Source organism: Cyanistes caeruleus, chromosome 1, assembly GCF_971803275.1.
Source record: "Cyanistes caeruleus chromosome 1, bCyaCae1.hap1.1, whole genome shotgun sequence".
Classification (NCBI taxonomy): Eukaryota; Metazoa; Chordata; class Aves; order Passeriformes; family Paridae; genus Cyanistes; species Cyanistes caeruleus.
Window position 1 is genome coordinate 52623055 of NC_141701.1, and position 570118 is coordinate 53193172.

The 570118-nt window shown below is 39.3% G+C and overlaps 14 protein-coding genes and 4 long non-coding RNA genes across 53 annotated transcripts in view; 10 read left to right on the top strand and 8 right to left on the bottom strand.

The window, feature by feature from the left end:
- The first annotated feature begins 22531 nt into the window (after positions 1-22531).
- Positions 22532-207572, top strand: GNAL (G protein subunit alpha L). Of its 2 annotated transcripts, none has more exons than XM_086892814.1 (12): positions 22532-23101; positions 89573-89645; positions 90485-90539; positions 90736-90855; positions 148419-148516; positions 191304-191358; positions 193731-193804; positions 194642-194700; positions 194947-195067; positions 196292-196422; positions 198399-198466; positions 202446-207572. In XM_086892814.1, exons 1-12 carry the CDS (start codon positions 22642-22644, stop codon positions 202590-202592), a joined length of 1461 nt encoding a protein of 486 aa, XP_086748940.1. In that variant the 5' UTR covers positions 22532-22641; the 3' UTR covers positions 202593-207572. The 2 variants fall into 2 exon arrangements, with proteins under 2 accessions (XP_086748940.1, XP_023777113.1); XM_023921345.2 differs by lacking the exon at positions 22532-23101 and adding an exon at positions 88509-89221.
- Positions 24283-25437, top strand: LOC111924985 (uncharacterized). The gene is made up of 2 exons (XR_002861977.2): positions 24283-24365; positions 25279-25437. It is a non-coding gene; the product is annotated as an uncharacterized LOC111924985 (long non-coding RNA).
- LOC111924988 (uncharacterized) lies at positions 85180-88673 on the bottom strand. The gene is made up of 4 exons (XR_015287997.1): positions 88586-88673; positions 87305-87400; positions 86051-86271; positions 85180-85810 (listed from the first exon to the last, which is right to left on the bottom strand). It is a non-coding gene; the product is annotated as an uncharacterized LOC111924988 (long non-coding RNA).
- On the bottom strand, positions 205695-213693 carry MPPE1 (metallophosphoesterase 1). Of its 3 annotated transcripts, XR_015287957.1 has the most exons (10): positions 213419-213693; positions 212940-213048; positions 212182-212285; positions 211570-211650; positions 209693-209801; positions 208749-208820; positions 208513-208635; positions 207838-207996; positions 207574-207714; positions 205695-206174 (listed from the first exon to the last, which is right to left on the bottom strand). XR_015287957.1 is itself a non-coding variant. In XM_023921343.2 (9 exons), exons 1-9 carry the CDS (start codon positions 213691-213693, stop codon positions 205992-205994), a joined length of 1197 nt encoding a protein of 398 aa, XP_023777111.2. In that variant the 3' UTR covers positions 205695-205991. The 3 variants fall into 3 exon arrangements, 2 of the variants coding, with proteins under 2 accessions (XP_023777111.2, XP_023777112.2); XM_023921343.2 differs by lacking the exon at positions 207838-207996; XM_023921344.2 differs by lacking the exons at positions 207838-207996; positions 211570-211650.
- Positions 213694-213707: 14 nt separating this feature from the next.
- Positions 213708-225758, bottom strand: LOC147655506 (uncharacterized). 12 transcript variants are annotated; one of them, XR_015287982.1, is made up of 9 exons: positions 225407-225674; positions 224252-224391; positions 223576-223656; positions 221613-221703; positions 220765-220948; positions 219773-219870; positions 218323-218473; positions 216645-216824; positions 213709-213796 (listed from the first exon to the last, which is right to left on the bottom strand). XR_015287982.1 is itself a non-coding variant. In XM_086892871.1 (7 exons), the coding sequence occupies exons 1-7, from the start codon at positions 225755-225757 to the stop codon at positions 213758-213760; spliced, it is 810 nt and encodes a 269-aa protein (XP_086748997.1). In that variant the 5' UTR covers position 225758; the 3' UTR covers positions 213708-213757. The 12 variants fall into 12 exon arrangements, 8 of the variants coding, with proteins under 8 accessions (XP_086748997.1, XP_086748987.1, XP_086748973.1 ...); XR_015287978.1 differs by lacking the exon at positions 218323-218473 and having other exon boundaries at positions 225581-225758; XR_015287976.1 differs by lacking the exon at positions 218323-218473 and having other exon boundaries at positions 220753-220948; positions 225581-225758.
- Positions 225737-233540, top strand: LOC147655507 (uncharacterized). The gene is made up of 3 exons (XR_015287989.1): positions 225737-227770; positions 227821-228719; positions 232533-233540. It is a non-coding gene; the product is annotated as an uncharacterized LOC147655507 (long non-coding RNA).
- Positions 233541-234502: 962 nt separating this feature from the next.
- LOC111924989 (uncharacterized) lies at positions 234503-236158 on the bottom strand. Its single transcript, XR_015287993.1, has 2 exons — positions 236070-236158; positions 234503-234874 (listed from the first exon to the last, which is right to left on the bottom strand). It is a non-coding gene; the product is annotated as an uncharacterized LOC111924989 (long non-coding RNA).
- A 111-nt stretch (positions 236159-236269) lies between these two features.
- Positions 236270-255813, top strand: IMPA2 (inositol monophosphatase 2). Its single transcript, XM_086892910.1, has 8 exons — positions 236270-236398; positions 242443-242576; positions 247011-247115; positions 248425-248470; positions 250707-250815; positions 254336-254444; positions 254595-254746; positions 255571-255813. Exons 1-8 carry the CDS (start codon positions 236285-236287, stop codon positions 255684-255686), a joined length of 885 nt encoding a protein of 294 aa, XP_086749036.1. The 5' UTR covers positions 236270-236284; the 3' UTR covers positions 255687-255813.
- Positions 255814-272453: 16640 nt separating this feature from the next.
- CIDEA (cell death inducing DFFA like effector a) lies at positions 272454-286934 on the top strand. 2 transcript variants are annotated; one of them, XM_086892955.1, is made up of 6 exons: positions 272454-272686; positions 276680-276836; positions 277031-277177; positions 279328-279509; positions 282617-282774; positions 283278-283468. In XM_086892955.1, exons 1-5 carry the CDS (start codon positions 272649-272651, stop codon positions 282747-282749), a joined length of 657 nt encoding a protein of 218 aa, XP_086749081.1. In that variant the 5' UTR covers positions 272454-272648; the 3' UTR covers positions 282750-282774; positions 283278-283468. The 2 variants fall into 2 exon arrangements, with proteins under 2 accessions (XP_086749081.1, XP_086749070.1); XM_086892944.1 differs by having other exon boundaries at positions 282617-286934.
- Positions 286935-299989: 13055 nt separating this feature from the next.
- TUBB6 (tubulin beta 6 class V) lies at positions 299990-308033 on the top strand. 2 transcript variants are annotated; one of them, XM_086893171.1, is made up of 4 exons: positions 299990-300105; positions 300675-300783; positions 301937-304667; positions 304715-308033. In XM_086893171.1, the coding sequence occupies exon 4, from the start codon at positions 306361-306363 to the stop codon at positions 307480-307482; it is 1122 nt and encodes a 373-aa protein (XP_086749297.1). In that variant the 5' UTR covers positions 299990-300105; positions 300675-300783; positions 301937-304667; positions 304715-306360; the 3' UTR covers positions 307483-308033. The 2 variants fall into 2 exon arrangements, with proteins under 2 accessions (XP_086749297.1, XP_086749286.1); XM_086893160.1 differs by having other exon boundaries at positions 301937-302047; positions 306419-308033.
- Positions 308034-312445: 4412 nt separating this feature from the next.
- On the bottom strand, positions 312446-339262 carry AFG3L2 (AFG3 like matrix AAA peptidase subunit 2). 4 transcript variants are annotated; one of them, XM_086893018.1, is made up of 17 exons: positions 337003-339262; positions 331553-331652; positions 330994-331062; positions 330413-330528; positions 329350-329502; positions 327107-327181; positions 325591-325712; positions 323021-323294; positions 322332-322469; positions 320387-320540; positions 319693-319800; positions 319418-319543; positions 318255-318365; positions 317570-317685; positions 316421-316621; positions 314595-314789; positions 312446-313464 (listed from the first exon to the last, which is right to left on the bottom strand). In XM_086893018.1, the coding sequence occupies exons 5-17, from the start codon at positions 329467-329469 to the stop codon at positions 313222-313224; spliced, it is 1983 nt and encodes a 660-aa protein (XP_086749144.1). In that variant the 5' UTR covers positions 329470-329502; positions 330413-330528; positions 330994-331062; positions 331553-331652; positions 337003-339262; the 3' UTR covers positions 312446-313221. The 4 variants fall into 4 exon arrangements, with proteins under 4 accessions (XP_086749144.1, XP_086749140.1, XP_086749133.1 ...); XM_086893014.1 differs by having other exon boundaries at positions 325591-325715; positions 337003-339245; XM_086893007.1 differs by having other exon boundaries at positions 336414-339235.
- On the top strand, positions 339260-350006 carry PRELID3A (PRELI domain containing 3A). 3 transcript variants are annotated; one of them, XR_002861981.2, is made up of 7 exons: positions 339303-339496; positions 341823-341991; positions 342310-342399; positions 343153-343223; positions 343318-343420; positions 344989-345101; positions 348702-348863. XR_002861981.2 is itself a non-coding variant. In XM_023921354.2 (7 exons), exons 1-6 carry the CDS (start codon positions 339465-339467, stop codon positions 345040-345042), a joined length of 519 nt encoding a protein of 172 aa, XP_023777122.1. In that variant the 5' UTR covers positions 339303-339464; the 3' UTR covers positions 345043-345077; positions 348702-348863. The 3 variants fall into 3 exon arrangements, 2 of the variants coding, with proteins under 2 accessions (XP_023777120.1, XP_023777122.1); XM_023921354.2 differs by having other exon boundaries at positions 344989-345077; XM_023921352.2 differs by lacking the exon at positions 344989-345101 and having other exon boundaries at positions 339260-339496; positions 348702-350006.
- Positions 350007-356274: 6268 nt separating this feature from the next.
- Positions 356275-481635, bottom strand: SPIRE1 (spire type actin nucleation factor 1). Of its 7 annotated transcripts, XM_086893061.1 has the most exons (18): positions 480997-481437; positions 469050-469084; positions 426231-426461; positions 403806-403931; positions 393739-393822; positions 392097-392261; positions 385549-385635; positions 385051-385180; positions 381491-381532; positions 374412-374575; positions 370173-370263; positions 369290-369432; positions 366458-366631; positions 362992-363129; positions 361846-361916; positions 361086-361113; positions 360866-360996; positions 356275-360018 (listed from the first exon to the last, which is right to left on the bottom strand). In XM_086893061.1, exons 1-18 carry the CDS (start codon positions 481298-481300, stop codon positions 359766-359768), a joined length of 2397 nt encoding a protein of 798 aa, XP_086749187.1. In that variant the 5' UTR covers positions 481301-481437; the 3' UTR covers positions 356275-359765. The 7 variants fall into 7 exon arrangements, with proteins under 7 accessions (XP_086749187.1, XP_086749195.1, XP_086749151.1 ...); XM_086893069.1 differs by lacking the exon at positions 381491-381532 and having other exon boundaries at positions 480997-481602; XM_086893025.1 differs by lacking the exon at positions 381491-381532 and having other exon boundaries at positions 369335-369432; positions 480997-481436.
- Positions 481636-481690: 55 nt separating this feature from the next.
- On the top strand, positions 481691-485667 carry LOC147655508 (uncharacterized). The gene is made up of 3 exons (XM_086893233.1): positions 481691-483491; positions 483558-485062; positions 485183-485667. The coding sequence occupies exon 1, from the start codon at positions 481700-481702 to the stop codon at positions 482030-482032; it is 333 nt and encodes a 110-aa protein (XP_086749359.1). The 5' UTR covers positions 481691-481699; the 3' UTR covers positions 482033-483491; positions 483558-485062; positions 485183-485667.
- On the bottom strand, positions 483987-498560 carry CEP76 (centrosomal protein 76). Of its 2 annotated transcripts, XM_086893084.1 has the most exons (13): positions 498201-498547; positions 497489-497665; positions 496977-497132; positions 496574-496655; positions 495978-496202; positions 495261-495446; positions 493423-493520; positions 492616-492744; positions 489570-489761; positions 487579-487745; positions 486368-486701; positions 484805-485022; positions 483987-484337 (listed from the first exon to the last, which is right to left on the bottom strand). In XM_086893084.1, the coding sequence occupies exons 3-13, from the start codon at positions 497130-497132 to the stop codon at positions 484199-484201; spliced, it is 1926 nt and encodes a 641-aa protein (XP_086749210.1). In that variant the 5' UTR covers positions 497489-497665; positions 498201-498547; the 3' UTR covers positions 483987-484198. The 2 variants fall into 2 exon arrangements, with proteins under 2 accessions (XP_086749210.1, XP_023777128.2); XM_023921360.2 differs by lacking the exon at positions 497489-497665 and having other exon boundaries at positions 498445-498560.
- A 62-nt stretch (positions 498561-498622) lies between these two features.
- PSMG2 (proteasome assembly chaperone 2) lies at positions 498623-505835 on the top strand. 2 transcript variants are annotated; one of them, XM_023921363.2, is made up of 7 exons: positions 498623-498776; positions 500391-500562; positions 501365-501423; positions 502253-502371; positions 503644-503817; positions 505030-505150; positions 505494-505835. In XM_023921363.2, exons 1-7 carry the CDS (start codon positions 498708-498710, stop codon positions 505584-505586), a joined length of 807 nt encoding a protein of 268 aa, XP_023777131.2. In that variant the 5' UTR covers positions 498623-498707; the 3' UTR covers positions 505587-505835. The 2 variants fall into 2 exon arrangements, with proteins under 2 accessions (XP_023777131.2, XP_086749343.1); XM_086893217.1 differs by lacking the exon at positions 498623-498776 and adding an exon at positions 499599-499866.
- PTPN2 (protein tyrosine phosphatase non-receptor type 2) lies at positions 503312-544623 on the bottom strand. Of its 6 annotated transcripts, none has more exons than XM_086893136.1 (10): positions 539353-544623; positions 536669-536759; positions 529143-529243; positions 528443-528541; positions 527237-527374; positions 520263-520472; positions 518708-518866; positions 516082-516272; positions 514437-514538; positions 503312-503712 (listed from the first exon to the last, which is right to left on the bottom strand). In XM_086893136.1, the coding sequence occupies exons 1-10, from the start codon at positions 539737-539739 to the stop codon at positions 503664-503666; spliced, it is 1527 nt and encodes a 508-aa protein (XP_086749262.1). In that variant the 5' UTR covers positions 539740-544623; the 3' UTR covers positions 503312-503663. The 6 variants fall into 6 exon arrangements, with proteins under 6 accessions (XP_086749262.1, XP_086749237.1, XP_086749270.1 ...); XM_086893111.1 differs by having other exon boundaries at positions 539179-544623; XM_086893144.1 differs by lacking the exon at positions 503312-503712 and adding an exon at positions 509549-509910.
- Positions 544624-556252: 11629 nt separating this feature from the next.
- The window catches only part of SEH1L (SEH1 like nucleoporin), a 14609-nt gene continuing 743 nt past the window's right edge, over positions 556253-570118 (top strand). The window contains exons 1-9 of one of the 2 annotated variants that reach the window (XM_086893194.1): positions 556253-559773; positions 561398-561448; positions 562556-562702; positions 563120-563331; positions 564013-564111; positions 565162-565302; positions 565587-565744; positions 566427-566577; positions 568481-570118. The exon at positions 568481-570118 is cut by the window's right edge and continues 743 nt beyond it. In XM_086893194.1, the coding sequence (XP_086749320.1) occupies positions 559663-559773; positions 561398-561448; positions 562556-562702; positions 563120-563331; positions 564013-564111; positions 565162-565302; positions 565587-565744; positions 566427-566577; positions 568481-568493 (1083 nt within the window). In that variant the 5' untranslated portion in view covers positions 556253-559662 and the 3' untranslated portion in view covers positions 568494-570118. The remainder of the gene's footprint in view (positions 559774-561397; positions 561449-562555; positions 562703-563119; positions 563332-564012; positions 564112-565161; positions 565303-565586; positions 565745-566426; positions 566578-568480) is intronic. The other variant, XM_086893186.1, reaches the window with a different exon arrangement.

The following is a 570118-nucleotide window of genomic DNA, read 5'->3' on the forward strand; positions in this document are numbered from 1 at the left end:
GAAAGAGCTCAAAGTTCAAAGTCTGCTTGTGGGACACCCTTTTGAGTCTCTGCATGAAAGACCACCAGCATACTGATTCACACAAGTCTTGGTAGTAAACAAAGGGCTTCCTTTGGTACTTTTCAAATTGTGAGTTAATTCAAAGCTTATTTCAAGGCAGCTGCAGCTGAGGAAGGAAGTACAGACACTGATAAGCAGTCCTGATGGAAAAAAAATGCATCCTAAAGTGGAATTTGAAGCAAAGGGCCTTTTCCTTCACTCAGCTGCTGGGAAGAAACTTAGAGCAAAGTATATGCAAACTTATGGGCTTTGCAGGGATTTAGAACAACCAAAAAGTCAAGCTCTAGAGGTATGAATCCATCAGAAACAAAACAAAACAAAAATTTTCTGCTTTGTCCTCTCCCCCTGTTTTCCATTGCCATTTTCAGTGGTATACTATATCCTCATTAACACATACACATGCATGAAGGTAGTATTTCAGCCGTTTCCTAAGTAAGCTTGGATTCTATTCCATCTCACACCCTACACCTTTGACAGTTAGAGCTTTGCCTTCCAAAAGCACAAGACATAATAAGGAAGTTGATGTTCTTTTTGTTTTCTGATTCTTGAACAGGTAAAAAGGACATGTTCCTTTTAATCAGCATATCAAATCTTAGGTGCTGCTAATTGCAGAATAGCACAAAACAGAAAGTACAAAGAGATCCATGATGATTCTCAGTGTAGCCTCCAGGGGATTTTCTTGTATTCTTTTCCTGGATGGAACCTGGTAAGTTCTATCCAGGAGTTTCTTAGGGTTTCCTTACATGTCCTAGCCTAATAGGATCAGTAGGTAAGCCCCGTAACTCCTGCCTGTTACCACACATTCTGGCATGCCTGGGGTCATAGTGCACAGATCCCGTAAAGGCAATTTGCTCAGGAAAATCTCAGACTGCACACCACCTACTCTCTTGGAAGCACTGGACTGAGAGTGCTCCTGCTGTCTGAGCATGAACTACGTGTCACTGCAGGATCAGATTTACCACAGCTGCAGGCCACCTGTGCTGTGCAAACACAATGAGCTAAAAAGAAATTACATACAGCTTATTTCTTCACCATTTAACCCATGCTTGTGATGCTGATATCCACAAAATTATGCTTAACAACTGTTTTCAATGTGCTGGGAAAGAGGGGGAAGATTTAGGTGATAACACACCTTCTCCTGAGGGTAGTATAATTTACGGACAGAGGGTAAAAAATGTTAAGGCCTCATTAACGCTTCTCAAATGTAGGGCCTTTGTTTTTCATAAAAACTCGCCATCTCAAAGTGTGTCACACAGATGAAGTTACAGCATGGGAAAAACACAAGAAGGTTCACGGATTTTGAAGACAAGTTCATAAGCACAAGTTATCTATGCTTCTGAATTAAGTTGCAAACAGCATTTACACCCCTGGCTGCTCTATCGGTTGAAATGAGAGCAGAGATGCCAGTGTGAAATGAGTGCTGCCTGTCCTACCCCATATGGCTCCTGGGGAACAGTGCCTTGGGCTGCTGCAAGAGATGGCAGTGAGGAGATCAACCCACCCTCCTCCACTCCACAGAGAAGACTGCTGCTTCCAAAACTGGGGCTGCTGTGCCCTAAAATATTCCTTGGCTAAACCGATTACACACAGCCCTCCTTAAATGTGTCATCTTCCATAACTGTTAGTGTATTTTTCTCTCTATTATAGCACCTATCTCTCTTTCTTGTCACTAGAGCACAACAGCTACTAGAAGTTATGACTTTTATGCACTGGCCTGTGGTAAGGGAGACTGTACTGAGCATCAACTGAAGCTACAAATCAGTTGCCATTTGTACAGTGGCACATAATGAAAGAAATGTCCCTGACAGTTCAGCATAGCAGAGCTGAGTATGTTTGAAATCTTCCTGCTAAAGAGAATTCCTGTATTAAAATAGGCAAAAGCATGGCCTAAATTTAGAAAATATTTCTATTAGTCACATGTGTCTGAAAAATTATGTCAATTATTTAGATTTCAACTAATTTCATAACATTCCTCTTAACTGAATCTTTTGTTCTTTGTTAAGCATTCAGGCCATGATGTAATTTTGTCCCATTAAAAAATAATATTTTTTTTAAAGTAAAATTTCAGCTTTACTATTTTACTAATTATTTTCAGTTGAGGAAGCCAAAACTTTTAGTAGAGAACATGTGCATATTGCCAAAGGTAGTTCAGGAGTTCACTAACAGATAGGAGCAGGTGTAGACCATACAATGGCTAAAGTTACATTTTTAAACAGCAACATAGAGTGATTTTTTTAGACTTTCTCAGGCTCCCTCATCTTCTCAAAGTTCAAGTTTAAGGGACTGAAGAAGCGGTCTAGTTATTTTTTGGGGAAGATTGCAAAAACAACCATGACTGTATTTCCAGGAGCTCTTACATGTGAAAAGCTAGACTTGACAATACCTTCTGAGTTCACTGTAACTCTTTATTTATCTGAAAGTCAAACCACCACTGCATCAACAAGCAAATGCTGCACATTTTTCAACATTTAAGAGATGACAAGGGAACAGAAAACAGGATTTATTGCATTACTTCTCAAGAGGCTTCTGTGGTACAGTGAGAAAAAACTTCTTCAAAGTGTGGGCAAAAATCCTATTTCTTGTGAAAGCTGCATTATAACTTCCCAGTCTACATCTATGCTGTACTTGATCTGGTAGCTGCCAAGAGGGACCTAAAAAACAGCTTTCCCAAAACCCTCCTTCCAAGTTCTTATTTGCCCTACAGCCAACCTGGATCGATGTGCTTACAGGGTGTTTATTTTCCTTTCCTCAAGACAACACCATAGCATTTCAAGAAATGGTGCTGGATTTTTTTGTCTGTCTGGCATCTGCTTTCTACTGCTGTCAGACACCCGCACAAAGGCATGCAGGGAAAGAGCTCACCAGGCATGAAAAGCCACAGCCCAACCAGACTGGAAATAATCTGGCCTGAGCAAAGTGCAGGCATGCTGGAGGCTTTACCCCTAAGTGAACAAGTTTGCTAAGAGATACCCCAACAGATAAGCAGTGCAGATTGTCTGCAGATTAGTTAGTTATAAGCCTTGTCCTCAGTCCTAAAAACACTACTAAAAGGCACTGCAGACCTATTATACACATATTTTTTTATACAATTTCCAAATTGTGTCCATTTTTTATATGGACAAGATTTGGAAATTGTTCTAAATCTAGAAAAACCTGAGAGGCTTATGGTATAGGAGGCCTTTTGCTTCCAGAAATTACTGTAACTTATTTCAGGCGTATCCTGAGACATAATACGGGTCATGTTAAAATGAAATTGTCTTAGCTCCAAAGGTGCGTTTTTTGTATGAAAAGTGCAAGACATGTTGACAGTGCTGTTGAAAGCAATTAAAAGAGATCAAGTCCTGAAGTATCTGCTGAAACAAAGTTCTCCTGGATTCCATTATGTGTTGTGATACATTAGTTCTATAACATATATTCACTTATTCCCAGTTTTCTTGAATATTACTTACTTGAAAGCATTTTAATGTTGACTGCATTTTCTAATTTTGATTTTGACCAATTCTCTGCAGCCCTTGAACTATAGCTTGGGGATTTCCAATATTACACATTTGAGGAGGACAAGGAAAAGGAGAATTAAACACAGTTTCATAAAAAGTACTTCAGTAATGGTATATAAGAAAGCTGAGACTGGTCATTTACCTATCAATGAAATGAGGGTGGAACTGAGTTAGAACAGATTTTTTTATAACCATTTTTTACAAGGCTCTTTTAGAAACCCCCACTTAATAAAACAAAACAGAAAAATATTTTCCAATTCAAACTACCTGGAACGTGTTCTGCAGAAGGCAGAGTATAATTATTCAAATATACATTTGGCCAGTTTACAGAGTTAACACCCAGTGCCATGAAAAGAGCCATGGAATTCTGATGGAGCTGTGAGACCTTGGTTTTAACACATCTCCTGACACACACAGCACCTCCCACGGCAGCATGCTGCTTGGTGCAGAGCTGTGTGGGTTTAAAGGGAAGAAATCCACCCCCCCAAACCCACATGAATCACCCTCCCAGTACCCAGCTCATGGTGATTTATCTTCATCTTGGTATATTCAGGGGAGGGGGTTTACAGCAATATCATAAAACAGAAGCTTCAAAACCTATCAAGCTAATGTTTATGCTTTCTGCTCAGAGTAAATGACAAAAGTCACAAATGGTTCATTCCCTTTCCTCATAATATTATACCACATGAGGATCTCAACAGGACACCCCACAGAAAGAATATCCAGATCCCACTGGCAATATTGCAGCTTAAGGATAAAAAAATCCAATCAAATAAGCTCAGCTTTCCACTTCAAATGATTCTGCTTCTTTCTTTCTTTTTTCTTGCTTCCCTACCTGCCCTTCCTAATGCTGACCCCTCTGTGCTCCCTCCTCCCTAAGCTTCCTTTCCTCTGCAGACAAAGTGGCAGCCTCCTTCATCCTCTCTATGCACCACTGGGGGCTTCTCTTGGAATTAGTTCTGTTTGCTTTACTTACACTCATGCACCGCCTTCCTGAATTTTTGTGTCATCTCCTCTTTTAGAGAACAAAATTCTAGCAGTTTTTATGTTCAGCTAGGGCCAAGAGCTAGAGGAAGGCTCAATTGCTTCTCCTTCCCCTTCCTTTTCTTTGCTCTCTGTGAGTCAGAAGCACAGAGCAGGCAGCTGTAAAACTGGCTGAGGGGCTACTGAGGGTTTGAAACCAAAAAATGTTAATAAACAAGACTTATTCAATCAAAGCAACTTTAAGAAAAAGAAATAATTATATTTGAAAACTATATTGAATATTCCCAATAATAGAGCAGTAACAGTCCATCTCTCTCTGTATTCTGAAAGTAGTTGTAAATATGTCAAGTCAATCCACAAATTAGATAACTGAAGAAATATTCTTCCTAATGAATGGAGGATATCATACTTTTAATGGAGAAAATAATTCAGTTAACTACTCATCTACAGGACTCCTTGTTTTCATAGCACTGATTTTTTTTTACACATTATTCAGAATATTGTCAATCTAAAAATTCTGATAGTAAGAGGGCATATTTCCATTAAAAAATTATAATTACATCATGAAATTTATTTCTCACCAATAAAGCTTTGTTTTAATCATGTGCAGCTCTTCAGCATAGCATCCTTAGTTTAACACACATTCAGAAATAAGAAAAAGGAAAAATGTTTGTATATTAATCTCAATAAGTTTAGCCCTGCCTATTTTTGTAATTTCTGTAGTACAAAACAAGTATAACAAACACTATTTTTTTTATTGCTATTACTTATTTATTATCCATATTTATATATTATTTTTTCAGCTATTTTCTATCACCTTGGTAGCATTTTTTTCAGTTTGATGAAACAAAATGTTTCTTGAGAACTGATATGGCCATTTTTAATATAGTCAAACACAAGTGGTTTCTGTTAAATAGCTGTAGTGACTTCATCCAAATGTCTGCATAACAGTGTGGAAGAAAAGGAAAAAATAAAGATTTTGTGTGTGTGTGTGTGTGTTTGTTTGTTTGTTTCTTAGAAGGAATGTTAGCAATTCATGGAGGAAAGGTTTCTATCTCATTGAATCCTGGATTGAATTGGTAATTATAATGCATAGAAAGTGTTACCTAATAGCTGCTATAAATCCCAAAAGTCTCTTGATAGATGACTTCATACTTCTGATATAATTGTGAATTTTAAAAAAGCTATAGCCTTTGTATATGACATAAAAGTTATCACATTCCTTGGGCTGGAATCAGGAACAAAAATTCATTAGACATCACCTGACAGTCTCACAACTTTATTTGTTAGATTAGTAAACTGATCAATTACTAAATTAATGAAAAGCCACCTGTCCTGTAAGACACCTCTACAAAAAGCAGTTCTCAGCTCTGTATGAAAACATTGTTACTTCTAACTTAGGTATGGCATTTAGACTGGAGGCAAAATTCTCTTTCTAAGGCAAACATTGCCCCCTTGTGCTATAAAGGAGCCAAGACATGTAACTTTCTGACTCAGAAGTTTGGAAGGGTTGGGTTTATCCACACTAAGGTGCAGTTAATTTTAGTGATTTTTTTTTTTTTCATTCTTTGAATTTCCTATTTCGAAATTTTAGAACAAAATTTCCTTCTCATAGACATTTATTCCCTTTCCAGATCATATATATTCTTTGTCTTCAGAGACTACTTGTTCAGAAAATGTTTTCTCCACCTACACATTTCTATATATCTCTAAGGCCCACTGGTAAATGACCATTGTAAAGATACTGGAGAAAAAAACAGTGAGAATTCACAAGGATGTTATATGAAAGTGAAAAGAAAAATATTTCCAAAACTTTTTGAGATTTCACAATTGAAAAAGAAAGGGCTGAATATTTTAGAAGCAATATTTTAATACTGGACAATAATAGCTAAAGCTATACTACCACTTAGAAGACAAACCTTGATTTTGTGCCTCACTTAGTTTAACAAATTTCAAGTTTAGTTTAACTGGGCTCAAACTCTCAAGTATCAAGTATCATTCCACCAAAAGTCTATAAATATTTCAAAATAATAAAAAAAAAAATATGTAGCTGGAACTATTCTTAATAATATCTATTAAATGTCAACTTTCCTGACCACTTTTCTCCACTTTCTTCCTACAGATGCCAGGAAATCTGTCCACAAACTTCCTAAGAAGGGGACCATAACTCTTTTAACACTAGAAATAAAAAGCAAAAATCCCAAGGTTCCTCTACTACCTAAGTAGACTGCAAAGGCAAATTTAAAAAGTGAAAATTCAAGGAAATATATAAAGCCACTTCTTCTAAGAAGTTGATGTAGTCATCAACCCAATGTTGTTGGGTTATTTTTAATAAAACTTGATCATCCTGCTTGTGTGGGTTTAATTTAGCTAGCAACAGTAGGCTTCTCCAGGTCTGATCATAATTGTTTTAAATCTTGTCTATCTCAGATATTTTCAGTTGCATAAGTCAGTAATTACTGGTATATTTTCATCTGTATAAGCAGGAAAACTAGGATCAAAATGTTTTACACCAGCCCAAACCCAGAATTTTATATTATAATACCTGGAAGAAATCTAAATTTATAACACATTTAAAAACTGAGGCATTCTCCTAGGTGTACAAAGATAAAGTTGATTTGCAGTCACTTTTGTAAATAAAAAAATCTAGCAACTCACCTAGAATTCAATAGCAAATATTTTTCCTGAATCCACAAAGGGAAAGGAAGGGTTGAATTTGCTTTTACTGCAAATGTACTGATATTTTCTTTTCCTTGTCTATATTTGGTCATCCTCAAAGACATGTAACATTCACAGCATATTAATATTGACAATTTGGATGGATGAAGTTGATCCAGTGAATAAGTATACAATAACTTTTGGGAGTATGGTTTAATCCTGTTTCCTGAGCCATCTCACTAGACAAGGACATCTAAATTATTACTTTTCCCCACTTGTTCTTTGATAATAACAGCTGCCAGTCCACTCTACCAATATTGTTTCTGCTTAGTTTCTCCACTTTTGCTACTTAAATCCCCCATAACATTATTGAAGCGTCTAAAGGCAGATGTTGGATCTCAAATGTTATTTTTAAATCACTTGGACATCACCAAGAAACTCTAAAAACCTTGCAATTAGTTCATACAGAAGACTGCCATCACAAAACTGACATTTATGTGAGCATGAAATTCAAGTTAAACTGGGTATTCCATAACTGAAATGAATTGGCTAATCACCTCATTTTATATGTGGAGTCTAAATTTTGCACATGTATCTAGCAGGTTCTGTTAGTTCTCACTCACACAGCTTGCTGCAGTATAATTGCTATGTTTTAGCATACCTTATCAGAGAGCAACAGAACACCAATATACTGGAGCTGAATGTTTCCTACCTGAGCGCAGCAGAGAGCACTAAGTTAACAGAGCCCAGTGTTTTGTAAATTTCAACATCCTATTCTTAGACCTGGGGTTAGGCCAGTGTATCAGCTACGCTCCTTGTAAATAACCGTACTGCTGTAGCTACAAAGCTACAAAGTAAAAGACATCATTTCAAAACAGAAGCAGATCAAAATGTTGAGCATGATGTAATCAATGAGTTGTAAAAAATAAATGCATGTGAAAAATGGAAATTGATTTTTTCAGTCAATTAAGAAGCAACAGGGGTAATGACGTGCACACTTAACCCTGTTCTTTCACTGCCGTAAGAGTGATTACTACAAGAAGATGCTGTGATATGGCCTATTATGTTACAATACAATCCCTTTGTTTTGCCCTCTGACACCACTAAGTGGTGCACCTCAAGAGCTGAGGTGGACAGACCTGCACCAGTAAGTTGACAATTCAATAAGGATGACATAATTAAAGCTGGAAGAAAGCTGGGAGAGGGAAATGTCCTGAACAGTACTCACAGCCAGCCATGGGGCGTGGACAAACAGCACATCCCAAAACAGATTTTTGGCCTCTCAAATGACTCAAAACTCCAATTCTGGGTGGAATAGAGAAGCAAGAGAGCAAGACTAAAGCAATCCCCAGCAGAATTCCAGCAGCTTTTTTCCATGTAGCATCGTACCCCCGACTTTGGAACCCTGCTGCTGCTCCAGGAAGACTGCAGGGTGCTTACCGCTCCATCAAAGCTGAGACAGGCAAAGTGCCAAACCACAACAGGGAGCCCTTTTTTTGTTGTTTTTTTAATTTCCTCTCTAAAATAAAATTAAACACATTTTTCTGACACCAGCTTTCAGCATGTACAAGGTTTGAAAACCTGCAGCTCGCCTTCTCTGCCTCCTTTTGCAGTATATGTTGGTGTGCCTTGTCCTTGTGCATCTATTTGAATTTGAAGAAATTAAATCCCAGATTAGTGGCTGTTTCTTGCACACTGTAACAAAAACAAGGGTATGGTACTGTGTCCTGACAATGTCTAAATAGCTCAGCTAAGTTGCTGCAAACAAGAAAAAAGGGTGAAAAAAGGCACTATCTCTATTTTCATTTTGTGGTGTGCAAAACAGGATGAATTGCAAATTGGGCCCAAATTCCTCATATTGTCCACAGGTGCCACATACATATTTTTATCACAAATATGCTGTATACAAAATGACATTTGTTCTTAGTAGGTTTTCTACTCTTTGTTGAAATTGTCCCCAGATGCTTTGCATAAATTACAAGCTATAATTATTTTCCCTGAAGTTGATCAAAGACAGCCCAGAGAATATAGAGCATGTTTCCTGTGTCTTATTTGAGTACAGGAACAGCCAAAAGCAATCCCATTGATGCTGTGACACCACTCCAAAGCAGAGGTTTCTAATCTGACACTGCTGCAAAGCAGAGGTTTCTAATCATTCCAGCAGAATTTGGCACCTCAGAGGCTGTGGTCACTCACACCCATGGCAGAGCTGGACAGTGAAAATCCAGAAAAAGTGCTTGCTCTTGAGCAGTGATCAGAGGCCAAGCAGCCACCTTACTGACACAGGACCACAGATGTACATTCTATAGCTCCCTGCGGCAACCTTGTGCCCCACAACAACTTAATCCACAAGAAAAGAAAAAAAACTGTCTTGTGTACTCTACCTTGGTAGAGGTGGATGGTAGAGTTTTATTTATCAGAGGCTGCATCCAAAAAACAACACATTGTTTCTAAGGAGATACGGGTGGTGGCTCTTGTCTTCTCTAACAAGGTTCTCTCACAAGCTTTCTCTGTACTTGCAGTGTTTAGCTGTAGTCCTCATTCTGCTGCCTACACAAGGTGCCTCCAGAGGTATCATACAGCATTCTTTTATGTCACCAATACAAAATGACCACCAGAGACATCCCTTTCCCTGAGGAGTACAAAGTATATGGCAAGGTTCAGAAGTTTTACAATAAGACAGGTTGACAGAGAAGACCAGCAACTCTTGCACCTCCATCTATCATTGTCAGCTTTCTCTTCTCCTTCAAATTCAGCTGCCACTGGTTGGTTCTGCCTGGCTATTGGACCCTGTTTCTCATGTCCCTTCAACACCTTCATAAAAAGAAAGTCAGCACCAAATGCCCCTTCTTGATTTCATGGTGCAGATCAACCCTTCATCAGTAATCCAAGCTCAGCTCCTTATTACATTTAACCTAACCCATCGATTCAGCTCCTACTCTGGAGATGTTAAAATTCACTTGGCGTTGTTCAAGAGTGACATTTAGCAAGCACAAACTTAATTTTTGTACTGGTTTTAACCAGTATGAAATAATATTAAGTCCTCAAGTTTAATGGTGCTTTTAGCCTTGAACTTGAGAAATATTCACACTTTGTTGTGGACTTCCTGCATTTCATATAAACATGCATGAAAGGACACAGTACATCAACACTACTTTACACTGACATATGAATAGGATTCACATAGATCAGATTTCTGTCAACAAGCAGTCATTTCGGAGTGACAGTGGATTCTGGATGAACTGACCTCTTCCCCCTTATTTTAGAGATATTGTGATAGATTCAAAGAAACTCTTTCTCTTTACTTATATCTCAATAATGCTTCAGAAACATCCTGTGCAGAGCCTCCTGTTATCCCAAGACTTACCTTGAAAATATACTTATTAAGAACAGATACTTGCTGAAAAATTAACTAGCCTGTTAATCTAGCAAAACAGACTAAATTCTAACTAGCACAACTGAAAAGTGCAATATGACATTATATTTACATAGTGTGCACGGGCATATTTCTGGAAAAGGCTGCGTATTTGTGTTGTGCAACATGCTGCATAAGATATGTGATCAAAATGAGAGAAAAGTGTGAACATGAAGGGCCGTTCTGTAGATGTTTTTGAAAATTATCTCACAGATGGCACTCCATAATGTGATTTTTTTTATGCATCAAAAGAAGAGAGAAACAAAGACAGCTTGGTATTTTAGAAGTAAAGGGACTCATAGCCTCTGACAAAGGATAATCTCCAGTTAAGAGTACAGTCTATCTAGGCATTTTAAGTAGGAACATACTACCCTTCTGAAGAAATTACTTTCCTTGTCATTCACGGCTTGCACTGACTGGCACCGTGCTAGCTTTAGTCACCACCCCACTGCAGAAAAATGCACATGTATAATCCTACGCCCTTCATTCTACAAAGGCCTTTCTCGAAACTGGCATTATTTAGAAGAGGAATACACCACAAACAGTATAGAAAGTTGCCACTGTCAGTTAGGATGATGTAGTTTTAGAGAGTTTGTTTGTTTGTTGGTTTGTTTGTTTGGGGGTTTATCCCCCAACAAAAATCTCACATGATACGATGTAATGGAAGATTCTGGTTTTGGCAATCAGGATTCAAATGATATCCAACAATCTTGATAATAGCCCAGTACAAATGAAAAAAAGAAACAAAAATAAAAGAAACAGGATTGTTTTTAAGTTCTGATTTTGAGCTCTCTCACAATTCTCACTGTGGAAACAATTATATATGAAAATATTGAAATATTGCAATATATGAAAGCATTGCAAGTTTATGGTACAAGATGTAGCTTTAGTCTTGAGACCTACACACATTTTATCGCTTTCAAAGCCTTCACATCTATTCCAGCCTCCCAAATCACTGTACCCATGCAACCTTCCAGAACACCTTTGCTTTCCATGTACTATTTTCCTTCCTCTTCCTTTGGCCCTGTGTTTGGAGACAAGGACTCTGATGGTACCCGCCTTCATTCAGTATCCAAAATCCAATCAAGCAGTACTAGGTTCCCTGTACTGAGAACCTGCATACAACTCTGTTTCATCAAAGGCCTAATGCTTTGCAGGATCAAGGAAATGGATAATTCAATGAAGCCCAGAGAAACTATATTATATAACAGCTGGAAAAAGAATAAGTCTGTCTTTCATAAAAGAGAAGGAAAAACCAGAGGTTTCCAACACTATCAAGTTTCCCTTACAGATCTGGAATCTCTCACAGAATTAGTATCAGCTGCTCTCTTCCTACAAGCATCACCAGGCTCCCAAAATGATGGAGAAAGAAGGCAAAAGAGCTCTGACTACCTCCTTTGGAGTCTATGACTATCTGTTTTTCCCAGAAGCAGAAGAGATAGTGAATTAGAGTGCTTTTTCAACATCAACACTTCTAAAACTCCTGATGCCTGTAGCTTCAAGTTCCAAAGAGACCAACATAGTTCTATTCAAAGCTGTTGACTGCCGTGATTGGCAAGTGCACAATGTCTTCAGCTGCAAAAAGGAGTCTGTCACTGCCACTGAGGCACAGAAAAACAACTTCCCTCAGATAACTCAGACAAACTTTAATTTGCAACCAAAACCAATGTCAAAATAAACAAGAAGGATACTGACAAGTTACCAGTTTGGTATGCCAGTTGGGAATATTGTCACTACATGGACACAAAAAAGATGATCCAAAGCACATGCACAGTACTCACACACAAGGGAGGCCTCTCACTCCAGGGTACCCAGAAGTTCAGTTTGCCTCCCCCAGAGGGTTAAAGAATCACTCAGGGGTATCCAGCAGTAAAATGGTCACTCAGGGAGGAGAGGCACAGTAGGGGTGAGGGCACTCAATCCCAGAAAGTTTCCTTGGATAGCATCCCATCCCAAGGGGAGACCTTCCCTTCACAGACCCACTTCTCCAAGGAAAACCACATGCAGGGCATTTCTGGCAGGGCCCTTATCTGCATGTCCAGAGAAGGGCTGTGAAGCTGGTAAAGGGTCTGGACCACAGGTCTTATGAGAAGCAGCTAAAGGAGCTGGGGTGTTTTAACCTGGAGAAAAGGAGGCTGAGGGAAGACCTTATTGCTCTCCACAACCACCAGAAAGGTTGTAGCAAGCTGAGGGCCAGATTCCTTGCTCCATCTAACAAGCTACAGGACAAAAGAGTATGGACTCAAGTTGCACCAGGAGAGGGTTAGATCCTCCGCTGAAAGGATGGTTAGGCATTGGAATAGGCTGCCCAAGGAAGTAGCTGAGTCACCAATCCTAGAAGAGTTAAAAAAATGTGTAGATGTGGCACTTGGGGACAAGGCTTAGTGGTGAACATGACAGTGTTGGGTTAATGGTTAGATTTGATGACCTTAGAAGTCTCTTCTAACCTTAATGATTCTGTAACTCCCTAACCTGGTTGTGTCAAGGCTCATGGTCATATCTAGCAATGGTCTAGAAATTCCTTTGGACAGAGGCTTCTCACAGGGACCCTGAATGCCCACCAAGAGGTTCTGCCTTCTTCATCCCTGCTTCTGGGTGGGAACAGGGTGAGGAAGTGGAGGTCCTGGTGTGTGTGCCACAGCCATGGAGTGGTGCTGTAAGGGTGGAAATACCAGCACAAAGGCTGGCAGCCACCACATATTGTCTGGGGGAAAATCTGGAAGGGATGAGTGCCTGCCACAATCACAGGTACAAGACCCTGTCCCAAGATCTCCTCTGATCCCTGAGGGCTCTGTGAAGAATTACAAACTTGTTTGAACTTCAGATCTTGCAGTCATGCCCAAGCATAGCCATGAAGAGACATCAAACAAGCCTAGCCAATGCATGCTATCCATTCAAGCAGCTTGGCAGCTTCAGAAATGTATCCTAGAGGCAGGAGTGGCAGAAAAGCCCTAGGACCCATTTTTGCTTACATAATCCAGAGAGCAGATCAGCAGATGATGGACCCTTTGCTCCCTAATTGTGTTTTTAACAGACAGATTTTACCTTGCTACAAGAAAAGTAAGAGTAATAATGAAAATAATAATAATAAAAATTATATATATATATTATTAATAATAATAATAACAACAGTAATCTACTTTTTCAACCCATAATAATAATTAATAAAGAAAATAAATTAGTTAGACAAGTGGAATACATTCCACCCAAAACTGATTAATGCAATACCTTCACTAACATCTCAGAAAACCCTCTTGAGTTTTTTGTAGTGTTCACAGTTGAATACTGGCTTGGTCACTTGTGACTATTATAGAAAATAAAATTCTTGCAATAGCACGCTATGACTGTGGGAGCCACAATGCAAGAAATAAAATGGTGAGTCCTGCCCATGTAAATACCACACTTTTCAAACACCTTTTCCTCCCTGCACACCCTGGTTTTAGGGTGTTGACAGCCTCATGACTTGCATGATCCTGGACGAGAGAACATTGCTGAAAGCTGTGCCCCCTGCACTAAGAGCAAAAACATATCCCTTTTAGAGAAGAATGGCTAAATTCTACATTTGCATTTAAATAATATTAAGGCAATCATTGAGGCCATTTATGCATGAATAATGGAATAAGGTTTTGCAGTTTACTGTTGCAAGACCCAACCTAAAAAATGGTTAATGAAATCTATCTCAAGTTGGACCTGAAGTTTCTCATAATGGCCACTAGAGGAAAACTAATATGCGGAAAGCAGAAGTCCATCACTTCACAATTGAGAGGCTCTCTTTGTCACTGCACTGTTTTTTAATATACCTTAAATGAAATCAGATGGCACAGTCAAGTAAAGCAGAGTAAAATTCAGGTATAAAAGCCATTATTAAGAGTAGAAATACGTAGGTTTTTATAATTATATATTGATAATATTTATCATCCTTTGGGATTTGAAAGTCCTGCTTCAGCTGATTATGTGTAGTTGAGATTTTTGTCATTTTTTTCTCTTCCCTAAACATAAAGATGCAAGTCCCTTTGTGTATTCTTAAGAATAACATTCTGTGTATGTTTTCACATCTTTACAGCATCTCTGGTACCACCACATAAAAAAAAATAAATATTATCTAATAGCTACAAAAGTTTGTATTAATGAACTTCCATGATAAGCAGGCATCTATTCAAGATAGACTGAGGTGTTCAGGGACTCTGCAGTACTTTGTGTCATAGAAGTATTTAATAATAAACATGAAGATTCAATAAAAATCTTTAATAAAAGACTAGCAAACTTTTCCTTTGTATCACCTGGGTAGAACCTCTTAAAAATAAGACTTTGAATGGTGAAAGGTCTCATTCTAGTTCACAGTAAAGCAGCTACCAACAACTGTTGCTTACAGGATTTCATTTGAGGGAGATCTTCTGTAAGGCTGAAAACTTCTCCTTCATGAGAAATTGTAGGAATCCAGTTGTGATGTCACTTGAAGCTAAGCAATGCACAGGTATGCCTGCTGTCCTGGGGAACAAGAAGGCATGCTCAGGGACATGTTACAAGGCAGTATGACTATTTTCAGTAGCACTTTGATTTTAAACACTTTTCTGCTCTTGAAATCTGCCTGGTATTTCTATTCACGTAAGAGAATGGAGGCTAAATGGAGAGAAAAGCAGAAGATGAGGAAAGCAGAAAACTCTCTGTTTACATTTTGTGAGGAGGGAAAAGCTTGTGTCACTCTAGATTTTGGGATTGGCATAAAGCTCCTTGAAAGGGACGGTCTTTCCCTAGCAAAGAGAAATCTCTGCTTTGTCAGTCCTGAGAAGTGTGGGAAGGCTGATGAGAATTCAGATTCCAAATTTATTTCCTTGATAATGAATAAAAAAATAAGTAAGACAAGGGAAGAAATGAGAAAGTTTCTTCCATGTTAATTAAATTAAATTAGTACTGGGGATCTAGAAAACACAGGATTAAGAAATTACTATTACAATTATAAAAACTGCTCTGGGGTTTCCACCATTGAATGGATTTCTAAGTAAAAAGAAATAATAATTAATTTCATTAGCCATAAAAATCAAAGAACATTTTTCTCATCTTCTGTTAAAACTACTTCAATATTTTTAACCTAAGACAAACATCATGTCAACATATTTTTATAAAGTCTGCTCTTCATTTAATATTCCTTCCTGCTTTTTATCTTTGATTTCTACAATAAGCGCTGATTAATTCTTTCCTATTTTCACTGCTTTCCTGAGTGTAAGCTATTTCGGTCGTGTTAAGTGGCTAGTCTTGGAAAGAACTGTCAATCCTGATGTAGCCTAATTTAATTTTTTGATTGAGTATTCTGATTTTAACAATTCTGTCATTTTTCACCAAAAAAAATGCACTGCAGAAAATAATTACTTTATGATCCAAATTTTGTCATCTATTCCTGCTCATATTGTTGTCCTCTCTTTGTATCAGCTTCCAAAATCCACATTTAAACTACAATACCCAGAGTTCCTTTCCAAACAACACATTTACATTATTCTATTATTTAGTATATTTTTACATTGATTCTCAGTTGAAATGGAACGACTAATTTGCTTACTGTTAAAATGAAAGTTAAAGTTTTTATGATGACCTACATGTATGCCTCAGCTCATCTGTTTCTGTTCTCTTGCTTTAATTTAGTTTTTGTATTAAAGCAGTAATCTAAAATAAATAATTCCAATATAAAACATTTTTCCAGTTATTCAGAAGGTTCTGGAAGTTCCTATTGCTTGCTAAGACTTTTTTTACAGATCTGCTGGCTGTTCACATCAAGAACAGAGAGTCCCCAAAACAAACAGTTTAGTCTGCAGAAGTTGTTTGTGTGAAGTTGAAGACTGCATCATGATGAATATTTATATAGAAATGAATTGAGGTTGCACAGATAAAGCATGCTTCCCTGACTTAAAAGAAATCCGGTATGTGATTGATAAATACATTATTCGCACACAAAATAGGATCAGAATCTTTTAATAGAAGTGTTCCTGAAGCCATGTCCTTTCCCTCTGCCTAGATCAGGTCTGTAGCAAGTAGGACTGCTCCTCTCTGTAAAAGCAAGCTGTGATGGGTTTTTGCTCTGTATTTCAGATTGTGCAGGTCACATTTTAAAAGTGTCACAATTTGTCAGATTCGATCAGATTTTCTCAAAGCAAAAACCCCTGTTCAGAGCACAAAAAATATTACAAATCCCTGATTCAACGCCATGGGTCAGCAATTTTTAAAGAAATCTTTACAAAGATATTTAAAAGAGATCATTAAGAGCCTTCTAAGTTTATTATTCAAATTCCTTTAGAAGTCCCAACAAACTAAATGCTACAGAGACAGCAGTAATTATGCCTCCACAACAGAGCATTATGTTATCTGGTAACACTGCTAGGCATACAAAAACTCCAATTTTATTTGTTTTCCTACCACTCTTTCCTTCCCTGATTTATGCAGTACCACAGAAAATTACCTTATCCCACAATTTGCATTTTAAAACTCTTTCTAACTGTTCTTTACTTCATTTGCTCAGAACCTAGTTTTCAAGCAAGCTGACCTACTTTTTATCTTATTTTGGTACTTGCAGTAAATTCCCTTAAGCTTGTCTACTCTGACATTGCTTAGAATGTCTTCTATATCCTAGTAATCACTTCGCTTAAAGCAAAAAGATCTACCATGACTGATACAAGAATGATAATCTATTGGTCCTTCTGAAACACAGTAAGATGTTTTTACATTGTAACAGTACGTTTCTCATTAAACTCTTGGTGAAAATGGCTGAGGTATTTCAGAAGGTAAAGCAAACAAAAATATTCATCTGGAGATAGATTTCAGCAGGTGCTGAAATTTAGCTGAAATCTGATTTTTGTACAGTTTTAAGCAAGGAAAAATAATGTCGAATAATGGGAGGTACAAAGCAACTTTACTACTAGTGCCACTGATGGCCTGACTTTTAATAAACTTATTGCTGTTTGTTCAGCAGGATAGTTTAAAGAGGATGCTTTAAAAGCTGCTAAATTTTTTACAGTATTTACATGGAAGGAACTCTCCAAAAAGAAATGGTAGATGGTTTTACTGCTATCATGCTCAGATATGACAAGGTGCAAAAAATACCATGGTGATGAGTGAGAGATGATTTGATAAAATTAGGTTTGAATCACTGTTGTTCTACAACTATTACAGTTGTAGCTGAATTCCCACTATAAGTCTTGTTCCCCCCCCCCCCCCTTTAAAAATCTTCAAGCAACCAGTAAAAGTGGCACATAAAATTTGTTGTGAAGGTTAAAGTTCTGTGAAAACAGAGTCGGGCGGAGTGGAGAGAGAGCTTGTATCTGTGTCTCTGTGTGTAGGATGGATGAGTTATAAATCCTGCAATGTCCTGTGAAGAAGAACAAGGGAAAATACACAGTTTTCTCTTTTCAGTGGTCTTCTGTCTTTGGACAAATTTGGGAAGAGATCAGAAGACTCATCTATTCTCTGTACATTTCACATAGAGATTTGTTATTGTAGCTGTGCTTACTACAAGTTTTCTATCAGCACCATAGGTTTCAGTCTTTAGAGAGCAAAGCATAAATCAAGGAGGAGTGTTTTCCTCTTCCTGTATACTTGCAATGATGTAGTAGGGCAGCACAGGCACACTATGTTTATTGTAAACTTTAAGAACAAAGATAACAGTACTTGTTCCACAAGAAGCAAGTAGATTTTTGACAAGCGTCTATCAAAGATAAGAGATGTTCATTATCTGATGGCAGCTGGGTAAATCCTAGACCCTTTACCCATGAGGAAAATTAACCTCAACAGGAGTTTAGAAAATATCTAGTGATTGTCATAGCCCATGATTTACTACTTTTTTTTTTTTTCCTTCTAGAACATTTTTTTCCTTTTTAATAAACCCAAAAATCTTGCAGCATTTTTCACTAATCATCACTGAGGCTATGAAAAATCTCAAGGAAAACATGTCAAAACCGTTTAGAAATAATATCCCACTGCAGGTCCTGAATTTATAGTTTCTGAATTCATAGCAGTATGCTGACTATGATACAGAAAAACAATATGGCAAAACTGTAGTCAGAATATGGATAAACTCATTCACTGCTACAGTGACTTATCAGAGGAAAAATAACAGAAACAAATGTTCCAGCCCCAGAAGCTTCTCCTTGCCTTTAAGATCTTCGCCTTATCAAAATTATTACAGATTAATTTAGCTGCATTCCTTCTATTACCACACTGTTTTATTTTCAAGGCAACTGCATTTACTACATTTGTTTTAATTTGATGACAAATACTCATTGCTTGGTTAAAACTTAGAATATTGTATAAATCCCAAAAATATATATATGTATACACTATAGAGTGTAGATAAATATTGTTAAATCAAAATTATTATAAAACTGGGAAAAGAACACAAATCATTTTCATATGACTGTTCAAGAAATACATAATTTGCACTTCTTTTTAAGAAACAGTAAAAACACACATTCATAGGAATAATATTTATAGATTTTTCTAACTAGACTTGTATTAATCCTTGGAGTAAATAAAGCCATCTCACAGACATACCCAGTTCCTGCATATGACTGGATACCTGAACTGAATTCATATAACTGAATTAGTTATTTCTTAGGTAGAACCATACATTGAAAGCAAAAAAGAAAAAACAGTTTAAAGTGGTTTACTACGTGTTCATATCTACAGATATTTATTAACCATCCCCACAATTAAAAAAAAAAAAAAAAAAAAAGAGGATGACTGGAGAAGGTCTCAAGAAAGGCCACAAAGATAATCCAAGAGCTGCAGAACCTACCCTATGAGCAGAGTGAAAGAGTTAGACCTTTTCTCTCTTAAGAAGGCTCAGGAGTGACCTTTTCTCCTTGGAAAAGAGAACATTCAAGAGGGACCTCATCACAGTATCCCTGTACTTAAAGGGTAGCCACAAAGACAAAAGAGAAATGTCTCAAGTAGCTATGCGGAGAAGACAAGAGATCATTGATGCAATTTGTACCAGGAAATGTTTCATTTCAATACAAGAAAATTTTTTTACAGCGAGAGCAACCATTCATTAGAACAACTTTGCCAGGGGCATGGTAGAGTCCCCGTTGCTGGAGGTTTTCAAGATGCAGCTAGACAAGGTACTAGATAATCTCATCGAGGCTGCCTTTCCCATGAAAGGTCAGACAGATGAAATTCTGAGGATCGCTTCCCCAGAGAAGAGTCCTAGGCTGTTCTATGATCCTGTGATTCTAATTTCAGTTAACACAAGGAGACTCATGGTTAATTTGTCCTACTGAAAAACTGAGCCAGTCATTAAGTCCTGTTTTGGATGACTAAACTTTGAAAATTCCATGAAAGATTCTTCAAAGAGTATTCAGATCCAAAAACTGCAATATACTGTTTTTTTTACTTTAAATTCTTGAAAATCTCAGTCCATGGTAATCTGGAAGTAGTGATGATCACTATTCCTCTGGGGAAAGAGAGAAGATAGGCTTACCATCCTTTATTACAAGTTGTAAGAAAATATTAGGGAAGACTTCTTTCTCAAGACACAGTTTGGTCTTGTAGGCCACAGAAGGATCTTTCATTGCACACACTTTATGTGACACTTTATAAGGTAGAGCATATATTTCAGTGCTTGGCAGAGAGGTGAGTTCCTCTAAAGACCCTACCTATACATAGTTGTTAATACATGGGCTGCTATTTCAAAATTACTTACAAAGCATGTGATCTTACAGTACCATTTTTTTCCGCCAGGTCTCTTCTCTAATTGTGAATATATCATTCAGTTTCCTTTTCACTGAGCATACACTGTACATGCCCAGGAGCACTTTAGCAGGAGAAATTTTACCTAGTCTGAACTCATTTGGCCAGGTTATGGCATTTTTTTCTACTTTTGGAAAACATTTCATGGTTCTGCAAATGCTATTGCATGCATCGAGCTCTAAGGATCACCTTCACAAAATTAAGTATGTCCATCAACCTTTGGACTCCAAATACTAAATCCCTAACTTTTGCCATTACTTTGAGTTTTGCTTGTTGGGTTTTTTCACAGTTTTAATTACATTTTTGGATGAATAGGAAATTCTCCTATGTGATCCTATTACACCAGAAAGTATACAGCTACTAATCCCAGGATCCTGGCTACATAGACCATTTTGATTCCTCTTATCCAAATTCCTGTTCATTTTCAGCCAAAAGCTGCAATCTTTCACTCCCAACCTAAGAAATATTGTATCTTTATGGTCCATAAAGATTTTTGAGCCAAGGCAGAGCAGCTCTGGTGAAACATCCTCTGCTGTGATGTAACTGCTTACATGTTTTGCAAGAAGATTGCAACCAGGACACTGTAGAGTCAGGTATTAAAACATTAAATAGAAGGAAAAGCTATGGGTTGGTTTCTTGGAGCTAGAGCATCTAAATTGTTGGCGAGCATTTTGAAGGGTGTAAGAGAACACGTCTAGCGTGTGCTGCATCCTTCTAATATTTTCACTGGCAAAATTTCCTTTGTGTGGCACAGTCACGGACCATTGATACATTCAGTTAAAAGGAATCTATTTCTTTTATGCCTGTGTAGGATGTTGGGGATTTTTTTCCAGTGAATGTTAATATACAAATTAACCAATTAATTAAGTCCAGTTAATAACATTGCTTGGTAAATACATATTTTATAGGATGTTTTTAAAATCATTTGACACAAAGGGATCTCTCACAAATCCAATTCTGTTTCCCATATTCAGGAACTAAAAACTTCCAAATTTGCTCAAATTCATTAATTGTAAAGAAGTGTGGGAATTTTACCACAAAATTATGAATTTCTTCTGTTTCGTCATACTGCATTATATAAACAGTGGCATCTATTAACAGAATATTGGTCACTGAAAAAAAATAGGAGACAAAACCAATGACCTAATACAACAGGTCATTACAGAATCCAAAGAGATGCTGCATGAAGATGTTCATGAATGCTGTCAAGGTTACTAAAGTTAGAGCCTCGAAATTATGCTAAGGTATACATCAGTCATAATAGTGAACACATGACATGACCTTTAAGATTCAGAGACGCAGCTTCATCCACTAGCCACATGCTGAGATTATGAAGAACACGGAGATGTGTGAGGCAGAAGGAGAGCCTGTTCGAGACACATTCCAAATAATTTTCCATATCTTCTTTTGAGGAGAGCTGCCACCGCCTTGGAACTGGCTTGCTAGCACCAGCCTTTCCTCCACAGCCCACAGCAGCACGCTGCTGGAGTACTACTGCTGCCAACACTGACTGAGACAGCGAGCAAACCCCAACATTGCCTATTATTTTCTCCTGCCGTCGCACCCAAAGCCTTCCTCCCACAGCATCCTTAGTCAGCGCGTGGGCGAGGAGCGGCATGTGTGTGCACAGGGGCTCAGAACCGTGTCGTAGCTGTGAGGATGCCAGGCTGGCGGGGGCTGCCTCGGCCTCTCCGGGGCCGCTGTCAGCGTGCGGGGTCCCTCTCGGTGAGAGGCCTCCCCCTCAGCTTCTCCCCCCGGCATGCCGGGGAGACGTTGTCTGTCAGGGGCATAGCCCTGGAGAGGGGTAGGGCTGCGTGCAGCTCTCGGGGCTCGCACAGGCGGCACGGCGGCCCTTCCAGGCAGGGAGGAAACAAGTAGGGGGGAGGAAGCAAGGAAGGGGAGCGGCGTGGGGGGGCGAGGGTCTCCCGGGCAGGGCGCGGAGCGGGAGTTCCGTGAGACCCCGGCCCCCCTCAGGCGGGCTGGGCGGGGGGCCGCGCTCCGTGTGCGCCTGTGTGCCGGCGCGGCGCCCCCGCCCTTCCCCCGGCGGCGCTGCGCGGTGGGCTGGCGCTGGGGTATTTACGGTAACGTGGACCCGGCGGTGGCAGCTCGGTCGGTGTCAGGTGATCGGCGCCGAGGAGCCGCCGCCACAGCCCGGGAGGAAGATGCAAGATGGCCCAGCGGGGCCGTGAGGGGCTCCGCGGCGCCCCTTCCCCGCCCGCCGCCTGCCCGGCCGGCGGGAAGCGCTGAGGCCAGCGCCGCCGCGCCACAGCCCGTCCCCGGCGGGGGCACCGAGCCATGGGGCTCTGCTACAGCCTGCGCCCGCGGCTCTTCGGCGACGCCGGCGGCGGCGGCTCCATCTCCAGCGCCGCCTCGGAGCCCGAAGCACCGGCGGAGCTTCACGCCGCTCCGCAGCCGCAGCCTCTCGGCGTCCCGCTCCGGCCCGGCGGTAAGCCCGGCGGGGAGGCGGACGGGCCGCCACTGCTGCTGCTGCAGAACGGCGGCGGCGGCAATGGGGCGGCCCCCGAGCGGCAGCCGGCGCTGCCCAAGGCCGGCGGCCCCGGCCTTGGCGGCGGGGGGAAGGCGGCGCGGCAGCAGGCGCCGCACCAGCCGCCGGCGCTCCAGAGGACCTGGGAGAAGCTGCGCCTGGAGGAGCGGGAGGCGGAGAAGGAGGCGAGGAAAGTCAGTAAGAGCATCGACCGGGCGCTCAAGGAGCAGAAGCGGGAGTACAAACAGACGCACCGCCTGCTGCTGCTCGGTACGTGTGTGTGTGTGTGTGTCTGTCTGTCTGTCTGTGCGGGGGTGTGCCGGGGCGGGCAGGTGCCCCGTGGGGCTCCCCGGCAGCGCCCCCTCCCCGGCTTTCCCTGTTTTCCTTGGGCACCTTCCATCCCTCCTTTGTCTCCCCGCTGCCCCCCCCGGCCCTGCCCTCCCGCCCCCTCGGCCGCGTCCCGGGCTCTCCCCCAGACAGGTTTACACCTTCTTTTCCCTTCCTCCTCCCCCTGGTCTCTCCTCCCCGCTTCTGGCCCTGGCAGTGGGTTCGCAATGGAGAACGCGATCGGCGCTTGTCGGGCGAGGGCGAGCGGCTCCACCCAGGCGGCAGCGATGCGGATGGGGGAGCAGCGGGGTCTGCCCCGGCGGAGAGCCCTGCCCGGGCGGGGGCTGCCCCATCGCCCGCGGCGGGAACTTCGCTCGGTGCCCTCGCAACTCGGAAACATTAACGGGAAAAAAAAAAAAATAAATTAAGAAATAATATTTTTTTTTTAAAAGCACAGTAGAAACGAGGAAAAATGGCCATGCATGCATGAGATGTGTGTAGCCTGTGGATGATCCTCCTGTGCCGCGTGTAACCAGGGATGGTTTGATGAGGAGCGGCTTGAGGCTCCTAAATGAGAGGAGTGGTGATGAGCAAGAGGCTCCTTATTTAAAGAAGCAGTGAGCAGAGTAAGGGGAGATAAGCGGGTGTGGATATGTGCATTCCTCAGACATCGCCTCTACTAGAAGATGTGTTCTTCAGCTGCTGGCTGTCAGATTTTTCAGGGATGACTTGCCAGCTTTTGTCCCCTCTTCTCTGAGGTGCTACATGCGGTCTGCTGTTGCCACTGCTCTTTCTAAGCATTAGTTAATAGTCCTCTCCAGAGGATTTGTACCAGCTGATACATTTACAGTATGAAAACCACAGGGGTATCTAATACAAGCATCTCATTTCCTGCAGGAAACAGAACAGTCATACTGCAGGGCTTTTTTTTTATGGTCTGAGCAGAGGGCTTATTTGGCCTCTTAGCTGTGGTCATAAATCTCTGTTTTCTGTTAGCGTGAAAATACTGATTTGCTTTTGCATTAGCTTCTTTGCCTGATCTTATAAAGTTATGTGGTACAGAGTTTTGGTGCTTACCGAAGTGCATTCCAGATTTGGTGTCTTTACATCCTTCTTTATCAAACCCCATTTCTGTTTCACTGGATTCCTTCATTCCTGTTGGTGGATAAGGGGAGGAGAAAATAGGAGATGCAGCAGTGGACACAAGGTATGCCAGAACAGTAGTGCTCCATTTACAAAAAACAAATCATGGACTTTATTTTTACCCATAAAATACCAGCTTGTAGGATACTAGTGCAGCTGGTAGAAAGGAAGGAGGAAGAAAACGTAATTCATACTCTATAGAATTATTAGTAGTAGTAGTAGTAGTGGTAAAATGTCTCTTCTGGCTCTTGAACCGTTGTAGTAATTAACACTTCAATATATCTTTTTAAATGAAATATTAAAGATTTTAATGTTTTTTCCTCCTGAAGCATCTGAACATGTGTTTTGATTAGTGTGGTTGCAAGAAGGCAGAGATCTCGTTTGGTGGCCTTCCTCTGGAGAGCATTGTCATTGCTTGAACAAAAGAATTCTAACAAATAGATACTGTGTGTAGTCTATAACATGGTGGTTGCCATAGTAAACCAGGGCAGTAAACACCTGTTCAGAAACAATGCTATTTGAAAAATAAATCACCTCTGACCTTTGGCACCCTGAAATAAATTCAACACTCTTAAGACTCCCTGTGTTGAATTTTGTTTAAAATCCGTGTCATAATCAAAAAATATTCTCTTGATCTCCTTATTGTTGGGAGGAAATGTTGGATTATTGTTTCAGGCCTTGCAGATCAGGGCCCGACTTCAATGTTTCATTTGGATGTAGGGAGAGCTGTAGGTACTTTGTATTGCTCTTTGAAAGTACTGGAAATGCTGCTGTAGATGAGAGGAAATGATTTACAATGAAGAAGGGTTTGTCGGAGAAGGAGTAAAGCAAAATTGCATTGCACAAGGTGATAGGTTTCGGTCTTGCACAGAGGAAGAGACTTACAATATACACAAAGGTCTTTAGAATAAAGAATATTACCAGCCTGATATTCTATAGCATTTCAAGTTGTAAATAACTGGATCCCTGTCCCTAAGGTCTTCCTGGCAGAGTGAACCTGAAAAGCGTACCTTTGCTAGAGAGAGGAGGAATACCTTTGTACATCAACATGGAGGAAATGCACAGCAGAGGCGAAATGGTGAATGCAGTGACAGCAGAGCACCGTCACAGAACAAATAAAGTTGAGCAACAGCGTTGGCGTGGGCTTTGTGTTTCTTTTTTTAAACACAAGTTTGTAAATAATAGCCTCATTTTGGCTTGTCCTTGTATGTCTCGTACATTTACTGGGGCAAGTTTAGAGGATATTATTGAAAGTTTAGAGAAAAATACAGCATATATTTTAAGGAGCTACTATTAGATATCAAAAGGGTATGCAAATAAATGCACTAATGTAAGAATACTATGAATCTCTAGAGTCTAAATAAGTAGTATATTAGAATACAAGCTTATAAATGTTTGAAAATGACCTTTCCTTAAAAGCACACTCACACTTTTATTTTGTCAATTGCAAACAATCAGCTTTGTGATGAGCTGTGCATGTAAGTTACCAAGATATTATGAAGTTTCAAAGGCTTTTTGTAGTGTATGTTGGGAAATATCTCTCAAAGAGTATGTTCTTGCCTGTCACAGCTTACCCCCACTGATGTCTGGTGGTGCACATGATGTTTTGACACTCTCCCCTAACCTACATTCGGAAACACTTAATGTGTTTTGTCATAACCAGTGATTGTGAAAGAGAGGGTGTGCAGTAAGTGCTTAAGATCAGCTCTCTGTCTGTGCCTCCCACATAAATAGATGTTTAAGTGTCAGGTGGCTGTAGCTGTGGTGCTGAGGCTCTCCTGGTGCACTGGACTAACAGCAGACACAGTTTGGGTCCATTTGTTTTTCTTCGTCTGAAAGAAGAAATCACATAAAATGGAAACTGGCTTTCCACCATAGTTGGCTGTTTCTTGCTTAACATCCACTTTAAAAATACAAGAAATTGATTGGTTATTGAATTGATTATTGGGTGCTGTATTATTTATAGGGGGGTTTCTTTCCTTTTTTTTTTTTAATAAGTGAAGTGTTCATCTGTGCAGAATTCTTAGGATGCTTTTACTAACCCTGAGATGAGGATTTTTTTAAGCATATGTATTTATTGGACATACTTGCAGGGCTTGATCAGAGTTTTGTAGCTTTGGTTTCTGTCTTGCTTTCTGTTTGGTCTTTTTTTCCAGAGAATTGCAGTCACCCTCTTCTGCAAGACTGTTTTAGCTGATGATTTCTTAGAAACTGAAGAAACATTACAAATCACTTTATAGAAGCAATTTACATTCTCATTTGCAGTCTCATATTTTAAACTATTTTGTGTGTAAGTGGGGTGAAGGGGAATTGGCTTTAAACAGTGTTTAACCATTGTAGTATAATTAAGGCTCATGTAATATTGAAATAAGCTATAGACTGATTTTTTTTTTTTCCTAGGTAGCTGTTATCTTTTAACCTTTGACTCTTACTTTTTCCATTTACCCTGACTCCTGGTTGCTATCCTAACTTTTGATGACTTTCTCAAGCAGAACACATTCTTTTACACTTCCCTGCTAAATTGAAACTGAAAGTTTCAATTAAAGTTTTCAAGTAAAAGCTTTTCTGTTCAACAGAAACTGAAAGTAATGATATAGGGATTGAAGGAGGGAAAACAGAGATAGTAATTTTCTTCACTTAAAAGGTAGTGGAACTACTGATGTGATATTTTAGTACTGACTTGATAGTGAAATTTAGATATGTTTGGTGACGTTCATGTATAAAAGTATAGAAAACATACCAAAAAACATAGTTCCTCTGAATTTATGGAAATCAAACACAAAGATGCCTGGTCAAGCTTAGGAAACTTCTGCAAAGGAGAGCCCAGAAAGCTCAGAAGTGTGTAACAAAAGTAATGTGATTTTTTTTTTTATTTTCTTAACTATGCACCAAATGACTGTTATCAGAAATTAACTTGTTGTGCAAAGAGAGTTTCTGGTCTATGATGTTCTGCAAATTCTTAAGTTCATCATACATCCTCATACCAATTTTAAATCTTAAGACCAATGATTTTTATTTTTAAGATAATTTTAACTTGTATATGGTGTCAACGCATGTTTTTTGATAATTACTTGAATATAGTTTAGCTTGATGTGGTAATACTTTCCTAGTGTCTGCATAAGGTTGAATGCTTGAGGTGTTTTTCTGTTGCCACCAGAGATAACTCCTTCCCTGGTCCATAAGGGAGCTTGGCATATTTAGGATCCTTACAGACAGCTACCTCTAATATGGAGATAAAGCACAGATAATTGGTAGTAGCAGATATTTTCAGGACTTTGAAATCCCAGGCTGCAAATATGGACTAATGTAATAATGCAAAAGGGTTTTATAATCCCTAATACTTTGCATAATTTGTATATCTTTTCAAAAGCTCTTCTGCTTCTTTTGTAACTTACAGCATCACAGGAAGTGGAATATGCGCTCCTTGCACAGGAAGAAACCAGTAGGCAAAAGTCATCAGGACATTTGGGATCAGTTCTTAACTTTGGGGAATTTTAAGTGTACTGAAAACAATCCCTGACTTACAATACTTAGCTTTTCTTTATCTGTAAATTAAAAACTAATTAGATTTAGCCCATATTTAGGTGTTTATTTCCATTCTTTGATTGATTTTGGTTACCTTTAATCACTTGATATTTAAGAAAAAAAATAATAAATCGTTTGTCCCTGTGCTAAATGGAGTAATACTGGGAGGTGTTAAGTGCTGTGGAAGGGTGGGTTCTGCAGCTGTTAATTAGAACTTTTGGTTATTCAGCAATTTTTGTGTATCAGTGTGTATTCCATGAATGCTTATTGGAATGCAGTATCTTAACTAAGCAAACTTTGCAGGTATAGTATGTCATTTTACGGTCCCATTACAATTGTAACTTTTTGACTGCTGAAATTTTGAAGAGTAAGTAAAACGCCCAGATTGGAACTTTTTTTTTTCTGTTTCCTCGTGCCTTTCTCCCCAAACAGTTTAGAAGAAACACAATTTGAAATATTGTCACCATATTCATCCCTGTCCACTGCCTAACCCACACACCAAATTTCTTTTTGTTTCATTTTATCATTTTTGACACAGTGTGACTACAAATGTGAGGAAATATTTAACAGTGGGAGTTTTTCGTAGAGTCAAGGCTTTCCTCAACTTACTTCTTCAAGTCAGGTACCATTTGAGTTTGTAAAGTTGAATTAAATTTTTTTAAAGTTATTATTTTTCTTTTTTTTTTTTTTTTAATCCAGCAGTTTGTCCGAGCTGTGGCAGAAACCTGGCCTACCTTTTGCTTACCAAGTTTGACTTATTTCATAGTTATACATGTTCTAGAAATATTTTGCCTTTGCTGAGTGATGTGGAAATGGTTCTTCTCCATGGATTTTTGAATAGCAGCAGAGAAACAAAATGGTGTAAATAAGATAACAGAGGTGTCGCTTATTCTCATGTAAAAGGGATAGAATATCACGAATCTTAGACAGGATATGGAGGAAATGCAGCCTTGTATTTGGCCTGTTATTTATACTTTTTCCAAGAGTGGATGAGCATGTTAAGTACACTGACTAGCATCTTTCATATTATCCCTGTAACACTGTATGAATATATGTGTGAAACTCCTGTGTCTTGTGATTTGTCTGCACATGAATATTAAATAAAGATTTAAGAACTTAAAGCCTTACAGAATAAGCTGTATGAAGAAGGAAATGTGTGCTGTTTGGGATCAGATTAGGTAAAAAACTACTTAAGAAAGGATTTATTATTTACTTTTTCTGTGTTCATGTACAGAAGATCAAAAAATCCGAGAAGAAATCTGCCAATTAATGTCTGTAACGTAAGACGTAACATCAATCACCTGTAGTGGAACATCTTAGCTGATAAGATCTCTTTGAAGTAAAACTTGAATTGCATTCTCAGAATCTGGTATTTTACATTTGTTTGGTTTTAAACTTAAGTTTGAAGAATTTTAAATTCCATTTATATTTAAGGTAATGTTAGATTTCAAGAATAATAGATTTGTCCTTCTGAAAATACCGTTACTGTAGTAAGTCAGAGCCAGGTAGAATTACAAAGTCTATGCTGTTATCTTTATTTTAGAGAAGAATTTGCATCACGTGGGAACAATATGCATTTTGCATCTTAAAGCTGTTTAAAAGTAGAAGAGTTTTTATCCCCCCAAGTATTTAAAGTAAAAAAAAAAAAAATTCTAAAGTTTTGCACTTTTTGTATCACAGACATACGCTTTTAACAGTTTCCTTTAAGAGGACTTCATTCCTTTAAAGAGCAAAAAGGAAATTCTTCTCAGCAGTTAATTCAAGCAAATTATCAAGTTGGTCTTCAGAAAATGAGACCATGTGATTTGGGTTAGTACATGCAATGGAGATAAGTAGAAGGCTGAAAAACATCTGTAATAGAAACCTGACAATAAATTGAGTCCTCGCTGTCCATGGGTATAATTTCCTCACCCCCAGCCTCTCTTTCTTGATTTGAAAATCCATACTTTTTGATACATGTAATGTACTCTGTGTTTAATTTGTCATCTGTGGATTAAAATGGGTAAGGAAGAGTTGTGTTTTTCCATCATGAAGAATGAAGGCTATGTTAACCTGCCAAAAGTGTGAACACAGATCCTTAGTATTGTGTGCAAGTGTAATTTATATTAAGCAACTTAATCTTTTTTTGAAAACTGTTGTGAATGTTGCTGAGACATTGCCAATTCTGCTATGCTGCAACTCTCTGAACTATGAGGAATTAATCATTCTGTATCTTGGAGCACATGTAGAATGCACTTCATGGTGTTAAGCAGTGCCTTCTTCAGAATCATCTTTATTTTCCCAGATGCCTCACATGTGGAGGACGAAACCACAACAAAAGCAAGTTGTTTTTTTTTCCTTAAGTGAAGGCACTCTTTCAAGGTTTTCACATTTGAATTATTTTTTTATGTTGATTGTAGAATCATTTTCTATTCCAAATGATATTTTTTTCAGACAGAGGTGCACATGTTTGTCTGTGTGTGCACAACAAGCCACTGAAGTTCTTGTAAAACGCAGAAGATTGCTCTGAGGAATCCAGGTGAGATAAACCAACCTTCAAGAATCTGTGGTTGGATTATGTCCTGGCATATCTCATAGCCTTAAATCTTCATAAGTACAAAGCAAAGTGTAATGGATTCTGTAACAAGATTGCTTTTTTTCATCCTTTGACTCACTGGACGTCTGAATTACAAAACAGACTTATGGTGTTATCTTCTGCCTATTCTGAGCTTCCTGGATTTGTCTAATTCACTGTCTAGCAGAGATAGGAGCATGATATTAAGCACTTCTAACATGTCAGCCTTTGCAAAGATGTATTTTATTTTTTATGTTCTTTTATAAACTATAAACCTAAAATGCAGAAGAATATAATAATTTGTATAAAGAACATACATAGAATTAACCATTTCACAATCTGAAATTATATGATTAAAGAGTTTGGGGGAGGTTTTGGTTTTTCGGGGTTTTTCTAAGATTTTAGTAGGATTTGGTTTGTTTGCCTTTTTTTAAAATCTAATTTTTAAATAGACAAAAGGACTCTCCTTTCTCAGTGGCAAGATACTGTGGAAGGTATTTACATCTCATAATGTGTCTGCTTTAATTAAATTTAGTAATTTCATCACCTAATACTAAAAACTGAATAAACTTTAAAATTCCTTGATGTGTATGAGACATTCTTCTCCTTCAGCTGTGCTTAAGAACTTCATAGTACATTGTAAGTCTGGTACTGTTATGTGTGATGTTGTGGAACCTAGTCATGTATAAATAACCAGGAAAATGGCGTGAAGGACAGGCTAGAACTTAAGAGGTCTTTCAGATCCTTTTATTCATTTGGTCTACTGACTTGTGAGTGTGGCTGAAGGCAAAAGAGTAGCTGTTCAAATGTTTTGCTTTTATCCCTTGAAAGTATTTCCATGAATCAAAACAGATGGGAACTACAGAACAAAAATTCTGGTTTAAATTGAGTAGTTGATCTTCCTTTGATTTAACATTTTGAAAGAAGAACAGAAATCTCAAGTTTTTTAGAGTATTTTCTCACACTTGGGATGGGGTGTGGAGAACAAAATACCCAACCAACCAAGAAACCACCCATCTCTCATGTAAATTCTGATGGCCTTGTTTTGTTTAACAGTACTTTAACTGTTCAACTGTGCTTCAAATTCATAAAAATCTGGACTGTCCCTGTGGATGAAATAGCACTGAGAGGGGAACACAAGCTTTTGACACTGAGAGAAAGACTAGATAACAAGTTGTATTTAAATAACTGCCATACATTGTTCCTTTTGGTAAATATATTTTTCTTCTTGATTTTAGGAATATTTTTACACGTTCTGTGATTCTTCAGGGTTGTAAAGCGTTTATTTTGCCTTAATGGAAGACCATTAGAGAAAAACTAGAGTTGAGTTTGATGCTGTGCTTTCTGATATCTTGTTTCCAGATCAGGAGCCAGAGCAGTCCCTCTTCCATGAAGTTCTGAGTGCACTCCAAGTGCATAAATCTATTATTCCAAATTCTATTGCTGTTCCCTCAGGTTTTCTTATTCTTCTCAGTGTGACATCTGAGTTTGTGAGCTTGCTCGTTCAGTAGTGTCTTTTCAACTTGGTTACTATTGAAACAGGAGAGTTGGTGTCTTGTTCATTGTAGAGTTTGGGTTTTTTTAAATGGGGAAACTACAATAATATTTTAAGGGGGCTATATAGTCACTCCAAAGGCCCTTCTACTTCTTTACTCTGTGTATAGAGGTGAAAATGTTTGCTCAGCAGAGGTGAGGGGAAAAGAACAAAAAAACTGTGTGCAGTGATGTTTGGTTTCTGATACTCAGAACTGTCCTCTATCAGGGGATCCTGGCTCCAGGTGTGTGTCATCTATGTCTTTGAACTACCGGAGGTGGAAGAAAAACTGTTTCATGGAAAGGCTGAAATGGAGAGAGTCGTTTTTTGATACTTGAAGTTGCTTATAATTTAATGCAGAAAGGATCACCTGAAGAGCATTCAACTCTCTGTGATTCCCATTTGGCAGTAGTCCTTGGTCTAATTAAAGCAGATTCACAGATATGTGATCTATCTGCCAGAGACCAAATGAATGCTTTCTAATATGTCAGGAAAAGCTAAAGCAATGCAGTAAAAGGTCAAACAGCCCTACAGATAGGCTAGAGAAGGATTTGGAGATTAGGCAGGAAAGATGGGACTATCTTTTCATGCTGCTTCATGCTATCAACAAGTACCACTGTTTGTGCTCCTGGTCCAGCTGTTTCAGGAAAAGCAAATAGGGGCTCTGATGCCCTGGATCAGTTGTTCCACACTTGTTCTGATTCCCTATACAATGCTGAAGAGCAGGTACATGTTAATACCTTGTCCTGCTCTAGGGGAAGGTCATTCATCTTAATACCACAGTTTCTCTGGTTTTCTGTGCATTGGCTGTGTGAGCAGTGTCACAGTCTGCCAGGGCTTTGCAGCACCTCCTGTCCACACAATGTAGATTGTGTGCAGGACAAAACAAATACATAACCTTCTCAAGCCGAAACAGCGTAACATCAGTAAGTACATCCTAGTGTGCTGCCTGCCGCTGAAATGTAACCTTTTCTTAACGACAGTGTTTCTCTTAAGATACAGATGGCTGGACAAATGTGGGAGCAAAACTTTTCTTTTTGTTTTTCTGTACCTACCCTTACTTTAAAAGTAAGAATTTCTGCTGTTTTGGGATTATTGTTGAGGCTTTTTTTTAATATGTATTCTCTGTCCTCATAACTGATAAAATATAATTTGATAATCTGATAAAGGAATAATTAGAAACTTGAATTAATTGGCTGTTCACATGATGTGCAAAGAAATGCTGAATTATTTTTCTTGTGTCAGACAAAAATAATTTGAAGATATTACTGAGTCCCACATAAACAAATAGACATCATCTTTTGAGTTCAGTCCTTTATTCCCTAACAAAGTTTTCTCTCTGAACTTAGACTGATAAAGACTTTGGGATTGGTAGCTGCTTCATCAGCTTGAGGTAAGAATCAGACAATGAAGCAGACTTTAGGAGTTTATGAATAATTAGACTAAAGTCCAGAAGTGACTAGTAAGATTTTTCCATTTGACCATATATGTAACCAAGACATCATTTCACTTCGTCATAGTCTCTGTGCTCTAAATTCATAAGTTGCTTGAATTTTAACATGGATATTACACTATTACTTCATACATAGTGTTCAAGTTAGTGGTTGTTTTTATGCTATTGTTTTGAATCAGTTCAGAATAGGACACACACTCTCCCAGCCATCCACTTCAGCTTCTACTAAGTTGGAATTTATACTATGCTTGCTTTCTCCATCTTGTTTTGCATCTGTAACTCACATAGTTACTCCATTCCTTGAAAGAAAACAGTCTGGAATATAGTCTTTAAAACATAATTGTACTCCTCACCTGTTGCTCTTATCTGACTGTTTTTCCCAATGTGTCAGAAGTGGGCAGTGCCTACTTTAATGGTGTTTGTATTTCTTTTCTGCCAAAAGCATTGGTTTTAATTTTTGAAATTAGCATATATCCAAGTGTTTTGGAAATTGGCCTATAAAAATTTTTGTACTCTGCTTCTGCTGCTTCAAGAGATATGACCTTGCAGTGGTTCATGGAAGAATAATATTTGACTGTACCAGGTTTATCATAGTTGCTGTTATCCAATGTTGCTGCTTGTCCACACTCGAGTCTTTTGATAAGCTAGCATTATTCACAGTGGTATCTTAAATCAGTGGGTAAAAATTTACTGTAACTAGTTGATGGTTCACACTTCATTCTTGAAATCCATATATTATGTGATTCCCAATTCTCTTAAAATGTGTTGTATCGATTGTTTGCAGAATAACATCAGGCATACATGTGCTTCTTATTTATAATATCAAACTATATTGACATAAACCTTCAACTTAATCAACTGTGTTTGCTATCCATATCCCTCAGATATTTATTTTTAATTAAGCAAATAACTAATTTCTGATTCATTAGAATTAGACAGTAGATACCAGTCCTGTGCTTGATGGAATGTGATTTTTCTCAAACATTGTGTAATCTAAATAATGGGATCTCATACCTGAAAAAAACCTTAATTGTCTGATGCCTTCAGGTTATCTCATAGAGTAGCAGTAAATGTGGTTGACATTCCTTATGCTGTTATCTGTTGTGATTTGCAGGGAATGCTCAGATCCTTCTTGTAGAGAGTTATCCTGTAAATATTAAGAAAAGAATGTTTAAATCACATTATGAAGACAGAGGGAAAGAATCTCTGTTTAAAGAATTAGTTGTGCTGACACACAGGGCAATTTGCTGTTACTGTTTTAAGGTAAAGAACCCAACTTGACATTTTTGTGTGAAAATGAATGTTTTTGTTAAACACGGAAGCTGATTAGCCATGTCTTGGTCTAGCATGGTGTGGAAGAGGATCCTGCTATTTTGATTATTGTAAAGCAAAGAATTTTGGTAACCTGAGATACTTTGGAAACAGCAGTAATTTGCTCAGTCCTTTTCATCTCTATTATGTAGTCTGATTTTAGGGTGTTTGAAAATGTTCCATGTCTTTTTCTTATAAAATAAACCAGCTGCTTATTTAAATCGATAGTTTCAACAAGCTGAAAATGCTTTATCAAGATTAAGTACTAGGCCAGTTAAATACTAACTGCTACTGCAGACCAGCACAAGAGAAAAAAGATAATCTCATGATGATGGGTTTTTTTTTTTGTTGTTTGTTTTCTTCTTTTATTTTTTACTGGCTGTGGTCCAGAAGCGTCTTCTGTAGTGTGTTAGATCTTGCAGGCGGTTGCTTGGATCTTTTATGAACACTGTTTTTCAAGTCAGCTGACCCTTGTTACTTTTTGCCTTCTTTGTTTTTGTCTGAAAAATTACTGATTCAGGTTTTGAAACAATCTTTACTATAGAGGAGTCCAACTCAAAATGTAAAGCTCTTAAATTAAAGCATTTAGTACACTAACACTTTTACTTTAGGTCAACTTTTTGGTGGCACTTTTTTTAAAGTAGTTAGAAAGGGTAACGTGTTACAGAAACTGCTTATTGCCAGAATTCTTATATTGATGCATGTTGGAAATCAATTCTTACTCTAACCTTTTACTAAAATAGAGTTCTTACCTTCATAGTCCTCTTCTATATTAATAGGTATGTGACTGATTAATTAAGTCTCTCTGAACACATTGGGTTAGTCTCGTTTTTTAACTCATACTAAATGTGCGCTAACAATTATCTCAGTTCATAAAATACCTGACCAAGTATGTCTTGTCTGTCATCCCATCATAGACAGTATGGGTTTATAATTCTGAGGTGTACTCATTTTTTTCAGAGCATCAGGTGGCTTGAAAATCTTTCTTGACCCCCATCCCTGCTCGACAATGTATTTAACATTTCAAAGGGTAGCCCTTCCTCTGTGGATGTTTTGATAAATGCTCTAACTGGAGCCCAGTCTTCTCGCATTTTTTAATTAACTCTCCACACAGGGACCCTTCATATGGAGAAAATGTGTGTTTTCTTTTAAAAGAATTTCCAGAATAGATTGTGAGCATGAACTGTGGAGGAGGAAGATTTACTTAGGAGTATAGGAGCAGTTGTGTTTCTGATTTTGCTGTAGTATATAAAGATCTGAAATTCTAAGTCAGCGTAATGTGGAAGTATGTAAAACGCATGCTTTTACACTGAAAGCATAGTACATCTTGCTGTGACTGCAGGAATCCCAAATGTGACCTTAATTTTGTTATCAGTCTGGAATTTACTGCTTAAGTTGGAAGAGGGAGCTGAGATCCAGAAGCATGGCAGAAAACTTTCTTGAGTGCCTGATTTCTCAGTCTCATTATAGCATGTCATCACAAGTGCTTCAGGAGTACTGAGTGGTTTTGTCTTCTACCAGCTTCACTTTGAGTCAAATGGTCAGTGCTGATGAAGACTTATAAAAGTGTTTTGTTTCACAGTCTGAATCTATCAATTCCTTCAAGGAGAATATTGCTAATTTTTATTTTAGTGGTATTTTTGGCACTTTGTACTTGGTTCGGTCCTTGACTATGCACTTAATGATGTTAATAATTTGTTCATTTGTTTATTTTGAGTTGATGTTATGTTTTTTAAAGGTACTCTTATTCTGAGCCTTAAAACTGAAAATGCAGTATCTTTCATGAAGCCTGTAAAATGCAGCATGTAACTTCTGGCTCAACAGCAGGGTGCTGAAAAAACTAGTGTAGATTTTAGAACAGCAGATTTATTAAAATATTGACAGAAACACTTTTTTGCTTGCTTTCCTAATTTTTCCTTCTGGTCATAAGTACTCATTGTTATTCATGATGGAAAACTTTAAGCTGAGAGGTTAAAACATAATAGAATCAGCTGGATTGTGTAATAAAATTAATATCATCATTCAACATGTTATGTTGTCTTGGATTAAATGACTGCTTCCTTTCTGCATTCCTCATAGTATTCTCATTCTTTACAGTATAGAATAAAAAATAGCAAATGTGTGACATGTTGACTGTATGTTATCTTCTCTCTTCTTTATGTGGATTAATTCTTGCACTGTATACAGAAGTCTTTAGTGGCTAGTGTGGATTTTTACAAGGAGTGTACCATTGATATCATGAGGACCATTCTCTTGTTCAGATGGAAAATCTAAGTAGAAGTGGATCATGTTCAAATTTGCATATTATCTAATTTTCAACAATTAGTTTAGATGGCTACAGCCTGGCCTACTTCTAAAATTATTTTAGAGAACTGTTAAAATAAGCTGCTACCTTTGGTGTCCAGATTGTTACATTGATATTTACTCTAATTTCTGAAAACTGCCTTTCAAATTAAATAATTTTGAGAGTGGAGAAACATAGCAGTAATGCTGCAGCTGCATGACCTGCTCTGATGGTCACACATCCAAGATGTGAAAGCCCAGCTGTGAAGAAACTGAACTTTCTGGTACTGTTTTTATGTCCCAATGCCACCATAATGATCTGGGCCTCTCAGATACTCCTCAAACAGGTTCCCTGTCTTGACAGCATGAGAATATTTCCAAGTCTTGAAAATTCTTGGCTTTTCCTGTATGCAATCTCCACTTCTAGTCCAGTAAAAAACGCTGACTGGTAGCAGCTGTTGATATCCTCTAATCTCACTTCAGATAAGCGTGAGAGGCGGTGTAGTGGTGGAGGGTATCTTGGCAGCAGCATGCCAGGTTGGGGTAACTGCCCCATGCTGCAAAGATTATCAGACTGCATTGCTGCTGCTGATTTCCATAACTGAAAAGTCTCCATCTGACCAGCTTTAGGAGGCAGAGGCCAACCAAAGAATGAGTCCCTTACTGTACCCAGCACATCTCTGAGCCTAGACAGATGGACAGCCACACTCCTGTGAGGGAAAACTTTGTCCCTGCCCCTTGCTCCTAATGCATGATGAGAGTGCATGGGAAGATGATTAGGCAGCAGCTCATTGTTGTATCAGTAATCTGATTTACCCCAAGATGAAGCAGATTCTTAGTTAATGGAGGTTACCAGGATTTTCTTGCATAGTCAAATTCCTGCATCATGCTCATGGCTTAAGTTTACCTTCTCTGGTCATAGCACTGTATGTAGTGGTAAATTTTTTATTACAAAGCTTCTGTATAATTTTTAGGTCTACCTTTTTTCCTTAGAAAATGTGTGTGACTGTAAAAGTAACTCTTCACAAATATTTCTGTGTTCAGTATAAGTTATTGAACATGTCATCAGTGGGCTTGATAACAGTGTAGATTGGAAATCCTGTTTGGATCCTGAATTGTTGTAACAAAATGGGATCCAAATCCCACTCAAAATAGAATGCTATTTTATCTTATTATTTTACATCACACATCTGTTCCTCAGTGCTTGTCTTCTCTCTGTGGTACTATGCCAGAACTAATGAATCCCGTGGGATCGTATCTAAGCTGAGGTCAGTGTTGGATAAACCATGTCAGTAACTCAGAAAAAAAAACCCTGTGTCTCAGGGTATTGTAACTGCTGGCTATGGCCCATTGCTCTAAAAAAGCCAGTGGAATTAAAAAGAATGTTCAATAACTTATTTACAAGTATGGAATAAATTTAGGCAGAATTTGAACAACTATCTGAACAGATACTGTGTACTCAAACAGAAGCTGTGATATTCAGTGCTGTCTCTACCTGTGTTCCTAGTTACCTGCTGGTTCAGGTGTGAAGAGTGGTGCTGCTGGATGTGAAGGGATTTGTGTGTGTGACCTGCTGTGTGGTGAAGCAAACTTCTCTGTGGCAAAAAGAGGCATACAGTTCCTGTTTCTCAAAGAAAACTGTAGCAGCCTCTTGGCTGAGCCAAATGTCTTCTTACACCAGTTTCACCAGTTTATAGGTACCATTGTATCACCTCTGTTTGCTCTTTACACACCATTTGCTTGCACTGAATGAAGCAGGATTCTGTAGCTAAACTGCCATGGCTTATCCCATAGCATAATTAGAACTGTTAATGTTGTCTTTGCAATTTGGAGAACTGGGAGTAAACTGGGAAAGAAAGCTTGTGGTAATTTCATTATGAAGGCAGCATGGATTTTTATTTTTTTTAAACTTGGGGTGTGCATGATGGTTAATTTCAAGATCATCTCATGAAATACCATATTCTGCTGAAACTTCAGCACAAGACAGAGGCTGGTCTAGCATTTTTATAATGGTAACCATTGTTTTTATTGCAGACTGAAGTAAATTCTCAGCTTCTAATGGCTCTTTACTAAAGGGTTGCAACCTTCACATGGCTTAGTATATATTCTTTATCAGTTTGCACTTTGCCTATGAATGAGAATATGCAAAGGTTCTGTTTATGCAAACAGGAATCAATATGCAAGTTTTGTTTATGGCTGTTTATTTTTCAGGCCCATATATTTTCAGTCATTTTCTGCCAGATGTAAGTTAAAACTTCTGCAAGACATTCTCCCCACTAATGGCAGGAAATAGGTACTTCTGGAAGGCCAGGTGGTTTTTAAGAGCACTTTGATGTACTGAGGTGCACTGGATTGGCACTCATTCATCACACCCATCATCAGAGTAGATCAGAGTCACACCCAACATCAGAGTAGATGCTGATGATGGGGTTTGATGGGGTTTGATATGGGTTTGCCCCAGAAAGGCAGGTGCGGTGTTCATAGATACGGGGACATGAAGGCAAGTGCCGAGGACGTTATGTTAGATGGTATCTCACTGTGTAATACTCACATGTTGACTGTTAACTGCTTTAAATATTTCCTAAACTATTTTGTAGCATCATATGAGGAAGACTGCTTCTTGCATCTCAAGTCCTAAATAAACCCATTGCTACCAAAACAGTAATTGCAAAAATCACTGTGAATACAGTTTGAAGACTGAATAAGACTGAAAACAGTCTTAGCAGAGATGTATTCTACAGGTTCCATTCAGGCTTTGTAGATAAACAGTGATAACTGGTTAACTCTAGACATGGCAACAGCAGCTCTGAAGATATTTGTCAAAGTTTGTTACAGCTTGTGATTTTTTTTCAGTTTCCCACTCCCACTATGCCCCCCTCCAGTTTACACCACATTTGGGATGAAGTGCATACATTTCTGTGTTGGTGCTTGGGTAGCAGGTAACAGCCATGCAATTCAATTATCTCCTTCCAGTCTCACAGTTTCTCCAACTTGGCCATTTTATTGCAATCTCTTTTAAGGACGATCTCTAGTTGAAGATAGATACTGAAGACATTGAGAGCTTTAAAACCAGTTAATGTACCCTTCATGTTTTCTACAACTGCTGTTCCTGTAGCCCTGTGGAAGGGAAGACTGATTGGTGAGTATCTGTGACTTAGTGGAAATGGTTTGAGCGGTGGCAGTATCCAGTGTTACTCAGGGTTACCCTATTAGGCCAGCCTTACCCTATTTCTTGTAAATAGTAAGTCTCGCCAACTTTATCTTAGACAAGACTGGTGTTGATTCAAGGTGCATCTTCTTCTTTTTCAAGCTTTTCATCTTTCATTTCTTGAGCTTTCCTCCTATTTTTGGGCTGCCAAATGCATCAGACATAGGTGAGATCACCTTTACTCATCCAGAAACTTAGTTGCTTAGTCTGCAAACAGACCCTTCTGCTGACTGGTGCCTGAGCTGCCCTTCTGATATTCTGATTTGAACTTCATACAAGTGATGGAATTCACTGAAGGAATTATCCATTCTGCAGAGATAGAGAAATTCCCATCTGTTAAACTTTGTGTTGCAATAAATCTTAGCCAAGATGTGGTAGATGTGATTCTAAAATCACATCACTTTCCAAGACATGGCTTTACTCTTCTGTATACACCAGTGTGTTGAGCTTGAGGAAAGCTTGAATATAAGTGTTCCCATAGGTTCATCCTTTTTCTTTTGGAGCAATGTAATGTGCATATTTACAGTACTGGCGTGCATGTTAACTGCAGACATCAGTAATTTGAAACTTATTGAGCAAATAATAAACTTGCAGGTCTTTGGATGGGTGTTCCTAACTTCATGAAATCTCCCTAAATAGTTTTCATTGAATACAATTTTACCTTGAATTTTGAGATAGAACTGATTGAAACTCAAAAAGGGATGTCAAGTTTTGAGAGAAAAATCAAAGCTGAGAAATCTTTCCATTTTCTGATGCAGAAGGGATAGCATAACTGATACCTAGATTAGGGAAGTTCAAATACAAATATTTAAGGGGATGTCATGTTTGCTTAAAGATGTTGGAAGGCAGCAATCTGCCTTGATATTATGAGTGAATGACTGTTGTCATTACAAGTTCTTGTCTTCTCAGGGGACCACGCATCCTTGACTACTACAGTGTTGTATATATCAACTTACCAGCACTATAAATATAAATGTTCTGATGCAGGCTTGTTCTGCTACCAAAAGATGTAGCTGAAGAATTTAAGACAAGTCTGTCCACCCTGATAATCTGTAAAATTACCAGTCCTTTATTCTTCTGATTTAAAAGAAGATATGCTTGTCCTGTTACATTTTGAGAAAACTAATGATTAATTAGAAACTTTAATTAAAATTTAATTTAATTAGAAATTAATTAAAAACTAATGATTGAGACATTGTTGTTGTAAATTTATGAACAGATTTGTTTATCAAAAGAGCATGCATGACATTTTAATGGTGATGTTAATAAAGTAGTGGTACTGTCACTAGGAATACTGGACTCATTTCCAAAATTTTTATGGTTGTGTGGACCACTAAGATGATTAGGAGGAGGCCTTCTCTTTCAATAAAACTTGGATGCATAAATTGTGTGTAAACATGGCAGGAGGAGTAAGAGTGATGTGGATTCTCAGCTGTAGATTCTCAGCTTAGGACATCTTAGTCAGTTTGGAGAATTTCCCTGCTTGATTTGTCCCTGTATTCTCCCTACTTACACCCTTTCAAGGCTTTCAGAGAGGGCTAAGAGTGGTAGGCTGGAATAGGGTGACATACCCAGAGGTGGGACTTACCAGACATAGGTTCACAGGTGAGTGTTGCTCTTCACCAGATGTTCTTTGGGAATTCCTGTATTCTTTGCATTTTGTCTTTAATCCTCGTGGTGGCAGCACACGCCAAGAGAAAGGAAGCCAGCCAAGTGCTGCTGACCTGGGTTTTAATTACAGTTAAAATGTAAGTGGTCCTACTTACACTTTCAGCTTGTGTTTCCAGTGAGGCAGCTCAAAAACAGAGGGTCAAAACTTCATCATCTGTGATGTCAGCTTTTATGAACTTCTGAGAGGCATTTAATTGGGAGAAATACTCCCTCTTCTCCTCTCCATCCCCACACCAGCAGGTAAAGGCAGCATTTGTGACGATTGTGAGCTGCTGAGAAAACTTACATGGATGGCAGGGTTGAAATTTCAGTCGTCAAAAATGTTATCCAAAGACTATTGCAGTTTTTGAATGGTGAGGTTTTTTGTTAACCCCAGCACTAGTGCCAGGACTCTTGTTGTTCAGGGCACTATATTGCCATAGTCTTTCCTAAATTTGCATACAAAGTCAGGGTCTGTCTGATGGATTCTTGTTGGAAACAGAGAGATAGTGTCAGGCATCCAGTGAAACCTATCAACACAAGGCACATAAAGAAATATCAAATATTAGTAATGAGGTACTGATAACCAAATAACTGAAAAGGCACTAATAGACTGAAAAGTTGGCTGTAGATTTAACACTGTGCTAATTAAAGAAGGTAGAGAGAACTACCTTTTCTAGTTTCTGAAACAGCCTTTTCCAAAGTAGCATCATAGGTAATTTTTTTACTGTAGACTGACTTGGTCATGTGAGTGAACAGTTATTTCAGGGTGGAAATGTTGTTTTGTAAACCAGCAGAGTGTTTTCATGTCGTTTCATGTCATCTGCCTGACCTCACATCAGTTTCTTGAGATCTTTTTCACCTGACCAAAAGTGTCAGGTATTTGTTCTGTCTTCTGTTCCTTGGCATACTGTGAAACTCTCATCATATATACCAGACTTCTGGGACTGAAGCCAGTGTTACTGAAGTTCATAAAGTACCTAGAAGAAGGAAATAAGATAGGAAAACAAACAGCAATTTATATGGAAAACAGGTAAATGTAGTCTGTACACACTTTTTGCAGGACTAGTTCTGGTATCTGACCTTAAATTGTTTAAGACTACTGTAGGTGCTCCTCACTGAAATAAGGATAAAAATATGCTCTGTCTGCACTATATTCCAGTTAGAAGATTTGAGAACTGGAATATGGGTAATAAATATTTAAGTGAGGACATTTTCTAGATCTCAGAAGTGGGCTAAAAGGCCAATTTAATGGTTCTACCTTCCTGAGCTGTTTAGGATAGAATGCATTTAAAAATAAATACAAATTGAAGGGATAGACCAGTGTGCCTATAGACATCTGCTTCTTTATCTTTGCATCTTTATTTTAGTTACTTGAAGTCTTTTTTCAAATAAATTTGAGAGCTCAAGATGGAAGTCTCTGCAGAACTAGTTATAGGACTAGAATAAATTGTTACTGTATGATAATCAAGAGAATTTTTTGGTTCTCATTCCATATATGGCATTAAAATACTACCAGGAAAAAGAACTGTCTCTGTATTCATAATGGTCTTACAGGGAGCATGCATCAAGCCCAATACAACTGAAACAGGAGCATACTTCCTAATATGAGAACTTGTATATAAGCTTAAACTGCATCCTGAAGAGGACAGGCTCATGTGTGCAGCTTTTCATTTGCAGTCACGCAAATTTAAGAGCTGTACCAGAAATTATCTGGAAAATCACAGTGTTAGACCTTAAAACTACAGTGTTACTCAACAACTGGCAGATCACCTTACCTTTTTCATTATATTTATTTTTCCTTCTTGCCACTGTCTCATTCAAGGAAATTTTTGAAGCTCTATAGGCATGTTTTATGTTGTTAAATGTGGTAGATTTATGAACTTCCATTACTCAAATCACTACTTGTATTGTAAGTGTTAATGACGGGATAGCCCTTTCATGTAAATACAATACAGTCTACTGACCATCACTGCTGAAAAAGCACTATTTGATGCAGTGTGGTTATGGAACAGAGTACAAATAAAGTACTCTTTCTTGGTGACTGAGATGGATATTCTTTTCCTTTGTTCATCCTGTTAATTATACAGTGTAAAGCAAGTTTGTGGGACGAGAACTTATATTAGACCAATTGGGATAGTTGGAAGTGGGCAAACTGTTGTGTACATAAGGATTTGTGTGTTTTATGGTCAGAACATTGCTTTTATTCTGCAGCCCAATGTAGAACCACCTTTGAAAGAATGCAGGAATGTGGTTGTTTTTTTTCTGTATGATCAGAAAAGAGGGAATGACTTGATATTTGATTAATTTATTTTTTTTTTCTTTGAGAATGTTGTTTGGTTTGTTTTTTTCGCTGAGAGTTTTGAAAAACCCTGCAGGGTCCCACCTGCAAGGCAATCTAAGACTGAACTCAAGAACAGATATGGTAATAGAAAATACCCTGTCCAAGAATGTCTGACATGCAATGTCCTAGACTGAAAATTTGGAGGGAAAACAGCAAGATGTAGTTCAGAAAAGTACTGGTATTTGAATTTTGGGAGAATTGATTTCTTTGTGAAGCACCTTGGCACATATACTGGGTTACTTGTTTTGTAGAAGGGGCTGCTGCTTTGTAGTTGCAGGGAGTGTAAAGGGAATGGTGGACACTTGTGGATTAAAACTAGGCCAGCAGTTGGTGTATTTATCAAATAGTGGGGTTTTAATGAATGCTTGGTGTTGTATGCAAAATTTAAAAGTGCAGAAAAGAAGAAGTAATTGCTGCAGTCACTTATAACTACTTGGGTCTATATAATCCTTAGAAGCTGTATGGTTTCTATAGATGGGCCATAGCACTTCAGCCTTTGGTATGAAATTACATACTTTTTTTTTACTAGCACCAAAATGTGACTTTATTGCCGTGTGATGCTTTTGTTTTAAGACTGTGCAGTATATGTGACCTCTAATTGTTGAACAGCACTGATTCATAGTATTTGTAACATGAATCAGACAAGAAACATTTCCCAAGTACAACAGGTATACTATGCAAAGAGTAATTGCTTAAGGAACAGCCTGGTAGCTTCATCTGTTGCATATTTTGCATTTAAAACTTTGTGGTTTTTAAACCACAATGTTTCAGTGGTATTGGCAACTTTCAAAGACTGATATTGCTTATGGGTGGAGTCAAAAAGATTTCAGTACAAAATATTGGCAGCTGAGTCTGGCAAGATTCACTTTCCAGACTTAGTAAGCAAATCCATTTTAATTGGTGTATGATGTTATGTCTTTCATCACTCACAGACTATGTTACCAAAGAGTCAAGGGCAAATACAATGATTCCCCACTTTGTTACTGTACAATAAAGTGAATATGGACACTTTTTACTTTATGGGGTCTCACTGTGCCCAAAAATAAGGTTTTGAACATACTATCCTTTCTTGTATGGTGCTGCATGCTGAGGAAATCTGTTCAGCTGTTGAGAGATTTGGGGAATAAAGGTCTAAACTATATCCTTCTGCAGCATGTCTGTCACTAAGTAGAAAATGCTTTTATATACAGCCATTTGACAGCATCTTATTAAGATCTCCATCACTTTCTTAGGCTATTCCTTTGGAGAGGATGAGTTGGAGTAAGTAAACAAAGACTTTGGGTCTATTTTGAGATCTCTGTATAAACATATGGTCTTCTGTGTCTTTAAAATTCTTTTAGGCATGAGTCAGTTTAGTGTAAGAAGTGAAAATATTTTTATTAGGTGGGAGTGGTCTTGATTTAGAGTTGGAGTATTCTTTTGCCTATGGTACTGATAAATTCAGTTTGTCTGTCTGTAAAAGATGTATATGTGGAAGTGTATTGCATATAGTAAACTAATTTCTGTTCAAAAATGTAATAAACTCATTAAAATCTACCTGCATTATTTTTGAAGGACAAAAAAGTACTGACTAACATTAAGAAATCTGGTTTAGGTTATCTGTGTCACAGTCACTGAGCTCATGTCCTTTCCCCTTCCTTTTTGTTAATCATTCCCTCATGAGCTCCAGTCATCCATTTGGTTCCAGGAGGGATCGGACAATTCTCCCCAAGTTAAAATGCTGGATCTATAAACTGCAACTCTTAACGCCTGTCTTGCATCCAGATTTTTGAGACTATGTTCCTTGTAGAAGAAAGAGGATTCCTAACCCCTGACTGAAGAGTCTTTTTAAGGCATAGCATTGCCTGTTACAAAGAAAAAAAATAAAAAATAAAAAAATCCTGGAGAATGTCTTTTTCAAACTGTGAATATACCTACAAGTTTGCTTGTCTCTCTTCTGCTTCCCTTTGCAGCCCTCTTCTTTCATGTTAAATCTGTTGGGGTTTTTCACAATCAGCACACATCATCCTGTTTTGGTTTTGGTTTTTTTATTTCATTTTTCCTGCAGAGGAACTTATCCAGACTCTGCTTTCTAATCTTTTTTTGGAAGAATGCCTTTTGCAAATCTTCATTGCCCTTTGCTGGAGGTAGAGCAAGGGTTTACTAAGCTCTACAGCTTCCTTGGCATTCCTTCGGCTGTGTTTGAGTATTTGTATTTAGTAAGCCATTTTGGTAGTCTCGTGAGCAGGGTACAGCATTAGAGCATAAGAGGATGTAAGAATTAGCTACAGAGGATGATTTGAGTAATCCATCAAAATTTACAGAAGCTTTACCTTTTAGGGGATTTTATGCAGTGTTCCTAAAATTGTTGTGGTTTTGTGTTTTTCAGTTATGACAGTACTAAAGCAGTCAGTCTGGTTGTATTTCTCATTAATGTTGAGTCATACATTTTAATAATAGCTGTATGTTTAGAATTTCCTAGGATTTTGTACTTTCTAAAGTAAGAGTGAAGTAGGCGAATTAATCTTTAATTTGATTATGTGGCTATAGACCTCAGATAAATAAGTTAGATAAACTGTACGTGTTACAAGAGTGCTGTATTTGTCTTATGTAATCATGAAGTTGCTATTAGTGCTTGTTACAAAAAGGTATTTTTAAATACTTGATGTCTGTAGAATGAACATTCAAATAAATACATGAAAAACACTGGAGGTGCAGTTCAGCAAAATGTGAAAGTCGATGAAGAAAAGGTACCATTTTAATTTTTCTAGGTAAATTTTTCACAAAATGCCTTCCATTTTTTCCTTTTTTATGACACCTCCACTTTCTTCCCCTCTCCCCAATATTATAACACATGCATTTCAACTTTTTTTGGATCCTTATAATTTGTGAACACTTGCACTATTCACACTTCCCACACTTGTCAATCTTCAGTAAAAACGCCTTCATAAGGTAGATATTATACAATTTAAAACATAAAGTCCCCTTTACAATTATTTGTTATAGCTGTCTTCAGCTTCAGTGGGGTAGCAGCAGTGAAATAGTTCCCACTTACTGATCATCATGCAGCTCTAGCAGTATCCCCAAGTCAATTTTTAGTATGGGTGGCTGGCACTGGGGAAAGTGGGGGAAAGGAAGATGTCCAAGGAGCACCTGGGGTTGTAGGAGACAGCAGTGCTTCTTCATTTGCTTGAGGGGGTGCTTCTTTTTTAGGTCTTGGAAAGACACAAAATTCACCGTAAATGAAATTATAGTAAGAAGTGAAATGAGAGCCACGTAGGTAATATTAAAACCAGAAAAAGCCAGTCTTGCCTTTTTCACAGGATATTGCTAAGTATGTGTTTTGCTCCTATTTCTTCACATAATAAGGAGGTGAACTGTAAGCAGAAAAGTCTCTTCTGCCTAAAAATGTTATTTTAAAAATCCTGACTGGCAACCCTTGAATTCACTGTGTTTGAGAGAAAATCATTTTCACTGGTATTTGTAAAGTGAGCTCTTTTTTCTACTGCAGCCTGGGCCTTTTCTTGTGCTCACTGGAAATGTGACACTCATTGTAATGACTAAGTGAACTAATCTCTTTAATCAACAAGTCAGATGAAATCCTGCCTACTTAGGACCTTTGGGAGAAGAGCATGTGCTGAAGCCTGTTTGTGAACGTGCAAAAAGATGCAGTTTATATGCTTTTCTCCATTACAATCCATACCAGTGAATGCAGGTGGTGTTACCCAGCTTCTTCCTGCTGTCATATGCAGCTGAGCAGCGTGTTTTTAGCAACAAGGGTAGCGCTGTAACCAGCACTGTGGGAATTCAGACTGTGGATCCCTTTTCCCTTCCAGACTAAATGACAGTCAAATGTACTTTCCTGTAATCTTAGCAGTATCTTATCATAGCTGCAGGGTGTTGTTCTTTGTGTGTGCGTACACCCCCTTCTTTTAAATCTCCCGTACCACTCCCATACCGTTTTACTTCACTTTCTCCACTATTACAGCCCACCTCAGGGGTATAAAAAGGGATTTCAAGAACCAGGTTTCCTATCTTGAGGATCTTCTGGCATTCACTGCTGCAAGAGAAATGGCGTGATTGATTCTTAAGGGAGCTTAAAGATGGTCTTGGAGCTGAAAGGGAAATAGGTCTGTTGTAATAATAGTTGAAATACTGCAAGAAGGCCCTGGAATTGTTTTATGTTCCTGAGCACTCAGCATCAGTGATGCAAAACTGAAGGCTTAAGGATTGCAACAGCCTTGGAGGGAATATTGCGTACGGGTAGGCAGTAAGAGGATTTTTTAAAAGGTCATGGGAGACCCAAGGCAGTCCATCAAACAGCAGTGACTAAGGACTGCTGAGTTTCCCTCTATGAAACTCGGGCTTTAGATGGCTCTTTTAACTGCTCTGCCTCCTACCCCAAGTTCCCTAAGACAGCTTAAGATGGGCTGTTAGCAAGAAAGTTATTCCCATGCTTTGATAATTAATAAATCTTGTATGCAAGTGTCTGGGGTGTAGGGATAACAACCAAAAATGTCACTAGGTCATCAGGATTTCACAACTGTTTTTTTGTGAGGTGCTCCACTCTGTGGAGGGCTGGCCATCAAAACCGCCCCTTAAGAAAGGCGCTGGCCTGTGGTGAGCCATGTACCAGCTGGAAAACAGGCTTACCCTGCACTACGTGACATGCACCATGATTTGGGAGTACTGCTCTGTGGTTAAACTTCAATGTTTCACTGAAGAAAAGACTTTCTGACCACCCGAGAATATTCAGCTCTGCCACAGATTAGTATTGTAACTTTTAATGAATGGCTGTGCATTTGCACGGTATGTGAAACTAGGGTGGTATCCTTCCATGAATTCCATGAGAAAGCCATTATTGGTACTAGCTTTGAGTTTTGAAAATAAATCTAGGAGCCATGTCCAGTTAGCAGCATGATGGTACATTTTCTGCTTATGAAGGACACTTCTCTGGTACCTCTCCTTTATCACATTTTGAAAAAATGGCTGAAAATATCTCATGGAAGTACTATGGAAATTAATATTATTAAAGCTAGGATGTGCATTTTTGGGAAATGGTGTGTGTTTGCAGGGCCTGCATAAATATGTGGTATGTCAAGTGCTGTGGTTTTATTTCAGTTTTTAAAAATATGGTATCAGTTGTGGCAAATAGTCCTTTCCAGTAGGAAATAAAACCATCTTTGGTACACATTTCTACTCTGACAGGTTCATCTTCATAGTCTTACAGAGTGTCATTTACAAAAGGAATAATTTATAAAAAAGACTGAACAATTACAAACCTTATGGTCACATTTTGCAAAGAAGAAATTGCTATTAGTCCTCCAAGTTAATAGCTGGGGTTAACGTGTATTTTTTAATGGGACAGATTTGTTTTCATGAGAGCCAAAGTTCTTTCTTGCTTAGACTGTGAATTCCATAAGGGAATAGTAAGGAGTTAAGAAGGAAACATGATGAAATATTGGTCTTTGCATCCAAAAGAGGATTTAAGTCATGAACTCCTGACCTTGTGATCCTCAATTAGTTATCCTGGGTGAAGGAAATCTGTTCTACTTTAATGTTTTTATTAATGTGACTTGGAATGAATGCAAGCATTCTTTTCTCTTAGAACGTGTTTAAAGAAAATAACTCCGGATTAAAAAATACTAGATCTTTTAATTTTTAGTCCAAGTTCTTTCGCATAGCCAGTTTCTAACAACAAAAAAAATGTTTCTAGAGAGGATTAGTTGTTGTTTTACAGGATACACTGAACCTTGACAGTGGTACACTGAGAGCTGATGGCCACATCTATTAGAATGTTACCTAATAAATAATATATTTAAGTCACTGTTATGACTTGGCTTCTTCGAAGAGCACTGTAAATGCTCTGTGCAAGGGTTAGCCAGTGGTTGCATTAATCCATCTTCTGCAGGTCTTGCAAACCATCCAAACATACCACCATTTTTTACTAGAAAAAGTAGGTTTTGTCTTTAGTTCTAATGTATATTCTCTTTTACCAAAAAAAGAGAGAAATCAGACCCATGTTTTATGTTCTTAAGTGTCTTTCTCGCCATTTTTGAACTTCAGGGCTGTTTGCATGGACTGTGCCATGTTTGCCTTTATTATTCGAAACACAGGAAGTTTCTGTGAAGTGTAGGGAAAGCAGTGCAGATATGTTTATGCAGCTGCAAATTGGTCCCCACTTTAGAGAACTCATTTGTAGGTCTCAGGGTTCAGAGCTTCTTTAGTAAAATGTGAACTCACATGAGGATGGAAGAAGGCAAATGGAAATGAGTGCTAGAGCAATACACGTTAGTATCACTGAAAATTAACTCCTGACCTAGGAAAGCACCCAATTCTTAAATCTTGTTTTGCAAATGACAGATCATGCTGTTGTAAAAGCCAAATGTATTTTTTGGTGTGCTGTAGCTCAAGGTCTGCTTTAAGTTAAGGTTACTTAACTTGTCATTCTGAATGCTTGTGTAACGTTTCATTAAGTGTTTACAATTCACACAGCATTACATGCATTTACTTTACAGAGCTGTGGAAATCTCTGCAGGAAAATAAGTGAAGACAGAAGAGGAAATAAAATTGTCAGATCCTGGGATCTGACCTGATGTGACCAATCGGTAATTCCATCGATTAGGTTGCAGATAGGGTTTGCAAGGCAGACTACTAGATTTTTGCTGTGAGCTAGGAATCTCATAATTTTTTATCTAAGATAGCAAAGAATTCTTGTGTTTGGATTCTTTGTTTCATAATATTAATTATTAATAATATTAATGCAGTAGATCTGTGTGTATTTTAGTAAATATCGGTGGTCTGAAGGCTATTTTTGTCAAATGTTGGAAATGTGTTTTAACAATTCCCAAAGACTGCTTTAGAAGTTTATATAGGCTGTCAGTTAACAACTTAACATCCTTGAAATCTTTGTCTAATCATTTTTGCAGGAAAAATTTAACTCCTATGAACAGAAATACGTACAGTTTTTCTCATCTGAAAAGTCAAGTGAACATAAGCATAAGAAACAACTCCCTGAGAGGCAGCATATCACTAGGAGAAGAGTGCCAGTATGCTGCTGTGAATACTCAGGGCAGTGATAAGCCCTAACTAATTTTCCCATTAATAAATTGAAGTTAATGACATTTTCTCACTTTTTTTTTAAAAGGAAAGTGCCAGGTCATTCATAATATTGTGAGCACAGAGCTAGTGCTCACTTAAAACATGTGAGGACTGTTCTTCATGTTCTCCTGGTTGGTGCCTGCAAGGACACTTGTTTTTATGCATTGGCATAAGCAGCCTGTGGTCTGCAGGCCTGCTGCTGAATCCACTCTTTGGAGCCCTTTGAATAGGAAGCTCCTTGCAAGCTCCCTATATTGCTCTAATTCTGGCAGTCTGATCCTTCAGGTATCATCTTTTGTGGGGGATCTTAGGCAGGAGCCAGGGCTGACATGGTTAGGATAAGCTCCTGTCTGATTTTGCACACCATTGCTAGCAGAGATTTCCCAGGTGAAAGGTGAAGAACATGTGCAGTAATCCTACTTACACAGGGAGGAATGGTGGTACATGGCCTGCATGACTGGAAGGCTGGAATATGATGCTAGGAACCATTTAAACAGTGTTTTGAAGACTGATTGGTAGTTCTGAGACTTCTTAGAGCACTTGTCCTCACCATGTATGTGTATTTCACAAATACCAAAAAACTGATGTGCATAGCAGCTAATTGAGAGGAGAATTTAGTAGCATAGGCACCTGAAAATTGAATCTCATAGACTCTAATTATCAACTGTTTGTTAAACAGTATGGATTGAGTTTTTTGTGGTTTTTTTGAGGTGGGCTATATTTATCTAGTTTTGGGCTCCTAAGACTTTCCATGCATTCTGGTATGCACTTTGAATTACATATTGCACTTTATGTATTGAGCTCATGATTCCTATATATAAGTGGCATGGCTGCCAAGTCCAGCATCTGGAACACAAAATAAAACAAACAATCAAACAAAAACAAAACAAAAAAACACCCCAAAAACTTGAGATGAAGGCTTGATTTAAAATAATTGCTTAAATTCACACTGAAATCCTAAGAAAATAGAAGAGAGAGTATTTTTCATGTTCTGTTTTGTTTTGAAGAAATGTTCAATTGCTTTAATGACTTTAGCAGTTCATAAACTCATTCACTACAGCTTTGCAGGAGAGGAGTCAAGAGTCCTAAAAACAAGTATCTCGTACAGCATAACATGTGTTCATTCCCAGAGGAAGTCAGTTTTGTGCTTAGCATGAGGAAGGAATCCTGCAGGGAAAAATAGGACATTGTCATTTAATTGGACATTGCATCATAAAACAGATTCATGAGGGAGAATGGTGTGGAGGGAATTAGAGTCACACAGGTATTCTTCGTTTAGAAGAATCTGTGTCTTATTAGTTATTGTATTTTTATTAAAATTAACTTATAAGACATGCTAGATCTTACATCAGCTTGACATGAGCCACCAGAAAGGTTCTTGATGTATAGCACAGGCATGTCAGTGAGACCAAAATGCTTTCTCTTTCCACACCTCTAAGCTCCTCCAGCATTGTGGTGTCTGTTGTTGCCATAAATAAATTTAGTCTCAGAGGGCCCCTCTGAGCTGATGTTCACTGCTTAACAAGATACTTGTCAGTCTTGGGTCCATAGTTTATCAGATTCATTTCCACTCACTTTTCCATTAGCCTCTCCTTTCAGAAATAGCCTTTTTGCTTTGACCAAATTCTGTCTGACAGCACTCCTGCCCGATCTGTGCTCCACAGTTACCAGTTCTAGGTTTTCTCTACCTTTTTCAACTAATCTGCATTCCCAGTAAATTTTCTTTTAGGAACCCCTGTTCCTGTTCTGCATTTTGGTGATACCACTTCTAAGTCTATGACATTTGAACCTTGCACAGAAGACAGGGGGAGCATATGTTTTTTCCAGAATTTCCTGGTCCCAAATGAACTGCAGTTCTGGGAATACAGAAATTTTCATGTGTTAAAGCATTTCACCTAGGGAAAGCAAGAATGTACCAAGCAGGTGCAACGTTCTTCTCCTTCTTGACATCACTTCAAAAATAAAAGGCTTGGATAATTGACTTACTTTGGCAGATTTTCACATGGATAATGGATGGGTCCCATTATCTTAAAGTTTACATTGCCCTGCAGATTTCCAAATCTTGACTTAAAGTATATGGATGCTCAGACTTGATTATATTGTGTTCATGAGCTGTTTGTTTGATTTTAAGATGTCATCAGAATATGTTAAACCAGGCAAAGCAAACTGTTTTCTCTTTGTTCACAGAAATTATCTGTTTTGGCTAAATTTTCCAAAAGGTTCAGTCTGACATGGCTCTCAGCATGGAACATTTCTGCACAGTAGCTAACATTTGGTGAGATCACAAGTAGATGATAGCAGGGTCTTGTAGTGGAAGTCGTCAGACAATCTTATTAATAGGCAAGCTTTGAAGCATTGCTGCTGATCCATCTCAAGAGATCCTTAATTTGAGGTGCCCTTGATGTTCTCTACCCCAATATGTATATTTTCTGTAAAACTTAAGTGGCTAGTCATTGATGAGTCTCTGACCTTCACAGTTACATTGCTTGTGCAGCAGTATGGATTTGCAATGCAGTTGTCTATTTTTTAAAGCCTCAGCATTGATAAGGTTTTATTGTCAGACTAAGGACGGTAAAAAGCTTAGAAGCTACTTTTAAATGCCTGCTATTAGGCAGTTTGCTGAAATTTTCAAATATTTTTTTGTAGTTTGATGATGAATATATTTCATGCAGTACTTTTAGGAAGTCTGGATTAAAAAGGAGACACTATTTGGGTTGAGATGTCAGCTGTAACTTGTCAATGATGATGACAGCCTGCATATCCCCCTTAGTCTAGGAACCACACTCTGAACTGCTTTAAGCCAGGACACAACTTCCTGTCTGCAGGGCAATTCAGTCTTGGAAAATTTCAGGTCTTTGTCAGTATTTAAAATAATTATCTTCATAATAAACTTGAGTCTGAGCTTACATCCATCAAAGTAAAAGAACGATCAAGTTTGTTGATGGACCAGTGCAGGTTAGGCTTAAGATAATGGGCTTTCTTGATTAACTGTTGAAAAGTTCCATTTGCTTGACATATTCCATACACTATTATGAAATTCAGAATATACTCAGCAAAGACATTTGAATTGCCATGGCTGGACTTAGAGTAAAATAAGGTGTCCCTTAAAATAATAAAAATACAGGGTTAGAGAAGACCTTTCAGATGGAGCTCCCTGATAAAGAGCTATATTTAAGCTACCTGACAAACATTTTTCCATCTTGTTCTTGATAATCCTTCAGTTGTTGATCTTCTGAATTAACCTGTTGCAGTGCTTATGTGATTCTTGTAAGTAATCTTTTTCCTGGTATCAAGCTGAACTCTCTCACTACAAATTAAGGTAAATATTTCCTGTTCTCTCTGACTGAACTGATCAGTATCTTGTTTGCAATAGTCTCCTTCATTTTAAAAAGTATTTTTTATTTGTTTCACATTAATCTCTTCTATATTAAATGCAATTTGTTCTGTCTTTCTTTACAGGTAAGGTTCTTTGTACAGTTTTTAGACACTGTTCTCCAGAACTGATATGAGAAAGTCAAGTTCAAACATGAACATCAGTTCATGTTTGTAATTCCTGAAAAGTGTATTAAAGAACTGCATCCTCTACCTACTACTGGAATATCCTCCTTTCTTTTAGAAATCTGTATTTAACAATCAGGATTAGACTTTGGGCACTATCCCACCTGTTACTACACAACCACTCCAGTATTACCTAGATCATCCAAATGCTTTGCAAACAGTGGTTTGACCTCTTGGCTCCTGTGACTCTTAAGTTTTGACGGGCATCTTACAGAACTTGTAAGTGGGCTGATCAAAGTAAGTGCAGAATGGAAACTGAAATCTTCTTACCCACCCGAACAGTATTGATTGGGTCAGCTGTCTAGTTCACAGTGAGCTGGAATTGCTTTATATTATCAAGCTTGCACAAAACCCTTTATGGTGGATTAGGAAATTCCTTGGAGGAAAAACCCCGTATCTGTGATATGGATCCTTATCTGTGTTGACATATTCAGTGAGTTTTGAAAGGTAGCAAGACTGTTCATTTGTTTACTCTATAGTCCTTACATTTATCTGACATTAGTCCAGTTTCTTCTTGACTGTGGATGGGATTGCAGGGAACTTCTCTTTCCTTTTTTTAATTACACTTAGTGCATAATTTGAGTTCAGGCACGTAATTTCATCTTTTAAGGATGTCTTCATGATTATGCAGAAGATTTGGTTAGAGACAAAATATAATTGTCTAACATGCTGCTGTTTGTGGTTTCTTGCCTTACTCGAAGTACCCAGCTGGTGTGTGCTGCTTACAAGTTCATTAACACATTTCCTGCCTTGGCAGGAACCTCAGGCACCGATGATACCCTTGACCTCACTGTTCTTCCTGGAACAACTTAGAGTTAAGACTTTTGCTCTTTTCTGACATGCTCACATAGATCAGCATGTCATGTTTATGGCCTGTGGAGCAGAGCGCGCACTAGCAGTGTACTCTGGACTCTTCTGAGCTAATTGCCTTTGAATGATTGTCTGTGATTACATGAGCTTGTAACATTGTTCATGCATTGCAGTCCTCTGCTCCTTTAGCCACCATGAGATTCTGTCTAACCAGCCTCCATTAATCATCCCCGCAGGTGGTTTTAGCTGATTTCTGTTTCCTGTTTGAGTTATGATTTTCTTTCCCCCACCTAGGGGCACCTCTTTCTTTATTGACTCTGTGTCCATGTCTTGAAAGTTTACTTTTTGAGAACATTTTTGATATACTAAAATTTCATGCCAGTGCAAAGAAATAAACACAAAAACAACCCACACCCTATAAGAATCTGCAACATTCAATGTTACTTATATGTTCTAACTGAAATAGTCTACCACATTAAAAAAAAACAAAACAAAGGCTTGAAGTAATTTTCTCTAACAGAGCAGTGACTTCCTTTATGGATGGACTTGTTTCACATAAAAACATTCAGAGCCTAGCTGTAGCTGCTGCTTGAAAATTCTTAGGAACTTGGCATTGTTCCCTTCTTATTCATATTCCTTGAAAACCTTTTTGTCTCCAACTGATGATGCAGAGCGGTGAAATGCCATTCAGGGACTGAAGTCCAGAGTCTACTTTAGATACCAACTTAGACCATAAAAACATAGCATTGTCCCTCTATGGTAGGGCCAGATCTTTATATTCTGAGTATCAGAAATGGTGATGTATATGTATATTTAGACATTTTATCCAGAAGACTGTGCATACTCATTGTAGGATCTTTCGTTTTCAGTCTTGTAAGAATAGACTTTATTTACACAGCACATTTTAGAAAGCATATTTTTGAAATTACTGTGGAAGGTCTGAGTTTCCAAAAAAATAAAACCAACCCAGAAGTCATTAAACCTGTAGGTCTACATATATGTACTGCTCCAGTCTTATTCACTGTGATAAGGGAAGTAGGCATTCTTAACACTAATACATTGTCCAGAAGTATAATCTATTATTTAAATTTTGTGGGTCTTTTTTTCTTTTCCTGCAATGTCACCCACATTCAAAGTGAATACTGCTTCTAAGTTTTAAAAGTAACATTAGTATTCGGATTCCTAAGTGTAGTATGAACAGTACTTCCTGATAAGATGTTAGGTATGGATTTGTACAAAATACTGTAGCACTGCAGTTTTAGGCTGAAATAAATTCAAAAATAAACTCAAATCCAGAATAGGCTGTTCTTAGCTATACCTTTGAACACTATTTTGGTTCAGACTGCATTTACATTGTTAATATTTGTCTTGTAATGCTTAGCAGACTTTAAAATGCTTCTGTCTTTCCTCATTCTAATTAATTTGGAAGATCACGTGGCTTTAGAAGAGATTTTTTTTGTTTGCTTTTAATTTGGGGGAAAACACTAAACATGTTTTTGTCTATTTTTAAAATAAGCTATAATTATGGCAAAAATATCACAATGAGGAACTATTGAGTATGTATAATGGGTTTCTAATGTATTTAGCATATGGTAAAAATGGAGCCTGAAAAGATTTGTACAAGGACATATTAAATTAGTACAGAAACATGCTAAAATGCTTAAAATAGATACAACTAAAAGTCCTTTCTATATTTTTCCAAACCATAATGAGTACTTGGTGAAAAACATATTTTGCTTGCACAAAAGCACTCTGAAGTGAAATAAGTATGCCAGAACTCTAGAGGCTGAGTTCATCAGCCAGCCTATTAAGTACAGGCTTCTTGGTCATCATATAACTTACCTGTTCTATAGCACTTTAAAATCCACAGCATTGAAACAATCAGAAGTATCAGGGCATGTATGGTAAAATGTACAACTATACTGTTTGGATTATTAGAAAATAGCCATTTCTCTGCTTTTCTGCCCATTAAAGTTACATTTCAATGGAACAGAGTCATTCTAAGAGGGAATTAAAATTGGGAATCCATTTAAAGGGTTTCATAGTTTTAATTTTGAATAGAGGATTATCATGATACCAAATACTTAAGATCTAAGAAATTAATAATCAAAATCAGATTGATACATAAAGAGAATAATTAATAATAAACTATATTAGAATAAGGAAACTTAATTATGCTTTCTAAGAATTTCCAACTTGTGAGGTCAAATGGGTTTAAGCTCTTTTAAAATGCATTATTAAAAGACAAGGCAGTATCCATAACAGCATCACAATCTAGCAAACTTGAAGGAGTTCTAGTATTCAAGACAGACTTAATCTTCACAGTGTACTCATGTCAAGTTGTGCAGGAATTTTAATAATAACAAAAAAAGTAAATGTCTAGAAAAGAAAGAACTTGAATATTAAGTGCAATGAAATTTCTGCTGAAGAACACCATAGGTGACAAGAAAAAGAAATTACTAAAGCACAGCATCGATACCTGTCTCCAGAAAAGCTACTATAAATGTATTAAATTAGCAGAACTAGTTTTACATAATTAGTGATAAAATCATCGATTAAAGGTATTCACAGTGCCCAATTTTAGACTCCTGCTATATGATATAACTTTCTCAACCATGAAACAACAGCTTTTATGAAGCTGCTGAAATGGATGCTTCAAAGCAGTAAATGTTTCAGCAATATAAGTATAATTTCCCTGCATTACTCTTTCCCATTCTGCAATACCTCAGGAGAAATTTCACTCATTGCCACCAAGAGAAGGAACACGGGGAGAATTGCCACATCACTGGGTGCCAGAACAGTCCTGCCAACTGGCCTGAAGTTAGGGCCCTTCCTCAGCCAAACTGTGTATATAATTTAATTTCCGGTTACTGTAACCAATAGATGTGTGATCATTTTTCTTACAGTGCGTTCTCTAACCTGCTCTAAGCAGTGTGCTGTCTGTGTTACAACACAAGCAAAATCACCCTCAATACTGTCCTGGGGTTATCAGGCACAGCATCGCCAGCTGGACAAGGGGAGGGATTGACCCCCTCTGTTCTGGGCTGGCCTCACTGCAAGTCCTGTGAGCAGTGCTGGGTGCCACAATGTAAAAAGGATGGAGAACTGTGGGAGGACATCCAGAACAGCACACGAAGATGATGAAGGGCCTTGAGGGGAAGCCATGATCTGTTCAGCCTGGAGGAGACTTAGGGGAGACCTCATTGCAGTCTATAACTTTCCCATGAGAGGAGGGGGAGGGCAGACACTGATCTCTGCTCTGTGCTGACCAGGTGCAGGGCTGGAGAAAATTGCATGAAACTGTGTCAGAGGGAGTTTAGGTAGGATATTAGGAAAAGATTCTTTACCCAGAGGGTGGTTGTGGATTGGAATAGGCTTCCCACAGAAGTGGCCACAGCACCAAGCCTGACAGAGTTTGAGAAGTGTTTGGACAACGCTGTCAGGCACCTGCTATGACTCTTGGTGTGTCCTTGCAGGGCCAGGATTTGGTATTTAATGATCCCTGTAGGTCCTTCAGGATAGCCAGATATTCAGATTTTATGACTGTTGGCTCCAAAAAGAAAGTGCTCTTTAACAAATCCTGTTCTCAGTTCTACTCATGAATGAAACATTTTGATGTTGGGTTTTTCTTTCTCATCTTTGTTTTCCCATTGTAGATGTTTTGAACAGATGGCTTTGCTTTTATGAAATATGTGGCAGTATCTTCCATTAATTTCTGTGAACTAACAATTGTGTGATTATGTTCAGTAAATTGTTCACTGTGCTACTTTTATATCTGCACAAGCCATCATGTCTCCTTTCTTGAGGAAGTTTTGCTGCATATGAAGTTTAAGATGACTTTTTGCATTACTATCATTGGCATGCAATTCCAAGGCATTTTTTCCTGGATTTCACTTGGTGCATCTTTATGAATCTCAGTTGTTTGTGTTAGTGCCTAAAAGTTTCAAATAAGGATTGGAAATCGGTCTTAACTTGCATTATAGGAATGTGCATAACAAAATGGATGGCTGTACCTGCTTTTATATGTTACTGTAGCAGAATCCTTTAAATGTTCCACCTTTTTTTTTTTTTTTTAATGTATATTGGCAGATGTTCTTTATTCATTTTAGGCAGAGTATTGAAATCTGTATGGGCTGGCCTGTTAAGTGTAAACTTTGTCTTCTAAACTTGTTTTATTAGAAACATTTTGGTATAGTGTGGAATGGATTTGCACCTCTTAGTGGTTTACTAAATATGGCTTATAATGCATTTTATGTAACTTTCCTACAAAATAAAAATCATGTTTATGAAGAAGAAATGTATCCCATCTTCAAACATGCAATAGTTTTTTTTTTCAAATACCTAAGAATAGATTTTGGCAGATGCTGATTCTCTGAGGAGATCAAAATCACTTTGGGGACAGTGTGAAGCCCTGCTTGCTGTAGCAGACATTTCATCTGTCCTCTGCGTGTGTTCAGGGGCTGGATGGTTGGAGAGCAATTGCTTTTTTGGACATTGCAGGCTTTGCTGTGTAATTATGTTGACATGCCTGCTATTGTTGTCTTTAACTCTTCCCAATGTAGAAATTATGCCTTTGGGCTAAAGGATGAATGTGGAATTTCCAGACCAAGTTTTCTTAGCTGCTGCTGTCAGCAGCAACAACTATGCATTCATGCCTGACTTTGAGAACCTTTTCCTTAGGGACTTCCAAACTTTTGGAAGCTTGTTCAAGTAATGATACAGTACTTCTAATCAGGCTGCTTTTTCAGCTGCCATAAGCTGAAAAATTCCAGGCAGTTCTGTGTATGGGTGTGAATCAGCTGTACAGTACAGCTGCAGTAAGACCAGCAGAGGAGGAAAAGCCATGTGCATTTATTTCTGTCTGGGAAATCCCAGACAAGGATGGCAGCCTAGCATACTCATGCAACATCTCCTTTCCAAAGCAGAAATCAATCGTCCTCAGGATCCCATTTATCTCCCTGATCCAGGATACCCATGACAATATCCTAAGCCTTACGCTTTCCTAGCTCTGGCTTCTCCAACTTTGAACCCTGTTCAAATGTGCTCTCTCACACATATCACTCTAACCTTGTGTTCCCTCCCCTCCCACTGCAAAGGGAGCTCTCTCCAAAGCAAAACACAATCCTGCACTCTTCCTTCCCTTTCCCACTCCCATCTAATTCCTGCCCAGCACACACCCGCTCTGCTCTCCCGTGCTTCTCCTCCCTACTGATGTGCAAACAAGGTCCCAGCACAATTCCTGCCCCCAGCAGTGACACAGCCCCAAGCCTTGTAGCACTGCCCATATGCCATGACAGAGCCTCCTCCTGTCTGCGAGTCACAAGTCTGGATCCCAGGCAGGCTGGTTTGGCCTGGCCAGGTGGCTGCAGGCGCCTGAGACTTGGGGCAGCTTCTCAGAGCAGGAAGATTTGTTTGTCCAAATAATGACCTTTCTCTTGCTGCTCCTGTAGAAGGCTGAGCCTGGGAGGCACTGCATTGGCTCCATGCCCTTACTGCAGACGTGGGACTGGTAGTGCAAGCACAGAGCATCAGGCACTGAGTTGGTGAGATCCTAAAGTCACATTGTGGTAGATTGTGGTATTTAGCACTAGCTGGGAAAGGGCTACGCTAAGCTATTGTTATTTTACCCATTATATTTTTTTGAATTGTAGAGAAATAGGTTTCTTTCTATTTTTCTTGGTAGAAAGTGGGGCAAGAACAGTAGATTTGCTGTATACACTCCATTACCTTTTCTTATTCTGCAAGTTTTGTTTCCCTGTGTTTTACAAAGTTTTTTGGCAAATACATATCACAGAACATCACTGTGTCACCATGTCTTGTTCATCACCTGAAGTGATCCATGAAATTATTCCTGTTCAAGGAAAGAGACTTCTAAAAATATTAATTGAAACTGGACATTTGAAATATACCATGGAAACGGGTGCCAGGCATTTACCTGGAATTAAATTATTTTGGCAAGTGGGGAAACTCTCAGCAAGCTGATTTCTTGAGGTGTGGATTTGAAGATGTCAGGTCTGGTCTAACCGTGACAAGAAGCAAACTTCGCTGCTTCATCTTTAAAAAAAAGTCAAAAAGATAAGAGCTCACAAGTTTTTTCTGCCAAAAGAATATAATGAAATTAAGCAAATAGTAGAATGCAATTTTTACATGGCAAAACTGTTCTTGGTGTGGTCTGCAGTCTGTCACATTCTCGCAGAAGTGATGAGAAAAAAAAAATAATTTTGCCTTATCTTCTGCCACTTGCCAATATTTTCTTTTCCCATCCCTTAAATAACATTCATGCCTTTCATTAGCTTCAAATGAAGAGAAGACAGTGAACAAATTTTCTGAAAATAATCTTAGAGTGGAGATACACACCTTGATTGAAATATTTCCGAAAACAAACTCTCCTCATAGTAAAAATCTGTGAGAAAGGGTTTCAGATTTTTTATGAAGACTGTAATATCAGACACATATTTAATATAATTTCTTAAATGAGAAATATATTTTTTCACTTAAAAAAAATTATTTTCAAAATTGTTTTAAAGCACCAAGGGTCTTGGATCAAGTCTAAAAACAGACCTAAAATAGAGTTTAAACTTCATATTTAAATTTAAAAATACTAAATTGAGCAACTTCTTTTTATAGAAGATATGATACCTAGAGCTTAAGTTAAACTCTGCCCTTTTTATTGCAGTGAGAGTTCCCCTAAACTGACTGTGGTCTAACCATGTTAATATATTAAGCCAAATCTAAAAATACTTAAAACAGAAGGTAGTTTGGTACACCTTATGCTTTATGTGACTTGTTATATTTATTAACTATATATATAATTTCTAAATAAGTAGAAAAATGTGGAAAGCAAAGCTTAAGCATACCTAAATTCCTTGGAGGTGAGATTCCAGTGAGAAAAAAATATCCTTCAAATCTCTGTCCATAAAGGTAAATATTCATTAAATATGCAGAAGTAGAACATAGTTCACGCATATGTCTGCTCTCTCAAGTTTCGCGAGCCTGGATTTTCCATATTGGCACATAAGTTAGCAGAATTGATGTTCTTGTATGCTTAGGCTTGGTTCCTCCTTGCCTGGGAAGCAGAAGGAGTTATTAATAGCTATTACTACTAAAATGGTTTGTGATTTCAGGCTGTATCAAGTGTGTGACTGTCTTCCTGCTGCACTGCGTGAGGGACCAAAGCATAGGCAGGACTCAGAATCTCCTGCTATGGAGGTTGCCAGATGTTTGTTGTTTGCCAAATTTTAAACAATTACAAAATTTCCACCATATCTTCAGAGCACAGCTTCCTTCCCTGCCCCCTTAGCCAACTTTCCCTCTCCCCTCCCCTTCCCTTGGCTTTGCTTGTAGCTGTGAGCACTCGCTGTTCCTGTGGATCACAGGCAGTGGTTTCTGCTGACTACGAACATTTATTTACATTCAGGCATTTTGCACTGTTAGGTCTACAAGTGCAGTCCAGGGAATGGGGGGTTTTCTAAAAAAAATTTTAACTAAAGCCTCTGAAATGGGGAGAAATAATTTAGACCTTGAATATGAATGGAATGTATGTGTAATAGCTGAATACAAAGTTCATCATTCTTGGTAATGAGTTGACATGTATTTCAAATCCTGGAAATTTCAGTGTTCTTATGAGATGTGTTTTATGTTGGGCTGTGCTTTTCTCAGAAATTTGTAAAACAATTTCAGATCACTGTGCTTCTGCTGGTGCACAACACAAAAGAAGTGGAGATCGCACTGGGTTAGGTGCATGACCTTACATGAGTTTTTAAATGCATTAACATTTTTTCATGAATGAAATTATTTAGTGTTTAATTAGAGCTAATACCCAGGGAAGAGGCTTCTAGTGTGTGGTGTTATAGAGCCAGGAGGCAGTTGCATAGAACAAGAATTAATGATTGCTAATTTTGTTAGCAAATTTAAAGTATTTTAATAATAGAGCATGTGTTTAGATGCTATCTCTAAATTCAGAACCTACCAAACAGGTATTCAGACAGACTATTTTTATCCAATGTCACTGTTTCTTAAATCAAACATCCATCCAAATGCAAACTTACACAGGGATCTAGAGATGAGGATAGACTCCAATTATCCAATTATCCAAAACAATCTTCAGATGTTTGAAATAAGAGAAGCTATTTTTGTCTGTCCACAGTCCTTCTCTTGTCCACATGTTTGCTCATATTATTTGAGCAGGAACTTGCTTTGTTGCCTTTACCTTCCTGCTGTCTTTGTATTGTATGGATGCAGTTCCACACAGCTTCTGTGAAGGTGAAGCAAGACTCAGAAAAGTCTTTACCTTTGCCCTGAATCACCCAAATCACGCTGAAAGCAGCTGGCTTGCTCACTGAAAGGCATAGATGACCTACGGAAAAGTTGATACGAACACGAGCCTTCAATTACAGTCTTAGATCTTCCTGTCCATGCTAAGGACCAAAATAAGATTGTTCTGGCATCCTCTTTGTTTTTATAATCTTATTTGTTGCTGCTTTGTTTAGCAGAGTTTGTAGTTATTATTTGAGTGTAGTTCTTGTAATTTAATAGTCATCTGTGATAACCAAAGGCTGTTTTGTCTGGGACAACAAATTAAACATTTCCTAGGAAAAATGGAACAGTATGCACAAATTTCAAGTTAATGTATTGTATTAAACTTTTTGGGTGTGCAGTTATCAGTTATGTTGTTCTGGTTTTGTTAGCCATGAGTTGTAGAGATTTTCAGAAGCGTAGCTTTTGTTAAGACTTGAAAACACCTTATGGCAAAGTATTGTTATCTCATTCCACTTTGCATTGACTGGTTTAGACTTTTTTGTTCCTATTCTAGCACCCTTGACTGTCAAATAAATTGGATTATTCCACTACATTTCCCTCCCACTAAACCTTTGTATTTCTTCTAAGGTATTGTATGCTCTCTCAATTTAAGAATGCAGGATTTTTAGTTGTGAGTTCAAGATTTAGATGTTGTATGTATTTTCTTTGGATGGTACTTCTCTGGCTTCTAGCATGTTTTGAAACAAGCTTTGAAGCACATGTGAGAAATACCTCACTGAGTGTTAGCTATATGCTTTCATAATATGTATGTCCTAAACATTAACTTTGAAAGAAAAGTAGACATTATAAATACTATCTGAAAAATAAGTACTGGACAACTGGCAGTGTGACCAAAATCCTGAGATTTCAATGTAGCAAATTTCCTTTGGCTTCTAGGAGTTGGGCTTGCTTGCAGCTGACATTCTCAGTGTCTCCTCTGTGACCAAGTACTGTACTTTGAGACGTCCCAAGAAGCTTTTTTCTAGAGCTTGACTCTTCTTGGCTGTGTGCTTCAGGAAATCCTCTTCTCAAAGATGCCTCTGAAATACTCTGGAGATAGTGAGGCGGCAGTGGAAGCTAATCCTTGGAATGGTGAATCTACTTTGATCTTCCCAACAGCTATCTTGTGGCAGCTATCAGTTGACATACAGTTGCTCTTTTCCTTCAAGAACATGGGTGTATAAGAGCAGTGCTTTCTTAGGCAGAGAAACTTTAAAAGGAGCAAACAAAAAGAAGAGCTTTTTTTGTTTTGCTCTCTTTTGTTCTCTCTTTGGCAGCTACGATACAAAAACAGAAAACCAGAACAGATAAAAAGACAAGGTATCTGGGGATCTTAAATAGATGCATTTTTCTGTAGCTATATTAACTAACTACGCACATTATTTAGGGGGTTTATGAGTTTATGTTTTGCCTTTCTCTTGGAAGCTCACCAAGAGCTTGAAGTTTTTTCACACTTTCAGTTTTGTGAAATCAGTAAGTGTGTAGTTCCTTAATGACTACCTAAACAATACTTCTTTGTGTGTTGATTTTAATGTCATTTTTTCGTTTTTCAACGTTCATAATGCACATCTGGAGTCTTGTCACTCAGATGCAGGCTTTTGTGTTAGATCCCCTCACTTTTTGAGTCTCCGCTAGCTCTGGCACAAATTCCCATGGGACTTAGTTTTAGCTCACAGACCCCTGAGCTACTCAGTGGTTGCAGCTTTAGAGGTGCAGTGTGACATGTAGATAGATGGCTGAGTACCAATTGCTGTGCACAGATGAGAAATGCTTAATTTAAGAGTTCCTCTAATTTTGGTGTATATAAAGGTTAAAATAACATGCACATTGGGATTATTATTAATCCAGAGGCTGTAAACGTGGTCTCTTAGTAACCTGATGGTAGTAGGGAAGAAGCTCGGAGTAGAGCCACTTCAAAAATACACTGGTTGCCCCAGTTGAACTCATGTTGACATTTAAATAGGGTGTCATGTTCCACAACAGATGAGAAACAATGCTTGGCAAGAAGACCATTTCAAGAAGTGTACAGGAAAATGGGTCTACTTTCTCTTTTCCCAGTGGTGGATGAGCTATTTTGGTGCTGGAAACTGTTCCTGTGTGAAGTGTATGGGAAGGAAATAACAAAAGTATGCTGAACCTGGAGAAGGAAAAAAACTGTTTCACAGAGGGTAGCACAGAACAACTTTAACCCTATACTTTTACCTGGGGAAACTAAAGCCTGGCCACATGGCAAAAAGCAGCTTTGCAGAAGACAAGTAACTAAAATCTTAAAAAGACTGGACTTTGGGAAAGAACTCACTTGGAGGAAGCAGGAACAGTAAAAGTAGTAGCTAGACTAACTTTTGTTTCTGCAGGAGTGCTGGTGGTATTCCACTGCCAACTCATTGGCAGTAGTAGAAATAGCAGGGATTAATCGTTAACCGGTTTGCTGTTTGTCTGATTTTAACACACTGCTGCCAGAGCTATTATGAATAATATAACAAAGCAAATATTTGTAATATTTTTACTGCCAGCCCAGGTGTGTAGATATATATATAGCTATTCTATTACCTGCATGTGGGACACAATACTTTAAAACTATATAATTAGCCTATCACTTTAAGTAATAGGTTCTTCATAGCTGCTTTGTTTAGATTGCCTTAGATACTCAGTCGAGAGACTGGTAATTTAAAACTTGATTTTCAAAACATACTATTTTCTCCTTGTTTTCTAAATAGATTAGTAATAAGAGAAAAATCTTGGCACATTGTGGTCAGTAGAAGCTTTTCTTTGTCTTGGGCTATGGATCCTATTTATCTAAGCATAAGACAAATCTAAGCAAGCTGTGGGAAAGGCTGAGTGGAGAGTCCTTTTCTAACTTTTCTTAGACAAGTACTTAGCCTCCTTGCTCTTGCATCGTGTGATATAGGAAAGTAGCATTAAGAGTCAGGAAAATCTTCCCTGAGAGACAGAAGAGTAAGAATTCGGTCTTCAGTGATTTAGGAATTCTTTTCCTGTATAAAAAGTATGATGTAGTAGTTCATTCCTGTCTGTTTTAAACTTGCACAACTTCCTGCTAGGGAGAGCAGGAGGCTGATGTTCAGGTGATGAGTCCATACCATGGTAGAGCATCTGTTGTAACTCTGAGTGGTGGGTAAGGCATTCCTCTCTTTCAGCAGGAATTAGCTTGAGCTTGTCACACAAGTAGGAGTATCCCAGCTGCCTGAGTTCTGCTCAGTAATCATACTGGGATGTTTTTAACAAGACTTAATAAACTTTGACAGGAGCAGTAGAGGATAAATCAGTGAGACATCCAAGAACAAGGTTGTAAGATTGTGAGAACATGCTATTTAATTGGCCTGTGGTAAGGGGCATCTTTTTCATACTGATGCCTTTAAAATCTGATTTAAGGTTATTTCCACTATCAATGAGTGTGAGGTTTTTTTGTAATGCTAACTTTGGACCATGTTTTCAGCACACCCCCTATTACATACTGAGCATTGCTTCAAGTGTGGATGAGCACATTGATTTAATTTTCAATTCTGTTTTAAATGGTTTGTGTAGTCTTAATAAAGAACCCCACAAAATCTCAGTGTGAAAGTATATTTTTAATATTTTATCAGCCCTGCATAAGGGGTAATATTAGGATTAAAAAGTGGAGATTATGCAGAAGATGTTCAGTAACTTGAAATCCCAGTGTTGTGAGAGTTTGCTTGGTTTGTTTTGAAAGCCAGTCCAATCAAATTAAAAGCAGACAAAACTAAATTTGGTTCAAAGTTGGCTCACCTCAGGTTTCAGCAGGAGCTGTGAAAGCCAAGTTTAAATTGGGACAGGAAGGGAGGGAATGTGGTCAATAGCCTTAAAGTTGAGCATTTTAAATAGGAAATCTGTTTATGACTCCAATAGCACTTGCTGTTCTGATTTGTTTAGAAAAGCTAAAACAATTCAGAACAGTAGAGTTGCTTGAGGCTTTTCTGGCTGGGATTGAACTAAACTTTGTCAGAAATTTAAGCTCATCTCCAGGCTTTGATTCATCCTGTTAAGTGGTGTGATTCCAATTTTTACTCAAGGCACCATCTTGGCATTACTTTCTTCATTTTGCAATACTGAGCAGAGCATCAATATTTCCTAGTCTTAAGAATACATCCTATAACTTATTCCATGTGCTTTTCTAAGAGTAGGTCTGATTTTATCACAAGTATTAAAATACTGGTTTAAGGCAGTATTTATGAGTGTAATATGTGATCACAAAAAATTTTGGAGGGAAATATATTGATATAGCTCACTACTGAAATGTGGCAGGTTAGTGTGGCTTATATTCAATAGGAGAAACAGAAAAAAAAGTGCTCACTCAGAGAGGTGAAAACTAAGGAGGATATAATTGCTAGATTTTTTCTGGGATAAACATCCTCTTCTTTACAAAACCTGCACAGGATTTTCTATAGGCAAAGCATTTCCAATATTTATTTTATTTTTATTTTTGAGCTTAACCTCCTTCTGCTCCCCTCATTCTTATACATCTTCTCCTCCTGCCCGCACACCAAAATGCCAAGGTTTTCAACAAGGCAGTTCTCACAACAATCTGCTGAACCATTTAAACACTAGTGACTTAAAGCATCATCTTTCACTAGTTCACTAGTGCTCTTAGCTGGATAGTTCAGTGATTTATATAATGCATCATATTTCTATATGTTCAATTTATATAATCTGTGCAATACATTGTATTTATGTAATTCAGGCAAATAGCAGGGACAGGAATTCTCTTCAAATTACTGTATTAGAAATTCACGGGCCGCTGATGTGAAATAAAAAAACTACATCCTTTCCTCAAATAACAAAACTCTAAAACTGTGACAAATTTGACAGAAAGAATATATGCATATGCAGTTGGAATTGATACATTCTTCATTTAGTTTATACCAAGTTGTTATTCATACATTTACTACATATGATGTTTTCAATACAAATAAGATCTTGCATCTTTGGGATCACTTTGAAAATTACTGGTTAGAATATTTCAGATATCTGTAACATGGACACATCTCAAGACTCGGCACTTCTTTCTGGACAGCTGTAATGGGAAGATGTGCTACACGTTAGGAGTCATAGCCCAGAATTTTCAGTCCAGATGTGGAGCATTCAGAGGACTTGTGATGATAGTTCATGATTTTCCAGAGTGGTGAGTTTTATAAAATTCACTGAGAAACATGTGGGACACATACACATGCCACTTTTTCTCTGTCCCTACTAAGTGCCAGTAGCAGTTTGGAAAGTTTTGTGGGAACACTGCAACCACCCTCCGGCCCTACTGAATGGTGTAGGGAACAAATGGAATATGTTGGCAGAGCTGGAATTGTAATGTGATGCAGAAGATCATGCATATGTTATGAGAAAGATGTGATTTCATAAATCTGTCAGCTGTGAAGGGAGGTGATGGTGGTTTGTAGGCTTAATGAGACGTTAGTGAACAGTTATTGTTAGTGGCATAGGAGTGAAGAAACTGTGGAATTTGTCAGGTGTTTCATTCTACAGGGAAGAACTCAGTACATATTGACAGCATTTAGATATGTACTCCCAGAGTACCAGGACTCTAGCATCAGGATTTTCTCTGGAATTGCCTTAGATCATGAAATACATTGGTTAGGGAACAATAAAATAAAACTACATAATGGTCAAGGCTTTTCTAAAGAATAGCCAGATTGCTTATATATGCTCTCCCCACCACACTGCAATCTCTGCTCTCTCTCCTGGTTTTACATAGTGTGACACTCATATTTGAAGAGCAGGGGAGGTGATCTTAAAGAAACTTAAAAAGAAACTTAAAGGAAAGGGTTACTCTAATCTTGAATTCAAGGGAAGGGAATATGGAGCTGACAAGCATTCCTCCCACTAATATTCCTTTTCTGTCAAATACCTATATTATTTTCTTTGTCATCTAGATTCTCTGCATCTGGATAAGGATCTTCTCTCCTTTCTTCTCTCCACCTGCACTAAATTTTGCTGCTACTGAGCAGCACCTTTTCATTCCCATCATTTTTCACTGTAGCTTCAATCCCCTTTTCTTATTAGCTTTTTATTTCACTCTTTAATTTTCATGGCCCTGCAATCATGCATTCATGTGTGCAGTTTCTCTTTTTAAAAGAAGTTTGATTCTTAAGAATTCTGCTAACATTTCTTCAAAACAAAAGCATACAAATGCCAATTGTAGCATTTTTCTTACAATTTTTCAGTTTTCTGCCAGTCATGTTATGTAAACTGATACCGTTGGAGTACAGTTTAAAGTCAGTGCCTAGCCTGTCTCTCATCCTCTTAAGTGAAACCTAATCAGCTAGAAATTAATTTGGATATATAAGTTCTTCAGATACGCTGTCTTTTAAGCATAAAACATTTCCCTGGGCTAACATTCGGACTTGAAATCTTGTTTTCCCTTTGCTTTTTTTGACTCTACAGTGAATGCTATACTCTAAATCCAGGAAAAATGGTTGAGACAAAGTCTCATGGTTTGAACAGTCACCTTTATATTGCAGGAAAATGATAGCAACATTTATAAAAGCTAATATGGTGAGGGTAAAGAAAAATTTAGTTATATCTCAGATTTACATGTGCATTTATTTACAGATACTCAAGAACATTTATGTTACCTGTATCCTCTCCTGCCCCTTGCCCCAGTCCTCATAAATGTGCCAAACTTCAGAGCAATCCAAAACAGTCCATATATTTTGCTTTGTTTTCTGATCTGTTGAAGTACCCTTTTACATAGAAGAACATTATCTGTTTACATATTACTGTGGAAATTTGACTTTGTGGAGACAATGAGGAGGCATTTTCATCCTGGGGGGCTTGGCAGCTGCTAAGTGTGCAGAAACTTTCTTAGTTCTAACCAAGAACAATCTCCAGAGCTTCGCTTTGTGTAATAGACTTAATGATGCTTTGTTCTTTCTGGTTAAGCAGTAAACTCAAACAGATTCCAGCTTGGATGTGTTGGTCTGTTCCTCTGGAAGAGGTAAGGGCTCATTTTGGCAGCACAGTTTCTGCAAAGGGAAATAGTGTCTCACTCATTTTCTAGACTTCTTCGAATGTGTTTGGGGATTAGTGAAACAAAGACAATCAGCAGACAGTTTTCTTCCTGTTCCAAAGGTCTTTTACAAGTTTTATTTGGGGAGCTGGGGTATCAACTAAGCACTGAAGTGGTCACAGGGAGACTGACAGAGTATATTCATATTATTGATGTGTTGTCTGTTTGTCCTGTGCAGTGGATTTATGAGAAAGTTTTATGTCTTTATATATCTGTCAGTAGGCAAAGGAGATATTTTGGCTGCACAAATCTAGAAGAAGCTGAGGAACTTGGAAAGGGACCAAGCTAGGGGAATCAGCTGGAAGATTTCTGCATTTTTGTCATTGGAAAGCCTATATTTTGGCACAGTTACAGAAAATAAGGAGTTCTCTTTTATGCTTTTGAGATGTGTAGTGGTATACTTGCACTTGTTGGGGTTTTTTTTCTTTGTTTTTTTGATAATAACGTATTTTCTCTTTTGAGTGTCCAAAAGCAGTTCAAATACCTGTAATCCCATATTTAATTCTTCTTTCAAGAACCCCGTTTTCTTTTTACAGCTCTTCACAGGTTTGCTTTGGCTGGATCTCAGGCTTGTTATCTATGCTGATCATCACTTCAATGTAAAAATTACATCATTTTAACTTTAATATGTGTGGCAAATGGCATTTCAGCTACTCTCTCACAACAGTGTTCCTACTTCTGCTTGCTCAGCATCTCACTTGTTGCACATCTTCCCTGATTAATACAGTTCTGAGGTCTGCCCAGGTGCATATTTCTTCAGTCTCTGTTCTTGATGTGTTGTGTTAAACCTCCCTCCATCCCACCGTTACCTACTTCTGTACCAAAGCTTTCTTGGTAAAATTTTGCCTTAAATGCATATTAACAGTTGCCTTCATACCTGTGCTCTAGAGTAGCACTCAAGCTAGAGCTGAAACAAAGAATCAGTAAATACATTAGAGGTGCCTCTTAAAATGTCAGTAGTTTAAAATTCTATACATATGCATCCATAGGTTGAGTAGCTTTGGAGACTTCCTTTCATGTCAGTACTAGAGATCATAGAGATGGTATTTGTAGAGACTATTCTGGGAGAGGGGATCAAAAGAATGTTGAAATAAAATATTAAATGGAATCAGGAGGCATCTAGGAAAAATTCTGCCACCTCCAACCTCAATGGTTGTCACATACTCCTCAGAGATTGAGAAAAAATCTGGTGGCTGATGAATGGTTTCATTTTTTAAATTATGAAACCTTGATTGATTGCAATGTTGGTTGTCTTCTTATGACCTAATTTACCTCTCATCTTTTCTAATTCAGATCTTAGTCAGAATTGCATAATTTACTAAGTACTGCAAATAGAGATTCAAAATAAATTTTTAGGTGGGCTATGTTTTAAAAAGAGAAGGGAAAAAGAATTGCACTTCATCAGGAACAGGGCAAGAGGACACAGCTTCAAGCTGTGCCAGGGGAGATCCATGCTGGAAATCAGGAAGAATTTTTTTCACAGAAAGGATTATTAGGTTGGTGTGGAGTCACCAACTCCAGAAGTGCCTGGACATGGCACTTAGTGCTGTGGTCTAGTTGACAAGCTGGTGATTGGTCAAAGATTGGGTTTGATGATCTTAGGGGGTCTTTTCCAACCTTAATGATTCCATGATTCTGTAACCTATGGATTAATGAGTCCAGGTTTATATTAATTTGTCTTCCTCACGTCTGTATGAGAGTATTCATCCCTGAAAAACTCCTGTATCACCATCAGTTCTTTCCCCTTCTGCATTCTCATGCTTTTTAATGCACTTTTGTTTGAAAGGAAGTCACCAGGAGCAGTGGATCATAACCTGTTTTAGCTGAACATTGAGAAAACTGCCATCTTTGTTCCTTTGGGGCATTTGGGCTTTTTTAGTCACTGAAGAACACTTTGCAGAGGACCTGACTAAATCCAAAACAATTAAATAAACCATATTTATGTTCTTAAAGGGAAGTCTGTACCTACATGGCAGCTCTGAGTTTGCCAGATCATTGTCATCACTGGACACTCAGGTGACACTGGAGATAATGGATAAACCCTAAGAGGTGCAGCATATTGTTAGGAACATTTTTGACAGATATACTGTGCAGAATTGTGAGAGCTGGATGCATTGATGGCGGTACAATGGACAGCATTAATGGCACTTTAGAGCATGATTTGCTGCCTGCTTTTCAGTTCTTTCCATGGTATTCAGCTTTACTATTATAACTGGAGAAATTACTTTCAAGCAGGGGAAAATTGAACAAGAAAACAAAAACATTGTGTGCAACTTGAGATTTCAATTTTTTTTAATGTGATCTACAACTTCAAGCCCCTTTCATATGTTCCTCAGAAACCACACTGCTGTGAATGGTGATGCTCATCTTCCAGCCTGGAGCAGGCCACATGTCCTGAAGTGTCTGTGGAAGAGTCTTGGACAGTATAATCCTTCCCCATGAAACGACCAAGCACATGTCCTCTGTGGCCAAAATGCACTCATGCATCTCATACTAGATATGCATTTGGTCCTATGAAGGAAATGTGTAACAGCTTGCTTTCCTCTAACCAAAGCATGCCAAACATATGGGGGAGGAGTACTTTTGGACCTGTAAAACATGTGGTAGTGGAGTCACCGTGAAGGAAGAAGGGAGAGAACTGCACAGAAGGGGTGATTGGAACAGGTCCTTCCTGGTTCACTCCTTGCTCCCATGTAGGGGAAGAGAGGGGAGGGCTTCAAGGCTGGTGCCATCTGATGTCTTGAACTAGGCTTTTAGAGGACACCCCTTTGATGTGCTTTGCCTGCAGTTCAGCAACCATACTCATATTAGTATGGCTTCACTGAAACCTTTGCTTTTAAGACAGCTTCAGAGCCTGATGTTGCTCTGGTCTGAAGGCCCTTGTTAATTTTTATCATAAGTAATACTTTAAAAGAATAATTGAGACATTTTGTATAATGGACCTATAGCAAAACAGTTGATCCCATTTTGGCAGCAGCCTTTTGTGCATGAATTTGGGGGAATCTGTCATCTTCTTGCTACTGCTCTGGGGCTTGAAACTGTAAAGAATGACACAGCTAGTGATCTGCAATAAAATTCAGGTCGGTCTTTCCTTCTTTAGAGAAATTATTTATAAATGTCCTTGTTGCCAGGCACTTCATAACTATATAAGTGGGAGAACCTCTTAGTGATATACCTTAATAGCAGAATTAATGATGTTTGAACTTAAGTCTGTTTGTTGAGACTTTAATAGCTTTTCAGCTGAGAAAGTGCGTGGGGGAAAATGTACTCCAAACACATGAGTTGTGCACTGGGGCACACCTGGAGACAAGCAGCCAGCTTAAGGGCCCTATAGCACTGCTTTCTCACTATTAAACTCTTGTTTTTTCTTTCATGAGTTATATCTCTTGTGGGTTCCTTTCACCTTTTAGTTTGTCTGTGCTGAATATCTTGAGTTGTTTTAAATTCTACATGTGTGATTACCATCAGAGAAATGTCTGTGTGTGTATATGTACACCTTTTTTTTTCCAAGTTTCTGTGATGTGTTTCATGACTGAGCATCAAACACATGAGCTATTTTTACAAAGTGATGAGTCCCTCGATAATCCTGTTTAGGATTTGGTTTTGCTTCAATTTTGGTTTCAAATTGTCTGAAATGGGACTGCTTGGAAGCCTTCTAACCATCCTGCGTTGATGAAGGGTAGTCCCTATATTAAACTTCTTAATATCCTGCAGCAAACTTTTTCAGTTTCTTTGAACAAGAGGATCTTCTTATAATCTTTTTTTTTTTTTTTTCAGAAGAGTCCCCTTTTAATGAAAGTGAATTCCTAGTGCTAAGAGTCAAAAATCGTGTTTTACTGTTTTTACTACTTGGCATGTCCTCAGACAATTTGTTTGTTGTGCTGGATCATCACGGGGTCTGTTAGATCATCTAATTGAAAAAAAAGGGAGTTTGTAGTCCTGGAACATCTCCAGAAGTTGTTTGTTCCACAGCCAAGTCCCTCCTATGCTCTAACTCTGAGGTCATCTCCATAAGTCATGTTTATTATGTTTAATTTATTTCTCTATTACACACTTGGAATATAAAAAATAGTAATGAAATATGCAACATAATGTGAATTTTAAAAATAACAATGTAAATCTGACTCTAAGGTTGGTCACCTGGCCTTCAGCCTTAGATTAAAGGTTTCTCATTTGGTACCTCAACAAAAACACACTGATTATCATTGCTTCTCAGATAGAGATAAGGTACTGAACAATGGACAGAGGTTCTTTTTTAATTAATATATATTTGTTTGGGGGTGGCGGGGAGGGAAATAAACATGCTTTGCTTTTCATGTTTTCACATCTGATTTTTCAGGAATAGTAGATACCTTACAACATTCTCTATTGCTTCTGTTCACAATGTCCCAAGTTCTTCCCTCACCAGCTTTAATCAAGTTTTTCTTGAAAAGTATATTTGAGGGTAGGGTGTGTCTGGTTTTTTGTTGTTCAAAATTATTCAAAACCTATTCTGCTGCCTAAAAGAGGCACTGAGAAATGGGGTGAGACATTAGAATTTTATATACTGATCTGTGAGTGGGAGTTTTACAGGAAACAGGAGCCTTACTGCTTCTTTTGAGAGAGATTTTTATGCCCCATAAATCAGGAAGGAGAGTTTAAAAGGGCTAGTTCCTATCTTTATGTAATTACATATTCAGTGCAGTCTTCTGAAATGTGTATCATCTGTGTCAAAAAGGAAAAGAGACTGCTGCTGACAGCTTTTACAAGCATGAAAAGTTGGAGGGGGGGTTTTAAAGTTTATATCATTCTTTTTATGATGGTTATGGGTTCTCACACAACATTTTGAAATCAACTGTATGATTTCCTGCAAAACTGATGCTGCTTGCTGGCATTGATTGTTGCAGTAGATGGCAGGTATTGAAGAGGCCCCAAACATGAGAGTACAGAGCAGAGGGGTGGTTTGAGGGGGGGAAGCAGGGGGACAGGCAAGTGGGAAGAAAGAAATTTATCAGAATGTATAAGAATTAAAGAATGTAATCATTCATAAAATGATAGGTTAGTCCTGACAATTAGACTTGGAAAGCAAGGAAAGGAGATCAGGGCACAGAAAGAAAAGGAAGGTGGTATTGCTTACTTCCTATTCTAAAGATAGCTGTCTCGATAAAAATGTCAGTGGTATGACAGTAATTGTAGACCAGGATGTATTCAGTTTGCTCCAGCTGCCTGACCTTGCCTAGCTGTTGTCTGAAATGAAACAAGCTGTGTTCCCATCAGCACTTTCTCTGGGCTGCTATGGAAAGGTATATGAACCCCCACTGGTGTCTGTGTAGGTTTTGTGAGCTAAGGCATTGAATCCTGTTTTGCTGCAAAATTTTCAAGCTCAAAAGAAGATTGTTCTGTGTGCCCAGCTCTGCCATGCCTCTCAAAACACCTGGAATAATTGTTATTTGGGCTGTCTGACCTGTCAGGAGCTAAAGATTAAAACTGGATAGCAACTCAGTGAGGAAACAGCTTCTTTGTGTAACTCATCTAACCACTGGGCTGTCATTTTTCAGTGTAACCAGTCTTGCTCAACGTATGTTGACTTTGAGTAGCTTGAACCTAAGTCTTCTGGCATTTTTATGTGGAAAATACAGATCTTTCTTCTCCTGCCACCCTCTTCCCCTCAGAAAGGGAGTTTCAAAGAGCAAGGTACACCTCGCACACTGAAACTGTGTGACAAAACCGATGGCATTTGCAGGTGGATTCCAACAACTGGAACACGGTAACGGATTCCGCGAACTTCCATGTTTGAAAGTGGTGTGTTAGTATAAGTTTGCCTGCTCTTGATTTAAAGGTCTGTCTGTATTCTGCCTCTCAGGATTTTTGAGGACATGTATGCCTGCTTCATAAGTGGGTTGATAAGGACAGCTCTTTAATACAAGTTGTGGAAGTTGGCATCAATAGTGAAGAAGAGCTCAAAAATAAAAGGAACAAAAATACAACACAAGAGGTATACCTGCAGAATTATGATTTCATAATGTCTATTATAACTTCATTGCAGCACTCTACAGTGAGCCTTTTAAAGTTTCAAGCAGGTGTTTATCTAAACCAGTTTAATTTAGACATATGCATGATCTTGTTCACTTTACAGATATATACAGATTTTGGATATTCTGTATCTTGCATTTTGATGAAGGGTTTGGTCATTAGGAGGAAAAAAATTCTGAAGTAATCCAGTCTTTATAGGCCTTGGATCCTAAGGCAGTTTCATCAGACTTCACAGAAACTCAGCCAGTAAGTGTGAATACTCTGTCCACATTTGTATGATAGGGAGCCCATGCAAAAGTTATATATTGATTATAAAACTAACTTTACATGGACAGGTAGCTTCATACCAAGAGACAGAAAATTTGTGTGTGTGTACATACAAATCAATAACATCCTATTACCTTAGGCTTTTAACTACATAATTCTGTATGGAAAAGAGGGAAGCTCTGATATGCTGCTTGCTTTTCATTTTTATTTTAAGGGAAATTCAGGCTTGTCTCAGTGTGTTGGATAGGTAAATGCTAATTTTCATGTGTATTAGCATCAGTACACATAAGGCATTTTATTCAAATAGTAATAGCTTGCAGTTGTGGTAGAATTTAGAGAGAGAGGAATTTAAAGTACAAAAATAATAATGCAAATAATAATGTATTGTTAGAATCCCTGTAGTGAATAGATACAGAGTAGTTTACAGTTGAGGCATTTTTTCCTTATTCCATCTTCATGAAGCATCACTGAAGTTGGGAGTTGTTTTCATGAAATGTTTGAAGATATCAGTTGCTTGCCCATAAGGATTTTCTCATTGCTTGAGGTCATTGGATCCCTTATGGACTAAAATGAACAACACTGTGTTGAAAGAACTATCCCTTTTAAGTGAAGAAAAGCATTAAAATGTATTAGCATTAACTTCTTGAGAAAAAAACTTGCATTCATTAATACCACTAAAAATGATGAATCAGCAGCAGAGTTGTTGCATGCAAAACTCTGTCACTTGCTGGTGACCAGCAAATTTGACTGGCTACCAGCTCTGCACCTTTACTTTCCAAGTTATTTGCACATCACTGAGAATACACCAATTTTGGCTTGCTGCCGTGCAATGCAGTTGCTCAGCTGTATTTCCTGCTAGTAACCTTTACTTCCATTTCACGGTGTTTTCTGGGCACTGATTGTTAGAACTCTAGATGAACTCACCTTGAATCCATTTATAGTTTGGGAAAAGAAAAAGGCATTTCAAGGGAGGGACTGATCAGATAATAATCTTAATTTTTTTTGTAATTAGATTTTAAACGTCTGTGTTAGAATTATTTTAGCTGTGGCATTGCACCCCACATTTGATTTACTATAAGACTCAGTCCTTTGTGCTGCAGTTGCTTAAAATTGCACTGATGGAGTTCTGCATAATGTGCAGAGTTTTAACTCTTAGTGGATGTAACATTGTCTTCACTGTGCATGATTATAGCAGATTTCCAGTGTGGCACATAGCAGAGGTTTCTCTGCTTATCATTGATCTGTTAACCCGAAAATGTTCAAATGAAAAGATTCCAAGCATAAACTTCAAATATTTAACAAAAGTATTTAAATCTGGGGTCAGGGTTTTCGTGTGCCAGGTAAATACAAAAATTTAAATTAAAAAAACCCCATAGCATACACTTGGATTGGAGGAAGCTATAAAAACAAAACAAAACAGAACAAAAAAAAAAACAAAACTAAAAGCCCCACATTATTTTTTGTATTATATATGGATAATATGACATTGGTTTGTTTAGTTTATATGTAATCCAAATACTTCCAGAGTATTTTTCAATATAAAGCATGACTTTGTAAGTTACCATCATGTTCGCAATAACAGTTGGAGCAATCATCTGCTAAGATTTAGTTCTTAAAATCTGATAGTAAAACTAAAAATAATTTTTAAAAACCTTAATAGCTATTTAGTGTTTGTGTTTTTATGTCTGTTGATATTTTGAATTTTTGAAGTGAAGATTATCCATTCAGTATTTTCCAGAAAGACAAAGAAAAGAATCACAGAATGGTTTAGGCTGGAAGGGATCTTAAAGACCCTTAAAGTTTCAACCCCCATGCCAGGGGGAGGGATGCCTTCCACTAGAATCATGTTGCTCATGGCTCCATACCCATTCAACAAGTTCATGGCCACAGCATGCCATAAATTGTCCATTGTATACTAACACTAATTCAGGATTCCATAGGCAATTGGAATTACTAAGAAACTCAGATTTTGGCAGTACTGGAAGTATTTTGCCACAGCACCAGTTTTCTGTTAATTTTTGGCTGCGTGCTCTGTGCAGTTAACAGAAGACAGCCATTGGCTCATGCTACAAATCACATAAAATTTCAGATAGCATATGGAAAGTATCCACATTAAACAGGAAAATATAGGCACTTGACTCAGTGACATCTTTTTCTCTTTTCAACTTACCTTCTTGCAGAGAAATAATCTGATGGTTCAGAGAGCTGTAAATAGCAGAGAAGGTAACTGGGGTTGGGGAAGCAGTATGGTAAAGGCATGAAGGGAGCCTGAGGAGATTCACAGATTAGCGGGAGGCTATTGTTTGCTGACACAATAGAAGGAACAGGCTCCAAAAGGTGTGTGGACGCCTGCCATCTTCTGCCTCCTTTCCCTCTGCTGGATGGGACACAGCAGAAACAGCAGCTCACCATAATAAAGTGGAAATGTGATGAAAGGGATGCCCAGGTGCCCTCTCTCCCTTTTGACAGTTGCACTATTCTCTGAGCTGGACCAGTCTGGATATTGCTGATGTTTTGTCCAGTCATGCTCTTAGCAGATCCAGGCTCTTCCGGCAGCTTGAAACTAATTTTTTTCTTCTGTCTCATTTACACATGGCTTGCAGCATCTCAAGCCAGAGTTACTAAATTAGGTGAAACAGTTCAGTTTGGAATATATTAAATAATTTTCTTTAGTCATGGGAAAGCTCTCTCATACTTCTGTGGAAAGCAGCAACATGCCTTTTGATTTCTGTAAGGCAAAACTAGTGGTCCTGACCCACAGTTCTGGATACAACATTGCCTGCAACAGCCCTTTGCAGTGTTCCTGCTGCAGTAAGAAGCTGCAGCCCTTGTGCCCAGGATGTGCCATGGTGTGCTATGTGCTTCACCTGGTCATCACAGGCAACCACAGCAATCCCTGGTCTGATAAATCCTATGCTTCTCGTAGTCTCTGATACCAGCCATCCAGTCTAACCTTCATCCCTCTTCTCCGTACCTCTGCCAGTTTGTCTTCCTTTATCTTCAAGGGAGGTGACCAGTGTTGATCGTGTTTTCCACAAATTCCTATAATGTTAATATTTTTCTCTTTGTGAGGAATACCTTGTTTGGTATGTTCTGGGCCTCGAATTTGGCAGGGTGGGAAGGGCATATCCCTGTGCAGTTTTGATTTGTTTTCATGGTCTCTCTGACAGCTCATGGTCATTCTGAGATGAAATATTTCCAGAAATTAAGCTTTCAGAGGGGAGGTCTCTATGACACATGCAAAAGAGCTGCATCTGAGATCCATATACAACTCATGTTTAAGCATTTGCTATATTTTTCATAGTTTCTGCAGCCTCAATAAAATGATATAAAAATAATTAGATAGAATAAACTTCTGTTATGCACTCTGTGCCTTTTGCAGATATAAACCTTGAATCTTTCTGAATGTACAGCTGCCCATTCCCAAACACGCTATAAATTGTTGCATGGACCACAAGCATTTGAATGGTACTGAGGAGTTTTAACCTAGCTTAATGTAAGTCATTTACATGTTCAGACAGAGCATCTTTGTGTGCTTCTTCCAAGCTCTCCTTTTTGTATGCAGTGTTACAGTGGTTTGTATTTCTGATAAATATTTTGCAGGGTTAGCCTTTTTAATAGCTGGCTTTCCCTACATCAGCAAGCAGCACCCTACACTGTCTAAAGGTTAAGAACAGATTTGTCAATGAAAATGTATAGTGCTTGATTTTATTTAAATCATGTGTTCTCAATCAGTGTCCATGTAAAAGAATTATGCAAAAGAATACAATAGACATCATGTATCTAATGATCCTTAAGTGGCAGATTATGATCATATCTTTATTAGTGGTAGTAATTGTGGTGACAGTGTTGCTGACAGGTTAAACCATTTCTTACGACAATAGCTTTTGTGCTGTTGCATTGGGATCAGAAATGCAGTTCCTGAGGATTTGCATATTGTGAAGAATAGGCTGCAAAGACATGGAAGCATAATCTTGTCATTGTGTTTAGTGATGTGGGTGGCAGATTGTGTGTAGCTGATTCTGAGCAGGAAGAGTCTGCATATGGGTAGGTTTCAAGCCCTTAAATGTTTTAGGATTGGTAGGTAAATTGGTTGACGATGTAAGTGTTGTTGTAAGTTGTTAAATATTCCAAGCAGCAATAAGCTTTCTAAAACCTTCTCAGTGTTTTAAAACATATAGTGCAGTATCTGAGCAGCTGCATTAGCTGAAATTGCTGAATTAAACCCCTTTTGCACTTGTGCTATTCCTAACCTCAGACACTGCTGTGATAGTTCTGCATAGCATTGTGCTGCATCATTGGGACATTAGGACTTAAAATATTAAGGAGGTTGCAGGGCATCAAACTGGAATAGGACTCCTTAAAAAACAAACAAACAAACAAGAAAACCCCAAACTAGAAAACAACCAAAACCAAGCCTACAATTATGCAGATTGTACAGAAATGTGACACCATTGTTGATAAGTCTGAAACTTTAAACCCAGAGAAAATGTTACCATAGTCTAGGAAATTTTCTCACATTCTGTGTTTTTATTGTAAAAACAAACTTTTTCTTTCCCAAAGTATGTGAGAAAATACTGATACCTCAGTAACTTATTAAATGGATTGTTCCAAAATGTCTGCAGGTTCTGTGGACTTTTCAACATTCTCCTTCGTGCACCAATGCTTTTATCACCTTTTACCCCAAGTGAAATGATCCTGTGAGAATTATTTGCCCCAAAGAATCTAATCCATGTTATACAAGCAGCCCAGTAGATACTGGAAAAAAATTTTGGGTTTTAGTAAAGTAAGATCAGTAAAACATACGGGTTGAATTTCATGAACTCATTCTATCAAATAACATTTGAGACTAGCAGTGAATAAAGTGAATAAGTAAACAGTAGAAAAAGAGAAAAAAGTAGACTTACTTTCCAGGAGATGATCACACTTTGTTTAAAATTGTTTTCCCCCCTCTCCAACATAGGGCTGCAGATGAAATAGTTATTTATATAAGTAATGTACCTGCTTAGTCTTCATACTGACCATTTTCTCTATCCAGAGAAATAAATAAATTCATGTCATGAAAGCCTGAAGTTTAATTGTAACATAAACTTCATTGTGGAAAGGACCACATGGGTCAACAAGCCATGTCTCTTCAATTATGAGCAAATATGTGAGAGCAATTTAATCCAGAGATCATCTGCTTTGTACAAATATACCACAGAAATACTTATAGGAAACTTAAGTTCTAATATCACAAAAGGCCAAGCAGAGCATGACTCAACAGGTATTTGTTACAAACATATGTATAGTTAAAAAATTAGATGCATAAGGAGAAAAATACAGGGTTGTTGTTTATTCAGTAAGTTTTGATATTTTATCTGGATTTGCTAGTCATGCAGTCAAGCAAAAGCTGTATTTCTGTGGTAAATATTATTGATGTAAATCAGGTTGTGAGTGCATGAGTCTACCAACTTACTGGCAACATTATTTCCTGAAGCGAATTTTTAATGATTGCTCTTGTGTGTAATTGCATGTTGGGATCCTTAAACAGGGTTAAGAAACAGTTACAGAATTCCTCACTTCATGCTGAGGTTGTTGTATGCAATGACTTTCTATATTTGTAAGAATATTCTGTTGAGAGATACCACTAAACATGCAGGCACTCACAGTAATTAGAGCATAACTTTTTAAACATGTAGAGACTTTCTATTTTTATTTTTTTTTAAATCAACAATTTCCTGAGGTAGCTAAAACTTAATTTCCCAAGCAAAGAAGTTAAAACAACTGGGAAGAAACTAAAAAGTATCTCTAAGTTTATATCAAGATAGAGGGGTAATACAAGGGAATCACAGGTCAGATATGTTTAAAAAAATCTAGCTGAGCAGAATCTTGTCTAAAGACCAGGGGTAAAGACAGTGAGTGTCCTGCTCAGAGGTGTGCCTTGGAGTTAAAGGTGAGGTTAAGGCACATCACACGTATGTATGCTATGTCTCACAAGTTAGTTTTCCTTCCAGCTTTTTGTTCCTGTCCAAATAGTGAGATCATGATAGTTGACCTGAGAATTTACTATTAAATGCAAAATTTTATGTGATATCCAAAACCTTTTACAAACTGGCTTTGCTGTTACAGCTGTGCAAGATGTTAGTCAGCATGTTGCAGAGGATCCAGGACATGCCTCCTGTATAGATTTTACTCCTTTTCTGAAAGTGGTAACTTCAGCTATAATTCTAGCTGACTTCTTTATTTATTGATTAATTCACTTCTAAATTAGGGCAATATTAGCATGTTTTGCCTGGCTTTATTTAAATCTGTTTAATCCTGACAACTCTCCTGAACAACTGATTAGACCTAATTTTCCACTGCCTTAAAATGGGAATGGATTACTTTGTTCAAAGGGGGGAGGGGGGTGTGGGGGAAGTTGAGGAAGTGCCCTTGGAGTGTTCAGCCAAGTGAAATTCTTCAAAAACTGGGATACTGACAGAAAAGTGCCTCCTGTTTTGCCTAACATGTGACATATCCTATAATACTGTTGTCTTGTAAATTCATCAAAAGACGTGTCCCTTTTGCTTATTGCAAATGCATCCGTGTCATTTTGTTTAACAATGTTATTTCATTGTAATATCTAAGAATATTTAAACCACAGCAGGTTGCTTAGTCTTTTAAATGCTATTAGGATGTTGTCGGATTTATGTTAGTTTCAATCAGCTGCTTCTGCCTCTGGTACCAACAGATGGACGTGTGTGGAATGATGCCATGCGAGTCTCTCTTCACAGATAAGGAATTTCTAGTCAGAAAAGACAAGAATAAACACTGGAATTATTTTACCAATAAGGGTCTAAAGGGAAACCCTGAGCTGATGGGATGGTCATAGCAGAAGTTCCCTGTTTCCTGTGCTTTCTTGTGGGACATGGATGAGGAATAACTAGCTTGAATGAGGTATAACTAGCTTGAATGAAAGAGGATTGTCCTCTTTCTTTACTGTAATCGTACTACAAATCTACTTTTCACCTGATGCTTTTCCACACTTCCCAAGGAGCATCTGGCTCCTGCTTAGATCTAATCCTCCCCTTCACAAATGCTTTCTCAGGGCTAAAGGCTATCATTGTCATTTCTGTGGACTGCTGCCTGCAGTTTTTCTGTGGAAAACTTTTCTTTTTCTTCAGACTATTATCTTTAGCCCACAGCCTTCCGCTCCATCACATCACCTGCTTTCACTCTTTTGCTCCCTGTGCTGCACAAAGACAGGAGAGGAGTGGGCATAGGAGGAGTTGGTTTGTCGGGTGAGCTACATTGTGGCAGCTGCCAAGTAAAGGAGTATGGCTTGGGAATGGGAACAGCAAACCATGTCAAAGAGCCAAGAAACTGCTCAGCTTTGCCAGGCCCCTCAGCATTGCCTGACCCTCTTCATCAGTGAATTTGTCCTTAATCAATGGACGTGAAGGCGATTTGAGATCAGGTCCATGGTCACTGTGGAAATGCATACCTCATCTTTTCTGGCATCTCTTCTACCCTGCTTCTTAAAGCAGATAAGCCCCTCTCAAAAAATTGTAATTACTTTTTTGAGATCATGGGTTTAAACAAAAGGATGAAGGTTAGTTTTTTTTGAGTGTGATATTCACTTCTCTGCAAAGTACCTGCCGGTTTATTCCTAAACCCTTAGTCAGTAATTTTAACACAGTTAGTCATAATTTTTTTGTTTCCTGGTTCATGTATCTTATAAAACTCCAAATGTAGCCTTCCACGGAATGTGTACTTTTGTGTTAATATTTGACATCTACAGAGAGAGAAACTTATCAATAATTTATTACTAGAGAGAAAGAATTCTTTTTCTTGAATACCTATGCAGTTACAATTCATTTTTCTCTTTTTTTCCTCCCAAGTTTGATGCTGAGGTGGAGTAAAAACTCAACCACTAGTGAGCTGCAGATTCTGATTTGCAGCAGTAGGCTACGTAAAAAAGAGAGGTCAGTGAGGAGAAGCAGAGAGCAGGTCACCAGTGCTACTGACCTAGTGCAGTGCCCACATTGAGGACAGTGTCAGCAGAGTTCAGAGATGCCTGTGAAAGTTGAGGCAGGAAGACTGGCAAGCCGGAAGAATCTCTTTACCAGTGTCTTACATCACTCCTATGCTTTTGATTACCTCCATCTTTCCATTTGCTCTTTTTTTAAAAAACGGAACCAAAGCAGCAAAGGAGGCTGTGTAAAGGGAAGATGGGCTGCACATGGTCTGCAGGGTTGCTGTATAGAAACCTTCTCTACTTTGACTTAGTGTTTGCAAGAAAATGCTCTGCATCTGTCCTGCTCTGGATTGGAGGGGCAACCAGGTCTCTTGAGCTGCATCTGTAGGAGCTCCACATTAATTCTTACTGGGGTTTTGTCCCTTCTTACTCCAAGCAGAACAGGCCAAGAAACGAGACTGACTGTGGTAGGGGTGGCCACCCTGTGTGGCTTCAGCTGTGTTGTCCATACAAGAATGTATGTACAATCCTCCATACAAGAATGCAGATACGGCCTCAAGCAAGCAGCTTGTGCTCCCCAACATTCAGCCTGAGGCTCACAAACAATTGATGCATCCCAAGGTGAGAACCTGAAGAAGAAAGCAGGTGGTAAAGGTCTCCAGTTTCCCTCCAAGAGGGCTTATGCTGTGTTGCCTGGTTTCACAAGGGGATAGCACCAAGTTTGAGCACAAAAGTAGTAGGCAAATCTCATTTTTTGCACACAGATATCCACTCAGTGTGTATTTCTATTCATAAATATACGCATATATAAATATATGCATGTATACATATGTTGCCTGATATGAAGGGGCAGAGACAATGTGACATACCTCAACTTTCAGGAACTCAAGGAGGCTCCCACACTGGTTGCCTCAGAAGAGAGGGGAAGACCAGGAAGATTCTTCTTTCCTTTGGGATTTTGTTTTTATTCCTGTGTACAATTTGTACTGGAAGTTGGGTTGGTGAAGAAGCACTGCTGCAACCTCTTATAGAGTTTAAGATTTTCCTTTGTGCAGAGGAGACATATTCGTGTGATAGCTATGGTTTCTCTCTGGGGAAAAAAAAAGAGAGCTGTGTCCAAAGGGGGTGAAAATTTCTCTATTGTTTATTATTGCTTCCAGGATTTTGTAGGTCAGTTATGTCAGGATAAGTGCTGTGTTTGGGAAAAGCAAAGGGAGGGTTGGGAATATAATTTCAGATAAAAGTTATTTCTGGGCACAGGTTGCTTGCGCGTGTCATTCTTGAACTGTGTGATCTTTTCTCAGGAGGAAGAGACCCAAAAGGGTCATGGGGTTTTTGGAGAGGGAGAGAGGAAATGAGAAATACTTTCCCTCTTTTGGAGAAAGGTAAAAGCAGGATATACCAGGATCCTGTAAAATTCTGTTTATTGGCACTGAGCCGTTTCAAAGCTGGGAACAAGTCTGCACCAAAAATCCCAATGTTAGTACGTGAAAGAAAAAAACTGCTGAGGAAGAGGAGGGGAAGAAGTAAGGCAGATTCCTACAGACTGACTGACACTAGCCAGATTTGGGACTTAGGTGTCAAACTGAGGTATTTACATAGCTAATAAATATGACTACATACATCTTGTGCTTCATAAATTACAGCTTCTGACAGTGAAGGACTATGAAAATTCAGACCCAGTTAGTGATTTCTAACCAAGCCATTCAGTTTTGAGCTCTCATAGTCTGTGGCAGGGAGCAAACATGACTGCTCTTCACAAAAGCTATTCATCATATATCCTGTGTCTGACAGTCTCCAAAAACAGCAGTCACCCTGATTTGTGCTTCCAAACCTATCTGTATCTTGCCTCTCCAGACAGAAGAATGTCAATAGGGAAAAAAGCAGTCTGTCCTAAAAAAAAGGAAGCTCAGTAGCACTTAAAAAATCTGTATTTTGGCCTGGCAGATCCTGTTAATGTTAGTGTGTTACCTCTCCCCTCCCCCCAGCTGCCCCCACCTATCTGAGACAGAAGATGAAAACAGCTTCCAGAGATCAAGCAGTACCATAAAACCACATATCTGGCACTTGAATTTCATAGTCCCCTGAAAACTCCACATATCCAACCACAGGTGGAGCAGTACCTGTTCATTTTCTGGGTCCTGCCCTTTTCACCTTCCTCTGAAGTATGCTCAAGGTAGACAGTACCAGTTTCTCTTCCTTGATTCAACACTTCCCACCTGAGTGAGGGAGCCATTAAAAAAAACAAAAACAACTAAATGCTTGTAAAATCTAGTTTCTTCTTGCTACATACATCTCAAGACTTTTTAGATTAAAATGCTGTTTTGTTTGATTGAAATTGATGGCAATCTCTGATTTTAGTCGGGACCAGGATTTTGCACACATACGTATCTATCAAAATACTAATTTTTCAGTAAGCCATCTTTGAAAATATGGGGGACTAATAATATTTGGAGATAAAAGCTGAAAGTCTTTCTGGACTCCAGAGTAATGTGCATCCTTTTTCTAGTGTTCTTGTGCCTCAGTGTATCAAGCATCACGTTTAAGTAGTGCAGGTGGTTTCTACGGAGGGGGAGTTTAGGAAGAGCCAGGTGCTGCGCTGCTGCTGCTTTTGCACTGAGGTACCAGTTTGCAAGCCAAGAGGTTTGAAGCAAAAAGGAATACCTATAGGGTTGTCTAGCTTGAAGTTTCATTTTAGGATCTAAAATGGAGGCGAATGAAGGAACGGAGATACGGTTTCTTGTCAACATTTGTTGTTGTAGGGATATTAGACACGTATGTTACCGTGTTCGGATTATCGTGAGCTGTTTGGACAGCTTCATTTTCTGGTTCAGCTGATGCAGTTTGGAATACTCAAAGGGAAAAAACGGCCCATGTGCAGCCGTGACTACTTGTGTAGGAAGGGACATTTTGTTGGTTAAGAAGTGGAGGCAGGGTGTTTGCGGATATGCGTGCTCTGTGTACACGCGGGCAGACCCCGGCCGCTCCCACACCGCGGTGCCAGGGGCTGGCTCCCGGCGCTGCTCCCGCAGGTCGGTCACGATGGCAGCCATCACCTGTGCCAGCCTGGGATTCCAGACCCAGGAGTGCCAACCCTCGCTCTGGTAGCGGCCAGGCTCTTCCAGTACAGCCGAGGAGCGCGGGGAAAGGTCGGGAACAGCCGCCCCCGGGTCCCCGAGCGCCGCGTCCCGCAGCCGCCAGCCCCTGCGGCAGGCCGCGGGCGGGGGTCCGGAGGCCGCAGGTCCCGCGGCGGCGGTGCCAGCTCCGGGTTTTGGCGGCGGCAGCAGCGGGGCCGGGGCCGCCGAGCGGGGCGGGCGGGGGCGGCCCGGGGCGGGGGGCGCGGACCCCGCGGCGCCGCCTGGCCCCGGCCCCGCAGGATCCAGGTAGATCCGTCCGGCTTTTACCTTTCTCCTTCGGCTTCCCTGCGCCTAGGGCTGGTAGCGGGGCTGTTTCCCGGTCTCGCAGAAAGAGGCAGTGCTGAGTTAGGAAGACAAAAATAGACCTTTACAGAGAAATATAGGGATTGTGTGTGCGCTGGGGAGGGAGAGCGGAGAGCGGCACCCGGCTGGTTTCCAGGAGGAGCCCTTTTCTCCCTCTCGTTGCATGTTAGGCATTTTTGCACAGCTTTCTCCCCCCACCCCCTCCCCGCCGGGGCAGGGTTACCTCTGCCGCCTGCTCTCCGCATCTCTGGTGGGGAGCGAAGCAGCCAACTCCGCTGCGATCGGAAAGCAGCCAGAGACCATTTTATGTGAGCGAGCCGGGTGGGAAGAAGCGGAGAGAAACCGTCGCAGAGACACACACGGATATAAAGACTTGTCTTCTGCCTCCCCCCCACTCCCTCCCCCTTGTAAATACTAAATCTGAGAAGGCAGCGATTTGACATCCACCCTGAGCAGCGGCTATGGGGTGTTTGGGCAACAGCAAAACGGAGGATCAGCGTATCGATGAGAAAGCGCAGCGAGAAGCCAACAAAAAAATAGAGAAGCAGTTGCAGAAAGAGAGGCTGGCTTATAAAGCGACCCACCGCTTGCTGCTGCTGGGTAAGGAGGAAGCGGCAGAGGTGGGGGCCGGGGCGAGCAGGGCGAGGAGGGGGCAGCAGCCCCAGCCCGCCGGGGCGGCGGGCGCAGCCGAGAGGGGAGATGCGGCGTGCGCCTTGGCTATGGAAAATGTAGGCTTGCTGTATTGAGCAATAAGCGAGGCGTCCCCAGATCGAGCTGAGCGCCTGAGCCACATGGATGCACACATACAGAAATGTTGCCGAGGTGGGGGATGCTGTGGCGTCCGAAAACAAAAACCAAAAAAATAAACCAAAAAAAACCAAACCGCTCCGACCCCCCACCCAACCTGAACCGTGTATCACAATGTTCTCCCTTTCCTTCTTTCTCTTTTAGGGGCTGGTGAGTCAGGAAAAAGCACTATTGTGAAACAAATGCGAATCCTACATGTCAATGGATTTAATTCAGAGTAAGAATTATTGACACTTTGTGACTTATTTTTCCTTAAATGTTGGAAGCAGGCTAACACACAGTACGCCAGGAAATATATTCTCTCATTCCCTGTGTTTTGGTGGCTTGACACTGTGTTTTGAGGGAGGGAGGGGAGTGAGAATAAGGAAATTGCTGCTATTGTATGTTTGCATTTTCTCCTTCTGGCCCCTTTACTGTATTTTACACTGTTGCTACTGCAGCGCTTGACAGGCCCCTGTGTAGCAACAACATGGCGACTACTTTTTACATAGAAGCAAATAACCAAATATTGCATCTGTCTGTAATGTAAAAATACAGGTCAAATCATAATCAGGATAACACTGTGTGCTGTTTTTCCGGTTAGCGTAAAACTGAAACCAATTTTGCCTGTTTGTTATAAATCATCCTGTTTTGTGAGGCTACATCATTTTCTCAGTAAAGAACTCTTTGCCAGAAATCACTATTAATCCATAGCATTCATTTTAGATATTTGTTGGCCTTCACCTACATTTGGTTGATTTAGAGCATGTTTACAGCATGCTGTAGAAATGAAAGAAGGACTTTAAGTTCCATCAGGGGAGGCTTTGCAGATGTGGCTGTGATTGTCTGATTTAAAAAAATACATTAGGGATGAATGTGCATTGCTCTTAATACTATGCAAGAAAATGGATAAGGGGAAAAGGTATTTCTCTTGCCTTTTCATTTTTTCTATTAATATGTTTTAATGTTTGAAGAGCAGATAAACAAGCGATCAGTGAGAAAAAATTAAATGCAAGTGATTGAACTGCTTTGGAAGAAAAAAAAAATCAAAGTGCTAATATTTCTGTTTTAATGCAGAGAAAAGAAACAGAAAATACTGGATATTCGGAAAAACGTTAAAGATGCGATTGTGGTAAGAACACACTTATACTGTTCTTAAATGCTTGTTTGTACTGGAAATTATAAGGATTATGCTCTCCAAGATTGTGATGAGAGAAATCCCATTTTGCTGATCAGATTGGATTATCTTCTATTGATCCTGTATCCTAGATTTATCCAGATTAATGTGTTTGTTTGTTTTGTTTTGTTTTTGTTTTATCCAATTCTAGACTATAGTTTCAGCTATGAGCACTTTAATACCCCCAGTTCCATTGGCCAACCCAGAAAACCAGTTTCGAATGGACTACATCAAGAGTATAGCTCCTCTTTCTGACTTTGACTATACACAGGTAAGAATAGAAACCACTGATTTATTCTGCTTCAAGGGGAAACATGTTGCTTCACTTTGATTTACTGAAACACTGGGGTTTTTTACTTTTTGGAAGATGGTCATGGAAAGTTCCTATGCCAGCATCACCTCTGTTAACTTTCTTACAAGACTGTGGTGGTTGCACCTGTTTTAGTGGTGCAAGGTTTTGTTGTTACAGATTTATTTGCTGCTGTTTCTAAATGCTGTTTCTGCATTTAATTCTCTTCAAAGTTTCTGATGCAATCTTACGTATTGACACATCAAACAAGACTTTGTCGAAAGCCGATTTCCTATGTGGAATTAGATGAAGGATGTTAGTCTGAGGAGTTACTGTCTACCTATAGAAAAGGAAATAAAAGGCTATAGTGGCCTCAGCTGAGGCCAAATGAATTGTTTCCCATACTTACTGCACTTCGGAGTAGAAACCTGCATAAGCAGTGGTCAAGTAAGGTGCTTTGCTTCCTCATGTATTGGAGTTGGCATGAGCAGTGGTTTGCTTGTATGTAAATGTTGCCTTAATTTGATATTGAATCAATGTGGGACTTCTGCGTGGAGGCTGATCTTTTGCATACAAATGAGAGATACTTTTCAGATTAACTTGCATAGGCATCTTACAGTATTTTTATCTTTTTATGTTATTATTTATAGGCACATGCATAGAATGTTTCATATTTTATGCATGACATGAAAGCAAGTGCATAGACATCCTGAATTTTATTTTTGCAGTAGCACAGTTTTAATTTGCCTTAAAATGGTACTGAAAGCAATTTGTTATGGATACAGTAAGGACTTAAAAATATCTTCATTTGTTGGCTAAATGATTGCGAATTGTGCATGCTATCAATACTGCCAAAGAAGCCTTTTACAATAGAGTGTCTTTAGGTTATTATAGCTTCAGGGTGCAAGGGGGAGAAGGGGAAGAGTCGTTTCTTTATTATATGACTCATATTCTCTGATGTGTGGTTTTGCCTCTGGTAAACCTACCACTTTGAAGGTTCAAGATAAAGAAAAATTATCAGACATCTTGTACAGCTAGAATTTAACACAGAATGCAGATGTTAAAAAAAAAACGACTGCAAGGTACACCCACATATTGCATAATTGCTCAATTGGTGGATGTAAGTTAGTGAAAATGAGAAACTCTTTTTAGAAATCGAATGTGAGCTTGACATGATGTATTTGTCTTATGAAGGCATTACAATTCTGAGGCATTTGTTGCTCATTTTATGTGGATTTTTTTTTTTCTTGAATTTTGACTCTTGGATGTTTGAGTAAGAAAACTGGTGATACATATACTTCGTGGTTCTCTGTAGCACATATGTTCTTTTGAGTTTTTTGGATAAAAGAAGGCTAAACTGGACTTCTCATAGGTTTAGAGATTTTTTTTTTTATTGCTTTCAAATTTTCTCCTTTTTTACAGAAGCTGACTATATCTAGTCAAATTTGACTCATAGTTTGGTATTTTATATAGAGAAAAATTTAACCTTCTTGGAGGGGAAAAGAATAGGACCCAGTGGACTTTGAAACAATTAATAATTTATTTGAAATCTCAATTCAAAGTCCATTTTGATTTAAAATAAAAATATTAATAAGTGGTTTTTAATTAAATGGGTTTTCTGAAAATACCATAATACCATCACGTTATTTAAAGAGTGTCAATTACTAGTCCTAATTTTAAAACAATATGTTTAAAAGGTTGTTACAAGTTTAAAAGAAGAAGATAAATCTAATGCTTATTTACAAGTAAATATATTTCTGTGTCACTTTCATGTTTTCCCTTCTGTTTCCTTCTCAGCTCAATTCATAGGTGTAATACTTGTAAAATGTAGAGTATGCCAGGATTTTTTTGCGGCTTTTAAATTTTTCTTGGTTTAGGATGTTATTTATCTCCAGGAGGATTTGTGAGCAAGGCAGATTGAAAAAAAAATGCTATTGTGCTTCAGGGCTTGATTTTACTCCAGTTTAGGCCAATGATAAAGTAAAATTAGGTTTCCAGCTGAAATAAATTTTGACCCATTTAGTATTTTTGGATAAGGACAGATATAAAAATAAATACTTGGATAGTAATCAGTCAGGCATCCTCTGCTAAGCGTTACTGATTCTGTAATTAATAGCTGATGTATGGAGTGAGGCCTTCTGAGCCCAAACCAAGTAATTAGAAGTAGACATTCAAGACTTTAGGTCAAATCATCCTTACTTCAAAATAGTTGCAAAGGAAAAAATGCTGTCATAGGCAGCTCTGGGGCACATTTTGGCACATTCTATCAAGTGACAAAGGTTACCCTCCTTTGAATGAGGGAAGAGGCAGCTTTAGGGTTTGTAACCATATGAATGGTAATGAATTGTTAAAGACCCTTAGTGTTGCAATTTGAATTACAGATGTGTCACTTTTTTTGGATGACATTAGCCATGCAATCTTTGTCATAAAAATCAATGTGTCTTAGCTGAAAATGGATTTCAGATATATTGCATGCCAAATGTGGGAAAATGACTGCACCTTATCATGAGTCTTTAAAGAGAGATCCCTGATGAAATGCAGAAGCTTCACTGATGGCACAATCTGACCAACACTCTTGGGGCGCTAATTTAAGTACATTTGTGATATATTGGGTGTGCTTGGACACACATTCTTAAACTGCATACAAATTAACTAATAGACATTTAATTGTGAAAATTATCCTTAAAATAAGTGGATATGAAAATACAGATTTCCTGTGGGTGAAATCATACTCTTAATTGCAATTTATGACTAAAATTCCAAGAACTTAAGTAAAGATGGGGACTTCATATTTAGACTAAAATGTTCTGGGTCTTTGTTTGTCTGGGTTTTTTTTTTTAATTACATACCTCTCAATAAAATGTAAGCAGAATATTTTATTTAGCAGTGATACAATTTTTAAAACAGATGGTTTTCTCTTTACAGTGTTTTAACATTACTTTAAGAGTCCTTGGAGTGGCCCCAAAAGGATTTTACTTACTCTAAAAAATCATTATTTATATGGTTTGGTTATGCTACTCTGATGATTCTTTAAGTTGGTATAAAAAAAAAATGGAAAATTTTCTGGATTTCTCTTATAATTTTTGCATAGTCTTTCATTACTTTTATAAAAGAGTGTACAATTTTTATGAAGTATTTCCTGGCTGATTGTTGTGTTCTAATGCTATAAATCATAAGAAGTAGAGCTAGAGTTTTTACAAGATTGATAAATAGAAATAAGTAAAGTGGCCACTGTATTTTCTTCTTTGAAGTTGTGACAGGAATCAAGATAAATTTTTTTTGTCTGACCAGATTAGGCATTATCTTTGGTCAAAGGTGGAATCAGCAGAAGTGCTTTAACACTGGAATTGTAGCGTACATGCCTTATGAAAAGGGATTTTTTATTATTTTTGGCAAAGTGTTGATGGATATTTGCTAAGGTTAACAGGAATTGACCTGCTGAAATTTTAATCCTTTATTGATGGGGATTTTTTTTGTTCTTTGTGAATCAAGGTGAACATATTAAGGCCATATTATGCTGGTAGCTGTGGTGTATTATCTAAGCGTGTGTTCACTCAAGTTCAGTTGTCTTTATTAAAGTTTTTGAATTTCCTGAGAACTACAAAGCTCCTCAGTGTATAATTCCTTTTCCCCTTGTCTTCCCCAACAGTGTAGGCAGATGAAATAGCTTTGCATAAATATGTCCTGAATGAAGCTCATCTGATCAGTTTTGTGTGGGTTTGTAGCCGGTAATGGTCACCTACCCCTGGCTGGGTCTCAAGTGTTTGGCCATACAAACCAGTTACCAGTGAATGTGAATTATCTGCTTAGTAGAGACCATGTAAACACTTCACAGGTTTTAGGGAGCAGGGAGAGTTTTCAAAAGATTCATCTTCCTTTGCAAAGAATGTTTTAGGGAGGCAAAGTATTTTTTTGAAACTTCGTAAGTAGTGAATTGTGTGGATGCAGTCCCTTGTGCTGATTTTAGTATCTGAGCTTTAAATATAATTTTTACAGCTATTTTATTACTCAGGCAAGCTCTTTAATTTAGCTGTTAAGGATGAAATGTTAATGTGGGCATTGACAGGGAAAGTACTTCAGATTAATTAGGTCTGGCTTTGCTTTACATTTTCAGATATTGCAGTTTGAGTTCTGTCTGATTAATTTTCCTTCAGGTTTTCTTCTTAAAAATCAGAACACCATATTCAAAATATAAAGACATGATAATGAAAGATTTGAGAAACTTCTGCTCTGAATTTGAAGTTTCATAGAGTTTTGTTTAACATTTCAAATTTTTATGATACCCAGTATTCAAATTCAATCTTGTGTTGATGCCTGGAGGTGGCTGCTTTTCACAGTGTGCATCTCAGTGTTTGAAGCAACTGAAAATCTTGCTTAGGTGAAGTGTAGTGTTGGGCTGTAGAAAATCTTTATCCTGGATTTACAAAAAACTTGATAAGTATGGTTCATATATGGATAAACTTGCTTGGATTGTACAGTTAGTGCTGTGACTTATTTGACCACAAATTGTTTTGGTTTCCCTTTGATGTAGCCCAAAGGAGTTACAAAATAACATCACCTTAAATTTTCTGATTTTCTGATTTTCAATTGTCACAGTTTTACATCTTTTATGTGAGTGTGAAAATAGACGATGTTTTATCCAGAAATAATATCAAATAAAAGAGAGAATGCAGAGAATATTGCCACTCAAATAGGTTCACTTGATTTTTCTTTCTATCTAAATTTTTACTTTAGGGCTTTGTTTACCATTTTGGGTAGAACGAACACAAGTTTTTATAACTACCTGTGATTGCACTGTATAACATTATTATGGTCAATATTAACTTTTTAAAATCAATTAGACTTTAAAAAATTAAGTAATTTGTGGTGTTCTGTGATCTAAGATGCACATTGGTAGATTTTCATATTTACATAAACACATATTTTCGTATTTAAACAAACTCAGAAAATATCTGAACGGCCAGACAACAATAAAGTTGTGTTGGTCTGGCAACATTATTACTGCCCTGAATTAATAACACCTGAAGAGCTAATGAAGAGGGCTCTCAGAGAAGGACAGCTGAAAACACAGATGCTGTTAGAGCTATTGGTAGCTCCTTAGTCTTCATACAAAGGTTAAAATTGTCAGAACTGATAGTGGAGTGTAATGGATATTAAGGAGAAGAAGCAGTCGGGTAACTCAAGAAATGTTTTTGTTGTGGTAGCAGTTGTTTTCATGCTGCACATGATGCATTAACAGCAGATACAGAATTTGAGCTCTTTTCATGTGAAGAGCAGATTCTGCTAAAGCCCAGCAATCGCTTTTCTTCTGTATTAAATACCTGTTTGCATGGAGATGTGGCTTAAGTTGTCTGCTTTTCATTAAATCAGCAAACTGAGTCCTTAATGTTCTGATTAGTAAGTATTAAAATTACAGGTATTTCATACATGAGATCAAAAAAATACTTCAGTGTTACTTGTTATGTTGTTCTCTGTAACCTGTAAGTTTGCTTTTGATGGATCAGGCAATCCAGTAGTGCTGTCAGATATAATCAGTTATTATTTTAACTGTGTAGTTTTAAAAATACATGACTGGAACAGGGATTTTACTGCAAACAAGTATAGGACAACTTGGGAGAAAAAAAAAAAAGGGAAAAAACCCCAAATGAACAAATCTCAAAACATCTGAACTCGTCAAATTTATAATATATCCGGGAACTGTAAAACTACAAAACTGTACCATGGTTTTCTTTAATTCTTTACTTCTCATTGGTATAAACTGTTGTGGATCAGTGAGTTTGCAACAAGGGATGGAAGAAATATGTTACGCTTTTATTGCAGAATAATGTTCTACTGTAGCAAAAACCTTATTTCATGCTTGAACATCTGTTTTTTTGTCTAAAGCAAGCATCATCTCAAACTCAAACTGTGTATTTTAAGGAAGAAATCCTGAGCTTCACAGAAGAGCTGTACTTTATACACAAACCACTCCAGTTTTAAGCTCCAGTTGTTTTCAGTAAAGTCAGAGTATTTATTAAGGAGATAAAATAAAGGAACTAAATTTGCATCCCAGGAGAGGAGCTCAGGGATATACCTTAGGCCCCCAAAAATTAACAGTAGAAATACTGGGATTGAGAGCCATAGGAAATCCTGTGCATGATCACAAATGATCTGAAGTTAATAAACAGGAGTTGTTTTCAGAAAAAATATTAAAGAGGCAGATGCTAAATTTTGTTTCTAGGCCTTACTGTCTCAATATTTTTTAAGAACAGATTCAACTTTATCTGGAAAAGGTTCACTCTTTTCACAAATACTTTGTTTTTTTAGAGTATATTTTTTCATAGTTTATAATTAAAATAATTAATTCTGTTCTGAAAAGCTATTTGAGAAAGTCGTGTGGACAATGGTGCCTGTGAATAAAGTTCAGTGTTACATTAAGTATTACATCATCATAGTAACACCAAATTAAATGTTTGCTGTTTCATATTGTGAGTCTGATTTCCTAGATAGTGAGGTGGTATTCATACTTTATCCAGCCTGACTTATTTATTATCATCACACAGCACAGAGACTTCCATCGTGAAACTGGAAAGATATTATCATTTATTATTATTGCTGCTGCTAAGTAAAACTTAAGTTATTTCCGTGGTCTCCAAACCTGTTGACATTTTCTGGTATTACTTCCAAGTTTTGTACCTATTAATACAAATTAATTAGAGGGTTTTTTGACAGTCAGTTGAGCATCCAGTCAACTACTACAAATTATTGCTAATAATGTCACATTCTGCTTTTTTTTTGCTACAATTTGAAATTAAAACTTCATATATTGCATTTTACTAGGATAACAATATTTTTGCATCTAAATTTGGATAGGCAACAGGAAGACTAATAACTTGAATTATCATTTTAAGTGGGAGTGACTGATTCTCCTCACAGAACCAAAAATGTATTAGAGGATCATTTCTGAACATTAGAATATTTTTGTTCATCAAGTATTTTTCAGTGTACACCCTAATTTTGAATTTAAGAAAGGCAGAATCAATAGGTTACAGCCTGTACTATCATTGTCTTTGTCCTGACCACAGATTTGTGAAGGACATATTTTAAAGTGTGGTTGCTTTGGAGGTCTGCTGTTTTGAGTTCCTTCACAACTGCGGCTGCTGCCAGGGTATCTTCTGAAAGCAATCCTGCGATACGGAGGTGGCAGCAGTCCTCTGCCATCCTGGGAGGTAAGGTTTGGAAAAACAGCCAGTGGAGTAGCTCTGATCCCTATGGTGGTGCTTGACAGGTGTAGCCTGGCCAGAATCACATCTTGATTCCCAGTCTTTCTTCAGGCAAGAAACAAAAGAAATTATTGTCATTTCTACCACTACCATTGAGGTCCACTGAAATCTCTGTAGAAGATTTAATTACAAAGTAGTTTATATATTAAGATTTTACATGAACATCAAATGATGGTAAGAAATTCACTTTTTTTTCCCCTTATGTGTAAATCAAATTGAATTATAATGAATGTAAATGAAAGTAAATGTAAATAAGTGCAAAAACCACACTCTTAATGAAGACACGTTGTCCATTTAGGCAAAGGATGATGACATTTCAGACTTTCACAAGTAACAGTTTTCAGAAGGATATTGAATTTTTTTATGAATTGCCATTACTTATAAACTACATTAAAACAGATTTTCCATCACAACCAAAGAGAAGGTAGACATATCAGAGTATGTTTCATGATTGTCTTTATTATCAAATAATTCTTTTAATCTCTTAAACCAAAGACTGCAGGCTGATTTACTGCTTTTGCCATTTTTTGAGTGCTCTGGAAAAGTAGTATGTTTAGTAGTCAGGGAGAATCTTTGTTTTTTACTTCATAGACCATGATAAAAGTGTACAGATCATGGATAAATCATCACATGTATGCATCTTGTCACTGAAGTCAGGGAGACCTATGGAAGAGAGATTATCACCTACTCAAATAATATTAGTGTCATTATTTAAAGCTCCAAAGAAGTGAGTGTTCATCGGCATAGCAGGAAAGATCTGCCTTCGCCTTTCTTCAGCTCCTGATGAGATCACAGCTTCTCTTTCTGCAGCAGTGTTGACCACTGCCAGCTCAGATCTTTGCTTGTTTTTTTCATCACCTCCATGGCTTCATCCGTGGTTTATACTTACTGTCAACAGCAGATTACCTTTTTTAATGTCAATAAAGGCTGCATACACAGACAGGATATTTTGTTTGCAAGAGGTAGCAACCTGGGCTGAGGAACAGAGAAGCTAAACAGTGTGGAGGACTCTATGTATACCTTGCATACACCTTAATAGATAGGTTGAAAGTATATTATGATATAGAATATTATATATATTCTTTATCATATATATTATATATATATGATAAAGAATATTATGAACAATATTTTTCCTCTGAGGATCCAAGAAGCTCTTTATAATAAATATAAATAGGACTGCTATAAAACAGATAAAAGGCAAGAACAATGCATATTTGCAGTTAACTGCTAAAAGGTTTCCATAAAATGTTTATTGTTTTGTTCTGTCACCCTTGTCACATAATTTGTTTTGCTGCAGTTAAAGAGATTCAATTCAAGTTTCAGGGCCTTCTCTTTAAAAGGACACAAGAGGAGAATGTTATTTGTACAACAGTTTCAAGTTCATATTGCCTTTTACTTTGGAAACTTGTAATAATTTCTTGGAACAGAGCTACCTCTGGTTGTAAGCATGCCAGCTATCACATGAAACATGCAGATTAGGGTTTCTTGCTTTAAATCAGTAGATTAATTTTGGCTGCTTTAAAGTGTACTCTTGTAATTAATCTACTAGTATTTGTTTTAAAAGCCTATGCTGGATGTTTTGAAAGGATATTTATCCCTAGGCAAGAAGACTATTGGGATTTTTTCTGTTACATCAACGTTAGAGATAAACTTTGCCTTTTAAATCTTTTAAAAGTAAACATTTTCTGACACTTCTGCCAATTCATTACATTTGAGTTTTCTTGGTGCTGTCAGTAGGACTTAAACATATTTTAATGCAAATAATTATCCCACTGTTTTGAACTGAAACTGTTTAGCAAGATGAAATAGGCTAAAGATATGCAAGCCCTCTTATCTCTGTTAATTTGGTGAATGCTTTTTGATCACGTCCACCCTCACTTCCAGAGGATGTTAAGTGACAGAGCTGTGCAGCTCATTCTTTTTCTTAACATACACCCACATACTTTCTTTCATAGGAGCTAAATAATACCAAATTTAAGAACTGTCAGGTAGGAAAACAAGAAAAGGCAAAGTACAGTTAACTAAAATAGGGGAAAGTGTCCTCCTTGTACACAACAAACTTCCCCTTGCCTGCAAACCTACAGCTGACCACAAACAGCAGCAGGACCTGGTTGTCAGTCACCTCCAGAGTGCCTTTGGTGCAGGCTGTGTGCCATGAGGAGTTACCAACTCCAGGCCAAAAAACCAAACAAACCAACAAAAAAGTGGAGGACAAATGTGAATGAAAAAACTATGTACCAAATATATGGTCACTAGAAGAAGAGGTAAGGTGTCACCACGGCTACTAAAACTGGGTCATTAATTATTAGATTTCCAGCATATATCACAGCAGAGTGAGGCTTCTTGGTACGATTTGTAGCTTTTAAAATGTGAGTGAGAATATTCTTTCTGGCAGGCAGGTGTCCTCTAACTTTAGCTTCTCTTTCCATCTCAGGATGTCAGTGCTGCTTGTTCCTTTTGGGAAGACTGGCTTATTTAGGGTAGTATACTTTTAGCTGAATGGTAGAGCTTTTCCCATCCCTAGAAGTAGCATTTTGGATCACTGTTGTTATCTGCTGAATTTCTCCCTAGATTTTAACAGCAGCAAACTTAACACGCTAACCAACAGAAGCGTGGGTATATCATGGACCAAAAGAATAATTAGTCAAGGAATGTGTAAGTGAGAAATAGTAATTAAAAAATAGTTTTAGGGACTAAAAGTCATGTCAGTAGAGGAAGATGGCTGTTGACATTTCTGAGAGCCAGCCATTCAAACTGCAGGGGGTGGATTTGAAAGAAATAAAGTATTAAATTTCATCTTTGGCCTTCAGTTCTACAGAGCAGGTTTTGATTCTTCTCACTGATGAATGAAAGGCTGGCAAGAACTATTATATTCCATAAATACAGAAGTCATCCTAAGCAGCTATATTCCCGAGGGTCTAATATTGCAAAGGCTTAAACAGTTGGATATATATGGACCTAAATGCACAGCTAGTACTGCCAGCACAGCATTCATGCAGCTGAGCTTCCGGTTATGTAGTGATATTAATATAAAAATCGCAAATACTTTCAATTGAAAAACAAAATAAGCAAATCATTTTTCCCCATTAATTTTATATTTGGGAGGTCGTTAAGCACTTTTATGGATTTTCTTGGGGGTGGGTAAAATTGTGTAGGTTAGAGATTGGCACAGAACTTGAAATAAGCAAAATCTTTTTCAGATAAGTGACAGTTCTCTGGATGCTATTAAGCTGTGAACAGTAGGTCTTTTCAATCACCGTGATTCATTTTCATATTGTGGGGTTTTTTAATAATAATATCTTTAAAAGGCTTGCTGAACAGTAGGCTGCAGCAGCATAACTTTATGTGCAGAAGGAAAGGTTTTATGCACAGTGTCCTAGATAATTTACCTTAAATTGATTTGCACAGCTCAATAAAACCATAAGAACACTGTACCAGCTCAGATCACGGGTTCATTTAGCACCAGATCTCATCTCTGACTGTGACTGATAGCGAAACAAGAAAAAGTTTAAGGGGACACGCACATAATAATGTTTCCCACATTAGTTGTCCTAGTCTTTACAGATTTATGGCTGAGGTTTTTTTTTCCTGGGAGTAGTATTTCTGGATTTAATGATTTTGGTAGATTTTTCTTTCAGGATTCCACCACACACACACACACACCCCAACCTGTGTGAGTTTTCAGTTACAGGAGTGAGTTCTGCAGTTTAAGTATGTGTTGAATGAGGAAGTGCCACTTGATTGATTTGGAGGATTCTGTTTGTTTTGTTGGTTTATTTCCCTCCAAGCCTGCTGCTCACAAGTCTTCCCTAGTTTCTCTATTAGAAATATTACATCTTTCCTACACTGCCCCTCTCATTTCATATCATATATCTTCAATTATTTGTCTTTCCACTTAAAGAGTCTCCTTAACTTCTCTCGTAGGGTTTGTTCCATGTCTTTGCTCAGTCTTGTTGCCCTTCTAGTTTTACTAGACCCTGTTGGCAATGAGAAACCCATACTACAAATAGTGTTCAGGGTGTTGTTTTCTTTTCCATTATCTAGTCTTTTTTATTGTGGGGTGGGGTAGTCTTTTTGTGTTGGTGTTTTGCTGTTGGTCAGGTTTGGGGAGTTTTTGACACTGAGTTGTTATCTTTGTATAATTACAGTAGATTATTTTATAATTCCATGAGAGCTTGAGCACAGTTGCAGGGAAGAGGAATATAGGTGAAGGCTTCTGTACCAACACATTAGCAGAGCCCAAAGAGTACTATTAATGATAATTATCCTTTTCTCAAGTATTTTCAGATCTGTTATACATGTTGACTAGTTTGTTCAAAAAAATCCATTGCATTCAATTCTCTGTTCTTTTATGTGTAATGACATGTCTTCTCATTTGCTATATTGCTATGTATGACTTATGAAGACATTGAAGCATTTTTAAAATTATCTACCATGACTAATATTTTCTTCCATACAGACGGAGAACACACTTTATTTTTGTTCTTAAAATGGAAAATAAATTGCTCTTCAGCCTGATTTTGGAGAGGCAATGTTTACAGTACCACAAAGGACATTTGTGCTTTCAAATCTGCTCATAGTTCCTTAATCGTTCATTATGGTTTGCCTGATTTAGCAGAAAAGAACACCATTGTTTGGAACCCTTCTCATTAGAGAAATAAAATGTTTAAAAATACAGAATACCCCTTTTTATTCTTTGCAGTTTCTAATGCTGTGTGTCACTAAGAGAAAATGGTCTGAACTTTTTGATCTCCTCTGGGGAAACGCTGCAAGTAGCAGAATTTTGTTATTTTTATGTCAATTTAGGTCTTACATGATTCAGCACTTGTGGCTTGTGGGAAAAAGTGTTGTAGATTGTGATTAAAGAAGCAAAAATAGTAAGGAGTGGCTAGTAGAGAAGGCCTCTTTTTACTGCTAAAATATTTTTTATTCACTTTTTTCATTTTTAAATCATATTTTATCTATCAGTTCTGACTAGCACTTTTCAAAGAAAATAGTTCACTTCTGTTTCACTTTCCAGGTTTTTTTAGCAGTATAAGGAATTAAAAACAAGTTGCTATAGGATCTTGGTAATACTAAATCTGTACATTAAGTAGAGTCTGTCAAACAGGGCTGTCGCCAGCAGTCAACCAGTCATCCCCTTCTGGTAGTCTCTCAGGAATAAACAGAAAGTCTCTAGGGAAGGGAATTGAAGAGGATACAGGATGCAGAGAAACTGCTTGTAGTGCAGGAAAAATTCTTTGTTGTAGTAATGGACCACAAAGAATAAGTTAACTCATTCTGGGATGCATTAACAAGACTGTTGTACAAAAAAGCATGAAGTAATTAAGCCATTCTCTTCGGCAATGCTGAGTCCTCAGCTGGGGTATTGTGTCTAATTTTGGGAACTGAGCTTAAAAAGAATGGAGTCCAGAGGAGAGCATCAAGAGTAAGAGGAGACAAAGTAAACTGGATATGTTTACTCTTGGAAAGAGATCACTCCAAGTTGAAGGGGAAAAGGAGCCAAATACAATTTTTAGTATTTAAAAAGCTGTAATTACATATCCTTATGCCTGTCTTTTCAGAGGGAAAAAATGAAGTTAAGGAGAGGAGAAAATTCCGCTCTCCAGTGGTATATGGTAGTTCACATGTTCAGGATATTCTGTAACAGTGAATTTAACAATCACAATTTCATAAATACTCTGAGATACAACTTCCCAGTTTCAGGCACTTCCATTGCATTTTCAGTGACATGAATCACCTCATGCTCAAGAAAAACTTCTGAAAATCTGGGAAACTTTAGAAGACACAAGGTCATGTCAGTTGTCTTTCACATTTGCTACTTTCTGTTCATAGAGCTTCTATGAGCACATTGGTTGAAAGCTCCTGGGACTTCTTTTCCAAAACTAAATCTTCTGCAATCATGTCTTGAATTAATCTTGGACTTCATTATCTAACTAATTTTGTCATGGCCACTTTGTATAAACAGACAGTGATAATTTCTCTTAAATAGTGTATGTTCTTTCAGGGTGCTATTTCAGACAGTGTAGCAGACTATAGCATAGCATGCGCAAAATTCTCTTGTTCTTCCACATGTTGATTGTTTTAAAACTAATTCCTGGCAAGATGTGCATGATTCACTTCTTCTCCTGGAGAGTTATTCACATTTCCTAATTGGACAGGGCCTAACATTTTCCTCCCTAAAAGCAGAAAAAACAGCTGAGTGAATTAATGCAGTCAGGAGTATTATCTCTAAAGGCTCAGAGGAGCAAAGAGGATGCCTTCAGGTATTTTTAATTCAAACCAGCAAGCAGGGGTTTTGTTTTCATGCATGTGTGCACTGGCACACATACATGCATTTACATATGAAACTTTTCCTACTTCTGTACAAGGTTCTAATCCATTCAAGAACTAGGACATCTGGTGGCTAACAGTGGGGTGAAAAATCCAGTTCAGAGGCTGTTGGCTGTAGCCCCTAGAGTATGTGGAAATGAAAATAGAATTTGGAGGATAAAACAAGTTTGTTTCAAGTCTGTGACATTAGTGAGAAGGTTCTCCAGGTGGAGGGTCACAGGTGAGTAGCTTTGAAATGTTGGAGACAGCACCCAGTTATCACCGCGAGGAAGTGAACTCATGAGTCCTGTGGCAAGTGCCATCCTTGGTAGTCTGCAGGCTTTTCATGTGTTTTGCATTTGTCTTCAGAAGAGGGCTTTGAGAGCAGAGTTAAGACAAAGCTGTTTGCTAGTGAGAGGTTTAAAGAACTACAGACACAGATCACAGGATATCATGTTTCATTAGTTCTCCTGCTTGTGATAGCAGAATCTGTAGAAAAAAGAGACAACTTCCATTTCATATTCCCACTAGGAGTAGTTCCTACTTTCCTAATGGAATGAATTTGAAGGAAAAAATGCTGACATGGGTCTTGCAATGTTTTTGACTCAAAGGATTGTCACATTGAAAGGCATATCTTTTTTTGGTTCTGTAATTGGTAGGAGTGGTGGACTTACTGTAAGTACAGCCACATGTCATGCTAATATCATTTCTGATCCATGCTTGTATGATAGATGTCAGCATACTTCAATTTTAGGAGATGGAATCCTGGGCAAAATACAGAGATAAAAAATATTCAGTAAATCAAATTTTTTTTTTCCTTTTTCTTTTTTCAAAATAGAAACAACAAAGCATCTTTGCAAACAGCATAATTAGGTGAGTTTGTTTGGGGTGTTTTTTTGTAAGAACATAATGTTTTGCATGCTTCCAGACACCAAGAGAGAAATTTAAAATTAAAAGTTCCAGCATTTTGTGGAGAGCTGCTCTATGGAATGGGAGGATGTAGTAGGGAGAAAACTGTGACTCTAACAGTGAGCTTGACTTGGGGAGAATTCCAGGCATTTGCTCCTAGCAAGTTTGCTCTGAGCATTTTTCGTTTGCTGTAGGTGAGGACTGGCTCAGTTGTGTCAGTGCATACTCACTCTGGGCAGGTTTTTCCAGTGTGGAAAGGTTGGGTTCTTGTTGGGACCTGAAGTTTCAAAACTTGAGGGTTTATCACTGGCCAAGTGACTTTGGAATTCATTTACTTTTTTGAGATGCTTAAGCTCATGTGATACTCTTTTCATGTCTCTACATCAATTATTTTTCTCCTCAGGTTTTATATTTTAAGCAAGTCATCAGTCTTTGAATCACATTGCTGCTCTGAGCAGCTAAGGAGTGCCTACTGTTGAGTTTCATGTGCATTTGTTCCAACAATGCTGCCAGGCTAAGCCATTGTCCTCCTTCCTCCAACCCTCCCCCACCACTATCCACTCCACTTTCCCATTTTTGTGCCTGCACAGTGCCCTCAGCTATGTCCTGGTAAAGCTGTTTGTTTGGCCTGACCAAATGGGGTGGAGGGAGAGGTTATTTTTAGTGCGGATCGTTTCCGTGGTTTTAACTGAGGGCGGGTGACACAAAATAGAGAAGAAAGTGGAGATGAGAACAAGTAGTAGGATGTAATGGGAAGGTGATGGCTATCTAAACAAGCAAGCTTACTTCCTCCACCTCTGTATCTATGCACAGAGATTAGAGTCCAACCAAAATCCACTGAGAATCTGTGTGTCAGAAGAAACCCAGTGCAGTGTGTCGGTTTTACTTCTTCTGATGTGAAGACTGACATTCCTTGCAGAGGTTAAATGGTATAAGAACAGGTCTGTCTTGCTCACCCTTGGCCTTTTGGATAAGTAAACACAGCTACATTCACTGCAGTTATTTCTAAACTTAACTTTGTGGACTGGAGCTTTAAGGTTTAGTCTGATGCCTTTCAAAAGCAATTGACTCACATGAATGTGAGTGTACAAAGGGCTTACATGGCTGTTTGAGCCTTATGTCACAGGAACTCTTTTCTCTTGGTTTTGTTGTGTAACTGCAAGGCACTTCCACTCTACTTCTCTATTATTTTTACTGAAAATATGCTAGATAGGTACGCAGAAATCCCATGAGGTGTCATTTGACCACAAAAGACATGGCAGGGGAGGGTACCTATAAATATATATATATATATTATAGGCACATACATTTAAATTCTGTTTACATTTTCCCATGGTATTGGAACAACCGGCGTAAGCGTTCCTGTGGTTGTAAAGTCAGAATGGAGCATTGTTCCATTGCATGCCATGCCTGTGATAATATGTAGAATCAAAGCTATTTTATGAAGTTCACATGGCCTTTGGAGGAGATGGGATGAGTTTGAGTTCACATAACAGAAATCAACTGTGGACTCCTGAGTATGTAGAAAGCCTGTTTGGCTCAGGTTCTTGAGAAGTCTTGGAAGACTGTTGTTATATATCCTTGTCCTAATGTTGCCCATTTCTTTCTGGGCATCTACTGCTGGAAAAAGGACAGTAGGCTAGAAAGAGCTGTAGTGTGACCCTGTAGAAGCCTTCTTGATATAAGATTTAAGAAGTCATTTCTAGAAGAGATTACTTTCCAGTATATGCCATATCAGCACTATGCTGATTCATTTTTAAATAGGTTAACTAAAAGAACAAATGAATCATAGCTGTTGATCAGGTGAAAGTTTTGGCTTATATGCCACTGCGATTCCCCTGTTAACCCTTATTTAATTTTTCCAGTTGCACCATAGCAAGTGTGAGACCATGTTGCCTTTCTTGCCAGAATTCATGATGGTTTTTTTCTTTCTGGTTTTCTTTCTCTAAGCTGGAGAGGCTTCTACCACAAGAAAATGATCAACTCATTTCTACCAGCTTGTCCTTGTAAAAGGTGTTATCTGATAACATGAGGGAGCCTGTGGCTATCCAGAAGGGAAAGGGCTCTCCATAGGAGCAGTGAAGCTCCTGAAGTTTCACAATGTATACACTTAAAAAGCCTGAGGGTCAATTCATATTTTAGCTAAGCTAAATTGTGTTGTTTAAGAGATAAATGGAGAGCAAACATGATACAATCTAATGTTTTGTCTTCATAAAGTCCAGTGAAGTTTTTCAGTTGAACTTTTCAACTCCTGCTGAAAATGTTAAATACAACCCTAGTACCTGTGCCTGTATTAACTCAAGCGTTAAATTATTTCCTCTCTTTTCTCATGGAGGAAAAAAGAGGGAAAATAAAACCTCCTTTGCATTTCAACCTGGATTTATGTAACCAGAAAAAATGGAAGGAGAATATATCAGTCTTTGCAAAAACACAGGTGCCATCTTAGCTGAATACTTAATATATTAATTATTATAAGCTGAATTCTTAATAACAAGTACTATGTGGAGACAAGCTGAAGGCTTCTCTGCATCTAGCAGTATTTGTAATTTGTTTTAAATTGTATTACTACCATCCTTTACTTCAGTTTCCGTGTTTAGCTCTCCAAAATCTGAATCCTCTCTTATCACAAGGAAAATGTACCAGTGATGTTTCCTGAGCATATAAAGAGACACTTGGAAAGGAAGTTCACTTTTTTATTATGTGAAGTGAAATATTGGCATGAGCATGTTTGTCAGCAGGTTTGTTAAAAAAAAAAAAATCAAGCCGCTTTAGACTAGAATATAATTGCTCTCCATCTGTGTCTAAACATAAATTATCTAAAATATAAACATAGTACGTGTTCAAAACTAGTACCTTATATCAATAGAAGCCAATATTGTTACTTTATTCTTCAAACTAAGCGCAATACAAGAGCAATGACATTTTACTCAAAGTTACTTTTAATTTAATCAGGTTTTGTTGGTTTTTTTTTAAGATCAGAATAAGTTTCCAAAAAAGTTTCCAAAGTGATTGAAAGCCAGCCAACTTTGAATTAACCTCTGCAGCCAACTAGAACTGAAAATTAGCAATGAGGAAGAGAAATAATTAGATCGTTCTCTCATTACTTGAATGGACTAACAGAATCAAAAACTAACAGAATAAGACTTGGAACTGAATTATGAGTACCATTTTTAAAAATACCTTACACTTGTAACTCTTCAATTTACAAGTAGCGAATTTTCAAGGAATGTAATACAATTGGTTTGCATCAGGTGCAAAAAACCCAATAATATTTGGGTTTTAATGGATTTATTCTGATTTTCCAAGAACTTTATACCCTTTAAGCATTAGTAAAATGTTTACTTTAAAAACAGTATTTGACCATTACAGCAAATGTATACACCTGAGTATTGCACCAGTTTTTGATATGTTGTTTATTATACTGCTTATTTTATTTATAGTGTTATGTTGTCTTTCTGACAGTAGTCTGGAAGAAGTGTCAAAAACTTTCAACATTAATTGTTGTTTAACAACAGGAATTATGTAATTAGGGCTTCTTCCTTTTTTAATGGATACGCATAATCAACACCGCATACTTGAGTAATTCATCAGAATATTTCTTTCTTTATTGGTGCTTTTCACATCGTCAGAAAGACTTTCCTGCTCTACTTTCCCAACTCTCCATGAGCTTGCTAGATACTCTCTTCTCCTAAGGACATCTGCTCTGAGATGGTTCAGGTGAAGGAAAGAGGATGCTGAAGAGGGCACCCCAATATTTCCCCTGGTTTCTTCTTCTTTCCTCACTATCCTTGACTTGTCCTTTCCTTCCCTGGTGGTACCTGGGCAGTAAACTCCCCCAAAGATGTCTCCTCAGCAGAAGGCCTCTCAGGAATGGCTTGGCTGTTTCTGCTTCGTGCCACCTGGTCAGACATCACAAGAGGCCGAGTTATATTTTTACCTGACACGAGCTCTCTGACGTGAAAAATGAACTTTTGCCCTACATGTATGTGATACTGTCCTGTTGAATTGTTTTCTGTCTAAAGTACATGTTTCTCAGTGGGAAACACTTCCAACTAATCAGAAAGCACTGGATAAATACACTTGAGTAAAAGGAAGCATGTTAGTAATATAAACCATATATCAGTAACATCTGTATTTTAAACCTGATGGAACAAAGTAAGAACAAATAACTACTGATATTTACAAAAACATTTTATACAGATTACATAAAAGCAAACATCTTAGAGAACATAGTCACTAAAAAAACAGGAGATTTTGATTAATTCTTTAAACCATTTAAATGTAGCTTTAAAATCATATGCACAATTTGAGCTGCAAAGCTTTTACTGTCTTCCTTTAAGGTTGAGATTAATTAAAGGTCAGTGTCACACACATTTCCACCATGCATAGTAAAACCCTGGAATGAAATAAGCCTCACTTGAACATTTGATTAGACAAGATAATGTATTTCCCCCTGGAGTAGTTTGTTATTCAAAACAAGCTCTTTAGGGAAGGAAGTTCACATCAGTTGGTAACTGTTCCTGTGGATACCAAAGAACTTTGTACAGTACACGCTACAGTAAATTGCACTGCAGGTCATTTAGGAGCTAGAAACATGTCTCATGTCTAAAAGTATCAAAATGTATTTTTTTAAAAAACAGCTAGATAACAAACAAACAGCAGGCTGTGATACTAGAAAAAAAATAGCACCCACATTTACGGAGACATTCAAGCTTTTATCTAGTCAAGAAATTGCACCTTTCTAGTAGATGAATTTTAGAAATTCTGTTTTACACCTTGTCAAAAAGAAAACAATTTAAAAATTGACTGTTAACTGATACCCTTAGATGTAATATGAAACCGAATAATTTCCAGCTTTAATTTTCCTGTAATTGTACACTTCGAAATTAGCTATTCTGATGTGTAGATGACTTTTTCTTCTGTCATTGACCTATTTGGGCCCTTTTTGTCTTTACTCACTGCGTGTCTTGAAAGTTCTAGCAGCCAGTAGTGAGCCATGTTCATTGGGACTCAGTCTTAATTTCTGACTACTTCTGATTATCTGTATTAATTGACTTTAGACTGTAAACACAAAACTAATGTTTTGGTTTGGACTCCTAAAGACACTCTAAAACGAGGACTTCTTTTCGTGGGATGGGAGTGTTCCATTCAGTTAATAAATGTTTGCTGCTGGAAAAGCAGTTTTCAAACATTTTGCAGTGTAACAATAAGTCTCCTGTGTCTAGTGGGTGGGTACTTGAGTTTTGAAATACAACTTAAATCAATTTTGACTCTATCTTGGACTGCCATGTTGTTTATGTCTTTGATTACAGAAGTTTCTGTTAAGTAGCCAGCCCAAAGAGCTACTGTGCTCTGAGGTTGCCAAAGCTGCTAAAAAAAATGTGGTTTGTATTTTAAATTTGTTCTGTGGAATTATGATGATGATGGTCATCATAAAAGTTTCTTAGATTTGGGGAAAATGTTCTGCAATATTTATATAGTTTGTATTATGTAATATAGAATATTAACTCAATATAGCGTTATGTGGATATTATACAAGTGAGCTAATATAGTTTTATTTTGTCACCTTTGGTACACAGTACTAGCATTTGAACTACAAGTTGGGTTAGTAAATAGTCCCTAATGTGAAAAATAGGCTTTTTTTTTTTTTTCATTATGTGAAAAATAGGCATTTTATTTATTCTGGCAGCCAGCTCAGATGTCTGTATAATTCCAGCAGGTAACTTAAACCTCATTTCCTCCATTCCTTCTCCTGCCTTTCTTCCTAGCTAAAGCAGAATGGAGTTTGTACTTGGCGCAATCCAGGAGCTTTAAGTGGGTAGTTTTCAGCCCTGTAGAGTGTAATTTGTTCTCGAAGTAATGGAGCTGATGAATTCTGGTTGTCTGTGGATGTTGTAGATGCCCAGCCTACTTCTCCAGTGACAATAAATAGCCCATTTATCCTACAGGTCTATTGCTTGATTCTCCTCAGAGCAGTCCTAGCCCCCTTCCAGGTGGACAAGAGGCAGCGCATGTCAGGGCATTTTTGGTGAATGGCTGGCCACCACAGCTGGCTGGCTGGTCAGACCATCTGTGACCATCAGCAGCTAATGCAGCACAAACAGGTAACTTGTTAGGACCATGCTGAAAACTGCCCTTCAGTGAGGAGGTGTGGAATCAACCCCATTTCTACAGCCAAGGGCAGTCTTGTTAGATAGACTTGGAGGCCTTCTTTGAGTCCTCTGCCTTTTTGTGGCATTTCTTTGGCCAGTGGATTGCAGAGTTAGTGAAAGCCATGATTGCTTGTCAGAGAGGTGATCCGACAGTGTAAGTCACAGTTCCTCAGGAAACAAAGCTGAGGAGACAGCATACCTTGGCAGTAAGGGTGAAACAGATTTGTAAATTAAGCTACAACTGAAATTTAAATGTGACATTTACATTTTAGGCTTATGGTCACTTTTTATGCTTATGGCTGCCAATAATCTTTCTCCTTCAAGATAGTATATTTTTTAAGAACTGTGGAGTGCTGCATAATATTTTTCATTCTCAAGGAGAATGGAAGGTTTTCTGCTCATAAGTTAAAGGAATTCTTATGAATAGATGGATAGTGTGATGGACTCAGGTGCAGAATGTTGAGTGCAACATTGCCCCAGTGTTTTGCTGCATGAGTCTGTCTTTGCTAGCTGTACAGAGTCTTCTGAATAATGTTCTGTATAAAAGTAGATCTTGTATCCTCTTTGTTAATGTATCTTCTTGCTCTTTCAGCAAGTTGTAAAATGTTTGAACCAACTACTGAAGCTTTCATTTCAGTGCTTCTGTGTTTTTTTTGTATGGGCTTTTCTGCCAGCCTGCTTCAGTCAAGCATAACATATCTCAATTTCTATCCTTCTAGTCATGCACAAAGCGCAAGACTGATTTTCACAAGTATGTGCACATTCCAATTGTACATGGCTACTTTGAGATGGAATAGTTTGTAAATATAAAAATAGTTTATATTTTAATTGAGGAAGTTAATTTCCCTGAGCATGCTGTGGAAGAAGATGTTCTATGTCCTGTACCTCATCAAAAGATCCTGTCTTTCAGCATCAGTATCATCAACATAAAGAGTATGATTTGCTGGAGAACAGCGTAGGATTTTAGGTTGATATCTATAATCACCAGTGCCAGTCAGATTTGTAGTGATTGTCTCATTTCTAAGGTCTCATCGCCTCTAAACCACCTTTAAAATACAATCATTACAGAAAATAACAACTTCTAAAATAGAAAAATGACAGATTTTTAGCTAACTTTACAAATTTATGGATTCATACATTTTAATTGGTGTCCCCTTTAATGTCATGTCATTAAGTCCACAATAAGAAAGTTCTTGATGTATACATCCACATAAAAGAAGTTCAGTTGAAGTTTGCTGCTAGCTAGAAACATTACTTGTAGCTTTTTCTTGTGATTCATCAAATGAATGTAACAGGAAAAGAGAATAACTGTTGTGAAAAAGTTGTTACTACAAAATACAGAAGACATGCAACCTAATGGTGTGTTAAAACAAAAATAACCTTCAATAGCTGTTTAAAATTAGGCAGAGCTTAGTGGCTAAGAAAATATGCTTCAAGTTTTTATTTGAAAAATCAGAAACTGCTGAGATGCAGTTCAGCCATGTCTTTTAGTTGGAAGGCTGTGACAGCGCCTTCAAGTGACAAAACTGCTGGTGACATCAGTAGCCAATGCCTGCAACATACCCTAGCCCTATTTTCATCCAAGGAAAGATACACTGTCATAGATTTGTTTCATGTAGTGTGAATTCATCCTTGCCATCGGCTGGCCAAAGTGGTTGTGGGTGGTACAGAAAGCAGAATTGCGTAGCAATCATTTCTGTGCAATGCTGTTTAAAGTAGGGGAAAGTTGCTGTTTCTGAAGGGAAATTTACAGAGGGTTCCTGATGACAGAACGCTTTAAGACCTCTGTCTTGCATGGTACTGATGGTTTGATATTTTAAGTACATTGAACAGTGTTTAAAAACTTGTTTTGATGCATGAAATACTACATTAATAATATATTTTTTTTAATTTTGAAATTTAAGATGGTTATTTTGTAAGTGAAAGTAAATGACCATTTTACAAATACAAGTGTAATATGATAGCACTGTGTTTCAGTGAATTACAACAGAGCTCTGCTTTTCCTGACTGCTGATAAGACACGAGCAGTATAGTGCTTTTCAGATTACTGAGCATTTAATGAATTTTGAGATGAGATTATTCAGTTCATAGCTAAGTAGTTTGAAGGTATGCTTTCTTCAAACATGATAGCTCTTCATTAAAAGTTGCAGATATCATTTCAATCTTCATATCATAAGTCTTAAATTTCTTATGGGCAAACATTATTCTGAAAACATTCAGCATAGCTGGAAAAGTGAAAGTATTGATTGAAAATGTTAGAAAATCTAGTGATAACAGTTAAGAGTCTTTATTCAATACTGTAACTAACTAAACCAAAATCCCATTAATATTTGGGGTGATTTACTTTTACAAGGTGGACAGTGGACTAACTGCCCACTGTCTGATTAAGAGATGGAAAAAGGAAAAGTATGGGGTTTATATGTTTGAACCTTTATACTGTATCAAAAATAAGTGAATAATGATTTATAGCTTTTTTTGCAGTACAGAATTATTTCACAAAACATGGAGATGGATTTACACATGCACAAAAATCTATTGAACTAGTCTTAGTTTCGCAGAGTGGAAAATAAATACATGGAAAGATTGTCTTCTTCCTTAACATGACCTTACTGTAATGTATACAAAATATATTAGGATAAACAGACTTTAATGTGTGAATTTAGAAGTCTTTTAGAAAAAGAATACAAGCAAGCAGGCAGTTACTTTTTTTTGTGTGTCCCTAGTAACCTCTTAATGACATTCCATGTCATACAGTACTTTTCTCAGTCCAGTGAGTGAATAATAAAGTGATTTCCCCCTTCCTATTCCCCTGTCAGCAGGGTTGGTTGAATTGTAAAGCTGCCTAAATATTTTGTACGTATATCTTGCCACACTGTATTAATCTCTGCATAAGATTGCAGGAATACAAGCATTGTAAAATACGTAGTATCATGCAGGCTCAGGTGGTTCTGTGATTGCAATACAAGAAAAGAGATTCAATTTTATGGGTTTAAATTACTCTTCCATTGAAATTCTTTCCAAGCAGTATGCCTTATTTTTATTTTGGAAGTCTACCGCTGACTTTCCAAGACTTGGTTTGGTTGCTGCAGCCTCTGGCTATTTTTGTTCTACTTCCTAAGAAACATGGATCTCGACACAAGCCTTTTTCCAATCCACACATTGTCTGGAAAATCTTACATACTACATAAAAGTTAATCTACGTACCTGATGACCCAACTTCTTCCTGAAGTATCTTGGATCTCTTCCAGCATCACCAAAGAAGGGTTGTAGTTTGGAGATATCATATACAGAACCATTGTTGAAAAAATTACTTGGTGTCTAAATTTAAACTTCATTGTTATGTGTTTAGTTATTGACCTGTGTATCTGTGAAAAGAAGTGCATTTCTTCCTTCCTCCCTCTCTTCCTCTCCCTCCCACCAAGGGAGGTCGGGTCCTCCTGCTACCTTTCTGCCTTTGTCCCCCATTAAAAATAGAGCTCCTCCACTTCATTAGCATTTTCCTGAGCAGCTCAGCCCCACTACACTGGCTCACAAGATTCACTTTCCTCTCTTGCCAGCATCCCTACAGACTTCTTTGTCCTAGATAGCACTTCCCTAGTGAGACACCAGATGACTTAAGGAGATTAGACAAGGGTGACCAGTTCTGTGGGAAGAAAGAGGGAGGTGTCTGGGCTCTTTCGGCATGGGAATCCTCCTGGTAGGCATAAGCTCTCTACTTCCACTAGTGTTATCACCTATGGAAGAGTCCAACAAAACACTTTAAATGGGGATAGCAGGTTTTTGCTTGCAGCAGAAATTTTCTTTTTCAGTTGAATCGGAGTCTGGATTAGCGCTAGTTTCTAGTCATCTGGAGATTTTCTCAAAGAGCTACTGTTCTTGTGGGATTCTTTTCTTTTTCTTTTTCTTTTTTTTTTTTTTTGTTATTACCCCATTGGGTTGATCTTGCATTACCCCTATGGTAGATGGTCAACACAGTTTGAAGAAAACAAATCTAGCAATATATCCACCTACTGCTATCAGTCTGAAAGTCTATAGGCCTCTGAACAGAGTAGATTGGAAATGAAGGGACTCCATATGTTTTGTGGGTATTGATGTGGTTACTCAGTTGCCTTTGTTCCCTACAGATGATTAGTTAAAGGTTCAGTAAAATGGTAAGAAATTCAGAACTCGGGAGTATTTTATCCTTTTTTCAGATCAGCAATGGTAGTGAGCATTAGGCTGGGTGTGGGGAATGTCCAGTAAGATGTACACATCTTCCCTTCACATGATTCATGTGCATTTTTTTCTGAAGGGAAAAAAAAGGGGGATGTCTTTATTTTAGAAATGTCCCAATTAAGAAAACTGTCCAGCTTGTTTTGAAATTCTTTCAGTTTAACTCTACATTATGTACTACCTCCATTGAGGTGGTTGTAATCTTTTTGTTAATGCAGGAGGCAAACTCAGATACAAAAAATATTCTACCAATTAACTCTGAAGTGATTATTGATAATGTAAATAAATAATCGTACTACTAAAACAGTAGTAAGTGTGAATTCTTAGTGAAGTATCAGAATTTCCCAGAGAAGAGAGTAGATTTTTTTCTGATTTGTATATGGGCAAACTGAGCCACCAGAGGTCACAGAATAGTTGGCAGAGCCAGAAATAGAGCTCAGGCTTTTCTACTTTCAGCTCAATGTTCTTGTCACTGGATACCACCAGATGGTCTCCAGATTATTCAGTAAATAAGCCTCTGCATCCTCCATAAATATTCCGCCAAAGCCAACTGGCTGTGTCTCTCGCTTGCTAGTTCCCAGTCTGTGCAAGTGGCTGACTTGGCAGGTAGTGCTGTAGCTGGCCCCATTGAGCAATCCTCTACTCTGCAGGTTCTCTGGTTTTACCAGGCAGGACGATGTTTTCTCTGCTCCTGCTTTTAGGAATTATTCTCTTCATCTCAAGGAACTTTTTGTTTTTTAGTGTAAGACTTTTCTGTGTATGCATGAGGCAAACAATCTTATTTAAAGAAAACCAAACTGATAACTGTCTGCAGATGTGAGAAAAGCATCTAAAGAAATACTTTATCTTCTTTTAAAATCTAGGTGACTTTATTGCATCTGTGTGCCTTGAAATTCAGAGGGTAGAAATATATATGCGTGCACTTGTGGCTCTGTGTGTTTGTGTGTGTGTGTAGCATAAATACCAGATGGAAGAGGAGGTTCATGACTACAAAACAAACTGTTTTCTAGTCTCTCTTAAATCACTTCTTCACTTGCTAGTTTGTAGCCTTTTTTTTCTCTATCTGTTCTGCTGTGGGTTTTCATGGGTCTTCAGTTCTTCACAATTTTGCCTATACAGTAATATGTGCCTCATATAGAAGTGTCCAAACTAACCTTTACATGCCGCTGTTATGTTGGCGAGTTTAGCAGCAGAAGTCTAAATGCTGGCCAACAGCAGCTTTCCTCAATTCACACTGCTGCCATTGTTGTGCTGCCAGTATTTTGAAAAAAAAGCATTTTTTTCCAAAGTAGACAGCTACAGGAGCAAATTCACTGCAGGAGCTGCAAGGTGGATGAGCCAGCTGACTGGAATGGACCTTTGACTGGTACTTCCCAAAACTGGGTAAAGCAGTTGACTGGCTGGAGGCAGGGCTGGGCTCCCAGAAATCTCCAAGAGTTCAGCAAAAAGAAGTGCTGTGTCAAGCACCTGGGACAAAAAAAAACCTTGGATTATCAGTGTGGACAGGAGACCAGCTGTCCAAGTAGCTTCTCCACTGAAAGTTACCTTGGAGGTCTGAGGGAGACATTAAGCATTGAGTCAGCAGTGTTTTGTGCGTACTGAGTAGCACTAGGAAGAGTGTTAGCTGGTCAGGGGAAGGGATTATTCCTCTCTACACAACACTCATGAGATCTTGTCTAGGGGTTGTGTCCAATACTGCACCCACCCCAAAATGTCAGAAAGCTGCAGCAAGTCCAGTGGAAGAACCATTAACAAAGTTAGTGAGGAAAAGGATTGAGCCTGGAAAAAGAAGGCTAAGGCATGATTTAATAACAATCAGCCCCCATTTAAAAGAGGGAGTTACAGAAACAGAGCCAGGCCCCTCTCAGAAGTGCACAGGTAAAAAGAGATAATAGTCTCACATGCAACAAAGGAAGGTCATATTAGGAGAAAAAAATCACTTTGGCCAGACATGAACAGGTGGCTCAGAAAGGCTGTGACATCCCCATCCTTGGAGACTTGTCATGACTCAGCTGTAAATGTGATGTGAGTCCTGCTTTGAGCAGGAGGTTGGACTTGGTGATCCAGAAACCACTTCCAATATAAATTTCTTTGTGTTTCTGTGCCTATACCTGGTTCTTGCCAGAGATGTGTGTCCTTGTGGGGTAAGACTTTGGAGCACCAGTAACAAGTGAGATTGATCTACATCTTTCTTGCTAAGACAGTAGAGCTATATATAATGCACGTCACACAGTCAAGAGGTCTAAAGCAGTAAGCACCCTGCATATATATATATATTTGTTTTGTTTTCACCTAAACTTAGAGCTTGAACAACTTGAAGATGGAGCTTGTACTCTTGGTTTACAAATCCTTGAGATCATGGTGAAAGAGAAAGAACAGCTGTGAAACAACATTCAAGTTATATGGATGGAATCACCAACAGAAAGCATTTAGATTAGGATTAGATTAACTGTTGTAACTCAGCTGTGTAGATCCCAGTTGTTTCAGAGCCAAGCACACCTGTGAAGAATTGACCAGGGTGGTATAAGGTGGTAACAGAAAGCAAAAGCATGAACTGGTGTCAGATTTGCTCCCCTGTTTCACCTAGCCTGGTTGAAACTATTTCCCACTGCAAGCACATTTCTGGTATCCTCCTTCCTGTTGTGTAGGTGTTGGCCACTATCCTTAACAACCTGAAGGCAGCTCACTTAGAAGTAAGATGCAGAGTTTTACAAGGCCAGAACAATATAGGAATCACATACCACAGAAATTACAAGTCCCACTTCAAGGGACAGTGTGTTCAAAAATGTTCCATGTAAAGGAAAGAGTGAGAGTATTAAACTTTAACAATGCTTTAACAATCTCCACATTAGCAAGGTCTCTCCAGTGACTTGTTGCTTCTGCTGCAGCTTTTCCAGGCATTCTTGTTCTTGTCTGTTGGCTGGTGTTGTCCTCAACCACTGCTTTTCTCTCTGCAGTAAAGGAGTCCGGCTACTCTGCTATGAATTCTTCCATCTCCGCAGACTTTAACTGAAAATTGGAAGATAGGGGAATTCATCTGCCTTTGTCTGTCAGCTTCAGAGTTCATTTGGTTTAAAAATAAGTCATAAGACAGAGGTCAGCTGCCATTTCATGCAAATCAGTGTCATGGTTTCAACTTAATAATTTTGGTACTGTGCAAATTGTTGCTCATTTGTTGCAGTCTGTTCTCAAGTTTCTCTGCCTGACCTCTAGATGCCCCAAAAAGTACATGCAAAATGAAGGGGGGAGGAGGAGAAGGGAGGGAAATGTTTATTGAAAACTCTGCTAGGATTTTCACAATTTACCAGTGTTGGATATGCAATTTTAATGTTTCATTTTTAAAAATCCTCAGTAATTAAGTCCGCTTAAAACATGAGGACAGCAAGGAATTCTATGGAACCAAATCAGTTGTTTCTTGCAGTGTTTCTTTGTAGGTACAGACATGTATCATCATGCTCTATGATTATTTTATATATGAAACCCATGGGAAAAACAGGTAGGGATTTCTTACCACTACCATCAAAACTGGCTTTGGAATCTTCCAGTTGTGTTGACATTGGAAAATGTAGGCTCAAGAGAACAGGGATAATGTGTTTGTGGAATGCTGTCGAGTTTGCTAGCCTTAAAAGTAGACATTTTGATGCATGATACACACACCCACCTGACAAATTATATTGTCCCCCCTATCTTTTGAGTTTTTCTAATGGCAGAATTGAAGTGCAATTTGCAAGTTACTTGGAACTTCTGGAGAAGAGGATTATTCTACATGAAGGGAGAAAAATACAACCCTCATCTACTGAGAAGAATGTGACAGAGAAGAGTGTTTACACAGGCTTATGTCACGCTCAGCTGTACACTAAAACAGCTGCTTGCTCTAATTTAAGACTAAGAGCATTGGCAGTGTCCACTAAAAACACTGGACCTATTGTGTTAGCAGTGCAGATAACCAGTAGTTGGCATCTAGGCTACTATTTTCTTTCTTTTTTGTTTTTCTTTTCTTTTTCATTTTTCTGGTCTCCTCCATGATCCTAGTTGCAGAGCCATTCAAAAGCAGGTTTTATTTTCATGTTTTTACACAAATATACACATGCATGCCAAATTTGCCTTACTTTTCACTATTACCAAACATTTTTAATCTGAGACCATAAAAGAAGATAGGACCATAACCTCACTGGTTTCTTCCTACAACATTTAATGGATTAAAAAAACCCTAAGGATTCTAGTGTAACCTTTACCTATAAGTATTCTTTGCTTTAAGCACAGAATTTTGTTTTTAGTGGTTCACCAGTTACTATAAGGTTTTATTTCTAGAGAAAAGTTAGGAGCATATTTTCAGGTATTTTTTTCAGCTACTGAAATCCTGTGCCTGATTTTTTAGGGTTATAAGAGCTACTAACCTTTTTTAAATGTCAGGTTCTGTTTGGCACCTGGGGCCTCTGCAAAATACACAAGCTGACTTGAAGGGGAGCGCTTCACTGAAAATGCTGAGTTCACAAAACTTTTGAGCAGAGGGCACAAAGCTCAAAGTCTTGTTTGTGAAAGAGGTTTCGACAGCAAAGTCTCCTGAATCTGCTTCTTATGCCTGCCATGTTCATAATTTTTTTGTTTCTTTTCCTTGAACATAATAGAGATGATACAGTTTTTTGCATAGTACCTTCCTTGTTATTGGTCCCCAAAGATCTGAAATCATCCTTGCACACTGCATGTGAAAACAAATCTCAGGGATTCCAGTGACCAGGCTTCAACAAATGAGGATTCTCCATCAAAAACTATTAACTCATCATCAGAAACTGAGCTCTTGTCAGACTGAAAAACAAACCAATTTCCACATATATCTCATTTAAAATAATAATATTTTTAAAAACCTTCTTAGAAGTACTATTCTTTTTCTGTGGAAAGACAGCAATGGTATGCCACCAAATGTCATCCTAACTTAAAGGACTGGATAGCCTGAAAAAAAGAAATCCCACTTCCCTCATTCCCTTGAAGGACCTCCCCTGGCTTTTAGGTTAAATAGAAAGAAAATCAGATGGAGTCATGGCTAAGTCTCCAAGGTTTGCCAGTCAATGTGATCCTGGCTTCTCATTCCAACACCAACATCACATTTTTGTTTCTGGAGAAACAAGAAATGAGGGAAACCAGTCTTTTTCACTCCTGCACATGTAGAAAACACACATAAATGACACCAAATACAGTATATTCGTTTTCTCTTTCCTCAGATGGTGTGGCCCTAGTTGATGTGACTGTTCGGAGAGAGAAGTGTACTATTGGAATTTAAACCATTGTGTAGAGAAGATATTTTACTAATAGTATTGATCAGAAGCAGATCAAATCTTTTAAGCTGTTACGTTATGTTATACTTTATGTTATTTTCAAGGAAAAAAAAAAGGCAATGCAGAAGCCTCAATAGAACAGAGCAAAAGAAATTTAGCTGGTGCTTTCATTTTTGCCTAGTGGACTTGTTGCACAAGATGCCTTCAAAGTGTTTCAGGGTTTTCTGATTCCCATAAGGTTTTTATAGTATAAGTAGTAGGTTTGAGGCATTTTCTGTTAGGTATCACTTTTTGCAAAGTTACTTAACTTTGCAGAACCTAAGATAGGTGCAAGAAGTTCCAGTTGATGGAGATGATGTGAATAACAAATGCAGAGAAAATCTTTAGAAAAAAAATGAAAACCTATCAGATACTATAAAAAAGATCTAAACAGAACCAAATGTAAATAACATTCAGTTCTATTCTATTCTATTCTATTCTATTCTATTCTATTCCATTCCATTCCATTCCATTCCATTCCATTCCATTCGAAAAACAAAAGTGTTGGACCATCTGGAGACTCTGTCCAGTGACTGGACAGGATTGGTGCTCATGAAGACAGAAAATCTAGATGCTTTTTGAAGGCATAGGAAAACTGGCAGTGAAATCTAAAATAAAGTTCTCACAAAAAACTTTCCCACTACTCTCAGGTCATATATGCACCTCAATACATTCTGTTGCTTCAACAGAACTTAAAAGAACTAAGATCACCTACAACTGAATGTAAAGGAGAAAAATTGAATAATCTAAGACCATTATTATTTTAGTAATTGTGAAAAAGAAAATTAATGTCTTGCCCAGATCATAAAGAAAGATACAGAGATCAGAGACAACACTTATTTGGAATATATTTGTTTATTTAATTTTCCATGGTTGTGTTTCATTTCATGTTTATAGGACCTTAGTGTTTAAAGTCCAGAAGCAGTAGTCAGACTATCAGTATGAACTGTTGGGAAAAGAAACTCCATCTCTAATACAAGTTGTTTTTTTTAAATCACATCCTTCCAATATAGTAAATAAGTACAAGGTAAAATGTGTTGGTGGCCATCTAAAGAAAAATATTGACTGTAGTAGTTTATTACATTTATATATCATATATATATATATATATATATATATATCATAAGGATTTATGATAAATTTCCATTTACTATGAGGGATGAACATAGATGTATTTTTTAACTCTTTAAGACATTATGAAAAATGGAGATATATAATGATTTAAAGATGCATGAGGTAAAAGACAATGTAGCTACAGGGCAGTACATTTGTACATCCTAGCACAATAACAACATGTTTATCCTGTGACATTTCCCCTTATTTTAAGGCAGGATTTAGTGGATTGGAATGGATCACAGTATCCACAGAAACTGCAGAGCAGATTCTTGCAGAAACCTAAACCTGCAAAATGCTCAGGGATCCTCCAAACAAAGGAGACCAACTGGTTCTTTAAGGGAAAGGCCCTTCCAGTTTGAACCATTTGCTCTTACTCACTGGTACTGGCACCCAGACAACGTATCCCTCCCTCATACATTCCTTTCTCACTAGATATATAGTTATTCCTTTACATGTTGTCATCGTTTTAAGATCCTGACTCAGATTTCCTAAATACCATCTAAGACAACTGTGTATTGCCTTCTCAGAAACAAGAGTTAGGGGTAGCCTGAAAGGAGACACAGCTGCTCTCCACTCTTAACTTCTTTTTCACCATGGCCAGTGGCTCTGTGCATGAGGAAATGCAGTTCTCTTCAAGAGCAGGTTTTTTAAGGGATTTCTTAATGGTACAGATTTCTGTTAATAAGAAGTTCCTTCTTTTAGACTTCAGTGGCACTTTGCATTTGTGGAGTTAGATGGTCACTTCTTTGAGCCAGGATGACACACTTGGTTCCCAACTGCATTTTAAGTGTTACTTCATTCATGTCTCCTGCTGCAACACTTCCAAGCTTGGTGAAACTTAAGAGGAAGCTGCTGCCAAGTCAAACCTTTTTACCTCATCTCTGCCATTGCAGAGTCTAGACTGTTGTGGGCAACCCTGGGATAGCAGTACATGATGGCAGAGGTCAGGGAGGAGTGTCCCCCACTCAGCTGTGCTGAAAATGATACACTCCTCAAGGCATGGAATGTACATCTTGTGAACTGAGTACACCAAGAATCGTGAGATGCCCAGATCAGTAACAGACACTGTACATGTGGCTGTGTTGTCTGACACACACCTCTGCACATGTGGAAGTGCAAGTTCTCTCTGTTTTTACCCAGGCTGGAAAGAGTTCATCTAGTTCTTTGGAATTCCTGGCAGAATATGGGCAAATTCTTCTATGTGCTTCTTACTGCCTTTCTTTTTATCCATCAGATTTCACTCTTTAAAGTGATTTTTCTATATTTCAAGTCTGTTCCTCTATAGGAGGACTTGCTGGGCTTTCTTACAAAGATGTTTGTGATTTAGTAAATTTTAATTAAGAATTCATTAGAAATCTGTAAAAAGAGTTTTGCTTATGTTTGAAGACAGTTTATAGTTGTTCTGTATTAATGCTAACATTTTAAAAAACGGCATCTCCTTCCTCATTTTTTTTTATTTTCATTGATTTATGCTCTTTTTTAAAGATTTTTTTAAAGATTTTAAAGATTTTTTTAGGATTATGAGTGAGATGGAACAGTATATAAATATATTAATTACTACAGAAGCTCTTACGACATGAGAAATTTTAAGTTTATTAAATTTTAATGAGTTCAATTTTAATGAGAAATTTTAAGTTTATTATCTTGATAAACTTAACTTTCATCTTGATGATGAAAGGCACAATCACATGGAATGGCACAGCCAGTAAGAAAAAAAAACTGCATCAGTTTTTTCGAGTTTATATTCTTTTCCCTTATCTTCTATATGTTCTTCTGATTAAAAAAAAAACAAAAAACAAAAACACTGACTGTGAGCCCTCATGTCTGTGACATGTACATGCTGGAAGGGTTACAACTGTGGCAAAAGATATTTTAGTGAAGTCTTCAAATAGGAATCAGGAAAGATTGAGTTGTGGTCATGAATACTGGGAGTGTGCAGCCACTTCACTGTTTTGAGCAGAGGTTTTGGTAGCATTTCTCATCAGGAGGTCTGTGATCTTTTGCTGAGGCCCATGGACATATTACTGCTTCTGCTGCTTTCAGGTTCAAGAGTTCACCACTGACATTCACAGTGTGAGGGCAAACAAAGTCTCTCTACTCAGAATTGGTCTAGAAGATGGCTAGCCAGCTTTGTCATCTGACTTCAAAAGCACCCCACTGTGCTTGGTTTGGGAGGGTTGCTTCATTCTTCTTTCTCACAAGTAAAGGTAGACTTCTTTAGAAATTGTTACAGATTAAGTTTCAAGAATATTAAACAGATTTTTGTTTTGCTTTCCACTTCTCCTAGGCAGAACCATTTCTTTTAGGCTTTAAAAATGAATAATGATAATTTCAGTTGTTTCCCAAGTAAGTGTAAATCCCCAACTTCCATTTTGATTGTGAAAAACGTTGCTTTGGTATGCTGTGTGGGTATAGTAATTTTTAGTGATCATTTAATGTCACAGTTTAAATCTTTCATTTTTTCAATTTTTTTAAAATGTGCTTATGATTAATTTAGTAGAGGGAAACTGTATTCTTTCTCTTTAAAGTGGAAACTTAGTTTGCCTTCTCTTTCTCATAACAGAATTCGCCAAGTACAGATATGGTGTGATCAAGTATGAAGCTATTTCAGGAACTAAGACTTAAGAAAATTAATCTTTGACAGTTTGCAGAAGAAAGGGTTAAGATTTGAGCACAAGTTTTTGTGGGTTTAACTTCCCTGGGAGGTGGAAGACTTAGGAAAATCGTGTTGATTGCTTCAAAAATCCCTTTTCCACAGACATTCATGGAGTACTGTAGCTGAAGTATTCTGTGGGATTGTTTGAAAATAAAGTGATGTATTCATGTTGATTAAGGGAAAGTGTGGTAGGAATTTAAAGAAAACACTATAAGATTAGTAATTACAATAATTGCTTCAATCTGATAACTGAAGTTAGATCAGTGAGAGCAACACCGTCTTCATGCTTTTTTTCTGCTGCATCCATCAGAACAGACAGGAGTAGCATAGGAAGGAGTTTCTAGGAATACTCTTGAATCATTCTGAAATAAATCAAGTCTTTTATCTGTGTGTGTATGTGTGTCTATTTAGGGGTAGGCTATTACTGGGCTTTTCCATGGTACTTCTCTAAATGACTTTTCATTGTTTTCTCAGTACAACATATTCCAGGTAATATACAACAGTGAGCTGGTATCTTCTGTACAGGTACTGGGCATTCCTTTAAGACTTGGATGTCACTTAGACTTAGGTGTCACGCTTGTGCTGTGCAGACAGTGCATGCTCTAAGAATCCTTCATAACAAACAGTATGTACCACTGCAGTTGAAGAAGGACACTTGAAACCTGGACATGATTTTGCTGTGTGAGGCTATTTTAGTACTAATGAAATCTTTGTAAGAAACTGTGGCTTTGTGTTCCTATATTTGCTTCTAGAAATTCAGCTGTTCAAGAAACATTGTGCTGTCTTGAGAGGGCAGTCATATGGGAAAGTGCAAGTGTTTTTATGTGCCATGATGCAATATTAGTTTTTTTTCTTCTTTCCTCTTAAATGAGGTGTAAGAATAAATATTTGTGCCTAGAAAGATTTTTTCTGTAGAAGTATGTTAGACAGATTTTGGTTTTGTAGTAGTGTATTCCATGTTTCTGAATACACAGATTTATTATATAATTAAAAATATATTTAAAAATTATGTGAGAACAGATGTTTCAGAGATACAAGCTACACTTAGCTGTTATAACCTGATTTAGCTTAGTTTAAAAGATTTACTGTGGCTTAAGGAATTGGTTTCCTGTGGTAACATCAGAATGCATACATTACATGCAGTTACAATTTACCAGGGATTGTACTTACTCATGTCCATCTTAACAGTAATACTGCGGTGACTTGGTGTTCTTTACATAAAGCACCGAGCAATTTCCAGGTAATTACTGTATATTCAGTGTGAATGGGACTGTATAAAAATGTGTTATCTGTGTATTCTGGTATTTTGGAATTGCCACTTTTTTTTTATCTCCTTGAATTAGTTCTGGCACAAATAGTAGGTTTCATGACCTGCAGGTGTAGAGAGGTGGGTTTCTTTCATGCTTGGAGGTGTCCATTCTTGCCTGCTACTTTCACTGCCAGTGTGTTGCCCTCTTGCCATGGCAAACAGGAGCTTTTGCCTGGCCTTTCAAAGCAGCAGAAAGATGAATGCCTTAACACAGTCTAAGTGGGTCTTCTGACAGTGCACAAATGGCATTTTGAAGTCCACAAAAAATTACATTCAGGCTTTAATCTTCAATATTTACACAGGCCTTTGGGAATAATCAGAAAACACTGCTAACCATATCCGAAACAAACATTTTATACTGTCAAGTGAGAAAACTATGAGTAAGCATTCTTCTGTCTATCTTGATTTACAATAACAACAAGAAGTATATATACTTTTAATGAAGCATTCTAACAATTTAAGTCCCTTACTGTTTATCTGTATTTAAACATTACAAAATGAAAGAGTACAGTTTGGTAATTCTAAATATATCTTGATTGTTTATCACAGTGGGGTCTCTTTTTCTGTGAGGTTTCTTATTTTGCAGCCATGACGAAACTACTGATTAGATATTGTAGTTCTTCCCTTTTCCATAATGACACAAATACATCAACATTGTAAGAACACGCATACTTGAAAGAACAGGTCATTTGAATCACTAAAATTTTAAAGTTCTTAATAATCTACTGATTTGAGTGCTAAGTGCATTTGGAGGGGAGGAGGGCATGTTCTAGTGGTCAAGTTCGCAGCTAATACACAACTGCTAACTTCAGTTCAGTCAGAACTACAAAATTGATGAATATCATCTCAGAGGTTATTATAAATACAGCTGCTCATCAATTTTTCAGTACAGCAGCCTTTTATCTGGAAATGCTGACTCACTGAAACTAAAAGTTTTTAAGAATGCAAGAAAACTTGGAAGAGTGTTTCCTAACAAAACTGTCTGCTAAATGTGCAGCCAGGGAGAGCTTCCAAGGCAGACAGTCAGAGCACTCATCTGGGAAATTCAGATTTCTGCTCTGCCTGATTGTCAGTCAGAGGGCAGAGTAAGATATCTCTTTCCCCAGAGGACTGACAGGACCACCAACTCACTGCATTTGCAGGAATTCTCTTTGGTTGAGATATTAATTATAAGCTTAACTAGTGTATATTAAGGCGTACATACTGGATTTTCAAGTGCACGTACCTTAAAAAGCTCTGCTGCTGGGAAAGTGAACAAACACAGCAGCAGTTCATGGTGTTGTCATTTTACTGTCCAAACAGAAAACAAAGGTTGCTTTATAAGGAAAAGTTACCTTAATCCATTAAAAAGCAGACAATCTTGGCTCGCTTGAGCTGATCTTGCTAAAATGCCTATTTCCTCAGCACAAAGAGCAATAACCAGGAAATAACAAGGTCAGCTATCACGCTCTTTGTCCCTTTCACTTGCTAGAAAACACTTTCACCCTCAGCTAGTTTCCTCTCAGAATCACAGCCGGCACACCAGGGCCCTTGGTTGGAAAAGGGTGGGGTCTTGGCTGCTGTGCTGCATGGCTGGATGCTGATGTGTTTTGCTGATTTGTAATGATTTACGTGCTGCATACTTCCATACACAATTCTATAGTCTCAACTCTTAGTCTGTTAAGTGCTGTAACAACTTGTAAAGGGCGGGGTGAAAAATGACCGTTCTCAACTTCATTCTTAACAGAGAAGTTAGGAAATTAAAAGAGCAAAAGTACCTCTACATAGGGATGTAGGATGGTCATGGTACATTTTTCAGGATGAAGCTATGAGTGTTGGATCTAGGGTATGCTGAGAGGATAATGTGAAAAAATGTAAGAACATTCCTGTTTCTGAATCTCAAGAAAAACACAGTCTTAAATAAAACTACCACATAAATAAAGTCTCGAGTCTCGTATGAGAAACCAAATAAAAATAAGTAAGTTGTGTTCATATAAAGAATAGTTTCAAAATTCCTTGACCATAGAAAATATCAATTCTTATAAACGGAGCATCTCTTAGGAATTTTGTTGAAATAAATAGATGCCTAAAATGGGGATTCATGACTTTATTTGACAATTGTACCAGCTCCTCATCAATCCTTTTAGGCAAAGCCAGAATCAAGTTATAAAAATCGACCTTCTGTTTATCTTTGCAGTTTAATAATTTGCAAATTATCATTCTTACTGATAGCATTCATAATAATCTACTTGTGTAAGCATGTGTACATTCCACTGAGAGTATTTTTGCCGTTCATCTAGGATGATGAGAAATTGCCGGGTTGAGTATTCTCTGAAAGTTTTACAAAATGCTTGCCTTGTCTTTATGCAAGCATATATTGAAATCAAGATACTGCTTACATTCTTCTCATGCAGTGGTGTTACTAAATTGAGAAAAATGTCATTTTTGGCTGCAGCTGAATTTCAATTTATTTTGTATTGAATAATTCTAACTTTTGAAATGGCAAGTCAAAAGGGGAAAAATAGTTCAATGTTAAATAATTAAGGAATATTTTTAAATTAGTATTTCAGGAGTGAGATAAAATTTGGCAGTATGAAAAAAGCATAATAGGTACATTTTGGCTTTTAGGATTAGTAACAGACTATTGTGTAAAGTCATTCTCTGTTATCTCTATTGTTGTGAAATCAAGGATCATTTTTTAATTTGACTAATGATGCTACAAGTTAGAAAGTCAAAAATACCTTAAAGCCAAATTAACAAAACAGAGATCCATTAAAATATGTGAAGTAGGGTGAAATAAAGCTGCCTTAAAAACCCCAGAGCACAGGGAGAGCAGAACACTATCGGAACAGATGTTTGGGTTTGTTGGATTTTTTTACAGAGACCACTCTTAATAGTTATAGGCAGAAATGAATGTGGATCTTTTAGTCCCTCTCAACTAGAGTGCTTTCCTTAGTAACACTTCTTTTCTGCTACTTGACCATAGAAGAACTAGAAAGACAGGTAACTCTAGTACTAAATCTCCAAGATCAAACACCATTCTTCCTCTTACCTGCCATACTAATTCCAGAGGACCAATGGGTCCCATGAGTACTTTTCTCATAGTTATTGTGAGGGTGGTACTGTGGCTGATTTACAGAGCAAAGATTCACTTACACGATAAATGTTTGAAGTCACAAAATGTTTACAATTTTTTTTTTATTTTGTCTAACTACTGCAATTTTTTTCCTTTTTTATCAGCAAGGAAACAGAGTTATGACATTCTCTACCAGATTAATTGGATGTCCAATTAGAAATTGTGAAGAAAGAGGAAAACAAAGTTCTAGTGACTACATTCACTCCTTACATATTCTGAGATGCTTTTGCATGTCTCTTGCTGTTCATTTGTTTTCTCCTCAATAATTTACACTGTTAAAATCTGAAGATAAACCATCTTAACCAAATTTACATATTTGTTTCCCTGCCCTTTAAAATAATCAGTATGTCTGCTGAAGATTTTAAGTGAGTTACACACACTGATGTGGCTCAAGTGAAATACTTTTCGCATTAAAACACTTTGTTGATTGAGAGGTCTTTAGGATATCAAAAAACAAATGAAGAAAGTAAAAGTTTTAGACTGCCAGGGAAAATTAATTAAAAATCACTCTTTTATGTACTTTTTTTCCCCAATACAGTCAAAGTCACAAGACAGCATCAGTCAGGGCACTTTTTTAATTGCCAGAGGGTTAGCTGTGATGGTTGGGAATTCTTGTCAAGTGAAGAAATTAGTCATTAAAACAGACCTTTTTTCCTTCAAGTTTCATAAGTTTCTTTTAAGAATGCCTAATTTCCTGTTAGGAATATTTATTTTTTTCTTTTTCTCATATTCAGATTATTTGGAATGCTTTACTTCTCTCCAAACTCTTGCTTCTCCTTCTCCTCCCAGCTGTATACTGGAATAGATAACCAATTTAAAATAAAAAATAACCTTTCATCTACTCCTCATATTAAAGTAAGCTCGTTTTTAATACAGTACATAAAGTAAAATCAAAATCATGTTGAAAACATGTATCTTGCTTGAGAGCTAGCGTGATAAGGAGACGGAGCTTCTGAGGAGATATTCAGGGATAGAGGGATAGATAGAGATAGATAGATAGATAGATAGATAGATAGATAGATAGATAGATAGATAGATATAGATAGATAGATAGATAGATAGATAGATAGATAGATAGATAGATAGATAGACAGATATAGATATGGATGGATGGATGGATGGATGGATGGATGGATGGATGGATGGATGACTGGAAAGTCAGTCTCTTTTCTGGTACAAAGGATCTAGTCATGGGCTAGATCTCACCCATATCATAGAAGCTTTACAAATAGGAGAGAAAATAAATGTTCTTTAGGTTGAAATATGTCACTGATTCAAAACTTCAATGCCATTTGAATGTGGAACCTAAGCACATTTTTGAGTAGTGTTTCAAAAATGTCTATATCTCTAAAGGTGGGAATGTTGAATCTGGTATTAATTGAAGTACAGCTGTGTTCTTCAGGCAATTTCTTAAAGAGGGTGCATATGTAGATCTAAGAAGATTCTTCCTCACAAGCTGTACTTTTAGAATAGAAAAAAAATGGACCTGGACCAAAAGAGTCATTGTGGTGAGCACGTTCCCATCTTGTGTTCTTACTTGCTCTGGAGGATAGTCTCAGCTGAAGGCAGATGCTTTTAAGGTTGTTGCTTCTCCTTCTGCTGTTCTTGTTGATTGTCTTATCCTCCAGAAAGGAAAGAGTCATTTCCCCCCCCAGCACTTCCCTTGTTTGCCGTTTGTCTTTGTCATGTTTGCTACCTACCCTTGTCCTTAAGAAGCCGGGGAGAAACTTCTCTTTACAGCTTCCACTCCTTTTGTCAGGCAAAATCTCCAATCATCCGCTCCCTGGGATGGTTGGATTAGAAAAGCTGATTTATCTTTGGCAATAGCTACTTGTTTTTGTCCTAGAACACCACAGTCTTAAGCTTTATGATTCCCTTTCATTAGCCTGTTGCCCATAGTTTCAGTGGTTTGGGGAATCTGGCTCAAATATAAAAAGTTTATTACAAAGAGAAGTTTTATAAGCAGAACTTGTTTTCCAGATCATCTTCAAAAACCATTATTGCTACATTTGAAACTTTCTTAGGTAGTTTGTTAGGATTATTGCTTGGAAATTTGCAGGCAAACCAACAATCACAGTGTACTTTGTAGTTTTTTCATTGCTGATATGGCTATAATTGCTTTTTTATGTTTGTATGGGAGAAATAGTCTCAGTTCATATTTGCACTGTTATTGAATTGCAAAAAAATAACAAAACATCTGGCCGTATACTTGACCTACTCATGTTGAATGTGCCAACAGGGACTTGAATCATTTCTGTCCAAAGCACTACCCAGTTGCTCAATCCAAATTGACTCCAAGAACAGGTATTTCCAGTAGTGTGCTGTACTTCTGCTAGCATGATTGACTTATTACAGTCTGATTTATGTTAAATACTGAAATAAGAGTGTTACAAAAATCCCCCATTTCTTAAAAAAATCATAACAGTAATACAGCAAATTCATAGGCTCATGATCCAGATTGTTCAGAAAAAGTACGATGGAACACTGGAACTGATTGCCATGATAGAATATTTAATAGTTTTCAGCTAACATAGAGTAGTTAATAAAATGCCTGGCAATACACTGGTTTTCCCTCTTTTTATCATTTTACAGTGATCTGGGTAAGACTGATAGTTTATTGTCTCAAAGGAAAAATGAAACTTTTGAAGAAAAAACAAAGGCATGCTGCATTTCTTTCTTTGGACTCTTATAAGCTTGCCCTGGCTCTCTGAGTGGTATAACCAAGATATATAATGCCAGGTAAACATAACCCTCTGAAAAGTGAATGTAATGATTCAGTATAGAGCTATGACAATGCTTTGGTTGCAGTACTTTGTGACCTGTGCTTGAGCAATTTTGGAAGAGCATGTGAGTTTTCCTTACTGTTTATGCTTAGAAAGAGATATGGAAAACAATTGTTTTCCATGGGATATCAGTGTAGAACTTAAATAACTTAGCAAAAATAGATATTTTTTTCATACATCATAAAATTCTAACTGGTTTTGTAAAGCCAAAGAGAATGGTATCTCTTGTCCCATTATTTAGTGATGTATTTGATTTATAAGTTTTAACTCCAAGTCAGTTAAAGCATAGTCTGTGCATGTGCAGCTGGTGTTTTCCTTGGGCACTGTCAGTGCCCAGGGAAAGCTTGGACACCCCATCCCAATGGTGTCTCCATCTCTATCCTACTTCTCAGCGCTGGCCCAGCTGAGCTCCCACTCCTTGACTGAGGCAGGGAGGGTTTCTGTGCAGGGCACTGCCTTTCCTGTGCAGTGACCCTTGGAAAGAGGAGAGAATGACCATTTTCAGGGAGCTGCTCCGTGTGGGGTGTGGGTGATTGCCTCTGGGGAAAGCCAGCAATGGTCTCTGTCATCCTCTGGCTCAGGCATCCCATGTGGTTTGGCATGACAGCATGGGAGCCCTGAATTAGACAAGAGTGACTGGTTTGTTTTACAAACCATTAAGGAAAAGTCAGTGCATCCACAAATAAGGTGCGTGCTTTTCTTCAAAGACTTTTTAAGGTGTCAGTGCTGACATTAAATGCTCTGGATTTGGAAGAGCAGTTTGGATGCTGAATATGCAAATAGATGTGCTACATGCTAACTTTATTTTACAATAAATTTTATTTCTCATTTTTCCTAAGGTCTGAGATGAGTAGCAAATATGAGTGATGGGGGACATACTTTCAGATGTCAACACTTTATCTGTTGACTTAATGTTTTAACTAAAAAACTCAAAGTGTGTCTACATCTATGGTTTATGACACACAGTCTTACATCTGGTTTATGACTTGCAATCTAATGATATGGCCACACAGCAGCTGTTTTCTGGGAGGCATGTTAGATAATCTGTAGTTTCCCAACTTTGTTCCTGGAAATCTTCATTATGAGCAGGTAAGTGTTAGTTGCTACATATGAATACAGTATCTATAGCAGTAAATTAAAGTTGGAAGTTGATGATGTGGCCGTAAACCCGCAAACAGAAAATTTCCAGGTCAGAGGATTGACTCTGCATTTTGCAGTGTACCAGATTTATACTGCACTAATGGAGAATATTTTTATATATTCAGAAGAATGTTTTAATTGTTCTATAAGTTGCTATTAAAATTTCTTGATTTAAATTAGCAATCAGATATACAGTTCAATAACATTTAAAAACTCGTAGCTATGAATTATGTTTGGAAGGAGATATATTTTGAGAACTGAAATGTAACAAAGATCAATTTTTTTATATGTTGATATATAAAAACAATGTGTAAATATAAAATTTAAATTTCAAGATGTAGAACTGATGAGTGACCTTGATAAATGTCACAGTTTCACCAAAAGGTTTAATAACCATTTTGTTCTAGTCACAGGGAACATGATACCTGAGAATGTAATGCCAATTAAATGACATCTCTTAAATTCATGCAACATATGAATGCAGTGTATCTGCATTGACCTGTCAAGGTAGGATAGGTATTCTGACCTTAGGATTTTTTTCCACCATTGTAATCATGCTTTCTTTTTGAATGATGCAGTTAAGCTACCAGAAGCTCACTCCTGTGAAATATTTGCATTTACATTAGGTTTTTGTTTTTACACTGCTGCAGTTCACAGTTGAATTTCTCACACACTGGTCAGGTGTAATTAATCTAGCAAAACTTTGTGATATACAACTCATATCTGTCTCTAAGAAAAAAAAAAAAAACAAAAACCACAAAACAAACAGAACTGTGTACTACTTTGATATAAAAATCCTTGGAGTTTTTTTTAATACATATCAACTCTTTTCTTGTGGCTGTTACCCAACAAAGATACCTGTTTTATTTCAAGGAACACATTTATTTAATGGTATTCCATTGTACTGTTTTTGGCCTCTTCTGTTGCAAGTTGTTGTCTACCATATTTGTAGGAACTTAATGCAATTTTCCTTTTGGAAATGTTTAGTTCAGTCAGCTTGCCTGGAGTAACAGGAGCCACTTAACATGTTTGGTGAACTATATTAAGTCAGTTCAGCTGGGTGTCTAATCTTTGGCATCTATTTTAGAATGAGTCTTTATATTTTATATAATTGAAAGGTGGCCAATTCAATAATACATGTTCTGGCTGCCTGTTGCTTTACCAAAATTCCAAAATATCTCAAGAATCCTCCTAGCCAGTTTGCTTCAGTAGAAGCAGATATGCTTATCTTGTTGCTTGCTTCTAAAGGGAAATCCACTTTTCAGTATTCTCTTGATAATAAATATCTTGCAGTTTACCAGCTAGTACCATTAGAAGTATATGTAGTAATGAACCAGATAATAATTGTGCATCAAGGGGATATTAGCATTGACTTGTAATTTAAAAGTGTATCATAAACAAGAGGATCATGGATCAGTTACTGACAATTGAACCATGTTTATTTATGCTATTTTAAGGTTTGCTTGCAGACCTACGTTTCAACTTCATGTGTGGTGTAGCTCTGTGGATCCTGTAGCTATTGTTAGTCAACTGGGACAGTGTGTTTGCCATCTTGTTTCTACGAAAAATGTAGAAAGAGGGTTTTCGTAGTTGTCCAGAACAGTCACCATCAACAGAAGTGAAACTGCTATTGTACTAAAATGCTGTTTTAGGAAGCCAGTATTTTCTCTACAATTTTAATAATTGTTCAAGGGAGCAGCAGCCTGCTCAGGCTGTGTTGAGAGTACAGTTCTGCTAACCTGCTCACCAGGAACAAACTATAGGTTAAAGCCTTGCCCCATCCAGGATGTCTGAAGAGGCTGATGGCCTGAGCTTTGCCCAGGAGTTTATGTACTTTAAGGGTTCAAATTAACATCAAGGTCCCATCATACCAACTGCTTGGGGGTGCAAAAGCAAAATGTCCTCTAACCTTGCTGAGATTTGCTGCAGCCTATGTGTGCTTGGTGCAGGCATTTTGTGTGGGAAACATCCAGTGCCCAAGGACAGTGCTAAATATTCAGCTGTGTGGGGAAACATTAAGAAGTAGAAATTGTTCAAATACAAGTGCATTGAAGAGCCAATTAATTAAAATACGTGCTCATTTTCATGTTTCAATACGGTTTCTAAAAGTCAATGAATGTATTAGAGAACTTGTATTTTTTGATTCTGAACATCAAAAACCCATACCTTATATGGGGGATGTGAGTGTCCTTTAGTTTTCAATAGAAAAGTCACAAAACTTTGGTTTGTGGATCACCATTCTCTTGTGAAGATCACTCTGTTCTTTATCTGCATTGTATTATAGTTTTATATAAATAAATCTTTGTGAAAAATTATCACACTAACAAAAGTATAATAGGCAAAAGGCTTTATTTTTATTTGCCTTTTCAATTGCAGTATAAATATTATTTCAAAGCGTGGTCCTGTAGAAGGCAAATCCTGAAAAACTAAGTTTTTACACAAATTTCCTCATCTTACACACTGAATCTTTCATGAACTTATCTGTATAAATAGCTTAAAAATGTACATCAAATGTTTGTTTAATTAAATTATATTGCATTAAAAATAAACCTCAGTCTTTCAAAGGTAGATAAGAAAGCCACAGCTTGAAAACAGAAACAGCTCTGTATGAAGAAGGCATTTATGTTTAACCAAATGTGTCATACACCAAGTGTGACAGATTGAAGTACTATTTAGAGTCTTGAGTTCTCCAAGTCAATACCTTTTTTTCCTGGAAATAAACAACTTTTTCATTGTGTATTTAAATATTTATTGTGTGCTTTAAATGTAGATATTGGATTATTTCACAGTGTTGAGGTTTGGACTTGCTACAACTGATCAAGAATTTCACTTCTGGTGTTTACATACATTTTCTGGTTTAACTGCCAAAACAGTCTTTGTTTGAATTAATGAAGAAGGCTCTTTCTCTTGCTAGTGCATTTCAAGTTGGAAAACTAAAAAAGCTATGGATTAATAAGCAATGGATCCGTGAGCAGGTAGAGAAGAAGAGCTTGTCTAGTGTTTGTTTGTTTAATTGAAAGTCACTACTGGTGGTGAACTACCTTCAGTTCTCAAAAATCTATGGTTACTTAAAGGCTGTTACCTGTAATGCACCTGTTCCTGGCATTCTTCAAGGAGATATGTAGAATTGGGAATAACCTGTATGCTTTTGTTGCCCAGCCATCTCTTTCAGTCAGTCAAAGGAAGGAAGAGGTCTGAAAAGACTGAATGTCTGTGGAACGGAGTTTCCCTAGAAATTCAGGGTGGTTGCTACTAGAAGACATTATTTATTTCTGTTTCATTCTGAAGTCAGTTGGGTTTTGTAACAGAAGGTAACAAAAGTGTTTGTCTGACTTGTCTTCTCATTGTTTCAAGGCCTTGCTCACAACTGGCACATATCTGTCAGGTGTTCTCTCCAGATCCAGCTGAATTAAATTGTTCACCACGTGCAGCATCCAGCAGGTCCTTTTTGTTTGTGTGCAACCACTCGTCTTGCAGGGAGGTTTTTGATGGCCCTGTGGTGCCTCTGGCAGGCTCCATAGCCAAGTAGTACCTGAAGGAGAGAGAAGGGAGAGAAGGTGCAGGGAGGCTCTTTGAAGTCTGACCTCAGTTGTTGCAGGTTGGAAGGGTCCAGTATCATTGACCTCAAACTCGTAAGTTCGGTGTTTTACTTCAGGTAGGCAGTGCTGCAGTTGGTGGCAGTTTGATTTTAATTAATCCAGAGAAATGTATTTCCTACCATTTCTGAGACAAGTGCAAATCATTTATTTCTGTTTAAGGAGTTCTGGCAATATTTGTCTTTTAAACTGAAGGAATTACCTAGTTTTATTATCTCCCTCAATTCAATTATTTTACCTCACGTCCCTGCTTCAGTATCATTTGTTGAGATTCATTAACAGTTCTTTGGCAGTCACAAGACACTACAATCTGTTTACAATATTGATCAGCAGCTTTCATGTTAGATTACATTTGAAGTGAGAAATAATCCTGCAGCAAAGAGTAAATAAAAGACTGGGAAGAAAGAGAAGATGCTGTCTTAGGCTCTATAAAGTTTTTTTTTTCAGGTGGCCTGGAAACATCTACACGCCAAACAGTTGGGCCCCCTTAGTGACTTTCAGCTCTGAAATTCCAACAGTTTCCTATCCACTAGTTGTCCATTTTCTCTAGTCATCTATATTCTTAAAGACAGATTTTTGTTCCTATACATACAGATTTCTGTTGACTTCTAAGCAGTTTCTGAGTGGTAAAAGTATTTATGGGCTAACAAAAAATGCTTAGCTTCTGATGCCTCAACAGTTTTATTTGTTACTATATATATATATTCTTTCCATGTTATACATAATAGGATGTTGTTACCATAGTTCTTTAACATTATGTATTCTTCAGAATGGGAATTGAGAACCAAATAGTAGGAGTTAAAAATTTTACTTTTCTGAAGTTGCTAGCTAAATTTTTTCGAAGTTAGTCTGAAAAGGTTGATTTATGGGGCTCATCAGCACATAGATTTGTGGGAACTGACATTAGAATAATATTGAAAGTTATATAAATTGCAGCCAATATTAACTTGCATTTACTTTGTTTACTTTACTTTATTTACAGAGCTTTATTAAGATACCTGAATCTTACTGAATAATAGGATGGAGTAATTCTGCATCCATAAACATTGTAAGCACATCTTCAAACTATGGGGTTCCTTCAAAACATATTACTTTCAGATACTCAAAATTACTAGTTCATGCAGTTATATCCAGTCATTTCCCAGAATAGTCCTAAAAGGCAACAGCTATAACTTAGAAAAGACAAAAAAGTTTTTGCTTTTTTGTAGGAAATCCTTACTGGTATACATATATGTGTACTTGCGGTTTTTAATTAGAAGAAAAAGTTTCCTGAAACTTTTTAGCCACAAACTTTTTTTTTTTTTTTTTAGCCACAGAGATATAATAAAGACTTGTATTACCTTTTCCTACTATTTTAAATATTTAAGAATGAGTAAGTTAGTTTGCTGAAGCTAGGTTTTTGCACATGGATAAGGACAGGAAGAAGTGTCAAAAGAGAAGGAATGCTGAAGAATTTAGCTAAAACTTGGGCAGAGGAGCAGGAGGCTAAATAGATCTGGCAGCAGCAGACTGGCTTTTCCATTACTTTCTAATACAATTATTAGAGTTGCTCAAGTTGTGAATGCTGCTCGTTTGTCACATGATGTTGCCAGCATTTATTTCCGAATCAAATCTATAAAAGGAAATGAGAGTTCTCTGTCCTTGCAAACCACTTGTCTGGTAGGAAATCACTTACAAATAATAAAGTGCATATTAGAGCATGAAATAGTTCCTTGATGTATGACCTTCAAAACTGTTTTAAGGAAAACAGTTGAAGCTGGGAGTAGTAGAAACTTTTCATATTGCAAGAATTACAGGCTGCAGTCCTGTGTTTGTACAGCTCGCTGGACACTTGTCTTCACTCTGAAACTGTATTTACAGAAGCAGCAGGGGTTCCCTATGGGCAGGGCAGGAGAAAGCCTGGGGACAGGGAAGAGCTGCCTCCCTTCAGCACTTTGACTTCTTTGGGGGAGTCCCCACCCACTGAATAATGATTACAGAGGAAGACTTGTAAGAAGGGCTGAAAGCACGCAAGAGGAACTTGAATAGGGGGTCAGGTTCTCGGTGCCAAAAGGTGACAAAGTGCACATTCAGATTTATCTCTTCAAAGCAGTGAGCAAGAATTAACTTCATGATCTTCAGTACTTGGTGAAATAACAATCCACTGGAGGATCTCCATTTTTTGGTACTGATTCATGCCCAAATACATTGTGGAATGGAATAGAAAATTGCCTGACTATACAGCTAATACAAAATGGGATCTAATACAATGTTACTTGAGACTGTAGAGATCGGGAGGATTCAGATCCAATTTTGCCATGTTACAACATGTAAGTTATTGTTGTTGGCCAGTGTTTTGAAAATAAAAAACTTGATAATATTTCCTGCCATGAAGTGCCTCAACTTTACCACTTTGTAATAAATATCTAACAGGAGCACCTCTCAATTCCATAACGATCCCTTTGTCAAGGATTGCAGAGTGATTTGTACATACTCACTGATTGGATGAGATATTGACTTAAAATTGAATATGGTGTTCATTGCAAAGGCCCAGGAGTTAAATGGTTGCAGAACCAGAAGCCGTAACAAAAGTGCTGTGGGCTGATTTGCCATCCTTTATTCCACACAGACTCTGTTCTGTTTAGTCTTACCTAGTCAGTTTAAGATGCAAATTTTGGCATACAGAATCTGAATATTTTCATGGTGCCATTATTGCTTTCGATAAATAAACAGCAAGCAAACGTCTCCCATTACAGGTGACATACAGATTATGTGTTTTTCAGTAATTTTTCCGGTTTCAAGGCTCAGTACTCTACGAAGACAACTGTGTAAGCAGCATTTTGATAACAGGAAAAAATCACCTGTTCCAAATTTTTTGTCAAGTCATTATATATTTTTCATTCTTTTTGCATCTTGTTCAGCACTTACAGATTAATTTCATGCTTTGTCATCATCTGTTGTCCACAAAAAAATTCTCCTTGAGGGAATTATACCAGTACCTACATTTTTCCTTTCACAAGCGCTTCAGAAATAAAAAGGGCAGCACTGTTGTAGGATTGTGTAATGCACCTTTAATTACTTTCACAAATATTTTGAGAAGTGTTTTCTTTTTTTAAAATGAAGAGCTTTTATGTACATTCAGGGAGAGGTCCTGACTCTCCGAAACCAGCATAATTTCAAGGAAAAGAATGTGCGTGAGCTTTCCATCCTCGACACATTTTTTAGGCACTATATACACTAAGTAATTTGCTTAAATTATCTCTCCTTTTCTTAGTTGAGAGCTTGGTGGCCCCTTAAAATAGCAGGTAGGCAGCAGCGTTCAAGGATTTGAACAGACTGAAACTTGAAGTACACAGTTAAAATGGAAACTAGAAGACTGAATCAGAGGGTTTTGATTTTAGTATGATAAAAGCTTTTTTGTCTAGCTCAGAAAAAAACCTCCACTATTTAACAGGTAGTGAAGGAAAAACATTAAACTATTCTTTGACTTACAATGTATTCCTATTTGCAAAGGCTATTCAAACCACAGTGCTGGCCTCAAAATTATTACGAAAGCACAAAATCATGTTATTATTTTTGCTAGTTTGATCTAAAGATCTTTCAGGCCTTTTTCTAGTGTTTGACAGATAAAAGTTTGAAGCATATCTTAATGTATTTCTCAGACCTTACAGATGAGTTCTGTAATCTATGAAAGTTGAACTTGTTGATTTCTAGAAAATAAGATGGCAGATGGAACATGTTTCCAGCAGGCAGAAATAGAACTGTCAGGGCAATCAGGCTGATCCCTCAACTGCACACACTTCTTGGAAATTTAGTGTAAAGTAAGAGATTAAAAGTGAAGTCACAGAAACAGTTCAAGAAAGGGATGTAGAATATATCTGTGCTGGTTGCACATGTGGTTTTTGAACACTTGTCAGAGGGCTTCAGAATTGATGCATTTTTTCTAATGGTGTTACACAGTGGCATGTGGTGGTCATGTGCTTTTATACATTTATAAATGCTGTTTGTTGCCCCAGCTTCCTTCCTAACACTTGCAAGTCAGATAAGATTCTCCTAGGAGTTAATATACTAGTTTTATTTTCTTGGAATATAAAATGCCCCAACACAGGTTGTGTTCTGTGAAGGTGGCATTTGCCATCCTCCCATGTTCAGCTCTGATGAACTGAGGGTATACTTAGTGCAGACTGATTATGCTTGAAGACTGCTGCATCTGGCCTTATAAAAAAGCAAAATAAGTCTAATGGAAATGAATAGAAGGTAGATCTGGATGTATTATCCTGTAATTCTCTTTGACAGATCTGAAGTTAGGTTTTGGAGGAGGGTTAGAGGCCAAACTGCTGCTGTGCCTATCAGAATGAGTCACTATCTAGCAAAGTAATTGCATTGATTATTGTACACCCACAAATTACAACAGAAAATACTTTGCAGGGGGTGGAGGTTGTACTTTTCCTAAAGGTTTCTGTATAATTAATATACTGTAAGTGCTGGTTCTTTAGAAACATCTGAACCCTACTGCTGAGCATGGTTCTCGTGTGCCAGTTGGCCACCCCTCCCTACGTGGTTGCAGTGTTTCTTTTGCTATTGCTTTGGTGCTAATGAAGGTTTTGACAACGCTGCTGTTGGGGAAATTCAAGTCATGTATTCTGCTTTTGTTTTTAAATTGTTACTGCTAGCCTGTCTTCATTGCAGGCATTAGGAGTTTGAGCAGCTGCATTTTGTATACCTACAGCAAAACAGCTCCCTTGTTAGGCAGAACATTTCATAAAGGATTAAGGGGAGCTGACTGAGCCATAAGGGACACATTTAACTTGTAAACAAGAGGTTGATTATCAAGAGGCTGTACTTGTTTGTGGAAGAGGTAACTGAGCAGGCTTCCTTCTCTCTTGGGTGCCTTACCTTTGTACTTCACCCAATCATTAAATCCATTTAAATTTTTTTTTTTGTTGACACAGCTTGCATTTGCACTCAGTAGGTGTTTGAGGATGAAGAGCAATTTTAATAGAAAATTAGTTGCTACACTTGTTGCAAGAAAACCAGTAATAATTGGAGTCACTGGGGCAGATTGTCACTCACTGTCTCTTGCAGGTTTCTTGGAACATCAGTTTACAGCCACCTCAGTTAAAACACTGGGTTAGGATTCAAATTTAAAGTCAGGCTCTCAAAGTGAGAGCCTGTCTTTAGTGAGTAGAATGTAGAGGCTTGCAAGAGAGTCTGGGATCCACAAAAGTAGTTTTTGCTTCATAGTGTTAAATTCCAGGTGTTTACTTGGCTCAAATATAAACTTTTTTAAATTGCCATTCTTCTGTTACTTTGCAAGGCTTATGCTGAAAAACGCAACAGAATATTGATACACTGATCAGATTTGTGACATCTGCCAGGGTGGCAGCAGACAGCCCCCGGAGCTGTGAAGCTTTCTGGAGCATGAGGGGGAGCTCAGCTGAGCTTCCCATCACCCACGATGCACTCACTCTGATCATCCCCTGGGCACCACATGGAAAAAGGCTTCCTTGCAGCTCTGTGGGAGGAGATGAAAGCACTGGGTTAGAGCTCTTCCTCCCAGTCATCTTTCCCAGACCATGTTGCTGTCTGTTCTCTGCTGTAACAGTGCAGCATCCTGCTGTTTGCTGATGCTGTCATGCTCGGTGACTTGGGCTGCAGGCTGATGGATCTGGTTCAGTTTTGAACTCAGACTTGGTACGAAAAAGGTTGCTTCAAAGGATATTGTTTGAATTGCAGCATCAAACATGCTGCATTTAGAAAACCCTGCAGGTAGTTTTCCTATACACCCTTCATTTGACTCCACTGGGTGTCATCCTTATGGTGTTACAGTGCTCCCCATCAGTTGTCACTCTCTTATTCTACGAAATTTTTCCCTAGTTCTGTGGATGGGAGACTGGGACTGCCTGTATGTATATATATACACACATAGCCCCTGCACTGTGCATTGGGAGGTACAAATTCCCTGCTTGGTCAGGAGGCACATACCTCCCTTCCTGTGTGAATTCATTCTCTGGATCATCTTGTGCTGCAGTTGTCATTGGGAGTTGGGGAGGTGTTAGGTGGGAATTTTTAATGCATTGTGTGATTTACTTTTTGTTTGGTTGAGAGAAGTAGTAACTGAAATTCAGAATAGAAGTGATGACTTCATTTCACACCCACAGTGGCAGAACTATGAAAATGTGTAGCGTTTGCTACTTCTTTAAGTGGTTGTCAGGTAATCAGACAGGTTTAATCTGTGTTTTGGATGAGAAATTGTCTTACAGTCCTGACAGTCCTGAAGCTTAGGAAAGTAAGAGCATAAATTTTGGCTTGAGGGAGATTGACTTCACACTGATCTAAGCAGTTGTTTCCATGTTTACAATATGCTAACAGAAGTAGAAAATATGGCTCTTGGATGAGGCCTTCTACATTCCACTTTCTGGGAGACTGAAAGGTAACGTCAGGATAGATATTAAATGTATTCTTCATCCAGAAGGAAGGCAGAAAGAATCTTAGTAGAATAAAAAATTGTATTCCTGACCTAACATGAACTTCTACGGTTTGTAAAGCAGTTAGATGAAAAATTTTTTTTTCCAAAATACATAAAGATCTGTTCATGGAAGATACATAATTGTTTAATCATCACTAGTATTTATTCCAAACTGAGATATCTAAAAAGTGAAATAAGTGCATTTCTTAGCTACTTGAAAATTTTTTGTGGGAGTTATAAGGGGGAGGAGGTTTCTAAGGTAACCTACCGATACAGAAGTTTATTTCCAAAATAAGGGAAATTGAATTTCTAGACCAGGCTGTAACTTCTAGTAACACAAAGTTGAAAAACAGTGCCCTTAGGCTTAGCTGTAGTACATTGCATTTGTCACCTGTATTGTTTTCTTGGAATGCTATGTATGGGAATATATTGAATGAGGAATTTTTTTCCCTGAATTAGGTGAGTAAAAATATTTTTACAAGACCTTTTAAAACACAGTAAAAATAGCCTGTTGTTTAGATCAGTGATATCAGCTCAGGGTGTTTCTACATTTATGTAAATCTGAGCTTATTTTCTTCTGAATACAAAAAAGTAATCATAACCTGCTTTCAGCTCTTCATGATTTTTGGATGATATGTGATTATTTATAGCAAAATGTGTCTGCTAGTTTGGAGGTGGTTCAGGAATGCAGGGCTGAGATTTTGGATTGTCTCAGGAAGAGTGGAAAATTTCCAAATAGTTTTACATTAATAAATATTTGAGATGTTGTGTGTCACACCTTCATTTTGATGACATCCAAATATCACATCAAGGTTTTGTATGGTCTAGCGATCACTATAACTTCTTAGATAAATGGTGTAAGTTAATGTGTGCAGTGTAAAAAGTATCTGCAATTCATGACCCCTGTAACTCATGAGATCTAAAACAATATAATTTACTTCTCTAATGCTCCAATTAAAATACTACATTAAAAATATATTGATTGTTTTATTTTATATGTATATTAATGTTAATAGTATATTAATAGGTGCAACTATTTGTATGCCTCCATCCCTAAGGAAGAGTTTGGTTAAAGCAACTGTTCTGTTTGGTCATGATGCATGAGGTTTTCTGCTTTCAGGCACAGTACATTATTTCCTGATTCTTTTCAGTATGCTACATATTTTTAGTAGATTTCAGTGACTTTTTTTTGATCTGATGGAAGTCAACTGCATGTGCTTGCAAACACAGAGCATCAGATTACCAGAGTGATTTACCGTGTCCCTGTTCTGTTCTGTCCCAGTCAAGGTTTCTTAAAGGACCTGGCTTGTGACTTCTAAGAACTGAAAAGCCATTTTCCAGGAGTCACACCTTTAAGAAAGTTTGACCAACTCAGAATGTAAGCTACTACAGTCACAGTTTACTCTTAAAAATCTTACTTGTGTTTACCTGACCTAAGGTAACATTTGAAAATGTTTTAGCCCATCTTCCCTTACCAGCTGGAGCAAAGCTGAATTCTCTGTTCTTTGAATTATCCTGGCTCTTCCCCGTTACAGGAAATGCCACCCCAAGGATACTGCTGCCCCAAAGCAGGAACTGCAGGGCAGGCAGAGCCCAAAGCCCCCACCAGAGCCTGCTTGCCATTGAGGTGGCCACAATGTGGCCGTGGTGGGAGGACAGAGGAAGAGGTGACAAGCAATAGGATTCATTGGACCGAGTTGTAAGACTTGAGAGGAGGGGAGTGATTGTTGGAAAGCTGGTCAGGCAAAAGGGTCTTCATTGCAGGGGTTGAAGTTGATGTAATAAATGGTGTCTGGATGCAGTCCTGTGATGCAGATATCCAGATATGTTTGCCATGTGGAGAATCCTCCTCTGTGCTTGCACTGGGGGGCCTTATGCACATGAGCAGAAAAAATACTAAGGAACTTACAGCAGACGAGAGAAGGGTTAAAAACAAGTGTGGAAAGTTGGATCATGGTACTTGGCACCTTGAAATGAAACAGGATTTTTCTGGAAGGCTTTAGTCACCTGGGAAGGAAGGATCGAGTAGCTAGCTGTGTGGGAGGCAATTTGCAATCAAGTGTACTCCTCTGCAGTAGATTGGTACATTTTAATGAGGGAAGTATATTTGCTCTGTTTTATATGATTTGCTTAGGACTAGAAGTCTGGAAGTCATTTTAAATAGACTGCTTTGAGACATAATGGTCAGGTGGAAATATTTGAAGCATATGATATGGAAACCCTGTATTTACAATGTATTTGTAGGGTCTCAAGAAGCTGAGCCAAAATGATTGCCTCTTTTTCAAAAGAGATTTTTAAGAGTAAATAAAGCTCATACAGAGGATGTAAAAGCAGAAGTGAGAAACTACTGTAGCTATGCAACTTTATTTATTTGTTTGCTTATTTACTTTGTTATTTAGATTTTCAGCTGATCTCTCAATCCATCCACCCTGCAGAAAAGGATACCTTTATGCTAACCTCCTCATCATCCCCTTCCCTTCCTGTAGATTCTGCAGGGCTGAATGGGACTGGTTTTTACATGTTTGTTCCTCTTAGAGATGGCTTTCAGGTGGGTTGGAATTCCCACCCCAGGATGGGGAGGAGAGGCAGGCAGCCACGCTGTGCTCAAACCCCCCAGCTGCAGTGGCGAGTGCCACTGAGTGGGAGGAAGGGCTGAGTGAGTGATGGTACACTGCTCCCACCTGAGGGGATGGAGAGCTGGCTCCTTCTGTCTCAGGACCTGACACCTACCCACAGTTCACTCTGCCCACTGAGAAGCCAGTGCTTTTCTTTGGCCAAAGATGCCAGCAAGTGAGAGGCATCCAGCTGATGCCCCAAGTATCAATCAAGTATAAGCTTCATATTTGAGGAATGTTTCACGGTTTCTCATATTTATCATTTTGACTTTTCCAATTCTTGCTTCTTCCTGTAGTTGTGCTCTCTGTTATGTATGTCTACTTTCTCCTTCTACTTCAGTTTAATATCTTGTACTTTCTTGAGTTTGTTTTTGCTTTTTTCCTACTGTAGGAACAGAGAGTTTATAATAGCTGTAGCATCACTTCAAAAGGTGGATCTGCAGTGTTTAAAACAATCATTACATAAGTAATTAAAATAATGAAGACTAAACAAACATGTCCTCACCAACTGAAGAAATAAATTTCAAGGGCAATATAAGCATCTGCCAATATATAGTGTTGTTTCCTCTCTTCATACAAGAATTTCTGCAAAGGTTTCTCATGCCTGCTTTAATATCTTCTTTTCTCTGACATTTTCAAAACTTAAAGAATGGAATTTTCTCTCTCTCTACATTGTGTATGGTATAGTTGGGGAAAAAAAGGTAAAAGGTTTTAAATCCTGAAAAGGTGTGGGGAGAGACTGGCAAGCAATTTCAGAAAGGTTTCAGAATTCAGATGTTTATGCAAAATTTTGACAGGATCATGAAGTGAATAGTGATATTACACCCATTTTACACAGAGCCAAATTGAACTGTGGAAAAGCAATTTGTTAGGTTTCACAAATTTGTGACTAACCAAAGGATTCTGGTGATTTATTAGCAGTGTTGAGGTGTTAAGAAAACAACTTCTGTTTTTGAGTTGACGTATTGCTTTAAAAATTTTGTTCAAGAGAGGAAAGAGCCATATACTAAAGGAAATACTAATTCATCTAAACATCCTTCATTTGAATTTGTAACTTTTTCTTTTTTTTTCTCTGATTCTACTTTTGTACTTCTCACACGTGGATTTCCCAGTCTCCTCTGAGCTGGACGTCTTTGGAATACTCCCTCATGGGGAGTTCCACTTATCTCAGTTCTTCAGGTCAGGAAGAAAACTCCAGAGCTTGTTAGGATATTGTTTCTTGTGTTTATTAGGATGTTATCACAAAACTTGGCAGACTTTTCCATACTTTTTGCTCAAGTTCAATTCATCCTGCCCTTTTGGCTCACTTTGGCTTTGAAGGCACAAAATGCCCCCAAACTGTACAGCCTTTTTATCTTTATACGTTTTCTTATCTAATTAACAATAGACACATACATTATTTTTCTTAATAACCCAATGACCCATCACTTGTGTGTTGCACTGTGGCATTTTCTATCTAATCACCTACTACTACCAAAAAACTTCTAGAAGAAGAAAATGAAGAAAGAAGAAGGAAAAGAGACAACACCTTAAGTCCTCCATCTTGTCTTCTATTTTCTATACTAGTTTAAGCTCTAAACTTTAACTTTTTCACTCAGTGACTAAAACTCTCTAATCTACACACACTTTTAGCTTTTCTATCTAACTTTAACAGTTTTTTTCATGTAACACCATGAAAACATGCCCTTAAATTTCATGTTATATGAAATTCAGCGTTCTCTTGGATCTCAGAGTTAGGTATCAGAGACAAGGACACACACTTTGTGTCTCAGACTCCAACAGAATTTAGAAAGATATAGCTGGAAAAACTCTGTTACAGTGTCACTTACCAGGAAGGATATAATGTAAAATGGATTCCCACCTTTAAAATGGGCTGGATCCTTGAGTCTCTAGAGCTGGGGCTAGAAAAAAAAAGGAGCCAGCAGGCAGGGTTGGACCTACGTGCCTGCATGTGTGTGGCTGTGGCTTCACCAGCACCAAGGACAGCTTTGGTTCCTCTTTCAGAAAATTCTGAATTAAGCTTACTAGCAGATATTTCTGTATTGGGTAGCCTGGGATAGCTGCTGGGAAAAGCACATTGTGCCAGGCAGCTGTTTGGAGGATGTAGTGTTGAACAAAGACTCTGAAAGTCTTGCAATCAAGTTATTATATTGCATGAGAAAATACCAAGCAGCGGAAAGTTGTGTTTTTCAGGAGAAATTGCCCAATCTTTTTAAAGTTACAGTCTGGTTCTTTCTCTGGAAAGCTAATGTTTATAAGCTGAGTGACTTTTTGCGTCAGTTTTATGCCTTTTCCATGACAGAAGCATAAATGAAGTGAACATGCTTCTAGGTAACATTTGTACTTACAATAAATCTTATTGGACTGGCTTGAATTTTGAAGATAGTCTTCATTGTACATCATGTGCTGGAAACTCTCAGAAGCCATATGTTTCATATATTTTATGGCAATATTGCTAATAAATGCTTATAGCCTTTCTTCTGTAAGTGCATAATCTATAATTTTGCAAAGCATAAAGCATGAAGGCTGAGGGAAGGAAAAGCGCAGATTGGAGATTGGAAAAATTGAGAAATGATCTCTGATTTATTGCATTTCCAATTTTCAGGAGTTCTTTGAACATGCAAAAAAGCTCTGGGATGATGAAGGTGTAAAGGCGTGCTTCGAGAGGTCAAACGAATATCAACTGATTGACTGTGCACAGTAGTAAGTATTTCATTTTATGAAATTTATAGCCACTAATATGATCGTCTATAACAAATTAGAAAATATATCCGTGAGCTTCACAAGTTTTGCAAGGTAGGAATTAACATTTTCATTCTCTGTATAGGTGTGGAGCATGTATAGAAAAATTAATTTATTATTGTAGTTCGCCATGATTATACAACTAAATATCATGCCTCACATAGTTCACATCTAATAAAGAAAAGTATGAAAAATCAAGTAACTTTAAGTATCTTTATTCTACTCAAAATTGATTTACATAAAATCATTTTAATTGAAACTGTTAAGCTGGAAAAATGTTGAGTCAATCTAAGGAGAATCTTTTGTTTAAAATTCTGAGACCCAGACTGTGCTGAAATTGCTCTGTCTTTTCACATTCCATAAAAATTTCTGAGACATTTACATAACCAGATGCCTACATTACTAATATATTTTCTAAGTGAAAAAAATTATAAGCAGTATTCAGTTTAAGACAGTAGTACATTTGGTATTCTATCCTTCAAAGTGAAGTGGTACACACTGTACGTAACACAGTCAAAATCTGTAAACAGGTTCAGTCTGGTCAGAAATGTTCTGAGAAGTGTAGTAGATTGTAAAGGTGCAAATCATAAATACATAACACAGTGATGAAAACCTATTAATCAAAAAGTAGTCTGTTAACACTGCAAGTGCTACAAACTCAGCTGTCCTTGATAGTAATACAGGTTTGAATTAGATTTCCATTGAAAATACGCATTTCATGTGACCCACTATTGCGAAAATATATACTCATACAGTTGCTATGTGATTTAGGGTTTTCAGAGAACATGCTCCAGTGTGTTATGATTTGTCTAATTGGCAGTATGGTCAGCAGCAATGCCACAAGTCTGTTCTTGCACTCAATGTTTTGCTTTCCTCTCCTTTCTGCTCTTGGTGCTGAGCCTGAAGCAGAGGAATAGGTCCATGTCACTAAAGAGCTTGTTGAGCTTCTGCCACAGGGGGAAATTTCAGTGTTGTGGATAATAGTTTTATTTTCCCTCTTTCCAGACCAGTTTTTGGGAAAAAATGATTCATCAGCACATGGAAGTGAGGGAAAATTAGGTATGTGTAGGAAGGAATTCATTTGACCTCAGTGCACTTACCAAACCCTGGGCATTTGCTCACAGTCTGGAGTAGCTGGAAATTAAAGCAGTGGTTGTACACAGAGAGACAGCTGTCCTAGATTGTAATCAGTGGGTTTCCTCTCTGCCCTCACTCACCACCACCATCATAGTACAGATCTGAGTTGTGCTTGCTGAAAAGTGCAGACTGACTCTTCATCATATCTATTCACAAACTCAAATAAAACACCAGACCAAGAAAATAAAATAACAATACATATTTAAAATACGTGAATGTGAACCCTACTTCAGTGATCAGTAAGGGTCGATGTGTCTCACGATCCTACTTTGAAAAATGGTGCTGAAAGAGCCAGACAAAACCAGGAGTACACCAAATTATAGTGCTAATGGTCGTATGCTTCCCTTTAAAAAAATTATGCCTCTCTACAGGCTCTGACAGGAAGAATGTTAGGTCTCATGTTGTGTCCAAAACCAAAACACAAATGAGGGGAAAAAAAATCGATCCAAAATTAAGTACACTGTCTTGGAACATAAAACTAAATCCTTCTGCCTTTTTTCTCTAAAAGCTTAAAGGAAGTTAAATAGGATTTTTTCTGTTTCTTCCCTCCATATCTTCTAACTGTCTTGCTTTTCCTTTATTCTAAGATTATTTGTTACAGTAGTGAGTACATTTGCATAATTCTTCACCTTTAAGACCCTTTATGAAGTATCATTTGATACTTAAATATTCCTTGAGTGTGTCCGTGCTTTTCCTGTCATGATCTACCTGAAAATATAACAGCTGAGTGACGTACAAATCCTTGTTTACACACCTTCAGTCTTAGAGCAGAAACTTAAAACTCAGGTACAGCTGTGTCACTCAACTGATAAAACAGCCTTTTTTTTCCCAGGTATTGATGATTTAAAACACTGAAGTATAATCTTGACAGAAAGATACTGAAAATGCACCCAACTTTTGTCTGCTCCTCTATCCAGAGGAACATTTCTGTGCTAGCGTTGGATGGAAATTTGTCAGGGTGGTAGGGTCACATCCTCCTCAAAACTTACAGCCTGTGAGCAGAGATTGGAAATCCAGTTCTGAGACCCACACATCAGTTCTTTCATACACTTAAAAAATACTGAGGGTGAGGGTGCTGTTTTCTGGCCCAGCAGGAGCTGGTGGCATTTCTCTCAGAAGCTGTCCATGGTCATCTTTAACTGGTGAAGGGGAAAAGGGAAGGAGTGTGATGCTAGTACACATGCTTACTGTGGGATTTTGAAACATCTGCAGTGTTTCCATTACACTGGCTTTAGGAGAAAGCATGCCATCAGCTAAATCCTAATCTTTTGCTTGGTAGTGGAGGAAGAACATTTTCAGTAGGTCACCACTTCTCGGCTCAAAAAGACACAAAGCCAAACCTAAAAAGTCCCAGCATGTGTTACAAATATCACTGGACTACAAGTTGGGTGGCTGGCTTGAAAATACTAAAAAGCATTATTAGCAAATTATAATGTCAGCAGCCAAACTTGCTGACTGTTAAATGAGTTACAAATACAGTGTATTTTGGAATAGTTTAATTTGGCTAGAGTACAGGGCTTCTGTATTTTTAAAACTTAACCTAATTTTGTTTATTGCTGTGGGAGAAATATTTTGCTGGAATCAGAGGTAGTAGAAGGACACAGAGTCAAATGTTTTATTTACATTATGCCTGAAAGTTAGTTTTCCTTGATCCTCAATGCCTTTTCAAATTATCAGGTTCCTTCACGGGAATGAGAATGGGGACCTGCTTTTCCCTCATTCTTATTAATTTAATAGTTTTTATATTCTTACATGAGTCTTCATGTATCTGCACTTCTTTCATTGTCAAGGAATACTTTTAGTGCACCCATCATGTTGATGCATCATGTGATAATTGTAACAAATACGGATCTGTGACTAAGCCAGAGGTCAGTAAAGATCAGGATTGTTCTTTATCACCAGCTACAAAGGCATTTCTGTAACTCTTGGAGGGGGTATTACTGCATGGCCATCAACCATCTTCTTTCCTTAATGACCTTCATCTGTTTCTTTGAGATTAATGTCATTAAACTGACAGGTTATTGTTTTCCCTGCTTCTGTTTTAATATTTCTTACAAGTTCAATTTCAAGTTTAATCTCAAAAACTGATACTTACTTTTAAAAGTTGATTTTATTTAGTTGTGTCCCCATTTGACTTAGACATATTTCAGCAGATTTGTTCTGTTTATGATGATAAATCTCCCATCTAACTTTAACTTATTTGAACTCTATTCAAACTGTGCTTTTTGTCTATATTCACATAATTTAAATTCAGCAAATTCTAGTTATATGAGGGACTTTCAGATTGTGATTTAGAGCAGTTTTGGCATTGATCTGTCTAGTATATAAACAATAGGCAGAAATGAAAATTCTCCTGTGATGCTAGGACAGTTTTCTAAAAGTTAGTTTCCTATGTGATGATTTTTTAATTCAGCTCCATTTTTAATATTTTAGTTTCTTCATACTTGTTACCAAATACCCAGATTTTATTGTATCCATGGAAAGGAACCATAAAGATAAGTTCTGTAAATGTAGAACAGATCAAAACAAAAAAAAGTTCAGGTATAATGGCTTTAAATTAAAAAATGACCCAGAAAAAAAAGCTGGCGAGTTGATTATGTCTTTAAAAAGGTCATTAATTTAAGCCAATTAATTTATATGGCAAAGAAGAGGTATAAAATTTCAATTCAGAATATCAGTCATCCTTGGGGCATATCGGGCACCCCCAGTCTGCTGACATCCATCTGTTGTTTCCGTAAAGGAAGCATTTGAGCTTAGTTTTGGCTACTCAGCTTTCAGGTGACTTGACAAAGTTAGTTTCAGTGATGAGATAAAAGGTGTGGGGATGCTTGCAGTGCTCAGACATTGCCAGGGAAAGGTGGTAGTATTAGAGCACAAGGCACTTTGGGAAGGGGAGAAAAAAGACAAAAGCTGAACATTCAGTTCTCTTTTTAGGTCACACACAGCTCAAGTTCAAGCTGTTGTTGTAAGGAATAAATAAACAACTCCTTCCAGGTTTATTAGAAAGTTCCAGAGTAGAATTTTGTTTCACTGTGTTCACAAGGAAATAACAGCATGTGTGTTCATGAGTAGCCCTGGCTGGAAAGGGTTTTACTCAACTCACTTGAGTTCCTTGGGATAGGAAGTAGAGCAAGGATTTAAGAGAACACTGCCCTCAACCAATACTTTGTCCCAGTTTGTCTGTCAGTCTTTCCCTGACATAATACACCACTGCTGATATACTCAAGTGTGAAGGCCTGAATTGGTCTCTATGTGAACATTTGGGCTAATAAAGCTTGATTATGCAAGTTCTCAGGAAAGCAAACACAAGGGATATGAGCTTGGCCAAAGAAAGTTGATTTTATATTTGAGCTGATATAGATGGAAAAGACGCAGATGTTCTTTTTCTTTGCAGTTATTCTGTCCTAGAAAAGGGTTTCAGCCAATTTCTGAGATGTCTATTCTAGTATTAGGTGGAGTAATTAAAAAAAAAAAAAAAAAACAAAAACAACTCTGTGTTGTCCACAGATTCAACTCTTGATGTGAGAAAAAAGATAATTGTTTTCTCAACAGCAGCACTTCTTAAAACCAAGCATATTTTTTATTTGCCTTGAGCCCTTCTAGACATAAGGTTTAATTGCTGGCATGCACAGTCATCACTAAATTTCCTCTTATAGGCCGAGGTCAGAAAAGCTATTTTGGCATTCTCCGCTTCTTGTGTCTAGTGTGGCATTGCAGTATTGCAGTCAGGTGTATTGGTATATTCTTTCTTCATAAGGGGCAGTGAAATAAATGTGGATAGATTTATGATAAATTAAGCTAAACACTATATTTAGCGTTGCTGTTGTTATCTAGAGACCATTATTTTTAAAAGCAGTGATTCCTTTACACTTGATAACTGCTTATTAAGTACAGGATTAATACTTTTTACTTAGAAAAATGAGGGTAAAGTATTAATTTGAAATGTTTCATGTAACGAGATTTTAAGAACTAAATTTTTATGGTGGTACAGAAAACCATATTATTTCCTTCCATATTCTGGTTTATATATAAACAACTCACTATGATGATAAAGTTTCTTCATTTTTTCCTTTTAAGATTTCTCATGCAATATCACTTTCAAATCTTAAAAACTCATTGCTTAAGTTAGAAACAAATTTTTTTGTTTAACTCATGAACAAGTTTTCTCCAATTACACGATCTAAGCTATAAGCCTTGACCAACCACTAAATTGTTATTTAATAGAAAAAAAAAAAAAAAAGAGGTTATATTTATAGAGTAATCACTTTAGCCTCGCTGATGAGTCTTCTAAACAGAGGTGGCTGCCAGATAGGACAGAAGTCATTCTCCAGTGTGTAATGCTTGCATTTTTCACTGTTTACTAATAGAGCATACTCTCAAGAGGCAGAATTGTAGTGTCTAAAAATATGCACTGGGAATTCTATGAAATAACCTTTTCATGTGTTGTGATTTTTTGTTGTTGTTGTTCCCCTTTTTGCCTCCAGATACCAAACAAAAATCATTTGATTTAGCCAATTCTATCTTCATTTTGTTAATCAAAATGTGACCATGATGTTGTATTTAGAAGTACAAAGATATAGAATAAGAAGCAGCTGGAGAAACCTCTAAAATGCCTTTGTATTTTCAGTTTGGAGGATGAAGCAGTATGAAACACCATTCACAAATAGCCACAATGCTATACAGGCATGTACCCCCCTGTTCAAGCCACTTTAGTTCAAAAATGCCTTCCATACCTAGAGAAGACAATAAAATTTCTCAAATATAAAAATAAGATAGAAGGTAGTTGATAAACACAGCATCTTCTCTGCCTTTTAAAATCAATGTGACAGATGCTTTTTCTTATTAACTAATTACCACTGGAGAACTGTTTAAGCAGCCCTAGATGGGCTACTCAAACATAAATTTAAACCATACATTTCCCAACACGCTTTTCTGTGTATGACTGGGTCTGTTTCCTGCGGTTTTAGAAGAAGTAAAAAGGTTGAAAGTGGAAGGCAGAAAAGCATAAAATATTCCTTAACCTCAATTTAATGGAGTAATAAAATATAAAGACCAGGCAGAGTCATGACAGATGCATGAAAGTACACTTCGATTCTTTCTAAGATGTTTTATTAGACAGTGTTAGTTGTCTTCGAAAAAATACAGCAAAGTTGGCTTTATTCTGTTGAGGAAACAGTTCTTTCCTCCCCTAGTCATCAAATTTTTCCATTTTTCCTGAACAACTGATGAATGTTTTTCCTAATTCTATTTTTTTAATGACTATTTTGCACACATGGGACAATAATAGATGCAGGACACATTAGTGTAACAAAGCAACTCAGCCTTCTTCAGAAATGTGATCCATTCAGCAAATTGGAGAATTACAAGTAGGTCCATCAGCTAAGGTTGTGTGCATTTAGTTTTCTCTATTAGTGTCCTGTATTTCATTTGGAGATATATTTTTCCATATCCTTTCTGCAGAGTTAAACTGTGGGCTTTTGCAATTGTGTTTGCAGTACAACACTTGAGGAGTTTTTCAAGCCTGAGCAAAAGACTGAAGCACCAGGACACTCAGTGTCACCCTCAGCACATACACTCTTAAAGCATCAATATTCTTTATAACAAAGAAAGAGCCTTCTGTTGCATTTATTATTAAAAGAGAAAAGGCTGTGTTTATTTTGCATCACAACAGTGAGGACAGATGTGAATAGGTACTGGTACAGGGCTGAATCAGTGAACTGGCACAGTGGGCCAGTGTGACTGGTGAAAATCCCAGACTCTGGGATACTGAGCAGGAAATCCTTCCTGATTTGCCCTAAACTAGGACAACTTCTCTGTAAGACTGGGCTGCACTGAGGGACATTTTGTTTGAATATTGCATATTAAAATCATACCTGTACTTACTAAAACATAGGAAAGGAAAACAGCACAGTTGATCAGCGTACTTTGAATTGCTTTGAAAGTTCTTCTCTTATTTAGAGAACAGATAACTGCCAAGAAAGAGAACCTTAAAAAATGTGTATTCCTACAGGCAAGTTAAAGAATGAGTACAGTAAACATGCTGATACAGCTTAACTTAACTTAATCCTGATTATGAATCATTGTTCGGGGTCAGCATCTCAGAATGTCTTGAGATGAAGAAGCCATCCATCACTGCTGATGATGGTTATCTAGAATCTGCATGCAGGATTTATGAGTGGATTTCAGAAGGAAGTTGTGGGTCATTCTGTCAATTGTGGTGTTATTTATATGCTGTTCTTGGTTTAGGACTCTTTCAGTGTATGTGTGGGAGAAGGAGTAAACTATGACCAAAGCCAGCTTCATTATATTGCAGGGAACATTGAGAGTAACTTATATTTATTCCACTTCTACAGAAATTAATTCAGTCTCTTCATTTGCACTTTGTTGTTGAGAGTGTGCATGTTCTCAGTGGCAGAGATTAGTTGGTTAAAGAATACAACACCTTATTAATAAGCCTATCATTATGTAACACAAACGTATTTTAGGTTTTGTCGGTGGGATTTTTTTCTACTATGCTTTATAGAAAAAGTGTGTTCTATATTCTCTTACATTAAACCTAACCTACTGTGAAATGCATGTTTACATACTAAATTTAATGTAACAGCTGTCTAATAACTGTGAATTGAATGCTTAAAGAAGAAGAACATTGAAAAATGACAAGTTATATGGGATACTGTTGAATTATTTATACTGGAGGTTTGAGTTTTCCTAAATGTCACATGGCATTTTTTCACTTAGAGATGGTCAGTTTTTCTTTTTTTCAAGTAGTCAGTTTCACATGACAGGATAAAGAAAGGCCAAGAGTCATATTTCTTCCTCAAGAAACTGCTCACTGGCAAGACTCTGCATACACAGGCTCCTCTGCACTAACAGATGTACACAGCCTTGTTTATGTTAGGATCTACAAGAAGCCAGGGTTTGGGTGGCTATGTTTTTCTAAATTAACACTGCTCTGACAGATTTGGAAAAAGAAAGATGGTGGAATGCAGAAGTTAAAAAATAAGAAAATAAAATACAGTTGGATACTCTGTTGAAAAAGTCTAAAGACTAAGCATCTATGCATGAAAAATAAATTTTACACCTCAGACTAAACCAAAATAGAGTCATGGTATTTATCAGTTTGGTTGTAATCCCAGTTTTAAGACAAATCAGACTGGGAAACTAAGCACTTCAAGGGTTCTCTCTACTTCTCATAATTAAGTTAAAACTAATTTTGTTCATTTTAGTACAAGACAACAGTAATGCTGCCAAAATTTTTTAAAGGTTTATTTGAGTTTAGAGAAATTGTTTCAGTTGTGTCTTTTGTAAATGTATTCTTTGTGATTTAATTAGAATTGTTTGTTACATTTTGAGGTTCTACCCGGATTTTAATTTGAGCCTAAATTAAGCAATGGAAAAGAAAATACGTATAAGACGTATCAGTAGACATCCTGTTTAATGGACATACCAAATAATAAATTTTCTGAAAGATCATTTATTCTAGATTGGTACAAAAATTAGTTGTTCCTCCTCTTACTACTACCCTGATAATTCCATTAATTTAAATCAAAAAAGAGAGATGAGTTTAAGCAGTTTTCACATATAAGTGCTAATGCAGGGCAAGGTGAATCTTGAAATCAGCTGTATGGATTTTCTGAGAACAACCTTTCAGTTTTGGTTTTCTGTCATGAACATGGCAGGAAGGTTGGGAGGTTTTGTTTTGTTTTGTTTTTCAGATACTTGTTTGTGTAAATTAATTGGACTAAATATCAAAATAACCCTTAAGTACATTTTCTGACCAAAATCTCTTGCTTTCTATATTACCTGATTTTTTATCTCCTTGCTGTTTTTTGTCTTTCTTTAAGAAGGATTCACTACCTTTGTTTTGGTTTAGAAGGATGAGTTTGGGAAGATCTGCATTCTGAGCATTAGCATTCTGAAAGTCCAATGGTACAGATTTTGGATAGTTAGTCTTTATTAAGTTTCCTTCCAACTACATTGTGAAGAAGTTTAATGGTCAGCAAGGGTGTAATTTCTTGACCTCCATTTATTTATTGGCACACCTATGTCAAACATGTAATTGCCAACACTACTATAGCAATTACTAAAAAATAGTTTGTTAAAGAGCAGTAGAATGCTATAGAACAGTGTTGCCACCAGGGTTTATTCTGTTCAGGGAATGTAGAAGCTTTAAGTGTAAAGGAACTGGTTGGTCCAATATGACTTCTATATTCATTTAGTTGTTTGTCCTGTTTCCTTATATTGTCAGGATCTTAGAAAACCTTTTTTTCCAGCAAGTTTGCCATAAACTTGCTTTTTACCACAAACATCCCGGGTTTGAAAAGCTTTCCTCTAAAGAGGCATATGCCAGGGAACAAACATTTTTCTACGTTCTGCAGAACTGATTATAATAAACTATAGTTCATTACATTCAGCAGTTAACCATTGTTCAAAAAAAAGGGGGTCAAATGTAGTCACTGGTTTCCCCAAGTTTCATTTTCCCTTAACTACGTGGAAGTCTTTCTGTTTGTTTTTGGAGGTTTGGTGTTTTTGTTTAGTTTTGTTTTGCTTTAACTTGTGTTCTGCACTGGTTAGTCATCCCTTTCCTCCATGGTTTGTAGGCAGCTCCTGTCAGTAGGGTCTGATGTTGAGGCGGGAGGTTCTCCAGAGGAGGTTGTGGTGCAGAGAGCACAACCAACACAGGCGTAATTTAGGGGCTTTGACCTGATATTACTTCCAAAGTAGTAACCAGCAAATTATGTTATGTAAAAATGACAAGGGTGAGACCTCTATTAAAGCTTATCCATAGAAATTTTTTAACTTATTTATAAATATACCATTCTGTACCTCTGTCAGGGAAATCATCATAATACACAATATGTTGAAAGAATGATTAAATTATGATTAAAAATTATTTTAGGCATGCTTTTACTAAGTTGTAAACAAGTTATACCTTTTCAGAGGATGAAAAGAAGATGAAAAGAGAAGATTGTAGGTGGGAGAAGATAATAAATATGGGTTCACAAATAAAGCAAATGTAATAAGGCACCAAGTATTTTTGGCAGGAATTCAGTCTCTTACGTCTCTTTGATAAGGCAAATGTTAAATGTATGGGATTGTGCAATGTTGAGGAGGCTTAGCCTATGTCCTGATGGAAATGAACAGAATGGATATGAGGAGGGAAAAAGAACAAACCATCACATAAGATCCTGAAAACAACCAAAGAGACATTGATAGTGAGATCTTCTATTTCCACACCATATGAAGCGCACAGCACAGGTGAATGTTCAGAAACTTAAGTAAATACATAGTTGGATTCTGAGCAATCAAGGTAGCCTGGATAAAAGGCAGTTACAATAAACACAAGTATGGATACTGTGAGGTTGTCAGAAATACATAGAAGACCACAAAAAACTGAAATATAGGAAAAAAACTCTTAAAAAAGGAAAAAAATTAGCAAAAAGTAAATTGTTATAGAAAGGAAGTAATTAAAGGAAGTTCCAAAACATTTAATTCTAAAACCTTCAGCCTGTGGGATGAGCTTTAGGCAAATGTCTTTATTCGCAAGCAGGACAGGTTTCTTCATCTCATTTAGCCTCATTGTTCCGAAGATGAGTGTTATCTGCAATAGTAGGCTAAGAGCACAACTACACTTTTTTTCCAGAGGGAAAATAGGAAAGGCCTTCCAAGTGAAAAGTCTCTGTTTCATTCTGCCTCTAATAGGATTGATTCTAGTTTTCTGAATTACAGTGTGGATCTCAGAGCACTGAGACAGGTTCTTCTATTTTAACAAGTGTGGGGGCTGTCCTCTTTGCCTGAAAAAACGTTCCCTACACAAATGTTTGTCAAGAACGGTGGGCTTCAAGCACAACACTCAGTAATTCCCTGTAGCTCCATAGAAATCCATGAAAACCTATGAAAAAGATCATGAGTTTTTCAAGGGATTTAGTGGCTTTCTCCAACCCGTGAAAAGTTCAGCATCATTAATGTTCTGTCAATTTTCTGTCTTAAAATGGAATCAGAGGCATATCTTCCTGTCACACTCTTTTGGAGAGATTTCTGCCTAAAAGCTGCTTATTTTGTAGGGATTTTTTTACCTTACACATGTGTAACAGTTATTGCAGCACTGGCTGAAAGTCTTCTGAGCAGAATCCAGCATGTTTGGATCTTTATTTGCATTGCCTTTTTTCTTCTGTTTCAGTGCACAAACCTATGACTTACTTGTGGTCTTGATCTAAATTTGGTGGCTGACATATTTCCCTTTTTCCTCTCCACTTACTAATAACATCAGATCCATTTTTTTGCTTTACCCTGTTTTGTTTGTTCATTGTTTTATTCTTTATAAATTGACCATTTTCTATGATTTGGGCCTCTGGACACTTGAGATAAAAGGTATTGTGTCATTTTTGTCAGTCACAGTGAGATGTCTTGCATATCTACCTGGGTGTGTAAGGTTGGCTTATCTATCAGCTATTCCAAATCCTTCTTTTACCTTTTCTTAGTAATTTCATCCTTTTCTATTTTATGTATCAATGTAATCAGACAAAGCATACCAGAAGGAAAAAAAGGGGATGAAATAAGCATTGCTTTCAGAACAGATTTCATTCAGTTTTCATCTTACTAGTAAATCCAGTCTTCCTCCATGATTCTCAAGTGAAAAGAATCCATCAAAAACTCTTATTGAAGTATGCTGGAAATTCCCAACTGTTGTTGTGTATAAGTAATAAAACTATTAGCAAATCAAAGATTAAGCTTTATATGCATTTCTGCTTTTAAGTAGTTTAAAAAGTAGGCAGGTAACATACCTATTTCTCAGATGATGACAGAAATAAAGTAACAAGTAGTACCTGGCTTCAGGATACAAATTCCTAGAAACGTAATCCTTTAAAGTATTTATTTGTTTGAAGTCCTCTTTGTTTGTAAGAAGCTAGCTTTTCTGTGAAGGAGCATTTCTTCTCCAGTTATATGGCCTCGACTGAAATTTTTTAAAGCCTGAACTGCCCAGCTGGATGAAACACTTGTGTTCATTTCTGAGGAATGTGAGGACTCTTCACTTATTTCTCCCTCACTAGAAGATAGATAATCGAATCCTAGTTGTTTCTCAAAATGAAAATAGAAGAGGGCATTGAAATTAATTTTCTCTTTGTTATGCTCTGGAGACCAGTAAGGAGTGTGAAGGAGAGGGAATATATGGAATTACACTGAGTTTCAAATATAAAACTTTTCATACGTAAATATTTCATACTTAAAACGGGGAAAGCAATAGAAGTGCTTCCCACCAACAGTGGAAGGTTTTGAGTGACATGGGCTGTGCCAGGAGACAGCACAGCATAACCAGGGTGACTGTGGCTGTGCACAAGAGGGGCTTGCCTTTATTTGCAGCTGTTTCATTGTCTTTTTATTCCATAACGGGGCGCCAAAACTGGGTTTTGCATTTCTTCCCAGGAGCTGCTCACATGTTTAAACTCAAGACATTTCTCAACGTGTATCTTCTGCAAGTTAAGTGTGATACAGTTGCAGGTATCAGTTCAGATCTGTGACTCACTCATCTGCATGCCTTGGTTGGTGCTCTGAGCTAGAAGTTATTTACCAGATGCAGTTTTCTGCAGCAAAGTTTTTTCTTTATATCAATAGTGTTAGCAACAGTGCACGTGATACGCATGTGCAGGTGTTAGAGTATTTCTCCCCTGAGTCATGACTTCCAGATCTGCTACCAACTTGAGAAGATAATGGCACCCTGGAAACAAGGTACACTCCCCTTCCTCCCCTTTCTTCCCCCTACACCAAATGGGGCTCTGCCTCTTAGGTTCTCATCTTGTCCTCCTGTCCCCTATATTACTTCCCCTATAGCATTCCCTCCCAGAGGCACACGTTAGTCTCCAGTTTCTAAATATTCCGTGGATTATTTGGGGGGGATACCTTTCAGAAGAGTATGCTGAGATGTGATACAGAGCCAAATCTTCAGCTTCACACTATAGTCAGATCATGCCAGAGACATTCTGCAGATTCAGAAACAAAATATGAGGATCCAGTATTGTGTGTATTCCTAGAATATCACAAACAGCAGTGTTTGGCCATTTAAGAAAAACAATCCTTTCAGGTCAATGCATGACTTTCTGTTCTTGTGCAAAATGGAATTAGGAGTAAATTGGCTTTGGTTTCTTGGAATGACTGTGTCCATGTTGCATCGTGTTCTGTTCACAGAGCTCAAGGCTGATTTTTGTTCTGCCCATGTTTGATTATGGTAAGATAAAATGTTATGGAAACTGTTTTTTCACTGATCTCATTTGTTGGTGTTACAGCAGACTTACTCCTAAGCCCAGTTAGTGGAAGTATATAGGTGTGGGGATCTTTTGGCTCTTGTGTTTGTAAAATTCTGTTCTATTTAAAGAATGGATCTAAATTGAAAGCATTCATACCCTTTTGTTTGTTTGGATTTTTTTATCCCCTGTTCACTGTCCTTTGCAAATTATAGCTTTCTATTTTTCTTTTTGGTAGTTTGAGATACAGTTAGCTAACTTTCTAAGGATGAGTCTGAAACTGTGTGATACAATGCACAGTGATGTAAATGTCCTGTTGTCAGCACCGGTTAAAAGAACTGTGACAAATCAGAAGTGGAGATGAAGGAGGAGGAATCAATTTACAGCTGAGAAAACTACAATGGCAGCTGTATTGGGCAGTCAGTGTTTTCTTGGTGTGTTTTTTATTGCCCAAATGTCGGTGTTTCTCAATAGCTTGCTCACAGGAAAAGGAATCAAGGGAAATCTCAATGTCTAAATCACAGAACATGTGCTATTGTTTGAATTCTCCTCAATTTGTGAGCTGCTCACAGCAGGCTGTAATCATGTATCATGCCAATTTGTGGTATCTATTATGCATTACTTCAGTTTCTTATGACTTTTGTCTTCCTTATTTACACAGGAGAAGCAAAATGGCAAACTAGATCAGGAAGAAGAGCTTTGAAATGTAGCTTTAATCAAGAATGCATTACCTGGTTTGGCCTCGTGTACTTCATCCATGTCTTTCACCTCAGCTGTCTGTGAAAATAGAAAAGGGTAGTGCCTTTCTTAAGACCTTGTAAAAGCTGTTACCCTGTTTGATATTAAAGGTTACTGTGGAGGAGTCATAGGCTGTTTCAGTACAGTGCAGTCATAGATATCAGTTTGTCCTTCCGATTGCAGTGAAGTAATTGCTGGTGTCAGTCTTTGCCAAAGACATCATTATTCTGTCTAGAAAATATTAGTACAGCTTCAATACTTCCTGGTGTTTGGTGTGGTACAGACAGGTCTGGTCCTTCTCAATTCTCGCTGTACAGCACATCAAATGAACTCCGTTCCATTTCACTACAGCTTTACATGAGAACAAATTAAAAGTTTGTAAAAGCTGGGAGGTGAATCCTAATAGTCAGACATAGTGAAAGTAAAATAAATGCAGCCAATATATTTTTGTTCCACTTTATAATTTAAATATTTTAAAATTCTGTTTAATATTGCAGATATTTTCAAGTTTTTAGAAAAATATTTACATTAGAATTAAGGACAGAAGTAAAGCAGCATAACCATCTTATCGAATCTGTGATGTAGAGATTGTTGCAAGTTCCTTTAAACAGCCCAAAAAAATTAAAAAGTGATTGAGGAACATTTTTCTCTAACCAGCTCAACTCTCTGTCCACACTGGCAAAAACCACCATGTTGGAAAAGAATTAGTTCATAGTTTTGTCTGTAATGTGCCTAGGGACCAGTGTGTAAAATGTGACCAATTCAAACGTCATTAAGAGCTATTTTCCCTATCTATAATAAAAGTAAAACTGTGTTCAGTAGTCAGTGTGTTTTTACTGTGTGCCAAATGTAGACAAAGCCTGACTTGTTCATTGTGAAATGCAGACACCAAAGAGCTTTTAAATGTGGTAAGCCTACGACCAACATTAATGCTTGTACAACTGTCGGGAACAATGTAGATATTTATGTAGATATTTTCCAGTAATGACTTTGAGGGTTATTTGCTTTAGAGTCTGTAAAACAAACATAATACACCCATCCAAATGTCAGATGCTCCTCTTAATAGAAAGAGTATCTTCCATAGAGGATACTAGAGAGGAGCCAAGCTAGATAATAAGAAAGCACCCACATGAGTTTAACTTGCCAAAGAATATTGTCTTCAAAAGGTTGCCTGGTAGTTAGTTCAGACTGCATTTCAGAAGACTCAGAGAAGGCAGCAGGCCAGCATATCCATCCTATCAGATAGAACAGTTCCTGCCGGAGCTGTTTGTATTTCCAGTGATCCAGCAGCCGAGGGAGAAAGTGACCATTCAGGGTTCTGAATTGTTAGATGCAATAAGCTGTCTCTAAAATGGATAGCTCAGTGTAGTCATTGCATTTAGAATAGATATGGGAAGGCATTTCTTTTTTCAGTAAATACAGTGCAGGTAGGCAGCGTTTGAATGGAGTGTCCTTCTGTAGGATTGACTGCTAAGATTATATATGCTATTTCTTTTCCTGCTGATTAAACTGTATTGCTGTTTTCATCTGCCACCTGGCTATTTCAGGCATGCAAAGCAATAGACCTGGGTGGACTGTGCCTTACAGAAAGGCTTGGTCCTTTCTGAGGTTTTATTGGAAGAGGAGCGTGAGAAGAGTCACACCCTTAATCAACATGGCTGCATTGATACAGGGCTCTTCCCGAGAGAATTTTCCAGAAAGGCTTTGAAGAAACATACTTAGTAATCTCCTCCATCCACAGGCTGTGGTGGGGATGATATTTTGCATTCTTAGCAGGGGAGCAGACCCACTGCAATGTCTCTTCATGCAGCCAGTGCAGCCACTCTCTGCAGTTTGTCCCACCTACTGCAGACAGTGCAGCAAAATCTTGCAGTTAGAGAAGAATTGCAAAAAGTAAAGGGATTTCTCAGAAGAATGGAAAAGCCTATAATTAAAGCTCAAATTATTTTTTTTATTTTCTAGTTCCAAAATAGCCTTTTCTAATCTGGCTCAGTCTTCTTTACTTTTATTTTGTTAGGTCTGTTGCTTGATCTGACCTTTTAAAAAATCTCTCTTGAGTGGCTGTGATTTTTATAGGAGAACTTATTCTGGTATAAGAACACAAACAGTGTAGGCATTCATTTTCATTTATAATACTTCATTGTCTTAAAAAAAGTATTTTTTTCTAGTTGCTGTGGTTGTAGTTGAAAGCTGTTAGAAAAATATCTACATATTTAATTTGTGATGTGATAGAACTGGGAAGGAAAGCAATTAATAATGATAAAAACTCTTAACGTAAACTTGTTTTCCAGTGGTGAGGCTGTTTTCTTTGTCTTGCAGTGAGTAGTCCCAGCATAAATCATGTTTGTATTTAAGGTTCGCATTTAAGAAGTTCCCAGAGCTGTCACTGGATTTTTAACCAAACCCACTATTTTTAATGTGGATTTTCCAGCTGGTACTAAGAGGTTCTGCCTGTGCAAATCTGTGTATGTGTACATAGTCTTCCTAAAAAATATATTACTGGAAATTCAAATCATTTTGAGAATAATTTCTGAGTGCTAAAAGGTAGAGCACAAATGGTAACATATTTGAATTACACACTAGTTCTTTATGGGAAGTGCTGATTTGCACATTGCAGAGTTGAACCAGCCAACATTTGTAATTCACAAATATGCCATGTCTTATTTTTAATCTCACAGCATGATACACTACCACTGTGCATGCTGTACTGACTTGCTTTTATTTTACTGCTTACAATGTGTGAACTTGGAAGGGGACAGAAAGGGAAGTCCTTGGGCCTGCCTTGTGCATCAGCTGCAGCAGCCAGTTTCTTAACCACGTCATAGCTGCTGCCAGACTTTCTGGTTCTGATGAATGGTCCCTGTTCCTCTGGAACTGGAACGTGACACTTGGTCCCAAAGTTAGAGTAAAAAATTACTTTCTCTCAGTTGAGAAAACTTCAAGTAAGTTCAAAAGGTCCTTACACATCCTGCTGCAGGTGAGATTAAATGAGCCATGGCAATCCTTCAGAATTGCATGCATAGATAAATTTTGTCTCTGTTTCTTCCCATGCTTGAGCCTGAGATAAACCAAGGCATAGAATTGGTCAATAAAGCCTTTCTCCAGCCCCAAAGGATAGAGGTCATTAAACATGTCTCTGTTTCCTTTTGCTTTATCAACCCCAACTCTGCAGCAGATGACCAGATGGCCACAGGGCATGTTTTGTAGCTACAAGCTACAAAAATCTCATGGCAAGCAATTTCCTTCCATCAGTTTCATCAGACACATGCATAAAAATTTAGATTTATTTCCCAATTAAAAAAAAAAAAAATCTCAGAAAACTCTGTTCATGAAAAACACTGCTTTATGTGCCAGATGGGAGAATGTGCTTCTCTTTTTTTAGTGTAGGGCAGCCAAAAATGCTTTGTGGTTCTAAAAAAGTTGTAGTCTTTGAGAAAGTACAAATCCAGTCGTATTGAACATAAAAGGCTGGGATCGTCTTTTTCTTCTGGATTTCATGAGAAGTGTGTAGCATTTGGACAATGCCTCCTGTCTGATGTGACCTGAGATGGTGATGGGTGATGGGTGAGAAGTAACAGGCACCCCTCCAAGGAGTTATGAAAAATACTGGCATGTGCTGTTAAACCACTTAAAAATATAATAAGGCAAGACAGTGAATAGGATTAGAGAAATGTGGAAGTTTGTAGAACTGGTGGCAGTGGTTGACCGCTTACATCCACCAGCGGATCTTGTTCTCAGGGGAAGTTGGAAGAAAGCTGGCTATTACTACAACTCTGTTTGCTCTAAAGGAAGAGGGCCCAACAGAAGGGAGCTTCAGATAGCAGTAGTGGGCATTTTGATGTATATTTTTAGTACAGCTAAGATAACATTTCTAGAAGTGTAGCTTGTATTTAAATTCTTATTTGGGGTTCTTGGTTTGTTTCATTCTGTTCGGAGGTTTTTATCAGCACTTTCCATGCATTCTTTCTTTCCATGACTTTTCTAGGTGCTGTTCTGGAGCAGCATGCTTTTGTTTAAAGACATTTGTAAACATTTTTTAAAATAGCTTTTAATGGAGTAGAAACGTACTGAATTCGATCATTGCTTATCAGTGTGAAGCTGGGTCACTTTTCTTTTCATGGCCTTTGTTTTCATGGTCTCATGCTTTTGTTTCCATTCATCAGTAAGACAAGAGATGCAACTGGCATTGCATTAAATGTTTCTTACCAGACGATGAAAGGTATATATTAGAGATTGTGTCTGAGGTTTTTCCTGGGATCCACTACCCATGTATTTTGTGCAGTGGGACATTTATGTAATGGTTCTTTCACCCTAATTGCCTGGAATTAAGTTCACAAAGCCAAGAAGTACCATTTTGTTTCTAGCACGTTCTTGAAGGCTGCATGTAAAAGATGTGACCTGTCCTGTGTCACTGTGGGTAGGCCAGAAAATGGTTTGGAAATGCTCACTGTGTTGCCAACCATTTCACTCCTTAGAAGCAGAGGAGGGAAAAAAAAATAAAAAGTGTAATCTGGCCATATTTAAAATGTTTATCCTGCACATGGTGTTAAAAACTACATTGTCCTGAAAGAACTGAGAATACCTTTAGAGGTTGTTATTTATGGCTGTTTTCTTGCCCTTTATCACACTCACAGCATATGAGCTGGGAATCTGAGTGAGTAGTCAGCTGAATATACACATGGCTAGGTTATCTCATTTCTAGCTGCCTGCTTTGTTTAACAAGCACTTATGTAACATTCAGAATCATATTAAGGCAGGGCCAAGCTTTGTATCCGTGTGCTGTTATCCTGCTGCTGATTGGGGAGATGAGCAGAGCAGGGTGTGAGGTGGTTAAAGGGATGGCTGCCCCTGCTCTCTCTCCTCTCCTAAGACCTCACATCTACACCCCGTCTCTCATTTGCTTTCTAGCAATTGCAGTGCAAGGCTGTGGGACTTCATGCTTCACTCTTCCATCAGCAGCACAGAGGCACAGAGCTGAGGCTGCAAAGGCAATAAGTGCCAGACTGTAAACATTGATTTGAATGCTATCAAACTGATTTGGGCTTGGAGGTAGACCAGGATTTTCAATACATGTTCATAATTAAGAATGTAAACAGAATTTCTTGTTTATATGCTCCAGACACACACACACAAAACAAAACAAAACAAAACAAAACAAACAAAAAAAAAGGCTTTTAAATCTCTGGTGGTTTGAACTCCTTGAAAATAAAAAGAATTCAGTGGTTAGGGTGGAAAGGAAAATGACACTCCTACAAGCATTAAATCATACTGTTTCCTTGCTTTCTTCCTCTCCATCACACATAGTTGCACACAAAAACTCTGCTGCAGAGCGCTGTTTTTCATTCTTCTCGTAGACCATACACTTCTTTTGAATACATAGGCATGTAGTGGGTTTGGTTTGTCCTTTCCTCCCCCCACCACTGCAGGATGTTAAAAAAAGGATTTGGCCCAAAAGTGGTATTGAAGTTAATAATTACCTGTTTAATTAGAGACCTTTTTAATGGTAACACAGCACAGTATTTTTTGCATAAATAGGTTGATATTGACTGTCTGTGACCATTACTTAGTCATGTAACTCACGAGCAACTAACTGTAGCCAGCCTAAACTGGTTTCAGGATTCTGTTGGAATTTTTTGGTCAATAACTCATAACCTCTCTTGAGACTTATGAAAATTCCTTTTTAGCTGTGGCAGTTGCTAAGTAATGTCCCTACTTGGATAACAGTTTAGACACCAATCCTTAAATTGATAGTTTGCGTACAGACTGCTATATTTATGCAGGGAGCATTTCTGGATAATGCTAGATCGTTTATTCACTGTTTTATACAAGAGAAAGCCTTGAAATCTCTGCTTTAGCTACTGATAGCCATCTGAATTTTCCTTAACTTAGAAAGTTCATATCTAAAATAAAATCTGAATCTAAATTTCCTTACGGCCTTCATCACTCACTCTAAAAACTTTCAAAACAGGCCTTCCTTTTCAATTTTGGAATTTTTATTCATTACTTCAGTTCCTCAAATTTAAACCATTAAAAAACCAGTACATTAATACAGATACCAGATTTCTGCCATCCTTGTTTCTAATTTGGTTTTCCCTTGAAACTAGCTCCAGCTCAGCTGGTGCCACTCCTAGAATGCTATGAATGAACATCTGAAAAATTTTGCTTTAGAACATTAAAAGCCATTCTTTTGTAGAAAGAGATGTAACCAGTTGCTTGAACTTACTTTGATTTTGAGTTTTAACATAAACTTGGATTTTTTTCAACGAAAGCTTTATGTCAGATTTATGTTGACGCAAAATGTTTCACACAGCTTTGAGTTCTGTGGCAAAGTTTGTAAAATCAGCATTTCTTAAAGGGCATATTTACATGATGACTATCATGGCACAGTGAAGTAGTTTGTATAGAACATGTGAAAGCTGTTAGAGCAAACAGGAGGTTTGTAATCTTATTGTCATTTGTAAACTAATTAAGGAAATCCTTACTGCACTTTCCCCAAACAAGAGGGCACTAGTAGCCCTTTATAAATTTCTGTTCTAAATTCTTGGCATTTTTACACAGCACAGTCCAACTGTCTGACATTTTCAGTTAAATGATCATTAAAGCACCTTAAAAGTAAATTGAACATATTAAGCATTTTCATCTTTCCCCCTACCCACCATTAAGTGCAAGGTAGAATTTTATATTTTCAGTGATGCGTTTCAGGAGGCCGGGTGAGATGAACAGCACAAGCTGTAGAATCGTACGTCGCTCACCCACTAAGAGGGGCCTTTTTTTCCTGTGAGTTTCCATAAATTAGATGTGGAGCCAAAGCAAGCGGAAGCTATTTTTAGTGCAGCAGCAGCAGCACTGCAGAACAGAAGCTGGTGGAGCGTCACGTGTGTCAGGCTGAATCAAAGGGAGTATCCCAGCAATGTACTGTAAACAAAACAAGGGCGCTGTCAAAAAACAAGCTTCAGGTACTGAAAGAACTCAAATCAAAGCCTCGCATGAGAGGCAAATGCACCAGCTCCGTTTCTTAGGAGATTTTCCTATTTTGCAAACATGGGAGTGTAATAAGAATTCCATGTTCCCTGGTGTCCCATTGTCTCACTCGATGCAGTCTTTACCATTAGGCATTGTATTTAGAAATTTTCTCTTTTATATAGTAATTTTCTATTTTTTATCAAGAGTATAGTTGTTGTCTGAAGACACAGGTGTAGCAGAAGCACATGCAACTCTCTGCAGAGCTGGGGGATGTCCTTGCTGTGTGAAAGCACAGCTTTACAGCATGGGAGATGTTTTTCAGCAAGCAGGAGAGCACTATGAGCAAATCCTTCATTCTTACACATGAATTGGATTGATACATTCTTCTATGAGGTTTCCCATTCATAACTGGTATTTTTATTTTGACTTTTGCATGAAATGCATCTGTCCTCAGAAATTATACATTAACCTGAGTAAATATTCGGTGAACCTTTCAAAGATTAACTTTTACTTAGTTTACTTTGGTTTCCATGTGTCTGCATGCTATCAGAGGCACAAATGGAAACTAGGTAGTTTCAAGACTGTCTTGAAACTCAGAATCATTGCCAAGGCCATGCCATGAAAGGTTATGGTCAGTCTGTAGCATCATCCTGCTCTTACTCAAGCAGTTGAGACACAACCCTTACAAAGGTTAAAAAAGGTGTTGAAATTTTTCATTTCAATTGATAGTTTAAAAAAAAAAAACAACAAACTGGCTACCTCTCTTCTTCTGAAAACCACCTGTTCTGGTGATGCATCCTTTGTTGATCCTGCAGGTTTATGTATTTTAATGAACTTCAGGGCTTGAATTTGTTGGGGTTTCTCTTTCAAGAGCCTGGGAAATGGGAGAGTGATTGTTGCTCTAACAGTAAATGCAAATAGCTGTGGAAAAGGACTTAGGGAAAAGGATGTCAGCCTAAGCGGAATTATATGATTTCCCTACAACAGCAGCCTATGCAAAACAGGGTTAGATGAGATGGATGTACAATAGGCATATGGAGACAAATGCAAATATCAAAGTCAGTTGTGTCACCAATGGCACAACAGAACTCTTGAGTAGAACAAATCCCTCTTGTTACCTCCCTGCTGCTCCTGACTGGGTTTTCCCCCTGGGCTGGTGGAAGAGTCACTCAAGTTGGCATCTGGGCTTGGGAAGGAACAGTGATATAGGCTACATCCTAGGTACATCCTGATGTGACATGACTTCTGTATAGGTGCTGTGAGTCTTCTTGGAATTGTAAGTTTACTAGACTTTGATGTCAGAGAGGAACTGTAGCCCCATCTGACCCACTGGCTGTACATTTTTGTTTATTTTTTAGGCAAGTTGCAGCCAGGAAAAAAAAAATCAACATAGAATGTAATTCTGAGAGTAGGAAATGCTTAGAAACAGGAAATTGTTAAAGAATGTTTCATGCACTCTAAATTCATTCAATAATGATGAAGTCTTTTTTTATTAAATGTTTTGGGTAACTTAACACTTGGAGCCAAGTGTTTGTAAACTATTTGTTCGGATGTTAATATTTCTTTCTTTTTTAAGGAAAGTATTTTGACTTTTTAGGGCCAGGTTTTCAAGTGCCCGTAGCCAAACCAAGGGAGAATCCAGCTGAACTCAGAATTAACAGTTGCTGCATGAATTGAGAATCAGAGTGCACCATACTGCCTTACTGTAAGCTACAATAACAAGAAATGGCCATGAATATCTCTGAATAAACCCCTGAACTTACTGCTTGTCAGTACCCTTGCATAGATACACTGTCTCCTTATTCCACTATCCACCTCCTCTTCTTTAAAATGCAAGCTGCAACACATTCTCATGCCTGGTTTTGGTAGAATGACTTCTACCATTGTAACTTCAAAACACAAATAAGCTGAAAACATTTTGATTTGAAGTAACCATAAATCACAGGAAAGTAGTTGGTTGTCAGCTAGAATTTTTGTAGTGTGTTTAGGTCTCAGAAAAACAGAATTTGGAGAGCAGGAGCTAATTGTGATTTGGCCAATGCTAGCAGACAGTGTTGTGCTTTCTGTAACAAATAACTTGCCATTTATTCCCAGCAGATCTGCCACACCGAAACTGAAGTCAGTAATCACCTACGTGTTTGTGGCCAAACTAAGTAGCCTTGCAGTGCTGACACTGCTTAGGAGGGCTGGGAGTTTTGCAACCGCTGCATTTCCTGTCCCAGCCCTGGGAGGAAACCAAGGCAGGCAGCAAGGGTGGGGAATCTCCTGCTCGCTGGATGCCATGCCAGCCTTTCAGACACACACCTCAGTGTTATCAGGAGTAAGCAAAATAAATAAATTGGCGTGCCTGTGAGGCTGTACGTCACATCCAGCTCACAAATTATAGCTTCTACAGCTCAGCTCGCCACTAAAACATCCATAAAACAGATTTTACTGAATGAAGTATAGAGCAGAGATGACACACTTAGAAAGTAATTGCACTGAGCTCTTGGTGATGCAAAAAAAAAAAATTGCAAGTTGGAGTAATAGTTGCTGCGAATCTGCTAGCTACAGGGGAACTTAGAACAGATGCTACTTTACTCAGATACTAGGATACAATCTTTCAGTGGGTCAGTTATGACATGTATGTAAACAAAAAATCTATTAAAAGCCATCATATAAACATACGGCAATATAATTGTAAAGGAAGAAAATTTCTTGAAAATTATGCTGGGTTAACATATGACTGCTTAAATTAACTTTGGCAGATAGAACTGTTTTAATTAGGTAGTGAATTAAATACAACTAGATCAAAGCTGGCATTATTATATATAGTTGCAAAACCTTTGCAAGGACATAATATTTGTAAACCGCTTGCAATAGCTGTTATTTTCTTGTTCCACAGTCTCTGGTGAAGAAGCTGCTGTACAAGAGCCTTAACTTTCCACTGATCTACGTATTTCAGAAGGTTTTTTTCTATATTTCTTTTCTTACCAGCTCCTTTTCAGGCTCTGAATCTTTTGACACAGACTACAGGTGCAATTGCAGCCCATGTGGACACACCCAGCCTGCCATTAACCTAACCAGTCTGGGCACTTGTGCAGAAAAAAGAAGCTTAAGTACAGCCAGGTTTCTAAACTACAAAGCTCAAGTGCTAAAGCCTTGACATAGCAGATATACTGCTATCCATAATCGAGCTAGCTAATTTAAATTTCAGTAGATGTCTGCAGTGATTCTCTGTATGCCTGTGGATCACCATGAAGATAATGTCTGAGGTATAATTTACTCAAATACGTAGTTATGTACCTATCCTGTGGGTGTCTTTTTTTTTTTTTTTTCCTGTAATTTGAGTTTCATAAGCTCTAGTACAGCATTTCCTCTTCCTTATCCAAATGGTCTTTTCTTTGATATTGATCTCTTTTTCTTTCTTCATTTCCACATCTTGCTCCATTAATCTCAACTCTCAAAATTTGAAATAATGATACCAGATTTTAATAATCATGTTTCGTAACACACTGGGGAAACCCCTCTTATTTGTTCTACAAATGTGATGTATTTAGGAGCCTCCACACCCCTTGCTGAGCTTCAAAGGTAAATTGCAAAGTGTGCTTGATTTCATTCTAGGAAAGAAGGTCAGGTTGCTGCATTAATTCCACTGGGAGTAGAAAAAGCTCATAGCTGCATGTTTACCTAGAATAGAATCACGAAGGTTGGAAGAGACATTGAATATCACCAAGTCCAATCGTGAACCCAGCACTACACCTGTAAACCCTAAAGCACATCACCCAGGGCTGGATCCAGACACTTCTTAAACACCTGCAGAGATGGTGATTCCACCACCTCACTGGGCAACTGATTTCAATGCCTGACCACACTTAAGAAATCACTTAATCCCTCCAGTATCTGAAATATGGGTAGATACTTGTTTCATAAGCTAGACACAGGGCAGAAAAAAAAAGTCTGCCCCTATGAGATCAGACATCAAAAAAATTTTTGTTATAAATACCCAACAGAAACCAGAAATATCCTTATTTTGTGTACAATAATTGAGTAAGGCATACAGGTGTTTTTCTGCTGTTGTGGATTGTCTTTTGTTTGTTTGAATTGTCTCTGTGCATTTTCTTAGAAATATGCAGTTATTTCAGTAATGCCAAGTAATATCAGCCAGCTTGCTTTTCATTGTTACATTCCTCATTATATACCACGTATAGGAAGAACTACCTACTGTATATGCAACATGCAGAAGTGAAGCTGAGGAGATGATATTTTCTGAATTGTCACCATTGCTACAAACTACAGGTCATCTGTATCCTCTTTCTAAGCAAACCCCTCGCTGTCAGTGAAATGTCATGCAAAGGGTCCCCTCCCACAGCATTGTTATGCTTGTGTCCCACAGCAGAACTGCTTTTGCTGATCCTGTCATTGATTGCTGACCTTTTCCTTGGGGTTAGGTTTCTCCCCTGGTCTTAACCTTTAAATGACAGATTAATTAAAATTAGACTTTGTATCAAGCAGCTACCTGATGGATTTAACCACTTTAATGAAAAATATACATGTTTTGTGTTATTTACAGTGCTCATTGTCTGAGTGCTGAGTTGATGCTGATGAATAGTGTAATATGGTAACGCTTGGCACTGCCAGTTCATCTCACTCCTCTCAGAGATGCTTTTTATTTTGTTCACTTTCTACTTGATGTTAGGCTGAGATTTGGTCCTTTTTGCACAGATTCAGTAAGTGGAACTTTATGTCATAAAACAAGACAAAAAAAACCCCAGCATTCTCTCCTCAGGTACTCTCCTACTCTCTCCAGCAGGTAGTGCTTCTCTCACCTAGTACTTGGCAGGAGACTTTCTCAGTTCTTGCGTCCAACTGAATATCCATCTCAACAATCTCAGCTTAAGGTCTCTGAAGAGGATCTTGAATAAATTGTACCCTGAAATATACACCTCTCTCAGTTGCTTTTTCCAAGATGACAAAAAGCTTGTTGAGTTACAAAATTAAGACCCTGTAAGCAAGCAGAGGAATCTTGGTCATCAGTAGAGAAAAAGTGATATGATCAAGCAACTTTCTTAACTGCTGGAATTTTTCTTTGGATAGTGAGTGCAGGTTGCAAAGTGGAAGTAGTGTATTTGGATTCTAACAAGTTCTATAGCAGTGACAGAAAATAGCTAGTGGTAAGAGCTGAGGGCCTTTTTTGAAAGGATTGTGAGAGAAGGCATGAACTTAGAACAATAGCGTTTTAGAATAAGGCTGTATAATGTAACTTTGAACTATTTATAACATGCACAGAGATAGTGCAGGTACTTGTGTTTAGTGTAATTATGCTTATGCAATCAGCTTTTTTAGGAAGATAACCATTTGACTAGTTTATTTTTGGAAATGTACTCTGGGGTGCTAAGATTTGTATCTATATATCTGTCTTTATATAATTTTCAGCTTCGGTTCTAAATCTGTTTTCTGTATCTGTCAGGAAATATCCTTCTACTGATAAACTGTATAGTGACTGATGGCAGACAATTCTACAAATATCAGGCTTTTGGCATCATAAGTGAAAATGCCTTGCTTTGTAAGAGGAGGAAGGGGAGAAATTAATTTCCTGTTTAATTTCTACAAGAAAAAAACTGACAGCCTGACCAGATGGAATTTCTTTTGTACTATAAATAAGCAAACCTTTCCTTCTTTCGTGGTTTCAATTTTGATATACTTCTATCTAAACTGCTCCTTCCACAATTTTCTTTGTCCTGCTGTGTTCAGGGATGTTCCTTCAGATGCTCAGTAGACAATGTAAATAACAGAACAAAGCTCTTCAACACCAATAAAATTGTATATCAGTATATAGCTGTAAAACTCTAAACATGCTGTGTGGCTAGCTGTCCTGATCACTTGAACGTGTGTTCTGGGGATAGTTCAAATAAAAGACATCTTGTCTAGATTTGGTGCTCATCTGGGTAAATGGGTTTATTAACAGTTACAGAAAATACGGACAGCTTAAAAATGGTTGGTTGTGGGTTTATGGGAAATGCATTTTTTTCCGTCAAAACACTGCATATGTATTTCATGGCACATCTTAATTCACTTTCTCAGTTGGGTGTAGTTTGGCAGTATTATTTTATTTATTAATGTTAAAACATTGCTTTCTTGTTAAATCTTTCATTCCATTCCTTTTCTTAACAATCATTAAGTCATGTTTAATGTTAAAACATTGGTCATTTTAGTAGAAATTATGATGGCACAGTGCACTGGCTCTTTTGTAAAACTCTAAATCCCTCATGGCTCTGAATTTTCAGTGCTATACATGGGCACATCTTTGTGTTTATATAGACACTATTGGTGTCTATATAAACTAAATTTTAATTGTAGCCAGCTTATTACCAGACTTCTGGTGATAATCATTATAGTTGTGTTTGAAGCCGTAAATACAAAAAAAGTCTAGTTGTGTCACCAGTGTTGTGTTCTTGTATTCTACTTCCAGCACCTCTCTTCTGTCACATTTAAAGGTAAAGACCATAGTCATTCAGATTCTCAAAGCAAACCAATTTAACTTAAAAACACTTTATAAAAGGATAGAGGAGGGGTAGGACTGTAAAGAGTTGAGCTTCTGTGGCTTAATTCACTTTTCTGGTCTTTTTTTTGTTTTTCTGTTGTAATTAAGCAGGGCATGGGTGTTGCATGATGTTGTACTCCTTGCCAGAAGAGAAAACATTTTAAGGTGAACTGCTGAAGAAAATCAATTACACTGGAAAGTAAATCCTGCATGCATAATTAACAAAACCTCCTTAGCACTTGTAAGGCTGTTCTTCTCAAAAGGAAAGCTGGCATTAATGATGGCAAATTATGTGTTTTTCCTAGTTTTTCTAGTTGTTTCAACAGATCAGTGTGCAGGTCTTGCTTTATAAAGCAGTGAGTGTCCTGGGGCCCCTTCAGCTTATGGGGCAGCCCCTGCTTTGGTGTGGCAAATGATAGTGCCTGTGGCAGTCACCAGAAAGACAGCAGGCACTTGCTGGTAAGTGACCTAGGCTGTGTCTTTGTTGCAGTGTCCCCATGGGATCATCCATGTTGTAATGAGAAGTACTTAAAATACAATATGCCATACTAGGAGGCAAAGCTGGGGGAGGCAAAGCTGGGGCCTGGCTTGATGCTGGTGGCTTTATGGAGGTTGCAAAGGAGCCTGTCAGTGCTGGTGGTGGAGTGTGCACTGATGGTTCCCTTGGGTCACGTGCAGGCAAAACCGCTGTTAGGTAGGGTGTTTTCACTGTATTTGTTACATCCTGTGCTAAGCATTGGAAGATACAAGAGAGGGCTAACAATCTGTATCTAAAGCTGCTGGATTTTTGAAAAATTACAGGTTACTCTTAATAGCAAGATAATTGCACTTGTGGAGAATGACAGAGTTGTGATCATTCCCCAGAATAAAAAGCCACCTCTGTACTTTCTAAGTAGAGAGACATGCTGTGTGATGTCACAGTGTTGGGCAGTAGTTCTGACTGTGGGATTTGGAGTTGGGCTGCTGTGAGAGAAGAGTGGGGTCTTCATTTGCTTTGAAGGGAAAAGCCTTCATTCAGGTTCCAGACATACAGAATTTTGCACACGTGACTGATCTTTTAAGCATGAGAGCATTCCCATTGAATTCCAAGGTCTTGTTGAATTCAGTAGCATTACTTACATCCTTAAAACTATGCTTATGAGTCTTGGTAGAATCAAAATTTTTCTTGCACAGAACTTCTTAGTCCTTCTGTATAGCTGAAATATTTAATCATTCTGACGTAAGAAAAAAATGTGTAGAAGCTCAAAACTGCCTTATAGTCAGAATATCTTGCCATTTGTTTTTGTTTATTTGATCTACTTTTTTTTTTTCTACAGTTATTAAAATTCCCTCTTGTAGGGAATTCTTGTAGCTTCTGTAGGTTAAGCTCACCTTGAGGATGGCATCAGTTTGAGGAAAGGGTCAGCAGTTTTTCAGTGCACTTTTATTATGCTCCAGATTAATTTTGGTCATCATTTCTTTCCTGCTGGCATGGGCTGTCCATGTCTTTTCTAAAGGAGCAGAGGGACATCCACAAAGGGTGGTGGTGGAGCACATCATACAATTTCTCAGTGCTGAGATGGGAAGAAACAGAAGCACAAGGTATTAAAAAAGGTTGGAAATATCCCCATTTTCTCGCTTCTCTGATTTGGCTTTTTGTCCACATGATGTTTTGACACCAAATCTGCTAAGAAGTGCATTACAGTGCTTGAGCTGAATTTAGGTCAGAGCAGCCCCAAATCCAACACATAACCAATAAATGAAGATATATGTCCTAAAGATGTGTGGTTGTTTATTAGTTACATTTCTTGATTTGTTGTAGAGTTTTCAAGGTATAAAAACTACTTTTAAAAATACTGAAATTTAAAAACCAGTCAAAAACAGTTCCTTTAAATATGAGTATTATTATTTTTCTCTCTTTGAATGAGTTGCATTGAGACCTTCTCAAAAAAACATCTTGCAAAATGGATGAAGTGTCTGCTGAGGTAAAAAATGGCTTTTACTTTCAAAATATCACAGTTATGTATGTACTTCCTGGATTTAAAATTTTTGTCAATGCTCCACAACCCAAAATATTTTTGTCTAACCCCCCAAAAAAGTAATGCCCCACAAAGCAAAGTTATTATTTTTCTGAAGGAAGTGTAAACTGCTTCAACATCTAATGCATGGTACCCCATTGCAGTACAGACATTTGTGAAGAGCAGGAGATCAGTATTTGTAGTGCGGGTGTTAGGACTGGATTATGTGTAATCTAATTAAGGAGGTTACTAACAATTTGAAGGGATTATAAGATTAGTAATTATCTGTGTGCTTATTTGATTAAAATAAATGCTTGCAGATTTTTCTGCCGTACCTGTGCTCTGGTATTTGGGATCAGAAGTCACGTTTGATTGGAAGTAGAAGAAATAAACAACAACAAAATTTTGTGTTTTGATTCTGTTTCTGTGATGATTTCAATACAATGTCTGGTCCCTAATTAATTTTCACTGAATTGCAATGCACTTTATTATTAAAAGCCCTTTTAAAGAAAGGTTTTTTTAGGGGAGGGAAGACCATTTTTAAAAATAACATACAGTTAATTTTAAAATTCAGTTTTTAGGTCCTGGGCAAAGACAGTAATTCTTTAGGAATATTCCTTCACACAAGGCTGAAGCTTTGTCTGTAACTTTGCAGTTCGGGTCTGGTATCATTTAGTGAAGCTGCTCAGATTTCTTCTCTGAAATTTGTCCAACTCTGTGTGACTAAGAGTTTCATCTCATTGTGGAGCCAAGATCCCAGAGGATAAAGTCCCAGAGGATAAAGGTCCTTCTTCTCTTTCACACTCCACTATGGATCCTTCTGCCTCTGCCTCCTGAGGGCACCTAACTCTCCTGACCAATGGTCTGAACTTTTTTATTAGAAGTTTGGTTGAATTCAGATTTTCTGTGAAAGAAGTTCAGATCCTTAGAGGTCATCACAAGAGTTGTTCTCACCCTCAGGACAGGTGCTGGATGGGCTCCTTCTCAGAGCATATCCCAGCATCTGAGCTACAATGTCAGACATACGGTTTGATGAAGAAAAGAGAACCTATTAGGGAATTTGTTGTTTTAGACATCTTTCAAGAAGTTTCAAGTGAGAAAGTATAAAAAGGCATCTAGTTTTCTCCTTGAAAATACAAAACTTGCACCTGCCCTCAGAGCCTTACTGCAGGGTGACCTGCCTATATATATATAGGCAGCTATAAATCATTGCATAAACATGAGTGATGGTTCCATATTTAGAGAACAAATGATTCCTCGTTTTCATTTCCACAGGTTACATTCAAGCTGGGAATAATATTTTGAATCTTCTCTTTAAAAGAAAACAAAGAGAGAAAAGACAACATTTTGAGATCTGAACTGACAAGTGGCTTTGGGTTTCTGACATTTATGCCTTATTTGTATATTCCTTTTCAACCTTCTCCACTTGCTACTGCATAAATCTTCCACGATTCTTCCACTAACTGTATGGGTGGAGCAGACAAATTAGGAAGTTCAGCTTCCTTCTCGGTGCCTGTTGTTAGTTTTCAAAGTCATCCAGGATTTTAAACTGGCCTTGGTGGATTTTCTTCACTAAGGTAGCTTTTATCAAGTTTCTGCCCTTCCTTGCAGATGCAAATACGGTATAAAGCAATAGCTCCTAGGAAGTGGCAGGGTGACTTTTCAGCTGTAAAGGCCAAAATTGTTCTCACATCATGCCCTCAGGGGTGGTGATGTTGGCCAAGATCCTGCAAGGAGCTGTAGCTGCCGGGCTCCCAGGTGGCTCCCTGCAGATCCTCAGGCTGGCTGGGCCATGCTGCTGTATTGCAGCACCAGCACAGTGTGTGCAGTGCTGTTCAGCCCCCTCCTTCCCAAGCTCTCCCACCTTAGGCTGTAAATGGTGGCAGCCAACTTCTCAGTGTTGAGGCCACATAGGTAGCAGTGAGGATTGCCCATAGTGCCAAATTCTCTATTAGCCACAAGCCAAGATCCCTTTGCTTCAGCTTTTTGTAAACCAGACCCAAGAAATGACAATCACCTGTTGGGTACAGGGTAGAGAGATTAAAAACAGAAGTGTAATCTAATCTTTAAAGTAACTTGAAGCAGGACATAATCAGTTTGTTGCATAATTATTTTCCTCATTCCTCAAACTCGACTCATTGTGTGTTGTTTTAATAGTACAAATGCACTGTGCACTGTAAAAGTCAAGGAAAATTGATGAGAATGTAAAGAAACTTACAGGGAGTGCACCATTATACTTTTCACAAAATGCTCTATCAATACTAAACAGTTGTTAATGTGACTTCCTCTCAAATGTACAGTTAGCAGGGTTGTAGGGCTGGTTTTTAACACTAAGTTTTATAACCCTTGTTTAAATAGCTTATAGCTGTTAAATGGAATTAGGCCAATTATTAGCAAGTTAGGTATAGTCACTGCATTCTTCTCCTTCCATTTTTGTAGTAACAATTCATCTTCTTGCTTTAGCTCCGTGCCTTCCTCCAGCTACCCAAGGTAATCACTCAGCCAAGCCGTAGGTGGTGTGACCAGTTGCTTGAATACATTCAGTGGTTAAATATATCCTGCTCTAAAATGGGCAGGATAATGGTGATTTAATGAAAATGTCTCAGCAGCAGCATTTGTAAAGATACAGGAATTTTCTTACAACTCTAATGGTTATGTCTAGCGTTTTTATCTGTACTGTTAGACCACTGCTTGATGTTACTACTTTCACCTGGTAATTTCTAAGGCAGATGATCATATACAGGTATTTCCCTGATACTGGTTTTCATTAATAGCTCCAGGGTGTGTTGTGCATGGGAATAAGATGGATAACCCGTCTGCCCTAGACTACAATTAGGGAAGCCCTGATAAATTCTGGTACCTGTCATAAGCAAGTTTGGGAAGAGCAAGCTTTGAGTGCTTCCCATTGAAGGTGAAGTTGAAGGTTGGCGTGTCTGTGCCTTGCTAAAGGGGAGACAACAGGTCTACCTCTGAATGATGGGTGAAGTGGTTGTGTTCGGGGGTTAAATGCTCAGAAATCACTGGAAGGATGTCAGTCCTCATCATGTTTCTGTCCTTTAAGTCCTGAGCCATTAATTTTGCCCTGTTGTCTAAGTTTTTTTGCCTTGAACATTGACAAGGTAACATCCTATTTCAGTAACTCTGAGAAGCTGGGGAACTACACAGCAGCCCAGCACATAGAAGGATTACTCACAGAGTTGTGTCCAGCATGACCTTTACCTTTAGTGAAACATGTCCTTCACTCAAAGTAAAGGTATGAGAGTGCACTGTTAAAGCTGGGACAAGGATTAAGGAGTGAAGAAGAGAAATGATCTGCCACTGCACTTCATAAACTGCAATAAGGTGTAAGAAATTGTACCAAGTATTCTGCAAGGTCAGCACTAAGAGTTTCTTTTTTCCATTGTGCAGGAAGCTGGTTGCCTTCCTGACTTTTCCATAAAAAAGTTTTTCTGTTTCCTTAGTTTGCACTGATGGCGTACTTCAGGTTTTACATGCAATCCCAGAAACCTTCTTCTCTGGTAGGATGGTTGTTAGGAGCCTTCATATTCCTTGAATGGGTTCTACCTGTAGAAACTCCATATCTTGCCTGTCTTGGAACCTCCAAGACATTCTCATGAGAGCTGATCCTGTGGTCCAAATGTTAATCCGTGAAGCTACTGCCATTCTCCTGTTTAATCCCAACACACACTCGGACTCCAGCCATGTCAATTCTCTTGGTCATGTCAACACCTGAAAAGCAGGATAAGTGAAAGCAAACAGATAGACTCTCCTTTTGCTCAGGATTCTAACACTCTTCCTTTCATTTACATGTCAGCGAAAATGCACAGGTCTGAAAACAGTAATAAATATGCGTATGTGGTTTTTCTGTGCAGGAGCGCTCACCACTCTAAAGAATTCACTTTCCTTCATCTGGGTTTTCAAGAGAGTATTAGCATCCTCTTTTTGGAATCATCTGTCTTGATTTTAGGCCTGAGAACTTTTGTTAGCAAGTTCTCTTGCACTGAGTTTGGACTGCTGCCACAGGTAAACACAAACTTCTTGTGACTTCCTCTTCAGTCTGTGTTTTTTTACCTTTGCTTCTCCCATTTGGGGATTTTCTGCTTTCTCTTCTGTGGAAAACTCTGGTCAAACTGGTTTTTCCTTTCTGGCAGTCACCATAACAGATTTATTATCCCAAACCATGTCCACCAGAGTAAGTGATCTTCAATTTCCAACAACCATTGCTGTTTCTAACCTGGATTTGGCATTTTTCAGGGCTTACAGTACTTGGTGAATTTGTGTACACACTAGGAAGATATCTACAGTGCAACCGTTTTTGAAAATAAAACCATCAACCAGAATTTGTAAGTTGCACTGAAAAATTTTTTCCATCATGACAGCAAGATAAACTCAGAAGCAACAGGGGAAGCTCTGTTTGCAGCATCCAGTGAAAATACATTTTGTTAACATTAGACATCCCCTGGCAATCCTATGGTAGTATCTGGTGCTTGTAAACCTGATGCATTTTATAGCTTTGAGTATTATCAAGGCTTTTTCCCACAGCTCAGCTTCCTGAATGTAAAAGTCCAAGCTCTTTTTGAAGAATTCATCAGAAGAGATAGAGATGAGGTCTTCTGTGCACTTTACTTAGTGGGACATAAACCTAAGGTTTTGATCTATTAGTCTGTCTAAAAGGCACATTCTGGAGGTCCTGATGGGACAGCTGCATTCTGCCCATGTGTCTCATCAGATGTTTCATGTATTTTCACTTTCCCTTCCAGTCTGTGTAGTTGCTGGAAGATGTTCAACAGTTGTTTCATTCAGACAGTGGATAAAGAGATCCTAATCTGCCATACATCAGCTCACAAAGAAGCCAGGATCCAGATCTCACTGGGTACCACAATAAGAGCTTTCTGTTTTCAGGTTTTTGTCTTTGGGTCCTCTGTTCAAAATTGCAGTCATGACTACAGAATGTGCTCTGTGTAGCCTTTACATTGCTGAACTCAAACCTTTGTGGGTATAAACACTCCATAGGTGTCTCAATATGCACATGATGATCTGCCTAGGATCCGCTCATAAGGAAGAAGATACACTGAATTCAGTGGATTCAAGCTGGTCAGAAGAAAGGTCTGCATGTGCCAGTCTAAGTTTCAGATTTTATCAGTGCTTTGTTCTTGGTCTTGTGTTTTGCAATGGCTCCCCCACTTGCAGCCCCGGGAATAAAATGTCTGAACACATGCAGTAGAAAAATAATGTCCCTTTTTAAGTAAGTAAATGAATAACCTTTCTTCTTTTTTTCTCTCTTTGCCTTTCTTCATCCCTGTTCTCTGAGATCCTATATGGCAGAAGTTGCAGATGATGAGTCTCATTTGTTCTGGAGCCTGTTAACCTTTCTGTGTGAATGACAGTTTTCCAGATTTAAATCTTAGTCAGTGTTTATGCTAAGAAGAGGGTTAATGATGATCCCCATAGGCCTCTCACTCGGAAAGCAAAAACATCTGCTAAGCCAAGAAGTGGTTAGTTTGCTAAATTTAGAAGGAAGAAATGCATTTCCCAAAATTTGCACTGCTTCTTAACAAATTTAAGGAACCAGTGGGGGCAAGCAGATATGGAAGTCATACTGTTTATTCATTTTTTAGTTTAGTTAATGTATTTTCAGTTAAAAGTGAGACTGTTCTTATTAAGCAGAAAGAGGGTATTACTCATATATCTGAAACGTTTAATGCAATTAAACTCTTCCTGCATTTGTTTAGGTTAATAGCTGGACACATACCAAAGCCTGTGAAGCCTAGAGTTGTTCTGCAGTACGTACTTAGCAGTGGAGAACATGAGGTTGAAATGGCTGTCTGCTAGGAAACTCCCTTTACCAAACCCATCGACCAGGAAAACTACATATTCTGGCCATCTCTCTTTCTCCTTGCCAAATGTGCCCTCAGTCACCACCAGCAGTCTGCTCCTTGCAGGAGAGAGTCACCTGATGAATGGAGTATGAGCCCATGGTTGCAGCTGTCATCATCTGTCTGCTTTTCGTGTCTTGGCCAAAGCTGCCATCACTAAGTGGGGTTCAAACTGGAGTTTTCCTGCTTTGTGCAATCACAAGGGAGCATTGAATGCTAGTACCAGTAAAGCCTCTCATGACAGCAGTGCTCTTGATGGCTTCATGGTGGCTGTGGCCACAGCTGGCAGCAGCCATGACCAGTGACAAAATGAGATGGGTTACACGCTCCCAGTCATGCTTGTGCAGCAAACTTGGGTGTCCAGGGGATGTCAGCATCGGTGGCCTGAGACCCTCCCAGTCTTGTTGTCCCTCTCCCTGTGGAGCAAGCACAGCGGCTGATGCTGCTCTAGGGCAACACGTGGCTTTGCCAAAGGCTGTACAGTCCTCTCACTTGTCTGTGGTCCCCAGCAGGCTGGTGGTGAGCAGCCACTGCATCCCCCCTGACTGGGCAGATGCTTTGAACCACAGATCCTCAAACTTCCCTGGGCAGATAAGGAGCTGGTGGTTTTCAGGCATGACTGTACTTTGCTCTCCCTCTTGGCCTCCTGTTTAACCCTTTCATCTCCTGACACAGCAGGCTCTCCTTGCTGGTAAGCTGGGAGTTGTGGATGGGTGAAGGTGTGTTTCTGTGGATAAAACCCACTATTTTTTGGTCATCCCCATGCTGCCCTTTGCCAGGCCTGGGCAGCGCAGCCTGAGTTCTGCTGAGCGGCTGGAGGGCTGGGGGGAAGTATGGGAGTGAAAACTGAAAAAAGGAATAAGCAAGGGAAATTCAGAAGATCTTTGCTAAATTCATGTTTTACCTATGTTAGAGCAAAAACTTCACAGTGAGACCCATCTGCCTATGGACATGCTGAGGGGAAGGGAGGGGAAGGGAAGGGAAGGGAAGGGAAGGGAAGGGAAGGGAAGGGAAGGGAAGGGAAGGGAAGGGAAGGGAAGGGAAGGGAAGGGAAGGGAAGGGAAGGGAAGGGAAGGGAAGGGAAGGGAAGGGAAGGGAAGGGAAGGGAAGGGAAGGGAAGGGAAGGGAAGGGAAGGGAAGGGAAGGGAAGGGGGAAGGGAAGGGGGAAGGGGGAAGGGAAGGGGGAAGGGAAGGAGGAAGGGAAGGGAAGGAGGAAGGGAAGGAGAAAGGGAAGGGAAGGAGGAAGGGAGAGGAGAGGAGAGGAGAGGAGAGGAGAGGAGAGGAGAGGAGAGGAGAGGAGAGGAGAGGAGAGGAGAGGAGAGGAGAGGAGAGGAGAGGAGAGGAGAGGAGAGGAGAGGAGAGGAGAGGAGAGGAGAGGAGAGGAGAGGAGAGGAGAGGAGAGGAGAGGAGAGGAGAGGAGAGGAGAGGAAAGGAAAGGAGAGGAAAGGAAAGGAGAGGAAAGGAAAGGAAAGGAAAGGAAAGGAAAGGAAAGGAAAGGAAAGGAAAGGAGAGGAAAGGAAAGGAGAGGAAAGGAAAGGAGAGGAGAGGAAAGGAGAGGAAAGGAAAGGAGAGGAAAGGAAAGGAAAGGAAAGGAAAGGAAAGGAAAGGAAAGGAAAGGAAAGGAAAGGAAAGGAAAGGAAAGGAAAGGAAAGGAAAGGAAAGGAAAGGAAAGGAAAGGAAAGGAAAGGAAAGGAAAGGAAAGGAAAGGAAAGGAAAGGAAAGGAAAGGAAAGGAAAGGAAAGGAAAGGAAAGGAAAGGAAAGGAAAGGAAAGGAAAGGAAAGGAAAGGAAAGGAAAGGAAAGGAAAGGAAAGGAAAGGGAAAGGAAAGGAAAGGAAAGGAAAGGAAAGGAAAGGAAAGGAAAGGAAAGGAAAGGAAAGGAAAGGAAAGGAACTGGGCAGAGAGCGCCCCCTCCCGGCTCTCAGCCACCGCCCGTGTCACCGCGGCTGCAGGGAGCGGGTGGCGATAGAGCAGAGCCTTCCTACAGCCGGGAGTGCACAGGGCACGGAGCGGGTGCCAAGCCCGTGTGACAAGCACATCAGCGATCCGTGCTGTTCCCAACCCTGCTGGAGGCGGCGCTCTGTTCCAGCAGCATCCTTAGTACTCGGGGGTCTGATTTGGGTGTTCTGTTCCGTAACAGCGGCAAGTGGTGCTTCAAAAATGGGCCACAGCACCCATGAGCCAGGGTGGACCCCAAACAGGTCTGGATCTCCCTCTCCTTCTGCCCCGCTGTGCCTTCGAATGCCTTCTGGCTCCTGGTGGGAAATGGCTGCAGAGAGGTGTGGAGGGAGAGAAGGGGAGTACTCCTCTAGCACATGGAAGCTGTATTTAAAATACAGTGATGATTTAAATTTGGCAGGAAAATCCTTAGCCGCTAAATTTTGCCAAGCCTTCTGAGGGATTTCTTGCTGGTATTTTCAGCAAATGACTTGGGAAAATGAATCCTTTAGGGGTTAGAATTTTACTGGAGGCTGTTTTCATTATGTCTTTCTCACTTACCTAGAAATTTATCAGAATAGTGTGAGTTTGCTTGAAGCCCAACCTTAGAGCCTAAGGTATTCAGGTATTCTCGAAAACAGAAATGCACAGTATCCTGTTTCAAATGTTGCAAGAAGAATTAACAGGATTAGAATGGCTTAGATGATTATAAATAAATAAATGTTTTGGGGGGGAAAGGTGGGGGAAAGTGCAATATTGATGTTGGCCCTGAGAATTGCAGCAGAAACTAAAAAAAAAAAAAAAAAAAAAAGTATTTTCCATTTCACCTCCCTAGAGACTTGGGGTATGTGTTTTTCTTGGAAAGTTATCTCCCTCACCTGAGATTTCATATCCAAGGAGAGTGGAGTGAAAAGTCCTGGTGGATGCTGGATGGTTCCATATTCATACACATATATATATTTGAGCCCAGCTGAGCTGTTCACAAAGCTCTTAATGGTCCATCCAAATTGTAAAAGTTTGCTGACCCCACAACTGACTTAAAGATAGTTTCGAGATTCTTCACTATGAGAACTTAAAACCTTAAAGATTTGCCACAATACTTTCTCCTTTTAAAAAGACAAGTATTTTGAATGTGTCTGATTTCTTGTTTTCCATGGGAATTTTTTTTTTTAGATAAGGCCATTGAAATGTCCAGGTGAGAGCATAAAAATGGTTGAAGTAGATCAAGAGTTGTTAAAATGTCTAGTTTGTTGTATTGATTTGTGATTTAGCACTTCATCTTTCCAATTCTTTGAATGTCAAAGTACACTTACATAGTATGGGTTTTTTGTCTAACATGTCTTATTCTCAAGACACGATTTTTCTTTTAATTGTCATTTTGTTTATGAAGTCAGAATACCTACACAGAGCCATGTAGTGATTTATTCAGTGAGAAAAGGATTTTCATGTATGATTACCTCCTCTTTATTTGTGCATTTATGAATCCTTTTTTCCAGAAATTCTTATATAGCTGCTACTGCTGCTCAAATTGCCATGGTTTTTAAAGAGAATAATGCTTATTGATAGTTCCCACATGCACTGGCAGGCACATCTAAAACCTGTACTTTTGTGTTCACAGCTTGCATAATATAAAATTTAGAGATTGCTTGTCAAACCAAGTGTCAGCTGGGTTTCCTAGGAAACTCACTGAAGATATTTATAAAACTACCGATCAGCTTAATAATAGATATAATAATGTCAGTACCTCATGATTTTTTTTAACTTTATCAGTCCATTTTAGTTTGCTTTAATTTGTTGCTAAACCAAACCACTGCATTTCCGAACAGAGCAGAAAAGACCTTCCTTCCAATACCTTGCCTAATTAATTGCTTAAGAAAAGGGCAGTTTTTGCTATTCCATGTAAAGAAATATAAAACACCCTATGTAAAATTTAAAAGAACATAAATGTCATACTACTTATCTGACTGAATCCTTTACAAGTAAAACCACAATTGTGAGATAGAAGTGTAAATAATGTATCATGTTATTGTTTATTTACTGTTGAATTGGATGTGTGAATTTTTTCATGGTACATGCGTACAAAACAGCCGCTGCTGAACTAACATAAATCCTGAGTATGGGTTTCTGTAGAACCTACATAAATAGAAGGCCTGTCAGTATTGTAAAAAGGCGTGATTCTGTGAAAATAATTACATCCCTGAACGGGGAGAAAAAACAACAACAACACAAAAACCCTTGATCTAAAAAGATAGTGAGTGATACTTGGTGTCCATTTTTATTCCTTCTTCTGTTATTATGTTTTCCTCACACTGATTCTTTGAGTTGGGACATCGGCATTGCCACAGTTGTGAGATTTTTTTTTTTTTTTAATTTAAGCTCTCTAAATGAAAATTTCCATAATGTAAATTCAAAATTTGCTGATCTGTAAATATATATATATGTGTGTATAAAATAGTCTATATTTTGTCAGGACATAATTAATCAAGACAATTAGGATTAAGTGAAGTTAACATTCTCTAGAAAGCAGTTTAGAAAAGTAATTCCAGTTTTTCCATTTTAATATGGCAATGAGAATGAAGTTAGTGTGTTTAGAAGTGAGGCAGTACTGACTCCTTATCTCATCTGGAATCCATTTCTTGTACCCAGTATGCCTGTCAGGACTATTTTTTGATGCTGTGCTAATTAGCCAAGTAAGGAGTTCATATAAAGGCTATTCAAGAGCTGATTTTCTTTTGAAAAGGTAGGAGTATAGCTGTCTGTGTTTCACTGTCTTAGAAATCTCATTGCACACTTAACAATGTCATTGCAGAAGTAATCTTAGGAAGCCTGTCCATCACACACTGGAAAGGTTAATTTCCTATAGAGCTACAAAATTTATCCCAATCCTAATAGTAGCTGCATGTGGATTTACTGAATTCTATTGTTTCCTTTCCAGCTTGTTACAGCAAGGTGGCAGATAAGACCTTGTAAATCATTGCATTTATTTTAATGCAGCTTACATGCAGACAGCAACCTTACAAGCATAAAATGGTACAGCTGCTGTGTCAAACGATCTTTTTCAAGGACATGGTATTTGTCAGAGCTGGCTCTCTCTTAGCTGTGGTGTTGCAGTGTAGGGTATTCAAAACTGGTCTTTCTGCTGGGAGGAAGTGGAAGATGACTTTAGTTCATAGGTAGGACATATAATTAGGAGATTTACCTCTTTCCCAACCTGCCATGGATTGTGCATAACATGACTGCATTACTCCTCACTCCTCTGTTCCTTATCGTAATTTTCCTTTTTGAAACGTGCAAAAACCTCCCTTAAGTACTTGTTGTATAGGTGAGAAAGATGCAAGTTAGCACTTAATACTGTGTTGAACTATTTTGGATAAATTCTGCCAAAATACTCCTGGTGTTGTGGAGACAAAGATGTATTGTCTCTGATTTATACACCAACTTCACAAGACATGTTTCTGCAAATAAAGCAAATTCACGCTGTCTTGTAAGGTTTGTGATGGAGTTATATTTGTGCACCAGCACTGATTTCAGTCCACACTCTTAAGAAGATCCCTTTCTGTGTCAGCCATAGTCTGTACTTTGGAACAGGCTTTGAAGAACAGCCATGTTAAGGAAAATTACTCAGATCAGGACATTTCAGCCTGGAGGCATTTTTGCTTTGGGCTTTTTTGCCTTCCCTTTTCACGTTCTGTGCTGCAAGCATGAAGTGAGAGTTCTCTCGGTAAGAGGAGTGTCACTTCAAAATGCATCTCTCTGCTCCAGGGATAGCTGAAGTTAAACTTTGCTCTGTCAAGGTGATAAAAATCGTCTGACCAAAAGGTTCAGCCTGAATACAACTGTTTTCCCATGGTGACTGTAGCTGACTGTACAAATGTACTTTTATATCCTTACATAAATGTATAGGGCTTTTGGCAAGGAAGGAGGATTTGTGAAAAGATCCTTTTTCTTCGGATTTTCCTCTATATAGTTTTGCAACAGGCATCTATTGGGTTATGCTAAACAATGATTATTGTTTTTAAAACCCTGTGCTTAGCCATCATACCATGATCATCCAGAAAGAAATGCTGGATATTCTGACTGTAGATACTGCATTTTGTTTTCCTGCTACAACAATGGAGGTTTGAAAAGGAAAAATATTATAAGTAAATACATATGCAGTGTATTTTCTTTTCCTTTCTGTTCATATCCGTGGGAAACTGCTATGAGAATTACAAACAGCTTTTAGGGGGCTATTTTTTCAACTAGCCAGTGTGTGTGACCCCTGTGTTAGCAGTGAGTTACATTTTAAGTCAAGAGTTCACTGTTCTTTTCTTTCTTTCCCACTGCAATTAAGTGGGACATGTATTTCATGTGCACACTCAAGTAAAATTGGGGAAAACTTGCCTTTTGATAAAGAAATCTTGATAATATTGTCGTGGGATGTGTCAGCCAATGGGATATTCACTGCCAAATACCAAATAACAATGTAGAAATTCAAGAAAGCTTCCAAGTCATACAGGCAGTCTGAGGAAAGTGAGCCAGCTGGGCTCACAGGAGATCTAAGGAATGGGTGGAAGTGAGAGAGTAGAACCTGTCTGTTTTAGCAATAATTATAAAATCATATTTTTATGTCCTCCCTGCATTTTAAGTGCTGCTATTCTAACACATATTAGGAAAAAATTAAAGCTTGAAAAATCGTTTAAATAATCATAGAATGTAGTTTCCCCCTGGTTTTCTGGTTCTCTTTTCTCTTGTAATTCCCTGCAGCTCTTTCTTTCAGTCTGTGCGTGTCTCTGAGTCTCGGTGAAATAAAGAATCAGAATTCCTTAACCTCCACTTTTTGTGCTTTAATTGCAGTGTTGGAGGACACGAAGTCAGTCCAAAACTTTTTGTATATACCAAGAAGCATTTCTGCTGAAGTTACTGAGACCATAAATACATAAAATTATATTTGATCAGCATTATGCTAAATAAAAACACCCCTTCACCACATTTTCTGTATTAAATCCCAAACTCTTTTTTAAGTCTCAATAACCATATGATGTTAGGATGTGTGGTTAGTTGTAGTATTTTTTAGTGGCCCTCACAAAATTGTAACATTTTAACTGCATTTTGAACCACTTGTGAGTAGTGCAGAATGGTAACTTTACAAGTGCTGTATTGAAACAATGTCTGGGTAAAATGTTTTTTTGGCTTATAAAATGTAACCTTGAGCAATATAAGGAAGTAATCAGGTTCCTAACTTTACTATTCAAGTTGTGTTTTGCATCTCAGCAGGAGTGTAAACTAGAAAAGGTGGTGAAATGTCTTCGACTAGACAGTATTTTATATATCTAAGTGCGTGTTTATTTTTCTTCTAGCTTTTTGGAAAGAATTGACAGCGTCAGCATGGATGACTACACACCCACAGATCAGGTTAGTAAAAGTAATGGGGCATGGTCTGAACTAAGACTGACGTTCATCTGGATTTTCTGTGTAATTTATTTTAGTCCCTACTGCAGCTGAAATAGGGCATATGGCAGAATAGCAAAATATGGTCTAGCAGTTTGAGTAATGGGTATTAAAGAAGAGGCATTTTGGTGGTGCAGACTTGTTTTTTACTGTCATAACATCTAGGTCAGTAGATTGCTGTAATACATCAGTTTTATCTTCTTGCTTCCCTTTCTGTGTCCCACAAAAGAAAGGTGAATGGAAAAAAGAATAGGAAGCATTAATGTGAAAGTTATGGTTTTCCTCACCAGCCTTTTCTACAGAGAAGCAATGCTTTATTTTAGTGGTGGAGGTGATCCCAGAGGGAGACTTCCCATGTCTATGAGAAGGGTCCCTCAGGGGCAAAAGCTTGCAGAAAATAAGGTGTCCAGGTTCAGGGGAGAGCAGCAGTGGCAGCAGCAGAACTTGCAAACTTCTCTGCGGGCCTGCAAATTCCTTCTTTGCAGTCTGTGCCCATCTCCTGCGAGTGACAGAGTTTCTGTTTAAGCCTTCTTTGCAAGACAGTACATTTTTTTCCCAGATGCTGTGATACCTCTTGATGGAGTGCTCTAAATGACAAACACATTCCTGTTAAGGCTGAACTGGTGCAGCCTTGAAGTAAGGAGGGGTTTCACCATGTTGCCTGGCTTCAGGTGCCTTCCCTGAGCTCAGGCTGTGTGCTTTCCTTTGCCGTCTCTTCAGCAAATATTCTGAAGTTGTTATTTTTCAGTACTGCTATCCCACTGTCATTTAGCAGTCTCAGCCAAGATTATGGGCCACGTCATAAACTCCAGATACAAGCAGCAGAAGAGAATCCCTGCACTGAATAATTCAGTCTAACCATGCAAGGCAAATAACAAGTGGATGGATGCTTTTAAAATCTCACTGTGCAATCAGGGAGTGAAATTCAGGGAAATTAGGTGACTTGCTAGAGATCACCCAAGGAAGCATACAGAGAAGAGCCTGTTCCTTCAGACCTAGTTTAGGTCCATAACCACAAGCATGTCCTATAGTCGACCCAATATGGGATCAATTATTCAAGCACTCAAGACATTTTCAGACCAAAGCAATTTGCTCCATTTAGACCTCATGGTTTTAGCATCGAGATCATCCACCTGGAGATAGAAGTCTCATTTGTGAAGAAAAGTGAAGAAAAGTCTCATTTTTGCTTTCATTATTTATGTTAGTGTTGGCCTGTTTATTCCTGGAAAGCCCTTCTCTACCTGAAGTAGTGTTTCATCACCTAGGAATTTTTCCCAATATTTCCTTTGGGGAGAAATGTCTTGAAAGATCAGAAAAGGCCCTTGGTATTTGCAAGGTGGAAAGCTTTTGCTCTGAGGGGGGGATTCTCTTTTGCTTTTGATTTCATCGTGTTACACTGTTATCAGCTACCTTGCCGAATTAACTGGTAAAAATCACTTATTTCTTCTCTTCCTTTGCTTTCTGGTTTTTGGGTGTGGTTTTTTTGCACCGTAACAATGTCAGCAAGTGACAGAAAATGACAGTAACGTATAAAATAACTAAAAGTATTAAATAAGTGGCCTTGAGCTGAGTGCATGCAGCTGTCAAAGCAGCCAAGGTTTGCCTTGGCTACCAGAAGCGGTAGATGGTATGGCAGGGAAAAAAGACAAGGTGTGCTTGCACTCTGCACTACTGGCTGCCTCCTTCCATCCAGGAACGGGGCATCATAAATTGCTTTTGCCTAGTCCCCTTGAGAATTGAGAAAATAACTAGTTTTTTAATTATTAAAGGAGAGTTGGTTAAGTTGTAAAGTATTGCTGGTTTAAAAAATAGGAAAGAAATTCCATATTTCTGCACAACCTAAATTCTGTTCCCTTGTGCTCTGTTAACAGAGCTTTAATTACTCAGTCACAGGCTATTATTTCGATAGGGTTCCTGTCTCATTCAGTACAAAAGAGGGCAGAGTTAAGGTTGCCTGGGCAACTGTAAATCTGGAGTTTTCTAATATTTGAATACTTGACTTTACAACATGAATAACATTTTTCCTAGTTTTATGTAACTTCAGATTTCATTATTGTCATCACATACCAATGTGTGTGACCATCAAGACCAGGTGGTCAGTAAGGAGAACATAGATGGGGTCTCCTGCATTCTGAGTGCACAAACCAAATGCAGTGATCATGATCGAGTTTATCTACCATGTCATCGCAGACAAATGCCGATTTACCAACAAGTCTGATTGAACTTTCGTTAAATGAAACATTTAAGATTTTTCATGGAAAATAATATTCCAAGCTTTTAAAAACAAAATTAGGCTAGAAAAAAGCCTTACTAATCAGCTTTGTTCTTATTTCCAGGACCTACTAAGATGCAGAGTGTTGACATCAGGGATTTTTGAAACAAGATTTCAAGTAGATAAAGTAAATTTCCAGTAAGTCCGTTAGTAATGATTTATGAATATCATACTCATTTTTAGCAGCTTCATTCAGATGTATGTGCTCATGTATGCATGGTATAGCAGGTTTAGGGTGGGGGTAGATGGTTTTTAGTTGTTTGATTTGGCTTTTTAGCTCTCTTTCCAGAGGTTCTAGTAAAATTACCTCATACTTTGCAAAAAGAGCTTTCATTAGTTATGTATATTAGCAGTGTTCTATAGTAGGGTTGTGTGTGGCTGCTTGAAAAACTGGTGCATTGGTATAGCACTGTAAAATCATAAAATACCTTTGGGGATGAGAGCTCACAAAAGTCAGTGGCAATCCTCCCTTCTTCCACAGGTCTGCAAGCCTGTGTTTGTCAAAGTTTTTTGCTGTATCTGTAAAACATCCACAGTCAGACTGGCTTTTCTCTCCAGTTCTTGCCCAGAAAGGTGGGAGTGCTGCCAGGGCCGAGCTGCCTCATGTCCTCCTCCATACAGAGATGCCCTCTCCCCACCACCCTTCAAAATATCCTGAAACCTGTACTTGTTTGTGGTATTACATGACATATGCACTTTATGGACTGGAAAGGCCAACACTTGTCCTTGAAGAGTGTATTTCTCATTTTATGGTTTCACTAGCCTTCTCCTGGCAGAGCAGGGCAGGTGGAGCAGTGCAGCTGTCTCTGACCTGCAGCGCAGCATCAGCAGATCTCTCTCCTCTTCAGGCAATATTTTACTGCCCCTGTCCTTGGGGTTGTCAGATTCTTAAACTGAACCCTCTTGCTGTGCATGCTTCGTGTGACTTTTCCCTAGTGCACATAAGTGATATAACATCCTATGGCTTTTTAACAGCATGTTTGATGTAGGTGGCCAGAGAGATGAGAGAAGAAAATGGATCCAATGTTTTAATGGTAAGTAAAAACATTCTATGTTTTATTTTTGAACTTAATCCCTGAGATGTGAGCAGTTTAGTGTTCATATCCAACACCCAGTACCTCACTAGTACAATAGTCCAGTGTTACAGATAACTTTTTTCTGCTATTTTTGGCTGATTGGTGAATAATAGCACTGTTACCCTGAGGAGTATGTGCTGGGATAACAGAGGTGTTCTATTCTCTCTCCTTTCTTTCCTTCTTTCTTTTGTGTGTTCTGCCCAGATGTCACAGCTATCATCTTCGTTGTGGCTTGCAGCAGCTACAACATGGTAATAAGGGAAGACAACAACACAAACAGACTACGGGAATCCCTGGACCTTTTCAAAAGCATCTGGAATAATAGGTAAAACAAACCTCATTTCCTGTCCATCCTCCCCAGTTTAATTACAGTTCAACTCCTTTTAAAATAGGACGCCTCTTGCTATAGGCTCAAATTGTTTCTTCAGAAAATACCCAGGTTGGGCCAGGTCTCAGAGTGTCCCCATGGGTGACACCCTTCCCTGGTAGGGACCATGGCAAAGGGATGGCACACGTGGCGTTTCACCACTCCTGCCAAAATGATTCAGGGCATGGGAACAGCTTGGAAAGGGCAAGCTCCCCAGGCTGGCTGCTGCAAGGGAGGCAGGGGAGACCCTCTGCTGGTTGGCTGAGTTCTCTGAGGAGCATTTGATCTCAAACAGAGCAGCAGGAGCAGCTCACTGTGCTTATTCCTTATGTGAGCAGCTGTTCTCATGAAGGTCATCTCTGAGAGCACAGGGTGCCTCTGCCTTCAGGGGATGATGCTTCAGACCTAACCTAACTGGAACTGCCATTAAATTGCCATGCTGCCACAGTGCCTGGAAATCATAGGTACATAACCAAACAGCAACCCAAGTGGGCTTCTGGTGGAGAACAGGTAAAAACAATGTGCAAAATATGGTGATGTACTTGTCAGCACATACCTGTGAGGATGCTCTGCACTGAGAAGTGAAGACAGAGTGAAGGGAGAATGTTAACTGCACATCCCAAGGCACATTGTCACAGTGATGGATTAATTGGGAAAGAAAAGAGACACTATTTTCTTTCCATTCATCAGGTGTCATACAGGCCACCCTAAAAGATGAGATATCTCTGTGGATGAACAGCAGCTTAGAGCAGTCTGAGGGAAGGAAGCAAGGAAGCTTTCTAGTTTTTTGGGGGTTTTTTTTTTGCTTTATCACAACCAAATAAAACAGACAGTAGTGTCTGGTTGTGAGCTGTGGTGCTTCTAGAAAATGTCATCAGTTTCTCAATTTGATATCTAAAAGAAAATTTAGAAAACAATTTTGAAAACTGTTTTTTAGCAATGTCCACTGCAGTTTTTATAAATGTATTTACTGACCCTAGAAATATACCCACCAGCACAGGTGCAGACCAATCAAAACAATCATTTAGGTCATCTTTTTTTCTTTTTTTCTGTTGAAGCATGTTGTACACTATTTCACACTCTGTCCACACAGGGATAGCCAGTAAATTTTCTATCAATGTGATACGTTTTGGTTGATTAACATGTCAGAGATAACACAAACACTTGGTTTGTTTTTGACAGGTGGTTACGGACCATTTCTATCATTTTATTCTTGAATAAACAGGACATGCTGGCTGAAAAAGTCTTGGCAGGGAAATCAAAAATTGAAGATTACTTTCCTGAATACGCGCATTATACTGTACCTGAGGATGGTAAGGTTTTTCCCCATGCTGGGATTGGACCTGCTGGCATGGCCCAGCCCATAGCTCTTCTCTCTGTCTCTTTGTCTCTCACACACACATTCACAAGCACACACTGTTCCTTGACATGAACTGCTGGTCAGGTAACTCACAAGCACTCTGGTGTGGGTAGGGCCTGAAGGGGCTCTGACTCCACAGCACCTGGCCTCCCTTTTTGGGAGGAACCACCAGCCCCAGAAGAGCAAAGCAGCTACAAGTCTTCCCCCTTCCCAGAGGCTGCTGCCTGGGCCTCCCACAGAGCTGAACTTTGTTGGGGATTCATGAGATTTATTTTGCAGCCATTCTGCATCCTCCAACACTGTAAATTTCAATTTTTGAAATACTGATGGGAAGCCCAGCAGACCAGTAAGAGAACTTTAATGGAGGAAAGCCACAACACTTTGTGTTGTGTGATAGGAAGAGAGCTGTGGTGATGGAGTGACCAGTTTCTTATCTTCAAGAAGTGCAACAGTTCCTGCACCACGGTAACATTTTGCAGAGGTAAACTGATGTTATGCCAGGTGTATATCAGGCAGAGAGCTCCCCAAAGGTCTCAGGTCTGTCTAGCAAAAGTGGTGACCACTCATCACTACCTTACCTGCGTGATGTCCCTGGCATGGTGCTTGAAGCCACCTGATGGAAAAGGCTTTCATTCTCCACCAACCACCACCAACAGCCTTGGTTACAGAGGTGAAGGTGGTGATGAGCAATTTCCAGCCTTCATCGAAGTGTGGAACTTCATGAGTGTGATTCTGAGTTTCAGGTGCAGAAAAGATAAATGAACTGTCCTAAAATCTGAGTTGATCTGGCATCTGTTTTATAATGCTAAGGGCTTTCTGAAGAAATCTTATCTCCATTACCCAAATTTCCCCTTCTTAAACATACACCACACAGACAGAATTTGAGTGCATTTTCAGTATTTTTTTAGAATAAGCCAATTGTCAGAAGAAAGTAGCATTTGATATTTCTCAGAGAGATTTCACAGTAGGTATCTAGAGTGCTCCAGAATATTCACACATGAAGCAGTTCTCTATTTTTAACCTGTAGTTGTTCACTTATTTTTCATTTTCATCTGACATTATTTAAGGGCAGCACTGAATTCCAATATGCTGTTGATTGTGATGCTGCTCTATTTTTACCCCCAGCACTATGGAAAAAAAAATACATTTCCATATTATGATAAATTGTGCCCTAAACAATATTATGTTTATAAGCATCTGATTTTGGTATCCTAGATGAGAGATAACACTGAAAGGAAATAAATAGGTTATCTCTTCACTACATTGTTGTTTTACACTGAGAATAAATAGTCATTGTGTGGCCTTAGTGACAGCTTGATGTGCCAACAAACAGTTAATACTGACCAACAAGTTTCCTGATCAACAAGAATTTAATCCAAGACTCCTTGATGGACAGTATAGCTGAAGGATTCTGCTGAACTGGGGCCTGGAAATAAAATACATTTATATACATATATCAAAAAGCATTTCAATGCTATGATTTTTTACAAGTGTAATCTTGAACTAACAATTTTTAAACACACATCCCTGCCTGCAGAAGCTTTTTTCCGGAGACGCTGTTCTGCTGCAGAAACTGAGCAGCTCAGCTGCTTTTTCTAGTCATCTTTTCTGATAAAAGCTAAACCCTAACTCCCACTTGTTTTATATCTATATGAACAAACTTGTGGATGTGAGTAAGCCTTTTTGTGATATGACCAATGACATTGTTGCAATGATTTCAGCAATTTTCAGGTTCCTAAAATACGTTGTATGCATAGAGAGGTTTTACAGTACTCTTCATTTTAGAATTCCCTACTGGGAATCTCCTCTAGTATTTAACATTTCAATTTCTGTACTGAAGGGCTACTTCCTCCTTATTAAGTCTTTTGTTACAAATAGATGATTTTTTGGTTTTTGTGTTTCTGATGTCATTTGTTTTTAATTGAACAGCAATACCAGATGCAGGAGAAGACCCCAAAGTCACAAGAGCCAAGTTCTTCATCCGGGATGAGTTTTTAGTGAGTAATTTTCATCTTATGTGTGATTCTATCATAGGAAATACTGACAGATGGCATAGTTTATTTAGGGAAAACTGATGGGGTTCTGCAGAAAGCTAGAAGGAGAGGACAACGTCTGGCAATTCCCTAATTCTTTTCAGCTGCCTGTCTTGCAGAGCCTTCCTCAGTGCTGCACATTTTTATGCCCATTTTTTTATGAAGTCACCTGCCATGCAAACTGTCACACAGGAAGTGCTAGTGCTTGGAATGTACATGTACAGTCCATCCATAAACAAATAGGCTTTCTTATTTCTATCCTGCATTCCTTCAAGGAGTTTGGCAGTAGTCAGCTGACAGCAGGAACTGGGGGGGGAAAAAAAAAAAAAGGCTGGCCTATTTTATGATTTTATGGTTAAATAAGATTTCTGGTATGCCAGTTAGGAGGTTTGCCTCACCTTTGGACTGGTGTCATGGCCCTGCTGAACCATCATAAGGAAGTTTCTTTGTCTAGTCACATTTTTTTTGCAATTGAGGTTTCCTCTATGGAGGAAGTGAAGAGGTGGTGTTTACATTTTGAAGGTGAAAGCAGTTGTCAGGCACACAATCACAGCCCAGCTCTGCTGTCAGAAACAGAGAGTTTAATCCAGTATCACTTGTGGCTTCACTCAATCTGAGTTGTTTCCACAGTGCAGAGCAGTAACAGAGACCAGAACCAAAGCTCATCCATCATGCCCTATTGGTAGAAACCATATGTGTGTGTTTGAGATAACAAATTGAGTTGTTAGAATTACAGATTTTAAAGTCATGATGTGTTTACGAGCATTGTTAGGATTTACAGCTGCTGACGCACCAAAAAAGAATCAATTAACTGTATTCACACTTGGGGATTTCCAGTTGCCACCTTAGCCTTCTGGATCCCGAGGAGAAATGTCAGATTGCGCTGTGTTAACGTAAGAGTTACCAAAAAACTCACTTCAAGGCAGATCTCTCCTGTGGTAATGCTGGGATCCTGTCAAGCAGGTGATGATATCCAGTCTGGAAGGAGAGTAGCTCTGAGAGATGAGTTATGGGGAAATTAGGGTGAAACTCCCTACCTTTATCTATTTTCATGATTTAGAAAAACACATCAAGGGCGAGGTCCTTACCTGCCATGACTGGCATTATGGAAGGCGGCCACCTACGAAGCGGGGAGGGGGCGTAGGCACTGCAGCCACGTAAGAAACTCCTGTGGGTGCTGGGGGCACGGCTCTTGTGCTGGGGCCAGCACCTGCCAGCTGCCAGGCACTCCTTGGGGCTTGCCAGGCATGGGGCCAGAGGAACTTCTCCCTCATTTCCTGCAACTGCTGCAGGTTTAGTAGAGCATCTCCTCTGTAACACATCTGTCTCCTGGCTTTGTGCTCTGAGTAACGTGGCCATGCCTGGACAGGGTGGGGTGGGAGAATGCCAAGTAGAAATAGTCACTTCCAGTTCCATGGGGTCAGGCACAAAAGGCTGAGGTTTCAGAGAGGGAGTGATAAAGGCCACAGGAGAAATACAGACTGGCAGGGATCAGATGGCATTAGCCAGGTGCCAGGAACAAAAGGCCTACATTTTCTACCTGTGTCTGCTTTGGCTTTGCTTTATACTTTCTTTCCCAAGTTTCTTGATCTGTGATATTTTCCTTGCCCCACTCTGTTTAATTTTCAGGAATGATTCAGAGAAACCTGTGTTTATTATGCTTTATTGTGATTTTTTGAATGGTATCAGGTTTGCATAAACCATGGAGATGCATAACAATCACCACCATGGTGCTGCACCCCTTAAAACTGCCTGGCTGTAGGAATGGTAGTGGCAAATTTAAAGCCTGTAATTTGAAGAATTTTAGTAGGAGGTTAAAATTGACCATGTTTCCAATAACTATTGCTGTGCAGTAGTATACGAGGATTAGAAAGGCAAGAGATGTCACTCATGGTTTTAGGGTTGGTGTGGGGGCTGTGGCCCCTCAGTGTTGGGCAGCAGGGCTGGAATCCATCCAATTTCAGTCAGGGAGCAGCGTGGGAGGGATGTCTGGGCCCAAGCCCAGCCAGTGCCTGCACCTCAGGGCTGGGCTGGCAAGGGCATCTCCCAGTCCTGGAAAACTACCTTGTGGGAAGTCCTCTGCTCTTCAGCTCAGGCACATCCTTTCTCCTCCCAGACTCTTCCTGGAGGCAGTGTGTGTATGCACTCCTCGGTGAGGCTGCTCCCCAGCCCTGTTTTGGTGTTTTGCACACAGGGCTCTCCAGCTGCTGATGTTTTGTTTGAGTACATCCCCACTGTGACCCCAGTCAGAACAGTGGCATGGTCCCTCTGGTTCCTGTCCTGCTGCTTTTTACAAAACCTGAATCTGGGAGGTGAAGGAGCTGCTGTTCAAATACACAGACCAGGCTTCCTCAAATTTACATGTCATCCTGACCCCTGCAGTGTAGAAATGCCAGTATGAAATATTCCCACCTGGAAAGCAAATGTTCTTTCATCAGTGTCCCAGGGGAATTTTTTTCCCCTGTGAACTTGTGTTAACTAACACACTGCTATTCAAAGTGAGTTTCGAGTTGGGGTGACAATTCTGCATTTATCTTCAAATGAGAGGACTGCAAGAGCTGTCAGGTGACAAAAACAGACAAGCCCCCAAATATTTTGAAAATATATCCTTTGGCATGCTGTGTATGTAACCAGGACCCTGTGGGCAGCTTATTGCCATAGACATGAATGAAATCAGTCCATGATAAACACAAGCAGACAATTATCAGTATTTTTCATGAGGGCAAGCCTTGAACTAGATATTGAAAGTAGCATGATAAGAAAATAATTTTTAGACTGTGTATGAACACCCCTGCATAATCAGTGTTGAATGTGTAATATTACCTAAATTACCTGGAAAAAATCTGCAATTTTTTGTTGATCTAATTATGTAAATTATGGCTCCTAAATGTCTATAGTTTTGCATATTTGTAGCCACAGGTGTTGAAAAGGTCAAACCTGTGTAAACCGTGTAAAATAAATCCTGTGTTAAAAATATACAGTGTAGCCAGAGTGAGATAGAACACTGTCTTTTGTTGTTTAACAAGAGTAATTTACAATAAAATTTAGAAAATAGTTATAAAAATTATTATCCTAAAAACTGAGCTTCATGACATTTCATTTATATTCTGCAAAATAATGATCTAGAATGGATTTCTATTTGTCAGTCCTTTAGTAATACAGAACAAAAATTAAGATTTTTTTTTTTAATATGTTTTAAGACCTTGGGGAATTTTAATAAGAAAACCATGGGCAAAATGATGCTGGAGCTTCAAGTTAGAACCTAAAAAGTTGTGCTGTAGTCTTGAAAAAATGTAATTGCATATGGTGTGATATTTACTGGATTTGTCAATGCTTTATTACTCTAAGTGAACTCACCCTCTCTGGTGATAACTCCACTAAATTCTGGGCATAATGATGATACCAAGCCTTCAGCTGGCTTAATAGGTGCTCTAAACGAAGGTAACTTTAGGGGCCCTCACACAAGAAGCAGAAACAGTAGAATGCTGTTCTCTGTCACTGCTGGCTCCATAACTGAGAGGGTTTTGGTTTTGTGTTGCTGATTTAAAACAAGAGTTCAAGAATTTGCCACATGATGGCACCAAAAAAAGAGAAAACAATTCCTGGGGCAGCTGCATGGCAGGCTGCACAGCTGTCAGCAGCACAGATTTGGCTGCACAGTGATGGCAAATGGTGAGAGCCTGTGCAGCTGAGGTGGCTCCCGCAAAGGACTCCTGTCCTGACCCCGTAACAGTATCCATAATGTTTCATAATCTTCATTTCAAATTTGTCATTCAGACTGACCAGAACACAGCCCTCCCTTCTTTTTATTTACTTTTTTTAGTGATCTGCATACAGATTTCCCAGGGTTCTTGGCTCCCCGCAAGTCTGTAGACTGCTGAGATGTGAAATTTCTCATGGCATGGCACCTGATCCTTTCTTTTTTGCCTCCCTCTTTCCACAGAGGATAAGTACGGCGAGTGGAGACGGCCGGCATTACTGCTACCCACACTTCACATGTGCAGTGGACACAGAAAACATCCGCAGAGTGTTCAACGACTGTCGAGACATCATTCAGAGGATGCACCTCCGCCAGTACGAACTCTTGTGAGGGGGATCACCGTGGAACCTGTGGTTTTAAATTCTTTGCTCCTTACTCTTTCTCTTGATACTACCCCACACAGGGTGGAAGAATATACTATAGAAATGTCAGTCTCTTCACTTTGTTTACTTTGAATTGTTTAACCTTAAAGCTGATTTGAAGGAAGTTTGGGTTATTTTCCCTTCATGCTTTTTGGGACTATTTTTGTGCTTTATTTTGACATGCCACTTCTTCGTCATTCCACTAAGCCCTTTGGCTACCTCTGTTCCCTTAGGTTTTGTTTTTTTTAAACTGAACGTGACCCGCTAAATTTTTTCCAGCGGGTTAACCTCAGTTCAGACCGGTATGTCAGCTGGATGACACTGAAGTCATACCTATCCCTCTGTGTGGGTATCCTTTTTAACATGACATTGAAGAGTACTTGATGGGTGAAAAAAAGATTAATGCACTTTGTATCAGGTTATTAAATACTGTTGAGGAAGTAGACACACAATGTAGCAGCACCACAATATTTATTACTCTGTCACAGTTTTTAGCATTTCTGAGTTGCAGGTCAACTGATAAAGTGACCTCCTCTTTTAAGCCGTTACTGGCACAGGAAGTAGAGTAGATAATGAGAGGAACAGTGAAGACAAAGCAATTTTTCTGGGGTTTTGGAGCTAAGTGTCTCTGCACACCTCAGGCATTTGAATTACAGCTACTTTTCAGCCTGTTGCATCTAGGCAGAAAATTTACCACCCTCACTTATGTTATTTGTGCTGTCCACAAATGATCCTTTTAGTTTTGATCATTCTTGGACAACAGTCCTCTCCCTATATATATTTTTTTGTTTTACTGCTGGTTTATTATATTGTACAGACTGTAAAATGTAATATTATTTTGTACAACTTTATTGAAGAAAAATACTTGTAGAAGATCTTTGTGCCTTGATTATGGCTGTACCTGTAAAATGAGCTAAGATGTAAGTATGTTTTTGATTGCGCTGTACAGCTTGATGTCAACCTTACCTGCAGCAGTGACTGGAGGTAAGAACTTTATCTGTAGAGTTTAGGGGTTTTTTTCTGGTTTATATAAAAATGCTCTTTAGTATAAAAATTATAAATTATGCAAATTAACCACTTACCTTTCCAAGTAAGGTATTACAGTCACCGGATGTTGCAGCAAACATGCCTTTTCTCTTCTGAAGTCTCAGCTTTAAAACATTGGAATTCATTCAAGTGTCCAAATTGCAACCTGGTGTTGTTTTAATGAGAAACAAGGAATTCTTTTCTTTTTCTTTTTTTTTTTTTTTTTTCTTTTTTTTTTGTCCTTTATATTTAGAAAATATGTTTGGTAATTCTTTGGTCATTCAAAGAACTTCACAATTGCACAGACCGATTGTGAATGTGTAAAGCACCATTATATAGAGCTCTTCAATCTTTGTACCAACAGCGGCTTTCATTGTGCAAGTAAATAGCGAGAAAGACGATAAGAAAAAAAAAAAGGTGTATAAACCCTTGTGTCTGGCCTAAGAGAATTACAAGATGACATTTTTATTTCTCTTTTAATAAAGAGACACATTAGAAAATTATTTTATTTTAAATATTGTAGAATCAAAATGTGTGAATATTTCTCAAACTTGAATAATTTATGCAAATGACATTCTCAAAACAAGTTGTGGTACAGTACAATATATAAAAAGCAAGAATTGCTGTAGCAATAAGGCATGTCCTTTTTAGTAACTATAACACTGCTTTATATTTTATACATAGGTGTTTTATGTCTGTGACTATATACTTTTCCTGTGTCCAAGATAACCTGTACAAATGTCTAAAATTACAGTTGCAATAACAGAAACCTAGAGAAGTGTTAGACTACATTACTTTATAGAATGTTTTACCACACTTCGGACCATTCCCCCCCACTTCATTTTAAATTTAGGGAGACATGAAGAGCTAACACAGTCCCCACACCGGCATATAAATCAGCACATTTTATTAACTTTTTAATGTTTGTTATTAGTTATAAACCCCAGTCAATCATATTTTTAAAATCAGACCACAGTCCAATTGAGAACTTGTTTCCATTTGAATATAAAAGAATCCCATTTTAGATACTATAATATGACCATTTTCTCTTCCCAGAAATCTGTATGTTCAATTTAGTCGTATTTCCCAAAAAGTGAAAGGCTGGGCAGAATAAGCTAACAGTGAACAAAATTCCCAAAATTTTCTTATTTCTCATGCCAAAGAAAGTAATAGAATGAATAGCAAAAGACAGTAATTTTTTTTAAAACTAGCCCCAGTCCAGGAGTTCAGGTTAGAGCTCCCAACCTCTGCAGGAACATCAGCAGGAAAACTGGTCCTGGTGTGAAGTAGTCCCTCTGTTTTTCCTGGGGTGGACAGAGAGCAGCAGTAGGTTTGTCCCACCTTCCCCCACACACTGCAGACACTGAGCTCAGATTTTATCTTTGTGGCACAGCTGGTGGCCTCTGCCTCCCCACAGAGGAGCTAGTGCAGTTTAAAATGTGACACTACACTAAAGTCAACAGAACTTGTGGAATGTAAAAAAAGGCACATTCCTATCCCTGGCAGTAGACTGAGGGCTGAGGCATAGGATAATGTTACTGCAGCTGTATTTGACCTTCCTTCTTGCAGGAGATCAGCAACTGGAGGGCCCCTCACCACACAGATCTCTGGGATGCAATAGGGCCCTCTCTTTTTAAGCTCATCATAGCACATCTTTTTGAAAGCAGCAGCTTGAGGTGTCACCCTAATTTTTTTTTTAAGCAGTTTTCAAGTGTTTCTCAGCAAACTGGATCCTCGAGCTTCTTCCCCTTGTTGTCTGGTAGATGGATAACTACAAATTGTAAGTCAGCTAACAATTTACTGTGTCAGGAACCAGAATATTTCTTGTCCCAAACCACAGTCCCTTACACACGACACCCTAAAAAGGTTACGGAAATCCGCATCTCTCAGTGCTGATGCATCCAGATTCTGCCTGACCCTAATAAACACAAGTATGACATTTGAAGGGCCATGCAGCAATAAAACAGAGAAACGTTTCCAGTTTGCAAGATTCAGCCTCCACCAGGGTAAGACACAAGTGCAGACAAGTGATGAGGCTATAGGATTTACATAATGTACAGTTACACTTTTAATATACATATTTGATACAAAAATTATAGCAGGAAAAGGACTCATTTGATTGTCGAATACAGTATTTTTGTACAGCATGAAACGTTCATTTCAGTTAATTATTTATCCTGTAGTAGTCATATCAGCTGTATAGGACTTCTATGGTATGTGTAAATGCAACCTGCCTTCAGACTAGCAATCAAATTAGGTCATTTGCTGGCATGAATATAGTCTGATGTTTGACTGTTCTCAGCTTTGGTATTTCAGTGACTGAATGCAGATGTCTGGCTCTTCATACTGCTTTATGCTTACTGATTAAACGCTGAGCAAAATAAAACGGTGGAGTGAGAAGCTGAACATGAGCTAGTACCAGGATCACAAGCAGAGCACCTGCTGCACAGTAGATAGTGAAGACTCTGCTCTCAAATGGAAGGAAGCATTTTTGGAGGGAGAAGTCAGTTGGTGTTATGCTGCCCTGGAAAAGAAATGAAGACTGTCACTTTGCTGTGTTACAGTGGATTCTGAATCAGGAGTGAACACCACAGCTGTCAAATCTCCAATTTCTAAATCCCTATGTTGGGTGGCAAGGGTTGGGGCCAGTTTCCTAGTACCAGTGCCTTCTCCAGGGGGCTGAAGAGTCTGTACCTTGTGGTGCTGGGCACTAACTGGAATACTCACCAACATTAGCCCAGAGGCCAATCTTCCCATCTAGCGTAAACAGAGAGCTGGGCTCCTCATCTGATTTGCCTTCAAGAGAAACCTAACTTTAGCTGCTGTAAATCCACCTGGAAGGAGCCTTCCCAGGCTAAAGTTAGGCTTTTGTGAATGTGCCCCTTCCTCCCCCAAGCCCTCCTCCTTACCCAGTACATGCTGCAAAAACACACGTTGGCTAATCCAAATTAGGAATAAGAACTTCAACAACAAAGAACTTTGTTGGGTTTTGGCTTGACTTGGCAGTTCAAATTAAAGTTTACAGCGGGTCGAGGCTGAGGAGTTAGAACTCTAGTGAAGAGGATGCAACTTCAATTAGCCAACCTCTTGTTTTGCAGTGAAGATGCACTGCCTGCCGTGTGCAGAGTGTGTGTGTTTGAAGGCAGCTACTCTCAGGAATGTGGAATAAACAGAACTACTTTCAACAACAAATACTAACAGTTGCATAAAATGAATTTAAACATATGGGTTATCTGTGTATTAAGCAGCCTAAACTCAACAGCAGTAAAACATACATAAAAGATTTCCCCCTCCAAGTCACAGACTACTCTGTAAACAGATTGTAGGTTTTGCTTCTTACTCCAAGTTTCTAAGAGTTCTGTTTTATTTTTGAACTGGGGAACTAATTGATTTACCTCTAAGGATATACTGAGCACTGGAACTGCCTGCACAAGCATAACCAACACACTGTATAAAATGTGAACTGGCAATGAGGAGGCAGACTGTGGGCACGTCACAAACACTTTCACTGCATTAATGCACGTCTGAAAACCATGATCACCGTGCAAAATTTGAGGTGGATACAGTCTTGTTTTCATAGTTGGTAAATCAGCCAAGCCAAACTGGTCTTTCTACTGTTCAGTGCACAATACTGATTATTTTTACAATTCAATAGTTTACAGTGCACCCTCTTTCTAAGAAAATGTACCCAGATACTAATTAGGTCTTTAACAGCATTGCTTTGTACCACACAGAACATGTGGCTCCCACAGATGTACTTTATAAAGTGGATGCAGTGTACTGAGTGGGTTGGGTGGGTAGGCAATTTTTTTTATTATTTTTTGTTTTTACAGGTAGAATCAGTTTTAAAATATAGCTGACTGCCATGTTGATTTATCTATGAAAGTTATCTGATAAAAATAAAAAAAAAAATTAAAACTTACCATGATGAAACTAGGATTGTTTCTATTCCTCCAACTGAATGATGGGACGCTGATTTCTGGAATTTTCCCAGCATGCAGCACTTCACAAGCACTGTGAGTGTGCCCACTGAGAACCAAACGGGGCTGAAACCACCATAGAAGCTAGAACACAAAATGGTAAAGCAGAAAAATTAAGTCACAGCTAAAAAAGAAATTTAACTTAAAAACCCTTTTTTTTTTTTCCCTTTGAACAGAGTAAAATTATGCCGGTTCTCATATTCTTACAAAATGTTTTCTGTAAACTTCTGTTTTCCAGTAAGAAATCTGTTGGTCTTGCAATATCAATCACACCCATGTGGCCCTGATCCCAAGTACTGGACTTTTTTTTCCTTTTTTTCTGTTTTTCTTTTCCATAAAGATCAGAAGAACAAAGGCAACAGCATACTGTGGACATCACAAAGAGAAAAACTTCAGGTTTAGTAAAGCAATGCTATTTTCTTGTCCAAGGAAGAATCTTGTACTGGCAATCTGTGAGTGAAGACATTTATGCAGAAGGAAAGAAATAATGATCAGTAAGTTTTTAGGGGATACTTTAAATTTTCTTGTAGTTACTAATTCAGCAAAAGTGATGCTTTCAAAGTGTTGGAAAACTGTGGCTTCATACCATATGTGTCGTAGAGAAAGTACAGAAAGCTGAAGTGGAGGTAATGGCACCATAGATTTAAGAGTGCCAAGACTTAGCTGTACCTGGGAAACCTGGCAGGACCAAGGCCATGATGGTGAAGATCCTGAGGGGAGCATTTCTAACAGGCAGCCTCTCCCAGGCTTCATTAGACAGGAGCAGCTGTGCTCTGTCTGTCTCAGCCAACAGCCTTACCACAGTTTTTTAATCTATTTATATCTACACTCATGTCCCCCTCTCACCCACCCACCACCACTCAAGTTCCCAGGAAATCAAACCTTTTGTGATGCCTCTTGAGACAGTACATCATACTTTTCTTTAAAGGGGATGTTTTTCTCCTCTGGAGTAGCAGAATCTTCTCCAGTGCATTCGGCATCACTTTTCCGATAGAGAGGGTAATGCTGGGAGTAATTAAAAGCAAGGATAAGTTGTTAATGATCCAACCTTCCCGGAACACTAATAAATCCACAAAAACAACACATCAATATGTTGCCTCACCCCACCTCTAACACACCTGTAAAAGGATGGGTTCTGAAGCTGGAAGCTTTTCCACATCACTGCATCTTTTGTTGGAATTATTTGGTTTCTGTGAACAAAATCAAGCCATAGAAGGGGTAAAGGTAATTAAACAATAGCTAGGTTTTAAGGGGTTAGGGAGGGTGAGACTGTTGTTTGCTTTGGTTTTTTGTTAAGCAGTTTAGCTCAGATAATACTACCCATTGTATGAACTCCATGAATACCCATGTATCAACTCGTAACAGTTTTACTGTGGACTGGTGAAACTCCCATTCTGTACATGCTGTAAATACAGCTGCACTCCTGACTGCAGAAAGCAGCAGCAGGAGCTCTGCACCAACAAGGCAAAGAAGTTTGAGGGCAGCCCAAGGGAGACAGAGTCTGTGAAGTTTTCCATTGGGAGCTGGTTTCCTGATTGACTGCCAGCCCAGTCAGTCATGCTGCCTGCTGTGCATCCAGTCAATGAAAAAGGGAAGAGGAAGGAAATACAAGGAGCAATTTGATATGATGAAAAAAATACAATTAAAACACTAGTAGGCTATGAGGAAAGGATTGTATAGAATCAGGAAACCAAAAGAACATGCTTGAAGGCCATAAAACAGAATAATATCCATAAATATAAATGCAGGGTTGTGTATCTGGAGTCAAAGGGAAGGTTACAGAACTGCTGCCATTCCTTGGAATGGAGGAAATGACACTCTGCTGGCAGCACTAACAAGGAAGTTGACACCATTAGTGCAAAGCAACACTGTTAATAGTTAAGTAAACATGGTTAAGAGGGGTATGAGGGGGAGAAAGACTTGCTAAGAAGTTGCAATGTGAATTAGAAGGAGATTTTTTTTTCAGGAGAGTCTGGTAGTATTCTGACTATGCTACAGTATCAGTATTCCCATTGTGGCAGAGGAGTCCCTAGCTGTAATCAGAGCTTTAATAATCTCTTACCTGCTGGGAGCAATTCAGTTTGTGAGAAAGAGCCACAAGTTTTGCCTCTGAGGTGCGGCAGACAGCACAGCCATCACCCTCCATGGCTACACTGTTCACTAGGACAAAGCTGGAAAATACAAGGGGTGGGCAAAGAGAAGTGGGGAGGACAGGTTGGCATTTCATGCACACGTGTGGGATAAACTTCATTTTATAAAATGCAAAGTGTTCCTAAGCTTCACACAGCCCAACAAAGCAGCAGAATGTAACAGCTACTGAAATCATGTGCTATAAATCCTCCTCTGAGTATCTGTAGCACAGACATGCCTCTGCTTTGTTGGTGCCTTGATACAGTTATTAATTAGGTTGCACAATGTAGCTTATGCTTCCTGCTTACACTTCAAGAATTTTTTATCTTTTAATGGATACTTAAGTTGTATTCTAGTAGAACGTGAGAAGTTCATCACTTCTAACGAGTCACAGACTAAATTCTGAAGGAAAGGAGAACATGCTTCTCTCCCCACACAGTTTAGACCTCAGAGACAGAATCTGAGACACTGGATTTCTGCAGAACAGCACTACATTTGGGTGACTGCCCTGAAAAAGCTTAGTTTTGTACTTTGTGGTCTTTGACACACCAAACAGGATTTTATTCTTAATAGAAGGTTTCCCTGTAGATTTCAAATCAATTTCTGCCACAAGATTCATACCCATTTAGTCATACGTTCAGCTAGAGATACATTGCCAGTTCAATTCAGTCTGTTTAAAAGATAAAAATTAGCTGAATGCCTTCACTTAAAAGATACTAGCCAATAGTAAAACAAAAATTAATTCTCTTTTAGCAAATTAAGCTGTTTTTATACCACAGACTTGTTGTAAAATAGTTTTTTTAGGAATATTTCATTAATAGTGCAGCTCATTACAGTTAATGGATACCAGACATGCAATTTGAAACTGCATGCAAGAATTCTGCTATGCTGTTTTAGCGAAGGAAACATGGAGATTTTCCTTAATAATTATTTTCTAAACAACTGAAATACATATCTTGAGGACCCCACATCTCCATGATAAACAAGAGCTTTATACTGAGCATTCACAAAGCTCAGAGATCTTCCTAAAATAGACACAACCGTTTCCAGACCTGTTCAGAATTTTTAATTAAACATTTATAATGTGTGCTTAATTAAGGGAACCGGTGTAAACCTGTAGGTTTTGAATCTCACATTTCCACAAGTGAGTACAACCCAAGGGCACACATGCCAAACATAGAGTGGCAATGGGCCTTCCCTTCCTGAATCTGAGACTTAAAACACCTTTCCACAAACCCAGTTTTGCGTTCCTTCATCAGGTTCCTGCACAGTGTCTGAAGGTAACAGAGCACCCAGCAGACAACTGCAGCCACGGAGACGCAGCTGTGAGAATAAAGTGCACCGAGGTCTGCTCTGAGCCAAAACCAGCTTGAGCATTATTACCCCACCTTGTGGAAAAACCGCACACACGCAACTGCTGTGTTCCCCAATTCCTCTAACAAGGGTTAAGTTTCTACAGACTAAAGAAGTTATTAAAATTAATGAAACTCCTAATTTGTAAACACAGAGGGGGCTGCTTCACGTTTCTTCATCCTGCTGTGTTTACAGCCATGGCTCATTACCAGCTGTAAGGAAGTATAAAGGCACACCAGAGAAATGGATTCTGACTCCACAGTACTTTTCCATTTAAAAGGAAATTGTTATACTTTACACAGCTCTATGTATAACTTCCCGTCCAAATCAAACTACAGGTTTGTACAAAGTGGGGTTTAACACATCTTAAAGTAGGTGATTAAAAAAAAAAAAAAAAAGGCTCCAAGTGAAGCATATTCCCATACTATTAGAAAAAAAAAAATTAATTATACTCACTTTATTCCCTTCCGAGTTATCAGCTTTCCTGAAGTAAAGTTGAAAACCTTTTCAAATCGATTTACCTTGTAAGTAGTCATTCTGTGTCACAGAGCAAAAATACAGCTGAGGTAAGAAATTGCCATTGGAACTCAACTGACACAGTTGCTTTACAGCTTGCTGGCCATTCATGCAGCTTGCTGCTCCATTATCCAGCAATCATTTAGGAAATTCATAGGGATGCTCTGACACCCCTTGTGTCCTCCAGCCCCTCCCATCAGTGCAAGCACCAGCAGAGTGAGGGCACTTACACTCACTCTCCTGTGCTAAAGGGAGTGGAAATATGCTCAGGTGCCTTTCTGAGGAGGGGGCCCAACACAAGCAAAAGCAGCTTCAAGGATTCCATGTCAGTGCAGAAGGATCAGCTCTAAACAACCCTCACATTGTTGGAGAACCATAAACCTGTTTTATGCACAGGCCTCACCCTAAATTACGACACTTTCTAATTTGATCATGATCAAAAAGTTTCCATATAACCACAAAACAGGTCCCTCAGACCCAGCACCAGTTCCTGTGGGCATGCTGACACTTCACTCTTGGCACTTGTGTACTCCTGTCACTGACAAGACTTACTCGTAATGAAATCCGATGTCGTGATTCCCAGCGATGACCACCAGCTCCGTATAAACTGAATGCCTGAACATTTTCCGAAACCTCCTGACATCATATGCCCAGGCCTGCAGGAAAAAACCAGAAAAATGAATTAGTGCTGTTCCACAGCATCAAAGGTTTGCTAGTGGGTTTGCATGGCAAGGTTTTGGTACTGGGAGGGGCTGCAGGGGTGGTTTCTGTGGGAGCCTCCCCTGTATCCTACAGAGCTAATGCCAGCCAGCTCCAAGATGGACCCACCGCTGGCCAAGACTGATAGTGCCTCTGGGATAACAGAATTAGGAAAGTGGCAGAAAAGGAAACTCTGCAACTGCAGCCAGAGAGAGGAGTGAGAATTTGTGACAGGAAGAACCCTGCAGACACCAAGGTCAGTAAAGGAGACAGGTCTTTTGTATTTTCTCTCCCCAGCTGAGGAGGGAAGTGATAGGGCAGCTTTGTTGGCCACTGGGCACCCAACCAGGGTCAGCCCATTACAAGTGTACAGAAGCACAAACTCAGATGTTTATATTTTGTAATATAAAGTTTTATATGAGAAAAAACTGTCATGGTACTTCCAAAAATGAAGGAGAATCACAACATTTCAACTCTTATCTGAAAACCTAGAAACTTCTACCAAGAGGACAACTGTAGCAGTATTAAACAAAGCCTTTCACACCTAATCTGCTTCCACTTCCTTCAAGAAATCCTCGTTTTTTGAAGTAAGAGAGCTGATGATGACATACCTGAGGTGAGCTCCATTTTCCTTCATCAAAAACATCTCCCAGAATAAAAACAATATCTGGCTGCAGTAACCATAAGGCAGTTTGGAAAGATCTCTCCATTTGCCATTCCCTGCAAGGAAAATACAGAACCCATTACCACTGCCTTACCTCTGGATCCTCAGCTCTGAATACACAGACATAGCTTGGAAATGAGAGTGGGAAACTGGCTCTTAGACACTGGAATATGAAAATATATTATGAAATTCAAATTAAACACTTAGAAATCAGGGGTAAGGACAACAGGTGCATCTTACCTGGTGGGTAATTCCACCATGATACAATCAGGAGCAAGACATGCAAGAAGTAATATCAGCTTGTTTATTTTTTCCTTACAAATCTAATGAATTGCTGTTTAATAGAACAATGAATTATTGTCCCATTACCTACTACTAAAAACTCTAAAAACTGAGTAGAGATTATTGAAAAAAATTAATAATTACCTTCTTAGCTTATCCAGCCAATGTCCTTTGATTTCACCAAGTAGGTGTGTATCAGCTAAAATTATGGCCTTTAGGACTGAATCTGAAGTCTCTTTTTCACTCATGTGAGCTGCACCTTTTACATCTGGCCATCGGCATTGAAATATTACCATATAGTAAATCAAAAATTCACAAAATATTAACACTGAGCTGACAAAGCACACAAGTTTCAGCAGAAAACAGAGCCTCCTCTTCAGAGGTAGATTCTTCACAGTAGTTGAGCTAGAACCCAGCATTGCAGTACCAGCATAAGACAATGGCTCAAGTCCTCCTCTCTTGGATAGAAACAGCTTGGGCTACTCAAAGGATCACGCTGGATTTTTTGTCAGTACAAAATCTCTGTGGAGAAAATAAGAAATAAAATATTCATTAAGTCAGCATTCTCTGTGGAAAGCTACTATGCAAGGCCTACAGTGTTAGCTTCTTGTCGCCCTGAAAGGCTTGGGACTATGTAATTGACTTTACACTTTAAGTTCTCCTCCAGGCACACAGACGGCCAGCTGAGCACAGAACTGCACTCACTCCCACCGGCACCAAGGAAAGCAGATTACAACCAGCCAGGATCTTGGTGCATGATGCTTTTTTAGACCTTTGCAGTGAAAACACTATGAGTGGGGGTCAAAGGTAGGTAAAGACAGAGCTTAGCTTGAGCAGCGACTGCAACAAAGAAAAAAGAAAATCCATTAGGATCCATACAGAATCACTGAGGTTGGAAAAGAACCCCAAGACTGAGTCCAGGCTTTAACCCTATGGCACTGCCAAGTCCACCATTAAACCATGTCACCTAGGTGCCACATCCATACATCTTTTAAATACCTGCAGGGATTGTGACTCCTCCACTTCCCTGGGCAGCCTTTTCCAATACAGGACAACTCCTCCATTGAAGCAATTTTTCCTAGAATCCAATCTAAACCTCCACTGACAAACTTGTGGCCACTTTCTCTTGTCCCATCATTTATTTTTGGGAGAATAGACCAACACCCCCCTGGCTACAGCCTAATCCCAAGTACTTGTAGAGAGCAATAAGGTCTCCCCTCAGCTTTCTTTTCTCCAGGCTAAACAACTCCCAGAGGATATCTTCCAGCACAAGTAGAGAACATGACTACACCAAATCAATAGCATTACCACCTTTAATGTGGTTTGTTGTAATCTCCAAAAACCATGGACAATTCACTATCCCAGAACAAGTTTACAGGAGGTTTCCAGGGACACAGGCATAGATACACAGGTAATTAACTTATGCTTCTTCATTTCTGACAAGAGGAAAACGAGAAACACCTAGCCTCAGAAAAAATAAACTTCACTGCGCTGTAGAGAAACAGTAACTGAGCCCAAACTGGTGAGGTAACTGTATTTACTGCTTTCTGCTGCCTTGGATACCTTGTAACCTAGACAGGGACTTTACCCCTTTTGAAACTCAGTATTTTTTTCTGGTTTTCCACAGCCCTTGGAAGAAACACTTCTTCAGGGTAAGCGCCCGCAAGAAAGTATCCGAGCTGAGAGAACAGGGACACCAGCCCTTACACTCCAATGAAATCCCTCACTATCCAGGTCCAGCCTCTCAGGGTCTCAGTTCAAAGGGCACTGCAGGTTTGAAAGCCCGGCTCCTTAAAGGTAAACACTGTAGCATGGTTACAGTAAAGGGACTCCAGGGGACCTAGAGAGATGCTGCTTCACAGGCTCAGAACAACTTCCAGAGAAATACACGATATGTGCCGCCCCCACCCAACAATAGGACTGCAATTTTGCTTTCTACAACAGAAAAATTCTCATTTAGGACTAATATCCACCATGTGAGCAATTACAGAACACAGTATTCAGTGATCAGCAGACCAAGTCTGAATTAGCTAAATCTGACTATAGGTGTGAATATTTGGTACCTTTGAAAATTTATACTCCAAATACAAGGAAAATTGGGAGAAAATTACAAAACCACAAAAAATTACTGGATTGTTTCTAAAATCCTGGCCTCAGTTATATGCAGAACACAAAACAAAGTTAAATTGCTTCTCTGTCCTATGAACTAGCCCATTTGATTTATGTCTCATGGAAAGTGAATGCTGATGATTATTCTATTATGTTTCCAACCAAAACCCCTATTTGATAATAGCCACTTACTTTCAAACACAAGCTTCCTATATCAGCACTACAAAGTATTTATTTGAGACAAAGAACCATTAACCTGCACCATGAAACATTTCTAATATGCATTATCAAACAGTAGCATGATTAATACTTAATTGCATGGAATTCAGTTCTACCTAACCTTGGTTTAGCAGGAAAAAGTCACTGGCCAAATGTCACAATTGCACAACGTGTGGAACTACACATATAGACTGATTAACCTGTTTAATACACATCTCACCTGCACTTTAACTAGCAAAAAGATTAACACCTTGCTTGAACATCTCACAAGGAGGCAAGATCAAAGCAGAGGTATCTGCTAACTGGTACAGCAACAAGGACAAAAAGACAGGCAAATTCTTATCCAAAGAATATTATCTACAAATGTATTTTTATGGTTTTATCCTGCAAATTAGGAAATAGTACTTATTTGGATTTAGACTTTGGTAGTCTGAGACAGTCCGCTCTTCCAACAAAAACAGTATTCATTTGAACAAGAAATGCCAGTAAATCATTTAACTTGAATTAGCCATGTCCAGAAAATAAATAAATAAATGTAAAACACATCTTCAAGAGCAATCTGACACTGCCAATTTAAAAAAAAAAAAAAAAAAAATCAAAAAACAAAAACCAAAAAAAACCACCAACAACAAACCAAACCTGCAATCAGTAGAAAATAAAAATATCTTCAAGGCAAAACTTCCATTTTCAAAAGTCACAAGCAGCAACAGACACAATCAATGCCACAGAGCCTGTCACTTCCACAAACATTCCTCCGGTGTTTCTGCTGCTAAATGTTACTGTTTGGGGAGTTGTGCTGCAAGCACGGAAGTTGCCAGAGATGCTCCATCCGCACCCTACACCGCCAGCATTCCTCATACTGAAAGGAAAAGCGGAAAGGGAAATAAGGAAAAAAAACCCAACCCAACCTCATAGAAAGTCAGCGATGCAGATCGAGCTGAAAAACAGCTCCTACTACTGGCTGAGAGAAATCCCTGCCCACCTCGCTCTGCCACCTCCCATCCCAGTCCATCCCAGTGCATCCCAGCCCATCCCAGCCCACCTCCGCTGGGCTGCACAGCCGCTGCTGCCTGGAGCTGTGGCTCCGCACGTCGCTGCACAGCGCCTTGCTGCTGCTCCCCCTCAACACGGCTCATTATTCTCACTAGAGCAGATTCCTTCACCAGAGCTGGGAGACTTTGGTTATGAGGAAGGACTGAAGGATTCCTCACTATTTCTTGTTCTGCACGACATTTAAAAATCAGTAAGTGGACAAGGACAATTACTGAATCATTTAACAACGGGACCAAAGTTTAAACACGCTGGAAGTGTAACTTTACACCACAACACTGGGGAGAAAGGCTCCAGTGACTGGCACTGCTTCCTTCTCCAGCACTCATGTTTATTTTACTTATTAACAAATGTTACAAATATTTTTGCACTTACAATTTCCTATTATACGTTTCCTCCTTATTTTCTTCCATCAAGTTTATTGGCAATGCAGACCTGCATCGCTCCTCTTCTGTTTCCCTTTTCTATCTCTTGTTCAGAACATTATCCAGCTTTAATTTACAAGTGAGCCATGAAACAAGGGAACGCAGTGGTCTATAGCCAGAGCAGGCACAAGGAGTTCTGGAGCTTTCCCTAGCACTTACTGAATATGCAACTCTGAGCACCCCACATGCTTTGAGGCAAATTTCTTTGTTAAATTACAGCTGCATAAAACTGTCCTAATAAACCAAGTGGGACACAAGAGTCTTAATTCTGCTCCTAGTCCCATCCCTCAATAGTGTCCATGTATTTTTATAGAGCTAAAGAAGCTGTATTGGGTTATAAGCAAGCTGTGTCTTTCTAAGCAGTTTTCACTCAACTCTCCCATTACAATGTCACAAAGGTAGATTTACACCTTTCAGAAAATTACACTTCTGTAATGTAACCATGTTCATCTTTCATGGAATGTCCTTACAAACAAGTTCAGATTCAAATCTCACAAGGTTCTGCAAGCTCCACTTGTAACTGGGAGTTTCCCTTTTCATTCCCAGCTCACTTTCCTGTTTTTGCCTTGTGGACTGTGACTTTCTGCACTCCCACTTTCCTTTTCAGCTCTTCAAATACCAGAGTTCTTCGAGTACCTCACTCTTGAATCAATAAAGAGCTTCTGATGAATTCTTCTTTTGATGACGCAAAATGCTCTGAATACACTTTCCAATTCTGAACACTAAATCCTTCCTTCATCAAAAATTTTTCACTTATTATTGGGATTAAAGAAAAAATCCAAGCAGAGATTTCGCATTTTTCTTTCAAGAAACCCCTCTGCAATAATTTAATGATAGAATTAATCTTTGTTTGCATTAGCACATCCTTAGGGCTGAAATTCACAGACTGATAAATCTACACAGACAATTTGATTTCATGTAGCTTATAGAAAAGGATAAATTGGGAAATTCTGCAAAATTAAACAATTTTATTGTATTCCCATAAACACTCACAACCAGAGTATATTCTGCAAGTGTGAAAGAGATGCATTTGAACCTTAGTTGAAGTTATGCAGATCACAGTTTATTTAAAAATATATAAACAAAAAAAAAAAAAATCAAGGTCACAAAATACAACATTTCCAAGCACTTGTTATATTGAGATCACATTACTGAATCTATATTATCAAACTGTGGTTTTTACCACTTAAGCAATGGTAGGTTTAAATGTTGCAGTAAGTATAAAAAATATGTGGAAAAATCTACCTGGCATTAAATTAGCCGGTAGTTACAAATGTGCTGTAAAAGGAAGTCCATATATTACACTTATTTGTTTCAAGCATTTTTCATACTCATTGTTCAGTTTCATAGATTCCTGTACAGCATGTTTTAAATCTTCCACCTCTTCAAAAAAATCCTAGAAAAACCCAGAAATATTCATCTTAAGTTTTTTTCAAAGGCATTCTCAGTAAAAGCTAGTCAGCAGTTCAGTTACTCCCGAGTTCAAAGTCACTTCCTATATTTTTGTCAGTGTAAGGCTGAGTTATGCAAACACAGCTGTGGCCAGATACAGTAATCAACTACAACCTTAGGTAATAATTTAATAATTTCTTCTCTGAACACACAAGCAGTGTTCAAGTTATGTTAGAGGATGGAATACAGACTAATAATAGGAATAATGAATTTTAAAAAGGCAAAAATATGGATTTACCACACAGCTACAAAATGACAGTCCAATATGACAAGGGAAAAATGTCACATCCTGATCCTTTGTAAGTGAAGTCAGAAATTGTTGAGAAATATATGGACAGAAGAGTATAACCACCCAGACTTCATTTCACCAATCCTTGAATGTTTTAGCTACCAAAATAACAATGTATCTCGCTATAATCATCTATATTTGACATTCTCCTCCCTATTCATCCAGCATTTTTTAAATGCACAGCTACATACATACAACATACAGTGACTTAAAACTACCTTAAAAAGGGAACACTGATAAAGAGCTGCAATCTCAGGTTTCTGTATCTCTCTCCTGCAAGACGAAGCTGTCAGCCACACACTGTCCCTGATTCCCAAACACAGGGATCTCACACTGGCTTAATGCTACAAGTTACACATCCAATGAACTATCACCCTCTTTTACTGTTACCCTGGAATTAATACCAAAATGTTATTTGGTTTTGGAGAAATGACTGTAAGGTAAGAAAAGAGATTCTTAAAAGAAAAAAGAAAAAAAAAAAAGACAAGGAACAGGCAAAAATCACTTTAAACAATTTGTTGCTGAAAATAAAATCTTATGTCAGTACATTCAACTGCATCTTCTACAGTTAGGTAAGATCTCATCATCTTGTTACATAACTTTAAGAATTACCAAATGTTCAGATTTTCACTTTTTACACCTATAGATCTAACAAAAAATTCAAAGCCTCTGCCCTCCCTAAACTTGTAGTTCTGTCAAAGGCATAACTTTGACATGTTTAAGTTCAAGGGAAAATAGTCTTCCTTAGCTGAGCAGCCCTTTAGGACATGAATGCTTAAAGAAGTCTTTCATTTCCATCTCTCTCAGAATACTATACACTGTTTTTTCTTGTGTTTTATGTATTATGTATTTTTTGATAACAACATATGTTCAGCCTAAAGAAGTTTCAGCTCAGGCAAAAAAGTTAGTTTTTCAAAAATCACCTACTGTTAAGCTTGTCTTAAAATAAATTACCTTGTCTAATCCAGCTAATTCATTTTTTAGTGCTCTCTTTTCTGCAGACAACTTTCCATTTTCTTTCTTCAGCTTTTTAATCTCCTTCAACAATAGCTCTATATTCAAATGAAAAAATGTAGAGTTCAACCATTACAGTCAACCTCCCCCTCATATGAATCATATTACAGCTAAAAAGCTGCCTAGCTTTTGTGATATTAGAAAATTATAGTTCAGCTTCTTAAAGTACCTTTTTCATACAGTGATTTAATCTTAAAAACTGGCCCAGCACATTCCCAGGTACTAGGAATGACAGCAGCATCTGCCAGTTGGACAATCTGAATCTGCCAGATTCTTAGAATGTGGGATTATTTTACTTTACAATCCACAAAACACACATCACATGCCTTTATTGCCTTTTTCTGGATTATGAGAGGGTCACATCAGCCCTTGCTGATAGCACATTTCCTGAAAATTATGCCTACATTATATGATCTCATCCATCTCTTTTCTATGCTTTGAAGTGGAAGATCACACCTTAAATTCTGAATTTAGTTATGTGAGGAAGAATGCACTGAAACCAGCACTGTCCAGGCTTGTCCAATGTTTTAAGGCTAAAACCAGGTTATTCTGTATCTCAGTGTCTGAAAACCAAAGACTGGTGCAGCAAACATTATTACTAAGAGATCTGCACAGATACATCTCACTGGAATAAATACCAGCACTAAATACAGCCATGGACTCCCAACTCGGATTACAACAATGGAACAGTTTCAGAAAAAGAGAAAACAGCAAACATTTTATCACAAACAAATGCAAGGTGGAATCCTAGACTACAAAATGCCATTTTTACATGACAAGGTTTTCAAAAATAAAAAAAATAATAAAAAAAAATATTTTAGATACTGCTAGTTGAAGAAATAGCCTGGAGTGGCCTCTAGATCAGAAATGAAATGCATTCTCTCTGCTGGGTGTATTGGAAGGAACATTATCAGAATTACCTGTACCATTACCTAAAAATCTACTGCAACAGGACTCCTTTGCAGAAATGTCCCTGTGAGAAATTACTCCTCCTTCTGGGGTTTGACTTCGTTTTCCAGAAACAGCATTAGTTTTCCAAGAAACCTTTTTATGTTCCAGTTTCTCAATTTTTTGCTTTTGCTCTTGAAGATTATGCTCTAGCTCATTAATTTTAATCTGTTGAGACAATTTTTTTTAAATGCATAGAAAAAACACAGTTCAACTGAATACAACTGGAAACATATTCCAAATGCAAACCTAGAGCTTTCAACTGCTGATTTAAAAACTACATTCACCCAAAAGGTCTGAAAGGAGAAAAAAAAAGCACAAATGAGGAAATTATACTGGTCAGCTGCAATGCTTGATCCATGCCTGAAGAGGCAACAGCCTCTTGAAACTTCTGCTCCTGGCCACACAACCCTACCTTCACTCCATTTATGATACCAGACTCTGCACAGCAGGGCCACAGACCTTGCTATCCAGAAGAAGATTCTTTGTCTTCATTTTGTTTGCCTTCTGCCGAATTGCTGAGAAAAATCAGCTCATGACACATGCAGAAAAACACTAGGGCTGGTGCAAAAGGTGCATATACAATTGGAAGGGGGTGTAGGTGGATGGGTAAAGAAAAAAGCAAGGAAAGGGGAGACAGCTTTCTGCTACAGACACACCAGTGATGAAGTTCACTTTTAAAGACAACTACAGGCTACCCTCCATTATCCCTGTCATGGAAAATTAAGTATAAAAAGTATGGTCTCAATTCACAAATGTAAGAATTACTCTTCAGTCTCCCTAAAAGCTTATGTTTGCCTGTTTGATACCAGCTCCTACAAATTCTACTTACAGTGAGATTTTTAATTGCTTCACTTTGCTCCTTGTTTATTTTGGTTTCTTTAACATAACGTTTCTGTAGCTCATTAAACATCTGAAGTAGTCTAAAACAGAAGAAATGCATAAATTGCTGTAAAACATGAAAGACAACAAAATGTAGCATCATTTATGGTAAAAGTATTAGAGATGCCCCACAGAGATCGCTTGGGCTGTAGCTGTGCTGCAGAGACTTGTAAAAGAAATATTCAAGATGGCAGTGAATGAAATGTGACTGTCAACAACAGAACATTACAATGAAATAACAGAAATAACAGCAAAGCAAGTTAAAAGAATGGTCTGTATGGATGGCAAAGAATCCTTTTTACTCATCCAGACTGAGGACCCCGTTGTTTTTGTCCAGCACACAAGGCCACACTCTGATTAAACCTCGGTGCAAATCACTCTTTGAGGGAAGAGAGCAGTAACAGGAGGCTGGCAGTGACTTTGCAGCATGTCACATACATCATTCCTCTCCCCACTGGCACAACAGGAATAGCAAAAGGACACTCCTAAAGGATTTTTAAAAGTTTAAAAGCACCAATCAAGAACATATGATGAGGACACATGAGGCAGTTCCCCCCTCTATGTGTTGCACAAAACATCTCATTGCTTCCAAGTGTGTAGGTGTGAGGATATGAGTGAATGGAATCAATGTGAAAATGAGTGGGTAAAATAAATGTCAAATAAACAGATTGGGGCTGTTAACTTTCCCCCTGATGTTATTTTGCATCAAGTTCTGCTGTACTAATTTCCTACCATATTTCATAGCATTCAGCCAACATGCACGAGACCCACAATTTCACTGATGGACATGAGCAGACATTTTTCCTATTTTTTTTTAGGAATCACAATAAGAGCTGCCATTCATAATAAGTCATAACTGTACACCACAAGCAGGATGAGCAATACTGCAGCACAGCACAGCTTTGTGAAAGAACATGCAAACAGATGCTAGAAAAAATAACTAGGTCAGGTTATCTACGTGCAATCTAACACAAGGCAGGTACAGAACTCAACTGAAAGACTAACTTGGACTTCTTCAACATGAGCACCTAACTAGGAACTCAGTTCGAGCCCAGAGCCAGTCACCCAGCCTTCCTATGTAGTTGCATAGCTTGCAGAGTCCAGCACACTGTAAAGATATTTTTAAAAAAACACAAGATGGGTCTTCTACAGCCACCTAAAGGAAACACTAAAAACAGAGCACTTGGCCAAAGAGCAACAACAGAGGTCTGTGTAAGATCCACATTTATGTAAGCGGACAAAAAGCAGCCTTTGAAAGGATGAGCAGCCTAAAATTTTACAATTTTACAATCAAGTGATAGAGGGATGAAGCAATATTTTACATAGTTTGCCTAGTTGTTAAAATGTTTCATTATATTTTTTCTTAAAGACAAAATTTTAGCTTTTGCACCACAAAAGGAGTTAACAGAGTTTAATTCTATCACTTATTGGCAAACTACAGTAACGAGTGGCTCAACTCTAAAATTATTACACTGAAAAGTAGAACTGCTTCCCTAGCTTATTTCAAAAACAGTACCAGCCTATAAATTTAATATGCACATAACACTGGGCAATATAAAATGAGCTAAGAAAGGTTCCACAAAATAGAAGATGAAACCACAAAATTCTAGGTTAAAAAATCTACAAAAAAGATCAAATGTGTGCACAGACACACGAAGGAGGTTCCTAGGTCATTGAATTTTTCTCAATGAACTACCTGAGAAAGAAATCCATTTCATTCTTTGCTTGGTGCTATTTTCAAGTTCAAGCCAAGTTTCTGTAGTTATTTTTAAAATGTGAATGATTTCCCATTGTTTCAAAGGCTGAAAGCCACTTGCATAACAGCTTAAAAAAAATCAACTGACTTAACCATGAACATTTTCTACGCTACAGAGAAGAATAATTCTGTGAAGAAGCAGCTTTCAAGAACTCACCTGACACTGTCACTCTCTAGAACCAGATCCTTGCTGCCTCCACCCTTATGCCATAAATGGGTTTCTGTCTGAACTTGAACACTTAATTGAAACAAACACAACAGCTTCATAAAATCATATTTCACAAATTTAATTAATTAAACAAAGCAACAGAAAAAGACCAAGTAACTTTTCAGTTTGATTTTATCGTAGAGGTTTCCAGGCAGGATCATAAACACACCAAAACTTAAGCCCTGGAAGATTTTTGTGAACCGATACGTAAATCCTGGCAAGACACTCTCCAAACCACTAGCACTTCAGTTTTTCAGGTCCTTAGGTTCTAAATCTTTTAAGCAGCATTGATGCTCCTCAACTTATCTTTATCTCACTACTTTTTGGTAGAAAAATAGTGTGAAAGCCTTCACAGTTTGACAGAGAGAGCATATTGGCTAAGCAGGAGTATACCTTTTTGTTATTAAAACTGTTTCTTTCACTGCAATAAATTTTGTACAAGATGCCCCAGACACCCTTTGTTCTTTACAGGCCGCCAACATTTTCCACCCCACCATCCTGTTCACCCATGACTCCTTAAAATATACAGACAAGATAATGCCTAGCTCTTCTTAAGGACATGGAAACAAAAGTCTTGAAATGCTGCACTTCTTTTGATGTAAAAGAAATGTTTGACAATTCTTACTCTCTGCTTGTGCCACAGACATGCATTAACTGCTGCAGATGCAGTTGATCTTGAATCTGACCCAGATTCTTTTCTAGCTCCTTATTTTTTATCTGTAGTTTTTTCACCTTCTTGACTAACTGCTCATTTTCATCAGTGAGCTGAAAAGGAAGAGAATTGAAAAATGAAAAATCAAGGAATGCTTTCAAATCAAGTTAATTAAGCTGATAATGCTTCATATTAAAACCATGTCCCAAAATGTTTTTTCTTTCACATTTTTCCTAAACTATAGAAGTATCTAAAAGGAAAATGGCAGGAGAAACAACTGGCTTCAAATTTATGAACGCTTGACCACAACAAAGCTTCTCTACAAATATCTATTAAAGGTGTTTACTATAACTTCATAATTCATTACAGAACGTTTTGCATTTTAAATAATTCACAGAGGGACAAAGCATCCAAGTTATACTCTTAAACTACAAACATCAGCTCTGCAACTAAGCTGGTGTTTATTTTTTATTTAACCTCACCAGAGACAGAAAGACAGCCACACTGGCTGAACTTCTTGCATGCATGTTTGCTGGACCTTGCCCACCAGTATGCAGACATATATAGATATATATATATATATACACATATATATATACACATATATATATACACATATATATATGCACATATATATATATAAAAATATAAATATAAATGTATACTGTATAGTACAGTAACATAAGGCAATAAATAGCTATATATATTTTGTACATATAATATATAAAGCCATATACAAGGCAGTATATGATATATATAAAACCTACAACTAAATACTTATAGTTTTAGATGTAGCATATATAACCATACAAAGGATGGATATATATATCATATATAAGTGCATGCAGGTGCGTATATGTGTATATATAAGTATGGACATATACCAAACTATTTACATATATACAAATATATTTTTATATATAGTTATATATATATATATTTCTTGTATATATTATAATATAATTATATATTATAACATATACTATAATGTGTGTATATATATAATATAGTAGTAGAAATTATATCTTCTATAACGTATATATGTAAAATATATATCATATATATATATATGATATATATAGATATATAGATATATATAATATATATATATATGAGAAACTATCTTGCTTTATCCTACAAGGTATTAAGTACATCCGAAGCCCTGGGCCAGCACCGAGGTCAGCACCGAGCCCCGCGTTGCGCTGAGCTCGGTACCGAAGGGCAAACCCGGCCCAGCCGAGGCTCCCAAGGCCTCCCGGGCACTCCCGGGCCGGGGCTCCCGGGAGCCGGGGCCGCACTCACTTGGAGGCACCTGTGCACGACGGGCAGGGCCATGGCGAGCGCCGGGGAAGTGGGCGGGACAAACCGGGATAGGCCGGGATAGGCAGCCGGGACCGGCCCCGATGGGCCCCGGGATAGGCCGCGAGCAGTGACGTCACAGTCGAGCGACGGCGGCGCGCTCCGGAGCCGTGCCGCCATGCCTGCGGCCCGGGAGCGCGGCTTCTCCCTCCCCCGGGCCGACCTGCGTGCTCCGGCAGCGGCTGCAGCCGCGGCCCCGAGCCTCCGCCTCCGCAGCCGGCGAGAAAACGCCCTTTTCAGTTGTCATTAGTGGCCTTGGCAGGTTCATCTGGTGCGTGTGGTACTCAGGGTGTGCTGCGCAGGGGACAGGAGTGGGACTCGATGATCCTGCTGGGTCCCTTCCATCTCAGCATATTCTGTGATTTCCTGTGACTAGCAGGGACCGACCGGCGGGGATTGAGAACTCTGCCGGCCGCAGATTGCACGGATACACCGACACACGCCAAGTGAGGGATCTCTGCAGAAGCAGGTTCTGCATCTACCCCCATGACAACAGGTTCAGGATGTGCCTGTGACATCCCCCTGTCAGGAGACAGCAGCCTGCCTGGCAATGCTTCTGCCCCCCCGGGACCAGGGGCTGTGGCCGTAGAGTTGGTGGTGCTGAGGCAATGGGCACGAACTGACCTGCAGGAAGTTCCAGCTGGGTATGAGGAAGAACTTTACTGTGGGGTGACCGTGCACTGGAACAGGTTACCCAGAGAGATGTGGAGTCTTCCTCCCAGGAGATATTCGAGAACCATCTGGACACAATCCTGTGCCATGTGCTCTGGGATTGCCCTGCTTGAGCAGGGAGGTTGGACCAGATGCCCCACCGTGGCCCCTTCCAACCTAAACCAGTCTGTGATTCTGTGATTTGGGTTATTTTTCTGGTATTTTTGGCAGACCAGGCTGCAGGGCACACAGGCAGGATGAAAGCACTCCACCCTCAGGACTGGACTTTGCAGATACCATACCAACAGCAGGCACTCACCAGCCACAGGAAGACCAGCTATCACACACAGCAAGACTGACCCAAAGCAGTGATTATTGCCTGCTGGTCTTCCAAGCCTTTGTTAGTGGCAGTTTAAAACCTTTGCACTTCCTCTCTCATTCAGTAGGTCTCAAATCTAGGTCTTCTCTTGTTCTCTGCATCTGTTTTTGTGCAAAATCTTGCCTCACTCATTTTTTAAAGCACATCACATTTCCTTCTTTCTTCCTTTTTTTTCTTTTCCTTTTGTATGAAATGTTGCCAGATGCCACCTGCCTCTCCATCTTGACCATGTAGCCCACGTGATTGCAGTGTCTGGCAAATTTTGCATAGAACCAATCACAGAATCATAGAATGCTAAGGGTTGAAAGGGACCTTTGAAGATCATCTAGTCCCAAACCTGCTGACCTGTGCAGGGATACCTGCCACCAGACCAGGTTGCTCAGAACTCCATCCAACCTGGCCTTAAATACTGTGGGGCATCCACAACCTCCCTGGATAACCTGTTGCAGTGCCTCACCACCCTCACAGTAAAGAACTTCTTCCTAATATCCAGCCTAAATTTCCCCTCTCAGTTTGTACTCATTACTCCTTGTCCTATCACTACTGCTCCTGATAAAGAGTCCCTCTCTGGCTTCCCTGTAGGCCCCCTGGATACTGGCAGGTGGCTGTGAGGTCTGAACAGCCCCAGCTTTCTCAGCCTGTTGTGCCTGGGAAGAGGGTGTGGATATGACAGGAGCTCATCACTGCCTACTTGTGAGTCAACAGTTCACCAAAAACATGGCAGGAGACAGGTCAGGTTAGGCTGCAAGCAGGGACTGGAACTGTAATCAGATTAAGGGAAGTGTCACAAACCTCTGGCTCCAGGGCACAACCCAGCATCTCTCCTCCTTCACTCTCAACGCAGTCACCCATCGGTCAACTTCTTGAACTTCACACAGGGGTCACAGAGAAAGGTGAAAGCCTAATCTATATTCAGCTCAGCCTTTGCTGTGCTGAACTGAATGGACACAAGATCCCAGCTCTGAGGCTGTCACCAACCTGAGAGTCCATGTGAGGGAAGGACTTGCCTGTGGTGTTATCTGCTGTCAGGAATCCTGCCTGTGAAGACTTCTTGTGTTGGTTCCATAGAAGCAGACACCCAACACTGCTAATTGCTGGAGCCTGTGACGAATCACCTTGACTCCAAATTGCCTGGCATCAGAATCGCTACGAGCCTGTGACGAATCACCTTGACTCCAAATTGCCTGGCATCAGAATCGCTACTTCAGTCAGCAACTAACATGGAATGAATTAGCAACAGACAGTTCATACTGTGGAAACCACAGTCGCTTCTTGGTAAAACGACAGCTGGATGTAACTAGCTGCAGTAGCAGCAAGGAAAAAATAAACTTGGGAGGGATAGCACCAGCCAGCAATGCAATGGTGCTGTAGGGAAAGGAAAATCACATTTTCAGATGAAGTAGCAAGACCCTGAGATGCAGTTACTCAGTTTTATTCTGGTTTATCCAACACAAACAACGTCTCAGGTGAGGTCCTGAGGAGTCTGTAAAACAGGAATAAAAATTACATACAGAAGAAAATACAGCATATCAGGAGGTGTTGAAATCAGAATCATTTTAACTGACTTTGTCTTTAGTTATTGTAAAGGACAGTAGTAATTGTTTGCTGTGTCTTCCAGAGGAGAATGAACACAGAGTTACTGTCTAACAGAGTAGACATCTCTCATCCCTTCAGCTGGATGAAAGGGAAAATTTCTTGATACCAAAGAGAAAAATACACATAGTTCTTCCTCACTATATATTTTAATAAACGCATCAGAGAATGATCAGGAATGACTTTAAATACAGGTACACCTAATAGGCACAACACAGTGACAGAGCAAGCAGACAAAAAGTCCCTTCCAGGCCACTATTTAAATGAATATTGATTTAGAAGAAAACACACTCTGATAGAATAGAGATTCTGATATTTTGCGAAAGTTTGTAAAATTACTTCAGAAATATTTTTTTCCAGTGACAAGGAGAAGATGAAGTGTAAGAGTGCAGTGGAGAGAAATCAACACAGCTGAATCCAGTGTATCCTGCATACCAGTATTCACTGTAGACAGTACAAGTAGGGTAACAGTTATTTCCTCAATACTGGGAATGTCAGTAGTCATAATCACTTTATATCAAACAAGACAAGGCCACTTAGATATCAAGGAATAATACTGTAAAAAGTATGTGCAGGGCTCAATAGTACTTAACATTCCTATGGTACCCAGGTGTTTGCTTTTGGTTTGGGGTTGTTCAGGGTTTTTTAAATACTGTGGGTGTAGAAGCAAAACAAAAAGCCTAGATGGATTAATTCAGTGTTTCTGCAGAAACCAGAGCAGGCATAGAAAAGGCAGCACTAGGCAGCACTCTGAGGACAACTTAGGTCAGAAACAGCAGAGAAGACAAGCCCATGATGAGTCTTGGGTCACTTGAAAGACTGAGGGAGCTAGGCCTGTTCAGCTTCGAGATGGTTGAGACAGGACCCCATCAATGTGCATGAATATTTAAAGCAGGGGTGTCTGGGATGTTCTCAGTGGTGCCAGGCAATAGGACAAGTGGCAACAGGCAGAAACTGATGCACAGGGAATTGCACTTGGATGTGAGGAAGAACTTTAGTGTGTGGGTAGTTGTGCACTGGAATAGATTTCCCAAAAAGATTGTGGAGTTCCCTCGCTGGAGATATTCACAAACCATCTGGACACAGTCCTGTGCAATGTGCTCTGGGATGACCCTGGTTGAGCAGGGCGGTTGGACCAGGTGACCCACTGTGGTCTCTCCCAACCTGACCCATTCTGTGATTCCCATGTCTGAAACCTGCAGACCCAGTTTCCCCAGCTCTTCTAGCAATACAACAACCAGTTCTGGGCATACTGCTGCTCTCCTGCTTACCCAGGAGTTGACAATGCAGCTATGCAGAGATTTTAAGACCTAAGTGTTTTCAAAACTCAGAAACTGTTACCAGTAGAACTCAAAAAAGTTGTGAAATAGACCAATAGAGCTAAAAGGGAAACAGGAATTCCTGATTTCTGACCTAGGAAACGAGGCATACAGTCCCCTTCTTTCCCACTTTTCCATGCCTGGCAGGGGAATTGAAGACAAACAGAGGAAGCAGACAACAGCCAGGTTCTTATGCAGCTAGACCTGTAAAGGGTTTGTGTAAGATGCAGATTTTGTCAAACAAGCATTGATCCATCCAAATGACACCAAAACCCTGCTACTTGTATTTTGAAACCCTTTGGAAAAGCTACAGCTGAAGCTCTTGTTGGTTTAGTCATGCACATTATGATCAAACATCTTCAAAATCACCATTGATTTTGAGAGGCTGCACTTCAAAATGTGCGTCCATTCTTACAAATGGATAAAATGATACTCCATTAATTTGTAAAATTGGCCCAAGGCTGGTGTGTAGCACTGGACATCAGATTTTGAAAATCAAAAAGCTAATGTTAGCTTATGTGTATATAAAAAAACCCCATTGTTTATGCAAATTATAAAAGACTGATATGTACTTGATTAGGAAGCATGTTAGTTTTCCAAAGATCCTAACAATACGTTATTTTTAAAAAACTTCTCAGTGGCAGTTGATGTAGGAAATGCCACCAAGATACTTTCCACTGTAAACAGTGACAGCAGAAACATTTCCCTACACTCTAATGCAGCTCATTTGTTGAACACAATCTTTTTTCCTTGCATTTTTAATGTATTTGCAGTTTTAATGTAGTTTGGTATGAACAAAGACACATTTCATGCTGGCTCACACAAATGAAAGTGTCATTGATTCCAGCAGTGCTGAATCTCCTACTTGCTGCCAAAGAGCAAGAATGTGACCCATTTCACTCTTTTTCAGCTCCATGTGCACCAAAATCATTGATTTGTCAGAAAGTATATAAGCATGGGATTGCCTGATGCAACCCCCTACAATAACTCCCAAGTGTAGCTTTTTTTCTACATGGATTAAAGGTCAGTAGGTGTCCTTTCAATCCCCAGAGAGAGCTACCATCCTTATCTGATTTTCCAGGCATTAAAATTTTCCTATGAAAATCTACATGCTTTTGTAAATCATGTATAAATTTTGCCTGCCCCAAATTAATCTCTTTTATTCCATCCACCCACTGTGTCAGCAGTGACTTCTTCCTGAGTCCCTTTCAGGATGGAAGATGGCAAGACTTATGTGATTTTTCTGCCTGGTATGTCCTGTGGCACAACTAGGGCTGTCAGTCTCACAGACAAATGCCAGTTGAAAAATCATGGAAAAACCTTGAACAAAATGGCCAACATGGGAAAAAGGCCCTTTCCCCATCTTGTTTAGATCTTTGGTGACAGGGTAATAATCCCATTTGTGATCAGGAACCTTCCCTGAAACAGGGAGAAGCAGTCTGGCTCTCCCAAGCCTCAACACAACTACTTTGGCTAAAAGCAAAAGTTCAGACATCAGTTTATGGACATTTCTTGCATATCAAGAGGAAAAGCACCAAGATATGATTGGATTAAAGGTGACCATTTGCAGAACTGGAAACAAAAAAATACTTTCTCATAATATATGAGAAAGTAAATTTAATCTTAAAGCTGATAAAACCAGAGGCAATATTTATTAAACCAAATTAGGCTACAAGCATCCCTGTCACAGCACACTGACAGAAGTTCTGCATTCCCTTCAGTGACAGAAACATCAAGTCATAACACTAGGCTGTTTTCAGAGGATAATGTTCAGTGTTTTCAGTGGATCAAAAACCAATACTAGCATGCCTGTGGCAGTCTGCTGCTTCTCCCTTCAAGGCCAGGGGAAAATACCATTTATTTTACATCCACAGATGTGGTCTAGGGAAAAGAGTAACAGCTTGGAACTGTATTACCTTGTAATAGAACCCCCAACAGAGAAGATAAACATCTCTCACTGTAGAATCAAAGGCACTCACACCTCAGAAAAGTTCTTGCAGCCATATCTCCTGGAAGGGAAAATCTCCCAGGATGACAGAGCCAGTCTGAAAACTCCAGAAAAAAATTAAGGACACCATTTTACCAGAGCAGTCTGTCGGACCTTGAAGTGAAAAAAAATTTCCTTGTTATAACCAACCCCCAGGGTAGATCTAAAGGGAGAGCCTTGCACTGCATGTTTAAAACAGTTTGTGTGGCAGGAGGGAAATGTGGACTGTGTCTAAGCAGTGATTCCTGAGCCTTTTGGGCATAGAGAAGGAAGATGGTCAGAGTATGGCTTTGCATGATAGAAAGGGAACACAAAAAATATCTCATACACCACTCAGAACAGTGCATTAATCAAGCATTATGCCATAAATGACTGATTAGCAAGAATTATGAAGAACAGTGCCAGTGCTTGATTGTCTCTGATGGAGCAAAAATGGGATCAGCACAGCTCTTCTGGGAAGTCCAGCAATAATAAAGAATATCCCCTTTACGATCTAACTTCCCTTCTTGTAGGCAAAAGGAAAATCTGGGCCAAACAGCCTCTTTTATCAGGTGTAAAATCTCCCATTGCAACATGAGGATTGCATTAAACTACAACATTGTAGCAGTTTACACAAGCAAAAAGCTGCTCATCTGGGCTACCTCTGAAAGGCAGGCTCAAACTACATGCTTTGTGAGATTCCTGATAAAAGCTCTGGGGAAAGGGACTAGAGATGGTAAACAACAATTTTATATGACTAATCCAATATAATCCTATGCTGGGTAAAAAAGCCATCTGCATGGATTCCCACTGAAGTGCACTTTAATAACAGTGCAGCAAGCCTCTGGCTGTCACACTGAGGGAACGCTCCTTCACACTCAGGCTAATAATTGCAAAAGATTTCTTACTTTTTCTTTTTTTTTTTCTTGCCCCTCTGTTTTTATTAAAGCTGTTATACACTTGTCCTCCCATTTTATTCCCTGTTAGGAGATCATCCATCAAACCCATGAAGTGACAAAGATCCATACTGGAAGGCATCTGAGGATTCCCCATCGACAGCTGGGTAGCTACAGAGAGGTCCCCCTCTCTCTGCAAAACTGCACCTATTTTATTGCATCACTGCAGCCTGCGGTTACTGTCGGAGTAGAGAATGGCAAGCTGTCTGCTGAGGCAGAATTAAACCAATTCCAGCTGCAGCAGCTTCCCCAGTGAGTGACCCTGGCTTTTGCTCCGAGCAGGCCACAGTGGGGACCCCTGTGCGGCCGCGCCATGGACGCTGTGCAGCGGCTTAGTGCCGGAAGGGAAGGAGACTGCCACCCCCAGCTGAACCACACCTCAGTCAATTAGGGCTTCACACCCCAGGAGAGAAGGAAATCCATGACTTGGCTCCCTTTTCTCCTCTGAGGTCAGAGAGAACAGGTTTTCCCCTCCTCTGAGCATTCATTGTTTCAGGGAAGGAAGTCTGACATCCTCGCATATCTGGCTGGGGCTCAGGAGGATTGAGGCAGACAAAGCTCCCAAGAAACACTTGTATTTCAGGTTCATCAGGGTGGGCCTATTCCAAGTGGACGAGATTAAACACGTGGCGTGTGTGTAGGTTACGAAAGGCATGTGAGAGGAACTGGCTAGCGTTTGGGGTTATGAAAGATCAGAGGTTATGAAAGACCTTGGCAGTTTGGAATGATGAGCCAAGAGTCTGATCCAGCAAGGCAGAGAGCAGCCTCAACCAGCTCAGAGGTGAATGGATATTCAAAATCAGCCAGCAGGTCACATGAGGAACTTCACACTGCCTGGGCAGGTCTAGGCTAAGGAAGGTTTGAAAAAAATTCAGAAAAGTATTAAATAAGCAGTTATCATGGACTAGGAGAATGATAAAGAGAAATATTACCATTTGAAGGCCTTATAGGAAGCTATATTTTTTTGCAAAGTATTTTGGAAGGTCTTAAAATATATATAAATATATAATATAATAAATACTAGCTGTGCTCACTGATTTTCTAAGAAGTATTCTTTACTGGCCTTCTAGTTCTGTTTTAAATCTACCTGCAAAAGCCACATAGCTGCAGTGAATCTGTAAAAAAAGAGGGCTCATTCAGGTATTTTAGCCTCAAAAGTTCAGCCTCTGGTGACCCTATTATCACTATTCTACCACCAGAATGAAGAGAAGGTTGGGGAAATTCTACTCTCCAAATACTTATTTTCCAGACATCACTTGGAAAGAGGACATCCTTGTGCTGAGAAAAATATTGAGGAGAGCACTTCCCCCTCTTTGCAACATTACTTCTCTGTGATGGTGTGTGTAACTTTCTGTAAATACCTTCAGTGGGGATACTTGTGCATCCTGCTTACTGCATTGTAATTCACGCTGCCTGCTTTCAAAACATGCCTTAAACAGCCTTCCAAATGCCCCTGTGGCAGCCTAATAACAGCAAATCTCCAGGCACTGAGGCATACGGGAAGAAACCATCTGCATTACATCAGAATAGGATCTAGCCTGTTTCAGAAATAGGTATAGAATTTTTATTGTTGGTAAATTCAGCAACTAAAATTTTGTAGTTTAAGGAAAAATACAGAAAACACTTCTGTCATGGTCTGAGATGCTTCTTAGAATGCAAAGCCATGATTAACTGTACACTTTCTTTTTCACCAAAATTAAAGCTGTCTACATCTCAGCAGTCCACAAATCTCATCAGGAAATATATTTACCCATCTGGCCCTGCACAGAAATACTCTAGGGAAGGTCCTGGAAATGCCTCATGCTATGGCAGCAATAAAAAGCACAAATTTCCAAAACCTAGAGGAAACTCAGATTAAGGAAGAATCCAGACCAGTTCTGTTCTATACTATTTCAAATTATACTCCGTGTTTGTAGGAGTACAAAACTAATCTAACATAAGAACGAAGCAGATATGCATTTGGAGGAAACAATTTACTTAGAACAACCAGTCAGCAGAAAGATTAGCAAACATTTGGTGAGGATTTATTAAAAAAAAATTCATCATTTCATACTTCAATCAAACTTTTACCCTTTGTGTAGTAGTCAATTCACCTTCTCAGAGTATGTTACTATTTTTTTTCTGACTCAAAATGGGGACTAAAAAATATTTCACTAAGTAGACTGACAGCCTTGCTGTCTTTGTGGCATCCACTGCCAGAGTGCAGCTTAGAAATTTAAAGAATGAAGTTGAATTCTCGTGCTACAATCCACGAAGTTCAGTCCCTTGCTTTAGAAGGAAAAGGTCCAAGTGTTTAATTTTAAAAAGTGTCTATTCTTTTTTGTGAACTGCCTGTGGCAGCAGTGTCCCTCTCATCCCAAAGTCATCTGGGTCCTACAAGATAAACAAGAAAAGAAAATAGATCTAGATTTAGGGTCCGTTACATTAAGTAGAATACCTAAGTCAATTTAATTTAGCCTAGTCTCTAGGAAATTAATTAATTTTGTACTTAAAGAGAGTAAGTGGTAGTGTTATGCAATTTCCTTCATGCAAATGTGTTTGCCAATAAAGCATCTCTAGTCTATCCCTGAAAATGAAACTCTCAACCACAAAGCAGGTGCTGAAAGACAATAACAAATTTCATACACTCTATGTACCTAACGCCTCTTTCAAAAAGCTAAGCTGATGGACTCGGTCCCTGGGCTGTCTTTTTTCCCATTCAATGCCAAGTGTGCATCAGAACAAGTCATTTGGAAAAACCTCACTCTGACAGCTAAAGTGTGTGTTCCCAACACTCACTCGGTGTTTTAAGCACAACAGTCTGGCTGCTCTATTGCATAAGCATGCATTCATCCTGGGCTGCCCTCCTTCTAAGAGGAGGATCCAGAATCCCTCAGCATTGCCGGCATGGCAATTTGGTTTATACAGATTCTGGAAGAGTGGGTTCTGAATTCTCTTCTCATCCTTGACAAACCCAAAATGACACACGAAGACAAGGGAAAAACAAAAAGGGCTATGTATTTCCTACCACACACTTGAACTCCCAAGCACTAACAAGCTGCTGAACTTTAAAACCTGAACTTGCCCTTCCACTCCCGAGGCCGCTTTCCCCCTTTCATTCCCGAGATGACCGATGCCAGCCACCGGCCTTCCCCCCAAAGCCCCGGCAAGGCCCACAGGCCCGTTCGGCGAGATGGCCCTGGGGACACGGGGGCAGCGGAGCCGCCGGGGGCCGCTCGGCCTGGGAGCGCGCCTGTTCCTCCTCATCCCGGGGGAAACAGGAGGGCCCCAGCCCCAGCCTCAGCCCCAGCCCCAGCCCCAGCCCCAGCCCCAGCCCCAGCCCCAGCCTGGCGGTCCCGGCGCCATGTCATGAGGGGCGGCCGGGCCACGGCCACGGCCATGGCGGCGCATCCTGCCCTCCGCATCCCGCACCCTGCCCTCCGCATCCCGCACCCTGCCCTCCGCATCCCGCACCCTGCCCTCCGCATCCCGCACCCTGCCCTCCGCATCCCGCCCTCTCGGCGCGGCCCTGGCGCTGCTCTCCGCGGTACCCCCGCCTCTCCCGGCCCTCCTCCGCCCCCGGGCTCACCTAAAGTCAGCGCCCAGCAGCCAGCCCGCCTTCCCCACTGACCGCGGCGGCCGCCTCTCTCCGCCCCGCTGCGCTGGGCGGGGCGCTGCCGGGGCGCGCAGTGACAGCGCCGGGCGGTGTGTGCGCCCAGGGCATCCTCCTCGGCGGGCGCTCCTGGGCGGGGAGCCGGGCCCCCCGCGCCCCCCGGCCCCGCTCCGGGCAGCGCGGCCGCCGCGATGAAGCCGTGCGAGGAGGAGGAGGAGGAAGGGCGGGCGGCGGCGGGCGGCGGCGGGGACCCCTGGAAGGAGTGCGCGGAGGTGGCGGCGCAGCTGGCGCGCCGCGCCGGGCAGGTGAGAGCCGCGCCGGCCCCGGGCCGGGCCGGGCTGCCCCGCGGCCGGAGGAGCCTTCTCCCGGCCCGGTCCGAGGAGGGGCCGTGCGGGCGCTTGGCTGGTGCGCAGAGCTGGGGAGGGGGAGGAGGGCGGCGGGGCTCGGCACCCGCTCAGCCGGGCCGCCGGAGGAGCCCTCGGCCGAGGGAGGGATGGCGGCGGCGGGGCCCCATCCCGGGGGGCCCCAGACCTTGGGGGGACCCGTCCCTCGGGGGTCTCGTGCCGCGGGGCCGCTTCCCTCGAGGCCCCATCCCGGGGCAGGGGGGGGCCCAGCCCTCGGGGGTGCTTCCCTCGGGGGTTGCATCCTTTCGGGGGGCCCCTTCCCTGGGAGGCCCCAGCCCTCGGAGGTTGCATCCTTCGGTGCCAGCATTTGTTTTCCAGCAGCTTGTGTAGAGAAAAATAACCGTGTCAAGGAGGTTTTCTCTTGCTAGATCTGGCAGTCTTCAGAGTGGCCGAAATTCACTTGCTAGGGACAAATAACCGTGTGGTGAAGGGCTGTAGTAGCTTATTTCGGATACTTGCTTTGACAAGCAGGTTAGACATCTCAGATATCCTGACCCCACTCTGTGCAGCAGCAGCAAAACTTCCACCAGGTCTAACAGAGCTAAGAAGTGGGATCAGCCAATTGATTGAGAAACTGGATAAAACACAAACCTCAACAATTATTAAATATATTTTTCTCATGTTTCCATTCTGCTTTATTTTGAAATGGACTTCGTACCTATACCTTGTGATTTAAGAAACCCCCTTTTGTATCTTGAGTCCAAGACCCATAACTTTTCCTTAGTGTGTGTTATTAAACATAATTTTCTCCTTAGTAAAAAACAACTGCACAGATGAACAGAATGCCAGAGGAGAGGAGACTTGTTTTAATAATACAGGGACTAAATGGATAATCCAAATCAGGATGACAGGTCATGCTCTCAGAGACTCTCAAAACAGGAGTTTCTCCAGCACACTCATTCTGCCAGCCATTTCACAAGAGAGACTCATTACTTGCTCAAGCCTCCACACCTTATTTCTCAAAATACCATTTTGTGAAGGCAGCTTTAAGCTTCCCCAATCATTTCCCTTGCTCAGTAAATCACAGCTGAGCACCTTTTCCTGGAAGATGTAAACATTCCATAAGACTAATCCTTGAATCCAGAATCGCAGTTTGCCATTGCTACCTTGTAAATGACAGGAAATATTCTGATTCCTTGTCAGGCTGAATTTAAACCAGACAAGGATGTTGTTTAAATAGGACTTTGGAAACTGGGTTGTTTTTTTTTTTCCAATTATTTGGTCATGTTAAGGAATCTTTTTTGTTACAAAAGGCACCTTCTGGAGGAAAAGGTGCAGGTATGGCATGGCTGTATCTTTTATTTAAGTGTCAGTCTGCCTCCAGCTATTGCCAAAATAAACTAGAGCTAAGGACAAAAAGTGCAGTGTAACATGCGTTTGGTAGGACTGGGTTTTTATTGAAAATTTATAAAAATGGGGGTTATTTGGATCACCAAAAGCAGTCGATTCCACTAGTCAATTTCATCTTTTTCTTCTGCTTCTCTTCCCATTCCCCAGATCTTCCCACCTTCACCTCTGTCCCCAGAAATCTTGCACTCTCTGTCTCCCCAGATCCAGCTCCAGTCTCCATCCCAGCATGAAACTTTGCTGCTTCCCTTTCTAAGGTGCTCCCTTTCTCAGGACTGTGGCAGGCTAGGAAGGGTTGGAATCATTAGAAAATGTCTACAAGAGACTTGGCCCAAAGAAAGATGTGCACTTCCAGATTTTGGATTTCTAGGAGAAGTTAACCAGTAATACAGTTTTCTGGTCTCCCCTTTTGGCTTATTGATTTGCATTGCATTGTCTTTTATGACTGTAGGTTCTTTCCAAAAGATAGGCATCTATACTCTGGAATAGTTTCTTCTAAACTTAAAAGGCCAATAAAGAAATGATGCTTGAATATGTGTCGAAAGTGTTGTTGCTAGAGTAACCTCTATTACTGGGTTAAAATCATTGCTTTTCTTGCCCATCCTGTTCTTCAGTTATTATTACTTTCATGGAATATCACAGGCTCTCATTTAATATATGTATGGCTGTTTCATAACGAGAATGGTCATGGTTTTGTAACATCTGTAATTGACCTGCTTTAAAATTCACTCTATAAGGCCACAAATAACTACACTTTTTCAAACTTCTCTTTTGTTTTTTTTTTTCTGTGAGTAAGCTGCTTGCTCTGTTCATGAGAGTACACCCATAGGTTTGATATGACTTTGCTCAAGAAAAGCAGTCATGACCAGTCTGTGTATCTTTGATGTTGAGAGCACTGAGCAATACCAGCACAGTTCTCTCCAATTGCAGAATTGGGAAAGCTTCACCAAAATGAGTAAATATGCATCCAGGTAAAAATAAGAGTAAGAAACTGACATTAGGACACAGTATGCTGAAGTCCAAACTTTTTCTTTTCTTTTTCTCTCATTGTTTTCTTTTTATTTTTTTTTTCCTGGAAAATACTTTTATGAGACGTAAGAGACCTAGCAGAATACCACTAAAAAAAAAATTAGAAATATATAAATAAATAACTTTTTTAAAAAAGACAAAATTTTCACTGGTATTCTAAAAAGCCAAGATTTTTTCCCCTGTTATTTGCTCCCAGGGGAAATTTTTAGGCTATTTTCTATGTTACATGAACAGATGTTTTAGCAAACCAGATTGGAATTCCCTGAATTACTGCTTTTTATCTAGACATTTGATTTTATCAGTGGGCAAATATTTCAGGACAGTATTGCAAGCAAGAAAATCCATCTTGGATCTCCCAGAAGTATATGGTGAGTGCAAGCAGTATGGCGAAATGAAATAGCTGACATGAGCGCACTACTGTAGGTGGCTCTCAAGTATTGGGAGAAAAGGCATCTTGGCCCTCTGTCTTCTTCATTCTCCTCTGTTGGAATAAATTTAACCAAGGCATTAGAAAAGGAAGAGTCCAGGACTGACTGCACTGAGCCCCAGTGTCTCCATTTCCCCTGCTCCACAGGAAATGAAGGAGGGAGCAGGGACAGCTCTGTGATGTGATCTCCATGTAATGATGTAAATGCCCCTTGCTTTGCATAACCCCCCAAAAGCTCCCAAGCAGGGTATTAGGATAAGATCTGCATTAGAGGAGGGGCAGCATGGGCTAAGAGTGTTAAATGGCTCTGCTCTAAATAACCATGCTCCCAAAAATCAGTTGCTTAGAAATTGCTGAAAAATCTCTGTAATCTAGGGACAAGCCCTAGTACAGGAATAAAGTCTAGTAAAGTACATTTACAGCCAAATTACAGCATCTTGATTGCCAGTCTCATTGTACAATGGGGATAAGGTGCAATCAGCTGTTTTCATTTCATCATCCTGTAGTTCCTTTCGTTTCTGCTTACCTGCTGCCTGTAACCTAGAGTGAAACTTTTATGGAACCCCATGTCCATCTGGAAAGGCCAGGCAATTGCAGCAGGTATCCACAAACCTTTTTGTAAGGCTTCTGCAGGAGAGGAGTTGAGTGACACTCTCAAAATATTCTGAGGCAGCAGGCTCTAAATACTCCTTTGTAGGCAGGTGACTTTTAGGGATTTTTCCACAGAAATTGAATTCTACACTGCTCTGAGCTGTTTGATAATTTTCCAAAGAATAAAAGTTTTTCATCAATTATGCAGGAAGTGTGATTCTTATATGGGGCTATTCTGGCTTGGATTGCATACCTGTACAAGCTGGAGCAAATGCATAGGGGTCCGTTTTGTCAAGCCCTTTGTAAGTGGCAGAGAATTGGCAGAATCAGAGCCGTCCGTCCTGCGTGCTGTGGGCGAGTCTCCACAGCTGTGGTGCCCATTTGTGGCTGGTGATCTCAGCCCAGCATCATGACTTCTCTCCTCTTGACATATCACTTGCACAAGAGGAGGGGAAAAGCAGCACATTGCAGGGCTGCTAAATGCTAAATGCGTGTTGTGGGCCCGCAGAGGAGATGGGTGAGAGCACTGTCAGCCACCACTTCGTAGTGCAGGCACACCCTTGGCTACTCCCACCTCCAAAGTGGCTGGAATGGCCACCAGAGAAACAGACCAGGTTAAAGTTAAAAATGGTCATGAGCAACTGGGTAAAAGATGAGAAATGAAAAAATACTAAATTTGAAGCTGGGGTGTGCAAAGGGTTGTACTCAGACTGGAGAGATAAAGTTTTCAAGCTTGCAATGACATCAGCTGATTGCAGAGCACATCCACAGGAGAGAGTTTTCATCTCCATTTTTTGTTTTCTAGCAAGACTCAGGTATGATCTCACTGCCCTGCTGAGCAGTGCCACTGATTTAAATGGCTGCAAAAATCTCGATCTACTAAGCAGTAAAACCGAATAGAAGACAAGAGGTGGCATTGCTTAGAAGAAATTAAAAACCTTCTCTGTCAAAAGGAGAGCATTCTTCATCTATTTCACTGTCAAGTTCCAATCAGTAAAGACAATAGGAAAGTAAAGAAGAACAAATAAAATAAAGGGTATCAGCATAGCAGTTTTTTTAGAATACACAGCTAAGTGTGGTTAGAGTGTTTTGGATTTTGCTTTGGGCTGAAAAAGAGCCCAAGGGCCTTGCTGGAATTACACTTTCATGCTTCCATTGTAAATCCTTCAAGACAACCACACAAGGCATTGAGAGGAGTAAAAAGATAAGGTGTGGTTAATATTTTGAGATACAGTAATGAACTTTAGCAAGACCTCAAACTGAAAAGTACTACCTGGCCTCACAAGCTCAGTAAATAGGCACAAGTGATGTTTTACAGCCCACTGAGCAGAAACATTAGTCCAGATTCCTTCTATACTAAGGCAATAGTCAGCCACATCCATTACTTGTCAGAACAATTAGCACACCCTTTAAATATAGTATTTTATACTATGAAAACCAAGAGCTGAGATGACATTTGGGAGTTTCTGGCTCCCTTTCCCATGCATAATGCAGCAGAACTGTTTTATTTGGTTATCAAGTATTTCTCAATGGTTTTAAAATGCTTTGATCAACGGAAATTTAGTTAAGAAACTGAAATATATAAATTTTAGACAGGACTTGTAATATTGACCCTGTTGCTGCTGGGTTTAATACCATAATTCTAAACAAATAAGTGGAGCAAAATTTTTGCTTTGTTTTGTTGTTTTGGGTTTTTTGTTAATTTCAAACAATTTATTATTTTCACTGATTAAAAAATAAGCAATCTCCTTTTTCATCCTGTCCCTTTATTTTGCTTTTTAATGAAGAAGATGGAAAAAAAAAAACAGAAAGAAAATAGGGGAAAATGGAGAAAAGCTTTCATTAAGTGTTTTCCCATATGTGAATTTGTACTTGAGTTTGTAACAGTAATACCCTGGAGAATCAGATAAAGACATTTCCAGAAGAGAATTCCAGTTTAAATCATTGGTTTCATATCTAGAGAAAGCTTCAATTTTTGTTCTTGTTAAATACATGGCAATTATTTAGGAGCCAGAGGGTGGCCAGCATTTAAAGTTCCAAAAGCCCACAAAAAACCCCCAAAAAAACTATGTGTCTTTGTTGGCAAAATGGAAACCCACTATATTTTCCATATCGCATATCTTTTAAAGTAAGAGAACAGTGGTGTATTGGCCCTGTAAATAAAAAAATAAAAAATAATTGAAAAAAAAGTAAATAAAAAGGGCTTTCCTTGAAAAATGCCTGAGCCTTGAGGCTTTTTCTTATCTTGTGTATATTTTTGGTAATTTTCTAAATCATGATGACTACCAACATCCTTTCATTCCTTTAGCTGTATGCCTTAATCCTTTTCTAAACTGTCAAGAGAGGTTTTTGCAGTGATTCAAAATGCTGTGTTCCCAAAGAATGCTCATTAGCTCAGAAATATTTTTTGTCAAAAAATTAGAACAGCCTCTGGTAGAATTAGGCCTACAGCTGTTTTTCAGTATTAGCTATATATTTTTCAGTGAAGATACTATTTTAGTATGCACAGGCTGACTGCCCAACAAATCTGATTTATGAACTTCTGTTTCAGATTATTAGGAAAGCTCTAACAGAGGAAAAACAAGTGTCCACAAAGACATCTGCAGCAGATCTCGTGACAGAAACTGATCATTTTGTGGAAAATTTAATTATTTCTGTTCTGAAAGAGAAGTTTCCCTCCCACAGGTGAGTGTCTATAGAAACTATCAGTGACCTTTTTTTGTCCTTTACATGCTGCATATCTGATTGGTATTTAAAGGGAACTTTAAAAGTCTGTGTATCTTTCTTATGTCTCTGTATCTTTCTTACATATTAATCAATTTCTGTTAGACATTTTCATAGGACTCCTATTTTTAAAAAGTACCATTTCTTTATACTTAGTACTTTGTATTTTCTATGTTTCTCAATATATGTACTTAACAGCAATGTTTCCCCTGTAGGGACATCATGGATGAAGGTTTCATGTGGATCTCCATGATGTTCAGAATACTGGTCTGTTGCCTACTGTATAAGAATTATGCTAATGCTATCTATAAAAATGTAGCAGAAATATATGTTAGCTAAGGTCCCACCCTGCTGACCTTTCCTGTTGCCATCACACATATGCATTTGCCAGATCAGGAGAGGTAAAAGTGTATTAAATGATATTTACCTTGTGTTCTATAGTAAGACCAGTGAGAAGCAGGGCTGTTTGTCATCATCATCATTATCTGATGCCTACTCATAAACAGGCTATAAATTACTACGTGGGGTGCAAACCCAAGGTTTTAAAAGTAGATCAGGTTGTCAATTCCTCTTGAATTATTGTGGTTGACTTGAAAATAACAACTCAGCTCATGCACAGATTAGAGAGAGGGTTTGTATTAGTTTGCCAGGTTTGGTTCGATGCGGAGACTGCCATTGATTTCTACATTTGACATCAGTGGATAAAATTCATTTTCCTGCAGAGCCAGTGCAAGGCCTGTGTATCCCTTAAATAGTGTCTGACTCCCTTCTAACTGTGGGCATCTCTGATGGGAATGAGCCTTGCATTTTAGCACTGTGCAGAAATGAACAAAGAGGAAAGTCTGAAGGGCTCAGCTACTTATCTGATTGTCCAAGATGCTGCTGGGCAAAAAACCACCACCATAAGAAGGAGCAGAAAGCATATTTTATACTATTTTATATGGCTTTCTAAATACATGCTGTATGTGATAGCATGTTGTACAGCATTATGTGTGGTTCTTGGCTGCAATTCTCAAAAGAGAGTGCCAGGCTTTACAAGTCTATTATTTGTGTAATATTCCTTCTACTATTGCTGGCTGTGCTCTTCTCTCATCTCCACTCTTACATTAGCTTTTTTTTCCTTGAGCAGTCTGGCAGAGAACATAAAACCTACACATTTCCCATAAAATGCGAATCACCAGACACACTCAGAATAGGAACAAAAGGTCAGCATAGGCCTAGGAACTGGAAAAACCCCAGATTTTATCAACTCTGTACAGTTAACTTCTGACTTTATAAGTAAATGATGGAACTGCCATTTCTTCGAGACAATTTTGTTGATAGGGGTTGTTGGGTTTGCTTAGAATTTGTTCAGATAATTAATGTGTTTAGATTAAGCAATAGATAAAAACTAAATTTAACTAGACTAGGTTAAAACATGTGCAATGAGGAGTCTACAATAGCAGTCAGGGGCTAAATTAAAGTACAGTGAAAATATTAAAGGATCATTTATATTGTATTCAGTCTTTCCCGTAACCTGCTGTTGAAAGCAGCAATGAAGATTTCTGTTATTTCTTTTTCTTCTAAATCATCTTGATTCTTACGTCCTATGAAACAAAAACAGACTTCAGGTGTTAGAAGAATTAAAAGGGACCTTATTAGAATCTGCCATTTGCACTGAGGCACTTAGGAGTCTTGAGATACTGGAAGTGTACTCAGAAGTAAAGAGAAATACTCGGAAAACCATTCAAAAAGTAATTCTGTCCCAGTGTTTCTTTTTTCTTCTCTCCTCTTGGTTAAGTGGAATGTATCATCTTCATTCACACTTCACTCCACTTTTAATCTTTGCTCACTTTTTAGTACTCTGATGTGCCCCCAGTGAGTCTTTTCTAAAGGATATTTTTTCAGATAGATCCTGAGTTGTGGGTAGGCACAGCCAGACTTCCAGGGCTACTGGTTGCAAAAGGCTATCCCAACATTTACCCACACTATTATTACACAACCTGCCATCTTTCGTGTTCCTTGTGGCCTTTATTAAAGGCATTAAAATCAGGATACAGGAGTTTGAGAGGGTGACATCCAACTCTAGCTTCCCATCATTCTGTCCTCAAATCCCCATATGGGTGTAGGTAAGGGGCAGCCCCATCCTGTACTCAACTGGATATAATTCCTGCTGCAGATTATGGTAGGTTACAGCTTCTCTGCTGTTCCTGCAGTAAATTTCAGAGTGGCCCCGTGCCGTGAACAAATGTAGTCTAAGGCTTGGCTAAAATTACTAGACTCATTTTCAGTGGGAATAAACTGTAATCCAGATTTGAGCAGAGGTCAGAGGAGCTGGCAGGCTGGAATATTAAATTAACTATTTTAATGAGGTGGCTACCCCTCCCACTTCTCAAGCTGTTCCTAGAATTTATTCCAGTACTTCACACAGAGTGTTTTGCTTAGTTTGCAGGTTTCTACAGGACACAGAGCAAGACATCTGAGGTGAATTGCAGGACTCTCACATTTCCCAGTGTTGTATAGCAGCAAGGGTTTTTTTGCTACCCATTAGCCCAGATTTTATAAAATGTGCACCTAATTTGTTCCACATCTGTTTTGGAAAAATTGCTCTTGAGCATGAAGATTTTATCAGTGGCACTGCTGTGCCCCAGCTCAAGGTTAGCATTTCTGAGCTCAGGGACTGCAGCATCACACCCCCACTGTGAGAGAAAGGCGAGGGACTGGCTCCCAATACTCAAGGGCAAATCTCTTACACAGAAATACTCCTGTCTTTAATGAGGTTCTCGTTTCATCTTTCTTTGACTGGCAAGACAGCAGCTATAGGTCAAGCTCCAGCTGGGGGAACTGGCAGAGGGTTGAAGCAGAGGTATAATTAATATGGAATATGGATAATCTACGTTGGGATGTAAGGTGCTTCACTTACAAGAAGATGAACCTCCTCTGCATTCAGCAGCATAGACAAGGCATGGTTGGGTTTGGATGCTGATTACAGGTTTTGTGAAAGCTAAAGCCAAGTGATACAGCAACAACAAGACTAAATAATGGAATATTTAAAGCAAGGAGCCTGCAAAGTGTTATATTAAACTGAGAGTTTCAAACACTTGTTCAAATCCTTCTTGTTTCTCAGTTGTGCACTAACACTTTGTCCTTCAGCTGTTTCATTTAATGGAGATAAAAATAGTAACCAACACTTCCTAATTCCATCTTCGTACCAGCTGGGGGTCTATAATACTATCAAAATAGTCTGCTTCTATTTAGGTTGAGCATTTGGAAAATTCAAGAAGCCTCCTCCTGTGCTGTCTGCAGAACATTTTAAACTCATGGTTTCGTGTGGTATCTGGAATCTTGAGGTACAGGTTGAAGACACAAAATAGAATAGCTGCTACTCTAGTCCTAGGGATGGACTCTTTTGCAAAAGACATTCTCACTTTACTTTATCCTTTTTTTTTTTTTTCCTCTTTGTGTCTTTGAGAGAAGCTTTTTGTATTCGAGCATTTCCAGAAACTCTGAATATCACTCCCAGCTGTTCAAATGTGAAAAATGTGAAACCACCAGCAAGATTTGGTACTAGCAGTTGGATTCTACTCCTTCTGTACATATAGGGCTTTATGAAAATCTGTGAGAGTAGCACCTACACATCTCTTACAGAAAGAGACGTTGGGCAATTTATGGGAAAGCAGGGATAATTAAGGTCGACAGGAAATGTGCCAGAACTGGATGTTCGTTTCCCAGGGAAAAAGAAGGAAAAAACTACTAAAAGAAACTGGGACAGAACAACAGAAGAGAAGATGATCTCAGATTTCATTTTGTGCCTTGTGCATCCAAACAACAAACAAACAAAAAATAATTTGTTTATTTTTTTCTGGGTCATGGGAAAAAGAAAGTCCAGCTTTGTAAACCTGATTTCCTGAGTCAGATTACTGTAAAAAATACAAATATGAACAAGAGTGTGAATTTTCTAAGAGTGTATTATTTTCTTCTGACTTAATCTGACTGCAGAAGAGAAGCAGGTACAGTTTGCAGTTTATATTACTTACTGAAAGAGACAGACCTAGCCCGTAAAATTATATTCTGCATAAAATAATCTCCTTGAGTTCCAGGGATACCAGTTCAGATCCATTTCTGCATTCATTTTCATGGCTTCCTTAATGGTATATTGGGAAAGTGTACATAGAGTTCTTTTTTTGACATAAAATAGTATGCTGTAGATTCAAGAACTCTCCCTCAAAGTCTCTATGAAAGTTACCAGTTCCTAAATTTAAAAAGCAGTGTGTGCGTTTACATTTATACAAGAATGTTTTATTGAGAGAGGGAGAAGTTCTCTCTTAAAAACAAGAATGATGGGGTTGTACTTTCCAAGTCACGCATCTAAGCTAATGGTCTGGGATACTTGTTTTACCCTTGCACCACATGCAGGTTTATTGCAGAAGAATCCACTGCTGCAGGTTCAAAATGTGTCCTCACCGACAGTCCGACCTGGATTATTGACCCTGTTGATGGAACGTGCAACTTTGTGCACAGGTAAGTGGCCAGCGGCCTGGGAAACACATCAAAACTCAAAATGTAGCTTCTCACAGGTCCCCCCTTCCTCCTGAGGAAGAGGAACCTGGTGGGTTCGTTCCTTTGGCTCACACGAAGGAGCCATCCCTTTATCTCCTGGTACCTGGTGGGCTGCGCTGGGGGGATGCCGCGTTAGTGCCGTTACCTGAGGGTGAGCTGGCGTTTCTGCCCTTGGCTCCCAGCCCTTGGCTCGCTTGCACCCACGGCACGTTAGGGTGCGGGCCTCGAGCGGCGCCGCGGGAACAAGGCCGTGCTGTGAGGGCGCTTGGCCCAGCGCCTCGTGTGGGTTCCACACGTTCCTTCCAGGAGCGCCCCGCGCCCCGCGTCAGACACGGGCGCCTCGCTTTTGCTGGGAAGTGCGGCCACTGCGTGCGTGAGAGCTGAGCTGCAAGGAGATACTGGTGCTGAATTTATAAAGCACCGCCGCAGAACGAAATCGTGGGGTCATTGCTGCAAAAATTAACTTTTAATTCACCTTTCAAGTGTGAGGCATTGTAAACTAATGGCTGTTCATAATATTTCTGCTTAGAAACCCTGCCTTATAGTTAGCGGCTTAAAGTAACTACAACTTTCATAAAGCAAAAATTAATCATTTCCTTGACTTTTGGTGCAATTACACAGAATTCCAGGGGAGATGGGGGATGCCACGTAGTGATGTTTCATACAATTAAGTGAAATTTCCTCTTTCTAGCAGTATTTTCTGGACTTTGAAAATGCTTTCTGAAATGTGTTTTTAAGAAATGAATTTATTTCATTGTTTAAAATGTAATAATTATACAATAGTCAAACAGACCAAATTAAATACATGATCATCACTTTGAAAAAGGAGAGCATAGAGGAACTTGTTTCTTTTTATTGTGGTTTCAGCAGCAAGGTATCTCCATGCTACTTAATTGCTATCTCAGATGCACAGCTTGAACAAAATGCGCTCTTAAAACCAATGACTTGTTATAACATCAGTGCTTTTACATTGGATAATTCAATTACACTAAAGCAAAAACCAGCCCTAAATATACTATATGTTCAGTGTAAAAATTGTGATGTCTTCATGAGTTTATTTCTTGCCTTCTCCAATATTAACTTACATTTTAAAAGGAATTGACAAAGTTAAAGAGGCCTACAAAAGAGAAATAGTATAATGTCAAGTACATTTTGACAAGTAAAGTAAACTTACGGGGCTCCATGTGGGGCTTTGTTGCCTAAGGGGGTTGCTTAAGGAGTAAGCTGAGAGATTTTTCATCAGTATTACTTAATTTCTTATTTTTCACAGATTTCCAACAGTGGCAGTGAGCATTGGATTTGCTGTTAACAAAGAGGTATGAAATATGTTCTTTAGGATGGGCACCTGAAAGCTGGCTAGAAGTCTCAGAACTGTGTGGGAACTTTAAATAAAAAAAAAAAAAATTTAAAAAAAATCAGTCACTACTCAGGTTTTCCTATACTTTTTAAATGCATCTGATCGTATTCTAATAATTTAAAATCACAGTCCTGCAAAACTTACTTATGCAAACTGGCAATTTAAAGAGAATTCTATGAATTATTATAAGTATTACTGTGTTTATTTGGAGAAAAAGGAAGTGCTGATATGAGCAAGTTTAGTTAGACAAAACCATAAGTTCAATTTAGTGCTGCGTTTTCATAATTTAAACACATATCCCAGTGCTCCTGTGTTATTATTATTACCTCCTTCCTGCTAGCAGTATCTGTGAAAGCTAACTCCTGCAAGGAGTCAATGTAGAACTGATTTTATGAAGAGTGCATAATTACGGACCTAGTTAATTCAATCTGCATTTGTACTTTTCTTAACGCAGTAAAATAGTTATATATTTACCACATGAGAGCTTGATTATGGTGAGGGTGGGAAGGTACCTAGCCTTCCAATGTGCCATTTTGAGTTTCCTAGCTATACTCATTTGTTCTAGTGCCTTTTCTCCAGATGTTGCTGGTTTACAGTTTGATATATATCTATGGAATAACTAGTTACTCAAGTTGCCAATGAATGTGCCTCTTTCAGCCTAATTCCACAATCTTAAATATATGTATAGCTTTAAGCAAAGCCAGCAAGAATTCAGTAACAACCAAGTTTTCAGATGTACCTCTTACTGATTTAAACAGAATAATGTTGCGTACTTGTCTGGTTAGACTTTTCAAACATGGAAACTGCAGAGAAACACTTCCATGCTTTTCTGAAATTTATTCATTGCCAAAGGTCCTTTTGAACACTACATTTTAATACCAGACAGCTTTCTCTAATATTTATGTTTTCTCAAACACCATCATGATTTTGATGCTGCATATTTTGGGTTATGTAAACTAAACAAAGCTGAAACAAAAGTAAAGAATTATGTTAAATCTCCCAAATAGGACAAGCAGAAAAAAAAGTAAACTGAAAAGGAGCCAAAGTACACACAAGGGAGCTGGCCTGATTATAAGCCTTGAAGAAATTCCTGCAGATGTCTTTAGGGAAAGAGTATATTAATAGTGTGTTCTTCAAAAAAAAAACCCCTTGGTTTAGATGGGACCTCAGGGTAGGGAGCCAGGACAGTCTATTACCTTTAAATTGTCTCTGAACAACAGATGATGAACACCAAGTGCAGCAGGAAAAGATTTGAAGTCTAAAACATCTGAGGTGTTTTCTTGACCTTGTGGCCAACTTCTGACACCTTGGGCAAGTCACTTAATTTTTGTGTACCCTTAAATTAAACAATGCTAATATAACTCATCTAGGAGTTATTTTCAGAGCTGACCCTTGAAGTTTGTAAAGTGCTTTTAAGTCTTTTGGTGGAGCCTATTGAAGTAATAACAATTTTAAATACCAAGGGTCTAAGTGTGACCCTCTTTTCATTGGTAAACAGAATCTCCCTACAAAAATTCCACTGTTGCACATTCTTAAGCTTTCATTGAGGGTATTTCTGTCCCAGCTCCTTCTCTTGGAGTCCTGTGACTTCGGGAGACCCTCACAAAAGGATTTTGCAGAGTAAGATTTGACCAAGTGACTAGAGTGTACTGCTTTGATTGAAAAGGCAGGCAAATTCAGTGCACCACAAAAGCTGAGGTGCCTACAAAAGCGTGCACTGTTAATAAAGAGTGGGCCATGACTCCTGAGTTTGGATGCCTGACTGATCCTGGTGCCTCAGATCTTTGTGGTCCAGCCGAAGTCAGTGGGGTTGCTTCAAGGAGTAACTGCTCACCAGTGAAAGCAAAGCATTCAGAGTCTTGCCTTAGAGGTCTTGCATATTTTCAGTAAAAACATTTCAATTACTTTTGAAAACAACTCAGTGTTTAATCCATTCTAATGTGAACAGAACCAAACTGTGAGTAAGAATTTAGAGGATCAGGAACACATTGCATTAACTTCTCTCTATAAACTGAATTTTATATGACCTATATCTCACAGTAATAGTAAAATTATTCCAGTTTTTTAGCATCAGTGTAATTTTTATTATGTGTACCAATTAAAATATTGCTGATCTTTTTGCCATTAGTAGTTGTTTATATTTATGATGAGTAATTTGAGTTGCATTCATTTCTTTCCTTTTCAAAATCTTAAAGCTTGAATTTGGTGTAATTTACCACTGCACTGAAGAACGATTATACACTGGTAGAAGAGGTCAAGGGGCATTTTGTAATGACAAAAGGCTTCAGGTATCAAAAGAGACAGGTTGGTCTAGATTTTGTTAGAACTCTAAAAGGAATATATTAATTTTGTTTCAGAGTTGTTGCAAATCATCATTAGGATAATGAACATCATTATCCTGATGGAAAGTATTTCACCTGCATGATAATTTTGTTGTTTTGTGTTTGTTTTTTTCTGAAAAATCACTTTCCTCCTTTTCTTTTTAAAATATACATCTGAATATGAACTATTTAAATAATCCTAAATTATTTTGCTTCACAACCATTGTTTAAAATAAGGAAGAATGTGTAGATTCACCAGTTTCATTCCAGCTGAGCACTGGCATAACTTTTTATAAGCAAGATGCAATGGGAATGGTGAATTGAATTCAGAGTATTATTGTGGATGCTATTCACTTCTTTTCCAATGAACTTGTACGTCACAGAGTGTTTGATGTCTGTAGGCAAATGTGTTAACAGTGTATTAAAGGATGCATGCTTCATTAGGGGTTTTATAACAGCTTGCTCTGGTGTGTGAGGTATGTTTCAATGTACAAATAGCCGGCGACATTTTGCCAATGCTTGAATGGAATTCTTTTATCAGTAAACCAAGTCATAGATCTGTCTGTTTACCTAATGATTATAGACAACAATAACTTGGTATTATTTAGAGAAGTTTTCTTTTAGTTAATCAAAATGCAGAGGAGAGCACAGCACTCAGTTGTAAGTAGAAGCAGACATGTGCCAAAAATCTGTACCACTGCACACATGAGGTGGTAAAAATTTCACCCCAAAGGGAGATTTAATGAGCTCAAAACACAGTAAATTCAAGCAATTTGACGTACAGATTTCTTTAGTGGCTGAAGCAAATCCCTGCATCAAAATTTTACCTAAAATTTGGGAAGTTTGGCTATTCATCTAAGTTAATAGTGATCTGGGGTCTACATATTTGAAAAGACAGATTGTAAAGTCATTGTAAATCTTAAATCCCTAAGATTTTAATCAGTGATTATACATCAGGTTTTTATCGGTGCTCAAATATTCCATAGAAGACCATACTGGCAGAGACTATATGGAAGACCTGGGGGCACTCCCAGTTGGGCTGAATGAACCACTGTGGAAATGGCTTCACATGCTTTTGCAGTCAGAGAGTTCTGGTTCCCAGCTGAGCAATGAACAAATTTGGCACATGTCACTTCTGTCTTCCTTTCTCTAGACATCCAGTCTATGTGGGTGTCTAGAACATAGCAAGGGAAGTAGACCTTCCGCCCTTCCAAATGCTTTGAAATTTTCTTTTGTTTTGAGATACATCATTTTGTGGTGGGAAATTTTCACCAGTGAAGCTGGATCTGCTTTAATCTCACTTCTGCTGATATTATGAGTGTTTTAAATCACAGTTGCTCTGTAAGGGCTGTGGCTTCAGTGAGATAAACCAACCCTGGAAGAGAGATTTGTGTATCCCTCTACCTGCCAATGGAACTGAAGTGACCATGACATGTTTGAGATCTAAACTCTCATGTCACTTGCTGCCATTTGTTTTCAGGAAATGTGGTTGTTGTATGATGTTGATCTACACTTATACATTCATAGTTCAGATTTAATAATCTGAAATCACAGCTCAGGCAAACCCATTTTTGTAGAGATTTGGTATGGGAGTCCACCATGGACAACTCAAGCGGTTATGATACACTTAAATGAAGGATCCATCTTCCCTGTTATCTTGAGTGATACTTTCTTCTCATGCTTAGATTCACGTCAGGCCTTACATGTGCTAATACTGTAAATGTATTTTCTTTTTTTAATCTTCTGTGTTCAACAGAACTGATCTTTTCCTCTTTATCCACATCACCGTTAAATCTTTTCTATCGAGCCTGCCTTTTATTTTTTTTTTTTTTTACCTCTATCAGACTGAGGAATAGTCAGTAAATTTTATCTCATATCTTGAAATCCCAAAATCTCATAGTGTCTTGTGATCAGTCAGCTCCTTTTTCTAAGCAAAGACCTCCCTCTTAGTTGCTTTAGTCTGTTCATCCAATTTCCAGCTATAGCCTAGAGGAAAATTGAGATCTGTCTCTGCATTAGAAGTATTTTTAATAACTCAAAAGAATAACTGTCCCAGTCACAACCTAACCATGAATGGCATGGTGTGCATGCTTGGTGTATTTCAGCAATGAGATGGGCATTAAATGTTCTCTGATTATAAATTGGGTCTGTTATGGCAAATAATCTAAGGCAGATTGCTTTCACCATCCAGAATTTTTAGTAGTGGCTAAGCAACAAATACCCTAGAGCATGCCTGGATTGGCGTTTTTCTGTTTTAAAGCAATAATTTAAAAAGAAGCAGTTGAATACATGTTCCTACAGTTGATATTTGTGACACCCTGTAACTTTAAATCTAATTACGTATCTGTTACTCACCAACTATTTTACCATATTGCTTGAATCCATAAGGTTCATCTGCAATACTAAATTCTTTGGTAGCTTGTTTAATTAAATGATGCCTCACTCCAGCCTAATTTGCTTTTGAAAACCTCCTTGCTCCTTGTGCAGAGAACTTTCAGCTTATGCAGGTAGCTGTAAGAACCAGGCAGAGGTTTCCTACCTGAATGAATGCCTCCTACCCTTTAGCCCAGAGTAGGAGGTGACACCTAGCAGTGGACACAGCCCACTCAGTGAGTTCTCAACCACTAAACCTTTGAGTTTTGTCATCCCTTTAACTCCTCTGAGTTCACCTGGCACAGCAGGAGCAGGGACACTTGGAATATGATCAACCATCTCCACCTACATTGGCACACGCTTGTTATAGCCTGGCAGTATTCAGATCTCACATGAGGACTGCTTCAACACCTCTCAAGTCACTGTGAGTCTCTCCTTTGACTCTACACAAGGCTGGTATCTCCATCTGCTCTAGGACAGCATTGCCTTTGCTGAACACAAGACAAATAGAACATTTACAGATTATTATTATTAGTATTATTATTATTAAAAATACTGCTTTAATTTGTCATAAGAAGGGTTTTTTTCTCAGTCATAAAGTGTCTTCAGTCTTTGAAATGCCAGAATGAGCTATTACTAGGTGACTGGTGATTTAGAGAGAAACTTTGCTTTCCTCCTACTGGATTCCCAAATGTTTATAATTGGTTAACAAATTACATTCAAATTCCCTATTCAAAAGCCATTCTGTTTTCAAATATCGATAGATTAACATCATTAGCAGTTGCTAGATTTCTGGATTATTTTTAGTTGACTGCTAGTATTAGTGAATTTGCCAAAAGGCAACTGGTCAATGAAATAAAACAATGTGTGGAAAGAGAAGGAATGTAAGAATGCATTCTTGGTTTTAATCCTCCTGTTTTGTTTTTTTAAGTGTGTTTAGAACAGACCATTTGATAGGAGAAACCTAGTCTTGAATTTCTATGCAAAGTTGTCACTTTATGAGAAAGTAGAAAAAGGGACGTAAAAATTATTTTTGTGTGAAAAGTCCATTAGTGTATAATTTAAAAACAAATTTATGGAACCTATCTGGAAGCTGTTGAATTAATGGAAACATCTCCCTACCATTGCAGATATCTCGAAGGCCTTAATTTTAACAGAAATTGGTCCAAAACGTGACCCTGCAACATTGAAATTGTTCCTTGGTAACATTGAGAGATTGCTCAAGGCCCAAGCACATGGGTAAGCGTATGTACAGCATATGTCCCACATTTGTGACCAAAAAGTCATTTTAAAAAGTAATTAAAAAAAAAAAAATTACTCCAACAAGTGTGTTGTATACATAGGCTGAAGTCAAAAGCATTTTCTTCTTTGTGTTGCTGTGGGGTGTAGGGTCCGTGTCATTGGGAGCTCGACGCTGGCCCTGTGCCACTTGGCGTCCGGCGCTGCAGACGCCTATTACCAGTTTGGGTTGCACTGCTGGGACCTGGCAGCGGCCACTGTCATCATCAGAGAGGCAGGTGGCACTGTGATAGACACTTCAGGTGAGCAAAATGCCCTTGCTTTTCCACTGACTGTTGGGGGACTGAGTGAGTGGCTGCCTCGGGGTACCTCAGTCCAGTGCCACCCCTGAGGCTCTACCTCGTTTCTAGAGATATCCTGTAGAAAGGTCTGTGCTCTCCACTGGGATCAGGCTGGTTATTCAGAACACACTGATGTAATTCCAGCAGGAGGTTTCATCACATCAAAGGTCTTCTGAGTCAAACTGTATTTCCAAGACTTTGAGTAATTCCCTTAAAGCCTTGTACTTACAGTAAGGAACCAGCCCAGGAGATTAGCAGGTACACTCAGACATTCCAATTAGATTTCAGCAGAGACATCCTCCCGAGAAAGGAGGACTCTGAGGTACCAGTTTGGACATACATGACTAGAAACTACTCAGGGGGAGTAAAGGGCAGCACAATCTCCAGATTATTATTTAATTTAGATGTTGCACATCTCAAAGTAATGGTTCACTGGTGATCAGTACCTGGATACTGTGGAAAGATCTGTGGATTAAGAAGGGTATGCTGAATGAACTTCTGAATTTCTGTCCCGTTGCTAGAAGAGGGGAATGTTGCATTTATTTATTGCATTTATTATTGGCTACTGAAAAAATCTAGGCATCTCCTGCTCCTCTTGCATTCTTTGACTCTGTATCTAGAATTTTATAAAATAATTTTTTGCTGGAATTTCCGTGTAGGAGTTGTTGAATTGTCCTTCCCACCCCAAAAGAAGCTACATATGAAGTTGTTTTGTGTTTCTGACCCTATCTAATTACAGCATGGCTTATATTTAAGACACTTCTCATTAATCCTCTTGTCCTCAGGGGGACCTCTGGATCTTATGTCCTGCCGAGTGATTGCTGCAGGCACGAGAGAGATGGCCATGTTCATAGCTCAGGAAATACAAACTATTCACTACCGACGGGACGACGAGAATTAAATACTCATTGTGCGGAGCTTGCCCTCCTGAACCATGTAACGTTTGCAAGATGGGTGTCTTGGAAGGGTACGTGATTTCAGCAGGATGATTTCTGTGGAGATTTTCTGTGTCAAATATTTTTTATAAATTTATTACCATGTGGGAAGGCATAGGGAGATTTTTAGACCTCTAAGAATCGTGTTTCCTTTTTAATATGTATCTCTTTCAGCAGTATCTTTTTTATAAGATAGAATATTTTACTTGTAGCAAATTAGTCTCAAAATTAAGTGGTAATTTCATATCTGTGGGGCTGATATTTAGTCTTTTGTAACACGCAGCTAAAAAATGGAACTTTATTTTTACAGATGCAGATCTCAGGTAAATGAGCTTTAGGACTGTAGTAAAGGAGGAGTAGTTGAGATGTGTGCCTATAATAATACCCTTGTTCCACGATACTTAAGAATGCAATAAAAATGGCATTGTTGTTTCCTGATGACATCATAGCTCTGTATCCATATATATATACACGTCTGTGTGTGTATATATATGTGTATATATACACTTATATATAATATATATATATATATATATATATATATAGGTGTATATATACACCTATGGGTGTCCATGCATGTATACACACACATCCCCAGGGGTGTATGTGTATATATATGGATGTCCTGGATGTTTACAGCAACTTAGAGAATGCATAGAGAGAAGAAAACTAATATTGGAAGCTGTTTTCAGGTAATGGTTTTTCTTAGGTGATTCCAGTCGGGGCTATCCAAATGGCAAATAGCAGAGCTGACCATGGAAAGTGTTTAATTGTTTTACAAACTGTCCAGCTGGTTTTGTTTCCCTTCGTCCCTCTGCATGGGCATAAATCATACTGTCCTGTAGGCCTCTGTAAGATACTCAAACCTGCAAACAATTACTACCATAGAGTACTTATAGTTAAAACCAGGAGTATTGAACTCAAGCTGAGTTATTCACAGTATTAACTATGACACACAGCAGTAGGAGGCCAGCAGAATAGAGCACAGTGTCAAAGAGCTGATTTTAAGGAAACTTCAAGCAGAACAAAAGGATTTTGTCCCTTACAGGCAAGTTATTAAAAATACGGACATAAGATATGCTTGCAAAAAATTGTAAATCACATGCCCTTCTTGCACAACGTTGTAATCACACTCTTTGATCAGAAAAGCCTGTAAAATCAGTTACATAGATTTCCTAAATACACAGTTGGTGTCTATCCCTGTATGTAACCCACAATTTCTATTTAGATTGTGTTTTAAATCATGAGCACAGGGAAAACACAAGTGTGTCGAGAAAAGCAGTTGCTATGAAATCACTTCTATTTTTTCATCAAAAATTTAATTAAAGGGTATCTCTTCTTTGCAAGAGTGCAAATTGAATAAAGGAATGAGCCAAAAGATTTGGTTAAAAATCTAACTTTTTTTTTGTACACTGCATGTGTAGACTTTTAAACATATTCAGATACCTGCTTAGAAGATACAAACTAAACAATATTTTTTTAAAATAACCCTGTGTGTGTTTCTTGCAAAATGTTTTTCACTGAATATAACATGAAGTTCTGTGTGATTTCTTGATTGTTTTTCATGAGAACTACAAAATATTGACTGTGTGGGGAATATCTAAATCAAACTAAGCATTTAAAAGCTGATGGTTCTTAGCAGAAAATCAACACTTTCCATCACAGTGATCAACATTTTGTCACTGCTCCCTTTTACCCCCCTCCATCTCTTTGTACCCCTGTTTGGAAAAGAAGATTGTAAGCCCTCTGGGGCAGGGACTACAGTAGTTTGGCTCTGGTTTTCACAGTGCTAATAGAATGACATTTTGGCCCACAACTAGGCACTGAGGTGCTATAATAATAGAAATAATAAATGCTAATAGGCTCATTTGTCTCTTGTTCACTCTCCCCCCGCTTCCCGAACGCAGAGGAGATCGGAGTGACAGATGCCGGGCTTGGTGGCCACGCTCTGATTCCAGGGTGCTTAGCCCTGGCAGCCGTGGGAGCAGCTGGGGCTTTACTCGGGCTTGTGCCGTGCCTGTAAGCCCTGGAAGGAAGCTTATGCTGGCAGGGAATCAAGTGTGGTGGAAGCTGAGCCCCACTTCATCCGCTCCCCCTCCTCACCCTGTCCCCCCCACTGCATGTGTGAGAGGCTGCTTCATGGCTCTGCGAGGTTTCCCAGCAGCTCAGCTCCCTTGTACAAAGAAAGTCTCTGACCCAGTTAGGGCTGGTGTGCCCTGGCGTTCCCGGAGCTCGGCAAAGCGGGGAAATCTGTGCATCCACTTCAATGGCACATGCCAGCGATTTGCAACACTGGGAGCCAAGCAAGGCAGGAAGGGAAAAGTGCAGAAACCCAGTCCCAAGTTCTCATTTGTGCCCAGCATGCGGTTTGGGTTTTTATTTGGACTGTAGTGCAAGTATGTTAAACTGGCCGTGCATGTGGGGACCAACAACCCTGTCTCCCCCACCTCCTCTGCTGCCTGTGTGCCAGGACAAACATTTCTGAACCCTTCCAGGGGAGCAGATGAGTGAAGTGATCTGCCTGCAAAGTACCCCAGTAAACAACAAAGGGATTGTTTTCCAGGCACATCATTTTCCCAAGCCAGTTCTGTCTCTGACCACCATGAGCGGCTGACTTCAGGCACCGAAGTGGGTAGCAGGGGGCAAGCAGGACAGCTCCCTTCACAGATGGTGTCACAGCATCCCAGGTCAGAGTTTGCATCAAAATGCAGCCTTAAAGTTATTTGACTGCAATAAACCGTACTGGAGTTTGTCCTCTCTTCCTTTTTTCTTGGTAGCCAAGTGAAACTTCGCTCAGCATGTGCCCAGCCGCTCGTCCTGTGAGTGCAAGCATTCATAGTGCAGCACATTAGCCAAAAACTTAAATCCCCCAAAATGCTCAAACATGTGGACTCTTTTTCCTGCCAGCTGTAGTAAAATGCTTCAACTGTTTTCCACTGCATACGTTATGGAGTACATCATGTATCCAGTATGGAAGAAGATTTCCTCCCTGAACACTAACACAGCAAAGATGCCTGTGCTCTGAAAAGTGAGTGCTTCCTCTGTGAGCAAATGGTGCTCAGCTTCCCAGAGCTATTCCAGCTCACATCTGCATCCCTCCCCAGCTCACTGGTGGAGAACAGCTTCCAGTCTGCTGGTCTGGTCTCAAAGGGTGCTTTCTGGTAGAATAAATAGTGGAAACAGCTGTAAACTCCAGGGAAATGGTCAGTGGCTCTGCAGTGTATGTCTTGTTGAGCTTGTCAGATTTTGCAGAACAAGTCCCTGCATGTTTCAGGTGTGCTGAAGGTTTTTCCCTTGGTTATACAAGATAATCTCCTAGTACTGAAGGAAATATGCATGTACTGGAGCACTTACCTAGGGGCCCACAGGCAGCATTTTCCATGCTTCATCTAGAATTTGGTTCCTGTTGGCCATGGCTTCAATTAAAGGAATAAAAATATCACTTACCAGTAGCCATTCTGGTATTGGAATTAGAGTTATGCTGTTCCCTCAGCAGGGTTGGATCTGTTCAATGTCTGCACAGGAGATGTGCAAGGGGGATCTCTGAATAATGAAATAAGACTTAAGCCACTATATTAAATTAACAAAGACCACACCTTTTTCCTGGTACCTTCCTAGAGCTGCCAAGACCGTTTAAATTATTTTTTTCCTTTATGTTAGTAGGGGAGCTGGGTACAAAAATGAGCTCTGCTTCAGGACTGTATTACCAAGACTGAAAATGTACAGAAGTCAAAATTGTTGTTCCTGCAGCAGTTTCCATTTTACAGCACGTCAAAGTTAAGTCTTACGTAAAACATCTCCCCAGCACTAAGGAGTGCAACAAATCAGTCACCAGCAGCGGAAGGAGGAATTTTCATTTTCTTTTAATCCATCCAGCAGGCATGACAATAGCACTATAGGATGCTGCATTTAATATGCATGCTGTGTTCACATAGCAGAGAGCTAATTTTATTCCAAAGAGTTCCAAACTGTTGACACTAACTCTGGATTTCCATGGGGTCTGCTCCTGAAGTTTTAATTTTAAAATGCACTACAATGGTGGGTTTGTACTTCTGTCCTTTTCATCCCATTATATTTGTACAGTGAATTTTAGAGTAAAATGGACAAAAGTGTGACCTTTCTCATCACAGAACAGGAAGATGCATGTTTCACAACATGAAGAAGCTGAATTCTGTATCTCAGCATACTGAATGTTACTATTTCAATGACAAAAAAAAAAAATCCTGTGCAATTTCCCTTGTGTACAGCTGTGAAGGCTGTGCATATCAACAAAAGTACCACAGTGCAGCCTGGTAACAAGGCAGCCAAAGAGACCCACTTCATACAGGTGATGTGGGAATTGTGGTCAAAAGGCTCTCTAATTGCAGTCACTTTCATTACTGAATTCCATTATATCAGTTACTGAAAGCCATTATATCATACTGAATACTTCAGTACATACCCTTACAAACATCACTTAAACATTTATCATCCCTTTTATGCACCCTGCTGCTTCATTCTCCCTACTGCACTATGCTTCTTCAGTTAGCTACTGACTTTTAGTTCTACTAAAAGCTAGTGTTTTTTAGTAGATGCTCAGGGTCTTTATAATACATCCTGTAATTATTGTAATAATATATTTAAAATAATAATAATATTAAAATATTAAATTTTATAATAATCTTAATTTGAAGTATTGTTTTACAATTCATTGAAACAAACTGATTCAAAATTGAGGCCTGAGTCTTCCTGTCAACTGTTACCAGGAAGAATTGGATAAATTGGTGGGAGTTGTACCTGTTTTCAGGAGAAATAAAATAGCCAACATTTTCTCATGCAGGCAGAATTTTCTATCTGGTCACAGGGAGGGAAAGCCTTCTTTCATTCAGCAATGTCTGGTTTGCAACATGGAGCATTAATCAGCTCCAAACAGGAGTATTCTTCTCCTTCAAGCACTTACTAGCAGAATCAGTGCTGATGGATATGTGACAATACAATCTGGAAAAAAAAATATTATTCCTAAACTTCATACAGTCTTATATTTCAATATTAATTTAATGCTTGGAAAATAATATTATATTTTTATATGCATATATATAGAGAGAAATGTGATAGATAAAAATTGAGTATGGAATAAGTTTTTATATACAAATTAGTAATACAAAGGCTCACAAAAACCATCTTAAAATTTTTCATGTTTGTGTCTCCAGTCACCTGTCACAATCAAATTCAAAGTGTTCATCTGTGGAAAGAAAAGCATTTATTCAGAGATGTTTTCTAAGATAAAAAATTTTGCAGACACATTCTTTGCACAGAAAGATTATGGTAGGTATTAAAGAGGTCAGTAGGGAAGGGATAAACTTTATCACATTAAGCTGGAAACCTCTTAAAGTGTGAAGGTCTGTGTCCTTTAGCAGTGCTTTTCTTTTAGCCAAAAATATGCCATGGTGGTATTTGAATTTATAGCTATTTGAGACAGCAAAACTGTATATGCAAGTGCACTGTTGCTGTATGAATGATGCAGCAAGACTTGGAAATACTGTGTCATTGGTGATCACTTACAGGACCCTGAATTGGATATATTCATGGTGGAGATACTGGTTTATTCTATTATAAAATGAATTCAAGCATTATTATCCAGGCTAATGGAACTAAAATCGGAATTCCATCACTTTTGTTTGTGCATTGCAATAAGCACCTCTTTGTTCCCCTGATAAACTCATATATTCTCTCTTGCCTGGAGTGTGGGTCATGTTGAGCACAACAACCAGATGATGCCAGTGAGCCCAATCTGAGGAAAATGGGGCCCAAAACTACTACTGGCACAAGGGGCCACAATTCCAGTGATGTTGTGAAGCTCAGGGCAAAGTATGACTGTAACTCAGCAAAATTCTCAGTTGTCTTTGTGGTGAAATAACCACCAAGTCTTCCCTGATACAAACACATACATCCATCAGATGACACATAGCCAGGATTTCTGGGGACACCAAGTGATTCTGAAGTCTTGCTTCAGGTGGTCAGCATGTCTCAGGGCCACACTTCACATTTGAGACAACAAATATTTTAAGAACTCTTCAAATGTTCATAATACATAACTAAAATATATTAATATATTAATACAATACAGTCATTATTATACACACATGTAGAAATTTAGAAATGTAATGTTGGTTTGTCCCTGCCTTGCACCTGGTGTTTACTATTGGTAAAATAGGCAAGAGATGCAAAGTTAAAGAATATTAGTACTTCACATTCACTTTTCAAAGGTAGAAATAAATATACAAGGACTCACCAGTTTTTAGTACACCATTTCCAAAGTTTAGGAGAAAAGCATTTATAGTTCACTGGAGATTTGTTTCAGATGCACTGTTTAGTCTGTACATATAAGAGCGGTGGGAGGAAGAATTAGTCTTAGAAGATGCAACTGGACTTCAAAAGAGATTAAGGCTGCTTAATTACACCAGCATATCACCACTGACTTGCTAAGTCTATAGTAAATCTGAACCTAAGTGTGCATCTGGAAATGGACAAGAAACCATAAAAGTCATCATAATTCATGTAGACCTTCTAATAATTCATATAAAATTTTCTTATCTTAGACATCCTTCTGTAATTATTATATTGGAAGTTAAGAATAATTGCTTTTAAACGTTTTATACAGGCAAGGGAAAGATGGATTTTACAACTATTAACCTACTCTAAATCAAGAAATCAAAGACCTTATTAACTCATCATATAAGCATGTGCAATTTCAAAGAATGCCCTCCACCCACTGATACCAGTTGAACTTAAAATCTTCTCCATCATAAAGAGATTTCATCATGAAAACATAATTTAAAAATGCAAAAATATCCACACTGCATTCCTGTCTATCTTTTGCAATGTTATGCTTTGTCCTTCAGAAGCTAGCATTTCATCCTGTACCTTATACAACTTAAAGAGTTTCTTGTTATTTTTTAATGAATGCTACAAATCAATGATCACAGAAACATTAGACCAGTGTGTATGTTAGAAACATTCTCAAGTGACGCTTTCATTTTTAGGAAGAAATGTACATTAGCAATATTACTATAGTAGTAGCAAAAGAAAAAATGAAAATCTGTGTTGTTTCATGTGTAAATAACTTTCACACTGGACTCACCTCTCATTCTAAACAAGTTCTGTGAGCACATGGGCTCAAATGAAGCTATTTCTGCTCTGAAGGCTTAGTTAGTTCCTGAAGAGACTGAGGGGGAGTAAATCTACTCAGGAGGCAGTGTAGTCAAACTTCACACCCAAAAAGGATGCTCAGATGATATAAACACAAAATGACTCATGCTAGCCATAGAAGAGTAGAATTTCATTAAAACCTGCCAATTGTGCACAGTTCCTCCCTTCTCCCCACTGACACAAGTGCAAAACCCAGAGTTTCATTATGGTTATGCCTCCTTTGAATTCCAGTTCCCCTTTATTCCTGTAAGTCAGGCAGTTTATCCTAATAGCCAGCCTCACAAATTCACTGTCAGGACTTTGAGTACACTCCCAGGAGTTTAGATGGCCACATGCAAGGCAAGGTGATTTGATCTGTTTCAAAGAAAGGTCTGGAAAAAGCTACAATGAGGCTTCTCCCCAGGGGAGCTGCTTTAGAGCTGAAGCTCCCTCTTGAACCAGACATGTACAAGTCCACGGAACCTGATGGAGTGCACCTACAAGTGCAGTGGGAGCTGGCTGATGGCAGTCTGATGCCACTTTTGATTGTCTTTGAAATGCTGTGATCTGGGGATGTTCTTAAGCATTGGAAAAAGGCAAATGTAACTCCTGTCTTCAAGGAGGACAATAAGAAGGGCCCTGGGAACAACAGGTCAGCCCACTTCACCTCAGTCCCTGGGAAGATGATGGAGTAAATACTGCTGGAAACACATTAAGGACAAGGAGGTGGCTGGGAATAGTCAGCATGGATTTATGAAAGGAAAATAATTCTTGACTGTTCCAATAGCCTTCTGTGGTGTGATCTGTGATTGGGGTTGCCCCAACTGCATGCAGAACCTTGCAGAGAAATAATTCATTGCTAAGCAGAATGTCACAGCACAGGATAGGCAAGACTGAAAGGTCAGGACTGAATTTTGAAAAAAGATGTAATTTCTTTCTGCATCTCATTAAAACAGGATTGAAACATCCTCAATGTAAGTGCTGTAAGTACATTTAATCTATCTCAATCCTAAGCTATGGAAATGGCCAGTACTCCTGAACTGTGGCTAACATATTGTTCCTTTTTTGCCCCTTCCTTACATACGGAAATCTCTCCACAGCCCACTCATCTAGTGCAAGCCAGCTTTCTTTCTCAAAACCTTACTCAAATTCACCATTCTCATAAAGACTCTTAGATATACTTCCATACAAGATCCTCTCACCTGCTTATGACAGACAACTGCTCCCCGCCATTAAAACAAGAAGGCAGCTGAAATACTGGGAAAGCACATTCCTCTTGTTTAAAGCACATTATATTATATATATATATATAATATATTATATATATAATTATATATATAATTAAACTATCGTTTCAAATAAGGATATATTTTTATATATTCATGAAGCTGCTGCTGTAGCATTTTCAGACACCATCTGATCTGCAGCCCTGCCAGAGAACCACGGTGACAATCCTCAGCCTGATACTATGAGGCAATGAGGAGCCAGTGGAATTCAGCCATTTCCACTGAATAAAATGGAAAGATTCCACATACTGCAATAAAATAGGTAAGATCCTATGTTCCAGTGCTTCCATTCAGTGACATCATACCTTGAATATAGAAACTTTAAAAAGAAAACAAAAATCCAAACCCTCAAACAGAAATAAAATGCTTGATGCCATACGTGAAAACCTGCATATCTAGCAAAGCTGACACGGCTTTTGTTGAAAAGACCAGACATTTCCTCTAGCAGTAGACTGTTATCCTTGCCACAGTTTCCTTCAAGCAAGAGCTTCTCACTTACTATCTTTCCTCTGAACAGTATAATTCCTACTGACAAATTATAGGCTTTTATTATCTTCCTGTTGGCTTGAAAAAATCAAATAATTTGTTTTAAATTCAATTTCAGTTTGTGCCTCCATCAAGAACAAGAGCTGGCTCTTAACACAGAGCCACCTGCTGACAGCCAAGTATATTCACACATTAAGTTTGAAGTATCTTTGTTTCTGGGATAAAAGAGTTCTTGTAATTTTTTTTTCCTATTTATCAGTATCAAAGGGCTTTGAGGGATAGAATTTAAAAAGCAGGTCATTAAAAACAAACATAACTAAGCAGAAGCCCTGTTAAGTTTTTAAACATCTGTAAATCTGCACAGATTTGAGAGAGGTGTTTATTTCTGCTCGGGCCTGTATGAAGAAGTGAGTGAGGTGCATACACAAGACAGTTCCATGTCTGTTTACTTCCCTCTCAGAGCTGTAGGGAAGCAGTCTGCCAAAACTAAATGCGATTATTGATCCAGCAGCATTTGATCCCGTTCTGTCCCAGTCATCCTGAAACATCTCCCATGGCTGCATCAGTCTCTCTTGCCATCCCTCACCACCTTGCAGCTCAGGGACTGTGGAGAGATCACTTGCCCTAAATCGGGTCCTTCCCATACACAAAACTCTTTCCTGGAGACTGACAGGCCAGCCTGGTTTGCCAACAGAGAGCAGCTCTCGACTGGGATAGGTTTCTGTTGCCAGGCACAGGGATGCTCTCATCTGTGATGCCTCCTGGATGCACAGCTGCCTCACCGGAGTTCCCCCACCAGTCCCAGCCAGCCGGCCAGAGAGAGAGGCCAACCCTGCTCCTCTGGCTTTGCTGATGGGCTGCAATACACAAGTGCACAAGAGGAGCACTTTAAAGCCTTGCCCTACATCTCTCCTCGAGCTCTGAGAGAGGAATGAATGTCTGATCTCTTTGGTTAAGGCTTGTCACGCAACACACGGTCGCTGCACACTTAATGCCTCTGCTCTTTTAAGAGACCGTGTGTCAGGAGGGAAAGACTAAACACAGCACCTGAGACACAGATGGATCATTATAAGGGATCGTGGGTCTACACATGCCCACTGTAAGAAGCAAAATGCACATTTGGCACTGACAGGAAAAGCCAGCACCACAGAAGGGTATGTGCCATGCAAAAAAGCCAATTAGGTACAAATATAGTTAATGTGTGGCAACAGGGTAAAGTGCTTCAGTTATATTTGTGGAAATATATCAGTTATAACTGATATATAATAATATGTCAGATATATCATATAACTGATAAATCAGTATATCAGTTATACTTGTGGAAACAACATGAAATGCAACCAATCTCTACAAGGTTGTCCCAGGGGCAGCAGCAGGTTCTAGAACAAAATGTCAGATTGGCCTGGTAAAGTGTTTCTCAGAGGAGAAGCAAGTAGGCAGCATCTGGCAGATCTTAGCAGAAAGGGACAACGTCTTCACAAGACACCTGCAGCCAAGAGCCTTTAGAATCCACCCCAAGCAGATCCAAGCTCCCAGGTCTGTAGTCAGCCCAAACATAGCTGGCTCCAAGGACCTCTTCCAGGGGATGAAGCTTGGAAGACAGAACACGTATTTTATCTCTATCCGTCGCGTCTACACTCTCCCTAAAAATTTCTCTTAACTGGCACAAAACTCCGAGTGGAAACAGGCTGAACTTTTACCTTGGATATGCTTATGGCAGCTTATTGTGCATGTAAAACCATAGCCTGATCTCTCCCCCAGTAGTTCCCAAGACTGACTACATCAGCATTACTTTCTTCTTTCTTTCTAAACAAACAAACCCAACCTCAAAACATTCAAAAATTATGATTAGGCCAAAGTTTAGCTGAGAAAACTGTTGAGACAGAGGCCTTGGCTGGGTGCCCACCAAAATCAATAGGAGACTCTCCATTTACTTAATGGTCTTTGACTGAGCTCTGGGTGAAGGGGGGTTGGAAGGTGATGGAATCTGTGCTGATTACCCACTGACAAAGACGTGTTTGAAATAATCAGCTGCCATCTGTCCTTGTTTTGCTAACCCACTCAGCTGGGCCTAAACAGAAAACCCGTCAGCTGAATAGAGAATTAATTGTTGAAAGAATGATCCCTTTGCACTTCTCACCTTCTGCAAGATCTATCCCCACTGACCATGTGGGAGATTTCCCTGCATGATTACAGCAAACCAACAGGCACTGAGCCTATGGCTGTCACACACATGTGTGTGTCATGCAAGTTATAAAAGTAAGTAGATTTCTTCGATCTCAAAGAGCTGCTGTAAGATTCCTGTCGTATCTGTTAGGAGGAATGGTTCAGCTGTGACCACGAGATAAGGTTGGCAGCCCTTTTACCTCCTCAGTGACCAACAGCTTAATTTCTCAGGAATCATCCAGGCTTACTATCAATGCTCTAGCTTCACTATAAGTGAAAGGGTGTAATAACTTTGTGCTCCAAAGTGTTGTGAGCCACACTAATTGGATTTGTTGGACAGATCATCCAATGGCCAGAATCAAACCCAACAGAGCCACATCTGTGTGGGCTGGGGCCGGTGGAGGAGGCACAACCAGACCTGAGGGTGTGAGGTGACAAGGACCTTGGAGCTAAGGTGGTAGAAATAAGGGGTGAAGAGTGAGACTATTCAGATCTGGGAGCTACTGGCCTCACAGCACAAACCCATTCTCCTCCTGTAGGCTGACCCACTCATAGGCAGTGCAAAGACCTGCTGGAGTCTGAGGCCTGACTGCATATCTAACAGGGATGGGCACAGAGGCAGGCCAGCTCTTGTCAGAAAGCATTTAGCTCCTAAGTCAGGCTTGGACTCCAAATTAGGTCTGACAGGCACTTGAATTTGGGCTTGCAGCTTACCAAGAATATTTTTGTCTAGAGAGCAAAGTACCTGCTCAGAACCTAAAGTAAGTCATAGCAATATTTTTCTCTGTTTTAATCTTAAAAATTTAATAGTGGAGCTGCTTTGGAAATTTCACAAGCACATAGATTGCTGTGTAGCATCTATGAATCTAGTTCCTGTTCTTGCATGCCTTAAAAATGACTGTGCAAGCTCACAGGTGAACCCATAATAGGCAGAAACACCTGGACTCAAATGCAGCAAGACCCTCAGGAAACCCATTAACCTGTCTGACTATTATTGCCTTAGTCTTTGTTTTGGACAAATCCCAAGTACAATAATTGTTATTTTTAAACTTTGAAAGGATGCCACGTGAGACATAAAAATGCTCCTTGTCCAAGAAGATTTTTTAAATCTAGTTTTTTATTAATTAGTGCAGATATCAAGGAAGCATGAGCTCACAGTTCAATCTGATACCCAGTAGCTCTGGAGTGCTGCCTGGAGTCTGAAGCTCTTCAAGCCCTGCTATAAAAATCATAACATGGCTGTGCAGCTATGGGACAATTCTACAGCTGATAGCCTCTCATTTTGTGATGAAAAGCCTCATAAAAGAAAATTTCAATGCTTGTAAAATAAAAATTAGTATTTTTTCTTGAATTTTTTTTTTCTTTCTGTGGGGAGTATCACGAAACAACAATAAATTGTAGAGATATTAGGAATGAATGAACAAAAAAGTAATTTAGTTTTATTTAGAACTTATACATCTTTGGAGTTCCAACTTTTGAAATATAAAATAAAATATTCAAGATTATCCTTGGCATGATCAGAATAAACAATAAATAAAATAATAAATATTAAGTTTCCAGTTCATTATCTTAAAAAATCTCCTGGGCAATATTTCTGGTTTTCATTACTGCTGTCACACTGATGCTCTCCATAAGTCAGTTTCCAGGTAAATGCTTGCCCAATGAATATGTGTAATTCATTCACATGTGCAGTATGGCAAAGGGGGTAAAGGAGGGCAAAGCCTCACCTTGGAATTTTAATATCCCATCTAGCTATAATGCATCTAAATTTAAATTTGTGTGTCTAAGTATTTCACACCACTGAGACACTCTTGACAGGGTAGTTTTTCCTAAGCTTGCAGCATGTGCCCACCCATCAACACTCTCTTGATCCTGTTGTTAAAATCATTGGAAACCAAAAAGAACAAAATAAAACAAAATACCCACCCATGAAATCTCAGAAAAAAAGAGCTTTTTTTTTTTTTTTGTGGTCCAGAAAATTCACTGCAGTGAAAGGTTAGTTTTTAGTTCAAACAGAGCTTTTAACATTGGAATCTTTGCAGGCCACAGAACTGTTTCAGGCAAATTTCAGAGGATTTTAATAGGTACCAAGGCGTGTTCCCCTCTTCTTCTGCATAGCCATGCAGAGCAGCGAGATCACCTTTAGGAGGAGCCTCATCCCCTCCTGTACAGCCAACAAAAACTCCCGGTGGCTCCTGCAAAGCTGTTAGAACTTTACATTACAAAACATGGTTTCACTAGCAAAGATTCTGACAAAGATGGAAAACAACAAACACCAACCTCATGAAATCTATTCCATAATCTTTTTCAAAATAATCCGCTGTATATTAAACTCTTGTCATGGATGCTTGTCTAATGCTCTTTAAAACTTCAAAGGATGGTACAGGACTGGTTACCACAATTATTGAGCATGAACAAGCAAATCTTTATGTTGAAGAGCCTGACAGAAATCAAACAGAACCAGAGGCAGTGGAGGTAGAAATCCACTGAGTAGTAATAGCAGTTTAGAAACAAACACTGCTATTTTGAGGACACCATGAAGAATAGAAAGTTGGTCCTCTATGGAAGGGAGAAGAAACAAATTTGCTTAGGGGTGATCACAAGAGTGCTTCTAACAGAAATCAGGACCAGACTTAAAGCAGGAAAAGGCAGAAAGCTGAATAGAAGGTCAGCTTTTACAGATCTAAGCCAACCCTTCTAATCTTGCTACCTTGCTCACACTACTGTAAAGGCATCTGTTCACTTCTTTCACTCCCCTCTTGGCCCAAGGAAGGTGAGGTAGAGATGCATTTTATTCTGTATTAATCTCATTCATGTTTTTGTCAGAGCCTCGAGAAACAGAAGGAATGTCCAAATTGATCCTTAGTGTCTGGACTTGTCCTCAGTGTTATTTGACCACTGGCCCAAGCAATGTCAGTGTCTAATTAACTTCACATCTTCAGTCAGCAATTGAGCCCGGCACCTAGCAGCCACCTTAGAGGTGAGAGATTTCTTAATGGACAACCTAGTTCTCCTTTGTAGGCACAAAGAAAATGTTATTCTATTCCTCTCCTGAGAGTTCTCTAAAACCATTGAAGTCCATGATTGATATCTCCACCCAATCTTCCCAATTCTCAAACTATATAGTCCATATACCATGTTTTTCTGTATGTCAGATCATTCCCACTTCCCTCTGAGTTTGTTCCAATCTGACATTTTTTTTCTTCAAAGGGTGATGAGGAAAACCTGGCATGCTCATCAGTGTGAAGTTGTGCACAAAACTGTTTCAAGTGCCTCCTCCCCCCTGTTAAACATGCCAGATGCAAACCTTTCTCCATAGCAATATGACCCCTGTGAGGAGTGACTTAATCAAACTTGTTTAACTTGAACTGCAGTGGAAAAGTAACACCTGTGGAGGCAGTCACTGCACTCAGCAAGGGAACAGTAAGAGAGTAATTTAGCAAGAGGGATTAGCACCCTTACTTAACTCCACCTCTAGTATTCAGTCCCCTCAGTATCAGCCATGTACTTTGTCCCCTGCATGGTTAATATGTTCAGTGATGACTGAAGCAAATGTTGCTAAGTTTTCTAGCCTCACTTCAGCCTGCAGTTTTTTTTCTCTCCCTGTAAAAGAGTGGAACGATCCTACCTCTTACAGCTATAGTCTTTATACTGGGTGTTGTCTTGTCACATCAGTTTTTAATGACATCACATTTGATTGCCCTGGCCTGCCAGTTTTGGCACCTGCTACTGGTTTGTACTCTTCCTCAGTAGGTTTTGTGGCAGTCCCATCTGTATCCTGTCTTGTTACTGTTCAAAGACAGTTCTTTCTGAGGAGGCCAGCTCCTAGGTCAGTGATTTTACCCATCTGATGGCTTTACTGCTGCTTGCCCAGAAAAGGGAAAAAGAAAAAAAAAAAAAAAAAAAAAAAAAAAAAAAAAAAGAAAAAGGTAAGGAATATTTGTGCAGCTTGTAAAACTACAGGTAGCACCCTTCTCTCCTTTTCAGATGAGGACAGTCTTTAAAAGGACATGTTTTTCCTGTTACTCTTGTATATCTGTGTTTGCATTAGTTAGGCATCTGTGTTTGCATTAGTTACAACAACTGCCATGCAAATTGAAGCTCTAATGATGCTGGAGGAGCTTGTCCTTGCAAAACCCACAGTCCCTGCCTCAGAGCTGTGGCAGGCCTTGCATGTCCCCTGGGGGGCTGCTGAGCAGTGGCTGCCCTGGTTGGATATCTCTGCAGAGAACTTTGGGGAGAGCCACGTGACAGGAGGAAAAGCTCCTGCAAGACCAAAATTTCCACCTCCTCCAGACATTTGTATCCCAACCTGCTCAGAAAAATCTCTGAAGTTACTGCAATTTCCATATGATTTCTAAGGGGCACTCTCCCTTCCCTTCCACGCACAGAGGAGGAGACAGACCATCTGACGAAATGCCTTCTTCATATTCTCCCTCCACAGCAGGAAAAGCTGCAGTATACACATGAGTTTTTTGACAGTAGATAAGAACTCCTTAAAAATGCACCACTTTTCAGACTCAACATCAGCTGTGCCCCACAATCAACCACAAGGTACAAATCCAGGAGGAAACTTGCTGTTTGGAGTCCAGTGCTCAAGAACTATTTACTGCCCCTCACTTCCTGCTCTCTATGACACATGGTCAGGGATTAATTGCAAAAGAGTAACAAAACTAAATGCCACAGACAACAGGGGGAAAAGGGCTTAACATATGAGAAGGATCCCTACACACCTGTAAGACCTAAGTATCTTGAGGAGGAAGAGAAAAAAGTCTGGGCTTGGCTTCCCAGGGGCAAGTTTCTTGGTCTAGAGCTTGCTCTGAGGAAAGGAGATATTTGTTTTATCAGGCTGGAGAGGAGATGCCATCCAAGAAAGAAATTTGCCCTGGACCAAAAAAGTTGAATTCTTAATAGCTGGTAAGGGCCCCAAATGCTGAGGACTGAAGACATCTAGCAGGTGTCAAACTGCCTGCTAAAGAAACCTGGACAGTAAGAGGTATCTTGGGTGGTCTTTTCTACCCTAAACAGGAAAAGCAATTTCGGCAGCCAAGTAACTGATTATTCCTGACCCTGGGGGTGACCTGAGTGCTGTGGCAAGGGTCATTCTGGGGTCATTCCCTGATCAGCAGTGGCAAGATCTGGTGCAAATCCTGGCCCTAGGTCAGCCTGTTGCCTGAGGCAGGTTCTGATGCTCTTGGCTCTGTTTTTCCTGTCCACTAGTTGCTGGACAGCTGTAAGCAACAGAACCTGGTTCCAGAGCCCAAAAGAACTGTGAAGGATTTGTGAACAGGAAACACCGCCTTTATTCCTGTGTAGTAAACAGAACCCACTGCTCCCCTGCCCGCAGGAGAAACAGTAAATACCTCCACTACTACACACATTAATCCGAGCTATAAGCTTATTCACAGGCCCTAAAATCAGAAGCTGCGACACTTAATCTGTTGATTTGCTCTAATGCCGGGAGCCGAAAATGAGCTTGGCTTCCACTGTTACTCTATTGGCTGTAACTAGCTAACGTGCAGAGTTCCATCCCCCGCACACGCCGGGCAAAACCTTTCCTGCTCCTTTCCCAGGTGAACCATCCGGCACCTCCTGAAGAACATCCCTTCCCAAAGCGCGCTACCTGCCGCCTGCTGCTGCGCCCCTGGCGCTGCGGACAAGCGCTGAGCCCCGGCGGGGCTGTCCTGGCCGTGCTCCCTGTCCCGGGGCTCGGCTCCCGCTGTCCCCGCGGGGAAGGCTGCCAGGGAGGGGCCGGGGCCGGAGGAGGAGCCGCGCCCGCTGCTCTTAAACGCCGTGACCGGCGCTGCCCCGGCCGGCCGGGCCATGGAGGTGGCGCGGGATTGCGTGGGATCGCTGCTGCGGTGAGTGCGGGGACACTCCCGTCCCTTCCTTCTCCATCCCCTTCTCCATCCCCTTCTCCATCCCCTTCTCCATCCCTTCTCCATCCTTTCTCCGTGCCGGCCGCCGCAGGGTCCGGCTGCTGGGGATGCCCGGGCCGGCCGCAGGGCGCGGTGTGAGGGAGGGAGGGAGGGCGGGCGATTAACCCCGATGGAAGCTGGCCGGGACAAGCAGGTCGGGACGCTGCCGCAGCCCTGCCCGCCTGGCCGAGGGGAGGCACAGCCGGGAGCCTGCAGCCGGAGCTGCCCTGGAGGTGTGGCGGCTCTCGGCACCCGGGAGCGGAGCCCCGCAGCAGCCCGGGGCCGCTGGGGCTCGGGGACAGCCTGGCCACCAGCCCGGCCGTGTTGTTGTCACCGGGCCAGCCGCGTCCCTCCACGGGGAGGTACAGCTCCGAACGCTGCTCGGAAATCCAGCTGCTGCCAGCTGCGCTTGTGGTGGCTCTACAGCTCGTGTTTGAGCAGGAGAACCGTGCTGCGATCCGGTTGGAACCTAAGTCTCCCGACTAATTTCAGACGTTTTCCTATATATTACATATACAAATATATATATATTTTTTTTTACGTCTTGTTTTCCTTGCTGTTACTGCTGCTGTCGTTTGCTAGTGAACCCTAACCTAAAAATCAATCTGTGCCATATCCTGGAGTGTGTTGTGCAACGTTGATTTTTCTGAGTGAGGCCGAAGACCATTGCACCACATTCTTAGACAAACATATGGGGCACGTTGCAAACAAAGATAAAGAGTGAAATATGTGTGCAGGGCACAAGACAAGCTTTTAATCCCTATGTCCTCCTAAAAAATTAATTCATCTCTCCCACCAGCTTTGACCCTAGAGTGAATGCTTGTGGCAGCATTTGTGAAGCCCTCTCTAGCAGATTGTAGTTATCCAAAACAAACTGGATAAGATGCTAGAGTTTGAAGGTATTCGATTTTTTAAAAATAAAATATTTTTGTATTTTCCACAGATGTGGGATTCCTTCCTCCTTTAGAGAAGAGAGCTAGGACTTGATCCTTTTGGCTTTAAAGAATAATAAAACAATAGTGGATTTGTCTGTATTTAACCTGTCACTCAACTTTCTAATAAAACCAACTACACCTTAGTTCCTTTCCACCACTTGTTTCGTAACTTACCTTGATCAGCTTTTAATAGAAAATTATTTTTTTTAACTCCAGTCTCACAGAGGAATTCCCTCTATCAGGAATTGGTTTGTCTATGTTTTAAGGCCAGCTATAAAAAGAACAGGTCTTTCTAAGAGCTGTGAATGTAGGCTGGTGTGTTTGAGCCTATGACCTAGGAAGGAGAGTGGCTCACAGAAGAAAAACATTTTAGCAATTTTATTTTAGCAATAGGCCCAGAAATGAAAGGGTTCACACTCTGTTTGTCTGGCTGCTTTTCATCATCCTGCCTTTTGCTTCCTCATTAGCTGAAACCTCAGCCTGCCCTGGAGCCCAGACTCATTTGTTCATAAGCAGACTTTGTTTAAAGATGATATTAACAGGTTTTATCAAAATGTAGTTGAAATTTCACCACTGTTAAATAACTTCTTAAGATCTTTCCTGTTCAGTGACTGTCAGGTGGCAATAATGTAAGCCCTGGTTTATTAATCTGTTTGTTTTATTGCTTTGACTTTGGCTAGAACTAGGCAGCAGTGTGAGGTGATTGATTCTGATTCCTTGAGAATCTTCTGCTCAAAGCTTCAAAGCACAGCTTGTAGAGTTGGCTGGGGTGAACCCTGTTAGTTCAAGTCCTGCCCATGATCTGTGTCCCTTACACAGATTTTCATTTCTTTGTCAGCATGTATGTTTTGGCTGTTACCCTTATGCTTTGTCTCTTGTGAATGACAGCTTGGATTAAGTAATGGGAAAGAAAACTTTTCAGTGGGGCTGATATTGACTGTCCTTGGGAGAAAAGAAAAGAATTGGCAGCACTCACATATATATATCGCTCAGGTTACTATTCTACATGCAAGTTTTCAAATTTGTGTGAGGCAATGGGGTGTAATCAGCTGTGAAAGCTCTTGAAACCCCAGTGCTGCACTTTTGAACATGTGGGTGCCCTGTGGTGTCACCAACCCCAAGGTAGGTGAGCAGGCTTCCTTCCTGAGGGAGAGACTCAGGGATTTGGAATGTGAGCTGCCCACAAGCAGTGGGTGATTGGGGGCCCATTAACTTAGTCAGCAGAGAGACTGACAAACACAGCCTGTCTTAGCAGGCTTCCCTTCTGTGGAGCTTCAATGCCCTTGTCAGTGCTACTGTCTCCTTGTCCTCCTCCCTGGTCCTCACACTTTTCCAGGAGGAATAGTGCTTATTAGCTCTTTAATATGAAATGGTGCTTGTTCCCTGAAAGCCACACTGGCTGCTTATCCTCACCAGCTTTGGCACAGGAACAGCAGAGGTTTCCATCAGCCACGTGTGTATAAATGCCAAATGTTGAAAGATGGGGACCTACTGTATAGCCAGGACTAGCAACAAAGTAATAGCATGAGCTGGAACAAAACTGCTGGACTGTTCTCCCCTTTAAAAAATTAAAGCCCAAATAATGCCAAAGAGTTTTTGAGGAAGGTGAATTAGTTTTTTAGAGGAAAGGTGATAGCCTGGAAGAGTGGTTCAGAACGAGACCAGTAAACAAATTATTTGCTGAAATCTGAATCTGTTCAGGCACAAAAATGACATTCTGTGCCTTCCAAGGATATGCTTATAAACCAGATAAGAGGTGTGGAGAAGATACTTCTTATTCTCCACATTTGGTGTGGATTATTTCATTAGTTGAGTAACTTTATACAATCTCATTATTCTAGAAAGTCCTGTATTCACTCTCTGGCTGCAGATAAGAGCTGCCAGTTCACTCTACCCTCAGTGAAATTGTCTGAGAATAGATTTTCCTACTTAAAGTTGACTTTTTGCACCTATGTGGCAGAACAAAGTGGGGATCCATCCCTTTCCCACCCCTGAGCAATTCAGTATTAAGGAGCCAAAGGTAAATACAGAGGGTAAAGTCCAGGAGTGTGGGAAACAAAATATTGCCTCCTTTTAAAAGACTTAGAAATCAATCCTTCCCAGGTGTCAGGCAGAGTGCCATTTTTGGCAAGCTGACTATTGACTTAGCCATTTTCATTTGGCAGAAAAAAGTGTCACCAGGTGTAGATGAGAGCAGGTCAGTATGTTGGTGTGGCAGTAGGCTGTTACTGGTGTTATGTGCTTGGTTTACCAAAGGTAAATATGCAATTGCCCAGAAAAATTGAAAATTTCTTTCTAAAAGTGTGATTCAACTCTTCCAGCTTCGCTGGCAGCCTGCTCCAACACTATGTATTTATGTACTTGCATCTTAACTTTGATTGCATTTAACTACTTCTGATACAAGCCATTTATTTTGTGTTTTTCAAAACCAGATGGACTTTTACAGGCTGCAGATGTAATTTACAAACAAATGCCTTGACTCCTCGAAGTCAAGTGTAACCATATTGCAAAGCTCAGCTTGCATTCTGCCACTGGGTGTTTTGAATATGGGTAGTATGTTCAATCTTCCTAAAACAAACTCACATCTTAACACACAACATTGCTGTCAACTGATTATGTATCTCACAGAGTGTTTACCTTGGAAATAAAGAGAATTATCTAAGTAACTGAATGCAGTAAGAGATGCTGCCTTTTAAATTCAGTTTTACAGCCCATCAGCTTCACTGTGATTGTGACCTTGATGTCAGCTGAGCTAGGGGTGTCTCACATCTGCTTGAAATTGTATTAATTTTAAAAGTCTTTCCAAATGTCATGGGCAAGAGGGAGTTCAGAGATAACATATCTGTAGGGCTGTGTAGTATTTAGTTTTGAAATTAAGCTCCAAGAGTCTTAATGTGATCTGTGAATTACTTGTATAATGTGATTATGTCAACAGTCTTCCTCCTTCTTGCGGTACTTGACATGACTGTTTTTATAACTATGTTGAATTTTTATCTCTTAGATCTTTCCTATCCATGGGAGCATCTGTAGGAGCAGTAACAAAGCAGACCCTGTTCCCTCCTCTCATGCCTGCAGGGCGCCCTTTCCGTGTGTCCAATGCCTCCCGAAGCAGCAGGAAAGGAATTGTTGCAAGCAGCCTGCAAGAGCTCCTCAGCAAGGTACAGCGAACAAAAGTCCCACTCTGATTGAAATTTACTTGGAAATACAGTATCCCACAGAGACCACCCACTGGCTCTTGGTCTTCTAAAAATCCATTACTGCGGAGGCTCAGCAGAATATTTCAGCTAAGCAAGTCTCAATATGAAATGGTGGGCTCTCTTTAGAATGCTAAAATCTCCTGGTTTTTTTTCAGACTTTAGATGCCTTCGTTATAACTGCTGGAATAGTAACTCTGGTTTTGGAGGAGGATGGCACAGTTGTGGACACAGAAGAGTTCTTCAAGTCCCTGGATGATAACACACACTTCATGGTTCTAGAAAATGGACAGAAATGGACACAAGTAAGTGTTGACTGCTTCTTTCTCATTTGAGTAGAAGTGGATGGAGGAATTTTTTTGTGTCTGCTAAAAATGTTGGAAAGAGAGGAGAAGAGGAAGAAAAATGCCTCTGAAGAGGCAAGGTGTAAACTCTTTGTTGAGCCTTCCTGGATGAAAAATCAAGTTCTTATTTCTTATTGTCCCTTGTTTGGACATAGATCTGTTGGCAAAATCCACCAGGAATTGAAATAAAATGTTACAACTGAAAAGACTTCCAGGGAAAATACCCTGCTTTTGGAGAAGCTCAGAAATATTTGTTCTTGAGCCTTTTTGTAACATAAAGGAAATTAGGACTTTGACTCCATGAAGTTAAAAAAATACAATGTCCTTAAGATCACATTTAGACTGTAAAAATGCTCAAATAAAGTAATATAAAGCAAGTTCTGACTTCTTAAGGCAGTAATAGTTAATGGCAGTTATTAAAATGCCTGTGTTTGATTTTGCAAATAGCCAGAAGCTGGCATCAGAACTTAATGTTAACCTGCATGCTTCAAGATACTTTAGAACTATTAAAGCTGACTTGGTTCTAATAATATAAATTCAGTATTCAAACAGTTATCTTACAGGGAAATGGTCATCTGTGCATTAATAACATGGAGTCAAACTGGTAACTGTTTTTCCAAGAGATGGTTGATGCTAAAAAGCTAACACCAGAATTTTTTCTGCCAGGTGTGGAGCTGGCTGCGGAGCTGTAAGCAGGGACACAATTTTTGTGCCTTCACATGTACAGCTCAATCATGTGGCCCTGTTTTCCCAGTCTCCTGTTGCAGTGTGGGCAGCCTAAACATTTTTCCCCAAAATACCTCCTTGGCTTATCAAGTTCTGCCTCTGGGGCATGAGCTCCAAGGGTAGAAAAGGAGCTGCAGCCAGGATGTGACTCCAGCTTGCTCCTTCCCCCGTCTCCTGTCTGGCATTGCAGCAGCACAAGTTTGGATGCAGCCCCTCCTCAGAAGGTGCTGAGTGACAGCAGAGGGATTGTCACAGCTTCACCAATCACCTGGAGTGCAGCACCAGCTCTGTCCTGCTTTATCCAAATATTCTGGGTGCTAATGGGGAGGGGTGTGGGGAGATGCTTCCAAGCACACCAACTGCTTGTACATGTCTAAAGCTGTTGTTGATAGGGGACCCTGTTGCTGGAGCTTGGAGTTTATCAAAGTAAAACAGGCATAAAATTGCTGGCTAATGATATACTGCTGTGTTTAGCTTTGTCTGACTTACCGTGACACTGTCTGAGGGCTGGGGTGTCAAGTACAAAAAGGCCCAGTCTTACACAATTTTATTGCTTCATTTAGCATGCAGAAAACAGCCTGGCAGCTGCCAGGTCATTAACCTTGAGCAGAATGTGCTGAGCAGAGGATCCCGTGTATCCACTAGATGTCTCTGTGGATATGGGTTCTCTTTACTATTTTCTTCTTGTTTTTCCTTTCTTGGAGCACACACCCTGCAGCAGACAAGGGCTACTTTCAATAAAGGAGGGTGCATTTAAGGTGGAAGATGAATTTCTGCGCTCCCTCTCCTTTGCTTTTCTTCTTAAAATGTCATTACTAAACCCTTGGCCTAATCAGCAGTGATTCCCTCCCTGTGTTTCTTCTTTAGTAGGAAGAAAGAGATGTTGTGAGCCAGGTTTTGAAATGGGTCCCTAACTTTACACAGATGTCATGTCTGTAGCTGTCTCCAAGAGTGCTCATCAGTATTGTGTTCCTGACTAAACAGAAGGACCTGATGTCACCCTGGATATTTGGTGGCCTCAGAGAGCAGCCAGAATGTACCAGGATAAATAAAAATATCAGGAACACTGTCTAGTGGCTTCAGTGTACTCTGAAGAAGCTCTACTACAGAAAATAAATATTCAGGAGGTGCTCTGTCACTGTAGAATTTTAGTGTCTGTTTGGAAAATTTCAGAAGCCTGTTCAGGACTTGAAAAACAATACATCAGCTACAAACCTCCTTCTCTGTGTGCTAATGCCTTCAATTCTAGTTTAGAATTGACAAAGAACTAGCACCAAGGCTGGAATAAGCAAAGCTGCTTCTGAAGAGCTGCACTGTTAATAATTGTCTTGCTGTAGTTTCCTGTGTTTTGGTACAAACTGTCTCTCTCTCTCTTTTTAAATCAGACAAAAAATGGAGTTGTTGCTGTGAGAAAAAAGAAGAAAATGGGAGTAGCTAACATCACATTTGACCTGTACAAACTGAACCCTAAGGATTTCATTGGCTGCTTAAACATCAAGGCAACCTTCTATGAGATCTACTCTATCTCATATGACATCAAATGCATGGGAGCAAAAAGTGTATTGCGGTGAGTGTGTTTCCACCGGTGGTCAGGTGTATGTGCTAATGCAAAAATCTGTGTTTGCTGTTGGTTCTGTGAAGCAGGTGTGTTTGTAGCATCAATACTTTTGTTATTTCTTACCTACTGGCCAATATGCTGACTCTTTCTTCATGAAGTGGTTACTGACCAGTGAAAAACTTCTTATAACTTTTTATGATAGAATCTTAAGTTTCTACCAAGGCAAAACTCTTTATCAGCTGGTATTTATTGAAAGGGTCTGAGTACAGGTTTCTTTGTTCTGCTGAGAGAATTTCCACAGGTTTCCTTGACTTGTTTGTCTGAAGAATGCAGAGGGCTGGGGAAAGAAGCTCTTTGAAGAGGAGACTTCAAGGGGATGAAATGAGAGGAATTTGAGATCTAATGTCAGGGGTCTTAAAGCTTGCTCAGACATTGCCATTCCTGTTTCACCACTGGAGCTACATGGAGGCAGAGGATAATGGGGGCGAAATGACACTCTCCTCTTTCAATGTGGATTTGTCACCTGTACCAAGACTCCGTGATATCACTGTTCTTAAGCCAGCTGGTGTGGTCTCTAGGCCAGCTAAAGGGGCCTGTCAAGGACCACTGTCTCCTGCAGGACTGATCCTGCAGGAGCTGTGAATTTGGTAGAACTGGCTGTTGGGAAATACTGTCTTAAAATAACACCTGTCCAGTCCACTGTTTTCAGCAACGAGTTGAAAGTTGGTGCCTTGTCAAGATCAGCTGTGTTCTGCCCTAGTTTAAGAAGACTCCTGAGTTCAGACCCCTTTCCAGAGGTGCTGTACTTTGACAGTTGTTTAAGCTGCAACCCCATGTTTCTGAATTTTGGAATTCTGGTTGAGAAAGAGTGGTGTGCTGCATTTTATTACTTGAGGGCCAGATCTGACAGACAGATGTATATGTCATCAGTGAAGTTTTGGCTTGTCCTGAGTGGCCCTTAGACGAAGTCTTTAAGCAGTCCCTCCTCTCCTGATGCAGGTATGAGGATTAGTATTATAATGCTGATCTTGTTCCCTGTCCTTCAGTCTCACTGACCTCTCCCACTCTATTTGGGTGGTCCCTTCCTTAATCTTTCAGGCTACAGCTGGTGTGGCTGTAGACAGGACTCCTCTCTGGTCAGGATGAAGTGATTATCCAGCTGCATGCTTACACTCACCTGTAACACTGACTTCATTAGGGTTTCTTCAAAGCAAAGGCTTGCCCTTGGACAGCTGCACTCCTCCAGTTGTTACATTCGTCAGACTCTCTTGAGCCAAAACAAACTCTGATCTCTGACTGCCTGCTATGGAACTGAATATCTGCCCTGAAACCTGTGCTGCTAAGGAGAGTTTGAAGTGACAATTCTGCCTCCCTGCCAAGACAGGGCAGCTGGTGAGAAAGGAGCGGTGCTGGCAAACAGCTGAAGTAGCTGTGGAGTTCTTCTGGAAGCTCTGTTGTGTTACAGAGCTGAGCTGGAAGGGAAGTGTCATTGTCAGGGTGGGATGACAGTCTGCTAGCAAAGAACAGGGTGACAGAAGAGATAACCTTGGGTACCCTTGAACACAACAGTGACATGGCCTGCCTCAACTTGCTGCTGAAATCAGAGAGAGGATGTCAGGATCCTGGTGTAGTCCCTCTGCTAATGAGTTCCAGGTTGCTAACTCTGATGCCCTCTCCCCATGTGGAGGGAAAGGACTGAAAAATGCTGCAGCTGTTCATGATGGGAAGGGCTGGAAGCCTGCCAGGTCTGATTAGTGCATTTCCCCTCGTGGTGTTTCCCTGTAGCATCCGACTGAAGGATCAAATGTCCAGTTCAACAAATAACTTGTTCCATGGCTTAAGTGACAACTGCTCTTGTGTGCAAGTGACACACTGCAGCTGCTCCAAGCTCAGCACCAGGTGCAGCTTTCTTTACAACTGGAAAGCTCCTTGGCCTGGTCTGTGTGGCAGAGGAAGAACATGCTGAAATGGCACATGTGGGAAGCATGAGTAAGGGTACAGTGTTCTTTAAAGGCTTCACAGAGTCTAAGTCCAGAGTATTCTACTATGTTGAGGCACTGGATTTCAACTGCAAACCTTTCATGACAGTGGGGTTAAAAATTAATTTGTAGGAAGAAGATTTTCCTTCTCTGCTTAAGCTCAAAGGACAAGTGAATAGAAGCAGAGGGTTCACAGCTGCATGTTTTCTTAGGCAGGAATTCAGAGAATCTTCCCACTTCTTTTTGCAGAAGAGAGACTGATCTGATTTCTGTATCTTCAGAAACTGAGCCCATTCCAGCTTCGGAATGGTTCCAGTTTTTTTATACTGCTTCCCAATGTCTCAGCTTCATACTTGTGAGGGCCCTCCTAACTTCTGGGAGATGAGACTCAAAGGTAGCTCTCAGTAATCATGTCCCTGTTGTTTCTTGCAGAATAGAAGATGCAGTGACAACTAAGTTAAATAAATGACCATTCAAATATAACTATCTCTTCCCCTGTGAAGATCCACGGTTTATATAGTCAACCTCTGATGCTTATCTGACATTATCCATGGATTTGTTGATTCTTACACAGCACTATATTCTTGAGTGCTGATTTTTATCACATTTTTAGAAAATAAAATAGTTGCAAACTGAGACTTAAGTCTTGCAGCTTGGCCAGCAGTAATTTTCCTGCTTCACCTGTTTTGCCTTTGAGTACCCACTGCAATGTGATCGTTCAGCTTGAGATCTAATCAGGTTTGATCTGTGGCTTGAAGATACACCTAGGGTTGTATTAGTGAATGACAAAGGTGAGACATGAGATGAGTTTATGCTGCAGGAATGCTGCTCCCAGGCAGTTGTTTTCTGTGGTACTGTGATGGTTTGAGTGATGGCCTTGCAGGAGGCCTGTAAGGGTCTAGCAGGATGTCAGCCTGCTTTGTTGAACGTGATTTCTGGTTCTGCCAACATGTCAATAGCTTCCTGTCAAATCAAGTGTTTTCTCTGAAGAAGGTACAAAAATTACCATCTTAGAAGTGAGAAGGAATGAGAGGGGTTTTTAAATATATTGACTTAACTCATCATAATGTTGTGGGTGGAAATGGGTAATGTAATCTTGCTGGTGTTTTTTTCTTAAACAAGTGACTTTTCTTCCAGGAAAGTGCTTCAGCTAATATCCCATGCAGCACAAATAACTGGACAGTTTCTCCTCTATACTGGAACGTATATGTTGCAGTTGATGGGTGAATATGATGAAGATGACATGTGCACAAGATCCAGGCGGGAGTAGTGACCACAGCTGTGCTTCTGATGTCGAATCCTTTTGCTTAAAGACATTCTCTTGCTCAGTTCTGATTGTAATGATGTTACAGTAGGGGGGATGTGCACTAATGTGAACTAACAATTTTCCTGTTTGAGAGTGCTTGTAGGCCTTAGGCATGAAGTGCTGGATGTTCACAGGCTCTTAACACCACAAAAAGATGGGTGCCTAATGTCTGAGAATCTGGCAAAAGCAGAGGGGTTTTGCCCCAGCAATTCAAAATGATGAATAAGTATACTTGGAAACTTGCATGTTTTGTAACCAGTGGAATATTTTTTACACCAATCAAGACACCTTCAGATTTATTTTTTTTTGGGGGGGTGGGGTATTTTTGTTGTTGTTGTTTTGGGGGGGGGGGTTGTTTCTTTTTAGTTTGTTTTTCATGGCTATGTACTTGCATTCTGAACAGACTTGTGCTGTAAGATGAGGGTGAGAGGACTGGGGTGGGGGGAGATTTGTTTATTTATTTGTTTTAATCCTTAACAGCACTGGCATTAGTGTGAAGCTGACGTAGAGGTGAAGTCTACCTATTTACTCCTGCTGACAATGGAACTACGGAGTGTAAATTCAATCCTACTTCAGTGGCTGTCTCTTCTCATGAGGTCTAATTGGAGATTGTGCAACCACTAAGCAGAAGGTTAAGATTTAGCCTTACTTCCCTTAAAACAAATAAAACCTTTTCATTATCATTCTTTATAATTGTTTTTTCAGTTCTTCAGGATGTTCAGGTTATTACAGCTGGCACAGTTGAAGAACCTGATATATTTTTTTTAATGAATTTGATGTCCAGTTCTGACCATTCAATAATCTGCCATGGTTTCATTAATACGGCCTATAAGCAACTTGTTGAAGATTTTTTCAGGGGTTAAGCCACCACAGTTTTTACTGTTACAAGATGACACTAGGTGTCAAGATGGGCTTGAGGTACATGTAAGAGATGCTGGATATTTTGTTGTCCCTGGGTTCAGGGAAGAGCATCAGGACACTCCCTAGTCTGCCTAACATACATGTATGCTCTAAAATCAATATTTTCAGTGTTATAGCCTCTCAAGACAAGCTGTATTAAAGGACAAAGTAATGTTTTCCTGTTGCTATGCCCAGCTTTCAGTGAGCTTTTCCTCAACAGTGTGAAAAAATTGGAGAAAAAGTAGCCTTAGGCATCTCGTGTCAAAATGCAAACTCACCTTGGTGAAGAAAAAAAAGCCCAGTTTTGATTGTTCACAGATGTAGCTTTTGAGTTTTTTGTTTGCTTGCACATGAAGAACTTTAGGAAGGCTGAAAGCTGTTAAGGGGGATGTCAGATGCAGGGAATATATCTGTCCTGACAGTAGATGCTACCTCGTAAGAGCAGCTCTAGTGCCAAGAGAACAAGTGGGACAGGGGAGGAAATCAGTGAAAGGGAAAAGACCACTATGGACCCCACAGTGCTTGCCATGCCTCTGAGACAGGAATCCATTAACTGTGTGCACCAACTGCACTGACCTGATCTCCTAAAAGAGAACAGAAAGGTGGGAAAGATAAAGTATTGTGGTTTCTGGTGTCTATTCTGACCTCTTAGCTGGATCTGTTCACTTCAAAGGTCACTGATACATGGGAAAATTGCTCTTGCTTTTAGCTGCAAATCTGATCTTCATGTACTTATTTTTGCCTTCCCACTATGAGTGTGGCTATGCCAGCTGGAGCTGCATCTTTCAAATCACCTTTGAGAGGAAAGGAAACCTAAACCCAAGTGCTAAAGGGACTGATGGACACAAGTTTTGGTCAGTCTCTTCCTGTCCCTTAAGTAATGGTATTGCAAACAAATAGACAGCTAAGGAAAACCTTGCTGTCTTTTCTTAATTCCTGCTATTTCCCACCTACTTCTGAGCAGAGGGCATACTGCTCCAGATAAGGGGAGGACTTGTTCTTTCCTAATTTCTCACAGTGAAGAATGTCTGGAGCTTGCAGCACTGTCAGGTGTCCTTCAGAAGAAAACAATAAACTATTCTGGGAGTAGTGAGAAAGCTTCCATTTTTATATAACATCTTTGTTTTATCTGTATTTTTCTTGATACCCCCTGCATAAATGATTGTTGCCATGTTAACCATTGGCCAAAGTCTTTCTTTCCCTGTCAAGGAATTGCATTTAACTGACTCTACAAGGACATGGTAATTAATTTTTCCAGTTTTTAAGGACCACTTATTCTATTAAAACCAGCACCAATTTCACACCTCTTGAAAGCAAATTCTCTTAAATGCTTCTAAAAATATTTATGTTGCCTAAGGTGGGAACATCAGCATTATATAAGTGTAAAACAACTGGAATAGCTCATTGTTGTTTTGTATGAGTTGCCCCTTCAACATCTGTAGTACAAAAGCTTTTGCATCTGAACTGTGCAGATCCCAAATTCCAGCCTTCTCTAGCCAGAGGCAATTGGACTAATAGTCCACAGTTTACAGTGGCACCATCTGGGAATCTAGCAGTGATCTGAAAAGCTAACCTGCGATAAATGTGCAATGTTTTTAAGCAGCTGCTCCTTCAACAGCTTAACACTTAAAACTTGAGCTGCTCAAGTTCCTGGGTGCAGCAAGTCTCCATCTTGGAGCAATTCCCTCTGTTCAGCTGTTTGCATTTTGAATTAAAGGAGCTCAGTTTTGATATTTTCTCAAAATGGGAGAAGTGTCCTGGAAGCTGTGTGTAAAACTGTTTCATTGCTTCTGAATCTGTCTCTTTCACAGGCTTAGTATTTGGAGGTGGTATTTATTACTGTACCAACTTCTTTCTGGAAATAAAATTTTGGCTTTGAGTCAAAGTGGAGGAGTTTGTTGTTCTCCAAGTTGGAACCAGTTTGGTTTGGGTTTTCTTTTTGTTTTTTTACTTCTACAGGCTGCTTAGGAAGTATAGCTTTTACTTCTGCTATAGATGGTATGCAGCAAAGAAAACTTCAGCATTATCTACCTTTCAGAAAGCTATATACAAGTGCTGTACAATATCTTACAAGACACAGAAAAACTAAAAGCACAGGCTCTTAGCTGCAGGTATGTAGAGAAGCAGTTAGATTTTTCCACTTGGCATTTTTAGCTTTAATTCCCATGAACCCAGTTAGCCTGCACTTGTTGCTGTTGCAGACAGGGCTGGGAGCAGTGACATGCAGAAGGTGTGAAACGTGTTTGCAGCCTCCTTGTTTGCACTGACCCTTTTTGCCTGTTGCTTTGCATCACTTACTAACAATGCACCAAGTCCTACTCTCTGGTTACCAAAAAAGGAATTTTCACTGAAGTAAGAGACCTTGTTGACTCAGGCACTGCTCATGTTCTGCAGACAGAGCAAAGTTGCTTTCTTCATGACCAGAATGAAGAATCTAGTAGCTGTGTATGCACAGTTTATCATTACTTCATTTCCTTCCTTTCATAAACCCATGGAAGTTTTCTTGCACCTTCCGATTCTTTCAGGAGAAATGGGATTACAAGCCCTTCTGTCCAGGGAGAGAGGAAGAAGCAGGGTCTAAATTCCTTAGATCATTTGAAATATGCTGTAGGAAACATTATGAATCCCTTCCCTTCAGAGGAAGGAAGATAAAAGCAGGAGAATTGGACTTTGAGCTGGATTTTTTTTTTTTCGGTGAAGTGTGCAGAGAGGTAGGTATACACAATTTTGGAAATGTTGTTAATTCTGAATTTTAACTGTGAGGATAACCTCATATGATAATTAATAACTTGCAGAAATATAACGCTGTATCATTTCAGTATGCTTCTTCCCTGAAATCACACTTGAACAAAAGGCACAAGCTACTTAATTAAAAGTTAAAAAAAAAAAGTTTAAAACCAAAGTACAAAGTGTATTTTTGACTGGATGCCTCAAGGTTTATTAGAGGTCCTTATGTGATAAATGTACCACTTCAGTTATGTATCAGCAAGTATCCTTGGGGGGCTTAGAGTTTATCACTGCTCTCTCTACCTTACATTGTCATATATGTAGCTAAGATATTTTAAAGTGTTTTGCTTTGGGAAATTACAGTGTTTTTCCACTTCACAATTTTCAAGCCTGGTAAGTTTAACTCGCTGTGAAAATTGAGATGGGTGAAAATTGTGTTTGGCGATGACAATATTTTCTTCTGTGTGGTGCCAATTTTAAGGAACACTTCATGAATAAATAAAATCAAGTAGTGGCTTTGGATGTTGTCTCTATTCATTTCCAAAATTACTTATTCCTGAAACAATCATGAATATTAATGACTCTCTGGTCTGGCACAAACCGTTTGCAAATGCTGGACTGTGGCAGTGAAGTTACTGGATTCTGTTTTGTGGCACTGAACTCTTAACTCCCTACTGCTGAGTCACTTTCTGGCCTCAGAGAAACTGTGCAAACTGTGTTTCCTTTCATACAAAAGGTTTGCTTTCCTCCATCTCTTACAGAAGTTGCAAAAGACTACAAAGCACTGAGTACAGGAGACAGAAGGGTTCAGTGATCTCTGATGTTCACTAAACACTGTTAGGATCAAGGACTTCTTTGTTTTGCCTCGCAAAACCTCCCTGCAGTCATTTACCTAAAGATAGAGTAGTAGACATTTGACTGCAGGGAACAAATTAATTTAGTTTAGTGAAATATCATATTTGCCTAGTTCAGGATTAACTTAAGCTTGAGGGGGGTTAGCATACAAGTGTGGTTTGTCTATTGCTCCTCTATCTAATAAGTACATCTTGTGTTTAGCTTAAGGGACGGTTTTGAAGAGCTTGACTGATGGAGCAGTTCCCCTCTTGTTGGGGAACCACGGTCTGGCTTCTTGCTGTGGGAAAGCACAAAATAAAACTGTATTTGGTTCAGTGGCAAGGCTTTGGCAGTGGGAATTAGAGGGGTGCTGCAGGGGTGGCCTGTGTGTCGAACAGAACTCCTTCCATCTGGCTCTGAAACAAACCCACCATTACCCAAAGCTGAGACCTTCAGACAAGCTGTGACTGTCTCTGTGGAAACATGTTTAAGAAAGGGTAAAAAATGCTGTGCAGCTGCTGTGAGGAAACAACTGAAAAAAATGTGGGAGATAACCTGCAGTCATCAAGGTCAAAAAAGAAGTGGGAGGAAGTGCTACACGTGCCAGACAGAGCTTTCTCTGCAGCCTGTGCAGGAGAAAACCTCCGCCCATGGAACCCTGCTCCCACAGCAGGTGGATGTGCCTTGGGGGAAGCTGCAGCCATGGGGAGCAATTCCCATTGCTCCAGGAATGAACAATTTTTCTGGCTGGAGCTGTGGCCAGTGAGGGACTCAAACTGGAGCAGTTTGTTCCACACGCTGTGGAAGGGAGCCATGCTGGAGCAGACTGTGAAGGACTCGTCCCGTGGGAAGGGCTCATGGTGGAGCAGGGAAAAGGGGGAGAAGGAAGGCACATGAAAAAGAATGGATGTGGAACGGTCATGAGCCCCATTCCTCTAAACTGCTTAGGGACAGGGAGAGGAGGTAGAAGAGCTGGGAATGAAGGAGTGAAGTTCAGCTTCAGAAGAAAGAAGAGTTTGGGGAAGGTGTTTTTGTTCTGTTTCTCACCATCTCATTCTATTTTTTGTTGAAATTAAATTGATCTTTCCTGAGTTCTGTCTGTTTTGCTGATGTCATTAATTGGTGCATGATCCCCCTGTCTTTATCTTGACCCACAGACTATTTCATCTTATTTTCTCCCTGTGTCTGTTGAGGGGGTGAAGTGAGAGGTCAGCTGGTGGGTGCCTGGCAGGCAGCAATATTTAACATACCACAAGCACAAAACACTGGAAGTATAAACAAGCAAAAACCCCAAGGTTTGTGCTAATGGTAGCTAATAAAATTAGAAACAAATCTTTTGGAGTGATTTCTGAATGTCTTTTCACAGCTATATTCAGAGGTATAAAATACAGTCATGTGCAAGACCAAGATAATATTTTCACTTTACTAAGCTCAGTCTCGGGCAAGGTTTTTCTAAGGTCACCCATCAATCTGAATCATTTTTAGTAGGCCCCACTCCTAATGTGCTCTTGATTAGAAATATTTATAAAAAAAATACCAATTATCATTTGAAAAAGAACTTTGAAATAATACTGTTAGTAGTTTCATGGAACTAAACAACTAATGAAATGTAACACTAGAGGTACAGTCTGTGTTTATGAACTCCAGAATCAGGATAATGTATTTTATGCAGTACCAACATAAAAAAAACCAAAAAAAACCCAAAAAAAAAACCCAAAAAAGATTGGCCAACTGTTTTCTAAAGAGTCTGCTTCAATAATTAGCATACATTATGTATAGATTTGGCTGGGGAGGTTTAAGTAATATAATTGTTGTAACAGGTTGTTTGTGATTCTGTCATGTATTAGGGAAAAAAAATGAAAAGGCTTAGCTCCTCGGACAAAAACCCTATTTAAGAAAACAGTACTTTAATGATGTGTGTAGTCAGTCTATTATAGAACCAGAGAAATGTCAGACATCTAAGAAGTTCTTTAAAGTCCTAAAGGTAATTTCTTATGACACATTTTTAATTACATCATGAAGTCCATAATCTTTAATGGTAAAAACACTTCTAATTACAAAACGTCTTCCCTTGCATAGGTACGTCGCTTGGTTTGCTAATGCTCTTTATTAAGAAGTGTTTTCAAATGCTCTTCTCCCATCTCAAAAATCAAAAGAGAATGTACAGGAAAACTATAAATAAACTTATTTAAGTAGAAAGACTACTGATTTATTACTGAGCTGGACAAACTGAAGTCTATGGTAAACTCTATTTTATTCCTGAGAAGCTAAATCGAAAATGCCATCATTTCAGTGATTCCTGTACAAAATGTGCTTAAGGTAGGTGCTCTCCCAGCTGCAGCTTTCATGCTTTCTTCCATGCTTAGGGAAGTTGCCCAGAAAAGCTGCCTTGAACAGTTGCAGAATATTGTTCTAATGTCCACCCAAGTGGTCATGCTTTGCAAATAAAAGTCAGTATCTTCCAGAATAACTGATGTGTTTTCAGAAATTATTGATTATTCAAGAATGAATCCATTTTACCAGAAATCATAAAGTATTTGATAGCTACTGCAAATATTCCAGTCTCCCAGAAAAAGCCATTTCATCTTTGCATGGGAGGATCAAGATGTTTTTCCTCATTATTATAAGCACTTCCTGCATACTACATTAGGTTCAATAGTTCATCTTGATAAGAAAAGTGCTGTCTCTAATAGTTCCACCTTTGTGACCACTGAATTTAGTAGTCCTCTCAATTCCTCCTAGTGTTAGCTGGCCCTGACATGAGTTTCACAAGAGTTGTGATCGGTGAAAACAAAGCAGGTTTTGTCACTAGCAGCATCAGCTATGGCTAAAGACAGCAACAATCTAACAGATAAAAGTCACTTTTCTTTCTCTAACTTCTCACTCTCCAAAGGCTGTTGAGTTTAGGAGAGGGGGGATGTTTAATTGGAGTAGTAGAGGGGGGCTTGGTTGGTTGGTTGGTTGGTTGGTTTTGACATTTTGGTTTTTGGTTTTCTTTCACTGGAAAAATTCCAGCTGCTACATTCTGTTCTTTTTCTCTGTGCCTGATGCCACCAGCTTCAAGCACTTAGTTCCTTCAACTGTTTTTCTATACCTTGCTCTGGTGACCCCTTTACACACGAGACCCATTATGTTGTTTCTCTTGTGGCCTTCCATCACCTGTTCCAGATCTCCTCTGGCCACATTCAAACTAAAAATACTTCATGACTGAGGGGAGAAGGGGGTGGGGTGGGCATGAGGGGGTGGGCAGGTGCTTAAGAAAATATAAATTAAGAAAAAAAGACATTTATATCTCTCTTGCCCTAGCTGCTCATGTTAAGACTTTTCACACAGAAATGATCAGCCACCTTGTTTCTGAATCACTTTTAGCATAACTGTCTTCCATGCTAACCAAGCTGGTGTCCTAAGACACTTCTGATTACTTGGAGCTGTGCTCTATTCCTGACAGATCATACCAGCCACATGTAACATAAAATCCCCGTTCAGTGACAGAGGCAGGACACCACAGTGAAATTTACATGACAGAGATGTATCTCTCTGCAAATCTTCTATGCACAGGCAACAAGTGTGTCTCCACACCCTTCCCTCAAAGCAGTGGCCTTGAGCTGTGCAGCCAGTGCATACTGCAGCCCCATGTCCTCTCCCACTCTGGTTCTCTCTTCAACAAACCGACTGTGAAGCGAATTATTCACCAGGCCAGCAGTGGGCTGAGTCCTGGCCCTGGGCCACACTGACCTCTTACATTCTTAGCATTCATAAGCCTTTAGATCATGAGTATGGTAATGCTGCTCACGGGCCACGGGCCCAGGCGAGGGGTGAACACCCTCGGTACCGCTGCTGCAGAGTGCCTTTCCAAGAAAAATATTGTTCAGTTCTCTGTCTGTGTGAATGCTGGCTCACTCTCCTAATTCCCAGTAGGTAACTCTTGGAGTACCCTGCTCAGAGGGGGATGGTTCAGCTGCTTTTGTGCATTCAGTTTTAGAACACGTCCCTTCAGTGGCTGCACCCATCCAACCCTGACAGTGTTGAGGACTGTGCTGTTAAAAATAAGCCAGGTTTTCCCCAGTCATAGCTTGTGCTGTGTTGTTTGTCCTGGGGCTGGTGGGTCTGTGAGGAATGGTGCTCCTCTCCTCACAAATGTAATCTGAGAGAATCGTTTGTGGAGCCTGCTAGGAGTGGTATGCTGCTCTGGGTTGGACATGTGTGACAGATGAGCGGGATCTGTGCTGGTGAGGGAAGGGTGGCAGCCAGGAGCCATTCACCACTTGAGAAAACAGGCAAGGAGGAAAACTGTGACTCACCTGAGAAACCTAAGACCTGACTGGAACAATTTATAGTTGATTTTAGCTGCAAACCTTCTCTTACAGAAGAAGTGTTTCCCACAGTGAGATGAATCACTTTTACCTGGAGAGCTACACATTTCATCTCAAATACATGCTTTACTTGGTAAGTGTTGAGTAACTGACAGTCTAAACAGGATTCCAGCCCTTCATCTTAGAGGTCTATTGGTTTTGTTTCTTTTTTCTCAGAGAATAAAACCATGGAAAGTTAAGTCTGTGCAATAAAACCTAAATCTATCTTTCCCCCTTTCCCTCCCCTGGGTTGCAGTACAGATCTCTGCTGCAAGGGGTTTTACTCAAGAGTGTTAAGGAGACTGAGCTGGATGGGATATGATGCTTTAGCAACAAAAGACTAGAAAACTCTAAATGAAATCCATAGATTGTGCTTGGACCTGATCTCCTCAATTCTAAATTATCTGGGGGAAAAAAAAGTACTGAACCGGTAAATCTCTGTGATTGTACCAAAATCTTCAGGACAGTTAATCAGGCTATCAGGTGGACTGAGTTTCAGAAGTATTTCATTATACTAATTTGAATAAACAACACCTGATGAAATTTAATGTCCATAACTGCATTACACAGGAAAAACCAACCCTGTGCTTCCAGTGACAGGATTCAATTTAGCTGTCACCACTGTCAAAAGACATCTTGAAGACAGTGTGAACAGTTCAATGAAGGAAGAAGCAGAGCAGCAACCAAGAGGGCAAACACAAGGCATATTAGAAAATAAGAACTGGAGCAGGAAGCATCCTATAACACTGCATAAAACAATGGCCATGATTTAAACACTCCCATTTCACAGACACTGCAGTAGAGCTAGTAAAGAAGGTTTATAAGCAAGGCCTATCATAGGAGTGCAGGGCCACACTCAAACATGGCAGGATTAATTAGTGTAATACTTTTAGCTCAGAAAATATTGGACAGATAGGCAAAATGAAGAACAAAAAAACACTGAAACCTTCACCTTACACACAGCTACAATGGCCATTAGGAAGTGGTAGTCACTGTTCCTCAGAACAGAAGAGTTATGGGCCACCAATTTCAGTTGTCGGTTTTACAACAGAAAGAGCTACTCCCTCACAAAATGGAATTCAGTTGTGCATGGAAAGCAATGCCATAGGAAACTCTGGAGGCTGAAAGTGTAACTGCATTAAAAAGCAATTATATAACTTTAAGGATACTTGAAAAGAACTATTAAATATGTGGTCCAGGTCCTTCCTGTGGTTCAGCAAAGGCTTAATCACTGACTGCCAGATGTAGAAGGACATTTTTTGGGGTGTATTACCATATTCTTTCCCTAGCATCCATCACTGACTACTATGACAGATAGAATTCTAGACTAGACAGGTCTTCCATCTAATTAAGACCAGACGTCATCAATGCACTCATTTGGTCAAAATAATGTTTTTTTCCTGATAGTCTTTAGCACAACTTATGGTTAAGAGACCTTTTTGTCCTTATTCTGATGTCTCCCACACTTAAAAGACCAAGACTTCATCAATAAGCTCTGCATTGTACTGGCATCTATTCAGAGCTGACTAAACTCCAAAGGCAAGCTGTCAATATCTCATATTCATTTTCCTCTTACAGCTGTACCACTCACTCACCACATGATACAGATAATGGGTGATATACATTCCAGCTAAATTATGTTTTCACTCTGTCCTCCGAACAGATTGCTTCCCCAAAATCTTTAATGTGTAGAGAGGCTGGAGAGTCGAACATAGATAAATGCCTGCCTTAATTTTGTATTCCCACAGTCTTGGTTGTGGCTGTAAGGAAGCACTAGCCTGGCTCCTTCACTGACTCTGTTGAACACAGAGTGCAGCCCATTCTCTGGCTCTGTTTGTTTGTGTAGCTAAGTGACCGATTAGAACAGAGGTTAAAAACACAGCCACACCAAACACACATTTCTGCCTGACAAAACAGGCAGGTACATGCTTCCCTCTGCTCCAGGTGCTACAGCTACTGCATAAAAATCACTGTGACCAACTGTGCAAAAAGTCCTGGGTGGGTAATTGTTAGCATTGGGGCTAAGCATGGGGAGAAAAAAAGGGCTGAAAGAAAACATTCATTTCCAAAGGACAGAAAACATTTTACAAATCAAAAGACATTAAGTGCTGGAAAGTGCAAAAGCGCCTGTACTCAAACACATGAATATTCATGTGGTAGGAGTTAAAGTTTTCCATCCATTTTGTCAAATAGTGGTGAAAGTGTGTGAAAATGCAGCTAGAAACTCCTTTGGACAAGATGGTGGTATTCCTCCAGTGTCATTTTGCAGTCCCTTGGACGTTTCACCTTAACATATTTTGCCCTGACTTGACTTAGTGACCTTTGCTTTAACATTACAAAGTTCAGACCACATCTTGTGGACTAAAACAAACAGCAGTATCTCCACTGACAGCTGAAGATAGCAGCCAGATGAGTGGCATTAAAACAGCCCCCTGGGTACTGTGTTTGAGCATGGGTGGCAATTCGTGATACCACAGCTGCCACAGCAACAAGTTTAATGGGGGCAGGGGGGTGACAAAACAAGAAACTCTTTGAGAACCATATGAAATACAATGGCTTTTTCTGGGCAGAATATAAGCTCCAAAACACCTGAGTTAAATGTGTAGTGTGGCGTTTGTCTTAATAGACCATACACTTCTCTGTGTGTGTCTTGCTGTCCCACTTCCCCTTTTCAATGTTTTTCTTGGGTTCTTGAGCTGTTTCTAGACTCATCGGCAGCTGCAGTGTCTGTGTAACTCATGTGCCTCTGGTAGATTTTGTCACAAGAGGCTGATGGAAAAAGAGGTAGTGGTGGAGATACACAGGTACACACTTGAATAGGAGCAGGGCTCCCCATGCTTGGTTTTCTCAGGAAGCCAGGCAAAAAAATAAAACCAAAACCAGAACCAAAAAAAAGCAACAACAACAAAGAAAAACACAAAAAAACACCAAACAAACAAGAAAACCACCACACAAAACAAATTCTTTTAAGATTGTTTCCCCTTTCTTAACTTGCATGAAACTCTTCAGACTAAAGAAGAAAGATAGGAACTACAGTGATCTTTGGACCCTCCTCCTAAAGGTCACCATGTACTTAGTAGCATTTACTAGCCTGTTAAAAGCTGTCAGAGTAAATCCACCACGTGGATTATATTTATTGCTTTGGTATTTAATGTAAGTGCTAACAAGCTTTTTAATACTGGATAGACACTTGCTGATATTCTTAAATAGCAAAATGCAGCAAATTTATCATTCTGAAAAAAGAAAACAGTGTCTAACTTGTTAAATGTTTTCTTATGGCATGAATTTCTCTCTAGTCCTTAAAAACTTCAATAAATTGAAATGGTCTTAGCAACAAACCTGATATAAACACAAATGTGTTTCCTGAAAAGCAGGAAGCAGCTTAACAATCATATCATATGACTAGCTAAATACAGAAGAACTTTGCTGGTTTTTTTCCAGGGCATTAAAGCAAATTTCCATGTGACTTTGTGGGACATGACTGTTGCTTGAGCTGCTATTACTAGAAAATCCTTTTACTCTGCAGCATGGGCACTTTACACATTTTGTCCCACCTTGTGAAATTCATCATCTTGTAGGAATCCATTTCTATTGAGCCTTTGCACGACCAATGAGAGCACGAGAAAACCTGAAGACAGAGCACTGAATGTTCTACAACTCCCCACGACCCCATCCTGTGAATGTGTGCAGCTGTTTCAAAGCAGCTGGGTCTCACACAAGATCAGTGTGAGTATTTAATTTGCTGCTGCTGTCTGATACCTTGTCAGTTCTGGCCGACAAAAAATAAAGAATCACATCACATTGAAGCCCCTCACATTGGAGCACCAAAGAGTTGTCCAGTGGAAATAAACTGTCTTGGGTTTTTACCAGCTAGAAATGTCAGACTAATCCAGATATGGCCTAGAAGTCAGGTCTTCCATAATCCATATCCTCTCTATCATAAATGGCCACATCACTCCCTAAAATGCAAGTCTGGACGTGTTCTGATATTTGGGTTTTGTTTTCACACTTGGGAGCAAGAGATACCTTGAGAATGTAAGTCATGTGAACTGACTGTTCAAAAGGCTGCCTGGAGCATGAATCTGCAAACTTGAGCTGGTGGTTTGTAGCTATTGTAACATTTTATTAATTTTTCAGGTTACATATATTAATTAATTCTTTTTAACAGCAGAAATTAAGTTAAAATTGCAAAAGGAAATAAATAAGGAATAACAATGAAGGGAGTAAATCTGCAAAGGAAATCTTTAGAAAGTTCTTCTCCTATTTTTTGCATGGTGGAAAAAAAGCACCATACTCCAAGTATTAAATTAACCTATGGAGTGAATAGGAAATAAAAAAAAATCACTATGAGTTATGAAGGTTAGAGGTCAATATATGTATGTGAGAAAGAGATATCTGAGAGAGCCAAATATAACAAGTGAGAATCCATTGTACAGAATTTACAATGTGTTTCTATATTAATCTAAATATAGAATTAATCTCGTGGACTCAGTCAGATGAAGCACCCAGGGAGAAATTTAGATGCCTTAAATTGCCAAGACTTGTTTAGTGGGGTTTTAAAATACAGCCATAAGGAATCCATAACAGTTAAGTACGTAGGAGGATTTTGGAATTCTGAAGTACCTTTAAAATCCCAGACCAAGTCTGTGGAGGCTTAAGAAGGATATGTGAGCTACTACAGACACAGGTTATAATGGCACCTTCACCTCCTAAATCAGCTGAACAATTAAGTAAACACAAGCCTGGATGGAAAGGATTTGAAGGTACTTCTACATTCAGTGACCAAGAAAAGTGTCTTCTTTCAGATATACCAGCAGTAAAACATGGAGAAGCTGCAAGTTGATTCAGGTCTGACTGAAAATTAGAAGTTATTTACGTAACTATAAAATTTGTACATGCAAATTTGTTGGGTAAGCTGTTGCTCATCTCCAGCAGGCACACAGCCCTACAGTCTTCTACGTATCTCAGTGGGTTACTTTCTGTGTGTGGGAAACTGGCTGAAGTTTTGGCCTCTAAATGTTGTTTGACAGCCTGCTGCTCACCAGCAGTAGACAAACATTTCAAAGATTACAGATGATGGCAATGCAACCTATACATCTCTTCAGACGGCACGTGGACTAAGGGTTCCACTACAGTCCACTCTCATTGCTTCTTTTTTCCCCTGACTGCCTACCTATGTCCGTTTGTTCCTTCTTACTTTTATTCCTACAGTTCAATTTGATTCTGACGATCATATGGATTTGACCTACTGCTGCGTTATGTGATTCAAGGCTTACCTCCTCAAATGGAAGGGAGCATGAAGGAACAGAGGCAGGTAGAGAAATCAATACCCAAAGAGCCTCTGACCTGGCTCCTCTTAGTGAGGGTTCAGCCTGGGGTCTGGTGTGACACCCATCAATCACCACCAGTCAGTGGGAGAGGTTCCATGGATCACTGTATAGAGAGGAGTTACTGTCTGCAGGGTTTGGGAATCTCTAGGGGATGGAAGGGAAGAACACCTTTGGGATTGTACAAGATAACTTTTGGGATGTTTAGAGGAGGAATCAAAGGTGGGGGTAAGGTGGGATAAAGATTTTGATATAGAAAAATAAAAAAGATATGGAGTTTAATGACCTGACCCTGTGTAAACAAGCTGTTGGTGCCTATGCTTCTCTGGCTACACCTTACACCTGATCATCTCAGTCTGTCTTGTCTTAATACACTATATTTTAATTATTTTTTTGGGTGAGAGTGGCACCTATATTCTACATGTATGTGTGCGTACGGTGGCCTGAGTGCCACCAGTTAGAAGTGGGGGCCGCAAGTTGGGGATGGCCACAAGTCACAGGGTCTAATGCAGAAAGTGGAAAGACAAGAGCACACACTTTACGTGAATCTGCATGTCCATGTGTGGTCACTAACAAATAGCAAGCCAGAACAGGTGGAAGTCAAATTTTGGAGCAGCCATGAGTTCAGGAAAGGAAGTGAAGAGGATCTTTTAACTGGCTGCTGGAGAGACAAGGGGTTCTAAGTCACCGGCTGTGGTGGAGTCAGCTACTGGTAAGGCCACTACTCTGGACTAGCTACCAGAGAAATATGTTTGCCTGTTTGTATCTCTGTGTGAGGCTACTGGGGATCCAGAGGTGTGCTTCTAACAGGCTGAGTGTCCTAAAGCCAAACTGGACAAGGGAGCCATAGTTCATTGTTGAAGATCTGATTACCAGCAACAAACGTGGAACTGTAGGCCTCTGGGATAACATCTGCACTTGCCAGCAACTGGAAAGTGTTGGAGTTCAGGTGCTAACAACAGAGTAAGATTAGTGTCTCAGACCAGCTATAGAGGGATCCATACTGTACAGATGCATATAAATACGTACTTGTTTTCCATTAATGTGTTTCTGTCCTGATAAGCCAGAGAGAGGAACAGGATGAGGCCATTAATGCTGTTAGATTTTGTGTGAATGCTGTGTCTTCTGCCTGGGTTGGTCAGTGTGGCCAGCCATATCTGTATGCACACACCCAGCCTTACCACTACCTGGATCTGGGAGCCTACTGAATTTTAAAAACTGGCATACCAGCAACAGGCAAGAGGATGGCAAGTATGAACAGTAAACAGGAAGATTTGCAAAGCATGGGGCAAGTCAGTCCCAGAAGGCATAGCCAAGGACATATAGATTCAGGCAATGTCCAAGGCTAATCAGGCTGCTGAATAATGACTTGTTTGTGGATCTCTTCCAAAAATGCAGATCACACACAGAAGGACACTTATTTTGAGTCCTGCAGCAGAGAAAAATGCACATAGTATCCAGTCCTCCGTTAATGGCTGCTTGCAAGGCAAACATGCTGATCCTGATCCTCCAGCTACTTCCCTGATGTCAGAAAGACATTTGACTCAGCCTAACATGATGCATGTGGGCTACTCGGAGGTCATCTGCAAGATGCTACAAGCCCTGCTGAAAAACGTGTACGGAAAGGCAAGGCTGGAGCTGAGAGCGCAGAGTCAAGCTGACATCAGTCACATCACAGCAACTTCAGGGCACTCAGGCAGCAGGTGACCTCCCAATACACAGATTTTGGGTTTTTTGGAGGTTATATATTGATTGGAGGGGCTACTTTGACTGTGTTCAGGCTTCAGAGAGCACCCAAGATTGTTCTCCAGAAGAGCCCCATCTGGACCACCTTTCAACAAGTGGATAAAGAGGTTCTGTAACTCCGGCCTCAGGGCTGCTCTTTCACAACAATCAGAGGCTGGGTTGGGCAGCACAGGTGTGGATGGACAGATGAATATCTCCCACCATGGCTAAATGCTGGAATAGGATACACAGACCATGGCATCCCACGGAGGAGTCATGCTGGCATGACAGCAGGCATCCTCTACTCGGGAAACTGTGCAACAGTTCCCCAAAGGGATCATAAAGCAGATTCAGCAGCTGTGGGAAGTGGCTTCCTCTCTGGAGGGGAAAGAAAATCTCCTTTTTCATGAAAAACCAAACCATTTCAAACCATACATATGCCAGGGCATGCTCTGTATTGTGGTGACGTGAGCTCTTGGGAAAGTTGCTCCACAGACTGCTTGACATCCCAATTAAAATTGTCAGGCAGAAGATTGTCTTATTGACAAAAGAAACCCCCCCCCCAAAAAAAAACTAAAAACAAAACCAAAACCAAAAAAAAGCCCAAAACAAAACAAAAAAAACAAAGACCAAAACCAACCAACCAACCAAAAAAACCACGCACACACACACACACAAATAAAACAAAAAAAAAACAAATTCCAAAAAAACAAAACCGAAAACCCATCAGGAAAGAGCTGTGTGAAAAAGATGGCAAGGCACAGAAGGATTACCCATTCTTTTGAATACTGTCCTGTCACAGAATCACAGAACCACAGGATCAGATAGGTTGGAAAAGACCTCTGAGATCATGGAATCTAACCCATGACTAAACACTGCCATGTCACCTAGACCATGGCACTAAGTGTGCCACATCCAGTCTTCCCTTAAACACCTCCAGGGACTCCACTGCCTCTCTGGGCAGCCTGTTCCAATGTCTCATCACCTTTTCTGTCCAGAAATTCTACCTAAGAAGAATTCTGCAGCAAAGGCTGCGATGTGCTCGCCCACCGGGGCAGGGGGACACGGACCAGGAGACGGAGCAGGCGACGATGTCCGGCCGCCGCACGGGGGTGAAGGCGCCGGAGCCGCGTCTGCTGAGCTGGGTTTGGGGTGAGCAGCGGATCATCAGGGAGCTGCCGCTGGGGCAGGAGTCCCAGGGACCCCGAGAGGCGTCGGGGACAATGCGAGGGCCGGTGTGGCGCCGGTGCCGAGGGCGGTGCCGGGCGGGGGCGGCCGCTGGGCGAGCGGCGGGGGGTGCGGGGAGCCCATAAAGCGCCGCCCGCTGGGCCGGCGCCGCGCACAGCCGGGCTGGGCGGCGGGACAGCGGGCGCACGGCGGGGCGAGCGGGGCGCAGCCATGAGGGAGATCGTGCACATCCAGGCGGGACAGTGTGGAAACCAGATCGGGACCAAGGTGAGCCTGAAGGGGAGCCGCCGCCTGCCCGCCGCTTGCGGAGCCTCTGAGCGACCGGGGAACGAGCCCGATGGTTCCCCGGGGCTGCTGGGCCCCTCCGGGGCTGCTGAATCCCTCCAGGGCTGCTGCTCACCCGGGGCTGGGCTGTGCCAGCCGCCCCCGCTCCCCGCCGCCCGTGCCCCGAGGAGCCGCTGCCGGGCGCGCCCGGGCACCGCGCGTCGCTCCGCTCCCCGTGACCATAAAAGGCCTCGGGAAGTACCGAAACCAAACGGGACAGCTTTCTTTTTTTAGAAAAAAAGAAGTTTTAAGAAGTGCTTTTATGTTTGAGCCGGCCGGGCTGTGGCTGAGGAGCGGGGGAGGGCGGCGGAGTCTGGGCGGCCCCTCCGGGCGGGTTTGGCTGCCGGTGCCCGCCCGGCTCCCGCTGCGGCGCGGGCAGGGAGGGGCGGCGGGAGCGCCTGGAATCCGGCAGCTGCCGCGGCACCGCCGCCGCCCCCGGCCTGAGCGCTGGGCAGGGCCCCCGGGGCTCCGCAGGGAAGTTCCCAACCCGCTTCTCGCTTTTCCTCCCTTAGTTTTGGGAAGTGATAAGTGATGAGCATGGCATTGACCCAGCCGGAGGCTATGTCGGTGACTCAGCGCTGCAGCTGGAAAGGATCAATGTCTACTATAATGAATCATCTTGTAAGTGTGGGACGGGGAGGGTGTGGGACAGGGGGCTCCGTGGGAAGGGGCACAGGAATCGGAAGACGACGGGCTCGTAAAGCCATATTGCTTTACGAGCATAACATCTGGCCACGCTCCTCACATGCCGCCAGCCCCCCAGCTGTGCCCAGCTCAACAGAAAACATTATCTACTTTTGTACAAAGTTAATTAAGATGGCTGGGTGCTATCTCCCCCGACGCAGAGAAGTGGCACAAGGGGCTGTCTTTAGGGTCTGGAGGTGGAGGTTTGTTTCTTGCTTAACATTAAGGTAGGCGTTTGCTCTTCAAATGTGTAATTACTTCACCAAATGCATTTCTTCAATTACTCCAAATTGAACTGTTGGTTATATGAGCCCGCATCTGTAGTACTCTCTCTTTAATTTTCATGAATGAGAGGGTGGGGCCACAGGTAATAGAGAACTGTTTCATTAATAAGATGCCGAAAGGCATCCAAGTCCTCGGAGTCCTCTGCTGTCGAAAGGTGTTAAGAGTGTAAATGGGGATCTGGAGTCCTTTGGTCTGTGGACGTGGACCTGCAAGTGTGAATGTTTCATCTTTTGTCCAGCTGGGGTTACTTCATATTTTTTACCTGAGTTTTCTTGAACAATTTCAACTTGACACAGATTGTTTATTTTGTGCTTTGTGGTAGATGTGCTGACTACTACTGTTTGCCATGTACACCAAGTAGCTCTTTCACTGAAGAAGAATGCTTCAAGCATAAAAGCTTGTGGAGATGTGTTAGGATAACTTGAACATAAGCACTTCACTCAGCCTGATAGTCACAGAAAAGATTACCTACTTTCTTAAAAAGACCAACTAAAACAGCTTTTCTAATGAGAAACTCCCTAATATCTCTTGTTAATAAAGAGCTAAAAAAAAATGTAAAATCTGTAGAGCCCAAATTACATCAGGTCTGTTTTCCAAGCTGAACTGATTTATTTTTCCTTTTTTATGATTTATTCCTGTGGAGGGGGGTTTTTCACCACCATGACTTTCTGTATAGGAAGTACTTATGTATGTATGAACTGTATATTAGACTAACAATATGAGACATAATATATTTGTGTATTAAAAGCTATAAGTGTGTTAGCTTATATCTGAACATTAAGGGCATGCTTACTTTTTATTGTAGCCCACAAATTTGTACCAAGAGCAGTCTTACTGGACTTGGAGCCGGGAACCATGGATAGTGTGCGGTCTGGTCTTTTTGGTCAGCTCTTTCGGCCCGATAATTTCATCTTTGGTATGTGGATGTTTCTTTTTTAAAAACAGAACCCTTCAACAGCTGTTTGATTACCAAGTGAATAGCCAAAAAGCATTCTATCTCCTTGTTGCAAAGTGATCCTACTGAGAAACCCTGATAGCTATCAATGGAATTGCAATTATCTGAAAGCCACTCAAAACATCCTGTTAACTGAAAAAGTTGTTCTTCTGTTGTTTGTTCCTTCAGTTAGCAAACCACTGGAAGTTTCCTATGGTATTCAGATATGGTACATTTGCTTTCCACACATATGAGCTCCAGAGAAATCCTGAGGCCTCTTCTTCACAAAAAAAAATGCATAGAAGTTCTTCAGAAAATGGAGGGGGGAGGGAAAACCTCAACCACAAACCAACTGGACTACTCTTCACTTAAATTCACGTTAAATGCTTGAGTATGGAATTTTTTTTAGGCTGTGTAATTAAACCTTTTTTCAGGAGATCCTTGCAGTATAGTAACAGTGGAAGAAGATCAGCTGTAATATGGAAAACACATATGTAGCCAGTTACTGGGTTAATTTCTAGCACAATGAGGAACAGTCTGAGAGTATGTGGAGATGATCTGGTTTCACAGTGATCCTGCAGAGGGTTGTTTTTACTTTTACTGCTAAACTTTGGACTTCTGTAGCACTTTCCATCTAAGCTTAAAAATGCACGTTACCCTTTCAGAGTATCCTTACGAAGTACAGAAGCATTATCAGTCCATTTGCACTGAAGGAGAAACAGCATGTGGAAGTTTAGTGAGCCACTTTCTGAAACAGGAAATCTGAATGAAAGCTACCACGAGAACTTTCATGTCCTTCTAGTTTCCAAGTCTGCACTTGCCACAAACACATTTCCTCCTGACGAGGCAAGCTTAGGCTGGAACTTAGTTTGGTATCTTGTGTTAACATAAGGAAGGAACAATGCCAGGGACAGACAGAGGAAAGATAAACACAGCTTGGATGGTATAAAACAAACTTAAGTCTGGGTTGTTGGGGTTGAAGAGGGGAGTAAAAAAGCCATACAGAGCTCCTTTAAGGCTTTGACTTAAATCTTTTATGCTATCCATATTGTTCCTCCTGTCAACTCCATGGCAGTGATGTTAAGGGTCTCTTCCAAAGGAGCTGTAAGTTACAACATGTAAGTTAAAGAGTAATCTTAGGGAGAAAAGCCATAGACATAGGCAGCTTTATGAAGTCTCTTTCTGTATTCAGGTTTTTCCTTTCATTCCCTTTCACCTGCACGAACCACACAAGCCCTCTGAAAGTGAATTCACCTGACCTATGGAAATACCTGAACTGGAGCTTTACAGTTTGGCATAACACCAGTAAAACCAGAGCAAAATCAATTCAGAATGTCTTCAACAATAATCCAGTTTGCTGTACTCCCTTCCTGCCAAGATAACAATGAACCCACAGCATGTGATCAACTCGTATCTGACAGAGGCCTCTGCCAGTATCAGGCACCATCCTCCCAACCTGCTGAATAATGTAGAATAACTGAGCGCTGAAGTAATGATCTTCTGTGTCAAAAGCCAGCAAAGCATTTTGTTTTCTCTTCTAAAAATCTGGCCTGGGTCCACAAAGGATTTTTGTGGCAGAAGCTGGCGGTCCCATACTTGCTGAACCCCAGGCTGTATGGGCTCATTCTGATGGGGATGTTTTTCACCTCCGCTTGTATAAACCTGCACGTGCCCACATCTCCACATCAAGTAACCATGGACCACCAATCAGGATTTCTTCCAGGTATATTGAATACATGATCACACACTCCAGATAGAGGAATTTTATATCAAACCAGCAAGAGTTTCAAGACGGACGCAAAATAATCCTTGTACTTTAATGCCTGTGTTGACAAGGTGTAGTCATTTAAAAGGTGAAGAACCCCTGGTGGAATGGCCTTGCTGTATGAGAGCAGCAGGCCTCCTGGTCTTCTTAGCACACCAGGACAATTGCCCACCAGGAGCTGCTGTGAACTTTGATGTGTCTCCTCCTGTTAACCAGTTTTCACTTGCATTTTTGCATTTCTCGTTCTTTTCTTGTGCACACCGTTGCTAGATTTTCTACAGAGATACCACTCCAATTTAATTTGTATGAACTGATGGGGGCAACCACAAAATAGCTGTCTGGCAGTCAAAGGCAAGTTCTGTCGCTGGGCTGTTCACACCAGGCTTCTAAGTGTTAATGTGCAAGCTACTGAGCTATTTCACCAGGTTTATCTTATATTTTGAGCAGTGAAGAGACTAGAAGAGTGAAAGAAGATTGTAGGAAACAAGTTCCATTTTAGGGATTAAAAAATCAATTGACTGTTAGACAAATGGCTTCTCTGCACGTGCAGCTCAACCCGAACATGTGTGATACCCTACAGCATGTTGGTGAAAGAAATAGTGACAGAAGGATCTGGAGGTGCCAGGAGTGCAGATAAGTTGTGGGATTGCTTCATGTAGGCTTCTTTAGATCCTGGCAAATGGCAAATGCAGGATGCTGGAGATGGGCTTCCAGGATTGGCAAAAGATTTGCCAGATCCTGAGTTCTGTGGGACCAGGCTCATTTTCCACCTAGATAGTTTAGTCATGGTGAAATTTGATCATTTCTGTGTGTTTTACTTAGATTTTCAGAGGTCAGGTAGGTAGGTACCTGATAGGTGGAGGGCATCCAGCAGAGTTTCACAGGATCGTGATCATGATTTCCACATTTGTGGCAGCCTTGTCAGGACCATGGCACTTCCAGACTGTATTGTCATGGGGTAAGAAGTCTGGAGCTTCCAGGGCATGTCTACATACCCTGTGCTGTGGTAGTCTTACAGTGCTTTAGAGCCAGTGCTTCTGGAAATATAACTGGGTGTAGAAGCAGGAAATCTCCAATGAAAACACTGGACACCCTAGGCACATGGTTGACTAGTGGATGGAGTGTAGTTTTGCCACAGGAGTAGCTGATAGTTGTCCTAAAGTCAGAATTTACCTCCATTAGGAGATAAATGCCTCCTGTGTTTTGGAGTGATGTTTGCTTATTTCTGTGCATCCTGATGTGCTGCCCTACCCGTAGTAGGGGATCTGCTCAAGCAGGCTGCAGGTGCTTACAAACATATTTAATTCTGGAAGGATATCACATTGTGCTTTGCCCAGCTGGACAGGAAGTGCTCAGCTCCCTAGGCTCAAAGAAAGAAAAATATAGCAACATCCAGAACAATGCACGAACTAACCAAATACACCATGAGGAAACTGCATGTATGCAGTGGAAAAAAAGTGCATAGGATTTCAGAAGTGTCCCAGCCAGCAGCTTCCCTGGTTCATATGTTTGGCACCAACATGGTGCTGTGGGAATTGAAATGAGACATGGTAATAGGAAAGGAGGGGAAAGTCTTGGGGAATAGCACAAAATTTGCTGACTCTGTACTTAATTCTGAAACTATTGCTCTGTCTGAATACCACTCCCAGGAGTGAGTTCAGGGGCACAATGTATGTGTATAGTAGTCACTGTGAGGAACAGGAGTACTAAAAAACTGATTCCCCAAATTAATCCTCCTCATTATCAATAACAAAATAGAGACAATAGCAAATGATCTGCACTGTTTATCTTATTAAACTGAGTGGCACATAAAACAAGAAGGGAAGCCTTGGGAAGAAAAGAATGGACTCATCACTTTTCTGAAATATCAGTCATCCAATTTTGCAAAAGTCATTTTGCATATCCTAAAGAGTAGTGAGTTTGTAAGGAAATCAGTAAAACCTAAAAGGCACTTGTAAGTTTTTGAAATAATGTCCCTGAAGCTTCTGTTGATCACTATTTTCATTCAGGCTAGCTAACCATGAATTTAAAAAGCTATAGTTCCTGATACAACAAGCTAAATAGGATTTGGAAGCCCAGCTTTTTTTCTTTAATGACAGTGTTTTCTCTTTGACTCGTAAGAACAGTCCAAGAACCTCTCATTTTCATTGAGATATCTGTGATTTAGCTTTGCATGCATCATGGTCCTTCCAGACAGAAAGCATTTACATATTCAACAGTCATCTTGTGTTTACAGAATCATCAGGATTTGGAGTGTGAAAGTTTTCAAAACAAGGAGTTAAGGCCTCTTTGCATTTATGGAAGGTAAAACGACAAAAAAATTAAAACAACCAACAACCCCCCCAAAAAACCAAACAACCCAAAAAAGAACCCCAAACCACTCAAAGGCATTGATGAAAACTGCCAGAGGCTATACAGAAAGTTTGTGTTGATACTTCCAGAGATATCTGTAGGCAAAACTGAAGAGCGCAGTTATACCTGACAGATTTCTAGCAGCTTTTTAACAGATGTGAGTCCATTCAGTGTGCAAATGTCAAACCATACCAATAATCGTTTATATTTTCTTTCTCTGTTGTACCTTATTTTAGGACAAACTGGTGCAGGAAACAACTGGGCTAAAGGACACTATACAGAAGGGGCAGAGCTGGTTGACTCTGTGCTTGATGTAGTAAGAAAAGAGAGTGAACACTGCGATTGCTTGCAAGGATTTCAGCTCACTCACTCCCTGGGAGGAGGGACAGGGTCTGGCATGGGAACCCTACTCATCAGCAAGATCCGAGAGGAATATCCAGACAGGATAATGAATACCTTTAGTGTCATGCCTTCTCCCAAGGTTTCTGACACGGTGGTGGAGCCGTACAACGCTACGCTTTCGGTCCACCAGCTGGTTGAAAACACGGATGAAACCTACTGCATCGACAATGAGGCTCTGTACGACATTTGCTTCCGCACCCTGAAGCTCACCACCCCCACTTACGGTGATTTAAACCACTTGGTCTCTGCCACCATGAGCGGGGTAACCACATCCCTGCGTTTTCCAGGCCAGCTCAATGCTGACCTCCGGAAGCTGGCGGTAAACATGGTCCCCTTCCCGCGCCTTCACTTTTTCATGCCAGGCTTTGCTCCTTTGACGGCGCGAGGCAGCCAACAGTACCGAGCGCTCACGGTCCCAGAGCTCACCCAGCAGATGTTCGATGCCAAGAACATGATGGCAGCCTGCGACCCGAGGCACGGCCGGTATTTGACAGTGGCCACCGTCTTCCGCGGCCCCATGTCCATGAAGGAGGTTGACGAGCAGATGTTGGCCATCCAGAACAAGAACAGCAGCTACTTCGTGGAGTGGATCCCGAACAATGTCAAGGTGGCAGTGTGTGACATACCTCCCCGAGGCCTCAAGATGGCCTCCACCTTCATTGGCAACAGCACTGCGATCCAGGAGCTCTTCAAAAGGATCTCGGAGCAGTTTTCCGCCATGTTCAGGAGAAAGGCCTTCCTCCACTGGTTCACAGGAGAGGGAATGGATGAAATGGAATTTACAGAAGCAGAAAGCAACATGAATGACCTGGTTTCAGAGTATCAGCAATACCAAGAAGCAACAGCAAATGATGGAGAGGAAGCATTTGAAGATGATGAAGAAGAGATCAATGAATAAAAAGATTAGGTGCGAGATTTTTCCAGGCCAAACTCTCAAATCTGGATTTCTGATAATTAGGCTTGTAAATCCATACTTAGTTTTAAAAAGTAAGAAAAAAGGGTGCATGAATTTCAGATGTTAGAGGTGGTCTTCAGAGTCCATTTGGATCACTGGGAATATTCAGCATTTCTGGAAATTGGGCCGTTTGTATTCGTGAGACAAATGTAATGCATTCAGTTAAGACTTTGGCCTAAGAGTCTGAACATGGAGATTGCTAGTTTGGGATATTTTTTCTTTAGGGTTGTCATCCCTAAAGCTGTAGAAGAGAAGATGTAAAATAGGCATGAAAATCTACAAATTAGAGCTGCACTATTTTCATCCAATTATGAGTAATAAAATCTTGTGAGCTTGAAGTATTCTGTACCAAATGTACAATACTGAACTGCCAGAAACAAAATTTATTCACAATAAAAGAAAAAAATTTTAAATATTCTGTACAGTAATTGTTAACAGTGATATTTGATTCCAGTCCCCTAAAAATAAAATAAAAATTAATAGTATCCTCTCAAGCAAAAGTGTTCTGAGCAGTCAATGCTACATAAGTACCCAGTGAGCTGCAGGCTAGAGGCTGGATTTATGTGATATGACTTCATCACTTGCTGCTGCTGAATAATCACGAAGATGATATGTATGAAATCTCTCCATTTGTGATGCGTTCATCCTGAATCCCTGGAGTTTAAAGTGGCACCCCAATATCTGACTGGTCTTCCTGGCTATCACCAGCTGCTGATGCTATTCCTAACTCTCTTTCACCTAGCCCCTGTAGCTGAAATCCAGATATTCCATAGATCACGGTGGGACAGGGGACATAGGCTATGTGCCAATAGATCTTTCTACCGGGGTTTGTAAATTCACCACACCTACAGATGCTGTGCATGTCTTGCTACCAAGATAGGTTAAAACAACTGAACAGGTAAAGGTTAAAGTACAAGAGCATTTATACACGATACTCAAAACACCTGGCAAAATGAAAGACGAACCTTAGAAGAGGTCTCTGCCTAAGCCAGCTGACAAAGTGACTTCTGGGCATTTGCTCTATGTGCATGCTTTATGTTTCTGCTCATATCAATTAAACAGCCCTTCTCCATTAGAGAGCTTCTACCAGAGAACACTCTGTCTACTTGGAGTCTTTTATTTAGGCCAGTTCCTAGGCAACAAAGCAAGCAAACAAAGGAGAAAACCTCTGGAAATCCAAACTTTGAATGTTTCAAGAACTCTTGCTTTTTCTTGTTGCTTTCAGAAGCACTTTCCAAGCAAAAGTGTTGCTCAATATTTAAAAAGGCACTTTACAAACATAGTGAAATTTCCAAAGGTCTGCTGCCCCTGACAAGATGATGCTTTGCTATTTTGAGATTCAAGGGAGCAGGACAGTACTTTAGGAAGTACATAAACCAGGCAACTATTAATCACATAACCTGAAGCTGTCTGCCCAATCCTACTCTACACAGAAATGGAACTAAACTAGTTTTAATCAAGTACAAGTTTTTTGCAGAAAGTGACTTCAGAGGTTGAGACAGTTGCTGGAACATGCCAACCAGACTGGCTTTGGCACAGAGGCAGAGCTTGGACAGGCCTGGCTGATTGCCTTTAGAAGGATCACAGAGGAGTCAGCAAATTCAGAGGCCAAATTCTTTGCTATGTCTGGTGATCCCTGAAGGATTTATGAATAGCCGTAGAGTACCCCTAAATACACATTTTATAAGTGTGAGATGTGGCTGTGTATTAATTACAGCATTAGATAAAGTTATAACACAATATACATTGAAGAGAAATTACTGTGCAGGACCATACAAAGCAAAATCCATTGGGAGTAAAGCCATTAAACTTCAAAGTGAAGTTGATTCTTTGTAAATGGTTGACTATTTGCTTTGAAGGGGAGGAGGATGCCTTACAGGCTCAGAGCCTGCCATCACACCGCTGTGGCACAGGCTTCCCAGTTAAAGCACTAGCATAGTTTCTGCTGAATGAAATAGAATCAACCATCTAATTGTGTGTGAAACTGCATTTTGTTGTAACACAGATTTCGTAACTAGGTCCAAGTCATAAATTCTGGTATTACTGTGAAAAAGAGAAAAAAAAAAAAAAAGTTTAAAAATGCCAGAAATCTTGGCATAGCTAAATAATGGTGTTATTAACTTGGTGAACCAGCCTGCTCCTTATTGCATTTCATACACTTGACTCTAACTGCAGAATGCAGACTCTGAGGAACTCTGAGGCTGTGGAATTCAGACCTCACATTGATCCTGCTTTGATTCACTCATTCTTGCACATGTGTTTACTTGCAACTGTTTGATGCGAATTTCTAGAATGTGTGGAGGTGGAAGAGGCAAACTAGCGTTCTCTTTAGAAAAAAGAGACACCTCTTCCATCTCATCCTAGGGGGAAAAAACCCCTCCCAGGAAGGGAGAACGAACCCAGGAACCTGTAGTAGGAGGATCATCAGAGGATCGGCTTGTGCGTAAGCAGTAACAGAGCCACGGGAAGCACAAACACTTCCTGTTTCTCTTCAGTCAAACAAATCTAATCATCTTCCTTTCCTGAGATACAACTGAAAATTGTTTTAGTAGCAAGTTTAGTGAGAAATTCCTTCAATTGCAGTTCCTTTCAAATAACTTCCTGCCTTTTCCTTGGAAGCTTCTCTCTTATTTGGCAATCTCCAGGTGAGTCCCGCCTAGCTTTGTTACTCTTCTCAAATTCCTCACCTGTGTGTTTTTCATTTCCCCTCTAGTTTTTCAGCCTAGCCTTTGGCACCTTTTATTTCTGTGCCTGCCCTGTCATCTTTTTCTCTTTTTTAAATGCTTTGCACCTGGCCACAGAGTAATATCTAGCAGAGGGCTGCAGGACAAGCCAGACCCCCAGGAGTGCATCTCCCACTGCTCAGACACAAACACGTGTCAGCGCTAGGCTGAGGAGAAAATACGGCAGCTTACACCACTGACACCACTTGGAAACTGGGACTGGGCAAGGTGTTGCCTGGGAAGAGGGTGTGTCATCAGGACAGAAATTGGAATTTAACTCTATAGGTCAGCTCCTTTGCAAAGCCACTCTGGTCAAAGCCAGCAAGGGATGGGGCAGGCCCTCAGCTCACAGTCAGAAGAGTCCCTGTAAATGCTGCCTTAACAGAGCTACCTCAGGCTCTTGCTTTCTCTGCATCCCACAACCACTGCTCAGATTACACTCTCCATTCCTTCTCTTGCACTTGTATTCCTTAGGAAAATGTGGTCACCCCTCAGGAACAGTCAGATTGGGAAAGAGGGTCTAGACCTGCTCCTTCTCCCTGCCTTGGGAGGAGCAGGGAACTCAACAGCTCTCTTGGTGCTGCTCAAGTCCCTGGTAGCTGAAGCAGCACTGCTCGGTGTCCTTGCAACAAGAATTAATCCGACATTATTGGCAGCCATGGCACAGACTAAACTTGATTTTCTTGATTTATGTTCAACCACCTGACATCCTAAAGCTGGGAGTTGAAGGAGGCTAGCAATCCTCTTCAAAGAAGCAGCTTAGGTAAATAGCTATTTTTTGGTTGCTTTTCCATATTTTGATTCCAAAATCCATCAAATTCTGCCATTTTTGGCACAAAAAATTAAGACCTGGTAATGTAAGGCTAAGAAAGCAAGTTAATTTCCTCTAAAACAGAGGCAAAATAAAGGAGAGGTAAGGCCGTTTTCATATACTTATTAATTGCAAGCTGCAACCGAACAAGAATGAAAGTTATTAGTAAACACAAACAGGGAGTAAGAGAAATCATCTGGAGATGATTCTTTCAGAGTCTGGTAGTGCCATTGTGAAGAGTCAGGTTAAGGATTTTGGGGGTTGGGTGGTTGCTGAGTTTTCCGTTGGTTTTATTTAGCAAGGAATGAAGAAATGCAGAACTCTAATCTTTATAAGCACAGCTAGTCCTCAGCACTGGCTACAAACTGAATACCTCGGACAAGAAGTGTTCAGCTACACTGGAGGATGAGAAAACAAACAAGGCATTAATGCAGAATACATGTAAGATACAACACTAGAGCATAAGCACAGATATCAGTCTCTGCTTTATCATGTGTGCACCATTTGAGTTTTATAGAAGAATTTTGCTATTGCAATTCTAAACTTTGCATTCTAAACTTTGACTCACAGTAATTAAGGAAATGAAATATACTTTTTGCAAGCTGCTCTCCTGTTTATCATTCATTCTTCACAAACACAATAGGGATAAAATAGAAGTGCTTAACAACTAAAAAGGCCCAGTAAATACACCCAAAATAGCTGTATTTGCTCTATTTCCCTTATTCCTCTTCACTGTAAAGCCAGGTAAGATCACAGATGGATAAAGTTCTATCATGAAGAAAAATAAAATTCAAAAGAATAATTTCCATAAATAATTTAACTTAAATACCTTTAAGAACCAAGGGTCTAAACATTCAGATTAACTTTTTCCTTTTTGTCATCCTATTGGTTTCCAGTATGTTGCAATATACAGATGGAATCAGTCACTAGTTATCCTTTTAACCTGCCCTCTGACTCATCACCCTCCAAGGATTTTTGGTCCAGCAGAGAAGATTGGTTCATTTTCCTTCGCCCCCATAACCACCACTCCACCCTCCAACCAAGCTTCCCTTTTTTCTGCTGGGATGGGGAGACAGGCCATTAATTTTTGAACAGCTGAATTCTCCAACTAATGAATCCTTAGCATGTAGCAAACAACAAGAAGCAGATTACTAAGACAACTGTATTCAACTAAGCAGGGGAAAAGCCCCATAGCTTTAGGTTAAGCAAATGAGTAAGAAACTCTGACAAATCTGATTTATCATCTTTGGTTCTGGTTGCTGCTTTTGGTATTTGTGAGCAGAACCCTGTTACCCTATTTCATCAGAGAGTTTCGTACTGTTCTGAATTCCATACCCAGAAACCAGCAATAAAAAAAATAAATCAGGCAAGCTTTGTTCAGAAAAGTACTGTTTTTATTGACTCAAACTGTATTTACACGACACATTCATATGTTCAATATTTTACAGAACTCTGTAAAAAACTGACTGGTAGAACTGCAAGAGCCAAACAGTTTCAGACTTAATTTAAGACACTGAACCATGAGTATATTTTAAGATATTTAAGCAAGTGTCCAGTTTCACTGTCAACTTACATGGCAGTTCTCTGTAGACAAACTCTAAAATCAAAATGAGGTGAAGGGGAAAGGGCCAGATGAAAGAGCTGATAGTTTTGCAAAGCTAGTACTTTGTACAACCAGACTTTCACATTTGACAATGCATTTTGTATGATTCTTCTTTTTGGAAACAGGTCACATATAGGTATAGTTTAGATAAATAATCAAAAAACCCTTTGATTTTTAAGCTTACAGACATTTGGAAAAAAGGAAAAAGAAAAAAAAACCAAAAAAAAAACCAGTGCCACAAAGTTTGTGCATGAATCTGAACTGTTTCAACGCCTGAGAGGCTCGGTTCTAGCGTTCCAGTGCAGCTCAAATTCCTTGTATGCTTCTCCAGCTGGTAAATGCAAGATGATCACCTTTTACCAGTGAACTGATGATTTCACACATTTACATCGGAAGCAGAACATCCTTATTTCATCCCAAGAGATCACTCTTCCACCCATTCCTAATACAGTTTGGTTGAATAAATATTTTTTGTTTTGAAGTACAAACTAGGTGAACTTGTTTCTCTTCCAGAGTCCAAGTCACTGTGGGCACACACTTCACAGTTAAAATGGCATCCCACCTCTGATCTGCCTAGCGACCTGTTCATCTGTGGTCTCCTCTTTTTCTTTTTCACGCTCTTTGTTCCAGTCTTTAAGGCCTTCTGGCAGTGAAGTATCCTCATCCAAACTTCCTGTACCTTCCACAAATTCTTCATAAGTAGACTTTTCTGCAAATGGTCTTGGGCCAAGCAAGTCTAGCATGTCGCTTTTATCAAGCACTTCCTTCTCCAGTAGCCGCAGAGCAACCTGGAATAGCACAACAAGTTATGTCATACATATAAATATTAATTAATACCTAAAATACCCAAGATGGCTGTCCTATTTGGAAGAGTTTGTTAAGGCAGTTCATTTGGCATTAATTAATTTTGATAGAAAAAGCTGTTTTTTCAGAGTTCACCAGATACAAGACTTTTCTCCTCCTTGAGCATTTAGGGAGCACAAATACAATCTTATTTTTAATCCAGCTTTTAAGATTAAGCAAACTGCCCTCACTGTGGGTCACTGTTGATTTTATTGCTGCTTCAGAACAGCAGCTTTTCGCTTCTGCCAAAAGGCTCCTTCCTGATGCAAGACATTAAGCGACAGATTAAAACAAGTGTTCCCTTCCGTGGGGATGGTTCAGTCAGGCTGCTGTTGTGCTACAAGCTCAAGAGCACCATAAAATACCAATGTGTGAACACTGCACCAGAGTAGTTTGCAGCCTTGGGTCAGTGAGCTTATTGTTCAGCACAAACCACATCTGGTGATCTCTTTTGGGATGCTGACCTGCTACAACAGGATTTATGGAGCTCATACAAACTTGTCTCCTTGTCACTAAGCCCACTGTATGTCTATCCTAGAAAATTATCCTTTTGCTGTATCAGGGTCTGTGGCATGAAGAAAGAATATGCACAAGCTGAATCTCAGCTGCAGTGAGGTAGATCACAAGCAGCCAAGGGACAGGAACAGAAGAAGATATTTTTATTAACGCTCAAAAGGAATTTAGAGAAAGGAAGTTGTATGAACCTCCCTGCTTACAAGAGCTTCTTTTAGCCGAAAAGTTTGGGATCCTGGTATTTCATCTTTGGGTTTTTAAGCTTGCGTATCACATCTACTAAACCCTTTGTCAGTAGGCAGACTCTTCCCTCCAACTTTCCAAATAAATATTGACCACATAAGCAGGGAGGGAAGTTAAATCATGCTTGTGAGATGCTCAAAGGTGTTCCAACACAAAAGAATATTTCTGTTAAATCTTGTGACACATCCTCAAGATTACATCAAATGCATTTTGAGCAAACTTCCTCATATACTTATACAGTCACTGTCTTAAAACTAATTCAGTTCAGATTTTGGCTTATCAGCTGGGACTTAGTGGCTAAAAATACTGTAATGTTCACCTTCTCCACATCTGCTTTCTTCTCAGTCAGCAGCTTTAATGTTCTTTCATAGGCAATGTTAATTAGCGACCGCACTTCTTCGTCTATCAACCTGGCAGTGGCCTCACTGTAAGGTTTCTCTAAGACCATGTCTCCTTGACGAGGGAGATCAAAGGAAATCTGCCCCACTTTTTCATTCATACCAAACTGAACAATCTGAAGAAAAAAAAAAAAAAATCAAATAAACAAAGGAGAGACAGCAAGATTTTAGGGTATGTTGATGCAAAATATGGCCAATAAAAAGGAAAGAAAGAAATAATTTTGCTGTAATCTAATCTTTTCCTGTAACGTGAACTCTTCCCTGAAAACTCAAAGTCTACTGAAGTTAACACACGTGTATTGACTTTCACTTCTTCCTTTTTACTGATTAAAGTGAAGGACACAAATAACACCATTTTGAAGTGGTTACTAATGGTACGCATAGTGCTTCGCTGTTTAAATTTTAAGATACTACACAAAAAACACTTTAGCCTTCCTTAAACAGTAAAACCCTTCCTCCTTTACCAGAAGTAGAAGTATTTTGCCAATTCAAAATATTTCTAAAGTTTAATGTATTCTACTCACCCATAAAGATAAGCTGACTTAAGTACTAAAGTAGAGGGTCTTGAAGATTTTTTTCTACCAAGTCCAAAAATCATATGCTATTCCTGATCCCAAGACACTCCTCTGCAAATGTGAAAACAATTCTTATCTTGCTTGACTCCGTACTGAATACTGACTTGTCTGGTTGCCAAATGTGGATGTTTTAAGTTGCATTTTGCTCCAGCAGAGGCAGAAGCAAGTTCAAACAGCTATTTATTTATTCACTCCATGGCTACTATCAATTTGATGGTTACTAAAGCAACACTTCTCAGTCTAGCAAGATCCACAAAGGTATGACAACGAATGTTCAGAATTCAAAGAGATCTCACGATTAGAACCAAGCATCTTAATTTGTTTTCTTAAGAAAAGTTTGATGCTTTTTTTTTGGTTAAGTCAATAAGTAAACTTATTTTTTAAATTTAAAACTGAACAAGAGTCACTGAAGATTTCATAGAATTAACAGAATATTATCACACATTTACTTCCAGAACTGAGGCAACAAGAAGCATGCCCAAGACCAGGAAGTAGGTGGGGTTTGGGGATAAGCTGCAGAGGAAGATAAGTGTACTCCAAAATGTCTCTTGCTCCTTGTGAGCACCTTATGAGATGACACGTCTTGTGCTGATGCAGGAAATGTAGTAACACACCTGTATGTAGCCCACAGTCACACTCAGATGAGTCACTGCATTGGTAAGATTTTAAACTACTCATCTACATTAGTTAATATGATACAAACACAAACCTATGTCTTAATTCCCACAGCCTTAACTGACATCAAATAGTGCTTTCATACAAGGTTGTCTGGATTTGAAGTGTCAATCCAAATTGAATCTTGACACTGGGCAATTGCAAATGTAGGATGATATGATCAAATCTGAGCACTAAATTCCATTTTAAAATAAGTATAACAATTTCCACATGTAACTGAATCCAATCGGATCACACCGCAACATGTATGCCCAGCTGTGGGCAGATGCAGGGCAGTAATCGAAGCCCAATGCACAGACAGCTGTTGTGAGACTGAAATAAAATATTTGAGTCACCAGCATCTCTAAACTACATCATAATGTTTATTCGTGCAGTGTTATCTGAAACAAGGCTTTTGAGGGACACATCTGATGAAATTGCATGATATCAAATTATTAGTTAGGTCAGAGATATAGAAAACAGTAAAGTAAACAAAGAAGAGTCACTGAAGCCCATACCTGAGCATATGCACTCTGAGTAACTTTCTTCAAGTCATCTTGGGCACCAGTTGTAATTCTTCCAAAGAATATTTGTTCAGACACACGTCCTCCCAGAGTCATGCACATTCTGTCCAGTAGCTGCTCTTTGGTATAAAGGTACTGTTCTTTGGGCAAATACTGAGCGTAACCCAGTCCTTTACCACGTGGAATAATAGATACCTACAAACAAAATTAACAGTGCTACAGCTAAACAGTATTAAAAACCATAAAGCATTCTTCAGGTTGACCTACTTTTTAATACCACAATCTACACCATACTCACCCTTGAGGTTTATTTCAGACATTATTTCCGTTTACAGTTTTGCCCCCATTGTGTTTTATCCTTAAAAGCCCTGGCTAGCTCTAAACTGGGATAACAACTACTAGAATATCTGGAAAAGAAAGGTAAGACCACTGTCATATCTTCTCTAAAAACTGTATGTTATTTTAAAAGTGCCATTTTAATTAAAATCCACAATTCCTTGAATGTGATGTATTGGGCATTATGTACTCTGTAACAGACATAGCATTTTTCCATCTTTAGCATTCTGAACAATTTAAGGAATCTGCACATTCACTAATGACCTTTCTTCCAGCAGTAAACCGTACATTATTTTTAAGCCTGAGATGAGATTAAAAACACAGCTATGTAAAAGTATGAATGTTAAAGCAACTTTGGGAGATTGGGGTGCTTTTTCCTCTGCGTTCAACTTGTCACACTGTGAACCAAACAGAAAGCAAACAAACTAAAATGTAGCCTTACATATTCCTGAAGTATACCTGTGTAACCTGGTAAGAGTAACTTAAGCCACTGATGAATACCGAAAGCCTCAGAGAAAAAGAAGCCATCAAGGAAGGCAGACTCATGGGAAGAAAAGGCCTCTCACTTTCAAAGGACATTTATACTACAAACAATGTAATAGCTAAGTCAGGAAACAGTAAGAAAGTTACAAGAAATAAACCAAAATGTACTCTAAAATTGACACATACTACTTCTTAAATTATACTTTAGACATTATATATATATTTTATATATTATATATCTATATATATCTTCTTAACATTAAGGGGGAAAACACCACAAAGAAAAAGATGTTGTCTGTTACAAGTTCAAATTAGCCTTCTTACCTTTAACAGTGGGTCAGCATGTTCCAAAAACCACCCTGCAACTGCATGCCCTGCCTCATGATATGCTACTGTCTTTTTCTCCTCTGGCTGGAGTACTTGAGTTTTCTTCTCCAAACCTTGGTAAAATAAAATTAATTAATAGTTTTAGACATCTTTCTCCTCTGAGATCCTTTATCTCATTTGGAAAGATGGTGAGAAATACTTAGAGGCCATGCTTATGATCTACTGAAAAAGTTGAAAACACCCCCCTAAATCTGCAAGTTTTAGAAATTTGCATCTTCTAGGTTTCACTGTAACCTTGCTCTTCCTTAGACTTTCTAGTTTCAAAGTTCTTGGGAATATTTAATTGCTTAAATAAAACATTTGCTCTTTAAAAATATTTTCTAGACTATTTCGCAGCAGTTAAAAGCATCCCTAAATCCAAACAGTTTTTCCTTTTGCCATTTTGAAGAAATTAGAGAAGTGTCCTGATGAAATTTCTCTTTGTACCCCTTCCTCTATTACAGAAGTTCGCAACATAGAAAAGATACTTCCTTTCTAAATCTCAGGTGTGTTTAGGACAGAAAAAAACAACCAACCAATCTTGAAGAGCAGGACAAAGATTCAAAGGTGTGGCTTCCTATACAAACAAAAAAGGAAGTTGCCTATTACAATTTTTGAGAAACAATTGATGCAATACACCTACCTCCAATAACTCTTTCAATTGCTTGCTCAAAATGCTTTTGGTTTATAGCATCTGAGAGATGCCTCGCAGCAATTAAAGCAGCTTCATTACAAACATTAGCAATATCAGCACCTAAAAGCAGAGAAGGCAAGAATTACCAATCCTTTTCAACATTTTTCTGAGTTTAGCATAAAGATAACCTTATGTATAACTAGTTTGCTATAAACTCTCACTGAGCTTGAAAATTAAAGGTAATGTGCTCCAAAATAGCTTAATTATTTAAGATATATTTAAATACATGTACTACAGTTATAGGCTTTAGGATTTTTCTTATTATAGGTAGACAGCCACAAAATGAAGTTTATTACCACTGAAGTACTTGTTTGATACATCTCACCTTCCTTTTCTGTCTTTGACAGATTATACTTAAACTAGTATATATTTAGCTGCATACATTTCCTACATGTGAATTCTGTATGGCTCAGATAGCTTTCAAAGGTATCATTTCACATTATTGATTTCAAGTCATCTATGTTTTGTTAAAACTATTTGCAGTAGTGCTATTGAGATAACTTAGTTTAAACATCATCACTGTAGCTGCCAGAAACATTGACAGTCAAATCTCAGAAAACCAGTTCTGTATAGACCAAAAACCAGTGAAGAATTCACAAGTGTTGAATTAGGAATAGATGTGAGAACTCTCATCACTGGCTTATAATCAAATTAATTTAAAATCTGTATTGACTGGTAGTTGAATTCTGCACTGGTTTTTGATTTTTACATCCAGAAACAAATTCCCCTACAGAATATGTACACAGACTCCACAAAACCCAGGTCTTCTCCAAAAATGTTCAAGAATGCAACAAACAAAGTTAAGGACAAACAAAGGAAGAACACACACATACACGAGTGATAACAATCAAAACCCTTTGAACTGTTGTACTGAAGACAGAAGAAATTCCCTTTTCATGTCACCCTGACTGAAGCACACAAAACTTGAAACCCTTAGAAATCTCCTACTTGTTCAAACAGGCATAGAGAACTTCAGGCTGTGCCAGTAAATACAATTAAATCAAATGCCATCCAGAAGATCAGGTGCAAGAAAACCAGAATTAGTAGGGAAATCAAATATCTACAGCTTAAATAGTAAATGGAGAATAATAGTGGCATTAGGAGTCACTTACCAGAAAACCCAGGTGTTAGCGATGCAAGCTTTCTTGCTAGGTTATCTTTATTTAAGACAGTGTCTAATTTCAGAGGTCTAAGGTGAACTTTGAAAATGGATGCTCTTCCTTTTATATCTGGGGGTCCTTTAAAACAGAAGACACATGGTTTTAGTTTTCTCACACATGTACATTCAAATTGAGTGTGAGCAAGGAAGCCAGACTATAAATAGTTGCAAGGACTTTCAGCAGTGTTCTACAAACACAGAATGATACAGGCACCAGATAAAACTTACCAATGTAAATCTGCCTGTCAAAGCGTCCTGGTCTCATCAGAGCAGGGTCTAAAATATCTGGCCTGTTAGTACCTGCCAAAATGACTACATTTGTGGTTGTATTAAATCCTGTTAAAGAAGAGTGATAAAGAGAAAAGCTATGTAAATATAGTTTTCTGTGAAAAAAAAACCCCAAAAACAGAAATAAAAAGACTGTCCACTTTACAGGATCATGTAAGAACTGACAGTTTAAACAAACTATCTTAAAACTGAAAATATTTCTATTTATTGCTGCATTGTCCAGCTTTTCACAACAAGCAGGAAAATGGCCTTGGGCTCTGCTTTGTGAAGTACTACATCAAATCCTGCTTTATCTTCAAAATACAATAACAGATTAACTGCTCAGAAAATTGCAGAACCAGCATGGCTAGCTGTATTTTTTTACAGACAGACAGGTCTCATTGTGAAGAATTTTTCTGCCTATTCAACTATGACAAAGAGTTAGGAGATACAGAATAAGAGTTCTTTTCCTCTGAATGAATTTTAGTAAAATATCAGGCTGCAGCAAAGTGAGTCACCATGCTTTATTTTAGGAAATTGAGACAATCTGAACTTAAGCTAAAATCCAAATCTTGGTGAGCAGGTCTGCACAAGCATATTAGTTCTTTCCAATATCCTTGTTATTGTAACATAATATTAGACATAAAATACTCACCATCCATTTCTACTAAGAGCTGATTGAGCGTGTTCTCTTGCTCACTTTGTCCTCCAAAGTTGCCCCTTCCTCTCTTCCTCCCTACTGCATCTATTTCATCAATGAAGAGAATGCATGGGGCATTTTTACGAGCCAGAGCAAATAAGTCTCTAACCTTAACAAAAGAAAAGACAATGTACCAGACTGGTTTGTAACTCTTTTGAGTTGGGGGGTGGGGAGGGAGGAAGAAGAGGCACATCAGAAACACTATATCACTATAACCGGGTATGGCTCTGAAAATGCATTCCAAACCATACAGGCAGCCCTCAAGGCAATGATAAGTTACTCAAATCCCCTCCAAATATTCATTTGGAAGTTAAATTAACTTCAAGAAGTCTGGAAGAAACATCCAGGACATGAGTAGATAGATGAAATTTTTTTTAGACTTTCATAGTTTAAGCAAGATACTAACTATTACAGTAGTTGCAGCACAACTTGAATTTTAGATGCAACATTGCAATGTTGCTCTGCTTCCAAACGTATCAGAAGGACCTCATTAAAACCAGTTCAGTCAGTTAACATATCTACAACTGAGGAATCAAACTGGAGCAAACAGGAAATGAAAAATCAATGGAAGAATTTTGACCTGGGTGAGAATTAGATGCAGGTCAGAGCTTTACTGTTCTATACATTAGTGATGTAATTACAGAAGGCTTCTCTGATGACAAAAATTGTACAGCAGACATGAACAGATGCAAATTTTGGACAGTAGGCTGCACTACAGAAAGTCACACAGATTTTTTGAAAAAAGTACAATGAAGGAGCAAGATAAACAAGTGTCAGATGTTTAAAGTGAAAAAAAGTGAACTGTCTTTTCACTGGAATAAGCAGAAACCCAGAATCATACAACTATTTTTAGTGTATATACATTATGGAAACTGAAAGTTTCCATATGCATATACACTAAAAAATCACCAAGGAAACCAAGGCTGTATAAGCAGTTTTGTTCTAGCACATTTCTATTTACAAATGATAAATTTAGCATCACTAACAACTGCCTTATTAAATAAATTAACAGGAACTGAAAGTAAAATACTCTTTCGTGTTGTTTTCTATAGGCATCAGAGATTATCAACTGTGTTGAAACCTTGATTCCCAGCCAAAGTTGTGTCGACAGATTTCACTGGATAGTAAAAGCACTTTCATAGTCCAGTACAGAACAGTTAAGTCACTTTGCTTTGGGGCATTTCAGGTATTTATTGACAACAGAAGTCTGAGTATCACTATTATTTTAGGATACCTAATATTTTCCCAAATTTTAATTACCATAACAATTAATTACCATCAGTAACTTGTTTATACCACTTTACATGTTTTTAATAAGATTTCTTGATACAGTTAAGGCAGAAAAGCACAAAAAAAAAAAAATTAGACATATCTGGTTATTTAAGACACCTGATCTCCAGAAACATGTCATTTGAGTAATATTTCAATCAGAAGCTTATCTGTGTGTTCTAGAGAACTCTTTACAACTAAGAGTTTAAAACTACAAAGAGAAGAAAGTTCTTTGAAGAAACAGGATTTAGAGAAGGAGGAGGCATTCCCATAGCAGTAGTCAAATGAGCTACAGATTTTTGATCCAGCTAGTAAATTTACTTCAGATCAGAGCTTAAAGAGTGCTGTTCTGTGTTCTCAAGCACCTGAAAAGAGGCACATCCTTAATGGCCTGAAAGCAGATAGTGAACTGCCTTTTATTACTTTTATTATTAGTATAATTATATATAGTTATTTTTATTATTAAAGGTACACTGATGATTTTTGCGTTTAGACGTGCATCTGGCATCACTTGTGAGAAATCTGCATAGAAGAAAGAACTTCAGCTTTAATCAAACTGTCTGTCTCCCAAACCTGACAATGTCCTTTCAACAACCAATAATGAAAGAAGAGAGCAAGGCCAAACACTTACTCGTGCTGGACCCACACCAACAAACATCTCTAAGAACTCTGAGCCATTGACGGTGATAAATGGCACATTGGCTTCTCCAGCTGTAGCTTTAGCCAAAAGCGTTTTCCCAGTACCTGGAGGACCTGTCAGAATTGCCCCCTGCAAGAGAAACAGGTATATTTTCCTCATGAAGAAAACATAATATTAAGCCTATGAAATAATATGTTATGATATTGAGTCTGCTGGGTTTTTTTTTCACCACAGTCAGAATCATGCAAGGAAATAATTGAGGATCAATCCCTCCTTTAAATGAGCAAAAAGGAAAATCAAATTAGATACAATACTACCATGCTGTCCTAGAGTTACAGGAAGGAATAGTATTTTCTTTGACTGATATACTAAAAAAGAAAAAGAAAGATGTGTCATCAATGGACTCCCCTGCCAGCACAGCCAAAACGCAATTCTGTAATAACTACTAGCAAGATTGATGCTGTATGTGTATCATTTCTGGTCCATGTGAACAGATAACCTATTCTACAAGGCAAGTCTTCTGGCACCACAGTTACACTGCTGTCACTTAATGCTTACTTATTTTTTTTCTGATTGGAGGAAGAGAGAAGCTGGAAATCATTGCATATGTAAACAACCTAGCACAGTTTAAAATACTGAGGACTATTAGAAGAATAAAGTCTAAGTCATCATTCCCTTACCTTTGGAATTTTTGCTCCCAGATCCTCATATTGTTTGGGATTTTTCAGGAAGTTAACAAACTCCATTATCTCTAATTTGGCCTCCTCACAGCCAGCTACATCTTTGAATTTAACATCTATTTCATCCTTAAGGACTTTGGCTGTAGTTTCACCAACACTGAAAAGTCCACCCATTCCACGCCCTGCCCGACCCAAGCCTGCAGGACCTCTTCTTAATGTGTACAGCAATGACCCAATAATCAGAATTGTTGGCAGCAAACTGAGGAGAAATGATCTATGGAGAAAAACAAATTAAAAAAAAAAAACATATCACAAAAATGCATTACTGCAAATAAGACATATAAGATATTGGTTCCATCATCAGCTAATTCAGGACTAATACTCTATAATTTGTAATATTTATATTTCTGTGGGTTGTTCACACTGAGAAACCATCAAAATAAATTTAATAACAAATTGTTATACTGATACTTGCTTGTTTTTAAATCAAGCAACATTGCCGAGTTTTACAGAGGAAAAATTGCACTACCTAATAAACACAAGTAGCTTGTTTTTTCCAAAGTATCTATGTTATGTAAATGGTTATATTCTCAAAGTAAATTGTATTACATAGCATATAGACAGTGTATCCTACTACTTCAAGCAGAAATTTCTCTCCAACATATATGCTCTTCTTCCCTTAGGTCTTTCAGCTTCTTACATTTTTTTTCTTCTTTCAATGTTTCCATTTACATTTTCAAGGCTACAGACTTACAGGGGAGAGGGGGTGGTTTCTTGCAGTGGGGTCTTTTGTTTCTGTTTTGTGGGGTTTTTTTTAAATTTATTATTCATTGTTCATTGTCCTCCAGCTTTCTAGCACAGCTCTGTAAAAGCCAAAAACCCTAACACAGTCCTCTTTATCATAGTATCTGAGCACTGTACAGATTTTCCTGTGAAAAGGAACGGCTTCAACAAACAACTCACATGACATTCTGTCCACACTCGGCAAAAACAAAAATGCAGAAAAGAAGCACAATTACAAATGATCACAGGATTTCCAAACTTTACAGATAATCCACACTCCTGGGATAAAGAGGAAAAGAAGGATTTTTCCCTCTGCTGTGGTATTCAGCAGATTCTGTTCCAACAGAACAGCAGTACTTTGATTATATATAGCTGCTGCTCTCTCCTGTTTACTGTGGCATTCCTGGGGCAGAGCAATATACATAAATATCTATATGAAGAACAGACACTGAGGAGGAAAGGACCAGAGCTGTGGTCCAAAAGAGGGATTCAGGAAGTAAAGGTCTGCACAAGGCTGAAGAAGGCAAAGGAACTGACCCACTTCTCCCAGTCTGTTGTGAGAAGCCTCAGACTGACATGCAGTCTTTTTGCACAAGTGCTGCAATGCTCTGACTATCACTTTTCCCCAGGTTTGTTTAAACAAAAGCTCAACAGATTTATTTATGGATCATCCTTAAAAGAATGCTCCATTATAAAGAAACAGAGAAATGAGGGCAGCAGTATGTAGAACAGGGAAATAGAAACCTCTGTCTGAAGCTGCACAATTGCCCAGAGTTAACACCACCATTTTTCCTGTTGCCACCAAGACCAACATGCAGCAGCAGCTTGGTAAAACACACTGCAGAAAAATCAAGACATTCCCCTCCATTCCCCCAAATCAAAACAAATACCTCCAAGTACCAAGAATGTAAACACAAGAGAGCTGGTAAATGAGCCATTTTTGTAAGTCATATGAGCTACTACACCCGAAGTTAAAATTCCTGATGATAAAAAACCTATTTAGACATCAGCAGGAGTAATTTTTAAACTGTTCACTTAGAACCAAAAAGAAACAAGATTACATTTGTATTCTAAGCCATTTGGAAAAATACATCAGAGAAGTACATTTATTGTCTTCTAAATAAGGTCACTAAAATTCAGCTACATAAGGCTAACACAAAGAAAACAAACTTACTATCAGAGCCATTATTCCCTAATTGGAAGCAACAATGCTGTAAATCTAACATCAGTACTATCTTTTTTAACAACTAAGAGCATGATGCATCTTCCAGTTTCTGCTAACAGGCAGGTTAGTGCAATCACCCATTTCTTAATCTACTTAATCACCCATTTCTTGCTTTTTTCTAGGCCTCAGAATTTTTATGCTTAGTTTTTGGCCAAAAATTGATGCCCAGAATATCTCAGCCAATATATTGAGGTTCTATGATATAATCTGTCTGTTCAAAAATCTACGTGAGTGTTATCCCTGGAGCTCTGCTGCTGTGCCTGGCTAACTCTTGCTCTAGTAAAAGTCACTGGGAGGAAGGGCTTAAATGAAGAAAGGAGTTATAGTAAAACATTTATATAATAAGCAGCTATATTTAGAGTAAGAGGATATGGATTTCTTCATAGACAAAGTACTGAACAGCTTCTCTTACACTTAACACTCAAAAATATACCCAAGCTGATTGTTATTCTGATAATACTGCCACCTAGTGAAGCATAAGGTATGTGTATTACAAACCTACTTCTCTACTGTAAACACAACCATTTTTTTTTACCAGAGACTTTTTAAAGCAACTTCTTACCCATCACTCTCTGTTGAGTAGACTACAGGCAATCTGTTCTCCACTTCTATTCCCAGATCTTGCTGCACAGTCTCAAGATTTCGTTCAAAAGTGTCCACACTACCGATATTAAACCAGACGTACTGCTGGGAAAAAAGCAGAGATCACAAAGTGCCCTGTCTTACTTCACATTCACTACAAGCCAGCTTCTTCTAGCCTGGTAACTCCTTGTGCAAGTGCTAGATTTGCACCAAGTTCAAGTTGCCTTGTCAAGTGTGTAACTGGTGCAAGAGGCACACAACTAATCTGAAGCCTCCCAGCCTGAAAACGCTGTCTGTCACTGCTTCTGAAGGGATGATAAATCCCAATAGTTTTAGGGCACTTTAAACAGATGGAAATCCTGGAATTTCCTCCAGAAAAAAGCAGAAGGGAGTAATAAACAGATCTTTACAGGGGAGCTATATAGTCAGGGCACTGAACCCAGAAACAAAGAAGTCACAAAACTTACTGTTTCATTTGAAGGTCTCAGCCCTTCTGATTAAGGAAGGTTTTTGCTTAAGAAAAACTTTAGAGGTTTATACTAGCTTTAAAGTCAGCTGTCTTCACAAAAAACAACAACAACAAAAAAAACAGCATAAAATTTATCACAGACCAGAAAGAAAAATCCAGACATTACTTTCAACATGTGTTGAGATGTGGTCTTTCAAGAAAATCTCCCCTTTTGCACCATGACCTGCCTGACTTGTCCCTCCTTACCATAACATTGAAAAAGAAAAAACAGAGCAGTTAACTGATTGGGAAACAAAGGCAACTGGTTGTATGTGGGCTAAAGAGTAGGTGTATAAATAAGCCACACTGAAACCCACTGATTAAGTAATTACTGCAGATTTCACTTTACCCAGGAGGGACTTGCAGACCTTGTTTCAGAAAGACAGTTAAGAAAGGCTCCACCACCTAAAAAGAACCAGACTGATAAAGCTTTTCTAATGCTTCTTTGAATTTTCCATTAAAATTTTATTTATTTTTTAATAGGTCCCTGCCACTCGGCGTCATTCTTTGGAAAACTTTCACCTGCATCTGTCTGTTCATCACTGTGCTACTAGAAGAGCAATTCTATTAAATAAATACTTTGGAAACAAACACTTCTCTTTGTTTTCTCATGTAACTGGCTAAAAGCAGCCTGGAACAGAAAAGATTCCTAAGTATGTGGACTTAAGTCTGGGATTTTCTTAAGCAGATGGAAAACAGCAGTTAAAAATACAGAACCTTCAGCAATTTCTTGCTCTTCCTGTTTAAGTGTATGTATGGAAAAGCATAGTGCTGGAAAGGAACTACTTGTCATAGTTTAAAAGTATATATGGCAAAACAACCAGTACAGTAAAGTGAAAAACACACAATGTAAGATAATGTAACAAGAAAATATGTTTTAGATTAAGAAATTACTAATGATCCAGACCAAGTTTCTGCCTCAAACTTTATATATAAAGACTGTTTTGCTCCTTCTAATATCTCATGTGCATGTACTAAAAGTGTTTACCCATTCATGGGGAGACTTTCCGGGAACAAAGATGACTCTAACAAAGCGCTTGTTCACCACTTCAAGTCGGTCCACCTGTAGGAGGACAAAAGAACAAAACCTCGGTGAAGAGTGTACAGTTACTATGCTTCCACCACAGCTTCAGATAACAAATGTGAATCTTTCTGTTTTCCAATTAGGAGACTACAATTAATCATGTACATCAGGACAGTTCTAAGCTCTAGAGTTTGTCATTAGGAATCACGTACGTAATGAGGAAAAAAGAATACTGGCACATCAAAATTTAGATTGAAAGATTGATGTAGTACCCTCCTCTCAAGGAAAAACTCAATGCATGCCTCAGTGAAAATCAGTTACAGTAAAATAAACAATAGTTAATTGTCTCAGTGTTCAAACACCAAAACCAGTAAGTTATAAGATTCCAAACTCTTATAGCAGCTTTCAAAACAAACCAAACCAAGCAAAGCGAGGGAAATCTGAACTATGCTCTTACAATTGTTTTTGCTAATAGAAAGAGCTTCCTGTGCTACAATACTAAATACAGTAACATCAATTAGATAAATAAGTATTTAGCTGAGGTAACAGATACCATATAAACCTAGGAACTGTGCTATGGGTTTAGCAGGTTTATATCATTAAGATCTTCTTTACAAGTCTCCTCCAATGATTAGTTTCTTGGATTTGACAGGGCCTTTTTAGAAGTCAGCTAAAGGTTTTTCCACATTTTCTTCCTCTTTCCATAAAGTAACTGTTTTTAACATCCTTCAAACATTTAACACTAGCAATCTAGTTTTAGAAGTTGGGCCTGAACTGCTCACAGGTTAGTAAGGCTGTTCTCTGAGCTCATATGAACATATGGCCATTTCTGGTAGAACTGAAGCAAAACATGAGCTAAGAAGTCACTCTACAACTAACTTGATTTCACACAACACTACCTGAACACCTTTGTTTTGAAAAGCACACAACTCCAGTAGTGTAGTCTTCTCCCCACTACTATGGCAGCCAACAGCATTTGATAACTACACATTTAGTCTGCCTGAATATCCACACTACATCTTACAAAGACACAAGAAACTTGGTTTTGTGCAACAGCCTACTTTCACAATGCTTTTTTGCATGGAGGCTTCAGGCTTTGTTCATTATTGCAGCTAAATTATGCCTCTTACAAAATTAAGTGTCTTATTGCTTCAGAAATTTAATCAGTAAGTTTTTTTCTCACAAGATGTACAAAATCACTAACTTAGAACAGGACCAATTATAAGACAGTCTAGGCAGAAGGGGAGAAGCATACAGAGCAGCTCTGATCAGTTAGATCAGTTAGAAAAGAAAGGTATGAGACACCCTGTTCAGCAGCTTACCAAAGTAATGGAAGGTAAATTTAGTGTTAACAGAAAATCCCTCTAGGTCTGAAACCTAGAGAACTATGCAAACCATTGCCTTCCTAACCTGTAGGCAAAGCTGCAAGCAGGGAAGAAACAGAGCAAAGAACTAGTGGTTTCTGAAGTGGAAAAAGCCTGTGCAAGACAATCTCCTGAACTTTAGGGCATCACCAAACTATTACTCCAAGTATGGAAAGTTGCCAAGTTCTACAGAGAAACAGGATACTGATGATAAAATCGACTGCTCCAGTAGTGGCTCCAGGTAAGAAAAAATAAGAGAAGAAAACAAAGAGAGGAGGCTACTTTACAACACAGGCTGATGAAGAGATGCCGATGTATTATCCTTGAAAGGACCCTTCCACTCCCCACTCATCCCTATTCTCACTGCTGCTTCTCAGATTCCCCAAGGAACCGAATTCAGGCATGACACAAGCAGAAAACCTCTTCTTTCAGAGAGATGGGCTCATGCAAGTGGTAATGTTAGGAGTAAACTTCTTCCAAAGGCAGCTGGCATGTCTCTAAGTCATTAAGTCAGCTTACCTGTAGTGTAAAGCCATACCCAGAGAGTGTGGCTACCACTGCCCCTTCATACCAGCACCCACAAGAGCTATCCAACAGAAGTATTGTCCTGAGTTGCTATTCCCTCTCCTCTCTTGAAATGAGATAAATCTTCACACATCCATCCAGAACATCAGATCTAGGAACTGATTAAAAGGAAAGCTAATTCCTTTCTCCCTCAAAAATTACACTGAGCCAATTCTCACTCTACAGACACACAAACACAAGCTTAAGTGGGGAGGCAGAAATCAGCATCTTCAGCACTCCGAAGTCCAGTCAATCACACTGATTCCCCTCCCCACTCACCAATCCTTTAGAAAGGTAGTTGTTGACAAAGTCTTTCCAGGTGATTTCTCTCCCAGGGACTCTGAAGAAGAAGTAGTATACAACCATTGTCCAGAAGAAAGAACTTCCCACTACATACATCCGAAACTCCCTGACATCCCATGGAATGTCACCCTAGGAAATGAAGAAGACAAAAAGAAAATTTAAAGTCTGTAATACAGTGAGCACATAAAAAACAGGTTTTGGTATTTCTTTGTACCTTCTATTCTCTGCCCTCAAGGTTGCAACAGAGAATGTCAAACAAAGGCCTGTTTTGTTGTACGAGTACATTTCAGCAATTTCACATAGAACTGAGTAATTACAGCAATAGAAAATCTTTAAGTGTTTTACAAATAGTAATTGAAGTGTTTTGATCTATGAACTACTGCTTTTAGAAAAAACATCACATGACCTTTCTGCCTCCATTCTAAAACAATTATCCTTGGTCACCAGGAGTGCATACAAGACTGACAAAAAAGTAAATGAAAAAACTAACAAAAGAAAAAAAAGCCAAAAACAAAAACAAGAAGCATGAAAAACGTTAAGTGCACCAAAAACATTCTTTATATTCCTATAGTGTTAGGTGCCATCATCTTTGTGTTTGAAAATACTAATGGCAATAAATTTTAAAGGGAAACTCACATAAGTATTCCATTAAGGTCAAAACACATAAGAGCAAACTACATTTAATGAGTATTGTGTGGTCAGAAAGTTTTCCAAATTGACACTGAAATGAAACATGAGGCCTTTAAAGGTCTGAGGCTACACTAATACCACTGACTACTAGCAACCTCATTCACACAGCTTAAAATTCATTAACATTCCTGAACCAGAGGTAGATACATCTGGACTTATGCACAAAACAGTTATTCATGAAAGACACTGAGTGGAGAGCCACCTAGAGCCAGTTACTATGAAAGGCCTGGTATAGGAGGCTTGACCAAGATTTGGACAAACAGAATATGGCTTTAAAAGGCAAAATCATGCAAGGTTATTTCACAAAGATAAAATAGTGACATAAAGAAAGACATTTTAAAGGAAAAACCTTCTGTAATCTGGTCCACCAGTTAGTTTCTTCTTTCTTGCCACCTTTTTTTCCACCACTGCCACCTCCTCCACTACTAGTGCCACTGGGTTGTCTGGAAGTAGCTTGCTTTGTTTCTTAAAAAAACAAAAATAAATATATAAAATTTTACATCTTATGCCAATCCCACATTACCTTTTATTAGTTTCATTAAAGAAATGTTCTGAAAAATGTACTAGTTTGTAATACTACAATAATTAGATGATGTGAAAAACAGCATTTTCCATAGAAAACCAGATATATAGTCCATTAGGAGAGACAATTATAACCAGAAGAGAGGACAGTTAACTTATAATTAAGGGACAGTCCTCCAACAGAAGCATAAAAATAAATACTATTTCAGAAGATGAACATTATTTTGCTTTCATATCATGTATAATAAAAAATTTATCTATTTGCACTTCTAAACTAATCTGGTAGAGAAATATCTTCCCTGAAAAATAAAGAAAAAACCTAAAATCCAAACTCACAATTGTTATGCCAAAATCTAATTTAATGAATACACATTCCAAAAAGAACCGAAGACAAGCAGCTTTTTGTACCTTTTGTTTCTCCAGGTGTACCTTTAGTTCCATTAGGTTTCTTCCCATTGGGAAAATACTTTTCAAATCCTATTAAGAAAGAGGAAAGGAGCTCATAACTGGTTTTTATTTTACAATTCTTTGATCACAGTCATCACAAGCTGAATGTATACACCAGCAAAGAAGCTAGGAACATACAGACTGCAAAACCAGCTTTGTTCTTGTCTTTTTGTTGAAAAGCTCTACCATAAATAAATTTACTCCATAAATAAATTTACGGTGTTGACAAGAGAATACCACATGTATTTAATAACCTGAAGTAAAGCTATCTTCTAACCAGAGATAGAGAAGCTTAGGTCAACCAAAAGCTCCACTGCACAGTGTGAAGTTGAGCAAACCACACTATTCTTTAATAGCTCCTAAAAATCCCATAAATCCAATGCTCCATCTCAAGATTAAAGGCTGGTTAGTGCAAGAATTGACTTCCCTACAGACAATAAACCAAAATGGCATGTGAGTGTAGTCCTCAGCAAGGTATGTAAGCAGTCTGCTTCATTTCACAAATCAAAGTTACAGTCACCTTTGGGAGGTTGAGAGAAGAGCCTTCTGCAAGCAGCGATTACACTTGCCAAAACAGTGCTTCTATCAGCAGTAACTCCAGGGGTAACTTGGTCACAGAGCTGAAAGATGAAAAAGAAATATAAAGCAACAAGAACATACCAAAAAAATCTTCAAGCTCTCTAGCAGAGCCTTGCAGCTAGTCAGACACTATTTTATATGTGGAACTTTACAACAGACCTTGTAGTAACTGCTGTGCACCAGAAAGTAAGACAACAATGGAAAAAGAAAAGTTCAAATGAGTCTACTGCAAGATTTTTATTCTAATTGTTAAGAACAGAGTTTCATCTTACACACAAACAAAACATTCTTTAATAAAAGAGAAAAATCAAGCAGAAAACACTACAAGCTATGAACATTAAACATACATTGAATTCAATTCAATGAAACATTTCATCATACCAGCTGAATGACATTAAAGTGCAACATTAACTGTGGCTGTACAAGCATGATCCACACAGCACTGAATCATGTTTTGTCTGCAACCTTTCTTCAAATAGTTAAGAAGCTGTAGCTTCTGAATATGAGATCTACTTGGATCCCAAAGGAAAGGATGTGGCAGACAATCCTTACATCCAGCTAAGAAACTAAAACAGTCGAGGAATCTCAGTTCAAAAAGAAGATCTAAAGCCCTATGTGGGTAAACATCCAGTTATAAAACCACAACAAACCTAAGCCTGTTGCTCCTTGTTCTAAGGCTGTTTACTGTTATTCATCATTTAAGTGCAATGAGGGAAATTTTAATTTCTAATTCTTAACAAAATCCTGTTACCGTAGCTGAATATTTTTAAAAAGTGTAAACTGCAATTTTATTCAAGAGAAATCATACCTGATTTCTTCAGGAAGGACATACTTCAGATAAAATCCCCTCTTCATAAACTTTTCCAAAACTTCTGAGAAACAAAATATTATTCACACCAAGATTTCCCCACATTTTTTTGACTTTCTTTCTGCCTCCACTCCCTTCTGCCACATAAAGGCAGTCTCCTGTTCTTTTTGATTGGGAGCTATTTACCTAAAGAACCACAGAAATAGTAAAATGCAAAAACCAAACAACACTAACTGAAAAGCAGCAGGACCTGAAAACAAGACTCAAAGTATCCTTGCAAGACAGCAAACATCCATCTGGGAACTAACACCTCTAGGACTATTTCTGTGAAGGAAGCACAGTGTTACAGCCAAGGTATAGTGGCTGTAAGCAAAACTTATTTTTGCATATTGAAGAAACTTTTGATTACTTGACTGCACACTAGAACTACCCTAGGCATGCTGCCATTCATTAACAGAATGCCGGAACTCTGCTGAAATCTTCTGTCTGGAGCTTCTCTCTCCACCCCTTATTAAATGATGAAATACATTAGACTTATTTCAAGCATCCCTGCAGTTCCACCTGCTGGAACCAAGAACACCAAAACGTTCTCATTCCTTGCTTTTGCTGTAGACTGAGCTAAGAATTCTTGGGCTGCTTGATCAAGCCATTAGTTTTGTGCCTCTGCATGTTTCTGAATAAAATCTGATACTGAAAATCCAAGAGGGTATTTTATTGATTTTGAGTAGCATGTGCAGTGCAGATGAGAGGCAGTGAATGTTGCAGCAACTGACAAAACTCAAAGAAACAACGGGGTTTTCTCCTGTGTCAGTGGTTCCCCATAACACACAAAAATCAGAGACTGAGTTCTTCTGCAAACTCAGATTACTTTTTATTTACAAAGGGACTGGAATATTCTGAAAGCTTTACTCCAACTAATACAAAAAAGAAAAGTTTAAGTAAGCCAAATCTAATTGCCTGGCTTGGCTAGACCAGCACAGGTTTACTACAGAATTAAGTTAATAATTTAAGTGAAGGAGAGAGAAGGGTAAGCAGACAGAGCTTTGGGGCAGACCTGAATAATGGGACTGGCTTCTTGCTGGATTGTCTCTACAGATCCTAAATTCCATGAACACAGGCAGCAACCTGTCAGGTTAATATGCAGAAAGCTGAGTGCTTTGAAGTTGCTTTGTGAGAAAAAGGAACAACTGACTTCATGGCATGTTCAGTGTCACCTGACTGCCTCAAGAAGTGACAGCTGGGAGGGGATCCCATTATTGTCTTTCAGCATCTGAGGGGAGGGTGCCAGAAAGATGGATCTGGGCTCTTCTCAGTTGTGCTGAGCAATAGGACGAGAGGCAACAGGCAGAAACTGATGCAGAGGAAGCTCCATCTGAATGGGAGGAAGAACATCTTTACTGTGTGAGTGACTAAGCACTAGAACAGGCTGCCCAGAGAGCCTGTAGAGTCTCCCTCACTGGATATATTCAAGAATTCTCTAAAACATCAGCACAAAAAATGATCATCCTGATACAAGGCCTGTCCCTGGGTTGTCTGGTTATGGGAATGTCACAGCAAGCTGCCTAAACAGAGAGAAAGCAAACAGAGCACATTTTGACTGGATGCTGTTTTGGGCTGTCTACCAAGAAACTCTTGCCAAGTGTTTCCCAGTCAGAGGCAAAAAATTTCACTGCACGTAAAACAAAACAAAAAAATCTGATTTTTTCTTTCAGGCAAACCTTGTGACATCAGCCTAAAAATCAAGACCTTTTTTAAATGTAAGTTCTAAATAAACAAAATATACAAAGGTCAGTTTTAGAGGTAAAATAACCCATAAAATGTTAGTATTCCAGAGAGCCACATAAACCCAAGACCACAAGCAGAACTACTTAAAAAGTTTACAAAACTTTGTAAGCACAAGCCACTTTTAAAAAACTGAGGCTACACAAAGCAGCAACAGAAAATCCACTTGCTTAGTTATACAGATAGGATAGAGAATCTGTTAATTCTAGAAAGCTGGAAGCTTATGGTTTTGTCCATTATCAAATTCCAAATCAAAGTAAAATTAAACCAAAAGTCTTATTTATCTAACAGCCACCAAAATATTACATAAGAACATAATGGGAAGAGGGGACAACACACAACAAAAAGCCGGTAAAGACATTTAACTTAATGCAAGTTACTTTCTAGATGGGCAAATAGTGATAAGACAAGGGGAAATGCTTTTAAACTACAAGAGTAGAGATTTGGACTACAAACTAGGAAGAAAGTCTTTACTCCTAGAGGGTGGTGAACCACCACAACAGGCTGCTCAGAGAAGTTGTGGATGCCCAACCTTGGAAGTGTTCAGCATCAGATTAGATGGTGCCCTGAGCAACCTGGTCTGGTGGGAGGTGTCCCCGCCCATGGCAAGGAGGGTTGTAACTAAATGATACTTTGAACCCCCTTCCAACCCAAGCCTTTCCAAGCTACTCATATTTTTTTAAAGAAAAACCAATTAAAAAAAGTAATGGCTTTTATGGAACAAAGATCCTAATTTTTCTATCTAAACACACAGCCCAGCCAGATACTAGAATGAATACAAAGTCCGCTTCCTAAGATTGATTCCAAATAGGAATTCATTATGTTTAAAGAAAAAAGAATTAAGTTTCCTGATAGATCAGCAGAACTGCTGACAATGTTTTATTTATTGTTGTCAGCAAGCCACATATTTGTGCTGACAACAAGGCTACTAACATCCTTCTGTGTGTATTTGTCTCAGAATTATCACTATCCTAGAGATAACCTTCATACCTACAAAGGTGTGGGTGTTTACTAGTCTATGCTACAGGAAAACAAAGCAACCCCCTCAAGATGTCAATGAAAGAGAGAGGAATTAAGCATCTTCCTTATCCCAAACAGCCACATAAGCCTATCATTCCTCCACTGTGTTAGGGCTGTCAACAAGGATAATGCACATCTTGTAACAGCTGGCAGTAAAGGCCATTTTACTAAGAATGAACACACAGATTGTAGGTGCATCACACAGACTGTTCATGGCATCATTGCACTGTGCAATCCCGGGATGCAAACAACCAGGCTCCTCTTTTCCAAAACACTGGCACTCAAAACAAACCGCTCAGCCATTAATCTCTAACATTTCAGTCTCTCACACAGCCACAGACACACGTAACACAAATCATCATCCTGAGAAAGCAATGTAAGAACTTTGGCATTACGTGGGACACAGCACTCAGGAAAACAGTGGGAACCCTCCTCTACGAAGAGAAGCTGAGAAAGTTGGGGCTGCTCAGCCTGGAGGAGAGAAAGTTACATAGAGAGCTCACAGCAACCTTACAGTATCTGAAGAGGGTCTACATAGAAGCCAGAGAGGGACTCTTCCTCAGGAACTGTAGTGATAAGACAAGGAGTAATGGGTACAAACTGAAAGAGGAGAAATTAAGTTAGATATTAGGAAGAAATTATTTACTGTGAGGATGGTGAGACACTGGAACAGGTTGCTCAGAGAGGCTGTAATTTAGTGCTCAAGGCCACACTGGATGGGCCTCTGAACAAACTAGTGTACCGGGAGGTGCCCCTGTCCATGGCAGAGGAGTTGGGAAGAGAAAATCCTTGGTCCCTTCAACCTCCTAAAATACCGGTGGGATGCAGCAGCAGCTCTGGGCTGTCGCCTTGTCTTCCTTCGGCAAAGCGACTCCGCTGTAGCCGAAGAAGCCCGCAGGTTCTCCCGCACGGAGTCGGCTGCCACTTCCAGCCCGAGAGGCGCGGCACTCCAGCCCGCCCGCTCACCCACCGGCCCTGTTGCCCGCCGCACGGAAGGGCCGGTACCGAGCAGGCCGGGACTGCGCCCTCCGAACGGGGTGAGGACGAGCCAGGGAAGGCCGCGGACAACAGAGAGGCGCCCTCGGCTCCGAGCAGCGGAGTGCCTTTCCCCGCCCCGGGGCCGCCCGCCGCCGCCACCACCACGGCCCTCCCTCGACCTAGACCCCAGACCCCCGACCCCCTCATTCCTCACCTGCGCCAGGCAGGGCCTTGCCCCTCCGAGCAGGCCCCTCCCGCAGAGCAGCTGCTGCAGGGGGGCTCCGGGCAGCCCCCGGCGGCAGCCGCCGCCCCGCGCCAGCAGCAGGTACCGGTGCGCCATGGCTGCCCGGACCCGCCGTCACCACCGGCCCGCGCCGCCTGACGTCACCGCGCCGCCGCGTGCATTTCCTCTACGTCCGAAGGGCACCCTCTGGCCCCGCCCCCCGGCGGAGGCCACGCCCCTCGAGGTCACGCACCGTCTTCTGGCCACGCCCATCGCCGTCACCACCGGTGCCCCGCCCTCCCTAGGGCGGACGGGTCTGTCAGAAATCCGGGGTCAGTGGGGCTGGAGAAGGTCTCCGGGATCATCGAGTGCAGCCTATGACCCAACACCACTACGTCAACTGGACCATGGCACCAAGTGCCACGTCCGAGCTCTCCTTAAACACCTTCAGTGACAGCACCACCTCCCTGAGCAGTCCATTCCGATATTTAATCATCTTTTCTGTGAGGAATTTCTTCCTAATGTCCAACCTGAACCTCCCTTGGCGCAGTTTGAAGCTATGTCTTCTCGTTCTGCTTACCTGTAATAATAGACCGACCCCCCTCCTGGCCAAAACCTTCTTTCAGGCAGGTGTAGAGAGTGATAAGGTCACCCCTGAGCCACCTCTTCTCCAGGCTAAACACCCTCAGCTCCCATCAGCAGCTCCTCACAGGACATGTGCTCCAGACCCTTCCCCAGCATCACTGCCTTTCTCTGGACATGCTCCAGCACCTCAGTGTCCTTCTGAACTGAGGGGCCCAGAACTGAACGCAGTATTTGAGGTGTAGGCTCTCCAGTGCTGAATAAAAGAAGAAAATCCCTGCCCTGGTCCTGCTGGCCACACTGTTTCTCATACAGGTCAGGGTGCCACTGATCTTGGCCACCTGGGCACGAGCTGGCTCATGTTCAGCTCTAGTTGACCAGCACTCCCAGGTCCTTTTCCACTGGGCCACTTTCTAACCACTCTGACTGCAGCCTGTAGTGCTGCATGGGGTTATTGTGGCCAAAGTGCAGGACGCAGCACTTGTTCTTGTTGAACCTCATGCCGCTGTCCCAGCCCATCTTTCCAGCTTGTCTGGATCCCTTTGCTGAGTCAAAGGTGTGGGTGAGTCAGCGGGGCACAGCCCAGCCCTGCCAGCATCACTAAGAAGGGTGGGTCTCCTTGCTGCCAGGGCGGGTTTAGCCTGCAGTAATGCTCCACAAAGCCTGGAGGTAGGAAATAAGGAAACCTGTCTCTTGTTTTTGCCCCACTATGTAAGGTATTTCATATCAATATGTTTGCTGTAGAGTGAGTCCATGCAAAGTCCTCTAGGTGAACTCAGGCACTTGGCATTATCATTGTTAAGGAAGTATCCCAGTCTGACCATACACAAGACTCTCTGTCAGTCACATTCCCAAGGCCAGAGACTTTCATTGCTGGGACCACAGCCCCTTTCCAGCGGCAGCTCCAGTGCACCCACAGGTGCCCCACTTGATTCCCCTCACACAGTCAGGCCAGGTTTCCTTATTGGATCCACCCCAGGTTCCTCATGGCAGAGTCTCAAATGTCTCATTCCATAAAGTAATTTATTCATGGTGTGGTAACACAGAAACAGCCCCATCTCATGCCTCTGAGAAGAAACCCAAACAAAAGAGCCCCTAGGTCTTTATACCCCCACAGTCCAAGCCACATGGAAATCTCACTCTTCCTCATGAGTCTTTGCTCCTGCTGTGTCTCCAGTGTCCATTCACCTGGCTGGCACCACCAAAGGGTTGGCAGTTCATGGCCTCTTGTCTCAAGGCTCCCACCAAGAGCTCCACTGACATCTCAATCTGCAGCTTGCAAACCAAGCTACTGCCCCACATGTATTCCTCCACAATCACTTCATCCCCGGGCATAGCCTTGCACATGCTGTCCCTGGCTGTGTGTCACCCTCATGGCTGTTATTAGGGTATTTATTTGGTTTATTTGGTTTGACTAAACCAAAACACTGGTAGCTCACAGAATCTCAGAATCACAAAATGGGAAAGGAAGGGACCACAGTGGGTCATTGAGTCCAACCTCCCTGCTCAACCAGGCTCATCCCACAGCCCACGGCACAGAATTTCATCCAGATGGTTCTTGAATATCTCCAGTAAGGGAGACTCTATAGCCTCTCTGGACAATCTGTTCCAATGCTTGGTCACCCACACAGTAAACAAGTTCCTCCTCATATTCAGTTGGAAAGAGCTTCCTGTGCATCAGCTTCTGCCTGTTGCCTCTTGTCCTAAAGCCTGGCACCACCGAGCAGAGCGTGGATCCATCCTCTTGGCACCCCGCCTCTAAATATACGTACATTGATGGGGTTCTCTCTCAGCCATCTCTTCTGGAGGCTGAACAGGCCTAGGTCCCTCAGCCCTTCCTCCCTCACGAGATACTCCAACTTCTTCATTTGTAGCTCTCCACCAGACCTGCTCCGGGAGCTTCATGCCTCCTTTGTACTGAGGAGCTGGTGGTGAGGGTTTGTTTGTGAGGATCAGGGGCAACAGTTAGTCAGTGGTAATGCAGAACTGCTTTCTCAGGATGTACCTTTCCAGCGCGAACTGGATCAGGGGAGTTTTAGGTTGGATATCAGGAAAAGGTTCTTTACGTAGAGGGTGGCTCACAGGAAAATGGTCACAGCATTACAGAGCTCGAGAAGCGGTTGGATAACGCTGTCAGGCACACGGTGTGATTCCTGAGGCTGTCCCGTGCAGGGCTACGAACTGCACTTAGATGATCCCTTTGAATCGCTTCCAACGCGGCACACGCTCCTGCGCATGTGCGCTACGTCACCTCTACCACGGGCGCGGGGGGGCGGGGCGGTGACGCAAGTGCATGACGCGCGCGCCGGCCCGGGCACGCCCCCTCGCCCCTGCCGGCGGCCGCTCACGCTCGCCGGGCCGACGTGAGGCTGTCAGTCAGCCGGGCACCGCCGCCGCGCGCCAGTCGCCGCCGCGCGCCCTCCTTCCCGCCGGGCTCTGAGGGACGCACCGCGAGCGGCCATGAAGATCTGGAGCTCGGAGCACGTGTTCGGGTGAGGGGGCCGGGCGGGGAGGGACGGAGGGCGCGGCGAGACCCCGGCGCTTCATAGTGCCGGGCCGTGGGGGGCGAGCCGGATCCCACCGAGGTGATGGCGGAAATAGGAATGCTGCGGGCGCGGCTGGAGAAGGAGGAGGAGGAGGGAGGCCGGGAACGGGCCTCGGCGGTGCCGGTCCTGCCTCGCCTCGAGCTGCTTCCCGCGCGGCCGGACGCCGCGCCTGGGCTTCTCCTAGCTCGGGAATAGCATTCCAACAGGATGGAGTGGTAGAGCTGGCCCGACAGCGTGATGGCTTGATAAAGGGCTAGGTGTTCAGGAAAAATAACTTTCACGCTATAAATAAAAATTAACCCCAAACTACTAATGCAGCCGATTATATGTTCCAAGAGGTGTGGACAGAGTGACTGTGTCCCTCAGCTTAGCTTCAGGCACTGCCGCTGAGGCGCTCAGCAGCCAGCTCTCTGAGTTCTTTCCATCAGTGCTTTTCTGCATGGATCGTGGTCCTGGGCAGCCGGTTCCACCCTCGCGGAACGAGGAAACAACAGGGAAAAGCATCAGGAGGTGTGCAACAAGCTGTCCCGGGGGTTGGCGTGGAGGGCTCAGCAGTGCCGGGGTTTCCTCTGCTACAGGTGTTCTAAAAGTTTTGAAGCCCAAAGAGCACCGTGGGAGATAATTCTTAAATATTTTACAAAATATCCCAGATGCGTTGCTCTAAATTTGTTTCATTACCTCAACACAACTGAATTCTTTGCGCTGATGCAGGTACTCGGTGCTCCACTTCAGCATTGGTCTGGTGTAAGTGAACCGTGGTTTCTAGCAGGAAATACCTGCTTAGAAATACATGCAGAGGCTGCTCAAGCATGGCACAACTCCCGAGTCTGAGATGAGCATCTGTCACCTAGGGAATGCAAAAGCTATTTTTATTTGACATTTTCTCATCAAGTTCTGTATTAGAACACCCCCATCTCATGGCGTAATGTCTGTGGGTGTAGGTAGTTAATTTGAATGGTTAATAAAATGTTGTTGTGCCTTATCAGATCTCTGACTCAATCCCTTAGGGACATTTAACAGAATTTTGTCATTTTCAGTTTGTGTATCTTCTGCTGATGGAGGTGTAGAGTCACCAAAGATGGAACAAGGAACAATCCTCAAACTCTCCTTCTGCTGCAGGAATTGAGGACTCTCATTTCTCCTGCCTGCACTAGTAAAGCTTTCTGACGCTTTTCTTGTTAGAAAAATAACTTACTTTTCCAGCTTTCTGTTTGTTCTTGTAGTGCTGTACTGTCAGTGCCTTTCTGTACCACTCTATTTTAAGACTAAAATAAAATCCATTTAGGGCCCTAAGTGCAACTCTTAAGTACAAGTTGGCACCCCTAAGCCTTCTTAAGTTAGATACCAATTGTTGAATTTTTAAAAATACCTTTAAAGGCTTTCAGGCTGTCATGTCAGGACAGTCAGTTATTCTGAATATAGAAATAATTAGGGGCAGAATTTCTCTGTTGGATCAAGTCCATGGTTTCTGTAGCCTCCTCTATTTCAGAAGGAAGCATCTGAAGATACCTCAAGAGCTGTGTGGACAGTCTGACCTTGAGTAGCAGGACTGCTCTGATCTCAGGAATTTGAGGTTATCAAAATTGGTTTCATAAAAACAGTTCTGAGCAGAGTATCCATAAGTGGAATTCATTCTAACTATCTGCTGGAAGCAGTAATGTAGGTGCAGATGCCAGGCTGTGAGCTGAAAAAATCTGTTTCTTTATTTTGAACTTTTCAATTATCCTTTTTTCAGTAGAATTTAATTTCACTTTTCTTTTTTTGCTATAGGAAGGAGCAGAAGCTAGTGATTTCCTCTTTAGTTTATTTGGTATGCTTAGAATTGCAGAAAAATGTATGGTGGAGTGGATTCCTGGAGGTCATGTAGTCTAACCCTCTTCTGAAAGCAGGGCAAGCTTAAGTGTTAGGTCAGGTTGTGTTCCTGGTGGAGTTCTAGAAGGAGCTGAGATATCCACCATCTCTGTGCACACACTGCTTGGAATGTCACTTGTAGCAGTGAGTGGTTGTTGCCCCTTGCCTTTATTTTTCTTAGTCTTGCGTTAATAATTCCTTGCTTTAGTCTGGAGAGAAAAAAATATTTTTTTTTTCTGTTTTGTGTCAGTACTCTCCTATTGCCTTTCCAAGCCTAACTGCCTCCAAAGGGACTTCTGGGAGCTATGAAGCTGTACAGCATGTTCCATATTGCACAACCTATGTCCTGATTTAGTATCATCTGAATACTTGCGATTCAATACCAAATACTTACAAATACTCTCACTTCTTCCTTTTACAGACATCCCTGGGATACTGTGATCAAAGCTGCTATGAGAAAGTACCCCAACCCCATGAATCCATGTGTTGTTGGAGTAGATGTCCTCGACAGGAGCCTGGATAACCAGGGGAGGCTGCACAGTCACCGTCTTCTCAGCACCGAATGGGGATTGCCCAGCATTGTCAAAGCGGTACATTTTTGCAGTCTTCATTCTTTATTAAGGGTGTGATCCTTTTATCATCCTTTTGTCATCCTCTGAATTGGAGCTGACTTCAAAGTAAAAGCTGAAATTTGTGTATGTCTGTAAATGCCTTCCAGGCTGGTCTGTGCCATGCTCTATTGCTGATACAATCTAGACAATGAAGTCTCGCCACTGATCACAATCCTCTGGTATCCATCCATGAATTACTTTGTATTTATTTGGGGTCACTGAGAATTAGGCATTTATGTATTTTAAGGTTCAGTTTGTTTGTTGGATTTTGGTACTTAACATTTTTTCCTCCTTCAGATATTAGGAACAAGTAGAACTCTGACTTACATAGAGGAACATTCTGTGGTAGATCCAGTGGAAAAGAAGATGGAGCTTTGCTCAACTAATGTGAGTGGTGGCTTAAGAAGTTTCTAATAATTACTTCTGGCAGTTGGATGTTTTACTCTTAACATTTAGATTAGAAATGTATCTGTGTCTTTCATTAGAGGCAACAATTTACTTGTCTTTGTCAGTGTCCTAGAAGACTCTTTTTCTCTTTTACATCTTCTCATAATTCAAATACTTCATCATTCAACCATTTGTAATTTTGTCTTTAATGTAAGATTATTTCTTGGAATGCACGTAAAATAGTTTGACTTTTAGATGAATGAGTTCTGTCATTTCCAACAATGTTTTAATGTGAAATAGCTTTTTTTCAGAGAATGTAACTGAGGTATTGTGCTCTATTTGGTATCCTGGTAACTCATAACTCCCAGATTTAATGTGGGATTGCCAGTAGGAGAGCCTTGTCTCTGTACAAGAGGCCTTGTCCTTCCTGAGTATTAACTTTCTGTCTAGTCCAGGTTGTGCTGTGGGGGTCTGGAAGAGCCTCTCTTAATTGCTGGCCATAAATCAGACTCGACATTCAGAGAAAGCTGTTGGTGCTCTGTCCTGTGAATGGGACCTTTGATACAATTAGATCAAGGACAGGAGAAGATGCATCATCCTTTATAGGTCTTTTTATTGACTCTGTTCTGGGTTTTATATTCTGTGTACAGTATTTTGACATTAAATTGAGTGCTCTGCTATTGAGTAGTGCTGCTGATAACAGAAAAATGAAAGGTGGGAAGTGAGGATTTCAGCTCTGTTTTTGTTCTTAAGATTACGCTCACAAACCTGGTGTCTGTTGACGAGAGGCTGGTTTACACTCCTCATCCAGAGAACCCAGAAAAGTAAGTGGGGATATTTGTGTGCCTCTTTGTGTCTAGGAGACAAGCTGTTAGTCCACTTCAGCTTAGGTGTTAACCTTTCTTTATTTCTTTACAGGACTGTGCTAACTCAAGAAGCAATTATTACTGTTAAAGGCATTAGCTTGAGCAGTTATCTGGAAAGTTTGATGGCAAACACAATATCTTCTAACGCCAGAAAGGTACATCTTTATTCTGTTTTCTCCCTTGCTCCCCCCACCCAATCGTTCTTTCTTTAGAAATAGTAATTGTCAATAGTGTGTGTTGAATGTTATATTTAATTTCTCTAGATTTTGTGTGCAGTGTTTCAATAGATCTTTTTAAAGACCCTCACCAACCTATTTCTAAGAGTTAGTGCTAATAGAGAATGTGACTTTGCTTTCAGCCTTTAGAATGTGGATTTATCAGTTAATACCAGCATATTTTCTATGCTGCTTTTATCAGTTGTTCCAGTTCATATCCACTACTGAGCTGGTTCCTTGCTTTGGCTGAAAGTAATGTAGAGTAAGTAGAAGCATATTCTGTGATGAGGTGAGACTGCTGGCTCGCCTGGGTCACACTGCACTGAATGCTCTGTTCTGTGCTTGCTTTTTCTATTTGGCCTGTAGCCATGGAGCTGCTCTTCAGCACAGGCAGAGCTATGGGAGTGCTTGTTCTTTGTCCTACAGTTCTTGGGGAAGAAATGGAATTGCTTGAGAAGCATAGGTCTTGCTGCCTAACAGCCAGATAAGTGCTGTTAGGAGTTTGACATTGTGTTCTGCATTGCTGGAGGGGTTCAGCACAGTGGGAGTCTGGCCCAGGTAAGGCCTGCTATGCCAGAGATCCTGTGTTTTGGCCACACCTTCATTCTTGTGAGGGATGCTCCTTGACGAAGCCAGTGTAAGCCAATTTGGTAGGACCAACTAGATCAGAGAGGAGATCCTTTTCCACCCTTGTGTTTGCTTCTCCTAAGATGAGAGGAAAACATGTTAAAATCAAGGGATGGGGAAGGAGTGATGGGCCATTTCTGAACACTGAAGAGTACCTTTACTTAGCTGGGTGCTCTCTGTTTGTTTGAAATGGAAGGTATTTCAATTAAATTACAGTTCTGTTCTGATCCGGTTTCCATTTAAAAGTCTGTGTGGAGTGTTTATTTTTGAAAGAGAAGAACAAACCCTGGTTCACAACCAAATTTCAGGCTGACCCAGAGGTAGCACTGTCTAGTTGGCTGGTCTGCCAGATCAAGTTAGGCACACTTAAAAATGCAAAATTCCTCTTGAGGCATCAGTTACATTTGCATGTCTTTTTTGAAATCAGAGAAACTGTAAATATTTCTTGGTACCTGTTGAGGTGTTGCCTGTGAGAGAGCTCAATTTTTTTTAAAGATTATTCTGTTCTGCCATTTTCAAGGAACACACTGGTGTACCAGGTTCTTCCAAATCATAAAGATCTTCTTGTCCTTTGTATTTCACTGAAAAGTCTCTACAGATTTTGAACTTGTTGGGAATTTGTAATTGCGGTTACCAACCCTTTCTTTGCTAACCAGTACCTACTGTGCTACTACTAGTTCTTCTTGCATGCTGTGCTGTGCCTCTGTGCTCTAAATACCCCTCTTAAACTTCATGACAGTTACTGAAAAATGTTGTTCTGAAGAAAGAGAAATTATTGAAACTTTGCTCTGAGGTAGCAGTGGCAGGTGATGCATTATTATTTTTAATGATGATGAAAAAATCATTTGCTGTTTGTTGTAAATCTTTTTGTATTACTCTAGGGGTGGGATGCTATTGAGTGGATAATTCAAAATTCTGAAAGCGCTCTAAGCTAGCAGTTCTCCACACCTGCAGTTTGTACTAACTAGTGGTAATGCCAGCATTCTTCTTCTTGGTACAGCATTTCAGCTTTCTAGCAATTATGTGCATGGATTGTTGTCACGTGGATTTCATAAATTACCCTGCATGTCTGTTTTACACACCTTGCATACAGGAATGGCAGACCTGTTCATTGCACTGCAGTTGTAGAGGGTGAGCGTAGCCCCTGTCCAGGCTGGATCCATGAGCCCATGCTTGTGCCACTGGGCAGCCAACATGCTGCAGCCACATCTTGTACCACACAGTCTTGCTTATGGCTTGAAGACTGCAGATAAATAAGGATGTGAAAGGAGTCCCTCCACCAAGTGTTTGATCTGGTCCTAGTTTTTGTGATTTTGGTATATAAAGCTGGTACCTAAGGAAACTAATAAATTGACTAGTGTGTGGAATTAGCTTTATAAAAATGAAACAGCACTGTGTTCTTAGGGTATGAAATTGATTTCTTGAAACAGGTTGCCTAAAAGGTGTAATGTTTTGCATAGCAGAATTATATTTGCTTTTCTTCTGCCTGAGGAATAGTGTTGTCCTTCTGAGGAAATCTGCAAATCTTGAAGCTGTTAGGGTGCCAGACTGTTCCTGCTTTTCATTGGTCTTGTAGTTATATTCATTTTGGTAGTGACGTGTCCCCTGCAGCTATATAACTATGAACAAATCTGAGTTCAGGGTTGAGAGAACTGAGTGCATTTGCCTCTGTGAGACCTCTGTGCAGATTGTTTTTCTTCCACTAGTCAGTGTAGCCTGTCCCTGTCATTCCTGTATTGGCTTCTGCTTCAGCCAATAAGATTTCTTAAAAAGAAAGAAATCCATTTTGCTGCTTCCTCTTGTTAAGAAAGTCGGGCTTTTTACACTGCTAACTTTGAGATCTGTGTATGCCATGAGTGTTTGCTTTGACTTTCTCATTCCACTAAGCTTTTATGGCTGCTTTTCTGGAAAACATCAACTACAGAGGCTCAGCACTTATCAGTCACTTAAGCTCTACCAGCAAATCTTCATATGCAGCGCTTGTTCTGCCAGCCACATCATGCTGCTGACACCTGCAATAATGAGTAACACAACGTGCATGCCTGGGGATGAATGTGCTTGCTTAATGACTGACTGCAGAACTTGTTGTCCAGTATGAGACTTTATAGACAGTCCTCTGTCAGATTTTTTCTGGTAACTGGGTAGTTTTGTGGCACTTGGAGGCTTTGGATCTGGTTGAGATTTCTAACTTAATTTCCTGTGCAGAATGCTCCTGAAGTCTTCCTCACCAAAACCATGAGTTTATTCTTAGCTACAAAATATGGCATATAGTGTATGCAAGTCTCAGGAGATACACACAGACCTATGTACTCCCAAAAACTGGAGGAAATATCTAGGTGCTCCAGTTGAATGTCATGGATTTTTTTTTTTATTAATTTATCTCATCAACAAAGATATCAAACAAAACACAATGATGTGATTGTTTCAAGTCAGGGCCTGAAAAAGATCTCAGTGTTTTTCTACTGAGTGTTTTCTATGGCAAGGGTGTTTGACCTTCTGAGGAGTCTTCTTTGAGAAATATAACAAGTACAACATCCAAGCTGTTGCTGTCTCAGTTCTGTGTGCCTGTGTCACCTCAGAGAGGATATTTAAACTTGACTTTTAAATGTCCAAATGCCTGCTTAGTGAAAGATGACTCCCCCTCCCTGCCCCCCACCTTTTCCTTACACTCATCTCCGTTAATTCTTGGCTGGTTACAGCTTGTTGCTGTACAGTAGCTTGCCCATGTCTGGGTGCTTTTACTTGTGCTTCACTGGTGCTCCCAGGTCTTGCACAGCCTTTGGAGAAAGTGGAAGTTATTCCCTGCTGAAGAACAACCACTCTGGTGCTCAAATGGAAGGAGCTCAGAAGTTAAATCATCCCTTCTAAGGTCTTTTATCAGCAACCTGTACTTAAAGTGGACAATTTCAATCATGCATTCTTGAATATTATTAGTATCTTTTAAAGACATCACTTTACTAACTGAAGCATCCTAATTCTTGAGATAACATGGGGTGGAGCTGGATCTCCCTTTCTGAACCTTGACCAAGAGCTGAATATTTTATTGTGATATCTGGATGACTTTTCTCTGTTTAAAGACTGCCTGCCAGTGCAGAAGTAGCAATTAAGTGTTTATTCTGTGAGTCCCTGGAATATGGAAAACCCAAAGTGAAACTGAGTCAGCCTTTCACTGACCTTAGTGGGAGTCTTGAGATAACTGTGCTCTTATTCACAATAAAATTTTATTTCTTCTAATATGTTACACTTTGCACTCAGGATCTGGGCTTTTCGTATTATTCCAGACTAATGTTTCTAACCTGGCAAAAAAAATCCTTGAAGAGTGTATGAGCTTTCTTCTGATATTTTTTTTTCCTTAGGTTTTCAAAGCCGCTTATGCAGATTCTTGTTCATGCTCAGTAGTCTGTAAAGGACAGCAGCAGGTTCTGGACACTGTGATATTCCTGTGCACTTTATTGCCTTTAATAAATACAACAAAATTAGCATATCATAGTTTGGAATGAAACTCTGTGTGCAGAGGAGGCCATGATTGTCCTCTCTGTCAATGTCTACAGAAGGCTTGAACACTAACAATTTATGAACATTTATGACTTTTTGGGCTCCAACCTTTATCTCCAGAATTCTAAACTTGGCCAGAGCCATGTGGCTCCCACTTACTGCTCTCCACTGTTTGTATTTCTTATTCTTAGTAGAGTAATAGAAGTGAATGTCTCTTGACTTCTTTCTAAGTGAAAAAAGGCCAGGTGTTTTCCTGGTCCGATCCCATCTGCTTGCTTTGACAAAAGCTGCTATTCTGAGCTTGCAGAGGTCTAAAATATTGACTTTTGTTTAGTTAAAGTCCTTCTCTTTATTTTCTTGACTTCCTTGTGCTGCTGGCTTCATCTTGTGGTCATTGGGGTGTAGCTGCTACAGAGTCTTCTTCAGTTCAAAGGTTTTTGCCAGGCTTATTGCCCTGGGTTCTTCCGCTCTTACTGAAGCACTGGCTCTCAGTTCTGAGCTTGAGACATTCCCATACCATGATATAAAATGTGCAGCTCGTGTCTTTCAACTAGTCTGATTTATCTGCTGAAAAGTTGCTGTGTACAAATGTAGAATTCAGTGTGAGCCCACTTCTGATCTCTTGATAGATATCAGATCACTTAGCTGCTACTTCAGAGAGTACTTGGAAGACTTTCTTTGTCCTGGATTCTTCTCAAAAACTCTCTACATAACTTGGCTAATGAAGCTAAGAACAGTACCTGGATTTTGCCATAAATCTGCTGATAGTATTTACTTGGTAGGAATAGCAGACAGCAAAAATAGCAATTCTCTTAGGTAGGGAAACTCGACTGCTGAATTAGGATTTTGCCTTGGCATGGTACTGGGAGCTCACACCAGCATTGCATTTGCTTCTGGCTTAGGGGTGAAGCAAATGCCTTTGCAGTGAAATTTCCATAAGAAGATGCTAAGAAATTATCAATATATTCTGATATCAAACTATGCAGGGCATGGCATCAATTTTAAAACAAGTTTCATGTCTGACAGAGGAAGACCTATAGAAACATGAGCAGTGGTGGTGTGTCAGTTCTGATCCTAAATTCTGATGTTTTTCTGGCAGGGTCGGGATGCCCTGGAGTGGGTGATCAGCAAACTAAACACAGAACTGGAAGAGCTGAAGTCCACACGCGAAGGGATCAAACCAGCTATGGCAGCAGCGTCCACAGAAAAATAAAGCCAAATATTTGGGTTCACCAAATAAAACCAAGTAACTGACAGAAAAGTCTTATTCTGCAGACTGCTCTGTAGAACTCCCTCCCAAGGCTGATCTGCAGAGGTTTTGTCCATTTATAAGAATACCGGATCAGTGGAAAAGTAACCTCATCTGTCATCTCCACAGCAACTCTTGTTGCCTACTGAAGATTAAACTGACCTCCTGCAGATGCTCTTTTCACTGGAACAATTTGTTTAACACTGGAAACAAAACATGTAGCACATTTAAAATGGCCTAAATGTGCCTTTTTAAACAAAGGTAAAGGGCATGTTATATTTACACCATCTCAAACTGAAAAGCTTGGGAAAAAAGCATGTGTGGGATTAAGGGTTTTCCATATGAACTTTTGTTCTGGGGAGGGCTGATAGGTCCTAGAGCACTGAATTTTGTCTGGTTTGTAATCTGATAATGTCTTATGGCCAGTTAAAGGGAACTACATGAACATTATACTGTAGAATTTGGTATTTATCTAGAGGATCCTCTTGAAAGGCTACATCTTGTGTGGAACTAACTCTTCTTAGGTTGTTTAAATGTGCTGCCTGAACATGTCACACAGATACCTTTACCTCTTTGATGTTTGTATCCAAACAAAGATAAAATTTCTATTTATGTTAATAGCCTAAAATAGGTTTTTCTGATGGGAAGAAGGGTATAATTTATTTTCTTATTTATTAATTTGTCCTAGCTCCTCCCCTCCCTATGAGGATGGGGTAGTGATTACTGGAAGGTGCTGGAAAATACTTATTTATCTCTCAGAAGCGTATTTGTAGGCTACTGGAATGAAGAAACTGTGCTGTTCCACTGGTCCTTGCTCTTCACATCATGTCTTAAATGAGGGAGAAATTGATGCAATCACCAGAAGAGTTGAAATGAGAAATTAGCAGAAAATTTTAAGTCCAAATGATTAGGGTTTCATAAAGAGAAAATTTTCATTTCCTGAATGGAGAAAACAAGGGTACAAGAACCACAAATGGACTCTCATTTCTAAATGCTTTCTGTTAACTACTGACTACCAGTATAACTGAACCTTTTCAACACTTTTCCACAAAAGTGGGTACAAAGTGGTTTTAAAATCCTTTGAAATGCTTCTCATTATCTGGAAAAATACTCCAAAAACTGCAGAAACTTTCCTATTAAATATGCATAAATATATATTGGTAATGACTGGTGTTTACAGAATTGTCATGTTTGATCCAGATGTAATATATGTTTCTCAGACAGAATCCTCTGTTAGGGCATTTAAACTTATTTTTGGTGTGCACACGAAGTTAAATGAATGTTGCAAGGATGTTTACTTGTTCAAGTGGCAAGCATGTGCTCAGGAAGCTGTTAAAAGAGCATGAGTAACTTCTAAAAAAATAGAAGAGTAAAATGTTGGTCACTGTTTTGATCTGATAATTTTACAGTGTTTGTAGCTTAAGGGAATTGTCAGTATTCATATTCTGGTTAGTTTGAAAGTAAACTTTAATTTGGGTGTAACTAAATTATGATCCTAATGAATAAACCTACTTTAAAAAATATGTCTATTAGTTGAAAGAAATTAAATGAATAGCAAATATTTACATTGTTCTTTTCATGTGGACCTAAATCCCTTCCTATTTTGGAACAGAAACTTAGAGCTTAAAGCTGCCTGTGTCTGGAAGATAAGATGGATGGCTTTAGTGGAGGTCAGCTGTTGTCCCCTTTTTAGGAGTGTTGCCACTTCCTGGGTGAGAAGCACAGATGTTCTAGCTCCTGGTGTTCTGCTATGCAGGGGAGTGCAGCTGTGGCAGAGCTCTGCACAAAAAGAGGGAAAAGTTGGTGGTGTGTGTACATTTGGAAACCTGTGCTGCAGCATTTCCATACATGCCTGCTGAGGGGGATAAAAACATGACTGTCAGCAGGGGTAGAAAATTTTTGGAGAGGTTCATGTATTGCTTTGGTTTGGGAGAAGAGTTGTCTGAAGCTGCTTCTTGCATCAGAAATGAAACATTTACTTAGTGTTGTCTCACAGCTGGCTGACTTGTGCATAGCACTTCAGCACTGGCTTCCTGCAATAGTCATTGCAGGCTCTGTGGAGCCGAACTCCTGCCACAGGCTCAGGTCAGTAACAATTCCACGTCAGTTTCCTGCGTTACTTTCTTGACACTTTGTTTCCTTCTTGCAGGATCTAATCCCTATCTGCTTCTGTTGCAGCATCTCCGTTCTGTTTCCTTCCTCAGCGGGTTTGGGCTGCTTTCACTCCACCATTTCCTGCCACTTAGGAACTATGTGGCTAAATGCTTGGTTTTCCAGTCTGTCTGCTGCTCCACTTGGCAGGCATCAGCACCTTTCCTACTTGTGCTCAGCCCTCTCCTGCTGTTCTCTAGGCTAAAGGAGAGCGGGGAAGCTTTGGGTAGGAAAAAGACAAATTTCTTTTGGAGGCCTGTTCTGTCCCTCTCGTTTTAGGGGTAGGTGCCAGTCGTGCATCCATGGGATTATTGATCTTCCTGTGGCTGCTCATTTTGCCACTGTGTACAAAGGACCTTGCAGTGGGTCACACTGGAACCAGGTAGGCTCCAGTGTTCAGCAGATGAAGTGGTTCTTAATTTCCTATAAGCTTTCCTGGGCTTATTGTTGCTCTCTGTCCTTATTGTTGGCATATGGGCCTTCCAACTTCTCCCTTGGCCATGTGACTGGTCAGATCGATGGGATCCAGTGGGATCTCTACCTGTCTGTGCTGTGCATAACACTGTTTTGGAAGCATCCCAATTCCCATTCCACTTCATAGACTGTTACAGACTGAGGTGCCCTTGAGGCAAAAAAAAACCCCTGCCTTTGGAATTGTCTAATTTTGTTGCTCCCTAGAGAATTCCATCCATCTTTCCTTTCTTTACTGGAAATGGCTAAAAAATATTTCTGAAGTCAGTTTTACATCACATGCATTGATTGAAGCGTCTCAAAGACAGAAAGCTGCATGTGAGGGAAGTGTTAGGCTGCTTGTGGGAGCAGCAGACCACAGCTTCTGGGATTGGAGCAGGAGGGAAAGGATACGTAGGTGGAAAAAAATGTGTAGAACAGATATGGTGTCAAGTCAGTGCTGATTTACTTGGAGGGATTTTGAAGTGCTGGGGGCCGAGCAGAAGAAAGCTCAGTGCTTGTAACTGTGTTGATTAACAGATAGCAAGTGCCATCTTGAAATCTGCACTTTGAGAGTTGAAAGGGGAACTGAAGTTGGGTTTTGTGAGTTGTAAGAGGGAGGTTGTTTGCAGCAGTTCAAGCTGCAGTTTGGTGCTTCTCAGCTGCTGGGTTGCAGTTAAAGGAAAATGGAGTGTGATGTAGGGAGGTGGTTGGATTTTAAGAATTTGGCACCAGGTCTCCACGTTGGATAGAAGTGTGGCTGCTCTCCCCATCCCTACAGCTGCATCACCTAGGCCTGCTGTGGAAGGAAGAAGCTGGGAAGAGCTGGTTCCTGACTGCAGGGGAAGCAGCTAGGGAAGAGAGCAGCAGTGGTTCCCAGAGCGTGGCAAACTGGGCATTTTGGTTCTTGGCCCTGAAGGATTTCAAGATGTTGAAGATCTCACACTCAAAGTAGACTTGGCGTCTGGTTGATGTCTAGTTTTTGTGCTGGTGCATGCTCATGTTAGCAACAAAAGGTATTAATGTAAAACAGGGTAGTCAAATGGTCTGGTGTGTAATTAATTTGGTTTGTTTGGACTATCCTGTCTTTTTCTTAATTTGGCCTTGTGTCAGTGTGAGTCTTCCATGCTCCCCCCCAATGCTTCTTATTTCTTTTTCTCCATCAGGTCAGCAGGCACAATGGAGGAAGGGTTTTATTTGTTGGGACAACAGGCAATCCTAGTGAAAGCTCCCGTATTATTGAAAGTTTTGCTTAAAGTAAGCAAAGGCACTGAGCTGTAGCAGGTGGTGTCAGGAACTGCTGCAGAGCACAGTCTGGGCACTGATGTACTAACAATGTAATAACTTAGCACTGAGTAAATGACCAGCCATGTTCCTTGCTGAGACATTTTTCATTCAAATCCTCAGGTGGAGCAGTGGGTAGGCAACACCATTCCTACAGTTGCACTTCCCTAGAGTGAGAGCTGTGAAGGCCAGGGCTGTAAAGTGTCTATGTACCATGTGGTGCTATCCAAAATAAATCCCATGTGCAGTTTAGAAAAACACTTCTGGGTGTGACTATGGTAATACCTATTATGCTGTTGGTTTTCTGAGAAAGCTGAGAAAAATAATTTCCATTAGTCTGTGCTTAGTAGGCAGCAGGATCCAGTACCAGGATCCAGTACCAGGATCCAGTACCAGTCTTCCTGGAGCTTGCTGTAAGCCACAAACTGCTCAAAAGCTCTGCAGGGGTCCTCTGGGCCTGGACTGGTAACCCCATTTGGGACTGGCAGCTGCTTCATTTTGCATTAGAACAGGAAAGACTCATCTGAAATGACTAGCCTTGACTTGTAAATAAGACCTTAATAAACTACCTTCCTACCCCACCAACACTACTTGCCACCTGTCAGAATCATGCAGGTTATGGGCTAAGCCTTTTAATCACAGCTCCAGGGAGCAGGTCATGCTTTCACTATGGATTTATTCAATGAGAAGGTATTTCTGTGAAACACAAGTCCTGTCCTTTTAATTTTTCCACAGCTGAGGTGATTGAGGTATGATTCTCATTTTACTGGAAGGCACCTGCAAGTGAAATGATCAGTCAGGGCTCCTAATGTGGAGCCCTGCTGGTACAATACCTTCTCTTTTACTTTGCTATAATTTTGTTTCTGACCTTGCTAATATCTGCAGCACCTAAGGCTCAGGGCTCTGCCTGGCCAAACAAATGTGGAACAGGGCCTTGCCAGCTGTGCTTTGTAAGAAATGGTGCCTGTGGTATTCATAGTTCCCTCAAGAAGGCGAGAGTAATGCAGTAATTTTAAAGAGCTTTTTATTAGTAACGCATAAACAAGAAATTGCATTTCAGTACCACGTAACATGGAAACAAGCAGAAGACAGTTCTGTTGCCTTTCGCTGTTAGAGATGATGCCCCTGGTGTCCCTGAAGATGCGCAGACGGTACATGCACAGTGACAGCAGAGAAGCAGGGGAAGCTCAGAGGGGAAGGGTTTGTGCTTTAGGCCTGTTCATGTCCAAAAAGTGCAGCTCCTATTTGGGATTTTTTTTTTTTTAATTAAAGAAGGGGGTTAGGGAGATGGAACCAGCTTTAACAGAAATACAGCTCAAAGCCCCTTCTCATTATCTTCATTTTGCTTTTGATTCACAGGTAGTGTAACCACCAGCCCTTCAATAGTAACATGCCCATGTTAAAACCTCCTCAACTGAAGCTGGGCCTTGGGCTCTGTCTCTCCTGAAAGCTGGGACATGAGAGTGCTGCCTCTCTATAGATCTGTGCCAGCTGAACTGGTGCTTACTTCCACCAAACTTTGGAAACCCACCTCCTGCAGACTTTACATCAGCTCATGCCCATGTCCTTTAATTCTAGATTTAGTAGTTTCTGAAATCCAGTTTAAAAATCCCACACTGCGCTGTCTGGCCCAGGGCCCATCCTGCAAAAGCCAAAGCATTGCTGGCTCCCATTTCTAAGCACTGGTGTCACTGGGTAGAGCAGTGCAGAGAGCTTAGTGGAAACACCTTCAGCTGCATTGGAGGGACCAAGAATATGTTTTTTTCATACTGAGTGCTCTTATGGGTTGGATTTTTTTAAAATCAAATGTATCAATAATCAAACAGGTTCCAGAGGGCTTCCTCTAGAAATGTTCTACAGAAGCCATCTCGCTGACCTTTGCAGATGGCAGCAGCTCCCGTTATCTCAGGACACAGCACCTGGGCTACCTCACATCTGACACTCAGTTCAGCCAGGCACTGCCACTGCAAAATAGTCTGTCCAGGGAAGAAACTGGAACATTACTGAATTGATTTATTGCAAATAAACAAACTAAGCTACTACTGCATACAATTTTATATCTATTTAGTTCCATCTCCTGATTATGCCCCATGACATTTGTTGAGTGCAGACCTACCATAGAAAAATTCATTCACAAGTCTTTGCTTGTCTAAGTATTGTAAAGTTTCACCTCTCTGGAATTTTTCTCCTACCTGGAAGTAGGGCTAATTATTTTCAAGTACTGAAAGCAGATGGAAACTTGCACTGCAGGATCCTTTCAGTTCTGACACTGAGCACTCAGCTCTTCAGCAGCAGCTCTCAAAATTCTTTAAACCGTTTCTAACCACTTTGAAGTATCTTTTTGCAGTTGGGGACACGGAGCAGCTCATAGCTTGTGCCAGGGCAGCTGAGCAACATGGGAAACTCTAGGATCTTTCAATGTCAAGGTGAGGGAACAGGGAAGGCCCCAGGCTTCCTCTGCTCTGGGCTGCTGGAGCTCACAGGTGCCACTCAGCACAGGAGTTCTGTGGCTTTGTGTATCACATCAGGCTGAGCTCATGGCCCTCAGTCATGGTTCTCCTACAAGAAAGTTCTGGGGAATAGTAATTTCAGGTACCCAGAAAATCTGAAACACAGTAGTAAAAATCAGACAGGAACAATGAAAGAGGTTTCTACAGCTGGAATTGGTATTCATAAACATTCTCAGACTGGCCTTAAAATATACATACACAAAAGAAGAAATAAACCAGAGCAGCTCCAAGTTATCAACATGGCAACAGTATAAAATTTTCTGGTAACATGAACATAATCCATGTGCTGTAGCACCAGTGTAGAGTTGCTACATTCTCTCATGCCTGTGTGCTGTCACTGCTTCACAGATGAGACTGAGCTCTAAGACAGACATTCCTAAGAGTTGTGCAGAGCTGCTGGATGAAGTGAAGCAGGAAGGTAGCAATCAGGAGTTTAAAGCTGGAGGTTCTAAGTAAGTTTTAACCTATAGAGCATGCAGCCAGTAATGAACCAGGGAAGCTGATGCTGAACTTGACTAGGGAAAAAGGGATGCTCAGGAGAGAAGAGAAAGATGTAAGAGTTGTGATAATATCGTTCTCTCCACTTCTGGTTTAAAAGCTAAACCAAATCCATCAAAAACCTCTCTGAAAGACTGTCAGCATTTCTCTCCCAATGATGAGGGAGGGATAGACATTTCCCAAAGCCTGTATTACATGCAGGACAAATGTGCTGCCTCGGGTACAGCCTGCCAGTGTTGGAAGAAGCAACACACTGGTAACAGAGGGAGTTGGCTGCAGGTGATGACGAGGAGCTAATCACATCACTGGGGTTGCACAAGCAGTTTTTATTGCTATTCTAAGGGTACTTCGACAGGTTTTCATCCCTTCATGCAGCCCAGACAGTGTTCAGCTGTTATGCAATCATTTTTGTTAACAATTCTTTGCCAAAAGAAACATCTGACCGATCTTACAAAACTATAAAAGCATGAAAGAGAGAGAGACAGAACCTTTAAATCAGTTTCCCCATGAATAATTAACACAGACAAGGGTTATAATGGAAAGGCATTTTATTTTTACCAGGTAACACCCCTCCCTGTATAAAGGAAGTAATGGAGAAAGGGGAAAAAAAACCCAACAACCCCTCAAAACACTACTGTCACCATGAACACTTGAAAGGTCAGGTCTGAGAGCTGTAGCAAAAGCCTGCTCACATCTTCCATCAGTGCTGTGAGGCAGAGCTGGTTTTGCATTCCCCACAACCAGGTTCACATACAAAACAAGACTGATGCTGCCAGAGGCATTTTTAGCTCATTGGGTCTCCTATGACATATTTTGACAGACCTTGGGCATACTAATAAAGCTAAAAAAACCCAGAAGAAAATAATTTTAAAATTCATGGAACGGAGTTCACTGTGCTACTGCCGTGTTCTTTTCAGCAGTAATTCTCTCTAAGATGTGCAAACTGTATTAGGGGGCTGAAAGCATTAACTCTAATAAAAGATAACAGCCAACACACATATAAATAAGACTCATTTCCTTTTTAGAACATCATGGGAAAGTCAATTCCCATTGCATGATTGATGGAGACTTCCCTAAATATTAATAAATATATTACAGATATTTACAAGCTTCTGATTTCCCCCTCTGATGCTGACGTGATGTTCAGCCCGTAACTAGGACATGCTGGGCAGCACCACGGGGTGCTGGGCCAATGGCTGCAGTGGATTTGGGATGCTGGTGCAGGCAGGGAGGAGATGGAAAGCTAAAAATAGCCCACTCTGCAGAGCCAGGCAACCAGCGAGCTGAGCTCCTTTAGGCTTTCCACGATGAACCAACCCGCTGCTTCTCCTCTTGCGGAATGAAATGCCAGGAAAAGACGGAGCAGCTGTGCCAGGGAGGAAGGGATGGAGCGAGGAGGAGCGGCAGCCCTTCACACCATGTCTTCTGGAGCCTGCCACAGCATGTGTCAGCAGCTTGGAGGGTTTTTTCCAGGGAAAAAGAGAGGTTATCCAGGCCCTGGCCCATGGCAGCTTTTTGTGAGCTACAGGGAGCCATCTGTACAACCACTGCATTGTTTTTCAGTGTTTGTTCCCTGCCCAGCACAGCAGAGCCTGCCCTGAGCCAAGGACTTGTGGGAATTCTGGGAAGGCACAGGCCGGATCACAGGGCTCTGTCACTGCCCCAGAGCCACCCCTAGACACTGCCAGAGTGGAGCAGGGCACACCTATGAAGGACTTGTTTGCCTTTGTAGGCTCAGGAGTTACTTAGTCCTTCATCCTGCCTGCTCTACAACATCCCAAATTCCTCTCCAAGAGGAAAATAAATGTGCTGGATGCTCTGCACCTCGGTGGCGTGAGGACACCAGGGAAGCAGACTGTGAGCAGAGGACTGTGTGACTGTAACATGGCCAGGGCATCTCCATGAAAAAATCATGACAACAACAGGGCAGATGCAAAGTGAGATTTCCTGCATTTGTTTCCCTCTGGTTTCCCTGGTGCACTGTGCAGCAAACACACGGCCTGGTTTTGGCACAGAAACAAGAAAAAGTGCTGATGTGACTGAGATCGGGCGACCCTTCCAGCAACAGCAGAACCTTTCCCACCAGCCAGCCTGTGCTGCTCCCCTGCAATCCCACATCCCTATCTCATGCCAATACTCCAGGTGCCTGAACAGGCTAGACACTTTTCCAGAAGTACCACGAGGAGAGGGCTGTGACACCTGACCTTACACGGGACAGCAAGGAGGGAGAGTTAGCACTGAGCCCTGCTTTTCCTGTTCACATTGGTTCAGAAAAAAAATCGAAACTATTTCAATAAACCCTACATATGCAAAAACTCTCATTTTTCAAGGGGCCTTTTAACAAAAAATAAGGATGGCTGACTCCCTGGGAAGGTTTACAGAGACTTTTGCATGTGCTTTTCAAATCAGCCTAAAAGAAACGATATGGATGGCTGCTCCAAAGGCTGCCAAATGGGAGCCAAGCAGCCCTGGTGCCTCTCAGCCTGGGCACTGTGCCTTGCCAGGGCCAGAGGGGCAGTCTGTCTCTTGGACAGAGGAAGCTGTTTTGGTTAATTCACTTTTAAAATTATGTTATGGAAGTCCAGTCCCAGCTACTTTGGAGCAGTTCTGAGGTATCTCTCATTAACTCGAAGTATAGAAATGTTAATAAATAGATCTGAAACTTTTCTGCTATGTCATTCTATAATACACTGCTATATAGATATTAAATATGCCTCAGGGTATTAAAAAATTTATGAAAAAAGTTACAGTAGTTGATTTTCAAGTATTAATAACTTGGCTATGTTAGCTTGTTTTTAAATACCAAAAAGATCTGGCCCAAATTATTGACTAAACTCTGGCTATGACTGAATTAAAAAAAAAAAGTATTTTGAATATCAAAAAAAGTGCAAAAAAGCATGAGATGTCAGTTAATGTAAAATTGTTGGAACTTCTAAACAATTAGTCTAGCACTCCCTTGTGAGTGAATTAAAAGGGGGGAAAGAATGAAAATAAAGATTACAGAAAAAAAAGAGAGATCGCTCCCAATCTGAGAGAGCACCGTCCCAAATTTCAGCAGAACACGAATTTTTACAGCCAAGTTACAAACCCCAGAAAAAATGGGGTTACTAGTGGATATGCTGTCAGACAGAACTATAGCAGTATCTGTGTGCTCCATTATAATACAAATTTACACCTTGCTCACTGCTTTCTCTGAGTAACCACGAGAACAAAGTTACAGGTATTCAGTTAAAATTAGAAGCCTCCCTTATTTCCTGTCCTCCCCATAAACTGTACAACTTTGTCTACTACTAAAATTCACTGCTACTAGTAGTCATTATCATACATTCAAGATAGAAAGTAAACTACTAAAACCTGCTCAGGAGTCACTCAGAAGGACACTAAGGCTTAAGAAGTACAGCAGCTCAGGGGTATAACCGACCACACGGGCGAAGAGCTTTGTCACCTGCTTTGCCCCAGGACACTGTAGAGTCCCGTGCTGAACCCTGATCTCAGAGCAACCAAAATGGCTCAAAGGAAGATGGATTTGACCGGAGCTGCTCACGCTGGTGAGTGACACGGCCCTTGGCTGCCTCAGCAAGGGCGTCAGCATTCCGAGGGTGGGAATGCAGCAGGACCTACTGCTTGCGACTGCGCTAACACTGACACTGTGCTAGACCTGGCTCTCCATCACACAGCTGCTCTCAGCTCCTCTCCTGAAAAATGATTCAAAGCATGGTTAAAAAAAGACTGAAAGCAAGAAAAGCCTTTCTCATTTCGACGCACACATACAAAAGAGGCAACAATTTCAAACTATTGATTTTCTCCGAGCGTGAGCAGCTGACCCGTCGTGTATCACCCTGCACAGATCCAAACACAGCGCTCTGTGTCTCTGGGAACTGCTGGAGTAGGAAATCCTGTGATGGAATGCAAACCCAAGCCAGTCAAGTGGAACGAAGCAATGGGTGACAATCCGGTTCCAGTGACCTCGCTCATGGATGATGACCTCATGGAGACGGAAGCAAAGCAGAAGGCACACGGCTCAGATCTCGTTGATCGTCCTTTCTGAGGGGCAGTACTCCGAGGTTCCTGGTGATGACATGTAGAAGGACTGCGTTTTCCTTTTTAACCTGGCTCGCTTGTTGGCCAGAGACAGGCTGCGCCGGCTTGAGTTGATGATTTCTGAGATGAACTTCTTGCAGTCCACGCAAACCTCCATTGTGCTCCAGTCCTCCATTAATTCTTTGGGAAACTCTTCGTGTGACTTATCCACAGACTTGGACCTTGAGGTCAACCTGAAAGGCAAAAGAGCAGGATCTGTCACATTATTTGTCAGCTTGGCTATAAGCCCGAGGAAAGATCACATCAGAGAGGTCTAAATTTTCCTTCCTCCTGTCCCAAATTACACCAAATACTGGAGAGGACAGCTTCTGCCTGGATTGGCAAGATTGCAGGGTCGCTGACTGAGGGCGTGTGTAACATTTACATCCTGGCAAAAACAACCTTACTAGTAACTAAAAATAGCTGATGTCTTTGGCTAATCTACACAGCACCATAGTGATGGTGCTTTATGGTGATTTATGCAGAGGGTTTATACAGCAGATTCCCACAAAAAGGAGCATTTCTTTTATACTTAATTTCTTGGATTAGCTTTGACAACCATCTGTGTATAAGATATAAAACCAACAGATAACTTCATAATATTAAAGTGAAAAATTTATGAAAATTGGAGTAATTAAAATGAGGAGAAAAGAAGATCTGTGCAGTAGACATCATTGAATTTTCATTCAGTGGGTGATTGCAGCCTGCAAGGTTTATCTGCAAAGAGTCCATTCAGACCAGAAAAAGACATGTTAAAGATATTTTCTCAGAGGACCTACAGAAATACAATTGCCCCAGACTCTCATTATTTTGCAGCTGTAGTGTGAAAAAGGTTTAAGAGACTGATAGGCTGCTATTTCTGTGCATCAAAGCAATGACTAGAAGAGACCAGGCTTTTCAGGCTTCAGGAAAGTTACTGCAGGCATTAGAAACATGGCCAGCTACAAAACAGGTGTGCGGCATCCTCATGATTGATAGCCCAGCATGAAACATTTGGGGAACATTTGCAACAGACACAAGTGAGGCCGGGCTGTCTCTCACCTGCTCCGCAGGGAATGGTGGTGACTGGTAGAGGGCTTCTCTGGCCTCATGAAGCTTTCTCCCTTTTGCAAGGTTGAAGGTCCCAGGGAGAAGATGGGGAGGGTGGAATATGGCTTTGATGGCAGCCGCATCTGTTGGGAACAGCACAAGGCACATGCAGCATCATTACAAAGATTGAAGCTTTTTAGAAAGGCTTGAAACTTGAAGTTTCCTTACTTACTTTTTTGCAACACTGTGAGCATACAGGCCTGTGTAAAAAAGCAAAAGCATGAATCAATCCATTGGGAAAAATTACGTTTAAATCAAGAATAAGGGATTTCAGGAATTAGAAACCCGTCCCTCTCTGTCCTCCCCTTAAACAAACATTTTTATTTTTAAAGCTTCTCCAACATAGTAACTTCACTCAGAACATGAAGCCAGAAGCAAGGAGAAATGCTGAACAAGAACTACACCTAAATTAAAAAACAAGGAAAAAAAAGGAAAATAAGCTGGTTTTCCTCTAGAGAAACATCTTCTGGTGAGACCAAAACTCAGTGATTACATAGATCTTCTGACTTATTGTCTCACTGTTAACTTAAAATTTAGCATTTTGCCTGCAAATATTTCTTCTTGCATCTCACCAACACCCAAAAAATAACCCAAAAAGTAAATTGCCTTGAAATGTTTTCCCCAAACACAGAGGTTGTAGAACTGTTGAGTGAGGAGTCTGAGTAAACTCCATCTTGCTTTCTCATAAGCATAAAAAAAAAAAAAAAAAAATGCTTCTCTCACTTTTAGTCCAGAGTTTCAGTCCAAGGAAGCAATTCAGTCACTTACAAACTAAATGTTTCTGCATAGTTTTTTTAACACAGACTGTTACAGAAATAGACCAAATCAACTACTGTTGTATACAGCAGAAATTTTTGAGGGTTTCTAACATATAAATCAATAATTTTCCCTATGAAATTGTACTCATTTATTAGCAGACATAAAATACTTACCTCTTGCAGAACTGACAAGTGTAAGACCAGGTAAAGAAAGAAAATCTTCTTGTTCGACAGCAAAAGCAGAGCTAGAGGAAAAAGAACAGAGGAATCCACAGTGTTAAGCAAAGTCCCACACAGTGATGACTTCACAGACCAGTTGTTGTTGGCAAGGTCACAGTGGCAGTGCTACATCCAGTTCTGGGGTCTGTACTTCTAAGATGATATCGAGAACAAGATCCAGAATTGTATCTTCATATATTTAGAAATAGGCCTTTGATTGTTTTGCCTAAATTAAATACTTGCCCATTAACTAGATAATTTTGGTTAGAAATAATAGCAAACTATTTTAATAGTGGGGTAAATTAATTAAAGCCTCGACCTACTTTGAGATTTGATAAAAGCTCATTACTAAGCTTTATATATCATGACAACAGGCAACAGCTGAATTTAATGAATGACATTATAAGATTCTTGTTCCTCTGCCTGAAATGTATTAAACCTATAAAATAAATCTGCACACTAGACAAAGGTAAGTAGGTAAAATGCACAGTGAAGTCAAAACAGACTTCCTGGAGGTGTCCAAGAAGCACAAATCAAAAGTGGGAGAAAAGGATGCTGCTTCTACTGGGGAATACCAATCTCCATTCTGCAGTTTACAGAAAAATGCATTAAGTTAAGGGTTCTCTAATATTAAACCTCCTTCTGGAGTCAGGTGTTGCATCACTTCTCTGAAGGTTTTAATTCCCTCTGTGCTTGATGGTGAAGGATTCACATATTAAAAACATGTAGTTTTCCATTGCTATTTGTAATTCTATTATCTGGAACAGAAAAAGTAACCAAACCTACAGAAGGCATGGGGACAGAAATCACCTCAGTCAGTGAAGTTCTAACCAGACACATACAGATACACTCTGATAATTGCAAACACTAGTGCATTTTTATAGACAATCCGAACAAACAAGGTGTTTCCATGAAAAGTTCTGATATTTCTGGACATCGTTCAAAGAAGTTGACCCATGTGTCACACATTTAGGGGGATCTTTGGTGGATAATTCTTCTTTCTCCCCAGTAGAGGGTAAGAAACAAATGTATAAATGGGAGGCTTGTGAAACTGGCATCTCTCAGTACCCTTCAGAGCCTCCCCAGACTACTCAGTCCTACCTTTCCTTTCTTGAGAGCAGTGTAGACATCTTTATATTGCTGGTACTTCTCCAGCTCCGCCTTCACAAGCACCTGACGGATGTGCATGACCTCCTCCACTGTCAGAGCCAGACATTCCACGGGGTAACAGAACTCCTCCTGGAAGCCAAAACCCCCATATTATTTCAAAGACAAACGCCTTCATCCGGAGTTCACCTTAGACATCCAGCCACCTGGTTAGTAACTCCAGGAACAGGGGGGTTCTCCCATCAAACTGGAATAGCACTGGCTCATTCATGGGCATCACATGAGTGCCAAACCATTGGAAGCTGCATAAGTGTGATGTAAATGGTCTTATGTTCAACCTTCACAACAGTGACAATTTTCTTCATCCTTCCTCCCTAAATCACTTGATCCTTCTCTCCATTTGTCTTTTATTACGAACATTTGTTTCAAGCCAATCAACATTCAGACTTATATTTTGAAAGGGAAAATGTAATATGGCAGATAGCATATTTTTTGTATACTGTTTGAGGTATACATCAAACAATTTCTCTGAGGCTTCGTGATGCCCAGAGTGGCCAAGGAAAATTGTTAGTAGCCCATCTAGCAGAAATTTTTATTCAGTGGTACCACATCTTGGTGCTCACATGATCAGAATCACACCAAGACTATAAAAAGTTACGTAAGTTCAGGCCAAAAAGTTCTCCTTTCTGCTCCAGAAGGTAACAGCAGCAATTTAAGCTTTACAGAGTAATGTTCCAGTATCTAGCAGGTGAACTGGTTACCCAGTGTTGCATTATAAATGGCAGAGACTCAAACAGAGAATTAACAGTACAACTTTCCACTTAGAAAATTTTGCATCTGTTGTGTGTTGCAGCATTTAGGAGAATACGGAGTGCAGAACTCCTGAATTTGGTACCAGGGAATAAAAAGCACCAACCCAATTTGTAATCCAGCCCAGCAGTTGATTATACATTTCCAAAAGAAAGACAGAAACCTCTGTGGGAACTCCCATTGCTTAATGCTTAGTGAACCTTTTCAGTCAGCCCAGAGGGGCTACTGTGCAGTAATGACAATGACAGGCAATGCTCTCTGAATAAACGAAGGAAATTTCTCCTGCATACACAAAGACGTGGCTGACAGTTTGGAGATCTCGTTTACAAATTGAAGTGATGAATCGGATTAGTACGGAAATGCTCCATTTCCATGTACTCAGAGGTCTGTTCTGTCTTTCCATCAGATTAAAAAGAAAATCTTTCTACGTTGCAGACCTGGCAAACATTAGCATTTAGGAACCACCACATTTTTAAAAACTGTTGTCTTACCTATCTAGAAAGGGAACACAAAGAAACTTCACTCTGTTTAGGGTACCCCACAAAAGACTAGAATTGAGTTAACTTTGTTAGATTTGCCAGCTAAACCTTTAGGGTAAAGAACACTAGTTTTCTGGAAAAAAAACAACTACATCAAAAACAGCTGCAATTTGCTTTGAGGTGTAAAACTGCGCAGCCAAAACAAAGTATCTTCTGTTCCTTATGAGCAACTTCACAGCTAACCAGCAGCTCTCAGCATTTCGTTCTGGGTTCTTCCCATAGCAACTGCCTTGCTATGGGGAAGGCACGGCTGAAAGCTGGGGTGGCACTGGAGAGGAAGTGGGTGGGACAGCGGGATGCACACAATGCCAGCAAAACCCCCCGAGTCTGCATCGTGGGAGAATGAGGGAAACTCTCTGAGGTGAATGAGGCTGACTGAATGCTTGCAATCAACCAGAGCTTTAAGTCCTTTAGAAATACATTTCTTACTTGAAGCTCTTCCTTCCCCCTCATGAATGCCCATTCCTTTAATTTACAGAAGGATGACGTCGGGGAATATTGCTCCTTTGAAGAAATTCTGCAGATCTGCTATAGGTGTGAGAACGTACTAGGGGAATAGTGTGGGCCTGTTGTCATACCAATTGAAAATGAATACCATTAAAATATAGAAATAGCCAGCAGGCAGCAGGGGAAACATAAAAAATATTCACATGTTTAAATGCTAATGTTTTAATTCCAGTGGTTACACAAGGACAACAAAATGTTAATGCAACATTAAATGAAAGATAAATAATCCCATTTCAGAAAACTGCTTGGTTTGTTTTTTTTTTTCCCTTTTCAGAATATAAATAAGTAAACAAGAAAATCTCTTGTTTCTACACTACCTCTAAGGCATTGAAATTAATTAAATTTTGCTAAGCACTGGCTAAACTTCATTGAACAATGATGCTTTGGAGTTATTGCTCAAACTTCCAACAATAGCCTGCACCCAAATTCAGCAGCTCCAAGTGAGAGTATTCTCTGCAATACTCGCATAACAGAACATGGTAAAGACAAAATGTGATTTGAATGGTCTTGAATTTACAGAATTTACTCAATACACCTCATAATATTAAACACAAGCCAGTATGCTTATTTTTAGAGGGGAAAAAATACTATTTGAAAATACTATTTTGAATATGAAGTTTCCATGATCCTCTTGGGGACTGGCTTAACACTGACTATGCAATCATCTTATAAACACTATAGCTTAAGGCATTTATATATATTTTTTTTTATGCAGGAAAAGCAGGTAGTAAGAATTGCATATCCATAATGTGCTTTGTAGGTCATTCTCAGTGTACACACACCTAATGGGCTCTTATGACTAACACATTTTTACTCTAATGTATTCCTTCTTCTCATTAAAGGATGTCACTAGACATTCAAATGAGTTGCATTAGTAAATTGCAAAATGAATGAGCACCAGAGTGGCCTCTAAATTCTGCAACTCACAATTAGTCAGGCACTCTAAATTCTTGCTCCTTTTGCAGACTAAAAGTTTCTAAAACATCAGCTGGGTATCTCAACTATAAATTCTCCTACAAGAGGTTTCACCCTCCCACTTATTGGTTAGAACAACAAACAGAAGAAAAAATGAAATAATTCATGTTCAGTTAACATAGGGGTAAATGAATTACTTATTCTTTTCAGTGGCTTTGCCTTCCCTGATAGATGGATATGAACTATTCTGCAAGTTCTGACACATAAGTGTACTGAGAACCAAAACAGTATGTAGGTTTTCAAGTAAAGCAGATTACAAATGCCCTCCCATTCTATGTAGTGTACCTTGGGAGAAACATAAAACCTTATCCTTTTCAACATAGTCCAAGCATCACAATAGTTTTGATGGATTTTTTGCTGCAGGATCTTCATGTGCTGTAATATTTAAGGTCTGTCCCATTGATAATCTGGTGATGTTGCATTTTTAGTTTGCTGTCCTTTCAGAACTGATTTCTTTTCCCCGTGAGGTGATTGAAGACACACAAATATCCTACACACATTGAAATCAAAGTCAATCAGGTGCAATGTCCCAGCCTAAGCTGTAATTCTTGCCACAGCTGAGGAAGTGCTCCCCAAGGAGGGAACATGCTGGTGAAGGTGATTTCCAAAGCCAGCGAAAAGAGGCAAACCTTTGCGGGTTTCCACCTGCTGGCAAAAGCTCTCTCACAGAGATAGTACATAGCCCCTGCCACCCCACACATGGCTGCTTCAACGGGATGAGAGCTGAGCAGAGAAGCTGTTTGCATAGTTGAAAAAAGTGGTCTGAAAGTCATCCTTGGAAATAAACTGGTTATCCTAGGAACCTGAACAATAGATAGGAAGCAGAGAAGCGAATGCTGTGTATAAATGAAACCATCAGCTTTGGTCCTCTGGGTCATGAAAAAAAGTAATGATAATAAAAATAATAATTAAAGGAGCAAACAGACTGCAAAGGCACCCACATGTAAATCTCAGGACACTGAACTGATCTAACTGATTAAGCATCAAATCAGCTCACTACAGCAACCACCAGGGCTGACCCCCCCCCAATCACTGAGCCACCCTGCCTTTCCATGTAGCACTGGCAGGGTGGCATGTCAAAAGGACTGTATTTGGCACTTTTCCAAGCTTGTTTCCCCTCCCCACCTACTTGGGTCTAACTACCTCTGTCTGATGAGATGCCAGTTCACAAAACCATCGTTAGTATGCAAGACAGCAGTTTCTTGCTAATCCTGCTAAGAGACTGTAGCAAACCCCTGCCTGGTTTCACTGGCATTGACAGCTATTTACTGACAAGGCCTCTTTCACCTTGGAGAGAAACCAGGGTCACAGGAGCTGGTGATAAGAAATGAAACTCCATCAATCCTGGAGGAAGCAATAAAGAAGTGTGAGGTCAAATAAAAAATAAATAATACTCTGCACTCATTGAGAAGCATTCACTCTGGGAATGGCAATTTCACAGGTGCAACATCTGGCGCAGCCACTGGAAGAGGTTGGCATCGCTCCGGAAAGGAGGGAGTTGCAGAAAGCCAAAGTGTGGAACTGGGCCAGTGCCAGCATAGCAGAACACATCTCCCAAAATGAAAAACAAGACTGTTGAGGGAGGTGTTTGTCATACCCTAGAGGGCACTATTGCCAAGTTAAAGAATTAGCTCTCTAGGCATCAAATAAAATAGGTTTTTATTAACAGAACATCATTTCACTACTGGCTTCCTTCTTTTTCACTTCAAAGTCAAAACCAAGCTAGGTGACAGTTCTCTAGAGATTAAAAAAAAAAATAAAATAAAAAGACCAAAACAAACAAAAAAATCCCCCTAAGCATAAAATAAACTAGTAAAACCTTTCCCATCTGTTCCCAAATTAGCCTGACTTATGCCTTTTTCTCCCTTTTCCTTTAGTATTTTTCAGGGGGAACGGAATAATTGAATTAGTTTTTCTGCAGTGGTTTTATTTTCAATGTATTTTTCTAGGCATATGTCAATGAATATACCAGCAGAGGGAGAGTACGTATGTGGTCAAGAAGATCGTGGTAAGAACTTGGTTGACCTATTTAAAATAACAGCCTCATATAAGATTTTAAGTTGCATGATCCTCTGAAATACAAGAGATTAATATTATGATGAGCAAACTCAGATACACTAGAAGTGTGATGGAGCAAATGTCTCAGTGTAACACAGAATGCTTTCTCCCCTGCTCCCTTTAAACTATTTGTCTGTGAATAACTCTGGGCCTATCAGAAAATAAAGTCTGGGTTTCTACATACAGTGAGTGCAGCAGGAGGTGACAGGGAAACCCGTTTTATGTGACAGTGACTTCAAACACATGCTGAAGGTGCCCTTCAGCATAGGTCTGCTGCAATACATCCTGCTCCAAGTTCACTTTGGTAGATGTCCACCTGGGCTGTGCACTTATCAACATGTTACTACCTGATGTGTGCCTGGAATGAGAAACTGCATTCTACTTGGAAGGATGTAATAAAATCCAGCAGACCTCTGAAAAGGAAAAGCCCATTGTGGGAATATATGGAGGTATTTTTCCTGTAACTGATCAGCTTCATCTTCTAATAGGTTTGGATCCCATCTGTCATCTCTTGGGCCAACAAAAACACTCTTCAAAGCCCTTTAATACCATTGCACTACAAGACAGGGCAAGTGAATATTCCCTTCCTTTCAAAACTCGGATGTGTTTATCGATTTCTCTATTCACCAGCACCTCATGGGGCACACTTTGAATCCCTGCTGGTAGGAAAAGAGACAAGGAACATATCCTGCATGAAATTACAAAGCACTAATCAGTATGTCAGCATAAACGAACCAGGATTTTATACCCTTTGGTGCTTGTACTCTGCTGGAAAACAGTTCACAATTAAAGCTAATTGATAAAATGTACTGTACTTTCTTTTCAAGCAGTAATACAGGTTTTTGCCTCAGTAACTTCAACAAAGCAACACAGACAAACCTTGATTTGGATTACTGAAAGAACTTTCATATATATGTATAAACATTACCAGGCAAGTTCTTAAGGTGGGAAGAAAAGAAATCATTCCAATTCATCCAGTCATTAACTGCAATACTTCCAACAACTAAAAAATTCTCCCAAATCCCAAAATACATCCACTGCTTTGGAATTGTCTCTATTCAAGTGGAATATCAGTAAGGTGAAGTTCATCTGTTTTGGTAACATTCTGAAACAAAAACCAAGACACGTGGTTTACCCGGAGTACTAATCACAGTGCAAATGTTTTCTGAGGAACCTGTACCTGGGATTTTGGGTAAATGTGTTAGAGGTACAAAGTTCAAATTTTGATTTCAAAACTTTAAAACTTTCAAAACTTTCAAACTTTCAAAACTTTAGTAGCCAAGAGTTTCTGAATTGAGGAGTTTTCTTTGGGTCATGTTCTAATCACACTGAAGCCAAGTTTTAATTTTTATTATACTCTTAGCATTCCTCTTTTTCTCTCTCCTACCACCCACTCCACTTACAAGTGACCTGGAGCTCTGTTTTGAAGGGGGTAGGAACTGTCTCACATTGGTTGGTGTTTCCTTTTCGATGGAGTGTCTTCTCTGAGGCGGCTGCCGTCTCTCGGGCTGCGGTGTAGACGATATGGGCAAGAACTTTGGAGGCACTAAGAATTCAATCAGTACAAAAAAGTTAGTTCTTCTACAAGAGACTGTTGGATAACATTGCTCAGCAATTAATCCAGCCACTGATTTGCTAGAATTCCTACTACTGGTGGCTGAAGTTACATATCCATACTGAAGTGTTTCAGGATATTCTACTTATTTCACCATCATGCACAGAAAACACATGTACAGATTACACATCTCATTACAAAACCTTCCCAATGAAACTGAGACACTTTGAAACAAATGAAAAATATTGTTACACAGTAAAACCTGCAATAACTGTGCCTGAAAAAAAAAGACCTGATCTTTCCCTCTTCCCAGTAAGTGTTTATGAGAAATACTGGTGATAGCTAAGGCTCCTTTGAACACTGCCACAGTGGCAGAGATGGAGGAAACATTTAAACTGGTCTTAGGTTACAACATGCTTCAGTAGCAAAAAGTTATTTTAGGAGATGAGCCGAGCTAAGCAATCCCCTCCATTCACTTGTGACTTCCTCGACAGTCCTATATAAACTTCAAGGATGAAACCTTTTGTTTCACAAAGATATCCACCCACAGTGGAAGCGAATGCCTTCCAACTGTTTATCACATTTGACCCATTCAACAGAGTTCAGCTTTAGAAGTTTATTCCATTGACAGAACTCAGCTTCAGCTTTCCATATAAGTATGAGTAAAAGTTCATAGCACAGAAGACAACATAAGTGCATAAAAGCAGCCACTGGACTCTCTCATAACTCACTCTTTCTGCTGCTGGTGCCTTCTTGAGAGGGGTCTTCCACTTGTGAGGGGGAGATGCTGCTGCTGCTTCCTGATTTGTGCATGGATTCCTCCTGTGTGGCAAGCGAAAAACAAACAGAATTTCTCAAGGACTGTTTTTAGTTTTCCTATTGCTTTTTAGGACACAGAAACCACAAAGATATTTTGGACCATTCAGTTACTCAAAGTCCTAGAAGTCCTGAGAAAAACAGCCTCTGCCTCTGCATACTGAGCAAACAGGATTTTCAGTGCTCAGGTTTTTTAGAAAGTGAAATAAATGGTACATGATTTGAATTCAGTGTGTTTAACTACTGCATGAAAGAACAAGATCAGGAGAGAGGTGCATGAATTCACTGTAAACTGTTAATTTTCTTTGTTGTATTCAAAGACTTGGATTTGCAGCTACAGCAGATATGTTAGCAGCTTTATATCTCACACGAACAGGGAATTAGCACTTAGATTTTGCTGGTCTCCAAAGGAATGAGAGCCACTCACAAAAGTAACTCAGGTGAAGAGAAATTAAACTGAATTTCACTGCACTGTTCCCTAATTCCCAATCCTGGTGTGTTTTTCCTTTCTTCTGTATTTAAAAGAAATCTCATTCAGTGTATCAGCATGCTTCTTCTCAACAGCCAAGAGCAACTCCAGCAAGATGAAGGAAAGTGAAATGGGCTTTAACTAAACACCTCTCAGCTATCTAAAGCTTTATGACACCCAAATTATTACATCTTTTGCTGTCACCTATGGCCTGTCTTCAGCCACACCATACCAGCAAAGAAACAGATCATCACAGAAGCCTCCCAAGTGAAGAGTGCTGAAGGACTGAGCGTGAACGCTCTTTACCTCTTATGTGCATGCTTTCAACCAAAAAGACTTAACATCATTTAGGCTGTCAAGATTTACAGATCAAATAAGTGACCTGCCCTAAAATCCAGCAAGTGGCTGAGCTCTCTCACAGATTTCCGTAGCTGAAAATCTCCACTGGCTGAAAGATTGCCTTCTTTGGTAACAGCAAGTCGAAATAAAAGCTGGCAGGATCACCTCAGTGAGCACCATGCATCATAGGACACAGGCCTCTACAAATTCCCACCCAGTGATCTGCCCTTCAGGCTTAGCCCCAGGGTAGGTGTCGTATGTGAGGACACTGCTCCCACCCATTTGCCATAACACAAAGGGTTGCAAGGGGTCTCAAACCAGCTCACATCCCAAAACAGTATATTCACTTTAACATTTTAATTGTGACCCCACAAACACTTGTGGAAGCTTGTAAGGAAGCTTGAGCAGCACACTGAGCTACATCAGCTGTTTTACTTGCAGAAACCAGTACAGTTTAGCTACAGAGCTGGCTCAGAGAACTCTGCATATTGCATGGTTGCCTTAAAAGATCAATGGAGAACTTCCATGACAATTGGATGCACTGTTCTTTAGAAGGAGTGCAAGAGTGTTCACAAGTGTAGAGTAAAACACTTAAATTTTGAGAAAGAGAACAGCTCTGTACAAAGGGAACTACTCAACTTTTCACTTTGTAGAACTCAGATTGTTCTGAGTGGCAGATGAGTTTACCATTGCCAGAGAAGCTAAATGAGTTAAGATGAAGCACTAAGTAAGCTCTTCTGCTGTTCTAAAGAATGAACTGTTGGAACCAGTGGCTAAGTATAAAAAATATTAAGTATAAACCAAGACATGGAAAATGTAAGCCAGGGGGAAGTTAAACTGGACATAAAATCCTACTTAGACAACAGGTATTCCAGGTTAGTCATTTCAGATTACTATTTCTGTTCACAAACACTTGCACTGACAATTCTATTGCTGTCCTACAATTTCTCAAACATCTCAGACAAAAAAAACCAATTTTTTTTTGAGAATGAAATCTTGTGTAGGAAGTCCTGATGAACCACGGCATGAATTCCTCCATATCTATACATCAACTGCTGGCTATCATTGTAGACTATCTGACATTTTACGTTTGAGGTTGGATCAACCCAACATCCAGGACTCCGCAGTTCTCCAGAGTGCCAAACAATTAGAATTTTACAGTTACTGAGAAAGCTGCAGCTTAAATCATCTAAATATATTACAGCCACAATTTTTGGGTGTAGCTTCATTGGGAAGACGCAATTTTTAAATCTGTATCAAAAGCGACTATTAGATTGCTACTTCTCTTAGGCACACAAAGCAAAATGGCACTTCCTGTTCCATGCCCCTTGGAATCTGTGATTTTAGTGGTGATGCAGAAAAAGCAAGGACAGAAAGAAGGAAGTATTTCTACAATATTCATCCTTGATAGAATATGGGCATAGGGTTGTATCAGACCTTGCCTTTCACCTCTGCCTGGCTACACTGAGTATTGGGACATAGCCTGCATTGCAACACCGATGAAAGAACAAAGGGGACACATGGGGAAGAAAATGCATCTGCATCACAGCTCAGCAGTGCAGGTATTTCCAGCCTGTAATTTAGGGCACATCATGGTCATCATTTCACTCCCAGTGAGTAACTCCAAATAGGTTAAGCCAAATTCAAACTGCAGACAAAGAGGTGGCCGAGTCATTTACAGGCAATCAGAACAACCCACACACTCTTCTCTCTGTTACATACAAAGTAAAAGTCAGGGAAGAAATAAAACATTTGGACAGAGTGATCTTCACCCTCCTCAAATGTTCTATGTCCTTCATCACCTTGAAAAACTTCACCCAAACTCCCTTCTGTTTATTTTCACTACCTTAGCACTCTTCCTGAGCCCCAACCAGTATTCTGCTGAGGATCTTTATCATCTCAGCTGCATCACCACTATTTCTATTGACTCAAACTAGTCCAGCATCTGTTCTCTGTGACAGCTCGATGTGGTTGATTTATTTTCAATTTATCTTTTGCTGTATGTTCCAGAGCTTGTTCCATACCACTTTGCTTGCCGACAGAGTATTCCCTAATCAATAGCCATGTTCAGATATTTTATTTTTCCCTTCTACAATAATCATTTCACATTTCCCATTACTTAATTTTCTTTTACTGACTTTTGCTCATTTTCCTGTGTAAAATAACATGATGCTTCAGGATTCACAGAGGTAAAGGCTGTAAGATTCAACTCTCACTGACAGATCTTGGTATTTCTGCATCCTGCCCAGCTTCATTCATATTAACAAACCACATATAGCCGCTATTGTAATTTTAAAGACTGATGAGTGATCTCAGAATGCAAATCTCTTCTGCTTTCAAAACAGATGCATCAAATTATGCACCCACACAAGTCACCCACAGGATAACCCCAAAGAGGGTCAACCTTTCACAGATCAGAAAGCATGCAAAGAGATAAATTTCTCCCCACATACATTTCTTCCCAGCCTCCTATCTTTCAGCATAGATGCCTTTGTAACCACCCTGTCAGGAAACCCCTCCTTTCCCATTTACAAGAGAGAAAAAGAGTCAGGGAAGACTGCTTTTCCCCAGGCTAAAATTATCCCCTGTGAATAAAGCTCGCCTGCATGTGCTTTCCAGACAGCTTAACTTTCAGAAAGGTCCAAACTCAATTAATAACACTACTAGTCCAGAACACAAAGCTCCTTTTTAAGGATGTAATGTTGGTACTTCCTGAGGATCATATATAATGCAGCTTTGAAGCTAAAAAGCTTTTAAAGGTTTTCTCCTTCTACTGCTTTTTCAAATCTTTAACTCCCCATTTACAGTGGATGAATTCAGAATTATTTCTCCACCTGAGTGATATTTCCTTGTCCCTATCTGTGAAACATTTTTGGGGTGTTTGTTCCCAATCTTATATAGCAAACTAATGCACTAACACTGACACCAAACTGCAACCCCTCTGGCACAGCTGCTGCTTTTCATTTAACAGCTGTTATGGTGAGGCTAGCCCCACATCTGAGTCCTTTAGTAACAGCTACTGCATGAGTGCCAGAAGGGTGCTATGTACTTTCCTAAATTCCCAAAAGCATAATCACTACAAACACAATGTGGACAGACACTGGGCATTTAGGAAAGTAAGTAAACATAGGTTTAAGGCCAAAATTACCATTTAATCTTTCAAAAGAGTGTTCTCCTATTCTGGGGTCTGATCTAGTATTTTTTAAGTTCTGTGGGCTGACAAAGCAGCCATGGAAAATTCGGATTATAATTTGCACAGTCACTTCTCATCTGATCAGTTCAGCAAACTAAGAAGTAAGACTCAGTTGTGACAAATAGAGAAGCAAGTTGTGTCCTGATTTTTTACCTCTGAATCTGAGCTGTCAAGTTCAGCCAACGTGGGAGCCTTAAGGAGTCTCTTGCGTTGCACTGCCACTTGTGTGGCCCCGTTCTGCTTTCCTTGTGGTGCCGGGCCACCGTTCACTACAGAGGCATCCACTAATTTTCTTCCAGCCTCTGGTGTCGGTACATCTACCAAAAGAAACAGAACAATTGGTGTTTGCACCTGAAATGTATTTTGCTTTCTCAAATCTTACTGTTAAGACAATACACACAAAAGAAAAAAAAATATTGTGATAGTTGTACCTGTGCAATTATTTTACTTTTAGTGATTCACTGCTCAGACAATTACAGGCAATGGCTTGCAGTACAGAAGCAGTATGAAAGAATGAAAGCAGTGCAAAAAGCAGCATTGCATAATGCTAAAACCCAACCTCAGACCAACACCAATCAGCTTCAGAAAAATTGCCTGTGTTAAACCTGAAAATATTATTCCTTCAAAGTATAGTCTATAATTAACAATGTAATAAGGACCAGAAGAATGCACAACCATATCTGGGCAAGTGGATTTCCACTGAATCTGGAGACAATGCCACACAGAAATTAGGAGGTTTAGCATAGAGTAAACCCAGTTTTTCCTGTGAGGACAGAACTGCACTTTATTCTGCAGGATACAGAGAAGGAATGAAAATTAGGTAAATAATGAGCGTTCATCAAACACATACACAACGCTAAGGCTTGCATGACCATTTGTATTAAAAACATGTCTGTGAAGTCAGACCTTCATGGAACAGCAGAAACATGAAGCTCCAGCTCAATTTTCATCTACATGACTTTTACAAGGATGTAACTCCACTGAGCAAATTACTCAGGATTTATGCCAGTGTGCAATGAAGATGCATCCTGGATAATGTAAGCTTTGGGTCTGCTGTGCTTAGCCTAGCTTAGTCTTACACATTAAGATAATGACCTAGCCTTTGATATTTTAGGAGAGCTTAGAGTTTGGTCTGATAAATCAGTTTTATCCCTGTAAAAGTACAAAGTACAGTATTCCAAACTGAAGAAAATTATGTTGGAGGGACAAGGAAGAGAAGCTTTTAATCTCCCATTTGCATGTATGTTTAAGCAGCTGGTCTTTCTACAAATGTGTTTTTCTACTCATGTAATTATAGGACTCCTTCCCCAGCCTTGTAATAACAAGGTACCTCCAGGTATTACATGGCTAGGGTAATGATGAGTAATTATTCCCATTTTTATACATGGTGAAAAGAGGCACAGAAGGTCAAGTGACTTGTACCTTAGGTTACTGGGAAGACTATGACAGGGAAATTATATCACCCAGATATTCACAGTGCCAACAATGCAAGTACTCACACATCATTTAGAGTTACTTACACAGTTGCCCTGGTATAAATAGACACAGTCACTCCTTGTACAACACCATTTGCATGGATAAAATCATCCTTGCACCAGGTGAAACAAAGCTACAGACTGCACAAAGCACATGTACAGTAGTTGGTCTGTTTAACAACATTCTCACCACAGCACCTATTGAAATAAACTAAGAAAAGGAGTAAGGTAAATCAATATATATTTTAAAGAATTATCCAGGTTATTGTTAAATGCTGGAAACTGATTTAAAAAGGAGAGGGGGTGCATTGTATTTCCTATATATATGTCTTCAACTGGGAGTATAAGAAAAGGCAATTATTTGGGCTACTAAAGTCATGGTGACATTCCAGGCCTATGAATCTGTGTACTACAGTGTTATTACTGCCTTCAGGTCCTTCCTGCAAAGAGCTGCAATCAAAGACTTCAACTCTCTAACCCTTAGCTCCTATCTTCAAAGGCTTTGCTAATGGGTGTCCTGACTACCACAATGGCTTATAGGTCATGGTTTTTTCTCCTCTTACGTTTCTGTGAGTACAGCATGGGTTTCCCTCACATCAAATGCATTCCTGCTCCAACAGCAGCTCAATGAAATTCCAGAAAGGGACAGGAGGAAAACAACCCAAACTGACTCCCCTCCCTGTTGCCAATGACACTTCTTGAGACCTCATAACTAGCTGGCATGTAGTTGATTGAAGAAGCTCTGGGTTTCCCAAATGAGAAAGAAAAACTTTTGATTTGTCTTTGGATATCACAGGTCCTGAAAAGACCATCCAAGGAAGCAGCCCCTGCACCACCCACACAGCAGCCAAAAGTGGTGCCCCTTCTGCCCTAAACCTCCTGGGTGGGGACTCCCTTGCCTGATGGTAGGGAGGGTGAAGAATGGCCTGTAAGCACTGCTGGACTTACTGAGAGAATAAATGGTAAGGCCATGACGGGAAGGCCTACAGCATTCCCCTCCTGCCAAAAAGTAAAACACACAACAGGCCTGGGGAAAGGAAATAGGGGGGACACCACCAGACAACCCCTATGGCAGGTGATGGAACGTGTTTTCACATCAAAAATTGTTTTCTGGTGGTTTTTGCTTGCTTGCTTTATTTTTTTTTTCTTGCTAGAAATTTAGGTGCAATTTCTTTAGGCCTCAGAAATTGAAATCTCTGGTCCATTTTGAAAGTAATTTATGTAGCTAATCACAATCTAGGAAGCCTAAACCAGGTTCTATTTAAAGTCAGGCATGTATGAGTTGTTCATACATGTTGCTGAGTTGCTCATATGTTGATTCAAGTCTTCTTGAAATATCAAAGAAATTTTAGGTGAATCAAGAAGACAATCAAACATAGTACTTGTTTTCAAGGTTTCTTCAGTAGGAAATGTCATTTATCACCATTCTTTCTCTATCATTATCATCATTCATTCTCTCTCCTCTAGAGAAAAAAAAAAAAAACCAGAACAGGGAATTTTTACAACTTGCAAATACTAAAGAATAATAATAACAAAAAAATGAATGAAATTAGAAAACCATCCAATCTATAAAATCCATTTGGTCAATCAAGTTCAATTTATCATTCTTGCACTTACAGTACTGGATTCATGTGAATAAATGGATTATCATAATTTAAGGAAAAGATCATGACATTTAAGTTTAAACAAACAGATTTCAAGAAAAAAGCCTTGCTCCAAAATTAAAATCAGAATCTGTTAGCAGACATAGACCAAAAAATGATTAGTTTGTTTAAGCTGTTTTAGTGATCTGTTTGGACAACAGAAACATTAGCAGGTGACAAATAATTGTACATTGTCATAAACAAGATAAAATTATTTAATACAAACAAGTCAGAAGCAGCAAATAGACTAAATCTTATAAATATGAACATGACAGAAGAAATCAATTGAAAATTCTTTGGAACAAAACCTAGATTATTTTTTTAAAAAATGGATAGTAGTTTACAATCTCTAGGTTCATAGAACACTTAAATGTTTTGAAGATGATTCCAGTGATATTAAAAAAGGCTTGTGTGGCTAATAGCCTGGAGTTAAGAATTTATTAGAGAGTCAGACACACTGGGGGAGTGTAATTTCTCTGTGTTTTCAGGCAGCAAGTACAGTGAAAAGTACCTGAAAATTGGATGAATGTGTTTGGTTTCTTTTGAGATTTTCTCTAAGCTGTCATTACAACAGGCAAATGAAAGAAGGCAGGGTCTTGATTTGATTACTTGATCGTTGTGTTGGGCTTCCCTGACCAGCCTTAGGAAGGGGGAGACAAAAAAAACCCCAGTAGAGGATAATATGAAATGTGCTTTTATTTTACATGTAAGATTATGTCTCTTGTGAAACAAGGAATTAAGCAGACCACAAATTACATGCAAACCTCAGCAGTCATGTAACCATATGCTGTCTTCTTCCTAACCAGCTCTCCTCAGCCAAGAATGATGACAGAAGCCTGAATTTTCTTCTATACAGGAAATGTACTCCTTGGGATTATAATTTTATACACTGAGTTTAAAATAAGTCTAAAATGGATTTGTAGAATTATTATATATTTGCTTTTTGCTGGCTATTATGTCAATAATATATTGTAAAATATTACATAATGCATAAAAGTAACAGAGATGTGTTCCTTTCAGTGGACTTCAGATGTTGAATTCTAACCTGAGAACTAATAAATCAGTATTTTGCTGTGTTTGCATCACATGTATCATTGTGTTATGTAAACTAAAGAGTTTACAAAGACCAGGTGGAGTTCCTGCCTCCCATTGGTCTGAGACAGTCATAATCTAAAAGTAATAATCCCCATGAAATTTGGCATTAAATGCTTCAGTTTCCTTTTCTCTCCCTGCACACCTCCCAGTTCTCCCCTTCTCCCAAAATGTACAAACTGTTTCTGAAACAACTTCAAAGCAGCAATGCACATAGCTTTGAGGTAAGAACTTGAGTGTTAAAGAGTGGGAATGACTGAGCTTTTGAGCTGCATTCAGCACTGCTTTGAAATGAAACTGCTTTTCAGCTATTTTTCTATTAGACTAGGTGGGTAATGACTGCCCTGGTCCCCAGTTGTTATCTGAGTACCTCTCAGGTAACTCACTACAGGTGGCTACCACTTGTAAAAAGAGACCCCAGGGGCCCCTTGTCTCCTCTTCAGGAGAACAGCAGGCAGATACATGGAGCTGGGCACTGTGACACACCAACTACACTGGCTCAGTGCCAGAAAAAGTCTTCTCAGGATTCTGCATCCTCTCCATCGCAGGCAGCATGAATAATATAAACCTGCACCCATCCCTTAGCACCTAGCAGGAAACACTTCTCTTTTTCAGCTGGTTTGTGGAGTTTTTGTGACAGCAATTCCATCAAGCAGAGTGCAATGAAGGCATTGAAAAAGCAAGTGTGTGCAAACAGTGATGAAAGCACAGTACAGTGTCTCTGTCTCTAAAATAATGAAAGAAGTAAAAGCACGCAAAGCAACAGCATCCAAAATTACTGCTTATCTGCTTACTATCAATATCCCAACCTATCTAATTCACTTGTGCTGCTTATCCGGTGTCTCACATCTACCTAACTGGAATGTTTTCATCATCCCAAATTTACTTCTAAGGACACTTTATCAGATCACTCAGTCACGCCATATGATGCTACTTGCTAGAACCACATGACTTGAAGAAACAAAACCAATCACATTTGGGAGACGGATAAAGAAACCAGGAAGAGTTCTTCGGTGGTCAGTCAAAAACAGCGAATCCAAGTACAGCACAGATTTTTTAAGCTACTTCTTCAAAATAAAAATATTATGGTTATGAATCAATGGATTACAAAATATTGTTTGGTTTTAAACAAATGAGGATGTCCCAGAATTCTTAGAAATGAAAGGCAAAAGAAGAAGCAGACAGACACATATAGAAAGACAGATCTGAACATTTCTCTTTAGCTGGTCACTGGCATATTCAGTTTTATCTTCTTAAAACAAGAACTTTCAGTACATCTGAAAGTAGCAATACTTTTTCAAAACTTAAGTTTGCCTGTTTAGGCTGCTATCTGAGGCCCTGGGGACCCTGCAGCTTTCAGTGGAGTAAAATATGATGCCATGTACATATGTAATGTCAATCCCAGCAGACAGCTGTAGTAGCTGTACCATACACCACGAGTGTAAGGTTTCACAAAAAGGCTTGAGCTGCATTAACAGCTTGTCACTGCCTCTGAAGCAGAGCCTGTTCCTTCATCAGCTGCCCTCCTTAGCCAGCTCTCTGATCATCTGATCAGATAGTAGGCAGGTTTCAATCACTAAAAGAGCAGAAGAACAACCTGGTAAAAAATATTAAAAGCAATTGTTCCTGGGTTACAGGAGTTTAACACAGTCCTCTTGTGAATAAATGAGCAGGACTGACACAGAGAAGGGGGAGAATCACACACTTAGAGGGAAGCCTGGGGAAGAGGGGGAGCAGTGAAAGTCCCTCCTCCCCTCTCAACAGTGGCAAGCTATTTCCTTGGCTCAGTCAGAACAGGAAGCCACGTTCACAGATATGTCACTCGTCAACTGTGTTCCCATGTTACATAAATGCTGTATTTTTTAGGTTATAGTAATCAAAAAACTTCTGTATGGTCTTTCTAGTTCACAATACACCAGCATTTCTGTCAGATGATGCCTTTCTGTGGGGAAAATAACCAGATGAGGCTAAAGGATGCATGGAAAAACCGAGGATGTTAACTCTGCTAAAGTCCTAGATGAGATGTTTCTACATGTAACTCAAAGAACACAGGGGAGGTGGTAAAAAAAGAACAGATTTATTTGGAGACTTTTTTGAGAGTCACCTAGTGGAAATTAGGCAAGAGCCAGCTATCTCCTCTGCAACAAACCTTTGAGGCTGATGCTGAATATTTCCAACATCAATGATGGAAATTTTGGGCCTGATCATCCTGGAAATTTAGTGTATAATAAGGAAGGAATTAATTATTTTCTGGCTACTAGGCTATCCAAAGGGGAACAAGTTCATGCAGCTGCTGCGTGTTCTAATTAATGGCTCACCAGAGGAAACATGAAAATTTATATTACAATATAAATTTTATAAGATAGTTGATCAAGGTCACCTCTTGGATCCTCTACCAGCTATTACCAGCAAACCTTACTTTGCTAAACAAGAAGGAAGGCTTAGCCTTTTTTTTGGTGAATGTCTTTGATTTCATAGCTCACAAAGCTGTCACCATAAAGATGCTGTAGAACTGACAGTTTACTTCTAGATCAATATACATAGGTATCTTTCACTTAATCTAGAAAGGTAGATGAGTTCAAAGCTAGTCTTAGGATCCTGGTGAGAAATGAAGTACTGAAAAAGATGGTCTAGTCAAAAAGTGAGTGCAATGACACAAAAGTCAGATTTATAAATAAATAAATCAGACTTGAAGGTGATGCTCTATTCTGCAATCCTTTTAAGAGTCTGGAATAGCTCTGGATAACCTTATTTTGTTTATTTATTTAAACAGAATTGCAGCACTCTGGTGAATACATTCTGTATTTCAGGTGAAATACAGATGTTTCCTGTACCTAGGCATCTTTTTGTGGCAAGGGAAATGAAAGTATTAATAACTAATTTATCTAATTTTTTTATTTTCACTGACCATATCTTGGAAGAATCCCTTCAAGTTTCTTTCTTAGATGGGAATTCAACAAACAGATGAAATGAATTTCACAATAAGCACAACAACCACATCAGGTGGTTCAGCACATTTTACCTGACAAGTCAAAACTGTAAGACATGCTAAGTGGCCGCATTGCTGTAAAAAAGAAACAAACACAACAGAAAAAGAAAATGGTTCAGCCCTTAGAAAAACAGAGGAACAATGAAAACAAAAGATTAACTCCACCTGAGACATTTTGGACTCCCTTGCTTAAATCCAAAATGTGTCAGACATACTGCTGCTTCACTGTAGTAAAGCTCAAAGTCTGAAAACTACAGTAGCATAAACAGGACTTGAAAACAAAGCAATTATATTACTACTAAATTAAGATTTTTGGAATCAAATAAAACAAATATCAAAACAAGAGACAAATATCTAAAAAAAAAAATATTTAAAGTAAAATCACCATGAAAGAGAATCAGGAAAAAGGGGAAGAAAGAGAAGAGAGAAAGAGCTGGAAAAAAAATTTGAAAGCACAAAGCCACATTTCACACAAGTTTCAGTGACCTGAAATAAAGATATTTTCAATTTTTTTAAGCATAATCTCCAATGATTATAATTAAACTAATAAAGAGAGACACCCAAGCTAAGCTTGAGCAGTAGTTTCCTTGAAGAGAATGGAAAAAAGGTCAAACAAAATCTGATTTGTGCTGATTACTACTATTTTTAAAAACTCTAGGTTCACTTAGCCTTTAAAATGCATCCGTAATATTCTCTTCTTCCTCTGATGATTTTATTGTTAGATAAGAAAGTGGCCAGATGTTCTCCATTTCTGGAAAGACTTATCTGTATTTCCAATTAAACCATGCTTCAGGGAGCAGACCCTCAAAATATTCAACTGAAAACAAAATTTCAGTGCACTAATCCAGATAATCAGGCCAAGCCCAGTGACAAGAATGTGCAAAAATGCATCAAAATTGAAATCAGCTTATGTGTCTTACTTGACAGGTGATCAACCTGCAAGCTGGTAGAAAGAGCCTGTCAGACACACATACCACTGCCCTAAAAGATGCTGTTTATAAAAAGGTTGTACTGGGACAAGTTTTCCTCATGAGAATAATTTAAAGTGGTGCATGCAGTAGGTGGCTGACTCAGAACTAACTTTGGGAGTCAGGGAATTTTTTCTGTATCCACTAGATAACTGGATAACTAGAAATTATCCATAGATAATAGCTACAGAAACAGTTTAAAAATTTCTGTCCAAACTTAGCATAAAGGCACATACTTCTAAAGCAGAAGGGTGTTTATCAGCTGATGCTGAGACATTGATAAAACCTGCACATGAAACAAAGCTTTCTCCAAGCTCCATTAGCTCCATTTGCTTGAGTCACAAATCTATGCTTTTAATTAAAAGGACGTGTACCTCAAGGCTGTGTTTGTCTTGATGGCTTACACTGACGATTTTATGAGGTCATTCGAAAGCTCAATCCAACTCCTCTACTCAAACCTCTCTCTTTGTGAGCACAGCTCAACCCCATTCCCAAAGAAGGTTTAGACTGAGACTGGCCAGGGTAGAGAAGATCTTACCTCTAACATGTGTTGTGTAGAGAGGGACAAAGCCTGTGGCTGCTGGAACACATGCCACAGGTACAGCCTTATCACAGAGGAGGAGCTGCAAGAGTACAGCCCCCACTCACCCCAACAGCCAAGTGCAGTTGTGCTCTTGATGGTATAAACTGAGCAAAAAGGAGTAGCTCTGGGACATGTGAAATACACTTTATGCTCTTGAATACGTCACTTTAATGTGCTATTTTTTTCCTCCTTTTTAATAGCAACAAATAGTTCTGTCCAGATGGTGCAAGGGTCCCACATGGTGTTCCTACTTAGATTTATAATCCTTAAACCTCATTACCTTACATGTTGTTACACTAAATTACATTCAGTGGTCATTTAAACTGTATGGCAGATCTATTTGTGCCATACTGAATGCCACCAACATTACTTGTTACTAAACTGCACAAGCACATTCTTTTTTAAAAGGAACTTTAGGTGTAACAATCATTCCTATCGTGAGAAAGAATGAAACCTCATACATCAACGTAGGGAAAATTATCTTAAAGGACTTTGGTCTTTTTAGTTCTTCATGCCAGCAGCTAACATATACTTGGAAAAAAGCTTGCATGCATCCACATTTACATCCCCATTAAAGTGGCATTTAATCCAGTCAATTCACTGGACTTAAGAGGAATTACCCCAGTTCCAAAACACAACAATTTAATGCTTTAACAAAAAGAGAAGAATTAGTGGAAGACAGGTAACTTTCATTGGAGATAATGCCTTGAAATCAGTCCAGGAGTCCTAATCAGTAGTGATTCAAAATTTAACATCAGTTTTAGAAACTGTTTACTAACTGGGTTTGATGTCATTTATATCAGTTAGAAATTGTAAATACATATTAGATCCGGTTTGCAGTCCCTGAGACAACATGGTAGCTCCCAGACAGAGAACATTTAAAACTCTGAAACTGAAGGTTTGGAAGAAAAGAAAGGAGTCATTCTACATTTTTACAAGCTTCCAACATTTGGAAAAAAGTCTAGGCCTGTGAGAAATGTTAATTGATACAGCAAACATAAACTGAATCCAAACCAGAAACTTGAATGCCCAAAAAAAACAATATTCAAAGCATCATTCTTTTACAAACGCACCAAAGCATTCCCCAAACTCCATCAAGCACTTCAAAACAATGCAACAAAGCAAGACTGATGAAATTGTTTTTCTCCAGAGACAATGGGCTGTCACAATCCACTTGAATCTGGACCAGTGCCTTTGGGTATATGTGGCAAGCACAAATATCTTTCAAAAAGCAGTGACAGAGGGTACATATGTGGATTTTTGACAGTTTTCAGACATAAGATTCCACATTTGCTCTTTAAAAATTCAGCTACTTCAGTTTTTCTGATACAGATAAATACAGTACACTTAAAGCAATCTAAGTCACTATGTAGGACTGTATTTGTCACGCTTTTGCCATCAGAACCACTGAACTAATGCAAACTTGGTGACTGCTGCATTGCATAGTATTTGCATCATTTCATATTGGTTTGCTGAAAATACACTGCAGAAATGAAATTCTTTGCAGTACAAGTCTGAATTATTTTCCCATATAAAGACCTACAAACACATTTTCCATAGCTTGGAAAAGGAAGCAAAGATTTAGATTCAAAATAAATGCAACAGATTCAGTAAACAAAATAAAAGCCAATTTTAAATTAAAATAAAGAAGCTGATGATGCTAACAACAGGAAACAAAGAGAATAAATTAATTAAAAATCAACATGTAAAGAATACTTTCAGATAGTCAAGGTGTACTGAACTAGAGACAAACAATACCTGTTCCATTCTCAGCAAATCTAACATAAAATGTCATGTGCAACAAGCAATACAATACCATTCCATTCATCTAATACACTAAAAATTTGCATGGAATCAATCTGAACCATTCTGTTTCATATTTTAAACTATAACTAAACACAAAGACTGCGCAGCCCTAGAAAAGCCTGTAGGTGATTTCTTTTTCTGAAGGAGTAATTTTATCTTCAGTGACATCTGCACAGATGTGGCTAATATTGCTGCATCTTGTGGATGCTGCAAGTAAAAACTGGCCATGTGCTTACCCAGCCTGCTACGCCTTATCTCATCAGGGGAGACTGGACGTAACTTCCTCTCTGCCTTGATCTCCTCCAGGATCCTTTCATGGAGGCTGCGGGGCCGTGGTGGGGTTGGTTTCAGTTTCCTTGCCGACGCCTTGGGACACAGAGACAATCATATTTACATTAAAAAGTGCGTCTTTGAAAGTAGATTTCACACTTTTTAAAAAAAAAACATGGAATGCTGTGATATGATTTTGCATACACTTGGTTTCAAACCTCAACATAAATTTGAAAGGGGGTTTTATTCATCATGGTTTCCTAGAGATAAAGGGCTGCTGGCAGCTGTTAATTGGTATGTGCAACATATTACACACTGTTCTTTTAAGAGATCCTGTTCTACATACAGAAGACAGTATTTTTGAAAGCCCTGGCAGATAATATTATGTCTACATATTTGCTAGAATCAAACATGCTTTAAAAAGCCACTATTTTGTAAGGAATGAAGCCCACTGGATTACATACAGGATTTAATGGAGGTCGCGATCTGATGAAATCCAGGATTATTTCATGGGCACTCTTTTTTAATCGAGGTGGGATGTCACCATTGACCTGGAAATGAGAAAACAAAATATATATTGCTGTGTTTCACATTTGTATTCATGCAGATTAGACTAACTGGAAACTTACAACAACCCTGACAGAGCTGCAGTGTTCTGACACCTGCACAAGATATAAAACCTCACCAGTCCTGAGTGGAGCAACAATCCATATGCAGAGCACAGGCAAGCAAATCAGCTTTGCTGATGGCTGCAAAATAACTCCAACTGCAGCAGCTTTAAGCAGCAATATTTAGGATTTTGAAGTAATGAAATCGAATGTCAAAGCTGCAATGGTGTCTATGAGAGAAGTATGTTTCCTCACTGTAAATCACATATTTCTGTAGAAGATGGGCTAGTTGTTTGCTTTTTTGGTTTGGTTTTCTCCAGAGACACAGACATTTAGATGTAAGACCATACGTAAGATATCACAGGGAAGAGTCAGGGAAGAGTCAATTTACTATATTTATGGGATTTAAAGAAGGCAATGGAAATTTTTATATCACATGAAGAATGTATAAATTGTAAACTGGGAATAACTGTATGGATTTTCTTAAAAAAACCCCAAACTGTCAGATTCAGTCTTCACAGAGCACAGTGCCCAAGCACGCTGTCAGGGATTAGAGATCATCTTGCGTTGTATATATTCTTCTGCCACCTTCTCTTTCTACACAGTAGCTGTGTATTAGCCCTGTTGTCCAAGTTGACAGAAACTTCCATGACACTGTATTGCTTAGACCAAGTATTCCATATTTCAGACTTCTTTTTTCTTTTTTAAGGGTCAGTTGCCACATTTTTTTTTGGTAGGACTCTATTCATACAAATATGGATGTTTCTGTAGCCAGAAAACCCATGTAAAGACATGTCTGGTTTGCCAGATAACATGCACTTTTGCTAACCAGAAGGACTGCTGCCATCACAAAAAGCGGTTTAAATGTCCATAAGGTCATGTGAATATGATCCCTAACTGAACTTCACCAATGCCATGAAGCTTCCATACAAGCTCTGCTCACCTCAGGCATGCCCTGTGTCCAGGCTGAGGCTGAGTGACAGCCTCCTCGAGAAGATTCATCCCTTTCCCTCTAAGAAATCAGATGGAGAGTCCCTCCTGGGGAGCATTTAATTGCTTTCCCGATGGAAAGCATCTTGTCTTTCTGGAGATATCTTACCCCAGACACAGTCCAAACTTTATTTGTTCCACCCTCCTTAGTTTCCTAAGAGTGAATTTCATGTTGCTTGGCAAAGAATACCAAGCTGCTAAAATCTGCTAATTTGCATCATCTTTTTAAAAATAGTGCATAAAAATTAAAATGGAAAAGATTTATACTAAACCATGATTCGACATTTCCTGATGAGGAGAATATTATTTTAAGGGGTGTGATTGATTTCTTCTGTTAAAAGACTGTGCAGTTTTTTGAGGCCAATCTCCCAAGATTGTTAATGAAATGAAAAGTCTCTCTTCCCTGAGCTACTGTTCATCAGATGTCAAAGTTGACAGCTGAAGTTGAGAATTATTACCATCAGAACAGCCGTTTTGTAAACTGATAATCTCTGTTTGAGCCGTGGGGAACAACCCTCTGCATGACAATAGTCAATAAATAATAGATGGCTCTGAGCCTTTCACCTCAGGGCACTCATGGTCCTGACTTAATGCCATCAGGGTATAATTAGTATCAGTATTACCATCTGATTGGAAAAAGAGAAATGTAGGATTTGCTTAAATGATTTTCCACAGGATACATGGGGAGCTGGTGGCCAAGCAAGTGGATGTTTTGCAGCCAACAAGCCAAGAGCAGGAGCATCAGTAGCAGAACCTACCTTCTTATACTTGGTGCCCAAACAAGATACTGTCATGAAAGATACTGAAGGGAAACTTTAATCCTCTCTGTTCAGACTAGATTTATTTATTTACTCAAACTAACTCTCTCTGTAGTAAGCAACTTCAAATGCATCCTTTACTTTTACTTAATTAAAATTCATGGCTCTTGATTAAAGTCTCAGTCAGAGACATTGCACAGATGCAGCCATGATACACAGGCTGCAGGAGAAAAAAACACCAAGGAACAAGTTTATATATATATATTTTCATCTCCACATACCAGGCTGGCCCCAACTACAAACCAGTATTTGAATAAATACCTCAAAACACTGTAAAACTGCCCTAACAGTTCATGTGTGTAAAACAGGTCTTGTACAGCAGACTGCATTAAAATGGGCAGTGTGAAAAAAGCTTAACCAATTATTATAAAAATCAAACATAAATGTAGAGATCCAAACAGCTAATGCACAGAAAAACTAGCATGTCATCATCTACCAACAACCTGCTACAATCACATTTTAATACCTAAATATGTATTTGCACTTAAAAAAATAATGGCAAATGGTACTTAGTTACCTTTGGCTGAAGCCAGAAGCTTTAAAAATGGTGATCCCAAACAAGAAGTACATTGCTGATAACTATCACAAAAAATAATATCACCTATCACTGACACTCAATTACCTTAGCCATTTATTTGTTCAGTTATTAAAGATGTCAGCAATACGTAGGAGAGTGCTGTCTTTATGTAATAGTCAACAGGAAACTGATATTGTCTTGTACTATCTAGAAATTTTCATTTAAAAGGAAATTGCATGGACATGGGAACAGACAGAGGGGATACACTACATCATTTCCAGGACAGCTCATGATAAAGTTCAGTGGTGAATTAAATTACTTTAAGTAGATATCTATTTACCATCTTGCATTATGCAGATAGTTTAGTGTTTTAGTTAACACAGTTGCTACACAGTATTTTGACGCCCTACAGCAAGCTCAGGCAGCAATGTCCAAGAATGAAGTGCTCTGGTATTTCCCTTCATGAGGCACTGTACTCACACTGCTGTTCTTGCACAGCTATTGCAGAAAAAAGTCTATAGTATCACATGATAACCACATTACTCACAAAGAGTGCCTCCTCTGAATACTCCTAAAGCATGATTAGGAACTGTAAAGCTCCCTGTTCTACCTAGGATGACTCCTACATTTCTGTAGAAACGTGTGATGAAGGTGTAAAATGAAAAGCACAGCTCCCCTGCTGAAAGCAACTCACTACAACCAGGTCAGACTTGTATGTAAGGGAACCACAGACTCTACAATGTCCAGCTGGATAAAGTGGTCAAAGTCCTTTGCACAGTGAAGCTCACATTCTCTATGTCCTGCTTGAAGCATATGAAACAATGCTTATGAAAATACTGTCCATGCACAGCTGTTACTGCAATTTACCTAAGTAATCTAAGATGCTAAATACTGCAAAGAAGCCAATTTAAAAAAACAACAACAACAACAAAACCAAAAAAACCTATGCCACAGGATTGTCAGTTTAGACATTCAAATTACTGGATATTTTTGATAATAATGGCTTCAACCTGTATGTTTAAATTCACCTTCTGTAACATGGTCAAGCCTGTATCACTGCACGACAGGTACTTGTGAAGAGCTCAAATATGATGACAAGAGTGATGTTACCTACAAAGAGTGTAACAGTTATGTAACATAATGATGATTTCGGATAGGGCATAGAAGTACCTGACAGGCACGTTTTGAGCAGGAGATATCAGCTACTGTTCAATAAGTGCTGCTCAGAAATACAGTGGATGGTGCATATCTTGGAGCAGGGGATGGAGATGGGCAGAAAGCAGAGCTAATTATGAAGTACTCTGAAACTAAAAACTGTAGATCAACACATACAATTAATAAAGAAAAATTAAGCTTGCAAGAGTAATTCATTCTTAAACTTCTCCATTTTGAGGTGTTGAATCTACCAATGACCACAGCTTTTAGCTTGTGTGGGAGTGGATGCTCCATAGGTGAGGAAAGCTATTAAATCCCTCTAAGGTAGATACTTAAAGTTTATAAAATTCCAGAATGAAAGCTATCTTGCTCCCACAGCAATTGCAGAAATGAGGACTCTTGCCTCAGGATAGAAAGATGACAAATCTGAAATTATTTTCAGATGTACTGAAATAGAAATGCCAACGCCACTGAAGCAAATGAAACCAGTTATTTACCAAAAGCCCAGAATTTGACATTTTACATCTTCAAAACATTTTGAATATTTGCACTGTAACAATGGGTGAGATCAGGAAGCTCCAGTTATTTCTGTCTGTTAGCACAACAGTCTGAAACAGTAAAATATGACCTAACACGAACATCTGTTCCTTCTTTAATTTCTACTCAGAACACTGAGCAGGTCAGTGACAGATCAAGCTACTCTTTTAAACACAGCATGACGCTATTAGAAAGAGCAGTAGAAATTTCATGTTGAATTTAATTTACTTAAAAATATTACTTATTACTTTGAAAACTTACTTAACTTCTTGGTATCATTAGTAGGATATGTGTCCTCACAAGCTACAAAGTCTAAAACTACTACCCATAAATTTAAAGTAAAAATTACTTTGAATACAAATTTTGCTGAACATCCATTTTTTAATGATAGAAAGAAACATAATCCATCTTTCCAAGACTGCCTTAAAATTCAGATTTGGGATCCTTGTCCTCTTCTCCTCTGCTCGAGAATGACAAAGGTTTCCGCTGATGGGAACCCATACAATCAGCTTCATCCTGTGATAGCCAGTTAGAAGATGCTCTATCTATGCAATCTAACTAAACTTGTAATTCTGTGTGATTCCTTCAGGTTCCATGTCAAGCTGCACTCTTATTGTTGAACATGCTTCAAGCAGACCCTGCAGCAGAATCCAAGTTACTGAGTTTAAAGTTTCCAGTAAGAAAGAAGTGATTTTTCTAACAGTGTCACCATCAGCAGTTGTCAGACTAAGCCAGCAGTTGCATCACAGACAGCCCTACAGGTACTGTACCTGCAGCTGATTGCAATCATATTTATTCTCAGAGTTCACTTTGGACAATCTATCTAGAAGACAAGATAGCAGGCCAAAAATAGACGCTTCCAGGGATTTTGTACAGAGCTAGAGTCTGGATAAGCAGAGCAGCAGCTGTGCCCCCAAGATGTACCACATAATGAAGGAAATCTCTTCTGAAGAGGCAGGAGCTTGCTTAGCAGCAGATGAATTAAAAGCCAGTCTGACAAAAGCAAAATTAGATGACCCAGGGGTTCCCACCCAAACAAAACTACTGTTCTGATTGCATACAATAATTAAGGTCCTGAGGGGACTGGTCCTCTTTTGCAGAGGGTAGTAGGAACACTTAGCACAGTTCTCTGAATTGCTAGGGGAAAGACAAATAACATCATTACCTGAGTATGTATTTTACCCTATTGATTTAGAATTTAAACAACATCTGCAGCAGAAAATAAATACAATCGGATTGTCTAAATCCAGATCTCGATTAGGAAAGTATCTTCAGCTCAAACATAAAAAGCATTTATACTACACACTTTCTGCCTCTCTCATCTGTCTTACTCACCCCCCCACCCTCCCCTTAGGTTTTTTTTTGGTGGAATCACAGTGAATGGTGAAGATTTGTCAGGAAAGTAAATACATCTGAATACTGAATATTCTAAAACAATGCTTCCATTTTAACTAATGACAGGTGAAGATAAGTAAGTGTAAGGTATAAATACTGATATTGACCAAATACGTGCCTCTGGCAAAGGGATTTACAATGTCCTGCTAGGGATAAGATACCCTTTAGATCAGTTGCTAGACAATCAGGAAGAACATCTTAACACTGAAAAAAATATAACCCAAAAGGACAGAAAGAAAAGGGAGACACCAGTAAATATCAAATGGGTTCTGATAAAAAGAGTGCCTCAGGTCAATTTTATAAGCACCTTTATGAGGATCTAGGGGGAGGAGACCCATGAACATTCTCCAGCTTGCTGTGGCATATTGTCTTGACTTGAAAGCAAAAGAGATTGCTGAAAATAACTGAGTTCAACTCCTACAAATGGAAATTTTTTAATTTTTTTTTTCTTTACACAGAATATTCCTTGAAAATTCATAACAGATCAATGTAAGTTTTCAAAGACTGTGATACAGGCATTTTTCAACTACTGTAGGTTTTCCTTTCCCATCACAGTATCATTCATTCATGGCAGCACTTTACATCCTGGAACTCCAAAAACTATATTGTAGCTCAAGACAAATGAACTCTCCAATAAGAGAAGTCAAAAACAATTTCTCAGTGAAAAGCATGACAGGACTTTTGAGATGACTCTTAAAGTTATCAAAAACCCAACACAAGTGATTTGTTCAAGCTTATGATAAGTAGGCATGTCTTCCAGAATTTTAAATGCCTGCCACATGGAAATCAAAGTACACTACATGTGTTGGTTTCATTTTCTCTCTCTCAATGCACTGTGCAAAATTGATGATGCCATATAAACCCCATGAACATTAGTAACTATATGAAATAGTAATTTCAAGATCCTCAGAAGAAAAAAAAAAGACAAAAAGAAGATAAAAAAAGGAAAATAATATTTCAGATTTGACAAACCAGTGATTCTCTTGACTTACCATGACCTTCCTTAAGGTATAGCGTTTGGATCTAATATCATCCATCAGCATCTCATAGGGTGTGAGCTGATATTCTATGGGGAGTGGGTTGTACTGACGCTCTTGAACTTTCTTAAGTTTAACACCATTCCGTAAATCTCTCATCACTTGCACCCAAAAACGGGCCTAAAGACAAAAGAGACAGGAATTTTACTTCATACCTTACCCTTGAATACCACTTCACATTAAACCAAAATTTCCTTCAAGGACACAAATATTTACAGCTGTACTAGTTTATTTTTAACACATCTCAAATTTTGTTTTATATAAGCTTATTTTTAACACTCATGAACATAACAAAACTTTATTCAGCAGGACTGCTGGGCCACACCTCAAGTATAGAAAGAGGATTTGAAATTCTCATGCCTTACATCTAAATTCCCACTTCAAGTATACTGCAAGCACATAATCAAAGTTTATAGACATATAGCTAATACTATGTGAACTAAAACAGTGGTTGAATCTGAAACTTTGTTACCCAGGACTCTCCTGTAAAATTTCCCCAAAAGTTGTTCTTCAAATAGAAATTTTGGAATGGTCTTCAAGTCCTAAGATCTTTAAATAGAAAAACTCAACTCCTTTTGCTCTGCCTGTAAGAGCACTAACACCTCTCTCTCATTTCTGTGAAGCAGAATGGCTGGAGAGAAGAAAGAACTGGTGGCAGATACAAGATTTGGAAATTAAAGTCAAGTATTTTTCAGGAACCTCATAATATTCCTCTATGAACTGGCAAGAACAGTACCTAGAAATTAAGTTACTTCCTGCTTAAGAGCTTCCCTGCAGCCTTTTTCTTTCATCACTGGAGAAATTCAGCTGGTGACTCTGTCTACTGCCTGACTGCCCCTCTGAAGGGCAGTCAGCATGGTACCTGTCTAAATGTCCAGTCTTTAAACTGCAAAAGCTTCTCCATGAAAACAGCCTAAGGAAAAATATATTGCTTGGATACTTGTATTGTTTCATCTGTCTGCAAAGGCAAGTTGAGACTTCATTTAGTTCTAACTTGTGGTGGGTTACTATTAATTCATATATTTAAAAAAAAAAAAAAAAAGAGTGTTTTGAACACAATATCATAGTGTTTTGGGTAGAAAATACCTTAAAGCCCATCTCATTCCAACCCCCCTGCACTGGGCAGGGACACCTTTCACTGGACTAAGTTGCCGAAACCTGTTCCTGTGCCTCATCACCCTCATGGCAAAGAATTTTTTCCTAATACCTAATCTAAATCTCTTTCAGTTTAAAGCTACTCCATCTTGCCCTGTCACTAAATGTCCTTATAAAAAGTCCTTCTCCAGCTCTCTCAGAGGCTTCCTTTAGGAAGGTGCTCTAAGGTCTCCCTGAAGCCCTCTCTTCTCTGGGCTGAACAACCCCAGCACTATCAGCCTGTTCTCACAGAAGAGATGCTTCAGTCCTCTGAGCATCTTTTTGGCCTCCTCTGGACTCAATCCAACTGGTCCACATCATTCTTATGTTGGGAGCTACACAGATGGACACTACTTCAGGTGGGGTCTCATGAGGGCAGAGGTAATAATGCCTTAGTTATGATTTATAAAGAAAAATAAGCTGCCAGTAGTGATGCTGAATCACTATTCCATTGTTGTCTTACCCAGTCAGCATTTTTCAGTTCATCAAGATCTGTGCTGGATTCATCACTTGCCTCTTTGTCCATTTCCTGAATCTTTTTCAGGTTCTGCCAATGAAAAGAAAATGAGTCAATAAATGAATAGTGGCATTAACTCTCAAGTAAAACTAAAGCTTAATTTTTAATCTTTTGTATCATGCTATTTGGGTATTCTACTGAATGTTTTATGACTTGAATAGTTACTGTAAAAAAGTAACTTGAAACAGTATTTGAATATATTTCTCTTCCTTGGAAAGTTAAATGCTGGGAACAAATGTTAAGTTTTGAGTATGAAAGTACTTCAGATAATAACACTCTGGAGGGAAAACTACACCTTAAAATGTTTCTATCCCTAAATTTTTATATACACAGAGAAAACCCTTAATTACCTATCAGGTCTGTTAATCTACAACACAGAAAATATTGCCAGCTTGATAAGGATCCATTCATACCAAAATTAATACTTGTTGAATTCAAGGCAGCTTATTTTTGTAGAAGGAGAAACAAGCTATGAGAAATAAACTATGAGAAACATTGAATAGTGACAGAATTGCACATAAATATTTAAATTAATTAGTAAGTATAACATGAGTATAGATTCTGAAATATCCATAATAAAATCATGTGAGGAAGAGAAACAGATCTTTCAAAGATGAAAACTGCTACTTATGAACAAGATCAGATCATGCAAATATGGAAAAGCTGGTGTGCAAAGGGGCAAAAAAAAAAGCTTTCATACCATCAAGAATATGAAAACCAATTAAAAGTTACAGCAGACCAAAGAACAGGCAAGCTTGAACACAGAAGGCTGTGGCTGTACACAAATTTTCTTATATACATCAACTTCTGTATATTCAAAAGGGTTTTGGTTTTTTTTTGTTTACTTCTGTACTGAAATGTTTCTGAATCAGCAGTACAAGTAATTTCTCAGTCATCCACTTCACTTTCATGGAGAGTTTTCCAGGAAATCTTTAACAATGTTTAATTTGATCTATTTTCCAGGTACTCAATAATATATCTGAAATGGATATTTAAGTCCACTGCTAACAATGTTTTTATTTTTTTTATGGGACTAAAGCAACAGGTCAGAGATCTGGCAGATGTATCTACCCGAAGTATTTCTATCTTTTAAGCACTTAAGCTCTTCCTTTAATGGAACTGCAAATCAGTCTCGTTTCAGCTTCTGAGCTTTCCAGAAAATGTAAAAATAAGCGTACTTTCAAAAATTATTTTTTTTTCCTGGAAGTAGTATTTCCTAAACTGCCAACATTTCAATGTAAGAAGTGGAAGCACTGGAAGAGTGCTTAACTTGCACATTCAACAGTGCAAGCATCTACCAAACCTGGCTGCAGAGATAGGATATGTGAGTCAGCTGTCACAGAGGTTTTGGAAAGAGACCAGGTGGGTTCTTTATTGTTTTATTTATGTAAGCAACACAATTGCTTTAGTATCAAAGAATAAATACTACCATTGCCCTATCAAAATAAAAAATACATCTTTTATAAGAAGACTCAAAAAAAGCATGAATCACCCACACTAACAAATGCAGATACATCATGAGGACAATGTGGCAACATTTTGGCATGACTTGCAGCATCACAACAGGATACCCAAGTGGGAAAGAATGTCTTTATGGAAAAACTTCTGTTGGTTCTGGCACTAAGGTCAATCTGACACAGGCAATTGCCCTTTCCAAGGGAAAAATAGGAAAATGGAAAGAATGGGTAACCTAAAGGCCTTGCTTATGTGTATTCTGCTATCCAGGGTTTCTTCTTTTCTGTATCATACAGTTGGAGTTGGAGTAATCATTTCAAATACAGTACCTATGAACTGTAAATTACTTTCTTTTTTGCAAACTGCTAACATCTACTGACAAACTGCAAAATATAACATCTGATACTTTATCTCTTTGTAATCAAAAAGATAACTTTTTGATAAAAAGTAGAAGTAAACGGGCTCACAAGTGTCAGATCTGCTCTTCCTTCCCATACTGGAAGGTACACTTTAATTTTTTTAAAGATTAACATCTTCCAGCGGCTTAATCTAAACTTCAGCTATTCAATGAGACTGGTGGCAGTCACCCATCTCAGCAACAGTGTTCCCTGCCATCCAGTTTATGGGCCTGATTTGTGCCCAAAGGCTGATGCTTTTGACTGACATAAATATTTCATGAAGCTAGAAGAGATTACAACCTGTTTTTCTTATAAGTAGAAAATAAGAAGAGAAAAAAAACCCACCCTGAGCAGCTGAAAGATCTTCCAAAAAAGGCAACTATCTAATTAGTTTCTCTGGAACATAGCTGGAAGGGCAGTTCCTACCCAAGAAAGCACAGGTGTAAGCGATGCTGGCTACCATGCACCAGAGAACTGCAGGAGCAAAACCTGCCAGCCAGGAGATGAAGTGTCTCCAAGTGCAATTTTATGATACAAATGAGCTGGCACAAGCACAGGCTACTGCCAAAGCTGGGCTTCTTTTACTCCCCATCCCTGTGCTGAGTGCTTGGCTGCAGCCCTGGTACCACAGACACCCACTTTGTAGGGATAGTTCATTCCCTTCCCTGGCACCTGGCTCTGGCACTTAAATGCAGGTCACCATGCAGTTAGTGGAGAAGAGCAGAAGATAAAGGAATTTCCATCATTATAGAACTAACAAAGCTTTGGAAGTAACCAGCAAGTGCTCTATGCTTGCAGGAAGTGTTTAGGAAGGCTCCTATAACTCTTCTACACGTATCAAGTGCTGCTTGGGAAGGAATAAATTCACTGTGACAAATGATTATGTTTAAACTTGTAGAATAAATGGAACATTAGGGTTTCCCTCCAGCATCCCCAGCCAGCATCAGTGGGTTTCTGCCTCTGTTGTAACTGTAAATTATAGAAACCAACACATTTAAAGCACAATAGACTCTTTGTCAGAATTCAACTGTGTTCCAAAACCTTCAAGTAACCTCAGCCGCTGCTGCTGTAGCCACTTGCACTTACCCTTGGGACAATGGCTTAAGAAAAGCTATTACAGAATAATAAATACATGGCCTAAATGGATTTCCATTTCAGAAAGCAGAAAAATCTTAAAAGGGTTTTTCTAAATTATCCCAGAACCTCAGACCCATACCACAGACCCAATTCACCTATTACAGCCTGGGCATTCATTCAGGAATAAGGGTTGGATGTGTAGGAAATTAGCGTTTCAAGAGCTTTAGCTTTTTTCTAAAACCTTTGAAGCATCTGGCCATTTTTGCAGAAGACTGCATCTTGTGACAAAAGCTAGTAATAAAAATATCAAATGTCTTCAAACCTCTTGCTGTACTATTAAAAGAAGGCAATAGATTTGCTGCTGCTGCGTGGCCCACATTTGAGATGTGCTCTTCTGTGCTCAGTGCCAGATGGGAGTTTATATAAGACTCTTGTCAGCACAGTATCAAAGACTCCCTTCCATAAAATACTTTCTAAAACATGATGCTTTAATGAATGCTGTATTCTAGGGAATCCAGACCTGGACTTCGCCTTTCACCAATTGCAGAGCGCAGTCTACTGCAGTTCCCAGTTTATACTCTTCATTAGGAATCACTTGTTTACTGATTAAATTGGTTCTTACACTGCTATCTGTGAAACTAGTAAAACATTCTTGCACATCTAGGCTCAATTTAAAAATACACAACATGCACATATGGGAAAAATTTTTATATACCTTCAGCTATCCAACATGTGTTTAAATTCCAAGAGCTTAGGCAGCAGCAGTACTCTAGGTCTTTGAAAAGACCCAAAACCCATTTAATTCAAACTGGGAATAGGATCAGTTAAATCCTGAAAAACCACAAGCTGATAGCAGACAAAGTTCTTCATGTATAGAGGTATGGGCTGATGTACTTTGCTCAGCTCTGGAGAGGGCAATAGTCACCATGCTGCTCAACATGACTGTGTAAGAGGCAAAAAACAGAAACCAAGGGCATGTGACACTGATTGAATGACAGTGTCTGCACCACTTCAGAAAATAAAACTAAACTCTCCCTTGCCCAACACAAACCAGGAGCATTTTCCCTTATTAAAGGTCCTAAATTGAGGGATCAAATTTATCACTATGGAGCTGCAAGCCTGACAACAGCTCAGCTGCAAAAGTAGAGTCACTGGAGACTTGCAAGTGTAGGCAAAAGTGAAGTTATGAGCTGAAAAGCTTGTGAATTAATTCATTTCTCCAGCTGTGCTCTCTGAAAATCCAAGCAGCAGAGTATTTGACAACTTTTACAATCACAAGACTTCTGAGAATAACTGGGCTAATGACTCTATTTCCAAAATAAGTTAGCCATTAACATTGTTTAGGTACCTATTAACTACCTTCATTATCATATTTTGTACAAATAATACAGTAGTATAGCCACCTGACTTTTTTCATTAGCTCTTTTCCAACTTAATCTTTGCATGGCATGAAACTAGGAAAAAAAAAGAAAGGAACAACTTCATTTCTATGCATGTACTTAATTAGAATTTGTATGTTTACATTTCATACAGATTGGTTTGAAATATAACCAGGCAGACTGAAAGAATGATGTTTTTACATCAGAAAGGACAGAAATGAAAGGCAACATGTTTTAAAAGAATAGTACAAAGATGACAGATTGGGAGCTTTCTCTATGTTCTGCCAAAAAGTCTGATTACAAGGCACATTGTGGATAATGAAATTATGGATGAGTTTTTGATGAGCATGGATTTTCACAGCAATTAAAGATGCAGGCAATTATAAAAATATACAAAGTCTTAATTAGTTTTGGAAGAAATATTAATTTTGATGATCTAGGGTATATATCAATCTCTAAAACTTTTTGAGATATAAGTCAAACTTACTGCAACAGATCTTCCTACTGGACATTCATCTCCTGTGCTGGCCAGCATCACATGGTGATTTTAGCACCACCTGTGCCAGCTGAGGAGTTTACCCACAGGTCTACATCCTACAGGCCAGCATCACTTTTATTGATGCCACCCACAGAGTCACACAACGCTTGAGAGTACAAGAGATCTCTGGAAGTCAGCTGGTCCAACTCCCTGCTAAAGCAGGGCCCCCCAGAGCCAGCCCAGCATCATGTCCAGGCAGCTTTTGAATATCTCCAAGGACAGAGAATCCACAGCCTCCCCAGAAAACCTTTGTGAGTGTTCACTCACTCTCACAGTAAAAACAGTACTTCTGCCTGTTCAGAGGAACCTCCTGTGCTTTAGTTTGTGTCCACTGCCTCCAATCCTGTCACTGGGTTCCACTGAAAAGAGTCTGATGCTGTCCTCTTTACTCTCCACTCAGGTATTTAGAGACATTGATGAGATCCCCCTGAGCCTTCTCATTTCCAGACTGAACAGCCCTGGGTCTCTGCCTATCCTCACAAGAGAGCTGTTGCAGATCTTCATCATCTTCCTGGCCCTTCCCTGGCCTCTCCATGATGTCAATGTCTCTCCCAGACTGGGGAGCCCAGAACTGGACCCAGCACTCCAGCTGTGGCCTTGCCAGTGCTGAGCAGAGGCAAAGGATCACCTCCCTTGACCTGGAGGCAACACTCCTAATGCAGCCTGGGACACCATTGGCCTTCTTTGCATCAAGGACACATTGCTGGCTTGCTCAGCCATGAAGTGCACGTGGAACATTAACTTCAGGAGAAGGCAAGACCAGGCAGTAACAGATAGCCAGAGGAGGAGGAGGGCAGATATCCCTTAAAAAAAGCAGGTTCCCAATGTGGATACAGCCCTGGTGAACCTCCTGTCTGATCCAGAGCACCAATTTTGCATTCCTTTGCTTGCACAGTCTCTCCCTGTCTCTCTCAGTCACATTTGATGCCATTTCTGAGCAACGTGTGTGAACTTTTCAGATATTACACAGCAGGAACGTTTGCTTTATCTCGTGGACATCACTTATTTGTGCCTACAGTTCTGTCTATGGCCAGGTGCCACCAAAGGTTATGTCAATGACTTTTGGATAATCCTGAAAGAGATGAATCTTTTCTTTCACATGGGTCAATTTTTAGCAGATACTCAAACTACCTTTCCCCCTGTCATACATGTGTGCATTCATGTGTGCATTTACCTTGTGGACCATATGTCCCCCACCAAAAAAAAAAAAAAAAAAAAAAAAAAAAAAAAAAAAAAAAAAATTAAAAAAAAGGAGAGAGAGAGAGAATCCCTTTCTGTGGGATTTTCTTACTGCAATTTTGAAAGCTCACTTCTTGTCATGAAAAACAAGCTGTACTCTATCTTTGTTATCAGCTGTAAAAGCTTCAACAGCAGGTCACAAGAATTAGGAGGTCTTGGCCTATCAGAAGACCACTCCTAGATAGCAGCATATGGTACCCAGGGTAGGTCTGCAGCAAGTCATCTCTCACAGACCCTGAGCAGCATGCAGGTGCTGCCAGCAAGCTGAAAAATACCCCAGTAAACTTGCTAAAAAAACTTCACCTTGCAAAAAGAAAATTTTTAGTTGTTTACTTTTTTAAACAATTGCAACAGCACTATCACATCTTTCTCAACTCTATCCATCCTGTGCATCCACTGCATGAAGCATTTCACACTTTTCAGGAATGCAAGTAACATCTCCCTGTCTGCAAGTCAGCTTTACTGCTGACCTTTCATACACAAGGAATCAGACTGGAAATAATCATACGGCATCAATTATGTGACAAACTGCCTTAAACATTCTATTTGTCATCCACTGATACGATCTGAACACCTCACTCATAGCTTCATCATTTCTGATTAACACACTCACCCAAATTCATGCCAGTACAGCCCTTTGTGAATCTACGCTCTATTTGTTACACGACAGATGATGACTGGAGAACACATGACTCCTTAGTATATATACTAGTATTAAAACATATTACAACCTATCCCTCCTACCTACCAATCTACCCCTCTTGAAATCCTGGACTTCCAAAGTCCTGCTAAGATTTTATAGGGCCAAACTGAGAACTGCATCACAGCAATATTTTTTCCCTGACTTTTTCACAGTTTATTTCCCATCTAAACCTGTTCCAGGCTGCAGCATAATATAGGTCAGATTTAGTTCGCTCCAAGCAAGTGAATTTTTACAGATAAAAATTCTCCCTCTTTCACTACAGTGAAGCTGCCTATTTAAGCATTTACTGACCAAAAAAATATGAACCTCATATACCTAGGAAACAGATACCCAGATGCCACTCAGCAGCCCTAGAAGAAATCTAAGTAATTTCGAAGTAATTTTTATCAACAGGAAAGTTATTTTAAATAATTTCAGAGGTTTCTTTCTCCTTTTTTTTTTTTTAATTTCATTTTGATCTCGCATCCAAAACTGCGTCTAGGTCTGAGGGAATCTAAAGGAAGATCTCCAAATTAGGCTGTTGTTTTTTGGAACAAATTAACAATTTAAAATTCCTGGCATCTTTAGTGTCAAACCCACAATATTACACAGTACAATTTTTTTTTAAATTGGAACTGATGTATGTAACTTGGTTCTTTTCCCCCAGTTCTCTGCCAATGCAATCACCACAAATCCATGACAACAAAGTTTTCTTACTGAAGTATTCAGTATTTATCTACTTTATTAACCCATTCCTTATATGACCACAACAAAAGGAAAAGAAAGAAGGAATTTACTAGAAGAGTATTTAAATGTACTCCTCATGACTTTAGATTCTGCTATGTATTTGCAAGACAGAAGAGCATGTAAACAATAGCACAGCTTTTACTGGCACAAACTTAATGTGATCATATGATCCCTGCTTGCCTCAAGTATAAACTATAAAGGTCATTTTTAAATGGTGCAACAAGATTTACAGCATTCCACCTCATATTTTCTTCATACCTATTTTTTTATTTTGTACACTGTATTATTTTCAAAATTAAATACCTTCCAAATCTACAGTTAGATAAAAGCTAGGACCAAGCACATCATAAATCCAAAGTATTCAGCTTCCAAAAGCTACTTCCAAGATAATTTTCTTAGTGATTTCTTACATGCCTACTGAGGGACTGATCCAGAGTAAAACTAAATCAAAAGGTCAAAATTCTGGCCCTGGTTAGGTGCAGCAATAAAAGTCTTATTGATTCAGTAGGGCCAAAATTCCATCCACAAGGATTACTTCCTTTGACCTAAATGTGCTTTGAATCAATGCCTAATAGTCTGTGAGAGGCAAATGGTTTCTTTCATTTGGGATTAACTCATAGTATTCTCTATGGTGTGATCAGCTGTTTTTGGGGTTTTATGCTCAATGATAAGGTAATTAAATAATCTGCAAATTCAAAATGCCTTTCCACTTTTTAGAATAATTTTTAAAAGACTATTGTTAAGACATGATTGTAAATGGTTATAGCCCACAATATTTTATTTTGACTTTGACAACAAAGATGCCCTATTACTGCTCACTGTGGCCAAGGTGTTTGAGAACTACTGGAAACAATTCCTCTCTGAGCAGAAAAAGAACTCTGAAGGGTATTATCTTTGAGCCTCAACATGGACTTTGCAACAGCTGTTGAGTGAGGTGTTTCCAGCACAGGTCACTCAGTTAATATATCCAGTAGTTAAAAGCCAAGATGTGAAATTATTGATATCATGGTTTGGGAGACAGCTTTAGCATGGAGGTCTTGTATCCTGAGTGCCCCCTCTATCAGGGGCATTGGATGCAGATGTCCCATAACACAGGCTCTTCAGAAAACAAGTGGCTCTTTAGCCATGCTGATATTTCCAAAATTATCCTTGTATGACACTGCTTCAGTTTAAAAATTGCTTTCAGTTTGAATAGGACTGGAGAAGAAGTGGAGATGAAGTGCGACCCTGTGCAGCTGAAAAACATCTCAGAAGGATTCTCCCTCTTGGATGATGCATCTCCAGAAGAAAGGAGAGAGCAGCAGCCCCTTATGTCTGTGACTAGTTTGCATCTTCCACCATGAGCATGATAAAAGCTCTCTTGTGCTGCTCTGAGGCTCATCTGACCCTTTATTGAGCCAATTCAACTCATTAACCTGACAAGGAATAACTACTTTATTTTTTCTTTTGCTTGATATTTATTCCCTAGCATTTGTTCGCTAGAACCAGAAAAAGGAAAACAGTGGGAGTACATGTGCGTGGGTGGAACAACTCTGCTTCTTTCAGCAGCAAATTTTTTAGGTCAGACTGTAAAATCTTATCCTGCTTTTCAAAGGTACTGTAGATCTTGACTAACAAAAGAAAGGAAAATCCTTCAGGGATTTATTAAGCAAAAAAAAAATTATGAAAGCATTGCTACTTGATATGTTTTCTTTGGTGAAGAAACCAGCTTTGAAAAATGAGTTTCCCCTCCTGCCCTTCCCCTCACCCACCAGTTTTCCAATGTTACCAGCACCCAGACTGTTTTAACACAACTGTTCACAGGGCCACCCTGCAGGCCAGATCACTGAAATGATCTGCAGTAAATATCATCCTTAAAATCACTCTTCAGCCAGACCCGTTAACTGCAATGGTTCACAGGATGGCCTTTCAGCCAACAACAACAGCCAAACAGACAGCGAACATAAGCACTGTGACCTGAAGGGGAAAATGTTTCTATTTTTAAAGTTGGCTCTTCTGTGAAACCTATGGGACAGACAACAAATCAATCATACAGCAAAAGGTAAGAGAAGTCGCTGACTGGGGACAAAATACGAGCAAGAAGAATCTCAGATGATACTCAGCAAAGAGAATTCCCTCATGGGAAGGAGCTGAGGAAGAACAGGCAAAGATCTGATACTTCATAACATCCCTGAAACACCAGAGAAGAATTTAGACTCAAATGTATTGCACATGCATGCAGGAATGGGTACACATATGTAATGTGTTACCCTGTAAGACAATCCTCTGTTTTACTCCCAAATAGACTAGTCATAATTAATAACAAATTCTGAGGGATGTAAATTGTTACAGGCCAAAATTTAAAAAAAGCCTCAGCTGAAGAAGTGTACTCCCTGAAAACTACAGATTCTCTCCTCAAGCATTTGACATTCCCTACTGGCTGTGTACAGAAGCGATTTTGTAAGCCAAATTCACATGGTGATGAGCTCAAAAGCAGAAAACCTTCTCAGACAGCTTACCTCTTTTGCACTTTTAATTTTGGCCAGGAAAGTGTAGAGTTCCATTGTTTCGGCAAACAGAGCCCGACACACTGCTTGATAGTGGTTGGGTGCCTCTGATCGGGTTGGCAGGTGGGCAGCACACAGCTAGGGAGAAAAATAAATAACAGGATCAAAACAATGCCCCATTGCTTTCATAAATGCTACAGAGCATGAGATAACATGAAAGTGAATGCAACCGAATATGAAGGGCACAAGCATCCATGAGATATTTCAGTTTAGCCAGGAATTGGGGTGTATTTTCTAAACCTTCTGTTCCTATTTGTTTTATGAGAAGAGTACTATAGGAATGGTAAGAGGACTGGCAGACCATGTTCTGGAAAACCAAGACACTTCCTTTCATAACAAAAAAAAAAGAGGAACAACGTAATTTGACATAATTGTGAAAACAAGCTACTTTGCAGTAGCAAATTTTGGGAAAGCATACTTGATTCAAACCAGCTTTAACAGAAAGTGTTAAGTATTCCTATAAATGTGGAAGAGAACTGTATCCCTACTAGTTTATGAAAGGATGGAAGCTGAAGCAAGAAAAAGGTACAGTGTAATCATCAAGCTGAAACTCTGATCAGACTTATTTCAAGCAGCACAAAGATTTTAAAAACCAGCAAGAGCTATGGAAGCACAGGTTGTTGCTTTACCTCAGACATTCATGAACATTTCCAAACACAGGCATAGCTAATGCAAAGGAACCCTATAGGTGTTTCCATATACAATTAACTTGCATAACTCTGAAAGCCTATTCAAATCACTAATACTTATTCACAATTATTAATAAACAGTCAGTCCAGCATTGCTTTTAGAGTAAAACATGCAGCTCCCGTTTCCAACAAGAGGAGTTTCACTGAAACCAGCCTTCACATTTCAAACTGAGAGCCTGAATGGTTTGAGTGACATCCAGATTAATGAATATCATGTTCATGGAAATATCAGCTGAAAACAGACAGAATAACATCTGCAATTTGTTTCCTAAACACTTTTAAATTAAAAATATCCCAAAGCTGAAACTTGAGTAGCCATATCAGCAGATCAGTATCATACCAGTATCATACTGGTGTATACGTAAAAATAAAACAAAGTCTTAATCAAGGCCTTAAAATTTGTCTTGTTTCTGTAGTTGTATAGTAATTATTTTTTATATATATAGCTACATTCAGATCTTGACAACTAAAGCTTGAGACAAAAGCCTCTTTAGCAGAAGAGCCCTTAATTAGCCTAGTGGCATACTTGTCTAAATCTCTCCTGTTATTACAGTGAACGCTGTGGTTACAAGGGGCACGATGCATGTAAAGCTCAGGGGCTGCTTTTCCATACTGCTTTCCATTTGATTTAAATCCCTACTGCCACTAAAAGGTGTGGTCCTGTGGCCTCCAGCATAGGGAATCCACAGATACCCTTATGCTGGCACGGGAGTTCGTGCCCTAACTCAGAGAGGATTACTCACCCAGACAAAAATTAACAATGTGAAGGAAGTGGAGTAGGAGACAATTACTCCTCATGGCATGGACAAACTTACAGAAGTGAAGGCAAAAGGGAGCAAGGAGAACATGCTGCCAGGGTGGGAAAAGGGAGGAAGGGCTGAACAGTTGTGTTTGGGTACAGTCAGATTTAGACTGCCTCAATCTCACTGACAAGTTGCTCTCTGAGGCCATAGGCCCCTTGCTATCTTTTATTTCTTTCCATTAGAATAACAATACAGAGCTCAGTGGTCAGATTTGGTCAACTCCTTTGACAAACTTCTACAAACACAATTTGGACTCCTGCAATATCCTGTTCTGATTATGCACCCCTATGTATTTATCTCCTTTTAGTTATAAAAAAGAATATACACATGGGAAGTTTATATATATGCATATGTATCTTTTTATTCCTTCCTATATATTTTCCTTCCACACAGGAAATGCAAGGCATCCATGTTCATGAAATCGCCCTTGATCCCTACACTTCAAATTTTATGCTGTTTTACAGTGGATGGCCAAAATTTATTTCTGGATAATCACAAGGACATAGATGACATATGCCTCCCTTTTCCCCCCCATCCCTCCACCCCCTGCTTTTTTCCTTTTTCCTCTTTTTTTTCCCCTCCTTTTTAACAAATTGGATCGTCTCCTTTGCAGATAAAGGGACAAAAACCAAAACAGATGCACTCCTAATGTGTGCAATAATGATAGCACATACCAAAAAAGACAGAATCTACTAAACATTTCCTTTAATGAAAATATTAGATCATTAGACCAGTTCTGATTTGGTTGTGTTCTTTTTTCTCAATAATGAATCATGTTCTTACTTGTCTTACTATGTTTTAATTTTCTGATTATTAATTATAATACAGATAAAAGGCTTTCATTTTAAAATACAGTACTTACAAGAATAAAAATAATAGCAACAACAATTTTGAAAAAGGTCATAAAATTAAAGTCTTCATAGCTGAGAATAAAAATTTATTATTATACAGACTGCACACAGGTTTTTGAGAATCCTTTTTTTCTTTATTCACAGGCATGTTAATTAGAAACAATTTGCATCAAATATTGAGAAAGTTAATGAAATGCAGTGGTGACAAGTTCAAGCAGGGAATGGTTTTAATATTGATTCTATTACTGAACACAAACTAAAGAAAAAAAAAAAAAAGCCTGCTGCTGAACTTAAGTTACAAAAGGAATCACAAAAAACCTCACCATTTGCTTTGCAAACGCTAGGCTGCAGGTCTTAAAAGAGGGCCAGCAGCTCCTATTAACTTTCATGTTCTGAAAAATCAGTCTCTGAGTGATCTTATATTATGTGAAAATGCATTACATAATAAAACTCCTTCTGGTAATATTAAGTCAAACGACTTAACATGAATTTTTTGGATTAGGGAAGGTAAGCCTGAAGAAAAAGGAAAATGTAAATAGGAGAGGCTGATTTTTTTTTTTCCCTCCCTTCATTGTAGTGTATTGTACTTGCACATTGGTTCAGAATGCCTGACAAGATGTAACTTCTGCATGAAAAAAAATCACAAAATCTAGGCAGGCAAAGCAAATCAAGTATGAAATGTCACTTCTAGCCTGAGTTCAGGATATCTAAACACTTTAAAAAATTTAAAATATTTAAGTTTATGGTAGCAGTGTTTGAAAAGCTATGTTACTGTAACACACAACAAAAATCAGTCAGTATGTTTTAATAAGTGAGATATGAAAGGACAGCCACCTAATAAACTCCTCTTCTTACCAAGTCATAGTGGTAGTGGTGCAAGATGGATTAAGATCACATATGCAGTCTTTTCCAGTCATTTTGAGGTTGTATGCTTAATCTGACAATTGTCTTTTCATCCCTCATGATAAACTTAAAACTACCCTAAGGGGAATGAACTCGAGCAGGGTCCAGAGCTCAATACAAGGGCTGTTTGTTCTGCTTCCAAGATGTCTCAAAAAGTATGGCTCAAAACAGATTATGTGGTCTTTGCAAACTGGTGAAATAATAAAAATATTATCTACTACTGAAATATTAACTAGCTCAGTCTGTAAATATTTCCATTTGCAATCACTGTGAAGAGCTGGGATTTCTGAATTTTTTTTTTTTTTTCTAACTGAGCCTATCCAAAACCCCAGCTTGACCCAAAGCATTCAATCTTTGCTTAGATCACTAAGAAGATTAGAGGCTGTTTCCATCCACATTTAGGGTTCACAGGAAAAAAGGCATTATGTAAATATCATAGCCTTGCCAGCTCCTCCAACTTCATCCTCAGTTGACTAGGAAACAGGGTGCACCAAGCCAAAGCAGTGCTAACAGGAATCACAATTTAACCATCTGAAGAGATCAAACAGCATTTCTTGCATTTGTTTGAATATATTCCAGCAAGGCCTCCATAAAGTTACAAAAAATACAGCTAAGCTAAGTTTTGCAAAACTGTTTTGGCTAGATATATACTGGAAACTTCATCAAAACACCTGGGCTGCTGGAATCAAGGTTTCAGAAGACAAAAAGTGTTTCCACTTGTAATTATCTTGGGCAGAGGGCCTGTATGAATGCACCACAAAGAAGAAAAGGATTTCTTTTTCCCATGGGCCACAAAGACAGGCCATTGATATTATGCAAAACATATTACCAGCCTGCAAATGCCAGGCTTGTTAAGTGTTTTGAAAGCCTTGGAGTATTAACAAAGACTTAAAAGATGTACTTTTTCTTAAGCAACAAGAAGAAATTACTTTAACCAACAGATCACTGAACATGCAAGTGTGCTAGGTATTTGCCTCTTCCTTTGCAGTATGGTACTGCAACAGGTTCACAAAATAAAACTCAGCTTGAGATGCCTTTTCAAGTCAAGGCTATTTTCTGAAAAAATTTATCTCCATGAAGATAAACTAGAGTTTATGATTAGGCTTTTGTTTTCATATATATCCTTCTTCATATGAATATGAACTTCAAGGAGCCATATGCCTTACCAGAGAAATCTTACCAAGACAATACCTGCATATTTGTAAAATTCAATCCAAGCATGTTGCTTGAATTGCCAGAATGATCTTGAGGGATGGGATGTTCACAGGAATAAGTGTTTTGTCACGAGTTTGTTTCTGCCTGCTAGGACCAGCCCTGTGCATATACCCACAACTTAGGCAAAGTACAAGTTTTGAGGTGGCTTTCACAACACCTTGGAGCCATTTGGAGCCATGGGAGCTCTGAAGTGCTTCCCAGCACTTCAGAGCTGCTCTCTCAGACATTCCAGGCAGAGATTTACCCCTGGCTCTGCTACTTGTAACTGCAGTGGACCAAGGACTGCCTGATCCCTCTGATAAAGATGTTAGGGGAATACTACTGAATAAAGACTGCAATCAGACAAAAGGGATGGGAGCAGAGTTAGCTATTAATCCACAAACTAAATTAACAGAAAATATAGGAAGTATTCACAGAAAGTTACTCTTCACCTGCAAAAGTTTGGTAACTTTTTAACTGATATTTTAAATGATCTTTTGGAAGTGCCATGGAATAGCCAATTGCTTGACATTGCACTCCTAGTTAATTTTACACACTTCAAGGAAAAGGTAGGTTTTGTGGAAATTGAAGCAAATTGCTAGTGCCAAGCACATCTACCTTGATATTTAAGTGTTCTCTAACACTCTGGTAAGGCCTTCCCTTGTGCTGGTATTTGTTGTTTTGATAATTGCTTTGGGGTGGACAAGGGAAGCACTACTTTCACAGTTTCCAAATTTAATGTTTTAAGTGATCCTCCCCATAAAATGATTTACTAAATAATAAATTTTCTTTACTGATTTTCCTTTCTAGTATAAAACTGCAAATGCAGCAGCAAAGCTATTGCATTTAGCAATAATGGGTATAATTTGAAGAAATAGTGGCCTTGGTTTTTTTCTCTCTTTCAGGACTGTGAAAAGGACACAACAAGGAAGCTGCTGAAATTAAAGCCAAAACTGCAAATGGAAATTGGATGATGCAAGGACTGAAAACACTGCTTTGCATAGGATCTTGATCCTTAAAGAAATGTCCACTTGTCTGTATCAGATAATCATTATTGTCATCTCTAACTACCCTCTGCTTTGCAAAGTCTAAGGATTAAAGGCTTTGAGAAAATTATTTATATATATATGCTGAAATGTCAGACAGGAATGGACTAACAAATGTTTACAAATGCCCTCCTGAGTCAAAACTTAAGTCAGCCTGGAAGTAAAATTGAAAGACGCTTGTCATGTGGGTAGACTGTGCTGGAAAATGCTGTTGTGAGGTTTTGTATGCTGTCGTTGCTTTAGAAACACAAAGGGAAACACACGGATCCAAAATGTCGAGGATGAAACTGGTGCTCAGTTAAGGACTCCCTTCCACTATTTGCTCCTGAACAGAATATCTGTCCTAACTCTGTTTCCTTCAGGTATCAATTGCATTGAGGCGCTGAGCACCATGACTCATTTTCTTTCTTAAAATCTTAACACGACACTACAATTTGAAGAGTCTTAACTACTATTCCATGCCATTAGACTGAGTTTAAGCAGAATCTTGATAAAGAATCTTGATAAAATTCCAATAGACGGCATCTGCAAGACTAAAATCTCACTGAACTGTAAACTATTAGCTTGAACCTTACCCAACAACAGACAATTAAAAGTGAAGATAATTTGTAATCTGTTACATTTATATGATACATTTAGGTAAATGAGTCTTACAAATACTTAACATCATTACAAACACTTTTGAAAGTACTTAAAACTTAGACTTGTGTTAGGAAAAGGAAAGTAAACTCCATTATATGTTACTGACTACATCTCAATTTTTAAGCCAAATCCCATATTTTTCATGCTCAGTGAACCCTATTCTCACTCTTTATTAGCTTTCTAAGAATGAAGGAAGACCTTGACTATTTTAAAACAGATTTTAATTGAAAGTCAACCTATGTTTTTTGAGACAATGATTATTTCCACTGGACACTTTGATATTAAGTTTTCAATGACTATTTTTATGTGCTAGTGCAGACTTCTTGACAAAGGTGCATTTGTATAAATTTTCATTTCTACTTGAAAGCTACGAGGGTATTTTCACCCCCCAAATAAAGCCCCCCGCATACAGCTGTTTCTGGATTATGTGTTAGGTGTATTGTTACACTGTCTTTGCACAGTGGACTAATAACATCCTGCTTCTCAAAGAGACTTGTTTCAAAAGAGCCAATTAAGTGAAAACCAATTCTGCATTCTCTCTTAGTTTCAGAGAAACTGTGCTCTGTTGTTTCTTAGCAGAATAATGGAGGAATTAATAATATAAATATGCAGTAATCTGAATTTGCTAGTTCTCGTTCTTTGACTATTCAGTGGAACATCAATGGGATTATTCATGGGCAAGGGAGAAAACCTACCATTTATATTTTCCCATTTTTTTTTACATGAAATGTCAATCCCTGCAACATTTAGCAAAACCACTAGGTACCCTGTCAGCAACAATTGTTTTCTAAAGCTCTCTGCTTCACAAGTAGACAAGAGCTCACTGGGCAGCTCTCATCTGTACCACTCACACATCTGCATTTCATGCCAGAGCAGCAGAGTGAAGGATGAGAAGAAAGCATCTGGGTAAGAAAACCAGCTTCAAAAGCAGAGTAGAGGCGTAGATGGGAAAACATGATAAAACTGGATAATTAAAGGAGAAGGGGAGTGGCTGTGCATGTTCACAGGCTACCTGTAGTTATTTAGCTAATAGCCCATTAAGCTGTGGAACCACCCTTCACATTATTAAATAGTTTAGGCCTGAACAACTGCTAGCAAAGAGCTGCACCCCTGTAGTGCCATTTTGTATGTTTGTCTACCATGTTGCTCAGGCCCTCCTTAGGGCTGGAAGGTGCCTTCTGCTACTACAGAATTACTGCTTCTGTCAGGAGAAGAGACAAGAGTTGGTTTTGTACCAGGATGCTTGGCATACGCAGCAATGAATGAGGCAGGACGGAAACCCTTCTTTCTTCCCCTCTCCCCAAGACCCCACACAAGCAGATAAAGCACTAATTACACCCAGGCTGCTGCTTAAAGAAAACCAGAGTATCTCAAGAAAAACAGTAGAAAAGAGTGAAGTTTTCAAACAGTTTAAATGAGAAAACAATTTTATCAAAAGGTACCACAAAATGTGGGAGAATGACCCTCAAATCAGAAACCAAATCACACTGACACACTTAGAAAAGTAAGGAGAGAGTACTGCAGAAGAGAGGCTGTATCTCTCAGCTTTTGAATAATGCCCATCACTACACAGTTCAGATGCTTGTATACTTTCTAACTGAGAGACAATATATTAATGTTAGGCAGTTTATTCATGAGCCACTTAAAATGCAATTAAAATATATCAACTAAAATAAAAACATGCACTTTCCATAGAAGTCATTTACAGTTCACATACAAAGCTTTAAAGTATGTGTATGAATGTGTGGGAAGCTTGTTTGTTTTTATGTAAAGTGCAGAAACTTCTCTCAGTGGGCATAATAATAACAATAATAATAATTTGCTTTCATGTTTTGTCCTGAAGCATGACTTTTTTTATTCCTATCCAAAAAAACAGATTTCCAGCCACATAACCAAACAGCCAGCATTACTAAGCATAACAAGCTTTTAAACTTCACTCCCTATGAAAAAATCGAGTACCTTCTAACCAGTCTCATTTTGCTTCCATTAGACCTCAATGTGTGGAAGGCTCTTCTACTCCTTCAAGCATGCCTACTCCTTATTTGTTGTACCTTTGTCAGGGAAATCAGGTCTTGGAACCCTGATTAGATGAAAAAGGCCTACAGAAAAATTCTTTCTCTTCTTCTTCCAGGCAAGTATGCTTAACACTTTTCTCTTAAAATTTATAGCCACTGAATCAATATTACAATTGTCTTATCAAGCATATCAGTTACATAAATGTTAAACATGCTATTCTAAGATAGGTATGAACAAAATTATTTAACCAACAATTTATTGATTAAATTGATTAAATAATTTTGATTCAAAGACATATCCTTGCTTATTCAATAAGAATAGATATCCAATAAAGCAGAACTTTAAAGGTGTTATTTTGTCCTCAGTTCTCTCTCTTTGTAGTAGTGATGCCCTTTTTTGTCCTTTTCCTTACACAGACTTCATTCCTAGAAATTGTCTCCAGTATAGTAATTACTAGAAATTGAATTACCTGGAGCCAATGACTTTGACATACTCCCTGTACATAGGTGGGATTAACCACCTGTAGGGACTGCAGATGGTGTTTATAATGCCCTGAATGCTCAGAGGCCTGAAGGAAAGACAACTCTGCTGCTTCACTTTGCCTCCATGTGTTTCTTGCTATTGGCAGCAACAGGAGTAAAAGCACCACTCTGCCAAGTATTCAAGGCCGGTTCCTGTATCCCAAACTCTGCTGAGTCTGCTTTGTGGGGGCTGTAGTTGTGCTGCTGGGGCTCTGTCAAAGCCTTGCAGTCCATGCCTGCACATATTCTTTGTCCATTGTGATATTAGGAATTATGAATTTTATATTCATCACTGAAGGCGAGGTCAATGCAAAGCCCACTGGTCAGGAATCTTTTTTGATATGGAAAATAAAAAAAATTCTGGATCAAAGCCATCACTGACCAAATCACATATGATGCTACAGCATATTTTCCCCTGCTCTGTTGGTCCATTTGCACGTCTATCTGCTCAAAAGCTCTTGCTCTCAATATGAACATTTAGGATGGACAGCTGTAGTGAATTATTAAGCATCTTAAAATAATTGATAGTTTTCTTGAAATCTTAGGTCCTGAACTCATAGGAATATATACAAAATACAATCCTCATTATTTCTAAGCAGGAGACTGTGAAGATTCTAGTACATTTTAAAGGCTGACCTCTTGCTGCAATCTTAAAATATATTCATTTTCTCACATCATGACTTCTTGGAGGGGAGAGCAATGAGTCTTTGCTTCCAAAAGAGATGAACAACACAGACCTCAGCATAAGATGGGAACCCAAAGATGGAGAGCAGGAGAGATTGTCTCTTGCTAATAAAGAGGATACAGGAACATTTATTCCTCCTCCTTATGGCTTGGCTGTTCTTTCTAACAATTATTTTGTTTTTTTCAAAATATGCCACTTGTAGAAGTAGCCCAACCCATGCACCTGACTGCAGAACCAAGCACAGTTTGTTATATTTTCAATAAACCTCCTTGTACTTTCAAACGCTGAGCATTCTTTTGGAAATGAATTTACTTGCACACTCAGAAAAAGATGCATTGGAAAACATATATATAGTTTAAAGTATTTGAAGAATCTTTCCAACCCTTATTACCTTGCTTTTAATTTGCATAAAATAATTTTGCACTTTAGGTTATTTCAACCATATCAGATAAGTCTTACCACTCTTATCTGAGAAGGAACCTTGTAGAAACAAGTATGTTCCTTACTAAAAGGGATGTGTCCTCAACAGAGAATAGTTCAGGGAAAAAAAAATAGGAAAAAAACCCCAACAATAAAAATACCCCACACACCACAACCCAGCTACCTGCCACCTCTTCATCAATATCTCATTATCTGAAGGGAAAAACAGAAAATGGAGGTAGGCAAACCATTTTTCTAGTTCTCCAGCCAAGTGCTGCATGACTGCTTTGTTTTCAAACACAGCCCTCAAAATAATTAAACTATTTTGTGCCAAGTACTCTAAGGACCTGCACCATGGGTAATTATTTACCTGTTCTCAGTTACACATCAGGAAAGATATATCTCTACAAGTCAGGCAGGAACTCCCAGCTCAGTTCTTCAACTTCAAAGCTACCTTTAAAATCCCTGGCACTTGCAGAGGCATCTACTACAAGTTCATAGAAATAGATGCCTTTACATGATAAGTCTATCAATGCCTTCTAAAGCAGAAACATAAAGGGAATTATATCTCTGGAAGGTAATTAATACTGTAGTGACCTCGGTCCATGGAGTGTAAGGTTATCAAAGGGGTGATCATGGTAGAGCACTCTCCTCCATGTTCTCAAAGACCAATTGTTACTCTTGGACAACTCTTTTCTACGCTAACATTTTGCATGATAAAACCACTTTTGAAGGCTGAAACTCAGAGCAGCTGTATTTTTAAAAGCCAGGACTTCACAGTAAAGTACAGTAACTAGAAATGGAGGTATGTATATCTATTTCAAATATTGCTACTTTCAGAAATATGAAAGAGAGTTTAACATCAACTTCATATAGAAATTTATAGCAATGGTTAAAGGGACACACCTAAGACATTGGAAAAGTGCCTCAACTGGAGTTAATCAACAGCTCTGAACCAAATTTAGGACATACCATCACATCTATCAAGGATCTGGTGTGAAACTGATGAGTGTTAAAGCTTACAGATTGTTCTGCCAACAAAGATAACTTAAAACATCACTCTTGTCAAAAAGCACAGAACTGTTTCTAAAGTACTTTTTGCCAGTATCCTTAAGTACACATCAGTGTCCCACAAGAAAGACAGCTTTAAGAAGAATCTGGGGGAGGCAGGGAAGACAAGGGAGGATCAGTTCCCTCAAACTCTGCATGACACCAGCAAGGAGCTGCCAAGAAACCACTCTGCTTGCAGCACCTTCATTAAAAGGCCTAGATAGCTGCCAAATTACCCTCAAAGAGAGGTTATCTTTATCTGCCAGAGTGGTAAAGAAAATTAATAATCCTTTTATTGTGGTAAGCATGTAAGACAAAGGAGGTTTGTGGGGGGTGTCTAGTTATCTTGCTGATTATCTCCCCTCAGCTGCTCGATGCCCTGCACAAGTAATACCTGCCCAGAGATTACAAACCTCCTGAGTTTCACCTTCACAGCAGCAAGTGAACTGAACAACAGAAACACCTGTCCTGTCTTACCTGCTCGCTTGACCATAGAGCCAAGCTGAAGGCAGATGGGTGCCATCCATCCCCTGGCCATCAGGAGAGCACCTGGAAGGAGCAGGCATGTTCTCTGCCCAAGGTAAGAAAGCAAGCCCAAATTGTAGTGTTTCAAGGTAAGGTTTTTGTGGCTTTTAAGGGTTTCTGGTACAGACAGATTTCAGCATTTCTGCTGAAGGACCAAGCTGCACGAGACCAAGTGTCTCTGGCAACCAGACTTCACTGGAAAGTCCCCAGCAAAGTGCCTTGGCTCCAAACACGGTAGGCACCATTACCAGGTCAAAAAATTGCAATAAACACTCTCCTTTGCTCACCAGCACACTCGAATGTGAAAAGGACTGACATCACCCTTTTACAAGGAGCACATCGGTTACTTTCAAAGTGAAGCTGACCACATGTTGACCTCCAGTTACACTGCCCAGAATGAAGAATCAGGACAAATGTTTAAGACACCAAATGACATCACTTTAACTAATGAAACCTGTCTATCAACATAATTCACTTAAACACTTGTCACATTCAAAGCTGCTTTAAAGTTACTTTGAAAGGATTTATGTGAACTGTCCCCAGCTTTCTTCATCAAGCTAAGGTACAAGAATCCCTTCACTTTCTGTATGGGTTTGTAAGAAATCAAACACAAGGGCAAACGCAAGGACAAAATTAACTTACTGAGTATTTTTATTTCTAAATGTGTGTTGCCTAGAAAATATATTCCTTATTTTTTTTTTACCACTGAGCCATTAAAAATAGTTCTAAGTGTGACGCACTGCTTCTGTCCAGACATGAAAAGACTTAATAAATTTTGCTGACACTGGCCTGGATTTAGTTTTTTCTTTTTTTTTTTTTTAATATCACATGCTACCACCAAAGATTTAAAAAATAATCAACAAACCCTAGAGCTCACTTTTTTCACTTAGCACTGTCATGTTTTTAAACATCACCTTACAATCTTTCCTTTTCAAAATATGGATTGAGGATAGTGATATCTTACAACTACCTATGTGACTATATGACTGCATAAAATACATATATGGGAGCTTGTTACAAACAGTATGATATAATGGACTGGTATATGTGAATTGATGAGAAGAGACCAGTTCATAAAAAGATTTGGCTTCATGAAAATTTGCTGATTTAAAGCAAGTGTTGGTCTTAATGCTCACATCAAGAAATCTTGGCATGCTAAAAAGAAAACACAAATACAATTGCTCATTAGGACCTTCTTGTCCCAACTCCAAGCCTGCTTTGTCCTAAGAGAAAGCAAAAAACCCCAAACCTAGCCAACCTGCCCTAAAAAATCCCAACCATACAACTCTCTTTTGGCTTAAATCACCCAAAGTATCATGTCCTTCCCTGCCAACACGAGTGCAATAACTACAAAACAAATGCCTGTTTTTTCTAGTGTTTAAATCAAGATTCTCTGAGATAAATAGATAAATAACAACAAAACAAAGGGTTTTGTTCTCTCTTCAGCACAGAGGCAATATAAAGTGCCTGTTTTCCATTCACCCAAGCTTCCGAAAACAATCTTCCCAGTGCTTTCTTTACAGGCTTTACACAAAGGAAACCAAGAGTGGCATATGAAGCTCTGCCACCGTGTGCAGCTGCCTGCCCTTAGCACAATCCCCGAGCTCCCTGTCCTTGCCAATCCCTCAGCTAAATATTCTTCCCAAGAAGGTTTAGTTTGGGTCTCCAAACAACAACTCCTCGTGGCTGTTACTAAGCGCTGCCAGTTTGCTTTGCCTCCTCACATAAAATCCCCAAATTCCCATGTCTGCTACCTTTCTGCAGCATCTCAGCTGCCCTACACCTTCCCTTCTGAAAATGCTCTGCCAAGCTAGTAGATTCAAGGAATTTATCTCTTGGGACCACTTGATTCAGCTGACCATATCAGTGTGAGTTATCAGAAAGGCTGCTAGGTTAAAATATTTAAATCATTCTCCACAATTCCGCACACCTGACTCACATATGCAGACGCTTTGGAATGTATGGCCCAAAGTTTGCAGTGAGGCAAACCTGAAACTACATGAGAAGTGCCCTGAAGCCATCACCCAGAAGAATACTGCTTTTCCCATTGTGTTATTTCATTAAAAATAGTTACAAATCCAACAGTTAAAGCACACTCAGGGCCATGCATCCTGCAGACAATAATCCTTTGGAAGCTACCTCTCAGGAGTGCTTCAGTTACAATACTACTTATGGATGTTGGAAGTACATGTTTTAAACAAAAACCTACTGTAAAAAACCTTTTAGTAAGAAATGCAAAACATGCCCTGTCTTCAGACCAATCTTTGGGATAAATATGATATCCTGCCTTTTAGATGTGGATCTTCAGGGGTCAGCACAGTCTGGCAGACACTGTTTATTTCTTTGTAACAAATGGCCTTATCTCACTTAAATATTTTTCTAAAATACACCATGCAACAGTACACTAAGCAAAAGGAAGCAGAAAATAGCATAATGGCAGCACAGTAGTCAAGAGCATACTAAAAAAAATCACATAGATAAAAGAGAGAGATTATTATTTTGGACAATTAATGGTACTTTAAAATCAATTCTATGAACTTTCCTCCAAATGTTTAATTTCTTTTTATACTGTTACTGGCACTGAAATAAATGCACCAAAAGAAATTTTGCCTCAAGCCCAAAGCTCCCCCTTGAATAATTCAAAAGCAAGAAGATCACAGTGGATTAATTAAAGGGCCCTCCCTCTGTTTCTTTATTTTTCCCATGTTGCTGTTACAGGACAATATACCTCTGTGAGGAGTTAAGTAATTTTGTAGCATCTATGCTGCTTCCATTTTCTTTGGCAATGTAATTATATCATTGTAAGTGACTCTGGACTAGCAATATTGACCACTGAAATGCACATAGTTTTTTACATAATTGCTATCATCAAGATAAACTTCTTAGCACACTCATATTCCGTGATTTATTTCCCGGCAAGAACTAGAAAAGGCAAAACTTCCACAGCCACTTTTCCTCTTAACCTCTCTCCTGAATAGGCTGATGGATTGTGAGGCTCTAACACCTCAGAGAAGTTAGGGATTTCACAATTTATAGAGGACAAGCACTTGCAGACTCTGCTGTTGGACCTTTTCTTTCAGTCTGGAAGGCATAACATATTTTACCCCAGCTAAATCAGACTAATTAAGAAGTTCTACCCCACCCCACAAATCCTGCTTCTCTCATGCCTGTAGAGCACTTGAGCTACAAGAAAACCTACAGTGCCTATTTCAAATGAACTGCATATGCACAACATAAAAACTGCAGAAATAAGTTGATGTGCTGTTTTGAACATGGTCAGTGAGTGCAGTGACTGGGAATCTACAGCACATAATATTACATGAGGAAACCACCCATCAATTTTGCATGTCACCATTAGTTTACCTGTCTACTAAAATATGTATCCCATACATAATGTAAGTAATACAGGGGCTCCTGGGAAGCCACACTGGATATTCCTTATTGGTTATCCCCTGTGGGATGCTGGCATTACAGGGAATGTAAATCAAACACTTGTACCTTACAGGCACTAGAGAAGATGTCATGTGAGCCTGTGTAAGAATGGCTTTTAAAGTAGCTAAAATTTCACTTTTAAAGTAGCTAAAGGAGCCTGCAGAGATAAAAAGCTACCAGCAACACCACAAACATCCAAGTCTGCCAAGTCTACATGGGTAGGAATGATTCTGACAAGATGAAACTGCCAAATCCTAACATAAGACAAGCTGCTGTCCTGGCTAATTTTTCTGAGCAGATCTACTGCCTTTACCAGGATGACAGTGCACCTGAAAAACCCATCACGGCTTTCTGTGCACTTAGCAGTTTTAACACCTGGAGAAGAGGAGACATTAGGAGTTGGAGAGGGAGATGCAGGCAGATCCCTCCTGCTTTGGCCAGGTCAGGCAGCACTGCTTTGCTGAGTGCTGCAGTTAATCTGTAGGAGAGAGAAGATATGGATCCTTTTTGTAGCAGTGGCTCCACTCTTTTCATACTTTGTTATGGGTCACTACAGCTTTACTGTGTTAATTGACCATTACCCTGATTTCCAGTCATTACTGAGAATTTCAAATTAATCTGATCAAACAGAACATACCTTGTGAAAGTAAACACTCATTGATCTGCTTTAGTCTCCAGGGTATACTTTAGGCAGCGCAGGCTCACACAGATTCTTTGATACTTCAGACATATTATTTCTTAGAGAATGCTTTGCACATTTTCAAATTTGTATTTTTTAATGGAATAACTGGAACTCTGTCATGACAAATTCTACCTTTTAATGCATTACGGGCCACCACCATTACCACCAAATAATCCTTTCACCTGCACTAAATATGGAACTTTATTTTTACCCTTGTATAAAATATTTAGAATAATTACAGCATAAAAGAGACAGAGGAAAAAAGTCTGCTGTGCCTCTTTTAGATGTATAAGGGCCACACACAAATTTCAGGTGTGTATTCTAACCTCCCCATACATAAAAATAATCTGAACACCCCATCTGTGTTTCCTGTTTTTGTTGGACAACTCCTTGGATTCCTCAGACTATTTTAGACCTTAGACAGGTTATACCAGTATAATTATGTGAATTATGGGTACAGGGGTTTTTAACCAGTGTAGATGTGCTACTGTGAGCCATAAATCATTGCAGAAAAGATAATTTGGTTTTGTCTCCCAGCCTGGAGTAAGATACTACAATCTATCTAAGCCCATACTGATGGAAGGAATGTTTCCAACAATAATTAAAGTAAAGAAGACAAAAATTTCTTCTTTTTAAATGGAAAGACCAAGGTCTTGAGGGACAACTTCCTTGCAAGTACATCAGGTATAAGCCCTTCATATCAAAGCCCTATTATTGTTGTTAAACACTTTTATTTTAATAGCAGCAACATGGAGATACTGCTCATAGGTTACAAACACTCTAACATGCAGAGAAACCTCCTGCTTTATTTTGCACAGTCCATCCTCAGCTCAGCTCTGTGAGCCTCCACAGTACAGGAGCTTCCAACACTGGCTCCTCCATGACTCAGCCAGGAACACTTGTTTACTCTGCACCTGCACAATTGTTTGTGGCACAAAATAGAGGAAAGAACTGATTAAAGAGCAAAGGCAAAAACAAACAAACTTTTAGGATGCTTTGATGACACATAGGTGACAAAGATCCCAGCAAAGGTGACAGCACAGACATGAGAAACACACTGAGTTTTGAATGAATAACCCTGATGCACAAGTCTTGCTTGGATAAGAGAAAAGCAGCAGGTTTACTGCATTTCTAAGACAACTCCAAGTTCTCTCAAAGCATGGTGAAAGAATAAGAAAAGGCTGTGGATGGGTCCTATTTAGTCAAGATCCATATATTCCTTAGCTAGTCTAATCTCAGTGACTGTTTTGTCAGAGTCCTAATGGGAATGCTGGAGCACACGCTCACCTCCTGAGCATAGGAGATGAGCCTTCGTCCTTGTGACTTCACTGCTGAATTCAGAGCTCCCACTTCTGTCAACGCAGCACAGAGAGAAAGGGTGGCCAGGACATGAGCTGGCACAAGCTGTCTACCTGGTCAGAGCAGCACCATGAAACTTCGCCTTCAGAGGCCCAAACTGCCAGGGGCATCCACCTGAGGGTGTTCTGTCACTGCAGTATGATATGGGGCTGTGTTTACAAAGTCACTTTGGGAGATTTTGGGGTTTCTTTCTAACTGACAGTCCCCAAAACGTTAAACTGCAAAAAAGGAACAGCCAAAGGAGAACCTGCATTCCTCAGAACTTAAGAGGTACAAAAACTAGATGGCTGCACTTTTAGATACCCAAACAGATGGGAAAGGAGGCTTCCCAATATTACAAAAGAGGTCTCAGACCTCTATGAAACTGAAGATCCACAAGTGGAATATGATAAATTTTTGTTCAAGCCAGCAAGTACTGTGAGAACAAAAGCAAACTGAGGACTTCCAACCCACTGTAATTTCAATGTCTCTTCATGCACATCAGGCAAGAATCATGTTTTTCTAAAATGAGATCTACCCAGACTAGCACATGTGAGTACATGTGAGTACAGGATGCAAGAGAAGGGAGAGGATCCATTGTTGTCTTTTTTGAGCATGAGAATTTTCACAAATAGCCAACAATGCTGCATTCCTTTTTAATATAAAATTAATTGGCACCATCTGTGACTTTCTTTACCATCTAAGTAAGTTGCCAAATCTTCACCAGCTTCACAGACAGTACAGTGCAAGATGCTTGTTTTGAAATGAAGTATAAATACTGCTCTGCAGGCTCATACAAAAATGCTTAAGCCCAGCCTTAAACTGAATTGCACTCACAGAAAGCTGCACCTTACTAAGCTTGGACTAGACAAAATTATGGGCCTTTGAATTCCAGCAACATGAACTCTTTAACTGTCATAAACAAATACCCTGACTTGTTTTTAACTGCATTTTCTGGTTCCTCTCTCACAGGTTCCCATATTATACTTACATGGGGTCACAGCATCTCTGTGATAATAGTCCTCAGACTCAGAAGGGAGTCTCCAAAATACTTAGATCTAAATGTAGATCTTCTTATCCTGCCTATAATTGCATTGAGACAGGACATACTTTTCTTTTCGCCTATAATCTTACACATGCCATAGATGGTAGATTTGTACTACTATCAGAATACTCAAAACAGAGGCAGATCAATATCACCATTGTACATTTCAGTTCCTTCCAGCTGAAAGGAGTCAGTCATATCCTTGAACTACCAAGACATATGAGTCACCTAAACATACAAGTTTCTCATCTCATGACCATGCCAATGATTAAAATAACTGAAATGGGAGAGGAGGAGTGTTTGAGGTTGAGAAAAACAATTTATTCTTCCTCTTTGCAAAGCACAAACTTAATTTTCTACCAATAAAAATACTGCAAACTGCGTCCTTGTTTACATTTCTTATAGTGAGATAACACAATGCTGACCACGCTGCCCTGAAAAGAAATTTCTTGCAAATTAAGTCAGCATGGAGATTTTCTACATATGGGTTTTGTTCACCATGAGACCTGGGCCACTCATTCACCTTTGTGAAGCACCACTTGCATGACAATTAATTTTTGGTCAGAATTAACAAACACTATTACTGAACTTCTTAAAAGCAATTAGTTAGGTAAGACCTGGGACCTGAAGCCATTGAGCAGCAGAGACCATCCACCTGTATTTGTGTCCTAGACAAGAAGGTGTGGCTTAGCTACAGGTTCATGTTAAAAGCTGAGTTAACTTTTGGGATGAAAGGTGAACATAAGTTTGAGATAGATACTGGTTCAGAAAAGGCACTGCCTCCTTTATCTACCTTCTACAAGACCTACATAAAATGGTAGCAAGGCAGTGACAAAGGTTAGTGTTGTGACTTGTAGGCACATTGACAACACCTCTACAACATCTCTGCTCTGCACAAGGGCTGAGGTAAAGTCTAGTACTGGCAGCAGCTACAATGGCTACAATGATGTTCAAATCTGGAAGAAATGACAGGGCTAGAATGGCAGTTCAGCCCAGCAAATACCAGCACAGAATAAAACCTGCTATCAAAGCCTTATGAGGTTTCCTTTAAATCTAGAATTAGAAAGGGGTGTTGACCTAGAATGAAGTATAATATTGTAACTGGGTTTAGGGTTGGGGCTCAAGCCAGCAGATATTGATTAATCGCAGCTTAGAAAGTGCCTCTGGGTTAACATGAAAAATGTTGTTGGTTTAAACCATCTGACTGCAGAGATCTGTGGGATAAGGAGTGTGATAATGTTAAGTTTAGGAGTGGAATTAGGGTTTGAGAATACTCTGTAAGAGGTTGATAAACTGCATCATCTTGTTTCAGTATCAGGGAGGGCCCCATGGTGTGATAAAGGTGCCACATGATAGGACTTCCCACACCCTTAGCAAGCCAAAACACTGTCTGGCATGCCAGGCCTTCCCTGTGTATATTCCCTGTTGACCAAGGCTTCCCAAGGTGTACAGGTGCTGTCAGCCCAGTGTGTTCCCAATCCCTCGGGATTACTGTGTCTTGTGTACAGGCAGTGCGAACCTGGCACTCCTGACATGGACACATTTCCTGCACCACACAGCACGGTGTGTACACACAGTGGATGGGGTGGAGGAGAGGGACTCAGACAAGGAAAGCATCTGTCTGAAAATGTCCAGGTTTTCTGTCTCTGTTTTTCCCTTCATTTGCAGCAGAGCTGACACATCAGAAATATATCAAACACTAAAAGCTTCTGGCAACCAATGTCTCTTCACAGATGAATTTTTAAAAACAGTAGGTCAAGTCTGGGCAGCAGGTTGGTCCTGCCAAGGAAATCAAAAGCTAAATCAGCCAAATACACCAAGAAGCAGCACAAAAGCTTGTCTGTGTCTTCCCCACTGGCTTTGCCAATGATGATTTTGGCAGTACTTTTTAGCACTTACCCTGTTCCCAGTTCTTGGGAATCAGCGTTTGCCACATTACTCAGCATTTTCCAAGCTAGAGGAAGGGTGCAGAATTGACCTTGATTACTTTGCATTACAGAAAAACTTTACACCTCTGTGTTTTAATCACAAAATATGCTCACCCAAGTTGGTGATTAATGGTGAAAAGTTCCGTTTTAGTGGCAGGCAGACAATGGACCAGACAACGACAGTTTTTGGAGGAGAAACCATATAATTACTTTTCAAGGACAAAATAATTTTTGAGACTGGAGACTACATAGTTAAAAACTTTAAAAATCAGTATTAGTAGCACACAGTCCATCTCTACCATTTTCCAATCTTGTGATGTAGAGAATGCGGGGGAGGCAAGAACAACAGTTCTCAATTCAATAAGCAAACCTGCTTCAGCATTCACTACAAACTGTGGAGGAAAAAGCTTCACAGTGAGTCTTGCCAAGAGGGACTTAAAATAATTGAGCCTCATGGTCACAAGATCACACACTACTGTTGTGAAACAGTCACTGGGTAAATAAGGGTGTAGCCTCTAACATTTAACCACGGCTGGGGGGGGCGGGGGGGGGAAATAAGAGAAAGCCACATGCTTTAAAGATGGTCTTTATCCCTAAAAAGGTATTAAGTCAAGGAAAAAAGACCTTGCAAATGTGCACTCATGTCAAAAATACAGCAGAACAATGTTGCCATTCTATTCCTCTCAATGCAGTAACAACACTGATTAGGGAATAAAGGTAATTTGCAGAGTTAAGCCTGCAGCACATAATTTAGACAAATAAACAACAGAGATTTCCAAGGGATGGAGGAGTAAAAGTTAGGATGATGTACAAATGACTGCTGACCTTCCATTTACTAAGATAAAGTCACAGAAGCATTATGTGTCTGGAATTATATTAAATTATTAATAAAATATGATGAAGAAATAAAATATAAGATGCTGATTTTAAAACATACAAACAGGCAGGTACCTCAGACTAGCAGAGATATTAACAAAGGCAAATGAAAAGAATGCCATTCCATGGCCTTAACTGTTGGAACCGGTTGAATTTTCTTACCGCTTTTGTATTTCAGGGATGTTTACATCAGTGTACCCAAAGGAGTTTAGCAAAGTTTTCCAGATTTATCTTTTACTGTTTGCAGAAATCAAGAAAGAATTTGCAAAATAATCACTTCCACAAAGCCACTGTCTTCAGCTCTGTGTATACAAAGGTCTCATCTGCCTCTGCACTAAGTGAAACTTGTACTTAACAATCTAACTTCAACTGTCACCAATTCACAGCATTTTGCCAAACCAGGGGGAAAGGAGGAATGAATCCCATCAATCTACATTTCCTCTAGACTGTCTGGAACAGCTTGCATGGGGGCTTAGCTTGCCCCTCTGGAGCAGGTGACTGGGTGTCAGGGAGAGGCAGAGGGAGGAGAGAGCAAAGCACCTGCGCCCACAACTCAGCAAGAATGGCAGTGGCAGGGGCTTGAAGGGCAGAGCACTGCAGCCAGCCAGACCCTCCCCATCACAGGGCAGCAAAAGACCATTTCATTCATTCTCCCTCTGGCCTCTGCTTCTCTGAGGGAGGGAGGTAAAACAAAGGCATTATGCATCTGGCATTACTTCTGATGCAAAGAGCATGCAAAAGCATCTCAAAGTTACTTCCCCTCTGGACTCCCAAGAGTTCCTCTCTACTGTTAACCCAGCAGAACTGAAGCGTTTTAGTGGGGTCTTTTTTCTGGTAATGTGTTAATGTGTTCTGATGTGCTACTTGGGATATTCTTCTAGTCTCAGCTTCCATCATGACACTCAATTTCTGTGGTGTACTAAGCTCCTAGTCCTTAGATATGGCTTGCATTTATGAAAAAGTACTATAAATGGCCTGATCCCCTTGGCCTACAAGTTAGCATGATATTTTTCAACCTGTATTAAATTCTCAGATTATTTATGAGTTAAGCCAATTACACAATTTCTTTTCAACCACAGTTATTAATACCTCTGTCTGTAATAAGAGCTCACTGGGCTCTAAAACATGCACAGATTGCTCTGGAGGGTAATACTTTCCAATGATTATTCACAGTAGCCCAGATAACATTAAAGAACTTGTCACAATTAAAATTCATAACCTATATTTCCGAATTTCACAACTCAGGTCAAGAACTGCAACCATAATGATCACCAGTGAAATACTGTGTCCTGACTCACTCCATCCAAATAAGCTACTCTTATAAAAGCACTCCTGTGCTTCAGGAGGTGGCAAGCAAAGGAACTGATAAGAAATAATTACAATAATAACCTGCTAATGAAAAGGTGAATTAATTGAAACATACCATGAAGTATCCGAGAGTACACAATGTAATTCAACAGATGTTTACACTAGAAGGCTGACTATCCAGTGCAGGGATTAAATCAGATTGTGATACTAATGGCACATCCAATGCTAAATTTGATCATGGATTTTCTGTTGCCTACTGTCAAACTTGAAACAATACTGCACGCCATTTTCACAAGCAAACTATATAAAAGGACCAGGAAAATCAGAAAATGACACAGCCAGAATCACACAGAACAATAACACAGAAAACAGAGTTGATTTTCTCATTGACAGAACTATCATATAAACTGCCTACTACTGTACCTTCATGACATCTTTATAGGAGTGAATGGCCTCAACTTCCTCTTTGTCATCATCATCCTCCACTCCTTCATCCAGGGCATCATATCCTTCATCCCTACTCCCATCTGTTTCTGTGGCATTAGTCATGTAGTCAATAAGCTGTTCCAGTGGAGGACTTAATTCCCTCTCTTCATTTTCCTTCAAACCATAGTCCAGGGCTTTATATATAATAATCCCTAGTGATTCAATAACCTGTAAAAACAGAAAAAGAAATATATATTAATGCCATTTACATGAACGAATGGGTCAAGTGTGGAACAACCTTTTCTGGTGTTTGTATAACAATCCCACCTGCTGAGAGGGCAATAAACATCAAAATCAAAGAGAAAAATTATCTGCTAATATCTAGAGTAGCACTTGAGTAATACAGCATAGAACAAGCAAGAGCAGATCATACCATATACCTACCACTTTCTTATTTCAATATTTGAAATAAAAATTCAACACTTAAAAAAAAAGGAGGACATTTTAAGATTATTTTCCCTTCTTTCTTCTGATATTACAAACCTCAAAGTAACACTACTCTACTTTGTAAGACTATATTGCACGCACATGATCTTTTTTTGTGGGCCAGGTGGGAAGAAATTAAAAGAAAGACTAAACTAACATGAGATGCCTTCCTCCTCCTACAGCTTAATGACACATGGAAACTGCCCTTCAGTTTGTGTCTCTTCATTGACCTGAGATGCGTCTGGACACAGCTGTGCATGTCCCAGTATTATTCATTGAGCACTGGGACAGCAGCCCACAAGAACTCCTGTGCCTGTTGCACATATACATACACATATACCACTGAAACTACCAACAACTGTATTCCATAATGATGAGGTGGTACCTCAATTTTTCATTGAATTGAGGCTGCTTATTTGTGCCCCGTCAAGAGCAAAGCAAACCAATGACCTCTTATCCAGTGTGAGCTAGGAAAAGATTGTCATGGACATCATGCAATGCTAAATGCACATTTTCTCTCTTGGCATTAATTATTTTCCTTATGAGCAACACCGAACCTTCTGGAATTTTAAAGATGTAAATAGATGGCATTTCAAACTGAGGAGTTTGAAAATGGGTATTAATGAAGAAGGAAGGGAAAATGGGATTGCAATAGAAAACCACAAGAAGGTAATGTCACTGCTGGAAGATCCTTGTCTGACAACGGAAGTAGGACTGGAGTTAGTTATTGCTTGTAATCTCTGATCTTCCTTGTGTGTTGGGATAGATATCATGTCACACAAATTAGCAGACTCCAGTGTAGGAGTAGTTGGCACAGCAGCAACTTTAATAACAGGAGCATTTCTAAATATACTAAACCTTGTCATCAAATGCCATTTTCTCTAATTTGCCTTTCAGTGCGATCCTGGTTGACACACTTTTTACTGCAGAGTTTTGAAATTCTGTTTGGGTAAATAGGACAGCACAAAGGGATTCTTAAAACATTAAGTTTTACTCTAGCTGCTTACTTATGTCAGCACAACAAAGTATTTTTGGTCTGAGAGGCTGAAGGCTAGCAAAGACTAAAAATCGTTTCCAATTAGTTTATCTATACGAACAATTTAATGATTGCTGTAGTCTGACAGCTTTACACTTGTGCACCTCATTCCTCTGTTGGGATTACTTTGCAGTGCAAATTCACTTTCCAAGACAGTGGCTAATAAACAAAAAAAAGTAATTTAAAACCCAATACATAAAACACATTCTTCAAATAATTCAAATAATTTTGGTAACTTGGTTCAATATAAAATTTTGCACATGCTATTCCCTTGAAATGTGTTTATACGTATTTATTAAAAAGTGCAGTTAGGGAAAGTGATTAGGCAAATTAGTGAAGAAGAAAAACCTGTATATGTTTTTTTCAGTTCAAAGAGGAGCTTCTGACTTGGGAAGTGCTACTGAGACAAGAAAGTATGCCAGGGAGGTCTCACTGCTTTCTTGCTCAGTTCTCATACCCTTCCCCTGACTTCTGCCATGACCCACTTTGGAGATGGGACAGCTCTAAAAGATTAATTAATCTAATCTAAAAGATTAAATTTATATTTGTAGTACATCTTGCTCACTTCTTAGGGAAGCTGTTTTGTAGTAACTGTCTTGTAAAACTTGTATTGTTTAAAAAAAGTATCTAAAAATGTGGAAGTCACACAAAGTAAAATATAATCATTCCAATGGTAGACATGTGTTTCCTGTAACTCAGGTTCTGAGTACAATTCCAACATATACCCCCCTTCAGCAGCTGAAAGGGAACAAAGAATACCAGTTTGAAGGAAACTGAAATAAAAATGAAGTATAACTGAAAAATCACTTTGATACTTTGAGCACCTGTGAATAAACACAAAGTAATTTCTAATAAAAAGTACATTTGAAAGGGCTTAGCATACATGAAGACTGAAATGTCCATATCAGATGCAAAGAAAATTATGCCTTGTGCCATGCAATAACGGCTGCTGAACACAGCTTCTGGATTTTGCTACCAAAACTTCAAAAAAATAGAAGAGGGGGTGGATAAAGAAAGTGCACTCTCTCTGCCTTATTCTGTTTGGGAAGAGGATTAAGGCATTCAAAAGCACCATGGCTAAAACTGGATGACAGCTGCTGCTTTCTTTGATGTATCAGCAGTGGGGTTTTGCAGCTCAGTAATATGATTTGTGCGTTTTTATGTACTATGAACAGATTTTATAATACATGCAAAGCTGACACAAGACGAAAGCTTGTAACAGCACCAAGTCAGAGCTGTAGCTCAGTCTCTCAGCTCCTTATTTAGGAGAAGTGATTAAAAACATATTTACTCATTGTCTGTCTCTATCACAGATTCTTCTTGCTGAAAGACAAAGCAGCAAATAACTAAGTAACTTTGCTTTGATTCGCATTGAAACTGAAAACGTTCAGCACCTTTCAGTAGTATCAGTGTACCAAGGATCCTGTAAACCCCACAACTGCCATAGAAATATCAAACAAAAGTCACAGAATTGTGAACGCTTCTTTCCATGGATAAAACTACTAATGCAACTTCATACAAATACAATTTTTAGGTCTATATAAATAGAGACAAAATATACAAGTAAACTGATTGCTGCTTCAGCGCATGTGTGCTGTCACTTTGCCTGTAATACAAATCAAATACAAACAAAAAAAAGGAAAGCTGTTCACAGCTGAATGGATCAATTGATAAATAAGAGGGGTTTTTGAGTTGGATAATCAGAGAGTGTCACTTTAAAAAAAAAATTTTAAAGCATCAATTATTTACAAAGAAATCACACATTCTAAATTCTACTGTTGGCCAATTTAGCACAAAATAAAAACTTCTGGCACCTAAAAACTGAAACTGTACTGATACAGTTTTCAATTATACATGAAAATAGAGATACATTAAGAAAAACAAGAAATGTTTTCAAATGTTTCGAATGTTTTCAAGACATTTACAAGAAATGTAAGAATGGACCTAGCAAAGCTTTTTTAAACCACAAAGTTGCACAATGACACCCCAAAACAACTCCATAACACTGAAATAAGTGTCATCACTAATAATAAGTAATGCTGCTCAACTCAGGTGAAACCTGAATTGTTTCTGATTGATTTAAATTTCAGCAAAGGACCTGACCTCTGGAAATCAATTAGTAAATAAATTTAAAAAATAAACAATGCAGTCTATCAAGTTAAGCAATAACTATCAAGTTATTTTGAAAGGCATGTCTCCAGACCAAAAAAACCCCAACACACAAACTGAACTTGTACTTTGCTGTGCTGAAATCATTAGTGAAAGGGCAATTTTGTCCTACCGTGAGCATTCCTGCAGTTTCTACGCCAGTCTGGACTCATATTATATGGTGGTTTTAGATTAGATTGTGTTAAAGTAGCTGGAACACTTTGGGTTTAAGAACAATATAAAAACAATATCCACATGCTCCTTTCACACACGTAGCAAAAACAAAACCCAAATTATTCAGATTCTTTTCATATACAAACACAGCCCAGAACTTTCCATTCTGTATACCTTCCTCCAACACACTAAGGCATGCCTCTTGGACAGGGGTTCATTAGTGTTTTAGGTTTTTCATATTAACCAAATTATGCTCCTCCAATGAACTCTGCCAATTTAACATTCTTGAACTCTTCAAATACACAGCCCTTGTACAGGAACCAAAGAGGTTTGATACTTGCAGAAGTGCAATTATTGCAAGTACTTCACTTTGAGAAAAAGCCTTTTCCCCCCCTCAACATACACATCCCCCTGATTCTTGCTGAAGCGTGGATGAGAACAGGCAGAATCCACATCTCATGGCACACACAGCTGGGCACTGTCTGAGCTTTCATCCTCTTCCTAGGCCTGCCTCAGTTTTAAAACAAACAAAGCCTAAGGACAGGCTTGTACTTAAAGCAGCAAAGGACTGTGTTTTAGCTCAAATGCTTGTCCCTCCCTAAAGTTCTCCCTTCAAGCAAAAGCCACTCAGCTTTTGTGTCCTAAACTTGGATTAAAGATGCTGTAAAGCTCCAGCTCCTAAGGTGAGTTAACTAACTCTGAACTTTCCCACAGGGACCTCAGATATGGCCACCAGCCACAACAGTATTTGCATTACTACTGCACTTTCATGAATTCCAATATTTTTTTATTAAAAATGTGCAGTACAATAATTATTTTTAAGCTTCCATATTTTACCCAGATCTCCAACACACTTAATTAAGGAGAACCATTCTGCCTCATAGTAAGATGCTGAGAATTCAGGGCTGGCACTCCTTCAGGGAGAGCTACTCACCACCACCAACTCTGGCATCACCCATGGTATTAGGCAGCACTTAGTCAATCTGTAAAGACTAACCTGTCCTAATGTGCTTAATGACTTTAAATTAACCTGCCAGGAGCTCCACACAATGCTTCTGACACCGTAACATGTGGTATAAACATAGGCACAGACATCCTTGAAGTCAAGAGTTTGATATCTTAAATTTTATATGCCATGTTAGAAGACAAACACAAGTTTTTGTGCTCAGTTTCTGTAATATGGTCCAAAGGACTGGCATGTTAAAATGTTATGTAAAACCAACTTGTTCCTCTCTAGCTAGATGACAGAGGGCAAAAGCTTTTGCTCTGGGTCTCATTTCCATTTGCAACAAAATAATTTGTTGTTTCTTCAATTATGGAACTGAAAAAGACAAGGCTTTTAGGAAAGGTGAGCAAATAAAGGCATTAGGATGTATGTTTTTTTGCTTATTTAGCTCATCCTGAGGTGTCCTACATAACTCTCAGGAGCACCTCATGGAAGAGCATGTTTAAATAGGACACTATGAGAGGTGTGCTGCTGTCACTGTACACTGCGGGTACATTAATGTAGTTTTCATCACTGCATTCCCAAGTGGAAATGGGGTAGCATTACCCAGGTTTTAATGGCAGGGGACATTGCTAAATTTAAATATGACCTTCACTAAATTAGAGCAACGTGCAACAGGACTGTCAAATGAGAACAGTGAAAAAAGGAGCTTCCAAGTGCTTCCAGGAAAGCAGCAAGGATTTGGACAACTTCCAATGAATCAAATGAATCTTTCATTTCCAAAGAATACAGACATAAGATAGAGAATTCTTTAACTTCTGGGTGATGTTGGTTTGCTACTGAAAAAACAAGGTATTGCTTTCTGCAATATAATGAGCCTTGCTTTTTAAGTCAAAGTAGTAATGAAAGCAAAAAAAAAAGAAAATCAGTATGTCAGATCTAATAGAAAACAAATATGAGACAGAATTAAATAAATCCTTTTAATGATATTCAGTCTGGTTTAGATACATTCAGAGTTAGGAAAACTTCTCTACCATATTCAGAGATCTTTTCCAATATGGTTTTATATCCTGAGTCTTTGAATGCACTAAGTGGGCAGAGAGACCTACTTACTGAATTCTTTGTACTATTCAGGTATGTGTTAAAGAGATTCAGTGCAAGAACTTTTGATCAAAGACACAGAACAAGCCTAAAACATACAAAGAGGAGGCTAGCTTTTTTTTGTTTGGTTGGTTGGTTTATTCCCCTCAAAGTGAATATGTGAAAATTGAAGCAGTTAAATGTTGTTGGATACAGTTGTCTCAAGGAGTGTAGCACTAATGTAACTATAAGTTTATTGAGGATCAAGTGTAATACAAGTCTTCTTATTCAAAGGTTCTGATAATTATAAATGTGATTTTTTGTTGTTAAAATCCACTATAGATATTATCTCAGTTGAACTATAATTTATTAGCATAATTATAAGCAGACTTTTTTCTATTATATCAGTTGCAATTTACATTTTATCTGTAGTGTTTCATTTTAAACACTGAAACAAAACTGTCAATGTTCTTTTAGCTTTTTTTCAGACATTATAATCCCCAAGATCATGACAAATCATTACTCTGTTGCTACACACTTTATTCAAGCTGAAGGAATTTCACCATAGTGACTGTTCATACCCAGAGAAAAAAATAAAGTTCTCTAATTTAACTGTGGAGACTACAGCAATGGCAGAAGCTTCAGTAAAAGAATTAGATGCAGTAATTAAATAACCTAGATGGTGAAAGTAATTTGAAAGTTCTAAAATACACCTCTATTCATATCAGGCTTCAAATCCAGGTCATGTTAACCTGATGCCATTTAAATAAGGATAACATGTTTTTTTATCCTAAGTTAAAGACAAAAAATCCAATCATGTCACAAACTTCTATTCTAGTTCTTTTATTAAATTTTTAAATTTTTATTAAATTTTATTTGATAAAACATAGCTAAACATATACATATAATTTATTTTTTAGAAATAGAAAGCAATCAGGTGAACACCCCAAGTGAAGAAACAGAAGGGGCAAAGTCTTCAGCTGACTTCTGAAAACAACCAGGCCACAGAAACATCAGTGGGTTCAAATTGTGTAAGAGACAGAAATTGCCATTTGTCACATCAGCCTTTTGAATAAAGCTTTATCTAGATTACATGAGAGTTTCAGATTAACTGCAGCAAAAGATTTTGCAGTGAGGAAGAGAAGTAAGCAGCTCAAGGAAAACTGGTACAAAGGAGAGCGAGACTAGTTCAGTAGCTCTGATCCTGAGAATTCGTGTGCAACTGGTTTCAGTTTGGCTGACATTGCACACCTGACTATGGTCTGTCAGACAAGATATGGAAGATAGATAATAAGGAGCTTACTGGAGCTTTGATTCAGTTCAATTTATGGTAGAAATGAAGCAATGCAAAATCAATGCCACTTTTACTCAAAACATCTACGCAGTTCAACTACTCTACTCAAAGAGTCAGTTTGCATGAATTTTTCAGCCTTCCCCATGGCTTTTATGTCAACCATTACTGCTGCCTGCTATAGGCTTGGCTCCCATTTATTTAATCCAAAAATTAAAGTGAGTAAGCACCTGCTGCAACATAAACGATTTGTTCTCCTCTGAGTCAAGAACTTTCTCACACTTATTTTTGCCAAAATTACTGACTACAAAAGCCAAGCAAACAAAATATCAGGACAATGAAATCTATTCTTTTAAATATAAATTCTTGATTACTTAAAGTTTTACATTTCCATGTACATCTTAAAAGCTTTCCAGCAGCAGCTCACAACAGACTTTATAAAACTTAGGCTGGTTTCACCATATTTGTCAGGGCTATGTCTGCATTTCAAGTGTTTCACAGCTGATGAACTTCACAGAGACAGATGAAGCACCTGAACAAGTTTACACAGAGTGAGGAACATGACAACTCTTCTGGTTTGATTTTAGCTTTTCTCAAACCCATCTTCCTCCATTCCTGAAAAAATACATCTTTCTGTCTCCTAGCAGACTTCTCTTGTCAGCCAAGTTGTCCCAATTCCAAGATGCTATGCATAAAATCAAATATGTCGAGAAAGAAGCCCAAATGTAACCGCTCAGCAGGTCCTTTTCAAAATGATGTGCCAAAAAAGGGACTGGTATGTGCTGCTCCCTTCTAGAGACTGGAGTATTCATTACCCCACACAAAGCCATACGCGTTTAGCACGGCTTGTCCTGGAGGTAGCACATACTCATGGCAAGTCACATAAACACACATAAGAAGGTTGTCCTTTCTATCCATGCCGAAGGAGAAACTTCAAAGATGTCTATGGGATGCTGCATTTATCACGTAGCCACGGAAGACAAACCATGCACAGCCACCTCCACTGTCTTGTGGAAGGTCACTCAGACATGCCTAGGCTTCCTTCCTAAAGAAACTGATGAGAATTCCCACATACAGCCTGTCACCAGAAAGGAAAAATATGTGAGGCTCTTACTGAGAGTTTTTTTGCTAGTCATATGTGTAAGGAAACCTCATCCTGACATAAGGACATGCCTTGATTATGAAGCATGTGAATTTTCACATAGACTATCATGAAAGTATAAGGAATTACTAATGGACCACATACATTAATTATTTAGGTCACATATGAGTATGTCATGCAAAATATTATTGCAGGCTGACAAAGCCTCTGCAAAGCTCCTGATTTTATGAATATTCTTCCATGCTCTCTTCCCCATAAAAAGCAGCATTGGACACAGGCATTTGGATCTCTCAAATACTTGTCCAAAACTGAATGCCTAAGTGAACGTATAATATTTGAGTAACAAGCAAGGGGAGCTACTGCAATATTACCTTCAAGTTCCTGTAAAGGCCTTATTGGAAAGATTGGTATTTGCTAAAATAGTTCACAAAAGCACAAGTAGGCACTGTTGACAAATTATCTACCTATAAAAAGACATTAGCTTAACATTATATTTTTCAGGTCTGAAATTCAGATACAATAATAGTATGAAAGGCTGACTTACTCTACACCAAAAAGCAACAGAATGTGTGGCTGAAACTCAGCAAAAAGCTCAGCACCTGCTTTAAAGGCCACAAAACCCCAGGGAATCCATTTATGAAATGTCACTCACAGATTTCTGTTTCCTTCTGAACAATGAAATCTCCACAGAAAAAATACATATTAAGACACACCTCTATCACACATATAAGCTATTGATTCATAAAGCATACAGTTTATAACCTCAGGCATGAAGTACGTTAGCACAAGATATTCTAGCAACTGCCAGCTGTCAAAGTCATCAAGTGCTGAACTGTGACAGTTTGTTATCTTTAATGGAACAGCCATATTCCTGGATTACAAATTGCTGAGCATTGTTCTACTGCTCTCTGCCAATAATGACAACATCTATGTATTCAAGTACAGTGACAGAATAGATTTGCTTTCAGTCACAGGTCAAAAGTGTTCCACTATTTAAAAAAAAACAACATATCGATTTTATGCTTAGATTAAAAAAAAACAAAAACACAAACAAACCTACAACAACAACAACAACAAAACCAGCCTCCAAAAACTATAACAAAACCAAAGCATTCCTGACTCTGGCTGTCTGCAGAAACCTCCATCACACAGCCAAATTTTCTACAATGCTCAGCACCTGACTCTTGAATTGATTAGATATTATCCAGATAACTTATTTATCTGCTTAGGTGGCAGCCAAGTTACTAGATATCCAGCAACTCATGGAGAGGGATTAATTCCAACATTGCCATCTATATAAGACACACAGGTACTTGGGAACAAAAACTCATTCCAAAAAAAGCTATATGCATACCAACTAAATAGATTTACTGCCTAAAAAAACTATAATGAGATTATCTGCTCCATTCAGTGCATTTTACACCGCCTGGGAAACTTGAGAGTCTCATAAATTTAGGCCTAAAAGAGGCAATCCTGAGTTTTTCCAACACTGAGACCTTGTTAATGGATGTTCCTGTACAAGCCACTCTCCTGTGGTCAGCCCAAGGAGAAGAGAGGTAGGTAAAGATGTGTATCCAGGGTAACATGGTAGCAAGGGGAAGGGAGAACACCAGACAGAGTGACCTGTCACATCCATAGGAGCTCTAATGCAGTCCTACACAATTCACCCCTGGATCAAGGATTCACAACAAGCACCCCAAAGCTTCCTCATTGGCTTGTGAAGAACAGAGCTCAGCTCAGGTGTACAGGGATTATAAATCCCTCTGGACTTCTTATGTTTTGGAAATTAAATTATGCTGCAATATTACCTTGTCTTTCTAACCACATTATTACCCTTTAAATGACAAAAAGAGATCCCTACCCAGAAAAAGTAAGTCAAGGAATTACATTCATATTGTGGTGAGTTTCCTGATTTTTTGGAAATATCACACTTTTGGGGTAAAACATAAACTAAAATTAAGAGTTTATATTCAAATCCTGAATTTAGTCCCACCTTTACACCCCCAACCTCCCCAGCAAAATAAGCTACACTGCCCATCCTAAACAGATCGCGAAGCACAGTCATTATTTCTTCTGGAGCTAGTCTCAAATGTAGGAAGTGTATGGGGCTGAAGGTCTGTGCTGTGGGGTTTTCCTCATCACTCTTCCCTGTGAAACCTCACACTCATCCTCACACTGGTCATTTCCCCTCTCCTATAACAATTTTACCACCTGGTATATGAGGATATTGACCCATTTTCAAAGCTTTGGATAAGAAGCACTGTGCAAGTCTAAATTATATTTCTGCATGACATGCACACAGACTTAAACACAGCTGGAAGTGCTTCTAATCATCCAGTTTTCCATATGACTTTTGTTCCAAATAAACTAGAGGAAGGAAAAAATGAAGAAAAGTACATGCCTGAGGCTAATGGTTAAGCTTATCAGCTGGGTGCAATGCAACACAAAGCTGCCTTTCTTTGCGAATATAAAGCAAGATGTAAGAGTGGTTTATTTAAATATAAGTAGCACAGGTAGCCAGAGAAAACAGATACTAAGGTTAGAATATCAGATTGTTCTAAACTTCATGGGAAATAAATTCTGACAGCATCATCCCTTTGTCTTGTTACACCAATAGAATTATACCTACCAGGCTACACTCCAAAGAATTAATGTCTTGAAGCTTAAGAAAGGGGGGAAAAAGCAAGGTTTTAATGATTTTTGACACTGTGGCTTTAAATTTTGCTCCTTAATTAATTATCCCTAATTATTTTTAATATCCTTTACTATTTTAACATTTTGCAAACTCTACTGTATCCACACATCCTTTTGGGAATAAATACCTTTTCTAACACACACAGCATGACAGTTCATATTACAGCTCAAGCAGAAATTGTCTGGCAATTCCTAGACCAATCAAAATGAAAAAACGATTGTTTCTTCAGACAGTTCTCTAACAAGTGGAATAATTTTCCTAGAGGGAATAAAAAAAATATTAATTAAAAACAACCCCAATGACAACAAAACAATGAAAAACCAAAACACCACAAAAAACCCAACCACCAAATAACAACACAGCAGTCAGAAGGTCCATTAAAGATAAAACATTAAATTCTGCTGGATTTCCATAGGAGTTCCAGTTTTGGAATAGCAAAAACATTCCTGCCTAGCCAAGAAATAAGTTACTTAAAAGTAACGTCCTTAAATTGGAGAGATATTAATTTGATTTAAAAAAGGAGAATCTTTTTCTCTTGTCCTCTTGTTTTGTAGCCTCCCAAAAGTTTAAGAAATTAAGAATAAAAGAAAAATGTAATTGTATTACATACACATGCCTAGATTTCTCTGACTAGATGAGCACAGTCATCAATACTCTTGAAGGAGTTAAAGATCTTCAATTAAATCAGTTTGAAAGCGTATCTACTCAACTACCTCCAGGGACTCAAACATTCAGTATTTCAAGTGCCATTGAACAATTTATATCTGTGAATTCTGAAGCAGAGAGTGACAGCAGAATCTGGTTTTTGTTTTTATTTTCCATTAACCCCTTTGCAGGGATTATTTGTCACACCAAACAGGCAGTGACAGGTAAATGTTACACCACGCAAAGGCAACACCACACAAGGGAGAGGAGTCTTTGGTGACGGCCAGCACCATGAGGAACAGACAGACAAACTGCAATGGCATGATTTCAGAGAATTGTGCTTGTAAGGAATACATGCCAAACCAGAGGAGTGGGTGGGTGTCACCCTCCCTGCTGCGCAGACCCCCTGCTAACATCACAGGGTTTGTGCTGCAGTGTGGTCTGACAGCTCAGAAAACCAACCCAGATGGGAAAAGTCACGTTTTCCCTGATCAGCTTAGGGAAAAAAAGCCCAACCAAAAACCCCAACAAACCCAAACCCCAACTCTCTGTGCTTGCACAGATGCATCTGGTGCTACCAGACATCAGTGCTGGCTTTAGGGCAAAAGAAAGCATAATACAGCAGAAACCTCAGATCTATTTCTACCCATGAAATAAATGTCTGCTTTAACTAGAAGAGCTAAAATTAGCCTTAACAAGGAGTAACTGCATGATTGTTTGCCGTAACAATTTAATATATTTTGATAAAATGCTTCGTGTCATGCAATCCTTCCTCTAACAATTTTTCTATGATTTTTCTCTTTGTAGTCTTCCCTAATCTCTATTTCTAGCCCATGAACAATGATTTTTACCAAATACATGTTATGATAGGTATAGCTAGGATGGCTAGGTTGAGCTACCTAGGAAAAAGGTTTGTTTCGTATAGGTAAGATTTTAAAAAGTAAAAAAAAAAAAAAAAAATAAATTAAAATCAGAAATGTTTGGTTCTTTTAAAAATATGATACTAAGATGAATCAAGTCACCCAAAAGCCAAACGCAATAAAATAAAAATGTCAAACTCAAATCATAATAATATTTAAACTAAGATTTATTAGCAAGAGAACTCTAATAACCTTAAGGAGATTTCAAAGTGGAATAAAACACTCTAAATACAACTTCTTCTTTTAGATTTTTCTTTGAACTGCATTAAATAAAACCCCTTAAAATCAAGTTTCTAAGGATTTTTCCATTATACTAAAAGGTGTTTTTATGGAGTAATAATGTGACATTCCAACAAACCCCAAGTGCAAAGGAACAAGCTGACTAGAAAGATAACCTTCCCTGCTCACTGCCCTTATCTAATTAAGCCAATAAAAGTGTTCTACCAGAAGAAATTAAGCTTTTCTCTGTCCTAGAAAGCTCTCTATTTTTAGATGGGAATGAATAATGTTCATAATAATTTTAAACACATCTCCCAGCTAGAACAACATAAACTGCCCAACCAGTGTGACTCTGTGTCCAAGAAACCTGTACAAAAAAAATTGGTTTTTTTCCCTTATGCATAAGGTACACCTCAAACTGTGAATTACTGCACACTAGAAAGCATGGCCTCAGGGAGAAACTTCCTCTAGTGTGCAGAGACTTCAGTAGTTGCTGCTCTTATGGGAACACTACATGAAATCTGTGTCAGCAGAATTGCCAGCAGCCATCACAGATACAGACAGTAATAATTCCAGAGGAATTTTTAACCAAAGGCAAGCCTTAATATTCTTAGAGCATATGTGATATTTGCCCACAACTCTCTAGTCATTTGACTGCAGCTAATTTTTCTGGACTGATTTATAGATGCTTCCTCCAAACGTATCTCATCCTGCTGTGAAATTTCCAGTTAATTCTCTATTGGAGTTTTTATTCATCTCCAAACAGTTTTTTTAAAGAAAAGATGGTTGAATATTACCATTAAGCTGTTCACAACAGATCAATTGTCACTGTTTTCTAAGGAACAGCAGCCATTAAACCTAGGAGAAGAAACTTGTTATGACTGTCAGACCTAGCAGGTGTGCTATCAGTTTACCAGTTTTGCAGTATTTGTTACCAAGGGCTCATTTTTATGTGTGTTGCTCAGTCACATTTTTGGGCTACAGCATTAAAAAATACACAGGATCTTTTAAAAAAAAACAACAACAAAACCCAAGCTTTCGCTTCTAAAACTCACTAAGAAGCAACTGCATACAAATTGTAACTGCACAGAAACTACCCTGTTTTCTGCATTCATCATCCATCTTGTGATGAACATGCTACCAAGCAGAATGATGTTTTCAGGCTTACTGTGGGTTGCTAAAGTGAGGAGGCACATGCTTGGATAGAGCACCCACAATTGCTAGAGGGTAATGCAGCTCTTCATTTTTCAAGCAAAATGAGCTTTTGTTAACCTTAATAAAACAGATTTTTGACTGACCTTCTTCCTTGGGGATCTCACCTTAATGTTTACACTGACTGATCAGAATAGCACTTTTGAAGTGAACCTCCCCATCATCCCTCCCTGAGCTTCTGGCTTGCAATATGGCGTGCTGTGCAGAATAGGGCTCCTTTTGGATGAAGCTAAAATGGAAGAGTAAATCCAAAAGCTCATCTAAGGCACTCATTTTGCTGATGGCACACTCAGCCTAAGGCTCTCAGAAGAGAGCTCTGCTAAAACAAAACAACTGGGATATGTACTCCATGGACACGGGGTCCTCAACACAAATGTTGTTGCTTTACAGACTCGCAAAATGCTACTTATTAAAGCAAAAGACTGAGTTGAGACTGAAACACCATAAATACTCTGAATGCAAGACTAAAAAAACAACTGAAAAGTTGTAAAATAACCAGAAAACTATAAAGCCAGTACAGCAGCCATTATAATGGGCCAAATTCTGTAACAAAAAAGCTGTGGTTTTAGTTGGACAGCTCAGATACACTTAGATTTTTTCCTGCTGCTACAATATTGTGAAACTGCAAGTAATTACCATCACTGTAGAATTACCAGGAAAATGTAATAACCACCATAATGTAACAGATCTAAAATATAATTTGGAGCTTCGCATATTAAAAGGTGAAATAATACAGGTACACCTATACTTCAGTTCAAACTTATACCTCCTATCCACTTTTCTTTACCCAATGTGAAAAAAAAACTATGTAGACAAGGCCATGGATATGTTAACATAAGTTAAACAGAAGAAATGAAAAACTAATAGGTAGCCTAACACTCATGACAAATGTTAAGGGGTTTTTAAAATAAATACCAGTATACACATTGCTCAGCACTCTATTTGTCTTCTTTCAGGACATCTGTGTTTCTTACTGCAAGTCCAATTTCAATGGGACTACAGATAATGAAATACTGACACAAAAAAGCTGTAGTTACATGCTCAACATTTACAACATCCTGGGAATAAGGTACTATAATTATAATCTCCCAAGTCACACCATTCCCCTATAACATTCTTTTCACCTATGCAGTACTCAGCTTGCCAACCAGGAATGTCCTCTCTGCTCAGCAGGGACTGGGAGATGAGAGCAAAGCAGAAGGGATTCACTATGACTTGGCCATTTCTAGAAGGTGCTTTTATCTTCCAGTACCTCAAAAAAGGGATTCAGGAAGGTCACAGAGATTCTGGATTCTCTGAACTCACCAAATATGTCTTTATACCACAAGGATAAATTGCTTAACACTTTTCAATCAGCAACTGAGAGAACAGCAGCTTTTCAAGGAAAGCCAAATAAGGACTGCAGTTAAATTCTCAAAGTTTTTCCTTTCTCCTCTGCAAAATGAAACCATGACACTCATAGCCTTAAAAGGGTAGGAAAGGAGGCATATGAAAAGAGCTATTAAGACAAAGTCACACACTTGATTAAAATACATTAGTTATGATATAATATGATGTGATATATGATAGTGGGGCAAAAATATTCATACAATAATAAGCACTTGCTTCACAACAAAAAATATCAGATTCATTTGGACACTAGGTAAGACTTTTCAATGTCATCTCACAGTGTCTGATCACTCTGCTTTTCAAAATTTCTCCTCTTTACGCCACAGATGTTGCAATAGGTTAAAATCCCATAGAGACAAAATACCCACATTTTTACCTGTATGACTCTCACCTGAGATAACCTGCTTCCTATGGGAAATGTGTCATCTCAAAAAAACCTGCACATGTAGTAATGAGTGAAAAGGGAGCTTTTGAGGGATCAGAATCAGGGGTGAGAAAGGGGAGGGGAACTGCAAGGAAACCCTCCCCTTAAGGATGCTTAAGACTAACTTACACTGCATACCTATGTGAAACTGCACTGTAGAGTCTCTGTGGGAAAAGAAAGGATCAAAAAGCCAAGTGAAAACTCATAACCTGTGTGAAATGCACCTGAAAATACAGCCATTAATTGTGATACATGGTCCCCAAAACAAACGGCATTGGGAACACAAGTGGATGCAGTACTTTAAACCATTTTATCACCCATATATTACCAAGGAGACCCGTCTCAAATGAGCACTTATTCCAAAGGGGGAGATAACTTCTGAGCAGATCAGTGTTTGTCCAACATTTCATTGAACAATTTGCCAGGCTGAATCTTACTAGAATTACAAGAGACTATAAAGGCCTCTAATGAGGATGACTCACAAAGCAGCATTGATGTACAAACCTACATTACAAGTACTTATTGTAGTTATTTCACAATGCCCAGCCTGTGAGATGCAATCTCAGGTGGTCTACACCTGTTCTGCAGGGCTTTGGGCTGTCAAGGTCAGATATCTCGAGCTGGTTGTAACTTGAACTCTGGCAGAGTTCAGATAAATGCAGTTAAAGAGAAGAGAAAGCTTTAGTGTCCCCCAAGTATCCTATTCCAACAAAGAGCAAAGGGAAACAGAAAGAAAGTTTGTGTTGGTTACACAGGCTTGTCTCTGTCTTTTTTCCCTCTCTCTCCTGTCCCCAAATCTACAGGCATTGTTAGATGTCTAACTTTAGTATCAGATAGCAGATGTCTTTTTCACAGCTACTCCCAGAAAAACGAAATAATTAAAGGGGGCTTCTTAAAATTTTGAAGGACAAAAAATAGTCTGTTGAATCTCTTGCTGTTACCATTAATTATAGACACTGAACAGATTTAATTAGAACTAACCAAACAGAAAAACATATTTAATCTATGCCTTTGGCATAGCGTGAACCAGGCAAGGGGCAATGAAGCAACCCCCTGCTGGCATACTTCAATTAATTTTATTTTAAAAAGAATACATAAATCAGAATTCAGCAAGTGTATTTCTAGTAACTGACTAGATCACTGCATTGTTATGAAGGTTAAGTTTTTAGACAGCAGAATGCCTTGTCATGACACATGAAAATCTTGTTATATGAGCAGAAGAGATTTCCTTTTGTGATGGAATGGGCAACACTAATTTTTCCATTTCCAAACTGTCACATGCGTTAGATCATAGGTTTTATTTTGGCAAAGCAAGAACTAAGAAAGGATGGTTTGGGTGCTAACAAAAATTACCTCTGTCAAAGCATCACTATAAAGACACCTGTAAAATTGCAAGCCTCAGCCCAAAGCCTAAGCCAATATGAGGCTGTGCCTTCCACATGGACTGGTTTATCCTTAGCAGTCTCCCTGATATTTCTATCCACAAACGCTTCAAAAGTGCATGGCCTGTCTTTCATCCACACCTGTGCTTTTCAACCCATTCTTCACCCCGTTTCACTAATGGGAAGAACAAAGACATATTGTGTTAAGCTCAGTCAACTTTTTGCTGGTAAAACTTCAGTCTTCACTGCTTGGAAGACTGGCTTAAAACATACCATGGCTTTGGTTTCAGGAATGGCTTTTCTTAGCTTTAATAAAATCTTCTACTCTTTAGTCACAGTAGAGCTTGTATCCACAAGACCTGCTGCACATACTTAGTACAGTTCAAGCCTAGATTTTACACCCTTCTTTTCCAATAAGCCTCAGTTGTCACTTAGGTCAGAGAAACAGAGACACTGAACCCCCAGAGGTGAAATGCAAGGAAATCAGTGAAAACTGCACACTCAGAACTTCAAGTGCTGTTTAGTGTTAAGTACTCTGAAAATTGGGTTCTAGGTATTCAAAATGGGACACCTAAGATTAGATTATCTGTACAATAAAATTAAAGCATATTATGAAAATACATTTGTAAAACCTTTTAAAATTACAGTAATTACTTTAATGGCAAAGCCCAGGACAGAGCCAACCCTTCTCTGAAATTTGATTTGAATGCTGCAATTATAACATAGGATAACTCTGTGAAAATCCTGGGGAAAACCTGCAGGATGATGCAAACACTGTAAGGAACCAAACTGCTCTTGCAAAGCTGTCACCGTCAATTATGGGCATTCTCAGTTTGTGAACTCCTGAATGTACATCCTTAATAAGCTTTTGCTTTCTTCAACATGTGTGTGTGAAGAAATAGTAGCACACTAATATCTTCCTTTAAAGTGATATTTAAAATATATAAGTGCATAGCCCACCTCACTGATGTTTTGACTGCCCACACAGTAGGCACATGTGTGGGAGCACATGCACACAGAAACACACCAGTCTACACAACAACCCACAGCAGTAAACCACTTTCCTGTCTATCCCCTCCTATGGCTTTGAAGCTAAGCTGCTTACTTTAAAAGAGTTGAACCTATTCTACTTACTCTGGAAGCTTATTATAAGAAACAATTTTATACCATAACTGTTAGGGAATAATTGTTTTTTAAAAACAAACCCAGACATAAAATAGGTTTGCCTTTTCCTGAAGACCGTAAGATGTTCAACCCTCTGTCTAGTGCCTGGGCATTTCACAAAGTAGACAGCAAAGGTGTACTTCAGTAGTTTTATTTCTCTGGGACAAGCTTCTGTGGATGAGACAGGCAACCTTTGTGATAACACTGTCTGAAACCATTTAGGGCTTTGAACACAGAAGCCCAATTTGGAGCCGCACCCAGGATGCCAATGGCGGCCAAGCACAGCACAGGCATGGCCATGGCACTAGGTACTCCTTCCACAGAGTACAGCTGGCATTTGCCCCCTTCATGTGGCCTCTTGGTCATGCAACACTGAGCTGCAGGCACCATGCTTCACTCCTTCTCACCAAGACCACTAACTACAGCTAAAGGAGCAGTCAAGAAGAAGGGGCTGCAAGCCCCAAGAGTACAAGGTATCAGATGTTAACCATCGCCATTTGTTAACAGCTTGCTTTAAATTAAAACTAATTAAAGAAATTATGCAAGCTTTTCTTGACTACCAACTGCTAGTACCACCTACAAATTTCAAGCACTAGATCAGTTGCACAGACCTTGTGAAAATCAGCTTAAGCTTTTTTAATGCTTAATTATAACAAGTCTTCTTTACAAGTGTTTTACAGTGTCATTATGCAACTGTAAGTTCAACCATAGTTTGAACATAAAGAAGTTCCATTTATGAAATGTGACTTACAAAAGTATTACATGAAATTAAGTGGGAAAAAATAATCACCTAGAACACAGTAATTACATTTTAGAAATTAAACCCTTAGCTAATTCATAGGTCTCTGGAATTAGGGAGTTCATAGCTCATATATCTAATATACTGCTGTTCTTGGTGTTTCCTTTTTAGTTTGAGTTTTTAAAAGGAACAGTCATAAGGTCTGTTAAAATATGAAACTTTAAAATCCTACTGCTCTTTCAATTTCAGGATGTCATACAGGGAACAAAGGAGCAATTATTTCTACACACTTAAGAGATGTAATTTTTTTTAGATCAGCTCTTAATAAGATCATGGACGAACATGAACATCAGCACATTTCTGTAGATATATGAGGAGAAAGATACACATTTCAGTCAATACAAGCATTACCAGCAAGATGAAATTATATTTGTTAAAGCGGAACGGCTTATTTTTTTGCACATGCTTTTACTTGTATCTATTCAGGGTCAAAATATTCTGCAGAATTCCATTTCAACATAATTTCAAATACTTTTGCCAGCAATTGCTAGGGAAAAAAGACTGGGATGATTTGGTATGTCCTTTTCCATTCAGAGCTGTTTAAAATATTTAAAATATTACAGAATTTTGTAATATTAGAATGCATGACAGTAGGAGAAAGTAATTTTTGAGACACACACACACACACACACACACACACATATATATATAAGTACTCTGCCTGATAAAAAACATCACTTGAACATTAATGTTACAAGTGTACAGAACAGACAGCACCAAAGAAGATTTCTTGGAGGCTTTCAGTGCTCTCACTCAGTTTGTTAGTAAACAACACAGAGCAGCAGCATAGGAATTTTGCTCTGTGCCTGCAAGGGCAAGGGCAGAAAGGTCAAGAATACAAAGCTCCATTTTTACAAGCAGGAAGAAAGAAAGTTAAAGAAAGCATCACAAAAGGTTTTTTCTCCCCTCCTTGCTTTCAAAAAATAAAGGATCAGAAAAAAGCTTGGTTAACTTTTTATCAGCATCAAGGACTTTTTTGTTCATGTAAAGAAGAATTTTTGGTATTGTAAGCACCTCTACTTTTTTCACCTCTGCTCTTTTGCTTCTGTACTAAAAACCAGTAAATTTCAAGAACATCTTGAACATTATCAGTTTAAAGAATTCAAAACAAATTATGAACACAGTATCAGAATAATTGCCACCAAAATGAATTGCAAAGATCTTTCTTTTTTAAAAGCACACAGACCTTCCTACAGAATATGTTCCTTTCAAACATTCTGCTTTCACAACATGACATACTGTTTCCATGAACATTAATTCAAAACTATTGATGTATCTCACATGCCTCCACTTCTCAGACTTCATTTAAAAAAAAAATCTTGACTAAGCAACCCAAGAAAGTCTACAGGAAAAAAAATTACATGCCTGCTTACAACAGATCATCAGATAATATAGGACAGCCTATTATATTGCATGGTTCAAAAGCTTAAAACACCTCCTCATTTTGAGTTCACTTTTAGTCATTAAAATTCCCCGTATCTGTAATGTAATAAGGTTCTTGTATCTCTGTAAGGCCACATTTCAAAGCAGTTTGTTCCTTACACCAGAGTTTGGCTGTGAATAGATTGTTTCCTTTCTGTTCAACTTCACAAAGTTCTGAGGTGTTCCTTTCCGAGGCTTCTCTCACATCCTCTGCTTAATTAGCCCTTTAGTGTTTGACAATCTCTTAAAACACAATTTCTTGAATAGTATGTTTGAAAAATCATACAAACTCAAGAATGAAAAAGAAAAGGAAAATAATCCCTGGATGAGACTGTCCTTATTTCCTTTATTTCAGATGGTTGGGTACCAGAGCATTTGCCATTAGAGGACAGGCAGATGGGCCTGGCCTTCTTCAAGGCTGGAAAAGAGAAAATTTTGCTGTGGGAGTGAAGCACAGCCTCCTGATACTTACAAAGTAGTCATGGAGAAGACAGAGCCAGGCTCTTCACTGCACTGCACAGTGTGGGAACAAAAGATCATGAAAATAAAGTGAAACAGGAAAAGTTCAGATTAGATATAATAAAAAAATCCCAAAAAACACCTGGAGGACAATGAAGCCCTGGAACTGGCTATCCAGATATGTTATAGAACCACTGTCCTTGGAGGTTTTTAAAACCCAACTAGACAAAAAGCCTTGAGTAACTTAGTCTGCACTGAGAGCTGAACACAGGCTTCTTCCAACCTAATAGCTCTGTTAGAAATTTTTTAAGGATACATTTCTCTTTAAATTTTCATGTTGCAGTTGCAAAGAAAGCAGCAGTTTGCCTAAAGCAATCATACTGATGGCCACAACCTCAACAGCAGCAAATACAGAAATGAGGAATTTCATTTTTCTAGAAATATGGTGATTAATCATCATGCGTTTATGATTAAAAAATAAAGCCTGTCACTTAAAACCCAAATTTTAGAGGCTTTATTTATATGACAGTATTTATTAGGTTTTATCTTTTCTTAAGATGGAATCTTGCCATGGGCAAAAGTTCATGCACATGCATGCAGTATTATTATCTCTTTTATGGCACAGGTGCTATTGTTATGTGTTATTTTAATGAAAATATAAAAGTCATTACATATTTATGTATGGATATTTTGGAATAAAGCTGTTTATGGGATTGGTGTTTGGTCAGGCTAACAGAGAATAAAGAATTCTCCTGTCAAGATGATTTGAAATTTACACATGACAATTCATAATTTATAAACTGATAATTTATACAGTCTTAAAAGTACAGTTGATATCAAATACTGTGAAAACAATTACCTATACAAAGTGTCCCTCCTTTTTTTAATAACAAGTATAATCAGCTAACCCCTGTATATTTTTCTGCTGGTATTTTAAGTGTCCAGATGATAGCAATGTACTATGCAGAATCTTCAAACACTGTGCTAAATTATAATTTGGTCTTTGGAAAGACCAAACATACCAAAGAACTTAAAGTCACAAAAAATCTGTAAGATCCAGCACCCACTCCTGACACAGTAACTCTGTTTGTCCCACCTGATTCAGCTCCCTGAGGCACAGTACCAAACATAAATGCATCCATCTTGATCCCAAAGGGAGAAGACCAACTTGAAAAGATTGAACTTCAATGGAAGATGGCACCATACCGTATTTGAAGGACAGCAACCAGAAATGAACTAGATATAATAAACTAAGCCAGGAAGACTCTGGTATATTCAGAATTCCTGAATTAGGTAGATACTTTAACAAAGATTACTATTGATTAATTTGATAAGGTTTTCCTCATTCAAACAATTAAAATACTTCAATTGTCTCACAGAAGTACTGCTGTTTGAAAGAGCTGACTCTTTGAAATACATAAATTCATATTGTAAGATCCAGGTCACCCCTCTTCTCAGTAATTACAGAATGCATTAGATAGCTCCACCAGAACAGCCAGACTGTTCCAGCATCACAAAAGTATTATTTGTTAAAAGCAGAAACGATGCCAGTATATTCTGACTTTGCCAGATGAAGATTGAGTTTCTGAATATGACCCAGAAGCGGTTAATAAAAAATACCTTGATTTCTCTGCCCCCAAGATAAGGCTTCCTCACAAACACATTATTTTGCTGTTCTTTATGCCAATTTTTGAAGCATAAAATGGTTATCTCTTCTCTCTTTTTCCCCCTTAAAATATTATGTTTACTTATGGCAATATGGTATATTTTAGTTGTATCACATGAATATATGTTCTAGGTGTTCCTTGGGACTTCAACAAAACTTGCATTGGAAACTTTTTAGTGTAAAACTAAAGACAAACACTGATAGTGGTTTAAGACAAATGATGAAGACTGTAGCACAGCAGGTAGAAAACTATTTGGTCACATTTCTACTAAAACCTGTTCTGTCTTGACACATGTTTGTAATTGCACTTGAAATATTAGCTACCAGTTTTTATGATTTCATCAAAAGACTCATGCAATTCAGTTTGTTCCTTACAATTTCAATTCCTGAGTTGTGCAACAAAGTTTAGGGATTTCTGCTTCATTTTAAAGTGGAGATATTTTAGCCTTTAAATTCCAGTAAATAAAAACCAAAACCCAAACCCCAGGAATTCTAAAAGGCTTGGGGCTTTAGGGAAGAAATTAAAGAATTCAAGCTCAAGAATTTCTGAGGGGGGAAAAACAGAGTTTTCTAAAGCCTGACCCAATTTCAAATGCTGTGCTTTTATACCACTGCTTTGCTTCATTTCAGATTTATGATTCCCATAGTAATCATTATGTAACTTCTACCTTAACAGCTGCAGATTTTCTAGGGAGGCTTAGCATACACAGGCTCTATATACAATTTACACTAGTATTATACTCACACTACCCCACTATCAACATTCTAGCTCCTAGAAACATTAAACCCGTTTTAAACAGCCATCAAATCCTACCCAAAGTGAGCAGATTTAGGAACCATTACCATTATAATACTTTCCCAGTAATTAACTAAGCAAGGCCAAAACATTCAGTATTACAAAAACCAGGCTTTCTGCACCCTATATTCTAATCACATGCAGTAAATTCACAAACTTACAAGCAATTTACCTAATGTAGCATACAAAATAAAAGCAGAAATACAAAGAGACTGTTCTTCCAAAAACCATTAATCATTTCAGTTTTTACATTAAACCTCTCCTAAACTTAATCTTAGCTGGTTTTTCACTTCATTGTTTCTTCAGACACAATGTACCAGGGTAGCTCTTTATTGCATCCACAGGATTTCAAGAACTAGAAAAAATTATCAGGAGGATAGAATATTCACAGCTGAGGTAGTTGATTTATTGCATTACATTTACCCAAAGGCATGAAAGGCACCACCTAGAAAGCAAAAGATAAGGATTCACATTCCTTATTACTGCTCTTTATTTATTAGTATTTTTAACTATGAGCATTGATCTTCTTCTTTGATAGGAAGAGCAAGAACAAAGAGGAGCAGCACAGGAATAAACAAGCAAGTCAACAGGAATAAACAAGCAAAGCAACTACTTTTTTATGAAAAAACCATCTAGTGGGTGAAAGATGATGGCAAAAATTACATGGACTTTTTTTTCTGCTTCTGTGTAGAAGGGGGAATTATACAAGATTTTTAAAAGTCCCTTCTATCTACATGTTTATGATTCCATGCTTAGTGGAGCTTCAGTTATAATGACCAAAGTCTCCACACCAAGTATGCAAGATGTCACGAGACCTAAGAAATAGAATGTTTCTATTGTTCTGATGAGACAGCAATATTCTAAAAAATATTTATGCCATTCCTCCTAAAAGGCAGACAAAATTTATTTATAGCAGGGCATAATTCTCTTAAAAGTTTATTTATCTTGCAGAATTTCATGTAAGACCTGCAGTGGTGAGATTTCCCACTTTGACATTCTGCTGCTAACAGAAGAAAAAGAAGCTTCATGCTTGGTGTGTCAATTTTTGACTTATAAGATACGCCATGAGTTTTGGGCATGTCTGTCAGCTTGGGCAGGCTGAAACAAAGAGCCAGGTATTCCCTGTGGTTACAAGTCCTAAGTTTTGTGTTTTCTGTTTGGAAACTGTGGCAGTCATACTCTTTCAGCAAGACACTCAGAACTCCTGCTCAAACACTGAAACACACTGCAAGACAGTTGTTGAACCAAGAGTTAGTTATGTTCCTGACAGACTGAGATATCAAGCATTTATACAACTAAGGTGGTCCTTCTATATTAGATATCACTATACACACACACATATATACATACACTACATAGATGGTAGCATCAGTTACATAGATTTAAATTTTTTAAAATGTATGTTTATTTGAGGCTTTTCTAAGTACCTACTTTCTGGAAAAACTGCATGCTCAAATCCAAAGCACTGCAGTCTCTGCTTCACTGCCTTGAAGGCAGCCCAAATACATCAGTCAGCTCAGGAAGAATCTCAACTATGATTCATTGGTTGGGGAACTTTTGCCCACTCCACATCAATTAGAAAATGATTCAGTTATGCTGAAGAAATATTTTCCCTTGTGAAATAGCTGCTGAAAAATATCTGTATGTTAATTCATACTCTACCCAATCTCCCTGGTTCACAGTTTCAGTCAGTGTGCAATCTGTATACATTTTCGTCCAAAAAAAATTTTAATGTAATAAATGGTTATATTAGCTTCTTGTTTTTAATGAAATTTCTGTATTTACAATATAGTAGCATCTAGTCAGAGGAGCCAGAACGGTGCAGAGATGTGAAAAAGGTGGCATCAGATGATTATGGGATGCTCATTTTGTAGGATTTCTTAGATATAACCAGTTGGCTAAGTAATAGATTCTTCATTTTTCATATTCATTCAATACCGTTCTTTTATTTGTAGAGCAGCCATAGCTCACATAGACACTGCCATTTTCTTTACTGGGCTTTTCTGAAATATTGTCTAAGAAATTTAGAAAAGGAAGATTTCTGATGTGTTCTGTTCCCGTACCACCTTAAAAGTATTGTAAGCAAAGCTATCTGACAAATATTCCTAACTGAAGAGCTCTATAGATACATGAAGTATGTGTTCATTCCTCTTTGGGGAGCAATGAAAATGGGCAAATGATGACTTTGTGTGTTCTGTAGTCCAAAGTCAACTCCGATATTGAAGTTTTGACTAATACATAAACACTATGGAAGTTACAAAACCAAGGTTTCTTGAAAATAGCTCCCAGTTTAGATGCTGCAAGAGGAGAAAGAACATAGTATTGACTTTGTTATCCATCCTTGGAAAGGTCAGGCTTTTTACTGTTCCCCTTTAAAGCAAGTGAAGCTCCCTCCTTGCATGTAATCTCTTTGAGAGAGAAGGGACACAAAATGTATTAGCTCACATTAAAACTGTGTTTACAGTACTGTGTGGTAGTAACACTGCTAATGAAAGCGAGTGGAGGGCCCTTAGAGTATTGGAGGAAATTTAGTATTTATTGTATTATTTTTTGTTGGCCTGAAAGTTTAAGCCTGCTCATTTCTGACTCATAAATGAGACTTAAAGTAAATCATAATTTCTCTCCTCAGAAGTTACAGTAAAAATATTTCTTTCTAAATATAATTTGCTATGAAACAATTGAGATGTTTGGCCCTCCACAAAGGAATTTCTCTCAATCACAAACAAGTCTTTGACCTTCAAGCAAACATGAAGGCACAATGATCCCAGTAACAATCTAAATTTATACTTTGACTAGCTCACAATGGCCACATAAATCACACATCAAGGGTGGGAAGATGAAAAAATGGATAGGCCACAGCCATTCAACTGGCTGGTTGGTGGCTCTTCTATGGATATTGGCCCTGTCATCATGGCATCTTCACTGGCCTGGGAGGGGATGCAGATGTAAAATACTGAAATAAATCTGGAACTCATTTCAGGCACTGGGGCATGCTGATTTCTGCCAGCAGTTAGGGTACGGTACTCACTGGGACAAACAAAGGACAACTTCTCGATATTTACTTTGACACCCTACTGTAATACTCTCAAAAAAGATGAGGCAGTAGAGGTATGCATTTTTCAGATCATTCATAACTTTACCTAAAAAACTTCTGTATTCTGTGTAAACCTGTACTCACATGCATGTGTTGGCAGCCACTGCTACAGGGAGAGAAAAGAAGTGCATGAATACCCGCCTTCAAAGTCCAGCATTTGTGTGTGTCTGTATTTTCTGTACTGGTTTTTCATGTTGTGATCAGGGAAAGGAAACACGCTTCCCTGTTCCTGAATGAGTAAAGGAACTCATGTGAGGAAGCATTTAAGGGCAGCCACCTCTACAAGAGGAGGCAAGTCAGGAGCAGAGGGTGACCACAACAGAGGCAGGGGCAGTGCCCTCACTGACCAGGGAGGTAGGCACGGATACCCAAACAGGAAAAACAGACCCTGGTGAGAGAAACCAGGGTCAGCCACAGTCCATGATCACCAAAGTCATCCCACAGTGACAAGGCAGGTCTGAGGCAGAAAGGCAAGCCAGTGGTTCAGGTCCAGCAAGGGATGTGGCTGGGCACTGAGCAAGCCGCAGCACAGTTCAAAAGACAAAATGCAAAGGCTCAGCTTAAATGTTCCTCCTGAGAAAGGAGGTGGAATGCCTGCAACGAGGCTTCTTCACAGCTCTGACACAGCTATTTCCACAGCCACCTGATCCAAGGCTACTGTACCACAGCAGAAACAGCTTCGGGCATGAGCAGCCCATCCCCATACCAGAGGTGTGTGCAGAGGATCCTGGCACAGGGCACTGTGCTTTGGTACCAGGAAATACCAAAACACTGGGCGAAAAATGTGGATTATTCTATTAAAAACATGTGGCAACTATCAGAAAAGAAAATATTACTGAAAAGTCAGATATCTGAAGTAAAGAAAAAGAGCAATCCAGTGCTCAGACATAACCTAGGATATATTAGACGTAACTGTAATATATATATGGACTTGGAAAGTTCTCTTGTGTGAAAGCTGCATAATATCCTTAATTCATCTTGAGTTTTTCTTACCTTTATGACAAAATAATAGTAATGTTCCTCAGGAAAAGAGAAAGTTCATCCTACAGAATAAAGATCTGGCAATTTGCTCACTACACTTGTTTCATAACTGTCCATGAGACTACTCACAAGCCCACATTGTTCATTTTTGTTCCATTCATTTTTTAATTAAATGAAGTCTATTGTATTTGGGAATATCCTGGAAAACGTTTGTAATCAAGCCATTGATGGGCTTGTGGGAGCAAACAGTGGCCTTTTTAATCCAATATTGTTTATGAAACTAACACCAATTACGTCCATCAACAGTAACAAATAAACAAGACCTTTCTTTAAAAGAAATGACACAAAGTATTGCAGAAAATATGGAGCGTGAACATGCATGTGATTTTCAAATCCACAAATCAGTCTTGGTTATCACGTGACTGTGACTCCTGCACTGGCAGACTCATTTTGGGTGGCACAATCCTCCCCAGTGCACACAGTGGGGCTGTAGCAGCAGGATCTTCCTCCCAGTTTGTCCTTTTTAAGGACCTCTGGCTCCTTTTTGAGAAACTAACCTGATTTAGCCAATATGATAGCTCATTCCTCCTAGCCATCTGACCATCCTACACGCCCAGTGACACTCTGTGAGTCAGCTGGCAGTCTGTGAGGCCAGGGCAACAATTCCACCTCCTCCCTGAAACCTCTCTGCGTTGTCTCTGACACCTCATCTCCCTGCGCGAGGTCAGTGTGGGTGTTCCAAGCTATTAAAATATTTCAGGACTCCCATGTGTTAGACTCCTTCTCTCTCCTCTCTGAACCTGGAAAACAACCAAACTTGCTTTCCATCAAATACTTGAAGAGGCTAGTGCGCAGTTAAAATAACCCTGACCCAGAGCATTTAAGGAGCAATAAAAAGGATTGATTTATACATGCAAATTTAGTTTTTACTTAAATTATTTCATTATGACAAATGAGCAAACAAACCACCAGTGTTCCAAACAGCATATGTTTAGGCTAGTTTAACAAAATGAGCAGCTAAGAAAACATTAGTAATATGTGGGAAATATTTGCTTATCTTGAAGCCTTCTTATTTTAAAACTGAATTATTTGTATGGGCATATATAGTAGCAAAAGATATATAGCACATTACTTGTTGATAGGCAGCTGCATTTCTATAAGAAACAATAAATAATCTCAGGTATATAAAACCTATACAAATAATCCCTGTCAAAGATCTATCTAAATTTGAAACATCTGTGTGGGAAGAAAAAAAAGGATGTATACAACAAATGGAGAAAGATCCAGGATATACAAAGAGCTTTAAGTTTATGTAGAAATTGTCCGGGCTCATATGTTAGGAAAACATTTCATCACTGGCTTCACTGGAGGTAAAGAGTGATACAATCTAAATCAGAAAATGAAATATATCCAGCTGTCTCATAACAGTGACAGCCTAATAGTCTTTTTAAGATCATTTAATAACATTTGAAAACGGCTACATTATGGTAACACATGTTGGGTACTTAAACATTACAATCGGTAACACTCATTAAGTAACAACAAACTTTATGTAAGTAACATTAAGTTCAGTGAACTGAAGTCTCTTCTAGGACTTGTGATCAGTCACAAGGTTCTATGACTCTTGAAATCACCATTTCACTTAAAGGGGAACTGTTTCATTGCACCCCAGATATTAACATATTCAAAATGAGCATATATCTGCTTACCACACCTACTTAACAAAAAGCTACAAAGCCTCACTTCATTTTTCCCTAGGGTAACCCACACTAATTCCTGATGTTGTTTTACATGCCTGCAAAGCAAGCAATACCATAATGCTCCTCACAGGAAACAACAATATGTCTGCTCTGCTTTCTTTTGTGTGCTATTTCACCATGACAAAAATAAATATAAATAAATATATACAAAGACTCTTATGTGTTTTTGCTTGCTATGCATAATAAAATATGAGCTTTTTTCCAAGAAATAGTAACAACTACAACAATAATAATAATAATAGTAATAATAATATTGCAAAGTTTAAATAAGATCACTCATTGTCTCTAGCTTCAACAGTACTCCAAGACAGAGCTCATGCCTTTGTCTGTCATGTTGTGCTCCCACGTCAATGCTCTGCTCTGAGCACTAACCTAATGCCCTCAGTATTTCTCAACCTGCAATTCCAAACAAGTGGTGGTAGATTAAAGACAAGACAAAAAGAATGTACTCATACCCATGAATTATGTTTTCAAGTAACTACAGCTACCACTAAGAAGTTATTTTTCTGTTTGGGTGGGTTGCTGTCTGTATTGTGTTCCTCACAAGGAGGATGGTGAAAGAGGAGCAGGTTTCCTGAAGAGGTTGTGGGATGTCCAGCCCTGGATGCAGCTAGGCAAGGTCCTTATCAACCACATTTACCTTGAAGTTAGTATTGTCTTCAGCATGTTGGTCATCCACCCCAGATAATCAGAGGTCACTTCAAATGTCCCTTCTAAATATATTATTCTGTGCTTCCCTAACATTGTAACTTTGGCTGATTTCAAGTCCTCCCTCACTAACAAATACACAGGCATCAAAATGCAGAGGCCTTCATGCATGCAAGGGCCCAGAGCCCTGCACAGCCCCTGGCAAATATTGCTGCCAGAGTCGTCAGCAATGCCACACAGTTAATGAAGCTGCAGAGCTCCTGGTGTCCATGCTGAAGAAGTCAGTGCTGGAAACCTTCCCAACATCAACTGTAATGCAGCTAAGGCTCACAAAATAAATGGCAATCAGCAGTGCCAACATGACCACAGCTAATAGAATCTGTCTTGGCACAACACATTAGCCATGTCAAAAAGATTTGAGTAGGGATGGGCTACCCCCCAGTTAGTCACTCCACAGGGAAGACAAAAAATCTGGGTGATAATATGAAGGGCTCAGACCCATAAGCATGAATGTTAAAAGACAATTTTTAATATTCAGAGCAAGTTATAAAGCTCATAAATTTTATGTATCCACAAGAAAAACACAAATTGTCTGTATAGGAACAGTTGTCATAGGATCTTCAATGTCTTCTCATAAATAATGTTGTGATTAACAGGAAAACTTCACTTGAAGAAACACTAGTGAATATTGCCAAATGTACAAATTCAGTAAGATGTTGCATCGTTCAGTCTCATGATACAAGTATCAGATTTTTTAGTATCTTATGACCTAGGAATATTCTCTGCAGGCTAGAAAAGGACAATGCCTGTTTTTCTTAACCCTGGAAATTCCGCAAGACATTCTTAAGTCAGCCAGTGTAATGGAAACATCTCTGGAAATCAGAGACTTTGTGCAGTAGTTACATCTCTAAAGTGGACTGTGGCAGCATGAGTTATTCCTCCAGTGTCAAGGGGACACAGTGCCCATAAGAGTCCTGGAGGTCAGAGGCAAAGACCAAGTGATAGGCCCAAGGTGTTAAGGGAGATACAGCATCTGTAATCCTGACTCTGCAGCTGTAAGTGCTGTCAGAAGGTGCAATGGCAGCACCTGTGATGCTTAGGGCAAACAGAATTTAGCAGGATTTGTGGCTGAGGACAACTGTTTTCTGTTTCCATTCATATCTGATTCTTTTGCTAAGACTTTTTTTAGCTCAGGATACCCTCATAAGATCTGCAGATGAAATCCTGCACTATGATGCTCAGGAATCCTGCCATTTGCATCCCCTGGGGCCATGGCAGAACTGGGTCAAGACAGGACAACAATGAAATTAGCCTGGAACACAAACAGAGCCAACATGATTTAAATAGCTACCCATCACCTTTATAAGGAAGGATTCTGCAGATGTGGGCTTTGCTTCCTCTGTTTGCAGGATTTGAAGCCACTGACAGGTCTACACATAGTTACTGAAATCTCTGGAGCAGCAGAAATACTTCATGTGTGGGTGGATGACAAGAAGAATGCTTTGAGGAGTCTGTTCTCTGGAGGCAGATTGCAGCAATTTAAAATAAATAATAAAAATAAAGCAAAACAAAAGGGCAGACTGGGATCCTAATTCATGGAGGAGCTAAAGAGATCTGGCACTAAGAGGTGACAAGCACAGCAATTAGAAAATAATTATTTTAAGGGAGAAAGGGATGTAAAAGAGTAGAAGTGAGTCAAGATAATTTCAACAGAACGAATCATAAAAACATAATATATAGTTCCTGTTGTACTGGGTGACTGAGAGGGATGGGCATGATCCTAACTAGACATTAGCAAGATCTTAACTAGATTTTTGCTCCTGCAGCCATTAAACAGAGGAAAGCACAGCAACCAACATTTTTTTATCTTCTTTTCAGAAAGCATTCTTAAAACTTGCTTTCACAGTCACTTTATAAAATCTGTAATAGGCCATGTCAAACAAAAACCCCAGTATCACACAAATTCAATCAGTGGCAAGCAACAACACAGTAAAAATACAAAGGAAATTGTCTGTTAATCTATAATGTTCAAGTTTCCATGCCAGGAAATGCAAGACACAGTGTATATGTATCTGCTGCAGTGCCCACTGTGTGCTAAAATCCATTTAACTAGATATTCACGCATACATAAGATCGAAGAACCAAGATCTCCATACATATACAAGCCATCTTTTCCAAACACAAAAGGACAAGCCACTGACAGCAAAGTGAATGGAATCTTATTAGTCTGACACTTTGTATTTCCATATGACATTTCAAATGCTAGAACAACACAAAAATGCTGTTTTACACTATAAATTCACAGTGAGGTTCAGGCTAGATTTAATGATTACAGCTTTGTTCATGATACAAGTGCAAGAAAAAAGTTATACCACTCCTCTGAAGTAGATTTTGTGAAATTAAATTCTATATTTAGGACCCCAAGCTTGCTTACTTCTAAAAGAATTTTTGTTCAAGTTCTTTGTCCTACTACTTATTATTACAGTAATACCATACTGCAAAGCTAAATATTATTTAATCCACATCTAAATGACAATAGGCCTCATTTGTTTCACTGCCTTTCTAAACACTGCAAAAAATAAAGTAATTTTCTTATTTTGTATTAGTTCTTGACCTTTCTATCCTTTATTACTGGAATAATTTCCCTTTATTTACACCTAAATATGACTCCTATTCATCCAAACATATTCGTTTGTTTTTTCCTTCTATGAAACTGTCCATTTTTATCTTTTCCAAACATTCTATATCTGTTTTGGAATGCTTTTTCTGACTGAAATGCATACAAGGAATTTAGGGGTAAGCTTGTCTTCTTGTGTAGGAACAGAGCTCAATTTATCTGTTTCCAGAAAGGGAACAATAGAAAGTAAAGTCTGATTTTCTACTAAGATGGCAACATCTACATGTATAAAACTAAAAGATAAGAAATTTATTTTTAAAAAGAATGGGCTACTACTTCAACAGAATTTTAAAGTATTTAAGAAGCTTACACAGGAAATAAAGAATAGCCTAGCCTGAAAGTAAATGCCTAGTTATCTTGATGAAATGTCTCTCGAGGGAATTAGTAATTTCTTGGCAGTAAGGTAATGGGCTTGTTATTTTGGGTAGTTTTTTTAATCTGAAGAAAGATCTTGGGGTTTGTGATTAAGGCTTAATCTAGATTCTATGCTGGCTCCACCATGTAGTCCGAATGTTACACCAGGCAATCTGCCTGATGTCTTCAAACTTAAATTTTCTTTCTCTAAAATGAGAACATTTATTTTCTCCCATCAAAATATTCATCTTTTCTGCTTTAGTGTCCATATAATTACATCACTGGGGCAACTCAGAGAACCCCAACTTCATCATGCACTCGTTTACTCCTGGTCTGGGTTTTAAACTGTGAAGTCTGTTACTACATTTGCATATATAACTAGCATAACAAGACATAGAAATCATCTGAAGGATCTGAGAGCTGCAGGCAGGCAACACTCCAGAAAACTGTGAGTAGAGAGAAGACATCTTAACTTTTAAATAAACATTTTCCTTCTGTAAGAGAATGAAGTACTTTAAATTGAAAAATAATGTTGCAATAATGTCTCTAAATAAATGGTAAAACTCCCCATGGAGTTGTTTTTCTTCCTTTGTCTCATATAACAACGTATACCTATGTTTTTCAGATTAACATTTGATTTCTCATCTAGCAATGAGTCCAAAACATGAAAAAAAAAACAACCAACAGTATTCCAACATATTTTCCCAGTGCCAATGGTTTAAATCTTACAGGCATAACTATTCAGCTGATTCTCCATAAGCACACAGTGTTACTGTTCAAATGCCCTTTATACCGTGCAATGAAAGCACCAGACTCTGCATAAAGAAAGCCAGGTTCAGCACTAACTCTCTCTACCAGATCGAAATGACAGCTGACAAAACTTTGAAGCTGGCAGAATTTTGAAGAAAAATTCACTATAACAAAAAAATTGTGTATTAAATAAAATCAGAAGTCCTTGAGTATGTTCAGTTGGTCAATGAAAACTAAAACTATTATGATAAAGTAATGCTGGTTTTATTATTCTGGCCAACAAAGTTTATTAAGAACATTTTTCTGTCATTGTACAGACAGACAAAAAAAGAAATAAGAAAAGAGAAAATAACTATTTTTCTACATGCCTTACTAGTTGCAGATTTAAAGCAAACTCCAACAGCAAGCAATACAAAATTATAAAGAAGAACAGCTCTTTGGAAAATTACAAGGCAAAGTGGTGGCCAAGGACCATAGACCACAATTACTTGACTGTTTTCATGCAGTTTCAACTGTATTTATTTTCTCCATGCCCAGTGGCATGAAACATTTCAGGAAGACTTAAGAATTGCATGGAGCTTTCATTCTGAGAATGCAAGTGAAATACTCACTTATTCAAGGACCAGCAACATGCTCAGAAAAACAATGTCATCTGACAAGCAACAAAGTATATGCAAAAGTAATTATTGATTCACAGTCACCAAATAGCAAAGGAGTTTGAAATATGTAATTGAAGGATGCATGCGAGTTTTTTTCATCTATGCTCCTTGAAACATTTGTAAGAGCTTCCCTTCAAAACAAACAACGCATGGCACATCTTCCTGAACAAACAGACCAGATGGAGCAACTTGTTTACTATGCAGTGAGTGCTTGCTTCAGATCTACAGCAGTAGAAAGAAGATAGCCTGAGTGTGTAGGTCACAGGTGAAGCAAAAAGCAACATATGGCAATCCCAAAACCACAATGCAACCAGAGGAGAGTCTTTCAAAAAACTTTGGAGAAATAATTCTCATCATTGCCAAGAAAGGAGTAGGTGGCAGGCAGTTTGCATTAGCCAAGACAGCCCAATACAAAAACACAAAGCCTGAATTAATCTTGGCAACAGAGAAGAGAGGGGTGCTTTTAGCAGACAGCAATTAAGGATTTGGCAAGGAAAGGAAAGGGTGCAAGTCAAAGATAATGCTAGTACCATAGGTCCAGATAACAGAGGAAGATAAAGACACAATGAGAAATACACAGCAGAAAAATAATGAATTCAGATAGCAGTACACATCCAGTAGGAACAAAAGATGAAACAAGAAGAAAAAAGATCTGTGAAAGCACAAATTTGGAGCACATAGTCATCTCAGCAACACTGAGAATCACCAAAAATTATGCAGAGGCAGTAACACACACCTGCAAAAGCAGATGATTAACTTTTTGGTTAAGGAGAAACAGAAAAAAAGGAAGTTAATGAATGAACTATAAAATATTTTGGAAGAAAGCAGGAGAGGGACACTTGGAAATCAAGGTACAATACAGGTGAGAAACTATGATGGGAGACTTGGACAACGGTGTTTCAGGCTTAGGGACTAATAGGTGGAAGAGAAAAACTTGTCAATTTAATAGAGTACCCCTACTTTCTTAAATGAAGCAGGGGTTAATCTACTAAGTGTCAACAGCTTGCCTTATCCTAGTTAATTATTTAACATTCACTTCTTGCTGAGGGTGAAGTACTAAAAGCATTACAGGTGCTTCATAATTACCACAGGTTAATAGTAGAAAGGGACGTGATGAAATACACATCTTGAATTTAGTCTAATTTTATCTGTGTGTTTAATTTACCCTCTGTATTTCCTTTTGGTAAATAAAAGTATTTTGCTTCACCTGCTACAGCACACAGCAACACTAAAGGCTAATCCAACAGTTCAGCATGGAACATCTTTCGTTCCTTCATGCTATTAAGAAGAAATCTTGGAGCTTGCTTTGTCTTCCCATGATTGACATTACAGACATGTTACTGGCAGACAAAATCAAACAGCTTAAGATGAAAATGTTCACACTGGTAGGTCATGGGGAACACAGAAACTTACCAGTTGCTATAAAGTTCACTCTGGAACAAAAGCTCAAATGAATTGCACTGTGTCAAGTCAAACAAAAGAAAGTACAAAACTAACAAAACCCCCTTTTGCCTCAGTGAGCCCCAAGACCAACTCAGGATCCTCCTGGCCAAAGAAAGCACGCAGTGCTGCACACTCTCACAATTCGACTGCAAATCTTGCTTTGTTTAATGTCTCAACTTCTCAGGTCAAGAGATTTAGATAAAAAGCTACATGTTAAATGTTGGTGTGAAGAAAAACACTTAGTCATAGAAGTGCAAAGAAAAATATATAGTTATTTGGATATGTATTAACTAAAATCTAGATAAAATCTAGATAAAACTAATAAAAAACCCCTCTATGTTATTTTCAACAGATTGTTTTCTGCTGATCTCACTGTATGCAAGAAAAAGCCTTATGATATTTGAATGCTCAAAGACAGTGTTACAAGGAATTTCTGAACCAACTGCCATGACCTGCCCTCTTACTGACCTACTGAAAATGCATACCTTACTAAAATTCTAACTAAACTTTACTCTTACTACTTTCCCTGAGGAACCTTTAGAAATCCTGTGAGGGACACCACATTTCTCCTCCCTTCTCTTGTAATAAATGAAGCTTCTTCATGTTCATAACCAGAGGACAGCAGTTCTTCTTGGTTCCAGCAGAGAGACAAAATAACAGAAGGCAGCAAGAGAGATTGAAGACCAAACAAAGATTAACAGCACTGTCTATTTGTTCATTAAAAATTCCATATGTTCATGTGCATTAGGTCAGCTAAAACTGCATTTTAAAAAAAGCCTTTCATAAGGATTTGCTGTTTTCCCAAGTATTAATTGCTAAGGGTCTGATACATGTGAATTATAAAGTGACTAACAAGAATTTAAATGTTAAAACATTATCTATTTCATACAAGAATTGTTTAGATAAACTAAATCAATATTTCTACGAGCATTCAAAGAAGGAATGTTAGAATGACTCACTGTTAATAAGTTATCACTTAAAAGAAGAGTACAGGTGTATTAAATAAAGTAGGTGGGAGCACTCTGAAATTCACCTTATTCATAAAGAACTACTTTTCTCACTTTAAATCTCTTCTTACTGTCCTTCAATCCTTATCTCATATTTTTAATGGCTAAATTTAAAACAACATTTGCTTTTAAATTGGGAAACCAGTGCCTGGCAACTGAACTGCTGAACTGAAATCAAGTGTTTTTCCCTTGAGTTCCTGTCTTCTTTGACCACTGACCAAATTCAAAACTGATTAACAAGCAATTAGGCTATCTTAGCCATGTTAAAATTAGCCATGGCCAGTAATGCATGCTATTGTGGAATAACACTGCTTAAATTTTCAAGGACTTTATATTAGAGAGCCTCTAAACCCAGTCACACAGAAATGTAAAAAAAATTAGATATTGATTAGAAATATAGACACAAAAAGTCTGAACAGCTTTCTCTCTTAAGAAGATTTAATAATCAATAAGACCATAACATTTTACAAAAACAGAAACATCCAATGTTCTTCATGAAACACTATGAATATCCACTTCAGTCAAAGGAAGTTACTCATCCTACAATATCAAAAGTAGAATATTGAAGAAAAAATGCAGCACAAAATGAATGCAATATTATATTAAGATACTTAACTAGTCCACCAAAGTGCTCCTTGTTCATCTAGAAAAAATGAAAATGCCCTCAAGTCTCATTTCCCTTGCCTTTCCAAAAATCAAGTACCAAACTGAACCTATTCAGCACTCCTAAATTCATCACTGCAAGTGTAAGCACTGTGTGGACTGAAGTGGTGCAGGGAAAGAAGAGCTGTAAACAACAGGAAATCTCCAGAGACTGAACTGCTTTATATGCTTTTCATCTGTGATTTAGCCTACATTTTATATTGTGGATGTTGAACTTCTGAGTGAACAGAGACATTCAGGAATAGGGGTTGAGTTGGAGTTTGTCCTCTGCAGATCAAAACCTAATGCTATCAGGCCAAACTTATCACTGAAACTGAACTTACTGAATTCCAGGGTGTATTTTACCTCAGTTTCAGCACTGCCCTAGGCAAAATCCTTCAAGCAATAACAAAGAACTCCCTCCATGCAATCACATTATCCACTTTTATTTATCCACAGAATGCATACTTCTTATGTTATTGTGCTTTGACTATTAACTTTTTGGAAATTAGCAGAGGTAGAAAACACAGCATGTCTAACAGAAAATTCATAACAGAGTTCATAGAAAAATGTCATATAATCTCAAAAGGTTTAAAGATATTCAGTAGGAAAAAAAGTATGAGACACAACATTCTTATTTCATACTGATACTCTAAACTTGTCTTTTATTATACAAAACAACAAAGAAGGACAACATAAAGGGCTGGTAAATTTGTTGGCATGCAAACATCTAAAGCTTCATTTTTTCTTGCAGTTTACATGAGCAATCGAATTAGTCTACTGGTCTGAAAAGACAGGCAAACATGTCCACTGGCACTGGTTTACCCAAAAAATAGCACCTTAAACTAATTAATATGATAGCTATCAATGAGTACATACAATTGCTGCCATAAGTATGCCAGCATGCTTCTGATTAGATGGGTATCTTCTCAAACACAATTTAATAGAATTTATATAGAACGGGTTCTGCATAAACTAAAGAGCTATAAAAATTATCTTATTCTTCCAAAATGGAGTCCTCTTTCAGATTCATATAATCTATAGTTGCAGACTTTTCCATCTCATCCCATGAAAAAAAAAAAAAAAGGAATTCTATAGTTACCAAAAGCCAAAAAAAAACCACCAAAAACAAAACCACAAAAACCCCCAAAACATCAAATACACACCAAGACCACTTAACTTGATGCTCTATGCTCTATTATTTGCAGTTTTTGCAGGCAAAATATTCCTTGGAAGGGCCCAAGTTACCATAAGACCTAATTTTCCACCATCCATTATCTGAAATTGTCAGAAAACCAAAGGCTGAAACTGCCTCTGGACTCTTCCCCAGCTGAATGAAAGGTTTATCAGTGGTATCACTGGAATGCAGATTTCATCATAAATCCTGTGTGACTTCAGGGTGTGTAGATTAATAAAGGCACATCATATACTGCAAAATTACAAAGCCTTTACAAGGAACAGCCAAATTCTCTTAGAGAACTCTGGACAGATGGCGGGATTTGACTATCACTAAATCAGCTTAGTCAAATACATTACTAGTTCTCCAGCTCAATATTTGCTGTGTATTCCCAATGAAACTGCTGAATGAAAAGGGCAATGTGTCAAGCTTACATAGCAAGTAAACATCAGAAATCCATTTTTCTCCAAGATCAAGCTCCTCCTGATGTGCTAGAAACTTACACAAATTACAAAAAATCCCAAGCTTCTCTTGAAAAAGATGCTCATTACAAAACACTGAAGATCAAAACCTAAACTCTACTTTTTTTGTGCATTTGCTATTTAATTAAGTGTCTGTTAAGCTGCTTCTTTGCAACTATGGAGTATTTGAGGAAAATCAGGAGGTCAGACTGATTGCCACAGAACCCCCACATCAATGAACAAGCATAATGGGCTTTCAGGTATCTAAAATAACAGGTCCCTTGAAGGCTAGAGTGCAGCTTCTCTTTGAGATAATTCCATCAGCAAGGGATGAGTGCTTCACTTATCAGAACTGCCACATAATGCTCAAGCACAAATTAACGCTTGCAAGAAAAGATGCATGATTCTGCTTTGGTTTCTAGAAGGCAATTCTGAACTCTCGTTAATTTTCCTCTTAAAAGAACAAGGAATCGAACGCTTTCTTAGAATTACCAGATTTGTAACCAAGCATTCACAGAGAAATGTATTTTTTCAGTACATAATGAAAACTAATTTGGATGGAAATCATACTCATTCGTATTTTACTAAAAAATTATTTTCAAACATTTTTGCCTGTCCTCTGTGCAGTGACATTTCTTCTCCCTTTTCACCATAAGGTTAATACTCAGGAAGGAGAACAAGGTGATTATTACTGTGCATGACAAGGATTGTTTGCTGCAGCAATTACTCTTCAATCAGAATGTTACTTTTGTTTACACTCAACAAGGATAAAATTATGAACCCTAGATATTACCATATGCTAAATACACATTTTACACCACTTGAATTATGAGCAGGCAACACACTTTAATACAGGTGTGGCATGGCTTTTAATGCAAAATTATGACACCTCTTTTGAAATCCTAACATTCTGTGCTATTAAATAGCTGGTCTCACTTTCATCTGCATGAGACAGGTGGTTAATTTTATTTGCATCAATACACTGAACTAACAGGTATATTCTCATTTGTATGACAGTGAATGCTGTACTCTTATAACCTGTGTATTTATTCCCCTGAATTATTATCTAAAATACAGTCAATGCTTCAAGTTTCCAATGAAAAGATTAATAAAAATTAGTTCCATAGACAAGTACTGTGATTTTCAATGGATGTTAAGATTTTTAATAGTGATACCGAGAGCTCATGAATAGAATTTACATAGACAGTGCACAGTCTCCCCAAAGCATTTCTACAATTGATTCCTTCTGTGATTTGACTCAGACTGAATGGTGTCAAGTAATTTATTCACCATTGTTTGGGACAGGCTATTTAATTCCCTTCTGACTCTTAAACAACGTGAGAGGTTGCGTGTCTCTCTGTGTTAGTGCATGGCCTGGTTAATCACACACAACAGGCCTGTGCTCACTTAGGTGGGTCTTTTCAAATAGATGGCAATTAAACCCTCCTACATATGAATCACTTTGCATTCACAGAATACTTTCTATATGAGCACTAAATATTTACAAATGAGGCTGGAATATTTTATATAATTTCTCCACCTCAGCTGAGATGACTAAAGAGCGCTATCATTATGTACATAACAGAGTTATAGGCAGGTGCAGATTAAACAAGGTCACCTTATTCCTTACTCCCATCCTCCTGTTGTGGCTATGGCACCTGGACTCTGAACCTGACATGCTGCTCATATTGCTGGCTTGAAATAAAACGTGTCCCAATTCTGGGTAGTTTACAGGATGTTTTGTAAAAGAAAGTTATGACTATTACTCGTTAAGATTTTAAGTTTCCCACATATCCTAGTCTGTTCATTTAGGCCACACTCTTCCACAGGAATAAAAGAAGTGAGATGAGCTGTGTGTGCTGAATTCCTAGTTCTGAAAAACAAAATCATCAACTTCAAGTCTAACACTGCAACCTCAAAGGAATTTTGGAGGAGGAAAAAGCCATGGACTCCTTCACAGCCTCCTTCAAAATGACAAAGAGAAGAGTCAATATGCTAATGGTCACAGCGCTGCTTATTAGAGACATTTTGAAATGAAGCCTTTGTCTCATGGGAAGCTCCAATCTGCTTTTCAAATATCAACAAATATACTTTCAGCAGATCAAAATTAGAAAACTCTTTTCCCAAGGAAGATGAAATATAGCATATCAGACTGACTCTAACTAGACATTTTCATTTGAAGCAAAAAACATTTCTGCTTTCCCAAAATGAAGTATTTTATGTTTTCTTTAAAACATTTTACCAGTGGTTTATTATCTGTATTTTTAGTGTTAGGACCTTTGATCACCTTCCTTTTAAAAAACACAAAGCAAAATTGAAAACATATTTACTATGCAAAGCATATGGCACACTATATTACAATTTATAAACAAAGTACCAGATTTGTGAACTGAGATTTTGCAAATCCTGAAACAAATGCAGGATGCATTTGTTTAAACCAAACCACACAATGCAATAAAACGTGCCCAGTTCAAATTTCTGTACTTCCATCTGTTATGAATTACTCCTTACACTGTCCTGCAGAAAGAATATTTCTGGTTTTATTATTATTATTCTTATTAATACTTGAAAAAACCTGGATAGCCTCAGCATTTTACCATTTGTAGTTGAATTAGCTGGCCTTTCATTTTTTCTTTATAACCAGCCATCATAATGCGCAGTTTATCTATGAATAAACTACTTGGTAACAGTACTTTGTCACCTTCACATATATTATTGATGAGAAAGCTGACAAGCCGGCAATTACGATGCTCCACCACTTGTCCCATCTCCAGGCTCAGCCTTAGGTACGTGAAAACTCAGTTTTACATTTCAAAGAAAGTGCAAAGGCAGTGAGAAAAGGCTGCCCTGCAAAGGACACAGAAATTGTATTCATTGCTGGAAAAGTTTATTTGAGTAGACTATATTATTTATTCTGTATGATAATAAAGGTTAGACTGTGAGTCCACATCTTGTTCAACTAGATGTTCCACTTAGTTTTGCATTCAGTCTTGGATTAAATCTATGAATCTGACATATAAAACAATTACAACACTAATCAGAATTTAGTCTTAAAAAACACAGATTCAAATAACGGTCAAGATATAAATCAAGCAGATTTTAATGGATTTGTGTTTCTGTTGTTCCCCTGGCAAGACATAAAACAGTATTTCTTGGACTCCGAAACATTGCCAAGTGATAAATTAAAGGTCATATCAAAAGTATCTGAAATCAGGATGCTTTAAAATGAGAAAACAATCCTGAGATCACTTGTATTCTCTGTTTCCATCCAAATTCTCAGGTTGCCAAAAATCACCAAGCCATTCCATAAACAGTAAGTATTTATTACATGTTCAATTAGTCCTTTCTAAAGTAAGTATAACACAATAATTTATCCAACAGAAATTACCTACATTAAACATTCTTTAACATACACATATATTTTAAAGAGATTAATATCAATTGGGATTACACGGGCTGCATTGCAAATCTTTAATCTTGGTTTTGAAAAACCACACAGCCTTTCTTTCCTGTATTTTTGAACATGAGACTAAATATCCCATGTTAAGACACACTTATCAGCTGCTAATGAAAGTCATAAATACAATAAACAATACAACTTTGCAATGATAACTCCACACTGTAAGTATGCTACATCTACACTATAAGTTAATGAAAAAGAGCTGAGCTAAATCAATGCTAACAGAGAACATAAAATACTTCTCTTACCTCCATTTCTGTGCAGTGTAAACGGCCTGATTTATCTGTAAGAGAAAAAAAAAGTTTTCAGATAAAGTTAGAGACAATGGAAGAATAAAACTAAAAAGTTGAGTCACTTCTCTTTTTTGAGTAATTGCCAAGTATTCCTTGTCTTACTTGAATCACACATTTCAATAATGTTTTTATTCTTTATGCATCATGGTTAACAACAAGAAGGCCCTACCCTTTTTATTTGGATCCTTTATAATACTGGCTTTTTAAAAGATGTGTCTTTGATGCCTGGCTTCATTATTTAAATCATATGATTGATGTTTGGCCATGGAGGGAACGTGAAAATATGTTGGCTTAAATTAAGCAGTAACAAATAGTTATTTCGAGAGAATAACCAGCATTAATTCATAAACTAGGGAAAAGCCACTGTTTCATCTGATACTTCTGGGATTTCAAAGAGTTCAACAGAAATAAGAAGTTCAAGCAAATTAAAGTTAAAACATTACTGTGCTATTTTTGTAAGTCCCACTTGTCAATTTTTGCATTTCTTCCGAGTTCAGAAACATCACTTTGGAATTTGTATAATAAAGAAAAATTAAGTTTCTGAACTGTTTCATTAAATTGAAATCTCAATTTTCTGAATCACAAAACAGTTTTATACCAAAGTGTCTTGGCAGCTTAACAAAACAAAGACTGAAATCTCACAGCACATTAGAAAAGTATCATTTCACTAAAAGTAGCAAGTTTATAATTTTGTATCCTTATCAGAATAGGGTGAAGGAATCCTGACAGGATGATTTCCTGCTGGAAAAAATTTATTCAAAAAAAGTTAATTGTTCCACAGAAATCTATCCATTTGAAAGGGGATCTACCCAAAACTTTAATTTCAAAACACAGATATCAAATTTTACATTTTTTTTGTCCTAGCTTCATTGTATTCACACTGCTGGTTTAGAATTTGCAGCTTTGGAACCAATTGCTCAGAGCCTACAGAAGACATAATTCTGAGACCTCACGCACTCAAAACCAAGAACAGGATGCATCTGCTTGACTGTGCGTACTCTAAGAGCACATGTTCAGGTAATGATTAGGAGGGATTTACTGCAATAGTTTGGAAATAGTTTGTGATTTGTACCCATAACTGGAAGGACTATTTTATCAGACTGGCTGACTAGCCCAAGGAAGCTCAACCAACTGGTTGGCGAAATATTTGCACAGAGGAGCGATCGCACTGACTTCATATGACAAATGTGAACGGCATGCAAAACACTCAGCTCTGGGAAGAGTCACCTGCATAGAAAAAAACCTCATTTTTCATACTGAACTGGTCACCTTCCTTTGAAACTAAAGGTTAAACACATCCTGAATGAGTAGGGAACACCCACCTAACAGAGTGAAAGTTGTTTGCTTTCCTTTTCAACTGTTGCCAAAACAAGCTAATGCTTAGCACTGGTGTCTGACATCAAAACTAAGAGCAGAAGAGTGACTTAAAAAGGCTTTTGCTTCTCATATTATCTTTTTTAAAAGGACTGGTACCTCTGGTTCATGCACTTTCAGATCCACATAATAGACTTTTTGGTGTTTAAAATGGTAACAGTCACGTGATTATTACAAACTATAAATAGGAGAAATTTATTGAGAATGTTTTTTTAACTCCTAGGATTATAGCAGATTTATTAATATTATGAGCTACTTTTGTGAAATCAATTGACAGGTGACCAAAACAATGTATCTTTATGATAGAAGATGATACAAGATTAATTTGAAGAAATGTAGTCAAGATAGGGGAAGAAAAAAGCACATACTGTCTTTAAAAAGATATTACCTTTTTTAAAAAAATTACTACTTCATTGTATATTGCAGTGCATACAGTAGGCCACCAATGTTTGCAATCATTGACAGTTTAAAATATCTGGACTTGCATCTCCTATGGTCTAAGGGAAGAAGAGCCAAGCTGTCCACTAGATCCTCTGAGTAGCAGCAAGTACTCATTGCTGCACCTCACAACATCCTGATCTGAGATGTGCTGAGATCTTATGAACATCCTTTTAGCAGAAATCCCAAACAAGTCCCGAAGCACAGGAAACCAATGAATCAGCCCAGACCAAAATAAGAAAGATAAAATTTGAATTTCTAAGAGTAACAGCTGCAATCTTGCAGCTCCTTTGATAAACTTCCATGAAAACTGTTCCTCAAAGAAAAGCACTCAAACTCGGGAGTGGTTTTTTTATTATTAAACTCAATTGTTTATTCCTATTTACACCGGCATTTTAAAACCCAGTAGTACTGTCATGAGTACATGTGCTGGGGCAGGAAGGGGGAATAACAAGTCTTTCATGCACCCGGACTGCTGCAAGTGACTGACTTACAACATTTTAATATACACTGTATTATGGTAATTATTAACCATTCCATATGCCTCTGTAGCCTGAGACCAGCTATAACTTAGCAGATTTCCCAAAGCTCTTCGCAGCCACTTGTGGACTCCCTCCACTGGGAATTTACTACATTTCTGAAGAGATCATTAACAGTACTGTTGATGCACTCACATCTATCAAGACTGAAATGAATTTGCTAAATTTATATGGCTCCTGCAAGCCAATTTATTTATACTGGCTTTATCTATACTGGCTGAGAGTAGAAATTTCTTCTCTCTTCAGCAGACATGATTGAAAAAGCAGTAACTCATAACTGTAGCCTAAGGGTCACACTCCCTTCATTAGCACTGAAAAAAAAACCTCCCCATGTCATAGAACAGTCTGTGTCTGCCATCAGAATGCAGTGCTTCTCTGGTAAACAGGTGATGCCTTAAAAAGCTATTTCAGCTGCTGATTCTTAACATAAATGCAGACTTTTCCAGACTTCAAAACCATTCAACTAGATATTCATCTGTGCAGCATTTTTACCATTCCTACTGCCAAAATATATTCAACAGTAATTTACCATAACAGATTTCAAATAGAAACTAATGCATTCATTACTAGTAAACAGCATATCTGTCAACTTCAGTTTATAAACAAACTACAGTTTGGAAAATTAGATAAGTTTTCACTCTCAGCTTGTTGAAATGTAAAAAGTGAACAGTTTTTGAAAGAAGGAAAGTGACTTACATTGGAGGTTTCCTGTATTTCTAAAAACAGTCTTCAGAGAGAAACATTTGACAGAAAAAAAAATAAAAGAAACCCCAAACCTTCACATGCATTTTTTTGTTCTTCAAAATTTCTATTTGAAAAGTATTCTTCTGTCAAACTCTCAGCAAGAGGAGTCATGACAAACTTTCCTCAAGCACTAGGGAAGACTGTCTCAATCCCTTAAGGCAGGAGCTCCCTGTACTCCTTCCAATGGTAAGAACTACACCTTTAAGACTGAGTTTTAAAAGCAAAATAGGTAACTCAGTATGATAGAATGGACTGACCCAGGTATTTGTAGGACAGCACATGGGATATGCCAACTCATCTGCACTCCTCTATCTGAAGAAAAATCAAGCTACAGAATTGACTCTAGTGATGTGACACCACAATCAGCCAGCCACCATTTCAGCTATATTCAGCTGGTCTAAGAGCCCTGCAGCTCAGAGCATCTCCCTAGCCTTCCTCTAATGTCTCAGACTCCTCTGCTCACATCCACAGTCAGTTCCTTCAAGACAGCTTCTTCCAGAATTGAAATGATAAACACTGATTTTTCTGGCCACAGTGTGGCTGATGCACACATTGGCAACAAACCTGAAACTCATTTCATGTTAAAGATTAATATTATAATTAAATGTCACAGCCTACTTCTGCAGGTCTAGAGTGAAAACAAGCTGCTGTTGCTACAACAACAGAACTCAAGTTGCCTGCAGGAATGACAGACACTGCCTGTATGTACCAAAGGACAAAAGTGGAAGAAGAGGATGAAGAAGGAACATAAGGGCTAACCTAGGGAAAGGGAGCAAGGAAGAACATGAGAGTCACTAACTCAAGTTCCTTGAGTTGAATGGTCTTTAGTCACACCCCTCAAATTAACAGTAAACTGAATTTGTATTTGCTTTATAGCTTTTACATCTTCAAGAGCTTGTCTTTGCCCTTAAGAGAATGAGGACTCCTCAAGTAAAAAAGTAATAAAAAAAAAAATATAAAATTTTAGACTCACATTTAAACATCCAGAAACCGGAGTTTTGGTAACTGGAGATTTGGTGACTAATCTGAAACCAGTCAGATAAGTTACCAAAAATGAAAAGTTAATCAATACAAGAGTTAAGATGAGCACCAATAAAAGGAAAGGGAATGAAAGAAGAAAGCAGATGCAATCATGCCACAGAAGGAAAAGAGATAAATATGCAAAGAATGGGATTTGTAATTAAATGGAGATGAAAATACCGATGTAGCAGAAGTGAACCAAGCTGAAGACAGACAGTGAAAACTTGTATAATAAAAAGAAACAGGAAAAAAACCAAGTGAAAAAGATAAAGACAAATACAGGCAAAGGACATCTTAGAAGTAAGACACATCAAGATGCAGGGAAAAAGGTCAAAAAAAGTGAGAACATGAGGAAGTGGAAGGAAGCAGACTGGATTAGGAGAGGTAACCAGAGACCCTCTCAGAGCAGGAAGCACAGAGACCCAAGTTCTGTTCTTAAGAAAAATACTTAGGCTTTGAGGAACAACATATCCTTCCTTTAAACTGTAATTAGAAGCTAACAAGAAATGGGATGACGTTTTAGAGCTTGTGGCTTTTTGGATATGACTCATGATTTCTGTATCAGACTACAGCTGATGACTTTGTAATTATATGCCTCATTTTTCTGCATAGGAAAGAGAAAACTAAAAATTTTAAGAGAATACAAGGAAAATTCTTAGAGAGATTTCTAGACCAATTACAATCAGGACTTTCCCTTCCTGTGCAAATCTTTTTTCATGCCTTCTGTTTTCTCCATTGACGTTACTCTTCATTTTTAACAGTAATAAGCAATTTTTGTCCATTGCACAAAGCAAAGGAAATGACTAAGAGGTCTTCTGTATTAATACCCTGTTAAATCTTGTAATAAAAATATTTTAAATTTCAAATTAACAAATCCATGTTACCTTAGTGCTACTTCCTAAGATATAATTACATGGCTGCTCTTTGTCTTGTCTCATTTCTATTCAGCACAAGGCTGTGATCAACATATGATTTTTCTGTATTCCACTACTCACTCTCTTTAGCAAACCTCTAAGTTTTCCTAAGGATCACATCCATTTTTGCTACTATAAGATAAATACTGTGGTAGTTGTGCATCTCCAAGTGCTACTGGACTCCTTTCATAACTGACACTCTCTTCTTTAGATGCTTACATACAGATACTGCACTCATCCTCCTCTGGCCTGTACAGATATCAACTCTTCCCCAAAAAAGTGTGAATTCACAGAGTTCATGTGTCTTGATTTTTATTTTTAAAAATTTCTGTTACTCTGATCATATTCTAATTTTTCCTGGAGCTACCCAATTGCCTGTTCATTCAACAAGTATGTGTGCTTCTGAACTGTGACTCCATTCAAGTCATCAGCAGTTTCTCCCACCATTTTTGATGGATTCAGTGCTTCAAGCAGTTTACAGCTTTTCTAAACTGATAACTCAGCACTGTTGGATCTGTTAAGAACTGTCACCAGCTGTTAATAAACTCTCTTAAGTAAATGAAAAATGAGTTCTTTTAATTCTTCTCTACTTCAGCTGTGTCTTTGCAGTCTTGTATTTACACTATACAAAGTGACTCATCTCCTTTTGCTCCTCTTAAAGTGCACAGTAATAAAATACAGTAATGCAGTCATAGGTGCATGTGTCATGCAAGCTGTTTTAAGGTTTTATCAAGAATAAAACAATGTTGTCTCCTTATTTGATCCGATGCTGTAATGTGACAAACTAGTTCAGAAACAAAGAGTAAACACTCCTCAGTTTCCTTTTAACAGATACTATGAAAAAGCTTCCCCACTTTCATGGAGATATGCTCACTGCCAACATGGATGCAGGATGTTACATACCTTTAATCCTCTTGTTACCTGCAACATTCATACTGCACACTTGGCAAACACGCTCAGGCTTGGGCAAGACTCATCCACAGCTCCGTGCCACCATGTGGGTCATTTGCACTGCCTGTCACTCCGATCCTGTCCTGTTCTGAATCATTCTCTTCAAGGCTCTCTCTCTTGCTTTCTCTATTCCCCTCTGTCATAACATACACTGCTACTCTGCTCATTTTCTAAGCTCCACTTGAGCTCCCCCAGTCCCACCCATCATCTCTCACAGGGCACAGTGGGGTAAACTATCACCTCCAGCCAGCCCTGAAGCTGGACTCCATTATCCATTACCTGTTTTTCCCTCGCTCCCCCAAAAGCATCTTTGTTCTTTCTCCAGCAATGCCCCATAGGGATATGATATTAACTCTCCGCAACATCACGGCAGATGTCTCATTTTTCACTCTTCTCTTCAATTGCTGTTAACCATGACAACTAAAATTCAATTTTTCTTTCTACAGCAACATTTTTACTTCATTAGGCAAGGAAATCTCTGCTAAAGTACAAATGTCTTATCTTTTACTTTGGTTATTGTAAAATCCTCCTCATCAGGAGCCCACAATTCCTCAAAGTTCTTCTTTCAAAGTTCAAAGTTAAATGTTTTCCTCAGGAACAAATGCAGTTTTCAGACAACACCAAATCAGAGTTAATTCTTTCACTGCATACTTCACTGCATCTTCAACATTTCTCCATACAAATATAGGCAACCAAGGTCACTTATCCCTGATGGCAATTTCTCTTTTTTTTTTTTTCATTTCTTTTGTGCAGGCATTTGAAATACGCACATTTTTTCAATCAAATACGTTATTTTGTTATGCTGGGATCTTTTCTTTGCTTATTTTGTCCTCCCCTACCAGAACTGCCTACAATAAGATGTCCAGCATCTGCTGATATTCACAGAGAGCCCACGTAATACCCAGTGCATGGGATGCATCCGCATAAGCCATGACTGGAAGCCTTCCAGTTCACGCTTATGTACTGGGAACCACACTGATGACAGAAAGCCTGGCATAAATCAGGCCTAAGCTTTCTCTCTTCCACAGATCAGTAGAGCAAGAAGACATAAAAGCATCAACACACCAAGACTCCCCTCTGCTGTCTAGTACTATTTTCTTCCTATCTTGATATCCAATATTAAAATACCTGTATAGGTATCTATCTTAAAACTCTTGCACAAAAAAATGAGGCTAAATACATCAAGCCTTACTATTTTTAAATACAGTTGTTTCTGAATACCCTTGAATTAGATTTGAATTCTGAATATAACTAAGTCTTCATCCTAAAGGTACTATTTATTTTAGCACTATTCATAGCAACACCTCTTTCAAAACTTAAACATCAAGAAAGGCCGTTCCCATACATCATCTTTAAAAAGAGTCAATAAAATTAGAGGAAAAATGGTAGTACATTAGTTTTCCTCTAAAAATCACGCATATTTTTTCCTCAGTAATCCAGAGACTGACAGATAATAATGTCTTCATGTACATAAGTTGAATTTGCATTTATTCATCCTGTTTCTCCATCCTTGCCTTCCAAAACCTGGGCACACAAGGATGTAAGAGGGACATGGACGTCATTAAAACTGCCAAGACAACATAAACTATTCTTCTCCAGCATGTCTCACCCTGAGCCCTCCAAGTCCTGTGAAAGCCACCATGCAGTCAACTTTTCTGTGATCTTTTTGATTCAAAGCCAGAATACTCCATGCATTATGCCCTCCTGCTGAACGCCTGGCAGATTTCCAAGAGAAAAATCTGCATAGTACTCGCTTCTGGTAAGACCAGCTGTAATCTCCCTGTGTGTTTTCTCTCCTAGGGCTGGAGGACGAGGCAAAAGAAGGGCCACTGACACTACCCACAGTTCACGGTCTTGGGAGGGAGATGGAAGGCCAAGGAACCAAACTTTAACAGCCAACAGCTGGAAGTGAGCCCAGCTCAGCCTTCAAAATATCCTTCTTTGCCACTTTCCAAGATCCTCATGGCTATTCCTCTTCGGGAGCTCAGTGCAATGCCTGAAATTGATGGCCACCTTTGCTAAGCCAGGGATCTGGCATTAACAAAACATGCAGGGAAAACCTTCATTTTACCAAGCCTTCGCACCCCCAAAACTGTTCTGTTTCCCACCTCTGGGAAGGAGGGGGCAAAGCCTCTGGGCTGAAAAGCAAGAGCTTCTTATCCAGCTTGCAGCAATGACACAGCCCCAACGAAACAGCCTCCAGTACCCTACAGTATCCTGTGCCCCTGGATCCTGGGCATGATGTTGACTGCTAGCTCTTGTGCAGGTTTTCTGCTCCTGAATCTATAATTTCATTATTGCTTCAAGTTTATAAAAAGATGTGTAAATGCGATTCTGCAAGAAGAGAGCTTGGACAAATCAAACCACATGTTTACCCCAAACATTTTAACTCGTTCAGAAGTTAATTTTTATTGCATCTGGCACTTTACTGGATGCCACCATTAGTTCTTTTCATATAAATTGCAAGTAACAAAGACTGCTAAAGCACCCATTAGTTAAAATAAATTCTACACGGTACCATAGGTATTTCAAAGTATTTCTGGTATTTAGATGTCAGACAATGATCCATACTAAGAAAACCACAGCGAGCTTTAGGTTTATTTTACATGTTCATGCAAAATCTTCTTTCTTTCTTTCTTATTTTGGTTCTGAAAAAGTAAAAACGTTTTCACTGCTCTGTAAAAATATGCCTTCATGTGCATCTCTAGAGCAAAGTCTTTGACACGACTGTGTTTACTGCGTTTGCTCCTGACTTCGCCCGAGCCCCACTGACAGGCGTGACTGATCACATCGTAGTTCCCCGCAACCCTGGACAAAGCCCGAATGTTCACTACCCAAAGACACCATTCTTCAGGGATTCCTTTATTTGCCCACACAGGATTCTGTTGTTTACTAAAACAGAAACTAACAGCCAATATTTGTTCCTGTGAACTATCCAAACCTATGCACCAACCTACAACTATACATTTTTTTATGTATTGCTAGAACAAAACAGCTTTACAACTCAGAGCATTAACCCACAGCACCCCTATTGCTCTAACAAACCTCCTGACACATGCATTTGAATCTAAATTGTCTGAAATACAAAGGCAGGAAAACAATTAGCAGGAATCCTTCCTGATCCTCCTCTTGTCAGTGATTCAGGTGATATCAGTGGTGACATGAAAATGAACAACTGGGATGCATTTTCATCCTTCATCTTTTTACTTATTTTTAATCAAAACCTTATATTTTTTTACGATAAAGAAATATTATTAGATCACACAGATAAAACTGAAAGATCTGAAAATCAGTCTCTGGTTTCATTTAAGGACTGGGATTCAACTCCAAGGGCATTTTTCTGTCCCACTATCAGCGAAACTCATCTCTTTCCTATCTCAAGGATATTTTTCAATTTCTATGTATTGCTACTGGAATTTCAGGTATTAAGCGTGAACTGGAAAACTGTTTCACAAGAAACTGCTTTGGAAAAGTACCATCAGTTTCTACATAATCAGTACTTCTTTTCAAGAGAACTTTAATTTGTATTTTGAAAGTAAAATTTCTGTGACCATACAGCTTCAGGGCCTGTTACGTTGTACTGCTGCCCAGGCCACAGAGACAGGGCACTTCCCAAGCTTTCACTACTGTGAAAAGAATACAGAAGCTTACAAACAAATACCCATTCCAGAGGCTCAAGCTGTAACTGGCTGAGGAAGCCCATTAATCATCACCCAAAGAGACTGCAGTGAGCAATAAGGAAAAGAACAGGAACAGCTCAAAAGATACCAAGGAGAAGCAAGCTTTCTATCAGCTTTTCAATTCAGTATAGTGAATTCCCAACATTGGATGTATCACGTATATAACAATTTCCAGTGAAAACCTGCTCTAGGTTTCACAAATCAAAGAACACAGAAAACCCCTTGTGAAAGCTTGGGGGCTGAGCAGCCTCTGTTTGCAAAGTCTGTTCAAAGTTGGGTAGATGAGGAAGGCCAGGGGCAGGGAGAGGACCCCAGGAGGAATACTGCCTCTTTTCAAATCCAGGCACTTCTACCAACCTGCAGCTGATGGAAAAGTGAGTTCACCGAGGTTGTTTTAGGAATGGATAGCTGGCAGAAAAATCCCCAACTCCCCTTTTCTATTATACGCACTGGAGGGGGTACTCTCCCTGGGATAGCTCCCGCCTCCTGCTTTCCTGGGAGGTCTTAACAGACTGGTCATCTTTGTTTAGATACATATGAACACTCTATTAAGATTTTCAAGATATAAGCACACACATGTGGTGTTATACAAAATAATACATACACTAATAAAAAAAAAAAAAAGAAAAATAGACAGGGCTGGAATATTAAAAAAAATATCCATCCAAAAATTTAGATGTGGTATCAACATACACAAGTTAGCACATGTTGACTATAACATTTTCACAGTAAAGCTTTAGAATAAAATAAATGTGCCGGATATCGGTGAGGGGTCTGAACTTTATATACAAGTATATTCAACACCTTCCTACAGCCAGTAATGATATACTGTAAGAGGAAATAGGGTAGGTCCACCAATAGCAAGTAAAAAAGCCACAAAAGAAAGAAATACATAGTAAACTGATATATTTCCTGCAATAGGGAAGAGAAAGGAAAAAGTCTTGATGTCATCTCAAAAGGCTGTAAGCAAAAGCAGCACACGACATGCAACACAGAACTCTTCAATGTGCTTGTGACATGCAGATGCCTTGGTCAGGAGCGCATTTTCCTGGAATTTCTGGGTGTTGGTCTGGCATTTAATTAACATTACAAAGACCTGTTTTTTAAAACAGTTTTAAAAGCACACTAGATCACATTTAAATGGAAGTCATTATTAGACTCATTACAATTGCAGAACTAAATGACATCCTTTCTTCCACTAAATATATTTTGATATTTGCATGTACCACTAGCTCCAAACTGGATTACTGCAAGTCTCTGCCAAAAGACTTTTCAGACAGGCACTGTATCAAAAGGCTTCATTATATTGTAACACCAGGCATAATATTCGTGCTCTAAATGCTGAGTGCTCCATTAATCCCATTTTGTGAATTTACCACTACCTTCTGATTCACACAACTTTAAAATGCTGAAACCTCTGGCTTCCCGGAAAATTCTGTGACGTTGAATGTGGACTAGGCTGATACCGGGGAATACCATCATGTATGTGATAGCCGACCACATCCCTCTGCTGCCCATTTTTGATTTCTTTTCAGAAATAGAGCTTTACTTGCGACAAAAAAATGCTGCTTTCCACATTTAAAATAAGAAGCTTTGAAAGGCTAAGAAACAGACATGCGACCTCATTTTCCTTTCCAATGCAAAATACGCTTTCCTGGGTATTTTAACGAAACAGATGGTAGGTGCTAAGCCCCTGTACACGGCTTTCTCACTTACTTAGTGTCAGCACGCATCTAAATGGATCTATTTCTAATAGGTGCCTTTTGATGGCACACTGTTCCGGAAGCCCCTGAGGGATGCACGGCCCGGCCGGAGGAACCCGAAGAGCCCGGAGCCCGCAAGAGCGGCGCTCCCGGTGTGTGGATGACACGGGACTGATTGCGCACCAGGAGATCCGACGCAATTATAAAACACTGAACCCGCATTCGCCTGCCCGCGCCCGCACGCAGGCGATCGCATCCCAGGCGAGGGGCTCAACCTTTCCACGCACGACACCGAGATGCCACAAGGAGACACACACACACACACACACACAGAGACACGCAGACCCCCCCCCCCCCGCCACAGCCCCCGGCACGACCGAGGAGCCGAGAGCTCGCCCACCGCGACCCTCGGGCGGGAAGGACACAGTCACGTCCGGGACAAAGGCTGATGGAGACGGGCGGCCGCCCGCGCCCGACCCCCGGCTGCTGCCGCCGGGGGCTGCGCGGGGTCGGCGCCGGCGGCGGCCCCCCGGCCTTACCTGCGGCGGGCGGGGGCGGCCGGTCGGGCTCGTCCTGCTCCAGGGTGACGGCGCCGTCCCGCCAGACGCGGAGGTGCGCGGCCGCCGCCCCCGGCCTGGCGGCGGGGGTCTCTCCGCGGCGGGCACGGGCGCGCAGCGAGGCGCAGCACTGGTAACACACGGCCCACGCCTGCTCCTCGTTGATGGGCTGGTTGTAGAGCCGGAGGATCTCCTCCAGCGACAGCGCCTCCGGCTGCCCTCCGGACCCGCCGCCGTCCTCCTCCTCCTCGGCGGCCGGGCGGGAGGCGCCGGGCTGGGGCTCCATGCCCTGCGTCCGCCGCGGTGGTGGTCCTCGCTCAGCGACCGGCCCCGCCGCCGCGGCAGCGGCTGCTGATGCTGCTGCTTGCACTGATGCTGCTGCTGCTGCTGCTTGTGCTGCTGCTGCCGCCCGGTCCCGCCGTGCTCATCCTCTCCGCCCCGCTAGTGCCACCAGGCCGCCGGACGCACAGCCCGGCCCGCGCGGCAGGCAGCAGGAGCCAGGAAACAGGCAGGAGTCAGGAGGAAGGCAGGCACAGGATCGGCGCCCGGTCCGCCCGCTGCCGCCGCCGCCGCCGCAGGGGGAGCGACAGCTCATAGCAACGCAATGGCGTCCTCGTCCTCGCCCGCCCCCGCCGCGCGGCGCCGCCCGCCCGCCGCCGCAGCGCCCCCTGCCGGCACCGCCGCCATGGCGGGCGCGGGGCGCTTCCACCGGGGCTGCCACGGCAACCGGAGCCTGCAGCGCCTGCCGGGCCGGGCCGGGCCGAGCCGCTCGGCTTCCACCTCTGCCGGAGACACCGACGGACGCGGGGCGCTCGTGGTGCACTCAGCCCTCGGGCCGCTGTTTCTGCGCCGGGTGCTGGCAATCACCACCCGCAGCAACGAGCAGCTCCCGGCGGGATGCGGGATGACACTCCCTGCACCCCCGAGTGTTAAAGGCTTGGCACGAACCCGCGCCATCACGGATCCGGCGAAACGTGTTAGGTCCCCGCTTTCACAGCAGGAGGGCGAGTGCCTTTGAATTCCAGGGTCTGCTCTCCTAAAGCAAACACTTCCTCCGGGAAAGCTCCATCCTCGGCAGCAGCAAGGCTGGAAGCGCCCAGGAGACGCAGAGAGGGTAGCAGAGCTAAACCAGCCCAGTCTGGGAAGGGAACAAGGGACTCGTCTTCCAAGCAGCTGGGAATTGACCTCCCTGCCCCTGAACACACCTGGGCACCCTAAGGGCACAGCCCTTCGTGCCAGCTTCGTCCCAGGCAAACGAGCACTTTCACCCAGAAGAGCATCAGACTAAATAAGCTGATGCTCACAGAGAACACACGGCGTTTCTCTCTTTAGTGTTCTACCTCCCAGATGTGAAAGGAAAATAAAAATCTCCCGTTCGCCCCTGATCCACCGGGAGCCGGGAGGGTGTGAGGAGCAGCGCCGGGAGTGCCCCCTGCCGTACAGGAGCGGTACTGCACCTGGGCAGGGCCCCCGCCGCCGGCTCCAACTCACCCATTCCACTTCCAGCTCCTCTCTTCCCATTCCACATCCAGTTCCTCTCTTCCCTTTCATTTCCAGCTGTACTGAACGCCGCTGCTTTTTTCCTCTTGAGTAACATACAGCGGTGAATATAAGATACGACTGGTACTTAAATAATGCTGTTAAATTTGGAGATATTCACCATACAATATGATCCAGCCTTTCAGGAAAGGAAAGTAGGGGAGAAATTGTACTTGTGAAGCTTTTATCAGCATCCTGTATGCTGTATAAGAGGCAAACGAATGCATTTTGATCTTTCAGGCAGCAAAAGAAAGATAACACAAAACCAGACTTGTGAAGTTAGCAGCAGGGCCAGTAAGTACATAATGTGCTATTAGAGTCCTAAATTTAAAAAACCTCAGTGCTGCCATAGGAAGTATTTAACACCTCTTGAAGAAAAAAGACAAAAACGGTGTCACACTGCCACACTGCTGATAAAATGTACATGCAAAATGTCAACATTCACTCCTGCTGTATGTGTTGCAAGATTCTCTAGGATCAGGTAATTTTTTTGGTTCAGGACCAGCAGAAAAAGTTGCCTTTCTTACAAGGACAAGCAAAGGACGTGGTCATGGGCTATCACTGACACAGAATGGCTTCTGCAAAAGAAACCAGTTTCAGATTCTCCAGCCACAAGAGATGCCTGGGGTCCACATGGGAAAAAACCTGAGAAGTATGGTTCGAGAAAGTTCAGTAAGCCCAACTGCTTGCCATTTTGTAAAGCATAAAGACTTACAGATACTCAGCAAATCATCACCCATAGGTTTAAGACAGACAAAATCAGAGGTGGGTAATTAAGTACAGACCTGAGCATCAGAATTAGACAAAATCATGAATGGCTGTCAAGAAAAATGGCCTGGCTACAACCTCTACCTCAGAAACTTCATAAGGTAACAAGAGGCAAAAGGCATCAGGTTTAACTACTTTATCTAACCCATCATAACTATTCACATCATCAGGTATCCAAGTCTTAATATATATTTAAAAAAATAAATCCATAAATTATTAAATTCATAGATCTTCAGGTATCCAAGTCTTAATATATATTTAAAAAAATAAATCCATAAATTATTAAATTCATAGATCTTCAGGTATCCAAGTCTTAATGTATATTTAAAAAATAAATCCATATATTATTAAATTCACATATTAACAAATTTATCTGATTGAACTGTTCTCAGAAGCTGAATGTAGAAGTTACTATTAGATCCCCAAGAGGCAGAAATAAATTTTGTTGTCTGAAGGACACATGCATAAACACTAGTCTATCTGGATCTCAGTCACTCACAAAGTACATCCTGTACACTACAGGGAAAGGAGAGATAGAAAAGAGTCTCTTAGTCTGTAGAGGTAAAGCAGACCTACTTCTAAACAAACTCTTAAACCAATTCAGAACTGCAAAAAACAAGCCAATATTTTTTGCACCCATTTTAGTAAATTGACCCACATTCCTATAAATATAAAAAGTAACTTTTATTACAAAGAATAAATTCTCTTTATAAATACAATCATTACTGTGTACACAATCCCCTTCAATACACACACTGGTGTTCAAAATCAGTGGCATTTATATAAAATACTATCTTAGCTTTTAATTTAATCATTTTATACCCTCATACATTATTTTGAAGTGCTAAAAAAGTATGAATAATTTGTTGGTTTTTTTTCAAAGGACAGAACGGTATTTACAAGCAAACATGATCCAAACTGCACACGCAGATTCAGGGTACGTAAACACTCGTACACGAACAGCAAGTCGCACTTGGTCTCCCCTACAACAGATTATTTCTTCACAAAAAGGAGACCTATATGACAAAGAGAAACAGAGTAACAGACAATCCTAAGATATTGTTAAAAGTTTTAATTATATAGTGCAATTTTTTTAAAGTGTGACTAGCATTCAAGTAATGATGAATGAGTCTGTCACTACAAATAATAATATTGTTCTATAGTGCAAGGGCCATTGCCTTGGAGGAAAATGACACAACCACTAATCATTTTTAACAAGCGAAGAGAAATTAAATTAACTCCTCCCTTGTTCTTCAATTTAATACACAAGAAGTCTATCACCACTGATACCTGAGTCACCAATGTAACCTAAAAGCTCTGTACCCCACGATCCATTACACATACCACACTACTCTTCCTCCTGTTCTAACCTAAGGAAATCAATTTTCTTTAAAACTCATTATTAAAAAAATGAGTTGCAATCAGCAATTAAGGATTACTATTTAGTTTTAACATATACCTATATCTTGACACTTTGACTTACCGAAGACACGTGGCAAATATTCTCCTGGCATTTCTGTGCACAAAATGGATTGGAAACCCTTTGAAGGTGTGACCATCGGGTACCGCTCTCCTTACGGCATCCTGAAACTCTTCATTTCCTGCAGAAACACCTGTTGTGCGTTCAAGCTCATAGGCTGCTAGTGCTGGTGACAACAGATAGGAGAGCTGGTCATCCCAAACAGTAGAAAGGCCAAGATCCTGGGAGGCAAGTCACAGAACAATGACAACTGTGAAGAAGGTACATCAGGATATGCCTAAACTTGCCTACCGTATAGATTAAAACAATCCAGGAATCTTTATATTGGTAGTTGATGGCAGTGAACTGATGAAGCACAGAACAATGACAACTGTGAAGAAGGTACATCAGGATATGCCTAAACTTGCCTACCGTATAGATTAAAACAATCCAGGAATCTTTATATTGGTAGTTGATGGCAGTGAACTGATGAAGCAGTGAGCTTTGTGTATTGACTCACACACCAACTGGGAGAAGCATATACCACCACCAGAAGTAAGTGACACCACAAGTATCAAACATTTATCAAGGAATGAAGCTAAACTATTAGACTTAAGCATTAGGCCAGCAGACTTGAAACCTGTTTCAGCTACAGCATCTCTGCATGAAATGTAAGAAGATACGCATAAATACACAGCAAAAATATGGAAAAGATCAACTAAGATTCACCTGACATTTTTTTCAAATGTCTCATGGAAAACCCCTTCTGAAAATATGATGCACAACAGCTCCCCGAAACACAAAGGCACCTTCTTTCTACCATCCATGTTCCCACCACATACGTGCACCCTCCTCCTACCATCCCAAAGGCAAAGAAATATAAAAAACTACCATGTATATATTCAACCCTGCATGAGACTCATACTCAGAGAATTACTTTGCCACCCTAAAGGCTGAGCATCGTGTGGGGAGATAAAAACAGAAACAATCAAAAAAACCTCATTAAAAACAGACATAAGCTAACAGGGACTTAAAGTATCATTGCCTTCATATCCAGCACAGGATGTACCATTTCTGGCACATTATGCCTTGTAGAAATCCTGGTAAAGGACAAAACTAACTTCTAAAAATATCTCCCATTTTGTAAAGCAGTCAGAGTAAGATCATGAAAGCTGAAAGCCTACTTTTATATAGGAACCAGAAACATTTGTGCTGTACTGGCAAAGCCCACTAACAATCAGATTTGATCTTCCTGGTGCTTTTAGAAACAGCTCATGGGTGGTCTGCAGGTGCCAGTAAGCTGAAGATCAGACCTAGAACAAGGGGCAAAGCCAGGGTGGAGGGAAAAGCTCACACATGAGGCTACGGATCACCGCTGCAAATAATAGTAAGTATGATGTCTAAACCAGCTCATTACAGTCTTCCCAAACATTTTTTCAGTAATTTCACTTTTCACATATCATAGTTCTGCAAAAGCTGATGGAAAAGACATTGCAAAGATACAAGTATGTGAACTAACAAATGGCTATCCAAAACAAGTATACAACTGACGCATTACCATGACAGATTACTGCCAGTCTTCCTCACCTTTCTGTGTTCAGAGACCAGTATCCTCAGCTGCACTTCTATGTCGTTGCTTGTTACAGCAGCATCTATTGTAGAAGCACACAGAGGAGGAAAAGGGGGAACTGAAGACGTTGCTCCAGGAGGACATACAGATTTTATTGCTTCTCTGCTCATGGGTTTCCATCTAGATTCATCATGCAGGTCAAACACACACACCTCCACAGCATCAGAGGGCTGACAATTTCCAAAGAACTTTTCATGGTTAAAGATACAACCTATTGTGCGATATGGATACAGTGGCTTGGGCTGTTCAACTATGGGAGGGTCATCAGGGTTGATAGCTCTGTGGATGTACCTAGTCAAAAAGATTCAACTTCTTATTAATACAGCTTATTTCAAGGCAAGGTAAAAATATTTAGATGGGACAGACACAGACATTTCTCCTTTAAAAACACTTACATCCAAGTTTGTAATCAATTTTCCCCCAAACAATGGCATTCATTTGTTTACAGAAATGTAATTGCACACGTTTTGGAGATATAATATAAAATCAAACAATAAATAATTTTTAGTCTTTAAATCTAGAAAAATATGCTGCTTAATCAAGCAGTTAAATTTTGCAACTACAAGAACATGCTCATACAGTTTCCCTGTTATTCATCACATTTAGAGAAATACATCTGCAATTGCTAATCACAGGACACACGAACAATGGCAAAATATAATTGCTTGTTTTGAACACCGGAAAGAACATGTTCCCAAAGCTTTAGTACATCAAACATGTGCCCTTCTCAAATAACCCAAGCCAAGAGAAAAATCTCAGAGAACTTAGAGAGATTTCTGCAGGGAGCAAAAAAGTAATGCAATACTGATTTCGCCAATGAAATCAAGCAAAAAATATGTGTTTCTGAACAATCATGTCAGATTTCATCTCCTTTACAAATGATGGCAGTGATAGTGTCAATGGCAATCAGCTGCCATAAGACACAAAACAGTTACCGTACAGGATTAAGGACACTGATATATTACAAACTGATGAAATACTTCCCCTCATGCTGAACCAGTTATTTTCCAAGCAAAAGCAGTAGATAGAAAAAACATTCAAAGACAAATATCACCTGGATTACATGACAGGGTATAAAGATTTTAAAAAAACAAAAACACAAGAGTAAAAATATCCTACACAAACCTCAATATACATTGTTCTGTTTTCTTATATTCTTTTTACTCACCTATGTCCTGTTAAGCTCTCCCAAAAAGTAATTGTTCCATCAGATCCACAAGTCATTACCCAAGTGTGGGGAACTCCTTTTGCTTTTGTTCCGACACACACAAAGGCTTCCAATCCAAACCCAAGAAGAAGACTGCACAGAAGGTTAGCATGGTCTTCACAGTCACCCTAGACAATAAATATTAATGAGCTGCTTTGAGTATTAGGTATGGATTAAACCTTAAAGAAATAAAATAGTGGTTTTCTCAAGCCACCATTTAACAAGTCATGTTACTTTCCTGTTTATCTAAAATATGTATCAAAAGTCAGGATTTTACCACTTACACTAGACAGGTTTTAGTTTTCTGTAATAGAATAAAAAAAGTTAAAACTTAAAAATATATGTTCTAATGATAGACTGTTGATATTGTTTGTTCAAGTATAGTGTATGATTAACACTGGGAAACATTTCTTACGACTATAAAGAAACCTTCAAATAACCCAAAACCGGAATCTATTGACCTGTGACAACAAAACCAATGTTCTAATTAACTGCAAATATATATATATAAATCAAACACCTGAGGAAAGACTAGAAATTACTCAGTATTTGCACACATTTAGGAAATTTTTCATTTAATAAAATGTAATTCTACTGGTATTTCACCTTCTTGAATGTGCTGCCAAACTTCAGAAACTAGACAAAGATAAAACAAGGTCCCCCACAGATCTAATTGTAAGACCACTGGGAATCATGTGCAGCTGTTTTTTCCTTCAGTTAGAAAAACATTTATCTCATAAACACATTACTACCACTGATAATTCACAGAAAACAATTTCCAAATGCAATGTCTAGCATCCTTTGTCTCTTGAGTTCTTTACAAACGTTAGCTGTAAAGTAAGAACAAAATTTGCTCAAACAATGAAGGCTTCATAATACAAAGTATAGCATTCAGAAGCAGAACAGTAAGGCTCTTTAGTCAAGTAACTATTCAGAATGTTGAAAATGTGAAATTCAGAGTTCTTGGATGTATCAAGACAACACAATCTTGCCCTACCACAGCATAAAAGAGAAATACGCAGTAGTTTTAAACCCTGTAGTGAATCTGTGCCACTTTCCACAAGAAAAATAATGATCCAGCTGGTGTCTCAGGGGGTAAATTCAGTTATTTTCCATACAGCTTTCCCCTTCTGCCTTGAAGGAACATTCTTTTCTGTGTGTCCAAACACAGCAGTCCTCGAAGTCCCTGTTGCCATCTCCATCTGAAAGCCAGTGGACAGCCAGAACTGCCTTAACATGCCACCTATGCATCATCTGATATTCAAAGACAATAGCCAATGCCTGTTCTGTGTGGTCTTGGAGGCAGGTCTAAAATCTGGGATACAGCTCCTGCTGCCACGAACACATCTTTTAAATGCAAACACATCAGTGATGTTATTTTTGAAGGCAGAAGTATCTCCATGGCAATGAAAAGTACTGACAACCCTAAAGAAGTATCAGAAGTGATCACTTCTGCTCATGAAACTGAAGAGCTATAAACAAGAACCTGTTACAATTTGTTTTGCTTATTATACTTATAGGATACAAATGTCAGACCACCAAGAACTAAGTTGAAACTTTTAGTGAAATTTCCTGTCTTGCAAAAATGTACCATAAAAACTGCCAGTATATTTCAGCCCATCTATGGAAAAAAAAAAAAAAACCCAAAACAAAACAAACAGACAAAAAAAAACCAACCAAAAAAACGACAAAAAAAACCCCATCAACAAAAGAAACAAGAGACTAAAGAGACTTTTTCTACTCTGGACCCCAACTACAGCAATAAAGGAAGCCTGCTCCAAAACCTTCTTGTCTACTATTTAACATCTGCTTCTCTTTAAAAACATCTCAAACACGACTGTACAGAATCTTCCAAACCCGATTTTAATGCGTGTATTTGCAACTTGTTTTAAATTCCTGCCGTTGTTAAGAACAGCAACCCCACCCCACGGTGCCACACGAGGGTCACGCACCTTGTTCCTGCATAAGAAGGCGAGGAGGGTGCACCACTGCTCCTGTTTGCCGCCGCCCCCGCCGATCACCGGGGCTCTCTCGTGGGCCAGGACGCTGACGAAGCGCGCTGCCTGCCTGGGCGTGTCCAGCAGCCGCCCGGCCCGCAGAGGTCTCACGTAGGAACACACCGGCCGGTTCACCCCATTTTCATCCTGAACATGGCAAATGGGGTTATTTGCCAGCCGTGCCGGTGTCGCAAAACGTTAATCTTAGATTAGCTTTTTTGTCTCTGGGATGTATTCTCCCTGGAATAAGTATCACTCAAAAACAGTGAAGACACGAAAATACCCCCAGAATTAGGACCCAAGACCATTAAGACAACTCATTTAGAGACATCACATATTTCATTCTGTCTCTGTCATTCATAGGGAATTCTGGACTAAATGTATGAACACCAGGAACAGCGCAGGCTGCAATTAATTTTCTCAAACTGTTCATGTTCTACCCACTATCAATTTCCACATTATCATCACTATATCCACATTATCATCAAGTATAAAAACCAGCCAGAACAAATCTCACACAACAACTGCAACAACCCCAAAAAATTTGGGTTCCGCAACAGCCCCAAAAAACCCCACCCTCAAAAGTATTAAACATTCAGCAACTGATTCTAGAGTTTAAAAGGTGCTTATTTGCTTCTGAATTTGAATACTCTACCTCTTATAATAGCAAGCAATAAAAATTGCTCAAAACACAGTAACTAGATCTATTAAGCAACTAGATCTAAATTAAGCAATAATACTAAGAATTTTTAAGTTCTTATAAAAATGAAAAAATAAGATTACTTTAAAAAAGGTCTGTTTAATTACATGCTGCAGGCAAATACTATGATTATCATATATTAAAACTGTTTCAAGAAGCATAGAAGTCTTCTGTTCCTCACTGGGCTAGATTTGTACTTTTATGCTCATATATTTTTAAAAGGGATCAGAGCCTTTTGAATCTCTGCAGCTTCAGGAAATCATGGTCTCCTATTTTTACTGCAGTCATATACTGTCCCCGTTAAGGTTTTGTCATGCTTTTCTAGCAAACTGGTGGGGAAAAAAAGCAGCATTTATTTGAGGCTGACTGGAATCCTTTTGAAAACTATTTCACAGCTCAAAAGCAATTAAAAAAACCCCACAGGCAGGATTTATTTTTTAATATTGTCTCATATATATAAAATGCCTGTTTCTGCATTACTCATCTGAAACTTGATGGTAATTAAATTATCAAACTAATCTAATAAAGTCATTTCTATTCCCAGAAAGTTTTATTAAGATTTGCTATGGCAAACGGGAGACTCAAGATAAGCTCTATATACATACTAATCTAGTTCCTTTCCTATTTAATTATAGACCTGTTTCTCTTTATACCCTGCCCTAAAACTCTTAAAGCCTTTGTATTTGGAAGGGAGTTTGTCTTCTTCACAGCAGCCCTCATAGTGCTGTGTTTTAGATTTGTGACCAAAACAGTGCTGTGAACACACCAGTGTTTTAGTTGCTGGTGAGCAAGGCTTGTATAGTATGACAGCCATCTACACTTCTCATTCTGCCACCACATAGTTCTAGGTTCAGGGTGGACAAAAACCTGGAAGGAGACACAGCCAGGACAGCTGACATGATCTGACCAAAGGAATATTCCATGCCATATAGTGTCATGCTCAGTGCTAAGATCTTTTCTGCTTGGAGACAGTAAAGGCATCTGTCTCCTGTGGGAAGGGATGAGTGACTCTCTTTGCTTCTTTTCCTCCCTCCCTCCCTCCGCTTTTTTTTTCTCTCCTCTCCTCTCCTCTCCTCTCCTCTCCTCTCCTCTCCTCTCCTCTCCTCTCCTCTCCTCTCCTCTCCTCTCCTCTCCTCTCCTCTCCTCTCCTCTCCTCTCCTCTCCTCTCCTCTCCTCTCCTCTCCTCTCCTCTCCTCTCCTCTCCTCTCCTCTCCTCTCCTCTCCTCTCCTCTCCCTTCCCTTCCCTTCCCTTCCCTTCCCTTCCCTTCCCTTCCCTTCCCTTCCCTTCCCTTCCCTTCCCTTCCCTTCCCTTCCCTTCCCTTCCCTTCCCTTCCCTTCCCTTCCCTTCCCTTCCCTTTCCTTTCCTTTCCTTTCCTTTCCTTTCCTTTCCTTTCCTTTCCTTTCCTTTCCTTTCCTTTCCTTTCCTTTCCTTTCCTTTCCTTTCCTTTCCTTTCCTTTCCTTTCCTTTCCTTTCCTTTCCTTTCCTTTCCTTTCCTCTTTTCTTTTCCTTTCCCATCTTTATTTCAACCCATGAACTTTTCCTTGCTTTTGCCATTTTTATTCTTGCCTCCACCTCACCAATGTGGAGAGACAGAGTAATGGGTTCGGGCCTCGGCTGGGATTTTTAAGTTCACATCACTCCTGCACACTCAGGGCACAGCCAGAAGGGAAGCTGTTGCCTCATGGAAGAGGAGGCACAGATTGCCTCGGAATACTGCTTTTAGATAAGAAGTTACTGTGGTAGGAAAATTGCTACTGAACAGGGTAAATTCATAGTGTGAAAAATGCAAGTATCATACTTTTACTGAGTACTGAGGAGCAACTGATACAGTAATTTATCAGACTCTAGTAATTATGACTGTAGTTGTTGTGTGACAGAAACCAGAGAGATTCCATTGCAGATCACATAGAGTTCAAATATTTTGAGGATCTGTTCTAATAGATCAAGGAAGTCCATTTCTTGTAACTGTTTTATCTGGTACTAAACTTATCTCAAACACCTGTACAGATCACCCAAGTTTCTGCCATTTGAGTATTCAAGGACAAGACTAAGCAGGCTTTTTCACTTAGTAGATCAGAGGTAGTCAGAGCAACCCTCCTGTCTGCATTGTCCTATTAAGCTTCAATAGACAAACAGAAGTCCTTACAAATCTAATTTTTTTTCACGATACACCACATTTAGCCCTGACCTGAACATAACCACATCATAAATCTATACAGATTCTGCATATACATAAAGTTCAAAATAAAATAAAAAGATAACTTAAAGAAAGGATTGGTCTATTTATACAATTCACGAACCTGTGCAAAGATCTTGACCAGCCTTGTGTTGTGGGTAGGTCTGATCTGCAGGTATTCTCTCCACCACTGCTTAGCATACACAAGAAATAAACGTTCTTTTTCTGCTGTTTTCTGACGTTCCAAAGTGAACTGTAGGTAGGAAAAACAAAACCAATCCTACATATACTAATTCCAAACAGGAGAAAAAAAGCCATAATCAGTAAGGACATTAACATACTGGCATATGTAAAATAAAGCTTAACATTTTAAGTGTGTCATGCAAATGCATGTATTTTTAAATGGAAATCAAACTAATAAAAATTTCAAGTTGTATTTCTTGTTTTTATGTTTATATATTAGTCTTGACTGAAGTAATGCTCATTTTAAGTAATGCATTTCTGCACAGAAGGATTGCTCAGATTGTAATGTGCAGGAGAATATCTGCACATACCTTCAGGCCAACATTTACTGGTTTTCCAAGCATTACTTATTACTATTACTATTACTATTACTTAACAGAAATTACTGTTTCACATGGGAAAGAGCAAGAAAACATATTGCTACCTGAAGAAAATTAGATATATTGCATCTTTCCTTTTTCTTCAGAGGTTTTGATACAAGTAATTAGAAAAAACCCACCACAGTAATATTTTGAGTAATGTTCAGTATAGACAAAGTAGTGTAAAAAAGGTAATTATATTTGAATTTAATAGAAGAAAAATAAGTAAGTATTAAACAGTCAAAAACCCCACAGTCCTCAACATCTACAATTCTGTTCTTCTCCCCCACCAACAAAAGAGTAAGTTAGGCCTCCCAGAAATTACTTACTTGAGTACTAATTATTTCTGAAGAAAGTGTCTTATTAAGCTGTGGATACATTTCCAGTCTGATGTTTAAAACACCAACAGAAACTTTTGATTCTGTACCTTTGAAACAAAATAAGTTTTCATCAGGTCTCTCATATTTAATTTGCCTAGATTATTTTGGCCAGGCAGGGGCAAACCATTAAAATATGTATGTTATATAATCACAAAAAGTAAACTTCTTTAAACATAGGCAAAGTAAGAATCTTTATTTAAATTTCAAACTCAAATGAGGCTGTAAGGAAGCATAATATGACCAAAAAAACCACAGTTGTCTACATCCAAGACAATTATCCAAGACCCTATTTGCAGCCATTACTAGGACATACGAGATGAATTCTAGAATGGAATTCTAGAAATGTCTAGAATAGGCATCTAAAATCAAGTCAGAGAATCACACACTGTAAATGTGCCTATTCCTACTGATTACACAAGTAGCTTAAATTTAAATAGTTGGAAATAAGTAAAGTTCATCTTCCCCCAGGATGCAGCTCATTATGAGGGACCCTGGCTGTCACACAAAGCGATTACTCAACTTAAAAAACTTCCCAAAATAACAAACAACTGAACAACCCCCCTCAACTTCATGTTGTTGCCTAATGCTGAAATTGAAATTACATAAACAAAAATAAGCTTTAAAAACATGTTACAAATGGGTCCATGTGCAATATGAGTAACGGAAGCCTGGCATAACAGTTTATCTGTTTATGTGAGATGGCAGCATCCTTTTATGTTCTTGACACATTTTGTACAATGACAGGATTTTGAAGAGGAGAAAAAACACTGGATTTATTGGATTGATACTTTATTACCTGGGAAAAAAGCTAATGAGAATGAAATTTAACTTGCTCCATCACCCATCTGAGAATTAAGCTCAACTTATTTGCTACGGATTTCCAAGTCATTATAGAAAAAATTAAAATCAGAATGGCCTGAGTTGGGTGGGATCTCAGAGATCACCTAGTTCCAACCCCACTGCCATGGGCAGGGACACCTTCCACAAAATCACATTGCTCAGAGTTCCATCCGACCTGGCCTTGAACACTTCTCAGGATGTGACACCCACAGCTTTTCTGGGCAACCTGTTTCTGTGCCTCACCACCCTCACAGGAAAAAATTTCATGCTCATATCTCATCTAAATCTACTCTCATTCAGTTTGAATCCATCCTGCCTTGTCCTGTCATTACTTGCTCTTGTAAAAAGACTTGTAAGAAGTCATGAGAGACCTACTCTTTATTCACTAAATCATATCCTAACAACTTGTGTTGGAACTCCTGAGAAGAGGACTGGGGACAAGAGATACACAAAAACACACATGTGTACTAACTGCTAAGCACCTAAACCAAGCCGTTCAGAAAAGACGCTTCCAGCTACTGGGATAAATGGGAGCAGAGATCCCTTTCTCCAGCAATTGTTAGTTTGCTATGAAAGGCACACAAGCTGGATTTTACTCCCCAGCACTGAACAGATATATTCCTGGAGATGGAACTACAGGATTTTTGTTTGGTCGGTTTGATTCTGATAACTTAACCAGATTTTGCAATAATCAATAGTGGGAATTCCCAGACATGGGGAATGGGGACCATTTTTACAAGGGATCTGGAATGCTCATTTTTAGCAGCCTGGTAACAGAAAAATTAATCTGACCATTAAGTCTTCTAGGCATTTTTTAGGGATACTTTACAGTTATTTCTGAATTGAAGAAAAAAAAAAATTAGATCAAAAATACTGCTTTAAGCTTGTAAGCAAGCTCAGTACCCAAAATTTTAAGTCTTCATAACATGCTTATTTTTCATGCTTACCTACACCCAGGAGTTCCACAGCAACATTTGTTATGCCGTTCTCTGCAGCCAAGACAGACCTCCACTCCAAGAAATAGGATGCTACCAGTGTGGTCTCACCAAATGTGTCTGTTTTGATCAGAACCATGTGCACTGGGTCACATATAGATAACATAGTGGTTGCATCCACCATCTTACTTCCATCACCTGCCATTATTAAACCAAAATAAGATAGCAAGAATATTATCATCCCAAGTTCCAATCAGAATTTTAAAACAGTATGCAACAAAATGCAATGTATGTAGTAAGTATAAAACACAATATATGTACTAAGTATAAAGAAAGATCTTGAGTCCAGGAGTGTAAGCAATGGTCCCATCTCTAAAACCACACTCATTTTAGGACAGAGCTACAGAGAGATTACAGAGAAGATAAAAGTACTTTGTAGTTGAGTACTGCAATGCAACTAGTTCAGACACACAAAAAAATAAAATGGAATTAACATTTAAGAATGGATAAAGTTGGGCAATCTCAAGTTAGAGTGAAAAAGAAGGAAAAGAGCAAGAGCAGAGAAAGATCTACAAGTGGCATAACCCAATACAGTCATCTGTTTCCTCAGGAAAACAACACAAAAAACAGGAAAGAAAACCACTAAATAATATCAAACATATTTCACAATAACTCTTAGGTCAGAAAAAATCCCAACAGCATCAGCTCTAATCCCACAATATTCCTTACCTAGGCTATCCCTGTGTATTTCAAGTAGAAAACCATCCTGAAAATCTGGCTCACAGGCACAGGGTACAGGTTTGGAACGGAAGCGCTGGTTTCGAAAATGTAAACACAGAGTGAAGGTAGAACAGATCTGGCCAGGCAGAGGCTCTGGTTCCTGAAGATGTTCCAGAAAAGCTTTTCCACCCAAAACCTGAAGGTAAAGATACCTCCGTGTTGGGTCAATGTTAGCTGTAAAGCGTAGCAATAAAAATGAAGAGACTACAAACAGATCTTAAAAAAGCTTAATTTGTTAAACATCAGCTAACTAAGAGGAGACTAGCAAAAAAAAAGAAACTTTTTCGAGACAAGTGCTTAGGAGAAGATTATTTTAAAATATATGGAAATTATCTTAGTGTAAAGTAAATTGAATAATAATAATAAATTGTATTTAATGCAACACTGATTGCTGCTGCTGCTTACATGAGTTTACTCCATGTGGATAAGCAGAGGAAACATTCACCCTTATGCCAGTTCATACTGACATTCAGAGTGCAAAAATCATAGACTTCAAATTTGTTTCAAAACTATGATCCAAACATTTAAATAAACAAGAAACATACTTTTTTTCAAAACTGGTGGTTCTCTGTCAACAAAATGTGTTGATGGTTTTGGAGCCGAAGTCCTCTCTGTTTCATTCACATCCTGGAATTACAATTAAGACTTTTTAAGGAGTCAAGGGATGCAGCAGTGCTCTTACTACAGTCTTCTAAAAATTTAAGAATCTTCCATTTCATCTGAATGCCATTCCTAAGGTATGCTCCCTTCTAAAACTGAAAAAATATTTAGTGCAGTATTATCACCAAACCAATTTCAGCATATCCATTAATCTTCTCTACTTCTATAATGTCTCAAATCAGTAAAGTCCTTACAAACCTCCAGAAGCAGCATAGTTTCACTTTGTCAAAACACCACACCAGTAAATATAACAAGCAGAAATACTTCTTCTCTTCAAAAGCCACTTACAGTTACAAATTTAAGTTCCTTCATAACATCATCAATGATTCCCCGCTGTCTTAGGGCTTTAATCAGGTCTTCCGTGGACAGCTGCTGATGCTCAGGTGCCAGCTCTTCTCTTAGAGTCTCAGCAAGAACTTCTCGTATCCTCCCATGGACATCCATCTGAAAGGAAGTTCACTATGTGTTACAAACACCAGCTCTCCCTATGGCAGCAGGTACAACTTGCCAATTAAGTCTGTAAGGCTAAGGGTGTTTTCCTAGGAACACAGAAATAACTACACCAAAATATTGATCCTTTCAGAACTAATCAAATGAGCCACTACCTTACAAAAGCAATGCTCCCAGTAAAAAAAAATTACAAGCATACAAAACATAGGCATTCTCACTGCTCTTTGACAGTAACCCATCTTAAACTTCCCTCCTTACTAAAAGGTCTGTAAATCCATCAATTACAAAATGATCATTGTTCTAATTTCTTGACTCCCTCAAAATTCAAACCTAATATAATACTTCCTTACTTTTTAAGGGAAAAAATATGCTTTTGATATAGGTAAGGCACAAAAGTAGTAGATCTCCCTTGCAAGCTTTCCCTGTGCTCAAAAGGAAGTCTGCGCATCATCTGAGCTGTAAAAGCAGATGAATTTATAGAGCTGACTCTCACACTGGAAGGATGTTAAGGACACAGCCACCAATACCTGAAACAGAATCACAGAATGACCTTGTTGGAAAACTTCTTAAAGCTCATCTCATCCCAAAGCCCCTGCCATGGGAAGGGACACCTTTCACTAGACCAGGTCACTCACAACCCCACCCAGCCTGGCCTTGAACACTTCCAGGGATGGGGCATCCACAGCTTCTCTGGGCAACCTGTTCCAGTCCCTCAGCAGCCATCACAGTGAAAAATTCTTCCTAATATCTAATCTAAACCTACTCTCTTTCATCCATCTCCCCTTGTCCTGTCATTACATGCTCTGGTAAAAAGTCTGTCTTCTTTCGTGCAGGCTTCCTTCAGATACTGGAAGGCTGCTATAAAGTCTCCACGGAGCCTTCCCTTCTCCAAGCTGCACTATCCCAGTTCTCTCAGCCTTTCCTCGAAGCAAAGGCGCTCCTTCCCTCTAAACATCTTGCTGGCCTCCTCTGGACTCGCTCCATAACCCCGTTCTCCTGTGTGACAGGTAGGAATATTCACCCCTACACTAACAAGCGATATAGGAGTTACAGCCTCCTTACTTATCGGTTCAAGACCCTCGCTCAAAGAGCAACAAGAAAATGACGAAGCGGCGCCTGGACACCACCTGCAGCGGGCGACCCAAGTTGGGAAAACAAAGCGGGGCGCCGGAGCGGGCGCGCGCCGCCTCCGCCTCAGCGGGCGCTGCCGCCACTCGCGGCCGGGTGACACCGGCACGGGGGCCGGCACAGCCCCCTGAGAGATAGGGGAAGGCTCTCCGGCGCCGGGACGCGGCGCCAGTCCCACCTTGAGCAGCTGCTGGTGGATGATCTGCTTCAGCTCCGAGGCTTTCTCCGGCGGCAGCGACATGGCGGACCCGGCAGGGAACGAGCCCCAACCGCCGCGCAGCGAGCGCGGGCACCGCCGCTACCGCCCCCTGGCGGCAGCCCGTGGGTGCGGCATCCGCGCCCGGCTTCCTTCCTTCCTTCCTTCCTTACCTCCCTCCTCCTTTCCTTCCTTGCTTCCTTCCTTTCTTCACTGCCTGCATCCCTCCTCCCTTCCAGGCCGGCATGTTCATTCCATGCGACCGCGGCGGGGGCTCCGCCGCCCCCGACTTTAAAGGCTTCACTCTGCTTATGGTGAGTCACGCTCCTGCTTCCCCTTTCCCCCGCCCTCGGTGGGTTTGAGGGGTCGCTGTCCCCGGTCCCTGTGCTGTGGGCTCCGCTCCGCTCCTGGGGGACAGGACGGACACGGGGGGCTCTGGTGTCTCTCCCTGCCCTGCCCGAGGGCCATCCCTGGGCACTTGGCCGTGGGATAAACGGAGAAGTCGCAGGGCAGGCGGTGTGCGTGGAATCTGTGGGGCGTTCTGCCGAGGAAATGAGCGTCTGGAGGGCTCTGTCTGCAGCAGAGCTTAGCTCGGTCTTCTCCATTTCTGTCAGCTTCTCTCCTCAGAACCCCGTGTTTGCCCCTGTCAAGACGATCCGTGCTGAGCCGCAACAGCTATGTTTTATTTTAGAGCCACAGCTATATGCTGTATCAGAGCTATAGCTGTATGCTGTTGCTCTAAAAATCCATGCGCCCTATGTGTTTTTACTGGATTTGCAGCACCCCTGGGTTGCCACTGCAATAAAAGCTTGGGATTTTTTTCATTTAGATGCGATAATGTAAAAAAAAAATGTAAAAAAAAAAAATGTAATCATTCTGCTACATTTACATATCGGATTAGGATTGTTTTAGGAAGTGTTTTTATCGCCTTCACACATGGTGTGACATCAGGTCATGTGCCCGATGTCAGTGTGGGGCGAGAGCTCCAGCGCAGGCTGCGGAGGGGCAAAAGCCGGCATTTCTCCCCTTGCCGGGTTAGCGGCAGGGAAGCCCATCGCTTCCCAGGGAGGGCTGCACAGCCCGCGATGACTGTGCAGGCTGCGCAGGAAGTCATTCCCGGTCAGCTGACAAGCAGCAGGAAACACATCACGGCCGAGCTCCTCGCGTGGGACTGAGGGGGAGCTGGGTGCCCGCCAGGGCGTGGGGACACCCAGTGCTGCCGCGGCCTCCTTCACCTTCTGTCGGCCTCAAATGCGGTGTCTTTCCGCAGTGGGCAGCAGCAGCAGTTCTTAGATTTGATTATAAATTAAAGGAAAGCAACCGAACGTTTTATGGTTGTCTTCCCGGATTAGTTTCTTTGGAAGGACAGACTCTTGACTTTCTCTTTCCGTGCCGTCATATTAGGTCAGTATATTAGATCAGTATCTGGCCCCTTTGATGATAACCCACAGCAATTCCTATGAAATTAATTTAAGGGCACCCTTATAATTTTCATCCTTAAAAAAATGAAAAACAACCTACTCTTGTCTATGGGTCAGTCTGAGATTTAGAGGCTTAATATGTAATACCAGCGCTGCATTTGGGCATCAAGTGAGGTTTGCCAGTCTCACATCAGTTGCATGAGTGGCTTTTACCTTCTCTCAATCCAAAAATGTGGGGAAGGAGGTAAGTTTCTAAGCTGTCCTTTCAGTTTACAGTGAGACAGGATTATTCACAGAAGTGGCCAGGATGTTTTTTGTCAGACAGGGACCAAATCCTGTATTTACCAATTCTTCTGATAGGAAACAGTCACCTTTGCCAGAGGATGAGCAGCCACTTTTAGAAATCATGCTTGACCAGATTTTAAGGAATTTAAGCTTTCACTATTTGAAGAGCACCTTATGCCGTCCATGAAGCACGCTGTAATTTGGTTCATTCTGTTACTTCAGCCAGCAGTGTCCGTGGGAAATGTTGGTCAGTTGGCAATAGATCTGGTGATTTCCACACTTGACATGACTAAAGTTGGTTACTTCTACACCGATTGCCTGGTGCCAATGGTTGGAAATAACCCATATGCAACAGCAGAGGAAAATTCAACGGAGCTGAGTATAAATGCTGAAGGTGGGTATTGAATGCTGAAGGTATTTGCAGGGGGCATAAGATGCAAGAATATCACATTTACCTTTTTGTTGTTGTTAAGTTTTGCTAATGTGCTTAAATGAAGGTCAATAATAACAGCTGCAAAAACCTATAGCTAGGAACATATTTACACTTCACAGAGGAAACAGTTGCTATTGTTATTTTGGAAAACAAATTTGACATTTGCAACCAGCAAGAAATGTTGATTTTGAGCCATATTGCAGTGCAGCCAAAACTCTCTGTGGTGTTAATCCAAAGCATTATCAAGTGTGCACATACTTAAAATAAATTATTAGAATACAAGTTTAATTTCTGATATAGAAGGATACTTATCCACTCTTCTTCCTTCCTACATACCTTTTTCCCTGTGTAATGTTTCTCCCACTCCCCCTACAAATTCTTAGTTTATTTCCCTATATTGATAATTGTATTTATTTTTTTACCCTCTTAAATCACAGAAATCTCAGAATAATCTGTCAGTCTTTGCAAAGATGCATACATTAGCTGCATCATTATAGGAGGCAAATCTTCATATAGCCTTCGTAATTCAATCCTTGAATTTAGTACAACTGAAACTAAGTCTGATGAAAATACAATGCACAGAAATATGTGTTTTTAACACAGTGCCAACTCACCTCTCAGCCTGTTATCAGGCTTTCTTATATAAATTGATAGCTGAAAGGTTTATTATCCTGGTTTGTAAATGAGGCAATTCTTGATATATTCAAACCCAGATCTCTTTCTCAGTTTCTGCTTAACAAGTGTTAATGATTTCTTCTTGTAGTGTACTCCTTACCTTCAAAGAAACTTGTAGTTCTGCAGATCAGGTCACCTTTTATAAAGGTATGTATTTTCATTGATTGTTCTTACTTCACTGTTTGGTTTGAATAGTTCTGCTGGCAAATATTAAGGGGTCTGGCAAAATTATTTTTCTGCTTCATGCTGTAACACCTTCTGCAGTTGGTACAGTTTTACTGATTTCTGCATTCACTGAGGGCTGAGGCTTTGCTTTTGTTTTTCCAAGCCCCACAACAGCTGCCTGTGTTGGTAGATTTTAGTGTAAATATCTCCTTAGTTAATAAGAGTCAAGAAAACAGGTCTGGGTTTTGATAGTTTGTTCTTTTTTTCCTTTACATTTATTGTTTTTGTGTGTTCTTTGTAACAGTTTTATTTTTTTGTGTGTGTGTGTCATACCAATTTAATTATTTCATAGTATTCTATATTCATTTTAACTGTGTTTGTTTGGTAAAAATTAGGAATTTAATATTTCTCATTAACTGGTCTGCAATTAGCTGTAATTTAAAATAAGCAGAATGGTATGACAGAAAAAAAAATTGTGGTGCAGTATTTTAGCAGTTCAAAGTGTGGAAAAAGACTGCTTGATTCTGCCAACCCATCTTGCTCTAAAACTTTTTCCTTTGCTATTAATGGCACAAAAAACAGGTGGTACTGTTGTTGTTGATGTGGTCTTGATAATTCTTATAATTCTACATATTGTTTTGCTTAAGTAAACAACTAGGCCAGTTCTCTGCTTCCTAATAATTTATCTGTGGCTGAAGACTAAGTGGATATGAAGAATAATTTACATCACTGCTAAACATTATATATAACACCTAGTATTGTTAAGGACACAGTAAATGTTTTACTTCTTTTTTTGTGTCTTTGCATAAAGAACAAGTACAGGCCATTCTGTGAAACCCTGCTTTCTTGGGTGAAGAGCAGCAAATATGCCAGGGTTGTCCTTCTGTCTAGCAGCCATGCGTACCAGCGTGATGATGAGCAACTTCTGGGGTATGTTTGTGTCCTTAAAAGACCTAACTGATGTTTCTGGGTGTTCTCGACTGACATATTTCCCTCTGCGTCCATGTAATGAGTACTTTTGGCAGGGTGCTTTTGCTTGCATGTGTACATAGGTAATAAAATGCTTAGTATGCTGTTATAACATGATTTCTGAATTTTCTGGGTTACTAGTGTCAAAAGTACTGATCAAATGAAAAGCTGTAAGTAAATTGCACTTGCCCTGCATTGCCTCAGTTTTAACTTATTGTGTCTGCAAGCAATGTGAGGGATTAACTGCTGACATACAGGTCAAATTTTTAACAGTTGATTGCAATATTGGTTTGCTTCTGGCATCTTTGTCATCATTCTGTGTTTGAAAGGTTTTCTTTGATACAGCAAGTTGTCATTCTTTTTTTTTTTTTTTTTTTTAATAGGAGGTTACCAGTTATTATTTCCTGGGAGGCAACTGCAACGTTGCAATATTTTTACTAGCTATTACCCATCCAAAAACCAGGCATGTCTTGCTGATTGATGACATCATAATTGGTGATTTAATGAGAAACAAATAAAACCAGTATTTCTGCAACTGTTATCTTCACTGTCTGCAAATGTATAGGGCCTCAAAGGAGGTTTAGATCTATGCATGTCCCAGATATAGTGGTAGATCCATACAATTGCAGGATGGCCAGCTTACATGGAATGAAATGAGGGGGACTGATAGTTATTTGATGAGGTCTAAGTCATAAGTTGTGATTTAAACCCTCCAAGCTCCCTCAGCACCACAGAACAACTACCTAATAGCAGATTTACTGAAGAGTGAAGGTAGTGCATTCAGAAAATACTTCTAACTTGACTAAAGTCCAAATGTATTAGTAGTGTGAGGTTACTAAAAATACTGTATCATGGTGAGTCTAAGTTTACCCTGACAGATTTTGAATTAATCACTTCAATCTGAAGGAAGAAAAAGCAAAATTTATTTGTAGATTATTTTAACAACCATAAGCAGTTCCCCCATATATGTGCTCAGGCATTTGGCACTTTCCAGTTATTTGAGCCTCTAAAAGGGTACCTAAGTTCTATTTGTGAAAGAAAGTTGAGTAGTTTGTACAGTTTTGGGGCCACAGACTTACTTTCTAACTTCGATCTGAAGAGGGAGAGAATGTTTGAGCAGTTCTTCCCTGCAGGTGTGAGGTCCTCAGTGCTTGCATCTTCTGTCTGCCACAAGTGATAACTGGGGCAGTGTCCTTCCTTGGCAGACTGAATGCATCCTTGACTTGTTTCTAGGACACCACTGCGCTACCTGCTCACACCTGATCTGGAGAAAGCAGTTGGAAGCCGCATGAAGGAGCTAAACTGGAAAGAAATGGAAAAAGTAGCAGCTTACCCTGGAATAAGTGATACAGACAAAGTTCTGCATATACCTGGAGGTGGCATCACAAAACTATTATTTACTGAGAGGTGAGTTGCCTAAAGATAAGCATAGAAAGATACCAGAAATCTTTTTTTTTAGTACTTGGGTACTTTAGTACTTTATTTTATAAACTGCTATGTTATAGAAAAAGTCCTTTTTGTAGAACAGGGCTTTATAGGAAAATAATTTCTTTCAAGTCAGGCCCATAATTAAGAGGAAGAGAAATAGGGACTCCAGAATCATAAAGTTAGAGTAAGATAAAAATGTAAGTGAATAGGCTAAAGGAAAATAATGTAGTCTAAATTTACAGTTATGCTCACAATCAATCTAGTATCTGATATTATCCAAACCACAATTTGTATGTAGTAGAATTCCTGTACCTGTGCTACTTTAACTAAAACTGTTTCCTGAGGTAAATAGTTGCAATGTCAGTTACACAGAAAACCCCAAAAACCCACAAACAATTCTAAACACTATGAATGAGTTATGATTTCAGGGCCAGCCAAAAAATTAGATGTGGGGGTTTTGTTAAAAGGTGCACACATCAGAAATTGTGCTGAAAGCTGAGTTTTTAAATGTTAGAAACTAACACCCATTTATAGCACAACTGTGTGGTTCTGCAAAAGATGGGTTGTGTCAGATGGAAAATTGACTTTTATTTTTTCATTATTACTTTTGACACCTGACCACACTGTTGCATTCAACATCAGCAAAGTTACTAATGCCATGCTTACCTTTATACTGACTTCAGTATGGAAACAATATACAATTGCAAGAGAAAAGACCTGCCAGGACTTGAGGTAAAAAAATTTAAAATAACCATCTTAATATCTCAATTAAAAAATGAGAACATTCTGAGTGAAGTAGTGATATACAGCCTGCAAAACTACTTGTTTACAATATACAGAAAGATAAGGAGTGATTGTATCAAAGGATGTGTATAAGCACCTCACCAGCAAAAAATGCAAACTAAGTATGTTAAAGGCCTGAATACTCTTGCAAGATGTAGGATTCCTGCCTTGCAAAGTAAAAGAAAATTAAAGAACAAATTTAAGACTAAGCAAAAGAGCATGAAGTGTGAAAATGCAATCAAGGAAATCTGGAGAGGAAAATATATATTATATATATTTCCATACATTTTTCCTTTTTGGTTTTGGCTTTTCACAAGATATATGCATATTGCTGCTGCTCTTAATACATAAATACAATTGTTGTGGATTGAAAAACAAAATATAAATGCATGCTCATTTTTGTTGCAGCTGTTCAGAGGGAATCCAAATGGCAGTTCTTCTGAAATTTTGCTCAGAAGGAGACAACATCCCTGATGCATTTGTTCTTGTTAACTATCTTAATGAATGGCTCCAGCTAATTAAAAGTGAAGTAAGTATTGTTTGATCCAAAGTTCTTGCTTTCATATTTTATATCAATTATTTTCATTTTTCTTCAGTCCAGATGGGTTCATTTTGGCCAAATAAAATATATAATTGTATTAAAATCTCACTGGGAGTTTCCCCACCTGAATAAACAAATCTGAACACCAGTTCTTTTGTTTGACAGGTGTGGGCAAAAATTGTGCAAAGGTTTGATGGAATTTTCTCTTCCAGTGCCTTTCTCTAAAGCAACCCACCGTGACACTGACACTCGTACTGCTGCCCATGATTTTAATACCTGTGCCAGTTACATCATTACTACTTAAAACTTAATTATTCTGGGTTTGTTGCAGAGCAACAATTCCACAGATCCTTCTTCACAGTGGAAGATACCGAGTTCTTGGCGCTTACTTTTTGGCAATGGTCTCCCACCTGCCCTCTTCTGATCAGCTCTGAACTCGCTGTGAGTTGCAGGTGTCCCTTGAGGTGATGATCACACAGTAATTGCCAAGGAGCAGGAGCTTGCTTTGGTGTCTACATAAATGCTTTATTTAAGAAAAATTTCTTTTGTGTATGTGGGTAGTTAAAGAAATTAAGGTAACTTTCACCAACTCACCAAAGAAATACGTTTTGTACAGTTGTTTACTGAGTGACTTTGGTTGGAAGTTTTTTCTAATAAAATATTTTTTAAGAAACCTTTTTCCCTGGTTAAGTGTTACTGCCATGGACAAGCTTAAGGTGCTCCTTTTTAATGCCATTGAGAACTGAGTGATATGTAGGCATAGATTTTATTGGAAGATAAAACCCTACACTTACACCTCATCTGTGGATTTTAACTTTTTTTTCAAGACTTCCTGGTGAGGTAAGTGAAAGTCCGAAGTGATCTGGTTTTGCCTTCTTTTCCCAAAGCTGTTGTGGTAGCTTCAACTAGGGAGACTGCAAGCAGTGTAACAGCCTGTTCTGTCTTTTCTGTCTGCATAGAGTCATAGAATAGTGTGTGTTAGAAGGGATCCTGAAGATCCTCTAGTTCCAACGCTGCTGCTGTAGGCAAGGACACGCTCCACTAGACTGGGTTGCTCAGAGCCCCAGCCAACCTGGTCTTAAACACTTCCAGGGATGTGGCATCTACAACTTTTCTCGGCAACTTGAGCCTGTGCCTCACTACCTTACAGTAAAAAATTTCTTCCTAAAATCTAAGAGGTTTTCCCTCTTTCCTCCCTTTAAAGCATCACCAACAGAACACTTTCCTGTCACAAAGTTACTCTGAACATTTTGTGCATACTTTATAGCAAACATAAAAAGGATTACCAAACTGACTGGTCAGATTAACAAATATTCTGAGTGGTGTATTACAAAAGAAATATGCAAGAGTTCCTCCTAAATCAAACTACAATACTTAGCATTAATGAAAATACTTGCACAAAGCACACTCTAATAATTTTGCCATTTTCCTAAACCTACTCTTAGTTTGAAACCAGTTCCCTTTATACTTTCACTACATGCCCTTGTAAAATGTCCTCCTCCAGCTCTCTTGTAGGGTCCCTCTGGGAACCGGAGGCCACAATTAGGTAACCCCTGAGCCCTCTCTTTTCCAGGCTTCTATTTCCAGACTTCTAGTTCCATTTCCAGAAGCTGCTAAGATGCTGAAACGAAAGCTTTCTAGGTCAATGAGCCTTCTAGATTGAACATTAATACAGTGCTCTGAAATAAAAAGAAATCAGGGAACCTTGCCTGATACCAGGCAGTCTGGTATCTGTGCATTTTACAGGCTTAGTCTGAGACAGCAGTTGTGTGATGGACAGTTCACATGTTCAGTGTTTGTCGTGGTACTTGCTGCACTATAGCATTTAGCTATGTGTTCAATTTTGACCTTTTAGAAGTGCTTTATCACAGCCGATTTAAAAACAACTTCAGATCATGGATGGTCAATTTTAGAGTTGAGACATGAGAATTAACCAAAATACATTTTTAGGAGTTCCCACAGGTATCCAGACTGGTAAGCTGGCAAGTCAAAATGCAGATGCAGTCAGGGAATGAAACAAAAGGCCACGTGTAGCACAAGGCTAGTCTGATAAGCCTAAAGCTAGTTGGAAAAATAACCATATTCAAATTAAGCCAAGTGACTACGAAGTGTATACAGAGCAGGAGAGCAAATTAAGTCTTGAGGGACTGAAGGACCAGACAGAAGCAATGAAAGGGGTGTTCTTTGCTTCACAATGCTTTCCTTAAGTGAGTCATAGATGCTCACTACCTCCTCAAGAGCAAAACCTTGAGAAGGGAAAAAGAGAACACTGGGAATACTTTCTGAAAGAGAAAATCCTCAGGGCTTTCCTATTCCCTGTGAAGAAGGTAGAGGGCAGTCAGATTCTTGCGAGAAGAACAAGGACGCAGCTTCTCCAAGGCCGGCAGTTCTGCGGGCGGCGCTGCCCTTGGCCCTGAGCCACTCCTGCCTCCAGTGCCCCGGACAGGCAAGCGCAGTCCCTGCACACATTAAAACTTTCCTGCAGGACAAGGCTGCACCTTTGCTGTGCTGTTCAGATGGCTAGCAAAAGTAAAAACACCTCTGCAACACTGCCCTTGAGCATGGGGAAATAAAATGGCAGTCAGTAAATCACAGCTTGTTCACTTGGAAAAAAAACCCTTTCACAAGTCTGATCACTTTAACCTCACTTCGTTAAAGGTTACAAAGACACACTCACTTGGTCCTTTCTCTCCTCTTCCTTCACTTGTTAAAATACTTTCCCAACAGTAGTCATGAAGCGGGGCCTGTGTAGAAATAACCACACAAGTACACAGGTCTGAAAGCAAGACTTCTCCTGTCACAAGACAGCACTCAACAAACCCCAACACCACCCTGGTTTTGGTTCTACCCTGATCTGCTTTGCCGGTTCATTGAGTTGGCTGACATCAACTTTATTCCAGCATCTCAGTAGCTGAAAACGATGTAAAAACTAAGGACAATCAGCATTTTTATTAGGATACTCAGCTGGCTATGCCCCACAAGATAAACTAGTTGTATGTCATAGCAGCAGGTAGAATAAGGCACAGGAACATTTCTAGTAGTCATGCACTGTATGCTTACTCACAGCTCTGAAAATAATGAAAACCTAAACCATAGCTAAGGGTAAAAGGCATGAATAGCTGAGAGCTTTATCCAAAGATGTCCCAAGTGGTATAAACAGGCCCTGTTCCTGTAATCAACAATAGCAGTGTTTGTTGCAGTGGTTTTGGCAGAGCTTGATCCTTTGCTATAAACACTCCTAGTTTCACAGCTGCACCATCTTGAACATTAAATCTGAATCCAGTCACAATGTTGTTTTTTCCTTCAGCATAGGCTCAGAACAGTGGTAATGATGTAAAGAAAAAAAAAATTGGACCAACTAGACTGGCAATTTAGACTATTTCAGGATGGTGTCAAGTGTGTCTTTAGCTCAAGTAATAGCATTAAGTACTCCCCTGCTTTGGCTTCCCCTTCAAGTTCAACACAACTCTGAATATGACTGCTTTCATGAATGGGTCTCAAGACCAAGTTTGGTAAAATTTCAGGCTGCTGCCTTTTTTAGCAAAAACTGTCTGAGTTGGCCTAGATTTCCTCCTCTTCCACACTTCACTTTCAGTAACTATATGACTTGTACAAAAACCTGTTAAAAATATGCAAGGTGCAAATTCCATGCAGAACATCACCACATGCCAGTTTAGACAGTCACAGAAAATATATAGTTCTGTGAGTTAAGGTTTATCTGAAACCATCAGAGAACAAATGCAGAATGGAGATCAACTCTGTTACAGAAAGCACAGGGCTGAAAACCCTCCTGGCCTCATTGGAAGAACTCCTTTAAGCAGCACTCTGCCTTATCCATTTCCAATCCATCCTGACTACATCAAGAACACTGACAGAATGTGGGAGACATGAAGGAAAATACTGTACATAGAACACACAGCAATGGCACAATCCAAAACCTGTTTAATTAGACACCATTGACTTTTGTGCGCTTCATTTTTGTTCCTCAGCTCCCATTAACTACGCACGATCATGGGTCAAGAGAGGCAAGGTTTTCCCTCTTTCCTCCCTTTAAAGCATCACCAACGGAACACTTTCCTGTCACAAAGTTACTCTGAACATTTTGTGCATATTTTATAGCAAACAAAAAGGATTACCAAACCGACTGGTCAGATTAACAAATATTCTGAGTGGTGTATTACAAAAAGAAATGTGCAAGAGTTCCTCCTAAATCAAACTACAGTACTTAGCATTAATGAAAATACTTGCATAAAGCACACTCTAATAATTTTACCAATTTCCAGTTAAGACAGGTAGCAGGAAACCTTAAGGCAAAACCCTTCTTTTTCCACAACACACACTCTTAACAGGTTCTCCCTAACACAACGCGCACAAAACAGCACATCATCAATTTAAAAAAATATTTAATGCTGCCAAAAAGTATAAAAATACAATAAGAATGGCAGTACAAAACAAAATACTTCCTAATTTATTTCTTTTACATCTTTCTACATTAATACAGGCATTATAAAAACAAAAGATGGCATATTATTTTGTTTTGCAAAGTGGCACACGCTGCTGGTGGTCTTCATCCCCTCGGTGCAGTTTACGCTGTAAACAGATAACTGAGGTCTTCTTGGTACTTAACAGACCTCACTTTTTGTTCCCGAAGAGGGGGGTCATGTCTCGCTTTGCATGTCAATAATTTGCAGTTTATAGCTGCAGAATATTCACAAGTCTCGAAGGCTTAGGTGTCAGTCAGTCTCGGCCTGCGACATACAACCAAAAGAAAGTCACCGATTCAGTACAGAGTACGGGGATAAAAAACAACAACAAAAAGAAGAGCTAAGAACTGACAGTGGGTTTGCAGCTCGCTGTCAACACCAAACAGCTTCTCATGTGCTCCCTGCAGCAACTACTGCCTCTGATCAGCTACTCTTGGAAAGTCGTTGCTTTTCCAGAACATATTTCAATGTTACAGTATAAGGCACATCCTTGCTGGAGAGTCTCAAGCACAGGTCTCAGTTCAGCAAACCACTTCCTCACACATGTAACTATAAGCACTGCAGAAGTCTCCTTGGGCCTCAGAGGGACTGTAGCAGGCTACATCTCAAGACACATCACCTCTCACAGCTCTGGAGGCAAATTCTGCTACAGCAGCTCAAAAGTAACTGTTTCTAGGAAGAAGATTTCCTGTACTGAAAAAGACAACCCAGCACTAGACATTTTGTTCTTAGGCAAGGGAAGGCTCTACTCCCAGAGTCTACAGAAAAAGACCTTGGTGTTCACAGCACCACGTCCCCAAGCTACTACAGGTAAAATGCGTCTGAGTTCTGCAAGCACTACGCTGATTCATAAAGCAGCTTTCCTTCACCAGTTATGACACACTGAAAGAGGGCTTCCAAGTATTTATCCTTCCAATTTAAATAAAGACTCCGACAGAAATGCAATTTTGAACATGTTTTATTTTTTGTACATAAAAATGAAAGACTGACTTAAAACTTTGGGGGCAAACAAAAAGGCCCAGGAAGACTACTGTGTATCACGTCACCTTTGCAAATACCGTCCTCTGGCTTAAGCCACTCGGCCCTGCAGAAGACTTCCTCTTTTGTCATTTTTAATTTAGTTTCTCGTGCAGTCCTCAAGTGTCTCAGGTTTTACTATAATGCCAAACAGCAAACTAAATAATTTGGTTTACATTCATTAAACATAAAGCTAACCAGGCTTTTTCATTGCCTGCATGAACCAGTCACACATACATGCATACACATTTACGCCTCTTCCCTTTTCAGGGGGACATAAACTGATGTCAGTAAACCATAGTACTCGAGGTTTAACAGAATAAGCCACATTTCACTGGCAACATCTCACTTCCATGACAAATCCAGAGTTTTTTTCCAAATTGCTATTTCACACTGAATTAAATTATTTTACTTAATACATTTCAAGGAAAATACAGATGTACCGTCACTAAGTGGACTGTCCCTGCACCAAGAACACAAATAGGAAACCTAGAGGATTAATTCCAATCTTGCAAACCCCTTGCAGTGGAGGTCCAAATGTTTGCTAGGTATTTTTTTATGAAAATGTGCATGATTTGTACATAAGTGTTCATCTGAGAGTCAAACATTGTTTAATCAGAGATGCCCACTATGCATCAAATATTTTGACTGATGCATTTCCAGAGAAGAGAGGAAAAGCCAACACAGTAACATTCTGAATTGAGCCCAATGACATTTTAGAAGTAGCATGGGACCAGCCAACAGTTTGCCAGAAATCAAGGAGGGGTCAGAAGGCATGTCCTTCAATTTCACCCTTTAAGCATTTCCTATGATAGAGGTGACTGGGATTGATAGTTCTTCATTTTGGCCCATATTTGTTCCTATTTCACATCCAAGCTGTGCAAAACTGCTGCAAATTTAAATCCTCCAGAATAATAAAGTATCACAAGGGCTTAGTGTGCAGCAAGGAAAGCAATCCTCCAGATTTTGGGTTTTAAGGGTTTGTGATGGACCAGAAAGACTTTTATCCAAATTATTTCCTGGAATGTACAAAGAGACCAATCATTTGATTTTCCTTACTATTCTCATACTATCATGAACAATTCACTGTTCAAAATAGTTTTGTCCAAGGCTTGTACTGGTTCATCCTCCTTAAATTCTTAACAGTTAAGACTCCCAAGGTACTTGCAATCACAGAACCAAACTTTTACAGAACAACTGCTGAATGTGCAAGTCCTGCTTTATTGCATCAAGAAGGTAACAGAGTGTGAGGTGATCTGAATTGGCTGCCCCCTGCCCCACCCTGAACTGAGGAATGCTTACTCAGGGATCAAGAAAACCGAAAAGCCAGGATTTAGAAGATGGAATCAAGAAAAAAAAAATCAAGTGACAACTTGACAAGCTGTAGTTAAAGCTCAGTGCCTGTAGGTTACTGGTAGCCCAGGAAATCCTCCTCATGCCAAAAGAAGGGCAATAAATGACAGTGTGGTATCAGTCCAAGTTTCGCCTGCACTTTTTCCTTAGCTGCTTTTAAGTATCTAGAATAAAATCTGGAATATTTCTGTTACAAAAGCATTTAAATTACATTCCATGCATTTTTCCATAACCAAAATATCTTTATAAGGCACATACATTTACACCTACTATCAGTTACAGCTGATGCTGAAAAACCTGTCCTCAATTTAAAAGAAAAAAAATCTTTTGACAGTCTTCTTGCTGGCTGAAAGTTACTGTGGTTGCAAAAATTGTGAAATGTCTTAAAATACATGAGCTGCCTGCCTGTGCTATGTCCAGCAGTCAGCTGTCCCAGCAGTCATTTTGCTATTCAAGCTGCACAGTTGGTCAGCAATACCATGGAACAAATTGTCTTGTTCTACTGATGCACAACTTCCTGAATCCAGTACTCCATGAAACTACACTTATTTTCCTCATTTGGACCCTTCAGCTTTTGTTTACTATACAAACAACATAGTCCAGAATAGTATCAGCTATTGTGAAATGAGAATTTTAAAGAGTAAACTGTACTTAGCTCTGTGTAGTAAATGTCAGAGTAATTGAGCCCCATGCCTCATAAGTGACTATCAAGCTTGGACATACTGGAAAATTTTGAAATCAATTCCTTTGAATAAGGAGCAAATTATCATCCAGCTCTTTTGAGTATTTTTCAGCAGTACATCCAAAAAGTGCTTTACAAAATGGGGGAGGGGGTGGAAGAAAACCCCCAAGACCCCACACCCAACAGAAAACAACCAAGCTTAGAAAACGGAATGAGAAAATAGACCTTCTCTGAAGTTACCCAACAAGGCAATGCTTGAATAAATAAAACTCCTGTTTCAAAGTACAATCCAATCCTACAAATTACTAGTTCCCAACTTGAACAAGAAACTACATTCAGCCATATACCATCTCTGTATTTAAAGGTAATTTAAAGGGCAGAAAGTGGTTCGTGTTGAATTACTATTTAGAAAGTGTTACTACCCAAGTAATGGAAAGGGAGTGCTCAATAATTTTAAAGGGGCTGTAGGAGATACTCCCAAAATATTAGTCATCAATTGTTTTACTAGCATGTCTCTAATATAGTGCTGGGGAACTTGAGCAACAGTTCTAGACTTTGTGAAGCTACCAAAGTGGCCCATACAGCTGAAAACACTGGGTAAGGCAGAACACTACCTACATTTCTTTTCTGTTAGAGCCACCCTTGGAATTCCAAATGCCATTTCCTTTGATGTGTTTTCTACAACTATTACTGATGAATTCTTTTTGTTCTTTCTAACAATTAAAATCTATAGACACACAAAACATTATGTTTTACATTTAATGGAATGTAACTTGAACAATGTTGGCCTTCAAACAGTAGCTGAAGTCTGAATACATTAATCAACAGCATGACTTTCAGTGGGGGCTAAGTTCTCAAAAGCCTTAAAAAAAAATCCAAGTCTTACTTAAATAATGAAAACTATAAAAAATAAATAAGGAATGCAAATTAACAGAGTAGAAATTGCCAAGTGCTCCATCAGACCCCTAGCTGCTCATTTCAAACTGGAGAGTCAAATATGGGGAATGGTTGCACTATTCTTTTCATGCACAAATTATAATAACATTTAGTTTCAAAATGAAATTCTTTTGGTCAGAAATCTGTACAAACTGAGTTTTTAAAAGTACAGTGAACTACAAAAAGATTAAATATGCAATTATAAAATATATTTATCCTAGGTTGTAAGAATATAAAATGTTTATGTTCATGTCACTAGTACATTACACATTACACATATTTAAGGATAACTTCTTTGCATTAATAATGTAAATGATACAACACTGTTTATTGCTTATGTCAGGCATGTAAATTTAAATCCAGACAGCCTTCAGTAGCTAAACCTCCATGGTTCAGCATTTGTTCAAGATCTAGCAGAACACCATTTTAAAAAGTGTATGAACAGTTGCAGCAAGTTTGTACCTGCTCATATTAAACAAAAAACATCAATTCTGTGGGGGGCAGCGGTTCGCTTTTCTAAGTACCTGCATTGGAAAGTCCTGAGATGTCGACATGAGATCAAGTTTACATCCCTTCTCTATTGTATGTAACAGTCTGTACCCATTCCAGGAATAAGGAGTTTATGCTTAAAGTCACACCCCTAATCATTACCTTCCAGCAAAATTAGCTGTTGGAGCAGTCACACTTACTGTTCACTTACAAGGAATGTTCTTGAAAATACATTTTCCAGCAAGAATAAGCACCAACTAAAATCAGTGTACCAAACCCAATCTTAGTGAGAATAGGTTTCCAGTATAACCACCTTTTTCTTTTTCTTTCAGTCTCATTTAGCTTCTGCTTCATCTGCTGCAGCTTCTGTGCTGTGTTTGCTCTTCTATCCTCCCGCAGTCGTTTTCGTACAGAACTTAAAAAGAAAAAAAGGTGAATCTTACACTGAAGAATGGGAAAAAAAGGCTATTATAATATTAAAACAAACCTCTTTCCAACACTCCCAACAGTTAACCAGCAATAGCATATGGCAGCAGTATATAAAATCTGAACCAAGCAATTTTTTATTATCTTTTAACCACCTTGACGTAGAGAGTTTCAGAAAGTGAAGCCTCACAAATAAGTAAAGGACAGATGTAAAGATGTACATGGTATTTCAGCTACGAGTTTGACAGAGAACAGAATTAGTTAAATTATCTGAGCTGAGTCTTTCACCCATCTGTGACCTCATTTGGTGGCTGAAATGTTTTGTGTGGAGGCTGCCTTTATATGCAATGCCAGGTACCACATGCAAGTGTCACAGTATTTAAACAGGTGCCTCCACTGCAGAGTTCACACCAGTGTCAACAATACACTGACTCCAACCCCGACTCACAGCTCCATGCAGGTTTAATAGTACTCATCTCAGGATGCAAACCAGATCTTGATATAGGACACACAAAAAACCCGAATTCCCTGGGTTACATTAACAGGACAACCTTGTAATTTGTGTCTCCAGAAGTGCCCTCACAATCTCTAAGTCAGCATAACTGACTTACTTGACTATAACTTACATAACTCTGACTGACTTCTAACACATACCCATACCCTCACTCCTTCTTGTGAGAGGCTCCTACAGAATTGCTGTCATTCTCTCTCAAAACACTCATGAAGACAGAAAGAAACTCATTGGGGCATTTGGTGAGCCAGTTGTTATTCTGGAATTCCAGCCTAGCTACACTGAACTGCTGTGTTTCATCTCAGGCTGCAGCCCTTTGGGACAGACCCTGCCTCCTTCTGTGCACCACATGGCTCAGCTTGGCACAGCCCTGACCCAGTTTCTGGATTTCTGGCTATGGATCAACATTTGGCAACCCACATGTGGGAAGGCCCAGCTGACACAGTGCTCAGTCCCAGCTGAGGCATCAGCACTCCTAAGAAAAAGGCAAATTCACCTGACACAGCTAAATCACAGGAACCTACTCACAGCAGGTAGATTTAACATGAGCAGAGGCTGGAACATACATGACTCCAATGATACAACTTCAACCACTACACAGAAAGCAGTATGTGGTAAAACCTTTGTGTTTCTGAGGAACCATTATTTTTTGAAACATAAGTTAGCATTGTATTTAAAAATCAGCATGAAATTATGCTGGACAATTTTAGGACCTCATTCACACTTCACAGTGAAGTTCACTGACAATCTGTTAAGAAAATGCATTCAAAGTGTGAGGCCTAGCTGCTTCAGTTGGAGACATTTGCTTTCCTTCTTTTGATTCCTGAACAGTAAAACCGTATCACAAGGAATCATTGAGATGGTATTTTTAAAATCATTAAATAAGTCAGTCAAATACCACCTGTTCTCCCTTGCTACTGCAGAAAGATCTTGAATGTTTTTTACAGTAAGAAAAGCAGATAATAGTTCAGCCTTTTGAGATAGTGTATCTGCCTTTTAAAAGTTTCTTTATCTTGCCTACTTTTCAATGTTCCCATCTGTGATATCTTGAACTTTAGTGGACAGGTCAGTGTTTATTTTCTCCATCTGATCTTTGTTCTCCAGGCCTATGCTGTTCCCATTGTACTTCTCTGTGGTTACTTTGACTGGGTGTGGAGGAGACTGCTCGGAACTTGGTGCTTGGTCCTCCTTAGAGAGCTCCTTCCATCGTTTCTGAAAACAAGGAGAACATATTTCAAACATTCCCCTAATATTAAAGGGCCCCCTTGCCAGGACGTCTTCCAAAAGAACAGTCACATTAAGTAGATTAAAGGAACTACCGGATCAAGAAAAAAAGTGCTAGATGAAGAAATAAAGTTAGGTCAGCATATGTCTTCTCCAGCAATCATCAATGATCCCTTTTTCTATTTCTCCAGGATGGTGCCACTGCAAAGGCATGAGGCCTCTACCTTCAGGGAATGTACTGGCCACAGCAGCTCCACAATTAGGAAGCATCCTGTCTTATCAAATCCTGCACTGTCCAGCACTTCCCACCTCCCTCTACTTGCTACAGGCCTTATCAGTGCTCTTATCTTTTATGGCTTCAAAATACAACAGGACCTTGTATAAAAGAACTGCCTAAAAAGAGACAACTGGGAAAACTTAACAAAAAGTTATCTATATCCAAGTCATAGCCTACTATTTCACCTAGTGGCCCATAAGCCCAGAGATCTACTGCATCATAAAACAGTTATTCACCTTGTTTTGGGAATTAATCTGAAATGAGATGGAAAAAAAGAAATTGGAAGTAAACCTGATTTGATAGATCTCTGTCCTAATGGGTAACTGTCCTAATGATAAATAGTCTGAAGGACTTGCTAGAATAAAATTTCATGAAAAACAGTGCATGGGAAGGAAAATAATAAGCCCTAAAAACCAATCACTTCTTTTCTCACACAAATCAGCCAATGCCTATAAAGACACAGAATACCTTGAAGGAAAAAAAAAAAATCAGTTACTTGTAAGTCTGTGGTAAGGTAGATGAACTGAAAATTGAATCTTACCAAAACCAGTAATAGACTCCTGTCTGTGGAGTGCTGGTCTAAACTAAATATCAAACTCAGAGAATGATATAAAAAACAGCTACTTATAAATGGACAGCTGGCAAAATGAGTTTTAACAATGAACTGAATCCTCCGCTGCAAGCGCATGTTGTGTTTGCACAATTTACTGATTTCCAAAATCCAAGGAGACATCAGAGATGAACATTCTGGCTAATGTTAAAAAAGACAGGTGTTCAATAACCTCAGGCCCTCTCCATCACTAGCAGAGAGAAGTGAATACCTCTCACACTCTGAAGAGTACAACCATTCCTTATGGAAAAGAAATTACCTAGCTGACCTTGAAAGGAGAAATATGCTTTTTGAGCACTGCCCATTGATTTTCTGCACATCATGCTGAGGCCTAAAGAGAGAAGCACCAGGACAAATGCCTGCACTGCAGGAAATAGTGATTTAAGTAAGATACCTGAACAATCATAACAAGAAAAAGAGAACAAATGAGAAGAGTGCCTTCCTAGGCATTCTCTTACTATGAATAAATAACACTTGAAAGTGACAAGCAGTATTCTGAGCTGACAATGCTCCCTTGTATCCAGAAGTAAAAAGTCCTGTGACCTAGATCAGTAAGTGTGGGAACCAGAGCTGCTTGATTTGGAGCATGGCTTTAAAAAAAAAAAAAAGCAGAAAAATATTACTGGACACAATACCTCATACCACCAGAAACAGCTTCCACAAAATGAAGAGACTAAACTGCCGTTAGCATTAGGATGAATCATGAAGTCTTCTAGACATATGGCACAGGTGTCAGACCAGCAGCACACTATCTAGGTGTTGACTAGCAGTTGTGTAAAATTATTTCTTTGTTTACACAGCAAGTCAAGAAACATTTGTTAAAGGGAAGAATCAGACTGCTACCAATACCACAAAGAAAGGAAATGTGTTTTAGCTTACCTGCTCTATTTGTGATTTTAAGGAATCAATAAATTAAAAAAGCCCTAACATATGAAAGCAGAATTAAATGTGTTTCAAAGCCTCTCCTTCCAGTTCTTCCTCCCACCTAGCCCCAGTCACTTAACAAAGCTGTAAACTGTTATGTTTGCAAGCCACAATGATTAAACAGTGAGATTTGGTAATCTCTTTGCACCCAAAATCATTATATTTGGCTAGACTGTACTAACGGTAACACAAATTTTAAAGGCTATGAAGAAACAAGGCAACTTTAACAATAAATATTATCTGTAGCATCAGACAATTTACCTACTAGGAAAATATCAAATATCAAGAAATTCTAATACTATCTTCAAAGTTATACTGGGCATTACTTTCCCTTTTTAGTATTAAAAATATCAACTGAACTTTTTTTAAAAAAAAACATTTGGACAGACAAATTATTTTTATATTTTGTCTAAGAGAGGATATATACACACAGGGTTAGAAGTTTAGTTTGATGGAAGGCACTGAACATATACCCTTTGATATCTCCTAGGCATCTACTGAAAAAAGCTAATTATTTAAATCACACAGAATTACATGTTTTAGAATAATCTGGAGCTTATTTTTTACTACTGTTGCAATCTGCTGTTCAAATACATGGAGCTAAACATTTACCTGTATAGTTGAATCTCCCATTATGAATTTTGCTCCTTCTATTACAGCCATATATGAAAATCTTAGTTGATCAGGAGTCTGAATAAGTCCCATTCTATATTTTCTCATATCCAGTAATACCTTCTTAATATCTACAGAAAATGGGTCTTTTTTCTCCATCTGTAAAGCAAGAATTACATTACGTTGAAAAGTGTCATGGTATATAAAAAATAATTACAAGTAAAAATTAGTCATAAAATTCAATCTAAAAATTAATCTCCCCGTATTATGCTTCTATTAGTTATATGGAAGATTAACATCTAAAATAATTTCTACTTAGTTTTTGAAGGAAAAATAAAAACCATCTAATGAAAACTTACTATGAACAAATCAAGGATCGTATATTAAACAAATAAATTAGTACCCTAACATTAAGTCATAAAATTAAGACATTTAGATATCCTCAATTTTATTCAGGCTTGTATTTGAACTTTGAAATAGGACTATAAGAATCAGAGCTGTAAAGTAGTATTTCCTACTGCTTCTGAATAGAATTGCAATTCAGACTGACTGACTATGGCAGAAGTACATCTTATTTTTCTCTCTTTTTCCTTATTTTAAGCAGAGCCCCAAACCAAAGCAATGCATATATTTGTCCCCGCATTACATTTGCAGGGTGTTTTTGAAGTACATTTGCATCAACATCTACCCCTGTGTTTTTCAAAATGCATAAAACCAAAGAAAAACTGAAGTAAAAAACCCAACAAGAAATAAATTGAGAGGGTCTAACCAAACCAGAAAATGTGTCTCTTGTAATTTAACTGAAATCCTTTTTCAGTTAAACCGGTGCTGTCTTTTTCACTATTACCAAGCACAAGGAGAAAACTCTGTGTCTGGACTTTCAAGTCCAACAAAAATTTTAATTTATTTAAAATACTATTTAACATTCAAGGTTCACTCATGTCATGAGCAATTAAGAGATTATACAGTTCACTAAGTAAGCAAAAAAATCTATATATCCATGTGGCACTGGAACTGGTTGCCAAGCCCCACTACCCAGAGAGCTGTACAGCAGGGGAAATTCTGCACCATCCTCCATTACACACTGCAGGAAAATCAGAGGCAAGCCTGAGTTCTCATCCTAGTTCAGGTAGCAATAACGATTTTTCTCCATGGTTAAGAAAAGGGCTCTGGAGAAAAAGACTTGTAGATTCAATCAGATCAATATATATTCACCAGGTTGTATCATATTAAAAAAACCAACCAATCCTCAACCTTTCTAAGCATGTCTTACATAAAAAGAAAAGAATGTTTACAATTTACTTTCCAGGAAGCTTTGAGAATATATAATAGTCCTGGGGTACTTCAAGGGGGATTTGTAAATGCATTTCAAGAGCTGTGTTTTTGCCATCAAAATATGAGACGAAAAAAAAGCATGATGTCTTAATTTAAGTTTCCACAGGAATGTCATTAACGTCAATGTTTTTAAAGCCTTCTGACCAAAAAGCCCATATTGGGAAGGCTGGCAGGGTGTCAGGAGAAGGGAAGGGGCGACAGAGAAAACGCAAACACTTACCAGAACAAGACAAGTATCTACTAACGAAAATGTGCCGGAACGTCCTATTCCCGCACTGCAGTGAACTACTGCAGGTCCGTGTTCGGGACTCAATGAACCAGATTCTCTGACTTTAAACAGGAAGTTCAGGAATGAAGCTGGGGATTCAGGAACTCCAAAGTCTGGCCATGTAGTATAATGAAAATGAGAGATCATCCTGGACTCACCACTCTAGAAGTGAAAACAAACACTAGAACTAGAAAGCATTATTCTTTAGCTCAGTTAGTGCACATTTTCCCCAGTCTCAATCAACAACTATTTTCTATTTTAAACCTCCCATTAAGACAAACATCCCAGTAACTTGCTTTAAGCTGGACAACAACCAACAGTGCATGCTGAAGCAGTTCTATCTGAGCTGGTAATTTTCTCCTTGGCAATTATTACCACATGCATATTTTTTCTTCTTCTCAAACTTCCAGTATTATGTTTGGTTTGCTTTACTACTTACTCACAAATATCTTTGTCTACCAATAACGCAGTTCAATGGGTGACAGCAGTTACTAGGCAGCTAGAATTAACATGACTGAAAAAACTCATGTCAGCATTGTACACACTGCATTCTTGCTTAGAGCAAGTTTTAATGCCAAGAGGTATTACATCTCCTTTATACTAACCACATTATTGAGAGGAGCAGGAAGCATTCCTTCCTGGAAAAGGCTATAAAACCCATACAGCAGGATGCCTAGCAAGACTTCTGCTGGACATCTTCTATCTTTTTTAAGTAAAAAAAGGAGGATTCCAAAATCATACAGCTGCTTTAGAACCGCTCTGTTAGAGTTCCTCTCCTAACACAACCGAATAACCACAAGTACTGAAATGACAGCAAGAAAGTATGTATATGAAATTTGGATCATATTTTCATGGAACTCACTTCAGACCTGCTGTGAAATGCTACTCCTTGCCATGGTGATTCTGAGACAAAATGATCACTGATTTTAGCTCAGGCATTTTAGAAATGTTTTTTTTTTTATAATTTATTAATTAGGTTATTTAATTTTTAATTAATTCAGTTATAATTTATTATTTCAGTTATTTAATTTTTCACATAGACTGAAACCTACATAGACCTTGGCAAAGTTTGAACACAAAAGGATTTAAAATCAATGTATTCCAGAAAAGCTATTTTTCTCCTTCAGCAACAGGAAAATATAGCCATGAAAATAAAATAAATTCTACTTTTCTTCATCTACTCAATGTGTTTCTACTTCTTATGAGAGACAACTTATGAAATTCCTTTGTGAGACTAAAATAACCCATTTCATGGTTTCCACAGTGTCAAAAATAGTCTCCCAACTTGATTTTTGCCTTCAATGCTCAATACTGCAAGACTGCCAATACCTTCAGAGAAAACAGTGGATATTAGCATGACTCCAGTCACTCTCAGATGCACAGTTATCTTCCAGAAATATTTTGTCTTTTGGCTAGGTGCTCAACAAAGATAACAAAATGATCTGCGACATTAGGAAAATGAGTTTGCATTAAGATTTCATAGGGGAAAAAAGGAGTATCAGGCCCTAAATTGTATAGATATACCAGGACTTCCCTTTGTCTGGAGGAAAGCATTAAAGAGTTCACATTTTCTCTCCTACTGCTGTTCTGTACCTAGTTTTTCAAGTAGCAAGTTAACTTACAAATTAACTGAATGACCTGTGTGTTTAAAAATCATGAAGACACATTTTTCATAAGAAATCTGGAAGTAACACTTACGCAATTTCCTCTATTTCTAAGAAAAATAATTCATCACTTTAGATACAAAATTAAGAAGAAAACTGGAGAGGTGAGCTAAATGTACATGCTAAGTAAAGGTTGAAGTTGCTTCTTGTGAATCTAGACAGTCTTTGTAGGTGGTAATTGATGCTCCCTACTTTAAGAATCTGAAAAAGCATTCTAGATGAAAGCATCCCTTACACCTCAAGAAGGAAAAAAATGTCTTTTTTATTGTCATTTGATTTTTGTCACCTCAAAACAGTGACCTGTGGGATTTGTTTGTGTGGGCTTTTGTTTGGTTGGGGGATTCTTTTGCGTGGCTTTTTTACCCCAATCCCATCCATAACAAGCAATGGCATCTTCTTCCTAAAGAAAAAGAATGAAGTATGGCTAAGTGTCACCCTTCTTATATACTAATCTGAAATAGTTATTTCTAGAAGAGATATTAAACTGTGCTCTTGTACATGTCACTCTGCTCTAACTCACAGAATTACATTTTTGTTTCCTTTCTTGTATGAAGGCTTTATCCATCCCATGATTTTCCATCCCTTCAGCTCATTGTAAAAATACCTAGTCTCTCCATCTCTCTACAAGAGTCCCATTGCAAGGCACTGGAACCAGCTGGTCATCTTTGAATTCGCAATCTCTAATCCTACAGCCAAATCCCATTTGAGTATTTCAAACCTCCCACATTGCTCTCTTAAACAGAATGGCTCTTTCAAGTGGTACTTGGCAGTCAAGCTGTACAGCTGAAACACTGCCTTTGTGAGGATCTGTACCACCCTTTCTTAAACAACTCCCAGTCACTGAGCCATGCAGCACTTACATGAAGTGACGTGGGACTGTTACGAGAAGAGGCTTTTTGATTAACAAATGTTAATTGACAAAAATTCAAACAAAAACAACTAATTTAATCTGAAGTGTTACCAGGAAACTAGCTAATCTTTTAAAATAAAATCCCCTAGACTTCAAGATTCAGGCAGCAATATAAAATTTTATGTTATACATGAAGGACATATTTCTGCATGGTAACTGAAAACCAGCTTGATCTATGGTTACTACAATGCACTTTTCAAAGATTTATTCTCTAAAACAAGCTACCAAAAACAAACAAACAAATCAAAACCCAAACAAACAACAAACCCCCCTTGAATAATGATGGGGCAACACTGTGGAAATTTTACAAACTACTGGGATAAGCTTTCCATAAATAACCAAGACATCTAAACCTGATGAACTTGTAAAGCTGCCACCACACTGCACAGCTCTGCACTGACTGCTGGAAATGCCAACAGTACGATCAAAAGACGATCAAAGCACAAGCTCTAAGTTACAGAGATCCACATGAGCACTTGAGCAGAAAAGGAATATCCCATTAGGTTAATTTCCAGCAAAACAAGCCTTGCCATAATCTTTTTAGAGTGACTATCCAATCACTTGAAACAAAAAAAGAGCGAAAATCTTAAGAGTAATTTCAGGTTGTTCAGTCACCTGGGAGTTTAAACATGAATAAAATGCTACCAAAATGCTCAAAGGTTAAGTTGGTGCCTTCAGGGTCAGGTAAAACAGGGGACAACAAAAAATGCTGGTCTGTCAAGTTTCTCACCCTCATTATAAAAGCCATAATCAAAGTGCTACTGAAATGGTCAAATACATGAAGATGTAACACACCAACAACCCTACAGTGGTCCCATATTTAATGAACACACCTTGATTTCATTTACAACTAATTTGGTCATATAAAAATGAAGAGGCATGCAATAATGGCAATATTCTATAAACTTAAATTTAAAATCATAAATCAGCTTCTACCAGAGCCTCCTCTATTTGTTCTTTCATGATGGCCAAAATGTTTTCCAAAATTTAAATAAAAATGGCCCTGAGGATAAGGGGGCCAAATAATCATCACAAACATTCTGGTTCATCCACAGGATAAGCTAGTGAGTGCCACTAAGCAGTCTTGCATTACCTTAATCTGACAATCACAGCCACACAGAAGCTTGGTACTAAGTTGAGAATCCATTTTACTAATGGGGTTTCCAAATATTTGCTATTTGTAGAGGATTTAAAATTCCACTTGGGATTTATTAATGGTCCATACTCTGAAGTATCACACCACCAGTGTGACATCAAATTTAGCTCATTTCTCCTAGTCCTTTCTCCCCCAAACAAGTACCTTCTTTGCAAACCTCAGCCTCTCCTTCTACTGCTGTATTTCTACTTCCAGAAACCCAGTCTGAGACACATTCACAAAGGGTCCTTCTGCAATTTCAAATCCCACTGCTCCATTTCCTCATCCAAGCAATCCCTGGTCTCCCTGAAGATCTGATGCTCATATGCCCTCGCATAGCTTGTCTGAATTCCTCAGTACCTGTGGAGTAGTTTTGCTTATAAGCATTCATATTATGCGCCACACTGTATCTTTCTCAGGATATCTGGGTTGCCACACCAGAAATTACTGAAAACAAAGTTTTCTTACTCTAAAGACCAATACATAAAGTTGTGACATTAAGGAAAAAAGAAAAAGCTAAAAGCAACAATAAAGAACAATATAAAAATACATATTCAAGACAAAGTGGAGTCTTTCCTAAGCTAGATGTCAAGATCTAACAATTCTCCTGCAACACTGTCGCAAATAGGTTGTTTTATAGATTTAACAATAAACTGTCATAGACCTCACTATCACTTCTCCAATAAGCTGAGAGACTTTGCTTCAAATCACAGCCATTCAAAAGCTTCACACATAAATGATTACAAAATTTTAACATGGACACAGTATCTTCCTTCCACCCTTATTATTCAAGAGGCACTGGTTGGTGGAAGCCTTCACAGTAAGTCTCTCTCAAGGGACAGTTCTGAACCTGAGCAGCACTCAGCTTCAGAAGAGCTGACAAATGACACCATCAAACCCATGAAGAAAAATGAATCATGACAGAAAAGCAGTTTCAAGTGCCTGTATTCTAAAATGCAGACTGGGTCAGGCAAAAAAAATAAGGAAATTCTAAAATAATCACCAGCAAAACAAAGAACTTTAGGAATCTCTTCAAAACTTTTGGAAAGATACTGATAGACACCATTGTCTCTCCAAAGCTTTACTGGACTGTGCTAGCCCCAAGAACCATTTTTTTTTTCCTATAATAGATATTAAAAAAAAAAATCAAATCAAAAAATGCCTTGATATAATCCTGAAAAAGAACAGCCCCCAATCTCACCTCTATTTCTAAGTAATCTTTAACAAAAGCAATAATAAAACCACAACCACATGCTCAGAGGTTGTTTCATTGGCAACAATATAAACAAACACTTTACTCTTCATATACCTGTATTTTGTTTATGTCTTAAAGAGATTTGCTGCAGTAAGACAAACTTACTTGAGCTCAGAATGGCTGCATTATAAAGGCAACCTTGGTTCTGTTTTCAAGGAAATACTAAAATTCAAGTATTCTTGGCATTCAGAGTATATTTTGTTCATGAGTCATCCTATATTCCAGGCACTGAGTGGCTAAATGTCTTACACTCTGCCTCCACCAAAGGCCCCTCCAGAATAACTTATATAAACACAGTTAAGCTCACATTTCAAGTTATTGCAAATACTCAGTTCCCACAAGTTTTATGGTATAATTATCAAATTCTTAAAAAAGGCTGCATATAACATTGAGAGTGTTAGACTAGAAACTATGTAGCATTTTTTGCTTGAGTAACCAAGTATGTTATGCTTTTTCTACAAGAATTATGCTTTTGAGTTAATATTCATGAAGCCTTACCAGAGTGCTAGAGATAAATAGAAATAAATATTCATTACAGAAAGACTGGTATTTGTAAAACTGATTTATATGACTGACCTGGGTTTGCCATCTTAAACCAGGACAATGACACACAAGAAACTCTGTACAGTGCTGACAGGCTTGCACTTTTGGTCCAAAACAAACCCAGAAATTTAAATGCTCCAACTCTAAAGTCTACTGCAGTATACATTACACTGTTCCTAGAGACATTTCTGCATTTTCCAGTTAATGGTATGTTCAAACATATACATGTAAAGAAAATTGCATCCTTTGAAAATAGGAAGTTTAAAAGTAAGGGCCAACATCAGCCAAACAATTCCACAAAGACGACTTTTTGGCAGTTAGGAAAACTTGCCTCAGCTTTCCAAAAGGAAGAGATGTTCTTTTTTAAGCACTAGCTAGCCAGCATTACTCATCTTTCTTTTGCTTTTGCTGTCAATAAACAAACCACTAAAGAGAAATTCTTCAGGTCAGCAGGACAGTATTTCATAAAGCTCTTTTAACATTGAGAAGACCAAGGAACAACATGCCAAGCTTTATCATGTTGATCTCATGAGGGAGGTTAAGAATTAATGATTATCTCAGAATATCATCAGTAGTTACTATAAATTCAAATATTTGGGACCAATGTATCAACAGTTGTAAAAAAGAACATGCAGAACATCGTCAAGCGTTCCTTTCCCAAATTATCTGACAAACTTGAAAACTTGCCATACTAGCACTTTCAATTAATATAAGGCAAGATTTATAGGGAGAGAGAATATCTTACAAGACATAGCTGGAACAAACAGACAAGCTCTTCAATCCTGTCTTCCACTCTGAAACAGAAGCAGCAAATTCCAACCCAAATTCAGGCCAGGAACAACTTTTTTGAGATTAACTTGGTTAAATTGTCAAAGTGCTTAAATTTTTTAAGAGAAAAGGATGGTTGGTCCTGCGAAGCAAAAGGGGAGGTAAGCAAGAGGAGATAGTTACCTATCTATCTACAGGTGGTAATTACCCCTCCCCCCAAAAAAACTTAAGACAGCTGGACTAAATTACCTGGAAAATTAAACTTCCACTAAAAAAATCAGTAATTACTCAGTCAAGTTTCTGATATTCAAAGGAAATCAGAATTTTCCACTCTCATGTTTCTCCCTTTAAATTAATTCTTACAGCTCATCCTAGAATCACCACTACCATCATTTAGAATTCAGCATGTTAAGGTACTGCCAAATGGAAAATACAAGTATACAAACGCCAAAGATGTTATCTCTCCTAATGTATAGACTGAGGTCTAAATCACTTATTTCCACACAAACATCTTCAACATTCTCAGAAGCAAAGTGCATTAAAATTTCCAGAGTAAAAGCTCACTGAAACCTGAAGTGACATCATGCTAAGTGGTTCTCATGATACACTTAAGCCCATGAATAGGAGCTGTAGAGACTGAGAAAAGCTTACGTTGATATTTTCTAATTGCAGTAGATGCACTGTGTAATAGGATTTGACATCTTCAGACACTAGTCTCACACGGAAACCTGTTTCACTGAATGTCATAACTTCATCTTCTTTTGTTGGCCAGTATTGTGCACACTTCACCTAAAGATTTTTTATTTTTAAAAAGAGAAAAGGAAGGAAAAACAAAAAAAAAAAAGAAAAACTTTGTTAAATATCGTGGTATCTTGGGCTTTGCACATGCAGATTCTGAGTCCACACTGTCCAATACAGTAGACTCAAGTACCTGCTCCCACTTCGAAAAATTCTCAAGTTCATAATGTTTACAGCCAAGTTACTACAACTGTTTCAGTGGCTATTACGCATTCCAGCTTTTTGTATTTATGCTTTATTTCATCACATGGCTAAAGTGTTTTGAGAGACATCTTAAGCCTTCCTTCTCCCTTCTAGTTCTAGAGAACTTCTAGTTCTCTACAGGGAACTGAGATCTCTGCTCAGCTATTTCAGCATTTCCCCCCTTTGTTTCTGACTTGCACACCTGCACATTTACAGAACTCGTCTATCACACCCAGTTCTACCCAGGCTTGCTGGATACTGGAAAGTTCTAGTAAAACAACAGAATGAACTAACAAACCAATGCAAAACTATTCTTTGTCTTGTATTCCTCTTGCTTCGCACTGAAACTTTCTGTAGGAAAATTTTTGCAGAAGAAAATAGATGACTTTTTAACAGACCAGTCAAATTTTTTCCACTAATCTGCACTGAATAAAAAAAATAAACCTCAAATGGTATGCATTTGATATAGTAACAAAAATCTGCAATGCTTTTAGGCACAGTAGCAGAAAAATTTCAATGTAACACAAGGTTTGTGTACCCCGTTACATTTAGAAGAATTAATCTAAAGACACTTGTTTTCCCACCTTCTACTTTGTCCTAGGAACATCTTACGCTGCCTCTACTCCTCATCAGTTCTATCTGCACATCCTTTCTCAGACTGTTACTTTCACCTTTCTGGATGTACTGTTTGTTAGATACTATTTTCACCAAACTGAACTGTTAGCTCCCTCACTTCACTGTTATATTAAAAACATATTATACTGCACACCAGTGAGAACGTTTGTTAGTTCTTCTAATGTAACAATCAAACATTGCTCAACTGTATTAAAATTGTGTGGCTTATTTTACAATTTTAGGCCTAATGTCACTACTTACCGACTCTTTTTCAACAATCCTGTTCAACATGACAACTGCTTTGGTTTGTTGTTGCCATACCATTAGCCAAAAATGGCAACATGTATTAGGTAGTGGACCCTGTGTAGTAAAAAACACAAGAACAGGCATGAGAATGTATAGGCAAAGCAGTGTTTGAGCACAGTTAACAGTTCACTGTGGGAAACAGGAAAAATTCCTCCTCTTAAGTTTAAATGAATTATTAATAATAGAATGATAGAAATAGTAGGCAAGAAAGTAGCCACACTGCACAGATCATTCCAGGACTTAAAAGGGCTGTGTTTTTTTTAAGAAAAAAATACCAAACAACAAAACAGTAAGAACTCAGGGAAGGGATATTTTGGTTTAAGCATCAATACTATTGTGCTGTTAGAAGAAAAGCTACTGCAGGCATGCTTAGAAGGTACAAGATGGATTAAGGGGTAGAAGTAATGTTGTAATGTATTTACAAAAGAACTGAAAGGAGCAAGAAATATTTGAGAAATTTCACACACTGTAGATTACTCATATTTCAATATCCCCTTTAGCTTTTCTTAAAACAATCTGTTCGCAACTACATCACACTGTCAGTTAATATGAGATACATGGACACAAGAAACAATCCAAATACAAATTACAAATGTACAAATTCCCCTTCCTAGATTCTCAATCCCTGTAATAACCCAGTAATTGTACTACTTACCTGTGTTAAAATATAGTATCTCTGGGCTTCTTCTATGACCACTAGGCTGGCATTGATATAGTCATTCTCAGTGTTCTGGAGTTTTACACGACTGTGATCATCTAAAATTCAAAGAAAATTAAGAATTAATGATGCATACATAGGTCTGACAAGCAACTAGAACTAAAGTCTGTTGAATGACCCAAACAGCAAACTACAAATATAAGTGAAACTAATTTCTCACATAACTTTGACAACTGTCCCATTCTCCCTTCGGCATTCCATCAGAGTAGTTTCAAGGAGCTATTAATAGAAGCTGCTCAGAAAACTGGAGTATCTACTTTTCTTTAAAAAACCCAACCAAACAAAATAAGCTTTCCACACAAGCCTAAAGGTCCCCACAGTCATCCCTCAACAGCTGCATCTCCTTAATACAACAGCACCACAACTCACACTAGACAACACTGTCCTATCACACCAGATTACACCACTGCATTTCCTAAGTTCAAAATTCCAAGACCTTTGGTGAATTGAAGTTTTAAAGGTTGAAGTAGAATCATAAAGTTAAGCTCACACAGCTAAAAATAAACCAATAAAATCTACTTGCAGTAATTCAAGCCAGGGTTTGATCAATTTCATTTTCCCTGTAAGCCATTGTCTAATATTATGCAACATAAAAATACTAAAAAGTCACATTCAAAACCAAAAATAGTCAACAAATCATCCAATTAAACAAAAACTAATCAAACTACATGGTCTAATCTCAGAATTACACAAGCAAGGTCGACGATTCCCCTGTTTACAGCAGAGGCAAGCAAAGGACTCTGTTTAAAATTCTACCATTAACACGAGAAAGATCATTACACTGTCAAACTGAATAACTGTATAATAAAAAGTCATTGTGGTTGTTCTTAAAACCTTTTAGTATCTGATTTATGAACATCTAGGAGACATTTAGGTAATCAGACTTGTTTGCAGTAAGTAATTCTTCTTCAGTCATTCATCAGTCACTGTATTAAATAAACAGCACTTTCAGTTTAGAATTTGTACACAACTACATGCCAGAAAATGAGATTCAACTGACTGTAAACCTCCTGAAGCTCAACACCTAGCAGACTAAGAAGGGTAAATAAAACATAGCAAACTAAAATTAATTTAAGAAACTTCAACGTATTTTAGGAAGAGATGGAAGAGATTTCGTAAGACAGCAGAGTGAATTACAATACAGTACCAATTATTAAAACTAAATTCACCTAGTCTAACCCACAAAACTCATTGAGGGCCCAGGCTGCTGTTAAAATGCCAGCCCATCCATCCTTGCACCAAAAGGCTCGCTTTGGGAAACAGACAAAGCCATGAGCTTTGACATTAGCAACTACCAAGTATCAAATTCAGCACAACTACAATAGTTCAACTCACAGGCAGCCTGTGCAGCACAAGGTTTATCTCAGAAATCTGTAAATATAAACCTGGATAGGCAAAAAGATGATGGCAATCAAAAAACAGTTGCTGAATTAGACTCTTGTTCTACAGACAGTTTGTACGATTTAATATGAACACTTTCCATGTGTTTGGAAACCTGGGAAAAGTACATTTACTAGGCCTTGATCTGCCTTTACATTATCCCTCATCTATCTGCTACTGGCAACCCGAAAATGATCTTGTTGCATTCAAGTAAAGAAGTCAACAGTAAAGCAGAACTGTTTTGCTGCTGCTGAAGCACTCAAATTCTCCCTACCTCCCTTAGCTCCTAGCTTTTATATGCAGTCACATACCAACATGCAGAGAACAGAAAAATGCTGAAAATTTATTTTTTATATAAAAGCATGAGAAATATACTGGGTTGGTCTGTTTTCATTAGCATTCCAGTTGTAAGGCAACACCATTTTAACTTTCTGAAGTCTTAAAAGATTTATGATACCCCTGTATGAAGAAAAAAAAAATATTATGGAAGCCAAGACACAGCAAAATTAAGAGACATGTGCATTCTAAAGTAAAATACATCTCTTTATATTATTTTGCCAGGATAGGAAAGCATTACTTTTTCCTTTCGTGTATCACTTTATCTGAAATGTTTCTACTGGAAAGAAACCAAGACCTCTGTAAATATTACATGTCATCTGCCAACAGGAAAAACTTAAGATCTTGTTATAGTAAATCACACATACCGGTACCAGTGTTCTCGGAAAGGTGACGCAAGCAAGCACTGTTAACAGTTTAATCACCCAGCGGCAGCTGCTGTACTGCTGCCAGGGACAGATGACTGCAGCCTCTAAGGAGGTTTCCTACCTTAATCCTTACATTCTCAGATTAGTTTTTTCCCTTCTTATAAATTCTGCTTTGTAAACTTGACAAATAAAATTCTGCAAGTTGTTTTTTAAAGTCCCTTTAATAACTAATTCTATGTACAGACAGACTCCCTCTCCCTCCCCAAGTAAAACAGAGGAGATCCTGCAAGAGGAGATGCCTCAAGATCCTCTGGCAGACAGTCCACAGTACAAAAAAAAAAACCAAAAAAACCCCAAAAAAACAAAAACAAACCACTATAATATATTGATTTCCCTTCTTTCAAGGGATGAGGTTCTTAAAGGACACAATGACCTAGAAACCTCATTCAAACTCCGGCTTGCTCTTCTGAATTAACTGAAGCAAGCCAACTTTTGAGAGTGAGATAGCTGTAATGTATTTCCCGTATGTATATAATTTCCAAAGTACTTAGATTTATATGAATGATAAACCTATCTTTAAGATAAGATTTATCTTATGTGTTGCCATGCCCACAGCAGCTAAAATACAGTACTCATTTTCTGAAGCACTAATTCCCCTATTTCAACAAACTATGCAGCTTGAAAAGGAAGTGGAAACCTTAAAAATTATTCTCATTTTCTCCTGCACTGAGAAAAAACACTCCCAGAATGACCTTGTCTGAGATAAGCAAACTCTGATTAGCCATTTCCAGTGAAACCCTGACAATACTTCCCATGCATCAAATAATGCCAAGACTTCAGAAGCTCATCAATCTGCTCACCCCCTGCTTAACAGAAAATGACAGATCCAGTTAAAAACCAAGAGACAAAATGTTTGGCATTTTATATCATGCAGTTCATGCAGTTGGTTAATGAAAGGCTTTCATTATAAAACAACTGTGTTTCTAGAACACTGCATAACTTCAAAATTATCTTTTATCCAAGAAATGTCTCTGGTCCCCCAAATACAAAGCTATTAACAATAGAGGAAGGAGAAATGCTACTTAGTGGATTAAAGAAAGTCATAAATAAAACATGCAGCTGCAAGCCATCCCAGTGACCCTGCCTGACCTTTCCCGCCTACCAACAAATCCCCTCCATCACTAATCTAAATCTAGTCTATCTGAGCTGCTAAATTATTCAAATTGCTTTGTCACTAGATTTACAATCTCAGGTTTCAGAGATAGCCTAAGGCAAAGAAAAGGCAAAAGGACTTTTCGTCACTGCCCTGTCATTGTTTGTACACAATGAATGCCATCATATCAGTCATGGCCTAGCTCACCACTGAAATGTACTCACACCGAAATAAACATGTCACTACTGCACAGCATCCTTACACTTCTAAGCAGGACTATGGAAAAAAAACTTAAGGCACATTAAAGTTTACATAAGCATGTAAAATTCCTCTCTTCCCCAACCCCAAAGGAAGTATTTCCAAACTCAACAGCAGGTTGAGTTATTTTATAATGTTTCACATTGTAAGATGTTTAAGAGAATAATTAGACAATGTCAAAGAAATTGTCAATGTCACCTTCTAATACAGACAAGAACTGCAGCAGTCTTATTTTGGGCTGAACATCTCCCTGTTCTCAGCAGGTACACTTGAAACACAGGACCGAAAGGGAACATTCCTGCACTGATAATTAATCAGCACCATGTGTAAAACCATTTAAATCAGCTCCAACTCAGTTCCCTGTAAAGCACAATACTCCTCATGCTCCTCTCCTGGACTCTATGCCAACTGTAAGCCCACAGTTGAAAGATCTGACACAAAATCTATTCAAGGCCACAGGAAGAACACCTAGAAATCACTACCTTGCAAAATCTTCCAAAAGCAACATGATCTATCAGCAAAACTGTTCAGATGATCCAGGTTCTTGAGCCACACATCATATTACAAAGGAATAGAAAACTCCATAAACCCCCATCTACCCTTCAAAGGAAAAAAAAAAAAATCCTGCCAACTTTGCTAAAGAGATTTTCTTGCCTGTAAATCTGGGAACTCAGCTCTAAAGATGCTTACAGTCAATCTGCGACACTAGACTCCTCTGAAAACAACTAAGGATAAGATTTAGAAGGAAAATTAATTACAGAAATCTTTGGAGTTTCATTAAAATTGTTAATGAATAACAACCTCACAAGTTACTTTCCTCTGTTAACAACATTTTCTGAGAAATGGTTTCATCTGTCCAGAAATGACTGGCTGTCAAACCAAATCTATTTCAGATTAACTTCCTGTTTCAGTACTATGAAGCCAAAATACTCCTCTGCCTATTCTAGACTAAATACCAAACTATTAGACTGCTATTTTTTTTCAGCTAGCCAGCAATTCTTACCAAACCAAATTTATATATATATCCTACAGATCTTTAGTCAACAAAAATGGACACTAACAAAAATACGTATGAAATTGGAAACACTGTGAAACTCAGCTGTAATGGGATGATTAGCCATTCCCAGCAAAGAGAAATCAATTTTACCTCGAAATGTATGTAACAGACACAGTTTGTTTCAGTGTACCTGTCCCAGGTACTACAGCTGAAATAACCCAAAGTATTTTTTCCTGGACTCGTAACTGACATATTTTCTGTAAAATTATGAAATCTTTGCATTTCCTCTTGCAGACACACCACCCCAGAATTTAGACTGGCTTGGCAGCTACCACAATTAACCGTTTTCTCATTACTTTTGGAGGAATAAAACTCTTTCTTTAAATTATGCCTTAGAGTATGATTAAGTAGCTAGATCTTAAAAGTTCAACAGCTGATTCTGAAGGCCTTTGACTATCTGAGAACATTAGTATCACCCATTTTTCATCTAAACACTGTTAAAAAGCAGCAAAATTTGCAAAGTGAAGGATTGAGACATCAAGATTGTGTGAGACTGAGTTGTCTCACATTTCTGCAACATCAGGTCTTTGTATACATGCACCACAATTAGATGTGTTCACCAGAGTAAACAAACCATGCAGCTTTTCTCCTAGCTGCTTTGAAATTTATTTATTATTTTATTTGCTACCTTGAAATCTTATTTATCAAACACTCCCTTACAGGTCTCTTTCTACTCCTGACTCTCATCTTTCTTACTGAAACAATGATGAGTCATATTTGAAAACACATAAGTAAAATTCAGGAGGAATTAACTAGTTCAAACACAGTGTTCTGCTCTGTTCTCCTGGCACAGCTTTGTTCCTAGCGCCCAGTTTTGCAAGCTATCTACGTGAACCAATTCAAACCATTTTCTTTCATAAATGCTAAAAACTGACACATTCTTCAGAAACTTCACTATCTTATTCAGTTCATTCATCATAAAACAAATTATGTCAGAGTGTAACAGTTCTAGCCTTTTCCTGAACCCTACTTTTCTGAAGTACTACTTCAATATTAGATTTTATCTGTCTCTCTGCTTTTGCCTTGTGTCCAGGAATTAATACAATAATTTATATTTTTTTCTACTGGCTAAACATGTATTTCAGAAGCAGGCTTTGCCATGACTAAGGCAAAGGTGTTTGATGCTCTTCATTACCGTAAAAGGCATGCCATGATTAAAGAAAATATTGAGCTCCAAATAACTGCAAGAGATGAATACAGGTCACATCTGCAACGTATTACTGGAAGTATTATTACATACTACTTCCATAATACAATATGTTTTTATTTATTTAGGAAACAATATTTTTAAAAAGAAAAAAGCACAAACAGTTTGAAAGTAAATTTTCACTCTCTTAACATAAATTACATTCACATATGGGAGAAACTGTAGATAAATGCACAGATACAGCTTCTGACATGGAAATTGTACAGGATGTTAGACCCAGAACTAGAACCTGGGTTCAAATCTAATTTCCTACCTTCTCGTCTTACAACCTCCATTGTAACTTAGGTATTAAACAGAAAGTGAATAAAACATCTCTTTCAGCATCAGTAAGATGCTGATGCTGTGCTGCAACAGGACAGCAAAGCTGGGACACCCAAGTGCTGCTGTACAGACCAACATGTTTCCACCAGAGGCCTGGCTCCATTTCCTGAGCCTAATGTGAAAGCCAGTGAGCCTTGCCTCATGTGAGTTATGTTCCTCAGTTCTGGACACTCCTCCAATGGAATGCCACACAGACACAGCAAGGGAGCCTTGCACTCTGAATTCGTAAGTTCAGTTACATCAGTGTGCGGCACAGGGGGTCAGCACAACGCCAGACTGGACCCATTTGGTACAAATTCACTGTGCCAATGGTGCATCCTAGCAGCAGCCTAAGGAACAGTATTGCATCTGACCAGTGTGACTCAATCCATGACCCTTTCCGTGCCATTTTGAGAAGTGCTATGCACATGCTGTCACCACAACTTTCAACTGGAAACAAAGACCTCAGCACTTCTCCAAATCTTATAATAGGTATTCAGATCAGGCTCTCAAATGAAAAGCCCCAATATACCAGCAATCCTGCAAAAACTCTAGATCCAGTAACAAGGTGGTTTTTAGGACCCTTCAGTATTCTGGGAAACTTCATAAGGAACACATAAACGTGTTATCTGTCCTAACTTTAACATATTGCAAAAAAATGAAAACTTTATAATTTTTTTCCCTTCTCTGTAGCTCACATCATTTTGCAATAATTTTGGCTTACAATTTCTGAAGTAAAATGCTGATGAAAAGAAGCTCACAAAATCTCTCTAGCAGAGATGCTGGTCTAAAAAAAAGGCTTTTTCACATGAGAAATATGATCATAATGTCAAAAAGAACACTTTATGGCAATTAGTCAAAGTACAAAACACATCATACCTTATTTACTACACAGGCAAAGCCAACAAAATCTCAAGCATTTTTTAAAGCAGCATTAGAAATTGAGTGGCATTTATCCATACCACCTTAAAAATGCGCAGAATCACTCAGTCCAAAAAGAAAACACTTCTGTTAGTCAAGGCATATTAACTTAATCTCTATATTCATTTTTTTACAACAGATATAGCACTATTAAACAAATAATTTCCCTATGATTAAAATATCTCTAAAACATTACTCTGCAGCTCACCAAAATTTACCTATACACTAATGATAAACACTATGATTTGCAAACATCTTTCATTCACCATTCAGCACAATGAGTTTAACATGCAGACTTTTCTCCATCCTGTTATACACATTTGTGTGTGTGTTACAAAAATGTCGCATTTATCATAGGATATATGCCTACAGAAAGAAACAAAATGCAAAATTTGCAATGACCATGATTTATCACCTCCAGTGTCAACAGGGGAAGAGAAGGTCTAGTAAGTGTACTGCAATTATTGCAGAAAAGATACTCACATGGACTAACATCTCTGTATCTGTTTCGATTTCTGTTTTCTGGATATTTTGCAACTCTGTGAGGGTAGTCACTGGATTTATGTCGGATTTCCTTAAAAAGACAAAGTAAATAATTGACTTGTAACCAGCAACCTGATTAAAAATAGTGTTCTACACATACTACTAATTAAGTAATATTGTTAATAAGTAACATTTTTTAAACCAACTTTTACTGCACCTAGTGTCATTTTCATTCAGAAGACATCTCAATCATGGCCAAACTGCTACCATTTATCTTCCTAAAGTAATCCTCCTAAAGGCTAAAACTACCAAATGTAAGCACCACTGAACAAGCAAGTGCTGCATCAGGAACAAACAGCAAAACAACCCTCACCCCAGATACACTTATTACTTTACAGTTATTATTACACTTACAGTTTACCTCAGAGCGGCACATCATCTCCCAAAGCAATAAGGGACTCAGACACAACAGCAGTATTCTGCTGGCTCCTTTTTAAAGTGACTGGAAGCGTAAAACCCCACAAATGTAAGTGAACCAGTTAATGATTTTATGGTTACTATTAAGGGCCATAGGATTATTCATGGTGGTTTGATGGCCCATCCCACACAGCTGTAGTTAAACATGAACCAATATGAAGAATTCTAGAGTCACAAATATCAATGTGAATCAAAGCCTGTTCTCCCCACACACTAATACAAACCTTCTAATAATATGTGAGATATTCAGACTCACACACTATTTCAAGCACCCTACTCTTTACTCATTCTGAATGTTCTGCTTTATTGATTTCTTCCCTGAGTGCATCTTTTCTACAACTTCACTAAGACATACAGAATTACCTTACGCAGAAAACTGAGAACAGCCTTCAATGTATTCTACTCTGTCTTTATATCTCTGTACTGATGCTATCTCAGCAGAAATGTTGCACAGTACAGAATTAACAATATTTAACTTTGAATTCTCCTTCTGTTTTTAGATTATGTTGCTACATTTGATCATTATGTCCCAAAGGGCATTTAAACTTCTTATTACAGCTGAGCATTCTTTGGTCTTCTCTATGTTCCCACTATTTGTCTCCAAACTTCCTAAATAGTCTAGTCTATTCCCAGACAATGAACACAGCCAGAAAGGGCATGAGCGGAAATGTAACATACAAAAGAAAGCACCAATTCTTAGCATTGGTTGTGAGACCTTTCTTTAAAATGTACTGCCAATCTGCAAAGAACATAAATCACAATGTGGACTAGCATCTGCCAAGCACTAATACTCCACATATTTGTATAAAAATTGCTTGATCTGTTAAGATTTTTTATTTTGATACAGCACACTGCAACTTCTCTCGTTTACATGGCTGACAAGCTTTGGGAGTTTGCACAAAGAATGAATGGATCTGGCTGGCATTCACACCCAAGTTCCTGTGAAAGGTAAATTTTGTATTACTCAGTAACAGGATGCAATACATTTTTTTCTTAAAGCACCTGCACTGTCAGTGCACAGAATCAGACCCATATTTTGGTAAAGAAACACTAAAATAGCTAGAAATACTTCTACAGTGACGGCGTGGGAGGGCAGGCTTGCTAAAAAGAATTAAACTTGAGGAAATTTAATCACGAATTCTAGAATCAGTTTTCCCACATAATATTCAGCCATCACGTAGGATCACAGCATGCCTTGACCTGGAAGGGACCCACAAAAATCACCAGGTCCAACTCCTGAAACTGCACAGAATAATCCAAAGTGCCTGAAATAATCCATGTGCCTGAAAGCATTGTCTGGACCCTTCCTAAACTCTGGGAGGCTTGGTGCTAGATGCTACTTATTTGTAATGAAGATATACCCAAAACTGCAATATCGAAAATACTACAGTAGAAATATTGTATTTGAATCACACATAAATCAAATCAATTGCTAATTTAACAGAGAAAAAGTATAATTTGAAGTCAGTAAAGAAAACTTTGGGGTTTGGTTCTCTCTCCTCATTTGTGAAAGAGTGCTATAAAATATTGCGAGCTTAAGGAAGTGCTCTAGTGATACCAGCAGATACATAACGTCTGTTTTATGGAACTGATTATTCTCGGAAGTTCCTAATCTCGTTTAAAAAAAAAAAATTGCAAATACTGTATTTTATTTAGCGGCATTCGGGCAGGGTCCCCGCAGCAGACGCTGAGCTGGCCAAGGCAGCGGGAACAGGCGCTGAGGAGGGAGCACGGGTGCCTGAGGAGCTGCACGAAACCGCGGGGGCGGGCTGGAGAGGAGAGCATCCAAGCCTTGGCCGAATCCGTACTATCGGGCACAGGTTCTCAGACAGCCCGCAAATTGCGGAGCCCCACGGCGGCTGCCCCGGCTCGGACCGGGCCCCGCTCGGTTGAGCCCTGAGGGCAGCGCGAACCAAGAGCCGCCACAGAGCCCGCGCACGCGCCCCGGCCCGCGCCTGCGCGCCACCGCCCCCCTCCCGGGTCCGCCCCGCGTGCACATGCGCAGCGCTTGCCCACGGCTCCGCTGCGCGCACCTGAGGGCGAGAGTCCTGTTGGCCCAGCGACTTCCGCTCTCCCCGCTGCTGAGGCGGCGGCAGAGCCGCACACCGGGCACGGGCGCTGCCGGTCCGCGGGTCTCTCTTCCCCTGCCCTTCCTCCCGCCCTCCCTGTTGCTCTCCGGCTGGAGCCGACCACGCCGCTCGGCTCACCAGATAACGCGCCTGCCAGTCGTTCGTGGCGTCGATCTCCTGGAACTCCTGCTCGATGGCGGCAGACATGATGGCGGCGGTGGCCACAGCGGCCGCCAGGGCGCGCGAGCCTGTCCGCAGCAGGCCGAGCGGCGAACTCGCGACCGCTCGCGCGCAGCCCCCCTCCTCACGGCAGCTGCGGGCGCGCACATACGCTCGCGACCGGGTGTCCCGCAGCCGGCGCCGAGCGCATGCGCGGCCCTCGCCCCGCCCACCGAGGCCGCGGAGATCACGCCTCCCCGGGAGGAGGAGGCGGGAAGCACCTGGGGTGACGTCACCTGCCCGGGGTGGGGGCGGAGCCGCTCTCAGGTGTCGCGGGGTCTCGGCAGGACCGGGGACTTCGGCCATCAAATGGGTACCCGAGCGCTTGCTGTCACAAAAATCACAGACTCCGTTCGGTTGGGAAAGATCTCCGAGATCATCGAGTCCAACCTGTGGCCGAACATCACCACGTCAACTAGAACATGGCACTAAGTGCCACATCCTTCTCTAAACACCTCCAGACACAGGCTCCATCGCCTCTCTGAGCAGTCAGTGCAGTATTTAATTGTCCTTTCTGTGAAGAATTTCTTCCTAATATCCAACCTGAACCTCCCATGGCCTGAGGCCTTGTCCTCTCGTCCTGTCGTTGCTTGCCTGTAATAATAGACCGACCCCCCTCCTGGCCAAAACCTTCTTTCAGGCAGGTGTAGAGAGTGATAAGGTCACCCCTGAGCCACCTCTTCTCCAGGCTAAACACCCTCAGCTCCCATCAGCAGCTCCTCACAGGACATGTGCTCCAGACCCTTCCCCAGCATCACTGCCTTTCTCTGGACATGCTCCAGCATCTCAGTGTCCTTCTGAACTGAGGGGCCCAGAACTGAACGCAGTATTCGAGGTGCAGCATCACCAAAGTGCATGCAGGGAGACAAACATTGCTCTCGTCCTGCTGGACACACTACTCCTGATGCAAGCCAGGATTCCACTGGCCTTCTTGGCCACCTCCACACTCTGCTGTGCCCACATTCAGTTGACCACTGGTCCTTTTTCACTGGGCCACTTTGCAGCCACTCTGCCTTCAGCCTGTAGTGCTGCATCGCTGTCACATCATGCATGTCACTGAGCGGACACAGCCCCCGAAGGGTGCATGAGCTCTTCCAGCCGCCGGCGAGTCCCTAGCCCGGCTCAGGGTAGCACCCCCGGCGATGTGCCCCGCCGGCAGCTACTGGTTCCGAAAAGCAGAAGTGCGAAGACACGGACGTGTCGGACAGACAAATCACAGCGGGGCTCGCTGTTCCGAAAGCAGAAACGCCGTGTCCCGTAGCGATTGCCTCACTGGGACAGAAAGTCCCTTAGGGGGGACACCGGACAAAGCCAAAGGTCGGGCCGGGTCAGAGAGGGCTGCGCGGCGCCGGCTGCTGGGGGACACCAGGCTGTGGCCCCCGGGCAGGCGGGAGACGCCTCGTGGCTCAGCACAGGTCGCTGGAAAACCCCCGGCGCCTTAAAAATGTTTGAATTAGTGCCACAAAGGGGAACTATGTACCGTCTGTGTGTGTGTAAGTATCTGAAGGGAGGGTGCCAAGAGGATGGAGCCAGGCTCCTCTCGGTGGTGCCAAGCAATAGGATAAAAGGCCACGGCAGAAACTGATGGTCAGGAAGTTCCACCTGGATATGAGGAAGAATTTCTTTCTTGTGCGGGTGCCCGCGCAATGGAACCCATTGTCCAGACAGGTTGTGGATTTTCCTTCAATGGAGACATTCAAGAACCATTTGGACGTAATTCTGTGCGATGTGTTCTAGGATGGCCCTTCTTGAGCAGGGGGGCTGGATCAGACGATCCCTTCCAATCTTCCCCATTGTGTGAGAGGTTACAATGGCTCCCCGCACGCCGGTGACAGTCCTGCCCTCGGCCCGCCGCCTCCTGCTCTTCCGCGGGTTCCTGTCCTGAACCTTAACTCCTGGCACACCCTTTCCCTGCCGCAGCCTTTCCCCCACCCTCAACACGGCTCTCACGGACTGGGAGGTTTCCGTGGAAACTTTTGTATCTGCTCTCTCCCACGCCTGAGGAGCCTCTGCCCTGCAGCGCGCCCCAGCCGCTCCCCTCGGCTCCCCTGCCCGGCCACCACCGGCCCCCGCTGCCCCGACCCCCTCAGAGGGCCCGACACCAGGCGCCTACACGGGCAGGGGCTGGGCGTGTCAACTGTGGTGTGACTGACAGCTGAAGGACAGGATGCCATGGAGAAGGGTGGCATGGACCTAGACAAGCTCGAGGAGTGGGCACATGGAAATCTCATCAAGTTTAACAAGACCCAGTGGTCGGGTCAAACCCCAATATCAATATAGACCGGTGTCTGAACAGATGGAGAGAAGCCCTGCCAAGAAGCACTTGGAGGTGCTGGTAGATGAGAGGCAGGACATGAGCCAGCAATGTAAGCTTGCAGCCCAGAAAGCCAACCACATCCTGGGATTCTCCCCCTCTGCTCTGTTCTTGTGGGACCCCAAGTGCAGTGCTACATCCAGTTCTGGAATTGCCAGCACAGGAAGGGCTGTTGGAGCAAGTCCAGAAAAGGGCCAACAAGTTGATCTGACAAATGCAGTCCCTCTCTTAAAGGTTGAGAGAATTGTGATTGTTCAGCCTGGAAAAAAAAAGGCTCAGGAGTGACCTATTCATGGTCCTCCAATACCTGAAAGAAGGCTACAAGAAAGATGGATAGATACCTTTTAGAAGGGCATGTAGTGATAGGACAAGGGTGAATGGCCTTAAATTGAGAGTAGGTTTAAATTAGGTATTAGGATGAAGGTCTTTGCTTAGAGGATGGTGAAACACTGGAACAGGTCATGCAGAGAAGTTTTGGTTGCCCCTTCCCTGGAAGTGTTCATAGCCAGGTTGGATGGAGCTTTGAGCAACCTAGTGGAATGTGTCCCTGCCCAATGCAGAGGGGTTGGAACTAGAAGATCTTTAAGATCCCTTCCAGATCATATGATTCTATGATCTACAGCTCCTGTGATAACCAAAGTCACAATGCTGAGTGTGGCTGTGCTGTCTCTGTGGTTCTCTGTGTGCTGCCACTGCAGCCCCACGTGCAGCCCCCCTGCCTCCTTTGGGCCTCACCTGATGTTTAAGCACAACAACATGAGCAGCTATTATTTTTGAAACAGACTTGATTTTGAATACCTGCCACTGAATGCTGCTGCATTTCCTTTCTACCACACAGTGCTGGAAGTCCTCTGGCTCACATGCTCCCCCAAGTCCTGGTAGAAAAGCTGGTGTCCTGGATACTGTGGGATTGTGTGATGCCTTGGAAGCACAGCAGATGGGACAGCATGGATCAGTAAGTTCATAATAAGATTTTCCAAGCAACTCAAGGATTGCACAAGATTTTTTTGAACTATGGGTTCAAGCTTAGAAATCAATATAGGCAATATCTGTCTTAGATTTTTTCTGCCTGCATGACTGAGGCACGGGTCATGTCTGTAGTTCTGCAGGTGCTCTCTAGTTAATCAGTGTTCTATGTATGAACAGTTATGAAACAAGCAAATAAGAAAACATTTTTGAATTATGTTTTAAGAGTACAGCAAAGAATCCAAGTGCCCATCCTCAAGGTAAAGATTGGTTTTCATTTGAAGTAGATTTATTGGATTCAATGAATAAAATTGTTCTTTACCTCAGAAAACTTACGTTGCACAAGCTGGGTGTAAGAAAGTAAATAGGTACATACAAGCTGTCTGCCAAATAACATATTTTAATAAAGAAATTAAAATGGACACCTTCCTTACTGATTTTAGACTTTGGCAGGCTTTTCCCTGTATATAAACATGCTGACTGATCTGTATTTATAGCATTTATGACATGATGTGCTTTTCACTTGTGCTTGTGATATTTGGGGTTGTAGTTCATTGTGGGACAGCAATGTAACTCCGTTGTTAGGAAAGGGAGTTTTATGGTAGCAGCTACATTTAGAATCTCTAACACAGATCAGTGCCCAGAGACATCTCATGGAAAGCTAAAAATGTTTGTTAATTGTGATTAGAGCTGGCTCAGAAAAGGAAAAACTTGTAAACTAGGGATTTCTAAAGGAATTGCTATTGTTCAGTTTTGGGTTGCTTTTTTTTTGATTGCAAATATGCTGAAAATTCAGCACCAGTTCTCTAGCTTTTAGGTCCTGAGCCCAGGATAGATCCAAGACTACATTTCTAATGGTTTCTGAAGGAGAACTGTATATACAACATAAACCAAGTACACTCATTAGAAAACTTTATTCTGTTGCCAATGATATACTCCCATTCTATATTAGCTGAGCAGCCAAACCCAGATGAACTGCTACAGAAAGTCTTAAGCCCTTGAGACCACATGAGACATGCAAAGAGGGATAACAGTTGCTGGAAAGTCTAGTATATTTTAGTGTTTTCTATCTTAGTATAAACACAAGCAAGCAATGTTTTTTAATTAAAATCTCTGATTATTTGAGAGGCCTATTGCTGTGCCGACAAAACACTCACCCCAAAGTAGTTGCTATCCACAGTTTTGATTTCAAAATTTACTTTGGTGCCCATGAAGACCAATGCAGTTAATTTTAAATGCTTTTTGTCCAGTGATCTTGGCTGAACTATTATTTTAGTACCAGTCTGGAGCAGACTGAGTGTTTGTTCCTCTGTGTGTACTTTTTTGGGTCATTCACTGGAACTACTTAAGCACCATTTATTGGAAATGATCTGGTTTGTGCTGCTTTTCTGAGAAACATTTTAGATATTGGTAGATGAAGAACAAATTCTTCCCTGAGGTGGTCTTATTCACAAATACACTCCACATCAATTTTAACTGTTAAGGAAGAGAGCTGTAATGTGCTTAAGCTTGCCACAATGTGAAAGGAGGAGAACATGTAATTCCTGATTTAAGTCTTATAGCCCAAGGCCTAAAGCAGAAGAGGATCCTCCCTTCCCTGAACTGGGTAGGACTTGAAATCCAGAAGTGCTGGCCACTCTGCTGGCATCTGGTAGGGAGTAGAGAAGCTGAACGAAAAGGTCCAGTGGTCAGGATAAAACAGATTTCATTTTTATATGCATTTACAGTGCACTCTTTGTATTTCAGACTTTTGGAAGCTGTATTCCTTGCTCAAGTGAACATTAAAATTCCCATTACTGAAAGTGGGTGTTGGTGCACATACCTTTCCTCAGCTATATTATTGCTTTCTCCTGCCCAAAATTGTATTCTAGCTTACAACGAGACGGGAAAGGAAAAAAAAAAAAAAAAAAAGAAAACACCCAAACCCCCTACAGCAAACCCTTCAAAATGTATGTAGCAAAATGCAAATCCTTATAGCAGCAACAAAAGCAGAAGTGCAAGGGCCTCAAACAAGTTTGCTTTCAGCTAAGGAGGTCTTTCCCATCAGTCAGAAATCTACAACAGTGGGATCCTATTGTCCAGTGTCTGATAAAAACTGGCTCTGTAGTAAAGGTGATTGGATTATGGAACAGAAGGACAATACACAGCTGTGCCCAGACTGTTGTATACAATTGCTCAGACTGTTGTCTGGAGTTCTATGTAGAAGAAGTTCATGGCCAAGGAAGAAAGGAAATATTAAGAACTATTAAGGAAGTTTTTCACAGTCTAGAGATTTGTGCCAGTCTGTATGGTACTGGAGTCCCATGGTGAAGCTGAAATAATTGTGGAGTATGAAAAGAAAAGGGTAACTGGCAGAAGTGCTGTCACGAGTGAATGGACACACCAGCTGCCAGAAAAGACAGCCAGCCAGAATGTCTGAGGGATAGAACAACTTTAGGCTCCGCTGTGGCTTTGTGAAACAGCCCTTCCAGCAACCTAAGCTGGTGTGTGCAGTCAGCCACAAAGCCTAATGCCTATGAGTCAATGCAGGGGATGTTTGGTACGGCTATGGGAAGAAAAAAAGAGCCAGTTGCCAAGAGAAAGATGACTCCGAGTTATTATTTTTTTTGCTTGTAGAGAGGATCTTGCTTGCTGAGGATGGTTTGTGTCCATTACTTGACTTTCTGTCTCTCTTTCCTTGTTGCCCCTAGCTACAGTGACATTTGTTGAAATCACCATTTGCAAGTGAGAAACTCTAATTCAGTGAGTGTGGCTTAGTGTCATTCCATGGTCCTGGTCAGAAGGTCAATTTTTGCTAGAAATGGCATCTATGTAACTGCCTATAACTGACATAGAGTGTCCACATTGAAAGTTTGTTTGAAGATCATGGGTTTATTAGACTTTAAAACTGCCTCACAGAATGAATAGGGCCTTTCCTTGCTTAGACTGTTTCTAATCCCATAGCTGTTATTTCAAAGAGTTATTTTACATGATGGCATAATGGTTAGGAAGCAGTTCTGGAAACAGTTGTGGAACAGTTCTTTATACTGGACAGTGAGTCTTTCACTCAAGTTGTCTTACAATGGTGAAGTCATAGTACCATGGTCTTGTAACTCGTTTCTAGCACAGATTCTGTATTTTAGTGGTTTCCATGCTTGATTATATGTATCTTCATCTATATTCAATCTTATCTTCCAAATTACAAAATTAAGGTAATTTTCTGAATTACAGCTGGAAAGATTGTGATGCACCAGACCACTGTTGTTTTCTAGGAGAAGTTTTGGTAAGAAAATACTGTTTTAGCAGAAGATTTTCTCCTGAGGAGTAACAATAAATGTTCCTATTATAAATTTGTATTCTCAGTTTTATATTTTGGGGTTTTTTTGGGTTTCCCAGTATGAGAACAAAGCAATTATGACTATTTTCATGGGTGTAACAATCTCTGAATTGTTTTTGCTTTTTTTTTTTTTTTGGCCCCAATAGTTCAAAATAAGAGTCTTCAGATTGTAATCCATGTTTGTAATTTATGCTTCTGCATTAGACAAGCTGAAGTACCAATAACAGGAAAGGATTTTCTTGTACTACTCACTGTAATAGTGATTTAAAATATCTCATTGTTACCAACTTCATAGATACTAAAATTTACCATGTGGTGGTGAGCCTTTAACATATATTACAATAATTAGTTCTGTCTTTCCTGTGATAGCAGAGGTAGGTCTGTGCAGGATTTGTGATATCTTTGCCTGTTTTTAAGTTGATGTTAATATATCAAATTTCATACAATTTCCCGTAGAAGCTTGTCCTGTTGAGATAATGAGCAGCCCTGTAGGAGCCACATTCTCTGAGTCACTGTTTTGATGGCAGAGTTCCATGAGTGTGCGGCTCATTTTGCCTGCTGAGATGTCCTTTGGTATGTTATAGAGAACAAGGTGTTCGCACTTGTGTCACTGTGTAAAGGCACTGGATCTTGTAAGGGCATGAAACATTATAGCAAAATTTGCATTGCTTCACTCACTTGGCAAGGCAGGACTGCAACAACCAATGCATCTCTCTTTTTACCTTCAAAGTAAATCAAAAAACAAAGAGGAAAATAGATTTTGCCTGTAGGTGGCAAAGAGCCATGAAGAAATTGTTAATTTTTCAGGCAGCATGATTTCCTAACAAAAACAAATTAGTAGTGCATGTAAATTTTATCTTTCATTTTGAAATTTGAAAATGCCTTTTATAAAAACGTCTTTGCAATTAATCTACTGAAGTAAGGAGTCTTAAAAATCTGTTTTGCATAACAAATATAATAGAGCTTTTGAATATATACTATGTTTCCTTTGGTCCAGACATTTCAAACCTCTAATTCATACCTTTGTGGCATACAAATGGGCTGTTACTGCTAAGCCAATTTGTTTGTTTTCTCAAAGAAAAGAAAAACTGAATGTAATGTACGGAAAGAAGGATCCATAACACACGCTTTCCAATTGGAATGCTGTCAAGGTCTTTAACATCTTATTTTAGCCAGTGGAACAGTTCCAGTAGTTCAAGTCATGACATGACCACTTACTGGAATGAACAACCCAGGGAGAAAAGTGCCCTTGTGCAGAACGTGTCCAGTATCAAAATGGGTGTATGAAACTCTCTCAACCTTTAAATTGTATAGATTTTTAATTTTCTTTTTCTCCTACTCTCTCACTGTGTGTGAAGACACTGTTTTTCTTTTAAAAACCCTATGGTACCACTCCTGGAGCAGATCTCTGCAAGTTCTTCAGTGGCTGACTTTCTAACACAGATTCGCAGTAAGGAAAAAATGTTACAAAGAGATAAAGAAAGTATTTTATTAAGATTGTATTTGTCAAGAAATATCCCACAGGGTCACTTCAACATCTCAGGTAACTTCTAGCTCCCATTCTCTTACACTAATTTTTGAAGCTCTATTCACTTGAAAATAATTTTCATTGTCCAAGATGGCTGCTTTCTTCGTACCAGCCCTCTCTGAAGCACTGAGCAGTAAAAGGTAAGGTGCAGAGCAAAAACAGAGATGTTTGGGGTTTTTTATTTGTTTTGTGCTTAAGAAAGACCACTTCAGTTTTCCCTTTTGTTTTTTCTTACTTAATTGAATCTGGTGACTAGATTCCTGAAAAAGATACTGTGTGGAGAGGATTAAGAGATACAACTGCCATAAGCCTATATCTGCATTCCCTAAGAAGTTGTTACACTAACATGTATGTCATAATCAGAACAGTCCAGATTTCCCTTTGCTTCTCAACACATTGATAATACCTTATACATACTGTTATCAGAAGTTATAAATGCACAATATAATTTCTAGATTCAGAATATATTTTTGCTGGTAAATGCCATACAAGGAACAATATGGCAGCAAATGAAGAATGATAAGTGGGATGCATTATTTGTGAATCTCTGCCACATGCACAGTCTTTGTCCTAGGATTTTTTCTGAGGAGCATCACGAGTTGTGTGATGACAGTATTTCTTTTCTCAGAAAAGGTGGTAAGGATAACTCTCACCTAAATTCCAGAGTTTCAGCCTTGGAAAGCAGGATGAGGCAGACAGCTGGAGGTGACTGCATCAGTCATTACAGCTAATTCTGCTGTCAAATATGCATAAACAGTGTGCAATATTACTATTGAATCTACACAATTCTGTCACAGCAAGTGGAATAAATCCTGAATATCTTTGTACAGGAGGCTCCAATGAAACAATGCAAGGATTATGTTTCTAAAACATAAATATGTATGATTTCAGGGTGACATTAAAACTTTCCCATCTCTTTCTTTTACCTCTCACTTTCCTGAGATAGGAAGAAGTGAGGGTGCTTTGTTCACACAGAGAAGTAGTCATTTATAGGTTTGATAATCAATCAGATTAATGAAATCTATGCTGCAAGTTATAGCCCTCTGGTTATCTAACTGGAAACTTACATGCACAGCATTTTATAAAATTGTTTTTCTAATGGAAATTTCATAGATATATACCTTTAAATCTACCCTTCTAACTCAATATGATAGAAATCAAATTAGGTAAAATTATCAAGTGCTGAGCTATATTTTTTTTGACAATTTAAAAGTATTTCTATAAAAAGTAAGGAAGATACTTTAAATGATCATGCAGATAACAGCATGATTAACTCTTGGAAATTTACTTCTTTCATCACAACATGGCATTATTAGGAGACATGGAAATAAATATTTTTGCTTTCACTAATCTGTGCAAGTCAGCAGATGGTGGTTAAGAAGTCTCTGTATATTGTTCAGTGTTCCATTTGTATGCTTATACTTTGTGCATAATACTTGTGTATATAAATATCATCTGCTCCTGCTGTCCTCCCACAGAGCACTTCAATGTACAGGGTATTTTCTTTGTATTTCAGATATCTCAAGGGCTGGGGCTCAGAAGAGATGCTCAGCACTTAGAGATGGTACATAAGCCACTCACCAAAGATACACACATCTAAAATAGCTGCATTTCAGCTTGTTCAAAAGTGTAACTGTGGGGGAAATGTTGAATAAGGTGTGTGGGTAGAAATTCTCTCTTTTAGGCATACACTCTTTCCTCCACAGTGTATCAATGGGTTACCTTGGGCAGAAGGCAGTTGCAGGCAATTAGTGTCACTTACTTGACCTTGGCTGAAAAGAGCATCCCCTGTACAGCAGTTGCTAATATGCCTCCACAATAGAGCTGCGTGGGAATGTTCAAAGCAGCATTAATCCTAAGGCATCATGTGAACATTTCTTAAAATACTCGAGCACTCTTTTCAGCATGTTCATATGGCGGATGCTCTCTCAGCTTTGGGCTATGTTTGCTTTGGCATGCGCCTTGAGTTTTCAGTTTAAATTTCTGCCACAGTGTAAAAATCTCTTATTCCTGTAAGGCAAACTAACCATGCTAATCTGTACAAGACTGTAGAAAAGAGACTTTAACAATGTGCAGACTTGATTCTTCTCTTGCAGCAGTGAAATTTCAAGATTTAGAAATAATTTAATTAAAAATACATTAACATAAACTATGACCATACAGTCCACACCATAACATTTAAAAATTATATAAATTCTTTGTATCTAATGATTCCCTTGAGTAATCTGTCCTCATAGTAGCTCCTGTTGGGAAGTTCTCCTTGTTATGATTCTGTTCTAGCAGCATTGCTGAAGTGAGACAGATTATTAAAGTGGCTGGTGATTAGCATGAAGTCACAGTACATTTTCTCTTTAAAGGGAGTGCACCCTCACATCTGAAAGTAAGGCAGTGTTTTTGCTAGTGAGAATTTCATGGTCAGAGGAGAAGCCTTAATTGAGCACAACAAAACATTTTCAAAATTTCCAGTGAATGGGAAATTAGCTTTTGTAGTCATGTGTCTTCCAGAAATTCAAGTATGCTTCCCCTGGAATCTTGTCTGGGATTACATTACATGTTCTTAATCCAGATGTTTCAAATGCTTTGGAAACAATGAACTATTATTATTGTCACAATAAATTCATCACATTTCTTTCTAGAAATGTCAGAGGGAGGGGGAGTGCTTAGGAGTGCACATCTCTAGGGAGCCTTTTTGGTGTTCTCTCTACTGGAGTCTGAAACCTCCCTAGACAGATATGTTTAGCTTCTCCTAATGGTGGTCAAATCAGAAAATTACTCTAGTCCTGCCCATTTAACATTTACTGATATATAGTATCTGGACTATGTTCCCAGACTATTCCTTAGTTAAATTTACTGTCTTTTTATGCCTCATAATTATATATGAACTATATATAGCATATGACATCCCTAAATATGCGATTCCATATCTATAACGTAGTCTCCCCATACACCTTGTGGAGATTTAATTTGCAGTCTGAGATAGAGAGATGGGGCCTATTCTCCATAAGAAGAGACTGAAGTGTCATCCAACAGTTTGTAAATCTTGGCTATGCCCTTTCAGAAATATTCCTTGAAGTCTGAAGCTGCCTGTACATACACCTGCTTGCCCTAGCTGAGATTCTTGTTACCCCCAGAGCACATGATAGATGCTTGTTTCTTATGCACCTACTTTTAAATACACAGAAATGGCTCCAATAATTATTATTTTGCTGTATAAGGCTAGTTTTGTGACGGACCCACAGTCTGTTAATCTGCTCATATTGTAGATGCATGCAGATATGTTAATGTTCCTGTAGAGCTGCTTAAGTAAATTTTTTTTAGAATGGGTAATCCTGTTGTGTTTGGGGAATATGTGGTTTTCCTAAAACACCAATTTCAAAAGCTCTTTAGCCTATTATAGCTAAATAGCATTTTAATGAAGCATGTTTGTTACACTTACCAACAACAAATATCAGTCATGTAATGAGTAATAAGCAAGTTATTTCTATAGTAAATACTTCACTGTGTTGTTACCATCCTTCAAACGGCATTGTACCAGCTCTGCTGCGCTATAAATTCAGATTGGTATCAGACAAACATTTGGATATTATGTCCTAATATAAATATTTATTCTTCTGTTTGCAAATGAAAAAGAAATTCTTAAAGAAAATTATTGGTGAGGTTTCAATTTTAAATTTAGAGTTTTTATTTTATTTGAACAGAAAACAGCAGGGCCATCTGCAGGTATAGGCAATGTAGGTAGGTTGCCTATGGATGCAGCTGTTCAGGGTGGCAAGACAGCCCCAAGAAAGAGCAGCCAAGTTCCGCTCTTTCCTCTGCCAAGGCCTTTCTTCTGTGGATACTAAGACCATGCATTTGAGCTGTTCGTACCATGTGAACAACTGATCTCTACCTCATTACAGTAAACTCGCTCAGCCTAAGTAATTTATACTTTTATACTGTAAGGATATATGTGTTACATATCCATATCCATATCCATACATATAGTATGTGTGTGTGTGTGTTTTACATGCATCAGCAACAGTAGCAAATCTGACCTTCTGAGCCAGTCCTATTTCTGTCCCTTCCTTTGCCAGAGCAGCTGAGCCCTGGAAGCAGTGGAAGAGGTGTAAATGATGACATGTTTGCTGCTTGAGAGGTGAGGAGTGTGGGCAAGGAGAGGAACAATCTCCTGAAACTAGAGACTGGAGAGCTTGGATCCAGTGACTGATGAAGTAGGCGTCTTAATTCTACACCTGGTCATCCTGAACCTTGCTGGATGGTCTTGACAATAGATCTCCCTACACCTCCCTCTCCTCTTTCCTCCATGCTCTTTTTCATGCACATCCACGTTCTATAACCTTCACGTTCTTTTGTATAGACTCTAGTTCTGCTGAAAAATTCAAATTTTCCTGTACATGGAGAAGCCTTGAGTCATCTCCAGGAACAGGCTACTTGAAATTTTCCAATCTATTAAGCAGATGACATCAGGTTGTATGTTCACTTCAAATACGTGAGAAAGAAAAACTCCAAATAAAGGAAAAACTAGTCTAAAGATACACCTGTAGTAAATGAAATTTTCACATTCAGAATGGATGGCATCATGATGTGTATTTGGCATCAAACACTATCCTGTATGCCATGGCACAGCCATACTTTCTGTGGCCACTACAGCTGCGCCTCTACCTCTGTCCCCACAGAGGAGAAAGACTGACATTCTGCATGGTGAGAGGCTGAAGAGAAAAGGCTGCAGCACATGCTCCTTCCCTCAGCACTGCTCTCCCCCTTCATGAGCAAACTGCTGAAGAAAATGGGAGTTGGCTCATCTCTGAGGTCATTGAGAGGTTATGGAATCTAGAAGGAAGAAGTCCTTCTTCAAACACACTGCCTGACCCTATCATCCAAATCACTAAATATTGCTGTGTTAACTGGTGGTGCTGTGAAATCTTTTTATAAGTTAGTGAAAGATCTGTGTTACCACCCAACAGTAAAGGTAGTAAAGCCTTCCTCAGCCTATAATAAAGCATACATAAACATTCTGTAAGCAACAGCTACAATAATGCACTTGATATTCCATCATAATTGTAGTCTGCAAAAATGATTTAACTGGTAAATTTGTCAGCATTTATACCCTGTTTTCTACTTCTGATGTTTCTTTCCACACTCCAAAACAGTCAGAGGAAAGCCACCACTGCTAAGTTTAGACTTTTCTGTCTCTTCTTACTGTGAAAACTCTCAGGGCCAGCTATTTTCGACTTTTTCTCCTACAAGCTGTTTCTATTTCCCAACTTAAGATCACTAGTTTAAAGATAGCACTGATGTAATTGTACCATCTGAGATCAACCTTCATATTCATCTGTTATGAAGCCATCAGTATTCCCTTCCTAGCTGACAGTTATGTTGCTTGTCAACTTGTCATTCCAATTTTCCCTTACATTTCTTTGCACATTCATATGACTCAGAATAGTTTCCCATCCATAAGCCACTTATATATAACATCACTTCTGTTTCTCCTTAACTCAACTTTATGTCCTGCCACAGCCATATTTGATCACGACTAACTGCTTTTCTTGACTGTCATTTTGAATAATTATTATTTTGCTTACTTTGTCTTCCTGTACTCTTTTTTACATTATGTGGTAAAACATGATTTTATAGAGTTGGAGCTTATCTTATTTCTTTGCATCTAATAGTCTTTTTTTTTTTTTTTTAAATAAAAGAGTAAGTTTTAAATCCAGTTTTGGACATTCTATTGAGTTCCTAGCAAAATAAATATCAGGTTGTGAGTGGAACTCTGCAGCAGCACCAAAGCAGGGTTACACATAAAGGTTCACTGTTCTGCTTTACATGCCTGTTTTATTCTCAGGGTATTCACATAAAGGCTTGGGGACTTTACTTTCTTTTTTGCTCACAAAATAATATTTTGCTTTTAATTTCTTGCCATGATTAACAAATCGTGCCTTGGAAGGGATCCTCTTAATTTGTCTTACTCTTTGTGACAGTGATTCCTGGTATTTTTTTCCCTGAACAGGAATTCAACCCACATCTTTCACACACTGCTATGATTATGTGTGCTTTCCTCTGAAACATTCACCTTTAGATTTCCAGTTTGCATGACACTTTTGTTACACATAAAAGACCACTTGCTAACATTTTCAAACCCTTTCCGAGTCTTAAGCCTCATATTCTCAAAATTAAGCAACCTCCTAAATGACTGGGTTGAACAGACTTTTTTCCCCAAAACTAATTGCTCAATAACACCACTCCGTATTTCTACATAGCCTTAATCCAGGATATATAATAATAGAGATCATTTTACTCTCTGAAATATTATTAATTATTGTGAATCCAGTTTTTAAGTTAAGGAAAACATGGTACAAAAAAAAAAAGTGTGGATTTCACAGGATCAGGCAGATCTTCCTTGCCAAAAATAATATTTTTAAAAGGTCATCAGGAATAGAACCTTTAACTCTGCTGAAAGCTGTTTGCTGTTGGCATGATAGTCCATGATTGCCTGTAACAGACCAGCTTCTAGCGCAGACATGACTGAAGCATGTAACAGTTGTAGAAGAACATTTTAACAAGGCTTCCTCACCCTCTATCCCATGCTGATATAAACATCCTTAATAAGTACAGTTCATTATTTACTTTCTTTTTGGTAGACCTTTGCATTTTATAAAAATCTCTCTCTACAGGCAAAAGCATCTTTTACTTGAAGAAGGTAGTCAAGAAGCAGAAAAGGAAAGTACTAACTGTATATTTTTTTTAAAAATTCAAAGCAATGCCAGTTATAGTCATTTTGAATGAGAATATCTCTACCAATGCTAATACGCTTACATTGGACTTCCAGCAGAATAAATTGAGTTATGGGGTTTTATGCAGTCAAATTGAGAAAAAAATTGGCCTACTGTGTCAAAAGTGAAAAACTAACTTTATTATAGGTGTTTTTACTTCTTCTTCTGTGCTGTGGTTCAATTTAATTTAATCAAGATATAATACTGAATTAAAATGTTAAAAAATGTTATCAGGATTGTCATAGTTGTGTCATCTTCTGCACATCATTATGCAAATAGTAATGTTAAAATACAGCTGTCTTTTCCACTCCTGCACACCATCAGCACAAGCAGAATGTTTTTCCATACTATTCAGCTGTGAGAGGAAGTCTCCAAGGTTTGCCAGTAGCTGAATCCTAATTCATGGCCCAGTTAACTGGAAACTGCAAACTTCCTGTGGTTTCCGTGAGTTCCAGCATGCTTCCCGTTATCTTGCTATGTGGCACGGAGTGTTCTGGTTACCATCAGCAGCAGATGCTTGTGCCCCCCTGACCTGGCCATGGTGGCTGCCAGCCACTGCGGTGCAGTGGAGATTGTCCCTTTGTGCACCAACTGTACACGCCTCTGGATACTCTGGAAATGCAGCAGAGTGCTGCTTCAGCTTTTCAGCACTGTGTCTTGCTTTCTGGACTTGTTACACCATTCAAAGGGGAATGTCTCACTAGGCAGTAGTCTTGAATTTGTTATTAATTTCACCTAGATTAAGACAAAAAGAAATTGAAGCATTTGTTCATAAAAAAAGTTTATATTTGACCTATGTGAGGAACCAAAAGTAATGTGCCCACATATTGTTCATACTATCTCCATCTGATTTACCATACTACCCCAGATGTCAAGACTCCTGTGGTCCAAGGTAACTTGTGTTCGTGTTATATCATCGTAAAATCCCTCTTTTGATGTAGCATGCTATCTGTTATAGCCAATTTTTTGGTAACATTTGAAATCTTCCTGAAGAGGTTCAGAGATATTTGACCTTATTCAACAGATATTGTTTTAATGCAAGAGATACTCTGGCCATTTGAAAGAATTTAAACAAGTGTTGTTTCATTTCCCAGAAAATGTGAATGCCTCTTCATTAGACTGGATGCCTTCCATCCTAATTGGCTGTTTATTTAATGACTGCTTCCCTTAAGAAAGGCTGTATCTTGTCCTCTCATCCCTTTGCTAATTCTAATGTTTCACTATAAAGTGTTTCCTCTATTGAACCTTCATTCTGTGTCAGTCTTTCTACTCGCAGAAAACACCCGATACAATTGTCTTCATGAGGTAAATGTATTTATCTCATTCCTGGGTACTGACTGAAACCAGACACCACAGTAAACTAAGATTCTGGGATGACAATCAACCACATTTCCTGGATTTTTTTAAGTAAGTGATGATTTTGGACCCAGTTTCTAAATAAATCTAAAGTGACATAACTTGCTTTGAATCTAGCGATTGAGGTCAGGGGCTTGCTGTATTTAAAAATGGACAAATATCTGTGTATATGTATACGTATTAAAAAATATATATAATTGTTTGGGTTTTGGTTTGTTTTCTATTTTTTTTTCTTACTGACCAAATGAAAAGGTTAGAAATAAAACCTAATCTTGTCCTGAATTTTTGTGTCTTGTCAGAGAAAACAAACATTTTAGGTCAAAATGTTCCTTTGCGATACATTTATGTATTTATATATTGTTCAAATGAAAACAATTGATGACAATTATTTGTGAATCTGACAATTTTGCCCTGCTCCAACTGTACTGATATTACTGGCTGAAGAAATAAACTAAATTTGAGCAGGTGAAAAATATTCATTCACTAGTTGAAACATACTCAAGTCTCAGCAAAATCATCACATTACTAAAATTGCAAAAGAATTGAGTTTTGACAGCTGAATCACTGACTGGAAACAATTAGTCTGAAAAAAAAAAAGCAATTTTTTATAAACATAGTCAGTGGTTTACAGTAAAAGACATTTCCCCAAATAGCTAAAAAAATTCACCGTTCAAATACACTGCCACAGACTAAAGAACTTATACGTCAGCTTTAATGTTTTTATTAAGCACTGTTTCTCCAGCTGTTTGAATGAAGCAATAACCGATGTTTCAAAGTGCACATGTCTCTAATTATGCTGAAAGAAATTGAAAAAAAATCTTCCTCCTTAGCAATCTAAATACATGCATTACTACTGCTACTGGGGAGGGTTGCTTTTTTGTTTGTTTGTTTTTCTTACATATGAGAATAGTGTGAAAAACTCACTACCTCACTAACTACAGTACTGAAACAGTCACAATCACATTTCCTTGCTTCTTCTATTACATTACCTAAAATTTAGCCATTGTTTAGAAAATACAGAAATTTCAACTTCCAAAGTAATTGCATGTGATTGGAGGGGAAAAAAAGGGTATTTGTACGATAGCTCTTGAGCCCAGAGTGAGGTTCCCTCTAGGAGAGAAATTGTGCAATACCAGTTCATCTTCAGAAATGAGAAAATGTTAACCTCTTCCTTTCATTAGCTCCTCATCTTTTAAAATGCTTTGCAAGTTTATTTACAAGTGCCAACTAAGTTTCTCCACTAATATAAACACGTAAAGCTTAGACATCTAAATTTCCTTGACAATTTTCTTGCAAATTCCACTTTTCCTCTTCAGCTGTTGTTATCCATTGAGATTGAGATTTAGTTCTGTACTATTTAAAAAATAAAATTTTAAAACTATCATTGGCTAACTTGGACAAGAATGTAAAACCAGCTGGTGATTGTTCTAAATTCTTCCATATTTTCGATCCTCTGTAATTAAAACCATTTTTTATCATATTTGCTCTACTTGGGGAAAAAAACCCAACTTTTCAACATGTTAACTTTTCCTTACCCATTATCACTAAAATAATTGAATGCTAACATTTTAAAGCCATGGTGTACCTTCAAGTCCAAGTTTGTTGTAATTTATCTTAATCTATTATTCTCTATTATTATTCTGTATCACATTTGGGTACCACCATATCTACTCTTAATATAAGGCCTACCTATGAAACACATGCATTAAGGTGCTAAATACCTGCATATTTTGCAGGCAGGTTATGCAGAAAGAGTGAAGGGATCCCTCTGGCATGTGATAACAGCACCTCCATCAGTCTCTACTGAATATAGTTTCCAGTTTGCAAAAAATAAATAAATAAAAATAAATGCATTAAATATCAAAGTGTCAGGTTTATTTCACAAGCATGTAACAGTTTCTTTATAATTCTGTGAAGAATTTGGACTTTTCTGAACAAATTCTATTCACTGAGTAAATAGAAATTGACTCCTCATTGCCATGAACATGAACATTTTAAATGAGGTAGTGAGAAGCAAAAGTCTTTTCAAAAATGTTAAACATAATTTTCTGTTCAAGCTGCAGTTACCAAAAATCTTCTAGGATTTGAATCCAGGGAATTTGAATATATCTGGTTTCAGGGGATTTCATCCTTTCCCCTTTTCACTTAATATATGATTGGAAAACTAGATCATAGTTTTAAGGCACTGGAGGTATTCTAATGACTTCAGTACTGTTTTGGGCCTGAAATATAAACCAGTTAAATACAAATCCATTTGTTTCTGGTGTTTATTGACATGATCGTATTTTATTTTTTTTTCTCTTAAGTCTACTGACTGCATTATTGCTATTTGGAATACAGTGCATTAATTATTTTCTCTTTACTAATACTTGTCCACTATTGTAGTCATCTTCAGAATAGTCAGTAAATAACACAGCTTGCAGATGAAATATTCCTTAAAAAGAAGATGCTGTAATGATCTTGTGCTCAGTGATACAGCAAATGAATGGTATTTAAAAGGTATTGGAACTGTGAGCTGCATGACCCAATTTGAGAGTGGATACTGCAGGATACAAACTGGAAGAAAGTGCTTCTTCTAGTGAAGGGCTCTTTGAGAGGTGGTAGGTCAGGGGTGAAAGTGTTGAGCCCTCAAGTGTCTTCATCTGCTGTGGTTCATTTATTTTGCACAGCCCTCTGGCTAAAGACTAGTCATTACTGGTCTATAGCCTCCCTCCCAAAGCTCAGTCACTCGTGATGTGTTTTCTACCACATACCAGGCTCTATTCTGCTTCTTCCAGTTATTAGTCTGGATCTTATCCAACCACCCACCGTCTCTCACTTTGAATCATTGGATAGCCTTGGTTGGAAAGGACCTTAAATGCTATCTATTTCCAACTCCTCTGCCATGGACAGGGACGTCTTTCCTAGACCCGGTAGCTCAAAGTCCCATCCAGCCTGGTCTTGAACACTTCCAGGGATGGGGAATCTACAGCTTCCCCAGGAAACCGGCTCCAGTGCTTCACCACCCTCACAGTAAAGAATTTAAATTCCTAATATCTAATTTGAACCTATTCTCACTTTGAACCCATTCTCCCTTGTTCTGTCACTACACATACTTGTAAAAAGTTTCTCTCCGTATTTCTCGTAGGCTCCCTTCAGGTACTAGGCGGTCACAATTAGGTCGCCCCTAAGCCATCCCTTTTCCAGGCTGAACAATCTCAATTTTCTTAGCTTTTCCTCACAGGAGTTTCTCAACCTGTCCACGGGCTTCTCCCCTGCCTGCACTGTCGGTCACGCACTTCATCCTCCCAAATCTTTCCCCGACACGGAAGCAGGCGTCACATTCTTTCGCACCACAAAGCTCACCTGACAGGGCTCATTAACATAGTAAATCATTAAGGAAGCAAACGCAGTACATCACTCAGCGCCGCGCTGTTTATTTATCTGCATTATCACAGCGACTGCCGCAGCTTTTCGGATCCGCTATGGAATGCGGCGCGCTCCAAGGGCGCCGCACACACGGCGCTGTGAGCGCGCCCGCAGAATGAACAGGCCTCCGAGACCATCGAGTCCGAACTGGGACCGAACACCACCGTGTCACCAAGTGCCACGTCCAGTCCTTCCTTAAAACACCCCTGCTTCTGAGATTTCAGTATCTAATCACCTTTCCTGAGAAGAAATTCCTCCTAATGTCCAATCTAAACCTCCCCGCTGCAGCTTGAGGGGGTACGCGAGGGTGAATGTCGCAGTCAGGTGTGGCAGCGGGGTAACTTCCCGCACCTCCCCGACTCCCACTGGCCGACTCTGCTTCCCGCCCCGCCCCGATCCGACCCGATCCGACCCGATCCGATCCGACCCCATCCGATCCGATCCGACCCGATCCCGTCCCGTCCCGTGCCGTCCTGGCCCCGCCCTTCCCCGCGTTTCCGGGCGCTGGGAAGCAGCGCGCACGCGCGGAGCAGCCCCCTGAGGCGTGCGCGCGCGTGGCGGCCGCGGCGGGATGTTCGTGGCGCGCAGCATCGCCGCGGATCACCGCGACCTCATCCACGATGTGTCCTTCGACTTCCACGGGCGCCGCATGGCCACCTGCTCCAGCGACCAGAGCGTCAAGGTGAGCGGGGAGCCGCCGGGCCTGGTGCTGGGCGAGTGTCGCGGCACCGGGCGTGCGCGGCCTACCGGGCTGCGGGCCGGGGCGCAGCCGAGGGCTCGGTCCGCGGGAGGTCCCGGTGCGGTGTCGGGCTGTAGGGGCGGGAGGCTTTCGCACACAATGCACGTTGTGTTTGTGTGTGCGCTAACGCGTGTAAACACGGGAACTCCGCTTCCGACTCGTTGCTGCGGCAGGGAAAACATTCCAGACTGCTGTGCCTGCAGCCGTGCCGCTTGTTTTGTTTATGTAACTGGAAATCTGTACTTATTAAAGAATATTCACGAGGGAAACTACTGTTTCGTAGTATAGTGCTAATAATCTGTATTTATTACGGGAAGAAGGTGAAGTGCCAGTAAGCAAAAAGTCGGAGTGTTCCGTGTATGCCCTTGGCAGAATACTAGAAGCCTTAATTTTTACATTCCTTTAGAGGAAATAAAGTAGCATTTTATATCTACTTAAACGAAAAGTTGGTTGCTTTTTTCCCTTTTTCGTGCATAGTGAGAGGATGGGCAAATATTTGGGAGTCATGTGGATAGATTTAAGAAATCTAATTTGCAGAGAGCAGTCATGTTTGTTATTAAGTCCAGATAAATGGGTGAGAAAATAGCTTTTTTTCGCAGAAAGCTGTGTCATATGTAGATTAGGCTTAAGAACAAGAAAGCAGCCCCTTCTCTCTTACCACAGACTAAAAAGCAAATAACCAACCACAATAAAATGATCCCCCCAGAAAGTAAGCCAAAGCCATGGGGATCTTTGGTTTGGACTGACTTCCTAGAGTGTGCAGATCCTAAAAAAGATGCCAGGAGGTAGGTTGAACACAGAAACTATGTTCTTTAGCAGTGTAATGTTACTTTCTAATCATAACTGAGCCCTTTATGAGAATGTTCAGAAGTTTTCCTCCAACCAGAGGGACAACATGACCCAGGTTGTGTTAGAGATCCATAGTGGCAGTTATGAGGTGACTTTCAGTACAGCTTTAAAGTGAATGAGTGACAAATAGGAGTGGGTGTCAGGTGGTGTCTTTCATTTGGTTATGTTCATGACTTTCTGCATAATTTTTCAGTAAAAAACTCATAAGTATAAAGATGTATGGGAAATCAAGAGAGGGGAAGGTTCAGTGACTTGCATGTGCTTAAAAATCAAGGCAGAAATCTCATAAAAAGAAACAAGATCTGTTCCCCCACTAGCCTGATGTATATTTTGCTGCCCTGCTTTGCTTTTGGGATGAGTGCTGGGAGCTGCATTAGCTGCAAAACCAGAGCTGAGCAGGTGAGGATACTGGGGACTCTAGAATGAAACAGAACAGTGTACTCTTGAAGCAAAGTGAATGAAGTATTGGGAATTGTAATAATTTCTCTTCTATGTAATTTACTGTTTAAAAAGAGATAGAAGTCACACAATAGTGGGTTTTGCAGGTGGTGCCTCATCTCCTTACTTGTAATAGGGATATTTTCATGGTTGAATGAAGTGCAATTTTGTACTGAATCAGGTACAGTGTCCTGGATGAAAATGTATAGTGGGGGTGTGTGGGTATACTTTTGTGTTATATATATATATAATTTATGATTGTATTTTGATTTCTCAATAGGTCTGGGATAAAAGTGAAAATGGAGATTGGCATTGCACTGCCAGCTGGAAGGTTTGTACTTGTAAAAATTACACAGACTTGACTTCTTTGTTCATTTCTTCTTTGTTTTTAGAGAAACGTGCTTAATTTCTACTGAATTGTAGTGTAGAAATGCTTTTGGTTTGCTGTAGATTCTCTATGTCTTGTGTAAAATACTTTTTTGTTTCTATAAAACATCTCTAGTGATTCTCACAGCAGATGCTAACATGCAGTCTGCTCTTGTTAGCTAGTTATGTTGGAAGACTAGTATCAGTAAACATTATCAGTGACAGGTGTTCAGGGAGTAGAAAAGAGTACCTTAATTTTTAATTGAATATTTACTTTTGCATATATTAAGACTTAAAAAAATAAAAGGGGGAAAATTAAAAGGAAGATGTATTTTTCTTAAATGTTACAACATCTGACCTCTGCTTTTTTTTCTTCAAAACCTTTCTGAGAACTGTGTCATAATGATCTCCATGCATTAACATATTAACAATAAAGTTATTGTAACTTACTAAGAAAATGGAATATATATTTATCATGCAGCATGCTCCATCTGCATAGTTATACATGGATAATACGGCATGCTTCATCTGGATTAGTGCATTCTGAATTGTTCTTAAACTTATACTTAGTAGGACCACAACACATTAATCCCTGTAAATGGCAGTGCAAGGGAGGCTTTTGAATTCCCCTTCTCTAAGGCAGGAATGTGAACTAGGTATGAAAGAGGAGCTTCATGTTAAAAAGAGGATTATTAATGCTCTGTAAATGCTTTTAAAAAGTACAGGCAAGCTAGAAGTGAACATGGTAATGGCTGAAATTTGATTGAGAACAAAACTGTACTTTTTGCATCAAGGCAGAATCATGGTTTGGAGCTTAAATTAGTAATAAATAATGCCTTGAAATACACTTCTAATACTTGAATTTTAAACACTAAGAGCAGCAACTTTGCAGTGCTGATTGAAATAAAGAACTGCAACAGCTGCTACGTAACTTTGTATAAAAGAACGTAGGTTTCAAAGGAACAGTGTTGCTACTTCGCAGAATTCTCTTCAGAAAGTCACAAAAATGTATGGTTCCTTGGCCTAACACAGTAAGTTTGCTTCTCTACAGTGTTCTGATGTTATCTTGCAGACACATAGTGGATCAGTGTGGCGTGTGACATGGGCCCATCCTGAATTTGGGCAGGTCCTGGCTTCCTGCTCCTTTGATAGAACAGCGGCTGTATGGGAAGAAATAGTGGGAGAGTCAAATGATAAACTCCGAGGCCAGAGTCACTGGGTGAGGCATCTTTTCAGTAGCTATAAAGTTTCTGATATTGGTTATGTTTTGTTCAGTTTTGGCAACATTCCAACACAAAGTATTTTTAAAACAGCTGAGGAAAACAGCTAACTGGCTACATTCAGGCCTAGTAGTGTCACTATTATCTGTGTTTCCTAATAAGATGTTCCCTGGCAAACAACTTGCAACCAGACATGAATTCCCACCTGCAGTCAAGTTAAAGTTGGGTTTTTCATTGACAAGAGATCATTTGAAACAACACTGGGTGTTCTTGCTCATCTTTCAAATAATAGAAAAGTTGGGGGCGGGGGAGGGAATTTTTTTGGTGGAAGATGTAAGTAACCCTATGAAGTGGTGTTGTCAGACTTTGATTAGCCTTCTTTAGGGAGTAAATTTTTGATGGAAATTTCTTTGCAGGTCAAAAGGACCACTCTAGTAGACAGCAGGACATCTGTTACAGATGTGAAGTTTGCTCCCAAGCACATGGGTCTTATGTTAGCAACCTGTTCAGCAGATGGAGTTGTAAGGATTTATGAAGCTCCAGATGTGATGAATCTCAGCCAGTGGTCACTGCAGCATGAAATCTCATGTAAGCTCAGCTGCAGCTGTATTTCTTGGAATCCTTCAAGGTACGTTATTAAAACATTTGTTTTTTGACTGTAACAGGAAGGGAAAAACATTCAAAGCTGAATTGCTTTGATTTCTCCAGAAATCTGCTTTGATTTGTCCAGAAGTACTTAATGGCTTTCCCTGTGGACACAGTGTTGTGTCCTGCTGATCCAGTTACTCTTCTATTCATTAGCAGTAGTCTGTGCTGAAGGTTCAGAGTACAGGCATTCATTTTAATGCATGGGATAGGATCAAAGTTGATTTTAAAACTAGAATTCATTTACATTTAGCTTACGTGATTTATCTTCCAAAACCTGAATGAAATATCACTAAATCAGTCATTAAAATCACTGCAAAGAATACTGACTCTGCCATGAAACTTGTGGCAAATACTGGGCTGCAGATGCAGTCTATTGTAGAAAGTAAATTCTTTCTGAGAACATAATCTTGTCTAATGATTCCACCTTAGTGAGTGTATAAAGTGGGCTTCCGAAACAAGACCGTAAAGATAGTGGTAACTGTGAATAGCATTTAAGTCCTCTTTCTTTGCAATTTTTTCCTTGTGATATTTTGTGATGTTGTTTTGTTTTCTCTACAGACAATATGTTTGAAATTTAACAAATGGCTTGGTGTACTTTGTATGGGAAATATATATATATATAAAATATGTAAATATAACAGTAATTGTTTTCACCTTTTAGCTCTCGAGCACATTCTCCAATGATAGCTGTAGGAAGTGATGACAACAGTCCAAATATACTGGCTAAGGTTCAAATTTATGAGTATAACGAAAATACCAGGTATGCTAAATAACAATATAAAATGTTTGTGGGATCATGGAGTTGTTTATAATGTATAGCCTTCTATTCCTATCATTAGATGTGGAGTAATAAATAATAATACCTTAATTTTGTCTCTGATCCATTGGGTGGGAAAAGAAGAAGATCTCAGAATGGTAACTGATGTTAATAGAAACAATAGTGATAATTTTATTCTGTCAGTGCAAAAATGTCAGTGTTCTTACCAGCATTTTAAAGTAAGGGTCGTTGTTCCTGTGTCTACTAAATTGTATGTTTAATTTTGCACAAGGATTAAACAGTTGAAATTTGAATTGTGTTGCACCAGGCACCGTTTTGTTCAAAGCCGTCTTACAATGATTTTAAAGGCATGATTATAATGACAGAGAGCACCGTGAATTTCTCATGGTCTGTCAAAGTTCAGGTTGTACAGTGGAATTCACAGAACCAGAAAAGGCTAGTAAGTTTGTGCACCGCCACTTCCAATGAAATGATAACAGAGAAATTGTGTTTGATTGGGAGTGATCGATGTGGGAAAGGAGACAGATTGTTCTGTGGATTTTATGCCCAGCTTCAGGCAATGCTCTCCATGCATTAACACGTTAACAATAAAGTTACCGTAACTTACTAAGAAAATGGAATATATGTTTATCATACAGTAGAGGAGGTAGACAGTGGTCTACTTAAAAGCATGGAAAATTTAGTAAGTTACTGAGATGCAAATTCGTTTTAGATTTGTGAGTGGAATATTTCTTTTTATTTCCTTGTTCCACTTGTAGACCAAAATGTTCTTTGTACTGAAATTCTTGCTTTTTTTTATGACTTACAAAACTGTAGCATATTGTACTTAGTGGCTACTGTATCTGATAAATTCAATTTCTGAAGAAATGTGCTTGAAATTATTGCCTAAATTTGTTTTAAAAGTACTTTTATTTTTGCAAGTCTTATCACGTATAGTTAGCCCTTTTTTCCATTTCCACTGTATCTGGTTTATGTAATTTGCATTACTGGCAGTTTTCATGGCATTAAAGGTTAATTTCTTACACTGTACAGGAAATATGCAAAAGCAGAAGCTCTGATGACAGTCACGGATCCTGTACATGATATTGCATTTGCTCCAAATCTGGGAAGATCCTTCCACATCTTGGCTGTAGCAACCAAAGACGTACGAATTTTCACACTAAAACCTCTGAGGTGAGCTTAGGAGGAAGATGGTTTAGTGATGTTTTAGATGTGATGCATATTCTACAATCTTGTTCAAATAGTCTCTGCAGAGCAAAAGTAATAACTTAATGTCTACAGGATTGCTTTTAGCAGCCTGATTTTTAAGGTGACAAGATTGTGAGCAAGTTATAATTTTGTCTGAATACCTAATTAACAACAGTTGTTATTAGAAAGATGTAGTTCTCTGTGACATCATGTTCATGCCCAGACCTTTGAACAGTTGTGTGCAGAACTGTTGTTTTTCTCTTAAACAGGAAAGAATTGACTTCATCAGGAGGATTAACAAAATTTGAAATTCATATTGTGGCACAGTTTGATAATCACAACTCTCAGGTGTGGCGAGTGAGCTGGAATATTACAGGCACAGTGCTTGCCTCCTCTGGTGATGATGGCTGTGTTAGGCTCTGGAAGGGTAAGGTCACCCACCTGAAACACATTAACTTTGTAGTCTGATGAATGTACTTGAGAAATTTTACTCAAAGAATAATTTTGGAGTGGTGTGTGTGATAGATATTTTTTCTATATTTCAGTTTCTGCTTAAGAAAAAAAGAATTTAGAAATAACTTTCTGTGCTTGGAGTACTTACATGCTGTGAATAGTTGTTACTCCACCCTGAAATTGTTTTGCCAGTTTAGAGCTATGTGAAATTGTCATTTAAAAAATGAGATAGATCTTTTCCTGCTGCTAAACCTAGAAAATCTACATTCAGTCACAATGCCCAGGCAAATGGCATTTTTCTCTTTACATTGTTAAAGAAAACAAACAATGCATGCACTCCCCTCCATGAATTAACCAACCAACCAACAAAACACCAAAACCACCAAATCCCCATAACAACAACAAAAACTCACTGGCAGTTACCTTGCACATTCTCATTTGTTCCTCAGTATTGTAATAGTGGAAACTGAGTTTTAAATCATGGACAGGTGGAGAATATCAGGCAGCTAAAGGGCCAGATCCTCAGCTGTTTAGCATTTGTATACTGGTATTAAAGTTCAGTTCTGATTCACACCAGGTGTGGGGCAGTTGAAATGTTTGTAGGGAAAGCTGAGTTTCAGGAGAGAAACTAACAGTTTCTATATATCTGTTTGCAGCTAATTACATGGACAACTGGAAGTGTACTGGTATTCTGAAAGGTAATGGGAGTCCAGTGAATGGTAGTTCTCAGCAGGGAATTTTTAATGCCTCTCTAGGTTCAGCCAATACAAGTCTGCAGAATTCACTAAATGGATCTTCTGCCAGCAGGTATGTTAATTAGTAGAGAGACTGATTTTCAGTATATAGTCTTTTTTCTGAATCTTCTTAATTTCATTTAACTCTCATATTTGTTTTACATGGTTTTAAAGTGCAATGTCATTTATTGCATGAATACTTCTATAAGCTCTTCTGGTTTTGCTCTGTGGTTTGTCCATTATGCCAGTGTTAGGAGGAAAATGAACAAAACAGTAAGTCATACTGAATCAGTCTATATAAATAAGCAATGTAAATAACTATTTTCATTTTTAGTCCTTTCATATTAATAAAAACATTTCTGAAATAGTTTCAAAGGGGAAGCTTCATCCTACTGGTGTGTAACTGCTCTTCTGTTTTAGATACACGTATAAAAGTGAAGCAAAAACACCAGCAACAAATTCTGTTTTTCTCTGGGATAATGTAACAGAAGGGAAGGAAGAAAACCTACTTCATAACATATGGTTTAACAATCAAATATTAGTGTTAGTTTACTTGGTTTTTGCAGGTGTGTAGCACCAATTGAATAGAAGTTTTGTGGTTTTTAAAATTTTCCTCATATGGCATTCCTATTGCAGATCATTTGCCTTAATCTCAGTTAGGTTTTTATTCTGTAATAGTTGCTGTTTAGTGGGTAAATCTTATTGCCTCTTCTGAAAAAACATTTTCATTTGTGCACACTGAAATGTAGAAATATGCTGAGTCTTGCATCTGTGTGGTACAGTGCGTACAATCAGCTTTACAGAATTGTAAGTCCTATATAAGGATGAGATGTGGTCAGATTCTATAGCAGCAGTTTATAGTTTCCAAGTTTTGTGGCCATCTTTGTTTCAAATACCTTGGGATGGTATCCCTTTCCATTCATTTGCAGCTAGTCCTGGGGGGCTTTTTTGGTTTGGAATGCTTATCAGTAAAGTTTGCATTTGGAGAGTAGCACCAGTCTGTCCCCTCTCCCTTTCAGCAGCCAATCCTGAATGGCAGTTCCAGATCCCTAAGCCTGCTGAACAGAGAATGGGTTTCACATTTTCAGGGAGTGCAAGAGGTGTTAATGGGCCCAGTCCCTACAAGAAAGGGCAGCAGAATGATGTTGGTCATGGTTCCAGGTTCTACTTGCAGTGTAGCAGATGAAATGCAGCCCTGCCTTGGAAATGGTATATCCAGAGCTGTGTAGGTGTATTTGCTTGGGCTCCTGTGGAGAAATGCAGGCTGTTTTACAGCTCTTTTAGCATAGGGTGTGGTTTCATAATCTCCTTATCTAAGACTATGCTGCCACCAAGATTAACTGTCCTCACCCCACTGGTGGCCCTTCTCCTGTGCCTGAACTTGGTGCTAAGGCATTGTGATTTCTATTCCTTTCCATTGCTCTGTATTTTGGAAGGTGTTTTGTTTTGGTTTTTAATAAATTTTCTTCCCTCCGATTTGTAACACAATGTTATTTCCAGAATTAAGTCAGTGGCTGTGGAATTTCCAGACATACTGTATCTTTTCCTAGGATTGATCCTTAGAATAAAAGATACACACTTTACTACATGCTTTCTTTTGTAAAGATATTGGCCTGAATTGCATAAGTGTAGTCACTAACTTCTGTGTTAGTGTTAATGTGCTGATAAAGATTTATGCATTGACATTTGACTGAATAGGTATCCTACACATAACTTATTTTGCCTCTGACTGTATGTGCTGTGTTTCATGTCTATAGGTTTAAACACTTAAAACAGCTATAGCACAGGCAGATCTGGAAAAGATTATAAAAGCACAATGGCCAAACTGGATTTGTACTCAAAATAAATTTCAGAACATGTGATGTAGATTGTTAGGAAATAAACCAGTAGGGCTATATTATTATGTTGATGTAATTGTGTGTCTAGATTTATGATACAATTTCCATTCTCCATTTGTATTATGTCCTTTTTAACAGAAAGCAGAGCTGATACCAAGCTAACTGGAGTAACTTTGGTGTTTTGCTGCTTGTTGCATGCACACAGGAATGGAAAACGAACTCCTTTTTCCCTTCCCCAGCGCCGTTTGATCTCTCCCAAGACACCAGCAGCCTGCTAACTACTAAATGCTGTTCAAAAAGCCTTTTTAAAACACGTTGTGTGCGTTTTTTGTACTAGCCTGCACAGTGTGATACTGATGGAACGCCCGATAGAAAAATATTTGGAGAGGCATCTTGTTTGGAAAAAAATATAAAGCACCCACTCAAACCCCAAAACTTCCCTCAGAACGTATTTTTGAAAGCTTGTCAAATTAAAAGATAGTTCATGATTAAAAACAATAATTTTTGTCCTTGATTGGGATGGGAGGAGGGAAACTACCATTGCGATAACTTTCATTAAAATTGTTTTGAGAACCAATTTGTTTTGCGTTTCAGAGTGTTCAGCATTTGATTAAGATTCCTAAACATTACAAGGTTGTAACTGCTTTGTAATATATGCAACTGTTAGTTCTAAAGGAATAAGAAAACTGTTTTGACAATTGTACAGATGATGGCTTTTAGTAGTTTGGTATTGCTTTATTTATATTCTTTAGTATGACTTCAAATAAATGTTTTGTAAGTACTGTCATACTTCTTTCATCCTAAAAGAAGTACTTTTTCTGTTACATATTTGTACATTCCTATGGTAATAATTACAATTACATAGAGTACTTAAATTCTCTAAACATAGTATCCTTGAAAAATGCAAACACATTAGCCATACCGATATAAACCAAAATGCAGTTTGTTGTTAATTGTCCCATAATTTCATTAATAAACTGATAGCTGTTCTTTGATGTAAGTCCACAGAATTGTAAACAAGACAGAAAACATAATATACTAAAATGCACAAGTGTTACGGGTAAGTTCTAATAAAAACAGCAGCAGAATGACATGGAGTAGCATAATTCTGAATTGTGCGTTCACCAGGAATCTTGAATTTACACTGAGGATTTTGCAGAAACATGTAAATAGATGCAAAGACTGTATTTCATTCAAAGTAGTTATTCTCTGTAAATGGATATCATTAATGTAAAAACAGTTATGTTTTTACGTCTATTCTAGAAATGCTGTGAAGTTAATCTGAATTAGATGCGTATGCAGCAAATGTACTTGGATAATATTTAATGTATATTTTGTGTCACAAACAAAGCATTAATGAAAGCTGTTAAATCACAGAAATGCTGGGAGAATGAAAGCCTGTTAATAGTGTAATTCACTGCCCCTTTGACTTCCAAAGCAATCCATTCTTTTGTAAAAATGTACACTAGGACTATGGCTGTGGTATTATTTGCAGTGAGTTTCAGTGGAAAAGACTATTATTTTGCTTTAAAGAAGAGTTTCCAGATTTGTCTTGTTTTGAATTACAAGCCTTGATTTCTGCTATTATGTTCTATTGGTTTTGGCATGGATATACTAAAGCCTTTTTTATTTTCCAGCATGTCTTTTCTCCCCTTTGGTTCTCCTTGTATTTACTACCTTTCTCTTCTTTTCTTGTTTTGTTGTTTTTTTTTTGTTGTTTTGTTTTGTTTGGTTTTTTGTTTTGGTGTTTTGTTCCTTTCTTAATTGTTTCAGGTA

Coding starts and splice junctions, on each gene's coding strand:
- GNAL (XM_086892814.1), top strand. CDS start 22,642: ATGGGGCTCTGCTACAGCCTGCGCCCGCGGCTCTTCGGCGACGCCGGC. Junction 89,646..90,484: donor GTCAATGGATTTAATTCAGA/GTAAGAATTATT, acceptor GTTTTAATGCAG/AGAAAAGAAACAGAAAATAC. Junction 194,701..194,946: donor ATGGATCCAATGTTTTAATG/GTAAGTAAAAAC, acceptor TGTTCTGCCCAG/ATGTCACAGCTATCATCTTC.
- MPPE1 (XM_023921343.2), bottom strand. CDS start 213,693: ATGCTGGGTTCTAGCTCAACTACTGTGAAGAATCTACCTCTGAAGAGG. Junction 207,715..208,512: donor CTCAAGAGGCATCACAAAAG/GTTTGATTTCCT, acceptor TTTGTGTTCTAG/CTTCTATGGTGGTTTCAGCC. Junction 206,175..207,573: donor ACAATCCTAGTTTCATCATG/GTAAGTTTTAAT, acceptor TTTCTTTTCCAG/GGCAGCATAACACCAACTGA.
- LOC147655506 (XM_086892839.1), bottom strand. CDS start 225,757: ATGGCGGCACGGCTCCGGAGCGCGCCGCCGTCGCTCGACTGTGACGTC. Junction 223,657..224,251: donor GTCTGTGGCACAAGCAGAGA/GTAAGAATTGTC, acceptor GTTTCAATTAAG/TGTTCAAGTTCAGACAGAAA. Junction 220,949..221,612: donor AAGCAATTAAAAATCTCACT/GTAAGTAGAATT, acceptor TTGTCTCAACAG/ATTAAAATTAATGAGCTAGA.
- IMPA2 (XM_086892910.1), top strand. CDS start 236,285: ATGAAGCCGTGCGAGGAGGAGGAGGAGGAAGGGCGGGCGGCGGCGGGC. Junction 236,399..242,442: donor TGGCGCGCCGCGCCGGGCAG/GTGAGAGCCGCG, acceptor CTTCTGTTTCAG/ATTATTAGGAAAGCTCTAAC. Junction 248,471..250,706: donor GATTTGCTGTTAACAAAGAG/GTATGAAATATG, acceptor AAAATCTTAAAG/CTTGAATTTGGTGTAATTTA.
- CIDEA (XM_086892944.1), top strand. CDS start 272,649: ATGGAGGTGGCGCGGGATTGCGTGGGATCGCTGCTGCG. Junction 272,687..276,679: donor TGCGTGGGATCGCTGCTGCG/GTGAGTGCGGGG, acceptor TTTATCTCTTAG/ATCTTTCCTATCCATGGGAG. Junction 276,837..277,030: donor TGCAAGAGCTCCTCAGCAAG/GTACAGCGAACA, acceptor GTTTTTTTTCAG/ACTTTAGATGCCTTCGTTAT.
- TUBB6 (XM_086893160.1), top strand. CDS start 300,049: ATGAGGGAGATCGTGCACATCCAGGCGGGACAGTGTGGAAACCAGATC. Junction 300,106..300,674: donor GAAACCAGATCGGGACCAAG/GTGAGCCTGAAG, acceptor TTCCTCCCTTAG/TTTTGGGAAGTGATAAGTGA. Junction 302,048..306,418: donor GCCCGATAATTTCATCTTTG/GTATGTGGATGT, acceptor ACCTTATTTTAG/GACAAACTGGTGCAGGAAAC.
- AFG3L2 (XM_086893000.1), bottom strand. CDS start 336,539: ATGGCGCACCGGTACCTGCTGCTGGCGCGGGGCGGCGGCTGCCGCCGG. Junction 331,653..336,413: donor CAAGGCCCTGCCTGGCGCAG/GTGAGGAATGAG, acceptor TTCATCTTTCAG/CTCTGTGACCAAGTTACCCC. Junction 329,503..330,412: donor GGTGGACCAGATTACAGAAG/GTTTTTCCTTTA, acceptor TTCATTTCCTAG/GGTGACATTCCATGGGATGT.
- PRELID3A (XM_023921352.2), top strand. CDS start 339,465: ATGAAGATCTGGAGCTCGGAGCACGTGTTCGG. Junction 339,497..341,822: donor AGCTCGGAGCACGTGTTCGG/GTGAGGGGGCCG, acceptor TTCCTTTTACAG/ACATCCCTGGGATACTGTGA. Junction 341,992..342,309: donor TGCCCAGCATTGTCAAAGCG/GTACATTTTTGC, acceptor TTCCTCCTTCAG/ATATTAGGAACAAGTAGAAC.
- SPIRE1 (XM_086893061.1), bottom strand. CDS start 481,300: ATGGAGCCCCAGCCCGGCGCCTCCCGCCCGGCCGCCGAGGAGGAGGAG. Junction 369,433..370,172: donor AGGCACCAGCAGCAGAAAGA/GTGAGTTATGAG, acceptor TTGAATTCTTAG/TGCCTCCAAAGTTCTTGCCC. Junction 360,997..361,085: donor GCTCACAGTGTTGCAAAAAA/GTAAGTAAGGAA, acceptor TGTTCCCAACAG/ATGCGGCTGCCATCAAAGCC.
- LOC147655508 (XM_086893233.1), top strand. CDS start 481,700: ATGGCGGGCGCGGGGCGCTTCCACCGGGGCTGCCACGGCAACCGGAGC.
- CEP76 (XM_023921360.2), bottom strand. CDS start 498,507: ATGTCGCTGCCGCCGGAGAAAGCCTCGGAGCTGAAGCAGATCATCCAC. Junction 497,133..498,444: donor TCCACCAGCAGCTGCTCAAG/GTGGGACTGGCG, acceptor ACTTCCTTTCAG/ATGGATGTCCATGGGAGGAT. Junction 486,702..487,578: donor GAGAGCTTAACAGGACATAG/GTGAGTAAAAAG, acceptor CTTTTTGACTAG/GTACATCCACAGAGCTATCA.
- PSMG2 (XM_023921363.2), top strand. CDS start 498,708: ATGTTCATTCCATGCGACCGCGGCGGGGGCTCCGCCGCCCCCGACTTT. Junction 498,777..500,390: donor AAGGCTTCACTCTGCTTATG/GTGAGTCACGCT, acceptor CTGTTACTTCAG/CCAGCAGTGTCCGTGGGAAA. Junction 503,818..505,029: donor AAACTATTATTTACTGAGAG/GTGAGTTGCCTA, acceptor TTTTTGTTGCAG/CTGTTCAGAGGGAATCCAAA.
- PTPN2 (XM_086893100.1), bottom strand. CDS start 539,739: ATGGCCGAAGTCCCCGGTCCTGCCGAGACCCCGCGACACCTGAGAGCG. Junction 527,375..528,442: donor GGATTGTTGAAAAAGAGTCG/GTAAGTAGTGAC, acceptor AAAAATCTTTAG/GTGAAGTGTGCACAATACTG. Junction 518,867..520,262: donor TAGATACTTGTCTTGTTCTG/GTAAGTGTTTGC, acceptor CTTGCTTTACAG/ATGGAGAAAAAAGACCCATT.